Here is a 561291-nt window from a genome sequence, read left to right as displayed (position 1 = left end):
AGTATGCAGAGGATCAATTGATTCGATCCTTATTAATGAAGATAAAAACTCTGCAGTACGCAAATGTTGTTAGGTCGGCTATTTATCATTTTCTTATCTATACTTTCTGAGATTTAATGCTTGTTAACCTTTCTCATATTATCAATATCAAAGCGCAACCATCAAGGAATTGCGAAACTTAGTAAAATTAAATTCTGGGTCGCCTGTAATGATCTTGAATCATGAAGTATACTTACAAGCGCAGTTTTTTCGCCAAACTTATCAAAATTCTGGTAAATGAACTGAGGCCAGGACACATCTTCTGGGATTAAAATGTCTGCGTACATGCTTTTAAGCGCCATTATCCAATGATCATACAATGCTAACTGGAAAACAACTATCCAGTTACGAAATATTCGTAAGTGTCCTGTGAAGTGCCCTATGTAACCAGGCGTCACGAGACAGTCAGCATGAAATCAAGAGAAGGACTCGGCCCAAAGAGGACGGTTTACCAACCATGGAACACGGACTGCGGGAACGAATGAAACTTGGACCTGAAGTTTAAAACACGGACCGATTTTTTTCTCTTTAAGACCTGTTCCTTAAAACCAGAAGGACTGAGAGAAAAAAAATTCACAGATTAAAGAAGAGCTTCAATCTAAATAATTTGATATAATGGTGACTAAATTTGCTATGTTTGCTTTAGTTTCACCAAGAAGCTTGACTCGACCTGAATGACGCCACAGTTTCCCCAACAAGAGAATTACGTGCTTCATTTCATTTTACTGGTTCTCTGTTTTGTCTATTTTAATCTTGACATTCCGCAAACATAACGAGCGCTTAAATTGTTGAATACAGTGCAATTAAGCTTGTGCAAGGGACTGAAAAAATTGAACATTATTTTGTAGTTCGGGCTGTGACTATATTGCAAGGTATCAGGCTTTTTCCACTTCATGTATGTCGCAGTTGTCATACATACGATTTCTTATTCTCACTTTCCGCTTAGATTTGTTCATGAATTTGGGTGTATACTGATCAAAGGACGTGGGGTTTATTGCCCTCATGACGAAGAAGAAGATGCCGTATTTTGCTAGCGGGGAACTAAGCTGGGCCTATTTGGGCGATTTTAGTTTGCACACAAAAGGAGTGAAATTTGCTTGAATTTCAAGATGGTGACCGCAGTCTTGCAATGAACCGACTTTAGTGATCAACTCTCTTCCATGCTGACTTCCCGTAATGCCCTGGCTTACGACCAAAAGAAGAATACGCAATGGAAAACAGGTTGCTGTATGTTTGAGTTTTATTCAAACTGAAAACCTCAAGGTGTAAATAACATGAACGGTTTATGAAGCTAATTGGATCGAGTTATGTTAGAACCGTCACACCAGCGTGATGTCGGTTGCTAAGCAAGTCAACCTGATGTTAGAAATCATCTGGTTGTTCAAGGAACGAATCAAATTTTTCTTTTGTTTCCTTTGAAAACATGTAACTTCAATTCTTTTGGAGGACGCAATGACTATGACAATTGCGTCCAAGGCATGAGTTTTTGTATATTATTGCTATACATTTTTTCATAATATTGCCATATGTAGAAAATTTGAATAGATAACCCTAATGTTCATTGCGGCTACTGAAGGATATTTTGCGCGTTCTTGGTGAATTGTTTCGTCAATTAAAAATTTTTTTCGTGTGTATTTTGTACAAATGTTTATGCCCTATGTTGATATGAAAAGGTTATCTTGAATTAGCTCGACTATCCTCGATGTAGTCATTCGTGTTGAGTGAATTGTTTGTACCATAAACATTCTTTCAAGCCCGCGCCGTTTATTAGAGAGGAGGGCTTTTTGGAAATTTGAAGTTCTATTCACGGGGGAAGGGAAATAATTTTAATTGCCATAACCACACTCAAAAGAGCGCTAATGGTAAGAAAGAGATTAAGGATAATTTAGATCTCGATCAGCTTAGTTATGTTAAATAATCAAACAGCAGCTGGATTTTGGAGCCACACCCACGGCAGTTTTTGCTACTCCTTCCGAGTTCCCGTTCGTTACTTTCTTGTCTGCGTTTTGTCGCACGCTTCTTTTAAAACTTCTTTTCCTCGCACCCGAAGAGCTCTCGACTTTGGAAAGTTTTTTCAGTCTGTCTTTCAGTTCTCGACGAAGAATTTTGCCGCTCAATGACTTTGGAATCTCATCTATAAACTCCACGCCGCCTCTCAGTTTTTTGTAAGCTGCTACATTTTCATCAACATATACATGGACATCCTTTTCAGTGAGTGTGACATCAGCTTTACGCACCACAAAGGCCATTGGCAGCTCGCCTTCCTCTGCATCCGGAACTCCAATGACTGCTGCATCCTCTATGGCAGGATGTGAAATAAGGAGGGTTTCAAGTTCAGCCGGGGGGACCTGGAAAGAGCCGGATATTGAAATCACAAAAACCGAAGAATTATTACTAATCCAAAAGGCAATTAGTCCGTCAGTGATTCAGTCAGGTGGTCAATCATTTTACGTTTCCATACCTGATATCCTTTGTATTTTATTAACTCCTTAACTCTGTCAACAATAAAAAAATGTTCATCCTCGTCATAATGTCCAATGTCTCCTGTGTGAAGCCAGCCATCATTATCAATTGTCTGTGTAGTTGCCTCTGGATTGTTGAGATATCCTGTTGATAAGAGGGTTAGTTAATAAATAATAAAGAATTCATTAGTTATTAATAACTGTATCTCTTCGTGAGACGATATTGCCGCTATGCACGTATTAACTTAGTGTACGGCCACGGTATTGGTGAGTCCTCTTCAGATCAATTGGCAGGAAGACACAAAAATTTACTTAGGTTTCTTTACTTGCGAAATTTCTTTTTCACTATAGAGGTTGTCTGTTCTAACCTCTCATGACTGTTGGTCCTTGGACACAAATTTCGCCATCACGACCAGGACCTAGAGCCTCCCCAGTCTCCACGTCAACCACCTACGGACGAGAATAAGATAACTCTTGGATCGAGGGAGGAATTGTGGGAATTTTTAAATACCTTGCCTACGCCTTGCCCAAGAACAAAACGAAACGAACCAGCTAGTGCTCGAACCCAGGCCCCTCGAGCCAGAGTCCAACAAGCTAGCCGCTGTATCATCGTGTTCAAAGGGGAGTTGAGTACGAGTTAGAGGATACAAATTAAATTAATTCATGGAATCAGCTATGTTCACATAATATCTTACCTTGCACCGTAAGTTTGGCAGTATGCACCCCACAGAACCGTGTTTGTTGTTTTCTGCAGGAGTCATGTGACACACCGGGCTTAGCTCGGTCATTCCATAACCTAACGGGGGGAATAATGGGAAAATAATTTTCATAATTCTAATTTTAACATACTTGAATTAGTGCTGTTCAATTAAAGAGTTCATTTTCTAAATATTCCCGCGAAATATCGTTAAGTATCTAACTATTTCAGATACTGGCTGAATTTTGGATGCACTTTCCTAGAGATGTAGAGAACTCATGAAAGCTCCCCCCCCCCCCCCCCACAAAAAAAATTCTTAAAGACACCTTTTCGCCATAAATACTGCATACACATTTATCATCAATTCTCCTAAGAGTTACAAGGAGAGATTATGACTTAAACGGTCAGGAAAGAGGGAAAAATAGTTCTACATTTAAGCCTATTAATCATATTTCCCTCCATTTTCAGTTAGCCCTCATAACTTGCTCGAGTTCATCCATCTCAGCTGAAAAACCTGTCCACAACGCATTTTTCGATTCCATTGAAGGTCAGAAAAACTGCCATTACAATTACCATTGCCATTATCAGAATACACTTACCTTGTCGCACGCTGCTGAGGAGCGGAAGTCTGTCCATTAGAGCTTTTGAAACTTGTTTTCCCAAGGGAGCGGCTCCATTTGTGACTTCAGTCAGATATGACAAGTCAAAGTTATCAACGGAGGGGTGCTTAGCTAATAAGAAAACCACAGGGGGTACCGCGGGAAGATGGGTCACCTGGAAAATGGAGAAAGGCACGGTAAAACGTCTCTAAATTACATGTTATGGATCATATTCACATCAAAAAAAGCAATAAAAAATCAAGAAGACTAAGAATGACGACGATTTAGACCGATGGCGGGAGACAAATCTAAATTTTTGTGGTGTTACTTTATAACTAACCTCATAGTTCTCTAGTGCGTGTAAAAACTTATCCCGCTCAAATCGTGACATAGTTATGATGGTGCTTCCACAATGAAGACCCATTGACATTATAGCCACCATTCCGTAGACATGAAAAAACGGAAGAAATGCTAAAAGAACGGTTGTATCGCTGAAGCTTAGAAAGCCTTCTGTTCGCATGATACTTCCGCATGAGACGAGATTGTAGTGAGTGAGCATAACCCCCTTGGGTTGACCCGTGGTCCCGCTTGAAAAGGGAAGAACCGCTATGTCTTCTTTAGGGTTTACTGTGACGTCAGGAACGCTAGAACCGTCATCTTGGAGGAGGACTGAAAGCGACTCACATCCGTCGACGTCACCGATGACGAACACATTCTCTCGTCCCAGATCCTGCATGGCTTCTTTTGCTCGATGAACCAACTGGGGTACGGTAAGTATCCATTTGGCATCAGCCAGTTTTAATTGTTTGGCAAGTTCTTCGGTTGTGAAGAGTGGATTTGCTGCAGTGACCACACCCCCTGCCTTAAGCACACCGAAGTAAATTATGGGAAACTCGGGCAGATTTGGTAAAAACATGGCAAACACGTCTCCTTTTTTAAATCCTCGCTTGTTTAGAGCAGATGAAATTGTTCTGCTCAAATCCTTTATTTGGCGATATGAGTATGAGCGGTCAGATATGGAATCTCTCTGTCAATAGAAGAAATATATCAATTATTGACTTATTTATTCAATATTACAAGTCTCTCTTAGGAAATAGATAACTAAATCGTATTATCACAGATTCTGTGACAAATTACTCCAACGTACACGAAGGCTTCGCGTGACATGACATTTTCTCTCGTTACTACAACCAAGCAGGAGTAAATCTTTCACAACAAAACTGCTCAACGTATTTGAACAAAGTTTCTTCACGAGCCAATTTTTTTCGCCTACGATAATGTTTACCTCTATATTGTTTTTAATGCTGCAAAGAGAAGAAAAAGTATGAAGGGATAATTTTACGCGTGTTTTTTTTTTCGGAGGAGCACTTTTAAGAAATTTCAATAAGTTAGTTAGCTAGGATTTTGAATTTAAACGAGGAATGATCTTAATCCACACCTATTCAGACTTTTTCCCCTCTTTACGACTGGCTAGAAATCAAGTAAAATTTTATTTGTTTTAGCGCTGCAGGACGCGCGTTTCTCTGCCCTCAGGAAGATTTGAAACAAGTCGTAGAGAGGTTTGCCTGGGGTCTGGCACTAAACCTCTTGTCGGTTCATGCAGCTCAGGGCCTCATAATTTACCGCGGTCGAGGAAACGCACTTAGTGAAGAGTTAAAAAACTAGGGCCTGTTCAGAGGCTATATGTAAAAAGGAAAATAATGATAAATGATAGAAGACTCACGATGGCTTCCCTGTCCGCGTACTCATCAAAGTCTTGAAAAATATATTCATTCCAAGACAGATTGTCTGGAATCTCTACATCGGGATTTTTACTTCGGATAACGTTTTTTTCTTCTTCGTTGTTTTTATTTTCAGTAGCTGTAGTTAGTCTTGTCATAACTCTCGCCTTAAGCTCTCTTCGTAGTATTTTACCGCTCAAACTTCTTGGTATTTTATCGATGAATTCCACACCGCCTTTTAATGTCTTATGCGGTGCCACTCGCTCTTCAATGAATTTTATTATCTGTTCTTCAGTGATCCTTTCGTTGGTCTTCTTTACGACGAAGGCTTTTGGAAGTTCACCTGCCCTTTCATCTGGGACCCCGATTACTGCAGCATCCTCTATGGCTGAATTAGAGATGAGGAGAGACTCGAGCTCGGCTGGAGGAACCTGGGAATTAGGAATAGATGAACAAGAAAACTGAGTCATTTATGTTGAGGAGATAGAGAGGAGGGGAGGGGGCGGGGGCGGTGAGTGGATGGCTACAGGATCAGGACAAACTCATCTGTCACTAAACGGAAATAAAGTAAGTTGAAGAAAATTTATCAGAACCAGTCCCCTGCTGACCGCTTTGGTGCAAAAAGAGGAAAACAAACCCGATTTGACTTTGGGACTACTGAGAGCCTCGTGCAAGAAAAAAAATCAAGCCAACAAGCAAATTAAAATGTAAGTCACCTGAAATCCTTTGAATTTGATAAGTTCCTTGAGTCTATCGACAATAAAGAAATGTTCATCACCATCGTAATAGCCGATGTCCCCCGTGTGCAACCAGCCATCTGCATCAATTGTCTGCGCGGTGGCTTCTGGATTGTTAAGGTACCCTGCAGAGAGTTGGGGTTACTGAGACACAGCGTTGTAAACCTTGCTTTAAACTGGTCGTGAATCATAATCAGACAAATAATCTTAGTAGATAGGTCCTTACGCCATATAATTCTCACCGATGAACTTAAATGTGCTTAGAGTGAAATAATGTGATAGATTTCTCTTTGAAAATACCTTTAACAGCATTTCTTTTAGAAATCGTTACTTTAAACCAGGTAGAAATCACCTTCAAATTCCTTCTTCAAATTAAAAGGATAACATTTAAAATTTGATGTAGATTTGGCATTAGGAGTAGTTTCCAAAATCAGTTTAATTTGGGATATACCTTTCATAACAGTGGGTCCTTTGACACAAATCTCGCCTTCCTTATTGGGACCCAGCTCATCACCATTCTCAATGTCAACAACCTGGAGAGAAAATTAAAATATCATTTTATGGACTGATGTCCTTTGCAACGAAAAGTCAGAGTGCTGTACATATTGTTGTGACCAGATTTGTGAATTGCAGATACAAACGAAAGCAGAACTGTTCATGTTTCCTTAGCTTCATGGTTTAAATATGAAGGGAATTTTTTTAAAATAAAAGTTGGACAAATATGACTTACAACTATGAAAAAAAAAAAGACCTCTCTCGTGGTTAAAAGAGGGTTTCAAATGATAACATTGGATTTTTATTAAGTCTGTAAGTTAAAGTGGTGAACAGGCATTAGAAAAAAACGCTGAAAAGAATATTATTCATTAAGAGCTTTTTTTTAGCCTTTTTCGGAGCTGCACTTACCTTGCACTCAAGATTTGGTAGCAGCATTCCCGCAGATCCATTTTTAATCTTATCAAATGGTGTCACGTGAGATGTAGGACTCAACTCCGTCATGCCGAAACCTAATCAAGAAAAAAATTATGAACTTGTGTCAAACAGATGTAATTAACTTCTTGGCTACGAATTTGCCTCAAGTAATTTTATGCTTATTCTCTCTTTCTTTCGTATTTCACTGTGAAGTAAGCTCATGAAGGCACTGTGGATGTAAGCTAAGAGAAGAGGGGATGAAAGGATTCTGTCTTGTATCGAATGAGACTTCTGCCTCTAGAATCAATGTTTCCTCAAATATTCCTGTATTACCCACCTTGCCGGCACCATTCCATTGATGGAATACGCTCCTTCAGCGCATTCATTAATTCGCCTCCAAGAGGTGCTGCCCCAGATGTCAAATCCTTCAAACTGGACAAGTCATATTGCTCGACAAGTGGACTCTTAGCCAAGAATAGCACAATTGACGGTACAACAGCTGCATGGGAAACCTAGCCAACGAAACATTGATTTAGAAGGTAAACTCAGTGCTGTGGCCAAATGATCCACACTGCCGAGGCTATGCGGGATATTGTAACATAAAACGAATGCGAGCAGAGCTACTACCCCTGAAGGGAATGCTGGTCCTCTGAGGGTCAAACCCCCCCACCACCACCATTTTCACCAACCGGCATTTCTTCAGGTGGTATTTAGCCGGTAACCATTTGTACTCCTGGGTGGAGGCACTGTGTCTTACCGAAGAACACAACATAATGATCCGGCCAGAGCTAGAACCTAGACCTTGTGACCTGGAGTCGTGCACATTAACTCTTAGGCAACCGCGTTTCCCATTCTTGACTTAGAGAGAGACAAGCAGGGGGACTGGTAAATAGCAAGGAAAAAGAGCTAAGTTAGTGAGGATAAACGAAAGGAAGGAAGGTAAGACGCAAACCTTATAGTCTTGAATGACCTTGAGGAAGGACTCTGGTTCAAACTTTGGCACACACACAACCTTCCCACCTTTAAACAAGGCACAAGACATCGAGATAATTTGTCCAAAAATGTGGAAAAAAGGTAACAGGCCAAGTACGACTGGCTCGTCGTTGTTTAACATGAAACTATCATGAGTTACTATCGAAGCCTCTGCAATCAGATTATAATGAGTAAGCATTACTCCTTTTGGAGGACCTGTAGTCCCGCTCGAATATGATAAGCAGGCAACGTCCTCCCTCGCGTTGATCTCGACATTTTCCGGAAAATCTTCGCCTTCGTCTTCGAGCAAAGACGAAAGTGACTCACAATTTTCGGCCTCTCCGACAACGTACACTGTATTAATTCCAACATTCGAAGCGCCCTGCTTGGCTTTGTCTGCAAACAGTGGAATTGTTATGATAGAAGTAGCTCCCGCATCACGGAGCTGGTGTGAGATTTCGTCCACTGTATACAATGGATTTAGTGTCGTTACGATCCCTCCTATCAAAAGAGTACTGTAGTAAATTAACGGAAACTCTGGCATGTTTGGGAGCATGATGGCGAAAACGTCGCCCTTCTTGAAGCCTTTCTTTGTAAGGGCCGACCCGCATTTTCTGGTCAACTGGATTAGCTGCTGGAAAGTGTACGAACGGCCTGATGGTCCGTCGACCTGAAGAAAACAAGAAACAGAATAAACTGTACAATGTACCTTGAAATTCTGCCCAAACTATCTTATGATACATGGCCGCATTTTTGAAAACAAACTTGCTTTCTCGACCACGCCTGTCAGAACCCGTTGAGTTTTTTTTATCCTAAAGGGCTACGTGATTCTACGTATGAGCTGCTTCGAAGAGATACATACTAGAAGTTGATTGAGTTTACTATTTTCTTGAGGAGTAGAGTACACACTACATAAAACCGTTGTTAAGAAATCTTTGTCTTTAAAAGAAAAATAAGCGCTTTACACCACCCACGATAGGATCATTGTGTTCGTGTTACTCTGTCACGTAATATGCCAAATTCTGAGTCGATGAAGGAAGCGTTTATGCAGGGAATCCATTTGGTCAATAAGGTGGTTTTCATGATATCATATTAGTAAACAATTACCCAAGGACTATCTATCTGTAATAAACTCATTAAAATATAGAACATCAAATAATATAAAATAGCGATACAGCAACAATCGAAATACACCGCTGTTAACAGCGGGACTTTCTTGGTCAAAATAACATTGCCATAGCAACAAAAAAGATCTAAAGTGATACAAACAGCAGTAAGACAAGTAGCAATTAATTGTACACAAATGTTGCTGCAAGTTATTTTAAGTGTATTTTAGTCACTACTTAGTTAAAAGCAGAAGACGATTTTATGGTGCAGGTCCTAATTGGTTTTCTGTGAACTTTGAATTTATTCTGCACGCTTTTTGCTGTAATATTGCGTGTGCATGAAGTTGATAGAGTTTAAAAATAGTCGATTTCCTGTGTCAGACCCGTTAGAAATGACATTTGAGGTGTATATAATTTTTTTGGTTATGAGAATGGGGGATTTCTTGTTCTTCCGTACGAAGGACTGCAAATGATACATTTGGAATCCGTCAGAGAAACAGAGTTAGAGACCCAGAGCACAAGAAACAAAACAAACACCTTCGCTGCGTCTAGAGTTAATCGTAGAAGATTAACAACGCTTTTTGCAATATAAACACGCACATGAATTGCTTTACCGACTATGATTAATCCTTACCGAGGAATCGATTTTCTTCCATTTCGTTCGACTTTGTGAGAATTAATTCAACGATTATTTGATGACCAATTCAAAACACCTTAACGTGCCGATCAAAGTTGACCATAAAATCATAACAATTGATTTTACTTCCCATGAAACAATCTGTTTACTTACTGCATCGTTCACGAGTCCTAGAAGTTAAACGTGACTTTTCACTTAACAAGACCTTGCAAATGACAGACTAAAATTTGATCCCGTTTAACTGATAGACTGTACTCACAATGGCCGTCTTGTCTCCGTAGTTTTCAAAGTTTTGAAATACAAACTGTGGCCACGAAAGATCTTCAGGAATGTGAACGTCCGGCACTTTGCTTTTCACGACCATTTCCGCTTGAGAGTAGCACGTTTCAAATGAACCTGACACAGACTGTATTACACTTGAAATAAAACGACCGTCAGTTGATGGTTTTCAACTACATGGGTCAACTGAGCGAAGTAATCTGTCATGCAGTTTTGCTGATGTGATTTTCAGTTTTCAAGCATGAATTAACAGTGGCTATTGATTGGGTATTTGACTTATTGTTCGGTGTTTTCAGTGATTATGCAAAATGAGGTCGTAATAACACTGATCATTTAAATTCGCTTTTCTCAGCGTGGACAAAGAAACAACAGTTAGCTGGTTGTCACGGAAAGTAGATGTAAACAATTTTGAAAAGCTGAAAAATATCTATCCATATTGAAGTTCGTGTTGATTTTGGCACCTCTTCCTACTGAAAACTAAAGATCTTGAGGTATCACTTAGTCACGATCAATATTTATCACAACATTTGTCTTAAACCGCTTTTAATTAAATGACTGACAGAACTGTGTACTTGAAAGTGTTAACGTCTAGGAAACCTTTTTAGCAGAAGTGTCGGGTTTGCGCTTCGATTTTTTTAAATCAAGTTAAGAAGGCAAGCTGTCACTGATATGGGGTTATTTTATTAAACGACAATGAAGAATCACCAACATTAGCGAATTACGTGAGAAGTCTTCTACGTGACGTGATCCCTTGGTTAAAAAATGCTAATGAATAAATCCTAGTGACGTCAAACGAGTAGTCGACTGGAACTCAATGAGTTAACCTCACATTGCTCGGGGCCTTTGTGGGTTTCACAATGGTGGCCGGTCACGGAGAGATCGCTGCCATTTTGTAAACTAAAGAGGTTCAGGGACGAGGTTGAAGTTGGGGAACAGTGCTTGCGTGATAACATTTCAAATCCAGAGAATGCGAGCTGTTAATGTTCTCTTATTCAAATTCATTACGTTTGTTTATCAGTGAAAGGAAGAAAACATGGGCCGTTGGCCAAAGGCTTGCAAAACACCCATGATCTTAAATTTCAGATACCTCCAGAAAATTATGCTTTTTGCACTCATTTTGGTAACACTGAAATAAAATAATAGGGATTCTGTTTCTCCCTAAATGCATCACGCGAATTGAAGTCATTTTCCATCGCGATATCTTTCACATTTAAAGACGTCAAGCCATCATCTTTTCACTTCACCCATCTTGCTGAAGTTGAATGTTTTAGAGACCTGATGATGATGAGGAGGAGAATCTTTTTCTTTCTTCCTTTTTTGGTTGAAACAAATTTTCCCTTCTACACCTTAAAAGAGAGGGAAAACTGCACTTATTTCTCTTGAAACGTGCTTACACGTGGTGTCTTTGGTACTTTAATTATTTCATTTTTTCTTCTCGTTCTATAGATATCCCTTATTCGTTTGCTGTGGTCACTCGTGCCTGAGGATAAAATTCGTACCTTTGTCAGCAATGAAAAAGGAATGAAAAAGTTAGCCTGAGGTTAGATCTAAAGAGTAGACTGTTGTGACAGAGGCACAGCGGTAAATATTTCAGATCTATCCCATCATGTCAAATGATATCAGTAAGTTTGTGATCGTGTGCAACTTTTGCGTTTTTTTAATTAGAGAGAAAAAAATTCAGAATATAAAAGCAATTAAGATATTTAAACAAGCAAGTACTTTTGTCAATTATTTTAAACGACACTAAAGTAATTAAAAATGGTTGAATGGCTTAAAAATTTCTTTAAATAAACAGGAAGAGGAAAGTAGAGAAATTTAAGTATTTCTTTTGTCGTTGCAAATATTGAAATCGATACATAATATCTACAAAAGCTCTGATGGTTCAACCTAAATGGCGGTTTCGGGTAAAAGAACAGTCCATGACAGTTGGTTTTGCTTTGAACATTCTAACACAGCAAATGAAACAATGGCCGTCATCACGATAGGTATGCAAGCCAATTTAATACGTAAATTAATGTTTTGTCGCTGAACTTTTCTGTCTTTTCATATAAAAGAAAACCATTGATGAGATATGGAATTTATTTTGTTATTTCTCTGCAACCAATACGTTTTTACAAATACGAAGATTGTTTAAGCAATATACCACACTTTCTATCGGTTTACCGGCGTAATAACCCCCACGGGATGTTGGGAAAACACGAAAACAATGTGTGAATCACGAGCCGAAGGCGATTGCATGATTTACAAACTTTTCGAGTATTCTCCCTACGTCCAAAGTAGACTATTGCGCTGTTAAACCTTGTTGTCTGCTAAGTTCGTAGTCGACAAATTTGGAATTTCTTTTTAAAAACAAAGTGTTGTTTTTATTCTTGTTTAAGGCAGTTGATCACAATCATATGGCTCAGTGTTTTTCAGTTGTTTATATACATACATACATACATACATATATATGTATGTATATATATATATATATATATATTAACTCTAGTTGGCGTGTAGAGTGGTATGTTGCTTGCACCAATCAGATTTCCGCATTAGGATATCGCGGTATCTCGCGTGTAATTGTGGCCTTCGCAAGAGCCCTCGTCGATTGAGGTCGAGATTATTCGGGATATGTGTGAGTTTAGATTAATTGAGCTTTTTCTCTTTCTCTTAAAGTGAAGTAATGCGATATTTTCGTTCTTTTGAAAGTTATGAAAACATCTCGACCTATCCAGCTAAAAAAATAACTCTTGCATGGTACGCATGCCTGTTTTAATTCCATTCCCAGATCCAGGGAAGGCAAAATTGTTCGAACAGAATTAAGAGACAAAATGATTCAAGAAACAAACGAACTGGTACAGAATCCAGGAAGAAAAGTAGTTTTCTTCAGAGAGAAACTCTTTACCACGAAACAATGACACTGTTCTGGAGGAAAAACCTGAACATGTTACGCGATCAGAAAGCTATGTTACATCATGAAAGGAACTCGTGCTTTTATACATGAGGGATAAGCGATACCGCTGGATGTTGTTGATAAATCGTGACCTTAAAGGCCATATTCATTTGGGGCTTCGGTCAGAAATTTAGTGGTTCCCATTTATACTGTGACCGCTGTGTCTTTGGGGATTGGTTGTTTTGTTAAAGATTACAATACAGCATAGCCTTTTTGATATCATTCTATTCTTTATTGATATCGTGGTACAATCTTCTTCAAGGCTGTTGCGCGCTTGTGTGAAGCTCACGGAATCAGGAACGCTCCAAAGTAAGAGAGAGCAGTCGACATGAGAAGTCTGGTAGATGTCTTGATTTTCAGCGATATTCTGTCACCAGCCTTTAGATAAATAGTTCCCCCTGCATAGTGAGGTCCTACCCGCATCTTGCGGGGATGTTGAAGCAAGGCGAAAGCTATGCCCTGATTCTTGCGAATCACCACTCTCCCGTAGCGGTGAAAGTACAGTTGCGCGTAGACATAGTACGCTCCATCTTTAGGTACAATCAGACATCCATTTCTGTATTTCATGCCGCCCCAGAGACGGCTGTGCACATTTCCCACATCCCAGTCTTTAATCACTGTAAGGAAATTTTCAAGTTGACTATTAGTAAAACTGAGAAAGCCGTTGAAACAACAAGAAAAAATTGAAATAACCTTGCCCAACGCGATAGCGAGTTGCTTTTTTGTTGCTGGCCCCGATGTGAGCCAGAGGCTGACAATGGAACTACAATAAGATAAAAAAGGTGAGTATCAGTTTTAACCAGTAGAATATGAAACTTTCTTACCCACATTTGCGGGTAATTGACTACATCTCAATTTTCTAAAGACTAGAGTTAAACATTTTTATAGGATGTCTACGACTTATGACTCCAGTTTTCAAATTCTCTTTTGAAAAAGATTTGACTGGTGATTTATTTTTGAAACAAGTGAAAACTGTAGAACTTGATTATGACAGATAGCAAAAACCGTCTGTGATAGAATGGTTGAAACAGATAGCAATTGGCCTGAAATCAAGAGTGAATGTTCTCTTGCTGAGGGAATGAAGTACATAAGTTGTTAAAGAAAGGTGATGAAATGAAAGCTGGATCGTCAATAAAAAAATATATCAGTATTTAATTCTCACGTGTGAGGGACAAAAAAATATCTAACCTCCAAAGAGAAATCGAACCCTAAACGTTCTGTTTTCGCAATCTGACGCTTTACCATTGAGCTTCAGAAAATTATGAACAGTTTTTGCACTTGTCTTACCCGTGGCGATGGAGCCGCTTCCACGTTAACGTATATCAGAAAAACACAGGACAAAAAGATTTTCATCCCAAGAAAAGCCATGGTGTCGGGAATATCTGAGAGATACTGTGGAATGAATTGTTATTGTTCAGAAGGATTTTATGCACGAAATCAAAATGGCTTTCTACACGAAACACTACACCAGAAACTGAGCTTACCGTGACTAGTTGTCTCTTGTAAATGTAAGATCCGAAACTGGGAAAGGAAGCAATGTGTCTGTTGTTATAAGATTCTATCAAAGACAAATTTGGATGAATTGAAAAGCAGTTAGGATATTGAACAAACAAGTACTTTTGACAATTACTTTAAACGACACAAAATAAATAAAAATGATTGAATGGCTTAAAAATTTCTTTAGGTAAACAGGAAAAGGAAAGTATTTCTTTTGTCGTTGCAAATATTAAAATCGATACATAATATCTACAAAAATTCTAATGATTCAACCCGAATGGCGATTTCGGGTAAAAGAACAGTCTATGATGGCTGGTTTTGCTTTAAACATTCTAACATAGCAGATGAAATAATGGCCGTCATTACGATGGGCCCATTCAATGCGTAAATTAATGTTGTGTCGCTGAACTTTTCTACCTTTTCATATAAAAGAAAACCAATGATGAGATGTGGAATTTATTTTGTTATTTCTCTGCAACTGATAAGTTTTTACAAATACGAAGATTATTCAAGTTACAGACCACACTTTCTATCGGTTTACCGGCGTAAAAACTTTTCGTTGTAGGTCGGAACGAAATATGGAATTTATTTTGTCATTTTGGCACTTATTAGTTTCTACAAAAGAGAAGATTAATTTTTACCAATCCAATAGATATTTAGTAATTAGAGAGACAATATGGAATTTATTTTGTCATTTTGGCACTTATTAGTTTTACAAAAGAGAAGATTAATTTTTACCTATCCAATAGATATTTAGTAATTAGAGAGACAAGAGCTCTGCAAGCAATAATTATGAAAATTGATAAACAGTACACTCACTGCTTGGTCTTATATACGTGTCCCCATTTCAATTTGGGTCGCACATTCCAGAGACAGACAGATAAGAACCATTTGAGATAAACTGTTCGTGCTTTATCTGTGGAACGCCCATAAGGTCCTTTTACCAGTAACAGTTGGTAGCTGGAGCATTAGATAGGTAGAGTTAATAACGTGAAAAATCTTTTTTTACGATCACAGTTTCTCTTACAGTACTCCTCAGATATTTCCAAGATCATGGCTTCAACTGAGATGAAGATCTTTTTTTCCTGTGTTATTCTGATATGCGCCAACGTGATAACGGCTACATTTCCACAGGTAAGACAACTGGAAAAACTATTCATAATATTCTGTAACTCCAGACCACAAGCGTAAAGTGACGGGTTGCGAAAACAGAGTGTCTGGGGTTCGGCTCCTTACTGGAAGCTTAAGATTTTTCTTTATCCAACTCCTTTGAGAAAAAAACACGGATATCCTTCTATATTTGTCGACACAGCTTGAACTTACACCCACTTTCTTTACTCACTTGTGTCGTTTGATTCCCTTCAGTAAGAGGACGCTAACTGTTAATTTTAGGCATTGCCATCTGTTTCAACCATTGTATCTCACACGGCTTTTGCTGTCTGGAATTCAGAATCAAGTCTATAGTTTTATGTTTGAAAAATTAAATGATTAGTCTAGATCTTTTCCAACAGAGAAGGTCAAATGTGGATTCTTAACTCGTTGAAATTCTAAGAAAATCTTCATCGAAAAAAAGACTTTAGAAAAGAGAAAAATTAAGATTTAGTCATGTTCTCTCGAAAGCAGGTGAGAAAATTTCATAATTTACAGTATAAAACGGATGCCCACTAATTCTACGTTATTGTATCTCCAGTCGAAGGTTTACGCTCATATCGAGGCCATCAATAAAGGAAAAGTTTCCTATCAGGCTGGACAAGGTTTGTTGAAGAGACTTTGCTAACAAAAAAGGACTGTGTGGAAAGTGTTCAAGAACTTGCAAAAAATAAAAGGAACAAAGACACTCGCGTAATAACTTTTGTCGTTGTCGCCTAACATATGCGACCTAGTGACATTCTTTGCCGAAATATCTTCGTCCGCAATTAGTAGTTATTGTAAAGTGTTACATAATGTGGTAGCATGAGTGTTTCTTGGCTCTCGAGTTCCGTAGCGGTTCTGAAGGATTTCGAGATAAGTTTAGGTTTAGATCCGATCCGAAGGGTCTCAGTAGTAGTGTAGTGCAGTAGTTTGGTGTTTCGTCCAACCAAGGTTGTTCTATTCGTTTCTTATTGCTTTAACAACATCTCAATCTTACTAATTTTCGCCTCGAAAATTGCCTTACAGTGATGAAAGACTGGAAATGTGCTTTCAGCCAGCAATCGGGTGGCATGAGATACAGTAATGGACAACTGTGTGTTCCTACCACTGGACCGTATTATATCTACGCACAACTATACTTTCACACCAAGGGGAGGGTGGAGATTCGTAAGAATAACCAAAGGGTCACTATGCTTCAACCAGCTGAAGGCACAGGTTACTTACCCCTTTATACAGGGGGAGTGTTTCTCTTAAGAAGAGGTGACGTCATATCGCTACATTCGAATCACGACGTCGTGATTTACATGTATTCTGCTCACACTTATTTTGGGGCGTTTTTGATTTGACCTTCACGCTAACATGTAAAAGTCTAGGGAGAAATTGCACCATGATTTCAATAAAGGATACAGTCATATTAAAAAGGGGTCTGATTGTTTTTAGTTACGTTGTGTTGTAATTCTTACATAAGACCTGTTCTTTCAAATCTCCGAAAACTACCTAGCTAATCTTCAGTTAAAGTCAGTTAAAGGATTTATGGAACAAATCGTCTTTGAGGATCATTGACACAATCTAAGCATCGACAGGTTGATAAGCTCAGTAAACGGTAAAATCCTAGACAAAATTTGCGTTTTGTCTTTCACTTGAAATTTAGAAAATGACTCAATTCTTGTACTTTTCGATTGGCTCTGGCGCTTTGGGCTATTATAATTTGACTTACTACTGTGTATGTGGTTGTGTGAGATTGCGAAATTTCCCTATTGCTTCAGTGACCGTAGTAGTATTATGTGATATCCACCACGTTTAAAACGATTGTCTTGGCACTAGCGAATTTCTTTTAATTTTGAAAACCCCTTTGGGTTTTAAATCTTCTTTTGCTTTCAAAGCAGCAAAAAACAATCATGATCAAGAAATGAAGATTGTAGTTTTTTTTAGTACATGGTATGGGGGAGAGGGATGGTGGGGGGGGGGGGGGGGGGATGAAAGGCAAAAGAAGATATTCTTTGTTGTGTTCTTGGATGACAAATTTCGTTTTCTATAGGTCATCTTTCGAAAGTTGTTCTTCCTACAGTGCTTGCGTGATAACAATTAAAATCCAGAGAATGCGAGCTGTTAATGTTCTCTTATTCAAATTCATTACGTTTGTTTATCAGTGAAAGGAAGAAAACATGGGCCGTTGGCCAAAGGCTTGCAAAACACCCATGATCTTAAATTTCAGATACCTCCAGAAAATTATGCTTTTTGCACTCATTTTGGTAACACTGAAATAAAGTAATAGGGATTCTGTTGTCCCTAAATGCATCACGCGAATTGAAGTCATTATCCATCGCGATATCTTTCACATTTAAAGACGTCAAGCCATCATCTTTTCACTTCACCCATCTTGCTGAAGTTGAATGTTTTAGAGACCTGATGATGATGATGAGGAGAATCTTTTTCTTTCTTCCTTTTTTGGTTGAAACAAATTTTCCCTTCTACACCTTAAAAGAGAGGGAAAACTGCACTTATTTCTCTTGAAACGTGCTTACACGTGGTGTCTTTGGTACTTTAATTATTTCATTTTTTCTTCTCGTTCTATAGATATCCCTTATTCGTTTGCTGTGGTCACTCGTGCCTGAGGATAAAATTCTTTCCTTTGTCAGCAATGAAAAAGGAATGAAAAAGTTAGCCTGCTGTTAGATTTAAGGAGTAGTGTTGTGACAGAGGCACAGCGGCAAATATTTCACATCTATCCCATCATGTCAAATGATATCAGTAAGTTTGTGATCGTGTGCAACTTTTGCCTTTTTTTTTAATTAGAGAGAAAAAAATTCAGAATATAAAAGCAATTAAGATATTTAAACAAGCAAGTACTTTTGTCATTTATTTTAAACGACACTAAAGTAATTAAAAATGGTTGAATGGCTCAAAAATTTCTTTAAATAAACAGGAAGAGGAAACTAGAGAAATTTTAATATTTCTTTTGTCGTTGCAAATATTGAAATCGATACATAATACCTACAAAAGCTCTGATGGTTCAACCTAAATGGCGGTTTCGGGTAAAAGAACAGTCCATGACAGTTGGTTTTGCTTTGAACATTCTAACACAGCAGATGAAACAATGGCCGTCATCACGATAGGCATGCAAGCCAATTTAATACGTAAATTAATGTTATGTCGCTGAACTTTTCTACCTTTTCATATAAAAGAAAACCAATGATGAGATGTGGAATTTATTTTGTTATTTCTCTGCAACTGATAAGTTTTTACAAATACGAAGATTATTCAAGTTACAGAGCACACTTTCTATCGGTTTACCGGCGTAATAACCCACACGGGATGTTGGAATAACACGAAAACAGTGTGTGAATCACGAGCCACAGGCGATTGCATGATTTAGCAACTTTCGAGTATTTTCCCAACATCCAAAGTAGGTTATTACACTGGTTAACCGATAGAAAAAAACCTTTTAATTTCTTGGTATATACCATTCCACTAAACGATAGGTTTTTGACAAAGTAGCGCGCTCACAGTATTTCTGTTATTTTATAACTGAAGACAATTAAACATTGGCTGTTATGGCAGTGGACCGGTTTTTTTTGTCATTTTTATTTTAAAGAAAACTTTTCGTTGTAGGCCGGAATGAAATATGGAATATATTTTGTCATTTTGGCACTTATTAGTTTCTACAAAAGAGAAGATTAATTTTTACCAATTCAATAGATATTTAGTAATTAGAGAGACAATATGGAATTTATTTTGTCATTTTGGTACTTATTAGTTTTACAAAAGAGAAGATTAATTTTTACCTATCCAATAGATATTTAGTAATTAGAGAGACAAGAGCTCTGCAAGCAATAATTATGAAAATTGATAAACAGTACACTCACTGCTTGGTCTTATATACGTGTCCCCATTTCAATTTGGGCCGCACATTCAAGAGACAAACAGGTAAGAACCATTTGAGATAAATTGTTCGTGCTTTATCTGTGGAACGCCCATTAGGTCCTTTTACCAGTAACAGTTGGTAGCTGGAGCATTAGATAGGTAGAGTTAATAACGTGAAAAATCTTCTTTTACGATCACAGTTTCTCTTACAGTACTCCTAAGATATTTCCAAAATCATGGCTTCAACTGAGATGAAGATCTTTTTTTCCTGTGTTATTCTGATATGCGCCAACGTGATAACGGCTACATTTTCACAGGTAAGACAAGAGGAAAAACTATTCATAATATTCTGTAACTCCAGACCACAAGCGTAAAGTGACGAGTTGCGAAAACAGAGTGTCTGGGGTTCGGCTCCTTACTGGAAGTTTAAGATTTTTTTGTTTATCCAACTCCTTTGAGAAAAAAAAACACGGATATCCTTCTATATTTGTCGACACAGCTTGAACTTACACCCACTTTCTTTACTCACTTGTGTCGTTTAATTCCCTTCAGTAAGAGGACGCTAACTGTTAATTTTAGGCATTGCCATCTGTTTCAACCATTGTATCTCACACGGCTTTGCTGTCTGGAATTCAGAATCAAGCCTATAGTTTTATGTTTGAAAAATTAAATGATTAGTCTAGATCTTTTCCAACAGAGAAGGTCAAATGTGGATTCTTAACTCGTTGACATTCTAAGAAAATCTTCATCGAAAAAAAGACTTTAGAAAAGAGAAAAACTAAGATTTAGTCATGTTCTCTCGAAAGCAGGTGAGAGAATTTCATAATTTACAGTATAAAACGGATGCCCACTAATTCTACGTTATTGTATCTCCAGTCGAAGGTTTACGCTCATATCGAGGCCAGCAATAAAGGAAAAGTTTCCTATCAGGCTGGACAAGGTTTGTTGAAGAGACTTTGCTAACAAAAAAGGACTGTGCGGAAAGTGTTCAAGAACTTGCAAAAAATAAAAGGAACAAAGACACTTGCGTAATAACTTTTGTCGTTGTCGCCTAACATATGCGACCTAGTGACATTCTTTGCCGAAATATCTTCGTCCGCAATTAGTATTTATTGTAAAGTGTTACATAATGTGGTAGCATGAGTGTTTCTTGGCTCTCGAGTTCCGTAGCGGTTCTGAAGGATTTCGAGATAAGTTTAGGTTTAGATCCGATCCGAAGGGTCTCAGTAGTAGTGTAGTGTAGTAGTTTGGTGTTTCGTCCAACCAAGGTTGTTCTATTCGTTTCTTATTGCTTTAACAACTTTCTCAATCTTACTAATTTTCGCCTCGAAAATTGCCTTACAGTGATGAAAGACTGGACTTTGGCAAATGCTTTCAGCCAGCAATCGGGTGGCATGAGATACAGTAATGGACAACTGACTGTGCCTACCGCTGGACCGTATTATATCTACGCACAACTATACTTTCACACCAAGGGGAGGGTGGAGATTCGTAAGAATAACCAAAGGGTCACTATGCTTCAACCAGCTGAAGGCACAGGTTACTTACCCCTTTATACAGGGGGAGTGTTTCTCTTAAGAAGAGGTGACGTCATATCGCTACATTCGAATCACGACGTCGTGATTTACATGTCTTCTGCTCACACTTATTTTGGGGCGTTTTTGATTTGACCTTCACGCTAACATGTAAAAGTCTAGGGAGAAATTGCACCATGATTTCAATAAAGGATACAGTCATATTAAAAGGGGTCCAATTATTTTTAGTTACGTTGGGGTTTAATTCTTACATAAGACCTGTTCTTTCAAATCTCCGAAAACTACCTAGCTAATCTTTAGTTAAAGTCAGTTAAAGGATTTATGGAACAAATCGTCTTTGAGGGTCATTGACACAATCTAAGCATCGACAGGTTGATAAGCTCAGTAAACGGTAAAATCCTAGACAAAATTTGCGTTTTGTCTTTCACTTGAAATTTAGAAAATGACTCAATTCTTGTACTTTTCGATTGGCTCTGGCGCTTTGGGCTATTATAATTTGACTTGCTACTGTGTATGTGGTTGTGTGAGATTGCGAAATTTCCCTATTGCTTCAGTGACCGTAGTAGTATTATGTGATATCCACCACATTTAAAACGATTGTCTTGGCACTAGCGAATTTCTTTTAAATTTGAAAGCCCCTGTGGGTTTTAAATCTTCTTTTGCTTTCAAAGCAGCAAAAAACATTTATGATCAAGAAATGAAGATTGCAGTTTTTTTTAGTACATGGTATGGGGGAGGGTGATGTGGGGGGGGGGGGGGGTGGAGGATGAAAGGCAAAAGAGGATATTCTTTGTTGTGTTCTTGGATGACAAATTTCGTTTTCTATAGGTCATCTTACGAAAGTTGTTCTTCCTGTCATTTTTAGGGTCTATCACAAATTCTAACTCTGCGCTTCTTCCCTAAAAGAGTAAGAGGTGCTAATAACATAGGTTCCTTTTTTAATATGTCTGCTGAGTTCGTAGTCGACAAGTCTGGTGTTTCTCATTCTTAAATTGTTGTTTTTATTCTTGTTTAAGGCAGTTGATCACAATCACATTCACATGGTTCAGTTTTTTATGTATTTTTTTTATAAAAAAAAATCTCTCTTTGTTAGCGTGTAGAGTGGTGTGTTACTCGCGCCAATCAGATCGCCGCATTAGGGTTTGTATCTCACATCAATCAGATTTCCGCATTAGGGTATGTATCTCGCACCAATCAGATATCCGCATTAGGGTATGTATCTCGCACCAATCAGATTTCCGCATTAGGATATGTATCTCGCAACAATGATATCACAGCATTCCGATATCATGCACCAATCACAGCGTTTGGGTATTGTTTTTGAGTTATTTTTTTTTGTCGCCTCGTGTGAGATCGTGTTTGATTGATATGCAATGTTAAGAGGTGTTTTTATTGAACATTGATTTTTCTACGAAAGATGGCTGACTTTTCTCCTTGGTGATTTGGTTGCAGTCAATTTCAGAAGTTTGGACAATTGCAAGTGTGTTGCAAGGTGGATTTTGCGTCATTATTGGCTGTTGAGGGAAATTTTTTGGGCTGTTTCGAGGGTAATTTTGAGAATACTTGACCAATGGAAATGTTTTCAATGCCTGTAGAAGGTGATCTTGTGGTGTCGTTTATGTTTGGCCAAGGACGAATTCAGATGCCATCGTGAGAATGTTTATTTGATTCTGTTATTTGGAATGAATGATTTACGGAGGTAAGTTAACATTATGTGATCTACTAATGCTGAAAATATATCAAGTCGAAGGAACAGTTTTGGTCTCGGTCCGCATTTTGTCAACAAAATAAACACATACCGCTTAAAAGATGATACTACGGACCACGTGGAAAGCTGTCAATGTTTCTCGAATATTGCGCGTGTTAAATATTCAATAGTGACATCTCATTTACATCCATCTACATCTACTTTTATTAAGTTGGTAAAATCTATACAGGCATCACACCAACCAACTCGCACGCAAAGTGATAAGACTGTATGAAGGCTTGAAATTATATTAAGAAAGATTTTGATCAAAAAACGAACCAGGAATATTCCACAATAGTGCAAATAATCGTGAAAGCTGATCACGGAAAAGCGATTGCGTGACGCTCAGTAAGTTGTAAGATGACATGTTGTCACATGCCAGACGAAAAAACGCTTTAAATTCTCAGTCTGCATTTTGTACCCACCCTGCAATCTGCACTCTACATTTTGTATCTGGTCTGCAGCCTGCAGTCTGCATTTTGTACTAACAGGTATCCGTGGCACCAATACAGTTTATTTTTAGTTACAGTTATTCGCACAACACGAACAATCTACCACAAAGTAACTGTATGTGAGTTAATTTGACATTTTCGTTCTTTTCCGCGTTAATACTCTTCTTTACTTTTGTAAAAATGTGGACATTACTTATAGTGTTTCAATTAATCCACCCACCCGAAAAAAATAACTTTTCCATGCATAGCATGCCTTGTTGAAGTCCTAAATGTAATAACTGTCCTAAATGTAATAACATTTGGTCCTAAATGTAATAAAGCCCTAAATGTAATAACGTTCGGTCCTAAATGTAATAAGCCTCGTATGCAATCGTTTAACTGCGCTAACATTGAGATGTTAAAGTGACGGCTGTTGCACCAAAGAATCCTCTGACCAATATTTATGGCATATTGCGGGCTCACTGATATTAATCAGCGGCTTTTTATTTGTTAAAGACGTAGGTTGAGAAGCATTGGCTACAAAACCTTATTCTAATACTGATGTGCTTTTGGCATCAAATTGACGGACGCAGAAGCAACGAGAACGTTGACTAATAGCTCTCTCTATATCATTGGCTCAGACTCTTAAGTGTAACAGATTTTGACGAAATACTTCTGTCCTCAGTGCTGAAGTTAACACTTGATGAACCAAATTACAAGGAAAAAGAAGTCCACCGACTTATACGTTAGACAAATTTTGGGCTCAGAAGGGCTCTTTTTGTACTGTCTTCCCTTGCCAGATTTGTACGTGTTTGCATAAAATATATTCATATGCGTTATTGACCGAACGTGAGGTCAAAATGGCTATATATTGGCCGAGTTCTTTTTTTTTTTTGCGTTTTTATGGACTGAGACGAAGTCACGGTCCATAAAAAAGTAGAAAAAGAACGAGGCTAATATCCAGTAATCTTGACCATACAAGAGAGTTTATATTCTCTTGGCTTAATCATTAAAGGATTCATTGTATAGCAAAAGATTTCGCTTTGATAAGAATCAAGAATGGCCTGTTTATTTCGAGAGCCGATAGTGAAAGCCAACTGTGTTTGCAGCACAATAAACCCGAGAGGGTCGTTTATTTTTTCTATGTATATATGAAAACATTGTCCAAAAGTTATGAACTTTGTAAGTTTTCTTGCGTGGGATCAATACGGGGGATCCCGAACGGGCGAGGGTGGGCCCATCATGCCCGCTCAGGTAGCCAATCAGAACACAGGATTCACTTCATCTTGCCCGCGTGCGCTGCTAGCTATATAATAATGTGACTTGCAGAGCAAGATATCGACTGACCAATGATATGTTATCCCATTTCACGATCACAGGTCTCGACGTGTTGCCTTTTTTCCACGCAAGAGTCAAATTGAACCATTGAGCTACACCATTCAACACATGATGGTCAGTTGGCGGTCTAATGAACCATTCATTTTTTTCCTTTAGCCCCTTATGACGGGTTCATCAGTTCCCGAACCGAAATATTAGGAAAACATACATTTTAAAGTTGATCTCAAGTTTATATTTCATTTTTTGTCTTCACCTCTTCTCCCCGCCGTGAGGGGAGAAAATGAATAGATAAATGAAAAAACAAAGCTCAACAGTTTCCACTTATAGTCATATGGTACATGAACTGATTACTGAGGTGGAGTAAAGCCATAGAGGGCTGGAAATGCAACACTCCAGGTTCAAAATTGAATAAATCAGGATAGTCATTCTTAAAAATGAACTCAAATGCTTCATTAGAATCAATTGACACTGAATAACATTGATGTGCAAAATTTCAATAACGTTACTGATAGTAATAATTTTCTTTTGGATTAACATGTGACACAGCGAAATCATTCAAACTGCTCTAAAATGGTGCATCACTTCTAAAGACTTTAACACGAACGATAACATCAACAATAGCATGCTAGTTCATCATCAATTGTAGTAAATTTCTTTTCCAAAAAGTCTTAATGGTTACGTACCAATCGATTCTATCCTATTGAGCTTCCAGCCAAGCACTAGCCCACTTTGGGCTGGAAATGATTTTCTTCAACTCGATCAATAAACCGCTATAAGGACCATACTTTGACTGCTGATATTTCTTATGTCTAGCAAGTAAAAAGACGCTGATTGACATCAGCGAGCCCATAATATGACATGTATACTGGTCAGCGGTTTTTTTTGAGCAACAGCTGTCACTAACATATCAATGTGGATGTCCGCCATAACAACAATGCACTGCAGGAGTTAAACGATTGCATAAGAGGCTTATTACATTTAGGACTACATGTTATTACATTTAGGACTTTATTACATTTAGGACCAAATGTTATTACATTTAGGACTTTATTACATTTAGGACAGTTATTACATTTAGGACTTCAACATGCCTATGTTCTTATAAATGATGTCATAGAATAAGGGGGCCTGACAGCGTTTGGGTATTATTTTCTTGTGATCGATGTCATGGAATTAGGGGGGCCGTGCACAAAGGATGACGTTAACCAGAAATTTTGGACTCATTTGATAAATGTTGTGGTTGTGGCCTTCGCAAGAACCTCCTCGATTGAGGTCGAAATTTATGGGGATATGAAAAGTTCGCGTTTATTTTTATTGTATCATTTTAAAGTTTAACGTGATTTCCGCCTCTTTCCCACAACACACACACCTAACAACTTACATTCCATCACGTACATGAACAGTAGGGAATTTTTTACGTGCCTGAATTGTATTCTACCAATCAAATTTCATTTAGCCACATTAGACTTCGCTTCATCACATGCCATTTCCTTGTAAACAACCTGAATTTTATCACGTATTCTAACCGCTTTATCCAACCCCACTGAAAAAAGACTCACCTGGAACTTAATGCTACTGATAGCAAATTTTCCACGCAATTCTCCCGCGTTTTGACTTTTCTTTTTTTGAACAGTAGGCAATTTTTTACCTGCCTGAATTGTATTCAACCAATCAAATTCCATTTAGCCACATAAAACTTCGCTCCATCAGATGCCATTTCTTTTTAAACAACCTGCATTTTATCATGTATTCTAACCGTATTATCCAACCCCTCTAAAAATATCCTCTTGAAACTTCATGCTACTTATAGAGAATTTTCTCCTGCGTTTTGACTTTTCAACGGATAAAATTCGCTTTTAGTTGGACCTCACCCAATCGCGTGTTAATTCCTTGTAAACAACCTGCATTTTATCACGTATTTCACTCACAGATAGCAAAGTTCAGAAATGCAACAACCAATTAAGGAGCCCTCTTCGAAATTTTATCCTTTCTCTTGTTCAACGTATCTTTACTTATTCGAGATCGCAATATATCTTTGGGTAGAATCTATTGGAGATACAACAGTTTCATTTTGCTTTTCGTAGTGAAATTACATGGAATTGTATTTTTGAGGCGTCTAACTATAGACGAATGTTTCTGATTTTCTCAATGTCAGAGGAAATCAAAATTGTTGTAAACGCAGTCACTTTACTTGACTCTTTCGCAACAGTTATCTGGTCCCGTCACGCAATGGCTCTCTCTCCAACAGGAAATAGAGGGCGTTGTGTGACGAGACCAAACAACGGCTGCAAAGGAGACTACAGTAAACGTGGTAACGATGCATTTTATTTTTGCTCAGAAGTAATACGTTTTTTGCTTAGACAACAGAGACAATAGACCACCAAATACCTGTGTGAGTTAAGATAAATTAGGCTTTTTCTCTTTCTCTTATGCGATGTTTTTGTTCCAACAGAATTAATAGACAAAATGATTCAAGAAAAAAACAAACAGGAAGACAAGAGATTTTCTTCAAAGAGAGACTGTTTACCGGTGACTAGGATTCTACCACGAAACAATGGCACTTTTTTGAAGGAAAAATTTGAATAGGTTACGCGATCAAAAAGCTGTGTTGTATCATGCAGGGAACTCGTGCTTTTTCACATGGGCGATAAGCAGTAGCAGTACCGCTGGATGTTGTTGATGTATCAGGGCTTCAGTCGGAAATTCAGTGGTTCCTGTTTATATTGTGACCGCTGTTTCTTTGGGGATTTGTTGCTTTGTTAAAGATTACAATACAACATAACCTTTTTGATATCATTCTATTATTATCGTGGTACAATTTCCTTCAAGGCTTTTACGCGCTTTTGCGGTGAAGCTCACTTAAGCAGAAACGCTCCAAAGTAAGAGTGAGCAGTCGCCATGTAAAGTGTGACAGGTGTCGCGGTTTGTAACTCTATGGTGTCACCAGCCTCTAGATAAAACGCTCCCCCTGCATAGTGGGGTCCTTCTGGTACGTTGTGGGAATGTTGAAGCATGGTGATAACTTCGTGGTGATTCTTGAGAATCAGCACTCTCCCGCTGCTGCGAAAGTACAGTTGTGCGTAGACATAATATTCTCCATCTCGAGGCACAATCAGACGTCCATGACTGTACGTCATGCCGTCCTCGAGATGGCTGTGCACATTTCCCGCATCCCAGTCTGTAATCGCTGTAAGGAAATTTTCGAGTTGAATATTAGTAAAACTGAGAAAGCCGTTGAAGCAACAAGAAAAGATTGAAACAACCTTGCCCAACCGACCTTGCCCAACGCCGTAGTGAGTTACTCTTCTCTCGGTGGCTTCGATGTGAGCCAGAGGCTGATAATAGTCCTACAATAAGATAAAGAAACGAGTATCAGTTTTACACTGTAGAATGTGAAACTTTCTTACCCACACTTGCGGGTGCTTGACTACATCTCAATTTTCTAAAGACTGTAGGATTCCTACGTCTTATGACTCCCGTTTTCAAATTCTCTTTTGAAAAAGATTTAGACCAAGCATTTATTTTTGAAACAAATGCGAGACTGTTGAACTTGATTATGAAAGATAGCAAAAACTGTCTGTGATAGAATGGTGGAAACAGATAGAAATGCCTGAAATCAAGAGTGAACGTCCTCTTGCTGAGGGAATGGAGGACATAAGTTATTAAAGAAAGGTGATGAAATGAAAGCTGGATCGTCAATGAAAAACTATACGAGTATTAAATTCTTACAATTGAGGGACAAAGAAAAAATCTAACCTCCAACGGGGAATCGAATCATGAACCTTCTGTTTTCGCAATCTGACGCTTTATCATTGAGCTACAGAAAATTAGGAACAATTTTTGCACTTGTCTTACCTTTCGCAATCGACCCGCTTCCACGTTGGTGTATATCAGAAAAACACAAGACAAAAGAATCTTCACCTCAAGAAAAGCCATGATGTTGGGAATATCTGATAGATACTGTGGAAGGAATTGTGATTGTTCAGAAGGATTTTTGCACGAAATTAAAATAGCTTTCTAGACGAAACCTTACACCAGAAACTGAACTTGCTACTAGTTTCCTCTTTTAGATGTAAGACCAGAGCAATGTGTCTGCTGTAATAAGATCTCCTCTCTTAACGATCGTCTGAGAATTGTCACAATACTCTCGAATTGCGATATTAACATCCATTTTGCGGGAAAGCGTACTCCGACATCCGTCAGAAGGAGGTCATCTCGGGTAGATTTCCGATTACGAAATCCGAGCTCGCCCGATGTTGTCTTCGTGATGAAGGCCCTATTTAGCATATTAGACCCGCAAAACAGAGTAGAAACGAACACGCGCTTCGTTTTCGCTCATGACTTCGTAATAGCCGTAAGATATTTGCTTCTTTTTTTCGTTGCTTACCTTTATTACAGACTCCACAAAATTTCTGCGATGCCTCCTTTTCACGGATGGCCGAATACAACTACAACATAGTAACACCTACACGAAATCTGTCAAAACTGAAAAAAAACTTATTCTCAGAACTTCCCGTTAATTGTTTATTATCAAGATAATTGTCGAAGTGAAATATATCTATGTAGTAATTTTTATCTATGTAGAAGTCAGCTAAAAGAATTTTTTTATTCACGAGAAACTGTTTCTTGTAGATCTTTCCCTAAGTACGCTCTTGCGTTTAGAATTGAAAATCCTCATCTAAATATTGTAAAAAATATTATCGTAGAATATTTTCAATAATGATCATGGCACAACGCAGATAGAGAAAATGTAATAGGTGAGACAAGTCACGGATTATCCTTGTCGACAAAAGTAATATCGCCTGCTACATTATATTCAAACTTAATCTCCGTCCAATCGAGGTAATGTACAATTTTTTAATCAATTACCATGTTAGAAATAACAATATATCGCTTAAACTCTGAACGTAACTGCGTTAAATTTATTTCAGCAGAAATCCAGAGGTTTCCGGTGTTTTAAAATCCTACTTTTGACAGATTTCGTGAAGATGTCATTACGTTGTAGTTGTGATCGGCCATCCGTGAAAAGGAAGCGTCAAATGTATTTTGTTGAATCTGTCATATAGGTTAGCAACGGAAAAAAAATGCAAATATCTTAACGCTAATACAAAGTCATGAGCGAAAACAAAGTAAGTGTTCCCTTCTACTCTATTTTGCGGCTCTAAAATGCGAAAAAGGGCCTTCATGACAACATCGGGCGAGCTCGGATTTCGTCATTATAAATCTAACCGAGATGACCTCTGGTGTTTTAACATCCTCCTTTCGACAGATTTCGTGGAGGTGTCACTATGTTGTAGTTGTAATCGGCCATCCGTGAAAAGGAGGCATCGCAACAATTTTTTAGAGTCTGTAATATAGGTAAGCAACGGAAAAAAATGCAAATATCTTGACGCTAATACGAAGTCATGAGCGAAAACGAAGCACGTGTTCGTTTCTACTCTGTTTTGCGGGTCTAATATGCTTAATAGGGCCTTCATCACGAAGACAACATCGGGCGAGCTCGGATTTCGTAATCGGAAATCTACCCGAGATGACCTTCTGACGGATGTCGGAGTACGCTTTCCCATTTTGCGACTGTATGTACTGGAATAGTATTTTGCATATGTATTGGGAAATATTCCTCGCACAGACGACTTACGAGGGGCTAAGGGACACTCCCATATTAAAACCATAAACAAATTGGAATTTTTTAACTGAACTCACCTTTGGAAAGGCTTAGACACAAACTGTATGAACTCGGCCAAGTAATGATTATATTTGCTCGATAAGCTCCCAGTTATACAAAACGCCCTTTCCAAACTTGGAAGCATCTCTTTTCACACACCAAGGCATCAGTTGACGCAAAAGCTTAGAAACTCAGCCTAGTGTGAAATATTATATCTGAATTAGCTGGCGAGTCGACCAAAGCGAAGGAGAACAATGTGCGTATACTTTTTGACTAATAATTTTTAAATAGTGCCCCCTACTACGCAGTTACATAAGTTGTCAGAATCTCTCGATAGCCATTGCCAGTTGTGTCTTAGTGCGTAGGAACGACTCAAACGTGAATAGAATTAAGCCCCAGGCAAAAAAGAACATTGTTGTAGCGCTAAATATGGAGAGCTTTTGCTCTAAGTCAAAATACAACTAGCACGAAACCATCCATTCACCCACAAAACATATTTCATTCTCTCCTCCTGGAAAAAAAAAAAACCTGAAAGTTTTCCGCATTCACCTCACCTTTTTTTCCTCTCAATGAAACGAGAAACTGGTGATTACGAGCGCGAGTAACTCAATATGCCGCTAAGTCAGTGCATGCTAATGACTGGAAACAGCTTTGAACAGACTCGTTTTGCAATGAAGCTCTTTGTGACACAAAATTTTGTCAGGAACTATATAGTAAATAATCGCCTTAAATTTCAAATGCAATCAGAAACATGTTTCAATCTGAGAACGATTGGTAGGAATTATTTTAAAGCTTTAATTTCTATGCAATGTTTCGTTTTGATAGTTCGATACAAATCAAAAACATTAGATCAAAGCTTCTGCCGCCTTTTTATTTCATGCTGTTAAATCTTCAAGGTCATTGACGATCAGTGGCTTTATCTATCTGTTTGTAACAGATTGTAGAATGATAAATCACCCAACCGTTTGCCGCCTTTTATTTCATGATGTTAAATCTTCAAATTCATTAACGTCAGTGGCTTTATCTATCTGTTTTTAACAGATTCTAGAATGATAAATCACCCAACCATTTGCCGTCTTTTATTGTTATGATAAATCCTTAAAGTCATGGTCGATCAGTGGCTTTATTTATTTGTTATTAGCAGATTCCAGAATGATAACTCGATAGACCATTTGTCTGTATATCTTTTATTTCACGTGCGTGATTATTTCCTCCTTATGTTAACTCTTAAAGATCAATAAAATTTCAAAATTTAAGTAACCTTGCTTTCATACCGCTTCCCTTTGCGTTCTGAACCTTACACTTATGCTGTTTGCTCGTTACATTTGTCTCGACAGTGTCTGCTATTTTCAAGGAATAACCCCCGCCTTTGAGAATTAAATCTTTAGTTGGGGATAATGCAGTTCGCTGCAAAGTCGGGCTAATTAGTTAGACTCACTTCTTTAGCCATTAATAAGACTCTGGGCCAAAAAACAAGAACATTATGATTTGAGCGACAAATTTAGAGAGCTATTGCTTTAAGAAGGTTCCATAGGGTTTTTTGAACGTGCGAGATCAGGATGCAAATATAGTACGAGCTTTAAAAGTATCAACATGCAACACAAACATGGCGGCTCGATACAATCGCACGATTGTTAAAAGGTGTGTTAAAAACAGTTGAACAAAGTACATTTTTTATGTGATGGAATCTTGGGTTTCCAGCGACTACACCCGTAATATTCATAGGCCTTCTATGCTTAAAAAAGAGGTCAACCGGAAAGAAAACACCCTAGTAAGTAAGTAAGTAAAGTAAAAGCTTTATTAATGTGTCAATGTATTTAGTTTTCACAACTAATTGGGGACACGAAAAGAAATCAATAATTGGATAAATAAATAGATAAGATAAAATAGAATTATTTACAAATAGGAAATTATGAAGGATGTATATATAATTCATATGTATAACATGTATAAATTGTGCAATGAACAATAGTTATATAAAAGGTGGTCTCAAAGAGTTGCACAGATTACAGCAGCTATTGTTGTTGTTTAAGAGTGACGCTAGGTCTTTTTTCTTAATTTTCTTTTTAAAAGATTCAATATTCAAGGAGCCTTTCAATTTATTATCCAGTTTTGACCATATATGAGGTCCTTGATATCTAAGAGAATGTTTTCTCTGGGAAAGGTTGTAAAAAGGCGACAGATTCGAAAGTCTATGCATGCTCAGATACCGATCTTGACGAAGTTCGATTCCATGACGAAATGTTTGGCCTCAAATAAAATAGGGATCTTTCGAGTAAGATTTATCGCGATTCCTTCGGTGGAATTTTCTAAGATTTGCTGGATCGTTAAACATATCTGTGCCCTGCTGAGTTCGTAATCCACAAGTTTGGTATTGCTCACTCTTGTAAAAATGTTGTTTAAATTCTTGTTAAAGGCAGTTGATAACAATCACATAATCGCCTTAAATTAAAATGCAATCAGAAATTTGTTTCAATCTGAGAACGATTATTATGGGTTATTTTGTCGCTTTAATTCCTATCCAGTGTTTAGTTTTGATAGTGCGATACAAATCAAAAACGTTAGACTAATAGCTTCTGTCGCTTGCGTTCCATTATTGGGATTTATTGGTAGAGAGAAAATCTATATCCAAAAAAAATTAGCTAGTCTTTGTTTAAGACTCCAAAACTTTTTGACCTCCCAGGGCTGTTTTCCATAAAAATCACTGGACCTATAAATGCTATTAACTACTAACAGATTCTAAATTGCAGATAAATCACCCGACCGTTTGCCGCCTTTTATTTCATGATGTTAATTCTTCAAGTTCATTAACGTCAGTGGCTTTATTAATCTGTTTTTAACAGATTCTAGAATGATAAATCACCCAACCGTTTGCCGACTTTTATTGTTATGTTAAATCCTCAAAGTCATAGCCGATCAGTCGCTTTATTTATTTGTTATTAACAGATTCCAGAATGATAGCTCAGCAGACCATTTGTCTGTATATCTTTTATTTCACTTGTGTGATCATTTCCTCTTTTGTTATGTTAACTCTTAAAGATCATTTGCGGTCAATGAAAATTCTAAAGTTCAGAAACCTTGTGTTCATACTGCTTGCCTTTGCGTTCCGAACCTTTCACTTATGCTGTTTGCTCTTTACATTTGTCTCGACAGTGTCTGCTATTTTCAAGGAATAACCCCCGCCTTTGAGAATTAAATCTTTAGTTGGGGATAATGCAGTTCGCTGCAAAGTCGGGCTAATTAGTCAGACTCACTTCTTTAGCCGATAATAAGACTCTGGGCCAAAAAACAAGAACATTATGATTTGAGCGACAAATTTAGAGAGCTATTGCTTTAAGAAGGTTCCATAAGGTTTTTTGAACGTGCGAGATCTGAGTGCAAATATAGCACGAGCTTTAAAAGTATCAGTGCAAAACAAACGTGGTGGCTCGATCGATTCGATCGCACGATTGTTATTTGAAAAGGTGTGTTAAACACAGTTTCATTTGATGGAATGTAGGATTTCCAGCAACTGCACCCGTAATATAGGCCTTCTACGACTAAAAAAGAGGTCAACCGAAAAGAAAACACCGTGGGAAAGATTGCAAAAAGGCGACAGATTCGAAAGTCTACGCATGCCCAGATACCGATCTTGGCGAGGTTTTATTCCATTACGAAATCTTTTGCGACAAATAAAATAGGGATTTGTCGAGTTTGATTTATTGCGTTTCCTTCAGTTGAATTTCCTAAGATTTGCAGGATCGTTAAACATATTTGTGCCCTTCATTGTGCCTGTTGATAAAAGTAATTCATACGGGACCAAATTTGAGATGGAGGAAGAAAACACAAAGCGACAAATAGCCAGGAGACTGCCTTTGTAACCCATTTTTTTCGGCTTGTTAATGAGCGACAGGACAAGTTTTACAAATTTTGAAAATTTTGAGAGATTTTATCGGAGCAAATTGAAGAAAATCAAAGGCAAAGCCAGATTATCGCTGGCGAGCGCCTCCCTTTGTGGAGCTTAAGCTTCATGATAACGAAAATCGTTTTGATAATATTTACTATAGCAAACGATAGCACAAACCTTGCTCAATGCCTTTGATGGCTTTTAGTGACCTTGAAAAGCGAAAAAATAAAAATTTTTTAGAAAAATATAACGCTGGCGGGCGCGCCAACATTGAGCAAAAACCTTACTAAGCCTCGTTAAGTCGATTTATGACCAGCACAAAACCCACTCACTCACCCACATCCACACCCACAAATCTTCAAGTACATTGACGATCAGTACTATCAGTGGCTCTCTTCATCTTTTATTGACATAGTAGAGAATGATAAATCAGACAACCGTTTGCCGCCTTTAACTTTGGTTTCTTTGGACTAAAGTATCTGATTAATCTTTTGTTTAGTCATGTTGAAAATATTCAAGGTCATTATCTTTTATTAACAAATCTAGACTGATAATTCGGCCATATCCTTTATTTTACGAAGGTCATTGTTTTCTTTTTAACTAATTCATTGCGCAGCAATGGATAAGTTATTGTGGAGAGGAGAAAACGGCGTTTGCAGAAGTCTGTGTAGTCAAATGTGGCAGCTTGAGCAGAAATAGCGGAGGTGACGTAATAAAGTGGTTGAACGTGAGGAATGCTAACCATGTAACCACCCTGCCTTAACAGCAAACAAACCACTTTCTGGATGATTGCGAAACACCTCGACGGAATTTTAATTTTTCAATGTAGGTACTCGATTTTTCGGTAAATAAATCTAGTCGAAATAATATTTCTCCTCCGAACTGGGCCCGCGTCTCGCGCTTCATGCCCGTGAAGGCAGATATATTTTAAGAATTTTCAACTTTGTCTTTCACACGTCATTTCTGTAAGTAAATTTGCTCTATGTGCCAATTCACTACAAATACACAAAAAGTGAAGTAACCTAGAATCTTACTAAAACTGTTTTAAAAACGCAAATTTCGATCAGGTTCGACGGTCGCGCGTAACAAACTGCCGAACGTTCCAACGGGGAATAGAGGGCGATGTGTGACGAAACCAAACAACGGCTGCGAAGGAGACTACAGTAAGGGTGGTACCGATGCATTTTATTATTGCTCAGAAGTATTTAGACAATAGAGCACGATATACCTGTGTGAGTTTAGATAAATTAGGCTTTTTCTATTTCTCTTAAATTGAAGTAATTCGATATTTTTGTTCTTTTGAAAGTTATGAAAACATTAGGAACACAAAGTGTCCCATCTCGACCTACCCAGCTTAAAGAATAATATAGGTATGCTACGCATGCTATTTTTTAATTCCATTCCCAGGTCCAGGGAAGGGGGAATTATTCGAACAGAATTAAGAGACAAAATGATTCAAGAAACAAATAAACCGGTACAGAATCCAGGAAGACAAGAGAGAAACTTTTCACCTAGGACTAGGATTCCTCCACGAAGCAATGATATTGTTCTGAAGGAAAACCTGAACAGGTTACGCGATCAAAAAGCTGTGTTACATCGTAAAAGGAACTCGTGCTCTCTTACACGAGGGATAAGCAGTAGTGCTGGATGTTGTTGATACATCGTGATCTTAAACGCCATATTTAGTCAGGGCTTCTATTTCGAAAATTCAGTCCGAAATTCAGTGGTTCCCGTTTATACTGTGACCCCTGTCTTTTTTTTGGATTGGTTTTTTCGTTGAACATTACATTACAGCATAGCTTTTTGATATTATTCTATCCGTTTTTGATATCGTGGTACAATTTCCTTCGAGGCTTTTACGCGATTGTGAGAAGCTAACTGTATCAGGAACACTCCAAAGTAAGAGTGAGCAGTCGACATGTAAAGTGTGACATGTGTCATGGTTCGTAACGCTTAGGGTGTCACCAGCCTCTGGATAAAACGCTCTCCTTGCATAGTGGGGCCCTTCCGGTACGTTATGGAAATGTTGAAGCATGGTGATAACTTCGTGGTGATTCTTGAGAATCAGCACTCTCCCGCCGCTGCGAAAGTACAGTTGTGCATAGGCATAGTACTCTCCATCTTCAGGCACAATCAGATGTCCATGACTGTATTTCATGCCGCCTTCGAGATGGCTGTGCACATTTCCCGCACCCCAGTTTGCAATCGCTGTAAGAAAATTTTCGAGTCGACTATTAGTAAAACTGAGAAAGCCGTTGAAGCAACAAGAAAAAATTGAAACAACCTTGCCCAACGCGGTAGAGAGTTACTTTTCTCTCGCCGGCCTCGATGTGAACCAGAGGCCGACAATGGAACTACAATAAAATACTAGTTTTATACAGTAGAATATGAAACTTTCTAACCCACATTCGCGGGTACTTGACTACACCTTAATTTTCTCAAGACTAGAGTTTTTGTCTATGAATATTTCTATAGGATAACCTACGACTCAATTTTTCAAATTCTCCTTTGAAAAAGCCATGATGTTGGGAATATCTGAGAGGTACTGTGGGAGGAATTGTTCTTGTCCAGAAGGATTTTATGCACGAATCTAAATAGCTTTCTACACGAAACACTACACCAGAAATTGAGCTTACCGTGACTAGTTGTCTCGTGTAAATGTAAGATCTGAACTGGGAAAGCAAGCAATGTTTGCTGAAAGAGGATCCCACTAAAGACAAATTTGGTTGAATTGAAGAGCAATTAAGATATTAATCAAACAAGTACTTCTGTCAATAACTTTAAACGACACAAAAATAATTAAAAATAATTGAATGACTTAAAAATTTCTTTAGGTAAACAGGAAGAGGAAAGTAGAGAAATTCAATACTTCTTTCGTCGTTACAAAAACTGAAATCGATACATAATATCTACAGAAGTTGAAACAAATTTTTCCTTGTACATCTAAAGAGAGGGAGAAAATTGCACTTATTGCTCTTGAAATGTGCTTTCACTTGGCGTCTTTGGCGGTTTAATTACTTCATTTTTTCTTCTCGCTCTATAGATATCCCTTATTCGTTTGCTGTGGTCACTTGCGCCTGAGGATAAAGTTCGTATATTTGTCAGCAATGAAAAAGGAATGAAAAAGGTAGCCAGGGTTGGATCTAAAGAGGAGAGTGTTCTAACAAAGGCACAGCGGTAAATATTTCAGATCTATCCGATCATATAAAATGATATCAGTAAGTTTGTGAACGTGTAAAACTTTTGCATTTTTTTAATTAGGGAGAAACAAAGACAAATTTGGATGAATATAAAAGCAATTGAGATATTAAACAAGCAGAAACGTTTGTCAATTATTTTAAACGACACTAAAATAATTAAAAATAATTAAATGGCTTAAATTTTTTTTAGGTAAACAGGAAAAAGAAAAAAAAAGGAAATACTTTAATTTCTGTGAAATTAAAGTATTTCTATTGTCTTTACAAAAATTGAAATCGATGCATAAGTTCTGATGATTTAACTCAAATGGTGGTTTCGGGTAAAAGAACAGTCCATGATAGTTGGTTTGGCTTTGAACATTCTAACATAGCAGATGAAATAATGGCCGTCATTACGATGGGCATGCAAGCCAGTTTCATACGTAAATTAATGTTGTGGCGTTGAACTTTTCTATCTTTTCAAATAAAAGGAAAGCATTGTTAAGATATGGAATTTATTTTGTTATTTCTCTGCAACTGATAAGTTTTTACAAATACGAAGATTATTCAAGTTACATGCCACACTTTCTATCGGTTTACCAGCGTAATAACCCACACCGGATGTTGGGAGAACACGAAAACAATGTGTGAATCACGAGGCGTAGGCGATTGCATAATTTACAAACTTTTCGAGTATTCTCTCTTCATCCAAAGTAGGTTATTACGCCGGTAAACCGATAGAAAGTGCGGTTTATTGCTTTAAAAAATAAACTTTTAATCTCTTGGGATATATTATTCCATTAAAAGATACGTTTTTGACAAAAAAAAACGCGCTCATTTTATTTCTGTTATTTTCTAACGGAAAACAATTAAACAATGGCCGTTATGGCAGTAGACCGGTGAGTTTAATCTTAAATGAATGTCATGTTATTACAGTTTTTGTCATTTTTATTTTAAAGAAAACTTTTCATCGTAAGTCAGAATGAGATATGGAATTTATTTTGTCATTTTCTGTGGGACTAATTAGTTTTACCAATGAGAAGATTAATTTTTACCTATCCAAAAGATATTTAGTAATTAAAGAGACAAGAGCTCTGCAAGCAATAATTAAGACAATTGTTTAAAAGTTTAAAAAACCGATATCGAATAACAGTACACTCATTGCTTGGTCTTATATACGTGTCCCCATTTCAATTTGGGCCGCACATTCAAGAGACAAACAGGTAAGAACCATTTGAGATAAACTGTTCGTGCTTTATCTGTGGAACGCCAAATGTCCTTGTACCCGTTGATAGCCGGAGCATTAGATAAGTAGAGTTAATTACGATCACAGTTTCTCTTACAGTATGTCTCAGATATTTCCAAGACCATGGCTTCACGGAAAGGAAGATCTTTTGCAAAATAGCGAGGAAACTGCCTCTGCAACCCCTTTTTTTCGGCTTGTTAATAATCGGAAAAACAATTTTCTCAAATTTTAAAATTTTGAGAGATTTTATCGAAGCAAATTGAAGAAAATCAAAAGCAAAGCCAGATTATCGCTGGCGAGCGCCTCCCTTTGTGGAACCTTAGCTCCATGATAACGAAAATCGTTTTGATAATATTTACTACAGCAAACGATAGTAAAAACCATGCTCGATACCTTCTGATGGCTTTTAGTGACCTTGAAAAGCGAAAACATAAAAATTCTCTGAAAAAACATAACGCTGGCGGGCGCGCCAACATTGAGCAAAAACCCTAACAGAGCCTCGTCAAGTCAATTTATGACCAGCACGAAACCCACTCACTCACCCACAAAACTGTTTAACCCGGCATGCCACCAAGTGGCCTATTTTATAATTCTCAAATACTGATTAATCTTTTGTTTCGTCATGTTTAAAATATTCAAGGTCATTATCTATTAATAACAAATTCTAGACTGATAATTCAGCCATATCCTTTATTTTACATAGGTCATCGTTTTCTTTTTAACTCATTCATTGCGCAGCAATGGATAAGTTATTGTGGAGAGGAGAAAACGGCGTTAGCAGAAGTCTGTGTAGTCGAATGTGGCAGCTTGAGTAGAAATGGCGGAGGTGACGTAATAAAGTGGTTGAACGTGAGCAACAGCTAACCATGTAACCACCCTGCCTTAACTGCAAACAAGCCACTTTCTGGATGATTGCGAAACACCTCGACGGAATTTTAATTCTTCAATGTAGGTATTTAATTTTTCGGTAAATAAACTAATCAAAATAAAATTTCTTTCTTCTCCGAATTAAGCCCGCGTCTCGCGTATCATGCCCGTAAAGGCAGATATATTTTGGAAAGAATTTTCAACTTTGTTTGTCTTTCAGACGTCATTTCTGCGATTAAATTTGCTCTATGTGCCAGTTTTTCATTTGCTCTAAAACGTACTACTTAACAAATAGAGAAGCCTTGACTGTGCTCTGTTCTGTTATAAAGCACGCAGGAAGCGGCTAGAGCACTCAAGAAGTGGGAAGAAACATCGGGGCTTCAGTCGGAAATTCAGTGGTTCCTGTTTAAACTGTGATCGCTGTTTCTTTAAGGATTTGTTGTTTTGTTAAAGGTTACAATACAGCATAGCCTTTTTGATATCATTCTATTCTTTATTGATATCGTGTTACAATTTCCTTCAAGGCTTTACGCGCTTTTTGCGGTGAAGCTCACTCAATCAGGAACGCTCCAAAGTAAGAGGGAGCAGTCGCCATGAAAAGTGTGACAGGTGTCGCGGTTAGTAATTCTATGGTGTCATTAGCCTTAAAATAAAACGCTCCCCCTGCATAGTGGGGTCCTGCTGCTACTTTGTAGGGATGTTGAAGCATGGTGATAAGTTCGCGGTGATTCTTGCGAATGACCACTCTCCCGCCGCTGTGAAAGTACAGTTGTGCGTAGACATAATACTCTCCATCTTGAGGCACAATCAGACGTCCATTACTGTATTTCATGCCGTCCTCGAGATGGCTGTGCGCGTCGTCCACGTCCCAGTCTGTAATTACTGTAAGGAAATTTTCAAGTTGACCATCAGTAAAACTGAGAAAGCCGTTGAAACAACAATAAAAAATTGAAACAACCTTGCCTAACGCCATAGGGAGTCACATGTTTCCTTTTGGCCTCGATGTGAGCCAGAGGCTGACAATGGAACTACAATAAGATAAAAAAGGGGAGTATTAGTTTTATATAAACTTATATAAACTTTCTAACCCACATTTGCGGGGACTTGACTACATCTTAATCTTATAAAGACTAGAGTATTTGTCTGTGAATATTTTTATAGGATGACCTGTGACTCAAGTTTTCAAATTCTCCTTTAAAAAAGATTTAGACTAGTCATTTATTTGTGAAACAAATGCAAAACTGTAGAACTTGATTATGACAGATAGGAAAAACCGTCTGTGATAGAATGTTTAGAACAGATGGCAATCGGCCTGAAATCAAGAGTGAACGTCCTCTCACTGAGGGGAATGAAGGACATCAGTGATTAAAGAAAGGTGATGAAATTAAATGAAAGCTGGATCGTCAATAAAAAAAAATATATCCAATTCTAATTCTAATTCTCACAAGTGAGGGACGAGGAAAAAAAATCTAACCTTCAACGGGGAATCGAACCCTAAACGTTTTGTTTTCGCAATCCGACGCTTTATCATTTAGCTTCAGAAAATTATGAAGAGTTTTTGCACTTGTCTTACCTGTGGCGATGGAGCCGCTTCCACGTTGACGTATATCAGAAAAACACAGGACAAAAGAATCTTCACCCCAAGAAAATTCATGATGTTGGGAATATCTGAGAGATACTGTAGGATGAATTGTTATTGTTCAGAAGGAGTTAATGCGCGAAATCAAAATGGCTTTCTACACGAAACACTACACCAGAAACTGAGCTTACCGTGACTAGTTGTCTCTTGTGAATGTAAGATCCGAACTGGGAAAGCAAGCAATGTGTCTGCTGTAATAGGATCCTACCAAAGACAACTTCGGAGGAATTGAAAAGCAATTAAGATATTAAACAAACAAGTACTTCTGCCAATTATTTTAAGCGACATTAAAATAATTAAAAGTAATTGAATGGCTTAAAAATTTCTTTAGATAAACAGCAAGAGGAAAGTAGAGAAATTCAAGTATTGCTTTTGTCGTTACAAAAATTAAAATCAATACATTACATCTACAGAAGTTGAAACAAATTTTCCCTTGTACATCTTAAGAGAGGGAGAAAATTGCACTTATTGCTCTTGAAATGTGCTTACTTGGTGTCTTTGGCGGTTTAATTATTTCATTTTTTTTCTTCTCGTTCTATAGATATCCCTTATTCGTTTGCTGTGGTCACTCGTGCCTGAGGATAAAATTCGTACCTTTGTCAGCAATGAGTTGACAAAGTTAGCCTGGGATTAGATCTAAGGAGGAGAGTGTTGTGACAAAGGCACAGCGGTAAATATTTCAGATCTATCCGATCATATCAAATGAAATCAGTAAGTTTGTGATCGTGTGCAACTTTTGCATTCTTTTAATTAAAGAGAAACAAAGACAAATTTGGATGAATATAAAAGCAATTAAGATATTCAAACAAGCAAATACTTTTGTCAGTTATTTTATACGGCACTAAAATAATCAAAAATGACTGAATGGCTTAAATATTTCTTTAGATAAACAGAAAAAAGGAAAGTAGAGAAATTAAAGTATTTCTATTCTCGTTAAAAAATTGAAATCGATTCATAATATACACAGAAGTTCTGATGATTTAACTTGAATGGCGGTTTCGGGTAAAAGAACAGTCCAGATAGTTGGTTTGGCTTTGAACACATGTTCAAACACAGCAGATGAAATAATGGCCGTCATTACGATAAGCATGCAAGCCAAATACGTAAATTAATGTTGTGTCGTTGAACTTTTCTGTCTTTTCATAGAAAAGAAAACCATTGATGAGGTATGGAATTTATTTTGTTATTTCTCTGCAACTAATAAGTTTTTACAAATACGAAGATTGTTTAAACAATAGACCACACTTTCTATCGGTTTACCGGCGTAATAACCCCCACGGGATGTTGGGTGAACACGAAAACAATATATGAATCACGAGCCGAAGGCAATTGCATGATTTACAAACTTTTCGAGTATTCTCCCTATATCCAAAATAGGTTATTACGCTGGTAAACCCAAAGAAAATGCGGTCTATTGCTTTTAAAAAATAAACTTTTAATTTCTTGGGATATGCCATTCCACTAAACGATAGGTTTTTTGACAAAGTAGCGCACTCATAGTATTTCTGTAATTTTATAACTGAAGACAATTAAACAATGGCTGTTATGGCAGTGGACCGGTGAGTTTAATTTTAAAGGAGTGTCATATTATTGGAGTTTTTGTCATTTTTATTTTAAAGAAAACTTTTCATCGTAGGTCAGAATGAGATATGGAATTTATTTTGTCATTTTCTGTGGGACTAATTAGTTTTTACTAATGAGAAGATCAATTTTTTTCTATCCAAAAGATATTTAGTAATTAAAGAGACAAGAGCTCTGCAAGCAATAATTAAGACAATTGTTTAACAGTCTTTAAAAACTGATATCCAATACCAGTACACTCACTGCTTGGTCTTATATACGTGACCCCATTTCTATTTGGGCCGCACATTCAAGAGACAAACAGGTAAGAACCATTTGAGATAAATTGTTCGTACTTTATCTGTGGAACGCCCATAAAGTCCTTTTACCAATAACAGTTGATAGCCGGAGTATCAGATCAGTAGAGTTACTTACGATCACAGTTTCTCTTACAGTATATCTCAGTTATTTCCAAGACCATGGCTTCATCTGAGATGAAGATCTTTTGCAAAATAGCGAGGAAACTGCCTTTGTAACCCCTTTTTTTCGGCTTGTTAATGATCGGAAGAACAATTTTCTCAAATTTTGAAAATTCTGAGAGATTTCATCTAAGCAAATTGAAGAAAATCAGAGGCAAAGCCAGATTATGGCCGGCTGGCGAGCTCCTCCCTTTGTGGAGCCTTAGCTTCATGGTAACGAAAATCGTTTTGATAACATTAACTACAGGAAACGATAGTACAAACCATGCTCAATGCCTTTTGATGGCTTTTAGTGACCTTGAAAAGCGAAAACATAAATATTTTCTGGAAAAACATAACGCTGGCGGGCGCGCCAACATTGAGCAAAAACCCTAACAGAGCCTCGTCAAGTCAATTTATGACCAGCACGAAACCCACTCACTCACCCACAAAACTGTTTAAATCGGCATGTCACCAAGTGGCTTATTTTATAATTCTCAAATACTGATAAATCTTTTGTTTTGTCATGTTGAAAATATTCAAGGTCATCATCTTTTATTAACAAATTCTAGACTGATAATTCAGCCATATCCTTTAGTTTACGTAGGTCATCGTTTCCTTTTTCACTCATTCATTGCGCAGCAATGGATGAGTTAAATTGAGGAGAGGAGAAAACGGCGTTAGTTAGAAGTTTGTGTCGTCGAATGTGGCAGCTTGAGCAACCGCCGATCATGTAACCAGCCTACCATAACAGCAAACAAGCCACTTTCTGGATTATTACGAAACACCTCTAATTCACCTCTTAATTCTCTAATGTAGGTATTCAATTTCCGGTAAATAAAACTAGTCAAAATAACATTTCTTTCTTCTCCAAATATTTCCCGCGTCTCGCGTTTCATTCCCGTGAAGGCAGATATATTTTTGGAAAGAATTTTCAACTTTGTTTGTCTTTCACACGTCATTTTTGTGAGTAAATTTGCTCTATTTGCCATTTTTTCATTTGCTCTAAAACGTACTACAAATACACAAAAAGTGAAGTAACCTAGAATCTTACTAAAACTGTTTTAAGAACGCAAATTTCGATCTGGTTCGACGGTTGCGCGTAACAACCTGCCAAACGTTTCAACGGGGAATAGAGGGCGATGTGTGATGAGACCAAATAACGGCTGCGAAGACTACAGTAAGCGTGGTACCGATACATTTAATTTTTGTTCAGAATTATTTTGAAAATAGAGACAAGGGACCACAATATACTTATGTGAATTTAGATAAATTAGGCTTTTTCTCTTTCTCTTGAAGTGAAATAATGCGATATTTTCGTTCATTTGAAAGTTATGAAAACATTAGGAACACAAAGTGTCCCATCTCGAACTACCCAACTTAAAAAGTAACTCTTGAATGCTACGCATGCCTATATTTTAGTTCCCTTCCCAGGTCCAGGGTAGGAGAAATTGTTCAAACAGAATTAAGAGACAAAGTGATTAAAAAAACAAACAAACCAGTACAGTATTCAAGAACACAAGAGATTTTCTTCAAAGAGAGACTGTTTACCGGTGACTAGGATTATACCACGAAACGATGACGCTCAGTGTTCTAAGGGAAAACCTGAACAGGTTACGCGATCAAAAAGCTGTGTTACATCATGAAAGGAACTCGTGCTTTCTTACATGATCTATAAGCAATACCGCTGGATGTTGTTGATGCATCGGGGCTTCAGTCTGAAATTCAGTGGTTCCTGTTTTGAGGGTGACCGCTGTTTCTTTAAGGATTTGTTGTTTTGTTAAAGATTACAATATAGCATAGCCTTTTTTATATTATTCTTTTCTTTATTGTTATCGTGTTACAATTTCCTTCAAGGCTTTTACGCGCTTTGGCGGTGAAGCTCACTCAATCAGGAACGCTCCAAAATAAGAGTGAGCAGTGGCCATGTAAAGTGTGACAGGTGTCGCGGTTAGCAGTGCTATGGTGTCATTAGCCTCAAAATAAAACGCTCCCCCTGCATAGTGGACTCCATCTGGTGCGTTGTTAGAATGTTGAAGCATGGTGATAAGTTCGTGGTGATTCTTGCGAATGGCCACCCTCCCTCTGCCACGAAAGTACAGTTGTGCGTAGACATAATACTCTCCATCTTGAGGCACAGTCAGACGTCCATTACTGTATTTCATGCCGTCCTCGAGATGGCTGTGCGCATTTCCCGCATCCCAGTCTGTAATTACTGTAAGGAAATTTTCGAGTTGACTATTAGTAAAACTGAGAAAGCCGTTGAAGCAACAAGAAAAAAATTGAAACAACCTTGCCCATTGCTATAGGGAGTTAATTTTCTCCCGTTGGCCTCGATGTGAGCCAGAGGCTGACAATGGAACTGCAATAAGATAAAAAAAGGCCAGAATTAGTTATACTGTAGAATATGAAACTTTCTTATCCACATTTGCGGGTACTTGACTACATCTTAATTTTCTAAAAACAAGAGTTTTTGTCTAGGAATATTTTTATAGGAAGAACTATGTCTCAAGTTTTCAAATTCTCCTTTAAAAAAGATTTAGACTAGTCATTTATTTGTGAAAAAAATGCAAAACTGTAGAACTTGATTATGACGGATAGGAAAAACCGTCTGTGATAGAATGTTTAGAACAGATGGCAATCGGACTGAAATCAAGAGTGAACGTCCTCTCACTGAGGGGAATGAAGGACATCAGTGATTAAAGAAAGGTGATGAAATTAAATGAAAGCTGGATCGTCAATAAAAAAAAATATATCCAATTCTAATTCTAATTCTCACAAGTGAGGGACGAGGAAAAAAAAATCTAACCTTCAACGGGGAATCGAACCCTAAACGTTTTGTTTTCGCAATCCGACGCTTTACCATTGAGCTTCAGAAAATTATGAAGAGTTTTTGCACTTGTCTTACCTGTGGCGATGGAGCCGCTTCCACGTTGACGTATATCAGAAAAACACAGGACAAAAGAATCTTCACCCCAAGAAAATTCATGATGTTGGGAATATCTGAGAGATACTGTAGGATGAATTGTTATTGTTCAGAAGGAGTTAATGCGCGAAATCAAAATGGCTTTCTACACGAAACACTACACCAGAAACTGAGCTTACCGTGACTAGTTGTCTCTTGTAAATGTAAGATCCGAACTGGGAAAGCAAGCAATGTGTCTGCTGTAATAGGATCCTACCAAAGACAACTTCGGAGGAATTGAAAAGCAATTAAGATATTAAACAAACAAGTACTTCTGCCAATTATTTTAAGCGACATTAAAATAATTAAAAGTAATTGAATGGCTTAAAAATTTCTTTAGATAAACAGCAAGAGGAAAGTAGAGAAATTCAAGTATTGCTTTTGTCGTTACAAAAATTAAAATCGATACATTACATCTACAGAAGTTGAAACAAATTTTCCCTTGTACATCTTAAGAGAGGGAGAAAATTGCACTTATTGCTCTTGAAATGTGCTTACTTGGTGTCTTTGGCGGTTTAATTATTTCATTTTTTTCTTCTCGTTCTATAGATATCCCTTATTCGTTTGCTGTGGTCACTCGTGCCTGAGGATAAAATTCGTACCTTTCTCAGCAATGAGTTGGCAAAGTTAGCCTGGGATTAGATCTAAGGAGGAGAGTGTTGTGACAAAGGCACAGCGGTAAATATTTCAGATCTATCCGATCATATCAAATGAAATCAGTAAGTTTGTGGTCGTGTGCAACTTTTGCATTCTTTTAATTAAAGAGAAACAAAGACAAATTTGGATGAATATAAAAGCAATTAAGATATTCAAACAAGCAAATACTTTTGTCAGTTATTTTATACGGCACTAAAATAATCAAAAATGACTGAATGGCTTAAATATTTCTTTAGATAAACAGAAAAAAGGAAAGTAGAGAAATTAAAGTATTTCTATTCTCGTTAAAAAATTGAAATCGATTCATAATATACACAGAAGTTCTGATGATTTAACTTGAATGGCGGTTTTGGTTTGGTTTGGCTTTGAACACATGTTCAAACACAGCAGATGAAATAATGGCCGTCATTACGATAAGCATGCAAGCCAAATACGTAAATTAATGCTGTGTCGTTGAACTTTTCTGTCTTTTCATAGAAAAGAAAACCATTGATGAGGTATGGAATTTATTTTGTTATTTCTCTGCAACTAATAAGTTTTTACAAATACGAAGATTGTTTAAACAATAGACCACACTTTCTATCGGTTTACCGGCATAATAACCCACACGAGATGTTGGGAAAACACGATAACAATGTGTGAATCACGAGGCGAAGGCGATTGCATGATTTACAAACTTTTCGAGTATTTTCCCGACATCCAAAGCAGTTTATTACGCTGGTAAACCGATGGAAAGTGCGGTCTATTGCTTTTACAAAAAAAAAAAAAGACTTTTAATTATGTCAGGTATACAATTCCACTAGACGATAGGTTTTTGACAAAGTAGCGCGTTCATAGTATTTCTGTGCTTTTATAACTGAAGATAGTTAAACAATGGCTGTTATGGCAGTGGACCGGTGAATTTAATCGTAAATGAATGTCATGTTATTGCAGTTTTTGTCATTTTTATTTTAAAGAAAACTTTTCCTCGTAGGTCGGAATGAGATTGGAAATATGGAATTTATTTTGTCATTATCTGTGAGACTAATTAGTTTTCACCAATCAGAAGATTAATTTTTTCTATCCAAAAGATATTTAGTAATTAAAGAGACAAGAACTCTGAAAGCAATAATTAAGACAATTGATTAACAGTCTTTAATCAAAGGGCTCTTGGAGCCAGCTCATTCTTGTTATGGGTCAAGTTTGAATTGATTTCTTGGACTTGTTGAATATAGGTACAGTTGAGTTCAGTTTATGTGAACTTTAAAGACCTATGGAATAAATTTTATTTTATTTTTGGGAAGTTGTGTGATGAGAAAACTTGTGCATTCGTCGTGATGGGAATTGGAAAAAAGGTGGTGTGGGCTGGAGATGGGATGGGCAGAGGTCATTAGACAGAAAGTGTTCTTTCTGTTAGTGTGTGTGTTTGTGGGGCCGAGGATGGGCTGGGTGGGCATCATCAGGCATCCAATGTTGCTCTAGCAGCAAAATGTTAGTAACCCTCATCTTTCACGATCATTTGCACTATTGTGAAAAATTCCTTACCCGTTTCTTGATATCTTTTTTTTTTTTAACAAAGCGGCCCGATTGCATTTGGTTTTTAACAAAGCGGTCACAATCGTTCTTGATAGAATTTCAAGCCTTCAATATGGTCTGATTTTCACATATTAATATTTGCGTTGTCACCAAACAGACGAGAGATGAAACCACCAGAAAAGTAAACAAATGGCCAGTCACGAAAGCAACGTTTCGCTTTTCCCTATAAAAATTGGCCGGTTCCCCATGTAAGCCAAAAACAATTTGAGGCACATATTTGAAAATCAGTGCGTGTACACCCCTGAACGTTGAAAATATATCAAGTCGAAGGAACAGTTTTGGTCTCGGTTCGCATTTTTGTCAACAAACTGAACACATATCGATTAAAAAGATGAAACGTACTGACCACCTGCAAAGCTGTCAACTAATTCTCGAAAATTGCGCTTGTCAAATATTCAAAAGTGACATCTCATTTATTAAGTTGGTAAATTCTCTACGGACAACCGACTCGCGCGCAAAGTGAGAAGACTATACGAAGACTTGAAATTACGTTAAGAACGACTGTGATCAAGAAACGGCCAAGGAGTATTCCACAACAGTCCAAATAATCGTGAAAGATCATCGTGGAAAAGCGATTTCGTGACGCACCGTAACTTGTAAAATGACATGCTATCACGTATCAGACGAAAAAAACAGTATAAATTTAATAAGTAGTTCTTACACGAGACCTGTTCTTTCAAATCTCCTAAAACTTCTCAGCTAATTCTCAATTAAATTCAGTTAAAGGATTTATGGAACAAATCGTCTTTGAGGATCATTGACATGTTAGATGTAATTTCTAACACTCGTTCGGTGGTCTCTTTCTTCGTTTTCTCTTTTACTACACAAATTACTAAAACGGGAACTAGCTCAGATCTCTCAAGGAAAGTGTGGGTCACCCCTTATAAAGGTGACGCTTACTGAACTGTCAATCTCTAACCTTCTTCATCCTTTTACACCTAATTAGCGAATCACGTTAAGCTACGCAGAGTGGAGTTCGCATACTTAGTAGGTACCTTCGAGATGTTTACGCTTTATAATATCATTTTCTAACCTAAATTTCTTAGTCTTACGGTCAAGGTCGAGCAAAACAAAAACAAGATTGACAATATAAAATTATAATGATCTTACAGGCAGAATTAGAATAATACTTAAAAAGATATCGTAATAGAAATACTCCTTGAAAACTGTTACATAACAACAGAATAAACAGAAATTTCGGAGAAGAAAGGGCGTATCCAAGGTACCGCCTCTGAAAGAGCTACGTGTTCAGTTAGCGTAAGTTAGCTGACCATAAATTCAGTGCGGATGATGAAAAGTGCTACATGTTTACACCTTAAGTCACCTCTAAGGAAAAGAGGTGTCGAACGTTTTGTAATGAAATTTACAAACTATTTTCCTGATCGGAAATTCCACATGGTTTTAACCTGAAAAACGAGGATAAAAAAAAAAGGTTAAAAAATATGAGAAAACTTTTTTTAAATTTTTTTATTTCCGGGTAATTCCTGTACGGGATCAATTTTTATGAGATAAAGTCGTTCTTCTTCGTAATCAACCATCTTTTCGCAAAATAATGGATATACACCAATATTTAGCCACAAATTGTAGTTTACGTAGAAACAAATGTCTCCATATCAGTTTCACGATCCCCCTTTTAATGTCTGCTGAGTTCTTAGACGACAAGTTTGGTATTTCTCATTCTTATAAAAGTGTTGGTTTTTATTATTGTTTAAAGTAGTTGATAACAATCGCATGGCTAAGTGTTTTTGAGTTATTTTGTTATATTTTACCAAAAAAAAAACTATTTGTTAGCGTATGTTACTTTATTAAGGTATGTTATTCGCACCAATCAGATCGCCGCATTGGGGTATGTATCTCACACCAATCATATCACAGCATTTGGATATATTGCACCAATTACAGCGTTTGGGTATTGTTTTCTTGTAAATGATGTCATGGAATTAGGCGGCCGTGCACAAAGTATGACATTTACCATAAATTTTGGGCTCTTTTGATAAATGTTGTGGTTGTGGCCTTTGCAAGATTTTCGTCGACTGAAGTCGAGATTCATCGGGATATGAAAGTTTCGCATTTATTTTTATTGTATCATTTTTAAGTTAAAACGTGTTTTTCCGCCCCCATTCTCACAACTCACACGTCAAACAACTTGCATTCCATCACGTACTACGAAAACACGCTCAAAGTCCAATTGGAACATACCCAATCATTGCATTACATGAACAGCAGGAAATTTTTACGTGCCTTAATTGTATTCGACCAATCAAATTCCATTTAGCCACATTAAACTTCGCTCCCTCACCTGCCATTTCCTTGTAAACAACCTAAATGTTATCACGTATTCTAACCGCTTTATCCAACCCCACTGGGAAAAAACTCACCTGGAACTTAATGCTACTAATGGCGAGTTTTCACGCAATTCTCCCGTGTTTTGACTTTTCAACGGATAAAATTCACTTTTAGCTACCTTGGACTTTACCCAATCGCGTGTTAATTCCTTGTAAATAATATGTATTTTGTCACGTATTTCACACGCAGAGAGCAAAGTCCAGAAAGGCAACATCCAATCAAGGAGCCCTCTTTGAAATTTTATCCTTTTCTCTTGTTCAATGTATCTTCACTTATTCGAGATCGCAATATACCTTTGGGTGGGGACTATTGGAGATACAACAGTTTTATTTCGCTTTCCGTAGTAAAATTACATGGAGTTATATTTTTGAGGCGTCTAACTATAGACCAATAATTCTGATTTTCTTTATGTCAGAGGAAATCAAAATTGTTGTAAACGTAGTCCCTTTTCTTGACTCTTTTGCAACCGTTATTTGGTCCCGTCACGCAATGGCTCTCTCCAACGGGGAATAAGGGGCATTGTGTGACGAGATCAAACAACGGCTCCTAAGGAGACTACAGTAAGCGTGATAACGATGCATTTTATTTCTGCTCAGAAGTGTTTAGACAACAGAGACAATAGACCACGAAATACCTGTGTGAGTTAAGATAAATTAGGCTTTTTCTCTTTCTCTTATGCGATGTTTTTTTTTCCGAACAGAATTAAGAGACAAAATGATTCAAGAAACATATAAACCGGTACAGAATCCAGGAAGACAAGAGATTTTCCTCAAAGAGAGACTGTTTACCGGTAACTAGGATTCTACCATGAAACTATGAAACCGTTTTGAAGGAAAAACCGGGACAGGCTACGTGATCAAAAAGCTGTGTGATATCATGCAAGGAACTCGTGTTTTTTTTGCATGAACGATAAGCAATGCCGCTGAATGTTGTTGATGCATCGGGGCTTCAGTCGGAATTCTTAAAGATTACAACACAGCAAAGCCTTTTTGATATCATTCTATTCTTTATTGATATCATGGTACACTTTCCTTTAAGGCTGTTACGCGCTTTTGCGGTGAAGCTCACTGAATCAGGAACGCTCCAAAGTAAGAGTAAGCACTCGACATGTAAAGTGAGACAGGTTTCGCGGTTTGTATATCTATGGTTTCACTAGCCTTAAAATAAAACACTCCCCCTGCATATTGGGGTCCTTCTGGTACGTTGTGGGGATGTTTAAGCATGGTGATAATATCGTGGTTATTCTTGCGAATGGCCACTCTCCCGCTGCTGCGAAAGTACAGTTGTGCGTAGACATAATACTGTCCATCTTGAGGCACAATCAGACATCCATGACTGTATTTCATGCCGCCCTCGAGATGGCTGTGCCCATTTACCACATTCCAGTCTTTAATTGCTGTAAAGAAATTTTCGAGTTGACCATTAGTAAAACTGAGAAAGCCGTTGAAGCAACAAGAAAAGATTGACACAACCTTGCCCAGCGCGATAGTGAGTTAATTTTTTGTCGGTGGCCTCGATGTGAGCCAGAGGCTGAGGATGGACCTATAACAAGATGAAAAAAGGCGAGTATTAGTTTTATACTGTAGGATATGAAACTTTCTAACCCACATTTGCGGGTAGTCGACTACATCTTAATCTTCTAAAGACTAGAGTTTTTGTCTATGAATATTTTTATAGGATGACCTACGACTCAAGTTTTTAAATTCTCCTTTGAAAAAGATTTAGATAAGTGATATATTTTGGAAGCAAATGCAAAACTGTAGAACTTGATTATGACAGATAGCAAAAACCGTCTGTGGTAGAACGGTTGAAATAGATAGCAATGCCTGAAATCAATAGTTATTGTCCCCTTATTGAAGTGAATGAAGGAAATAAGTTATTAAAGAAAGGTGATGAAATATAAGCTGGATTGTCAATGAAAAAATATACGAGTATTAACTTCTTACGAGTGAGGGACAAAGAAAAAAAATCTTAATTCCAACGAGTAATCGAATCCTGAACGTTCTGTTTCCGCAATCTGACGCTTTATCATTGAGCTACAGAAAATTCTGAACAGTTTTTGCACTTGTCTTACCTTTGGCGGTCGAGCCGCTTCCACGTTGGTGTATATCAGAAAAACGCAGGACAAAAGAATCTTCACCTCAAGAAAAGCCATGATGTTGGGAATATCTGAGAGATACTGTGGAAGGAATTGTGATTGTTTAGAAGGATTTTCACACGACATCAGAATGGCTTTCTACACGAAACCTTACACCAGAAACTGAGCTTGCTACTAGTTTTCTCTTTTAAATGTAATGCCGGAGCTGGGAAAGCAAGCAATGTGTCTGCTGTAATAAGATCTCTTCTCTGAACGATCGTCTGAGAATTGCTACATTACTCTCCAATTGCCATATTAACATCCATTTTGTGGAATGGCTGCAGATGATTGGTGGATGAACTGGAATAGTATTATGCATATATATTGGGAAATATTCCTCGCACAGAGGACTTACGAAGTGCTAAGGGACACTCCCATCTTAAAACCATAAACAAATTGGAATTTTTAGACTGAACTCACCTTTGGAAAGGCTTCAGTAGACGCAAACTGTATGAACTCGGCCAAGTAATGATTACATTTGCTCGATAAGCTCCCAGTTATACAAAACACCCTTTCCAAATTTGGAAACATCTCTTTTCAAGTACCAAGGCATCAGTTGACGCAAAAGGTTAAGTAGTTCCAATTTAGAGGGTGCCAGCACATTTTTCATATAAGAAAGTAAGAATTATACCCAAAAGTCTTTTAGCTGTCTACTAATGTTTAATAAAAATATTTTTTTTATGTATAGAAAATATTTAATGAAATGATACTGTCAACAAAAATATTTTTCATTTATTTATTGACAGATATTTTAAATTTTATGTATATAGATATCTTTACTCTATTTGGAGTATTGTTGATTTTTTTGTCGACAGATTATTTAAAGAACGATAAAAATCAAGACTAATATTGTTTAACTTAATCATACCCAATACTGCATGGATTGAATTTTTAAATGAAAAACCAATATCTGACGCAGACAATTTGTTTAAAGCAATATTTAACATCTTGAATAGAAGTTAAATAATCTTTAAAATCACCATATTCATTGCTTAAAATAAAACATGCAATATATAATCGAAAAAAAAAACTTTTGAAGAAGACAAATCCAACTTTTCATCATTAGCAATTTTTTCTACTTGTGATTTAAAACCAATTAAGTCTGATAGAGTATCAATGAGATGTTTTTCCATATAAATTATAACATTAATCGATTTTTTCTATCAACAAATTAAGGGTGCCAACAATTAAAAAAGGCTTTTAAGGCTAGTTGGATCTGATCGATTTGGGAAATTAGAAAAACATGTAAATGCGGCACCATTTGTTCCAGCAATATCTAACTGATTATTAACTGTAAAACAGACAAACTTATCATTACTCCCATTATCATGACCAAAGGGACCATTAGAACGATTACCAGGTCGACTACTTGTGGCTTGATTAAGTTTGTAGACAATAAATACGTTCACAATATCATCTTCTCCAGCTGCTGGATTTAAATTGATATCCGAAATCATTCTTTGTGTACCATCGAATTTAATAAAATATATCTTATTGTTACCTTTAACTGGAGTACAGAGAGTAGGTCTTAAATTTAAATTTGTGTGATTTGCATGATTTCCTATAAGAGTCTGATCATAAATAGTCTGAACTTACCATTTGAGTCTTTTTTAACTTCACTTGATAATCCTCTATCAATTCGATAAATACTAATAGCATGAGTTGTGTAATACTCCCAAATTAATGTTTCAGCCAATATTTTGTCTATATTTTTAATTATATTTGCTTCTACAGTTGCATTGTTATCTGATACAGTCTGTTTGACGTATTTGACATAACTTGGATAGTTATCATTATTGCTTTGTGGGGGATCACTAGAGATATTGGTATTTGATATATTGGAGGAGTTTTTGTCTCATCTCTGAAATTACCATTATCTATTAACAAGTTGAATTGATAGTAAGCACCATTATGATTAAAGACAGTGCAAAAGTTGTCTTTCCTTATCATTTGTCTTTACTGATAATAATCCTCTATGAACAACAAATAACATGATAAAAGAGTCGTTTTGATTAAAAGACACAAAAATTATAAAATTATTTTTATTGAGACCAGTTGTTGTCAACTCGCTATTAGCAATACGCAGAGTAAATATTCCATCTACTTTATTGTTTTTGTAACTAGATAAATGTGTAAAATCAACTACAGAACTATCTTCCGCATAAAACGTACTTTTCAAAAAGTTATTTGCTGCCAAAGCAGCAATTCTGTCATCAAAAACATGTTTTGTAACTGGATTCTGAGCGGAAGTTGCATGCGAGACTTGAATGGGAATATGAAAAAATATGCCATTGTTTGTGTGCCGATAAAGGAAGTCCCAAACTGAAACCGGAACATCATTGCGGTAACCTTTTGAGCCATAAACGACTACCCAGATTGGTAATTTATCACCATAACTACCATTGAATTTAACCGCAATATCAAACATCAAATAATTAGGCGCAGCATCATTGAATTTCGAGAGATGAACAATAGTTCGTGTATTATTTTTGAAAATATTAGTTGAGACTTTAGATGTGACTTCAACGGAACTGGTTGCGGTTACCGATACTTGATTGACTTTACTATTTTCCCAAAACATTTCAAAGACAATAGAATATTCAGACTTATCAGCACTAAACAAGTTAACCCCTATTCTGCTGCTATAAAAACCTTCGTTTGAATCTAAGATGAGATCAAAAGGTTTTGTTACTTTATTAAACTTGTGAAAATTTTTGTTTTCAAAAGGTTTATCTTGAACATCATCTTCATCTGAAAATTTATCATTAGGCCCCATCAAATACAACATATCGTTTTGCATAGCCACATTAGTGATAGCTTGTCACATTAGTTTTAGCTTGTCAGCAATATATTTTTTGACAAAATTAACATTGGTTGCGTGCTTGGAGTCATTTTCATTTGGCTCATGAAGATTAATGAGACTATAGCCCCCATATCAAGATCACTAATCATTGGATTTGAACCATCTATAACCAGAACAGCACTAAGATCAGCTTTTATTACAAGTTCTGAATTGATAATACTTAGATCTGCTTTTTTTGTTAATTCTGTATCACATAAGTAATATCTGCTTTTTGTACCGGTTCACTCTTGTCAGCTTTTTGTATCAAATCACTCTTGTTAGCCTTAGTTGTTAATTCAGATTTATCTGCTTTGGAAGAGACTTGAGATAATACATAACCTCTATTAGCTGCAGCATCATCTCGATCAGGGTTAGCCAAACCAACGATTTGCCTATTGAGATTATGTACTAGATCAGAAAAGATAATAATTCCATTCATAAAACCACCCTGATTAGACAGAAACTCATCATTAACATATTTTAAGGTTAACTACTTTACTATTTAAACGATCTTTGTCATTGTAATCAGGAATGATTATTTTACTATTAAAAGTTTGAGTATTAAGAGTATTAAAGTCAGCTTTTTTGGCTACTTCAGCTTGAAGACTACTTGAATCAAGCCCTGAGACTTTCTCATAAACATATTTTTTGGTACCGGCATCTTGATTATCAACAGGATCAGCTACATCAGTTAACCTCTTATTAAGAAGATGAAAGTCACCATCAGCAGTAAGATTAAAAACAACACCTGGTAAACCTTGTTCTCCTTTTCCAGAAGATTCAGGATGACTTCGTCTTGAATTTAATTGACCATCACTGTAACCCATCTATATATTTTCATTGAAGTTTTTTTTAATTGATTTGTTAATCTTGTCTACGTAGGGAAAGCTAAAGGGTTCACGAGTAGCATCAAGGAAATCATTTCTAGTGATATTGAGTTCTCTGCACATTCTTGAAGTCTCACTTGAACTTGGTGAGGCAAAAATGCAAAAATGGAAACAACTGAGTCTAATATCTTTTGGTGTAAGATAATAACATTGACTTAAATAAATAACACTACAATTTTTATGTCTACCTCTAATAAAATATTCAACTAGAGGCTTTTGGTTTTTTTCACAAAGAAAGTCATCAAAGATAATTGGTTTTTGATTTTCATCACTAAATTCAGAGACAGGAATAATTTCATCATTACTAGATTCAATAGCTTCATATCCACATTCTGTACTAATAGGGGCTTATTTTTTTTAGTAATCGAGCGTATTTAGGTTGTTCTAAATTTTTCGAATGCAAATAAATCTTATCATAATACAAGAGTTGGTGAATCATGTGCATAAGAGTATTAGCCTTGCCACAACCACTAGGTCCACAGATAAACATTCTAAAATTATAATTAGGCATAAAAAGACTTTAATTGCTTACATTTTGTCTTAGCAGCGAGAGAATCATAGTTTGGAATGCGCATTTATAAGATTAAAGAATATTCTTTTTTAAGGCATGCAAGACAATTTGAATAACAATATGCACAACAACGCTTAAAAATTAATGTTTTTACTTGGTATATGAATCTCAAAGCATGGCAAGAATATGAAAAAAGACGGAGCGATATAGGCCGAGCAATTAATCAGGTATATGACAATGTTACAGCAAATATTATATCAACTAAAAACAATGATAATACACTAGCGCAAACCTATCGACCTCTAACCGAAAGATTAGATGAAGTGGTAAAAAATGCTCGACCCAAAGAACGAGTCAAGATCAAGGTTCGACCCAACAGTTTTCAGAAGAGATAGATTACAAACCTGAAGTTGATCCATATGAAGACATGGATGTGGAAGGATTAATTCCTTATCAAGACCCCTTCGAGCATCTAGATGTTGAGACATTAGCCGAAGAATCAAAACAAACAGCAGATAGTTCACCACCCTAGGAAGATCCAGAAGAGATAGATTATGCACTAAGTGAAACAGAGTATGAACCAGCAGATGATTTAGAAAAAGAAAAAGATTTAATATCTGAACTTAAACTGTTAAGTTTAATGAAGTACAAGATAAGTTAAATCAACTAGAAGAAGAAGAAGCAAGTGAAAGTCAAATAAGAAAATACTTAGCATAAGTATCAGCAACAGCAGTATACCGATCCAAACAAATAGCTGGATATAAGAGTCATGTAACAAGAAGATTAAATAAGGGTGAAATCAGCAAAAGTCAAGCTGATATAGAATACAAAAAGCTTGGTGAACGAAAACAAGAGCTGCTGCAATATATCAAATATCATAGGAAGAAATATCCTAAAAAAGGCTCAGGTATCAAACCATTTGGCAAATGAGTCTATTTTTAAAATAATTCTGAAGATCTGCTAAAAAAGTTACAAATCATAGTCGGTGAAATCATGGCAGGTAACACTAGTATTGAAATACGAAATATGGGAGTCTCAATCTTAGAAAGCTTATTACGGAACAATACAATCAACAAACCACAATATAGGAAAATTACTAAAAAATGTTTTTCTTAAAATATATATATGGAACGACACAGCACTTTCAAGTTTTTCAGCTCGAGGAGAAGGCAATAACCGACCAGGAGATTTTACTGTTAAATTTTCTCAACCTATTGTTCTTGATAGTAATTATCAGTACGAAGTTGGGTGAAATCATGCGATAAGCATGTCATTTTCAAGGTTTAACGTCAACTCTGGATATAAAAATCAAACAATTTTTATAGCAAAGATAATGGCGACAGTTTTACAAATATAAATTTTGCTTCAGGTGTTTGGACAAATGAAGACTGACCGATACATTAAAAAACTAACAAAGACACAAATGCAGATGGATACAACAGTTCTTTTTCGCTTTCCGTAGTAAAATTACATGGAGTTATATTTTTGAGGCGTCTAACTATAGAACAATAATTCTTATTTTCTTTATGTCAGAGGAAATCAAAATTGTTGTAAACGCAGTCCCTTTTTTTGACTCTTTTGCAACCGTTATTTGGTCCCGTCACCCAATGGCTCTCTCTCCAACGGGGAATAAGGGGCATTGTGTGACGAGATCAAACAACGGCTCCTAAGGAGACTACAGTAAGCGTGATAACGATGCATTTTATTTCTGCTCAGAAGTGTTTAGACAACAGAGACAATAGACCACGAAATACCTGTGTGAGTTAGGATAAATTAGGCTTTTTCTCTTTCTCTTATGCGATGTTTTTTTTCCGAACAGAATTAAGAGACAAAATGATTCAAGAAACATATAAACCGGTACAGAATCCAGGAAGACAAGAGATTTTCCTCAAAGAGAGACTGTTTACCGGTAACTAGGATTCTACCATGAAACTATGAAACTGTTTTGAAGGAAAAACCTGGACAGGCTACGTGATCAAAAAGCTGTGTGATATCATGCAAGGAACTCGTGTTTTTTTTGCATGAACGATAAGCAATGCCGCTGAATGTTGTTGATGCATCGGGGCTTCAGTCGGAAATTCAATGGTATCTGTTTAAACTGTGACCGCTGTTTCTTTAGGGATTTGTTGCTTTCTTAAAGATTACAACACAGCAAAGCCTTTTTGATATCATTCTATTCTTTATTGATATCATGGTACACTTTCCTTTAAGGCTGTTACGCGCTTTTGCGGTGAAGCTCACTGAATCAGGAACGCTCCAAAGTAAGAGTAAGCACTCGACATGTAAAGTGAGACAGGTTTCGCGGTTTGTATATCTATGGTTTCACTAGCCTTAAAATAAAACACTCCCCCTGCATATTGGGATCCTTCTGGTACGTTGTGGGGATGTTGAAGCATGGTGATAATATCGTGGTTATTCTTGCGAATGGCCACTCTCCCGCTGCTGCGAAAGTACAGTTGTGCGTAGACATAATACTGTCCATCTTGAGGCACAATCAGACATCCATGACTGTATTTCATGCCGCCCTCGAGATGGCTGTTCACATTCCAGTCTTTAATTGCTGTAAAGAAATTTTCGAGTTGACCATTAGTAAAACTGAGAAAGCCGTTGAAGCAACAAGAAAAGATTGACACAACCTTGCCCAGCGCGATAGTGAGTTAATTTTTTGTCGGTGGCCTCGATGTGAGCCAGAGGCTGAGGATGGACCTATAACAAGATGAAAAAAGGCGAGTATTAGTTTTATACTGTAGGATATGAAACCTTCTAACCCACATTTGCGGGTAGTCGACTACATCTTAATCTTCCAAAGACTAGAGTTTTTGTCTATGAATTTTTTTATAGGATGACCTACGACTCAAGTTTTTAAATTCTCCTTTGAAAAAGATTTAGATAAGTGATATATTTTGGAAGCAAATGCAAAACTGTAGAACTTGATTATGACAGATAGCAAAAACCGTCTGTGGTAGAATGGTTGAAATAGATAGCAGTGCCTGAAATCAATAGTTATTGTCCTCTTATTGAAGTGAATGAAGGAAATAAGTTATTAAAGAAAGGTGATGAAATATAAGCTGGATTGTCAATGAAAAAATATACGAGTATTAACTTCTTACGAGTGAGGGACAAAGAAAAAAAATCTTAATTCCAACGAGGAATCGAATCCTGAACGTTCTGTTTCCGCAATCTGACGCTTTATCATTGAGCTACAGAAAATTCTGAACAGTTTTTGCACTTGTCTTACCTTTGGTGGTCGAGCCGCTTCCACGTTGGTGTATATCAGAAAAACGCAGGACAAAAGAATCTTCACCTCAAGAAAAGCCATGATGTTGGGAATATCTGAGAGATACTGTGGAAGGAATTGTGATTGTTTAGAAGGATTTTCACACGAAATCAGAATGGCTTTCTAGACGAAACCTTACACCAGAAACTGAGCTTGCTACTAGTTTTCTCTTTTAAATGTAATGCCGGAGCTGGGAAAGCAAGCAATGTGTCTGCTGTAATAAGATCTCTTCTTTGAACGATCGTCTGAGAATTGCTACATTACTCTCCAATTGCCATATTAACATTTTGTGGAATGACTGCAGATGATTGATTGTATGAACTGGAATAGTATTATGCATATGTATTGGGAAATATTCCTCGCACAGAGGACTTACGAAGTGCTAAGGGACACTCCCATCTTAAAACCATAAACAAATTGGAATTTTTAGACTGAACTCACCTTTGGAAAGGCTTCAGTAGACGCAAACTGTATGAACTCGGCCAAGTAATGATTACATTTGCTCGATAAGCTCCCAGTTATACAAAACACCCTTTCCAAATTTGGAAACATCTCTTTTCAAGTACCAAGGCATCAGTTGACGCAAAAGGTTAAGTAGTTCCAATTTTGAGGGTGCCAGCACATTTTTCATATAAGAAAGTAAGAATTATACCCAAAAGTCTTTAAGCTGTCTACTAATGTTTAATAAAAATATTTTTTTATGTATAGAAAATATTTAATGAAATGATACTGTCAACAAAAATATTTTTCATTTATTTATTGACAGATATTTTAAATTTTATGTATATAGATATCTTTACTCTATTTGGAGTATTGTTGATTTTTTTGTCGACAGATTATTTAAAGAACGATAAAAATCAAGACTAATATTGTTTAACTTAATCATACCCAATACTGCATGGATTGAATTTTTAAATGAAAAACCAATATCTGACGCAGACAATTTGTTTAAAGCAATATTTAACATCTTGAATAGAAGTTAAATAATCTTTAAAATCACCATATTCATTGCTTAAAATAAAACATGCAATATATAATCGAAAAAAAAAAACGGTTACAAAATCCAACTTTTCATCATTAGCAATTTTTTCTACTTGTGATTTAAAACCAATTAAGTCTAATAGAGTATCTATGAGATGTTTTTCCATATAAATTATAACATTAATCGATTTTTTCTATCAACAAATTAAGGGTGCCAACAATTAAAAAAGGCTTTTAAGGCTAGTTGGATCTGATCGATTTGGGAAATTAGAAAAACATGTAAATGCGGCACCATTTGTTCCAGCAATATCTAACTGATTATTAACTGTAAAACAGACAAACTTATCATTACTCCCATTATCATGACCAAAGGGACCATTAGAACGATTATCAGGTCGACTACTTGTGGCTTGATTAAGTTTGTAGACAATAAATACGTTCACAATATCATCTTCTCCAGCTGCTGGATTTAAATTGATATCCGAAATCATTCTTTGTGTACCATCGAGTTTAATAAAATATATCTTTTTGTTACGTTCAGCTGGAGTACAAAGAGTAGGTCTTTAATTTAAATTTGTTTGATTTGCATGATTTCCTACAAGAGTCTGATCATAAATAGTCTCAACTTACCATTTGAGTCTATTTTAACTTCACTTGATAATCATCTATCAATTCGATAAATAGTAGTGAGTTGTGTAATATTCCCAAATTAATGTTTCAGCCGATATTTTGTCTATATTTTTAATTATATTTGCTTCTACAGTTGCATTGTTATCTGATACAGCCTGTTTGACGTATTTGACATTGTTAATTCTCCCCTGTAGCTGTTACACATTTCCTTGTAAATTAGTTATGAGAACTTGGTGCTAGATCAAGATAGCAGCTTCTACCTGATAAATTTGAATATTCTCATCACCTGTTTGCTGAAGAATGTATGGATATTGTAGGGAGAAGTTTTATGTTAATCAATAAAACCATCACCCTTATCTCCCTTGTCTCCTTTTTCACCAACTGTTTGAGATTGTCTCAAATTCAATTGACCATTGATATTTCCCATATATAATATTCAATAACAAATTTTTTAGATTGCACTTCCATGTGGTTTTTCATATTTTATTATATTGTCATTGACTTTAGCACTATAACCTTTATAAAAGCCAAATCTCTTTAATCCGGCTGAGTTGTTAAAGGTCATGCCAGTGACATTAAAATTATAACTGTTTGAAATGCGAATGGTTGACACTTCAGCGGATTCTAGGAGAGTTAGTTTCATCTCTCTATGTTATAGGTTAAAATAAAGGGACATTGCTTATCTCTGTGGCTAGCAGGAAGAGTTTTTGTCTCATCTCTGAAATTACCATCATCTTTTAACAAGTTGAATTGATAGTAAGCACCATTTATGATAAAAGACAGTGCAAAAGTTGTCTTTCTTTATCATTTGTCTTTACTGATAATAATCCTCTGTGAACAACAAATAACATGATAAAAGAGTCGTTTTGATTAAAAGACACAAAAATTGTAAAGTTATTTTTATTGAGACCAGTTGTTGTCAACTCGCTATTAGCAATACCCAGAGTAAATATTCCATCTACTTTATTGTTTTTGTAACTAGAGAAATGTGTAAATTCAACTACAGAACTATCTTCCGCATAAAACGTACTTTTCAAAAAGTTATTTGCTGCCAAAGCAGCAATGCTGTCATCAAAAATATGTTTTGTAACTGGATTCTGAGCGGAAGTTGCATCCGAGACTTCAATGGGAATATTAAAAAATATGCCATTGTTTGTGTGTCGATAAAGGAAGTCCCAAACTGAAACCGGAACATCATTGTGGTAACCTTTTGAGCCATAAACGACCACCCAGATTGGTAATTTATTACCATAACTACCATTGAATTTAACCACAGTATCAAATATCAAATAATTAGGCGCAGCATCATTGAATTTCGAGAGATGAACAATAGTTCGTGCAAATCAAATATACAGATTTATGGCCGAGAACCAGTTATTTCCAGCGATGCAGTCAGCATACCGCAAATACTACTCCACTGAAACTGCTTTAATAAAAGTCTCAAATGACATCCTAAGAGCTGTAGATCAAAAAGAAGAAGTAGTACTTGTTTTGCTAGACCTTTCCGCTGCGTTCGACACGATCGACCATAACATATTACTTGAAAGAATGGAGAAACGTTTCGGATTTAGAGGTATCGCACTAAAATGGTTCAAATCATACCTAGAACATCGTGTTCAGTCAGTGAAGATCAAACACTCCATCTCTAAGCCTCGACATATCTCCTACGGCGTACCCCAGGGATCAGTACTTGGTCCACTACTCTTTCTAATGTATACCTCGCCTACAGAAGACATTGTTGCTGAACATGGCCTAAACTGTATGATATATGCCGATGATTCGCAACTTTACATAAAGATAAACTCCTCTGACAGAATGCTAGGCATGGAAAGATTGAAATCATGTGTTAATGCAATCATGGAGTGGGCCAAGAAAAAACAGATTGCAGTGCAACCCTTCAAAAACAGAAATCATTCATTTCCTCTCACGCTTCTCAAAAAATCCTCCTTTCTGTAATATCAATATTGGAGATGATATCATTAATTTATCTAATACTGTCCGAGACCTAGGCGTCATGCTTGATTCTGTGATGAACTTACGCTCGCATATAAATTCCATCTGTAAATCGTCGTCTCTAGCAATCAGAAATATTGGTCGCGTTCGTAAATACCTCTCGACGCAGCAAAATGAAAGATTGATACACGCCTTTATCTCATCGAGACTTGATTATTGTAATAGCCTATTGTACGGTCTACCGATTTGTGACATCGAAAAATTCCAACGGATCCAAAACACAGCTGCCCGCTTGTTAGTCGGTGCCAAATCAAGAGACAGTATAACACCTATACTTAGGAAACTTCATTGGCTCCCGGTCACAAAACGAATTCAATTCAAGATACTGTTGATAACATACAAAGCACTAAATGACATGGCTCCAACCTATCTTGTTGAACTTCTTAGTCGATATATTCCAGCACGAAACCTCCGTTCATCAAATATGAATCTACTTGAGGTCCCAACAATTCGAACTAAAACGTATGGGCAAAGAGCATTCTCCTACGCAGCACCGTATTTGTGGAACCAACTACCTGAATGCATAAAAAACGCCGAATCTGTTGACTCCTTTAAACGCTTATTGAAAACTTATCTTTTCAAAAATTAAGCCACCAGATTATTTGATATCGTACGTTGTCAAACATATGCATAACACGTAATAATTCATTAGTTTAGATAGAGTAGCGAATTGCATGTATAGGATTTTTATCGAAATTTTGTTAATTTGTAATTGTAAAGCGCATAGAGTTCAATTTTAATGCGCTATATAAGAACTTATTATTAAATTAAATTAAATTAAATTATTGTTTTTGAAAATATTAGTTGAGACTTTAGAGGTGACTTCAACGGAACTGGTTGCGGTTACCGATACTTGATTGACTTTACTATTTTCCCAAAACATTTCAAAGACAATAGAATGTTCAGACTTATCAGCACTATACAAGTTAACCCCAATTCTACTGCTATAAAAACCTTTGTTTAAATCTAAGATGAGATCAAAGGTTTTGTTACTTTATTAAACTTGTGAAAACCACCCTGATTAGACAGAAACTCATCATTAACCTATTTCAAGTTAACTACTATACTATTGTCAGGAATGACTATTTTACTCTGAAAAGTTTGAGTATTAAGAGTATTAAAGTCAGCCTTTTTGGCTACTTCAGCTTGAAGACTACTTGAATCAAGCCTTGAGACTTTTTCATCAATATATTTTTTGGTAGCAGCATCTTGATTATCAACAGGATCAGCTACATCAGTTAACCTCTTATAATCAAGATGAAAGTCACCATCAGCAGTAAGATTAAAAACAACACCTGGTAAACCTTGTTCTTCTTTTCTAGAAGATTCAGGATGACTTCCTCTTGAATTTAATTGACCATCACTATAACCCATCTATATATTTTCATTGAAGTTTTTTTTAATTGATTTGTTAATCTTGTCTACGTAGGCAAAGCTAAAGGGTTCACGAGTAGCATCAAGGAAATCATTTCTAGTGATATTGAGTTCTCTGCACATTCTTGAAGTCTCACTTGAACTTGGTGAATCAAAAAATGCAAAAATGGGAATAACTGAGTCTAATATCTTTTGGTGTAACATAATAAGATTGACTTAAATAAATAACACTACAATTTTTATGTCTACTTCTAATAAAATATTCAACTAGAGGCTTTTGGTTTTTTTCACAAAGAAAGTCATCAGAGATAATTGGTTTTTGATTTTCATCACTTAATTCAGAGACAGGAATAATTTCATCATTACTAGATTCAATAGCTTCATATCCACATTCTGTACTAATAGAGGCAAATTTTTTTAGTAATCGAGTTTATTTAGGTTGTTCTAAATATTTCGAATACAAATAAATCTTATCATAATACAAGAGTTGGTAAATCATGTGCATAAGAGTATTAGTCTTGCCATAACCACTAGGTCCACAGATTAACATTCTAAAATTATCATTAGGCATAAAAGACTTTAATTGTTTACATTTTGTCTTAGCAGCGAGAGAATCATAGTTTGGAATGCGCATTTATAAGATTAAAGAATATCATTTTTTAAGGCATGCAAGACAATTTGAATAACAATATGCACAACAACGCTTAAAAATTAATGTTTTTACTTGGTATATGAATCTCAAAGCATGGCAAGAATATGAAAAAAGAGGGAGCGTTGTAGGCCGAGCAATTAATCAGGTATATGACAATGTTACAGCAAATATTATATCGACTAAAAGCTATGATAATACACTAGCGCAAACTTGTCGACCTCTAACCGAAAGATTAGATGAAGTGGTAAAAAATACTCGACCCAAAGAACGAGTAAAGATCAAGGTTCGACCTAAACATTTTTCAGAAGAGATAGATTACAAACCTGAAGTTGATCCATATGAAGACATGGATGTGGAAGGATTAATTCCTTATCAAGACCCCTTCGAGCATCTAGATGTTGAGACATTAGCCGAAGAATCAAAACAAACAGCAGATTGTTCACCACCCTAGGAAGATCCAGAAGAGATCGATTATGCACTAAGTGAAACAGAGTATGAACCAGCAGATGATTTAGAAAAAGAAAAAGATTTAATATCTGAACTTAAACTGTTAAGTTTAATGAAGTACAAGATAAGTTAAATCAACAAGAAGAAGAAGAAGCAAGTGAAAGTCAAGTAAGAAAATACTTAACATAAGTATCAGCAACAGCAGTATACCGATCCAAACAAATAGCTGGATATAAGAGTCATGTAACAAGAAGATTAAATAAGGGTGAAATCAGCAAAAGTCAAGCTGATATAGAATACAAAAAGCTTGGTGAACGAAAACAAGAGCTGCTGCAATATATCAAATATCATAGGAAGAAATATCCTAAAAAAGGCTCAGGTATCAAACCATTTGGCAAATGAGTCTATTTTTAAAATAATTCTGAAGATCTGCTAAAGTTACAAATCATAGTCGGTGAAATCAAGGTAGGCAACACTAGTATTGAAATATGAAATATGGGAGTCTCAATCTTAGAAAGCTTATTACGGAACAATACAATCAACAAACCACAATATAGGAAAATTACTAAAAAATGTTTTTCTTAAAATATATATATGGAACGACACATAGCACTTTCAAGTTTTTCAGCTCGAGGAGAAGGCAATAACCGACCAGGAGATTTTACTGTTAAATTTTCTCAACCTATTGTTCTTGATAGTAATTATCAGTACGAAGTTGGGTTAAATCATGTGATAAGCATGTCATTTTCATGGTTTAACGTCAACTCTGGATATAAAAATCAAACAATTTTTATAGTAAAGGTAATGGCGACAGTTTTACAAATATAAATTTTGCTTCAGGTGTTTGGACAAATGGAGACTTTGACCGATACATTAAAGAACTAACAAAGACACAAATGCAGATGGTGACGATGTCTATCCAATAAGGTTAACCTTTGATGATCCAACTTTTTGTGTAATAATTAATCTTGCTGATGATTATCAATTAGATTTGACTAAATCTAAATTGTATGCTACCAATCAAATTACATTTAGCCACATTAAACTTCGCTCCCTCATCTGCCATTTCCTTGTAAACAACCTGAATTTTATCACGTATTCTAACCACTTTATCCAACCCAAACTGACCTGGAACTTAATGCTACTGATAGTGAATTTTCCACGCAATTCTCCCGCGTTTTGACTTTTCAACGGATAAAATTCACTTTTAGCTACATTGGGCTTTACCCAATCGCGTGTTAATTCCTTGTAGATAATCTGCATTATATCATGTATTTCACACACAGAGAGCAAAGTCCAGAAAGGCAACATCCAATCAAGGAGCCCTCTTTGAAATATTATCCTTTTCTCTTGTTCCATGTATCTTCACTTATTCGAGATCGCAATATACCTTTGGGTGGGGACTATTGGAGATACAACAGTTTTATTTCGCTTTCCGTAGTAAAATTACATGGAGTTATATTTTTGAGGCGTCTAACTATAGAACAATAATTCTTATTTTCTTTATGTCAGAGGAAATCAAAATTGTTGTAAACGTAGTCCCTTTTCTTGACTCTTTTGCAACCGTTATTTGGTCCCGTCACCCAATGGCTCTCTCCAACGGGGAATAAGGGGCATTGTGTGACGAGATCAAACAACCGCTCCTAAGGAGACTACAGTAAGCGTGATAACGATGCATTTTATTTCTGCTCAGAAGTGTTTAGACAACAGAGACAATAGACCACGAAATACCTGTGTGAGTTAAGATAAATTAGGCTTTTTCTCTTTCTCTTATGCGATGTTTTTTTTTCCGAACAGAATTAAGAGACAAAATGATTCAAGAAACATATAAACCGGTACAGAATCCAGGAAGACAAGAGATTTTCTTCAAAGAGAGACTGTTTACCGGTAACTAGGATTCTACCATGAAACTATGAAACCGTTTTGAAGGAAAAACCTGGACAGGCTACGTGATCAAAAAGCTGTGTTATATGCCGCTGAATGTTGTTGATGCATCGGGGCTTCAGTCGGAAATTCAGTGGTTCCTGTTTAAACTGTGACCGCTGTTTCTTTAGGGATTTGTTGCTTTATTAAAGATTACAACACAGCAAAGCCTTTTTGATATCATTCTATTCTTTATTGATATCATGGTACACTTTCCTTTAAGGCTGTTACGCGCTTTTGCGGTGAAGCTCACTGAATCAGGAACGCTCCAAAGTAAGAGTGATCACTCGACATGTAAAGTGAGACAGGTCTCGCGGTTTGTAATTCTATGGTGTCATAAGCCTTAAAATAAAACACTCCCCCTGCATAGTGGGGTCCTTCTGGTACGTTGTGGGGATGTTGAAGCATGGTGATAATATCGTGGTTATTCTTGCGAATGGCCACTCTCCCGCTGCTGCGAAAGTACAGTTGTGCGTAGACATAATACTGTCCATCTTGAGGCACAATCAGACATCCATGACTGTATTTCATGCCGCCCTCGAGATGGCTGTGCCCATTTCCCACATTCCAGTCTTTAATTGCTGTAAAGAAATTTTCGAGTTGACCATTAGTAAAACTGAGAAAGCCGTTGAAGCAACAAGAAAAGATTGACACAACCTTGCCCAGCGCGATAGTGAGTTAATTTTTTCTCGGTGGCCTCGATGTGAGCCAGAGGCTGACGATGGACCTATAACAAGATGAAAAAAGGCGAGTATTAGTTTTATACTGTAGGATATGAAACTTTCTAACCCACATTTGCGGGTAGTCGACTACATCTTAATCTTCCAAAGACTAGAGTTTTTGTCTATGAATTTTTTTATAGGATGACCTACGACTCAAGTTTTTAAATTCTCCTTTGAAAAAGATTTAGATAAGTGATATATTTTGGAAGCAAATGCAAAACTGTAGAACTTGATTATGACAGATAGCAAAAACCGTCTGTGGTAGAATGGTTGAAATAGATAGCAGTGCCTGAAATCAATAGTTATTGTCCTCTTATTGAAGTGAATGAAGGAAATAAGTTATTAAAGAAAGGTGATGAAATATAAGCTGGATTGTCAATGAAAAAATATACGAGTATTAACTTCTTACGAGTGAGGGACAAAGAAAAAAAATCTTAATTCCAACGAGAAATCGAATCCTGAACGTTCTGTTTCCGCAATCTGACGCTTTATCATTGAGCTACAGAAAATTCTGAACAGTTTTTGCACTTGTCTTACCTTTGGTGGTCGAGCCGCTTCCACGTTGGTGTATATCAGAAAAACGCAGGACAAAAGAATCTTCACCTCAAGAAAAGCCATGATGTTGGGAATATCTGAGAGATACTGTGGAAGGAATTGTGATTGTTTAAAAGGATTTTCACACGAAATCAGAATGGCTTTCTGGACGAAACCTTACACCAGAAACTGAGCTTGCTACTAGTTTTCTCTTTTAAATGTAATGCCGGAGCTGGGAAAGCAAGCAATGTGTCTGCTGTAATAAGATCTCTTCTCTGAACGATCGTCTGAGAATTGCTACATTACTCTCCAATTGCCATATTAACATCCATTTTGTGGAATGGCTGCAGATGATTGATTGTATGAACTGGAATAGTATTATGCATATGTATTGGGAAATATTCCTCGCACAGAGGACTTACGAAGTGCTAAGGGACACTCCCATCTTAAAACCATAAACAAATTGGAATTTTTAGACTGAACTCACCTTTGGAAAGGCTTCAGTAGACGCAAACTGTATGAACTCGGCCAAGTAACGATTACATTTGCTCGATAAGCGCCCAGTTATACAAAACACCCTTTCCAAATTTGGAAACATCTCTTTTCAAGTACCAAGGCATCAGTTGACGCAAAAGGTTAAGTAGTTCCAATTTTGAGGGTGCCAGCACATTTTTCATATAAGAAAGTAAGAATTATACCCAAAAGTCTTTAAGCTGTCTACTAATGTTTAATAAAAATATTTTTTTATGTATAGAAAATATTTAATGAAATGATACTGTCAACAAAAATATTTTTCATTTATTTATTGACAGATATTTTAAATTTTATGTATATAGATATCTTTACTCTATTTGGAGTATTGTTGATTTTTTTGTCGACAGATTATTTAAAGAACGATAAAAATCAAGACTAATATTGTTTAACTTAATCATACCCAATACTGCATGGATTGAATTTTTAAATGAAAAACCAATATCTGACGCAGACAATTTGTTTAAAGCAATATTTAACATCTTGAATAGAAGTTAAATAATCTTTAAAATCACCATATTCATTGCTTAAAATAAAACATGCAATATATAATCGAAAAAAAAAAACGGTTTCAAAATCCAACTTTTCATCACTAGCAATTTTTTCTACTTGTGATTTAAAACCAATTAAGTCTAATAGAGTATCTATGAGATGTTTTTCCATATAAATTATAACATTAATCGATTTTTTCTATCAACAAATTAAGGGTGCCAACAATTAAAAAAGGCTTTTAAGGCTAGTTGGATCTGATCGATTTGGGAAATTAGAAAAACATGTAAATGCGGCACCATTTGTTCCAGCAATATCTAACTGATTATTAACTGTAAAACAGACAAACTTATCATTACCCCCATGCATTATCATGACCAAAGAGACCATTAGAACGATTACCAGGTCGACTACTTGTTGCTTGATTAAGTTTGTAGACAATAAATACGTTCACAATATCATCTTCTCCAGCTGCTGGATTTAAATTGATATCCGAAATCATTCTTTGTGTACCATCGAATTTAATAAAATATATCTTATTGTTACGTTTAACTGGAGTACAAAGAGTAGGTCTTAAATTTAAATTTGTGTGATTTGCATTATTTCCTATAAGAGTCTGATCATAAATAGTCTGAACTTACCATTTGAGTCTATTTTAACTTCACTTGATAATCCTCTATCAATTCGATAAATACTAGTAGCATGAGTTGTGTAATACTCCCAAATTAATGTTTCAGCCAATATTTTGTCTATATTTTTAATTATATTTGCTTCTACAGTTGCATTGTTATCTGATACAGCCTGTTTGACGTATTTGACATAACTTGCATAGTTATCATTATCGCTTTGTGGGGGATCACTAGAGATATTGGTATTTGATATATTGGAAGAGTTTTTGTCTCATCTCTGAAATTACCATTATCTATTAACAAGTTGAATTGATAGTAGGCACCGTTATGATAAAAGACAGTGCAAAAGTTGTCTTTCCTTATCATTTGTCTTAACTGATAATAATCTTCTTTGAACAACAAATAACATGATAAAAGAGTCGTTTTGATGAAAAGACACAGAAATTGTAAAATTATTTTTATTGAGACCAGTTGTTGTCAACTCGCTATTAGCAATACCCAGAGTAAATATTCCATCTACTTTATTGTTTTTGTAACTAGATAAATGTGTAAAATCAACTACAGAACTATCTTCCGCATAAAACGTACTTTTCAAAAAGTTATTTGCTGCCAAAGCAGCAATGCTGTCATCAAAAACATGTTTTGTAACTGGATTCTGAGCGGAAGTTGCATGCGAGACTTGAATGGGAATATTAAAAAATATGCCATTGTTTGTGTGCCGATAAAGGAAGTCCCAAACTGAAATCGGAACATCATTGTGGTAACCTTTTGAGCCATAAACGACTACCCAGATTGGTAATTTATTACCATAACTACCATTGAATTTAACCAAAATATCAAACATCAAATAATTAGGCGCAGCATCATTGAATTTCGAGAGATGAACAATAGTTCGTGTATTATTTTTGAAAATATTAGTTGAGACTTTAGATGTGACTACAACGGAACTGGTTGCGGTTACCGATACTTGATTGACTTTACTATTTTCCCAAAACATTTCAAAGACAATAGAATATTCAGACTTATCAGCACTATACAAGTTAACCCCAATTCTGCTGCTATAAAAACCTTTGTTTAAATCTAAGATGAGATCAAAGGTTTTGTTACTTTATTAAACTTGTGAAAATCTTTGTTTTCAAAAGGTTTACCTAGAACATCATCTTCATCTAAAAATTTATCATTAGGCCCCATCAAATACAACAAATCGTTTTGCATAGCCACATTAGTGATATTATGTTTTAGCTTGTCAGCAATATATTTTTTGACAAAATTAACATTGGTTGCGTGCTTGGAGTCATTTTCATTTGGCTCATGGAGATTAATGAGACTATAGCCCCCATATCAAGATCACCAATAATTGGATTTGAACCATCTATAACCAGAACAGCACTAAGATCAGCTTTTATTGCAAGTTCTGAATTGATAATACTTAGATCTGCTTTTTTTTGTGAATTCTGTATCAACATAAGTAATATCTGCTTTTTGTACCGGTTCACTCTTGTCAGCTTTTTGTATCAAATCACTCTTGTCAGCCTTAGTTGTTAATTCAGATTTATCTGCTTTGAAAGAGACTTGAGATAATACATAACCTCTATTAGCTGCAGCATCATCTTGATCAGGGTTAGCCAAACCAACGATTTACCTATTGAGATTATGTACTTGATCAGAAAAGATAATAATTCCATTCATAAAACCACCCCGATTAGACAGAAACTCATCATTAACCTATTTCAAGTTAACTACTATACTATTTAAACGATCCTTTTCATTGTAATCAGGAATGACTATTTTACTATTAAAAGTTTGAGTATTAAGAGTATTAAAGTCAGCCTTTTTGGCTACTTCAGCTTGAAGACTACTTGAATCAAGCCCTGAGACTTTTTCATCAACATATTTTTTGGTAGCAGCATCTTGATTATCAACAGGATCAGCTACATCAGTTAACCTCTTATTATGAAGATGAAAGTCATCACTGACCATCACTGTAACCCATCTATATATTTTCATTGAAATTTTTTTTAATTGATTTATTAATCTTGTCTACGTAGGCAAAGCTAAAGAGTTCAGGAGTAGCATCAAGGAAATCATTTCTAGTGATATTGAGTTCTCTGCACATTCTTCAGTCTCACTTGAACTTGGTGAATCAAAAAATGCAAAAATGGGAATAACTGAGTCTAATATCTTTTGGTGTAACATAATAAGATTGACTTAAATAAATAACACTACAATTTTTATATCTACCTCTAATAAAATATTCAACTAGAGGCTTTTGGTTTTTTTCACAAAGAAAGTCATCAGAGATAATTGGTTTTTGTTTTTCATCACTTAATTCAGAGACAGGAATAATTTCATCATTACTAGATTCAATAGCTTCATATCCACATTCTGTACTAATAGAGGCAAAATTTTTTTAGTAATCGAGTGTATTTAGGTTGTTCTAAATATTTCGAATACAAATAAATCTTATCATAATACAAGAGTTGGTAAATCATGTGCATAAGAGTATTAGTCTTGCCATAACCACTAGGTCCACAGATTAACATTCTTAAATTATCATTAGGCATAAAAGACTTTAATTGCTTACATTTTGTCTTAGCAGCGAGAGAATCATAGTTTGGAATGCGCATTTATAAGATTAAAGAATATCATTTTTTTAGGCATGCAAGACAATTTGAATAACAATATGCACAACAACGCTTAAAAATTAATGTTTTTACTTGGTATATGAATCTCAAAGCATGGCAAGAATATGAAAAAAGACGGAGCGTTGTAGGCCGAGCAATTAATCAGGTATATGACAATGCTACAGCAAATATTATATCAACTAAAAGCAATGATAATACACTAGCGCAAACTTATCGACCTCTAACCGAAAGATTAGATGAAGTGGTAAAAAATACTCGACCCAAAGAACGAGTAAAGATCAAGGTTCGACCCAACATTTTTCAGAAGAGATAGATTACAAACCTGAAGTTGATCCATATGAAGACATGGATGTGGAAGGATTAATTCCTTATCAAGACCCCTTCGAGCATCTAGATGTTGAGACATTAGCCGAAGAATCAAAACAAACAGCAGATAGTTCACCACCCTGGGAATATCCAGAAGAGATAGATTATGCACTAAGTGAAACAGAGTATGAACCAGCAGATGATTTAGAAAAAGAAAAAGATTTAATATCTGAACTTAAACTGTTAAGTTATGATGAAGTGCAAGATAAGTTAAATTAACTAGAAGAAGCAAGTGAAAGTCAAGTAAGTAAATACTTAACATAAGCATTAGCAACAGCAGTATACCGATCCAAACAAATAGCTGGATATGAGTCATGTAACAAGAAGATTAAATAAGGGTGAAATCAGCAAAAGTCAAGCTGATATAGAATACAAAAAGCTTGGTGAACGAAAACAAGAGCTGCAGCAATATATCAAATATCATAGGAAGAAATATCCTAAAAAAGGCTCAGGTATCAAACCATTTGGCAAATGAGTCTATTTTTTAAATAATTCTGAAGTTCTGCTAAAAAAGTTACAAATCATAGTCGGTGAAATCATGGCAGGCAACACTAGTATTGAAATACAAAATATGGAAGTCTCAATCTTAGAAAGCTTATACGGAATAATAAAATCAACAAATTACAATATAGGAAAATTACTAAAAAATATTTTTCTTAAGATATATATATATATGGAACGACACATAGCACTTTCAAGTTTTTCAGCTCGAGGAGAAGGCAATAACCGACCAGGAGATTTTACTGTTAAATTTTCTGAACCTATTGTTCTTGAGAGTAATTATCAGTATAAAGTTGGGTTAAATCGTGTGATAAGCATGTCATTTTCTCGGTTTAACGTCAACTCTGGATATAAAAATCAAACAATTTTTATAGTAAAGATAATAGCAACAGTTTTACAAATATAAATTTTGCTTCAGGTGTTTGGACAAATGAAGACTTTGACCAATACATTAAAGAACTAACAAAGACACAAGATGCAGATGGTAACGATGTCTATCCAATAAGGTTAACATTCGATGATCCAACTTTTCGTGTAATAATTAATCTTGCTGATGATTATCAATTAGATTTGACTAAAGCTAAATTGTATGCTACTAATCAAATTACATTTAGCCACATTAAACTTCACTCCCTCACATGCCATTTCTTTGTAAACAACCTGAATTTTATCACGTATTCTAACCGCTTTATCCAACCCCACTGAAAAAAAAACTAACCGGGAACTTAATGCTACTGATAGCGAGTTTTCCACGCAATTCTCCCGCGTTTTGACTTTTCGACGGATAAAATTCACTTTTAGCTACCTTGGACTTTACCCAGTCGCGTGTTAATTCCTTGTAAATAATATGTATTTTGTCACGTATTTCACACGCAGAGAGCAAAGTCCAGAAAGGCAACAACCAATCAAGGAGCCCTCTTTGAAATATTATCCTTTTCTCTTGTTCAATGTATCTTCACTTATTCGAGATCGCAATATACCTTTGGGTAGGATGTATTGGAGATACAACAGTTTCATTTTGCTTTCCGTGGTAGAATTACATGGAATTATATTTTTGGGGCGTTTAACTATAGACGAATAATTCTGATTTTCTTTATGTCAGAGGAAATCAAAATTTTTGTAAACGCAGTCCCTTTTCTTGACTCTTTTGCAACCGTTATTTGGTCCCGTCACGCAATGGCTCTCTCTCCAACGAGGAATAAGGAGCGTTGTGTGACGAGACCAAACAACAGCTCCAAACGAGACTACAGTAAGCGTGATAACGATGCATTTTATTTCTGCACAGAAGTGTTTAGACAACAAGGACAATAGACCACGAAATACCTGTGTGAGTTAAGATAAATCAGGCTTTTTCTCTTTCTCTTATGCGATGTTTTTTTTCGAACAGAATTAAGAAACAAAATGATTCAAGAAACAAATAAACCGGCACAGAATCCAGGAAGACAAGAGATTTTCTTCAAAGAGAGACTGTTTACCGGTGACTAGGATTCTACCATGAAACTATGACACTATTTTGAAGGAAAAACCTTAACAGGCTACGCGATCAAAAAGCTGTGTTATATCATGCAAGGAACTCGTGCTTTTTTACATGAACGATAAGCAATGCCGCTGAATGTTGTTGATGCATCGGGGCTTCAGAGGAAATCAGTGGTTCCTGTTTCAACTACGACCGCTGTTTCTTTAGGGATTTGTTACTTTGTTAAACATAGCCTTTTTGATATCATTCTATTCTTTATTGATATCATGGTACAATTTCCTTCAAGGCTTTTACGCGCTTTTGCGGTGAAGCTCACTCAATCAGAAACGCTCCAAAGTAAGAGTGAGCAGTCGCCATGTAAAGTGAGACAGATGTCGCGGTTTGTAACGCTAGGGTGTCACCAGCCTCAAAATAAAACACTCCTCCTGCATAGTGGGGTCCTTCTGGTACGTTGTGGGAATGTTGAAGCATGGTGATAACTTCGTGGTGACCCTTGCGAATCAGCACTCTCCCGCTGCTGCGAAAGTACAGTTGTGCGTAAACATAATACTCTCCATCTTGAGGCACAATCAGACATCCATGACTGTATTTCATGCCGCCCTCGAGATGGCTGTGCACATTTCCCGCATCCCAGTCTGTAATTGCTGTAAGGAAATTTTCGAGTTGACTATTAGTAAAACTGAGAAAGCCGTTGAAGCAACAAGAAAAGATTGAAACAACCTTGCCCTTTGCTATAGTGAGTTAATTTTTTCTCGGTGGCCTCGATGTGAGCCAGAGGCTGATAATGGAACTACAATAAGATAAAAAAAGGCGAGTATTAGTTTTATATAGTAGAATATAAACTTTCTAACCCACATTTGCGGGTACTTGACTACATCTCAATCTTCTAGAGATTAGAGTCTTTGTCTATGAATATTTTTATAGGATGACTTACGACTCAAGATTTCAAATCCTCCTTTGAAAAAGATTTAGATAAGTCAATTATTTTTGAAACAAATGTAGAACTTGATTATGACAGAGAGCAAAAACCGTCTGTAATAGATTGGTTGAAACAGATAACAATGCTTGAAATCAATAGTTAATGTCCTCTTAATGAAGTGAATGAAGGACATAAGTTATTAAGGAAAGGTGATAAAATAAAAGCTGGATTGTCAATGAAAAATATGACTATTTACTTCTTAAGAGTGACGGACAGAGAAAAAAATATAACCTCCAACGAGGAATCGAATCCTGAACGTTCTGTTTCCGCAATCTGACGCTTTATCATTGAGTTTCACAAAATTATGAACAGTTTTTGCACTTGTCTTACCTTTGGCGATCGAGCCGCTTCCACGTTGTTGTATATCAGAAAAACACAGGACAAAAGAATTTTCACCTCAAGAAGAGTCATGACTTTGGGAATATCTGAGAGATACTGTGGAAGGAATTGTGATTGTTTAGAACGATTTCTACACGAAATCAAAATGGCTTTCTAGACGAAACCTTACACCAGAAACTGAGCTTGCTACTAGTTTTCTCTTTTAAATGTAATACCCGAGCTGGGAAAGCAAGCAATGTGTCTGCTGTAATAAGATCTCTTCTCTTAGCGATCGTCTGAGAATTGTTACATTACTCTCCAGTTGCCATGTTAACATCCATTTTGTAGAATGGCTGCAGATGATTGACTGTATGTACTGGAATAGTATTATGCATATGTATTGGGAAATATTCCTCGCACAGAGGACTTACGAAGTGCTAAGGGACATTCCCATCTTAAAACCATAAACAAATTGAAATTTTTAGACTGAACTTACCTTTGGAAAGGCTTTAGTAGACACAAACTGTATGAACTCGGCCAAGTAATGATTATATTTGCTCGATAAGCTCCCAGTTATACAAAACACCCTTTCCAAATTTGGAAGCATCTCTTTTCATGCACCAAGGCATCAGTTGACGCAAAAGCTTAGAAACTCAGCCTAGTGTGAAATATTATATCTGAATTAGCTGGCGAGTCGACTAAAGCGAAGGAGAACAATGTGCGTGTACTTTTTGACTAATAATTCTTAAATGATACCCCCTACTATGCAGATACATTAGTTGTCAGAATCTCTTGATAGCCATTGTCATTTGTGTCTTAGTGCGTGCTAAGGACTCAAAACGTGATTAGAATAAAACCCCAGGCAAAAAAAAAACATTATTGTAACGCTAAATATAGAAAGCTTTTCCTTTAAGTCAAAATATAATTAGCACGAAACCATCCACTCATCCACAAAACATATTTCACTCTCTCCTCCTGGAAAAAACAAAAACTCTGGAGGTTTTTATTCACCTCACCTTTTTCCCCTCTTAATGAAACGCGAAACTGGTGATTACGATCGCGAGTAACTCAATATGCCGCTGACTTAATGCATGCTAACGACTTAAAACGGCTTCGAATAGACTCGTTTTGCTTTTGATGAAGGTCTTGATACTGTTCTTTGACTCAAAATCGTGTCAGGAATTATATAGTGAATAATCGCCTTAAATTTCAAATGCAATCAGAAACATGTTTCGATCTGAGAACGATTAGTCGAATTTATTTTATAGCTTTAATTTCTATCCAATGTTTCGTTTTGATAGTTCGATGCAATAAAAAACCGTTAGATCAAAGCTGCTGCTGTTAAATCTTCAAGGTGATTGACGATCAGTGGCTTTATCTATCTGTTTTTAACAGATTATAGAATGATAAATCACCCAACCGTTTGCCGCCTTCTATTTCATGATGTTAAATCTTCTATGTAATTAACGTCGGTGGCTTTATCAATTTGTTTTTCAAAGATTATAGAATAATAAATCACCCAACCGTTTGCCGACTTTTATTGTTATGTCAAATCCGCAAAGTCATAGACGATCAGTGGCTTTATTCATTTGTTATTAACAGATTCCAGAATGACAACTCGGTAGACCATTTGTCTGCATATCTTTTACTATGCGAACGTGATCATTTCCTCTTTTGTTATGTTAACTCTTTAATTAGGATCACTTGCGGTTAATGAAATTTCTAAATTTTCATAACCATGCGTTCATACTGCTTCCCTTTGCGTTCCGAACCTCTCACTAATGCTGTTTGCTCTTTACATTTGTCTCGACAGTGTCTCCTATTTTCAAGGAATAAGCCCCGCATTTAAGAACCATCTTTCGTTATAGATAGTAATAATAATAGAGTAAAGTCGGGCTCCAGGCCAAAAAACAAAAATATTATGATTTGAGCGATTAATTTAATTAAAGCTTTGCTTAATTTAAGGAGGCTCCATGGGGTTTTTTGAACCTGCAAGATCTGGGTGCAAATATTGCACGAGCTTTAAAAGTATCAACATGCAAAACAAACATGGTGGTTCGATACAATCGCACGATTGTTAACTGAAAAGGTGTGTTAAACACAGTTTTTATGTGATGTAATCTAGGGTTTCCAGAAACTACACCCGTAATATTCATAGGCCTTCTACGCCTAAAAAAGAGGTCAACCGAAGAGAAAACACCGTGGGAAAGATTGCCAAAAGGCGACTGATTCGAAAGTCTACTCATGCTCAGATAACGATCTTGGCGAAGTTCTATTCCATCACGAAATGTTTTACGAAAAATAAAATATGGATCTTTCGAGTAAGATTTATCGCGATTCCTTTCGGGTGGAATTTCTTAAGCTTTGCTGGATCGTTAAACATATCTGTGCCCTGCTGGATTCGTAATCGACAAGTTTGGTATTTCTCATTCTTATCAAATTGTTGTTTATATTCTTGTTAAAGGCAGTTGATAACAATCACATAATCGTCTTGAATTGAAATGTAATCAGAAATATGTTTCAATCTGAGAACGACTATAAGGGGTTATCTTATCGCTTTAATTTCTATCCAATGTTTAGTTTTGATAGTACCATACAAATAACAAACGTTAGACTAAAGCTTCTGTCGCTTGCGTTCCATTATTATGATTCTGGTTGAGAGGAAACCTATAGCCAAAAGAAATTGACCAGTCTTTTAGAATCTAAAACTTTTTGATCTCCCAGGGCTGTTTTTCATAAAAATCACTGAACCTATGAATGCTTTTAACTACTAGAAGATTCTAAATGCGGAAAAATCGATCGCCCGTTTGCCGCCTTTTATTTCATGATGTTAAATCTTTTCTGTCGTTAACGTCTGTGGCTATCTATCTGTTTTCAACAGATAATAGAATGATAAATCACCCAACCAATTTCCGAGTTTTATTGTTATGTTAAATCCTCAAAATCATAGACGATCAGTGGCTTTATTCATTTGTTATAAACAGATTCCAGAATGACAACTCGGTAGACCATTTGTTTGCATATCTTTTATTTTACGAAAGTGATCATTTTCTCTTTTGTTGTGTTAACTCTTTAAGATCATTTGCGGTTAATGAAGTTTCCAAAGTTCAGTAACCATGCATTGATACTGCTTCCCTTTGCGTTCGGAACCTTACACTGATGCCATTTGCTCGCTACATTTGTCTCGACAGTGTCTCCTATTTTCAAGGATAAAGCCCCGCCTTTAAGAACTATCTTTCGTTGGAGATAATTTGCAGTTCGGGCTAATTAGTTAGACTCACTTCTTGAGCCGATAATAAGACTCCAGGCCAAAAAACAAAAACATTATGATTTGAGCGATTAATTTAATTAGAGCTTTTGCTTAATTTAAGGAGGCTCCATTGGGTTCTTTGAACGTGCAAGATTTGGGTGCAAATATAGTAAAAGCTTTAAAAGTATCAACATGCAAAACAAACATGGTGGTTCGATACGATCGCACGATTGATATCTGAAAAGGTGTGTTAAAAAACAGTTTTTATGTGATGGAATCTAGTGTTTCCAGCAACTACACCCGTAATATTCATAGGTCTTCTACGCCTAAAAAAGAGGTCAACCGAAGAGAAAACACCGTGGGAAAGATTGCCAAAAGGCGACTACAGGATCGTTAAACATATCTGTGCCCCTCTTCTTAGTCCCTGTTGATGGAAAAAATTCATAGGACCAAATTTGAGATAGAGGAAGAAAACACAAAATTGAAAATAGCGAGGAAACTGCCTTTGTTACCCCTTTTTTTTTCGGCTTTTAAATAATCGACAGGACAATTTTCACAAATTGTGAAAATTTTGAGAGATTTCACTGAAGCAAATTGAAGAAAATCAAAGGCAAAGCCAAGTTATCGCTGGCTAGCACCTCCTTTCGTGGAGCCTTAGCTTCATGACAACGAAAATCGTTTTGATAATATTTACTACAGCAAACGATAGTCCGAACCTTGCTCAATGCCTTTTTGATGGCTTTAATGACCTTGAAAAGCGAAAACATAAAAATTTCCCAGAAAAACATAATGCTGGCGCGTGCGCCAACATTGAGAAAAAACCCAGTGGAGCCCCCTTAAGTCAATGTATGACTAGCACGAAACTCACATTCATTCACAAAAATTTTTAACTCAACACGCTACTGGTGCATCCTAACGAATAAAACGACCTTAATTGACCCATTTTCCTTTTGACGAGCGTTATTCTCTCGAGGATAGTATTTCAATCTGAAGACGATTATTAGAAGTTATTTCTATCTATCGTGTTTACTTTTTAAAGTACGATAATAGTTAAAAACGTTTGACCAAAGCATCTGTCACATTGTGCTCCATTATTGAAATTCTGCTTGAAAGAAAACAAAAGAAATTAGCTTGTTTTTGTTTAAGACTGTAAAATTTTGGAACCTCCAGCGGCTATTTTTCGTTGAAATCACTGAACCAATGAAAGCTATTAACTACTAACAGATTACAGAATGCGGAAATCGGCCAACCGTTTGCCGCCTTTTATTTTTATGCTAAATCTTCAAGTTCATTGACGATCAGTGGCTTCCTTCATCTGTTATTGACATATTAGAGAATGATAAATCAGCCAACCGTTTGCCGCCTCTAACTTTGGTTTCTTTGGACTTAAGTATCTTATTAATCTTTTGTTTCGTCATGATCATGTTAAAAATATTCAAGGTCACTATCTTTTATTAACAAATTCTATACTGATAATTCAGCCGACCACTTGTCTGTATGTCTTTTATTTTACGTAAGTCATCGTTCCTGTTTTCTAAAATAAATTCTGCATTATTTGTTAAACCGTCTGTAACATCAATATTTCGCATTAATTAATTATATTTTGCACCAGTCGCTATTTCGAAAAGTGAGTAGCACCTCATTGTTTCAATTGGTTCATCTGGTACTTTTGCTTTCAGTTGTTTTTCAGATCATCAGAGAGGTCTCTAATGATATCATTTATTGCTTTGCCCCTCTTAGAGCTCTTTTTCTGAAGTTTCATCGACCGAAATCACGACCGCCTCTATCTGAAGGTTGTACTAACTGCATGAAGATTGCATTTGCTTTTGTCCATTTCTAGCACTATCCAGCGCTGATCATTAATCTATAAAAGTTGTGTGGTTGCATATTTTGTATTTAATGACTAGAGCTCAAAGTTAAGCATGTTGATAAATGAATTTAGAAATGCACTTCAAAACGTTTCGTTTATCAAGCTCGTTAACTTTTAATTCTGTCAAATTGGATGAAAGTAAAGTGAATCGTTTTTGTGTTTGGATAGAGCGTTCTATATCAAGGTATCAGCCAACCAATTAAGTTTATTTGTAATTACAGCTAAAGAACTTTATTTCAGTTAGGATTTTGGATGGAAGGGGGTAAAGGGTTACGGTTAAAATATCTTCAACGAGGGATTACATTTTAACTACAATTTTTTTCATCTGTGAAAATGAGTTAGCTCTTAAGAGCCTTTGATTTGTTATGTTTACCCTTCAAGTTGATTTTCGATAAATAGCATTTCGATGGTTGCGCGTATCAAACTGCCAAAAATACTTACTGTTAATTATAAAATGTTAATGTGTCGTTTGAAGGAGTAATGCAAAGCTTTATCAGCGACATGCAGGCTGAAAGTTAAGCTCCATCTCTGGTTAATTACGTTCGTTTCTTGAGCCAACATGATGCATAAGCTTCTTTGTTTAAGATGGGAAATCAACAACAGATGAATCTAAAGTTCCACCTTGACGGCGTGAATATTTTTTGCCGGTCGCTGCAGGTCTTAATGAAAATTGTTAACGAAAAATTTGTACTTGGATTTTCTTGTTAATTCTGAATTGTCTTTTTACCTCTAAAATTGGTGCCCGCAATAATTTTCGTTTTGAGATACAAAGATGGTAGTTTTCTTGGCGTTGTTTTCAGTCAAAGCCTGGATTAGGGAAAGGCATTAGTATAATACTTGGTCTGATGGAGTTCTCAATCTTATAATCTATGTTTTCTGAAATAAATTCTGCATCATTTGTCAAACCGTCTGTAACATCAATATTCCTTGTTAATTATATAATTAAGCATATTTTGCACTAGTCGCTATTTGGACAAGTGAGTATCAGCTCATTGTTCCAACTGGGTCATCTGGGACTTTCGCTTTCAGTTGTTTTTTCAGATCTTCAGAAAAGTCTCCAATGATAACATCTATTACTTTGCTCCTCTTAGAGCTCTTTTGCTGAAGTTTCATCGACCGAAATCACGACCGCCTCAATCTGGAGGTTGTAATGAGTAACTGCATGGAGATTGCATTTGCTTTTGTCCCTTTCTGGCACTATCCAGCGCTGATCATCAAATATCTATAAAAGTATGAGTAGTTACATGTTCTCTATTTAACGACTGAAGCTCGATGTTAACCATGTTGATAAATGCCGGAATTTAGAAATGAACTTTAAAACATTTCGTTTATCAAACTCTTTAACTTTTAATTCTGTTATATTGGATGAAAGTAAAGTGACTCGTTTTTGTGTTTGGATAGATAGATATTGGCTTGGACTGGCATATTAGCTGTGAATGTGTTGTTTTGTTTCTTCTTCGACAATTCACGTTTACGAAACAAAAAAAGCAAAATATATTCTGTACGATACCGCATATCAAGGTATCAGCTAACCAATTAAGTTTAATTGTAATTACAGCTAGAGAACTTTATTTCAGTTACGATTTTGGATGGAAGGGGTAAAGGCTTAGGGTTGAGATATCTTCAACAAGGGATGACATTTTAACCACAATTTTTGTCATCTGTAAAAATGAGCTAGCTTTATATTAAAGTTCACATGGCAAACAGGTGGACAATAAGACATGATTTGATGCTACTTTGGTTTATAGATTTAATGAATGTAACCGAAGAAGTTATAATTCATAGACCCAACATTTAGACACTCCTGTCTAGTGCCTTCTTCAGGGGCGGACCACCCCTATTTCCTCTTAATTTAATACCTCGAAACTTTCACTCGCTTCACGTCTTTTTCTTCTTAATTAAAGGATAAACTGGAGGATTACGTGTAGCCTTACATGCCACTAATGGGCTTATTTGATATTGCCCAACGACTATGAATGATTTAACGAGCAGGCCACTCTATTAAATAACCCGCAAAAATTTTAAGTTGTTTACGTTGTTAAAACATCTCGTAATCTATTGCCAGTTGTGTGAAAGTGCATAATAACAACTTAAAACGACTTTGAATCGGCTCGTTTTGCTTTTGACAAGTGTCAATCTATTGAAGCTGCTCTATAGTATTTACTTTTGATAGTACGATTAAAGTGGAAAGCGTTTGACCAAAGCCTCCGTCGCATTGTGCTCCTTAAAAAAAACAAAAGAAATTAGCCTGTTTTTGTCTAAAACTCTAAAATTTTCGAACCTCCCGGGCTGTTTTTCGTTGAAATCACTGAGCTAATAAGAGCCATTAACTTCTAACAGGTTGTAGAAGGCAGAAAATCGGCCAACTATTTGCCGCCTTTTATCTCCATTCCTAGGAACTCGAGTATGCTTTGTTATGTTAAATTCCAAGGTCATTGACGACCTGTGGCTTTATTACCTGTTATTAATAGACTGTAAAATGATAAATAGACCAACCATTTGTCTGTTATGTTTTATGTTACGTAAAGATCGTTGCCTTTTTTGTAATGTTAACTCCTCAAGGTGGTTTACGGTCAATTAAATTTCTAAAGTTCAGTAACCATACATTCGTGCAGCTTCCTTTTCCGATCCTTACACTAATGCTATCTGCTCGTTGCGTTTCTCTCGAAAGTGTCTCTCTCTTTCAAGGAGTAGCTCCCCGCTTTTGAGAATGAAATATTTCGTTGGGGATAATACAACTCGCTGCAAGGTCAGGCTCTTCAGCTCAGCGACAAATTTAGAGAACTTTCGCTTCGGGACCTAACATGATGACGTAAATTAGTTCGTCTCCGGATAATCGAGGTTTAACTGTAGCGTATAACCCACCCACACACTCACCCACAAAACATATTTCAGCCTTTCATTCGCCCCACGCTTTTATCTCCTCAATTAAACGAGAAACTGGCAGTTACGAGTAACTCAACATGCCATTAAGGGTCTTATTTGATATCATTCAAATACTATAAATGATCTTATCACGCTGCTATACATCCTGCAAAAATTTCAAGCTATTGTGAGAATCACTTATTAGCTTTTGCCAGTTATATAAGATAACCTCAATTATCCGTACATTTTGATCGGTTCTAACTTGTGATCTATTGTAGGACAAATGTACAGATGAAGTCGCCACCAACAACATTTTGCTTTTTTATCATATAAAACAAATACATGTTGCTGTGCGTCTGCTCAGAAATAAATCCCAAAAGACGTCAAAGTGTAGTACGAACGTGATGGGCACACTCGGCTGCTCCTCGTCTTTTTTTCTCTTATCACATTTTTCCAGACTTTATTTACGAATCTGTGATCTATTTCTGAACAGACGCACGGCAGCACGGAATCTAAAAAATTTCCTAAAACTATATAGTTTCTAATTTATCTGAATGTGAATAAAGGATTTTTGGGAAAATCATCAGTTTGACACAATCAGATAAATTTCGACAGCTTGATGAGCCCAATAAGCGGATATTTCGTTAGTATACCTTAATGATTATTTTGCAGGTTTGAAGCACGTTGCACCAATGATTCATTGCAGTGAAGTCATCCCTCGCTAAATCAATTCATATTTTGAACTCAGAAAAAACTGACAAATCAAAAAGACCCGAAAAGGAGAATGTAGGATTTATTTTACTATTACACTTTCCTTCGCTTAATTTTACATACACAACTCTTTTTACATGCTTTGTCAAATTTGCCTCAGGCATATTATTTTCTTTTTAAAATGTTATAAATTAACATTCTCGATATGAAAGGCAAGTGGCACTTCGCCATTCGTGAAGCTTGTAAATACGGCAAGGTATTTACAACAAACAAAGATAAGCAGACTAAATCCTTAAAGAAAGAGCAGTCACAGTATAAATGGGAACCTGTGAACTTCAGGGAAAAATTTTAATCCAATGAATGACATTTAAAGGCTTTTCCTTATTCCTGAAGTAGAAACCGCGGCCAAATGAAGCCTTTATGATCAATACATTAACACCATCCAGCGGCATTATCTGTTATTCATGTAAGAGGGCACGAGTTCCTTTCATAATATAACACAGCTTTTTGATCTTGGAACTTGCAATTGATCGGATTCTTCCTCCAGAATTGTTTCATTGTTTCGTGGTAAATTCCTAGTCATCGGTAAAGAGTTTCTCATTATAGAAAATCTTTTGTTTTCCTCGGTTCCAAAAAGCGACCCTCTTCTCATCTGTACTGGTTTGTACTTTCCTTGAATCATTTTGTCTCTTAATTCTGTTCGAAGGATTTCTCCTTCCTCAGACCTGGGAATCGAATTAATAAACACTACACCTCCTCGAAGTTTTTTGTGAGTTGCTGCATTCTCGTCCACGTATTGAATAACTTCCATTTCAGTCAAATCTTCTTCGTTCATACTCACAACGAAAGCTGTAGGCAATTCTCCAACTTCAGGGTCTGGGAACCCAATAACAGCTGCGTCAAATACGGCCGGGTGGGTCTTGAGGAGAACTTCGAGCTCTGAAGGAGACACCTGATTGAAAAGAAGAGCGCTTACAAATTCAGGTTCTCTATATTCATTCATTTATTGTAAGATACTGTGTTGGGCAATAAGTCGAGAGAGACAAATCAGTTAAAAAAATTTCAATAAACTACGGCAAATCAAAAACAAAGAGCAAACGTAGCAGAATCTCTACGAGGACACGAACAGCTCACGTACCACCACGCGTGACGCACATGAAGGCAAGGCAAGCTGAAGCACTATCCATTCGTGCCCGTTCTCCAATTACAAAATTCTTATCGGCTACGTTTCAAATGCAATGCTTTCTACCGTACCAAGTATTTTTCAATGCATTGCGTGTACACTTAAGGGGGTCACGCCCACAATTTCCTACGTTACACATGTTTGACGATATTCCCTGACTGACATGAATTAAGAAAACCGACCTGATCTCCTCTGAACTTGATCAAATCCTTGAGTTTGTCCACGATGAAGAAATGTTCATCTTGGTCATAGTAACCCAAATCTCCCGTGTGAAGCCAGCCTTCGCCGTCAATAATTTGTTGTGAAGCGTCTCGGTCGTTCAGATAACCTGTCAATCAGCCAAGAAAGTCATTTATTATTGGCTTTCTAAAGAAATTCGAAATGGCCCTCGTCTCATTTCCTTTCCCTTTGTAATTGGTCCAATTATTTGAGGGGGTAGTGCGAGTTTTAAAGACGTGGCGACTAGGTAACTCGCATTTCCCATTGGCTCCTCTTAAGATGTAATAACTTTTCCTTGGTTTCCAAAACATTAAATCAAAATACGTGGTAAAATTATCTTTTAAATGAGTAATTCCACTTCAACGCTGTAACAGCATGATGCAACTAACCTTTCATCATTGTCGGACCTTTGACACAAATCTCTCCTCGTTCACCAGCCCCAAGAACCTGGCCAGTCGATACATCGCACACCTTAACTCAAAAAAATTATTGTTACTTGATATAACAAACAATGATAAAATAAGATGAGTACACAGCTGTTAGCCTGCTTTCCGTAGCACGTAAGGAACCAATCATAATTGAAGGCCATAATTAGAGTATTATAAAAATTTGACTGCTAAGTTTAGGAGGGGGACTGCCAAGTTTAGGAGGGGGGGCGGGGGGGGGGGTGAAGAATCCTAAGAATGTTGCAGAGCCTTATGGAGGGATCGGGTTAATTTTAATGTGACACAAGCAAAGTCTTCCGAACCCCACAAGGTAATAAGTAATGATCAGTGAAAAATGATCGGTGCCTTAAGCAAGTCCTTTACCTTACATTCGAGATTGGGAAGTAATACTCCAACAGAACCATGCCTCTCCTCCAGCGAGGGAGTCATGTGACTCAGTGCTGTGTTTTCTGTCATGCCGTAACCTGAAACATTGTTTTATGTTTCATTTCAATACATTCATTTATCAATTATCCTTAAATTCACTTCTTGACTAATTGAAACGCAATCTGAGAATTTGGTGGAACGCAGTAGCCCTATGAAAAGGACAATCAATTTATTACTCATATTACAGCACCATGCCACTGTTTCCCTCTCTCTGAAAATATCTATGCAATAAAAAATTCTGCAGCTTTTCGGGCATCGGTTAGAGGCCTAGGAATGCTACTGCTTGTCTTTGCGACCACATCATAAAAACTGTATTCTCAGTCCTTACCCAAGATTTATCGTTAGTACGCCTTTTCCACAGATCAAACTTTTGTTTATTAATGGACGGTCTTACAACTCTGGATATGGACCAGTTTAATATTGTTTAAGGCCAAGGAGCTGTTTCACTTACACTGATTGATTCTTTTGAGGTGAGGTAATCGTTTCCTGACACTTTTGGACGTTTCTTTGCTTAGTAATGACGAGGTGGATATCACCTCCGCTAGCGACGACAAATCGGTGTTATTTACTGCTGGATGGATGGAAAGGAGATGCACTACTGACGCCTCGGTTACGAGAAGTGTCACCTGTTAGAAAAAAAGAAAAGATGTGTGTGGGGATGCTTTTATTTGACGAACAATGGCCCCGGCAGGAATCGGGAGCGGAAGGCCTGGAACTGTCTAAACCTTCAAGGGTATCCGCTCAATTCGCCACCACAAAACTCGCCACCACTGAGAGTCAAATCGCCACCTGAGGTGATTTGTGTTGCCTGTCGTTTGTAACTTACATCAAAGGAAAGATAAGATGTAGTAGTATATTGCGAAAAGGGAAAAGGACTCAGAAGTTATGTGTAACCTCTCAATTATAGAACGTGAACCGTTAAATGCAATAAAACATGTTGATATCCCGAAGATTATGATCAGTTTGCGGAAAGCGAAACCAAGGTGATTTTCCGCCGATGCGAATTAAACCGCATGAATTTACAGCAAATGAAAGCTAAGGTGCAGTAGTATATTGCGACAAACACAGCGAAGTTTACAGAAACGGACTTGACTTCCTTCCTTTGTGTTAATCACATAGAATGTGGACGCAACCTGTAACACGAGTTTCTTTCTTATGAACGCATTTCGTAATCAAATCTAATGAAACTTATGTAATATGAAAGGTTAGACCTTAAAGTTTAATTTGGTTTTAATGATGCGAGATTAAAAATGCGCACAAACACAGTGTATTAGAATAATAAATAGCATGTCGGCGGTGTTTCCCTGACGTGCGGCTTTAAGGTGCGTCTACGGTATTACAATGTGATGGATATTTCATGTGGCATTTAAGGGTTAACGTGCAATAATTGAGAGGCTACACATAATTTATGAGTCCCTTTCCCTTTTCGCAATATACTATTGTATCTTAGCTTTCCTTTGATTCATACAACTGGCTACACATAACGTTGAAGTCAAATCGCCACCGGTGGCGATTTGACTCTCGGTGGTGGCGAGCTTGTTAGGGTGGCAAATTAAACTTAAACCCCTTCAGGCCTCGCTCAGTAAATACCGAGCCGTGACGTTTGCCGTGAAATAATTTAGGGAACGTCTCTCGGCGACAACAACGTTTTTACCCACTCAATCTTCCCAGACTTTGCACAAACAACGAGGAAGGAGAGACGCCTGGAAATTAGGCTGAGTCACTGATAAGATCCAATTGAAAGAGGAAAGTGAAAAATCTTTTTACCCACTCACAGCTACGATTGTATTAAAAAGTCTCAAAACCGAAAAAATGCTTTACCTTGTAATCCTGCAAAAGATTAAATATTCTGTTTTGTTCGAATCTTGGCACTGAAACTAAGCAACTTCCTTGTTGTAAACTGAGAGACAGAACAGCTATTAGGCCGAAAGGGCGGTGAAATGGAACAAAAGCTAGAGTAGTAGAATTCTTTTGCTCTGTAGTAATTTGTTTAAAATCCATAAAGCCTTGTGCAGTCGCAATGCAGCCCAGAGCAACCAAGTTATAATGTGTTACCATGGCGCATTTCGGAAGACCGCTAGTCCCACTGGAATACGGAAGAATTGCCAAATCCTCTTTTGGGTTAAACGTGACGTGTGGCAAACTCGACCCGTCATCATTGAAAAGGATTGAGACCAAGTCATACCCATCTTCAACGTCATCTCCAAGAACAAACATGTGGTCTATGCCCAGTTTCTTCGCGGCTTCTTTTGCCCGATGTTCCAACTGGTGAACAGTGATGATACATACTGCGTCAGCTGCTTCGAGCTGATTGGTCAGTTCTTCGGTTGTGAAGAATGGATTGACACCGGTCACGACCGCACCAATTTGAAGAGCTCCAAGGAATACAATGGGAAATTCAGGAACATTCGGAGCAAACAGGGCAACCACATTTCCCTTGCGAAGTCCTCTTTTGCTTAAAGCCGAGGCGACTCTTCTGCTCAAATCCCTTACTTGTGAAAACGTGTATTCGCGTTTGGTTGCGCCGCATATCTACGAGAAAAATATCAAGAATGATGGAAAAGAAAGAGCGAGTTTTCAGATCGGGAAAAGTACAAATGATTGGCGAGTTCTTAGCTGGAGTGGAATGGGGGAACAGTTTTGCTTCTCTCCTAATCGTGAAAAGTAGATCTCTCCTGGGATCAAGAATTGTTTTAACATTGCAATTATTAACATTGTTGTAATTATTAATATAACCACCCTCAACAACAAACGCTTTTGATACCTCGCTACTCAAAGAATGGTTGGCTGATTTATTGAGCAACCTTAAGGTACTGTATACACTAAACCCAACTAAACTAAACCCATTTTCGAAAGCACCCTCCATCAGTGCTTTCAATTTAAACAGTCCCTCCTTGATTTCGTGGTCAGGTTAGATATCCTGTGGAAATTCTACTTTGCTACTAGATTGTCAACTTAGGATACGTCACCAATATAATACTCATTACAGTCGATCGATCGAGAGAAAAGTTTTACAGTTTCACGATGAGAGAACGTGTCTCCTGCTGGCCCTGTTATGCATGAAAAAGCTCTCAAACAAAAGCGGCATCTTCATAAAAAATACATCTTTTATCAGTTCGAGAACTTCTGTTAAGTAGTTTTATGGGTATTGGTGTCAAACTTGCGTGATTACATTCAATAACTGAAAACTGATGATGACGCTTTATTTACAAGCCTCGTTTATGCGTCAGTATATCCTGTGCTTAGATCTTGAAGAATCCATACTAAATATTGTTAATAAACAAAGGGCACCTTTTACTCTGTTGTGAGTGTTAGTAGTTCAGCATTTGTACAGTGGCCTCTCTCTGCACACTTCGTACCAAGAAAGGTAAATTTCCGAAACTCACCAAGTTATTGAAATCTGAACAGTGATCGACAAAAATTTGATATACAAACCCTTAAGTTTCGATTGGAACGTGACGGAGTAAACACGTTTTGGCTTCTTCGTGACCTCATGGACTCGATGTGTTGATGAGTGATTTTCGCTGAAATTTCAATGTCGTTTTATTTTGTTTTATTTATTATGAAGTTAACTTCCGCGTTTCTGGGTAATTGATCAAAAAAGACGACCATAGTCGAAAATGGAACTCGAAACTGAATTTTCCCTAAGTAGAAACATGTTTGAAATACAAATAAACGAAACAGATAAATTTGTCGGTCCATTTAGTGAATGAATCATAAAGGACAGTTCTTTCTTTGACATAATTAAGTTCACACATTTATCTGTTTGTGTAATATGTTTAGTGGCTCTTCTGCCGCTCAGAATACCTGTGTGGAATAAAAGACGAAGTCACGAACACCGAGATTAAAGTTGAAAGATAAAAATAGCTCTATAGTTATTACCGAGGATAAATTTATTCCTCGTTGAACGACTTACGATAGCTGTTTGATTCCCATACTTCTCGAAGTCTCTAAACACAAATTCCGGCCAAGATAAGGTTTCAGGGATTGATACGTCCGCATATTTGCTTTTCAACGCCATCGTTCTTTCGCAGTTGTCAGAATAATCGAGAGTGAAAATGTGACATAACGAATGCGTCGAAACGCGTCTACAAGAATTTAACAATATCAAATCGACGGTTCGCGGATTTAATTACTGAATAAATAACCATATTGCTTCAGGGTAATTACAAGAAGGATTTGCATTTTCTCCATTGTGTTAACGCACGGCTTTCTTCGGCGGTAAGAATTTCAAAAGAATTGATTTTTGAAGGTAGTGGAATTGAGATATCATTTGGCATAATTTACAACTGAAAAAAAATCAAGTGATATGGAAAACTATCCAAGAAGTCACATTAAGTCTAAAGCGCCTCTTAATTAACTGTAAGCCTTTTGTCATTTGCAAGCTTTCATTCTTGATCAACTGTGCGATTGATTATTAGCGTCTCATACTGACATCATCGCAGGTCAGTCTCGTGTGGTGACATGCTCTCAGGAAAGTGTTAACTTGAGGTAAGAGAGTGTTGCTCGGAACAAAGTCAACTGCTCATTGATTGAGCGCAATTATCCAGTGCGAGAAATCGCAAATTTGCCAATCGCGCCTTGGTTTGCTGTTTATTTCTGATTGTCTGAGAAAGTGGGCGCGAGTTTTAACCCGCTCACAAAGCTCTCGAGGACGTGAAATATTTCACTGAAAATGGAAAAAGCAACAAAAACATACGCAAGTGCGTAACACTTTTTTAATGAATTTTTAACCATTCCAGCTACATTAGGAGCAGGCGTTATTCGTCCAATAATTTACTGAGAAACTTGAGAATGTTTTCAATGAATCATTTTGTATGTACAATTCTCTGTTATAAAATATAGACACTATATGGTAACCTTAATTATTACAAAGCAGTCTCCAGGTTTCTCTTAATACACGAAAGTTTAAAAAATAATCTTACACATATTATTCCAAAAAATTGCCAAATAATGATTGCTAAGAAAATTACGAGAAAAACGGGATCAATGTCAGCATCTGAGCGACTACGCACGAACCCCTCCCCTATTACAACAACAGTCAACTGATTCAAATTTTGGGTAAGTGTTGGGTTAGGGGAGGGGTAGGTGAGCAGTTGCTAAGATACTGACGTTGTGCTGGCTTAATTGAAACTTGAGTGTTTTGCGGTGCAGGCAATCACAAATTCATTATTATGCAATGACTAACCATATTGAAAGTACCCTTCGGTATAATTTGTACGAGGGAGAAACATGAAAAATTTGGAATTGCACTTGGGATTCTGTCTCTTAGAGAGGGTTCAGTTACAATGAAAAAAAGGGACAACTACATGCGAATATAGTGCATGATCTCATGTACACAAGTCTGTGAGTCGTTCTTGCCTTTTTCGTGGCCTAATGTGATTTCTTTTTATCTCCATATCTCAACAACATTTAACCAATTCCAGGGTCTCGGTCAGGAGAGACGAACGAAAAGCGAGCGAGCGAAAATCGTCAGTGGTCTGGGAAGAAGTTCCCATTCGATATTTCTTTCGTTCGCCCCAGATTCTCACTTGTCCCCATAAACAGGCTGCTTGGAACAGTTCAAAATTAATGTTCTTCGGTCTAGTTTCTAACACCCAATTTAACTGACGGCGGATGAATAGTGGCCATTTTTGAGTGAGTACCAACACAGAAACCTCATGAAACTTATCTTAAATTTCTTAATTAACTTTCCCAGAATTAAATCAAAAAATTACAGTCCAATAAAATAGGTTTTCTTTGACCAAGTTTACTCGCTATCAGCTGCGTTTCCAGTGGCACTTTGACTTGCCAGTTTATTTCTCCATCGCAGTGATAGTCTCTTTCTGTCTTGCCGAGGATTCGTTCCGTCAGTACCTGCCTGGCCACCTGTCACGTTATCAAGACCATCTGGGAGAGACGAAGTTAACGATGCGAATTCCTCTTCCACGACTGCGGAAAAAAGCAAACAAAGAACTCTACTGTCAACACCAAAATTCCATCAAATATTCCTGGCCAAGTTACAACTGCCCTATAGACACTAAGATCAGTCTACTGATACACAATCGCCGTATTCAACCCACCTCCTACCCAACCCCCTCTCCTAACCCGATGTAAAGTTTACCCATTGTTCACCCCACGTCACCCTACCCATTCCCAATACAAAGACTTTCCCCACCACATTTTACTACACTACTTCAACACTGTCCTCAAGAGGATGACGAATTCTTAAACTGAACTATGACCTCCATTTTCAAACAAATTAGAGACTTATATACCTTTGGGTCATCGCATATCTCTTCCCCCCCCCCCCCCCCCCCCAAGCAAAGGGAGGATTTAATCAGGGATTTCTGGCAGTATCGGAGGGGAGAGAGGCACTTTAAGAGTGACGTATCTTCCCCAGGGACGTTAAACGATGGCTCGACCGGGCTTTGAATCCAGACTCCAGACACGCACCCTGGCTGTATATATTGGACCATTCAAAATTAAATACGCTCTGATAAATCTCTAAAATAAAAACGATTAAAACAAAAATATATGCATGACAAAATGAAAAAAAAATTGAATAAATGAAAGGAAAACTCACCTAATTTGTTGTTGAACAATCTTGGAGAGGTCACAACACTTTTGGATCGATTTCGCAAGGATGTCTTCTCGCTGTCGGATAAACTGCTCGTAGTAGGTGCCGTCTCCGTCCGCAAGATTAGATGTCGTTCACCCGCTGATAAAGTAGGAGTGGGGGGCTCACTTCCCGGGGGTTTCGGGACGGGACAGAACACCAGAGATGCAAAGTCCTCGTAAGTTGTGGGTTCTTTGTGATTTTTAACTATTCGCTCAATGCATGCTGCTCGCTCTTCAAAGCTGAGATCAATAATCAAGGAAAAAGAAAGACGTGGAGAAAGTAAGAACAATTTTAACTTCTTTAATTAGATTCAAAAGAGAAGCTTTATACTGAGAAACATGAATTTAGAACTCTTTTGACACTAGGACACTCCACCAAACACTGCATACCAAAACAAATAGGACTACACTCAAGCCCAGTCTTCCCCACAGTCGTTGTCTGGCCTCATCGCACAACTCGACGTGTGACAAGGTTGATCTTGCCTGACATACCCATCTGACGACTGCTACGCTGAAAAATTGGAACCTCTTTGGGTCGGTATTCTTTTAACAAAACAGACACGATTTCCTGATAAAAAAGGATACTATCTCTCATAAACAGGCAAAAGTTCTCTAGTTGCTCGGCTGGCGTTGATAGCGGTCGCTCTCACAAGGGTTGGTAAAACTTTCCTGTCCACCAAAGCACCGTCGAACAACGGTCCAAACATAGGTACCTTAAAAAATAGTGCCAAGGGAAACATTAACCCGAGTTTTACACAGAATACTTGATCCTATCAACTCATTCCCGATTTTAAAGGGCTATTTACGAGAAAATTTCCTTATCTACAAACATCTAAACCTAATATATAATTAGTGTTAGATTCAACTTCTAAACATTTTAAGACGCTTAATAGTGGTCAAAACCGAGACCTTCAGCCTGTGGTCTAAACCTAGGTGTTAGATCGAGGCTCTAAAGACGACATAAAGCGGTAATTCTGTTAATGAAGGGAAACAGAAATGGAGCAAGAAACCACACCACACCGGCTGCAATTCTTATCACGATAACAGAAACTCCGACACCGTAAATATTTTCTCTCTAACCTTGGGTTTCTTGATGATTTGTATTCTGAACAAATGGTTCCTCAATGGATAAATGACAATCATGACATGCGCAAAGTCAGTATTGACGATGCCATGTCTGTAATCACGGTAATGTTCTGACCAAACAATATGAACCTCGTCATTTCCAATATGGCGAACCTAAAACAAACAAGAAAACGAAGGCAACGTGAACGAAATTCCAAACATTTTCCAACAACTTTGAAGCAATTAGTTAAACTCGCCACAAATAACCATCGATGATTGCTAAATTCTGAAAAGAATATGATCTGATACCCAAATCTCCTTTCCAGTTGCGGTACAATTCTCTTGAAATTGGTAAAGAGAAGGTGCTAATATAACAACTTCCAACTGATAAAATTATCTGATTTCAAACATGTTTCTACCCTGGGTAGAGACTTACAAAAGTGACCCAATCATTGCCTCTCGCGAAAGAGTGAGTTCAACGCGATAAACATCGTGCACGGACGCCTAACTTACCATTAAAGAAAAGTGCAATCAATCTTGTTAACTTCCATAAACTTGGTATCCGAGAAAAGCTATATTCATATACTCATGTATACTGATAATAAAATTGTCGTCTGACCTTTCGGTTAAATCCAGTGTTATCAGTCGCCAGTGGCATTCTAGTAGACACATGGAACATGACTTCGGTAGTTGAGTTGCAGTAGTACGGTGCTGTTGTGCCAGTCGAAAGATTCTTCTCCAATCCACCCAAAAATCCCGTGTGCTTAGACAAGTCAACCTAGTCCATATAAAACAAAAGTCACTTGTGGGAAATGTTTAATCATGCAAGCATTGTGGTAGGTCACACAAGCCTTAACTGTATGTGCTACACCAATATGGTCAAATAAAATATACCGGGGCATAATGCTTTAGTCAGAGCACCGAAAATAATGTAGGCATAATGATGAAAACTTCTTCAAAATTCCCTTGATGTTACAGTTTAATATGAGGTTAATTCTGTAACCTGAATACTGTCAACAGTGAGCCTTCTTTTTTTTCCCTCACTTTAATAACATTTGCACCAATAAGATTTTGTGTGTTGAACTTCGGTAAGCCTTTTACTCTTCGCAACTTTTATCTGTTAGTGATAGGAATTGGGAGGGGGGAGAGATTGGTTGAGGGTTTCTTAAAAGCTAATATTTTGAATCGTTAAATTGAGCATGATGAAACTTTTATTTTTTGGGGTGAAGCTCAAAAGTTTGCTGCTTAATTTTCGAGGATAAAATTCATCTGACCCCAAATACCAATGGTTGAAGAATGACGCATACCTGGCTGACTCTCTTGAATTGGTTCCTTTTTTGGAGTGATGCAAATTTATGAGTAAAATTTGTGAAATATATCTCACCTCCCAGGCCAGACCGGCTACAAAGTGCTCAAACTCCACACTTCCCACACAGTTGGACATTATAGACGTCTTATCCTCCTGACCGTGCGCCACGTACACCAATGCTATTTTATGCGTCTCACGACTGTCGATAAAACAAATCAGCGACACTTATTATGAGGAAACCAGTTTGGAAAAAAAAAATACTAGTTTCCTTTGTAGACAAACTAATTCCTTTAGCAGCAATCTGGAATTAATGCCTTCGCACCCTTCTACCATTCAACCTTTTCCCGCGCTTGTCCTTTTTCTACCTTTGTCACCTTTCGGCAATCTAACTTCCTGCGTTTTCATTTTTCTCCGACTTGAGCAATTGAAAAGCCTTATTAATAGCCTTGCGATCTACAGCGCTTGTTTTAGATCTACAAAACTGAGCTTACCACCGTCTGTTATCCAAGTTCTTCAACTCACGCAAGAAACGGTCAGTCTTTTTCAGGAGATCAATCTTCGTTCTGCGAAACGAAATCAATCACGGGAGAGTTAGAGACTCCTCGTACTATAGAACTCAAGCAGCTTGAGGTCTCTCTCACCTTTTTTCGGAAGTCATCATACCGTTTTGACTGACCACAAACCGGCTCAACTGGAATGGAGACACGGGAATTCCATATGGAGGAGGACTGGATGCCAGAGACGAAAGACTTATAGAAAGATGAGAGACAAAAGATACGTGACGTAGGTTAACAAGGAAATATCAACACCTATTTCTTGCTTCTTACAATGAAATATTATCGTGCGCCAATCACTGTTTTGCGCTTAGTGCATCAGTGAAAATTCTCCCACTAAAATATTGGTCTTCAAGTCTTTAAGACGGACATAATTCCCCAACAAAACACTGGTTTCTCACTCATTTCAAACAGCAACACTTTTCGCGCCTTTCTCTTGTTCCCCTCTATTTCCAATATTCCTGTGCCTCAACTGGATACGAACTTTCCCTGCTTTCGAGATTTCACTTTAGAATTTCATTGGTAAACCACAGTAACTAACGGCTTCACTTAAAGAATTTTGGAAAAAGAGAAAGTACTCTAAAAAAGTAAAGAAATTAAACCTTGGATCATCCATGTCGTTCTCAACTCGTTTCTTCACACTGGCGTCCTGTTCAAGCACAGAGTCCATGACGTCATACTCCATATCACTTAATACGTTCTCCGGGCACGGACCGGGCTCATTTAGAGCGTGGTCTGGGTACAACAAACACTCACGGCTGGACACCCCGATACCACATAACAACTGAAAATTAGAAACAAATCGTTTTAACGAGTAAGTGTAAAAGCACAACGTAAGGCAGAAGTACAAATTTCTGTTGAGAAATGGCGAGTGAGAAGTGACACCAAAGCGTGGAAATCATTTACAGCAGTCGTAAAACGGCTGATCAGAAGAAAGGAAGATACCTTTAGAGCCAACGAGAACTCAGAGTAAAATCAACCAAATTGCCTTAAGCGCGGGAAAACGCGGGTGACCGAATCGTGATTGGTTTTAGTTTTGCATCTAATTGGTTGAAAGAGTGACGCGAGTTTTCTGGACCAATCACTTTGCGAAGTAAACCAAAACCAAATATGAACATGAACACTTACATCATCAAGTCTATCTTCAGCAACAGGAGTCGAACACTTCTTGAATTTAGAAAGCGGATGATATGAAACGTCGGATCCTTCCCGGCTTCCATCTTCTTGCGTTGGAATATCATCACTTAGGTCGGGTGTTTTAACTAAAAGAAAAAATATATCCAAGAGCTGATTGGCAGGGATGGTAAGGGCATAAAACACTGTAAGGCAATTCCAATGGCTTACCGCTAGCCTGGTAATCTTCATTTTCCCCTTGTAAAGATCCGTGTAACAAAGTGTAGTCCCAAACGTTTTTCCCTGTCATGTCACGCGTGATCACACGAACTTGAGTGGCTGCGGTGCTCGCGGGAACTTCCTGAGCGACTGAATCCTTGTGAAATGAAATAAAAAGCCACGTCATAGGATTAGAAATGCTCCTGCGTGAAATTCTCATTTCTGGAGTTAAATCCTACCTCAAGAGGAAGCTCCACCAAAGATATCAAAACGCTGTCATTGAGCACGAAAAACTGAAACAAACGAAGAAAAATATATATTACATTTACAGGTAGAGGAAACGTTTCCTTTCCGAAAGCGCAAATGAACTAATCTTCAGCGTGCTATCAACTCGATCAAGCACCAAAATCTTGAGCGAGGTAATCTAACGCTGCTGCTCACAACCCTTATATGTATGGTATTAGTTGAAAATTAAAACAAAAACCTGTTGGAAAATGTTGAGGTGGGTAAAAATGTCTGTTTTTTTAGACATGGAAAATAAAACAACCAGAGGGTGAAAAACACTGACGAACAAAATAAGCATAACGATGAAAATTTTGAAATAGATGCTGGTAAAAAGCTTACAAAAAGCTAACCTGTACATTAGGAGCGTTGAATATACTGGCTGACAGCTCATCGGTGTCTACATTAGGATTATCTTCGTGTTCGCTGATTAAACTGTCCACTCTAGATGGGCCGGCACCGAGTGGATAATGTCCTATATGGTTTACTATATGCATCAACACCTTGATAAACGCAAAAAGACTGACTAGCATCCAATTTCTCATTACAGTATCACCCCTGAATCACAAAATAATGAAAATGATCACCAACTAAAGAAGCTCTTGATTGTTATACGAATTCTCCTTATCAGTGCCAAAGGAAATGTAAAGAGGCGAGTAACGAGAATGTGGATACTGATGTTAGAGTGTAAAGGGTTGGGTGCCATGACATAAAAGCACCAAAAACTGAGCAAACGGCATGAGTTAGGGAAGAGCATGTGCACTAACTCTTTTTTCAAGACTTAGAATTTAAAACGAAAATTTATCGTCAAAAACGAACGCTGTGTCAGTGGTAGCACCTATTTTCGTACTTAAACGACTGAGAGTAAACTTTCCATGTTGCTGATCCTATATAAATCATATAAATCATGTAAATGACTTTCCTCCTGTCGACAATCAGTCGCTCTACACTTGCAGCCCACACTTTCTTGCGATAAAGAAGAGCAGAACACAGACCACTTTAAAATACCGCGCCACAGTTCACAAATACGAATGTTACTTACTGCTTTGGCTGTAAGCTCCACAGAATCCGACTTGGGAGGAAAGTCAAACATATCTTGACCGCCGGGATCTAAAAAATAACAACAGCTGTGAAATAATTGGAAAAGGAAAAGTAGGAAAGAAGGGCTGGAAGAGGGGAGGGGAGGCATAGAGTCCTTTTTAATGAAATACCGCGAAAATAAAACCTTAGTGTTCAAAACGACCAACCAGCAGTAAAATCATAAAGAGCCAATGGGAGCTCAAAGTGCACACTCGTTACTGGCCTGACGAGCGAAATGGTCCAGTTGCAAGTCGCGACTGGTGTTCTGCACCCCATTAACTGAGAAGGTGGTAGGGGTTTTCTAGACAAACAATGGGTATAGAAAATCGAAACCGATGCAATCCCGCAAGACTTTCGACATTCGATTGAAAGCTGCTAGTCTTGATAATTTAACGTAGAGAATAAACCATTTTTAAGCGACCAACCATCTTCCTGTACGTCACCACCGATGTCTGTCAGACTATCCACCGGGCTGCTCGGCCCAGCGCTGGATGATCTGTTCTCCTCCTGTATACGGGCTAATCTGATCGGTCTGCCGTCGCCACTGATGATGGTAGATATGTTCAGTTGCTTGGTTCGTTTCTTTGGTCCCTTGTTCGCTGCGGCCATCTTTAACACCTACAAGTAAACCACATAAGAAAGCTTTTCAATTTAGTGGCAAAATGACCGCGTCAACTTCAAAACCAACGTTGAGGGAAAAATCAGCAAATTAAAGCAAACACTCGCAAAACGAAACGCGCAAATCAGTTACTTCTCTCCTTAAAGAAAGGAAAGATGTTGCTGTTCTGCGCTGCTAGCATAAAGGAGGACATAGTATTCTTTCTGATAAGGTGAACAATTTTGCATCTGGTAGGAAAAGATTACATGAGTAGAGATAAAACTTCTTACCTGGAATACTCTTGCAAGTAAAGTGACATTGTCATCCTCATTTGTTTTAGACAACAGCTTTGAGACTGGTATCACCATGAGCCAATCCAACAGGCACATAAGAACTGACGCCAAAACCTACAAGATACAAAAACAAACCATAGATGTCAATGCCACGAATAGATAAGGTCAGTGTACGAGTAAGGGGGCTCATATTTACCTCAAACTTGGTGTAGTAATGTTGCGGATATTTGTTCTTACCTTATGTTGTTCCTGAATTTGTGCCGACTCTCCCCCAGGGAGAAGATTTACAATGGCGTGACACAGAACCTGCAGGGTTAGCATACATTTAAGAGATACCAAGAAATAAACCACCGCAAATAAAATGAAAACATCAAAATAAAACCAGCAGGTCAGAATTTTAAACAGTGAACCATTTGAGAAAGCCTTGGAACAGAAGCGCTGTTAACCCGCTAATATCAGTATGCATATTCTCCATACTGTTCTCTATACATTTTCTAAGGTGCTGACAGGGAGAATTTGTTTAAAAATCAAGAGCTTCTTTAGTTGGTGATCATTTCCTTTATTCTTCTGACCTTCATGTTTGATTCAGCGGTGATAATGTAAGGAGAAATTAGATGCTAGTCACACTTGACGTCAATGAGTTATTGAACGCAAATTCTCCAAAAAAGTTTCAATGACATGAAGTGTTGGTTACTTTAAGAGACAAACCTCGACAATCTTGAGCGGAAGATCTTTTTCAAACGCGACAAGCTCCTTGTAATACTCAGATAGCAGATGAATCACACCGCAAGCCACGTGACAAACGGATCTGTTGTGAAACTACAAAAAGCAAGAAGAAGCCTCTGTGTCAGATAATAAGACTTTGAAAAGAAATCTACAGTTCTATATTTCCACCAGCAGTAAATATGTAACCAAAGTAAAGTAGATCATCACGCGAGTGCTCAGCGGAGAGACAATCGAAGATATAAATGTTGCGTCTTTACTTTCGATTGAGGCAGACAGAAAACAGCAGCTAAAATGAGTAAAGGCAGGTGAAGCTATAGGAAGTCCACAAATTTACAACAGGTAAATTTTACAAGTTGCCTGGCAATATAGTTGAGGGCTTCAAGAAAATTTAAGTAGACCGCGAAAATTTGCAGTTTAACAACGGCCCATAGGAACTGACCCATAGTCTTTTCTTTTTGCGGGATTTTCTTGCCGTAATCGTCTAAATAAACTCTGTAAGCCACAAATGGATGCTTTCTAACACGCTACACATGAACACACGTACAAGTTATACAAAAAAGACTAATCTATACTCACAGTTATAGATGCTAAAAGCACACAAAGGCATTCATGAACTTTAGGATGTCCTTGGCAATGAATAAGCTCCTCAGCTATGAAGACACCAAGGGCATTAAGCGCGATACATCTGAAAAAAAATTAAAATATTAATATCAAAAGCTCGCAGCGTCAGTGGGATAGAGACAACAGTGATTTAACCAACTTTGTTACTGAGACAGACGTATAATTAATTGCTTACTTTACCTTGCAGAACAAGACGGATCTAACTTTGACGCTCGTAACAACGAGCTGATAAGTTTATCCTGAAACGAAAGGAAATAAAATGACAGTTTTACTTCTACTTCAACCTTAAACCCTCTCTACCTTAACATCGGCATGCATATTCTCCATACTTTTCTCTTAACATTTTCTAAGGTACTGACAAGGAGAATTTGTTTGACAATCGAGAGCTTCTTGAGTTGGTGATCATTTCCTTTATTCTAGTGACCTGAATGTGTGATTCAGTGGTGATATCGTAAGGAGAAATTAGATGCTGGTCACTCTCAGGGGTCAAATGGTTAAGTTCTATTGCAGTTACGATAGAAGTAAACTTTTCAGGGTGTTCAGACCTTGACGTCTTTACATGTACTTTTTGGCTGATACTCATTCGTTTGATGTCCTGGCTGATGTAGGGGCATATTAGCGACATTGTTTGGAAAACACAACAACGATCCAATTAGAGTAACCGCTTCTTCTCTTGGTAACTGTTGAGAAAAACACAAATGGGATTACTATTGACGCACATGAACACTGCATTGCTAGTCTGCTCTTCAAGATCAAAGCACAGCACTAGTGGAAATCTTGACGATGATCATTTTCTGAGCCTGATTTAAGATGAATTGTAATGTTTACCTCCATGTTCTGACTATTAACAACTCCATTAGTTGCCTGAATGAAGTCAAGAATCAAAAGACTGGAGCTTGGTAACATCACAGAGAAGAAATTTGCACAGCTGCTGATAATGGCGCTGGTGACATTCTGAAAATCAAGGAAAAGCATAGGTTGTACAGGTACTTAGTATCTCTTCCTGTTCGACTGGACTGCGCTCAAAACTTTCCCTCTTTCTATTTTGTTTTTAATTACAAAAGGACGCTTTAGAAATTGCTCATTCTTGCAGGACGCCAGTCATTCGACCCTACTAGTGCGATTTTCGATTGAATGTGGTAGAAACAAAACCAAAGAAATCACAAACGCCAAGCAAAACAAAGGAAAATATCACAAGGAACCAATGAGAGCTCAAGTAAAGGCGAAAAAACTGCCTAAGTCGCGGGAAAACGCGGGTGACTCAGTCGCTTCAGTTTTACATTTGATCGGTTGACACGGTAACGCGAAAATACTCGACCAATCACAAACTGTATTAAAGCAATCCCAACGCAATTCCCTGATGAAAATTGCTCTCTATGGCCAAATTTTAGAGATGAGTCGGCATAGGCACAGTTGTTGGTGAATCTAACCATGAAACGGTGCCTAACTGGAGTTTAAATCCTCACAGAGGGCTAAGATTTGCCCTTATTTGACGCTCGCGAGAATTTTTGAATCCACCTTACTTCTTGTGAAACCTCACCTGATCAGTTCCCGTGAGTCCAATGTGCATTAGTCGGTAAAAGTGCGTTAAGTATTCTTGTGACAGCGGCATATCTTGACGGCTGACAGTCATGGCGCACATCAGTTTGTAGGCGAGAAGACGACCGCTTTTAAATTCATTGTTAATGGACAGTGAAGCAGCCTGAAAAACAGAAAAACAAAAAGCGAATAAGTTGATAACAAGACACATTTGCAAAGGGTTACATAGGAGAGTTCTGTTACAAAAATTGTATTTTTTCCCTAGTAATCAAACAAACTAAAGTTGATCGAGATACCATTCACCGAATTAACCGCATAGAACGTTGTCAGCTGACATTTCGAGAGTTGGCCCTTAATCCTTAACACCCGAACATCAGTATTCATATTCCTATAGCTGTTCTTCATACGTTTCCTAAAGTGCTGACAAGGAGAATTTGTGTAACAATCAAGAGCTTCTTTAGGTAGTAATAATTTCCTTTATTCTCGTGATTGAGGAGTGATACCGTGAGCAGAAATAAGATGCTTGTCACTCTTAGGGCCAAAGGATTAGTCTGTGTTAGTAATCAATCTTTTTACGGCGGTTGCTTGCGATCGAAACGTCAGCTTTTGTAAGCCTCTGTCTCGGTTCATTCACCAAAATAAACGTGGGCACTTTTTATTCTGTGTTTTTACAGCCATATATACAGTAAAAAATGCCCATGATCTAAAAAAAAAAAAAAAAAAAAATCAACCCAAATGAACCACTTACCACTTTCGTTACATGTTTATATTTCTGGTAATCTACAAATCGTATGAGGGACTTGAAAAAACAAGGAACCAAACAACGTAAAAAAAAAAAAAACAACCTGAACAACCTGCCGCTCTGCTATTTAAGAAATTGAAATACAAAATACATGCAATATACAGACCTCAAAAACCCACGTAGCCATGTGCTGTAAAGGTGGAAGCAACACAGGAATGGGTGGAGTTGACTTGTTATCCAGTGAAATGCCCTGATTCAATCGGATCTAAAGCAAATACAAGCGAGTTGACGCAACAATTTAATTTGTCTGATGCTAGCGAAAAAAGTTAAGTTTAGAAAGATATGGATTCGCTTTAAAAAAAAAAAGCCTTTTGACACTTTTTCTGTGCAGTTATGCGCCCAAATTACGATCAACAGGTAGGTTAATAAAGATTCTAATGTCAATGTAAAACAGTGATAAAGATCACAAGAAAAACGCGGGTCTATCCTAACTTCAATGTCGTATTAAAGGGAGGTGAAAGCTTGATTTACCTTTGCCAACATATTCCAGATAGCTGTAAGACATTCGAACACTTTAGCGTGGATTGCAGGGTCTTTTATTTTGTTCACATTGCCCAGAATTCCCAGCATTCTGCGCCACAGGACAACTGCTGCCACAGGACCCCAACCTTCTCTGTACCCTCCCGCCACCACACTGGTGTCTTCCTCGTGAGAGTCGTCTCCAACGAAGTCGTCATCAAGAAGCCCTTCATGGGTCTCTTCCAGGTGGGGCTCAGGGGAGGGGCTACGAGAGCCTGGTGCGAGGATGTCAGGAGTTGCTAAAAACACCGATAGAGGCGAAAATTAGCTAAAATATTCATGTTTTCATGCAGTCTGAAAAGCTGCTTTCAGTGAAGCACGCGTTATGGTTTTCCGTGTGCTTTTAAAAGGGCAGCGTTCAAAATTCGAACTTTCCGCAGAGTTCTTTCGAATTTCAAGACGCGATCGGTGAAATGAATTGACATTGACTGCAATTATATCGTTTCAGGTGCATAAATCTCCTAGAAAAAAAAATGTAACCCCTCATATTCCAAGATCTGATTGTTAATTCTTCTCTCTATATGCTACACACTTCCTTGTATATTAGTTATGATGAATTTGTGTTAGATCAAGATAACAACTTCTACCTGATAAGTCTGAATATTCTCATTACCTGTTTGCTGTGTAATGTATGGATATTACAGGGAGAAGTTACATTTTTATCACCTCTGGGAGTTTAAGGATTAAAAGAAGATTGATTTAAGATACAAACCTCTTCCAGATGATTCTGCAGAGGACCTGCCCCCGGTATCATGGTTGAACTCCTCCTTCACTGTAGTCAGAGGCTGCAGGACACCTTCCTCACCTTCACCCAGTCTTGCATCGCGGGAAGGAGTAGATGTCCTGTACACTGGTCGATGCTGACTGAGTTGCAAGTCCTCTAATTTGGACTCCAGACTTGATTCATCGATCTTTCCCAGCATCTTTGGTGATTCAGAGCCAGGTGCATACTTGGAACATGGACTCACGTCGAAGTCGAGACTACTGCCGTACCAGGCCATGGATTTCATGTTGTCTTGGCTTGACAAGTAACTGTCACTGCTACTTAAACGATTCAAACGTTGTCTAAATCTTCCATCTGGCATATTTTCAGAATCTTCATTAGCCATAGCACCAGCGTCCTCATCAGCTCTAGACGGCATGTCAAGGCTTTCCACGCTGTCTGTATCACTTGCAAGGGTGAAGCCCACTTTGGGTTCCTCAGTAGAACTTTCTTTGCTTTCTTTGTTGGCATCTTTTGAAGGCTGAAGCTGGCCCGCAGTTTCAGTGTCTTTTCTTGTTACTGTACCTACCAAAAACAGAAAAAAAAGTTAGGAACATTTATTTTAAAGACTGTTTACGAATGAAACAGGCCTGCACCAGCTCTGAGTAATAGCTAATATACCTTTTCCCAGGCTTTATTTTTACTACTGCTCAAGTAGTATTCATTATTGAGATGATCACTCTCGTCTTAATGTATCAAGTAGAGTAGTTTCCATGTATTTTGACACACAAATGGCCAGAAAAATGCCCAAAACATCTTAAAATTCAACTTTTGCGGGGAAAAACTCAAGATGGAGTCTTGAAATTGAAATTTCTGAATATATGGCTCCGTCTATCCTAAATCAATTTTCATTCTTTGCTATTTTAATGACTAATTTGCCAAATTATGCACCACGTTCACAGACAGCATTACTCACAAATAATTCTGGAAACTAACCTGCAGTAAAAACGGGAGAGGAAGCAACTTTTCTAAAGGGAGACACCTTATCCTCTGCTGTACTTGAGGGGAAAAAAGTACTGTTGGCTGTTGGAAACACCTTAACTTCTGGATGTTTAGGAGACCTACTTGACGAAACTTGGTCACCTTCTTGACTTGATACGAAAGGCCTTTGTGTCTTTGGTGACATGGATTGTTCATGCTTTTCACTATGTATAGTTTTATCAACTTGGGGCATAATTTGCTTAGGACCATTGGATTTTTCCAATCGACTCCATCTTGAGAAAGACGACTTGGTAAACTGAAGCCTTTCCTGTTGTAGGTTTGGTCGTCTTTTACGTTTCTGCTCAGTTAGTCTTTCCAGAGGAAGATCTGCCATGTCCAAACCATATACTGTCCTAGCCATCACTCTGGTTAAAGTTTCCATTGTCACCTAGATAAACACCACGAGAAGACGTTATTATGCTTTTCAGTAGCCTGTGAACTCTGAAGAAGTAAACCAATCCTTAAACAGTGCGTTATATATTTATTGTCCATTCTAAAGAAAAATGTATGGTGTTTTCAGAAGATTTAAAACGACATGCTCACTGTAATGTGATTAAACCTTGTTCAGATGGCCCTTATGCTACTGATTACTTGCAACATAAATGAAATTACAAATTTGGCCTTTAATTCCAGAGTTGGAATGTTAAAAAAAGAGACAATAAGGTAGTAATCATAAGAATTATGGTCATTTCGCCCCCAGTCACTTCGCTCAAACCAAAAGTCAGTTTGCTCCATAACTGAAGTCACTTCGCTCCGCACAAAAGTTACTTTGCTCCATGTAAGAAATTGGTGAATTATTGTCGTGAATGAGCAGAAGAAACCGTCAGGGATGTGGCTTTCCTGTAACTCAAAGTCTAGATCTAATGGGTTTTTTGGTTGTAGCTGCTGGCGTTTTCTATTAATTATACAATTATAAACATGTCATCAAGATCGTATAACATCAGTAAGGCAAACACAATCTTGTAAGCATATATGCACTTGACTAATAGCATGCAGCGAAGTAACTTTTGTATGGAGTGAACTGACTTTTGGTGGGAACAAAGTGACTGGGGGCAAAATGACCATGGGGCAAAGTGGTCGCATACCAATCATAGTATCAAAATGAAAACAAAAAGGTCCAGGATCAAAATCATTACTAAAACATTTTTGTGGTTTGAATACTTACACTCCATTCAGAAATTATCTCCTCCCAGTGAGTTGCAGATGAAATAACTTCTAAACACTTATCCCATAAGTAAATAGGAACATTCACTTTAAGATTTGCTCGAATCCATGTCACAAATAGAGTCTGTTGAGTGTGAAAAATGAGGAAAATAATACATTAGTGTTCAACCCTTAACACCCTAACATCAGTATCCATATTCCATTATATTTCGTGGACAACACTCAGAAGCCCAAAGCTGTGTTCTTAGTATAGTTATGCCAGGGAAAATGTAACAAAGCAGCCCCATGAAAGCCTACCAAAGACTAGCTGAGGTGATGGCTCAGTGCAGCTGGAATCCTAAAAAAAAGTGGGAAAGAGACACAAAGGACAGCGATAGCTAGAGAGCCATGTGCCATGTGCCAGAAGAGATGCCACAGAGGAGAAATGGAGGAGAAGAAAGGCATCATCTTCCTTGAGCCCCTCTACCCAAGGATTCCTATGCTTAAAGTGTGGCAAAGTATGTAGATCAAGAATTGGCTCGCACAGTCCCCCGGGGGCATGTCAACAGGAATGCAGGAATGACCTTTCCCCTGATCCTCAAACCCAAGGAACCAGCCATCATCATCAGAATCATAAACATTAAAAAACTAAATTTAAAAAAAATCCTAAACATTTTTGTTAGCAAGTGTCTTCATACTCTTACAAGCAAACAAACCTGAAGTAAACTCCCAGCTGTTTGTCTAGCTATTTCCCTAGCTTTGTTCTGGGATTTATCAGGTACCAGTAGATGTCTTGAAGCTTCAAGTAGAGCTTCCAGCATCTGTTCCCTGTTGAAAACAAAAACATTTTGAAAAGAAAAAAGGTAAGAAGTGGAATGACTGTGATTTTGGCAGAACATTTTGTTCTTAAACTGCTGATAAATCTTAATCAAGTACAAGAAATCATTTACTAAATTTATACCAAGTGGTTGATTCCATTGGAACTTCTAGAACAATGCTTCGATAGAGATGGACCACTCGTTTGCAAACATCAACCTAGAACCAAAATATACAAAAATCTAGTTAGATACTAAAGCCCCTAAAACAAACCCTCCTATAAAGATTTGTTTGCCTGACCATCAACCCTGAGCTCTTGAATCTTTGCTTGGTGAACAGTTTAAGTTAATTACCACAGATGTGTAAAAGAATCTGGCTGACCTGTTTATCCAAATATTCCTTTTCATCTTCTACAAGGAACACTGCAGCTGCATGTAGAATAAAAAGCCTTAGATTTGCCTGAAGACCAGCTCTTACATCTTCACAAGGAAGTCTGAATGCTCTCTCTCTTTCTTTATCTACAGCATAGGAATATGAAAATGTTCTGATGGGACTTTGTGGACTGTAATTGGACTCCTCAACAGAAAGAGAAGGAAACACACCCTGATCAGGTTCGAGCATGAAGATAGGTCTTTCAGGACTCTAAAACAGAAAAAATGGATGTATTAGCTGAAAAATGAAATGCAAAAGGCATAATCACAAGGGTGTATGGACCAAAAAGTCTGAGCTTTCAAGAGCCTGGGTAAATTTGTTGTGTTCTTGGGTGAGGCATAACACTCTCTCACAGTGCTTCTCTTAGCTTAGTCCAAGCATTTTGTAAAATGGTGTATCAGCAAATGAATCATATCACTGTCGGGAAAAATTCATGTAGCTCTAAAGAATAACCTGTGATGGGTACCAGAAACCTAAATCTGGCAGAGTGGGTGTCATGAGTTACATGCCAGACATAATTGTTAAGCTTTAATCAAGGTGAAACATTTCCTCAGCATTTAACATACAGTGTATGCCACTAACGAAACATTTGTCTGGACATAGAGGAAAGAGGGAAAAGAAAGGATACCTAAATTCAAAGCAAACTACCAGTATTTAAAAAATAGTGGAATATTAACCCTTTACACCCTAACATCAGCATATGTATTCTCCATACTGTTTTCTATATGTTTACTATGCTGCTGACAAGGAGAATTTTTTCAACAATCTAGAGCTTCTTTAATTGGTGACATTCTCGTAACCTGTTTGATTCAGGGGTGATAATGTTAGAAGAAATTAGATGCCGGTCACTTTTGGGGGTCAAATGATTAATCAACTTACCTTAAGCCACTCATGATACACCAGCAGGACCTGCCTGATGGTGCTTAAATGTTTGGCTGGGAGACGAAATGCCTAAAGAAATAATGAACAAAAATCAATTAGATTGTTTAACCCTCTACACTCAAACATCAGTGTGCATATTCTCCATAATGTTCTCTACACATCTCTTGAGCAGCTGATTTGGAGAAACTGTTTAACAATCAAGGTCCTCTTCAGTTTGTGATCATTTCCTCAATTCTCCTGACCTTGATATATGATTCAGTGGAGATCTTGTAAGGAGAAATTAGATGCCTGTCACACTCAAAGGATTACAATGTATGTTTTATGCACCTACAGTTATAACTGGTTTTGTTAGTGATTGAGTTATTTAATGTACCTGACGCAAGACCTCATGAAGAAGCCTGATGTTTGCCTTGGTGGAGTACAAAACCTTTCTTATCACTTCACTAGCATCCTGTAAGTATTCTCTGTTACGTGCTAGACTGAATTTGACTGAATCAGGGGAGCCTGGCTCAATACTCTCTGTTGATGTTGATGACACTTCTGATTGATTGACAGCTAACAATGATTCTGAGGTGCTGTTACTTCTCTTAAATCTGACTGTGAAGGCCACAAACCATCGTAAAACTGAGTCCCTTGCACTGGTCATCGACATTTTAGACTCACTCTTCTTAGGTCTACTGCAAGGAACTTGTGCAGCTAAACAGAAGACAAAAAAATAAAAGTTAGACATGAATGCCATGGAATGAGGATAGAGGTAGAGTGTAGCAAAGTTGGATCTCAGTTTTGGCTTCTTCTGTAAAGCAGTTGAACAATCAGTCAGCTGACTGGTGAGCTGTCAATCTAGTAATAATCATCCAATTATTTATTCAATCAATCAATCAACTGATTGGCTGGTAATTGTAGAAAGCACTCTTTCATAACAAAATGAGAAGCACTAAGGTGAATGTACTATCTCCTAACCAGGGTTGGATTGGTAGAGCAATCTTGAAGGATTCCAGTCCTGAAAGATGTGTGGCAGATAGAATCTTTTGAAGTTTTCAAACAAGAAATAGAATGCATGCTCCCTGCTTCTCCTGTCGGTCCACTCAATCTGGACAAGCTAAATATAAAAAAATAATGAAGTTAATACAAACACACGTGAACAATCTAGGATTAGTTGACACATTTATGTCTGAGATCAACTGCAGCAGTAATGCCCAATGCAGCACTAATGAAGTCCTCAAAATGTACCTGTGTACTCATACAGTCCAACACTCTGTCCAGGAAGAACTTTGTCAGTGTCTCTGGTGGAAGTATCCTTTCACTTGGATTTGCTGGAAGGACTGGTCCTACCTCATCTGAGAAGCACCAGTCTTAAAATGAAAGAGATGAAAGAGATGAAAGAGATGAAAGAGATGAAAGAGATGAAAGAGATGAAAGAGATGAAAGAGATGAAAGAGATGAAGAGAGTTATGGGTTGGGTTTCTGTGAACTTACACTGTCATCCTATTATATATACATATAAATCAACGGTTGCTGATTTCTACAATAGGAATTCCACCATATGCTTACTGTAAAAATATTTATTTATGGTCTGTGCAGCAATGTGTAAAGGATACTAGAGAACGCTTGCTATTAATGAGGGAATCAGCAATAATTAAATCATTCATAACATCTGCAGGTCTAAGACATCAATTTTACCCAACCAAACCTTAGGCAAGGACTTCGAAATTGGGGGTTTTAAAGAACTCTACAGGAGTATGGCTTATAAAAAAGCATTAAATGACCATTATTAACAATGTCTTCCTTACAAAAGTGTATAAGTCTTTGAATATATTCTGTAAGTCAATAATACATTTCTTTAACTGACCTTCACTCTCTCCATCAGCAGATAACAAATGCATGTTGCTAGTTGAAGAAAGCAGATCCCTGGATGCCATGTCACCAATTGACAGATATATTTCCTCAGCACAAGCTTTGGATAGCTTGTTCTTGCTCCAGTCAAGACTATCGACAGGATTTGGAAAACCAGGAATCAAACATGCATAGATAAGCTGACACAATTCATCTGAGTTGTCCTGTAATGCTTGGAACCACAGCATGAACAGACGAACACCCTCCCGCCGTAGCTGTTGAGACAAATAGGAGAGAAGTGCTTTAAAAGGGTAAGCCTGTCCTTGAGTTAAGAAAGCCATCCAACCTGAACTTATATATATATATATGTTTCCATAGCATAAAGCAATTTGGACCTTTACTACTCCCCCATTGATGGGATAAAAGTACATTGCAAGGTTACCTCCCAGCATTTCATCAGGCTTCCCTGACAACTTGCCACCACCCATTTACACTCTTCAGTAGAAAGAGGTGCCATCAGAGTAAAGTGTCTTACTCAAGAATACAACATAATGCAGGGCGTGAAATTAACTTTTTTTTCTGGTAGCCACTTGGCTCCTAAATTCTTCAAAGTGGTAGCCAATTCAAAAAAAGTTGTTTGCCATTTTCAAAGACAAACAAAATCTTTCTTTACGCTGTCAGCGTTCTAGATAGACCCTCCAAAATTAAGTTAGGGAAAAGATCTTTAACATGCTACAAAGTGGACACTAGGATGTATGATATACAATGTTCAGGCTTATCTAAATCCAAGATGGTGTCTAGTTATCGATCGAGATGCATGTGCTACATTTTGGAAACAAACTAAATGAGGAAGTTTGCCGCGGATTTATCTTTGCAAATTTATTTAATTCACTATATCTCTTGGTAAGGTTATGACGAAACATTGTAGTCGCCAATTTGGCGACTAACTTTCAGGATTTGGTCGCCAAAGTGAAAAATTTAGTTGCATTGGCACCTGTATTAGGCGCAATTTCACGCCCTGTAATGATCTGGCTAGGTCTTGAACCCAGACCTCTTGACCTGGAGTTCAGTAAACTAATGGTTAGGCCATCACAGCAACCACAAAACCCTCTAAAAGTCATTATATTTCTGTTCTCATAATGCAATACAGCTTAGTGTGACAGACTGGTTCTGGCAAGGGTTATTCTGATGTGATTTTCACCTTAAGTACTTCAAAATACAGATGACAACAGCATAACATTCTTGCAGGAAGGGGGAGGAAAGGGGGAGGAAGGGGGAGGAAGGGGGGAGGAAGGAGAGAGGAAAGCTAGGAAGAAGGAGAGAGGAAGGGGAGGAAGAAGAAACGAAGGGGGGAGGAAGAAGATATGAAAGGGGGAGGAAGGGGGGAGGAAGGGGAGGAAGGGAAGGAAGGGGGGAGGAAGGACAGAGGAAGGGGGGAGGAAGGACAGAGGAAGGGGGAGGAAGAAGGAGAGATCAAGGGGAGGAAGAGACGAAGGGGGGAGGAAGAAGAGATGAAAAGGGGCGGAAGGAGAGAGGAAGGGGAGGAAGAAGAGAGGAAGGGGAGGAAGGAGGGAGGAAGGGGAGAGGAAGGAGAGAGGAAGGGGGGAGGAAGGGGGGAAGGAAGGGGAGAGGAACGAGAGAGGAAGGGGAGGAAGGGGGGAGGAAGGGGGGAAGGGGGGAGGAAGGAGAGAGGAAGGGGGGAAGGAAGGGAGGAGGAAGGATCAAGGAGTAAAAGGCCAGGGTGAAGATGCCAATATGGAAATAAACTTCTCAAATATCATTTTGAGATAAAGAATGCCACAGACCCAGAAACCTTGTAACAGCCTACGTTTTATTGAAAGTTAAACTAATGACTTCCCCTTCCAATAAGAGCAATATATTTAAAAGATGTGTGTAACATCTCACCTTTAGGACATTTCCACGATGAAGAAGCTTTCGCATTACACGTGCTATGTGGAAATTTAAGGCCAGAAAATGAATTATCATAATTCATACAAGGCAAGAACATAGGTTCTTCCTGTCTTTCCAAAGCAGCTATGTAAGATTATCAACATTAACAAACATGTAAACGATATATGGAGTCTCGGTCCACTTTTAACATCACTGCTGCTAAAAATGTAGGCTTCTCCAAATCAATTTGAGGTGTTTATCAAACAGCTTGACAGGATTCTGAGTGAGTCAAGCTTTAATACAAGTAATAAACACCAGCAAAGTACATTTAGCTGATCAATAGAGATTTTCCACAATGAAAATTGTTGGCTTATCTAGTTTCCATGGCCTAAAATGGAAGAAGACAGTGAAATTCTCTTTGTTTAAGTCTCACCATGGTAAAGCTAGAGATTTTTAGACAGGATATGAATTTAAATTTTTTTCCGAAAAAAAAAAAAGAACCTAATTATCACCTCTCCTTGGGTAGGAGGAAAGCTGTCAATAGTAAATTAGAGCTATACTAATTAGAGGAAATGTAAACAAAAGATATAATAGGATTACTTAAATCACTGCGGAATTTCGGACTAAATGGACATATGGCTGCTTGAATTTTTTATTTGGCGTTTAGAGACCTACTGAAAATATAATATTATGGATTTCAAAGTTTAATTTTGTATCAACGTCAAACAAATCAGCATATTTACCAATACTGTTGAACTGCCATCGCTTTTGGATTAACTCGGGAAGATAGCGCAATATTCTCTGTTCAATAATAATAAAAATAAGCCATTACTTCAAATGCAACATGAAAACGAACTTGACTGTAAGCATTTTGATATCAGTTGCAGGCAAACCATAAACAAGCTTATGTTTATCACAAACTTAACGAAACATTCTGAACGCTCGGCATCGCTAGAATTACATTGCTGTGATTCATAAATACATAAACGTTATCATGAACAAATTTAAGCTAGTGACAAATATGTTTAGAATCCCTCCGCCGTACCTCTAAAATGAAGAGAACCGAATCGAGGTCTCCCGCTTGCGATTTGTGGCCTAAAAAAATAAACAGAAAAATGAGAAGGTTGCGCTCTACATTTACACGGTCACAAAACTGACAGTCTAATTAGTCGTTTGCAACTCGACTCTACCTACGAGCTCTAATAACCAAAACATTCATCTTGACCAATTGCAGGACTCTCAAGCACACCGCTGTAATATTGTGTCCAATATCTATGCAAAAGGACAAGTCTGGTGAAATTTCTTTCAAAAATACTGACCTTTAGTCTTGAGGTTCGTCTCAACCATGGAAAATACATCGTGAAATACGTAGAATATTTCCGAGTAATGGCTTTTGAAAAATATCCTCGAGTCAGACGGATCAAAGTAATCTGAGGGAAAATTGCAAACGCAAATTAATTGAATGACGCTATGCATGCAGATCTAAAGCAGTATTAGAAATTTTCACCAGTTTGCAAGATGAAAGATCGCTCGCACCTAACAGAGTTCGTAAAGCCCGTAGCCGACTTTGGCTTTCCTTTTTGGGATCTATAAATCTTTGCGTAGTTTTCTTGATATCCGGATGGGCTCTCCCTTTATGGAACATATTTGTGTCCCACACATCGAGATGAAATTGGAGAAAGTATCACCAGTAACCTCTCGAAGTTCATTCATGACGCGGCAGCCATGTTCATTTCCACTTCCAGATGGTTACAGATCTGCGCATGTGTTACATTGTCAAAATATTTACTTACCGGGATGGGGCGCGGGCGGGTGTATCCTGTTGATTCGAAATCCGAACAAAAAATTGGACAAAAAAAAATTTGGGGGGGGGGATGAAAAAAGATAACTTGATAATTTAAAGTCAAATGCTGTATACACAGGATGAGAAAATAAAGACGAATATGCATATATTCCAACAGAGCAACAAGCAAGATTTTCATTGATAGATAACTCTGTAATGTATTTTTTTCGGACGACTTCTAGACGAAGTGTTAAAAAAATAAGAAATCATGTCAATAGCGTGAAAAAGTTACAAGCTTTGAGATCACCAAACTTGCCGAAACTGACGACAAGGTCCCGAAACTATCCCGAAGGAGTCCCGACATCGTCCCACGAGACTTTCAAATCTCCCGCCTTCTATGCGCGCGCATTAGCACGAGGTGAGCTCAACGTAGCCATTTGAATTGTTGAAAGTTCAGAGCCTTTTTGCTGTTTCTCTGTTACCTTGGCTCTGTTTGGGCGAACGAAAATAACAATCAAGAATGCCTGCAAGGAAACGCCAGATAAGCAAAAGAAAGGCAGAGGAGCCGGCGAAAGAAGCAGTCAACAAGAAGAAAGAGAAGCGAGGTCAGCATTTCTTACTAAACGTGCACCTATTACTTGTGTTGCCAGGATCAACCTTTGTCTGTTCCTGGTTTCGTTAATTTGATGCTTCTTTGACCTGTAGAGCTAGCTACATATCATCTGTTGGAATTTAAATAACTGAATTCAAATTGCTTTGCATTTTTAAAGCTTACACAGCATAAAGATTTCGGATCATGTTCACTGTAGGTACTCGTGACCGATATAGCGGTCGATATATCGATCGAGAGTTGGTCGATACTCGACCGATATGTCGGTCGACAGTCAGTTGACAGTCGGTCGACAGTTGGCCGACAGTTGGCCGACAGTTGGCCGACAGTCGGCCGATAGTCAGTCGATAGTCGGTCGATAGTCGGTCGATAGGTAGTCAATATAGCGACCAACTATCGGCCGAGTGTCAGTCAATATACCAACTGTGGGTGGTATATCGGTCGGTTGTCGGTCGAATATCAGTGTTGAGTATCAATCAAGTGTGTTAATTCATAATAGTAATTGTACTGAGTGGAGTGCAATTTGGGCTGAAATTATACATGTGATTTCAAATTCAAATTAGCACACAGCACGAGTTCAATTTGAAATCACAAGTATGATTTCAGACCAAAATTGCATGACACAAGGTTCAATTACCAGTTTATTACATCTATTTTGAAATCACCCAAGTACAGGACTTGGTCAGTTCAAATGTTTTATTGACGCAGTACTGAGCTGGTCTGAAATTAAATTCATGTCCATTTTTTTGGGGGGAAAAAGTAAGAGTTAAGAAACAAAAGTTGCAAAATTTGCCACATGATACTCTTTGTTTTTCATTTTCCTGCAATTTGATCAGTTACTTAAAATCTGATCGGTTATTTTGTTTTTAGTGTAGCCTCCTCATTGGCTGGGAAAAAGATGCGATCAAAAGCAAAAAATGCTTCAATTCTTTAACAAATCGCATCAATTAGAGCCAATCAGATTACGGGGACCACCAGTGATTTCAAAATGGGTGTAATAAAGCAGTCCAATGGCTTCCTTTTTAAGCAATGATGTCATCAACTAATGCTATCATGTGATGGGGGAAAATGTTTTGGTGTGGGGCTAGACAAGCAGTCTCTCTTTTGCTCAAAAATCCATAGGGAAGAATGCAAAACAAGTTAGTGTGTGTGTGTTAGTCAAGTAGTGTTACTCAAGTAGTCTGTGGACTGTGTGTTGACCATCAACCGAGAGTCTATCAACTATCAACCAATACTCGGTGAATTGTCAGCAAGGTATTGGTGAAGTATCCGCAAAGTATCAGTGAACTAAAAGCTATATCGACCAACTGTTGACTGAGTATTGATCAACAGGCAACCAATGTATCGCTCGAGATTACCAACAGTAAACAAGATCCAAAATTTCATGCGTGGCAAAAATGTATATTTTTTTTAAGTATGAGAAAAAGCACTGTATACTGAATCATACAATAGAGCCTTGGTTTTCTTTAAACCATCTTATATAGAGAGCATAAGATTTTTTTCTGTTTTTGATCACAGATATTAAAGTTATTATTATTTGAGCAATAACTCTGTTTTATTACAGAAGCTGCAAGTGTTGACCTTAGAGAAACTGGGCATGTCTTGACACTTGGGCAGGGTGATGTGGGGCAGTTGGGTTTGGGTGAAGAAATCTTGGAAAGAAAGAAACCAGCCATTGTGAAAGGACTTGATGATCTGGAAATTGTGCAAGTGGAATGTGGAGGAATGCATACTGTAGCTCTCACAAACAGTGGAAAGGTGATATCATGTTTCATGATTTATCAACAGTGCTATCCTTACCTTTTCAACCCCTATCTAATGTCTAATTCCTCCTTGCATTATCACTGCTGAATTAAACATTAGGGTAATGAGAATTGAAGAAATGATTTCTTGTCATTACTGTAGGAAATGTATAGGGAACAGTACAGAGAATATGCAAAGTGATGTAAGGGTGTTATGGGTTTAGATGGTATTTGGTGAATCGATTTCTGGGCGCTTAGGAGTAACCACTGAGGGAGTTAAACAATTAATAATGGTAATAGGACCGAGTGGAGTCCAATTTGGTCTGTAATCATACAAGTGATCAACAAAATTGGATGTCTGTGAAGCAAGAGTCCAATTTGTCAATCATGAGTATGATTACAGACAGAATTGGACGACACAAAGTCCTGTTACCAATTACTGTATTTACTTGTGTACAAGTCAAACTTGTGTATAAGTCAACCTCCATTTTCAAGGTCAAAAATCGGATTTTTCATCATTTCTAGTTAAAAAAGTAAAATGCAGACAAATAGGAATTTCCCAAAAAGATAATCTCTTATTTCTGAGAATGTATTGAAAACACGGGGAATTCAAAAGGCTGCAGAGCAAAATGTAACTGTGTGGTGTGAAGTATTTTAGCACTTGTTTATATCACCACGATTTAGACATACATGAGCACTTCGATTTATTGGAGAAGTATCTTACCATATTTTGTAATTCACATTGAAAATGAAATATTCTTGCATTTAACTAACCTTTATCTTAATGTTGAGTTTGAAAGGAGATTAAGTAGACCTAAGGAACACTGAAGAGCTTTGAAGTATCACGCGTAACAAGCAGGACCGCGTGAGACAACAGCATTTCCCGGGTCACTAGGCTACAGAAATCGTTTGATAAAAACGATAGTTCGGCACCACAGACAGCAGCAAAGCTGCAAGCAAAAATGTCTGCCCTACAATCCAAAGACACAATAGAAATCAACTCCAGTAACTTTGTGTTCAGCCACTTAAAATTTATTATTTCAAACATTTTTGTTGATGAAGAATGCACTGAAAAGTGACGAAACTCGAACACAGTTAGAACTGGTTTTATAAACTTGGTTTTTCTAACCAACCTCAGGCAATTGTTATGCTAATTTCTTGGATTGCTTGGGTCAGGTCTTTGTGTATGACTCATGTATAAGTTGAGGGTGATTTTTTGGGCTGACTTTGTGGTCATTAAAGATCAACTTATACAGGAGTAAATACGGTAATCATGACCATTACAATTTCCAAAAAAATATATATTTATGACAAACATCTCCACTAGGGACAATGTCTAAAGCAAAAAAATTGGGAAATCTCCCATTCTTTTTTTTTTTTAAAAGAGGAAGTGGTTGTTGCTATGGTTATTGTGATCAATTCTGTGATTGGTGGATTTAGCTGAGTGGACCTAGTATGATTGGCTGCTTCAACTGTGCGATTACAGGTGTCCAATTACAGGCAACTGTCCAATTACAACTGTACAAAGTGATTAGTGAAATATAAAGCAGCTGATGCACCAATCACATGTGAGGAAATTGTAATGGTTTAGCTTCCTACTACACTTCTTAATAACAACTCTGTACTCATTAACAAAGAAATGGATCATGCTGAGAGAATAATTGTACAGATCTAGAGGGTGAAAGTTTAAAAGTTAATTAATATGAGTGCTGTTTTCTTACACAGGTTTATACCTGGGGTTGTAATGATGAGGGTGCATTAGGCCGTGTTACTTCAAGTGAGAATGGTGAAGAGTTTACTGCTGGTCCAGTAAAAGATATAGAAAGTCTAAATGTTGTCATGGTGTCAGCAGGTGACAGTCATACAATGGCATTGTCCGACCAAGGAATAGTATATGGTTGGGGGACATACAGGGTAATTATCAGAAATAAATTTATTTAAATATGATTGGACCTTGATGCCCCATGAAGAAGAGTGATTGAATTAAATCAAACAAAACTTGTAAGTTGTTATTTTTTACTAAATGTTACAGTGTTACATATTCTGATGGAGGACTTTTATGAACCCAGTACTTGTAGGCAGCAAAGTTATTTGTTCATTGTTAAGCTGTTTTGTTTTTGTTGTGGGCAGTTTTAAACATGCAGGTGATCATCATCTTGAAGTTGATAAAATAGATAAACAACTGTTTCATATTTTTAAAGTTTGTTGCTTCAAGTACAAGTCTTTCATTAACTGAAGTTTCAGGTCTACATTTAACTGACATGGTCACCAATTTCCAAGCTGTTACAGGAGAAAGTCAGAGGCATTGGCTTTCCAACTTGTATGGTCTGTCTCTTTCCCTAGATGTTCCCATATTGTGTCTTGAAAAACTAATTCCTGTTTAAAAGGCTTTGTATGAGTCACTCTTGAAAGTGGAATCAACAAATCCTACTTGATGGTACTTGGGGCATTTTTCTCTGTCCCTCAATTCTATCTTTGTTGTTTTAAGTTATAACATCATGGTAATTGGCATAATGATTTGAATTCATGTGTAGGATGCAAGTGGACAAGTTGGTCTGCAGGCAGATGGTATCAAACACAAGCCTACAGTTATCCTATCCCTTAAGAGCAACCCCATTATCAAAGTAGCATCTGGGAATGACCATACAGTTGCATTGACAAAGGAAGGAAATATTTTCACTTGGGGCTGTGCAGAACAAGGCCAATTGGGAAGAATAATGGGATGCTTTACTAGCCGTGGGGGGCGTAGGGGTTTGCAGTACATCTTAAACCCAAAACAAGTTCGTGACAAGAAAAAAATGAAATTTAAAGACATTTTCTGTGGTAGCTACTCCACATTTGCTGTTTCTCAAGATGGTGGGGTATATGCATGGGGACTAAACAACTATGGGCAGCTAGGAACTGGAGATCTTGAAACTCTTTATGCTCCAACAAAGGTGGAAGCACTTACATCCTTAAACTCAGACAATGACAAGTGTGTCAGTATAGCCAGCGGTCAGCACCACACAATTGTTCTGGACTCAAGCGGCAAAGTGTATGCAATGGGAAGAGCAGAATATGGAAGACTTGGTTTGGGTGAAGATGCTAAGGAAACCACCTCCCCAGTTTTAGTTGCTGCATTAGAATGGAACCCTATTTGCAAGATTGCTTGTGGCGAAGCTGTCAGCTTGGCTGTCTCAAGCAAGGGAGATTTATATTCATGGGGTTTTGGAAGTTGCCTTCAGCTGGGTACAGGAGAGGATGAGGATGAATATTCGCCAGTGAAAGTGGAAGGGAAGAACTTGCAGTCTGAACATCATGAGGTGTTGGGGATTTCTGCTGGAGGACAGCATACAGCTTTACTAGTTAAAGACAGGAAACAATGAAATGATGCTAATTCTCTGTAAAAAACATGAATCTGTGTGGCAGATTTGAGGAATGTGGCACTGAAGTGGCACAAAAATTTAATCACCGTTATTTTCTTTGCAAAACATCTTTTTACTTTGCTTTTTCTTTTTTAGGACAAATGAGTAACCCATTAGGCAGTAGTAACTGTCTTAGTTTTGGCTAAGAGTTAATAATGTTCATTATTGAACAAGCTTAATTTGTCATTTCTCTAATTCACCTGTATCAGCAGGGTAAACTTGATTTGGATGAGATAGTGCAATAGCTTTTAATAATACTTAATAAAATAAATTCAAACAATCTGTCATACCTTCTTTTCATCTGTAACAAATAAATGACATCAAAAGAAGGCTACTGAATGAAACTCAATGATTTGTATTCTTAAATTAATTGTGCATCAAAAGGAGTTCAATATTGTTTTTTTTACTTTTTTTATTTTCTCTTTCTTTATTTCCATTTTATTTAGCTTATTTGTTATATTAAGACTGGTATTCAAATTTGTCTCTCTGAGATGCAAGTTTTAGCATTCGGTGACATTTGAGTAACTTTATTTATCCAGACATTGATGTAAGAATCAGTTCGAAAAATACCTATTTTCTGTCTTTGACAACAAGTGGAAAAGTCATTCAAAATGGTCTGACAGCTGATGGGTTTCTGCCTTGTACCTGCTCTTAGTGACAACCCTGCTTGGAAGAGAGAGGGTTAAGGAAAAAAAACATTGATTTTCAAGTCAGACTGAGCATTTTTGTGCAATGTAAATCAGCTAAGAAGGGTTTTTTGCAAACTAATGTTGGTATTCATTTTAAGCACTTTGGCATGAGAGTTTCTTCACCTGCTGGAAAGTATGAAGCATTGATCAACATGAGTTAGTCAAGTAGTCATTATTAGTGCCAGGCCCCTAACAAACCTCTCCCCAACTTGTCTCAAATCTTTGCATCTTGCAGTGATTCTAATTAGGGCCTCTTTGGAGGCTAGCTTGTACAATGTAAATTTGACTGTACAGGATGCTCAAATTTTAGGTCCTTCCCAGCCAATGAAAACCTCATGAAATGGAACTTGCTCTAAGGACTCTGACTTGGCCCCTGAACTTTACTGTCTTTGAATTGATCAATTTTCTTTTTTTTCATTACAAATCTGTTCTTTATATCCATGGACTCCCTCAGTATCTATGTAGTAGAAACAAGATGTGCTTGGCAGGTGAGGTGCAAAGACAATCTGCAGACATCTCTTGATCACAGGGTTCCTTTCCTGTGGGTTAAAATACATATGTAAGAAAACAATTTGCCTTAAGCTGGTATTTCACCATTTCAAAGACTTTGTCTCCTTTGCAGTTGTTGTTTGGTCTTGTCACAACACATGCTCTCTCTCCCCCCCCACAAAACGACTGCTGCAAAGTAGACAGAGAGAAAATTTCTCATTTTGAGGTGGTAGAAATGATTTTGAGAAAACCAAGGGCTTACACCATCATTGCGTTGTATCAGTTGCTCTGTGCGTGACAGCATCAGTCTTGTAGTTACCATACTTGACCAAGCTAGTCCAAGGGCTGGAATAACAGTTTTATTTCCAATTCTTGAGCTGATGAAAGGAAAATCAGATCATAATGAGGGAATTTTAAGATGGTAGAATTCTCCCCTTTACAGCAATAATTTAGTATTATCTCCATCTGTCTAAAGAAATTACAGTGGCATAAAAACATCACTTTTAAGAACAAAGGTCTTTTGAAGTTATTTCTATTTTTGAAATTTGGTGAAGTTGTTCAGAACAAATTTATTCAATGCAAATTTGTGAGCACTATTCTTATAAAAACCATTAGTTGGCTGAACTCGGGTCAATTGGTACATAGTTAGTAGAGGAGACTAACTCTACTAACTATGATTGGTATATTTCCATTTAATCAATGGATACAGAAAAATGCAAAGACATGATGAAATAAAGATCATACCTGTTCCCCTCAGTTTGAATTACATCAGAGACCTAAATAGAAGGAATGAAAATGATTAATTACATGAAATATGAATCACTGAATAAATATTTCATTTCCATGTTATGTCATTTCCTCTAGGATGCAACACCAAATTCTCAAGACTAGACAGCAAGAAATATGTTGTCACTAGTTAGAAGAATTTTCCTTTAAATCTGAGGGGTTTTTAAAAATGTTGACTAACTTTTCAGTAAGAGGCAAAAATGTAAGAAAAAGTATGGCTGAAATACAAACCTGGTTTACACAAACCACTGGAATAGAGTGAAGATGACTGAGTTTTTGAAGCTGTGCACCAAAAGACCTTAAAACCTTTGCCCTCTTGGAAGTTTCTCCAAGTGAATACTCCACACGAAAAAGAGCTGTAATGGAATCAATAATCACAAGCTTGATAGCTCCTCTGTTCAGCAGCAATGGCAGGCGATGTGTAATGATGTTTTGCAAGTCATCCTGTCAAATTGTGGTTCAAAACATGTACATCACAGCTTTGATTTTTTATCTTATGTGTCTAAGCTTTACGTTCCTCTTTTCACTTATGCTGTTCTCCCAAGAATTAATGCCATATGCCAAGAAGTCTCCTGTCAATGTCAGCTTTGGAGCAATTGCACATCTTCCCCTCCCCTAGCCCAACAACAGTCAACTGATAACAAGGTCAGGTTAATGTTGGGTTAGGGGAGGGGCAAGTGAGCAGCTGCTCAGACACTGACATTGATCTGAAGTCTTGCACATATCAAAAGGTGAAAAAGATCAAAGATCAAATTCTTATTACCAGAACTTACCACATCAGCTGCATGTTCAATGAAAATGTTATCGTTGAGATTCAGTTTACAACTTAGTGGATGAAGTACTTGACTCTTGGTGAAGCATTGTGTAAGCTGATGCAGTCTCTTGCTGGGGAAAACATCCTCAGTTGAAATGTAAACTGCACCTATTGTGAACAGAGATGCTGTAATGGGTAAACTTGAATTGTAACAATGAAAAATTATAATACCGGATTTCCTTGAATAAGCATGTAGGTGCTTGTTTAAAATTTCATTTTAAGGCACTCATTGGAAGGATGCTTAATTGAACGGGCGCTTCTTACTTCTCCTGTGCTGATTCTGCTTAAGCTTAAGCTTAAAAAGTTACAAAGTGATAGTGGAAAGAAGTTTTCCTTGTATTTAGAAAGTGAGGGAGGAGGAAGGGGGCCCTTATTCTAGCAGGGGGAGGTACTAGTTTGACATTATCTAGGGGCAAGGCACTTTTTTGGGGAAATATAGTAATAGCAAGGAATTCATCCTGAGCTTCTCTTAAAATTGACTGATAGAGAACTTAAGTAATGGAGTAGAATGAATTATGAGAAAGAAGGTCATCAAGAATGAAGATGAAGGGTTAAAAAATCTTGGTCACAGTTGCTGGTAAAAGAAATGTGATCATTTTTGGAAGCTAAATAATAAAAAATATTTTAGACATATTACATTGATCAAACCAAGTACTATACAGCCAACAGAACTATTAAAGGATGGACAAAAAAAAACTAACCTCCTCCAAGACCACCTTGTTCATGAGGTAACTGAACTGACAAGCAAAGTTGAAGGCAAACTTGTGTTTTACCAGAGGAGCTAACTCCTGTAATCTCTGTGATGCCTTCACTCAGGATACCCCCATGCAAGAAATCATCTAATATTTGGCACCCTAGAGACAATCTGTGTCCTTGTGAATTTTTATAAAGTGACAAAGCAGTTCTCATGGGTGGACAAGGAAGTGAAAGTGAAACAGCTTTAAGAAGAACAGAGACATCAAAGGAAGAAAGTTTTGTGACTCTTTCCAGATCTGCAGCTGACATACAGAGAATTGTGGTCTTGTTTGCTAACTTTGCTGAAATTAAAGTTGTAAACAGACCACTGTAAGTGAAAATGTCAAAATAAAAAAATAAAAAAAAAAAAGCAATACTTGTCAGACTGACTGATGAACTGATAGATTGTCTGATCAATGGACTGACAAAGTGACTAACTGATCAAGTGACTAGCTATCTGACAGGCTGATTAGCTGTCTGACAGGCTGACTAGCTGTCTGACAGGCTGATTAGCTGACTGATTGTCTAACAGTCTATCTGACTAACTGTCTGATTGACTAACTCACAAACTGTCTGACCTATTAAAAAGAAACAACAAATGAATGAATGAATGAAAGTACAAAATCAGCATACAACTTCTGCGTAATCGCAACAAAGAATTATTTTTTTCATGGTCACTTCTAATTAAAGTAGAGACTTCTCGAGCTTTGCATTGTAAAAATAGCGCTACCTCCTCTTCATACAGCCCTGGTGAAATAGGATGGTTTTCCTTGATCTAGGAAAACTAATGAAATTCACTTTTAAAAAAATCCTAATAAAGAGCTGTTCATACAATTCAATTTTAAGACCTCTTGATTTTAAGATAAGGTTACGTACTATACTAAGCAAGATAGAAAACAAAATTTCCAAATCGCTCTGGTTCTTACTCTTTTTTAGCGCTGATATTATCCGAGGATGAACATCCAGTCTTTCTATGTTATTCATTATGGATTCCTTTTCCCTTAAATTGAAATGGACTTTAGTTTGTGGGCATGGATGAAAAGCTCACATGTTTAAAACGAGCGCCTTGCCGCCATAACCTCTCGCAGGGATTTGTGGGATTGGTGTAGTTACCAGGTCCCGTTTGTTCCAAGCTTGGATGGTATCCACTGGATGAAACTCTAGACGGTGGATAAAGCTATACGTGTTATTAGGGACCTTAAGCAGTCAGGACGGCAACGCCAAGGAAGAAAATTTTCAAATTTTCCCGTCGCCGAATGAGGCAGCCGCAAAGAGTGTAACGTAAGCCGCCAAATAAAACTCAGTCGATACAAATATTTTTCAGCGCTTTTTTTTTTTATCAGACAATTATTTGATGAAGCTTAAAATATGAAGATCCTTAAATCAATGAAATAGCAAGTTCATCCTATCGACGCTAGATTGTTTTTTCTTCCCTCTTGGGGAAGACCAGGAGTCCACCTCCTGAAAAGATGCAAGGTTTCTGTTCATCCCACCCCCTCCCCCCCCCCCCATCGTCCTCCTATTTAAATTAATTATGGGGGTGCTATGTGTGACAAACGGCTTGTTCATACATCGAAGATAAGGGGAGGGGAAAGAGTGGAGTTTGAGCGTCTTTGAGTCATTTTGTCTTAGCATGCAAGTAACTATTGGAGTTTACATCAGTTTTCTTCTCAAGGAAAATGAATATTTCGCTACGTCACCCCCCCCCCCCCTTCCTCTCCCATGAAGAGCGAAAGTACATGTAGAGCGGTTAGCCTTCTGGTATTTTCCTTGAGAAAGTTATTTAATTTCTCTTAAAGGAGCCGCATAGCCATAAAATTTAAGGTAGCGCTGCCTCTAAGCAAGTATCGTAATCATTTTGAGGTAGAGGCGATCGTGGGGGTACACTTTCAAGTTGGCCAGAAGTAATTCCCTTGTAGTTTACAGGGTCTGTTTCCCTTGTAGTTTACAGCATTATTAGGGAAATCAAGAAGCTTAAGGAGAAAAAAGTTTGCAAGAACGCCAAAAAATACAAACACAAACATATGATGGATCAAAACTGTCCTGATACTTGTTCTTGTGCTGTGTTAATATCAATAATGATTTTATCGTCGATATCACGCGACGACGCGATGCTTTCTCACGCGATTTGTCCATTTTGTCCCTTATATTAGCTTGGGATCAAAATTATTTTACTTTTGAAATCAACTTTGAAATTAATTGATGGTCAGAGATTGATTGTAATTGAGCAGCCATGCAAAACAACTCTTTAATATAGCAGATTTGTGGCTTGTCTCGTGTACGCAAAGTCCTTATCTTGAAGTCGGCACTTGTTACCAAAACAACTACCCACTGATGAGAGATTTTATGTTGTTTAAATTTAGAGTGTTTAGAAATAGTAAGAATAATCGACTTTCACTTACTCGAGCATATTACTCAGAAAGTGGAATGAGGTGATAAAGAGGCTTGATGGCAAATTTTCAAACAAATATTAGCCGCGTATTTGTGTCTCAAATTCATGTGTGTTATTGTTTGAACACATTCACGCCTTTGAGTTAAGACTACAAGCTCGCCCGCCCCTTTTCAGTTGGAGACCGACGAACTTTCCTTTGTCTCAGTCTATTTATGTAGCGGTAGTTATACCTCTTTGCATAAGTTAGATTCCAGCATTATCTTATTTCAATCATTTTCGAGATTAACTTTTCAAAGGGATCATCTGCTAACGAAATCGACCAATATGTGAGGCCTAATTTCATCAACACTGTTTTCACTGCTCACTGCACAGCTCGCTTTCCATCGTTCTCTTTCGAACAGGTCAGAAAGTTTTGTGGGGTCTTTTTTCCCCTGTTCATCCACCAGCTCGTCTTGAGTACGGTGAAACCGCCAACAAGCCACCTGCACTGTCAGGTGACCTCGGATCAGATATTGACTTGCTAGGCGGGTGGTAAATTGCTTATTGACCGAGTCCTACTAGTCAGGTGTGGCAAGGTGATGTAGTCTAGTGGCGTTTACTATTCAAGGAGAGCCGGTTTCTCCGACACTCGTGCATTATATACCGTATGATCGCGCAAATTCTCGCAAGAAGGGCAGAGGGATTATCGTGTTAACCAATATCGCAATATATGAAGTTAAGCTTTGAGGGGAGCGTCCCTGGGAACTAGGTTGGAGGTCTGGCAAATAATAATAATTAAAACTCTTATTGCGTAATACAAGAAGAAAAGCATGTGCTAATCTGTCTCATAACGACAGACAAGAGGGTGAGGTTCTGTATTCGACCAAAGAAAAATCAGCCATCGTAATTAAAGGTTCCTCAATTCTTGGCTTTGTCCGGATAATGTTCCTGATCGATGGGAAACCGAGAAACGGAATCCAAGGGAATCGAAATTGATCGCCTTTCTGTTAGAAGGGTTTGAAAGTCTTTAAAAGATACAATTTATCTCAAGGGAATTATAAAATATTTCGTGGTTTTTAAAATAAATTATCCATATGTTAAGCCGAAATTTTAATGGCCATATCGCTCTCAAACCAGAGGCAATATTTCCACATTCCTGTATCATTAATGGGTTTCCTCGACGCAATCAAGTGCTTTTCAAGAGTCGTCTCTTCTCGGCACGAAACTGTTGAATTTATTTTCTTAATTCAACAAAAGGTGACACAGCCGGAAGCGATTACAGGTACATAAAAGACTATGAAAACTAAATAGGATTAGTCTTTATTGTCGTTTGAACAATTCGCATAGATGTAATTTTTTGTAAATTATTTCCCATGGTAACAGAGCTTATGTCGCCCACATGATTGGATTAACCGCTTCATTGCCTTGAGCTACAGTCACATCTCGGCAGGTGTGTCACGCTCTATTGTAAGGGTCACGCAAACCATCAAAGTATCGATCAACGTTTGCCTACACTTGCCAATATAAATATGTTCCTTCGTCGGTCAAGCAGACAAAAGATACTGTCATAGTTTTTTTCCGTATAATCAGTCATAAAGACATGATAACTACTCTTTATACCACCTACACTGAGGAACCACGCGCAAGGGTGAGTCAACAGGCAAATTATTTGACATCATTACAAAGTATAAAGCAACATTTGGTTGTTCAGCCGGCTGTGAAACTCCAACCAACATGTGTTGTCATCCATATTAATAATTGGACTTGTTTTTGAAGGACGCAAGCACAAAAACGGCGGTCGACGCGGAAAGTCGCAGGAAAATGGTGAGTTTGTCCGTTTTGTTTCTATTTCTGGGTTGCCTAAACCGCATCTAGCTGTTTTCGGCCCACCACGACTAAGAGTAAATTGATCGAGAAAAAAAAAAATCCCTAATCTACCCCCTTCGGTTTTGTGCTTTCGCGTGAATCCTCGCTGATAATTGCGAGGTAAAATGCTCACAAATTATATGACTGCAAAAATCCCCAAACTCATGATGTTTATGGAATTCTGAAATGTTCGGTCTCCCAGAAAGAGAAAGTAATCAGAAAATTCTGTGGCGAAAAGTTTGACGCTTCCGATCCTGTCTTGGCGCGAGTATAGGATTATGCTATGCTACACTACTATCGTAATGAGGGTAAATGAAGGACTACTTAACACATATATATCAACTGTTTATATCCATACACACAAGCGAAGTTTATAATCACTGCTTCAAATTAAAGACTACTGCTGAAGTTTCATGTTTTGTGAAAGCAAAACTGTGTCTAAAAAAAGCCAAAAATGTAAGATTCCCGGAACGGAAGCTATGCGTAATATTCCAAAATCCTCGGCCTAAGCAAGGTCGCATCACGTCATATCAGCTGATTCCTTTCATATAGCGAACTTTTGACCTCGTATTATTGATCGCAATACATGGCGAATGAAAATGTTTCAGCATCAAAGGACAGAATATATTCAGAATAAAAAGACAGTTCTCCGTTTTTAGCACCGAGCTCCTCAGCAGCATTTACTGTTCGTCGTGAGAAAGCGCTGTCTTTCGGCTGACTTGACATATTGGAGCTGCCCTTCCCAGAAACTGAACATAATTGATTTTACACAGTTTCCAGTTGAGTGACCTTAAATCGTCCGCCGTAAAACAGGGAAGCCAAACTCATTGATCTCTCATAGTCTCAATTTGCATTGTCTAAACTTGATCGGGTCGATTCATTTCCTTTGAGGAAATTTTAAAAAAAAATCGTTGTACTTGTCCAAGATGTGCTCGGGTTCGCTGTCTTGAAGAGTCTCGCATTTACCGGCTACCGCCCACAAATCAAGAACTGAGTCGAAGATATCACGTACATGACCCGGAATTCTAAGAAACGAGAAATTAATGAAACCGTTCGCAACGAAGTCTTTCGCAAAGAAGAAAGAAATCATCTTGTTAGAGATGTTATGAGCTGACTGAGTTGGAAAGTGACCCCATAAATCAGACTGCTAATATAAAAGCGGATTTATCAAAGGACATAGAGGAGACAGTACTGTTCTTATTACCCAACACTGTAATATACTCGAACAGGAAAATGACGAGATATACTGGTAAGGAAAGGCGCGGGTACCAATCAAAACATCAGCCAAAGGGCTTGGAAGTAAGGTAGGAGTAAAAGATGGGAAGGAAGAAAGAACAGAGGCAACAGCTATTCAGAGACAGGCCCTGTATTTCCGGTTTCTCCCGCATTATTCACCCACGCCAAAAAAAAAAATTATCAACTCCGATATGGACCTCAGTGGGCCTTTAATTGTGTAAGGCGTTAGTTGTATTGGCTTTGTGAAGATTAATAAAAGCCTCTCTTTTCCGATTACACGAGTGTAGTTTTATCGTTAAGGGGAGAATAAATACAAAAATGTGGACACAATGAACGAATAAAAATCATAAATAGGCTGGTTTTAGCAATGATAGTTCGACGGGGTGGCTGTGCTCCAATGCTTTCCACTTCGATTTGGAATATTTGGTGCTGGTATTCGAATCAAGGAGTTCAGCAACCCCTTCAAAGAGAGTGTTCTCTTCTGATTAATTGTTTACGCTACATGATCAAAAATAAAGTATTCCGCGATGTTTAAGCTTATCAGCCAAATATATTTTCTTAGGGAACAATCACAAAGAAATACCTGAAGGAAAAAAAACAAATAGAAGGATGAAATTAAACGAGCTTCAACTAAGCTTCTCGTAATCTGGTTTCAGCGTTCGTCCAAAATGTTGATCCTAGCAACGGCGGCTCAAAATTTTCACTTACTTCTCTTTGTTCTTTTGAAAACGGTGGAATGTAAAACAGGAAAAGAAGGATCAATGCAAACTTTTCTGGTGTTTAAGAAAAATCACTTGTTTAAAAATAATTAGAACAAAAGCAAGAGATAATCTCTTTGTAATCAACATGGTCAATTAAAAACTTGCTAATCACGAGTATCTAAATTAACGGTCTAAGATGGAAGTAAAGGGCGAATTATAAATAACCATGACAGAGCCACTTTAATCAAGTTTGCCGCTTCTTTTGTCAGCATAAATAATATTTTGATGAATTACATAAATGATTTATTACTGAGTGCGTCTGTTTTCCGGCAATGCTCTGTAAACTGAAGATGAAGTTCATACATTAAATCATTCTAGCGTTTATTTCAAGGAAAGATTTACAGAAAATATAATTTGGTTGAAAAAAAGCACAGTTTTTGCTAAACACATACAAATTGAACTGTGAAGCATAAGAAACGAAAAACTGGTTGCAGCTGGTACGTACTACATGCAAATGAGGTGATGTTAAGCGCGGGAAAATTGAGCGAGATCCCAACACGTGATCACATTTTGACCTTGCTTTGATTGGTTTGTAGCTATTGCGCGCCTTATTTCAGCCAATCAGAAAAAAAACTCAGGAGAGGAAAGTGTACGCAGACTGGTGTGTGGATTTTTAACCGTTATTTAGTTCCAGCAGGTGAAAGGAGTGGATGCTATCAAAGTTGCATGTGGTTAAGATGACTTTCTATTCTCAAGTCGCAAACTCCTCAAACCTGTGTGAGTTGATTCCCTGTTGTTGAGGTAACAGGTGTCGTAGCCATCAACCCTGTTTGCATGTTTACCATGTAAGCAAATTATTTTATGCAGTTCTTAACCACAGTACATATGTTTAGAACACCGCAGTGACCACATGTTACATTAGCAAATAGCCTCCTCAAGATTAATATAGACATTGAGTTTTTATTGTTGCAAGTTTTCTCAAGAAGTGAAGTTCTTTTTAGATCGATCACTGAAAATTATTTTGTTGGTCTTTGGTCGAACTTCGTGAAATGTAAACGAGATATTGTCTTTCTCCATTCGGTCTATGATATAAGATTATGTCTCCCTCGACTGGGTTTAGCTAAAATGATTTAGTAATTTACCTGCATGGTGATATCTCCTCTTCTCGAAAAAAATTTGAGCTGGAGAAAGAAGACATTCCTTCAATCTACAATCCAGATACAAAAGTGTGATTAGTTCACTCTTGTATGAAAACTGTTATCTTGAATTTTGATTAAAATCTGACAACAACCACTTTCCCGGGCGTTCTTTATATAATTGTGGGTTTCAAATCAATAAACCATGTCATAAATTCATTTAAAATAGCAAATTTAAAGCTATTTGTGTATTCTGTCTCGAAAGGTTTCTCCTCCTTAAAGTGTCCTATGGGACTTGCAACTGTCAGGAGAGATAAAAAAAAAATTGGAAGTGCGGAACGGAATTTCTGAAAGATCATACAACGACAGGAAGACTTCCTTTTATGTCATACGATATGAGGAAATAGAAAGAACCTCTTTCAACAAGATTTTTTGATCAAAAAGAAAAAAAAATCGAAAAGTCAGTTCGGAATGTTAAGAAAATTAATTTTTTTGTCCTTGGTATCTAGCTTGGCATTGTATTGATTTCAGTGACAGCCACAGGGGTTGCTGGGCAACAAATTGCCCGCAAGAGAGATGTTAATAGCTTTCCCATTTACACGGATTCATATCATTTGTTTGACAAATAAAAGAGCAATATTTGATACTTATCGAGTCATTCGTTTCAAGAATGAACTGAGAATATGAATTTCCATCTATCTTTTAGTAATATTTTGACTTCAATCTCAGTTTTTTTCTCAGTGGGAGTTTCAAATTTCCGCTGATAAATGGCGAAACAAAAAGGAATATGACGACAGTAATGAAACGCGTAATATCATCGATAAACAACTGCAAAGAGGTGTCACGAAAGCTTAAATTGAAGAGGAGAGTATCGAATATCGAATCATATTTGAGAGCAATATACCATAGTACATGATCACGTAACAGTCTGGTAGTTTTTACTCAGCTTTAATTCAGAACCTTCGATTAAAATTCTCTGTTTTTAAATTTCAAGATTAAATCTTTGACATTCGATCGCATTTGTCGTTTTCTTCTATTTCAAATATATAATTATTAAAAAAGGCAATTCATGGAGAAATTACAATTTTCTACCTCCGATTTTGTAGAGAGGCTTTTGGAAACAAGAACAGATTTGCGTATCCCAGAAATCTCTGCCGGTTCTCTCTTACCACTGAGTCTACATGACAACGTATGCGTTCTCCTATCAGCTATAATCTTACTGCAATTGTGATCATTGTTTTTGGTCGTAGACATGTTATGGGTGATCGAAATATTTTCTACTGCTCCATGACAAATTCTGGATCTATCTGTAAATCTGGTGCTTTCAGCATAGAGCGATAATCCTCCAAATCATCTATAAGCTAGACAAAAAATCTTACCGGAAATTTTGTCTGATTGGGAGTTATGTGGACATTAAGCTAAAATAACCTCACTTTACAGTCGACAAAGCCTTTCTTATTTCTTCAGATCCGTCAATGGTCGCATTAAATTTTGCGATGTCGTTCAGTGCGTGGGTTTTATATTGTAAATGGTTACTTTCTATACTGATATTTGATCGTGTTACTGTCAAACACTTCCCGCGGATGATTTCATCCGAATCGGCTGCATTTATATGTCTCCAGACATCTGACGCCAGCGGCGTTTGAGTTCTATTTTATACTTAGGAAATGTTTACCATTACTTCGTCGCGAACCGGGGCAAAACAAACAATTTTTAATTACGTAGAATTGAGTTATCACCAAGTTCTTTCCTCTTCTTTCTTCCTCAAGAGTTGTTTGGCTCATCTACGATTTAATTTTGGAATTTGCAACTCTGTTTTGTTTTGTTTTCTTCCTTTTTGTTATATTTTCTCTTCTCAAAAAGCTTAGTAGATTATCGTATTCTGTATCTTGTTTTCTTTGCATGATAAAGTTCTTCAAATTTTGAAGCATTTGTGTTCTGTGATTGTCGCTTTGTGAGGTAAAAATCTGGTCAGTGATAATTCAGCAACATTCTACCACGCGGAAAAAGAAGAAAATTGCCTATTTTCTGTTTTGTTGGTTTCTGCATCAATTGATAAGCTTGAGCCTGCAATGTTATTGAAGAATGTTATTGAGAAACAAAACGGTATCATGATCTTTATGATCACAGAGTTGCAGAGGCCATTTGCATTATATACCGCTGGCTTTCCTCTCTCTTTTTCTTATCTCCAAGAGGCGATGTCAGTTTAAATTTTGTGATCCGCCTAAGTTATACACTAAACAGAAGCTGAAATACTCTTGTAGGTTACTTAAAAAGCTAACTACAGGGCGTTTTCTCTTCTAGCAGACTTCTGAATTGCGCTTTAGAGAGCTTTCCTATCAGACCGTCCTTTCACACATTGGGTGCTTTCTGAGTGTAAACCTTTTAAAGCTCATATTGGTAGATTTACAGTCCGATTTTGTGGTAGAACATGGTCCAGAAGTGTCACAAATAACTCTGGTTTAAACGCGAATGAAATCAGAATTTACTGACTCAATGTTTGCGCGTGATATGTTAATAAAAAGAAAACATCAACGAGTACTTTAATGGTGTAGGAATAGCACTGACACTTCCCCTGCACGAAAAGAAGAATGAAAATACTGACCAGACTTAACACCTGTTGACACAAGGAAGTACTTCGAAATCCACCAGTGATTATTTTATCCGAGATAGATTAACATCTGCACCACGTACCACAGGTAGATAACAGAGCCGATGGCATAGGTCTTGACCAATGACAAGAGCGTTAAAATCGATGTCCTTCATTTCTTTCGGCATTAAGAGGCAGGATATTTAATAAAAATATTTCATTATTCAAATGTTCTTAGAGACTGAAGTGCTATGACACGATTTGGAGAAATGAAATTATCAAGCACAGCCTGAAATTTATTCCCTAAAAATTCAAGCTTTGTCAGGAGCCCATCCAAGTGATGGGCTCCTGGCTTTGTGTGGGACTTTTCTATCTTTTTTCTGAATGACCCATTTAAAATAATGTTAAAACTATTATCATTATAAATAAGTTCAAGAAAAAAATCATGAGCAAAACGAGTTCAATTCAGTTAACTTATATCACCTTTGAAAAGTATCGACGTAGTCTGATATTGGAACCCGGACAAAAACTAAATTACTCAGATCAGCTCGAGTCTCTGCAAGTTAAGTACCGTAATTGATCTATAGAATTCTTTGCAAAGTGGATTTTCAGCTTCTGAGAAACGGAATGTGTGACTAGAATATTAATTTCTATTAGTCCCGGCCCACGCTTTCCATTGTCTAATAGATTAAGATCAGTATCTAAAGTACTTTGGTTTACAGAATGGTCAAGAAGTACTTCTTCTGTAATTATCAAAAACTTAGTTGACAAATAAGACTGCTCTACTGAACGACATTAGCTTCAAATGCTTTTGCATTTACCTCAGCACCTAAGGAGAATTATTTTGGTGGTTCTCTTAGACTCATCCTTCTCGTTCTGCTTAAGAATTTCCGCTGAAAGACTTTTGTTGAAAATTCATGTTAATTGAGAATATTCAGTACTAACCGCAAGAAGTCAAACAGACCAATATATACCACACCGGAAATAGCAGATCATTTTAATAACCGCAAGACTAGATTATAACCACGTGAAACGCAGAGTGATTAGTAACCTTTATTAGGAAACTCAATTATTTAAAGGGATTTTGCTTGGTGGTCACAGTTATTTACTTTGTAGTGGGGACATGTGCTTCGTTAAGTTTTTAAAGGTCAAATTATTAACCTGTAATTCAATTCCACAACTAACCGATCAAGATTAAACAACACTCAGTTCAAAAAACCTTCAAGGTTTACCAAATGCCAACAGCATCTTTTTCAATTTCGGGATCTGAAAAAGGAAAGGTCAAAAATTTAAAAGTAGGTGTGTAGAACTTAACATCCGAAACCAATAAACAAAAGTTTACATCCGTTCGAAGACTGAAGGGAGATATCTCAGGTTTTGTCGCCCATAGCTGGCCACGCCTATATACCCTTAACTTGAGCGCCCCCGAAATTAACTCGTTGATCGGAAATCAACATTTCCTTCAAGGAAAAGGAGTAAACTTTTAGGAATTTCGAACAAGGCCGCTTTCTAGAATATCCTTTGTATTTCCCGCCTGTATCCGTAAGCCATACTATTTCGTTTCCGATTGAGTTGCTCCAGCCAGTCCTAATCATAAACCAATGAGCTTCATATGCCCAGCAAACTTTGGCCGAGGGGCGTGTGACGAGAGCCTGGGCCGGCTTCGTGCAGTGCGCAGAGGCCGTGGCACTTCACAATTTCCCGGCCTCCATGTTTGAACCCGAGACACTAACATTTGATTTTTGTGGTGTTTTGAGGAAAAGATTGCTGGAAAGACGGAATTAAAATACGGCAAGGCGGCAGCACGGCTTCGGGCGGGCTGAGAGCACTCTTTGCCCATGGAACACAGTGGCCCAGAGCGAACAAGGGTCCGTACTACAAAGGTGAAGTTCGAAAATTCTGGCTTTGTTTCGTCAAGACGCCGTATTTAAACAAGATAGACAGTTTTCGAGCACGGGGCATCGAGTCTTACGTGGTTTGCGGCTTTTTTTGGTTGAATTCAAGTTGAAGTCTTCCTGTAATTTAATACAAGAGGCTTTTCTGGAATCGTTCGTCATTTCAGTAGAATTCATTGAGGCGGTTCGAAGCGAATCGAATAGAAACTTTCTTAGAATGCCGTTTCGTCCTCAGCGACAGTGTCATGGGCCAACTCCCGACAAGGTCCTCGATTGAGTCGCAATTTTTCGTCCGATTGTCAATTCATCGATCGCTATAGTCCTTGTTCTTGATCCTTTGATAGCTGGCGAAGGTATAATCCTTTATTTGCTGTCATTTTGATCTCTCTTTAGGTGCCCGATGGCCACAGTTCGTCATCCTCTAGCTCTAGAGCTGCTAGGAATCGCTCATCCACCTCGAGCGCGGAGGAAGTCCATATAGGCAAATATCGTTTGATAAAAACCATCGGTAAAGGGAATTTCGCCAAAGTAAAACTCGCCAAGCATGTGCCAACAGGAAAAGAGGTAAATAAGTTATCCTTCTCTATTTACAGTTGCAAATTTGGTTGTGGATTCTTCCGTTCGATCGGCTCTCTTATTTGCTCGCTGTGAGGGATAGTGTAATAATTAAACACAGACCGGTTCCAACGCCTTTTACTGAGTTTTATTTTTCCCCTTCTATAGGTGGCAATCAAGATTATCGACAAGACACAACTGAACCCGAACAGTTTGCAGAAGGTATGTCCCAACTTCTTTAATGGCCAAATGATTTGTGTTCAGAAACGTGTGTCAGTTACCTTGAGTTTACCCTCGATTGTAGCTTGTCGCATATCATTAGGTATTCGAAAGCACTGTTGAACCTTCGGTTTGTTTTGAAGAGAGCTTCAAACCCAGTAAGTTACATTTCCGAACGGAAAAGTTTTAAATTTGTGGACTTAACTTCAGAAATCCACTGATGTGATCCAGACCTTATAGTGAATCCTGGGAATATTGTTGAAGTCGAAATCTTCGATTATTCTTCTGCGAGCGTTAGGTTATGTCAAGGGGGGAAAATATTCTGTATTCTAAACCGAAGTCTTCGTTTACATATTATTGTTAGTTGATGGAAATCTCTGCTTACCTTCGCATTAGAGTACTATCGGGTATTATTTTCATATTTTCGTTTTTTTTTGCATTTTGATCGATGATTTTCAAAGTGAAGAACCAATGGCTGGTGAAAAACTGTTTCTAAAAGTGGACGGTTAGCCTTGGTTGTTTCTACAAGATTACTTTATTTACACAATTTTCGCATGGAGTTACATTAGGACAAGGTCGCTTAGTATCCAGGTGAAAATATCGCACCAAGGAAATCGAATATTGTGAGTGCAAAATTCTTAAATGATGGCGGATCCATACTTTCCTATGTCTGGACAAAGATTTGTTGTGATGCGAACTGAAAAATTCAGTCCGTAATCCATGTTGTGTTTTATTAATAAAGTGTTAGTCCATTTTGCATTGCACGTGATGGTAAGATTTTTTAGGCTGACTAATACGACTTAAACGCCAGCGAATAAAAAACGCGTTCTAAGTCGCCACAGATTTACTTGTACTTTTTTCTGGATCACTTCAAATCGCGTGCGCATTTTTCGAATTAATGGACGTAATTTCTACTATAATGTGCATGGGATTGTATTGATAAAAATCCAATCGTTGTGTAGTGTTGTGTACAAACTCTGCGGTCAAGTAGCGATTTTGACGAAGGTTTTCGAGCGACATGTCGATGATATAATATTTTTTGTTGGTGCTCTATTGGAAATCCAGCTCTCTGCATGCGTCTTAGTAGGGCAATTTACGTCACAGTTGAAATGTTATAAAAGGTGTTGGAATTTTTCCCCCCCACGGCAGTTGAACCCCAGCTCGACAGAGAGTAACGAGTTAGATTTGCATTTTTTGACTCACCGGCAATCCTTAGGGTCCAGTAGCAAATTTAGATGATTCTGAATATTTCTACTTCCTTTACTACTAAGTGTAGTAAAATGGAAACAATGTACTGCCATTTTATTCAACTCAAATGTCTTTGTACTTTCCAGGAGCTTAGGATATTCTTTATAGACAAAACAGGAATAATAGTATAATTGAACTTTAGTTCACAGGTGTACACTGTCTTGCCTTTTTCACAAGTGAATTCAGGAAACCAAAATTGTTGAAATATTTTCTCTCTGCCATAAGTGATCTTGTGCTAGAATTTCTGGACAAATGTAGCATTGTTATGGTTACATAACCTTGCTCTCAAGTTATCATACCATCTGATACAGTCTTCTCATCAGTGCACAAGTTTGTGGACATCTGCCCCCTCTGTTTATCAAAACATGTGACTACAATTGGGTTAAAAATCACACATAGAGTCATGTGGATAATTTTGGTTGCTAGTCAAATTCATCCTCTTGGCTGCCATGTCTGTGAGGGAGGTTTTTTTTTTTCCAACTATGACTCTGAGAATATTGATTAAAGAGGCTTTTTCTTCTTCAAGCAATGATAATATTTTATAAATATTTGATTTTTTTTGCACATGTGTGGTAGTTATTTTCCTATGATGGACTCATTTGAAGAAATTTTGATTCAGTTATTTGGAATCTGTGAAGCTTTTTTTTTTTTAGCTGAAAATTCTTCTGCTCTTAATAATAATATTATTGTTAGTTGCACATTTTGTGGGTGTAATAATTGTTTTTCTCAACTACAGCATCAGGTATTGCTTTCTATATCAGATATAAGACAAGCACATTCAGGGAAAAGGGCCTAATCTGCAGCAAGATGTTGTTGAAAAGTTTTTTTTTTCCCCCCTGAAGCAATAACTTAATGTGCTGATGATTTACAGTATTGCCTTAATGACAGTGAAGAGATAACTACTAGTTAATGCAATGTGCCACTTGCATTATTTTGAATTGGAAATATTTCATTGGTATGGTAGTAAATTTAACAAGTGTCCTACATGTACACTGTATGCAGTAATTCACACAGAGAATAATTATTTTGTTGATGGGTAAGCTGTGTTTGAAGGATTTTCATTGCTGTGAACAATTACAATATTAAAAAAGGAAACAAGGAGATTGTTCCAATTTGAAGTGCTTGTATATTGATGTGTTTTATGTATGAAACAGTATAAATATCATGCTATCCCTCCATTGTCGTATCCAGCTTAAAGCCACTTTTGTGTGTATATTTCCTTTTGAATATACATGCACATCTAGTTGAAGATGTGTATATGTTTATTACAACTTTGGCTCTTATGTGACTACCCACTTCACTGTTCAACTAAGCGATTGATTTATTAGTCATTTTTTGAACACATATAACTCTTGTTAATATTTTAAAATCATATCAGTACTTATTTGATGATCTTTTTACAGTTGTTTCGAGAAGTCAGGATTATGAAGTTTCTTGATCATCCCAACATTGGTAAAGATGTTTGATTTCATTTATTCTGGGTGTGTTATTTCTTGATCTCTCTTCGTGTCCTGTTTTTGCCTGTTAATAATAAATTTCTTCTTTTATCATTACCACACAGTGAAGTTGTATGAGGTTATAGAAACAGACAAAACCCTGTACCTTGTAATGGAGTATGCAAGTGGAGGTATGGGTGATGTTGTTTAAATAACAGTGTAAACAGAAAGATTATGATTGTAGCATGTTGCTGTAGAAACTGTCTTTGGCAACATCTCTGCATGTATTCATGATTCTCTTCACAAGGAATGCAAACTTGTTTCATACCCAAAAAACTGCTCCCATCATGAAGTTGTATTGGTTGCTTTCAATGAAGGGACACCTTTCCAGGGATTTTCCCCTCATCATTACTGTAATCAAACTATAACTAACTGTCTGTTTGTAATTTATATCAGAAAGAAGGATGAAACTTAAAATATTATTTTGTTTCTAATTGTGAAGGTGAAGTTTTTGACTACCTTGTTGCACATGGCAGAATGAAAGAGAAGGAGGCCAGAGCCAAATTTAGACAGGTGATTGTCTAATATTTGTGAAGAAATGAAAGTGATAGTCTCTTGAAACCATGCATTTCGTTTCTACTTGTAAGCAGAAGTAATGAGTGGGGTTTGTAATTTGTGTGAACAGGTGTAGGGTGCATTTTGTTGTTTAAAAAAATCCAGATCTGGAAAACAAAATTGTTTGGCAAATCTGTTTGCTGCCATGTGAAAGAAGTATTGATTTTTTTCCATCATATTTTTAGATTGTATCTGCTGTCCAGTACTGCCATCAAAAACATGTGATTCATAGAGATCTCAAGGTAATGTGTTATCTTCAGCTGTTTGTACTTGTAAATGCAAAAGCCTTGTGTTTTTTTCCTACAAGAATAACACCTTTAAAGAGGTTTTTTGTATATAATTAATGTCTTGTTGTGATCAAATTCTAACATTTCCCTGATTGTTAATACCTGTGAATAAGGGGAGAGCAAGTTACTGAACATATCATTTAAAGGGATCAATGAGAGAAACCTTTCTTTTTGTGGGATGAATTTAATTTGTTTATTGATTCTTTACATTTTAGGCTGAGAACTTACTGTTAGACGCAGATATGAACATAAAGATAGCAGATTTTGGTTTTAGTAATGAATTCACTCCCGGAAATAAACTGGATACTTTTTGTGGGAGTCCCCCTTATGCGGCACCAGAACTGTTCCAAGGCAAGAAGTATGATGGACCAGAAGTAGATGTCTGGAGTTTAGGTGTAATTTTGTACACTCTTGTCAGTGGATCTCTTCCATTTGATGGCCAAAATTTAAAAGTAAGAATACATTTGTCATAAGTTTCTGGATGGTTTTATGCATTTTAACCATTTTAATTTGAGGAAAAACTTTTACTGGATTTTTGTCAGTAACTGTGGAAGAAGTAGGTTCTGTGGTTGGTATGGATAGTGTTACATGGAAGCAACATACATATGGTCTAGACCAGCTCTAACTGTCAACACCAATTTCACTAAATGTAATGGAATATTGTGTCCTTAATCAATTCTTCATTTTTCTTTGCAGGAATTAAGAGAAAGAGTCCTTCGAGGAAAATATAGAATACCTTTTTATATGTCTACAGGTAAGTCAGCAGATGCAAAGCATTCTTTTTAAGAATTTTTTTACATTAAATACTTTTAATTTAAATTGGACTCAAACTTTCTTTCTTAATCAGCTCTCTGTTTTTTTTGTTTTTACAAATATAGATTGCGAGAATCTATTAAAGAGATTTTTAGTGCTAAATCCAATGAAACGATCCCGACTAGAGGTGAGTATTTGTTTATTTCATAAGTTTAAAAAAAGTAATATCTTTGTAATGATGAAAGGGTCACAGAATTAGGAAACTTATGAGCTTTTCACGGATTTATAACATCAAGAGTGGAGGGTCTACAGTCTTGACTCACATTAAGTTATTTTTTTTAGCTCAGCTCAGTGTACCACAATTTGAGGTTGATAGTTTAGGCACACAATTATTTAGTGGCTTGTTGTATGGTAAGTTGTGCTAAGTTTTAATGGACATACATGTAAATTTTTTTTATAGCAAATTATGTCAGACAAGTGGATGAATTTAGGATATGACAATCAAGAACTCAAACCTTATAGTGAACCCACGCCTGATTTTAAAGATGAGAGAAGAATAGGTAAAGATTCTCTGAAAGTGCATGGTGCATCTGTGTGTTTTTTTTTATCTACATTTAAAGTTCTTTAAAGATTTTTGTCCAAACTCTCTGTTAACTTTGACTTTTAGGAAAAGAAGCATTGAAACATAGTTAGCATGTAATTTATTTCTAACCCTTTTGTAGAAATTATGCTGCAAATGGGATTTTCAAGGGATGAGATTGGAGAGGCTTTGACAAATAACAGATATGATGAAGTCATGGCTACCTACCTTCTCTTGGATGAGAAGAGACAAAAGTTAACAGTAAGTAACTGAACTTCGCCTTTCAATATGCTAAAAAAAATTGCCCAAACATTAAGCCTGATTTTTTCTGGCATTTTTTTCTACAATTGCTAAAATTGGAGCTCACCTGCAAGGCTACTTGGTGAATCTGCTTAACTTTTTACACCGTAACATCATTATGCATATTCTCCATGTTGTTCTCTATACAATTCTTTAAGTGCTGGCAAGGAGAATTTGTTTAACAATCAAGAGGTTTTTCAGTTGATTATCATTTCCTTTACTGTCATGACTTAAATGTTTGATTCATGGGTGATATTGAACGGAAAATGAAATGCCAGTCACTCTCAGGGATTAAAGGGTTAATAGGGCAGTGACATTTCTCAGAAAATATCAAGTTAAGCCAGCATTGAAGGTCAGTAGAATGTAGCACATGCCCTTTGCTTTGTGTAGCTTTGTTGGCAAAAATTTTGGAGGCCTCTTGGGTACTCTCTCTTGTTTCCTGTTTGTTTTCAAACACATGTATTTACCCTCATATATTTGGTTGGGCCTCTTTTTAAACAATAAATATCATGTAAAGGCACAAGTGTACGTAGACTTTGTCCAAAATCATCATTAAAACTCTTTAAAATCCCTCGTTGTCTCTGATGTAACTAAGAAAAAGAAAAAATTTTTTCTCTGCAGTTGAATGGGTCCAGTGACCCACTTATGGAAAACACCAGTGCCCCAAGACCAAGTACATCAACGCCATCTGGTGTTCCTGCACCCATTCGGCCAAGTCGTGCAAGTGCACGACGTGAGAGAGGAGATAGGGAGTTACCTAGAAGGTATACTGAGGGTCGTGTTCCTCATAGCACAGGCCACACTGTTAGCAGGCAAGCATGACTCGGTTGCACTCTGTTTATTTTTTTACTAACCTATCATTGTTATTTTTATTTGTTTCTTGTTAAGTTTTGTTTTGTGTTCCTTTTATTTTTAGCTTTGGTTTTGAAGCCTTCTCCATCTTTTTGCTTTACAATTTTGTGTTGATGCTAACATTCAATAACCTTGCACTTTTTCACTCTAAGCAATTTTTTTATCACTTGGGAAAGGGCTTCCTTTTGGTAACAAAGATTTTCCAAAGATTCTTTCATGAAGTTTTGTAGGAGTTCTAAAATTGTTTATTTAATGAAGGATTTTGTTCACCAAGCAGCCATGCACAGTATGTGAATAGTTTGTTTTTTGATTGGGGCATTCTGGAGTGGTGTGATATCTCCTCTTTCTGACTGAGTGAAATTGGATCCCATTGTTTGCTGTGGGGAGGATGATAATGGGCCTATTATTTAACTACAGTAATGTTGTAGACAAAATATGGGTGTCTATCGCAGTTGCCTTGTGCATTATGGAATCTGTATGATTGGTTGACAGTTTGATAAAGGTTAATTAGAGTTATATTTGGGGCTTAACAACCTCTATTGATCCATTAGTAACAAGCAGAACATTCCCAACAGAGCGGCAACTGAAACAGGTGGAACAGTGTCCAGCCAAGGAAAACCAATGGGAAGAGGGGAAAGAGAGAGAAGTGGTGTAATAAAGAATGCTATCCCTAATGATGAACGTGTACCCAATTCTATTGGAAGAGCATCAAACCCAAACAAGGCTGAAATACCTGAGCGAGCTGCAGATCGAAACAGAAGAGGAAAAACCCAAAGGGTAAGCATCTTTGGACAAATTAGCATTTAGCTTAGTTTACATACACATTGCAACCAGGTCTCTAATCATATCCAAGAGTTAAGAGAATTATTAAACACAAGTTATTATTAAAAATCTACATACTGGTTTTATTACTTTCTTTTGCAAATAAAAATATCTTGTATTTCCTTCAAATACACTTTGGTAGTTTTATGTAGTGGAAATATGATTTTGATTTAGTTGCTTAATTAACATCTTTGACTGCATAGATTACATACTTGCATACTCAATTTGAGAAAGACAACTAAAGTAATTTTTCTTTGCATTCCACTAAGTCAGACATGGTTTATATTTACTTATGTACTGAAAAAAACTTGTTAATTATTCTCTCAGCAACAAAGTATGCCAGGAAGCATCATCAGACGCAACACTTATGTTTATGGAGAGAAAAGGGCAGAAGACAGGAACAGCACCTCGCAAACACCATCAAGTCAGACCAATGGAAAGGGAGAAAGGTGTGTAACATGCTCATGCAAAAACATTGTACAGTGACAATATATCCCAAATCCAATCAAATTGAAAACTGTATTTAAACCTTAAACTCCAAAGATCTGATTGTTAATTCTCCCCTCCAGCTGGTACACATTTCATTGAAAATTAGTTACAAGAATCTGGTGTTAGAATAAGAAAACGAATTTAAACTGATAAGTTTAGGTATGCTCATTTCCTGTTTGCCAGATGATATATGGATTTTGTAGGGAGAAGTTACAGGTTAATCACTTCTGAAAGTTAAAGGGTGTTAAAACAATGTGAAGAAAAAGAGATTTGATGTTTTCAAAGTAGGCAAGTCCAAACAATAAAGAAAACACACTCCAAGCATACATATATAACTGCTAGTTTGAGAATCTAGTCACTGCAGTCAACTTAGAAGTACATCACAACATATGTTTGAACTATTGCAACCACCTCTCTCTGGAACTTTTACATTAGCATCTTTCTTCTCCCAACTTCCGATCTGCAGCTCTAGTAGCCAGCTCTCTCTTGCTTGCTTAGGTTACTACAATTTTCAGTTGAGTGAGGCATGACCAAAGTTTGGTGATCACTGTTTGACATAAAAAGCATCTTGTTGCCACAGGCAACTTGCTTTGTTTGTAGTAGCAATGTGTCATTTGACCTCTTTTGGCAAGCTTTTATGTTTGACAATTGGCCACACTCTGCTATGGGAAATAAGGAGGGTTGGCCATGATAACACTGTTATTTTATGGTCAAAACCTCATCACCAAACTTTTCTGCGCTTCACTCTACTGACAATCATAGTAATTTACATGTAACTGCTAGTAAGCTCTTCAAAAGAACAGTGTATCTCACCTGTTCATCTCTCTTCCTTTTCTTAGCATGACAGAGCCAGGCCCTAGTGGCAGCAGTGTGGCTTCTGGCAGGCCTATGTCTAAGCAGCCCCCACCCGATCTGGGTAACAGGCTTTCACCCACACGTAGATCTCTTCCACCAGTTGCTATACATCAGGAAAATAGACATAGAGCTGGGTGAGTCAGCAGATATCAGTTTACAATAACCAGACAAACCTGCATATTTGTCAAGTCTGTGTTGTATTTAGCTGGGCAAAAACAAATGTGGACATCCTATTACAACAGTAAACTAGCTCTTTGAAACACAACATTTAATCAACGCAACCAAATGCTCACACAGGCTCTGCGCTCTTTCAACACATTTCATATTTGCTGCTGGGAGACCCCTCCCCCCCACAAGAAAATTAGAGTAAAATCAATATCAGCCTGTACATTTTCAACTGTTGTTCTTTGTATTCCTTGTACCTTGGTCCTCTCACATTGTGGTGCATCTTAAATCTTCACCCATTTCTTCATCAACTTTAGTACCTTGCATGAAATACTGCATCTGTGCGCAAAAAAATTGCTTAATCTTTGGAGTCGAATCTTGAATATTCAATGTTTCAGTGGGTGGTACAATGTGGCATTGACCACTTTTTCTTTCTCCTGCAGGAGAACAAATCCCAACACTAACTCAGACATACAACCCCCACCATCACGGTTAGGACCTAGAAATGTGACAGCACGTAGCACGTTCCATGGTGGGTCAGACACGACCTCGCACTCAGAATGGACCTGACAGATCCATTGACCCTAACAGCCCTGGGGCAAGGCAAGGCTTTCTTACCAAGCTTACATCAAGATTTAGTAAGAGGTTAGTGAATAAAGATGGTCCAGGTGAAAGTTACAACTTGGAGAAGGTTAGAAATACCTTGCAAAAAATTGCAAATGAAAGAAGCTTATTAGGAATGCGCATACCTCTATTTCCATACAAATAAAAACACAATTTATTTTTTTTTTTTTTAAAGCAAGGTCTTTAATTTTTAATTGCAAGCTGTATTACAAATTCTCACTGTTACAGCAATGTGAAATGGAAAGGTCAGGGTAATGAAGAGATCTAGCTAGTTTTTGTCAGGTCCCTCTTGATGCACTAAGCATCATGCAAATGTTTTCTAAATGGAACTATTGTTGAAGTTTTATGCATTTTTTTGCACATCAAGTGTTTTAACCATCTTTGAGCTTGTAGGAAACATTAATTCATTAAACAACCATAATATACCTCTATGAAACCACAAAATGTACTGCACTTACTTTATGTAGAACAAAGTATGTTTTGAGAGGCATTTGCACATGATAAATCTTGGAGGCAGTGTTGTCTTGAAACCTTCATGATGTCTGACTTTGAAGCAGGCAGCTGTCTAACTAGCATGCTGTTTCAAACCAATTTAATGGATATTCTGGAATAAATGTGCAGTTTTAACCATAAAGTAAAAATTTGTACTTTGCCCCTGATGATGCTCATTGGCAGAGTATTCAATTTAACCCTGTTGGGCTTCTTACAATACTCAGTCGACAGTTGGACCCCACAATGACCTCAAGGCCCGGTCCCCCAGGACAACGGTCAGTTTATAACTTGTCAAACTTGTGTAAATTGGTTAATTCTTTGGAATCTGTTAATCTATACTTTGTGAGAATTTTCCATCTGCTGCTGAACCTTCTTTATATACAGTATTTAAAACTTAAACTCTTCATTAGTATACTGTTAAAGTAAAAGGAACAATTTAAGATAAAAACTTTAAATGCAGTAAAAGTTTTAATGTTGTAGGCTTCTTGCTTCTTTGTGTTGTCAATAATCTACAATTTGTATAAATAAAACGTTTGGTGTTCTTTCTCTTTTAAAAAAAACAGTTGTAATGCTACAAACCCTTTACTGTCTTTTATTATTCTTAGATACAAAATAAATGCTGTGTGAAATAGTGTAAGAACAACAATGCATTGTTGAATGAGTGACAAATGTTTAATAAAGATGTGTCGGTTCAACTTGGGTTGGAAAGAAATGACTGTTAGATAGTTTTTTCTGGTATAGAGTTACTGTCAATCGCCTGAGGAAGACTAGATGTTGAACAGCAAATATATCTTTTTTTAAGTTTTAGTGACAATTCAGCATAGAGCTGAAATAAAGGTTCTTATGCAAGTGGTTGAGTGTTCCACAGACTAGCATGTTTAAACAATTTATCATGAAAGTTGATAATTTTGTTGGAAGAAGTGTTTGTTGTATTTTTGCTCGAGTGGAATTCATTCTTATTGACAAGGTTTCACTTTGCAATGATAACTGCGCCTCTTTTTCTTTCAGGGATGAATATGTTTTGCAATTGCAACAACACGCCTGTTGACATGATTAATTTTCTCATAGACCAATGGATCAAGCCCTGTCTCCAAGGGAACCAAGAGAAATGTCACGTGGGAGCATGGAAGGCAGTGGTCAGGGTTGAGTGGAACTTCTCAGTGCTTATAATACTCAGTAACCTTAGCAGTAGAAAGGTGATGTTCCAGTAACAAAATAATAATGGGTTGGGATGTGCAGAGAGCTTGATTGTCTTAAATGAACAATTCTTACTCAGCTTAAGGTTATAAGCAGAGTGGTGAAAGTATTAAACACAAAATAAACACTGGAAATGAATTTAAAAATACATGTAAAGCTGAAGGGAACCTGTAGAACGCTTGTCATCGTGTTTACAATTTTGCCACTTGAAAGTTCTTGGCCTTCGTTTACAAGTTCTTCCTTTGTTATCCACTGTTTGCCAAGAAGAACTTAAGTATTCTGTTTAATTCGGAAAAAAGGGTTGTGAAAACTAAGCATTAGCTCAAGCGATGGAGAATGTTTGTTCTCGTGGATTTAAAATTTGGCGTATTCTGGCTGTGGATCTGATGTTCCTGAAGTGGGAGTCCATTTTGGCGGAAGCATCTAAGATAATGTTTAAATTTGGGGAAGGGGAAAGAAAGAGAGAGAGGGGGGGAGGGGGTATGGGGGGAATTTTTTTTCGTTATTTGCGGGGGTTACGTTATAAGCGCTATTTCCACATCGTTCGTACATGCAAACGTAAACGTAAACGTTCCTTCAAGAACATTTTAATTACGCGTTAATTAGTTTTGCAAGTCATACGCAAGTGTTTTCTGTCGATATGAACACGAACATGTAACAGACCACGAGGAAAGTTTTTCTGAAGCATTCAAAGCTTTCAAGCAGAAGCTGTATTTGAATTTTCTTTTTCCTTGGCTGGGAGTCTTTTCATTATCAACTCAATTTAGTTGGTCGAGAAGAACATGTCAATAGCCATTTTAACTGCGGTCTCTTCGTTTGCTCGCTTGGCTTTTCGGTGCATTTAAATTCAGAAGGTTGTACTGTTCCGTACCTGGATGAGAAAATAAAGTTTCACTCAGCGTAATACCAAAACTAAAGCCATTAAACTCAAAGATAACTTGAATGAAGTATCCGTGTTTAAACGACGCTTGTTGTGACAAGAATTTGAAACTTGACGAGTCAAACCTACGTTATACTCTTTTGGGGGTAACCTTTTTCTTTAATTTTATTATATTTTGCCGTGCTTGTAATACAGGCTCAGTTAAAAAAATTAAGCCATAATTTAACGTTTGATGTAATTGATGAGATTTTCGGGGGTAAGTAAACGAGCAATATTCAGTTTTATGATTGCTTCTTTAAATGTATAAAAACTGAGATTTAAAAAACTCGTTTTTTCGAATACGTTTGACTGAGTCTATCTGCAGTTCAATCAAGGGTCTTGGTTTGTAGCCGTTGTCATGTGTTATAATAACGTGATAGTTAATCTGTCTTGGGATTTTTTGTGACAGCTGAAGCTGGTCACTGTAATCTTGACGTTTGTTTGTTTTAAAAATGCGTAACGTTAACGAGGATTTGTTTTTAAAGAAACAGGTATAAATCAATGCATTTAGATAAAAATTGTTTTACAATAATATCCTAGTCATGACTTTATCGAAGATTAAGTGGTAAATAACATATTTGGCAACTTCCTACTGCCATAGTTAAATGCTTTAAACGTAAATAGCGGTAAAGCTTGGAGCTCGGAGAAGGCCATTGCCGCATGACGTTGCAAAAAAAAAAAAAACTTGTTTGAAAATCTGCCTCATAAAGCTGATTCCATCTCGAGGCGAAATCCTCATACAAAGGGAACGGTAAGTCGCTTTTGCCGCTATGCTGCGTTCGGTTCGCCGGAAGTGACGTCATGTGGTACCTTCTCTGGGTTGGATTCTGGATGGAACAGTGCAGCTTGGAAAGCTCAGCTTCAGACCCCTCGCGGACAAAATCTTTCACGCGAGCTGGCGATGCTAGAAATTTTTAAGGAATGTTTCATAGCGTGACTTCTGTGCATTGTGTTTTTTTTTCCGAAGTGGTGTGGTCTTTTTACTGTGATAACACTTAATTAATCATTTGTTGCCCAGTCTAATTTGGCGCGGTGTCTAATCTACTAACGGTTGGCTTTGGTGATGCGCAGACGGAGTAAATAACAGTAGATTAATTAATAGCTGACTTAATCAAAACTGATGTGGACTAATTATTTTAATAATTGTCATGGTATAACCACTTGGAGAGGGATTGGTAACTAATGTGTGATTAAGCTCATGATCATGTAACACGCACTGTTGGGGTCTCAAAACCTTCCGAGTACACGTTGTTTTGTGTTTCTTCACCGCTAGTTATTTTTCACTTTTATTTTAGTCAGATCGTATTATTATTTCAACCATCACATGCGTTTTCCAGTGCACTCCTCACCCATATCATCACTCACTGCATCGTCCTCGGTTTTACTCGTTTATTTTTATGTTTTGGGACATGTTATGATTAGTCCACATACGATTTCATCAGCTATTAATGAAAAATTTTCAGTTTTTTCCCCAACAACATCTGTTACGCTTTTTACTTTGAAAAGTGCAACCACCATCCGTGTTATTTTCGAGCATTCGGTAGCAATCTGAGGCTGCCTCGTGAACGACCGAAAGCGTCACGCTCACTTCTTAACTCTTTCCACCACTTTGGCTCTAACCGTGACCTGCGCAACTGTTTTTAAAATACCAGCAGTTTTCTGGCTTAGGAGACCTCAAGAAGGAGTTTCCCTTCACTTGAACCGAATGTTAGAAAATTTAGTCGTGGAGGGAAATGATTTAAGCGTTATGCACAAGCGTTAGAGTCATTGTTTTTGCGCGAGATGGTCGTCAGTCCTTGCCGCAACGGGTGTTGTACGCACTTTTACCCCACAGTAGTAGAATCTTGATTGTTTACTGTTTGCACCCGGAAGCCACTAGCACTTGAATTCTGTTTTTTAACAATGAAAGCACGGTGTATCGAATTCACGGCTGTTTGCCGGTCAGATTAAGTCATTGGTGGTTCAATTTATTGGGGCTTACAATGGCGAGGTCTGACGAGCTGTGTTGTTGCGTTCCAGGGCCGAGGTGTTAGTGCATCGGGGTAAAGTCCGCCTATCCGGACCCACAGTCCCGTAGGAGCCCCATGCGTAACATCTCTTCGAGGAACGTTTGCTAGGCTGTCGCTCAGAAAGCACAGACAAAAGGCAGGTGTTGGCAAATCTGCGCATGTGCAGTTGGACCAATCTCTCTCTAGTGCTAGTCTATGTTTGTCGCGCGTAAACGCCCTACACTGTCAGTGAACTGAACCTAGCAATGATGGGGTTTCAGCGGCGGGTGTGCCATGCTATTTAGACCAGTACTCGTTCCACCAATCAGCGCTTGTGCTGCTACATTTAATGGTTTGGTTGGACCCCAATCAGCGGCTTATTCTAGTGCTGTGCAAATTTCATTTGCCAAGCCCTCTCGCTTTGATTGTTTCAGTGGCCAAACAAGCAGCGAATGGTTCAGGTTACTGGATTTACTAATAGTGCTAGCGCGGGTGTTTAGGGGAATGAACATAGTTTTCCTTCGTGGCCCTTGTGTCCCTGTATTGGTGCATATGACTTTCATTTTTGAGCAGTCAGGCAAGAAGCGCGTTCCTGTCGTAGTTGTTCAAGCATCGAAGTTGGCGCGTTCTTTGTTCTTACACTAATTAAAAACGTGTCCGTCATGGTGTGCCCTGTACTTTTCTTTTTTTCATACCATAAGCGCACGTGTGTTGACTTTGAGTGTTACAATCTTATAATTGTTGGTAGATGGTTGTATTCCTTGACTCGTAAATTACAGTATTCTACAATCTTTGTGTCTTTTCGTTATATTTTGCTGGTTACTCTTTGGTTCTTTGTCTCCATTCTTTTCTGGTAGCAGTGGAAGGAATTTGCAAAGCTTATACATCATTTTATTGTTGTTTACGGTACAGATCAGATGATACCATCCACTAGGGCTAGAGCCTCGCTCTCTTCGTTTCACGTGGGAGCATGAAGACCTACCAAGTCTCTATGGAGCCCACAAGAAATGATGGATGAAATTAGAAAAGTCTTGGAATCTACCAGCTGTGACTATGAACAGCGGAAAATTTCCTTTTATTTTGGTGCCATGGCAATCCCGCTGACGCCAATCATGTTCCAGTGGTAAATGGAGGTCTGTAAACTGGCCGCGTCTGTCGTTTGACTGGCGTACGTTTTTTAAACGAATCGCAGGCACTTCGATTAATTTCAAGAACATCGCTTCAGAGAGTAGCGAACCAGTTAAGCTGTGATGGCGAATTTCTCATCGTAGGATCACTCAGACTTATTGAACTCGATCGACGACTCACCCACTCCTCTGACAGACAGTTTAGAGTATTTTGGAAATACCTCCCTTGCAAATGCCTTGCGCAACAGGCCCCTAAGCTAAAGATACTTGGGGTTTTTTAGAGCTTCGCAAAGTCGCTCAAGATGGAGCTTCAATTTTGTTAAGCTGCGGAGATTATTGTTTTTTTTGGCACTTTATTGTCCGCGTCAGTTCGACAGTGTTTGCGAGAATGGTTGTTACCTCGCTACAAAAGCACGGTACATACTAATGACATGTTTCTACGAGTTTGAAAAATTACCAGAGGACCGAGAACTTGATAATTTCGTGTAAATAACCATAGGAATTATTTAAATTTTTCTGGAGGGTAGTCGAAAAAGCTGCCCGCACGACCCCTGACGGTAGTGGGGTAACATGTTTTCCTTTGCTACTTGTGTTTCACTTAGCATTCTTCGTTGTTCACGTGTGAAGTGCCTTGAAGCCTTTTACACCAACCAGAAACTAGTCTCTGGTTCCCTCCTTTCTTTCGGTCGGCCGGTAAGCTGAGGAGCTTGGAGCAGAAGACCGCTCCACGAAGCAGATTGAGTGCACTACAAGAAATTTTTCAGTTGTGACATGTTGCCTGGCATATTTCGCCTGAGTATACGCAAATAATGATGACCAACGTTTTCATCTGCACGCAACAGTCCTTTTTTTCCCACAGATATTAGAGGATTTCCATCGTAATTTTTTCTTCTCTACATTCGTGAAGCGTTTTGTCCTGGGTGAAATAATTCCTTAATACTAGTTTTTATTATTTGGCAAGCATTTTCACAACTGAATTATCGAAATCTAATTTCGCTCTGAATGTGTTTTGTGCTCTACGTGACCCAGAAACTGGCCGTCGTTAATTTAATGACCGTTAATTATTTTTATTATCAAGAGATACTTCCATTGCCCAGCACAAGTAACTGATAATTAGTGACAGATCGTAAGTGTTTACCTAATCCGAATACGGCGTCGCTTAAGCTTCGCGAGTGTTCGGTGGCAACGAAATTTCCGTTTTTTTTTTCTAAAGGTCAAAATTCTCACAACAACCCCTTGAATTCAACTTTTTTCTTTTGTATAGGTTAAGATGGTACCACTTACTATTCGATCTTGTACGTGCACAAAGCAAAAGCTCATGGTGACCTTGAATTTGTTGTAAATGTCCCAACCTTCCCCGCCCCCCCCCCCACCGTTGCAAAGTTAATAGTCCCGCAAGTCCGTCTGTGGCTAAATTTTATTGTGAAGGGTCAACCCACTTTTTACAGATTGGAAACAAACTAACTTAGATGCAATTATTAAACCATAACCTCAATTTGGATTGAGGTTGTACATTTTCATTGCGGGTAGCATCGTGTAATTCATTTCTGGTTGATCTTGGTAGAATAAATCGTAACTTGATGTAACCAAACATCACTTTTTCCACGAATTCAATTTTTTCCTCAGTGCTCGCGTGTGAACAGTTGTAAAAACATTTGGAACAGGACTGATACCCGGAATCATTTATTAGTTTGTGTCTAACGCAAGGCGTCAAAAATCCAATGTCGCGTTACTCTCGTGTGACTCAGCCAAGGCAAGAGATTTGGTCGTGACTTGTGTCACGTGTTTAGCTTGGGTTAATTGATTGGACTGCCTGAATCAACGTGGAATTCTTTTCTTTTAATTCCTCGCCACTGACATCTGTCTTTGTAAATCTTATTTCTTACGGATTCCAACCTATTATAAGGTGCGAGGCAAATTTCTTGGTATGTACACGGTCTTTGGTCGCTTTTTAGTCACTATATGTTATCTTATAACACTCGATTCTTAAACACGGAAAACGGGTTGTTTTGGTTTGGTCTTACGGCTACTAGGCAGCGCGAAGAGCAATGGCTCGCTTGATTCATATCTTCATTTGAAACCTGGGCCCCGAAAAAGAGAGTTCCCCTCCTGTTTCTACAGTACTATGGGAAATATTTCGTTTGTTTGCACAACCCAAGCCTATCAACTCGACTGATGAGTAACTCCTTAATCAGTTGTGGTAAGGCCTACTTATGCAGGCCAGGTCATAATGAACCCAAAAGGGAGGGGAGGGGGGGCAAGAGGGTCTTAAACCTAACCCTTTTAACTCCCAGAAGTGAGTACATGTAACTTCTCCCTAATATAACATCCATACATTATTGAGCAAACAGGTCATGAGAAACCTCCAACTTAGACAATTTGAAGTTGTTATCTTGATCTAAGCACCAAATTCTTGTAAACAATTTACCCGGGGAATGAGTAGAAGTAAGAGGGAGGATTAACAATCAGATCGTGGGAGTTAAAGGGTTAAGCGTGCCTTCGTTGATAGAGCTATAAGACACGCCTTTCTCACCGTGGCGAGCTTTACACCTTGTCTCGCGTGGCTCAAGGTCTGAAACATACTCTCTTTTGCCCACGAGAAAGAATTACTTTCTGCTAGCGAAGAAACGCTTGTGCCGAAGCGCTTAAATGAGCGCCTTCTCGCAGGCTAGCGTGAACCGAGAGTTTGATTACACTCGGGTTTGTAGAGGCAAGACTACTATATTCAATTGCAAATCAAATCATAACCTGGACTTTTCATATAGGTGTTCGTCATCTTATCCAAAAAAAAAAAAAAAGGAAAAAAAAAAAGTCCGCACGCTCGTCTAATCATAACGAAGAAATTCTTCTAACTGTCTGATGAGAAAGGGCCTCTCGGCAACGTAAATACATTCTTTGTTCCTGTTAGAGGTGGCTACAGGCTTGTTTGTAAGCGAGTAAAGCCATTTTCCTGTCAGCCACTTGCGGACTTCCTCGTCATACTGTGCTTTTGAATGTGTCTACGTCTCTTGGCCCAGCACAAACATAGGTAATCTGTAAGTTATCTGTGAACACTGAGTACTGGTAAAGACCTTCACCAAAGGTAGGGGGTTCCTAGTTTTACCCACCCAATCGGTTTGTAGAACACATTCATTATATTTATTGCCAAGATATGGGGGAATGACGAAAAATTTTTTGGGGACTGCATGGCTTTCTGGGGGTTGCACAGGGTTCTCAGCAGGAAGTGAGTGGAGTGGCCGTCATCAACAAAAGTACATGTAAAGAAAAAACTAAAGAAAAGCAGGGACAAGGAATTTTTGTGCGATCGCACAGCATGATTTGCTTAGAATCATTCCCTCTCACGTCAAACCTGTGGTGTAAACGTGACAGGTTACTTGCTTTTGGCCTGACAGCTTCGAATTGACAAACCTTACTTACACGGAGCGTCAAACATACTCTACTCCTCCAAGATGAACTTTGAGCTTCCCTTGTTGGTGTAGGGTCGGGTATGTAGGCGTAACCCGTGATGTTCTTTTCCCTCTCCGGTCGGTGTACGGAGTCTTTCACTGTTAAGACCGCCCACTTTTTCATCTTTCTCAAGTGTATCTAAAGAATTAGCAGTAATAGCAAGAAAAATTGGACTTCTGTTTCCAGTGGTATGCTTTTAATATTCAGTCTGTAAAGCATCAATGTACACTTACAATCCGCTGTCACTCATACTGCGTCACGGCTCAAAAGTTGCCCATGACTGAGGGTTTCGGCATAACATGCTATTTAAACGCAGAAAATGAGACAGGAAGAACAAAAAAAAACAAGACGGTCAATATAACAGCATTTATGAAATATTTACACCAAACCACCACATGAAAAATTCATTACAAGAATCGCGTGATGTAATAGAGACACCGGTATATCATGTGCTTTCATATACTTGGGTCTACCTGTTAAAAGAACATCTTCACCTACCCGGCAGCCTTCAACTACCATGACATCACATAAGTTCTCTGCTCGAAGGCAAAAAAAACTAGCAGCGCTTGCAAATGAGCTCTGAGGTTTTTAATAAGTCTAGAATCTATAAATGCAGTAAATTATTATAAACAACTCCCTTCCTGTTTTGGTATAAAGGCCTTGTTACTACGCGCTACAACAAAAAGTACGTTGGCCTCGGGTTACCGCGCAACCATTGCCGTGTCGTGTCTGAAGAAAGGAACATGAAAGGATTTTATTAAAAAGTAATTAGTTGCTTTTCAGTTGCGCTGTAGCGTATAAGGTCATTGTTCAAACAAGTTGGATTCTATGGCCCTCATTCAGGCTCGTCTCCGTGCTGCGCGATTTAACATGTTTGAAGGAAATGTTAAACGGCCTGATAAATTTCTACTCAAAAGTTGCAAATATACAGGATTTACAGAGAAAAAATTCGGTTAGAAGTTGCATAACAGAGCCTTCGACCTCAAGATATCGATCCTACAAGCTTTACCTATTACGTAAGCATTAACACTCAAAACGGTTACATACACACAGTCTTTGTACTACTGATACCAGCGACCGAGGTAATTTTGTTACATTCAAAGAGGGAACGGTGTCTATCCCATAAAGCCACAGCTGGAACATACCAGCAACTAGAAACACAGTGTAGCTTCATGTCGACTTCTGAACGGCAGATGCTACAAGCCAAAGCACTTCTAATGGGTACGGGACGCGTGTGGTGAAAAGGACGACCAGATGGGTCACTATCTGAGGTTTATACGAAACACTAGGTCTAAATAAGGGAAAATGTAGCAGGGACTGTGCGGCCCGCCTCCCGTTGTATTTTTTTAAAATTTCAATCCACTGGGGCCAGGTGGGGCATTTTCCCTGATCATTGAGCCGATAGCGTGGTTGGATTTATTTCAAAATCCAGTAAATACTCTTCTCATTGTATGTATAAGTACGTATGGTCTGTCCAGGCAGCGCTTTTCGGAAAGATTTCGGAGCAATCTGACGAAGTGAGGGGTTGTTTTTTTTTTTTTTTGGTTTTGTTGCTGTCGAAAACACCTCGGGAGTAATTCAAACTCCTTTTTTATAATTCATACTTGGACATCGTTGTCATAAACATCACCTTGGAGTTAAAAGAAGAAACCGGGGGGGGACAGTTAAAGCCTACTGGCTGAATTATTTATCGTATATTTTTAATGTAAAACACTAGTGAAAAATTGAAATTTTTATTACATCGACGGCAGTTAGTGTCTGTAGTTGCAAGAGATTATCGTAATCAAGAGCGAAATCAAATAATGAATTTAATTGCATGGTCTCTTTTTAACTAACCGTCTAACCGGGATTTTATAGTCACCTTAGTCCTATGATTGTAAATGGGTGGGGGTTGTCATGTGGACCATTCTTGCCTATGTCCTCTTTTCATTTTCAACGGTTACTTTAAAAAGCGGAAATTTTTCAGGATAGCTGTGATAGAGTGTACCAAATCCTTTCAAACTGATAACTCTGACCGTTATTCGTGGCTACGAGTCTTATTAACATTTAAAAACCGAGACGATCAAGTTTGTTATAACGTTGACCTCTCCTCTGAATTGTGGTTTAGACTGAGGTGTATCAAATCCACATCTTTGATTTTTTATTTGCTATATTTCATGTCATCTTCAAAGCTACAACCTGTGGCCGAAATGCCTATTCATATCGAAGAAATTTCCTTTCACCGTCTGATACGGAGACGGCTTTTCAGCTCCGTACAAACATTTCTTTGTCCTGTAAGGTGGATACAGGCTTGTTGTAAGAAGTGAGTAAAGCCGTTTTCCTTTAAAAAACTTCTCACTTCCTCATCATATGGGCTTTTGTAATGTTTCTTAACGGCCTCTCGTCAGCACAAACAACATGAATCTGCTTGCTATCTGTGAACCACAGAGTACTGAATAAAAGGACATTTTTCACCAAACGTAGGTGGTCCTAATTTTTACAACCACAATCTGTTAGGAAAGAAAATGTATCCGTTAGCTTTTGCTTCTCAGTTAAATACATTATTGATGTTTCATTTTTTGTACCTTCTCGCATCGGTATGCATAGCGACTGGAGCGCAGGCTACAGTACCGGGCAAGCACTAAACAGCACAGTGCAGATATCGATGTTTTTGGCAACCGGCTTTTAGTCGGTTGTTTGTAATCATTGCTTGCTGTCTTGCGGTATTCAGAGATCCCCAGTCCCTCTCGTTCGTTCGTTCACGTTCATGATAGTTCGGATCGTTCCCTCCCACCTCAGACTAACCATGTATGTTACGTTCAAGGGAAACGCTGCATCCCTTTCTTTTCGTAATAGCTTAGCGTCGTCGACACTTACATGAACCGAGGAAAGGTACGCCGTCCAGATGCAGTGTTAGCTTTCCTGGTTCTTTGGGTCGGTCATGTAGGCATACCCAGTGATGCTGCTTTCCTTCCTGTCGGTGTGTAGAGTCTCCCTCTATTCAGAACTCCTATTTTTCATCTTTTCGGAGTGAGTCTGAAAATAATTTTGGTAAAAACAATTTTAAATTGGGCTTTGGTAACCAGTGGTATGCTAGGCAATCTCTTCAAGTACGAATGTTCACTTACAATCCGCTGTCACGCAAACTGCGTTACGCTCAGAAGTTGCCATAACTGCGGGGCCGGCGTACATCTGTTCACACACAGGGAAAACAAAATAAAGAAAGTGAAATTGAAAGGACATCAAAGGGAAGTGTTGATGAGAAAATTTCACTCTATTACACCTAGGGAGAATAATCGCGTGATGTGCATGCGCACGCAAGAAACGTGAATCAAAGATTTACGATCCGCTTTAACGTGACTACCAGCCTATTACATAACACTGCTCAAGAAGAAAAACGAGCAGTATTTGCTGATGAACACAGATACTTTAATCTTTCGCCAGAATTTGACTACAGTACCTGGATTCCACTTATCACTGCCGAATAAATACTGTAAAGAATTACCTTTCTGTAAATAGGCCTTGTTAACTTCCTGTTGGCCTTTACACATCAGACGAAAGTACATATCAAACGACGGCTTTTTGCAAAACTAGTGCTCAATGTCTATTGTATGGAACATGCAGTATTTTTGGGTTGACATTTTGTTTCCCTGCAGAGCATAGGGTCATACGCATGTATTCGACAAGTTTGTAACCTTCATTCAGGCTTGTATCGGCCATGTCATACTGTGCGAATAAATGGGTTTTAAACGGCATCGTTTATGCATAATACAATCCTAAAATGTTTTTGACATACGTTATTGCACAGTTAAAACATTGAAAAGCGTTGCGTTGAAAAAGACTTCGTCCCTCAAAGTAGTCCACAAGCTGTACATGCAGTTACATACTCATGAACATCACAGTACACTGCTTTACCTGATACCAGCGACCAAGATATTTTGTCACATTCAAAGAGGGAACGGTGTCTATGCCAAAAGCGCAGCTGAAAAATACAGCAACTAGAAACACAGTGTACTTCATGTCGACTTCAGATGGGTAACGCTACAGGCTGAGTGTTAAGAGTTCCGCCGTCCGTGTGAATAGGACTGAATATTTGATACCCAGGGGATTATATGAAAACACCATTCTAAATATAGTAACATGATGGTGCATAAGGATGGTGAGACCCGCCTCCCGTTCCATTGTTTTCAATCCAGTGGGGCATTCTCACCGTCGATTGAGCTGTTGGCGTCGAAGATAGCCTACGTGTAGCCGATTCCTTCCCCCTCCCCCACCCTCTGACCCTTGGGAGGGGAAGGTACGGCTACACGCAGGCTACGTCGAAGATCGTTTTTGTGGTTAACAAAAAATGGAAAGGCCCTTAACTACTCTGCTATCCGGTTTGTAAGAAAGTAAGCCTGTGACTTTTCGGAAAACTTTCGGAGTAACCTGACGACACCTCGGGATTTACTTGGGACTTACTCGACCTCTTTCGTTCGATTTCATCTTTAATACACGAATTTTGATCCACAAAAACTACTTGCTTACAGTTCATACTTAGCGTGGTTGCATCGAACACCACCTTTCGAGTTTGAAAGACCGAATTGGACTCCACTCGGTCCTATAATGCTTTTCGCACTTGTCGAGTGTTCTTAAAAATTCCCAAGTGCCTATAGAACTCACCAGTGCTTGCAGAACAAGTTTTTTAATTTCTTTTATAAAATGTATCGTGAATTGCGCGCGCATCTACCGATGACGTAGGCTGCGTGCAGTGTATCTTAACAGTGCACTCGTGTGACGTAAGGTGCGTGCTTTATGGATTTATAGTGAAATCGTTCTGACCAATCGCTGCGCGCGCAATTCTCTGAACATTTTATAAACAGGCGTAACGCGTGCACTGATTACACTGTCCAATTATAAGCATGACGTTTACACTGTCCTGTTAGTGCTCAAATGGAATGGTGATAACCAATCATTTTCGAGAATTCAGTTATAATTTTGCTTATGGTCTTACTCTCGCTCTGATGTGCTCAGTCCTCTATGAAGCAGTTAGTGAGACAAGTTTATTTATAAAAATACTATAAAATAAATAAATAATATTATTGCCGTTTGCGAATAGCAGATCTTCAAAACGGAGCCTTTGATAAAAATGGAATTAGTTTGCAGCCCATCGATTAGTCCTGGTCTTCGAACATGTTTTGCATCGCAGGAACTTTCATGTCTGTTGGTAATTCATTCCACAATTTCACTACACTCGTTACAATTTTCCTAAATAACTGCGTAAATTTGCTAGTCTCTTGCAACGATGGTCTGGAATGAGCCGTCCACAGATTAATTTAGTAGACTGGGAACTGAGCATGCCCTTGAAGAATGCAAACAGCTTTTTGATACTGAACTAGCTAAGGGAACTACTTGCTCCTGGCACTAGTAAAACAGTGGACTGATTAAAGAACAAAAGGAAAGAAGTGAACAATCCCATTTACGCCTACCTTTCGTGACCAACTTCAACAAAATGAAAAAAATGTGACAGTAAGATAAGTGATACGAAGTGTGATATGGTGCATCGAAACATAGCAAAGAGGAAAGCTAGCTTTAAAGAGCTTTATATTTGTGCTCCGTTTTCTACCATCGACGGGATGTCCCGAACAACTTGATGGTAAACTGATGAAGAAATCTAACAACAATGCATACAAGAAGTGCAACTGGCCTCCAATATGTCGCAAACCCTCGTGAACAGAACTAAATAAAAAATGAATTGTTTAAAAATATTCCAATTCACGCGCGAATAAACATGGAATGAATGTAACATGAGTGCCCTTCAATTTATCATTGAATTTCTCTTCGTCCCCTCCTCGAAACGGAACATACACTTTGGACTTCCTGTTTTCCCAGAAAGGATGAATGATTGACAACTTGTGGAAATTTAGCGTAATGCGGTTGCGAAATTCATTGTTGACCATGCATATTAAGAAAAACAGTGTAACACCAGCGGGAATTCGTTGTAACTGAAATTAAACAATTACGAAAATAATTTGTATTCGTGTCCTTTGTCCGGATGAGGAAATGACTACCTCTTTTTCAAAAGGAATGGGAATGAAACATTGGCTTCTTTTTACTTGATTAGTACATACATTGGCGTGACGGTAGAGTTTGAAAAGGCTTGTCTAGGAGAGGTTGCGACGTTAAAAAGCTCTGTTTGTTTTTTCTCATCACTAATGTATTTTCTTTCATGGAAACCTTGGAGGGAACGGAAAGTCCCGTTTAAGTGTAGCGAAAAATGGGTAATAAGCAATCCATGATACAAAAAGTGTATGAAGCTGCTCGTGATGGTTCTTCTGATCTGACTAATCATTTAAAGCGGCTTAACACTGAAGAAAGGAAAACTGCTCTCGATTCCAAGACCAAAGATGGCGACGAGAATACAACTCCCCTCATAATTGCTTCTCGAAATGGAAACCTAGACTCTGTAAAGATTCTTTTGAGTTTTAAAGCAGATGTTGAAGAACGAGGAACTGTGAAAGTTAACACCGACGAAGCCGTTGAAGGTTGCTCTCCTTTGTGGGCCGCTGCTGCTACTGGTCATCTAGATATTGTGAAATTGTTAATCGATCACAAGGCGGACGTAGACGGCAGAAATGCAACAAATTGACTCCTTTGCAGGCTGCTGCTTGCAATGGAAATCTTGATATTGTTAGTTGTTTGGCTAAGAACGGAGCTGATGTAAATGCAAGAGATGAATTTGAGAGTACTCCTTTGATGATAACATGTTACAATGGTCACATGGATGTTGCTTCCTATCTAATCGAACATGGCGCAAATCACCATTTGCAAGACAAGACTGGAGACACATGTCTTCACTATGCTGCAGAAAAAGGTCACACCGAAGTTGTCGGTAGGCTTCTTTCTCTTGGAGTAAAAGAGAGGCAAAATAAGAAACGTTTGACCCCACTACTAGCAGCCAGTAATGAAAGCAAATATGAAATGGTCGACTATTACATCAATCGACCCGAATGTACCAAGGAACAAAAAATTAACGCTCTCGAACTTCTTGGTTCCTCTATTGCAAATGATCCTGATTCTTATGACGTCGAAGAAGCATTCAGTTGTATGAAGCGTGCAATGGAAGAGAGGTATCAGGACCCGTCATGTCCATTGCTTAAAAAGAACATAAAACCTGTGGAAGATTATGAAAATAGAACAGAGAGTCAAACTCTTGAGGAACTTTCTCTGTTAAAAGATGATAACCATGCTATCCACATGGAGGGTCTCATGATCAAGGAGAGACTCCTTGGAATTGACTCTGCAGCACTTCTGAAGGATATCAGATCCTATGGGACTGTTCTAGCTGACTCTGAGCATTACGAACCTTGTATTGGTCTGTATAAGCGATCGATGGAAATAGCCATGAACTGTGATGAACCTATTACGAACGAGCTTCAAATGTTACCATGGCTATTTATATTGACGGCCCTGGAACAACGGTGCTCAAATGGAAAACACATTAAGGCAGTATTCAAAAAACTGACAGAAAAACTAGAGACTGGGAAATTACAAGAGGGGCAAGAAAATGAGGAAAACGAAAAAATGCTTTACTGTTTTCTAAATCTTCTACTGATATACACCAAATTTGAAGTTTTAGAGGATAACGAGGATGAAATGGAAGAAATAATCAGCTATGTTCAAAGAATTCTGCGTTTAGACATTCGTAACCGCGATGGAAATACATTACTGCATCTAGCGGCATTTGATGCAAAAACTACGGGAATTGTGTGCAAGCCTCCCTGCGTTAAAACCACAAAGCTAATTTTACATGCAGGGTGTGATGTGAATACTGTAAACTTTGAAGGAGAAACTCCTCTTCATTTGGCTGTGACTTTTACGCCGGGGGATAAACAGGTGGAGACTTTGAAACAAATACTGGAAATATTTCTCGATATCGGTGCAGATACAAAGCTTGTAAATAACAAAGGTCAAACACCACTGGAATGCTGTGAGAGCGACGTGGCTCGAAGGATCCTGTCAGAGACAAGAGCAGTGGGTGCCATGGACGTCGTTACCAGAGATGTAAGAAAGTTTTAAGTTCTGAGAGTTCTTTAGTCCGCAAAATAATGATAACATTTAATTAAATTCTACTTTTTTTAAACTGTTATCCTTCTCCTTATAACAGAGAGCACTTTTGTCGATGGGGAGATCTATCAACTTTAGAAACTCAATCCAAAAAAATCATTTTGTACAGTAAATATAACAAAATTTGAATTTGCATTTATATCTTTTCTAATCAAAGAAGCTCAGTACATTAAGTTAAATTTACTGCAAATTGGAATAGTAGTAATAATAATGATAATTATGATAATAATAATAATATCCGTGCTGTTGACTGTTTTTTCAGTCTTTATCCTTCGATTTTATTCCTGTACTTTGATGAGTTATCATGAGATAACTACCGGTGCATCATACGTTTATGGCTCCAGGCATCTTGTTTGGTGTAATTTAGCTATACAGATGATCGAATTTTAAATGTTATTTAAATTATTGACTTTTAAACTTGGATGTATGTGCATTATTAACATCTGATATGTATTTTCAGCACGATGTATAAAGAAACTGTTACTATTATTATTGTTACTATTAATATCATTATAAATACTCATAATGATTCTTATCATCAAATCATTTTTTGTTCTCACCAAGGACGGAAAAACTGGTAGTGAAACGGACTCTGAGAAGTCTCAGAAAGAGAAATCAGGTGAGTTGATTTTCATTAGAGGTGAATTTGTCATGATGAAATTTTGTAATTCATCTGCTATGGCGCCGGTAAGTGATAGTTTCTTCAGCGCAATTGCTTATAAATAGACATGTTGAACCTTATTATGAGCTGATAGTCGACCGAAAGTAAGGCCATTAACCCGTCGGCTCCGTAGATGACCCAATCAAAAAGCAACCAGCAAAGAGGGAAGGCTTTCGATTGTTCCAGCTCTCAATTGGTTCAGGTGTTTTTACACGTTCACATGCTTATTTTCATTGCTAAAATCCAAAATGACTGAAAGGCCAAAAATTTTTACAAGATATTACAGATAAGTTATTTCGACCTTCAGTTGTCACTACGAATTATAAATTATTATAGAATCAAAGGCCTCTTAGAGCCAGCTCATTCATGCTATGGCTTAATGTTAAGTTTGTATTGAGTTCTTGGACTTGTTGAATTTAGGTACAGTTGAATTCGGTTCATGTTAACTTTCAAGACTTTAGGAGTAAATTTCTTTTATTTCTGGGCAGTTGTGTGATAAGAAAACTTGTGCATTCGTCGTGATGGGAATTGGAAAAAAGGTTGTGTGGGCTGAAGGTTGGATGGGCAGAGGTCGTAAGGCGAAAGAGTCATTTTTGTTGGTGTGTGTGTGTGTTTGTGGGGCGGAGGGTGGGCTGAGTGGGCATAATCAGGCATTCAATGTTGCTCTAGCCGCAAAATATTAGTAACCCTCATCTTTCACGGTCATTTTTACTATTGTGAAATATTCCTTACCCGTTTCTTGATATCTTTTGTTTTTACTGAAGCGGCCATTGCATTTGGTTTTAAAGAAAGCGGCCACAATCGTTCTTAACAGAATTTCAAGCCTTCATCTAGTCTAATTTTCACATGATAATATTTGCATAGTCACCAAACAGATGAGAGATAAAACCACCAGAAAAGCAAACAATGGCCAGTCACGAAAGGAACGCTTCGCTTTTCCGTATAAAAATTGGCCGGTTCCTAATGTAAGCCAATAAGGCAAATAAAGCACATATGTGAAAATCAGTGTGGGTACACCTTTTAACGTTGAAAACATATCAAGTAGAAGGAACAATCTTAGTCTCAGTACGCATTTTTGTCAACAAAATGAACTCATATCGGTTAAAAAAGATGAAACGTAAATCACGTCGCTTGAATGTAGGTAAATCGTAAATGGTGTTACTGGAATAATGCGTCATATTGCAATAGCCGACAATTTCCGATAACCACCCGACTCGGAAACTCGTTACTAGTGCTCCTCGGGCGTACCTCTAGCCGGTAGGATTTAGGCACAACCGTCTTCAGTTGGTATAAAGTGATCAGTGCTCTATCATTGTGCTTTTCCTCGGGAGCTCTTCAACATATGGTCCGCACATCAATCACAGCGGCCAAGATAATCTCACTAATATTATTTTTCGAGCTCCAATATTTCGGTCCGGACTTGAGGCACGCTTGAACAAAAACAGCAATACCAATCCGGTCAGTACAAAATGCACATTGCAGACTGCAAACCGGGTAAAAAATGCAGACTGCAGACTGGGCACAAAATGCAGACAGAGAATTTATGTTTTTTTCGTGTGATTCGTGATAACATGTCATCTTACAACTTACCGAGCGTCACGCAATCGCTTTTCCGTGATCATCTTTCACGATTATTTTACACTACTGTGGAATATTCCTTGCCCGTTTCTTGAACACAATCGTTCTTAATGTGTGGAAAAGAACCCGCTACGGGTCCCCTGGGTATAAGGACTTAACTTAATTAAAGCTTTAAATCAATTAATTAAAGCTTTAAATCAATTAATTAAAGCTTTAAATCAATTAATTAAAGCGGGAATCCCGCGCGGGAAAGTTGGGCGTTTTCGCAAACTCTGGTTGGTTGGCTTTTCTGCGATAGTAAGGGCAGCGTGTCTTTTTATTCTTTTGTAGTGGAGTCGTTAGATGGATGCATCAGTAGCAACACTAAAATAGTACCTCCTTGCTCACATTTACGTTTTTTTATTAGGTGAACGAAAACTCTCCCATGACCAGAAAAATGGCCCCGCTGACTCGGAAGAGCTAGAAATAGATGAACTGTACTTTGATACGGACAGACAATCGCAAGCGAGAGGGAAAGAAACCGTAAATTCGCAGAAACCGTTAACAAGGGAGAAGGATCAAATGCAAGAAAGACATAAACAAATGATGGAAATGAACCAGTGCGGGATCCATTTCCAAGCACAGCTGCAAAAGAAAGAATTGGAAGATGATAACCTGCCGAGGGAAAAAGAAAAACGAGAGGAAAGTTTACAGAGAAAATTGTGCGAGATAGGAGAGCACGCACAATTACAAGAGAGCGAAGAACAAGAAGTTAAGTCCAAAAGACAACTGCACGAGATAGAGAGGTATATAAAAGACGCACAAGTTGAAGTAACTGGAAGTGGATTTGATGAAGGAAGAGGGGGAAGATTTGTTCCTGAAACCGAAAAAGACCCAAATGAGAATTTTGAAAGGGAAACGACAGAGATACCAGGTAAGAGGATATTGTTGAGGAACAAATTAGTAAACAAAAAAGTTGTAGGGAAGACTGGCGAATTTCGTTATGAGCTTTAAGGTAACAATATTAGGTAACAGAGAAGAACTGAATGTATTACATATACACACGGGTAGCAGGCTAGGTGCCAAATAATCGAAAATAGAGTCTAAAATGATTCAGTTCCTAAGTTTAAACGTTTTTGATATAAAACTGATTCAGAGAGAGAGAGAGAGAGAGAGAGAAGAGAGAGAGAGAGAGAGAGAGAGAGAGAGAGAGAGAGAGAGAGAGAGAGAGAGAGAGAGAGAGAGAGAGGAACATGTTTTGGGTTTTAGGTTCACGCTCTGTGAGACAAGCTGAAAAATTCCTTGTTCTATTTTCATTATCTAAGGAATATTCAGGGAGTTGACACAGCAGCTGGAAAACGTTCAATCAAGAAACAGAGATGGAGAACTGAGGGAGATGACACAACAGTTGACTGATGTCCGCAGGCAACTACAAGAGAGAGATGGACAACTAACAGAAAAAGATCGCCAGCTAAGAGAGAGAGATGGAGAACTACATGACAGAGATGAACAGCTAAGAGAGAGAGATGGACAACTGAGAGAGATGAGAGATCAGTTGACGGATGTCCAGAGGCAATTAGAAGAAAGAGATGGACAACTGAGAAACAGAGATGGACAACTAAGAGACAGAGATGGACAACTACAAGACAGAGATGAACAGCTAAGAGAAAGAGATGGACAACTGAGGGAGATGAGAAATCAGTTGACGGATGTCCAGAGGCAACTACAAGAAAGAGATGGACAACTAAGAAACAAAGATGGACAACTAAGAAACAGAGATGGACAAGTTAGCGAGATAACAAAGCAGTTGACAAGTGTCCGAGGGTAACTACAGGAAAACACTGAAGAATTTACTTCTTTGGAAAGACTGCTGAGGGCCAAACAGCACGAAATAAAGGAACTGGAGACGTCTCTTTCAGCAGCTCGAAGGGCGTTAAAGGAACGTTCACGCCATCAGACCCCTGATTGGGTCATTCCACGTGATCAGATTCAACTGACGGACAAATGCCTTGGAAAGGGAGGCTGGGGAAGGGTCATCGAAGGTAAATACTGTGGCTGTGCTGTCGCCGTCAAACAGATACACGAGTTGATTCTTTCTGATCGCAACCGTAGATTGTTTGAGCGAGAGATGAGCATCGCCGCCAGATGCCGCCATCCTTGTTTGCTGCAGTTCATTGGGGCAACAAACGATGAAGGAAGTCCTTTGTTTGTAACAGAACTCATGGAATCTAGTTTACGAGCACTGTTGGAACAGCGGCCTCTTTCTTCACTTGAAGTGTCTGTCATTTCTCTAGATGTTGCTCGAGCATTAAATTACCTTCACTTAAAAAAACCATCCCCCATCATTCACCGCGACATCAGCAGTGCCAATGTGTTACTGTGGCGGCAAGCCGACCAATGGCGAGGCAAAGTGTCAGATTATGGCACGGCTAATGTTTTGCAGCAGACCATGACAGTTGGTCCTGGTGCTATGATATACAGTGCACCTGAAACGCATACTAAATACCAAACCGTCAAGGTATGTCTGAAATTTGAAAATTGGAGTTATATTTCTCAAATGTTTGACTGTGATTGCTATGAAGTTTATTCATGATGGGATCGAAAATTAATCTATGAAGCGCTGAGGACAAAAAACTCTCGTCTGATATCTTACTATAGATGGACCCTCATCCTTGGTAAACTGGTCGGATGCTTTATGTAATATCAGTCTGTAGGGAACATGCTGCAGGACAGATCATGAGAAACTTAACTTTAACCAGCTGAGAGAAGTCGAACCTATTTCTCTCTATTTCTCCCTTCGCTGAGCTAAAATGATTGCAATGCTTGTATAGCGACGAGGCAACGTTCCTCTGACGTAAGCAGACTGCTAACACAAAAAAAAAAAAAAAAAAAAAAGAAAAGAGAGAGGAAGGAAAAGATAAATGAAAATATAGGAATTTAAACTAGCTGGCATGTTCATGCATTTTCAACTTTTCATTGTTATTTTCTTTTCGAGCTTAGGTTGATGTGTACAGCTTTGGAGTTCTCTTTTGTGAGATTTGCATCCGGGAACTACCGGATCCTGACAGGCGCGACGAGCAAGTTGCCATGGTGACAAACCGTATGCTTCGAGCTCTTATTCGGGGATGCCTGCAACAAGATGCTGATGAAAGACCAAGTATGGAAGACATCATTGGTGAACTCGAACAACCAATATAAGATTGGTTTGGAAAAGATCTGCTTTCTATCTACACTTACAATCGAAAAGAAGAGAAACATAAAAACCTTTGATCTAAAATGGCCTGTGTAAACTGGCTTTTTCTTGGCTCAGTGCGAATATGCTTTATTGTAGGACTTGCTTTTTGAGACGCCGAACGTTTCATCAGCCGAACTTAGAAAGTTGAACCAGCTTTGATTTGCGTGTTGTTGCCTTTTCATGACCATTCCAATTATCGAGTCACTCAAAGAATTTAAGGACTTTTCGGTTGAAGAAGACAAGCAACGATTAGTTATGCAATTGTTAGTTACACAAAGAGTTCGGCACATGATAAGTTCGGCATCAGAAATAAAGTTAGCTGTTAAAAGTCTAAATCCTTTGCAAGCTAGGCGAGAAGAATAGCGTAAGTGTTCAAGACACGAGACTGTCAGTTTATAATTCATACTTGACATCGCTTCATTAAACACCACCTTGGAGCTAAAAAAGAACCGGGCGGGGGAACAGTTAAAGCTCACTGGCTGAATTATTTATTGTATATTTTTGTTGTAAACACTAGTGAAAAATTGAAATTTTTATTACATCGACGGCAGTAGTGTCTGTAGTTGCAAGAGATTATCGTAAATCAAGAACGAATCAAATAACGATTTAATTGCGGTCTCTTTCAACTAACTGTCTAACCGGGATTTTTATAGCACCTTAGTCCTATGATTGTAAATGGGTGGGGGTTGTCATGTGACCATTCTTGCCTATGCCTCTTTTCATTTTCAACGGTTACTTAAAAGCGGAATTTTCATGATAGCTGTAATAGAGTGTATCAAATCTTTTCAAATGATAACTCTGACGTTTCATGGCTACGAGTCTTAACATTTTAAATCGAGATCAAGTTTTATAACGTTGACCTCTCCTCTGAATTGTGGTTTAGACTGAGGTGTATCAAATCACATCACATCTTTGATTTTTTATTTGCTATATTTCTTTTCATCTTCAAAACTACAAGGGAAACGCTGCATTTCTTTTCATCTTCAAAACTACAACTGTGGCCGAAATGTCTATTCATTTCGAAGAAATTCTTTCACTGTCTGATACGGAGAAGGCTTTTCAGCTCCGTACAAACATTTCTTGTCCTGTAATGTGGCTACAGGCTTGTTGTAGAAGTGAGTAAAGCCGTTTTCCTTTAAAAAACTTCTCACTTCTTCATCATATTGGCTTTTGAATATTTCTACGTCTCTCGTCAGCACAAACAACATAATCTGCTTGCTATCTGTGACCACAGAGTACTGGTAAAGACCTTTTTCACCAAACGTAGGTGGTCCTAGTTTTACCACCCAATCTTTTAAGAAGAAAACGCATCCGTTAGCTTTTGCTTGTCAGTAAATACATTAAATTATTATCATTATTTTTTTACCTCCTCGCATCGGTATGCTAGCGACTGGAGCGCAGGCTACAGTACCCAAGCATAAAAGACATTGCGACATCGGTGTTTTGCAACCGGCTTTTTGCACAGTTGTGTGTCCCAGTCCCTCTCGTTCGTTCGTTCTCGTTCATGATAGTTCGGATCGTTCCCTCCCACCTCAGACTAACCATGTATGTTAAGTTCAAGGGAAACGCTGCATCCTTTTCTTTACGTAATAGCTTAGCGTCGTTTACACTTACATGAAGCGAGGATAGGTACGCCGTCCAGATGCAGTGTTAGCTTTCCTGGTTCGTCGGGGTTGGTCATGTAGGCATACCCAGTGATGCTGCTTTCCTTTCCTGTCGGTTTGCAGAGTCTCCCTCTATTCAGAACTCCTATTTTTTCATCTTTCCGGAGTGAATCTGAAAATAATTTTGGTAAGAGCAATTTTAAATTGGGCTTTGGTAACCAGTGGTATGTCAGACAAACTTTTTAAGTACGAATGTTCACTTACAATCCGCTGTCACGCAAACTTGGTTACGCTCAGAAGTAACCATAACTGCGGGGTCGGCATATACCTATTCGCACAGAAAAATAAAGAAAATGAAATTGAAATGACACCAAATGAAATGATATCAAAGGGGAGGTGCTGATGAAAAAGTTTACACTATTTCACGCTAGGGGAATAATCGCGTGATATGCATGCGCAGGAAAGAAAACGTGAATGAAAGATTTACGATCCACTTTAACGTGACCACCAGCTCAAGAGATGAAAAACGAGGAGCATTTGCTGATGAACACAGATACTTTAATTTTTCGCCAACTTTGATCACAGTATATGGAATTTTACTAATCGTTGCCGAGTAAATACTGTAATCAATTACCTTTTTGTAAAAAGGCCTTGTTAACTTCCTATCGGCCATTACGCATCAGAGCCCAGCTGTTCGAAGGCTGATTAGCGCTAACCCAGGGTTAAAATTTTATCTTGGTTTCTTTATCCCTTTGTTTGAAAGTCTTTCTCTAATAATTTTCTCTCTTCTTTGAAGGGCATCCAGTCATCAAGTTGTAGACAAAAATAATTGTATTGAATTTTCTTTTAAAGCTTTCAGATCTTAAACTAGATTTCTCACTAACCCTGAGTTATCTTAACCAAGCTTTGAACAACCAGGCCCAGACGAAAGTACATATCAAACGACAACTTTTTGCAAACTAGTGCGCAATGTCTATTGTATGGAACATGCAGTATTGTAAGGTTGATATTTTGCTTTCATGCAGAGCATAGGGTCGTACACATGTATTCGACAAGTTTTTAACCTTCACTCAGTTTGTATCGGCCATGTCGTGCTGTGCGAATAAATGGGTTTAAACGGCATCGCTTATGCCTAATAAATTCTCAAAAAGTTTTTGACATACATTATCGCACAGTTAAAATGTTGGAAAGCGTTGCGTTGAAAGAGACTTCGTCTCTCAAAGTAGTTCACAAGTAATATACGTGGTTACATAATTATGAACCATCACAGTACACAGCTTTACCTGATACCAGCGACCAAGATATTTTGTCACATTCAAAGAAGGAACGGTGTCTATGCCGAAAGCACAGCTGAAAAATACAGCAACTAGAATCACAGCGTACTTCATGTCGACTTCTGAAGGGCAACGCCACAAGATGAGTGATGTCTGTTCCGCTACGTGTGTGAATAAGACTATATATATGTTACCCAAGGGATTACATGAAACATCATTTCTAAATATAGTAACATGACAATGCGTGACGGTCGTGAGACCCGCCTCCCGTTCCATTGTCTTCAATCTGGTGGGGCATTCTCACCGTTGATTGAGCTGTTGGCGTCGGAGAAATAAAAGAAATAGAAAAGCCTGTGACTTTTCGGAAACTTTCAGAGTAACCTGGCGACACCTCGGGATTTACTCGGCACTTACTCGACCTCTTTCGTGTCGATTTCATCTTTAATACACGAATTTTCATCCACAAAAACTACTTTCTCACAGTTCATACTTAGTGTCGTGCACCACCTTTCGAGTTAAAAAAAAACCGTGGGTCCAGTCCATGCTCACTGGCGTTGTTGCGTCGAACACCATCTTTCGAGTTTACAAGATACATTGGAGGAGTGATTGCACGTATAGATAAATCATCTCGTTGCGTGTAAGAAAAGGAAATGTTACGCCTAAACTGTGCTAAATCAATGACGATCACACAAAGTCAAAAAAGCTAAACATCAACGAGTATGAAGGGGTAGGGAGGAAGTGATGGGTAAAATTTCTCAATATGTAATAATTATAATCATCAAAAGGAAGTGACTTAGACTCAATCAGATCAAATGAACTTAACCGGTGATGAGAAACTGAGTACTAACGATATGTAATATTTGTGATGAATGTCCTGTAGACATTACGCATTATTTTGCAAAAAGACAAAACGTTATTTACTTTTATCTGATGAGTAATGGCCGATCCGAAGTTAATAAGGCCTATGTACCAAGAAGTAATTGTTTACAGCATTTGATATTTGCTCTGCAGTAATTAATATAATCAATATTTCAAAGTGTGGAGAAAAATTTTTTAGTGTCTGGGTTCCTAAGAAAATGCGCGTCGTTTTCAATCTTTGAGCAGTGTTATGTAATGTGATGGCTGACTCACGTTTCCTTGCGAGCGCTCGCAAATCACGAGATTATTAGTCTAAGCGTGTTATAGTGTGAAATATTTCATCAACACCTTCACATCGACTTAATGTTTTTTTTCTTATGGCAGCTTCTGAGCGTGATGTAGTACGCGTGACACCGGCCCTTACTCCAACCCTAACCTCACCCCTGCATAGACTCTTACGTGACTAATATTATAGACCCCCTCTCAGTCACCAATAGGCAAATGTTACTTTTTGCTATCCCAGCTTCGTTATTCTCTGTTTATGTTTCCAACTTATTCTTAAATACCTACTTATCAGAATCGTCCTACCCTGAAAATGTGTGACCCCACATTCTAGTAACTTTATTGAAAATGTAGCCCTAAGCAACTGGTTGGCACATGTTGGATCGACATCAACAGGCAGGCTGTTCAATCCTGCTGGGCGGAGGACCTTGACTGCCTCATGATTCTAACGTCACGGAAGGGTCCAAGAGCAGCGAAGCAAAGGAATCATTGAGTTCACAAGTTTTTACACTTTCCAGTGAACGTCATACCACAATAGAGGGATCAGGAACATTTTCTTGGAATGACAATGACTACTAGTTTTTTCACTCTCTTGGAACACGTTCACGACTTAACTCCTCAGGCGACGTCATGCTTTTAAAAAACTACTGTCGACGTCATCAGCTCCGGAGATCAGGAGATGCAACATGGGGCGGTCTCCACCCATGACTATTACGTTGCATGTCACCATATTTTGAAACAGTGTATAATATATATCCCATTACCAGCTGTATTTCGTGCTATACACTAACGTAATGGAACTCCTATCCCTCAGCTTGCAGGATTACCCTTCAGAAGTTGACATGAAATACCCTGTGTTTCTAGTTGCTGTATTTAATTTTTCAGCTGTGCTTTTGGATACACATCATCCCCTCTTTGATTATATCAAAATATCTTAGATTTTTATTGGGTCACGAAAAAAAAATAGCCCTGATCCCCCCCTACAAGAGGGTCTCAATGGGATGATGGCTTTTGCGATTGAGATTAAAATTTTTGGCCATTTCACGGCTACGGTTAACCCAAAATGACACGAAAGGATACATTGTTATAAGGAAAAATGTTTACGGTTAACATTCTTTGCGACTAACAGTTAAATTTGTCAATTTTTACACCCTAACGGCTAAATTTCACTATGCTTCTCACCAGGGGTTAAAGTTAGGGCTTGGAGGGTTAAGGTCGGCGATAAAAACTGAATAAAGTATACGGGGGAGCGACGAAATCGGTGATTCTGTCAAATTTCAAATAGGAGGGAGGGATGGGGGGGGGGGGTGGGGGGCAGGGGGAGGAAGCGGACAAGAAGCCGTTCGTAAAAAGAATTCACAGAGAACTTGTGCAAAACCCCGAAAAAAAGTGTAGTTTGTACTTAAAAGTAGAGGTCTTTCGTCCAGTTACACTAACATTATTGTGTTGTGACGATAATGCACCCGGCAGCGAACGCAATGCACCGGGCATTGCCCAAAATCCAGCGCGCGTTAGGCCATGATGCCCCGCGTACCAGGGTAAATGCATTACACGCTGATAAGCCTCGCTTTAAATTGAAGACACAAGACCTTAAGGGGAAAGCTATAGTTTAAGCGATCTTAAGGTAAGTGTATGTAACTCTTCGTTGTGCACAATGATAACTGGAATCTTAGATAATGCTTTGCATGTGTTGTCAGCAACTAACTCCCAATTACAGATCGTTCCTCGGCCCTAACACATCCCATTGTTTTGTCATTTCATTCCATAAGATTTTTTGATACAGTGTGCGGAGTTCCACCTCCACAGCTTTAAGGCAAAATTCAACAAATAGCAGATGACAGCATCGACGAATTGTTCTAGAATTCTACTAATATTCTGTGTACATGATAATCGTAAATATTTGTATTATTGGATAGCAATTTTGGGTTAGAGCTGGTCGATTATTTTGTAACATCTGACAATACTTTCTCGTCGTCCTTCTTATTCCCGTGGACTAAAACTGTTGATCATCCTTTAAGTAGAGCCATTTTGGTGAAATTCTGATAAAAGAAAAAGCCTGCGTCTGAGGTTTTCGTGCGCGGTAATTTTAGCTGTTAGTTTGACCAATCGTCATTAGCTCTTTTGAACGTTTTCCTTTACTAAGGTAAGTGACAGCTGCTGTTCTTGCGATTATTGCATTCAAATCACGAATCAATGGGCTTACCGCATTGGAATTTTTTTTTCTGATAATTTTACGGATTTCATTGTGCGTGGCGCGCACACAGTCGACCGTGCTCCAGAAACTTTCTTCCCGGTGGCTATTACTTTGCAACAAGTTCAAACATGGAAACAGATTACTCGCTTTCTGGCTTCGTGTTTGAGACTTCGACAGTATCATTGTTAGTGGAGTGTTTTAGGAAATGTAGGTTGAACTGTCGATGCATCTCGTTTAATTATCAGACAAGAGTGAGTCCGGACAACTGTGAGCTGAATGAAGCAAACAAGTATCTGAAGGCGAATGCTTTGCAACTCAAACAAGGAAGTCAATACTATGATCTGCTCATTGATTATAATGTTGTGGTGAGTCAAACAATTCAAGTGCACAATTTTTTACGGATAAAAATGACCATGTTACCAATAAGATGATTTTAACATGCATGCACAATCACAAACACTGCTTAGATATTTGTATATATTTGTAGAAATAGCTAGATTTCATTTATTATTTGGACTGAGATCTTTCATTGTACAAAAATAGCCAAAAATTAAAATACGAATGGCACAGCGCTCGTAAAATGAACTTTTCCCATTACCAAACAATACGTACGAGTCATCCTGCAAATGAATCTCGGTCACGATTGGTGTTTAGCTGCAGGAATACTGACTCGATCCCAGTCGTGTCTGAGCACATTGCGCCGGGGGAGATGGGAATTAAAAGAAGCTACCTTCCCACCGTCCTCTTCGTTCCTTGTTATTAGCACTCGTTCCCATCTCTCGCGCTTCTGAGTACGAGACGAGACCCTTGTTGATGAGAAAATCGTTCGGGTGCAGGCTGTAAAGGAACATTTAAAGTGTCGTTTCTGAGTTATGAATTATGTAATTGGATTATGTTGAAAGGAAGCTAAATGTATCATATCAAAGCAAACACGTCACATGGCCTAACATTGTCATTTATTTATGTTAATGAAAGTGATCCTCGCAGTAATGTGCACTACTTAGGCAGTAGTGAAAATAAGGCCTGAAAAAAATTCAGGCCTGTACGGAATTTGAACCCATGACCTCTGCGATACCGGTGCAGCGCTCTACCAATTGAGCTAACAAGCCAACTGGGAGCTGGTCATGAAGTCGGTTCTAAATAAACCCGTGAAGTGATGAATAAATGGTTAAGAATATATGAAAGTCATATATTTGAACTGCGGATAAAGACGTTAATGAAAGTGATCCTCGCAGTAATGTGCACTACTTAGGCAGTAGTGAAAATAAGGCCTGAAAAAAATTCAGGCCTGTACGGGATTTGAACCCATGACCCGTACAGGCCTGAATTTTTTCAGGCCTTATTTTCACTACTGCCTAAGTAGTGCACATTACTGCGAGGATCACTTTCATTAACGTCTTTATCCGCAGTTCAAATATATGACTTTCATATATTCTTAACCATTTATTGTCATTTATTGTTGTTTTTTTTAGTATTATCATCATTATTTTTTTTTTTTGCTTTAAAAGCAGAGTAGAAGTCAGTGATAACAGTCATACTTGTTCATAGTTAGTGCAATCATTTTAGTTTTTAGTTAGTCTACGTAAATCGTTTTAGATATAATCAGTACTATCAGGTATGAAATGTCAAAATTGATACCTATTGCTTTTGGGTTGTTCTTCAGTTACTTCTGACGTGTCTGTTGTCAGAAATATTTAAATAAAAGATGTTCTATGCTCTGCCCTGTGAGCATTGATAGCATAGTACGTACTGTTTGTGATATCAGTGGTTTAAGTATAATATTTGTTAGGTCATGTCGCGTGTATCATTTCCGACGCCAGGAGAATTATATATCTCGCAGTATGTAAATTGTGTCAAATTAAAAATCGAGTAGAATCCACGCTTCTTTTCTTACTGAAAGGCTCATCGACTGCTTGCAAAAGAAAAGCAAAGGCTTCGTTGACGTTCGGACGAAAGGAGTTAAGTCGATAGGAGTAGAGCTGTCCCAGTCTCTTCTCGAATAAATTATACCTACTGGAAGTTAAACCTTTTTAGGTTTCGTTGTGGTTATTTCAACGAAAATTCTTTCCTGCTTTTTATCTATTCATCCCTAGAGACTTTATTACCATTAAGAACATGGGTAGTGGTTTATCTTTTCTTCAACCTTCGTAACTGTATGTAAACATAGTCGGCTTTTCGTATTTGTTCCAAAGTCATCACGGTATCACCTATTACTCTCACAGGCTTCAAAACCAAAGTCATTCTTGCTCAAAAAACAGAGCACTCATGGTGGGCCATTAAAAAACAAAGTCAGAATCAAAATCAAACAAACTTCACGAAATGAAAAGCCCAAATGTAAACATTCCAAACACCTGTTATCAATTTTTTCGATTGAATCCTACCTCTTTCATCACACGCGGATTAAGACCACGCTAACAAACTTTGTAATTGGTGCAGTGATTGTCAAGATGACAGGGTCGTTAACTCGTCTTTTTTTACAACTTTTTCTCTACTTTGCCTCATCATATTGTACTGAAGGTAAGCCGGTTATATTGTCCCTTTTCGAGTTAAATTCAAACTTGCCTCGTCAGTTACGACGTCCTTTCTTGATCTACATATCTTTTGCCAGTTTCCAGTTGTTGAATTCTATCCCGTTTCATCCCCTAGACATTCTTGCATGTTCTCTGATCTCTTTCCATAAACCCAGTTTCTATTTCCGATCAAATTCTTCTACATATATTACAATCAAGTTGTTTCCATAAATAATCGATACGAAGATTCAGCACTGAATTTTTTCGTTTTCGAATAAGTGTGAATCATGACTGATAAGATATTCAATAAGTTTTGATTTTTCAATTATAAAGCTCTCCAGCCAGTTACCTTGTGTACTCATTCAAATGATTGGGATAAATAGTACACAAAAGAATGTTATAATGATATTAGAGAATGTACTAGAATGATTGGTTTTTCTATTACACCGGGCCCGCCGTGAGCTTCAAAAGAAGTCTAACACTCATTTTATATGCATGACTAATAACAAACATCACTAAACAGTGAGTCGACAGATGAAAGAAATGTGGATTAGAATAGAATTCACGGCGAAACAGTTTTCTTAAACATTTCGAAATTAACCAGAATCTCATCTACGTGAAAATTTGTAATCTTCACATAAATATCATTCGTCTTGAATACACCGAGTGCCTTTGAGACTCCTAATCACCGATTCAACCAAAACTGTTTAAAATAAGATATTTTCTTTTTTTTTTATCATTAATCATTCTCCCACAGATTCGTGAGCTCGTCAAAGCTAACTGATTATAAATTCGTAATGATAATTAGGAAGTACTATGCCACCTTGAAAATTCTTGGGTCTAGATGAATTTACTTTGAAACTTGAGAGATTTCAATGCAATATCAAGGCAAAGGAAAGGTCCAAAATTACAATTGTTTTTTCAATGTTGATTATGGCTCCAGTTTTTTTTACCCCTAACACTTATTTTACAAGACAGTTCTTGATATACACATCAATCAACTTATTTCGAAAGGTAATTTTTTTCTTTTAAAAGTGATCGTACACTAAATTTTTATCGAAGGGTTTCCTTAGAAGTGAAATCTTCTCAATCTGGTGCATGATGTCTCTCGCTCAAGAAAGATTTTTCAGTCCTGCTCTTAGCCGGGTAGGCCAAGAATTGCCGGCACACTGTTGATTTTGTTTATGTTAGATATCAACAGGGATGTTAAAAAAAAACTTATTCAACTCTCTTACTTTGTAACCTATTAGACAACTGTCGTCATCTGCAATTCTTGCCGCCAATGAAAGACAAAGCATTACAAGGTCACGTGATACATACCAGTGACGTATCAGATCTGGAAATGTGTCAGTTTAAATGTTACTTGGCACCGAGCTGTATATCGTTGAATCTGGGACCGATCACAGCAAACAAGAAGAGAAGCTGCGAGCTCTGTGATGCTCATGGCGATGGAAATAAACATTCTGACGCATTAACCTTCCGAAAAGGATATCTTCATCAAGGGACGAATGTAAATATGTATACTGATGTTGTTGTAATTTTATTGTTTTTATGCGAAGGAGGTCGTTCTTTCTTTCCTTGTAATTTTCCCTTTTGTATTTCAGAATGTATGTGCGCATGCGCGGTGCTACTTGAATTCCACATGCCAGACTGGATTTACTGAAAAGGGATACCGCTGTCTTTGTCCTGCGGGCTTCACGGGAGAATGGTGTAACATTCGTATGTATCATCGTGATTTTCCTTTTCTATCCTCATAGCGGTCTTGTCGCGGGAATTCCTTGGTGCTAGTTCTTCCAGCGCCAATTTTGTCAGCTCGGATCGAATTATTTACCTATTCGATTAAACGTAGTTCTCCAGAATAATGCAGTCCTAGGGTAACACCATGCCATATATATATACATTTTTCAGTCTTTCCGGTGGTGGAGACAATACTTCTCCGTAGATTAAGTGTCTCACTAGTCTGGTAACAGGGCATGTCTGGCTGTTTTGCCACTAAAAATTTTCGGAAGCGGAGGGATACTTGCAACTTAACAAGCTTCTTCGGCTGCGCCCTTAATCTCATAGATACGGATAAATTATGGAGAAATGTTTGACTATTACTAGAATAAAATGTGAAAAAGTTGAGAACGCTCAACTAGCCCTGTATGGGTACTCATTAGATAAGGATTCCTAGTTACCCTGGATTGTGATGATTAACATGAAACCTTTTTCTTTTAGGGATAATAAACGAAAAAGAAGTTATTTCTATTGATGTTGACGTTGACGAAGAAGAAGAAGATGATGATCACGGCGAGAATGTCAGTGCTAGCGGCAGCGGTGACGATTCTGTTTCTTGATATGGTATTTGATGTGACGCCATAGGGTTCCGAGGATTTCAAAACCAATTTAACCTTACTTAATTTATTTTCAGTTCAAGAATATATAATAATATATAAAAATAAATAAATCAAGAGTTTTCATATTCTGATTTAAGTAACCATCGTTCTTCTTAGCAAAAACTGGGACAAAATGAAAAAAAAAAAAAAAAAAGTCGCATTGGCCAGCGGTATCAATCAGCTGGCACGCGGCTATTTTTGCGACGGCACCTCGTTGGTCATTTTAACCCTTCAACTCGTATGACTGATCAACACATAACTTCTCTTTACAAGATCAATGCAAAATCAAGCAGATAAGAGATAAAAAAAAGGAAAGATAAATTAGAGGGTTACGAACGTCACAACAATTCTATAACAGACCGTGAGAAGGATTACTTCTAAAATCTTAGGATCGGAGTGGAAAGATTAATGTTTAGGGGGAAAAAATTTCATTTTGCACACTACATCAGGTGACCCGACTATTTGTAAGTAGCTCTAGTCTGGGCTATAGTTAGGCGCGACTTTTTTTTAAATTGGTTCACACATCTGTTAGCCGATAAATTCGTGAGCCTTATAGTAGCTTAACGGCGTATCAAACGTATGAATATCTTGAGAACCGAAGCAATCATCTTATGTCGCGTCCATGTTGAGTTCTAGCCTGTTTTAGGCGTTTATTTCGTATAACTGAACGAAATAGTAACCGGCGCTATAGTTGCAATAGGGCAAAAACGAGGGAGGTCTGGGGCGGGTTCATCTGTACGTTACTCGACCTAATCCTCGCTCGTTTTTTCACTCCTCTTCTATTATCGCACCGTTTACTTCAGCAGTTCTCTTTATTAACTGAACGGTAGGAACAGGTTGGTTAAATCTATGAAATACTAATTTTTTCCTTTTTATTTCTAGTTCATTACTAGTCACGATTTGTTGTTGTATACTTAAAATCACCCACATGTGTATGTAAGGTATATACAGTGAGAGGCAAACAAAATATCTGTGACTCGTGTAGTCTTTAATAGTTTCTTCTTGTTTGTTTTGTTATATGCTCTAACAAATACCACAAAACGACCGAAGAATTTCAAAACTGCCCTCAAAAGATACGGTGGAATCAGTTAGACGCCTCATCATCGTCATCAGCTGCAGGAGCATCGACGAATAAGTCTTCTCCCTCAGATTTATCTGACACGTTATTGCAATAGGACCGCCTGAAGGATCCCTTTGAAACATTTTCGCGGAAAAAATCTGGAGTGTTCACATTTCCACCTCTTCGGTAACGAGCCACGATATATGTGCAGGTCCAGCCATTCCGCCTACCTGTATATTTTCCTATTCCGAGCTCTTCTGAGTCTTTCCAAACCAACTGGGAAAAGTGCCCAAGGCCGGACTGATAACGATGAATGTTAAAATTATATCGACATACTTCATCGTACCTATGAAACAAAACAAACGAACAGACGCATATGAACTCACTCAGAGAAATAAAACTGAGAATATCTCCATTCATCTGCCAAATTCACTGTTGATGAACACAAAATACTGTGGATGAATTTTTAAAAGAAGTCACGAGCTCAAGCATTGATTCACAAATACACCTTATGTGCAAAGTCTCTTTTCTCATTAAATGCGAGTGGCACCCTTGGACCTACCCCTCCCATTAGCTCTGCCTTTGGCCTTTAATCACTTTATAACGGTTGGAAACTGGTTTACTGCTGTTACACTTACCAAGCCTTAATTGCATCTTCGACAGACCTTCCATCAACCCCTGTTTGAGTTGTACATCCTGATGCCAAATTTTCTCCCTGGCCCTGGCGGGAACTCTTGGGGGAGTGTTTCAATTCGGTGGTTCCACCGAACCTCTGGAACAGATTGCGGGCATATCGATCAGCAGCCGCATTCATCCCCTCGTCGAGGGTCATGCGCTGGGCGTCATGAATCGCACGCAGGCGGTTGTGTTGTCTTAAGGCTGCCTCCCTGTAATCTAAAAACATAATCGACACCTGTCAATTTGACCTAAAACGCGAACCTATTGTTTATTCAACAGGATTTTACGGCTATACTTCCTTTGGAGATTGAATCGGTAGGACACCCTTGCTTTATCGCTTGAGATCAAAATGTCTTCAATTTTAGAAAAATTAGGTCGAGATGCGTCTGATTTTTAATGGGGGTTATTTAGGACGTGAAAGCCTTTTCAGGAAAATGGGCGATTCTTCAGACAAGTTTCATAATCCTAAACAAGTCACAAAACCTAGTTAACTCATGTGAAACTCTTGCACCATTTTAATTTGCTATGAGAGGTTTGGTTTTTTTGACGAGATAATCCCCATACAAAATCTCGTGAAGACCATGAAGGATGTCATGGCCATGAAGGCTGCCATGACCATGAAGGCTGTCTTCAGGTTATTTAAACAGCCGTTGCCTTCTTTCTTAAAGGTCTCAGTAAAGTAACTCTCAAAAGATGCTGGGAGAGACAAAAAATGCCGTCATTTTAATTCATTTTCATGATTTCTCTTTTGTCACATTTATCCATCAAGTGTAAGTTGTACTAACCTGCTGTCGCCACATAACCCAAAGCAACAAATATCAAAGCACTGAAAGATTTCATCTCCGCTCTGTGAAAAAATCTTCTTACCAGCAAACAAAGAAACAAACAAGGAAATAAAAAAACAACAAAATATTTTAGAAGGGAAGACAAATCTTCAATAGCGTTGTGAGGTTATATCGTCCGGGATTATAACCATGGAATTATAACCAGGTCAAAAGATTACAAAGATCCACTTCCTTGCTTTTGTAAGTTGGATAAGTTATCGCAAGTTGTGGAAATGCCTGAGTTTTAAACTATCATTTCTGGCTATTCTAGAAGATCAAAGTTGGATCAGAAAAAGACCAGGTAATAAAAAATCACGATTGATTAAGCCTTACAGACCAAATGATTTGTTACATAATCGTGGTTTGTTTAAAACTTTGAAAAAAAATGAGCGGACATCAATCAAATCATTCAATCTTTTGGGGAAACGAAAGGGGAAAAGAATCCTCTCCATCAAGAGAGTAAGCAAATTTCGAAAACAAATTCACATTTAATAATGTTGATTGGCTCTCCCAATTTTTTTTTTCAACTGTGTAAAAGCAGGTTAGATGGTTAAATTATGTTAGTCTTATTAAAATCTTACTCACCACGATACCAGTTGATCTCTCTCTTCCAGAGTCCGCTTATTTCTACAAAATTTTGTTCGCTGTCAAGGCATTTAATCCCTAAACTGGCAGGGTTCACGAACAAGCAAGATTTGTTTTTAAATAATAATGAGAACATTTAATTAATTTGTCAAGGTTGAGTAAAACAACAAAAAGTTTAATTAGTTTTTTTGTTTTTGTTTGTATTACTTCATTGTACCAATCTTAACTCTCATATAATTTTTCACAGTTGTCAAGTTTGTTTAAAAGGGCAATAAGATTAATTAGCTTTTGTGTTTTCGTTTGTTTTACTTTTTATTACAAATATTTCATTTATTATTTAATACAAAAGTTTCTCACAAAAAGAGCAAAACCAACAAGATAACAATCGTAAAATTGACAAATTACGCCAGTAACTCATACAACAAAATAGGGACAATGATACTTTATCAAACTTCAATGTGTTGACTTTCTTTGTCAGCTTTGCTTGTTACCCTCAGAATCCTCTGCGGAGAAGGGAAGGTTTGAAGAGCAAAAAGATTGAGTTTTCTCCTCACCTCCTCTGTTCTCTCAGTGTTTTGGTAGTTTGATACAAATATTTCGTACTTCTGTCTGTAACCTTCTTTTATGTCAATTTCATTTGCCCCAAACAAAGGAAGTTTAATTCTACGCCTGTGAATTCATTGAATGACTGATTATCTTATAACAGTTGTTTGTTTTTCTATTCGCAAATAGAAATTGTAATATGAGTTTAATAACTTCGTCTAATGTCAGTTGTCATTTCAGTTGATGTAATTTCACGCTTATGAATCTACTAAATGACAATTCGTTTCATTTACTAAGCAATTCTCTGCTTTTCGTTGTAAGGGCTTTTTCTCCATAGGAATCGTATTATTATTTGTTTTACCTATTAGAGACGACATAATTCGAGCCATGATTCGAGCCATAATTCGCGGACTTTTCTAAGGCATTTGATACGGTCGACTACTCTGTTGTCATACTTAAACTACATGCAATTAGATTGTCCAAGACAGCTCTTCTGTGGTTTCTGAGCTACCTAACTAACATTCAACAGTTTGTACAAGTCGATGACAAACGATCTAGTCTTGCAAATGTCCCATTTGGAGTTCCACAGGGCTCGATTCTTAGGCCGTTCTCTTTAATCTTTATGCGAATGACATGCAAGATTGCCTGCAAGATAGCTCCTTGCGGATGACAAAACGGTGCTTCATCACGCCACTCCCAAAGACCTTGATGTCTGTGTAGACAAGGTGAAAAAGACTCTCAGCAGCATCAAGTCGTGGGCAGCTGATAGTAACTCGCTATTGAATGAGACCAAGACCAAGCACATGGTTATTTCCACTAAGCAGATTTCTAAAGTGCATAATCTTGACGGAAACACCCCACCTCTCACCTTGAAAGATAAGACAGCAGATAGAGTAAAGAAATTAAAGTTGTTAGGAATTTAGCTTAGTGAGAACCTTTAATGGACAGAACATGTTAACGAGGTCACATCATCATGTTATAAAGTGTTAGCCACTCTCAGGAAGATCGAGAGTATGACATCACAAGAGACTAAGAAGTCTCTTGTTCAAAGCCTCGTGCTATCCAAACTTAACTTTAATGACTCGTCACTTATCCTCTTCCCATATTTCAGCAGAAAAGAGTACAAAGCGTTCAGAATGCTGCCGCTGGCTTTGTCTTGAATCGTTTCTGTTCAGAAAGGGACGTTCTAGAGCTTGGCTGGCTACCTACACTAGAAAATGTGCAATTAAACATTCTTAAGCTTGAACGTCGAGCTCTTTCTAGTGCATCCTTGCCCGAATAACTTCAACTGCCTCGGCACAATCCCTAATGTACACTACGCTCTAGTAATGCGCCTCTGATAGAAATTTCTCTAGTTTAGGGTACTTTTCAGGACTTATTAGCGACTTAATTCAATACCCTACCCGCAAGTGTGAGGCGGTGTCCAGACTTCAATACTATTAAAAATCATTGTTGTACAATTCTTAAGAGCAGAGCAAACATATGTTTAACCTCATAAGTTGTCTCGATAAGGTTTCATAGTTATTGTCATTCACGGTATCTATAGTATTTTAGGTTATGTAGTTTTTGACATTTTTTAAGTGCTTTATGTAAATAGTGAATGTTAAAGTTCACACGGCAACCAGGTGGACAATCAGACAGTTTGAAGCTACACTGGTTTGCAGATTTAATGAATGTAACCGAAGAAGTTACAATTCATAGACCCAACGTTTCGACACTCCTGTCTAGTGCCTTCATCAGGGGTGATCTAAACGCTGCAACAAGAGGTCCTTTTATATGATCACTAATTAGCGGCCTTTTTTCTGACGAGGTGTAAATAGGCGTCAGGAAGCAGACCGCCATCGTCACGATTTAAAGGAGCGTGGGCGGAGTTTATGTGCCACGCCTTTGTTTGGAGGCTTGGCACATAAACTCCGCCCACGCTCCTTTAAATCGTGACGATGGCGGTCTGCTTCCTGACGCCTATTTACACCTCGTCAGAAAAAAGGCCGCTAATTAGTGATCATATAAAAGGACCTCTTGTTGCAGCGTTTAGATCACCCCTGATGAAGGCACTAGACAGGAGTGTCGAAACGTTGGGTCTATGAATTGTAACTTCTTCGGTTACATTCATTAAATCTGCAAACCAGTGTAGCTTCAAACTATGTCTAGTGAATGTTTCTTGAATAACATTATGTGCATTATGTAAGTCGTTAGTTTTTAGTTAGTATGACGGATGTAGAGCTATCATGTAGAAATACTGTCAATAAATCGTTATTATCATTATATCAGCAGTGTTGCACATCTTAATGCTATGAATCCTAATGACATAGTTGGGCGCGAAGTGTAGCCTAGAGGCCATGTCATAAATTATCCAAATTTCCTTGTCAATATCTATCCATATATATACTCATAAATATATATTATATCTCTTTAACAATGATTAAATAAAGCTGCTAAAATGAATTAAAAACAATTTAAGAAAAACCCTCTTGCATCCTCTTATAAAATCTAAATACGAAAGAAAAAAAAAATACAAATATACGATAATAATTCTCATAGAATTAAAAAATGATCAATACTCTATCAAATATATGTGGCGGGTAGCTTAGCCACTCCTGAAGAAGTTCATAGAGGAAGAGATCCCAAATATTTAATCTATATAGTCAGTGTTCATATGTTCAATGTTCCTCTCTGATTGGTTGGCGCCATTTATAAGTCTTGAAAGTGCGCGCAATGTTCATGGTAGTTGAAACAGCTTTCTGCATCTTTTGGAGTACCATCTTATTATTATTATCATCATCATTGTTATTATTATTATTATTATTATTATTATTATTAAAACGAGGACGGAGTGAGACTTTAAAGAGAAGTACCTTGACACTATTAGTCAATCTAAGACTTTCGGTAACTAATTGGAAAATGGTGCAATTGTATGAGACGTTCTAACCTGATGAGCAGATCGATGTCAGATCCAGGTTAAAAAAGTACCATCTTTCTTATCCTATGTGTGGTGTTGTTATCTTTCGGTAAACTATCGGACACGGACATTGATTAGGCTTGGCGAAAAAAGTTGTGATGCATCCCTGGGCTCCGCCCATCGTTTCCAGTTCCTCGCAAACCTTCAAAATTTCCCACTACAACGCATGCTCAGTGAACACGTGCAAAGTGGAAGGGAAAAAAATGGCTGATGCTGCCAAGGTATACCAATTTTAAAGTATTTATTAGTAAATAATGGGGAATTTTTTGAACAAGTACTTAAAACGCAAATTTTAATTGTCTTGCAGGCAGCCGAGCTGAAAGACAAAGGCAATAAATTTCTCCAAGCTAACGATTTCGCCAAAGCGATCGAGTGCTACACTGAGGCGATTTCACTTGACCCGTCAAATCATGTGCTCTACAGCAATCGATCGGCTGGATATGCTAAGGATAAAAAGTATGAACAAGCCTTGAGCGACGCCAAAAAGTGTGTGGAATTGAAGCCAGATTGGGGAAAGGTCAGAAATAATATCGATTTGATGTATAAAATTACTTATTAAATTATGATCTTATCTTGAGCATGTACAAAGTAACTATTTGGCTCTAACTTTTAGATTACTTGTGCGGAGGCGATTCACTGTGCCGTCACTCTGACTTTTCTCTTCCCATCGATCTATTAATTCTGTATTGCTACAGTTACATTGAAATATACGTGTCTGAGTGTCTGATGTGTTGTGGCTGATTCTAGAAAATACGTTACTTAGACTCGTGTGTCATTAGCATAGTGATTTTTATAATATTCTGTTTTTTCAGGGCTACTCTAGGCTTGGTGCAGCTTTGTCCTTCCTGAAACGCTATGACGAGGCAGAAAAAGCATACACCAAAGGACTTCAGCTAGACCCTGAGAATGCACAACTAAAAAGTGGTTTAGAGGAAGCCCGAGCTATGGCGCAGCGTAAGTACTATTTAAAGATTCTGATCATGAGTGTTTGTTTTGCTTTCAGTTTCTATCATTTTTCTGTTTGCACTGTTACCCTTTAACTCCTATGAGTTACAAAACTAATTTCTCCTGACAATATCAATACAATATGAACAGACAACTGATGAGAATGAAGGAAAATAATAATGATAGGGATTATAGGCTGATCTAACACCAAATTCTCCAAACTAACGTGCTAAGAAATTTTATGGCAGACAGTAAGGAGAATTAATAATGAGATCTTGGGAGTGAAAAGGTCAATTTTAGATCTTGACTTGTGGTCTGGTGTTTGCTCATTTTGTTACTCTTCCTCACACTAAATATCATCACATTGTGTTGCCAATAGGTATTTGGGATATAGGTTTTTTTTAAAAATAAATGCGATAAGGGCTGTCAATAAGTTTGAAAGCAGGGAAAAATAAGTAAAAGTATATGGCGACGTTATAGTGGATGCCATCATCTGATCTAGTGGATAGCGATTTATCCATTGGATAGCATTATCCACTCAATTAACCACTGGACCAGATGTTTTATTGTTGGTTTTCACTATCTGATTCATTCTTTTTTCATTTGCACAATTTATAGGCAACAATCCAATGACAAATCCATTTGCAATACCAGACTTATACGTTCGTCTTGCAACTCATCCTAAAACCAAAGCTTTTCTGGATCAGCCTGACTACAGATCTATTGTTGAGGCTCTTAGGCAAAACCCTCAGATGCTTGGAACGTAAGTTGTTGTATTTTGATGCATGTGGAAAAAAATCACATGATTTTAAATTGGTGCTGAAAGAAGTGGTGTGTGGTGTGTGTAAGCTGCACAATAATTACCTTCTACCTATCTTCTTGTTTCATTCAAAATGTACCATTTTTCTAGTGATGTAGCTTCTCCAAAAAATCCAACTCTGAAATGTAAAATATTCAGTCTGTTTGATATCGATCATTTTGATTTATTTGGAATATCAATGTTCAATAGATATCTCCAAGACCCCAGAATCATGCAAACAGTAGCTATACTGCTTGGGATCGAATCTGAAGTTGCAGACAATGAAGGTATTCAGTGTTTTGAATGAAATCTGTTCTGTAAGACAACTTTAAAATCAAGTGAAAGGGCATTTTGATTACCCATGAAATTTATTGAGATATTCTTGAGACTTAAAAAGAGACATTTCAAAATTAATTTTGTTATGTGACATTTAAAGAGCCTGCATCATCATCATCATCAGAAGAAAAACCAGCTAGTGAGCCAATGGAAACAGAAAAACCACAACCAGAACCTGAACCAGAAGTTGATACTTCAGTCCAAAAGGTTGGTATGCATTTGATGAATGTTGTGGCTCAGAAATGTTTTCTTCCTTCTTCATCTTCTTCTTCTTCTTCTTCAAATGTTGTCTTCTTTAATAGCTACGAGTAATGGACTAGGGATCTTTTTGACTTCATCCAAATATTTTCTTTTTTTGCATTGTTTTTTCTGCAGTCTTTGGAGGAGAAGGAATTGGGAAATGCTGCATACAAACGGAAAGACTTTGAGACAGCTCTTGATCACTATGGAAAAGCTATTGAACTTGATCCCACAAATATGAGCTTTCTCACCAACAGGGCAGGTTTGTTTTGAGAGTTGTTAATCCAGAGCTTTTGATTAAATTATACTGATGGGGAAAATTTAAATTTCCTTCAGCGGTCTATTTTGAACAAGGAAGGTACGATGAGTGCATTGAACAATGTCACAAGGCAATCCAAGTGGGAAGAGAAGGAAAAGTGGACTATAAATTGATAGCTAAGTAAGTTGCAAAGTTAGTTTGTAGTGTTATTGTTTTGTTATAACTATAACTTATTCTGAATTATATTTTTTTCCTTTTTACTTACCTACTGGTATTGGAAATCCTACATTTACAATGATGTAAATCATAACTTTTTTTTTTTTTTGTTACACCAGTAGTTCTGAACCTGGATTACGTTACAAAAGTACTTAATATAACAACTGTTTTCATATTGTGAGCTCGAATAATGTTACAGTAATGGTCATCCCTTTTTTGATGATGAATCTCTCCCGGTCACAATAGAATATATGTTTGTTGCACTTCTCAGAGCTTTCGGCAGGATAGGAAATGCCTATTCCAAGCAGGAAAAACTCAAAGAAGCTATTGAAGCATATAACAAGTCTTTGATTGAGCACAGGTCTGCTGATGTTTTAAAGAAGCTTCAGGAGGTAAGGAGATTCATTTCTGACTAATGAAGTGCCACACCCAGAGCACATAGTGACAGGGTTCGTCATGCAAAAGCTGGAAAGTGATGGTATTTAACTGTTCTTGTCAGGAAAGTTATAAAGAATGAGGGGAACACTTTTTTTCCCAATGAAAATAATCAGTACACACAGGATTTGATTGGGGTCTGGAAAATCTTGAAAGACGTGGGCTTCCACAATATCATATTTAAGGTCTGGGAAGTCATGGAATTAAATGTGAGGCATGGCAAGTGATGATAAAAATTGACAATAATAGCAGAGCTCGCATAGCATAGCCCCATAATTATACAAAATAGTAGTAACCCATCAAGCCGAAAAAAGTTGGAACTGTACAACCGTCCAATTGTACGACCTACCGTACAAGGTGCTACTTTTAGCATGTGAGGCCAACTGTACCATGGGCACTATCTTATAATCAGTCCTCTACATGGACACACAGAGAAGTTGTGAATGAAACTCCATTATTATTACCATGCACTTTATCCATAGTAGGGGCTTTAGTTTTGTTGAAGAGACATGTGGGGGGAAAAAATGCAAGCTCGGCTTTTACTTACTTACTTACTCCCATCATGTCTGTGTGGCACATAGGGCAGCAACGAAATCCTTTCAGCTCGGCTTTTAGGCTTGCCTTAATCTATATATTACTTAAGATAACAACAAAGAAAAAATACCTTCATTAAATGATCATTGTCACATAATTTTGGAACCAACTTTTAAAGATTAAGGAGAACACTGAAAAGGTGTGGAAACTAACATGGAAAGACATGGAGTTAAATGATGTGGTAAGAGTTTGTGCCATGTGCACAATATCAAATTGATTAAGTGAGATAAATGATTTGATTATACAGACAGAAAAAGCAGTGAAGGAGAAGGAGAGACTGGCTTACATTGATCCACAGAAAGCAGAGGAAGAGAAAGAGAAAGGAAATGTGTTATTTAAAAAAGGTAGGGTTATGGGACTTTTTTTGAAAATCAGTTGTATGTAAGAGAATATCTTTGTCCACAAATGATATCTATTATTTCAAACAAAAGGAACTATATGTTGATCTGACTTCAAGGTATTATGTAACAATAAAATGGCACAACTCTCTTGAGAGCTTGTTGTTTCTAGAGTTTTACTTGGTGATTTTAACATGATTGTGGGGTATGCAATGTGCTAATACACTGTAGCTAACTCCTCTTCCAAAAACTAGTTTTGAGTCCATAGCTCCTTTTTGCCTTCATAGCAAGGCCAGAGTGAGTACAAATTGTACCTCACACAGTTCATCTCAGGCTTAAGTTCTGATGCAGTCATTGATGGATGCTCTAGGGTGAGATGTTTTCCTCACACAGTGCCTCCCTTTGCACAGGATGTATAATAAATTCTGACAGACTGTTAAGGAATATGGATATTTGCCTGAGGGTTGTGTAAAAACAGAAAATGGGCTAAGGTCTCGTAATTTGCTAATCACCTGGAAGGAAAAGGAAGAAGCTTTGGCTGATCAAGTCATCTAGATTGTTGACAAACTAAAGCATTTTATTTCTTCTGAAATGAACATACTATTGCTGTTTACTTTTTTCTTGAAGGGGATTTCCCAGAGGCACTGAAGAATTATAAAGAGGCCATCAAAAGAGACCCAAACAATCCAAAACTTTACAGTAACAGAGCAGCTTGTTATCAAAAATTGGCTGCATTTAACTTAGCTTTGGAGGTATGTTATATGTAGATTCTGTTTAAGTTTGAATGCATGAATTGATATGCAATAGGCAAGATGGACAAGAATAAAGATCATGAGAAAAAAAGAAATGATCACCAGCCTAAGAAGCTTTGATTGTTAAAGAAATTTTCCTTGTCAGTACCAAAGGACCTGTTAGAGAAGAATATGAAGAATAGGGATACTGGTGTTAGGGTTAATAAATGTTTGCAAGTTGTTAACTCTTAGTAGCTCTCCCTGCTAAAATTTGCAAGCAAATCTAATTTTTTTTTATTTGTTTACCTCATTATTGTTATGTGCAATATCCTCATTTTTGTACTTTCTCTTTAGGATTGTGATATGTGTATCAAGTTGGATCCTTCATTTGGTAAGTGGTACAAACTCAAGGCTCCTTCACACCTGTTGTTTGGTTTTGTTGTATACAATGATATAATTTTTCCACACCTTATTTTCATGAGACTGAACAACAAAGGGGACTTAAATAAATTTCATAATGGTACTTTTTATGATGGTTACTTCTAGAATAAATCAAAAGTTATCTCATTCTCTCTGTTGTGTTCGTCTTTCCACAGTTAAAGGATACACAAGAAAAGGAGGTGTCCTGTTTGCACTGAAGAGATTCAGAGATGCTCAGAAAACCTATGAGAAAGCTTTGGAACTGGATCCTGAAAATAAGGTTGCATTCCAATAATTAGTAGATATCAAGATCTACTCCTACCAGTCAGTAGTGTGGGAAAATAAACCTTGGAACAAAAATAAGGCTGTCATACTTTCTAGCTTTTTTCTGTTGCAGCTGATAGTTTGATTGTTGTTTTCTTCCCCACAGTATGGTGTACTACAAATATTCTTCTTGTTGTAGGTTTTTTTAAGGTAGTAGGATTGTGTTTGCTTACATCCTTATGGTACAATACTTGTTGTTTGGGTTTCCAGGAAGCACATGAAGGCATAAGAGCATGTAATTCAGCAGTGATGCAACAGCCCACAGACCCAGAGGAAATAAGACAGCGAGCTAATAATGATCCTGAAATACAGGTACAGTGATGCTAGAACATGAATTATTCTGAATTGTCCTGGACAATTAATTGTGCACTGTTCTTAACATTTCTTCCTTCACAGAATTTGCTAAATGAAAATAACTGCTGAGGATTTGAATTTAATGAGAGGGATTTCAATACAAATGAAGGATGATATTTTCCTTTAAGGGGTTGTCTTTTAGCAAGTAAGATCTATGAGGATGCTGATTGAATTTGGTATGTCAGTAGCTTGCAAGAAGGCCCTTTACATTAGGGCTGTAGGAAATGCTATTTTTTGCCTGTAGGAAGATTTGAATAAGGGAGAGCTTTGCTAGCAGCCAGACCTCTTGCAGACCTCTCACTTGCCAGCATCGCTCAAAACTTTATGATTTCCCATGGGTGAAGAAACTCCTGTGCCAATGCTTATATTGACAGCCCGCTCACAGGTTACCAGACATGACCTGACCTTTTTTGGTGGAATAAGAGATTTAATATACTCTTGAAGTACTTCTGTGCCTGTTTTGACTTGGTATTCAGTGTGAAGAGTCGCTCTAATGAATGTTCCTCACAACAAAACTCAGGCCAAGGTAACAAGCTTTATAGTTTATTTCTCATAGTTGCCATTTGATGTTCTTTGTGTAGGAAATTCTCACCGATCCGGCTATGAAAATTATACTTGATCAAATGCAGGAGGATCCTAAAGCTGCCCAAGAGTATGTATTTGATTTTTAATACTCCCTGCCATACTGTCACCTATAATCCTTTAACTCCCAAAAGTGATGAACATGTAACTTCTCCCTATAATATCCATACATTATCCCGCAAACGGGTAATGAGAATATTCAAACTTATCGTGTAGAAGTTATCTTGATCCAATACCAAATTCTCTGTAGCAGCTAGAGGAGAGAATTTACAATCAATTTGTGGAAGTAAGAGGTTTGAAGTTACACATAAGGATTCATCCATCCATTCTAAGATACATTCCAAAATCACCAACTGTGCCACTCATTTTTGACCATGTCAAAGAAGAGTGCTAAACTAACTAGAAAAATTTCCTTAATTGATTTGGATCTGGCTTTTTACATTTAGCTCATTTATTTTCAACCTTATTTCAGTGAGGTGTAGTTTGATTTTCTTGACTTAAAATATACCTCAAGTGAGATTTTATTTCGCATGTCTTATGGCAGCAAAGCGAACTGAAGGGCTTGTATTTGTTTTCTTGTAAGGCATCTCAAGAATCCAGAGATCCGTAGCCGAATACAGAGGCTGTATGAAGCAGGAATCCTGAAGATTCGCTGATTAATGTTCCTTGTTGTTCAAGTGAAATTGGGAATAAAGAGGGAAGATATGGCAAGGATTGTTCCAGGGCAAAGATAGCATCTCTAACCCATGTCTGCTACATTCTGAATCAAAAGATTGTCCCAAAAGGAGGCTGCTATAAAACTACAATAGCTCAACCTTGGCTAACAACGTTTGTCTGTTAGTGGTCTTTAATAATGTATATCTCTGACCTATTCTTTTCTTTTTTTCCTTGCTAGTTAATGTTTGAAGCTCTGTTTGAACAAGGCATGGAAATTTTTTTAGTTATTTTTTTGGAGAAATAGGAAAAGGAAAATGGAAAAGAGGAAACAAAACTCCAAAAGTCATAACTGATATAAACCACATAGTGAGTAAGCTAAACCACAGCTGCACGTTTTGAAAAGAAAAACAAACAAACAAACAAAAGAAAACAAAAAAACTTACATTTTCTTTGTGATGTAGCCACAGTTGCAAAAGTTGTTAATCATTGATTACTTGTTGAGGAAAAAAAGCTTTGTTTGCAGGGTTTTCACATGTATTAGTGGTAGAGTGGTGCTCATTAAAGGTTTCCTACAGGGAACGTTATGATGCTTTGAAAAAATTACCTTGAAGTAGAGCCTGTGCGACAAGTTGCTTTTTCATTATCTACAACACCCTTTCCTCTCCAGACAGCATGCAACATTGTGCGCTAGAGAGCCTATTTCTTTTCGCTTTGTTTTCTAATTCGGGCAAGGAGGTCGCCAGCCACGTCTTCAATCCAACCTCGAGTTCAGACTTATTCAGGGGTAGCAAAGGGGGTACTTTCTCGAGAGGACTGGAGTAAGAGAAAAAACTGGGAACAATACCTTCCGTCATGCAACGCTAGCCCAAGTATTGCGTCTCCCACAAAGCACAATGGGAAAGTAAAAATATATCGCAAGTTCCTCGGTCTGCTTATATTTGCAAAGTCATCGGGCAGAGCTCCCTAAGACAGTTAAGTTATTCTTTTAGTCAGAGTGTTCCGAAAAATTACTCTCCTCCTTCTATGAAACACGATGGAGTTGTTCGTGGATTATCGCTGTGAATATCAAGGAGAAACAGGCAAAATCAAACTTTCGCTCCCTCGCTTCGAGGGCATCAGCATTAGAGATGTAAAGTTTGCTATTCAAGATGCGATTCGTGCTCCGGTGTGTGATCAACGACTGTTTTACCAAGATCGATTATTGACAGACGATAGCATGCTTCTCAGCAGATTGTATTTCCGCGAGGGTGACTGTTTTAAGTTAAATTTTCTCTCCCCTGTGGATATCAGCGGCATGAAAAGCGAATTAAATGTCTTAAAAGGTGCTGCCAAAGAAATTGTGGATGTGCTAGAGAGACAGCTCCCCGATAACAGCCGCATAGAAAACGACTATATTGGCCTGTTGAGATTTTTCTATCGTGTGCAGGTTGCTTTGGAGAAACTTGCAGCTGAATTTTTCCATCCCTGGAAATGTATTAGGACTGATGCCCACAGGCACTTCTTTGTACAAGAAGGAGGGTTTGACGCATTTCTTGAAGTGTTTAAATTTTCGCGAGAACTGTTCATGAATGAGTAAGTTTAAAAAACTTAGTTATTTTTCCGTCCCTATATGTTGGCTGCTACAATATCTGACCTCTACTCAAACTTTCAGCTTCCTGTTGGGGGTAGGGGTGGGGGTGGGGGTGGAGTGGGTAGGATAGGACAGTGGTCGGAAGGGGCCATAGCGCTGTTACGACCCTGTAAATTTCTTAACTCAGAGTACCAATAGTATGACCTTGTGTGAAAAGGAATATTGTTGTGTACATTTATCACATTAAGATGACTTTTATGGGAGTTATTTCACTAAAAAAATCATATATATCATTCTGTAACTTTGAGGCAAAGGAACTCTTAGCTGTCTCGAATGTTACTGATACCATTCTTGATGAGGGGGGCGTGGGTAAGAGGGGTAGGGGAGATTTGAGGAAAAGGGGAGGGAAGTAGGAACTTGATGAGGCCGAAAGAGAGAGAAAAAGAAACAATAAATCATTTATTAAGATGTTATCCTTTGCAATAAGAGGAGGAGAAGGGATTGTATGTTCAGAGGAGTTAGGGGAGTAAGGTCTTGGAATCTGTGTATTCCCACTCCGTCCCTTTCATCCTCCAGTTTATCCCTGCTGGTCATGGTTGATAATGGATCCAGGCCATTTTGGAGTTGAAATTTTGACTTAACACCCACCAAAATTTATTTTTTTTTAACTGACAGATTATTAATGTATTCATTGTTTAGGGACAATATTTCTTTTGTAGAGTCTCACCAATCCACTGGATGGAAAGTATACCCTTTTAATGTAAATTTGTTCAATGGACATCCTGTGGATTTGATTATTATTTTTCATATTTTCTTACTAGATTCACTTGGCAGTCAAACATTCAATTTTCACCACGCAGTGTATAATACCATGACATTACCCACTGTAATTGCCTTAATTTTGATCATCAAAAATATCTGTTACTCTTCCCATGAAATTATGAATTACTTTGCATATTGTGGTGGTAAATCTTTCTTTTATCTAAAACTGTGGACATATATAGTGCTTGGCCACCATTTGGCAAATATTACAAAATGATATAATCATCTCTGGCCTAATTTGGGTTTGAGTTTTCCCTTTGTTTTTAAATCTTAACCAGTTTTGCTTTTACCTCATGACTTTATACTAGGGACGAGATTGAAGAGGAAGATATTCTGGAGCAACGCAAGTACAACTTAAATCGAGTTCAACTTGTTCTTCAACAATGCTGCCTAGATCTTTTGTGGGTTTTCTCAGAGAGAGCACAAGACCGAGAGTTTGTTTTATCAAAAAGCATTCTTCCCATGCTATTCAATGCACTACTTCTTCCACATCCTTATCCAGTGGAAAGTTTTCCAACGTTGCATGATGGACGCCTTGCCACCTTGGTACTTCAAGTGAATGAGGCGGCCATTGGATGTGTTGGAGGGTGAGTACAGGCTGGGCTCTCATTTCTGTTGTAGGTAACAAAGTGTTACTGAAAGAAACTTTGATTTCAGAAGAGTATGTGAATTTTATTAGACCCTAGTAGGTGAGCCTGACTTTATATCAAGCATTGTAACATGTTATGGTGATTCTGATAATTGAAGTACACATGGCATGAACTTGCCTTCAACTATTCAGTTCATTGCTATGAAGCAAACTGATATTGCTGCAGATTTAATAAAAATCAAACATCCTTGTTACAATTTTGATGACAAATCTGTTTATTTTATTCAAAGCTAAAAAAATTAATTTCGTCTTCTGTTATTTCTTCAGATTAGTGGAACTAGATCCCAATGCTCAAGAGGTAGTTTCCAAAATGTCCCAACTGATTGACAAGCTTGTATTTATGATAGACAGGCATCAATCAATGCGAGCAGGATACTCACTTTTTTCCAGCCAAGTTGCAGCAAACACTTTGTTTTATTGCACTTTTAATGTTAAATCTGCTACAACATTAGTGGATTGTGGAGCACTGGATAAAATTATTGACATCACAACAAACCTACTAGATGAAATGCATGGAGATACACCTCTCAGGTGAGAATTATTCAATTAAATCATTACCCCTGATGTTGCCCAAGTAACTAGGAGAAATTTTTTATTTGGCCTTTAAAACAAGAGGCCTATAATTTTGACTCTTAATTAAGTTAACCAGGGAGAATGTTGTCAAATTACAGTCTCCAGTGAATCAGGACAAAGGCATCATTCTAATTGCCAATCCCCTCACTGTAAGGAGACATTTTGTAAAATACTAAAATGAAGAGCACATTCAGATTCAGTGAAATTGCAGGACCTTAAAGTCTGTAAATTATTATCCATGGTTTACAGACTTTTTGTAATGATGCTCTTAATTCTCTCTTTTTTTTTATTTGCTCTATAGGTACTACTGTTGTTTGTTCCTTGCAAGAATACTCTCAGCTCCATTGGCTAGGGTGGAGAAAGACACTAAAAGTTCTGTTGATGTACTTATCAACAAGTTTCTGGAAAGGCATATTCCCAGTGAAATATCAGAATGGGAGGAATCATTGAGTTTTGAGTGGGTCACAATTGTGCCTTTAGTTCATCTTGCTTTTGCAGCAGGAAAGGAATGGAAAAAAACAACCAATCCAACAATTCAAGAAAAGAATAATGTTGAAAGTCATTTCGCTTCCCACAGTACAAACGTGGCTACTTTAGACTCAAGCAAAATGATCAGTGATTCTGATACCAATCTGGATATGAATACTTCACCTCTGTCTGGAATTAGAGGTCGTGAAATGGTTTGTTTAAGTAACCAGTTCACTTGGCCAGGCTCTTCTGCAATTCAGAGGCTTGGAATCTTTTCTCTTGTCCACATGCTCTCCATTAAAGACAACCAAAAGCTAGCACTGTCTCAAAACCTTGTCCCATACCTGGTTTGTCTGTCATGGCAGCTGGATCCTGAAAATAGAGGCAAGCTCAATGCAAGCCTGGCTAATTTCCAAAACATTTCACCCCCTTCTTTAAAAATTACTGTTAAATCTGTGCTCTCTTTTGTTAATGGGTTTGATATGGTTTTTAACTTGTAAGCTATCCAAAATTCACCTGACAAGACTTAATTAAATTGAGGGGTAAATTTTGGGTATTAAGTTAAACAAATAATACAGAAATCTCAATTAAATCCCAAATTCACATTTCTTTCAACTAGAGAAATGATTAACTTAACTTATGTGTAAGCATTAGCCAGGTCAAATTCACAAATTGCAAACTAGTACACAGAATCAAGCTAAAATTATTTAGCTGTAAAAAATACTTATTACACTCATGACAGATATGTTTTAAATGATGGAATGGGATAAAAATAAGAAAATATTTTTAGAAATTATTTGTATTGTATTTTATTTCAGTTTTGCAATTGGTATGTCATGATTTGCTTTTTGCCATGCACTTCAAGGAAATAAAACATGCATTCTTATGGAAATGGTCCTAACTACTTTAAAATAGGTTGTCTTTATGTTCTTATTCAGTTGTGTACTAAATTCTTAACTCAATCAAAGAATATTTCGTAACCCACACCACTTAACTGAAGAAATGGAACTTATACAGTCAGAGATTATCATTATATTTTTTACCTTGATATTAGAATTTGCATTCATAACTCAGTTTTACTAATGATTTATAAATAGTTTCCAATGATGACAGAGACATTTCTTTCTTGAAATTTCTTTCTTGAAAAGTTATATTTGATTATGATCAACTGGGCTCAAAATTAAGCAAAAAATAAAAATTGAAGGAACGGCAATGCCCATTAATTTGTTATAAATTAAAAAAAACAAAATTAACAATCCTTAGCGGCATTTTACCACATCAATGACCCTCTTCTCCTTTTATTTGACACAAGGGTTCTCTAAAAAAGAAACTAGTAGAGCCTTCCCCCTCTTTTTGAAAGCAAAAGCTGAATCATTTTGTAAAGTCATCACAAAGTTTCTAAAAATTGCTATGATTAGAAGTTTTTAGAACGTTGCTGAAACGTTTCTTCCCATATGTTCCCAGAAACCTTAGAGAGCGTGATTGGCGCGAAACATCAAACGCGCCCACACAAAATCACCAAATATGGAGCAAATTCAGCAAGATAATTGTGATGTCATTACAGTTGTCATGGGAACTGATGGATAATTAAAGGATCGTCGTCTTTACGTTTCTCAAACGCAACTCGAGGTCTACGAGGAACCGGAACGCACGGCTACAGCAGAGAAAATTATTAACTACGAAAGACGGATTAGAAACAGTTTAGTTTCTCTTGACTCTGTGTTTCGAAAGAATTCTAACTGTGTTTTAAGCTTTTATCCAGACTTTATTTCCATGTGTTTGAAACCGACCATCGAAACCTTCACTTGTAAGATGTCTGTCGGAGAAGCAAAGATGGATCCTGAAAACGTCGTTTTAAAGCCGCAGAAACGAAAGAAATTACGAAGACTCAAGAAAAGGAAGTATTTTACTCCTCTGGGTTTCGACTTAATGCAGGAGAACGGGAGACCGATGAAGCAAAGGAGAACAAAAACCGCCGCGCCTCAGAATACCACGCAATTCATCATGGAGGATAAGGAGGTGACCGAACCGTTTTATGTAATTTCTTCTCCTTCCACTTCACCAGTTAGTCACTGTACAAGTTCTCCAGGGTCAGTACGAGGTTCACCTTTATCGGACAGAGACTTAGCTTTCGATTCTACTGAAGAAGATCTCGTTCGCGATTTCGAGGACCTTGATTTCGATTTGGATTTTTTCCAAAAAGATTTCGAAGCCACATACAATCGTATTCAGGAGGAAAGCTTATTGGAGCTCTCTAAAATCGAACTTGTTAATAAGTTTAGAGAGCTTGAAGGAAAAGGAGAGATTCTTCAAAAACGTTGTGAGGAAATTGGAAGAGTCGGCACTCATGGACATCAAAAGTCTTCTACGGCAAAATATTCGTATGTTGTATCACCAAACGCTTTTCCCGCTCCTGCCGAAAAATCACAGGACGAAAGTACTTTGCTTTGTTATCTGGAAGAGTTACGGCGTGAAAATAAATCATTGGTGGAAGAAAATTTGAGGTTAAAGTCTGCAAAATGTTCATTAGGACTTTCTCGGCTTTCATAGATACTATGATTTTAAATTACTAGTGGAGGCAAATAATGATGAAATTGATGTGGAATGTGATAGTTCTGATGTTGGCGGTGCTTTTTTCGTTGTATGACGCTTTAACATTTTGCCCAAAGACGACTGACTTCAAGTGTTTCAATTTATTGTGTAGAATACTAAAGCATGGTCTGGAATTTTGCGAGGATTTTGAAACGTTTGGTAATTTTTCCTTATTCGAATTGTTGAGTTGGCAGGTTAATCTATTATTCATGTTGACTCAGTTTAATTGTTTTAGTTTGGTTAGCGCGGGTTCGGGTTATATTGTATAATAAGAAAATGTGGTTTTGGTTTTGGTTTTCTGTGGAACTTATTTTATTATATGCATCAGAGTACCTAAATAGGTCTGTGGAAGCAAGGAGCTTTTTTTCTGTGGTTTTTTTTCTTTTTTAATCAGGAAATGATGATGAAACTTGTGTACTTCCTTAGGTTCTAAATTTAATCGGCCTTTTTGTGTCAAGAAATCTCATAGTTTTCTTTTGAGTAGACTTAGGAGTGATTGCAAATATAGGAGAAAAAAAGCAAATTGTTTTTACAGCAATTATTTACTTTACATGTATTTGCTTTTACTTGAATGACTTGGGTGGACTAAAACTACAAGTTTTCCACCTTGTGATTTAGGTGATGTGTGGTGCACTTGGGTCATGAATGATACCAGTGGCATTGCCTGTGGATTACACCACACACTCCAGAATTAAAGGACAACTGATACTTCCTTCCTATCAGGTAAAGGGTTGTTTCATGCTTTTACCAGGAACTTGTTTTCAAGACATTAATATTGATGAGCAAATATTACTTTGCTTGCTTCTATGTTGATTAAAACAGCCTTTAAATTATAATTATAAAATAAAAGAAGGTGATCACAACTTTGAAGGACTCAAGTTTCTGTGACAGAAGGATCAATTTAGTGTTTGATCTTTTTTCAAAGTAGTCCCTCTTAATGGGTGTTAAGCAATAGTTGAAGAATGTGCTGGGGTATTCAAAAGATCAGAGGTTTCATTTCATTGTAAGATGTTGCCCTGATACAGACTGTCACAAAGCACCACCGTCTGTTGGTATTGCCTATGCTAATTGTGTTGCTTTTTGTTTCAAGCTGAGTGTTGGTGGATGGAACCTGGAGTGTCCATTACCCAAACAACACCTGCTGCTCAGAAACAGCTAAGTATGATCTTGCTGTTGTTCTCTTGGAAGTGGCTCTTCTGTAATGGGTAGTGGGTTTATCTGAAAAAGGGACCTCGGTTCATTTGAAACTGTTTGTATGTGAAATCCCGTTCAAAACTACCCAGTCATGAAGTTTCTGTTGTTTCTCAATTCCAAGGTCATGTTAGACAGGACAAATCTGTGAATGTGTTATTAGAATGATAACATTTTCCACTTTCACCTCATAGCAAGATAAGTAAATATTTGGTCCTTAGTGCAACTTGCCTAGAAAACCCCATGGATCTGCTATCAGCAACTCTATTATGTGACATGTTTATTTCACAAGGGAAGAACTGATGGAAATTTGGCGTGCAGGGAGGGGGTGTTATTATGTGATTGTGCTGTATTTGCTTTGTTACAGAATTGGAGAGGGAAGATTTGGAAATGCAGCCCTTTGGCAAGATTGTGTTGAAATTTTGGTGAAATATGACATTGATTTACCTCTAAATGGCCTGTGTTATCTCTGAAAGATAAGAAAAATAAATGAAACAGTGTTCTTAACTGACTCATGACTTGTTCATTTAATTTACTCAAGCTATCATTTAGCTGGTCCAAGGCATTCAGTTCATAATATGAAGCCTGATGGTAAACAGGCAGGCCATCCTATGAGGGTAGCAAAGGGTAGCACCTGATCTGTTTCTCTCACACTTCCACAAAACTTTGCAGATCATGTATAGCAAAGGAAAATTTCAAATCTGTCCTTGTGTATAAGGTCTAAGAGAAATCTTGAGGTCTGTTAATTCCTGAATCCTGCCCACTTTGGTGAATTTCAAGTATTTAGGTTTGGTCTTTAGTGTATGATGCTTAGAAATCCTTCTAAGAAAGAGTACAATGATTTTATAAAACTTGTTCTAAAATTAATGAAGGTTGTTCATCACATGATGCTGTATTAGAACGAGTAAATCTCGTTTACTATTGTATCGCACTACTGTTTTAGACAAGGTATTTATACCACTTAAATTTAAGAAAGAATGAGTAGAACATAAACCACATTTTCTGTAAAGTTCACGAGTCATCCTAACTTAATTTGCCAACTGCTTTCCAGGAATCGTCTGTAAAAAACCGCTTCAATTTTTCAAATTTGAAAATTTTTAGCTAAAACCGTGGCCCCAAAAATATTTCTCACCTTACCTGAAAAATTTTTAAAAGAAATTTTCGAAATTTTCACAACTTTACCTATTCCTGCTCGTAGGTCCAGCAAAGCCCATATGGTCATTGGCCCCCGGAATAGCCGCTCACTATAGCTTATAAATGTAGGCGTTTAATCGTAACTTGTAAAACTCCCTGAAGAAGTTTACGACAGTCAGACGAAACGCGTCAGAGAATGAAGAAGTTTTACAATTGCTGTTCGCACAGCGCTGCTCACTAGTCTAGTTTTAAATTTAAAAAAATGTTTTTTTTTTAAATTGTTTGAAAAGCTATTACTGTCAGCGGTGAAATACAGGAATGGCTCCGGTCTCTGGTCGTCCGCCTGAACTGGCTAAATGAGTTTAGTCAGCAGATGACTTTTTCATCGCCGGAATATCGCTGAACGACTTCGATGAACAGGAAAGGCTGCCTTCCTTTCGCTAGGTAAGTAACCATTTCTTGTTTGACACATCGGTATTTTCACTCGCATTGATATTTCATTGTTCCGCTTTGATACAGGCGGTTAACAATACTCACGAGTAAGGAGTTAAAATATAACTTATTAACTTTTACTATTTTTATCATCCAATCACAGGTCGGAGCTATTCCTGTATTTATTCGCTTGTGATAAATGTGTATCGAGTCCTCGCAGAAAAAAAAAAAGCTCTGGTCTCAAGACAAGGAAAACTGACACCATAATAAGGTGTTGTGCTTAGGGTTGTGTAACTGGAATAATAATTGAAGTTATCATCAACAGGCACACCCTTGAAACCTGGCAGCATGATATCTAATAGATTCACAGCGCCCTTCCTCCATAAATTGTTAGTGTCATTAATATATATTTTACCGAGTGGCAGGAAAAAATTGAGTTAAAGCGAGTAAAAGTAGACGAGCCTCGAATTCGTATTAATCAATTTATCGGTTGTGGCAAGTTTGCAGAATATTATACCCACCACCTCCCGCTGAGTCACATTTTGGTTGCACTATCGGGGAGGCCCAGTCCGGTGTCAATTTCTTGTTTATCGTTCTCAGGTGGTTTTATCGTTGTGTTTTACATTTGGTCTTCCTTCATGCGACCGAATATGTGGCTATGGGCTTTCATGGAAAGTTGAAGTTTTGTTTTAGTTTAGTCGCCGTCGCCTCGACTGCTGCTGGAATTTTTTTCATTTATGTGTGCTCGCGAATCAGTTGTCAAAATGCGAGCAAAGGAAGCAGCATGGCGGAATATAAAGCTGGAAGGGTTAATTATTTTGAAGGAAACATCGGAAAAGAGTTTCAATTCGATCTCGAAGGAAATGATATAATTGTATTCTTGCACATGCAGAAAACCGGCGGAACGAAATTTGGTAAACATCTGGTGAAAAACTTAGACATAAAACATCCATGTGACTGCGTACGTAGGAGGAAGAGGTGTGATTGTAGGCGACCCAACTCAAATGAGATATGGTTGTTTTCACGTTACTCTATGGGATGGCCTTGTGGACTGCACGCCGATTGGACTGAATTGAAAGTTTGTGTTCCAGGGCTTATAAACAAATCGGAAGGTGGCAAAAGATCTAGGAAATTCCTTTATATAACGATCTTACGCGAACCTGTATCAAGGGTGTTGAGCGAGTTAAAGTGTTACCAGAAAGGTACAACATGGAAAATGTCTTTGCACAAGTGTAACGGCAGAGTCCCAACTAAAGAAGAACTTCCACCATGTTATACTGGAGAAAACTGGGAAGATGTCACGCTGCAAGAATTTTTGAACTGTTCATCGAATCTGGCCTTCAATCGGCAAACGCGGATGTTGGCTGATTTGGAACTTGTTGGTTGTTACAACAGAAGCGCGATGTCACGCGTTCCGAGAGAGGAGATTTTGTTAGAAAGCGCTAAGAGAAATCTTGCGAGTATGGCGTATTTTGCTCTGGTGGAGTACCAGCTTGAAAGTCAATATCTATTCGAGAGAACCTTTGGAATGAAATTTCGACAACAATTTGTCCAAATGAGTAAGGAAGAGACTCGAGCGGCTGAGGTAGTTCCTAGTTCTAAGGATCTTGCGCGTATTCAAGAACTTAACAAACTAGACAGCAAGTTGTATTCCTTCGCCAAAGAACTGTTCTTTGAAAGACTGAAATATTTTAAAGAACGGGACAAGGAAGGCATATCTCAGGTGTGATCTTCTTTGTGAAGCCTCCATACGCCATCATTTTCTTTCCGCACATTTATTCATTGTTATAATTTTTTACGCAATCCGACACCTGAACGAAATTAGGTTCCATATGAAACCCGTGAATTTTTTATCATTTATTCAGACAAGATTATATTGCGATTTCAACTTTGTTCCCTCTAAATTATGTAAAAGCTTAAAAGTGCCACTATTTTGCTTTTGGAACAGAAATTGTTTTATAGTAAATGTTGGTAAAGAGGGAGGTTAATCAGGTGATTTTGCACATCACGTATTTGCGTCGACCTTATTCGAAATGGCCCTATTCCTAGTGGAGTGTTCTTAAATTTAAAATCCTTGGCTCGAACTGGCCAGGGGGAAAATAGAAGGTTATCAAAAAAAAATGTAATAAATGAATCTTTGGTGGTCTCTCAGATATCCAATACAGTCAGGCGTCTTAAGGTTCTTTGTTCCTTTCGCTTGGATTCTTAGGCCTGGTGCAGACCAATGGAACCAGCTATTTTAACTTGCCTGATAAACAAATTAAGAAATATAAACGAAACATGAAAGTGATCTAAGGTGCTGTTCCTTGAAAGTTGAACTGGAATTTAAACCGAAATTGGATGAAATCCAATACGGTCTCAACAAGTTTTTGCTTCTACACGAAGGCTTACTTTATTTTCATTTTTAAAAGTCTCCTCTTGTAGTGTTATTTTGTTTTTAAACATAATAATGGCATTCCTCCTCTGGGAAGGGAGTGTGTTGCATAAAGAGCTGAGCCTCGAGTAAACTGAAACATGGGAGGAAGTGTATTGCATAAAGAGCTGAGCCTCAAGTAAAATGAAACATTTGACAACACCATTAATTGCAGGAAAAATTAATAAAATTTAAAGAAAATATTTTTGGGTTAACCCTTCACCCTCTAACATCAACATTTACATTCTTTAGAGTCTTCTCTGTACATTTCCTTTGTTACTGATAGGGAAAATTGTTTTAACAATCAGCGCTTCTGAGATTGGTGATCATTTCCCTTATTACTGTGATAAGAAATTGGATGCTAGTCACTCTTTAAGTTTAAAGGATTATAAATATTTTTTAAAGAATTTTGAGAAATTTTTCATTTCAAGGACAATGGCTTGTAAATTTATTTTTCCCTTAAGCCATCTTTAAAATGAATGATATATTATCATCATAAAGTTATTTTATTTAACATTTATCAATATATTATATATATTTATGCCAAAGAAACTCAAACTCAGAATTATTAAATAGCCCAGCACGACTTGTGTTTTGGCAATTTGTCATTTTGGCCTGGACAGTGCCTGGGCATTTGACATATTAAACTTAACATGTCTTTAACAAATGTATTTTTCAAAGGGTCATAACATTGTAATCAGAACCTTATTAATTGCAATGTAATCCTAAAATAACTAAGGCCTTTGCCTTTATTCTCGTGTAAAGAGTCTCACTATCATGCACAAACAGTAAGGTTCTTTCAGTCATAGTTCACAAAAAATTAACAGGACAGTCAGTAAGAATTCCTAGAAAGAAAGCTTATAGTTATTACTGTAATGTTAGACATAATCATGCTCTAATGATTTTGTTGTAAGTTTTTATTACATTCTACTCAGTTTGTGCAATATATATTTTTTATAAATATCACTGAATAACATTGTATTTATATTAACTTGTCAGTGTCTGAGTGTTTCTATAAGGCAGCAGTGGTAGAATGGCAAAGTATCAGCTATAATAAACGCTTCTCTGATTGTCATCACCTACAAAAAAATTTCCTCGGTTACCACCTTTCTCTCCCCTGCCTCCTCTCCAGAAACCCCCCTGACCTCCTTGTGCACCTCTATGTGCACCTCTATGTGCACCTCTATGTGACCAGCCTGAAAAATGTGAAAATAACGGTACAGTTATGTGTTATGGGAGATACCAGTGTAGTAAATGCAAAGATATGTAGGGTAAGTGGCAAATGCAGATGTAGAACTAAGAAAAAAAATAATTCTAGCTTGTTTGCTCCCCCAACTGAAGTGTATCTACATCCATGGATTCTAACCACTGAATTTAGAGCAATCACCACCAAGGCTTAATCATAACTGGATCAAAAGTAAAGCAGAAAGCAGCATTTGTTTCATATTGACCACATGTCCATTTTTCAAGTTATTTGGATCTGCAAGGTAGCTGCTTTGGCTAATTCTTTCCACTGATGACCATGTTCTTCTTTTAATTAATTTCATGTTAGTACCAAGATAATTACTTGACTTCTTGACTTTGAATTAAAATTGTTAAAAAAAAAATTGTCTAATGAGCACTTCTGAGATGCTAAGATTGACAGCTTGATTAACTAAAATCAGTTGAGGTTCAGTAACTCACCCCCTTGAACTTTGTCTCCTCTTCCTCCTCGTCCACCTCCATGCCCATCTACAGTCAACAAAACAGCAATTACTACACACTTAGTGTTATTACAGTGATAAAATTTCCTTGGGCAACAAGCTTCCATACATAAATAGTAACATAATTATGTTCTAAGGCTAAAAGGCTTAGTGTATTTCATGGTTCCACCAATTAAACTGCACTCAAGAAACTCTTCACTGGTAAGGAAGGGGGGAGATATCTCTTAAACTAGCCAGGTTTAATCAAAGAGAATAATAATTTAAGGATAGCAATATTTTACTTGAATGTCTTCGGTCCTTTGGAGCTGGCTCTGTTCTCTTCTTGAAAGATGGCATCTCCACTGGTGACCCAACATGTGATGGCCTCCCACCACGATCAGGGACCTGAGAGGGTGGAAAGTTTGAAATAGTGACAGAGATACCCTCACTTCTCTGAGCTATATTTGATTTTGATTTTGATATTAGTAACATACTTTGCCCATCATGATCTTGTTTATTTCACATTGTGTTTTGTCTCTTATGTCACCACTGCTTGTTTTTGTCAACCTAAGCAAATCTGCAATAAAAAAATAAAGCATAGAATAAAAAGGTGTGTATGGTCATGTGAAATCTGGCAATTAATCCTTCAGGTACAGAGACTGAAAATAAAAGGAATTCCAGCATTTCAAACTAACACATACCAGATCACTGATACTATGAACTTTGTTTTATTGCCATTTCACTGAACATTTATTATAACAAAAGAATGAGTATCTTAATATTATGATAATTATACAATTGATGTTAAGTAATATCTAATAAAATCAGAGAAGAGTAACTTTGCTTGCCTGATCTTGCAGCAATTATATCTGGAATGGTTACTGGGGCCGTAGCTGATAGAGATTTTCTTAATGGATGAAAAACTGCAGACATTTCATGTTTTTTAGCCTGGAAATGAACAAGTTAGAGTAACTTTTACTCTCACACTAACAATGTGATGTGCATACTTTTATTCATTCAACATAACTGAAGATGACTGACAGATTCATACAAATTTGACCAAGTTCATTGTAACGAGAAAATTCATATAAAGGGAAGTGCAAACCTTTGCCCTGTCAGACCAACCAAAGGATTGGACTGTGACATCTAATCTCTTCAACAACATTGAACGGCGCAGCGTGTACTCCTGATTTAGCTGTGAGTTGATTTCTTCTACTTTGCTCTGAAGGAAGAAGTAAGTCACAAGTTTAACATTAGACTGTGAGATATCCTGACAAGAAATCATATGAGTATGTTGTAGAAGGAAATGAATGGAAACATTTATTACATACCCACTGCTTGACTCCCAGAGTCTCATCTAATAAAGGCTGCCCAAGATGATCTTTAGGGGCTTTACTTAATAGTTCACGCACCTGCATGCACAGAGAAATAATTTGTTAAAAGTAAACAAATAAAATAATTATATAAATTATACTAAACCTTGTTGTTAACTCAATACAACTGTATGTGGTGTATATAAAGCAAAAAAAGGATATAAAATTTGCCAATATAAAATAATAAAAGTTTTGGCATGGTAATGATATCACCGACATGATTAAAATAATAAAAATAATAAAGTTGTTACAATAATAATAAAAAATATGAGGGTCATTGATACTGATGAGTTTATTGTGAATAGTTGGCAGTTTTGTTTCACTAACCTTGGTCTCGATCTTAGTAAACAAATCAAACACAGTTGATTCTTTAGATGGTTGTGGCAAATCTAAAGCATGTAAGATGGCCTTTAGCTGATCCAAGGCTGGACTCGCTGCCTGTCAATAGAAATGATTAAGATCAAGTTGTTTTATTACAGCAGTAAACATTTTGTTTTGGCCTAAAGAATGAAAAAACACAGATGTCAATTATACACATTTTTTTAAAATACTATAATCATTATAAATGAGAGTTACTTGATTATCAATCTCCATTTTTTCTTCTTCTTCACCTCCAATCATTTTCAGTGCTTGAAGTTCTGAGGTCAGATAGTCTGAAAGAGAGTCAGAGGGAGAGTTTAAAGTCATTATAGGAATATTCCACCCTCACTCCATAACTTTTTTTAGCTGAAGTTACCCAAAAGAAGCAGCCTGTTTGCTTGAGAGGCAAGCCCATTGACTCCTAAAAGCTGGGAATGGGGACAACCTGTAATAAATAAGAGAACATACTGAAAGTTAGGGAAGTGTGCAAGATGTGGATAACATACTCTATAATCAATCACAATACCTAGCTCATTTAACAGTCCACTCATTTCCATGCGAAATGTTTCTTCATCCTCTTTCTCTGTTTCAAACCAAAGAAAAGTAACTGGTTCAATACTGAATGTCAATTACCAAAAGGTCTGGATAGAAGCAAATATGTGATGAACTTAAGAAAATGAAAGACACTTTTTAAATTTGAAAACCTGTTTCGACAGTTCTTCTGTCATCTTCAGTTCTAATAGAAAAGAAGGCCAATATATGAGGTAATTTAAAATAAAGGTTAGTAGTAGTGTACTTCTAACTTTTGTACCACTAGCACTAACTTTTATTTTAAATTACCTTACATTGGCCCTTTTTCTGTTGTCACACCAAAAAGTTGGTTTTTTCATTGTTTAAAATAGGCAATATGTTTGGTGTGAAAGATCCTATACCTTGTGGGCTTCGTACAAGTGTGGTTTACAAGTTTTTATGCGCAAGCTGTTATTCCTACTAAGTCAGTAAAACCTCTCTTCATTCATCCACATGTGTACGTGAGCACTTGGTCAGTGATAGGACCTCTCACATTTTCAGACATCTACATAATTCTCCACAATGTTGCACTCTTTGTTCTGATGAGTGATTTAACATCTTGGATCACACTTCCACAACTTTTCAGCTTAAAATCAAAGAAGCTACCCACATTCAATAGGAGAAACCTGCACTTAATCACCATCTTTATCATGTTAATTAAACACTTTCCTTGTAAATGCATACATTGTTCTGTTATTATTGTTTGTTTAGTCCAATCAGCATTTTGTTACACACTATAAATTCAACTTTGCACTATGTATTATTCAGAACTGAAGACGACAGAAGAGCTGTTGAAACATGTTTTCAAATTTAAAAAGCGTCGTTCATTTTCTGAATGTCAATTATATTGAAATATAAACTGGAAATTAGATGGCATCAGCTCTGCTTTGTTGTTATTAATAGTACCTGAAACATGTTCCTGTATTGTACACAGACAGTTCAGTTGTTCAGTTAGCCAGACACATAAGGCCATGAAGTCAGCTGTGAGACACTCCCCTTGGGTGGCAATAGTTAGAGCACCTTCTTCCAAAAGTTCACCAGTAAATCTTCACAACACAAATTTTAAAAAATTCAGTTTGTTACTCTTCGCTTATTTATAAATACAATTATGAAAATTGAAAGATAAATTATTGTAGGTATCGTTTGAAACTCACCCGAGGTCTTCTAGTGCATCCTGGATATCACCTTCCATTCTAGAGTATGGATAAATTAATTTCAAACTGATAGAAAGTTTTTCGACCCTCGTGGTAGAGAAATCCTGTACTGCTTAACGAAAATTACCAGGCGTTGCCTTGAAACTAGAATCTAGTCCTCTTCGGATTAAAATCCTTGGCGCACAAATTACAACAGTAACCGCTGACCTTAATAACTGCTTTCCATGTGACTCGGCATAAAGGAAAAATCCAAGATGGCTTCCCAGACTGGTTTGAAAGAAGTTGTGTCTCTTTATCAAACTCTCATAAAGGAGTGGAACAGAAAACCCGTTGATCTTGAGAAAGTTGGAAAGCTTCTGTCTGGAATGAAGGTGAGTTACATCTTGTGGGTTTCACCGTACTTTCCAGCGAAAGAACATGATACATGGTTGGAAATTCACGTTATCTCGAAACCATGCTCCATATTTCCCGATGAGATGTCCTTTTAATATTCTTAATTAACCCTTAGCATGCTGACTTTGAGTTCAGGTTACAATCCCTTAAACTGACTTTATTTTTAGAAACGCACTTATACACGACAGTTGATCCTTTCAACAGCTTTGAAAGCTTTACTTTTCATCAAATCCCAACAACCTATATATCAAATTAAAGCTTAGGAAATTTCCTTTCTGATTATTCTATTATAATAAACTTTGAACCTGAGTTGCTTTTAAAATTTAGCTATGAAATCATGTTTTTGACAAAAGTTATACATTAACAAATAACACATCATATTAATTTCTTCCAAAAATCATCTGTACAAGCCTACAATGGCAACCAGAGTTAAGCCCTAGTCCACCAACTTGATAAAACAATTCCTGTGACTGTGACAGCATTTTTATTTATTTATTTATTTATTTAATGGATACAGGTGCATAACAATAGGACATAAGTCCCCTACTTGGTTAATACACCCACACCCAGCCCCATAAAATATCCTGAAAAGAAATATCCTGAAAAAAGATCCCTTCCCTGATCCAACTAAACTACAATTCAAATAATCTAAATCACACAGAACATTCTAAAGTATACAAATTAACAACTTAACTTAACTTAACTTAACAAGCACAGACAGAAGAAGTATTTACATGGTGACACTAAAGACAAATTAATTTAAAAGAACAAAAATTGTCACCATCAAAAGCCTTCAAAAGTCTAGTAAAATAAAATGACTTGAAAGAGCTTATAGTGTCTGATTCCTTGATATTTTTAGGTAAACTGTTCCACATCAAAGTTATTCTGTTGATTAAGTAAAAGTCTTGAAAGGAAGACGTACAACAGGCATTTTTCTCAAAACAGTAGCAAGATTGCATATTTGTCAAGTGGACACTTAATCAAATTAGGAATTTATATACATTGTTTGGTTTTGAATTAGTTCAAAACAGTCAGCTAAGTTGTATGGGTCTATGGTCTAAATTCATCTATTTCTGTGTTTGAATTGACTTCAAAACCTAACAAAACAAAAAAAAAAAAAGATGAATAAGGGTTATGATCAATTAATCAATGGTTTCAGCATCCACATTGTCATTATTGGCATCATGTCTTTGAATGTAGGCAGCAACATAGTCCTCAACAGTGTGGTACAACTGGAAGCAGTCTTGCATACAGAGTGCTACTTTACAGACACTGCACTGAAAGCTAGACTCTTTCCTGGCCTCTTCCTTTTATCTCCTGTCCTTTTTAAAATCTTCTTTTGGGCAGGAAAGCAAGCCACACATGCCCGGGTGATGTTGGACTTCTTCCCAGTCCCCAGTATTTCCTCTGGGAAGTGACCTCCAACTTGAAGGTGGGTTAAGCCTTCGGCTGACCTCCTTGGGTGGCCTCTTGGAGTGAGAGAATGGGAGATGCCAGAATTCCTAACAAGCTCCTTCACAAGCTCTCTTTGAAAGGTCCTTTGCAGCACAGGTGACTGGGTTCTTTGCTTGTTCAGGATGTAAGCATTCAGGATGCTGAAGGAAAACAGATGGAAGAACACTTTCTTCCACCACATCATGGTGCGTCACCTGAAGCAAGAATAGGCCACCATCTGATCACACCTGTCAACTGCCCCCATCAACTTGTTGTAGTCATGTACAATCTGGGGTTTAGTGATTGGGCGCCCAGTTCCAGGGTGATTTCGGCCAACTTCTACATCTGCAATGGAATGAACTGATAACAGCATCTGGAATACTTTGCGGTCCTTAAATTTAACTGCTAGCAAAGTTCCATTGTTCTTGACAAACTTGTCACCTTTTTTTTTCACTTGTACCCTTTTAAATTCCTGGAGAATACCTTTCCTGTAGCAGGCTATTCCCAGGCCCCAGTGTTCTGCCTATAGAGCTCAGCAAATAAAGTAGGTGATGTGTAGTAGTTGTCAATATACAAACACCTACCCACATTCAAATAAGGTTGCATGAGCCTCATGACTAAGTTATATGTTTTACCTTGGTAAAACATATAACTTAGGTGGTTCTTGGTTTACACCAGTGTAAATTTCAAACCTACAACAATACCCATTACTTGAGTCACACAACTGGTATGACTTAACACCATACTTATCTGGCTTGTCTGGATTGTACACTTTAAAGTGCACTTTTCCTCTGAATGGAATCACTCCCTCATCTATGCGAATATTTTTGCTTGGCTTCCAGACATCTGAAAAATTCCCAGTGACAACACTGTATAGTGCCAGGCTTGTGTACTGGATTATACCCTTCCTGTCCTAGAGGAACATAATTATCATTATCGCACAAGTGGAAAAAGGTTAAAATGTTCATAAATTTGTCTCTTGACATAATTTGAGGGAAAAAGGGAGTAGACAAAACCTCGTCGGTGGACCAGTAATCCTGAATATTCTCTTGAATCATCAGACCCATTGCAATTATGATGGCAAGAAAAGCTTTCAGATGTCACACCATCCTCAGGCCAATTTCTAAACCTTGAGTACTGAGGTAAATGATCTCTTCACTGTTAAGATGTGATTGTTTCTGTTGCATAGTTATTTGTTTGGATGCAATCTCATCGAATGGGTTTTCAGGGAATAGGAGATGAAAGTAGTCAGAGAGTGATGGATTGTCAGGAAGCTCCACATTCAACCCTCAGTCGATCAGCTGTGAAGTCAAGCCTTTGCGGGATACGATCGCCAAGGACCCAGTTGTCTTCTTTGGTTTCTTCTTTGCTCTCCTCCTTGCCATCACTGTCTTCTTCTCTTCTGTCATCTTCTTCTTCGCTGCTTTCAGAATTATTGGTGTTTTCATCAAAATCGCTATCCTCTCCACCAACAACTTCATTGATAGTTCTTTCATCAACAAATGCAATATTGGCTGCCATCTTTGTTTATCAGTGTTACTGCTCAACAAAACATATTTCATGTGAATTAATTACTCGGATCTTTGGAACTCTGTCGGATGCTTAATTTATGTCCCTTGGGTAGGCCCATGACCGTAAAACTACAGAAGTCTGACATATTCCGAACTTCTCTGCCAATAAAACGATGATGTTCGGAAACCCAGAATATTCTGGGACCCATCCACATGGGTTAAGTTTAATTTTTTTCCAAGACCTGCCTTAACATTCTTAGCTGAGGGTAATGTGAAGGAATATTGATTCATTTGACAAATATCGTTTGCACCACAGTTACCATAACTTGATAAAATCAATGATGAAAATTAATTTTTTGACTTCTAGATGGCTTTGATCCAGTTTTCATTCTTACCAACTTCTTCAGGCAAGCCAACTTACCAGGAACTTCTTTTAGCAAGTAAGTTTCAAGACTGATTCCTTCAACAGTTCTGATTGTATGACTCTACCTTTTTCAACAAGGTTTTGTGTAATTTACACCCACATAGGAATGTTCATGTTTTTCTGCACAAAAATTTTGTCCATAGGAGATGCATTAGAAATTGGTGTTCAATGGAGCATTTTAAAAAAGGACATACCATCATTTGAAAGATACATGGCACAGTTGAAACCATATTACCTTGATTACAAGTAAGGGTATTGAATGAACAATGTAGTTTCTGTGTTAGGTTATGGACAAGTAAGTATCCAAGTTTAATGCTTCATACGTTTAGAAAAGAGACATGGTGGCCTTTAAGTGGGTTCACTGAACTCTGTATTTAAAAGGCCTGGCTCTACCCCTTCTTGCAATGATGTTGGGTTTTGTTCTTGAACAAGATGCTTAAATCTCACAGTGTATGCCTCAACCCATTCAGGAGCATTAATGTTGATGGGTATGGAAAAATTGCCAGGAAAACTCGTTGATTTGTAGTAGGGTCGCCAAAAATGGAATAGCTCTCTTTATTCAAAAGAAGAGAAACTTTACTCCCTATCATTTACCTCATGAGAATAAGCTGCAGGGGCCAGTTATACATGTATCTATGGTGAATAATGCTATCCAATGGATAAATGGCTATCCACCTGATAAGTGATAACAAAATATGCTTTGCTATCCACTGGATAGATATTTATCCAGAGAATAGTACTAGTATTATCCAACCTTTAAAAAACTAGGGCCAGCACAGTAGGTTACGTGTCTGAACAGAAAGTAGTAATGTTTAAATATCTTTAAAATTTTTGGGAATAATCTACTTGATAGTAGTTTGATCTTTGTTGTGTGAATTCCATAGTTGCCATTAAGTGTAGTAACTTAAGCATTGGACTTGTTTAAATTTCACAGGGGCACTTTGGAGGAATCAGTTTATATGTATCAGCTTCTTGGGCTCAATCTGTTGTCTCTTCTTGCACAGAATCGTCTTGCAGAGTTTCATACAGTGAGTAGTAATAAAAAAGGATGAAATGAAATTATCTGCTTTGTCTTTTCCACTTCAGAAGTTAAATACTTTCAAGAGATTATTGAAGCTAGAACCATGTCTGAATATGCCAGTTGGTCCAACAAAAGTTGTCGTTGGTCTAATAAAAACATTATCTATGACAAGATCAATGGCCAACTGGATGAACCCTTTTAATTCCCAAGATCTGATTGTTATTTCTCCTTTCTGGCTGCTAAACATCTCCTCGTAAATTAGTCATGATAATTTTTTGTTAGATTAAGATAACAAGTTTTACATGATAATTTTGAGTATTCTCATTATCTGTTTGCTGGATAATGTATGAATATTATGGGGAAAAGTAATTTGCTTATCATGTAAGGGAGTTAAGGGGTTAAGATGCTTATATTTTGATATTTTTGTCCAACAGGAACTGGAACTTTTACCTGCTAAAGAACTTCAGAGCAATGTGTACATTAGACATTCTGTCTCCTTAGAACAGGTAACGGTCATGTGATTATATGTACTAAAACATATCCCTCAGTTGTACTTAACAACTACCTAAACTGCCACTGAAAATTCAAATATAAATTTTGTTGATACATATTCTATCATTTGAAAAATTGATTTTTATGGAACTTAAATATATGACTCTTCTGTTGTGTGAAATGGGTTTCGACCTTTTGATGCACAGTGTAGTAGTTAAATGTTATTGAAATGTTTTTTGCATTTTGTTTCAATAGTATCTTATGGAAGGAAACTATAACAAGGTATTTCTGTCACCACTAACTTATGTTATGGTATAGTGTTACTTATTTTTAGTTATTGTTACTTGTGTAGGTTGTGATTTGTATTTATTTTTGTAGGTCTTCCTGGCAAGGGGAAATGTACCAGCAGACAACTATCATTTCTTCATGAATATCCTCCTGGATACTCTTAGGTAAGTGAGCTTTAATGATGCAGTAAATGGGTGGCTATCAAAGCTTGGACAGATTTGGTCTTTTATCCACTGTTTATCGTTTGTACTATCTGTTAGTGTCTGTCTGTCTATCTCACTGCTTGTCTCTCAGACTATCTGTCATTGATTATCTGTCCAACTATCTGGCTATAATTTTCTGTTTATACTTTCCATTTCTGTCTATTTGGTTTGTCTGTTGGTCATTCAGTCAATCAGTCGGTGGAAAGCATATGTTTGTTTCTCTGTCCAATGTCCCTGTACATCTCATATGGGGAGAAGACATTCATGCAACTGATGTATCTACAGTTGTCTTTAAACTTATGGTATTTGAATTTACTTGTTTAAGAGATGAAATAGCAGCATGTGCAGAGAAAGCATATGAGCATATATCCTTCCCGGAGGCTACCAGGATACTTTACTTTGAGAGTGAAAAAGATATGGCAGCATTTGCTCAGAAGGTAACTATTATACTTAGCAATATATGTAGGGTTGTTACCTCTGCATTAATTTTGTTTAAAAAGATACTAATTAGGTACTGCATTTATTAAGAAGCACACACCAAAACAATAAATTTTAAATTTGACCAGCACTCATATATTGTTTAAACTCATGTAGTATATTCAGAATGTTAAATGCTTGTGTACTCTTTCCTTTAGCGAGAGTGGACTCTAAAGGAAGATAAATACTACTATTTTGAACCAGACCCAGACAAAGAGATGAAACAAGAAATTCCTTCTTACAAAATGATTAAAAACATGCTGGAGTATGCCAAAGAACTTGAGAGAATAGTTTAAAAGAAGATGTACGAGGAAACAACTCAGAGATTGCTGAGCAATGTACAGTACACTTTTTATTTCATTTGTAGTGTTTGTTATGTAAGTGAACAAATCAAATACAATTACTCAATACTAAAAGGTATAACTTAATTTAACTTTTGATTTTCTAACTTTGGAACTGGTTGTGTACTCAAGGTTGCAAATGTCTTTAGTACTGAGTTGACCAAATCAGCAGTTCCCAACCCTTTTAATATGCTTGTGGTAGGTGTTACAAAAAACACAACAATTGTCCATCAATAATTATACTTAAGGCAATCACATTGTAGAGCAATTTTGTGTCATTATTCTCCACTCTGAACAAAACTCTTATCATTTCCTACAACAGTTATCATGTTATTGAAATGAATTCCAGCTTTATAGAAGATCAAACACAATATACCCCCTCTGCCAACTTGTTAAGAAATTTAAAATCCATAGCCTGTGGACCCTTTTTTTGCTAAATGAAAAAGCAAAAATGCCAAATCTAAAAATTTGTTGATGGCATTGCAATGCACACATTAACAACACGACCAATGCAGTATCCACCTGGAGGAGAGAAAAAAATTGCAATGTGAAAAAAGAGTGATTTAGAGACTGAAAGTATGTCTTTAATAATACATTTTTTTCAGAGTACCCTCTTAAACTCTGGCAAACACTTTTACTAGAAAAATCAAATTATTGATTTCAAACACAAAATGTAACCCTTAACAAACTTTGAATGAGAGGGGGTAGACATTTTAGCTTACACAAGGTCTCCCACATTCAGCAAATATTGATTGATTCTGTTAATCCAGTATTTCAATATTAATATACTAAATTATTCTGAAAGACAAAAATCAATGTAATTGAGTATTTCTTTTACCTTGTTCATAAGCCTTTATGTGGAAGGAATTTGTTGCTCCTTGTATGTCACCATATATCTCATACACATTCTCAAAAAGGATCACAAGCCTTACTGCATCATCAATCACAAAGTTGATGCAGTCACCTAAACACAAAAGACATCATTATTTTTAAGTTTAGGACTGCAACATCTTAACACTGATTTTATGTTCCACAGTGCTGTCAAGTCTTGTGCATTGAGCTTGAGACTCAAGCAACTGATTTCAATCTTATTCATGCTTTCACACTAGAACTATTATTTTTCTTGCATTTAAGGTTTTTGATATAAACTGTTGATTTTTTGGTAGAAAACTGCTGTTTTGGCTAAGTAACTATGAAATTAATTCTCCTTTTAAATATAATTTACTTCTTGTTCCCTTTGGTGTTGCTTAAAACATTTTTTACCAATGGAAATTCTCACTCAGAATTAAAGAATCACCTCTTAGCTACTTGATTTGTTCAAAATTTTCTGGGGGGGGGGGGAGGCATACCCCAATAACCCCCTTCCCCCAAAGCTGATGCCTGGAATGTCACAATTAAAGGCTAAGGTCCCATTTTTACTTCAAGTGGGTTAACTTACTTCTTCATATGAGTTGATTATTGAATGCTAACTAGTGGAGACACTGGTCACTGTTAATAGATATATTGACAGTATATCACTTTCAGAGAAAAAATCTTCCATTTGATAATCATTATTTGTCACATTTACCTATACTGGTAAATCTGCAATCTGTACAAGTTTATACACTTCCTATTTAATTCCTAAGCTATGGTTACCTTTTACACATTTTATGAAATCTATGGCCAGTTTCTCAATTGCTTTGGCAATATCAGTCTCACTGCAATCTTTAAATGCCTTCACCACGTCCATAAGAGCTGTGCCAAACAACTGCAGTCCTTTGAAAATGTTTTTGTTTTGTAAGGCATCAAATGATTCCTTGAACGCTGCTACAGTTTGGTTTCCATCTTCAACACATTTTTCAAAATTAAAGCCTTCTTTGCCTAATCCTGCAGCAATCCCTCTGTAAACTTGAACCCACTCTTTGTCTTCTGTGCCATTGAATACAGTCAGGCTGGAGCTCACTGCATCAAAGAATCTCTTATTTACCCTGGGAGAAAATGATCAAAGTCAGTCAATACACCCTGTAGAATATTCGATCTTGTTTATTTATTCCCATGAGATAAACATACTTAGCAATGGCTGTATAAGGGGTGCTTCAATTTTGATATCATATCCACAAATGGGGCTTTTTCATTATTGTTATTAGCTAGAGTTGCAATTTGGAGTGCTGATTTTTTAGAAAGTTTGTGCTGATACTTGAGAAATAGGCAGTAACACCCACTTACTCAGCAGTACCCATGCAGTGTTAGATGATTAATTTTAATAAAGAACACATACAGGTAGCGGTAGTCATATTTGCCATTGGGAAGATAAGATTTGAAAGTCAGAGATCCTTTAGGTAGTGGGTCTGCATTTGGATTCTGTCCTCCTCCAACATATAAGAAGTCCACATACATTTCATTGTCAGCACCAGATGGGTATACACCTGAAGAAATCAGTGCAAAGGCAATTGTCAGGGTAGATTTTAGAAAAAAGACTTTTTTATTACAGCTGAGTACCCAGATATATTTTAGGAGATAAAATAGCCTAACTGACCTATCCAATCCTTGTGTGTGGCCTCATCAACTGGTACAGACCATGAAACTTTAACTGGACTTCCAAATGCTGCTTGTGTTGTTGACAGGACTAGGGACCGATTCTGCTCAATTATCTCAACATCATCATTAGCACTTAGCTGGAAAAGTGAAAATTAAGTATTATTAACAGAGTTGATAACAAATTGGCCATTTTTAAGAGTTTAAAAGCTGACATTTCAAGTGACAGCCCTTCCCAATCACTCTGACAAAGGGCTAACACTTGAAAAGTCAGCTTTTAAACTCTGTACAGTGGCCAATTTCTGTTATCAACTCAGTTCATAATACTAAATTACCCTGTTATACTCTCCCATTGATGCAGCACCACAGTTTCTTTAGAAACTTAACCTCTCTGTTATTTTGAACACTTGATAGCAAATCCTCAGTGATGACCAGCTCATCTAATCTCACTAAGTAAAAATTTTATGAAAATCATATTACCCTTAAGGTCTGAGAGAACGATATAACTGAACTTACTGCATATGCTGCCCACCATCCTTTGTCATCATTAATGATGGTGGAATGACTGGTCAAGGCTGATACAGGACGCCCAATATATTGCCACGGGTTCCACTCCTTACCACGTTCAAGCTCCCACATGTGCCACAGGCCACCTTTGTTTCCCACTGTGAATATCTTCAAAATAAGACAGTCTTTATAGTTTTACAAACTTGATCAGAAGTAAAATGTCATTTAGCAATTTCTCTAAATAACATGGTGTTTCAAAATGTGTTTATGTTTCAATATTGTTTTAAAATAAAGTTATAATAGTATACTTTATTCTATTTCTTTGACATAGTAATTGCCATTCCATCACTCCCTTAAGGAAACTATGAAAACTGCACACTCTTTAGCCATCTCAAGATATTTAACCCTTTGACTCCAGAGTGATCAGCTTCTAATTTCTCCTTACAATATCACCCCAAAATGACACACTGAGGTCATGAAAATAAAGGAAGTGATCAACAACTGAAGAAACTCTTGATTGTTAAAAAAAATTCTCCTTGTTTAGCACCTTTGGGAATGTTAAGAGAGCTGTATAGAGAATATGGAATCACGCATACTGATTTTAGGGTATAAATGGTTACAGTGTTTTGGGGTTACAGTATTTTTCCAAACCACAGGGCAGTAAAAACTCCATGCTTACCTCAATTCCAAGATGTATATTAGCCCCAATACTCAAAGGATTAAAAGAGGGGTCAGCCATTGGAATCTTGTCACCAATCTTATACCACAAACTCCATGTGCACCACCCCCAAGGGTTTGGAACCTTATCACAGGTTGTTTGCCATATATGGTGAATATAGCCATCATCACCACATATGAACACATTGAGGACACCATTGAATGTACTGTGGCTCATTTGGTGCACTACTGGGGCATGCTGGGTCTCTGGGGCACCATATCCTGTTTCATCCCAGGAAACCCATTTTGTTGGACCTAAAGGTTTCAAAATGTTTTGAATTTTAAGGTATGATTCAGTGCTTGTTTGAGTATTGTATCCTACTATATTATCACAGAAATTGACTTTTTGTACCTGTTTGCCAAGTTCTATACATTTTGTTGTTTTCCATGATGGCAAATGCTTCCAGATACTGAAGAAATAAAGATGTATCATAATTTTCTACCAACAGTAAATGGTTCCTACCAAAACTAATAAATAAGACTTATCCAAGCATTATTGCTTATAACTTGCATTACTATGCACTCTGTTGAATAAACCCAGACTGACTTCCATACCTTTGAGAAACCATTGTAAGCTATTGCCACATCAGAATTTAATGAAACAGATGATCCACCAATAAGAGCCCAGTCTGACCAATTACCATTGACTTGCTGTGACCAGTACAGATGGGAGGATTTTGTCACTGATCTTGAGAAGACAGTCGGCTTATTCTGATAGTTCACTACAGACAAAGTGTCTTTTCCTTTCAGAGTCACTCCTTGAAAGCAATATTTTTTATAGTTTAAAATCTGTAATTCTTAAAATTAGAGTTAAAACTACAAGATTTTTCACCAGACTTGAAGATTTAACTATGAGGGAGAGAGGGATCTTTGGTACATGTTGGGTTTCTACATGTCTATAGGGCAGTTGGGGTTGTGGGGTTTATACAACCCACCTCCTTGTCAAGTTAGGTAAGTAATTAGAAAAAAACAGTTCATATGCCAGTAAGCCTAAAGTAAGACCCCCCCCCCCCCTTTCTTAACTGAAAAAAATCTTGTTTACACCCCTGAGATTCTTCAAACTTTGTGCCTCAATCTTCCCTTTCACGAGAATTGCCTTACAACCATTTTGGGTTTTGGCATGAAATGCTTGACAATGAAGTTATATCAATGTTATAATGTTATATACCTGCTTCAAATGGAATTTTAGCACTGATTGAAAGCCACTTTCCAAACTCAAGAGCTGTGCCATCAGCCTCTTTTTTGAGGAAGTAAACTTGTCCATCATCACATAGACAAAATACAAACGTCTGATTGTTGGAATCATGGATGGCAACTGGGTTTGAAATTATTAATTTCCCTTCAGGAGAGCCCATATCGTGCCTGAATTGGACAAAGGGTAAAATGAAAGACTGGACAAAATTTAAAAAAATTATGCACATGTGTATTGTAAAGAACCTTGATACAGTTCAGTTTTCCAGGTCCTTTTAACTTATTTTGTAAATGGCAAGCATTAGCAACAAGGCTTTTCCTCTTTATAGATATTTACATATTTAAGTTAACGGCAAGACATCTTCTTAAACCCTGAGACAATTAGAATAAAATGGCAGATCTGACCATCACCAGCTACACTCTCCCTTCCTCTCCTCTTCCCCTTCTTCCCCCCCCCCCGGAAACTTTAGCTTTTGTTTAGAGCTTGAACGCGAATAAAGAGATCTAATAAGGCTCATTTCGTTTTAATCTTGAAACCCATTTCAATCTCACGCGGTCACTTGGAAGCGTGTGGTGTTAATTGAAAAAAGGTCATGCTCCAGTCAATGAAATATTTACATAGTCGCTGTGCCCATGATAGATTTCGCACGCTTTGGCAGGATATCGTTTGGAGTTTAAGGTACATATACACTGGGAATGTATCTTTACTTAATTAACAAACTCACCAATTTGACCACTGCTCCTTGGCATACTGCTGGTATCTCAATTTCCCTTGGTTTGCGTGGAAAGCGAAAACAACCTCCATCGGAGGTTGCTTGCTTTTTAGAACGGCTAGACGGTCTTCGATGCTCGCTGTTGGCGTCTTACGTTGATATGATGCACTTATGGAAACATTTACAACTGTTAAAAGAAGAAGTAGCCGGCAAGAGGACATTGCAACTCTTCTATTTCTCCGTGACAAGGACCGCCAGAAAATGTGACTTGTGTTGATGAACGGAGACGATAAACCGGAAATAAAATGTTATCACGAGACTCGCTAGCCTACTTGTAGCCGTACCCTCCCCCGTAAGGTAAAGTGGAAGCAAGAGAACCTCGACTCCGTTTCACCTTGGCGGGGGGAGGGTGCGGCTACACGTTCGCTGGAGACTTGGACGCGGCTAGTCATAGTTAACCCACTCAACCCTGATCCCTGAGGTGTACGTTCACTTACAGCATACAAAATGCACCCAAATTTCGGTGATAACACTTTCATCAAATCATTTTACAATTCAAACGCCTTGCATCCAACAACTTTACTTTGGTAAGCTTTCAAATCATGTCTATTTCCATTGGATAATTTGTTACAAAATGTTCTGTAAGATCCTTGTGGACTAATCTCCCCGTAACACACCATGACAAACTACCAAATTATGTTGAATTTCCTCTTGGACTGGGAATCAAAATACAAGCATGTTAGCGAGTGTACATGACTTCATTTCTTTAATGATGATAAAATTGATAAAAACTGTAACGATAGTATTAGTGATAATAATAATAATGATGATGATGAGAAAGATATTATTGATAACAATTATCGTAGTATGTCTTCCAGTTCTATTCCACAGGTTCCTCTAGGTAAATGTTTTGCCTGGAAATTTACCAAAATTTCGTTAATTTATTTCATCCAAGAAAGCTTATTATACATCTTCAACTTCCCTACTTTCCTCGACTATTTAAAAAAGACGGCTAACGCTCAACAACGTTTTACGTCTTCAACAATCTTCCTCACATCTTTCCAGCTTAGATTCAGCAAGTCACTTGCGCTAATCAAACTTCTGCTAAAGTCCTCAATCTCTGTCCTGCACACCACACAGCGGTGCGATGACTTCTGAAGAAACGCAAGCTTCAACGACTGCCAAGCGCACCAACTGCACACAACCACGTGTTCGCAAGGCAAAGTTTGGATGCACGCTTCAGCTTCTAAACACACTGCACAGCGCTTTTCCACCCAACAACTCGCACTTTCCTTTGTGTAGATTTCCTCCTCACCACGAGGACTTCCTCCGTATAGCTCTAAAAGCGATCAATGATCATTGGAATCTTTTCAACATCTATGGAGTAAAGCTCTTTGAGAAGATGTCGTTGTTGCCTTGTCCCACGATCTCTTTGTGCACGTTTAAATCCGCACCAAAATAAAACCAACGAGGAAAAACAAAGAATGTATACCGCAATCATAGAAATTATCGAAAGTCCACAGAATTTGAAAATTAAGATGCTGGAAATGTGGTTGAAACCTAAAAGACCTGAAAATGCGGAGAAAACTTTAACAAAACTCCAAAATCGAAAGAAGGACCCGGAAGGTGAATCCATATATTTTTTTCCCTTGGCTCTTGTCAGGAAACCAAAAGATACGTGAATCGATTTCAAAACTTAAACTCCAATTTTCTTTCTATGGCAAGATCCTTTGACTATCCAGCTGTTAATATTAATAGGGAGATTTAGCTTTGCACGAGACCCGAGCCTGTTTTTCCACCAGTCAGCCATGAAAAGAAAATCTATACCACCTGTAGTCTGTGTCTTACCTTTGGTAGAATGAGAAGCACAGGTCGAACTAACTTCAAACGGAGGCTTCGCAATACAATTTTATTTCACTCCTTTTTTTTTTATTTGGGATGAGTAACGAGAATTACGTAGCATATAACAAGGTCTTCATTTTATTAGCGCCGCATGATAGATTTGAGACGAGTCGGGGAGAGGTTTGCCGGGAGTCTGGCACCAATAGTACCCATTAGTCAGTGCTAAACGTAGATCTTTTGCAGTCCTCTCGCTCGCCTGCGTTGTTAGCACGCTTGAAAGATTAACAATGAGGGTCTACACGCAGACTAAGATTTACGTCAATTTTTCACAATCCCTGTAGATCGATTCGTGCGCAGTCGTGCGCGACTCTGTTTGTCCTTATTTTGGTCGAGAAGCATGAATGTTAATAAGAGTGATACAACGTGATAAATTGTACCGAGTTGTGTGTAATTGTAAACAAGTACGGCTTAGAGGTAAAAACGTGACTGGTGAAGAAGAGCCACTTCATGATGATGTCATCCGTGACTTCTAATGAGGTTATGCTGAGAAGCATTCATCAGATAAGGGACCATTCATTAATTATCGTCTGGGAAGGGGGGAGGGGAAAGAATTGTGAGGGAGATCATATGGTTTTAAGGGGGAAAGGTAATGGAGGGAGGGAGGGTAAGTCGACGCCAACAGAGCATAAAGAGCGAATTGATTGTCAATTAACTCTCAGTGAAGGGAGATCATAATAATAGTATTTTATCATGACACAACAAAAATCCTCCACACCCCTCCCCCTTCCCAGATGATAAAACAATGACCGGACCTTAATCTGAGGAAACTAATGCTTCTCAGCATAATCTTCGTCCCTAAGAAGTTCTATTTTTGTTTACACTCACGTTTGTGCCCTTAAATATAAAAGGTACTAAGTTATATTGTGCAACCTAAATTTATATTTCAAGGCAGACATTTTTCTGTTTACGGGTTTGTGAAATATGTTTGAAATGCGTTTCCAAACTCTGTCAACTGATTTCCTATCCTAAATGAAGCGTCTGTATTCGAAGTGTTTTATATTTCTGTGATAGACAATACGCATTTATGCACCAGCCTGCATGGAAGACAGCTTAAAACAACTGGTTGACTTTGACCTTCGTAATTGAAGTTGCTCTTGCGTGGGCGATTGACGTCACATGATCATGAATTTTTTTTTTCTATAAATGCGGCAGCAGGAAGCCCGGCTTTTAGTACTATCTCAGGTCCGTTATCATGGCTGCCTCGTCTTATCAACAAAGCTCAGTTACAGTGCAACTGGAAGGTGGTAAAACGTTCATCTGTAAGGACGTACTTCCACAACCCGGAGGTGTCATCTTGGATCTGGGCTGTGGTACTGGTGAGCTGTCTGCGTTCCTTGCTGAGCTTGTGGGGCCACATGGACATGTTATTGCTGTTGATCCTGACACCAATCGACTGAATTTGGCCAAGGAAACTCATCGTCATGTAAAGAACCTCTTCTTTGTGGAAGGGAACTCTGATGAGTTTCAAGGCATGGGATCTAAAAAGTATGACCTGATTTTCTCCAACTTTGTGTTTCATTGGATACCGGACAAGGACAAGGCGTTCAGGAATATGTTTGACAGTTTGAAAGCCGGCGGGAAAATTGCCATACATTACATAGACGCCTTACTCCCCTTTATAACTAACTCATTTGAAGTGCTGAACCCGGAGACAGCGGAAAAATTCAACAAAATGTTTTGCTTCGATACCAGAGATAATATAGATTGCATGTGCCGCGCAGCAGGATTTGATGTCGTGAGCAGCTATTACGCCTATGATAAAACGGTCGTTTATCCCAGTATGGAAAACCTTCTACAGTGGCTAGTAGGTACTTCACATGGAGTTTTCGATCTACAGCTTGTCACCCAAGAAAGAATTCAACAACTGTTCGAAAAGTTCGGAAACCCACCGTTCGACTTTACTGCCGATAGCAGGGTGAGTAGACTTCTAGCTGTGAAGCCGAAATCCCAAGCACAATGAACACAAGCAGCCCAAGCCCACGCAGTCAGTCGTTTGCTAGAAAATGCTGTTCAAGCTGGCTTCTTAAGAACTCGATTTGGTTCTTTGTACAGTGGTCCGACTTGAGATGGAAGTTATAATTTTCTAATAATCATATTACTTTAATTTTAATTGTACACCCCTGGAATGAAAATATGTCAGTTGATCTCCCTAATCGAGTCCTATTCTATTGTTGACCAAAATACACCAAGCAAATTATATTTGGGCGGCTCAATTTAACAAGTAGGTACATTCTAGGATAATTTTAAAAGTTACTACCATCTTAACTAACCAGCAGTACAGGATTATATTCTAGTCGGAATACAATGAAGATTTAATTCTGCGTTGTGCTAACCCAGCCAGTTTTGTACGCAGCACATCAATTAGCTGAAAGAGCATGAAAATTTGTGCTGTGTTTACCAAATTAGAGAATTCCTATATCCTATATGTCTGCTCTATACGCGAAACACGAAAAGTCATCTTTTTTTGTTGATATTTAGTAAATAAACCCGTCCCGGAAGCAGGCATGTCGGCTGATGATGTCTGCGGCCGAGAGACTGCCCAAAAAATAGATATTTGTCCGAGGAGCAAAGCTTCGAGGGCAAATGTGACACTCTTATGCTTCCCTTTTTTCCATCGGTTTTGTTTCCTTTCGGCGGAAATAATTGGAGGACAAATGTCAATATAGACAGTGCCTAGTGCTTGATAACTGTCCTTTGAGTGTGTACCACGTGATGTTGACGAGCCAATAAAATCATGCATAATTTTTTTGGCGGGTTATAAGTGGATGCCGTATTTCCTCGAATAAGTGCCCGGGCGGCTTAGGATTTAGGGTTTAGGGTTTAACGACGGGCGCTTATTAAAAATTTCGAGTAAAAGAGGGGTGCTTATTGGTCCTTGAAGACTTGAGAATGGTCTAGTTGCTCCTGAGAAGTTAACCGTGTTCACCAAACCACGGCAAAAGGACAATATTTAAGAGAGCAGTAAGCACAGGAAGATAGAAAAACTGGGAGTGACTTATAATTAATGAAAAATAAGCTTTTCTGGTAACAACAGTACTTAAATGGGACAAAAAAGGAAAAACTGGTGGTACAATGTTCATACAGGTTTTACTCGGTCGGATTTGGCTATTTTTTTAATTTAAATCTGAAACTATGGAGAGTTCAAGATTCTTTGGCTCTCCTGCAATCCTACAAAACAATATGTTTACCGATAATAATCAAATAGTTAGGAGGAGGCGAGAGTAGAAGATTAGGATATTACGCCGATGATTAGCAGCAAACCCAGGGCATGTCATTCCTTTATTAGCTATGCTATCCTGCAGCTGATCCTTAAGCCATCTTTGTATTTGCTGATCTATACGACATCCTTGTATTTTTGGCGGTAACGGCCGCCAAGGCATCTCGCCGAAACCACCAAAAATACAAACCGCAAATGGAAGAGCGATCTGCTGGGGGCATGACGTCATCGAATGTGAAGACGAAACCACCAAAAATACAAACCGCAAATGGAAGAGCGATCTGCTGGGGGCATGACGTCATCGAATGTGAAGACTGGCGCGAAACCATTACATAGTGTAGTCGCTGTGTGGAAGAGTCTTCACTTCGCCTTGCCGTAAAGCAGAGCCAATTCGGTAAGTTTCTCCTCTTTTTTTCCCTGCCGATATTGCATTTATTCGTTGTCGTTCATGATAGTGTTAATTAAAAGAGCGAGACTGGATTCTACCACGGTTTACCGGCCTCCCGGTTTACCACAGTTTGCACGTGTTGGTGAGCCTGAATTTTAATAGTATTACGTAGTGTTATGATGTGCATTAAATGTCGATTGCCGAGCTCTCATATCTTTTCTTTTCTGACTCGGCGTACGTGAGAAGTTGGATTTTGTGTGTGCCCTGGACGCCATGGTCACGCAACTCTAGTCAATATATCTAGTGTGTACTGAACTCAGTCTGTAGCAATAATAATAATAATAATAATAATAATAATAATAACAATAATAATACTAATAATAATAATAACAAAAATTAATAGTTGAGGTACAGAAATGTAAAAATAAATAGAAATATAAATAAATACGTCTACCGAAACAAACGACGAAACAGCAAGATGTCCTGTCAATTGTCTGAATTATGCAATAGTTTTTATTCAGCAAGTTGCGACTGTAACAGATTGAACGGTAAAACTCGACCTAGAGTTGGACAATTACGTACAACTAATTGCATTACGGTGTCCGCACTAGCGTTCACCAATTAAAGCATTCCGATATCACTTTGATCGAAAAATGTCAAAACAGATCAAGGATATCAGTTTTCTTACCATGGCGTCCAGGGCTTACACAATATTCAACTTCTCACGTACTCCTCCAATGTTCAAAGAGCCATTGAAGTTGGACTCTCCTTGAAAATTAAGCGTGAGTCGGAGAAAGAAAAGAGAGCTTGACAATTGACATTTAATGCACGTCATAGCACTACTTAATACTATAAACTGTGGTAAACCAAGAGGCCGGCAAACCGGGGTAGAATTCAGTCTCGTTGCTATTTTAATTGACGCTTTCGTGAACGACAACGAATAAGTGCAATATCAGCAGTGAAAAAATAGGAGAAACTTACCGAATTGGCTCTGTTTTAAGGCAAAGCGAAGTGAAGACTATTCCATACAGCGACTACGCCATGTAATGGTTTCGTGTCAGTCTTCACATTCGATGACGTCATGCCCCCAGCAGATCGCTGTTCCATTTGCGGTTTGTATTTTTGGTGGTTTCGGCGAGATGCCTTAGCGGCCGTTACCACCAAAAATACAAGGATGTCGTATAGATCAGCAAATACAAAGATGGCTTAAGGATCAACTGCAGGAGCAATTTAATGTTCAGATAGAGCGTCTGATGTTTTGCAAAGCTATTCGACACTATTTGTGTCTACGCTGTACCATTCTACATTACGCTGAGCCATTTCACACAACGCTACACTATTTTTATGTACGCTGTACCATTCTACATTACGCTGAGCCATTTCCCGCATCGCTACACTATTTTTATGTACGCTGTACCATTCGACATTACGCTGAGCCATTTGACGCAACGCTACACCGTTTGTGCGCATGCTGTGCTACTCGACGTTACCCTGAGCCGTTTAACGCAACGCTACACCGTTTGAGTACTGTATTGCAAATTAGTGCTAAGCTATTCGTAATTGAGCTAGTCCATTTCACAATCTCATGTTCCAACTCAACATGGGCTACTAGACCGTTTCTCATTTTGCTAAACTATTCATGTTTAGGGTGTTCTGTTTCACGAAGGAAAACTAGACTGTCTATAATTTGGCCATGCCATTCTTTTATTAGCTATCCTGCAGCTGATCCTTACACCATCTTTGCTGATCTATTTGACATCCTTGTATTTTTGGTGGTGACGGCCGCCCATACCTACACATTGTTCACCGTTCTCTCTGATTAGTAATTGAATCTGCGAACACTGCACTCCTTTCTTGTTTAGTGCGATCAAGCGTGGCACGAAATCATTTTGTCTTAATGTTCATTTCATGCAAATGCGTGATAATTGCTCGTTATCATTGTTATGGAAATTTGATAGGACTGAATATTAGCATTTATTGTAGACATTCTGGAACAGTAACTCTTTACAACGTTCCAATAAGATGAACACTTATCCTTTGTATCTGCCCAATCCGTGAAACACGAAAATGAGTTTCGTTGATTTTTGCTATGATCTTCGAGAATAACTAGCTACTAGCTACTAGCTAGCTCTATGAAAAGAACTCTGACGAATTCCTAATTTGAAGAGAACAAGATATACTGAAAATACGTTCACATAAAATTCCGTGACATGTACACTGGAAAAATTGGCTAATTTGACAGTCTACAAAGGAGGAAGCAGAGATATTTTTATATCGGTTTCGCTGCAACCAACACACAATAGTGATCACCTTCACCAGGAAACAACTTAAATGGTGAAGAATTTTCCCCACTTGTGTACCGAGCGCAGAAACTTGCCAGCCTGTCTTTTCTTATCAGCTTGGGATCAAATAAGCCATGTGAACTTGCCCAGAAAAACGAAATCATTCCTTCTTCGTTATCAAATACATAGGCATCACTTTTCACGTCGTAACTCTTCACAGTATCAAAGCCGACAGCTGCACACATCTCTTCTATCTTTTCTCTCTCTATGAAGTGCCACTTGCTTAATAAAGCGTTACAGTTTTCTGGGATAAGTTCTTTGAAAAAGCGCTCAAACATGATAGCCAATGAATCTCCGTACGACAACAGAATTTTCCCGCCTGGTTTAAGGCTCTGAAAAGAGTTCTTGAAGGCCTCATGTTTGTCCTGAATCCAGTGAAGCACAAAGTTGCAAAAGACAACGTCGTAACACTGTGATCCCATTCCTGGGAAGTTTGAGGCGCTTCCTTCTTGAATGGCAAGATTACTGATTCCTCCATGTGTTTTCTGGGCCAATTTCACTCGAGCAATGTCAGGGTCCACGGCTACAACTTTTCCATCTCTTCCTACGAGCTCCGCCAAATAGGCAGACAGTTCTCCGGTGCCACATCCTAAATCCAAGATGACATTTCCAAGGCATGGTTTAACATTTTCAATTAATTTTCTGCCCAAAGATCTTTGTATCGTAGCAGAAATTTGCTGGTAACCCTCAGCTGCTTGTGCACTGTTTACCATGATTGATGACAGACGGAGTCGGTACGGAGAATGATTTCACGATCAGGTTGAACTGTACTCTGATGCTAACCACAAGGGGGTATCAAGAGGCCTTTTATAATCACAATGCTGAGTCATAAGGTTACGCTTGAAAGCATTAGTTTCATCAGATAAAGGACCATTCATTATTCATCGCCTGGGAAGAAGGGAGGGAGGCGGAGAATACGCGGGGGAAATATCATATGGTTTTAAGGGGAGAGAAGGTAACGGAAGGGTGATCAGTTGAGGTCAACAAAGCATGAAGAGTCAATTAGCTCTCAATGAGGCGAGATCATAATAATAGTAGTTTATCATGACAAAACAAAAATCCTCCACACCCCCTCTCCCCAAGAGATAAAATAATGACCGGACCTTTATCTGAGGAAACTGATGCTTCTCACCATAACCTTCGTCCCAAAGAAGTTCTATTTTTGTTTGCACTCACGTTTTTTGTGCCCGCGAATGAAAAAGGTACTAAGTTATATTGTGCAACCTAAATTTGTATTCAAGGTAGACATTTTTTTGTTCACGGGTTTGTGAAATATGTTTGAAGATGACGTTTCCAAACTCCGTCAACTGATTTCCTAGGGTCATATGTTGAAAAGCTAACATGCTTAAAGGCTAACTATTTGTTGATTGCTTTTGGTGTTACCCCTCAGGTAAATTGCCTTTTTGAACTCTGAAAGGCGAGAAGGAAGTCTTTTAGTCACCCGATTTGAGTAGGTACTACCATTACATCTCGTCCAGCGCTATACCAACTGAGCTAACAAGCCAACTAGGAGCTGCACTAGTATCGCAGAGGTCATGGGTTCATATCCCGTACAGGCCTAGATATTTTCGGGCCTTATTTTCACCACCGGTTAATTAGTGTTCATAACTGCGAAAATCGCTTTCACATTCGTTTCTTCAACCGCAGTTCACATACATGATTTTCATATATTCACAGTCTTTTTCTCTACAGTTATTCTAAAAGCAACTAGTCGAGTTTCTGTTTCAAGGAGAATTGATTAGAGCAGTATTCAAGAGTTCCAGCCTTTTCATGCGTAGGTTAAATATAAGTCCTTAACATAAAATCAAAGAAATGGTGAGAAGTCTACAAAGAAGCCTAAAAATCGTAATTTTCTGCCGGAAGAGCTGTGATGAAGGTAAGATATTTTTTACTAGGAACGACTTTAATGGTAGTGAATTTTCTCGTTTGTGAACCGAGCACAACTTGAACTTGTTAACCTGTCTTTTGTGCGTGACCACCTGGGGATCAAACGCACCAGCTGTAATGCCAAACATGTCACATGATGTATCCTCCTCTTTGAATGTTTCCCTTTGTTTTACATGAGATTGCATGAAAAAGAAAAGAAAAAAAAAGAAAACATAGAAGGATGTAACAGGCTGTCTTTTCCCTAAGAATGACTCATCTCGTGTGGTCACGAATGTATGTTCAATAGCTGTGTTTATTTCACGGTTCACTGTCCAGAATTTAAAAGTGAGTCTTGTGTTTTTATCAGCCAGCGGCCTACACCTCCCCCGCCACCTAAATGACGAGAAAGAAAAATGATTTAATAACTCCGGCCAACCAACTTAAGAATAGCAGAATTGTAGTTGGTCGGTCAGTCAGTTAGTGAGTGAGTGAGTCAGTCAGCGAGTCAGTTAGTGAGTCGCTGAGTACGGTTAGCTAGTTAATCAATAAGACAGTCAGTCAGTTTGTCGGGTAAAAAGGCAGTGTGACTCAGTTCTATTGATGATACCTTTCAACGGACGTTTTACTCCTCATGAATACACATGAAAATGTATTTGAGAATGCATTTGTAATGGGTGGGGATGGAAGAGGATTTAGCTTACCTCCTCCAGTTCCAAAAGCACAATCCACAGGGATACCACCGTCAACTTGAATTTTGCTGTTCGGATTGCCATGTAATGATTTTGTAATGATGACGACACTTCCACCCGCACCACTCCCCCCGGGAGCTGATCTATGTGCCTTCACGTTGAGGCATTCCCCTGATTGTCCTGGAGGATTAGAAAACAGAAAACAGCGGGAACATTGGCGATACAATAGCACTTAGTTGGAGAATGATTAGGTTATTATAGAGAATAATCAAAACAATGCATGTTCTGAGTTGGATTTCCTGTGATCAACAGTTATCCGGTAACTTATTACCTTTCGATTCAATTTTCCCCTCCAACGTAATCTCCTCAAGAAGAAGATACACCAAGCCACCTCCATTTCCTCCCCTCCCCCCCAAGTTGGTATCATCTGTAAATGCTGAGCCACCTCCACCACCCCCTCCTCCACCGTAGCTTAGTCGTTTGGTGAAATCTGTGTTGCCAAACTGCATTCCACCTAAATGAGATATGCAACAGTTTGTGAAGAGAAAAGACAGTTTTTCAAAACCAAATTTATCTAAATGAAAAGCTATGAATGATATTGGCATTTCATGACGTAATAACGACTGTAACTGTTTTGTGATTGTTCATTTTTTCTAATCGCTTACTACGCCAACTCGACTTGGCAATTAACTTCCATCGTAGACACGAATGCTGGGTAGTGTTTTCGGTATCGCAGCTGCGTTTGTTAGTCCGATCAGTACTTTGATGAGCTTCCTCATTCAAAATGGGAAACGTTGTTTCAACATCATTTGATCTCAGTTTACTCACCTCCTCCTCCTCCCCCACCATAAGAAGGATGACACGACGAGTCACCTAAAATATAAAGACACAATAAATGCTAACTGACTCTTCATCCTCTTGCGAGTAGCAGGAGTGAAATTTTTCTTCCTTTTTTTAACTATATTCTTATATAGTTGATTATTTCCTTATGATACCGTGGTTGGAAAAGAATCACCCTTGAAACAAATACATTCGAGCAACACAGATAACCAAAATCACTGGATTAATTTCTCCCAATTTGAAAATAATCCTGCTCGGTTTTTTCTAGCCTGGGAGTCATTAGCTTTCCCATCCATTGTTTACTTCATCGATGACTGACGTTGGTGTTCTTAAACATCAAGAGACAAGGCTGAAAAGGTCAATAACTTTTGTTATTCATCACCTCCTTCGCCCCCTCTATTTCCATTCCCTGCTGTTCCGCTGCGAGCTGAAGCACAGTTCCCTTGAACAGGCTGACCCTGCTGACCTCCATTTCCACCATTCCCGGCTGTACAGGCTGCCACCCCTCCACCACCAGCGAACGCATTTATCTGCGAGGGAAAGGCGGAAGCTACATCTGGATTTATATCCCATATGACAAACATACAAAAAACAGCAAAACAGAGTATTGACTTACAACTGTTGAAGCTGTTCCTCCTGTACCTCCCTTACCGCCACAACCAGTTCCGGCACCACCACCCCCACCACCAGAAAAATGTCCACCGCCTCCTCCTCCACCTGCGCCATCATCACTATTAACTGTTGAGTCACCTCCTCCCCCTCCAGAGTTGTATCCTCCAGGTCCACCCTGTGAGGCTAAATATGAGCAAATATCACAGGTATCATAATTATCATAAACGTTTTTCCAACCATTGATATAAAAAAAATTTGTCATCGATAGTAAATGATGTGTATGGTAAGGAAAGTATAACACAACTAACCACCACCATCCCCTCCACCTCCCCCTCCAAGTCCATTTGTGTTTATGCCCCACGAAGTTCCACTAATATCTCCTCCTTTCCCATTGGTTCCTGTCTGAAGGTACAAGAAAGACTCGCCACCATACCCGCCCCCACCCCGTGAGTCACCGCCTTGCCCACCACGAAATCCTACGAAGGAAATTAAAATCAAGTCATTAATCTCAGAAATAACGTTTAATGATAACCTTTTCCTCTTCAGGAACTCTCAACTCTTGAAAATAAGCTCTAACTTAATTAGCATTGCAACCCAAAATTAATTGCTAGTTATTCTTGTTGGCCTGAACAAGAACAACCCTCATTCGCTGCCGGTGCCTCCAGGCTGCATTAAGGCTTGTTATGTTGAAATTGTGTTAAAACAATGTACGATAAATTTGAAAAGTTTTATCGTTTCAAATTTTTTGTCGTGCAAGGAGTCTTGGAGTGTAACATTAAATTACAGTTCAACATTATGTGCAGTCTACCTAGACCAGTGGTTGATATCACTGAAGTTCCATCGATGCTGAACGTTTTTGCTCTCAGAGCTAGTATCCCTCCATGACCACTGTCTTGCATTCGACATGTCAGAACACACTTGTTCCAGAGGGTGACATTTTTGAACGTTGGAAATAATTGGGCGATGGTATAACTGTCACTGGACTTAACAGGCTGAGTAAAGGCTTTGGTCAATGTGAGATCACAGCTTAAACAAATAACCATAATTGTAAAAATAATGTTAATTTTTATTACTTGAAAGTGCCCTATCAGGGGGATGAGGAGATACTTGGAAAAAGGAAAGAAGAAAAGAAAGAGAGGAAAAGGAAGAAAGAGGAGGAGGTGGAGGATGAAGAGTTGAAGGGGACTGAACGAAAGAGAAAGAGTGGATGGTGAGGGAGGAAAGGAGGAAGAAAATGAATAATAATGCGAGGAAAGGGTAATGGAGAAGGGGAGAGGAAGGAGGAGGAGGAGGAAGGAGGAGGAGGAAGGAGGAGGAGGAGGAGGAAGGAGGAGGAGGAAGGAGGAGGAAGAGGAGGAAGGAGGAGGAGGAAGGAGGAGGAGGAAGGAGGAGGAGGAGGAAGGAGGAGGAGGAAAGAAGGAGGGAGAACAAAGAATAGGAGGAGGAGTTGGAGGAAGAGGCGAAAAAAGAAGCACGAGAAAGGAGAATTAACCGAGGAAACAGGTAGAAGTGGTAAGAAGAAGAAGAAGATTGGAGGGAAAAGAGGAGGAAAAGAAAGAGAAGAAAGAGAATTAGAAGAAGAAGGGAGAGGTGTAGAGGGAGAGAGAAAGGGAGGAATGAGGAAGACGATGATGACGACAGAGCCCCTGTCATAGCAGGAATGCTCTACAAGCTCTCTCCATAATACTTGTATCAGGTGACTAAGACGACGTACGGGAATAAAAGTAGTTAGCGGGGAAGGAAGAGGAAGACGTCGAACACATAGAAGCAGGAACTTTATTAGTACTCACCCAGTAATGTTGTTCACCTTCATGATCTCGTGTTTGCCATGATTGCTTAGATTCCCTCTGGTTGCGATAAAAATAATTTCATCTCCGCGTTGAATTTTGTCAGCATCCTTACAGTTGTTTAAAACGACTTTGTTTGATTCAGCAGACTTCACCTCCCATGATATCATCACTTGTGTGCAGATGTCTAGGGTTTCATCATTGCATAACACTAAAATCGACAACGGAAGACTAAAATGTTGCACTGGGTAACCACTTATACTGCTCACAAACGGCTGACTTTACAGATACGAATATTCAACATGGATTCACGCAACGACACAAACATGCTCGTCGTCCAAAATCTAAGCCAGACCAGACCAATAAAAAGAGTGAGGGCAGGAGGAAGAAGAAGAAGGAAGGTTAATGACAATCTACTGATACTTACAATCTTCACAGTTTTTTCCACTCAGGTTCTTAAATGGACATTTGCATTGGTAATCGTCTTTGTCATAAATCGGCTGACAAGTGCCACCATTTCTGCATGGATTTGACATGCACGGCGTCTTGAAAAGAACAGAGAGGAAATAGATGACAATTAGGTATCAACGAAACTGAATTTGATCAGACACCAATTTTTCTTCAGTATCGAAAAACATTATCTCCTTGACAGAGTGATTGAATTTTAAAACTAACACTTTTGTGTTACTTTGCGGTTTACTTTACGGAGATTTGTGTCTTGTGCTGATCTCTTACGCGCATGTTGAAAGGAAGATCTATTCGTTAGTAGGTAATCGATGAACATCAGAATCGCAGGGTCACTAAGTGAAAGAGCTTCCAAATCTGCAAGAGCTTTAAGTGCGTTAAACTGGTTGCGTAATAACAAATCAAACAATCTACTCTCTAACAATGTTTTGCATCAGTTACTCCATACACGTTTTAAAATTAATCCTCCCTTCAATTGTCAATAGAGAAGAACAGACCCTGTTTAGATATCTTTGTTTCACTTCGCTTCCACTTTTTATTCTAAATATTTTTCGTCGAATAATATGTTCACCAGAGACGATAACATGCATCAGCATAACAGTGTTAAATCAACGCAAAAATGAACATGAATATTGTCATTTGGGCGAGTGTTTAAAAGCTGAAGTTTCGAGCGTTAGCCCTTCGTCTATCGCTATGAAAAAAAACTCTTCACAGTGGCCAATTTACGTTATCAACTCAGTAGAAAATAGTAAATTGCCCTACGATAATTGCCGATTGCAACAATTTTTCGAGGCGAAAACATGCAGCTGCAAATTCAGAGCTAGGGTTAACGTTTTAAGGTTAAGGTTAAAGATTAAGTTAACTGTTGATGCGCTACTACTGCACTAAACAAAATGACAAATATTGCGATCATTATCCCTGATCTGAAACTTTTAAAAAACTCAATGAAAATAATTGTTTTTTTATTTGTGGTTTCAAGTCGATGTTGTTTTCCTTTTGATAATAAATAATTTTTTACCTACTACCGAGAACTTTATATTACTTCAGAAAGGAATAATTGAATAAAGATTGAACCAAGAAAATACGATGAAAGAGAGAAATATACCGAAAGAAGGAGTAAAGTTGATCATGGGACGAGATGATTCAGACAGATAACAAACCAAAACTGAATTCGAAAAATTGGCTTAATTTGTTTTCATGTTGATTAAAAACCATGACTAGCACACCTAGTTTGCTAACTAAAGCGATTAGATTATGGTGCTTGTTCGCTTCCCTGCTAAACGTGGCGTAAATTCATCAATTACGCCACTCCCTTAATCGCGATTTAGCTACAGTTGTGGTTTTTGCCGACTCCATATGACAAAATTGACTAATTTCGACGTTGTGAATCGACTTGTTCTCGAAAGACAAGGGGAACAATACTCGGGAAAACTATTTTTGTCTCGGGAAAATTGTTTTTTTCGGTTTTTGTGAACTCCGGCCCCTATGACCAGTAAAATTATCAACCTTCGTCTTAGTCTTTGTCTTAGGCAAACAAAAAAGGATATAAATTTAATATATTTTGACGTAAGATATACACCTGCCTAGCTAGATGCTTTTAATTTAAATTGTTTCTTGTATAGGTCCGAAATATATTTCACCCATCTCTTCAGTAAATGAAATACTGTATGCCAAGAACAGATGAATGATTACCATTAAGATTCCTTTTCAAAAGTTCCCTAATATATTTTAAAAGGAAATAATTGCCTAATTCTCCTTATGGAACTAATTAGTGCCAAGATCAATACGAGCAATAATGAAAGTGGCAGTTCTTGTTGGGGTTTATTCAAGATGGATTTGTCACCGTTATAGTTTCATCAAAATTGGCGAAACTCGTGCAGATTGGAAAACATGATGTTACTTTTTCTCGCTATCTTTGTTCTCGAAATTTCCCTTTTGCACTTCTACAGACGTCAACTGTCATATGTTGATTAATTTAAAGTGAGTCCGCGTACTAACAATTTCAACGGTAGTGATTTGTTTCGATGCGCTACTGTGGAGTAGAATCAGTAACAAATTCACAGCCTTTGCACACACCAACTGAAAATAATCGACGTATCGATAGCTTATTTCTCGTAGGAAAATGAAAGTAGCTATAATAATAACACGACCGCCCCTACCTTTAGATTGTAATGGTGAAAATCATGGCTGGGGGCAAACTTGTCCGATCGATTGAATTTGTCTTCGTTTAGCAGTTCGCAAATGTGTTTTCCTTGGGTTTGATCACCGAAGTTTACAGAAAAACATTCACGATTTTTGATGCATTCAAAGGTGCATTCACCAAGACTTGCAACGTGCAATGTAGCGATCGATGAAGTTATCAGCTTTGAAAATGCATTGCCAACAAACTGACCATAATGTACGGCAGAATCTGAAGTCCTTTTGAAGCTCACAGACAGGCTGGCTACATTTTTTAAGTCAGCAGTGGCCACCAAACTGACTAGTAATAAAAACTTTCTGATCCCAGTTGGAAGTTCCATGTTCAAAGCATCTCTTTTAACTGTTACTTGTGTTTCCAAGCGTTTCCAAGCCTTGCATATTGAAATTTGCTCACGGACACCTAAAATGTTTAACCAAAAGAGACCTTTGATAAGGCATTAATTATTAATACGGACAATTTTCTTTATTCGGCCAAAGGAAATTCAATGCCGGGCTAAAATGGCAGAGGCGAGAATTGAAAAGAAATTTGTTTGTATAATTTTTGTTGAATGACATCCAACTGGGGAAAACGTTGAACTTTTCAATTTTGGAAATGTCGAATATCAAAAATTTAAACAATTTACCGTGAAGCTTGTCATTTTTCAATGCTTAAGTTTCACAGGAATACTCCTGTCAAACTAAAGCATTGTTATTCATTGCTGGGCTGAAGAAAAATCTCGCTAAAGAAAACAAATTTCTGTTGATGGAATTGCCATATTATAACTGTAAAGATCTGAAAAATGCCCACCCGCAGTATAACGCTTTACTGGACACTAATCTAGCCTCCAGGAAATCGATCTATTCATTTAATAGCTTATATGATCTTGATCTCTTTCAGAACGATTCCGTAGACAAAACGATTTCACGGTATTAGGTGTTACAGAAACGCGACTGTGCGTAGGCGAATCTATAGATTTTATACCACAACTACCTGACTATTGCTTTGAATTTGTTAAAACCCCGTTGTCTGCCGGTGGTGTTGGTCTTTTTATTAATGAAAACTATAAATATCGAGTCTTAGAACGCTCTACTAATTCCTCTTATCAAGCCTTGTGGATTGAAATTTCACTACCAAATCACAAGAAAAATATCTGCGGCATTGTTTACCGACAACATAATAATGCAGATCAATTTCTTGACTATCTTTCGGATTCCCTCGAGTATTTCAGTAATCACAATAATAATATATATATCTCATGGGAGATTTCAATATAGACTTGCTAAAATATGAAAACTGTAAATACAGCCAGATACTGCTTCAGTGTATGCAAAGTTTTTCTATACTTCCTACAATTGATAAACCAACGCGAGTGTATGGGTCCTCAGCGACTTTAATTGACAATATCTTCACAAATAACCTGACGAATAATATTTCTAGTGGCAATATCGTCACCGACTCAACCGATCATTTTTCGCAAGTCTGTATTGTCAACGTAAACAAGCAAGAATTACCACATACAAAAAAGACTAAATTTAGGGATTATTCCAGCTTTCATGCTAATGAATTCATGAATGACCTAAGTGCAATTAATTGGGAAGAGGTTTCTGGTAATTGCGACGTAAACAAGTCGTTCTCTCACCTTTATAAAACTATAAATCATGTAGTTAATAAACATGCACCGCTCAGGGATGCTTCAGTGAGAAAACTAAAAATGCTAACTAAACCTTGGCTAACTGCTGGACTAAGGAAATCTATAAAGGTGACGAATAAATTGTTCTTTGAATCAAACTAGCCGAAATATAAAATATATAGAAATAAGTTAACAACCCTTATTCGATTGAGTAAACAACGTCACTACCAAAGGTTTTTTGACTCTAACATAAAAAATATGCGATCGACATGGAAAGGTATTAACGAAATATTAGGAGATGCGAAGAAAAGGAAAAAATCAAAAAGAATTAATTTCATTCGTTCTAACGAGCATAGCGTTTTATCAGATGATCCTAAAACGATTGGTAACACACTCAACAAATACTTCTCGTCAATAGGGCATCAACTTGCAACCAATATTCCTGAAGTTAACACTACTTTTTCTGATTATCTTGATCCGCCTTTGCAGAACAGTTTTTATTTTGATCCAATTATACCGCAAGAAATTGAAACAGAAATTAGCTTGTTGCCATACAATAAAGCCCTGGGGCTTTATTCTACCCCTGTTAAACTGTTAAAACTTGCCAAATCGGTCATATCCATACCATTAACCAAAATTTTTAACCACTCTGTGCTAACTGGGGTTTACCCTGCAAAACTTAAATATGCAAAAGTAATTCCAGTTTATAAGGGTGAAGACGAGACGTTACCTGAAAACTATCGGCCAATTTCTTTGTTATCAATTTATAATCGTTTATTTGAGAAAATTTTATATCGTAGACTGATAAAGTTTATAGACAAGAATGATATTCTTTATGATTTACAATATGGCTTTCGCAATAAACATAGTACCCAGCACGCGATTCTTGATATTGTGAACACCATACATTCTAATATGGACAATAGAAAGTACTCATGTGGAATTTTTATAGATCTTAAGAAAGCATTTGATACTGTTAACCATGAGATTCTTTTGACAAAACTTGAACACTATGGAATAAGAGGAGTTATAAATTCTTGGTTTAGATCATATCTTTCAGATCGCCGACAGTCTATTGAAATAGACAAATGCATATCTGAAACTGAAACGATCGTATGTGGAGTACCTCAAGGCTCTGTACTTGGACCCTTGTTATTTTTGTTATATATTAATGACATCCATAAATCTTCCAAGGAATTTACTTTTTATCTTTTCGCAGACGATACAAGTCTAACTTATGCAAATGACAACTTACGTACTCTTGAACTAACTGTCAATAATGAACTTGAGAAAGTAAGCGAATGGCTTAATGCTAACAAACTAACGCTCAACGTCAAAAAGTCTAATTATGTCATTTTTCGTCCCCACCACAAAAGAATGCCTTTCATTCCTCAAATTAAGATTTTTAATCCAACTTTAAATACTAGAGTAAACTCTAGAGATGAAGTACTTTGTTAAATATTTGGGTATAATGATTGATTCTGAACTATCATGGAAGCATCATATTGACTTTATCTGTCACAAAATTAGTAGATCGGTTGGAATAATTGCTAAAATGAGGCATTACATTCCACGGCGTCTTCTTTTGAAATTATATCATGCACTTATTTCTCCTTATTTAAATTATGGTATCTGTGCATGGGGCAACTGTCCACAGACCTACCTCAATAAGATACTTGTTCTGCAAAAACGTGCTCTGCGTTTGATTTATTTTTCTAAACCCAGAGACCATGCAATCCCTTTTTTTATTGAATCAAACTGCCTTCCTTTGCAGTCTTTGTTCTTTCAACAGTTAAGCTATTTAATGTATGACGTTCATGCTAAGACAGCTCCTAAAAGTCTTCTCGATAAGTTTGCGAAAATCAATACAGAACATCATTATAATACGCGATTATCTGCAAAAGAATGCTTCTCTGTCAAATTCTCTAGAACTGAAAAAATGAAAAAATCTTTTACTAGAATCGGTGTGTCTATATGGAATTCTATTCCACTTTCTGTTAAGACTCTCAACGTTTCTAATTTTCGTAAAAAAATTAAATCACTACTCCTTAATGTTCTAGGTAATGAAGATAATTATTTGAATGTTAATTTTTTAATAGAATATTTTGTGAAGTTAACCTGATATACTGTATATACCTCTAGTTGTAATTTTAGTCTTTTTCAAATAACAAAATCCCTTGTACTTGAATTTATATGTAAGGTGTTTCTTTCTGTATGTTTTTGTATTTCTTCTTTTCTTATGTAATTTAATAACGCCTTTAGTTAAAGTCTTGTCCTGCCTAGATTAGCATTGTAGCTATTTGCAGGACATGAAGTTTTGTAAACCTTATATTTCTTTAAATTAAATAAAGAGTTTCGACAATGGCTCGCTTGCTCGCTTGCTTTAAACGCGCCATTTTTGAGCGGAATTTCGACTAAAAAATTTTCAAACTGAAATGGTGCTTATTACACTGATAGGGTTATCCTGTATAAATATTATCATTATTATTACAGTTCACTAGTAATCATTTATACTCCTGATTTGAGAGAGGCACAGTAAGACTAAAGTACCCTGTTGGCCAGGTCTTGAACCAGGACCTCTTGGCCCGGAGTCCAGCCAGCTCCCTTCCCTTAAAAGAGGTCCGATTGACACTAAGTCAATTTAAAAATCAACAAATGAGAATCTTGGTAAAGTTAACTACTCCCTTTTATTTTGCATTTTGTTTTCACAATACTATAGGGACTTGACGGGGGGAAGGATCAAACAAATTTTATTGTGACACAAGCAAAATCCTCCTCACCCCCCCCCCCCCCCTCTCACCTCCTTCGGCGATGAATATTGAATGGTCCCCAAATAAAGGGAATTTTAAAGTTTACAGTTTTTTGTTTACAGCACGCATCGCCTATTCCTTCAAATATACCCACCTCCTCCAGCACCAAGAGCGTATACGACAGGCTCTCCGCTAGAGACCAGGATTTCATCCTTAGGATTTCCTACGAGTTCTTTAGCATAGATAACCACACTACCGCCGGCACCACCTCCCCTATGTGCTGATCTAAAATTAAATTGCTTAAGCACTGGCCTTGCTCACTTGTGAGATTAGTTTTACAAGAAAAATCAAATCTTTACAAGTGCCAACTTAAAACAAGCAGAATCTATTTTTATGCTTATCCTGCACCATCTATGCTGATGATCTGGTTGTATCTCGAGCTTCCCAGGACATAAAACTCTCAGATAGAGCAGTTTTCAATTGAGTACTCACATTTATTCAATATCACCCTCGGTTTGCTTTACTTTGTTCCGCTCTTGATTAACAAAACTCGTGCCATCCTCTAAACAAATCAGATGTTACCTGTATCATCGTCTTAACCCCCCCCCCACCCATTGTCAGTTTAACAAGCTTTAAGAACACTAGGCCTCCGCCATTTCCTCCTCTACTCCCAGGGTCGGGATCGCTCGAAAAGGCTGAGCCGCCTCCACCACCCACACCTCCATTAAGGCTTAGTCCCTTGTTGAAGTAGATACTGCCAAACTGAAACTCACCTGAAAGACCAAGACACACAACCAGTTGAAAGTTTTCTATTAATTTGTTTAACTTATTATGGGATATATCATATGATGCCATCACGACATGCATAATTGGCATAATTAATGAAAAATGAAATGAAATTACCTTGCAAGTAGATCTTTTGTCATTACTCACTAGGTGGTGGAAGTGTTCTTGTTTAAACCTAATTTCAGGAGCGGGTGGCGGCCGCATTTGAGTGTCCCTCCCAAAGGACTTACCTTCAATTAATGCCCCATTCACACCAAAGCTTAAACATGTTTAAAAGTTGTTTTGTTAAACACAGTTTAATTTTTTTTTTCTTCATAGAAACTATTTAACCGAATATTTTTGACTTGAATGTAGCACATTGGAAATGCAAGTTAGCAAGTACTTGAATCCAATGGAAAATCAAGTTTTTCAGTTCTCTGTTTATAATTTTCATTCAATGAAAACCAGTTTAACAAAACATGTTTTGCTGGTGTGAATGGGGTATAAGTCACTTATCAATGACTTGCTGAAGTCTAAAGAAAACGAGCTCTATTTAAATCAGAGTGTAAAGTTGATGTCATATCGAAAGCGTGGTATCCATCAAATGGCCCCTTCAAAATTGGATAGTTCAGGACGTAGACACAAGTACAGCTGACCCACACCTGTTTCAAGAGTGGCAGTACATGAGTGTTCTTAGAAACCATTTTTGTGTGATTCGAACGAATAATAACAAATCAATAATAGCCCAGTAGCAACCGTGACTGTCTCAACAACGGTCCAATTAGGCTTGACTCGCCCTAATTGCCCGTCCTCGTCCGGTGCTTAAAATATTTGAACAATTTTGAGAGACAGTCATGTAATCACGAAGCGCAATATTGAAGTCGTCTTCCTCTGTGATTAATTTCAGGACAGCAGCCTTTTCGAAAATGTTTTTTCAACTGATCATTCGTTTTATTTACTTTTCACATCCGCACGTCATTATGCATATTCTCTATACTGTTCTCCATACATTTGCTGTGGTGTATTATGGAACAGAGAAGGAGAATTTGTTGAAAATCAGGAGCTTCTTTAGGTGGCGATCATTTCCTTTATTCTCGTTACTTTTATGTATGATTCGTGGGTGATATTGTAAGGAGAAATTTGATACTAGTCACTCTTAGGGATCGAAAGGTTAATAAAAAGTGGGTGGGCTTCAAGAGCAGCAAATTTCATTATGATACAAAGCAAATGCTACATTTCTCAAACTTCATCTCCCTGCTGAGCGGAACGCTTGAGATGCTTCAAAAAATTTAAATTAGATGTGCGAATGATATTTTGTGCTTCCTCTGGCCTAAAAAGGCCCTGTTCTGTCTTTTGTTTGATAATCCGAGATGGCTCAGCAACTATTGGTTCGGTCTTCATTTGCGGTAGCTGTTGTTGTTGTTGTTCAGATTTGTTGTCGTCCAGTGGTACGAGGTAAAAAAAGGGACCTTACAGATGCCATATCAAATTGAATAATCATGAATCAATTTTTTTGTCGTTATTGCTGTTGCAATGGCGACTGCGTAGTATTCGACCATTTTTTTATCTCTATATTATTTTGCATTTTGTTTCGTGGCACTTCCTTTGCTCCTAAAGGACTTGTATGACCTGAATTGAACTGAGCGCAGTTCTAAGGGTATGAATATGCTTCCACACGCTTTCAAGAGAAGAGTCAGAAATATGAAGAAAACGTGACTTGGTTCAGCTGAGTCACGTCTTCCGACGTGATTTATTACTCAACAGTCATATCCAAATCACCGCCTGTTGCCTGTTTGATTGACATATCCTTTGTCCACGTCCCTGCAAGACAATGATATCAATTTTCACATAAAGAGAGAATTTATTTCGATGTTACGTTCTTTACGCTTTAATGCGCCGAACACAGCAACTCGCTTGACCTGAGGTGAAGAAAATTTATCAAGAACAAATTCAATTTGAAGTCGACAAAATGCGCTGCGCAAAATCAGAGCTGACAGTTCTTCTCGGTGTCGGAATATTTCTCGCTGGTTCTATTTCCCTAATTACGATAACGATGCAAAAAATATTTCCTGCTCGTGAAGAGCAAACCTTTAAAGAAATAAACTGTACGATTGTATCAGGAGACATGAACGCTACAACAAAATGCTCCAATAAAAATCAAGAGGGAAGCTATCCGTGCCTCCGGATATATGTTCTGTGTGGCAAAGATAAGATCAAAGAGAATCCTTCGTTGGAGAGCACACAGCCCCGTTTATTAAGAAAGGATTTCTACAGCTTGCAAAAACAGGTACGTACATCTACAGATCTCAGTGTGTTTAGTCGCATTGTTTTTAATTATGAGAATAGATTTCTTTTCGTTGCCAAAATGATATCAATTAAAATAAGTGTAAAATAAGTAGTGGTAATTTCGTATTTTCATGAATAGCGAATAGTTCTTGCGCTGATGAATTGCAAAAGCACGTCCATATTCTATTTCGCAATAAAAGCGCAGTTGGCTTTTGATCCCCATTGTTTACCTAGGTGGTTAATTAGTTATTTTTGCTTGTTATGTATTTATTTTTTGTCCTGGGAAAACCAATCACAATCATCTGAACCGAACCCAGGTCAAGATCTGTCCACGCTGCCGTCCCTGGCACTTGTCCCACAATTTTGAGTGCAAGAATCTGTCAGGGTGATTAGAAAGCGTGACATTGAAGAAGACACACCCTTCTACCTCCCTCTGTTTCCAATGCGAAAATTTTGAGGTGATCACATTGGACCATAACTATTGCCAGAGCCAAAGAAAGTTCCGTTAGGAAAATTTGCTTGCGTCAAAGCTTGCACAAGGTGTACATCCTAATTACCTGAAAATATACATAGAAAGATTTCACAAGAACTTTTTAAGTTGATGATAATGATTTGTGATAGCTTACTACATAATGTTGTGGCGATATACCCGTATTAATTACATAATGTTGAGTACCAGGTAGATAAAATTACCGAAATGGCGCTGATAAAAAATCTTCTTACAACCTGCATGCTCACATTTTGCAATGTACATAGCAAGATCGGGAAGCGATCTGAAACAATTAGGTTCTTATCACTTGAAGTAATTTTTAGATGAGATTATCCCAAAATGCGTGTCCTGTTTCGTCTGAGCGCATAACAATCTCTGCACGTATGTTACGCAATGTAGAATCAATAGTTTTTTCTTGTCACTCATTGGAAATACGTAATGAGTGAGGGGTTCAAGGCGAGGAATCATTCAATAAAACGTGCATTACCTAAGGGCCTCTCCGCACTGGCGGACAAAAGTGGAATTGTCCTGACAAAATCAAAGGAAAAATTTTGTCTAAACAACAAATTTTTGTTTCGTCTGTGGCATCTGCATTAAAAATTTCAAAGCCGTCAACTTCCGTCAGCGCCTGATCTGCTCATAAGACCGGCCAGTATCGGTCTGCCAAAGAATTCCACCTCCATTTCCCACGATTTATCCTCAGTCTTTTAAAATTTTAGATATCCGAGTTTCGCAACAAAAGACAATTTTTGCCTTTCTAGCAAACTGGTTTCAGTTCAATTACACGCTTGTCGTAGCTTGCGCGATAAAGGGTCGACATGTGTATCACGGTTTTGTTTATTTGGTCGCTTTTGTCCAGTTTTTACCCAGGACAAATTTTGTCGGCGGTACGTCTGAAGATTTGTCCGCTTTGGCCAAAATTTGCCAAATTGTTTAATAAACAACTTTTTCGCCAGTGCGGAAAGGCCTAACTTTCTTTATTTTCCGCTTTCTTTTCTTTAGTGCACTTTACCGCCAGAACAGTGTAGTGACAAGAAGACTAACAAGCATCCCTTGAAGAAGTTATTTCACAGTGGTAATCCTGTAGGATCAAACCTCCACTGCTTTTACAACCCAAGTGATCCGGAACAAATCGTCAGCCAGAAAGCTTCCAAGGAAAGCTACAACAAAATGGTGCTGAGTAATGTGGTTTGGCCGCTGGCCGTTATACTGTTAGCGGTGATTGTTACTGCGGGAGCTGCTTGTTTCCTCGCTACACGGCCTCAAGCCGGTTATGAAAAGTTAGAGGGAGTGACCAGTGCTTCGCTTTATCAAACACTTTGAAAGAACAAGTGCTATTCATATCACTATCCTGGACCATGATGACTTTCTTCTCCACAATGTGTGCTCGTTTGGGGTCGAAGTGAGAACGGTGCTGAATCTTAGAATTATAACAGATGGAAAGGACATGGGTTGTGACAAGTCATGATCTGTATCTCTGAGCAACGAGTTGATACATTGAATTTTGGCCGACAGAAAAAGAGAAGGCGACTGATAGAGACTGCGTAAGCTGAAGTCGTTTACTTCACAGATCGAGCGGACTTTTGGCTGTACCGTTTACGTTCAAGACTGTTGAATTCGGACAGACAGTAATAACTACGATCAATAGAGCAACAAAAGAGCCAAAGTTGTGAAAATTAAGGAATGTTGAAATTGTGACAAACCATTATAAATTATTATGTAAATATATTGTATCATTCAATATGATTGCATAGCATTTCATCATAGCTTTATCGAAAAGAAGATATTGCGAAATAAAGTACGGAATTGACCTCAGTAACTCTTCAATTTTTGGCTCGGCGAACAAAATTATGCACTGTCACTCTTAGGATGAATCCATGTCGAGAGAAACCCTTCATTACGAACACCTTCACGTCCTAGATTGTCCGACACCCTATCGACAAGAAATGAAACTGTTCACCCTAACAAAGTTTAAGAACACTTAACACTAAGCCTTCTTTATTGAATGAAATATGTATCCGCAGGAAACAGAATATTTAATGTATTCAACCTCCGACGTTCTTAGGAATTCACGTGTCTCAAATCGTTGGCAATGTCGTCATCCATATATTTGGCACTTGATATTTCCTTTCATGATTATTTCCGTTTCAAGTGATATTCCCGTACAAGCTTTCTAGACCATCGAAAGAGAAAAAAAATCAACAGTATAAATTGTTTCGAGAGAATTGAAAACAATTGTTTTAGTTGCGTCTCTTGCATTTAAGTTTCAACTAATTTACGATTCAAATTGGATCGCGATAATCATTTGCTTGTCTAGACGCGACATAGAACTCCACAAGTCAGCAATTAGTCCTCCGCAAAGGATGAATCACATCAGATTGTCGTTTTAACTTTGCTTCCATATCTTAAAGTTACACTTCTCACTGTACCAAAATAGTGTTGCTCATTGTTTAAGAAATAGCAATCCGGAACACTTTTAACTGGCTGAATTAAATGAAAGAAGTAGAGGGCTGATTACAGTGTTGATTGACTCTTGTTTCACTTTTCTAGCGATCGAAAGCTAATTGTGTGCGAACGTGATTGGGTGGAGCGGAAATGCGTTAAAAGACTCGCTAAGATATAATTGTTTGTTGCACGAAAGATAGGTTTTTTTCTCCTCGAAGCTGACCGAAGAAGAGGTGTTTGATAAAACAGAACTATCTAAATTTCACCAAGTTTATATCGGATCTCCTCGGAGCGTGCATTTGTAACTTCAATGTATACCAACTACTTTAAATTCACACTAATTTTGGCGAGTTTTTTGTTTGTTACGGGATTTATTTCCCTGGTGGTTTTGTCTACAACGCAAGTGATGCCCGCTCGAAGAGGGCTGAGCTATGAAAAAGTAACTTGTCGAATTACACGTAGGGAAATATTTTGTGAAAGAGGAAACTGTAGTGAATGTATCCCTGGTGGAACCAGTACTTCCTTGTGTCTCAAAGTGTACGTGCTATGTGGTAATCACGACGAAATTATAAACAAAAACCTTTCAAGCTACAAGGAAAGCGGATATCTGCTGCGTAAAGATGTGTACCACTTGAACGACCAGGTAACATAAATTCTTAGTAGCTTTTTTATATAATTTCTCTCAAAGATGGTTAGGACTTAGTTCCAAATTTTGAGAAACTTAGTATGCAAATTTTTTTTATTTTTACATTTACATATCAGCGCATCCAGAAAGTGAACGCCTGGAAACATCGTATAAAATTTCCACCTAAAAATGAGTAGTTTTGCGCTTTCGTATTTGATTTGAAAAATTTAACCATGATACTGCTAAATAAGTTTCAAAATTTCATGGATATTTCAAACAGTCGACTCCTCCTCGCTCAGTCAAGATAATAGGGAATTAAAGGCCAGAAAAAGCGTCTCTCAATATTTTATTTTTCCAATACATTATTTTCGCGAACAACAATCAGCTGTAGCCAGATCACTAGTTCAAGTGAACTTTTCCTGTGGCTGACGTTTTGTTTACTACTTTTAATCAAGCACAGAGAATAATAAAAACTAATAAAAATAATAATAGGCATCCATGTGAAAAGACAGAAACGGGCCATGAATAACTCGGCAGCTGTTTCGTTGATTAATTTCTACGTGCTAACAACTAAAGTCAAGGAACTCGCGCTACGCGCTCGTATCGGGGATCACTCGCATGTGAAACTCGCGTGTAAAATTTCAACTTCGAAAAAGCCAGCCACCCAATTCGCGCTTTTACTAAATTGAGAAAAAAAGGAAAGTGAGGAACATTATTTATCAAAATGAGGCAACCCTTATCACTCAGCAAAAGTTTATCTAACATTTCTGTGTTTCCAACAATTCCTTCTTTTCAGTGCACTCGTAAGCTAGATTCAATCTGCAGCTCGGACTTAGCTCCCACCCCAAATGGACTGCACAATTTTCAAGTTGGAAAGGGGAAGACTGGGCCTACCTACCAGTACTATCGCAACCCGAATGTCCCGAATGAGGTTGTGTACGAAAATCACAGCAAAGAACATTACAGAAAGATCGTGCTACACAGCGTGTTGTGGCCGACCGCTTTGATAGGACTTTCCATTTTAATTGTCACTGCAGCCATGTGCCTTAGCCCAACGTCGAGAGATTACAGAAGAATACCATAAACTGTTAAACGAGTGGAAACTAATAATTGAGGGTTGAGTTGGGTCCTGCTATGGTTTAAATTCCTTGCGGGGTAAATGGACACCACGGGAAAAAAGCGCTGGCTCAAGTCACAAGATACCAACCAAGTTCAGTGAGAACTTAAACAAGTTCATAATTGCTAGCAAGAAGGCTTGAGGTTTATCAGCGGGAGGGCAGCAAGTACCGCTCGAAATAAGGTCGTACACGATTAAGTACAATAGTTTAGCTAATGTACAAATAGTAAGATTGTTAACCATTTACAAAACATGGCTAGAGAGTACGGACGCAGTCTTTGTATCGTTATATAGTAAAAGAAATAACCCTTTCACTTCGTTAAGTTAATGATAACAGCTTGAGGTATTTTTTTTGTCGTGGTTTGAAACCGGAAAATCAAACCGAGCTTACTTGTAATAAATAAATACTCTGTCAAATAACATGAATTTCATTGATTTATGATTGTTAACCAAGATTTTATTGTACACATCAACATTTTCATCTTCAAATGATAAGTGAAAAACCGTAATTTTTTTAAAAGAAAGTTGACCGATGAATCCTCGCCTTTAAGACCATGTAGCTCATTCTCGTTTCCTCCGTAGCGGTGTCATAGTGTCCATTAGTCCGAGAAGGTAGCATTTGTGCAGTCACGTGGTGTTTTATGTTATTATTCGCGTCATTCTTGGAGCAATAAGCCTGAGTAATGCCGCTGTGCAAGTTACATGATGTCCCTCTTTTGTCACACTCCGGAAAGCCTCTGTCTCCACGATTTCTTTCCTTTGCGGAAATTTTTTTCCCGTTGTCTTCTCCTAGACGGTCGCTAGGATCACAGCACCTATTCCACAGGGATTTTTCATTCTCAGTGAGCCTCGGACCCATTACATATTTAATTCCCTCACGCCATTCTTTTCTCTCAGGTTTTCTGTCATTCCCACTGGTCAGGCAAATAAAACTCGGTACCACCTCTATTGGTGGCAAAAGTCCTTTGTTATTTTCACCAAAAGGTTTTCCCCTCAAGTTCTCTTGCATTGACCTTGGATTGCCTCTTGAAGTGTTCGGAGAGTCGAGCCAGGGCAGGACGAGATTTTCCTCTTCAAAAATCTTCCTCGACACACAAGTGCTTCTTCGGTTCAAGTTCTCTAGTTCATTAAAATCATCCGAACAGGGCGTCCTTTCTGAGTTTTCCTCTCTTCTAGTTTTTCTTCCTCTTCTTTTTGCTACATTCTGCTGGTCAATTACCGGCTGACTGTTCATCTTGACTGATGACGTTAAGTCATTGTGTCTTGATGAACTCAAAGGGAGCCTGGCGTTGTGGTCTTTTTCAAGTTCTTTGTTCAGATTGACATTTCTTCTTCTGAACGCTGCATTTTTCTGCCTATGATAGATTTTCGGATGCAAATTTTTAAAGGGATTTTCCATTCTCTCCATTTCGGTCTCCTCAGTGTCACAAGACTAAGCGATGCTGTTGGCAACTGAAAACACGTTGAAGGACCTCCCCAAAGTCACTTCATTTGTTGCTATGAAAAACAGAGAAGTCTTATAGATAATTGATCAATGATTATTGTAAACAGAAAAACACTCGCTCTATACCAAGGCATCATTAACCGTCTTGTTTCTATTTCCGATCAACCCTTGAGCTAAGCTGAAAAAGCCTGACATTAAGTCAAAAGTCAACTAAAACAACTAGAAGAATTTCGTTGAGAGAGATATACTGATGCAAATCAAGGTAGAATGACTTATCTTGTATAAACAGCATCAGGAATAAGCCTCTCAAAAATTAACATCAGTTCTGAATTAATAAAGTTTACCATATAATCATTCTGATGCAAATTAATGAAGAAGAATTAATAACTTCTTTTTCACATCTCAACATCACGAATGTCTCACTGACTGTGGTGTTCGTAAACAAACTGCTTATGGATTCAAATGTGTCTTACGCGGATGAACGAATATTATGGGAAAAATGGCGCACATCTCATGGAAACACCACCAACTCAAGGCGTTTAGTTCTTAACCTCAATTTTTTGTCACGGAAGAAAAGGAAATTCATTTTATTTACTTCGAAAAATTCAAATCTTCCACATACATGTCATGTCGATTTTAATTCAAAATCTATCATCAGCTAGTTTGGGAATATTTTCAGCGACGGATTTAAGTGGCGTCGGAAATCTTCTGCTAACCTCCGAATTTACGAGGGTTCCACCTCAGATTCTTCTCTCTGTGACTGCCTACATTTCACCATAATAAATAAGGCTTAAGATTCTCTCCAACCTAAGATTGCCACACTTACCTTTTCTCATTTTCTTTACTTTCGTGTCTGATGCCGCGACGCCAGTTTCGCCGAATATCAAACATATAGCTACTGCGCAAAGTAAAATGCTTGGCTTATCAAACATCGTTACTAAGTTACGCCTCTTCTCCGCCAAGGTGAACAAATATACGTTGACAACATCAAATTTCCTATCCATTAGAATCAATCTGCCTCAGCTGAGAGATGTTAAGATGATAAGTAGGTTTAATATTTGAGAGACTCTTTTTCACAGAGTGGGTTTATCAAAATCAAGATCACATTGTGATCAGAAAAGCAAAAAATGACGAAGCCAGTGTAAAGATTAATTATATTTTCTTAGATAAACTGGCACGCAATCCTAATAGCATGCTTCGCTTATTTGTGCTGCGCCATGAGCACGTAATATCTCATTAAAATTTCAAATAGCTGATCTAAAGTCAGGCCGAAAATAATCATATTGATTTTGTTTTGGTTGCCTCACTATGGTTAACTAAGGCTAATCTTTCAGATCAAGTCAACTGGTCGTGCTTTTGTTACGACGCTCGACAGCTTTAGCTGATAATTATAATAATAAAAAATGGTTGTTTCCTGTCTTTAAGGGTTCTTTTACTCCACCACTTTAGTCTTTCAGAGACGTCATACACACTCAGCAAAAAACAGCATTTAAATTCGCAAAAAATTATTCGATTCATTAATTAAATGAATATTTCTTTGATGTTTTGGTTTCCTGGCTCCGACAAGAACAATGATATTAATAATAATAAGAGTTCTCAATAACGCATTCTTTATATAAATATCTCGATGCTTTTTACAACTAAAAGGAAGAGCTCTCACAAAACAGGTACGTTTTCAACGCCCTTTTAAAACTATCAACAGAGTTACTTTGTCTAATGACAAGTGGTAGCTGATTCCATAACTTCGGAGCAATAGCCGCTAAATATCTATCTCCGTAAGTAACTGTAGTGGTCTTAGGGATAACTAGAAGGTTGGAATCCCCTGAACGAAGAGAGCGGCATGGAGTGTAATGATGTAACAGTTCATTGATATACACTGGGGTAAGGCTGTTAAGAGATTTGTTCGTAATCAAAAGTAACTTAAAAACTGTTCTGTTATTAACAGGAAGCCAGTGTAACTTCTTTTAAAACAAGAGTTATGTGATCAGTCTTCTTCATGCACACACTTAATCTTGCTGCGGTATTCTGTAATCTCTAAAATTTCTCAGTTGCACGGGAGGGAATTCCATAGAGCAAACCATTACAATAATCCAATTTCGATAAAACGAAGGCATGGACAATGCGCTCAGTATCCGCTTGCCAAAGATATTTTTTGATTCTGCAATAGAATGAAACGGACGGGAAAGAGCGCGACAGGTGTTGTTGACATAGGGTGAGGTGTGAATCAAGCGTGACTCGTGTGTGACAAGTGTGGCTGCGGGCAAAATTTATGCTTTAATTAATTTTTCCTGGGTCAAACAAGCAAGAAATTAAAAATACAAACAGCGACAAATACTTTGAACTTTGGATGCATTTTATTGACTGAAGTATTCAGAAAATTTCTTTTTTGTGGGTGGGGCCGATCAATTTCCCTAAACCAGACTAGACCAAAACTAAAGATCATAGTTTGGTAATGTTGGGGAATAGAACTTGCTCTCAATACTGAGTCCTATAACTTTGAAAATAAAGCCAGCAGACAATTAAAATTCCTAAATTATCGCTGTCGTAATCGTGATTGTCATCGTCAAAATCGTCTTCATATATAGTTCATCGTTATTATGATTATTATTGTTATTATTATGAGTGAGATATTCTGGATAGTTCATTGTGTTCTTTTCTCCGGTCCGTTTGAGCTCCATAATAAGTGTTACAATGACAGATTAATGTTGAACTCCTTATTTGCATATACAACACATAAATATTAAATTTTCCAAAAATAAATCATCTGATGAATAGTCGAACGTGAACTTTATTCGTTGACTCACGATTGTTACTTTTGATTTTGATCGCGACGTTTCGACTGCAATACTGCCAGTCTAAATCAGGCGATGGGGTCGTTAAGATAAGTTAATTACCCATTTTTTTTGTTTTGCCTTTTTTTTTTGTCGACTTGAGGTGTTTGTTCAACATAAGAAACAGCGGAAGCCAAGATATGCTAATTGTCATTAGATATATGTTTGATTTTGTGGTTGGCGACAGGTAAAAAGCTATTTTTTTTTATTAAACCAGCCAAATCAATTGCGAATCAGTTAATCAGCTACTGTAAATAAGCAAAAAATGATAGTGATGCACAACAGCGGTAAGAAAAGAAATCAGCCAGTGAAAAGGAACAGTACTAAAACTGTACAAAGGATTCTTAGAAAACCAGAAAAGGAGAAACAAACTATTTACCTGTGTACTTTTATCGCAAAAATTAATACTAGTTACGCTTCTTAACAACCGGTTTGAACTTTGAGTTTGAATCCTAACTGCTTTTGTTGCAGCTAAGCAACCACATAAACAGGAACAAACACCCTTGACTTGTTTTTAGGACGATTTGATTCCAAATAAGTAAACAATATCTGTATGGACTTGGTGCTGCATCGTTGTGTAAAACTGAATTCACTGCACCCCAATCCGCCCTTTTCTCAGATCGGTAACCGAATCCTGTAATTGTACATAGTTTGGACGGTTACCCGGAGCTTAGGCAGTCGAGAATATTGGTCATAAATATTACAAGATAACAAGCTAAATTCATTTATTCTATTGACTGTGACTGAGTTCAATCACACGATAAATCTCTAACGTTACTTGATAGCTATTGTTCTCTGGTCTCAAGAGAGTGCTAATCGAATAACGATTCAACAACCACTGCTGATATTTGTATAAAAGCAACACTTTCCTCCAACATAATCCTCCGCATGTATTTTCTCTCTTCATACGTAAACTCAATTACAAAATTTACAAAATTCAATTTGAATAACCATTTACATCGATTTCACAAACATGATAAGCATTTTGTATGCTAACAAAAGTTATATCAGACAGTTGGCCACATCAAATTAACAATTAAACCTTGTTCAATATTATATTATATATATTATTTGTTTACGTTTTATAATTTGCAGCATCGATTGGACTTGGCGATCATAAAACTATTTTTCTAATTATTTAATAAAGAGATGAATAGAAAGATTACTAAGCCCGGTGAGGTAGCAATTTAGGTGAAAGGTTGGTCGTACTTGGTAAGTAACTGTGTTATCCAGCTGATAATTCTTACTACGGAAAATCCTTTGGTTGGATTTCCCACGAAAATCTGTAAATCTCTAAATCTCTGGGAGTGTTCTAGGCAAATTAAACGTGTGAATAAGTTATGACCCAAACTTTACTGATTGTTCACGTCATAAGTATTTTTATGATTTTGTTGTTTTCTATGAATTTAACAAGCAATTATTGGATGAGGGTAAGCAAAAATAAAAAATTGTATGTTTTAGAAACTTAGGAAGTAGAGTTACTCACACTGTAAAGCTAACGCATGAAGAAATCTTCTTGTGACAGAGACAATATAGAGGACGGTGGATCGTTAGTGTAAGGTAAAACTATGGCTGTCGCAGTCGCAGTCGCCATGCTTTCCGACATTTTTTACCTTATTATTGTAAATTAAACTAGTCATGAAATCTGATTTGTCGAGAGCATTCAAACAAGAATTGTGTTCTTATGCATTTCTTAAATGCGTTCAGCCATTGTGAGTTTCTCTCTGAGCCTGAAAAAGCTTGAGAGCACTAGACGGACGAGGAGGCTTGAAAACTATACAGACCCTGAACGCAATATCCACTGCATATATTGGAATTATCATGTCAAATTCATACGCTATTGTATATTGATTGAATGCTCTCGACCAATCAGATTTTTCATAGTAAGTTTAATGCCTAATGATATGCAATTGCGTGTGAAGTTGACAGGATAGATGCAATATCTGCGGTGGATATTGCATTTATCAGAGAGACTCAAAATGGCTGAACGCTTCGCCTCTGTTTCTGAGGAGAAATTAAAATTTTTGATTGAAAATAAAGATTCAAAAAACACCAAGAGAACAACAAAATGTTAAGATTCTAGATGATTATTTGAGGGAGAAGAACCTTGAGGAACCACAAGATAAAACCCCTTTGGCCTGTGTTCTGAAGAAGTTGTGCGCCGAAGCTAGGAAAATTGATGGCAGCTCGTACTCAAAAAGTTCCATGACTTCTTTACGATTCGGACTTAACAGGCATTTCAAGACAAAAGGAACTGACATTATCAAAGACCCAGAATTCGTCGTGGCGAATAAAATATTTCTAGCGAGGTGTGTTGATTTAAAACGGCAGGGTTTGGCCGAGGTTGAACACAAACCCGCTATTTTAGAAAACGACCTTCAAAAGCTGTACGAATACATGTTTTCAAATTAGATGATCCCAGAACACTTCAAAACAGAGTTTTTTCGAGATTATGCTTTACTTTTGCCACCGTGGCCGGAAAAACCTTAGGGAGCTGAAAATAAAAGACTTTTCATTCACATGAAATGAAAAAAAGACGCTCGATATGTGTGCAAAACCGGCGATGAGTTGACAGAAAACAGGAGAGAAGACGATGAAGTCTTCAAACGTGAAATGGTGTTTGAAAAAGGTGGACTTTATTGTCCCGTTACTTCTTTGGAACCCTACATAAAACATCTCAATCCCAAGAATGAGTTTTTGTTCCAAGGGTCAAAGAAAGGAAGTAAAATCGGAGTGGACGATGTTTGTTTTGATAATATGGCGGTTGGTGAGCGCACGCTCGCCGAGAAAATGAAACATATCTCCAAGGAAGCAGAATTGTTAAGGGTTTATACAAATCACTCAATAAGGGCCACTCCAATCACAGCTTTGGAAACGTGTGGGTGTGAAGCCCGTCACATTATTGCTGATCATGATAGTGGCCACAAAAGTGAGTCGAGCATACAGAGTTACTACAAAACAGACACTGACACCAAAATCATTGATATCTATATGTAAATTTTCCTGAATTTTGCCCAGCGGTTGAATGAAGATCAAGATTTTAAAAAATAAACTTGGATGACGCAAAGACTCTGAAATAGCAAGCGGATTTAAAACCTGCGACTAAGGATCACACTTATACAACATGTGCCATTATTATACATTAGAATTCCTATGAAAAATGTGATTGTTCCAGAGCATTCAATCAATGTACAATAGGGTGTAAAGTTGACGTCGGCACAATATCTGCAGCGAATATTGCTCTAATGATTTCGAGTTCAAATTCTACCTAGTTACCAGGCCCCTCGTCCACCTTGTGTGATATTGTACGGTTATTTGGACAGTTGGTTATTTTGTACTGTAAAAAAAATCTGTTTCACCAACTGGTTGCACGCCTTAGCTTCGCTATCCGCTTTGCTTTTCCCGCCTTAAGAGAAATAAGCAGAAAGACTTAGCAGAAAAAAAAAAGGCGGTTGGAAAATAAATAACTTACTAGACGTTTTGGTGTGTAGTATCACTAAGTATTTTTACTCGTTGTTTGTATTTTGACTCTACTTACAAGCTCGTAAAAATACTCACCGATACTACACACCCAAACGTGTAATAAGATACGTCACTATGCTCAATTGGGTTCAAACTGCCCCATAGAGACACATACGATAGTGGATGGACAATTAATAATACTTTGTCATCATAGAAACCACTATCATCTGATACTGAGATTACGTTAAACGACGCTTTTATCCACGTCAGCGTCTTTTTTGTTCCTCGATGTTATTTTCCTTAATTTTTTCCCGTTACATATTTAGTCTGATAAAAGCTAAAAATAAATTATGAAACCAAATGAACGAGAATTATCATGATTTTGGGTGATTCAAAATCCCTTGATCGAGATGTCTCTTAAGGCGAGAAAAGAATGGGCACTTTTAAGACGAGACTGAAAATTCTACAAACAAACATTGATTAAAAAATTTGAGTGAAATGGTGGTCAAACGTTATGACTTTCGAACTTATTTGACGCCAGACTGTGCAACAAATTTGGCGAAAATCAAGCGGAGGTTTACGGAATACACCCTAACTGTTAATACTGCGTCCTCCTGTTTAATGGACCCGAGCTAAGGAAATGTAAGGTAAAAAATTGTTACAATTGAACAAACGGATGCCATTTGAGCCAGCATTGATCGCTATGGTAAATGTCGTGTATAATGTAAACAACGATAAGTGATGACGTAAATGTCAGGTCAGAGCGCTCGAGAAGCACTTAAGGAAAAAGATACATCTGAAGTCATTTGTTTTTACAAGTATATAAAGCACGGCCGTCAAGAAAAGATTTCAATGACAAATGGGGGTTTAATGTTTTTAAAAGAATTATTTTGTTAGCTGTGACGTTTCCAAAATTTTAATCAGTATACATGTGTTCGTATTGATGTCTGGCTCTTCAAGAATTCAACTAAAATTGAAACTTTTCAAACTTTCGTCCAAGCCTTTATCGCTATCTAGGCAGCTGGAACAATGAACCTTGCAACTGCGTCAAGAAAGATCGTTATCTAATCTAAATTGTGACAAAACAAAGGAACATTTTGTTTCCTAATAATAATAATATTAATAGCCTACCCCGCCATACTTGATTAATCTTCTTTGTTTTAAACGATCAATGAATCTAAACAACCAACAAAGATGTGGATTCAAGATCCCTTCTAGTTTGTTCGAAATATTTCAAATATTGGTGTTGTGTTTTAAATTAAAGTATTTTGTTTTCATGAAAGTTTTGCTAACTTTTTTCAGCTTTGCGGAAGTTGGAAAAATAATCAGCAGTTCCTTTGTACATATTTTTACACGATCGCATTGTTAACTTACAGAGTCTAATACAGTCTTAAGTAGTTATCTACCCCCGCGGAGGTGATTATAACCACTGTTAGCATCATTTTGTTTACGGCAAATAACGAACTGTTTGCCATTTAGTTGTGTAAAGTAAATTCTTCTCGCAAACTTTTGTGCCGTCGGGTTTTCAGTTGTTTGAAAATGTCGTTCAATGAGAATTTAAAATAATGTACAAATACAGTCCTGCTCGAGAATAGTAACAGTACGTATTTGACACCTTTAAATAAAGTACAAAGAGTCTTGGCTTGTATTATACACGTGGCATTTCATACAGCTTTGACTTCCCTGTCGTTGATGTCAACAAAGTCTCCTTATCAACAGAAATACCTCGCAAACTGAGTTCACACAGTGAGCTTGAGACACTTCGCTTAACGGTGGTATTATTCACGATTTTGTGTCAAATTGTTTCGGTGAAATCCGCAATTCAGTATCATCTACGGTTTTCGTCATGATGATAAACACCATTCACTGTGAACAGATCTTCGTCCTCATAGTTTGAGTTGACGTTTATAGCTCCCTTTGGCAGTATGAGTACATCATTACGGTGTAGCGATGGAACGCAGCTGGGTCGTTCCAACTGATTATGCCTCAGCTCAGCTTCCAAAGGTGGAAGATTGGTTGAAAGAAGCGAAACTCGTCGCTCTTTCCTACAAGTATCACTTCTAGCAGGTGAAGCTGCCAAGCGATCACCGGGTGAACGGCCCTCGCGTTCAAGCAAAGGTGCATCGCTTAACGATCTCCATCGATATTTCGGAATGAAGTCGGCCTCTTCGTTGTTCAAGTCAGCGGGACAACTTCGTCTCTTCGCAGTGCCTGGATCGACTCGAATCGATGGCAAGGGTTCGTTCGGTCGGGTTACCGAAGCTCTTCTCAGCAAGCCTTCATCAAAGAGAACGTTTGAGTCAACATCTTCTTCCGCTCGCTTTCGAATAATTTCGAGGACTTCCTTTGTGTGTTCTTTAGTTGGTCTGTTGCGTAAAGCTCTATTTCTGATCTCTTCCGTGTTTCTCATACCGCTATAGTTGGCAAACGTTAATCGAAGATGACTGTTTCCTAGACTAAACCACGTCAACGGTTTAAGAGCGAATGACTCATTTTATCTTCAAAGCCCTCGTTATAACAGTTTGTATCCAAAACAATAAAAACTTGCGTCAAATGAGCTATTAATGTTCTATTCCGCCTAGGATAATAGCGGTTAAATGCAACGTAACCAACCCATCTTAAACGAACCGTTTCTGAGTCAAATAATGACGCTGCCACGGCCACGACACACCAGTAGTGAGACTAATATCACTAAACGCTGAGTAAAGGGCAGAGCTAATTAAGACGGTCCAATAGCTAATGTCAAAGTGTGACCTCTTAAAAACCCATTGTTTCATAGCCTAAGGGACTTTAGGCTAATTAATCGTCATTTATGTATAGAATAAAAATTTGTTAACGAACACAGAACAATAGATTTACTGGGGTTTATTAAGCTCCGCTCTCTCCAATTGTGCCCTTAAACGACGCCTTAATCTTTTGCACAAATTGATCAAAGAAAGAAACATTGCTATTAGCTTTGTCTTTGAAAAGTCTGAAAAGCTTAGGAAATATCTTGTCGGGAATCGATTGAAAGCATTTTTACGACCGAAAAAATATGTCAGCCAAAACGTTAGGACGTGAATTAATGTCTCTTCATAATTGAAGTAAGATTCATGATTCCGGAACTACTGTATTTTCTGTAATCACTGCGAAATACTATAATGGAGGTTTGAGGGAAGACTCTTGTTGTGACAGACGCAGTTTTATGACCGCAATTAGTGGGTTAAACACTGCATGTGTGTATCAACTTAGTGTGTTTTAAAATCTTTAGAACCCATTACCAAACATGAATGTTAAAATTATATATGTCAACATTAGCACTCTTATTGAGGGACAATTTGTTTTCTTGAATTTTAAATTTCCATGCATCTAAAAGTTGCCTAATTTCGGGTAAATAGTAAAATAAGCCCAATGGAACTGTTTGGATGACTTGAGACAAAAGCAAGTGTTATTTTGAGATAAACAGCAAATGTTTCAACCTGATTTTAAAACAAAATAGCCCTGTTTACACCACTTTCATCTTATAACTTAAGATTATTCTGACACGGATAGATATTCGAGAACACTTAGACATACTGCACTAAGGTTATTGAAGAATACTTACTGGTATGTTCTTACAAATATGAACCAGATTTATTTCTTTTGTGTACTGTACTCGTGTTCTATTATGGTTCATGTGAAAATGTACTTCTTTAAGATGTGTATGAATGTCCCTTCGCTATCCAGCTCTTTTTGATTGCTCCTTCTGTTCTTCCTTTGACACAATTGATACAAGAGTAAATTATTTCCTAAAGTCCAGATGATGAAATAATGAATGACAAGCCTATGTTCAAACAGAAGAAGGCTAATGGCCAATAATGGTTTCAAATGAAAGGGATTACGGTCTTTGTTTTGTTGAACCTTACAATTCCTGAGGAGAGTACAACATGAGAACTAAACTATGACTTTGTGTTAAGAAAACCGGAAGTCACAGACCGAGTTTAGTCTTGTCGTAAGTATTTAATTGTCATGATACTTCTTGGTTGGTCAATAAAAAGCTAACGGTTTCCGTTTGGCTACGTGAAATTTCAATAGTTGTTTTCATCTTTCTCTCAAAACAATGCAATCATTAATAAATGAGGTGAGGGTGAGGAACAATTAAAATTTTTTGAATACAATACCATTGGGAAATTCTAGAAACTTCATTCGATTTTTTTAATTACGAAAAATAATTTACATATACACATCATTCCTTTTCAGAGGAACGCAGGAGATATAAGGTAAACTGAATTTAAGCTTAGAAGTACAATCAAGTAAAAGTTCCACAAGTGCTTACATCTAGAATGAAAAATTTTTGTTTTCATCATATAACCCTGGCATTAGCCCGATTCCAACAGTGTATTGGAACATTCCTCCAACTGAAAACGGTCTCATGCGTTTGACTTTGGCTTCATTTTGAAATCTCAAGTCAGGGTTGTTTGAACGACTGCGATGCACTAACCTAGTTCATTGTATCGGTTGCCTTTTACGATACTTATGTAAAGGGTTTTGCATAAGGAAGAGTAACAAGGCTAAAAGTTGATATCACACAAAATTGTGATTTTGTGCATTAAAGCATAACCATTAAACAACTTCAGAATTTAATTAAAATATATATATGCTTTTACGATCGTGACAACAACCCCCTGTCGCTAGGCACTGTTTGACCTCTTTTGATCTGTATCCTGGTTACATGTTCAAGACGCGAAACTGAATAAAATCAAATACTTTATCTTGTTTCTAGAAGAAATTGTCTTCAAGAGCGCACCAGTTTAGATTAAGGACGCTTTAAATGGGAGGACGTTACCTGCAACGATACCTGTTGGCAATGACAAGAATACAGATAACGTTAACTATCAAAGGTATGTGGCCATTGTAGTTAGTTTCATCGTTGCAGGTTGCTACAATTGCAAAACACTCGAACTCAACCCAACGAGAAAAAGTGGCAGAATGTTAAGCTGTGAATGTTACAATATACACCCTAACTCAGTTGAAATGGGTCAAGTTTGAAAAAGAGCCTTGACGAACTTGGAAATGGCGCCATAAAAAATCGTGGCCGGTTTTATAAATTTAATCGCACAACATTAAAGATCGAGATATATGCTCAGATGACCATGCAAAACAGCCATGTTGCCGCTAGCAGCCTCTGTGACTTCCTTCGTCTCGTAGCCGTGGTTACTGACCACAGGCGGAACTTTGCCTTAGTATTGTTGTTAGAAAATATATATTTATATTTAATTGTGGGAAATTGTACCAAATGCTGTAGGAAAGTGCTCAATACACGTGAGTGTAGAGCGAAATACAGTTCAAAATAACTAAAATGAAACGCGCATGATTCTCTGTTACTCTGAGTTTCGTACTTACGCACTCGTCAGACAGATTAAATCTGTCTGACGAGTGCGTAAGCACCAAACTCAGAGTAACAGAGGATCATGCGTCTTTCATTTTAGTTATTTTGAACTATATTTGTATTTATGTATCCCTAGCAACAAGGCAGATCATTCAAAAACTAAGGAGATTTTGATCACTCCTAATGGGATTTTCAACTCGTCTTCTGACAATGCATCAAACTTCAGTTTGTTTTCTTTAGATGGCAGTAAATAACCGATATGGGCATCTTGAGATGAAAAGAAAAAGAAAAGAGCAGGATAAATCCACCCTCAGAGGTATGTTGCTGTACTTTCAGCCAATTAATTTAAAGTTGATCACTTGCCATAAAATTTGAAAGTTTCATTTAATTACCGTTTAGGGTAAGTTTAGGGGTAATCATGCAGGCAGTTGTAATAGAGCTCTACAATAACAAGAAAACAGAAAATACGTGTACAGTCGAGAATACTTTTAAAAACTACTTCTTCTGCCTTATCAAGGGAATAGTTTAGACATCACTCGTTTTTTTTTGTGCCGTAAGTGTTGGTTGATTACTCACGAGACATGGTAAGCGCAAAAGCCATGTGGAGAGAGCCCTTAGTTATAAAATATAAAAACAATCAAAGGCAAAGTTCCTTACATAGAAGTAAGGAATTATGTGAAATATTGATCATGTCTGATAAGCCACAAAATCAGTCCAAATTTTGGTGAGTTAAAGGAATTTGAGCGGGAGAAACCATTGCCCAGGGACATAGCAACTGAAAAAACATTGCATGTTAGTCTATTACTGATCATAAATGTCACTAAGGAAATCTAAAAACTTTTTAAATAGCGATTACGATAACGAAATATTTAAACCCAAGTAGGTCGGAAAAGAGCACGCTTTTTAAAATAAATATTGAAAATCTATATATTTCCTTCTCTTTGTCTTGCAATTGAGTTCAAAAGACATTTCGTAATCAGGTACGACAGTTTTGAAACTCTTAAACAATAACTGTAACGTTGTGGGTGCCTTGTTCTTTATTGGACAATCCTCTTAGATTATTTTAGTGATGCGCTGATATGGTGTGGTGCAGGCAACTCTGGTTTGCAGTAATTTAATTTCATGAAAACTTTTCTTTGCCAAGTTGTAAACAGGAAAGAGTATTTTTACAGCAAAAGCAGTGAAAGAAGACTGACTACCTTTGGCATCGTAAAACTAAAAAGACTCTCTGACGCAAAGGAAGCTTAACACTATAACAGTTTTATTCCCTTTTCTACCACTGCTTAAAAGCATCACACAGACTAAAATCTTTCCATCACGGAAGCAGGATGTAGGTTAGAAGAAGCTGGTGAAATGAATTTAGAAACTTTACAACTGCTTGACAGTAGGGCATCTGAAATAACAAATACCATTTTATTCAAGTAGTGCTTGTGACACCATCAGGAAACTTAATTTTAGATGTACGGAGGAGAGGGTGGTTTACATTACGGGTTCCATATAACCTTAGCTTACTAAACAATCACTGAAAACAAACCAAACATACTTACGGTCTGAAGCTAGGCAATTTTATGTCTTTCCCACGCCTTAAGCATTTTGAGAGATTCCTCGAAGGATTTCAGTGGTGTTCACCGTGGGTACTTTATGGATTTTGTCACCTATAGTGGGTCAATTTTGCTGTTACTAGTTAAGAGTAATATTGTTTGTCATTACATTCAGTGAAGAAAAAACGCAAAAACTTTTTGCGCACTAAGAGGGTCAGTGTTTCCTTCAGGCTAGCGGTGATGTTTAAAAGGGCTATGACGTTGCTGATAGAGTTGTAATTTGATTTTTCCCTGAATATTTTCTCAAAATTTTGCAAATGGACGATAGATTGCGGCATGGAAGCTAAACACACATTATTCATTAACCTTTTAAAAACTTCTTTGTTTAAAATGACCGAAAAAGGAAAAAAGAGCTTACAGGATTCGAGCAGCCCTTAAAACACGCCGAGTTCGTGTGGGAAAGTCGCACTGTCAAGAGACTGACTCTACAAGAGACTGAATGATAAAGAGGCCGCGGTGGCTCAATATTAGGGAACATCTTGAAATACACGTCATCAGAGTGTGGCCAACCTATTAAAATATTAGATTTACTTTGCTATTGATTCGGAAATTAAAGATATTCATTTTTATCTGAAACGTGATAACAAATTGTCATGCTAAGATTGTTTTTTTTTTTGTATACCCATCATATATTAAATTCATTCTTCTTAATGACATTTTTATCATAAAAATTTATAATGAAAAGTCTTCGCTACAATTTCTCTTGCCTCTCTTCCTATAATTAGTTGACGTCATTCATTCGTGGAATTTAGTTCAAATTTAATTCAGTTATGTTGGTCTTTTTATCGATGTATGAATCGTTCTGATGTCTCTAACCTCGTTCAAGCCCTAATTATGCGCAAAAAATATCGCATATTAAAGCTTCGGAAATTGAAAACGTGGCCTTAGTTTATAACAATAACGAAAACTGTGACAAGAGAGAGTCGTTATACAAATTGAACGAGTACAAAGTTAATATTGCAGTCAATTGAATATCAATATGATCCATTCTGCTATTGGCTGTTTACTGGTGATATTTGTCTTCGTTACTCGCGTAGAGCGAATATAATTAGCGCCAAGAACACGTAAAAAGAGTCTCTAGGCATGTGTGTAACTTCGGTCTTCTATTCAAATAGTTCATTGCCTGGGTGTTGCGTTTCTATAGTGGAAAAGCAAATACAGCAGATTTCTTCGCCGCGTGTTAGTAAATAATTCCTTACTGTTCCGAAGAGCGTCGGAGAGGTAAGCGCATTAATTCTGGTACATTATCCTTGAGTTCATCAGTTGACATTATTTTTCATTCTTCTTTATGTCTGTCGGTAAAAATGTGTTCTGACAAACGCAGCTGCCGGGTAATTTAGAAAAATCTTTTGGTCCTCTGAGATTATCAATACTAGTTGATGAAAGTACAACTGAGATTCGATAAATAAACGGAACTTTGCCGCGTACATCTTAAAGATTTGCCAAAATGCGTGGTTAACATTTGATCAGTGAAATGCCTCTGGTTAAAGAAAAGCGGATTAACAAAGAACAACAAAGAGTAGCAGCGTTCACCTCTACACTCCAAACTACACATTGACTTCAGATTATTATAGTTTTTTTCTTTATGGACAGCCAACCAATTATCCTAGAAAAGCTGCCGAGCTTCCAGGGTATGTAAATTAGTAGGAAAATATCTCTACCAATCTTACTTTTAAGGCTCTCATAATTATGCAACGTAAAACTGAGTATAACTGGAAACTGTTAGCAGTCTCATGAAGAAATCCGTAAATGCGAAGTAGCTATTGACACATAGCTCTTGGAATCAAGGCTGAACAATCTGAAATCATTTGGCATGACAAAAGTTTAACATGGCGATATTTATTTTCATTAATGCCAATATTTTAGTTCAACACCAATGTTGACGTTGCTTGAACAGCCATTGATGAAGTGTTATCTTCGTCACAAAACGTTCTCCAAGGAATATTTGCTGTTACTATTATTTGAATACCATCCTGCTTTTAGAGTCATTTTCGGACAGAATAATAGCAAATGTGGAGATACAGGGGGGATTTGAATTGCATAAAAACAAAATACACATGAAAATTTTACATATTGATTTTCGCACGCCTTAAGGTCCATGAATATGCTTAGTTTCTTACAAACTTTTTGTGAGCTTTTTAAACAAATTACCGGTGAAAGATCTTGAACTACAGTTCATTCCGGTTGACATCACGCGATTATTTTACGATTAGAAAAGCAATGTGCATTTTCATCAGCTACTGGTTTGGTAAACCGTTGGTTCACCCTTAACGTGATCACTGAAGATTTAGTTTAAGCCATGACGAGGAAAATTGAGCGTTTAAAGTGACGTGCAGAGAAAATTTTCCTTCACGTGAAAGACTTTTCGGAAATTGACCTTAAAACTTCCAACATGGTGGAGTTTATTTTTAAAAAACATTTGAAAATGCGGAGGGTTTTTCTGGTTCTGTTTCTCTTTTTGTGATTGATCACACTAATTCATCCTTGAAACTGATATGACGAATTTGATTACGGAACTTTTAACGACGATTACATTACTTCCTATGGAGAAAATCTTTTTTCGAACCTTCTTTCCATTTTTAATGAGACTGGACCAACTCTTTTTTAACGAGATGTTTGCAGTTTGACGAAAACGCATCACGGTTCTTTCAAATTAGCGTTCTGTAGGTGACATCTGTGGTACATTTTCAAAGAATTATCTTCGCGTGAGTGTATGTGTCAAGCCCTCTCTTAAAAAATTAAGCATGGCCATATAAAGTACAATCAAGTTAGGGGATTCGAGTGATCTTCGTTAGGAAAAGATACACATGCTATGACACGCAATAAGATCTTAAGGTTTCACGAAAATGTTACCCCAGGCAAATTGAGAATTAATGATGCGTGCATATTTCATAATTCATATTTCACATTTCGTGATAACAGTGCTTAGTCACATTCATTTGTTTTCAAAATTGATAACTTTGATGAAAAATGATTCTTGGAAAAATGATTTGTCACGCGAAAGATTATTGTCATTATTTTTTTTCCTTATACTACGACAAACTGAGCGACTGTGCATAGTTTGAAAATCCTCGCTGTCTGAAAACAGGGAGAAGATTTTCTTTACTTCTAGAAACGAAATATTGTGATATTTGACTTATTTTTGTTGTTATCATTATAATGCCAAGATTACACCTCCAAGAAGAGTTTAGCTCATCAATATACACCTGTAAACCATTAAAAGCCAAAAATTACAGTGCAAATATGCTTAGCTCTACATGAATATGGCGTCTTTTGGCGATAAAAATCCTCCAATGGCTTCCAATTTTGTATTTCGGCTCAGCTCAATTTATTTTTAGTCTTTTATATACAATTGCCCCCGAGCCAAAAAACCATGTTACTCCTAACAAAGCCGGCGAATTTTAAATTTTAATCATCAAGTTACAAAAATGTTCACTTGTACAAGATATTTAATTCGATATCCGGTAAAATATCGTTGGAACTATGCATGAATCGGATATTCTACATGTGTTAGAGAGTGCTAGATTCGGCGTTTTTTATCAGGAAGGAATCATCAACATTGCAACAGAAATTGAAGAAAGAAAATAGAAAATACATATGCTTTGGTACGTGATCTCAATTAACTTAGTTACACGATCCAAATTTCCTACGAACTTGTTCAAATGGAACAGAAAAGAAAGAAAAATTGGAAAAAGGCGTAAATGAATTTTGGTGCAACTGAAAATTATGCTTACTGTCCCAGAAAATATATCCTTCATGTCTTGATTAGTCGATACCCCGAGGGGCGAAATAAATGCTGACTTAGATCGTGTTTTTCCTACTATTTGAAAACAAAAAATACCGTTGCTAGCGAACAAAAGAAAAACTTTGAAATATTGACACGGGAAAAATAAGTGACGCCGTCTTTCCACATTTGTAGCAGATTATTGGTCAAAACAGCAGACATTGTTCCATATAATATAGGGCGCGTGACCCAACCACGTTTTATGTTGTTTTCTAAATTAGTAAGAGTCACGATATAAATCTCGAACGGGAAAAAGACAGGTTAAAAGCGCAGCAGGATACGAAAAAAATTCTGACTTTCAATCACTTCTGTAACGTGACAACTCACAAAGAAAACTGATGTTTATACTTAGCTTATTTCATTACACGTGGTAAGGCAAATTTCCGGCTGCGGACAGCGTGTCTGGGAAAGCGAAAGTTCTGGCGTTCAGGTATAATGGTGTGAATGTTTTTTTCTTGTACAGCTTATTAACGAGCACCGCTGCCGGCAATTTCGTTTTACACGTATTTAAGGCGTTATTAGAAGGCAGGGAGCTAAGGAATTGTTCAGTTCTCTCCGTCACGAGGGAAATTAAATCACACTCCATGGTAAATTGTTTTCATTTTGATTCGCTCGTACACAATTACCGCTCTAACAACGTGGCGCTAAGAAAGTAGAACCACGCGGTGACCCTGAATAATCCTTGAATGAAATCCGATTTAAAAACTTGCTCTTATTGGATTATTTGATTCGTTTTCTGGTAAGTTGTGCGCTTCAAAGTAGGGAGAGCGCAGTGAATTATTTTGCCTATAAAGCGATGTGTATAATAATAGGTGATAACCATGAAAGTAGGTTACTATAACTACAAACGATTGTTTGTTACACTCGGTAGGTGAGGCACGGAGACTGCAAGTTTTCCCAATGAAGCAAATCGATAGCGAACACTGTGATGCAGACAGTGGAATGGCACCAACAACCCCGTGTTATCCAAGAATCCCAAGGAAAAAAACTCAGGAACAACAAGCTGTGGTGGACGAGATACTTCAAGTGGTTGCTGATCAAGGAAGGCGCTTTTCGCTTTCGCAAACGGACTACAGCGTTCAAAAGAGAATCGAATGTGGCCTAAGGAGGAAAAAAAGACTAACAAGCGACGCGTCTAGTTTTGATGATTCCAGTTCATGTGCAAGCGGCTCCGACCTTTCTACTTCGCCACCACCAACACGGCATAGCAGTATCAGTATCAATTCAAGTTTTTCAGATGATGGCAAGATGTTCGAATATAGCAGTAGACCGCAAACTCTTCCGCCGCTCCACCGAAATAGAAGCCACAGGCCGGCTCGACCGACGCCTCCTAAAATTGACTTTGACGAGGAGCGAGAAATAAGTCGCTCTGGCACCTTGTCGAGACCTATGTCCGCGCGGGGACAACGATCACGCCCACAGAGAGGTTTCACGTTATAATTCCAGAGAACGCAAAACATTGAGAGAGATCGCCATGAATTTATTACTTCAGTGAGGACGTTAAATCCCACCCATATAGGGAGGTGTTCTGGCTTGGATTTTAGTAGTGTAGAGTTTTGAAAAAGAAAACAATTCATGCGTATAGTGCACAACGAGGGCCAACATTAGGATGTCAACATATAAACTCTAAGTTCAACTGCCAGAGTAGAAGGCTTATGACAGGTGCCGGAGGCCGAGCAAAAAGAAATTAGTTAAGCTGTTGCTAGTTTAAGGAGAAAAAAGGGCCCTGAAGGAAACGATCAAACATACTTGAAGTCTGATTCGCTGAAGATTACATTAATGATTCCATACACCATGTGCAGCAAATTTATTTTCAAAAAATCGACGCCAAAACATGCCGAATACAAGAGGGATCATTAGCCACAACAGAACTTTTCAAGTGTTATCAGCTACACGTAAACAATTGCATTTTTCGAGAACAATCTAGGAGGTAAGAAGGTTGTCTCTTTGCAAAATACATCATGAAAACTGTTAGAAAAGAAAAATAGTGACATGGAAACTGAACAGTATTCTCTATCGTCAAAAATATCATTGAGCGGTTGTAGATTACTTATAGCATGGCGTGTAGCAGCCTCATTTAAAGTCAAAACAACGGACGGTCTGAAATGAATCGTTGCAAAGACTATTCCTTTGTTTCATTCTATAAAACCTACAAATCAAAATCAATTTTTAATAGCAGCACATAGCGACTCATTTCTTCTCCCTAAGTTTTTAAAAAGCGATATTTGTTCAATAAAAATAAAAATATAAAATGCTAATTTACCTATATATTCTCGGAACATTTGATCAATAATTCTACAATGTAAAGAGATGATCGTCTTTCAGGTGAAGATCGACCGGAAAGGAAGATTCAGAAACAAATTTGTAAAAAGGCAAAATATAGGTTTTGGTTAGAGTAAATATGGAGTAAGAATAAAATATGTAGTACACAATTACACCCGCGGTGTTGTCTGAATTACAAACTGATGCGATTTGAATATGCTAAATATTTGTCTGGCGAATTATGAGAATGCGTGTTCTCATACGTGTGACGGTAATGTAAAAAAAAAACAAGGAATACAGAACACAGGTGTTAAAAGTAATTTTCACATTTAAGGGTTTAAGAATAAAAATATATTCCCAGAAAACTGACGTCCGTGAATAACAAGCACATATAAACAAAAAAATCACTAACAAGTAACAAAAGTCGCGACGTGGTGGAAAAAAATTATCTCCCATTCAACAGACAGGTTTTCGATGCAAATATATATATATATTACATATCGCGTCAGTATTTCGGGCATCAGCCAAGTAATATTACTTGTTACCAAGCAAGATATTGATCCATCTACATGCTTTCTGCAGGTAGGAAATTAAAAAAAAAAACTTGAAGCTAGCTTGTTCTTCTATGTGCTTGGCTAAAACATTTCTGGCGTTCGTTGCTTTTTCATTTTTATTTCGGTTCTTTCGTTACCGCTGAAATCGGTGAAAAATATAGAGCATTGGTGCAAAAATAACATATACCTTCGTTTGCCGACATCAATATTAGCAGCTCTCAAATTTACAGAAGTGACACTATTTTAAGTAAGTAATTTGAATCCATTTTTTTTAAATCCCATCAAATGTTGTTGCAAATCTTATTGGGATATTCTTTTATTATCCTTCAGGTCAAAACAAAAAAAAATTCAACAATATGTACCGTGCTAAAAAGATTGTTGCGGTCAAATTAACCCGCGTATTAACAAATTTCATTCACCTGCCAAAGTCAAAATCGACATAGTACATAATTTGGCGAAATTATAATCAACCGGACAAAAACTACAAGCTCATTTGGTAGAAGAACCGCGGCAATATTTATACTAGAATTTGCTTGATACTCGCAATCGTTCAGTGTTAAATATGGAAACCTATACATAGTTGTGTTAAAATTATGGCATCACATTTGAACAGTAACACACAAACAACATATATGCATAAGGAAACTTTCAATATAGTGATCAACAAACAATATCAACAACTTCTTCCCTTGTTATGTAATAACTCTTGACGAAAAAGGTAAAGAAACATCGCTAGTATATACAAAAGCACATCTTTAATTTAGGAAGACAATAGAACGTTTCATTGACTGAAAAAACGGTTGATAACTGGTGTGGAAACGGGTATTGCTTAAAAAATGCAACACGGCCTAATATAAGTGGCAAAAGAAGACTGACAGAACCAGCAAGCGGAATCTAGTTTTAAAGAAGATGGAGTCTTATTTCAATTCAGTAAGTTGTAAAAGTGTAAAGAAGCTGAAATGCGATCAATTCACGTGATGTACTAAAACAGCATCCATTAAATAGTCTCTGAACGAAATTTGCAATATTCAAGAACATGACGCACATGTGCACTTCAAAATGACATAATGACCTGTGTTTCTAATTTTATCGAGATAAACCCGCCAGAAATTTCCAGGTGCGACATCGAAATAAGTCACTAAACTGAGTGAAAACAATATTGGCACAAATTTTAAATTCGTTTCTCAAATGCATCTTGGATGTTCTCGATATATATCACAGCGATCGCTGTTACAATTAAATCATTCGTATTGGCTGTCAATAGTCTTAGCTCATCGCAAGAGCGGCCAAAAACACTAATATAAACTTACGTAAGCATTGTTGTTCTACTAATTAGAAAAATTCACAGAGTTTGTGGCAACACAGTTTACAGCAGTCGTGTTCCTACGGATTGTAGACTTTAATACATTTCCTATAGCTTTGATTAGTGTTACTCACAATAAAAAATTTCTATTAGCAAAATTACTGAATATGGCGGCTTCGGAGGACAAACAGCGGCGTGTTTCGTGCAATATTGTTTGGCGCGAGCAGTGACATCATGTACGTTGTGAGTCCGAGCGCAGGTAATTATAAAATCATAATAAAAGTTATTCATGGCAGAACTTTTTTCGCCTCGGGGAAGTTATCGGCTTAACTGCTCGACTTTTAGGAGAAATACATTCTTTTAATATGTGTTGGTTATTTCTTTCTTTTCTGACAATTTGCCGTTTAGGTAATGTACCAGTGATAAAAACAAGTTGTGCTAATGCCTTTTTAACTGGTCGAATTAACGAGTTACTAGTTCTTTGTGTGGCGCAACCTCTTGAATACATCAACTTGCTTACTCAGTGAAATTGGCAGAGTAAACAATTCTCATGATTGCCGATGTTTCTGTCAAACGATACAACCGCCAAGTGAGACAGAAAAGTGCAGTCAAAAGGATGACAAACAAAGTTAGCAGTACAAAGAATAAAGAAATTCACAAATTTAATCATCTTATCTTATCTTAATCTTTTTGTGGTATTCTAGAAAACGCAAGACTGTGAGCTACAAACACGCGCTCGGCAGAACTTGTTTTTTCATATTCTGTGACCAGTTATAACCTCATAGGTTCCACAGAAGTGAGCATTGACTTATACTGATGTAAACATCAATTGTTGTGTAACGCAAAGTCATAGTTTAAGTTTTTTCTCCACAAGTTTCTGTAGTTAGAACGGTCAAGTTTGATTTGCTGATTATTCTTCCCTAATATGGAATCTTAGATCTGTTTTAATGATTTCCTTCCTTTGCATGCAGCGCCGCAAGTACCGTCTGCTAAAAAAGCATCCATCATTACAGTTCAGATAACTCGTCCCAACTACACCGAAATAAATCCGTGCGTAAACAATACTTGAAGTTCGATCGAAAACGCAAATTGCGGGGAAGGCTTTCTTCGAAATTGTACCAGGTAGTCTGGGGCAGACATGACAGACTTCTTTATAATGACGGTGAGTATGACGACTTTGAGAGAAAAACACTTTAAAACACAAGAAGCTAATTGTTTCTTTGGCTTCTTTGATGAGTAATACTAACAAAGGAATGGAGCATAAATTTAGCCAGGGCAGAGTTTCCGTCCAATTTTTTTAATCTCACAGATTTGTAAGTTATAAATATCAATATCAGTTCTTACAAATATCATTCACTTACATGCTGGTTATCAGTACAAAATTTCAAATGCCTGTCGAAATTTCCTCGGGATGACATTTTCGTTAAAAAGGAGCTTTGGACGGGAAGAGTTGTACATATTTCTACAAGTTCTTTAGAGGTAGCCACACCTTGATAATAGGCAAATTAATGTGATCTTAACTGAGCTATTTACAACTCTAAAACAGTTCTTTGGTCTATGACGTTAAAACAATATATCAGCTTTCAAAAAAAAAGGAAAGGAAAATTATATGTGTGGTGAATTCGCTTTCCTCAAAGTTTTGACTTTTTTAGAAAGAGTGAAATTGTCATTTACGTGATTCAAAATAAATACGCATGAACAAAATGATGCACAAAGATCACATTGTTCCATAAGAAGTAAAGACAGTTAAGTTAAAATTCAAGAAAGCCTTCTTCTTCGAGAAGACTCGTGTCATTTACTGACGAGCATCATGAATTCTCTCATCACAGTATCTGTATTGCGATACTGATAAGCAGAGTTTTGCATGTAAAATGGAGGCAACGTCTCCAAGCATCAAAACTCCTAAGAAGAAAAAAGAGAAATAACATAAATACAAAAGAGGGTACAGAACTAATGGCTGTGAGTCACTCGAACCTCAAGAAACAAACAACAACAAAAATAGCTCTGGGGCTTAAGTGGATATTCAAATAATATTTAAGTATTGTGAAACAACGCAGAGCGAATTACTATGTGGTGAATATATTGTTAAATTCAGTTTACTTCGACAAGGAGATATTGTTTAAATTGAACAGAGGGGAGTTCGTATTTTTTTTCTGGCCTCACCTGCTAGACAGCGTGTGTTTCACTTGATCCACTTTAGCTGCTGGAAGGAGCAGGCCCTTCTCGTCCAATGGGAGGGACGTGTACCATGGTGTAGGGCGCTGTGGAGGACGCCGCCGAGTTACTTCTGTAAAGCGGTAACTCAGACGGGTGCACTGGTTCCAGCTCCAATGGCCCATCAAACGCTAATTGAGCGTCCAGTCTGCCGAAATTGATGTAAGTCCTTCGTCTTGAGCCTTTACGTACATTTTTAGCGTAAGATAGAGGGTTTGCAAGTGAGGACGGGTCACAACTGATCCGCTCACATTCGCTGGCCGATGATATTCTGGCGGAAATGATCTCTGCTGGCCGCACACGTTGAAAAGTTTGACTCGATCGAGGTCGGAAAGCTTCCGGGTGATTATCGATTCCGGAAAAGTTTTCCAAAGGAGCATTGTAGTGATACGGAGTTTCTTTAGTGGCGTAAACCGAATGATCTCGAAACGGGACGAACAGTTTTCTAGAGAGACACTGCTGAGGCCACGATGCGTTCAAGTTACCTCCTGAACTAGCTCCCTCTTCACTGGTAGGAGAGGAATTTAACTCTGTTCTTTCCGTGGAGCTATGCAGCATAAAATCACGCGAGCTGCTAGGCTCATTTGTATCTTCTTTTGATGAAACGTCCTTACCAGAGTAAAAAGAATCCACCGAATATTGTCGTCGTAAGCTCGATACCGATCTTTTCCGACTGCTTGTACTTCGTGTGCGGGGGCGACCTGACGGTGGCCGAGGCACAATGACGGCCTCTGGAAGATTACTCAAGTTATCGACGTCCGAATTTAAGGAAGATACTTCTCTAGACACGGGTCGATGGCTAGATTTATCAAGCTTTGGACTTTCGTCTGAGACTGTTAGTTTGCTTTCCTCCCCAGATCCCTTGACAACAAGCGCTGAATCTATTAAGTCTAAGATTTCATCGTCAACGATTTTCAAATCCACTTGCGAAGTTTGAAGAGCCTCTTGATCTTTGACAAAACGCAAAACCATTTCTTGCTTTGCTCGATTAATATTTTCTGAGAAGTCATCAAGCCTTGGACTCTCCGGTTTGCTGTCCTTCGATGTAGTCATGGTGAAATCTATTATGCATACAATTCCAAAATTACTCCGTGATTTCGTAAATTTATGAAGACAAACAACTATTATCGGCACATGAGATATCTAGAGATCGATCAGCACCCTTGCAAAAGAAATTCAGATGTATTCTTGAACTTGCATCAAAACTCGAAGTTGTCCTTAAATGTTGTCTAATCATTCAGATAACTCGATGAAGTTTCTCGTCGCTTCCTTCGTGTTTTGCTGTGTGGTACATGCAAGGATCCTTTTAATCCTTCAAAACTTTAGTTACCAAACCAAACCACAGTGACAGGATGACAAACACAACAGCTCCACGAAAGGAACACTCGTTTTGGTAACCTTAACAAGAATCTACTTCAATAAATTCGCTAAAAGTTTAGCGCCATCATTTAGTAATTTTCCATGTCTTTGAATGTTTTCTGCCTTTGTGTCTGCAGCTAACAAATACCGCTCTTAGAAAAGCTGCGATTGGTCCGAAACAATAAACAAATGAATCATAAATATTCATTTCTACTTTGGATAAGATCAATTCTGAATGCAAACTAATTAACTACTGTATGTTTACTTTGAAGAAAAGAAAACTTCGTTCAATTTTTTCTTTGTTTTGAAGAAACTGGTAAGACAACTATAGCACAAGATTTTCAAACTCTTCTAAAGATCTATTTTCAGCTGGAATTAATCTATTTATGAGTTTCCAAGCGGGCAGAAAGAAAGCAAGTAATTAGGCATTTCAATTCAGCCTAAAGCAATGTACACATTTTAAGATAAGTCTTTGTTTCTCTGTTTACACATACAAATAGTTCAGTAGTGGCTGAAAGGCAAGTTCGCACATCAGTCGTCTTTTAACAAACTGCAAATTGCTTTAATCGCACACAATGTTTTCTTGTCGTGGTCGTTTACGTGAAGACCTATAATCTTAATATGAAAGTCGTGAACCCATTCATGCTCTATACTTTGAATCTATGTTAAGTGAATCTAAATTAGCTTTGCGGATCCCTAGTGGATTTCCAAACGCTCAATTATCCATTTTGGCACCCCATGTAAGGGGGGCTATCGCATTTGCGTCAGAGCACATTGTTCGCTTAATCCTGTTGTATGGAAGTATACAAAAGTAATGAATTCTTAAAACTCGACGTCCAAACACATAATTTCTCTCATAATTCGCTTCGGAAGCTAGAGAACAATTATTAAAAGACTCTTCGAAAATAGGCGCGAGAAGAATTTTTGGCAATTATGTAAGAGGAACACTCGAGTTCCAGCGGGATTCTTTCAATTATCAAAAAAAAAAAAAACTACCGGAGAGTCTGAAGAGAAAAACCTTTAGGTAGTTTAAGTCCTTCAAAGAGATTATTAGATTGAAAAGCACCTAGCAACACGGAATAAACGCAGCACGTGCGTCCTCAGCATCCAAGGATTTCCCACAACGAATTCCATGCCGCTATCAAAACACATATGTAACATATAAACGAATGTGAAGTCCACGTGATGCCAAAGAAGATCAGACACATTCCACTTATCGTTTCTGATCGAGCCGGCCAGTTCATATTTAATAATATTATAATGAACGTGGCACGTCAATACATAATCGTTTAGAAATTTCTCCAACTAAATGGATTCGTTTTCTCGGATGGTCAATGTTCAAAGTCTACCCTGTTCCACCTTTAAACATACACAACTTGGTCTATCGATCACGGAGCTCATTTTTTCAGTGCTTAGCTCTGAGTAAGAAACATTTTGCAGCAAAAAGGGAAAATATGCTCTTACAAGTTACGTAATCTGGAGTGGGGTATGAGGTAATGACAAAAAGATACAGTCTGATAACTGAGTTCAGGTAGCTTTGAGGAGAGCTACTGGATAACGAGAAAGCTTTCTTGTTAAACCACCTGAAAAGGGAAATAAACTAAACAAAACAAAACAAAAATACAATAAAAGCAGCCTAACGAATCAACAAAAAGAAGAAAAATGAAGCTTAAAGAGACCATGTCAGTGAAAACTGGGGGAAAGATATTGGTTCTCTCGCTTTTTCCACCGTCATGTTTCATCTCCAGTTCTCTATTAGAGGAATCAGGAAATAGAAACATCCTTTTTGCCTTTTGGGAAGGCTACAAAAGACTGCGAAATAGTTTGGATGAATTTTAACGCAGCGTAAGCCGTCCCCATCTAGTCTGGGGAGAGAAGTTTGGGGTAGTAATTTCACTTGTTTTTCAGTCTATAAATTAATAAATCGTCGTTGGAGTTTAGCTGCTAGTCTCTTCAGACTGGATTCGCGCTCTACTTGCCCCCTACCGCGGACAGCCGGTTTCATTCGTCAAGGGAAGATAAAACTGTTGCGTTGTGCGCTTGACTACGGCGCGTCTATCAAAACGGTTGTTTTGAAACAAACATCAATTTCCCACAACATGAGAAATTTTTACACAAAGCAAAACAATCAGCCGCGAAAAGGAACTTTTTCACTCTCTTCAATTTGTAATCCTCTAGATTCCCTTATTTGGCGTTCAATAGGAAGCAGCTGTCACCGTGGGCAATTTATAATTAATTATGTGGACATTAAAATAAAAAAGGGTAAGAAAACCAACGAATGCCAAGAACAGAAAAGAATGAAATCTCTCATTTAGATTGTTTTACCATCTTCTGACAGAAAAAGAAAGACACTGAGTAGCCTGTGCAGGGCTTCATCATTGGCGCCTCCGCGTTACGAGTCTTCTTCGCCCTCAATTACTTTGTAAGTTTGAGGCCTCAGGGAAACGATAGCCGGGGAGAGGTGTCTAAGTGGTCTTGGACCTGCTTATCAATGCCAGACCCGGCCCTTGTCGGCTTACTTTGCTCAAAGCCTGAAAGTTACTCGCAGGCGAGGAAACGATCGTGCTGCAGCGCTAATGATAATGGCGGATGATAGCCTGCTCACAGGTTCTACACTGACATTTTTACAACTAACAATCGTCTAAATACTACATTTGTTTTGCAAATTATCAACGAAAAAGAAGGCTTCATAAATTTACTAAGTGCTATGAAATATTAATTGGCGAGAAAAAGCTAAAAACAAGGCCTGCAAACGGCTCCTTGGCCACCGATAAGAGGCAAATCACACGAAAGTGCGAAAATGAGAAAAAGTGCGACGAATTTTAAAAAAGAGGCCAATATTTATATAAGAAGCAAACTCTAACTTATAATTTTTCCTATCTATAAATATATTCGCTGTAGAGTGAGTTCTTAACTTTTAAATTAATTATTTGTTAAAAGACAAAATGTTGGGCGATCGAGAAGACAAACGAAAACACCGACTTTTCACCGAGTGACGGAAATTTGAGACAGCTGTGGATTTTTCATGGTTTTACATAATTTGCACCTCTGCTAAAGTTAATCCACAGCTAAATTTACGATCAAGGATTTATTTTCGCACTAAAACGCTCAGTGGTCGCTCAATGACAGCAACCGTTTGAGTGACGTAAGCAAACTGTCTTTAGCACCGTCAGTCTTTTTGTGTTTATAGCTGTCAAAGCTTTTAATACACCAACGGCGGGAGTCAGTTCACAAGCACCGACAGCTGCGGCGCTCAACAAGCTTATGTAAACTCGACTCGCGGAACTGCAACTTAGAGGATGTTTAATAATCTGGATGTCACGGATTAATAAGGGATAAGGCGCCGAGGAAATGGAATAAGACATGTACGCACCAATTTCAGAGGAAGACAGCTTTCTTCCTGCTATTCTGTGGAGCAATCCTTCAAAACAACTCGAACATGTTCGAGGTTATTACGAACGACAGCGTCAGTTGAATTTAGTGCTCGATCGAAACTTGGAAGACATTCGAATGGCGTACTCTAGGAAGCTGTGTACTGAAAGAAATCGGCTTAGCAAGTCCCTGTGGGAGATAGAGGTTAGGAAAAGGAAATTACTGCATCAGATTTTGGAGCCACAAGCGAAACGTGAGGCGACATGGCGAAAGCAGTCTATAGCTGGACCAAAAAAGCATCGAATAAGGCACAAAGAGAGTGAAGAGGAAAATAAGTTGCGGAAGGGATATAATAAACATGGCAAGCACACTTCTAACGAGCATCAAAACAGGCAGCAAGAAAGAACTGGGAAAGAAAAGCCCAAAGATAAAGAAAGCTCTGGAGGAGAATCTGAACAGTTAGTGCTACCCAAATTTCTTCTTCGTTGAAATCAAGTTATGTATACCCGCAGCGAATTCACGTTGCTAAGACACGGAAAATGAAATATTTATCAAACTGAGGTAAATACGGAAATTATTCCATCATAAGGGAAGCCAATTTCAGGTCACTAGAATTAACAGTGAAATATTTGAAAAATAAAAAGAGACTCAATTCAAAAGTACAAAAACTCTCTCAAAAAATTAAACTTCTGCTTCACCAAAATGTTATTTACAAGGAAATGATTGATACGTATTTTTCTGTGTTATTTCAGCTGCGTAGTTATTGAATTTTCAAAATTCTATTCATGAAGGAGAGGAGTGACAACCGTTGGAAACGCTTTAAGCGAATATTACCTTTCTTAAGTACATTTATTCGATCAAAACTGGCGACTCTAATGATAAGGTACTTCTTAACACTAATAAAAACATTTTTGAAGTGGACGTAGATGTTAAACATAGAAAAGAAAATCCGTTAAAACAAGCATCCAATAAACTAAGAACATTATTTATCTTTTCAATATCAGCTTATTACTGCCGCAAAGAAAAAAGTACACAAACATGAAAACGTTCATTAAATCTTGCAAGCTCTCTGTTTCCTTCGTCTTCCACTTCGCGCCAAGCTAGTTTATTTGAGATTCACTATTAAATATTTAGTTCGGATTCATAATCGACGTATTCGAAATAAGAACTTTAGCTTGGCCTGTCAAGACTTCAAAGAAGCCTTTACATAAATCTCTTAAACTAAAATGTTGTGCAAATAGGTTCGAAGAAATTGGACAAAAGAGGAAGTCTTCAGATAAACAAAAGTAATTTAAGCTTTATTGCTGGAGGGGCTGTTGTACTCAATTCTGGCCGCCTGATTTTGTTCAAAGTTAAGAGTTTTAACCAATAACGTAGGACAGCAATCAAAAAGAGGGCTATAATAGACACTATTAAAGCATTAGCTAAGTGCATTGCGCTGTTAAATGCGGCGCTAAGACACAATGGGGAGATTAAGGGAAACTGGGGTAGCTATCTCTGCTGTTTAAGATTCAATAAGGAAGAAAAGCGTTAAAAGCTTTCTTTTTGTTAGGTGCGAATATTTGTTCAGCAATCTTCAAAGTTCAGTCATCACAGCATTGTGTTGCGGAAAAAGTTGCAAATATTAACAAATTAAACAAAAGATTGAAAATTCAAGTTTTCGAGTATTCTCTTTGGTACTTATAGAGTAGCTTCTTAGTTCTTCAGCTGTTTGATGAGGCTGTTACGCCGGGTTAAATAACACAGCTACAAACTCAGTATCGTCCGATTCATTTATTTCTCTCAGAGATCAACTCTGTGATTTAATTAAAGGAAATTAATAATGCTCTCACTGTCTTTTAAAGACAGAATATTCTATCAGAATACAAATGACGTTGCTTACTATCAGTTCATACATATAATCTACGGAAAATTAGCATTTATAAATTTTCCTTTTGCTCTTAAAACAGAATATCAAATAAAAATAAAAAATAAACCGTATCAAAAATAGAGAGAGCTTGCAACTTTTGCTCTCAAAAAAAAAGAACGATTTTACCGACATGTCACATTGACCTATCAAGGGATAGCAGATGCCGCAGTCGAAGACACCTTTCGTTATAAGGACTCAAGCAGTTTCTGAGCTTGTTCGCTTGATTCTTTGTCCTAAATTTTCGGCAATGAGAAAAAAAATTTTCAGAAAGTCAAACGTGATCGTTTGTTTGGTTCAATGAAAGCATCCATCATCGTAGAATTCGTAGAAAAGGAATTTTAGAATAACACTTAAAATATTCACGAGTCTAAAGTTTTTTTTCTTGAGTTCTGGCTTCAATGAATTCCAAAGTAGAAATTCTTACTTGGCTTCTCTTTCAATTGTGGAAACAACGACAGTAGTGCGGTTTTTTGTTAAATGATAAGAAAAGCAGAAAGTAACAAAGAGTCGTTGTTCTATTCTACTTACGTCATCACTGGAGACTGGAAGCGAGAGAGCTTTCTTCAACCATTCTTTCGCCTTTGGTACATCTCCATTTTGTTTGTAACACTATGAAGGAAAAACTTGTAAAATGCTTTGGAATATTCGAATGTATTCTATGTAGAAATGGATTCTTTGCGTAGAAAGTTGCTCGAACCATTTGAGATCCCAAGTACAGGTCTTAAGAAATGTGTAACAATGTTTCTTTTTTCTCTTCACGAAGATCAATTAACGTGAACTTAAGATGACAGATAAGAACACAGCTTTTATTAGCTTCTAATTTATTACCTTTCCGATCCAAAACGAATTTGTCAGCCAAAATCCCGGCTGGAGATCTTCAGCCTGAAAAAAGGCAATCAGTTAGATAATAAAAGAGAGTCATGTAAAATTAAACAAAAAAATCTCTAGTTATTCTTTGGTAATAATAAAAGTAATACATAGGAAAATGCCAAATATTCAGTATGCTTGACCCCAATTCAAAATGTCTAGTTTCCAGCCAAGGCCAGGTCATCTGCGTTGACTGTGTACGAGTAAGAAACTTAAAAAACTTTACTTTCTCAGTGCCACTCTCCACTCTCCTAATAAGGAGGAGTAACAAGACTCCTGGTCACTTTATGCACAGAAAACTGGAATAAACTCCTCTACTAATGGTTTCTAATCTTCTAAAATTAAAACCTATTTTAATTTAAGTTAATATTCTTCAAGCAAAGTTTAGTATGAGTTCCTGTTTCAAAGGCTGACCTTAAGAAAGTTTTGAAGAGCCTCGTCAATAGATGATGACGGAGGTTCAGCTACAAATGCTGAGGCAGCTTTCCTCTGCCACCAAGACAACATAGAAATCTGAAATAGAATTCAGTTTTATTAAAGCTCAGACAGATCTTGAATGAGAAAAAAATCAGAAAAAAATTCAATTTTAAGTTGCAAAGTTACCTCAAAACACCATCTTCCAAATAGATGATAGTTAGCAGGATCATCCCTGTTGAGTTTCATAGCTTCTTGAATATGTTCCTACAAAATAACACAGTCATCTCATATCACTGGAGTCAATGTCCTTCAAAAATTGCTACACAAGACGAGAAAAAAAGGTTTGTAAACAATTTGACCATTAAATTAAAGGTTAGATAATGTGAGTGCATTCAGATCTGTGCAAAGTTCAAATACTTTAAAACTAATTTAATTATTTTTTTCCTCTACCTTGTATTCATAGCCCAGCAAAATCTGATCTTGTAAACTTTTATATTCTGTTGTGCTTCCAAGAATTATTGCATACCTATAGAAAAAAAATTAGAAATACAATATTGGGTGTGGTAAGTATGTGCAACTTACAAGACACTGTGTTCTTCACATAGACATGAAAATCCAGATATTAAGGAGCAATTATGTTTTAATCAGTTACTTACCATTTGTGAGCATTTGGATTTTTTTTGTCCATTTGAATTGCTTTCTTTGCCTCTGCAATGCCTTCAAATTTTCAGTTTGTCAGATTAAGGTATCAAATGTATATGATTACAACAAAGCTTCATGGAAGCACCAAAACAATTACTTTTAGGTAAATTTTACAGAGTATTACCATCTGAAAAGAAACTGAATCATAAGTGGTTGAAATGCAATTCAGAGGCAACTGATTAAAAGATACTGGTCAGGTACTGAACACCAATCAGAAGGTAGTGCCGCGTTTTCTTAAGAACACTTTTCAGGAAGCTGCCCTCTCATGATTTGCTGACTTTAATAATCAAATGGCAAGCATATAGGTAGTGGCTATACCTTCAAATAACATGTCTTTTTTCCCATCAGCATCTCCACTTTTTCCTTTCATTGTTGCAATATCGTAGCAAGATCTTGCATATCTCCAGCTAACTTCACAGTGTTCATGTTTCTGTACAAGTGAATCATGGTTACAAAATTATATCAGTCTACTAAAAATATTTATTATCTAATGAAGTATCTGATTTTGTAATAAACATTCAATTTACACCCCTGACCTGTAAACACTCATGTAGAAGTCCATGAATTTTTTGCTTGGCTGCAGTCTCATTATTGGAGTGTAGCTGGTCTACTTCATCGATGATAGCTTTAAGATGGTCAAAGTCCAAAGCACTAGATGTAATGCCACAAAATGAAATATCAGTTAAATCAAATGTGTTGGGGAGAGAGAGGTGGTGGCAGGAAAATTAGCCCACTGAACTCTCGACTCTAGACTCTGGGTCAAAAAATCTTGGTTTAGATCTTAATGTGTGTTTTTAGGCAAAACACTTAATTCTAACAGCACCTCTCTCCACCCAGGAGTATAAATGGGTACCACCACACTGTCAGGAAAGTCTGACAATGCATAGGGAGGTAATCTGCGATGGATCAGCCTCCCATTGATTTTGAAGAAGTGCTATCTAGAAGGTTTGCAAACTGGAGTATGGATCAAAAGGTCCAGATTTTAGCCCTGAGAAGGTCCAGCAATTGTGTTATGTTCTTGGGAAAGACACTCTATTCCCACATTTCATATTAACCCAGTGAATAGTTTGGGAAACTTGTTGAAATCCTGATGTGCAAGGGGGGGGAGGTTAAACCTGTGAAGAACCAGAATCCCATCCAGGGGTGAGTGGCAAGTCAGTCTTGATTGCTAGGACAAGCTCTGGCAGTATGGGCCACTCGCCCCATGAATAGACCACAGAGTTTGTTTTACAGGTAAAGGCTAGCAGTTTCAAGCAACTAAACTAGCATATATGTGTAATCCGTTTTTCATGGGTAAACAGCCTGGCTTATGTTTGAACTTGAACTTTAATATAGCCTGGCTTATGTTACAAAGCCCAACAATTCATATTTTGAGACACAACGTTGTCAAAATATGATCTGCATTCCTATTTGTCGTTTTGTTTCACAGCTATTGTAGGGCTATAAAAATTGTCACCTATCACCTCCTCTCTAAAGTTCGCTCGAATTGTAAGTCGCTTTACCAGTCAGAGAGATAAAAACATATTTACACTGTACCTGGAGGAAAGTTCTTCCCCGGACATTTCAAAAAATTCGTCTTCCGTCTCCTCATCACTTTGTACAGTCACTCGAGATGGTTCATTCTTCAGTGGTACATTTCGTTTATTTTTCCCTTCAGTGAGGGTTACTTCAAGTCTAACCACTGTACAACGAAGTTCTCTTATTTCGTCCCTCAACTCAGTGAGCTGAACGACAATATTTTGTTCTTCCTTTCTCACAGCAAGCCATTTCCTTGAAGCAGCCATTCCAGCACCTATTCCTATCCCAATTCCCAAGCCAATGGAGATTCCCACAAGAATATTACGTCCACAAGATGAAAAGAACCCGAAATTATCAAATGACTGCAAAGACGCCATCTTAGTTTCCTTTAGACATTTCCGCTGAAATCACTCCTAAATCGCGGGCTCCAAACAAAACATCTCCTTTCATCAGGCGTTTGTCGCTTCATACAGAACTTTCCGCTAACTTTGTGGCGTGTTTAGGACCTTAAAAGGCAATCATTATGCCTTATATCCTGATAAGTTGTCAGATAAGGCTGGTAAGAGCTTCTTTGATAATCCTTCTACTCAATTACTGTTATTCTAGTTAAAAGCGTCTCTGAGTAGTTTCGTGCATTACCCCAATTAGCCTGTATTGGTAATCACAGATTGTGACCGTGTTTGACATCATTTAGGCAAGTGGGCCCACAACCTGTGGGGACGAATTTTCCGACAGAGAATTGATGGAGTATTTGGGGGCCGAGCTGGTGCACACTTTTGGTAACAACTTGTGAGTATTTTTTGTGAATGTTTTGATCACATATAACTGTGTGGGGGATGGTAGGGAGACAAATGTCGATTTATGTCAAAGTTGAATGTTAAATTGGAGGGGAACAGGGAACGAGAATCTTGGAAAGTACGCGCTAGGTAAGATACAGGAGATAGAAGAAGAAAGGTCCAGAGGTTGTAGCTGTATTTTTGGCATGACACAGGAAAGAAATACAAAGATATGGGAGCGTTTGTTTTATTATTACTCTGCAATGATTTCGTCATTGAGGGTGGGAGGCAGCAGTCACCGGAAGTGGACGTGAAAGGAAAGACAGCACGCTTCAAAATTTGATAGATTCCCACGGGCCCTGCTTCCCCCATCCGTTTTCACTTAGACGATATAGTAATCATACTGCTTAATGTCACAAAAAAAGTGTTTTATGCTCACATGTTCAGTAAGGAGTACATCAGCACTGATCCACCTCGTGCAGTCCTTAACAGACTGGAAGGTAGAGGATACAAAGTAATAGCAGCAACAGGTGTTGGTCAAACATTAGTCTGGACACTCTACAAGGACGACAACCGTGAGATTGTGGACAAAGGAAAAGCTGACAGGTATATGTAACTAACTGATAAAATAGGTTCAGCTTAAATGTTGTTTGCAGTAATGAACCAGCTAAGAACTAGTAATTTCTTACAAGTATTGCCCATGCATCCCAGCAAAGACAAATTGTCATTGATCAGGTGCTCTTCAGGATAGCTGATTTTAAACTTTTGGGTCTGTTCATTCTCAGTCACAAATCACTGTTAAGGCTTCACAGCAGAAGCACGAGTACATGTTTTTTACTTGGAGGCTTTCAGAACTAATTGAAAAGTATTGCATTAGAGGGATAAGATTTTCCATTTGCTCTTCAAAGTCTTTTCACATGTTCTTTATGTGTAACAAGTGTGGAAATAGTATGAAGACTATGCTTTGATTTTACCATTCCCAGCATATGAGTACACACAGTGTCTTGTTGAAATGTGTTATGTTTCCTGTACAGACAACTGACATTGTTTCTCATTTGATTCACAATGTAACAGTGAATGATCAATTCCTTTGGGCTGGGGTAATCCCTAATCTGCAGAACACTCAATGCAGATTGCTGAATTCCAAACAAGCATATGTCTGGTTTGCATGTCTAGTTGGCATTGTCTTTTGGTAATTAAAGCTGCACTGGAAATGTAACATAATGTTGACAATCGTTTTTTTGCATTCTGCAAAGTATAGCCACCAGTGTGAATTATCTATAGCATTTTACCCATTGTTTAACAAGCATAATATTTCTCTTTTTTTCTTTTTCTTTTTTCACCAGATAAAATACCTGTCTTCCAATGCATAACTGTTTAATGGAGTGCGAGACTATACATATTACACAATGACTGAAGTTCTGTACAAGCAGTTAATGAATGATTAATAGCTGATCTTAATTATTTTTCACTGTAAAATGTCAGTCCCATGAAACCATGAAACACAGGAAATATTGTTAGAGGTTCTTTTGATGACAAGAACTTAAAAAAAGAAATGTTTCTCCTATTATTTATTAGTATATTTAATACTGTAAACCTACTCAAAGAACTTTTTAAGGTGGAATGTTACTCAGTGTTGGTCATCTGTTGCACAACTTTAAGAGGAAATGTATAACTTGTTCCCATTACAGCCATGCAGCCAAGGAAAAAAAGGAAAATATAGTGGCACCTAATCAATTGTTAATAAAATAAAAATTCATATGTAGTCTTCAGAATTATTTACTATTTTAAAATATCTTCTTCCTTTTGACTACTCTTATACATTTTCACGTAGCACCATTTTTCAAGAGTTTGATTCCAGCTACTTTCAGTGCAAAGGATTTTTAAGTTTAATGTGACTCAGACATGAAGAAAAGAAGATTTACGGTGTTCTAAATTTCTGTTCAATGTTTCTTCATTTGTTCAAGTTACGCTTACCATGACGCTGATTACTGTGCCACATATAGCATAAGGCTGAAAATGAAATCATGGCCTCATGGCTTTTAGCTTATACAGCTATTTATCAAGAAGCTGGAACCGGCTTTCAAGAACTTCCTGCAAGGGGAAGCCCTGTCTTGAATTACCAACTGATCCTTCACTTGGTTGTCAGCGCTTTTCCTCCTCTTCCATTTCTCTGATCAATCGTTTCCTTTCCTCAAACTGGCGAAGTTTCATCAACACTACACTTTCGTAATCTCTTTCTGATATGTTGCCATCTGACTGATAAAATTCCTCAGAAACCTGCAGTAATCAGTGACGTAGTATATCTAAGCCTAACTGAGAAGTTAGTCAATCAAGGGTGAATATCAAGACCCCCACCCCTCCTTCCCTCCTTACCTCAGCCAAACAGTGTATATAAGTAACTTTCAGTAGCAAGGTTTTAAGCAAGAGAGGCATGTCTTGGAGACAAGTACAAATCATTATGACCATTTATGACTGCAAAAACCCTACCTGAAAGATAGTTTCCATAAAGACAAGTCAACTCTCACCATGTATTTATCTGTAGCTTCACCAACATCTCTTGTTGATTTTGAAACCCCTGGGTCAGTTTCTGAACTTGCATCATTTGAAGATGGCTCTCCATCCAACCAGGAGATTTGTAGAGGGTTGTCTGGGATACCATGCTCATTCTCTACTGCAAGTTTCTAAGGTAATTCAAGAATCTACTTACCATATCACTATTATTAGGTCACTCACATTGCAAATTCAAATAAAAACTTACAAAGAATATCATTCTCAAAAACCAGTTTACAATACTCACTGCACTAGCCATTGATGTGAACTCTGCCACAGCACTTCCCTTTTTATTGGAAGATACAATCACATAACTCACTTCACCATACTACAAAACCAATATATGGAACAATTAAATTAACCCAGTGTTCTTTCATCCAAAATAAATGCAAGTACATTAACAGTAATTCCTTAAACATCTACTGTCTTGAACAACTTTCAAAGTAAGTACAGTACCTTTTCAAAGAGTGACCTGATCATTTCTTGTGTGTATCCACCATTTGTTAAATCAGATTTCTTGCTTTTCCACCTCACCTGGGCAGGTAAACAAAGTACAGATGCTATTTGATACAGTTTATGTGCATTTATGGTAGGTAAATATTTGTTTTTGTTTTTCTGCCTCATATTGTGGCACTAGATCTTAGACTTGTTGTTATTGCTGGACTTCTCTGAGCTTAAAGTGGTTTTCTTAACTGACAAACATATTCTACCACAAACTGAAGATTACGGTATGTTTATCATAAATTATGTGTAGTTATCCCTACATCATTAACCTTTAATTTCGGAGTGACATCTTGGTAGATTTTACTATCTTTATCACATTCAACTTCTTTCTTTAACTGGTCTCTGAGAAGTTCTTGTTGTTCCTTTAAAAGCTTTGATCCTTCCTCTCTCAACCTATTAATCTGAACAGCAGATATAAAAATGAAACAATTTGTGTTTGATTAAAAGTTTGCTTAAGATAAAAGACCATGAAATGACAATAAAGAAACTCACTTCAGCTTCCAAATTCTTTGCAGCTATTTCATCACTTTCCTTTTCTGTTTTGGCTGCATCCTCCCTTGCTTCAAGATCTGCAATAAAACTCTCAAATTTTACTTTGTACAACGCATTTTGTCATACTCCCCTTGATATCAGCTGATAACCATTATAGAAAACACATTTTCCTGCTAACTGCCAGAGAAAACATTGACATGATCTGAAAAAAAGCATTACCGTTAAGTCCCAACTTCTCTAAACAGCTTCTCTATAATTTTTTGGGGAAGGGAAGCAGAACAGGTTATCAGGGAATTGGATTATTCTATGATATAGGTGTCATCATTTTTTAGTTATAAAAAAAAAACTCTATATTAGTGTATAGAGAGTGGTATGTTACCTGCACCAATCAGATCATTTGAGATATGTATCTCACTCCAATCCAATAGCCACATTAGGGTATTATCTCGCACCAATTAGAGCATCGGTTTTGTTCTTTAGTTTGAGAGGTGTTCAAATTTCAACAAAGTAATGAGGGATTCAGAGAGAGTGGTTCGTAAAATGGAATCATCCTTTAGAATGAGAAATGTTGGCTTTTCTGTGTTTTTAACATGTATTTTACCATGTGATCTACTAATGTTGAAAATATATCAAGTTGAAGGAACAATTTTGGTCTCGGTCCACATTTTTGTCAACGAAATAAACACAAACCGTTTAAAAAGATGATAATACAGACCACATGCAAAGCTGTCAATTTTTTCTCGAATATTATGCGTGTTAAATATTCAATGGTGACATCTCATTAAAATCTACATCAACATCTGCTTTTATTACGCTGGTAAAATCTGTATAGACATCACACTAACCAACTTGCGCGCAAAGTGAGAAGACTATATGAAGGCTTGAAATTATTAAGATTGATTTTGATTGAGAAACAGGTGAGGAATATTCCACAATAGTGCAAATAATCATGAAAGCTGATCATGGAAAAGCGATTGCGTGACGCTCCGTAAGTTGTAAGGTGACATGTTATCACATACTAGACAAAAAAACTCCTTAGATTCTCAGTCTGCATTTTATACCAACTCTGCAGTCTGCAGTCTACATTTTGTACCTAGTCTACATTTTGTATCCAGTCTGCAGTCTGCATTTTGTACTAAAAGGTATCTGTGGCACCAATACAGTTTATTTTTGGTAACAGTTATTCCCACAACACACACAATCTACCACAAAATAACTGTGCGTGAGTTAATTCAACATTTTTGTTCTTTTCCACTTTAATACTCTTCTTTCCTTTTGTAAAAATGGAGACATCACTTACAATGTTTCAATCACTCCACCCACCCCCAAAAATAACTCTTGCATGCATAGCATGCTTGCATTTTATTTGCTTGTTCCACTTAACAACCAGTAGTTGTTAGTTGCAACAACTAACAACCATTGTTTTTTTTTGACACACGGCTTATTATTCAAAGGACTCTTATCCTACCTTGTTTAAATTTTTTTCTCTTTGCATCCAAAGCCTGTGTTCGTAACCTTGCTTGTTCTTTAGCCTTCAGTACAGCATCATAAGCAGCTTTTGCCTTTGGATCACTGAGTACCTCCAATGCCTTTGAGAGCTCATGAAATAATTCAACTAAAAAGTGAAATATAGATCTACAGGTATAAGTACGAATAAAACCTATACTTACACTTCTTTCTGAAGAAATACTCACTTCACTTTGATCAAAAATGATCACTGCATGACCAGTACTTCAACATTTGCACGAAAGTCTATATTTCTATATTATGCGTTAACATAAATTGCATCCTTACGGGCTTGTGGGTTATCAGGATTCTTATCAGGATGACATTTCAGTGCCTTTTTCCTATAAGCTTTAGCAATCTGCAAAGCAAAGCAAAAATAAAGTTTCTGTGAGCGGCATCAATTTGCAATGCAGTTGAGTTGTACAACAAGATAAGTTAGCGCAGTAAAAACTTTAAAAAATCCCCCTTGATAAGTTATATTCAATTCGTTCAGTAAAATTTTAATCATATAAGTTTTTACCTCTTTTAAGCTGCTTTCTTTGCTAACTCCAAGAATTTCATAATAAGTCAATTTGTCCGCCATGTTGAAAATTGTGACCCAGACCTCTCACGTCCTCTTCACACAGTCGTAATATAACGTGCAGGTTAAAATGGATGTAGTTAATGACTCGGGGATCAATTTTATCATTTATTTACAAAATTCTTGCGCCGATTGGCAAAAAGAGATGCTCTTCCTTTCAAAAGTTGGTGATCCTAGAAACTCCTTTCTGATCTATTTTCCAGTGGCTTTTCACTTGAACCACAAGCTAGGAGTGAGTGTGTTATGGACGGCTGTTCTGTCTGAATGGCTCAACTTAATTATGAAATGGTAAGAAGGAAATGGCTCGTGTGCTATTATCTTGTATGTTAAGCAATTTAACTGAAAGCTGTGAAAAACTTCCTTGCATGGTATCTTTTCAAGAAAGAACCAATCACAATTGTAAAAAGCATACCACCAATAACCTTATTCAAAACTAAGCAATCACTTTCCATGCATCAGACTCGCAAGAGTCTCATAACAAGTCTCAGCTCAGGTGGAAATGTCATCAAATCATTGGCTGTTACCATTAGTGACTTCATCTCATTATTATGATGATAATAATTTATCTCATTATTAAATGCAAGGGTGTGGTTGTATAAATATGGGGACAGAAAGTTATACCCTTGGCTGAAATTAACTCCCTTAAGTCCCATGAGAAGCTTCAGTTTTCCTGCTACTGCTGCTTAAGTGTCCTGGTGCTGGTGTCCAGGTCCCCACCTCTAATGAGAATCCTGCCAGATGACAACAGTCCATTTCCAATTCAGGACTGCCTTCATTCTGACAATCACATTAAGTGATTAGGATGTCACAAGTTATCTTATTCTACATGCACCATCATAAATTGTTTGCTAAGATGAATCACTGTGTCTGTTAGGATTCTGAGAGGTGACAGGCCATACTGGTGGGTACATGAGTCAGAACAATGGAGGAATGTGACACTTCAGCAGTTTGAATTGACTTGTGAAACAGGACCAGGCAAGTAAAGGAATTAGACCATATACCACCTCTTTACTTAAAAGTACAAAGATGCTTTTGAAATATCAGCTCACTAACCTTCTTTAAAATTTCGCATCGTGTTATTGGTTGGTCAAGTTTATTTTGGGACTGATCCACAAACTTGCAATAAATAGGTTTTCTAACTCTCAAGAATTCTCCAACATCCCCAAGTTTTTCAATCTAAACATACCTATCAGCCAGGCAGTTTGTTAACTGGTATATAAACTAGAGTAACATCAACAAGTCATGTATCTTTTGCACGGTAGATAATTTTGTTGTTACTCTCTCTCATTTCAACAGGGTCACCATCTGGTCATGCTATGGTCACCTCAGCTGTGCTATGCATATTAGCATTGCATGTGATGAGCTCACTCAAGGAAACAATCTTACTTCAAACACATCTGTTGTTGAGATATTTTACAACCATGACAGTTTGGAGTTTGTTTTTAACTGTTGTCTCTCTTGTGTCAGTCTCAAGAATATTCTTAGCAACACATTTTCCTCATCAAGTGGTACAGGGCACAGTAATTGGTGTGATACTAGCATTTTTTGTAAGAAAGAACATTTCTAAATTACTAAAAGTTGCCTATTCTTTTTCTTATTGTGCAGCTTTTTCCTTAGCCTTGGTGGCAATAACCTTAGTGTCACATGTTATCCTTTCATTCCTTGTATATGATCCTTCAATTTCGGTAATGAAAGCCAAGAAGTGGTGTATAAAGGCATCGTACATCCATCTGGATACTACACCATTTTATGCACTAGTTCGTGATTCTGGAGCAACTTTAGGATTAGGAATTGCTTTCACTGTGATAAGATTGATTCTTAAAACAAGGGAAAATAACTGGAGAGGATTTCAAACAACATTACTGACAGGAAGTCTAAAAATTCCATTGTCACTTTTTGTATTACAGTTATTGGAAGTGATATCTTTACCTAAATCACATCCTACGCTGTTTTATTCTGCCGGGTTCATCCGTTACTCTCTTATTTCGGTTGTTGTAATTTTAATTGTTCCAAGCATAGTATTACTGTGAGTGTTTTAAAAAAGTGAATTTTGAAGAGTTGTACGTGTATTTGATTGATGCATTTATTTATAATTATAATCATATTGATATTACATGACTTAGTTCATAAGGATGGGTTTAACTATTTTTAACTATTTTTACGCATGTCCAGATTAGCCTCCTTCAGTTCCTGGTGTTACATGTACTTTTGAGTGACAATTTGGTTTTGAACCTGTTGTCGATGGCAGTAAAGCTAATTTACGTGAATGTTAAGAATAGAAATATATAAATCATGCCACGGATGAAAGTGGCCTTTACAAAGAAAGTGTTCCTTTTTAATTTTTTTGTAATGCAAAAGAGGCAATGCATGGAAATGGAAATAATTTATGATACATTTAATGAATGAAGAGATGAATAAATAAATGGATAAAATCAGAATGCTTTATATTGTAATAAGTACTGCGTGACATCCAGGTGTCACGCGTGACCGATAAGCGTGATAATTATGTTCGGGCGCGGGAAGATTGGAAAGGAGCGTGCTTGATCCCAGTTTCTTCATTTCACGGCTCGCCTCGGCAGGTAAGGCGAGGGTCCACGCAACATGAACGTGAGTAGCATTGAAATTTGAGGGTAATTCGAACATAAACCACTAGAATGTCTGCTAGGGAAGTTCACGGCATTCTTTACTACAACAGGTGTACACGGATGGCGACGAACAGAAGGAACTCTGGGATGAACTTAGCAAAGGAGTAGAAAGCTCACGATTAGTTGTTGTGCATTTGACGAAAGGAGACGAAGGTACGTAAGAATATTTATCGCGGACTCAGCTATTATGACCTTCGGACCTTATTACCTTGGCGTAATTGTCTTTCCGAACGCTCTCTACTTTGACGAAATACTGATACGTGGGAATGAAAATTTTCTTTTTTCGCAAATTCGAGGTCGACGTGAAGGTATTGTTAACAAGTGTGCGCTAGCTTGACACCTCACTGCACGGAATGTATGGAGCCTCCATAAATAGATTTGAGCTCATACAACCTTTAAATACGATTAATTTAAATACTTGCTAATGGCGTTAGAGTTTTAGTTAAAGATCTGTCCGGTTTTCAGTTTGAAAGCATATTAATACCTACCGCAACAAAGTTGTTATTGTTCGTGAAAACTCATTCAAAACAGAACTCAAAGATGGTCACAGCATCCTAAATGGTGCGTGCATTGTCTACACAGTATGTCTTACGTTTCAATATCGCAGCTTCTCGTTCATCATTCGTCTACTCAAAAAAGCTTTGTACAGCGAACTCCGTTTAAAGTGATGTTACTTCACATGTTCACATAAGATCGTCTAGAACATACTAATTCTTTCATTTGTTTGGTATGTTACACATTTACTAAATGTCCATTCTAGGAATTTCCTTTTGAAGCCAATATCACATAAAATCGATTTAGGTTGAAAAATATTAAGTAGATCGCCTGATGAAGTATATTGTTGAATTTAAAACTAGATGGACTCCTGTGCGAGGGAATCCCCTTTTGTTCAAAATCCATCCACTAGCAGTAGAGTAGATTTAAACAATTTTAAAATCAGTATTTATAACCTCAAGGTTTTAAATTAGACATCCAATCATTATTTGAGTTGCTATTAGTGGAAAATTAAAAGACCCTTAGTTTTATTGGAAAATCATGAAATAATAGATGAATTGAAAGCAGGGAGGCTGTGAGCTTATAAATACTGGTTGCAACTTTGATCATCAGGCCTAAAATTTGTTTTATCTCCTTCAGGGTTTGGTTTTAACATTCGAGGCGGAGTTGATCACCCTCATGTCGGGTGTGACCCAGGAATATTCATCACCACTGTCAGAGCTGACAGTGTGGCTGGGAGAGATGGGAGACTAGAACCAGGGGACAGGATATTGGCAGTATGTAGTTCAAGCAGGATTTTTTAAATAAATGAAAAAAAACTTAATCTTATAAATACAAAAATACACCTAATATTCCAACTACTAAGACCCAGTTCAGGTTTGACCACCAAGCTTTGTCTTCTGGCAACCTGTTATGGGTTCTTTTATAAAAGCTTTAATAAGGAAAGAAACCTATAACACTTTAACCTCCTTACCCTTTAAGGAAATTTAAAGATATCAGTGGAGAATATCAATACTAATATTGGGGTGTAAAAGATAAATCTTCAGCTAAGATGAGAATTTACTTTGTGTTGTAATTGATTTTGGCACTGCTGATCCTAGCAGAATGCAGGAGGTTCCTTGCATATCAACCTAGCAATGGCCTTGCTCAGTGGAAAGTTCTCTCACTGTTACTCAATGGTAGAGCATCTGGCTACAAAATCCAAAGGCTTGGGGTTTGATTCCTTGTGGGAAACTTTGATCTTTCACTGGTTTTGAAAAACTTAACTTCGAAGAATAATACATATGGGTTGACATGGCTCTCAAGACTGAACACAATAAGGTGAATTACTTAAAGTTTATTGTGATTCTTTGTATTTTTTCAATAGCTAAATGCCACAAATCTTGAACGTGTGACTCATGATGAAGCTGTCAATGAATTCCACAAAGCAGAAGAAACTGTTTCCTTACTAGTGGAGAAGAATGCTGAGGCATATCTGTTGGTCAGTTTTGAATATTGTGTACTTTTTTGACTTGTTTCTCGATATTTGATTTTATGAAATATAATCATTGTGGGATGGCCAATGTGGGGTTACAAATCAGCAGCCTATTACTGGTTGTAAGTAAGGATATGAGGAACTATTTCCTCTATACTAAAAGTGTGGTTTAGTTCATTGATTTTTTGGCCTATTTTGCAGTCAAACGAAGTCCCAAGCTCACCAGAAGTAACAGAGACAGATGGACCAGTAACACTTGAACCAGATCAGGAAGAACCCCCTAATGCAGTTATTAGTACATTAAAACATTTCTACAATTCCAACCTAGGAGCTCTGTCAATTGGATTGGCAATTGGAAGTTTAGCTGTCTATGTTGCTCTTCGAATTTATAAAGTTAACAAGTAGCACTAGAGATGATTAGGGATAGATACACAATTCTTCAGCCTTTGTTACCAAAGATCCTCTAAATGTGAATTCTCATAGCAGTGAACCAGATCAAAAAACATGTGGATGTCAATGGCAAAAAGTCTTTTTTTATTTTGAAATGTCTACAAAGCAATATTGACATTGATATGTGGAATTCTGTAGGGAAAAAAATAGCTCATGGTTGCTATAAAAAACCTAATCATTCCATGCCCCTGGAGCAGGGTGAATTTCTACATCAGTTGATACTCTGAAGGTCAGTCTCAAAACTAGTAATCGTCAAAAGCTACACAAACATTCCAGCAACACAGAGTATACCTCTCACTGTTAAGTGGTTTGACGACACAGAACAAAGTGATTGGTTATTTCTTATTCTTGCAACATAATCGTTCCATAAACTGTCCCCTCATGTCTGAGGTTGCGTTTTAACTTTATGTCAGATTAATGTTATTTTCTTGGCCGGTTGATCATCCACATTATCATTTTACATGAGAGACTAAATAATATTACCCTAGCGCTGACATTACCGTTTCTTCAAGAACAGCACGGGAGGTTAAAGATGATTGGTTTATGTTGGGCTATTGTAGGTAGGCCTTTGTTAGCTAGATACCGTTCAAGTTGTTTATTATTCTCGCCTTTTGTTCTCCCCTCCACCTGTCATTAGAAATAGCTAAGTGATAAATTAACTTCATTCTTTTGAGATCGTCACCCATGGTTAAAAAAATTGAAGATGAATAGCCATTAGCTTTTACTCTTGATTCCAAATTTTTGTAGTTTATTTTGCATACACCAACATGGAAATAAAAAACAAAATCTTCTTTCTTCGCCTCGCCTCTGAAATTCAATTGAAGCACAGGAACCCCAATCTCGCCATTTAAGAGCGTTCATAGGGACGACCAACATTCAAGGCTCCCATGAACTGAATAGTGTGGCATTTACTGACAGTTTTTCCTCCCGTTTTTATCGTATCGTGGCAGTTACTACTGCTAAGGTTATTAAGCCTATTTCACAGATTATATGTTTAAGATTATTTTGGTTACTGCATCGCTAAAATTCCTTGACGAACGGTTCCTCAGTTCCAAATCTGTTGTCATCACCGCACCAAGTTGACGTCCAGTGGCTACTAGATCATCCGCAAAACGTTGTTCATTTTTGCGGATGATCTAGTCATTTTTACAGCAATTGAAAGTTAAAAGACGCCATTACAGCTATCAAATTTCAGATGCTGTTTACAAAACGCGGAGGGGTGAAACTCCTGAAGTACCAAATTAACAAATGCGGTGAATTTCATTGACACGCTTGGGACCTGTTTATAATGAGCAATTTTTGCGCATGTTCTCGTATTGCCAAGTGACGTAAATCAAACAACACAACCAATCAGATTACGAGTAGCACAGGCATAGCTTCGTCACTGCAAACAACATCGCGTTTTGTAATTTTGTAGTTTATGATTTTATCGGTAATCAGCGTATTGATATAAGGAGAATGTTTAAGGTTGATGTATTCAAGATTCCCTCACTTTTCTTTCTCCATCAAACTCACTGCCTTGAGTTCGTAACATGCTAATTTAACGGCAAAACCATCATCGCGGTAAGTACAAATTCTCGACTTCTGTCTTGACGCGACCTGTTAGTGTATGATTTCTTTCCCTGTATTGTAAGATAATAACTTTTCCTATCAAGTGAGCCCTTTGCAGGAAAACCGATCAAGGGCTGCCACAACTTTATGGTGAAAAAACATGGTTTTGCGGTTGTGAAATCAATGCACCTTTTTTTTTTCAAAATCTTTCCTTTGTTCTCTGCGCTGACATTATAGTGGCTATTCTTCCATTCCTTCAACGAAAAATGAAACAAAACTAAGCCTTGACACTTATACCGCATAAAGTGAAAATTTTGTGAAAATTGAAGAGCTACTTGATCGTGTGAATGGAACAGGACAATATTGTTGGAACACATTTTTCAACAGCTTTGTTCGAAAAGAGAGGCCGACTGAATCTGCTTCGTATACTCGTGAGTATCCTGGCTCTGAAGATTTGAAAACAAAAATTTCTTTCGTTTTGAATTCATCTACTTATTTACCTATTTATTTTCTAACAGGCAAGAGAAAGAATGAAATCTAGCTATCGTTATGACGATGCAACGGAAAGAAGCTCTTGGTAGTTTGTTGAACATATTGACTAAGTTAGGCTTTCATTCTAAGAGCAGGTGAAAAATTAATTACTTAAAAATTTCATGTACTCTCTATGGCTATGAGTGTTCTAACGCACTATTCCTTGTCACGAGTGTTCCCGTTGTTGCCTGAGAGAATACATATATGTTATTTGCCGGCTGGGAGGTCCGTATGGTGAAAAACTGTGACCTCGGTCTTGAAAATACTGCCCGAGGCCGTAGGCCGAGGGCAGCATTTTCAAGACCGAGGTCACAGTTTTTCACCATACGGACCGACCCTTAGCCGGTAAATAACATATTTATTGTTTTTAAACTTGACGAAATTCTTTCCGAAAGAACCCGAATGACTTATGGACGTAAATACGGCAAGATCTTCCATAAACTGAACAATTTTTGAGTGAGTAAATGGTAGTTAAAGTAGAGGTGATGCAAATTTAAGAGAGATGCCTCAGCGAAACATTTTCACTTCCGTAACGATAAAGGTGATTTAAAAGGCTTCCAAACAAACTTTGAAACATTATTTTTACAAGTATCTGTCACAATCTGACACCTGTCAATTAGAGAGCGCGCAAGAAAAAAAAATCGTAGGAACATTTGAAAACCAACAGAACTAGTTTGGCAAGGACTCTCAAGACAATGTTTTCTTAAAAATCAGTTAATGATCTAACGGAAAGTATTATTTACTCTCATCGACCATTCATTCATGTACGAAGATTTACCTCTGTTCATTAAGTAAACGGCGAGGAAAGTAATTGTGAGTAAATTCAATTTTTTATTTTGAAGTTGTGAGAGTTTGCTCGTTTGTTTGCTGTAATGGCGTGTTTAACTCTGATCTTTCCTTCACAAAAACTAAATTCGAACGGCACACTCCAACGAGACACAAGGGAATTTAATGCAGCCTTTTCTCAATTCCTTCAATTTCTGTTGTGCAATTTAAGGTACAAATGTCCAAATTGAACGGAATTGGAAAGACTCACCAGGAGCGTATATTTGTTGTAGAACTTAAATTAAAACTTCGCTCGCTTTTTTTTTACTATGAACAAATTGCTCGAGAAAATTCAGATATTAAATGAATGAAAGTTCCATCGTTCAGTTTAACTGTAACCAAATACCTCACGTTTCAACTTTCTGGGTACTTTTTGTGAACAATTAAAATTAATTGCAGATGGTTTTTTTGCCGCTCGTCAACCAACGTAATGACACTATTGTTTATACAAATTCATTCTGAAACCAATATTTTTCTGTCAACCAAAGTGATTTGATAGAGAGAAAAGGGAGGATTCATAAGTTATTTATCGGCTTGAGGTAGTGACCGACGTGTTTGCTTAAAAATACTGCCCAGCTGGAAAACGAGGTATATTTATGAAAAATGACAACGAAAGTTGGGATGTACTCGGCGACTCACGAAAGCGTTACCGTGGCCCGTGGGCAGAGATAGGAAAATACTGACCGGGTAAAGAACCAATCAGATTGCAAGATTCGTTACCGTGCCCTCCAAAGAAACAATAAGATCAATTATTTAAGACTTCTGTCTTAAGTACTGCAGTATTTGAAATCATCAATACGAACGGTTCCTCAGTTCCAAATCTGTTGTCATCACCGCACCAAGTTGACGTTCAGTGACTACTAGATCATCAGCAAAACGTTGTCCATTTTTGCAGATGATCTAGTGGTCATTTCTCCCTCACTTTTCTTTCTCCATCAAACTCACTGCCTTGAGTTCGTAACATGCTAATTTAACGGCAAAACCATCATCACGGTAAGTAAAAATTCTCGACTTCTGTCTTGACGCGAGCTGTCAGTGTATGATATCTTTCCCTATATAGCTGGACAATAACTTTTCCTATCAAGTGAGCCCTTTGCAGGAAAACCGATCAAGGGCTGTCACAACTTTATGGTGAAAAAACATGGTTTTGCGGTTGTGAAATCAGTGCACCTTTTTTTTTTTCAAAATATTTCCTTTGTTCTCTGCGCTGACATTATAGTGGCTATTCTTCCATTCCTTCAACGAAAAATGAAACAAAACTAAGCCTTGACACTTATACCGCATAAAGTGAAAATTTTGTGAAAATTGAAGAGCTACTTGATCGTGTGAATGGAACAGGACAATATTGTTGGAACACATTTTCAACTTAACTGTCAAGAGACGGGTTGCACAGTCATTGAAGGAAAGGTCGATTTGCAATCGCAGCATGGTTACCAAGTTGTTATGTTTACTCAAGTGGCGAAGTTGAATTTTCAATTCTGTTATTTCATTTCATTTATTTTCCTCACTAGTTAGAGACCCATCCGGCGGATACATCAGACATGTTAACGGAGCTTTTCAGTGGAATCATGATGACTTTGCCTCTGCTCGTCATCCTTCATTCTGCGCAGCCTGGTGTACTATCTTCCATAAACAACTGTTTAACAGGAGGATTCTTCTTCGCTTCAGGAAGAAACATGATAAACAACTGTGCCCTTCGGGGTCACCTGTTACGTCAGATGACTGTAACACAGCCAATCAGATGTTTTGAAAAGTGCCAGTCTGACTGTCGGTGCATCTCGTTCAATTATCTGACCGATGTGAATAAAAATAACTGCGAGCTTAATGAGGAAAGTAGGTATACCAATTTCAGTGCGTTGAAGCCTCTAGAGGGATCGCAGTACTACGATCTAATCGTCAGCTATGATATTAGGGTAAGGAAAGCTTAAGGTGATTCCTCAATACTGCACACTGCATCCTGTACTTCGCAGATTTCGAAATCACATAATCAGGCGAATAAGCGCGCGTGCATTCCGAGAACACGGTCGTGTTTTTCAATTAATAGACCAAGCAAAGCAAAGAGGTACGATGGTCCTTAGCTCTTGAACGAACACGGTGACCTACATTTTTTATTGTTTAATTTTGGTGTACAAATCATCTCCTTTAAAGTGGAGAAATTAAAAAAAATTCAGTGAAGAAAAGAAAGATATAGCTTAAAACGGTACGAAGCCTGCGGTTACTTCAGGATGCATATTATGACCTTGGAAGCAACGAATCGAGGAAAGTTTTGAGGAATTTTTAGTGCTGTTCCTGCGAGTCAAGTTTCACTTAAACGACCATAATTGGTACAGGAAAAAAGTGGTTGCTTGATGGACGTAGTCTCCGAAGAGAAAAAGTCACTACAAAAAGCCTTGCAAAAACTGATTAGAGAAGGTTTTAACTTTTGTTTTCTACAATGCATTGTGACAAAATTGTTTGGGGATTAAAAGTAACCTTGAAATAGCTGAAATGAAAAACTCTTCTTCCAAGTCTCCAATATCACTATGTTTCACATGCCATTTTAGGTCATGAACTTATTCTTTGAAACATAACTTTTCTTTTTTTATGTTTTTACCCTTTGGTTCTGAATAAACAAATTTGTTTAGACAAACGTCCCCTTGGCTGAGTGTTACAATGGATGTTGTGCAACTCAGACCTGCTTTAACGGTGGAACATGTCACGAGACTTGTGACGTCACAGGCAAGCGATTCAAGTGTTCATGCAAGCCAAACATCGTTGGAAAGTTCTGTGAAACTGGTAAGCTTAGTACTCTAGGTTTATATGAGGTTCTTAGATCGACATTGTTTCAACTTCCGTGGCATTTGAATGTCAGTTATTACTGCAAATCCTTACATCCGATTGGAGGTTATCGCTAACGAATAAACCACACTCCCTCGAACATTTCTTTTGTATCGAAAATAGAAAGAAAAAAGTAAATCATCGATTGGAAGCGATGAAGAGCTGTTCGAGACAAAGTGGGCCTCATCAGCCTGGTATCGCTAACATGATGATTTTAAGTTCCTACATAAGAGATGTAAAGATGTGGTCTCGGAAGGCTGGAACAACTTTGTATGCCCTCGAATTAGAACGCTACCTTCATATTTTCTTTTGGTAATAAAGACTTAGAACCAATATACCATAATTATCATTGGTGCATGCACATTCTGTTGTTACAGCACACCATGTCATCATTTGACTGCTTACACAACAACTAACACAGTGTCACTTTCCACAGCCACATGCTCCACTCCTGGCTGGCTCAGAGTTAACAATTCATGCTATAAGGAGTTTAATGAACAGGTAAACTGGTTTACTGCTCAACAAGCGTGTCAAAACTTGAACAGCAATCTTACATCCATTCATTCAGATGCAGAAAACAAGGTTATTCGGGAAAAGGTTGCATCATCAATTTATTCAAGATACTGGATTGGACTTAACAACTTAAGAAACAACTCCGTGTTTGAATGGAATGATGGATCTTCTGTGTCATTCACTAAATGGTATCCTGATGAACCAAATAATAACGGAGACGAAAATTGTACTGAGGTCGTGGATAACGTCGCTGGCGAATGGAATGATTTGAACTGTTATACTCATTACAGGAGTTACGTTTGTGAAAAGCAATGGAACCTTTGAAGTCTTTCACTTTGAAGAACTTTACTTTTGATCACGATGCTCTCTTGTTTCAAGCCATGAATTTTATCTCTGTAGGATGTAAAATATCTCTCTTTATACTGAGAGAAGATGAGACCCCCATCTACCAAAGCCCAAGAAGGACATTGCACAGTGTCAGTTAATTTTGCTACTTTTTAAAATTCACCTGATCTTGTCAGGAATGGGTTGATAATGAGCTAAATTAAAAGACCGAGTGACATGAAGGGCTAGAGGAGCGTTTAGCTCCACTGGGTGAGAAAAATCTGCTCAAACCCATTGGAAACATTACATTTGTAGTTTATACTTTGAGTTTATCTTATCGCTCGTGTAATTTCAGTGCACCGTAATGATTTCTCCAAATATACGAGAAGTCAGTCTTTGAGATCTCAGAGCCAAGTCCTTCTCACAAAAAATAATGTAGTCAGACATCCCTCCATATTTCTCGACAAAAATGACCAAATAAAAAAAAATTTAAATCACGCTCTCATTTTTATTCTCTGGTTAAGAGAATTGCAAAGATCTTCGATTTCGTGTTGGCCTTTAAAAATTAATTATTTTAGATGCTCTTTCATAGTCAAGGGTTTTGCCTGAGAGGAACAGTCCATCGTATAATGTTAGTCCAGGTGGGATGAGAGTCGTCCTCAAAATAATTATGAGCCATTATCTCTGAAAATTAAACTGACGTTTCGACAACCTGACCTCCATCATATGGTTAATTGAGGAAATGCGTGGTGTTGGGGGATAATTCGTGATAATGCTTTACTTTTCAACAAACGTTCAACACACTTTCACGAACTAAGTCAAAATTCTCTATTCAACGCTTTCCGAGCTCAAAAATAATCTTCACTCCCATTCTAAAAAGTCTCACTGACTCCATCAAATGACAGACCGTCATTTCGACATATATAACAGGCTCTTATCTGTGAAGGGAGGGATTTTTCCACATGGCAACAAGTACTAAGCTTTTCGCCATCACTGCCACAACGGATGATACCCCATTGATAACGGAAACTGTTATGTTCGCGATAAAAACGTATAGAGGTACATCGAGGTTGATTTCAAGGTAGTAACAGTTCCTATCGAGGGAATGATTTAGCGAATTCCTAGCTTCGTAAAAGCTGTAGCTGTTGTTCATTTCTGTACTTTATGTCCCTTAATTAATGTTGATAACAATTGTCAACGGTGAACAAGTCGACTTTTCAAAACCCATAACCACCTTGAATGTTCTATCTTTGAAAAAAAGCCTCTGAACTCTACGAGTTCACAAGCAAAAAACTTCTCATCCTCATTGTGTTTGTACCTTTAATTAAATTTGCAATTATCTTTGTAAGTGCGCTTTATTTCACTACCTTGCCTCAGTCCAAATAAATATTCTCCTTTTTTTCACCAGGTGTTTCGTCGACAGCGCGTTTGAGGAATTTCATTGAAGACTGAAAACTATTTGATCGATGTCGTTTTTTATATATGCCTTTACGAGTTATCTGTTTTTTGTTTAGGAGAACTTACTACACTATTGACGGGGCCTTCGAACATGTGTGAAACGATATCAATTAGGGAGGCACGAATGAATTATTTGCCGAAGCTTCGATATCGAAAAGACAGCCCTGGTTAAATATTATTTCAAGTTCGATAAAGGTTTATTAGAACAAAATAAACTGATATGAAAACTTAAGAGGAATTGGCAAAATACACCTTTTCTAGGTGACAAAACAATTTGGCTTATTTTCTTATAGATAGGAATGCCTCTTTGAAAATTTCCATTAACTTTCATTTCTAAAGCAGAAAATTAAGTTAAATTATGTTTGTTTGATTGGAAAATGTATCCTTTTGAGAAAGTGAAGGTTGAAAAACAAAGCAAGATATTGATATTTGTATTAATGATCTTATTCTTTGGAAACATTGTTACTCGGTAGTAAAAATGGAAAACACTATTTGCTGCAAATTTTGAATAATAACCAATGGTACATTGCTCTTTGAGAAAGCAAATGAGGAATGTACTAAATCTGCGGGTATTACTGCGTCTAGTTTAAGAAATCAGAAACACAAAGAATGCAAATTTAACACACTCATAAAATAGTCAGAAAACTGCACCGTAAACGATCGATATTCCCAGGCTTACAGTGTGAGATAATCAATTATAGTTCCCAATCTTTTACCAAGATTGCCTCGAGAGTTTGGTTACTGTTTGTATCTAGCTGACAACTTCTCTTGGTTGAAATCCCGGTTCCTGAACCTACGAGCCATTACTGTGCTGGAGATAATTATTTTAACAAAGTTTGAAAACGGAGCAAAGTGACAGTTTGAGCCAAAGGGAAATAAATTACAGAAAAACTTCTAGTTCGCCGTTTGCAATCCTTTTCAATCCTCCTCCTTTTAAGCTATATCTATTCCTCTCTTTCTCTTTTTTTTCCTTTTTTTCCTTTGAATGAAATATTGAATTTGAATGGACGGATGTGGGGGAGGAGGTTGTGAATGACTGTCCCCCACGTACTATATCTGAAAATTCAACTTCTTGACATTTAAACCAACACAGTTTCAGTTCTCTAAGTCACTAATCAATACTTATCGGCTACCTTTGCAACTTTTCAAAAGTCTGAAGACAGCTCTCCGTATTTCCCGCATTCTACAGCAGTAAAATATTGGATTAAGAGATGAATTGATGTACACAATGGTGGCTGCGACACCAAGTATCACATGCAAGTCTGTTGTGATCTTACCTTCTATCGTTATGGCAACAAAGCACCAGAAAAGTGGAGTGTAACATATCAGGTACAAGGCGAACAGGTATGTCATGGTTAGAGCTGTCTTAGCTCTCGATGTCACTTCCAGGTTTCTGACCTGATTGGATGTCACGTTACGGTTGATATCCCGGATCGCTTTCTTGTGATGACGCGCTAAGAGAAGAATTCTCAAATGCAAATAGCAATTTAGTACCAGAAGCAACGGGATGATCACGTGCGCAAGTAAACCCAAACCTGATTCTACGAATCGTGACAGTGCTGAAGATGAAGTGAAGATCCAACAGGAAAGCACAACAAATAACACACGATTCTTTGTAACAATGGCTTCGTACCTCAGTGGATACATTAAGCAAGTGTATCGTTCCACACTTAGACAAAACAAATTTAGAAATGTCGCACCAGCCCCAATAGCACCAAATGTCTCAGACATGAACCACAGGAAGCAAGCTCTGGAAAGATTCACGTTTCCAAACCCCACCTTGACCATAAAACTGGTTTGCGAAAACAGCCCCACAAAGAGATCTGAGGTGGTTAACGAACAAAGCAGACCATTCTTCGGTGAATGTAGTGCTGGAGTTCGTATAATAGCGCACAGAACAAAAATATTGAATGTGATTGCTGTCGTCGACGTTACTGCATTTGCAGTGATGAGGAGAATAGCAATTTCTCGCTTGTACCAGGAAACATCGGCTTCCAGATCTAGAAATGTACAATGCTGCACAAGATCTGCAGTTTGATTTCCTGAGGGCGGTAACCCAGCTCTACTTTGGTTAATTGATAGCATAAGAATTTATACATAAGCGTAACTTGAATTATAGGAGCTTATTCTCTCTCGTTGTAGTACAAGAACAGCATGGAAACTTTGTAAATTCTTCGCTGAAAAGAAACTAATGCACTGATTTGAAAGAAACGATTTCGTTGAATACAGATTGTGCAATGTTTACAGTCGAAGTGTCATATTTCAAATATCTTTTCGTAAAAGTAAATGAGTCCGCTATGTTTGTTTTTCACCAAACATCTACTTCCTTTTTCAATCAATAGTGAAGTATTTTAATAACTTTATACCGCATAGCTAAAAGATTATTTACACTCAGAAAAATCGAACAGATGGAGTTTCACACGATTCTCACAAAATACGAGGACGATTTTTTGTAAATTTCGTCTGTTGCTTACGAGATTAAATTAAAGTTGACCTTCGAGAATTTTCTACCCATAGATTTGGATCTTAAGAAATAGGAAAAAAAATCAGTGGCGAATTGTGATTTGAAGAGGATCTGGCTTCCATTTCTTCTTCTTCTTCTTCTTCTTCTTCGTCTTCTCTTCTTCTTTTTCCTCTTTTCCTTTTCCTTTTTCATCTTCTTCTTCTTCTTCTTCTTCTTCTTCTTCTTCTTCTTCTTCTTCTCCTTCTTTGGCTTCCTCTTCTTCTTCCTCTTCTTCTTCTTCTTTTTCTTCTTCTCTACCTTCTACTTCTTCCTCTGCTTCTGCTTGTTCTTCTTCTTCTGTTTCTGCTTCTTACTTTTATTCTTCTTCTGATTCCTCTTCTTATTCTTCCTCTGCTTCTACTTCTTCTTCTTCTCCTTCTTCTTCCTCTTCCTCTGCTTCTGCTTCTGCTTCTTCTTATTCTTATTCTTCTTCCTATTTTTCTTCTTCCTCTTCCTCTGCTCCTTTTTCTTTTTCTTCTTTTTCTCCTTCTCCCACTTCTTCTTCTTCTTATTTTTGTTCTTGTTCTTCTTTTTCTTTTTCTTTTTCTTCTTTTTCTTCTTTTTCTTCTTCTTCTTCTTCTTCTTACTCTTTTTCTTCTTTTTCTTTTTCTTTTTCTTCTTTTTCTTCTTTTTCTCTTTCTTCTTCTTCTTCTTACTCTTTTTCTTCTTCTTCTTCTCCTTTTTCCTATTTCTTCTTCTTCTTCTTTTTCCTATTTCTTCTTATTATCATTCTTTTCCCTCTTTTTCTCTTTCTCTTTCTTTTACAATTTTTATTTTTAATTCTTGGTGGTCATACATCTAATTACTACAATTACATTTTTCATTATCCCTTCGAGTCCACATGTGACTTTACACAGGGCTGATGCGCATGCCATGTTAGTGAACGGATGAGATGGAGGGGCTAGTAATACAAGTGCGCAGTCAATCAAAGATTGAATGAAGTGAAACTCAAAACGATCAGGACTGACCCCTAATCTTTGTGTATGCATGTTTTCCTTTTATCAAAAGCAATTTTTTTGCCTCACTTTGGGAACCCGTGCACCATTCAGAAAAATGGCCCACAACATACCTTTATAATTATGCAGATCCTTTAAAACAATGAATGTTAACACAAGGAAAATTTGCATTTGAATCATTAGAAAGGATGAGTGCAGATTTACTGAACAAAAGCCTTGCACACTAACACAATATATTTTTAAATTACAAAACTGTAAAGGAAAAAAGAGGTGACAATAGATACAAAGTTCTTCCTTAAATTTTGACGTGCAATAAATACGATATTCCATCATCTTATTCAGTGCGTGCTTAACCAAAGGTGAACCTATTGTTTCCGTTTAAAGTACTTTTGCGCGTCAATTTATCGCTTTCGCATTCGACTATTGTCATACTAACGTCCCAAGAGCTAAAAGCTAATTTTCGTCACTGAAAGCATTACTTGATGTCCAAAATTTGGCGTCAGTTTGCTCTAATAGAACAGGTTTTCGTTCGCACGTATGCTGACGAAAAAAAATGAATATTCATCAACGTTTTATTTGGTTCTTGTAAATTCAGAAAGATTAATCTAGCAATACGACAGCTTTTTGTTTCTTTTGAAAAACCACCTGCAGAGAATACTCAGAAGTCGAGCTTCGCGGCGAAAACTAAATCGACATTTGTGAGGAACGAAGTATGAAGCGTTGTTTTGAGCCGAGTCAAGCTCAACATTTCTTATTCTCTGAAATTTGTTTGGTATTTCCTCAGAATTTCTTTGGACTCATCCATCGATGAAAATACGTCGAGTTTACGAACAACTTTTGAAGCAAGAAAAGCGAACAGTCCTCCGATTGAAGTGTCTTTCTGGAGCAACAGCCTTTATTGTCTTCGCTGTGTTTCTCACAACGTTTCTTAGCTCAGAAGTCGTTCGGAAAATTGCTAAAGGTTTTGGTTTTGAGGAAGGTGACTGCGTTGTACAAGAATCATATTTTACTGGTAGCAATGTTAGCTGCGCATGTGGAATGCACACTTGTTTTAGCCTCTATCCTTGTTTACGGATCTTGGTAAAAATGACTGCGAAACGGACTGAAGATGCTGAAACATCTACGCCAGTCCTTCTGCATAACACCATTTACGATATGGGATCTGAAGTAAGTCAAAGGATGCCTGTTCTTCTGAGTTAACATAATTTTGCGTCTACGCACGGTTAATTATTGTTCACAGAGTTGAATAATACGTGGTAGAAAACGGAACACCGTGCTTTAAAGAGCATGTAGAATGAAACTCCCGGGCTTAAAGGAATTCCTAAACTTGAAAACAATTTACGTATGAAAGGATTTTCAAAATTTTTTCGTGTCAGCTTCATCTGCCAACGCCAAGACAATTTAAACAAATAATCGAACGGAAGACAGCCTAAAGAAGTACATCGATCCCAAGTTTTAAAAACAAAAACATATCTACAAGACTCTATAACCGTTCAGTCCAAAAAAAATTCAACTTGATATCTAAATTATGAATTAAAAAAAGTGCAACTAAAGTTCAAATACCAGTTTTCTAAACCTTCTTTCAACAAGGAACTGCAAATTGGCTAGACTATCCCGTTTGTTTACAATATAACCTTAGACGATTTATGCAAAAGTATAATCACCCGTGGTGTTTCATTATGTTAATTAGAAAACAAAATACTATCTGTTCGCGATAGCTTGCTTTAGTTTTTAAGAGCTTCCTTCGTAATAATTTATGAATCATTGATGTTGATGTTTTCTTCAATTTCAGTGTACCTATGGGCCTCCTTGTGAGCCAAATATCACCAACAACTTCGCTTCTGTGCTCAAATACAAAAACTCCAAGGGACAGCGAGATCACCTGTTGCAGTGTTACTTTAACCCGAATGATCCCACAGAGGTGATATTAGACAAAAGTGCACATGAAATGATTGCGTTTCACGCCATGTTTTGGCCATGTTGCGCATTTATAATCGGTTTGTGTATTCTGCTGAAGACATATTACATGAGGAAAGCTCACAAAAAGCAGGATGTTGTAAGGCCACAAGACATTGAACTTGGAGAGACACATCTCACCTCTAATAACAACGTTTATAATTATCATTTGGTCAAAAGTCTTACGGAATAACTGAAGAGGTGTATCATATTATCTCAAGCGAAAAATAAATTGTAAAGCAGAGATTTAATAATCTCGGAGCATTGAGTATATTTCATTTTGTCTGTTTTAGTTCTGGTTGTTCGTCTAAACCTTAGAGACTAATATAGAGATTTTTATGAAACCTAAGAGTTCCCTCTCGGCCCCGAACTCTTCCTTTTTTTTGTTAGCGCAAGAGTAAGATCGCGGAAATAGTAGGATATCAAGGGCACCGCGGTTCAAACATCTCGTTGCAGCCTAAGTGTCCCTTAAATGCATCCATTGTTCGAAGTGCACAACACTGACATCCCGATCGTGGTCCCATTCGCTGTTAGCGATAAGAAAGGAACCAAAATATTGACCGTTAACTTCAATATTCTCATTGTATATTGTTTCTTTGATTCATTTATATAACTTTGATCCATTTATTACTCCAGTTTTTTTCATATGCTTTTTAAATAATTTCGTTTTCATTAATTTGAGATCTAAATTAATAATTCGTCAATATTTTAAAATAAATCTCTTAAAAAAATAACCTTAAATGATTATCATTATTGTTATCATTATCATCATTATTGTGATGGGTGAATATTTATAATGTCATCAATAGTTTAGTTCTCGATAAGCTTTACACTAATTAGTGTTCTTTGTAAAAAAAGAATAGTTATAATAGAAGAGATCTATTTAGAAATAAAGAAAATCTTGGGGACAGTAGATTGTTAGAGAGAAAATCCTCCTTAAATACCTTCGTCCAGAGAAGCAGCGATGCAACGCGATAATGAATTATCCCCGTTGGCTGTTCAAATGCTGCCCATATGTAATTTACAAAATTATCTTGAAAAACAATACGAAGGCAAAAGTCGACCATTTTTCACCTTTTCGGGAGCAAGTGATCTGATGCAGTGGGAAGGAGTTGTTTATACAGAGTCTGAGCGAAGTGAATGATTCCTTGAGGACTAACAAGCTAAGCAACACAGGAACAATAATCAGTGATTTTTTTAAAAGTTTGCATTTATCTCTGTCTAAGCAATTGCTGTCCTTTTTAACAGTTCTTTTCAATGTACTTGTACACATTTTCGCTAGTCTTTCTCTAATTTGTCTTTAAGAAACCTGAAATATCAGCCTCAACACAAGCCCCATAGCCTTCACGATGGTACACGCTAAACATCTCGGGTGTAAAGAACTGATTAGCGGTGATGTGGTGAGGAAATGACCCTTGCAGAAGGTTAGACATGTACTGGCAGCTCTTTCCATGGCAACACAAACAGCAGCAACCTGTCAGTCTGTCAGCTTCGTGTTCAGTAATCTCAGGACTTCTTCCCCATTTCCCTTGGTCTGGATCTCCCAGCTCGATATCAGAATTTTCCCACGATTTTGGTTGCTGGGTGACAATTCTCGCAAGTGGTATGCTCTCAGATGGGTGTCTGGGAGCAATGAAGAGTATTTCTCCCTCTCCTGTTTTGTTGTCATCCTCATCATAATACTGGACTCGGAATTGGTAGCTCCGTGGCCTTTGTTGTGAATTAATTTTCAAAAAGTTAACTCTAATATCTTCCTCAATATCTCTCCCATTCACTCCAGTAAATGAGCAGTGTAATTTCTGCCTCGCCATTCTCAGAGCAGTAAGGAGAGAATCGGCGTATTTATGACCTCCAGGGTTACAGGAGCCATCAAGTATCACAATTTTCTCCAGTTTTCTGTCAAGTAGTGGAAGTAAGGCTAGGTTTTCAAAGTGTCCTCCATCGCTGAGTCGCAGTACTGGCGGAGGATTAAGTCCAACGTTATTTATGTTTAGAAACCCACGAAGGAAACGAACGTAGAAAATGTGAGTAACACACCATCTAAAAGAGAAAATATAATGAATCATGGTCATTTGGAACGGCAAAAAACATAAATGAAAGCATATTTTGGCGAAATCAAATAGAATGAGGCCGCTGATTCCACAGCATAAGGAAGCGTAAAAGTTAACTCTATCTCATTTGTGGTACACAAAACTAAAGAAGCAGTGACATCCAGCACTATTAGAGGATGCAGATTTTGTGATCTGTTTGGTGCAGCTGTGTTTGATACATGCTGATAGCATGAATGACGATGGTGCTCATTTTATCTATTAATGAATAAATGATGGAGTTATTCATCATAATACTGTCACAGTCATGGAAATAGTGATCTAGATGGCCGTCCGTGTTGGCCAACATAATGATGATGACACTGATGGTGAAGTGATAGTAGATGGTGCTCTCGGTGGTAGTAAAACAGTTTTAGAAAAGCACCTGACTAAGCGCTGAATTTTTCCCGGTTGAGTCGACCCAGTATTGAGCGCAGCCAAACTTGCAAGTGCTACAACTACGGCGATGTGTAGGAGTACTAAGAGCACCACACAGTCTTTGCTATTTCCAAGCCAGTAGACAAAGGGTAAGGCCATCAGTGGAAAAAAGCAGGCAATTTCAACCAAGATTGGTGTCACGTACTGAGGAGAACAAAACATTACTTGTTAAGATTGAGTGTTAGCTCCTTTTGCATAAGGTCTTAAAAGTATGCTGTGGTACCCAGGATAGATTCATTAGTGTCATATGAGGCATAATAAGGTCCTGAATATTTTCTGTAAAGAGCTAAATGTTAGAAGGGTGAGCAACCGAGGTTCAAACGCTGAAGTAGGAAACCTTCCTCATTACGTTAAGATCGCGTATATACAAAAAGTTTAGCTAAGTTGTCTCTTTCCCCTTTGGTCTGAAAACACGACACAATTTCGTTGAAGTTATGCACACACCTTTTCACTGCAACTTAATTCCTCTTCAGAATGTTCGCCATACGCCAGTTCATCTCCTAAACTTATTCCTACCAAAGTGAACAAGTCAGAGACCATATCAAGGCCATTCTGAAAATCGTCTCCCATATCAAAGCTGACAGCAGCTCCAGATAAGGTCATTGCAACAGATAACTTCATGAGGCGAGAATGAGGACAAGCGGCAAACGTATGTGCAGCAATCCCTGTATTTTCTGTATCGTTGCCGATAAGTTTCGCTCCATCTGTTGAGAATGACATCAATTGGTGACGTGAACCGGCACCATTACCAATTTGCCAACCGTTAACTGTGATATTACTGATGAAAGTGGGTGAAAGACCCTCCAAGTCCTGAAGTGACAGCTCATCTTCCATCTCACAAGGACAAACCCTCAGGAACTCGTTTCGTTTGATGTACTTTAGGATACTTTTGATTGGCTCCACACACCAAGGAAAGACATCTCCATGCCGAAGTTTTCCTCCGTATCTAAAGAAGGCGTTGGACAAACGATACCTAAAACGGGAGACACCTATATTAAGTTATCTGACCAATTTTCTTTCCAGAGATAAAGGAAGGAGAATGAAGTCTCTTACAACTGCTAATACTGAGAAAATGAGACAGAATTCTAGTTACTTCAACCAGGTTTGAAGAACTACGAGTTAAATTTATTCTTTCGTTTCTTCGAGCTTATGATATTTAATTCCGTCATGCCAATTTTCTTTTAGTGAACCACGAAAGGAATCGAATATAACCGGTTAGAGTTCACGATTATTTACGTATCACAAACCTGTAGTATACATGGAACAGAGACTGCTGTAGAGATCTAATGTATGGAAAAAATATAAAGGCCAAGGCACACATCATCAAAGCTGGGTAAAACACTTCATCGGAATATGGTACATTCCCCATCAAATTTATCTTGAAGACCTTCCAGCTCAGGATGTAAGTGTACATGTAAGAACGCAGGCAAAAACCAGCGCTATTACGGAGAACAGGAATAAATAAAGGAAGCCCGACGCTAAGAGAAAAAATGACAAATCTCATCCACATTTGTGAGGGCCACAAAAAGTCATGTGCAGCCCAAGGAAAAGCAGTAAAGGCAAATATCAATCCACTGAGTGTTGATAGGAGTCTAAGGGGGCCTTTGTAAAGAGCCAGGCCTTCCTTTTTCGACAACACATAACACACAAACGAAACTACTGCTGTTGTTGTAAACAGTAACACCCGTCTGACAGGTGGATGACAGCCATCAAACAGTTCCAGCATCAGCACCGAAGACCAGGCGTCCGGATGTTGGAGGGAGTGCAAGGAAGTACAGTTCTCCCGTAAAACGTCACCAAAGAAACAATCCACAGCTACGGCAACAGGAAGTGCATAAGGCAGCCACATCATGCATGGCAAAATGCACGTCACAAGTAGCCCGATTTGTATAAGTAGCAGGGATTGAAAAATTCCTAGAATGGGATTTTGCCAGTTGCATAAGTACCCAGAATTGGCTCGCATGTGTTCAAAGAACTCCTTGTGCCACTCCTTAGTGTTATTTTTGGAGCCATGGCGAAATTTCCAATCCATAAAAGCAGCACCAGTGTAACCTCCCCCGGAAACACAGCTCAGATATTCAAACGGGACGTCATCTTGTAACAATTTGCGCAAAGCACCGGAACAAAAGGCAGCCGAGCGGATACCTCCCCCAGAAAACGCGACCCCCGTGCTACTCTTCTTCGTTCCATTGGCAGATCCACACTTGTTGATCGATGCTGTATTTAGATCACTGCCCTGAGGAAAGATCCTTGGCTGAATACCACGAAGAGTATTGGGGCAGTGCACCCTCACTGGCGGAACCTCGCTGAGTGGAATAATAATTTCTCCAACAGTTCGGGAAGTGCTCTGCGGTGCAGCATTAACGTCCATCTGTAAAAAATGTTTATGAGAGCTGCGTCATACTTTTTTTGCCATTTCCCATTTTTGTACCGAATCTGTTTTACTCAGCCTTGAATAATCTGATTCCTTCTCTGTTTCTTCCTACACAATTGGTGTTTGTCTTTCAAAGGAAACTACTATTTTAAGGTTTCCTCATTATTTGACGTTTCTATGAAATTAAAAATGACCAAACTATCCCAACCTAAAGTAGCTTCCGAAAATTATACTAAAGGGACATCTCAACTAAGTCTAATTCTAATTTTATTCCTCAGCATTTTTTCCCTCCAATCTTAGGTGTCACGCAATGCCCACTTGAAAGGAGAGATGTGCGTTGTGTTAGATCCTAAAAGGGACTAGACTTTCTCAAAGTAGAAGAAAACCAATATTTTGGGTTTAATTATGCAATAGAAGACATCAAAAAGCCTTTTTTCATTTCGTTTTTTTTTTCCACAGTAAAAGCACAACCCCCATAAAGCTTTGTCTGTTTTATCAGGTGGCCTAATTGTCACGCAAATTCTTTTACTTCTGTTGCGTGACAAGAAAAGAACTATGGTCGAAGGCATAACATACAACATATATCCCACCCGAACTTAATACACCCACCCTACCTGACCAATCTCGGCCATTTACTCGATTCTTTCAGTGTTACGATCTCTTTGTTCTGAAAAAGAAACCAGATTAAAATAACAACGACAATAAGAAGATGCTGTAGGCTAAAACGTTTTGTCTGATGATGAAGACCACGTATTTTGTGAGAGAACCTAATAATTGTAAAAAGAAAAAGGGCAAGTTTTAAAGAATATTATGACATTGACTTCAGATCGATTTAACAGTCTCTTATTATTCTGGGTCGCTTTCATAAATTCGCTACTATTCGTGGATCTGAGAACATTCGAAAACAAATCGATTATTTTTCACGCGCCCGAACGAGTCATATCACAGTTTTATCAATTGCGCCTTTGTTGGTTCGCAATATAATACTGTTCAATATTTTTTCACACGAGTCGAACCTCACGAAAATTTAAAAGCGTATTTCAGATGAAAATACAACATTTCAGGCGAAGGAAGGTCAATTCTAACGATGAATTTTTATACATTTGAATTAGACCCTGTCTACTGTCAACTGTTTCCAAAATGAATTCATGAGTCAAATCTGTCAATCGAAAATTTAAAAGCGTATTTTTTAAGATGAAACTAAAGCATTTCAGGCAACGAAGGTGATTTCTAAGAATGTAATTTTATACATTTGAATTAGACTCTGTCTACTGCCAACTGTTTCCATAATAAATTCATGAGTCGAATCTGTCAATCTTTCACTTGCACGTTCTGTCGCTACGTGAAAGGCTTGAAATTTACCATTCTGGCTGAAAAGAATATGTACTAACCTTCACAGCGTAAGTGGGATGCTGCCATTTTAAATATAAAATAGTAAACAATTATCTTTCTTTTGTGTATATATAAAATTTCCTCGGATGCGGAGACTGAATTACAATCAGCGAAACTAATGAAATGCGAATAACTAGTCAGAAATTTGAATACAGGGTAACACGTGCTCAAAGATTCCTCTGTAGTAGCTTGTACAGCTTCAACTTTCGCCTTACGAGAGACAACAAAACAAACACTCCAGGAAATTGTTGATTGCAAACAGAGAGAAATTCATCATCGATGACCTATAAAAGAAGCCGTTTGTAACCAGCCCTTGGGCAAACAGTAAATTATATCATGACAAAACATCACCTACGTGGCATTTCAGGTGAATTATGATTCCTTATGAACAGTTCATATCGACATTTCCCTGTGTAGTGCCGACTACTTCATTTTGCACTCAAAAGGCTTCGGTGTAAATGATCGCCTTTTCAGAGAGGAAAACCATCAATCACTTGACCACGTTTTTGGCACTCATCCATGAAGACTTGCTGTGTTATATGTCACGCAATCTCGTGTTCAAATGACCCCCTTTGGTATGAAAGATATGTGTTTGAACTCGGTTGGCTTAAAAAGGGGCGAAGTATAGACAAAACAAATAATTCCTAATTTATCCATGATCAAAATGTAACATCGCAAGTCTATTTCGTGGCGTTGATAGGGACAGCTCATAACTGTTTTGAATTCATTTGCATTGCGTGGTTGCATGTCTCTTTGCAGCCGATTGTTGGGTATTTCCGATCAAACCGAAGAAAACATCCCCTACGATCAATAATGATACTGTGTATAATCATACCCCTCCAAACGTTTGTAATATAAAAACACGTACTCAAAGTTTTTGAAAACTTCCCTACAGGTCGTCTATACATCACTTATTGCTTTTCTTTCGCCGACTTGCCTCAGTGAAAGATCGCCAGAGTAAACTGTTATCAATTGTGTATATTTTTAATTAGTCTCTTTTTTTATAGCAACCTTTCATATGAATATTGCGGCTCAACCTGGCTAAAACAGTTTGATAAAAGCAAATTCTAACGCGGAATAAAATCACACATTGCTTTCGAATAAATTTCACTGTCATCGTCACCAATGTCTTTAGTAATTTTATATTAAACTAATTTTAAAATGCTTTGCCATCCTTGAATATTTCTTAAACGGATGGCTAGGTAAAAAAATATGACTGATAAACATAAAGTAAGCGTTCAAACCAGACATCTGGGCTATACGTAGATTCTCTCACAAACCGATGATTTTAAAAGCGTTTTATGAAGTTTCTCATAGCTCAAAGGCAATTAGATGCTTTCCATCAAGATAACGTTCCAATGGCTTCATTACGAGTAATGTATTCCGTTAGTTATGTCTCGTTACGTTTCGTCTTTGAAGAAGCTCTCCATGTCAGCTTCAATACAAGCTGCATAGCCTTCCCAGTGATACGCACTGAACATTTCAGGGGTAAAGAACTGGTTGGCAGTTATGTGATGAGGAAATCTTCCCAAAAAAGCATCTGAGATGCAGTGGGAGCTGCCATAATAATGACAACAAACACAAAAGTAACATGTCAATCTGCCTACTTCACGTTCTGTCAGTTCGGGACTTGGTCCCCAATCGTTGTCGTCGAGTTCGATATCCCAAGGTATTCGTCTGCTCACCTCTTGGGTCACAGGCATTTCCTCCAATGGATCATAGCCGTCCATAGCTTTTGGTCGCTTGTCGATTGTTATCAGTGGCATGCTCTCAGATGGGTGTCTGGGTGCCATAAACAGTATTTATCCTTCCTTCCCTGTGTTGTTGTCTCCTTCGTCGTAGTAACAGACTCGAAACCTGTAGCAACGTAGTCTTTTCTTTAAATGCTGTCATTTAACTTAGTTCAGCACCACATTTTCTTCTTAGCTTCTCACCTTGGAAGAGAGAATCAAGGAAAAAGCGCAAAGTATGGTAAGTAAGATTTCAGCGGATTGAATTTTGTTTAATTGTGGGTGTGTGTACAAGTACACTGTATGAAGATACATTGAATGCAAAACTTTACACAGTCTACGGCTTCCATTGTCTGGTATAATGATCAGTCGCTGACCGCAGGTACTTTGTATCATAGCTGATTGGACATGTTGTGCAAAAAAAATTAATACAAACCTGTAGTAGACGTTGAATGCAGACTGGTGAAGAGGACCAATCAACGGGAATAAGATAACAGTGATGGCACAACCAAACAGGATTGGATAGAAAAGTTCATCAGAGTATGGAACTGCTCCCATGAACTCTGTTTTGAACACTCGCCAGCTCACAATGTGAATGTATCAGTAGAACACAAGAAATACGCTGGCATAGTTACGAATCACTGGGATCAAGAATGGAAGTACTATACAGATTATGATTATGAAGGCTTGAATCCATGTATTTAATGGCCACAAGTCATGAATGAGAAATGGAAACAGAGTAAACAGAAATATTACGAAACTGATCATTGAGAGCAATCGTAAGAAACCTTTTAATTTATGGAAACGTTTTTTTCTTGAAAGAAAGTAGGACAAGACGGAAAAAAATTAATGTTGTTATAATGAGGGTCGTGCGTCTACCCGGAGATTGGCAATTTTCATAGAGCATCAGCATTAAGGATGAAGTCCGTGATGTCTTGGTATCTGTGCAAGCATGCGCAGATGGGGGACATTTGGCATTCTGACGTAAGATTTCACCAAAGAGTAAGTCTACTGCCACGGCAATTGGAGATGCGTATGGCAACGATAAGACACACGGCAATATGAACACAACAGTGACCAAGAGAACTACGAACACTGCTGAATGCCAAAGACCTGAAAAGGGACATTGCCAGTCGCACATGTAGCCAGCGTTTTGTCGCATGGTGTCAAAGAATTCGTCATGTCATTTGCTATCATCACTATTATGCCCATTACGCTTTTGCCTTTCCTTCCATTCAACAAAGGCTGCCCCTGTGTAACCACCCCCGGAAACACAGCTCAAGTAGTCTGGAAGAACATTTTCTAACAACATTCTACTCAATGCACCAGAACAAAACGCAGCAGATCGAATGCCTCCCTCGGAAAATGCGACCCCTGCAGATCTTCCAGAGCGGCTAGCTGTTGATCCACTGATTTGCTGAGATTCTTGTTTGGCCCTAACAGTGCGTTGATCATAGAAATCCGAAAGGCATTCCACCGTGCCACTGGGTGTGCTGGAGGATGATGGCCTCTTTGAAGGTATGCGCGAGGAATCAGGAATGACAACAATATCCTCAGGACATGCTTGTGTTTCTGCCATCTCTGTCAAAAAGGAAATTTATTTCAATACAACTCTTACGCAGACGTTCCACACTAGAACTAGAATTGTACTGGAAAAAACTCTAAGCTGATTGTTATACAAAGAACAAAACAACACATTTCTGACGTATCAGATGACCAATACAAGACCAACAGAAAAACAAACAAAGGTAAACAGAAAGCACTACTTAATTTAATCTGACAACGTAAAAGTTTTTACAATTATGTTTCAACGCAAGAGTACGGATCCCAGGTACTGCCATCTCTTATTTCTCATCAACTCTTTTTTTTTCACGACTTCAACTTTTTTTCATAACTTCAACTTTTTTTCACGACTTCAACATACTGGCACGACTTCAACCTTTTTTCACGACTTAGACTTTCCAGCACGACTTTAACGTATTTTTCACGACTTCAACATTCCGGCACGACTGTTGTTATTCAACAGTACTTACAAATGTTTACCTTAAGATTGAATGTCATCTTGTTCAAATTTTATGGGCAATAGGCTTCGGTGGAGACGTTAACAGTCAAATTGTTTTTCAATTGACCCGCAGCGTTGATTCTTTTGTTGAGTCTTCTGGTGGAAAAAGTTAAAGGTCGTGCCGTGAAAAAGTTGTGCCAGAAAAAGTCGCGCTGGAAAATTAAAATCGAGGTCGTTCAGGAAACTTAAAGTTGTGAAAAAAAGCTTGAGTCATGAAAAGAAGTTGAAGTCACGCAGGAAAGTTGAAGTCGTGTCGAAAAAGTTTAAGTCGTGCGGGAAAGTTGAAGTCGTGAAAAAAAAAGCGGTCTCATATAAATTCAGTCCTGACGATTTCATTGTCTTTTGAGGAACAAGATTTTAAGCTCTTTTTAAAACTTTAAGAGGTTAGAGCAAGAATTGTTCGGTCATCCCGCACAATAACATAACACCTTGATTGCTGTATAAATTCATCAGAGTATGACTGTGAAATGTTTTTTGACAGTTTTCCCTGGTTCGAGAGTGTCTTTTAAACTAACTAACTTCAGTTTTTAGAATTCAAAGAACTCTACTGAAGCGAATAATCCTAACGGCATTGAGTAAACTTAGTGGAAATCGAGACTATACACTGCAACTTTAAGATTCAGTTGTTCACTTCTTTCAAATTCTTGTTTGGCTAATCGTAACCCTTTCCCAAACGTCACTACACTTATTGTACGTCTTGAATTGCGATAAATAAAATTTTAATGATGCACAACCCACAACAAACTTATTGGTTTACTCAATCAAATATTGTAGGTACTTTTTCCCATGCCCTGAGTCACGCTACACTCCTAAAAATAGCACACCATTACAATAACATTGAATATTTGAAAATGACAGGCTGCTCTCGTGCAGCTCTGCATGAAATTTACTGCCCCGCAAGGCGATATTCTTAGTGGGCATGTATTGGCAACGCGGAGTTTCAGTAAAAACGTTAAACACAGTGAATTATCTGTGGCTTTAACACCGTCTTAGATATTTGTTCCAGGTTGTACTTCGTGAACGTTTACATGTTTAAATCACTGACTAAAAGAAATGTTCACACAACTAAGGCAATTACGATTATGGAGGGAATCAATCGTCAATAGTCTTAGCAATTGCTTAATATTCTCTAATTTACATATCAGGATGTTTGTCTCTGCTACAGATATTTCTACCTCAATGGATTTATGTCCAAGACTATACAAAGTTACGGAGGATTGGTCAGTTGTCGTTACAAGTAAAAGAGTTAAGTGAAACGTTTATTGGAAAAACTGTTATAAATTTTACCAGTGCATGCTTCTACAGTTTTCAGAGCTTTACAGTGACAGAACTGGCAATATACTTTGAATCGTTAACAAACCAAAATCGTTCGAAGTACAAACGATGGGAACGCATATCAACACATTATAAATATTGTAGGTACATTAAACTACTCAAAACAAATTTATAAGTTGACGTACTGTTGGGAAAATTGCAACGTACCTTAATTTAAATGGTCTTTCAGGCACGCAGACAAGAAACTGTTTTATCAAGTTCACGTGTTCCTCGATATGTTCACCAGTTTAAAGGTGAAGAAGGAATGATCGAGAACTGAATCAAACCTATTGTGTGAACTTGACCTATTGTGCGTGACATATAGGACTGGGGCTAGGCATGAGTAGTCAGTGAAGCATATCGACGAAAAGACTTATTAAGGCAATTTAAGTTTGCCTGATGGAAAAGAGAAAACAGCAATTTTACCTTTTTCTGTGGAAATAAAATGTGTGACAACGTCACCCACCCGAGTGAAATATCAAGTTGCATCATGAAAATATTAAAGACCAGTGAACGCCTGAAAACCATTTAATGGAACTTATGTTTACATTTGATGATAATTTAGAGTAAAAAATATATTTAGAGGGTAAGTTTCTAAAGAAACTGTGGTGCTACGTCGGTGAGAGAGTATAACAGGGTAATTTGGTATTATCAACTGAGTTGATCACGTTAATTAGCTCTGACGTTTCGAGCGTTAGCCCTTCGTCAGAACGATCGATGAAGGGCTAACGCTCGAAACGTTAGCTTTTAAACTCTTTACGGTGGCCAATTTAAATTATCAACTCAGTTGATAATACCAAATTACCCATAATATATTTCTTTTAAAAACAACTATTGTTTTCCTTAGTTTAAAAATTTACTTAACAATTAGAATCATTTGTGTGAAATAATGCTTTTATTTCCTATTTAAAAATTCATCAGTTTCTGGGGATGGGAGGGTGCTCCTCATACGAATCCACAGGACTATAAACAACGTCATTATACCCAAACGCCACCGGGCCTCCAACTGCCAGTCCCTGCGGGGTGGTCCATAGAGGAGAGCAAGGCATGACGATGACAGCCACTCGGAGGCCATAACGAACTTCCTCTGTTGTGATTGGCTGGCCTGTATCTTCATCTACTAAAGAGATCAAATCAGGAACCGTAGCAAGAACACTCCTGGAGCCATCATATTTTGTAACAAAAGCCACGTAGTTTTCATTCTGGAATTCAATACCAAGGTTCTGATTATTAAATTGTCCGGAGCCTTCAATGAGCAACCTTCCTCTGTTAAAGGCGCCTTCAGTTACACGGCTTACGTCCGCTATCTACAAAAAGAACACATCAAATTTCAAGTTGTCGTATTTCTTACTCAATACAATTTTCTCAATCTACAAGGCAAATCATTTGTGGCCTTCGGACATTAAATAAAAATTTTCTCTTCTAAAATTAAAATGAAGCAGCCCGGCCAGTGGCGAACAACAACTCAACCCAGCGTTGCAATGTCCGAGATCTGCATTCTATATGATGGAAACATGCCCACAATCTACGAAACTAACGCTGTCAAACAGTTGCAATTAAAACAACAAGGTAACGAACCTTGCCAATCATTAAGAGTTTTCCATTTTCATGCTGAAGAATACTATTCACTGGGGACGCCTTTTTGTGTCTGGCACGAAGAACAGTGTTACCCAGACGCCATGTTCTACTCACAGTATACAGGGCACTTTTTTGTTGCACATCTTTCCAGTCAAGGACAAACGTAAAGCCAACCATGCAGCTAAAGAGCAAAATTAAAATATGTCAAGGAAAAAAATTAGTATCTGTTAACGGGACTGAAACTATGGCATTCGGGTTTTTGTCAAATTTGCTTGACTTCATGAGATGACTTATAGAGAAGCCAATTAGTAATAACAAAATAAATGCAAGATGCTTTTTCAACTTTTCCTGTCAATCCTCGGTAATCGAAAAGAGTTTCTTAAGTACCTACCCCATCTCTACCGTTTTAATTCTAAGAAAGCCTTCTAAGTGTTTGGGTGTTTCAGCAAATGTCAACGCGACCACATTTCCTTTTTCATCTCCAACGGCCGCTGGGTATGCTGGGCTACCATAAACAAACGGCAAAAACATTTGCAACTCAGGAAACGCTCGTCCCATGCCATCCGCATCCACGATGGGGAGTCCCAGTTCTGCTCCAGCCACTAAGGGCTCGATAGAGTTGGCACCTCCTATCTCCGCACATACAACAGCCACGGGTTTCTTAGTGGATTGAGGCTGTTGATGAACAGACATCGAATTTCATACAAGACACTGCTGGAAAAACTGCATTATCAAATACTGAAACCTACCACAAGATAGGCTTTTTATATAGTTGAAATAATTCAAGTGCAAGTGTTGACTTGCAAGTAAGGACAACAATTGCATATGAATTGTTTGTAAATTAACAAAAATGAGAATATGCCTAACAATCGGCCTCACAGAAGAAAGTTTACTCCTATACCTCATTATTGGCAGACATCCACTCTTGAACACCTTTGACTTCCTTGATTCCTTCTCCATTGTCATGTTCATTAACAGCATCACCAGCGCATAAAACTGCTACAGCTGCTTTCACAGCTGAGAGACTTTCTTGTCCACTGAAAAGCTTCTCGATCAAGATAACTGGTGCACCCATAAAGGCAGGTGTCACCACGGTACCCGTTAGTTCAGGAGTGGATCCTAACCTGAAAACACATGAAGGGAGAAGATGCAGCAATCTATATCAAAAGTTGTCATCGTTAGCCATAGTATATTTTCCGACTCCAATTACATTCTCCCTATGACTCATAATCGCCTCCTGGCTGTGAATTTAATGTTTCTATATATCATTTCTCGTCGTATAATCTTCATCACCAAATCTAACCTTATAACTGTTAGTCACTGACCTGTTTGGATGAATAACACGAATTTCCTTGTTCTTCCTGATAAGCTCCAGTGCCCTTAGTCTCCCAAGGTAAGGACTACCTCCCCCTCCACACCCCATGATACCGGCTCCTATGGTGATACACTCGACATCAAACCTGCTCAGAATCCAGTCACCTGTTACAGGGTCTACATACGGATCACTGAATACAATGTCGTCCTCTTCTTGTGTGCTGGGCTGCTGCTCCTCACCAGAAACTTCTTGAATGGGAGAGAACTCCTCGGCTGATAAGACACTGTATATGTCTGTGCCTTTAAACAAAAGCTCAAAATCACTTTTCTGTATTTAATACAATAAACCTGAAACCTTACATTATTATTAGAAGTAAGTGTTTATAACCCTTCCTTTTCATAAAAGCCATTTGCTCTGTCAATGTGTTAGCGCATGACAGTGGAATTCTCTAAATCCTCAAGGAAAATCATCTCTTAACGTCGCGGGTGAGTTCTCTTTGAAAGATGTTGGCTTTACACACAGGTTTATATCTAACATTCAAGAGACTTAAGAAGGTTTTCTCATAACTATCTATTCGCATCAAGAATATGTTGCCCTTGAAACATTTGTTAATCACAAAGGTTTAGAAAATTTTTACAGGATTGTAGTCTCACCTAACTGTGATAGCTCCTCGGGGCTATTGGCTTTGCACTCTGCTAAATCACCAACAACTTTCAGAAAACACCGCACTACATTACCAGGCAGATACGCCAGTGGTACCTCATCCCTATCAATAACTTGTAAGGTTTGTTCGTCAGCCCCAGCCTCCATGGCTCTTTTACGCGCCATCTGTTCGGCCTCATTACCTACTTTTTCACGAGTTGTATTTTTCAAAGGAACAACTTGATCAAATGTTCCGCTAACTTTACTCAAGGCAGCGCCCACCGCATTGGCAACCTTCGGAAATGATTAACACAATTCACTTCTCTAATACATACATACTATTAAGAATGTTATTAGATAAGAAGTACTTTGTCTAGCGTTAGGGTTCTTCTAACATGCGACCAACCTAGAATAGTACTGAAAAAAGTAAATATGAATCCAACTAATAAAATATATTTATACGTATATGTATACTTTATGTAAACTTTTTGAAAGCCCATTTTTTGGCGGAAATATTGAACATCTTCATAATGAACCTAAATATTTCCATTATCCACGATTGGATGATACGACGATCATCCAGCAGTGATCTAATCCAAAGTTGGAAGCCACTTTCTTGCGCTAGGATACAGAAGTAAATTCACATGATCATACAGATGTTGATAACAGAGACTGCATTTTACCTGATAGTATGGAGGGCATAAAACTTTTGAGGCTCCTTTCAATTTCTGTGATAAATCCACAAGAACACTACCTCCACCAACAAGAATTACAGGCTGGTCCTCACCACTGAACTGTGCATAATACACATGATAAGCATTAACACTCTCTTCGCCCTCTTAATATTTATTCTGAGTTGCTTCATATGAAACTATCCTCAGAAGAATTTGTCTCTCAGTTGAAAAGGGGAATTACAAATTCTGGATCAATATAAGTATCTGGGCAACTACCCACCTACCCCTCCCCTAACCCAACAACAGTTAGGGTTAATGTTGGGTTAGGGGAGGGGTAGGTGGGCAGTTGCCCAGATACTGATATTGATCTCAAATTCTTAACAGGTGAAGGACCACTAGGTGGATACACTGTTAATCTGAGTCACACTACGAAGTCCAAGATTGTAACTTAAACCAATTACATATAACAATTCACTTAGAACTTCAAAAATTGAGGCCTTTTTTCAGATTACATCTTTTTTTACTGGAGCCCTGCCAGGGTCAAACTGCAAAGTTTACCCCCTTAATCACATTCAGTTCACAGATACCTTAACCCGATCAACTGCAGCTTCAATTTTTCTCTTGATCTCTGCCATTGCTCCAACCCTGACATCCTTGGGAATGTCCTTAATTCTTTCCTTATCTCCAATGTTACACAGGCCAGAAGCAACAGCAATGTCTGTTGATGTCATGGTCTTCCCTCCAAACACTAACGATTCGGTCTTCAACTTGTAAGCAACACTTAATGGACCCACGGTGATACCCTCCTGTAACAAAGAAATAAAAAATAATCAGGGAAATGGTTATTTATAATAATTAAAATAGAAATATATTTTTACAAAATATACAAATTAAAGAAACATCAGAACATTTTATCAAGATCAAATGACTCCCCTTGATGAATAGTAATACCTCCATAACTAACCTAACAAGTCTACAAAACATTGACAATTTGAATAGGTTGGTTGCCATCAAAAACATTTTACATTTAAGACCTGTGCAATATCAAGTTGTAATATTTTGCTCAATATCTCCAAGGTAAAATTCTAACTCCAACTCACAAATGTCTTGTTGGTTACAACTTTAAGCTGTAGAAAGAGTCTATACAAGGGAGCATAAGAGCAGGTTGTGGGGGGAGGGGGGGAAGAGGAAGCAAAATCAGTGAAAAAGGGAAAAGATGTCGGATGCTTCCTACCCTCCCTAAAAATGATCAGTTACAAAGGACAGTTAACAGACTGACTAACCTGTAATTGTTCCACTACTGATCCTCCTCCAAGTCCCACACTTAATACATCAGGCATTCGAAAGTTGGTGTTCACACCTCCAATCTAGTTTTGTTTTACAGCAATTCATAGAAAAAATTTTATTTATGGTAATTGGCATACATTTTAACCAACTTATTGAAACATGATATATCAAAAAACCTAGCTCATTCTAGATTCTTTTGAAGCCTGCATTTTTGATAGCAGTCTAAGGTATTATAGACATTGTCATGCCAAAATTCAAGTAGTTTTGACAGAATTCATGACTGGAAAAAAAAGAGACAATATTCCCCTGGAGTCCCTAATATTATATTTCATTTAAATGCATCTTATAATCATAAACTAACATAAATTATAAGTTTACCTTAACCCTTGTAGAAGCTTGTCTTGGAAATCCTCCTTTAAGAACTCCTACATCAGAGGTTGTTCCTCCAATGTCAATAACTATTGCATCTTGCACACCTGACAAGAATGCAGCTCCTCGCATGCTGTTTGTTGGGCCTGATGCAAATGTTAACACAGGCAGATGTAAAGCTTGCTCTGCACTGAAAGGAGACCAGTAAACAAGTTGAGAAAATTCTAGAGAATTATCACAGTTATAATCAATATCACATCATCGTCATCATCTTCATAATAGTTATCTTCATCATCATTACCATTACAATTACCACAATAATTGAGAAACACAAGGCAACTTACTATTAAGTTACAGAAGGCCAACGCTACGTACCTTATTATGGTTCCATCATTCTGTGTGAGATAAAATGGACACTTCAAACCAAGATTCCTCAAGGCTGAACAGAATGCTCCCACAGTCCTTTTGCATAGTGGTTTTAGGCTCTCATTTAAAACAGTTGCATTCTCACGCTCTAGTAAGCCAATCAAACCCACTTCATGCGAAAGCGTCATACTCATACCTGGGTGAACTGATCTGATGATCTCAGCCACTTGGACTTCTTGCTCTTTAGAGGCAGGAGAGAAAACTCCAACAACAGCAATGTTTCTTATTCCTAAATGAATAGAATGAAAGAAAGTTTGGCACATAAGCAAATTTATCTACATCACACCTTAAGGAATTTAATGAACATCCCTAGACAACCATGTTAATTCCTGAATGGCTTCCCTTAGTCTATTACAGCCTAAGTAAACTAAAAGTAACCAAGGCACAATTACATACAGATCATTTGGCAACAAGAGGCCAAGAACCATTTAAATTTCTTTAATCTATGCCTCAGCTAAAATGACTAAAACTACAAATAGCCACATCAAGGTTCAGGGATGATAAACAATAACATTCAGAATGTTTAACTCCTCTTGGCTGCAGTGGGAGCATGTAAATCAAAACCTGCCTAATTTAAATGTTGAGGTGAGTTTAAAGAGTGGATGGGATCAGAATGATTTTGGTTGAAAGGCATTACTATGTTGTGGATATCCAACCTGCTGCTTGAGTTTAGAGAGTGGATGGGATCAGAATGATTTTGGTGAAAAGGCACTATTATGTTGTGGATATCCAACCTGCTGCTTGTACTTCATTAGCAACCCTTTTTACTTCATTCTCATCAACATCAGTAATACTTGAACAATCATATTGAAATCCTCCATTGAGAAAAAAATGCATTCCACCAATGACATTCCTCAGATCTGCGGGGAAATCACACAGAGGTGGGATGGCTTTAGTTGCTGGTCCACATAACCTTAATACAGCCACTTTAGTGAGGAATTTCCTTTGAACAACAGCATTCACAAAATGAGTGGTGCCAATGTTAACCCTTGCAACATACTGAGTTGGATTTGGTTGAAATTCGTCAGGAAGCTGGGTGAGAGTTGATTTAATTGCTTCAGTGATACCAGATGTAACATCTTCTGTGGTGGGAACTTTGGCTGAGGATAGAACAGTCTTCTGTTGCAGGATCACAGCATCAGTGTTTGTTCCACCAACATCAACCCCAATGCAAAGCCACGGAACATTGGACATGGTTTTGCACACTTTACTGAAAGAGTTATTAGGTAGGTTTCAGTCAGGCCTGTGGTTCTTGTTTCTCCTCCATTAATTAATAAAAATTAAATATCAAAAATACCGAGCTTACGTGTCTCCACAGAATTATCATTGTGCGAAAAATTATTCTGTGTTGAGAGCGTAATTACGAAATAATGTAAAGAAAAGGCATGATAAGAATGCAAGATTTCGGAAAAGTATGTGTAAATGGCTAAGAACTGAGAAAAAAATTTTGAATAAATTAATTAGAAGTAAGAATAAAACAAGGAGTGTCATTTCACATTGGTCGCATCTGCTAAGGACATGGTCTCAAAACACTAAAAAAGGTTATCTCTCCTGTTTGTACTCTACCACAGATAAACCAGGCAATCATATGAGGTAAGGCAATAATGCACCAGTTTCAAAGCGGAAAAACGGCTCCTAATAACGAAAAAAACAACGTTCGATTGCGGAGCAGTGAGTAAGTTGGAAATTGATCTCTCGACCCCATGGGACTCTCCTAAGGAATATACTTAGCTCAGTAACTCAAGATATATATGTCTCACTTCTGCACCCTTCAACTTCACACCTTTGAGAATTGGGGACGTTCGTGGAGGCTAATGGAGGTTATCATGTACGAATCACTAGCTGTTGGCGGATTAGTGGAGAACGGAACACCCCTGCATTCCTCCGTCGATCAACATCCGCTGAGCGTGACAAAGTGAGTCTAGACTGAGTCCCCTGATTCTATCTGCTATCTCACGGCCAGACAATTCGAATAGGTACAAAGTTTGAGGTTTTACTATATAAAACCTGGGTTTGCACACTTACCCATATTAATTCTGTAGTTTTTAATGTAAAAGGTGGTTGTGTTTTCACCGTAGCTTCCCAATATTTAAGTGTACGTCGCAAATCAAAAGTACGAGATGAGGGAACTACCGGAGAGTGTAGAACACATGTCCATCGAGAGGTATTAAACACAGGTTCCTGAGGGCAACTGAGTATATTTAGAAGCCAGCTGACAGCGGGGAGGAAGTTAAGTTTGCCTAAAGGAGCCTGCAACCACATGAGGAACAGTAACGAGAACGTGGGCAAAAAGAAAGTCAAGTATGCACAGGACACTTCCTGCGACTTTTTCCATCTATTCAGGCACAAGGTCATGCACAATATAGTCTTGTTGTAATATGTTCGGTATCCACTTCGTGTGGGGTTTGAGCAATGCTTGTATGAACTTGGAAAAGAATCGAAAAGGCAATTACAGTACAACAAGAGATAACGACATCAAATCCTTTAGATTCCAAGATTTATTACCACTCTCGACGATTAAATTCTTTAAAATGTAATCCACCCAATAATGGGAAAGACACTACTTAATTAAATGTCCCGCTCAAACTGCGTACATAAAGCATCCGGCGGCTCCAGTAAATGACAATTTTTTTACTACATTTCCGCTTGAAGGTAACGTTGTTGTCAGAACCAGTGAGTACCTGGCGAGACTCTGACAATAAACTGTTCACTTTTTCTAATAAATAACTTTAACTACGTCCACTTCATTTACACGCTTACGTAATTGCTGTACAAATAAAATTCTGTAACGTTACAAAAATAGGGCGGTTTTTCCTTCGGTAATTTCAATGTTTCCATTTTATTCCACTGAGTAGCGGAAGATTTAACGTCTTCCCCTTTCCCCACCAAGCAGGATTAAAAATAACGTTTCAAGCTTTTACTGAGAAAGTAGGAAAAAGGAAATATGATAATTCATAAATTGCACACTTCGTATAATAACTGTTATGTCCTATTGGCCCCTTGACAAACCGCGGAATATAAATGAGGACATATTTTCAACAACGATTAAAAAAAATCTACACTAAATATTCGAGCTCTTCGTCAGTGATACGATATGCACGTCTATGAAAATGTGTCTGACGTCTATTTCTCATAAGTATTACTGATAATATCCACCTTTTAGATGAAGTAATTCACTAAAAAAGGGTATTTGGGATGCCTAACTGCTGGTCACGTTGCTTCATCCTAATGAGTTGATTCCCGATTCCCCACTAAACCAACTGAAATGTTGATATACATCTTCGCTTTAGTGCTTATCACCAGTAAAGTTGTGAGCAAAACAAACAATAAAGCCTATCATACTCAGGACAGTTTGTTCGATGTCAAGTTAACAGCATCAGTCAAATATCTTTGGTTTATCGTTTCGCAGTTAGACTAAGAATATATTACGTTCGTGTTAAAATAGATTATTTCTCTCTCCATATTTGGAAAATTTTAAGAATTGCATTAATTTAAAAAGTAAATATCTGCTGTTGATACAGCACTAAATACTGTACTACCAACAATAGTACCTAACTAAAAGAATATCACAAGAATGCTCGGGAACTAAAGGCGTTCGATAACACAACAACCGACAGATTCTGTCGAGAACAAGGCATGACGAGTTTCCACAAGAATCCATCGATGACCTGGAGCTCCCGACACTCCGCTTTTGAGTGTCATGAACCAATAATCTCGTGTAACTTTTCTTGTATTCTTGGAACTTGATTAGATGCCTGCTCTGTCAAACTCCGGCCCATACAGGAGTACAGTGTACTGGTTAGTCTACTAGTGGATGTCTTCAGGGCACTGTTACCGGCGCCAGCACTGCTGTTACTCGCCGTGTTCAAGAGACTCCACAACAGAGGAAGAATATGGCGAGAAACTACTTGTGGCTTTCGAGTGTGCACTGTCGATACGATATCTAACAGACACAATCAAAAAAGTAATATCGCTGTTTATTTATTTAACATTGATAGTTGAGTAATACTGCAAAGGAAGGGGATAAGAGATACTTCAAGAATTAAGGGCAGGGAGAGAGAGATAAGAACACTTATAGGGCACGGAAAAGAAACAAGGAAATAGGCAGGATACGAAGGGTTGGGTGGGGTAGGTACAAAAGACAAATAAAATAACACCAATCAAGTAAATAAGGCAGGAAAGATAAAGAGACGAAGAAAGACAAGATGACGTAACAAGAACAAATCATCACAACAAACTGCACAAGAAGATCACTGACCTGCTAACTTGTCCACCATGATCGGTTTAACTCGGCTGCTTCCAAACTGTGCCGTTGAACAAAATGGTTGAACTAACAGAGTTTTGTCTGACAATAAACAAATAAAGTCATTTAGTCTGCCATATCATTATAACTGTTTTTGCAAATAACAAGCCTCTAAGATTTCTTGATGTTCAACATTCATTAGGCGGATCGGCTATGACAAGTATGCTGTTTGTTAATTGACATAAGACAAGCTAAAAAAATTATGTATAGCTACAACAAAGACGAGAAAAAACAGCAACCAGAGCCATTAATACTACGATAACCTAAACCAAGTTGTGTCATTCTACCGATGTGCTTAATGAACTCATCAAGAGCTTCCTCTGCTGCAGAGAAAATATTCGTGTTCTTGGATGCAAAGTTAGATGTCAACGCAGCAACCATTGGAGGAACCAGAGCAGTTGATTGGTTGGCTAAACAGTGAAGGATCTTGGGAAGGCACTGAAGGGCATACAGGTTTACCTACAAAAACATCAGAGACCAATAGGAAAATTAGTTCTTAAGTCCATTCAAATTAAATCAAAATTCACGCTAACAAGGTACACCTTACTTTGCTATTCGAGTCTTGGAGACGAGGGATAAACGCATCAAAAACCTGCGACAAATACGTTTTGAAGTTAAGTTTATTTGTACCAAAAGGTTCCACTAGATAATCGATTCACATGAAGTATCATAACGTGCTCGATACTTGTGGTATCATGTGAAATTATTACCTTGGTAAACTTTTGTCCTGAGCCATCCGGGTTTAACTGAACTAAATCAACAAACTGATCGATCGCCTGTTGTCGTTCTTTCCAATCACTGGCCTGTAGAGAGTTGATTAAGTTTGGGATCGTCTCTTCCCCCTGTCACAAATCAAATGCCAAGGAAACTGTTGCTATAATTTTGTTGCTGATGACAAAATAATGAGGGAAATAAATTAATTTAAAAATTACACAGGACACTCACCTGAATCAATCCATCTCGTGTCACGGGTTTGCCACTCCTTGAAGGTTCTCTCGAGCTAAAAAAAAAAAAGGCAAAATTGTCATAGTTCTAATTCTCTTACCCACGTCACATTGGTTTCCAGAAGTGATGGTTTTTCTATAGAAAACGCTTAAGATTATATTATCAAACTGAGAGCTTTAATCTGTTTCTCTCTCTCTCTCTCTCTCTCTCTCTCTCTCTCTCTCTCTCTCTCTCTCTCTCTCTCAACCTCCCTCGCATTAAATCAGACATCCTTTTAAAAGCATCCCTCTCGATCCAGCCCCCCTTCCCTTTACTGGCAGTAACTACTACGCCTCCCTATTGTTGAGCATCTCCCTAATCTACCAGCGTGGTTGACTTACAGTTCTGCATCTGCAGAAAAACCAACAGGTCTTTAGTAAAGCAATAGTTTTACAAGGAACAATCACATGAACGAAGTTAATGCAAAGTTAAAGCGGCTTTCGATGTACCTGGAATTTGAGGACGGAGATGCCGCCACTGATCCTCGCACTCCACCGCTTCGTGAACCTCCACCACCAGATGCAGGTTTCCGCTGCCGTGCGGAGGAGGAAAGGTCTGATGGGGGTTCACCCAGCCCCTACAGAAAAAAAAACCAGCCAACCAACCTGAGCTTCATAACAAGCCAACGTTCTCAGCTAACTAGAAAGCCACAACAAAAAGGATCGTGATTGGTTATTAAACATATTCGTACCTTTGTTCTAAGATTGTCCACCGTGTCACGCACGCTCTTCTGCAGATTGGACGGCACGTGTTTAGACACGTGCTTGTCAAACTCGGGATGATCGCATATAGACGAAAGAATCTTGCGTCCATAGTATCTAGACAAGGGGATAAAAAGCAGAAATGGAATCACGCTGACAGTACTAACCTTGACGTGAACAGCTGGAAACTATGGGGCGAAGCCGCAATTCCCTTTACATGATTTATTTGTTTTTCTATACTTGATGGCACGCACCTAGTTTCCTGTCCACCATCTGTGAGGAATTGAGCTGTAGTAGGAAGAATTTTCTCAGTGACATCTTTGGCTCCGCTCATCACTCGACTCGGTCCCATGCGGTCCGCGAGCATGCTGAGAAACTGGGCAGTGGTCTTGCGTACGGTTACGTTGCGATGGCTGTGAAAATTCAAAGGAAAAAATTTTAGAATGTTCTTTATCGATTATGCTTCACACTGTTAACTAAGATCAACAAAAATCCATCATTAGCCGCAACACAAAAAATAGGTATTCTAAAAAAAAAAAAATCTGGCGAAATGCCAAACTGCACAGGATGTGCTAAGAAATGTTTTCAAGTAAGTACCTGGCTCCTCCAGAAATAAGTGCGACTATTAAACGGGTTGGGGTCAGACTAGAAACCATGGCTGTCAAGGCTTTTTCCACGTCTTCTCTAATAAATCCACTCGATTCACCAGCTTTAGCCAGTAGGATTTTAGCAGTGACTTCCAGTTCCTATATAGTAACAACAACAAACACAAGCGCATGCAGTTGTGAGACATTCTACCCCGGTTGGTAAAAAAAAAAAGCGAACGAAGAAGAGAAAGGTTTACTCACATTATCCATGTTCTTTCCAAGAATGGTGTACATGTCTCCAAGACAGCAGATGCCCGAACGAGAAACTTGTGATCGAAGATTTTTAACCTTTGAAAATTCAAACCATATTTAAAAAGCTTTTTCATTCCAATGCTCTTAGTTAAAGTCACGACAATGCAATGAAATAGAACCGTACAGCTTCAGTCAAACAAAAAACAAATAAACAAAAACGTCTGAAAAAGCACGCGTACCTCTGCTATGATAGCAAGAGTCACCGAGTGTAGCTGTGAAACCAGCACTTCAGGATGATGTTTAGTAAGACGACGAATTCCTTGAATTCCTTCACACTTCATCTCCCTGATATGAACAAAAAGAAAGAGAAAATTTTACTAAGAGTATTTCATCCGAAATCAAGGGAAACTTTCAATCACAAATTGTAATCCACGTTTCTATCGGCAAAACAGAGTAATTGACAAATACTCTTAAAATAAAGGAACAACATAGCAGGACCAACACAGTGGCAATCTATATCATTTGGGATACCTACCAATCCTCTGTGTTTGCTAGATACTTCATTGCTTCTCGCAGAGCATTGTCTGGATTATTGAAGGGCTGCAGATCGTCCAAACTGATTTCCCAGCACTGAGCTGAAGTACTGCCTGCGGAAGCTGCATGATGCCGTCTGATCTCTGATGGATCATCTGTAACCGCATAACTAGAATCTCGCTCAGACTGTGTCCTGTGAGGAAAAATAAACACTTATTGATTACGTGTACCAAACTTTGTGAAGGATCCTCATGGTGCCAGGAACCTGCCTGATGAATCACCCCTTTGCTCCTCTAAAGAGGAGTAAAATAAGTGTTATAAAGTACGGTGCACCTGAAGTAAACAAATGCGAATAGTTATGTATACGTACGATGAAACAGGTGCCTTCTTTTTAGGAGTTCCTCCTGTGGGTGGTTTTTTGTTGGACTTCAGTGGAGAACTGGACCCTGATACTGAAAGATCTAGCGAAAAAATGAAAAATAAAAAATATGATTATAGTTTATATAGGATAATTTTGTTTCAGTCTAAGACAATCAATGACAATGAAACATTTACTAACTCGTATTTTCAGGTTCTGCAGCAATTTTCAGCTCCTTGGCTCTCTGTAACTGCTTCTTCTTCAGCTGAGCTTCCTTTTCTGCCAGTTGTCTCCTTATTTCCTCTTCCTGTTCTCGTTCTTTCTCAGCTCTAAGCAACTTTGCCTCTTTTTGTTTTTGTTTTTGTCTCATTCTCTCCTTCAGCCTCCTTTCTCTCTCACGCTGCTTTTCCTGTTCAATTTCCTCCAACTCTTCTTGTTGTTTCAGCAGCCGATCCCTAAGAGCCTTTTCCTGCCTCTGCAATTCCTCTTGCAGCTGCTGCTGTTTCTGCCGTTCTAATTCCCTTTCTTTTTCCTTCCTATTAAGCATCTTTCCAAGTTCTACTTGCTCTTTTAAGATTTTCTGCCGCAATTTCTCCTCCTCCTCTCGCTGAACCTGCAGCTGCTTCATACGCTCCTTCTCAAGTTCTGCAAACCTTTCCTGCTCCTTCTGAAGTTTTTCTTCTTCCTCTTGTCTTCTTCTTTCCATCCTCTCTCGGGTTGATTTAGACAGACTTTTCCTCATGGTTTTCGGTGTCATATCTCTGATGTTCTCTCTGATTCCCGAGTCACTGTCCTCATCGCTGTCTCCCAGGCTATCTGAGCTCCCTTCACTCTTGATGGTTGATGTTGTAGTGCTCGTTAGTGTTGTTGTTGTCCCTGTGGAGGTGTCACCCTCTTGTGATTCTGATGGAGTAGGGTATTCCTCTTCCTCACTGTCCGATTCACTGTGTGCTTCCTCGTCCTCGTCTTCGTCTTCTAACTGTCCTTCCTCACCTTCCTCTTCCTCGTGGTCATCTTCTTCCTCTTCCTCCTCATCACGTCCGTCATCATCCTCTACTCCTTCATCAGACTCTTCTGTCTCATACTGTAACTGGGTCGTTTCATCCTCTGCCTTGAGCTGTTTATCCAGTCTCAACAGCCCCTGACCAACGACTTCCACTTTTCCCATCCCTAAATGATCGTCTCTCCCTGAGAAGCTGCTACCCACTCTTGAAGATCTCCTATGTTTATCATCATCATCATTATGCACACCATTTTCCAGAGGTGAATATTCAGTTTTCCTCCCCCCTGTGGTCGACAGAAGCCCATGACCTGTCACACCAAGACCTGCATCGTCTGGGTCTGAGAACTTATGGGGTAAAGGTGTTGGACTCTGGAGTTGCAAAGAAGTTTCTGCCGAGAGTCTTCTAAAGTGAATTGGTGTTCTTGCAATTCGTGGTTTACTGTCAAATGGAGATTCAGGTTTGGTGGGGAGTTTTGACAATCTGTAGAACAAATGAAGCAAATATGAAGTCTCATCCTTAGTTGCTGTAACAGCAGTACATTATAGATGATAACCGACATCATCATTCTCTGTGCACAGATAAAACAAATAGCTTGCCTCTTAAACAATTCCACAATCCAATGAATAAGGACAACATGTAAAGAACAAACCGAACTAACACAATCATTACTTTTTTTTAATAGACTCCTAGCTTAGCATTCAGAAATATAGAATATTCAATTACCTTTCTTTTTCAAACAGTGGAGTGCTGGGAAGATCATTGTTATTCTCCAAGGGTGAAGGGCTACGACTTCTTCCATCCTCACCATCACTGATCACAGAGTACATTTTCAATGCTCTCTTCACCTCTGCTTGTTTGTGAACTTGACTAAAAGCATCTTGAGGAGGAAAATTGCCAGCCTGGTAAAAGAAAAGTAAGAATAAAATAAAATAAGAAATGCAGGTTTCCTCTAAATATTGGTACCTTGCAGTAAACAAGACAATGATCTTTTGTGCGTGCATCAAGCAGTAAAGAGCTCACTATAACACTAATGATGGTATTTACAAAGTAAACATACCTTAACAGGGGCCAGTTGTGTTGGGCGTGTAGGTGTCATTTCAAGGAAGTCCATCACACCTGACTGGATTTCAGTCTTTTTAGTTTCTCCCAGTTCAGTAGCCCTTAAGCCTCGAGTCTTTGATGCTGATCGTGCAAGTTGAGGCTTCATGTGGATGGGTGTCTGAGGTACTTCTATTGGAAATCAAAGGGAACATCCATAACTAATTTTCATTTTTAATTCTGAAATTACTTCTGGTTAATCTGTATTTGTTCTCAATAAAAAGAACACTTCTCACTTGATATTGTGACACTCAGGATATCATGAAAATTTTGATTTGATTGAAACAGGTGTTTCATGTACTAACCAATCAAAACAGTGTAAAGGTCAGTGGAACAAAACTCAAAACCACAAACTTATCACAGTGGCTGACTATGATTTAGTTTCCCAAAGCCTATAGTAATTGGGGAGGCATAGATACTTTGTGCGATGTTATAAAGTTAGCATACCATTCTTTTTCGTCTCACCCTCCCCTTGCTCACCAGATGAGTCCATGTCCATAGGTATAGCTAGAAAAGATCCATAAAGAGTCAGTAAATATTGAACTCATAGTGTTTTCGGTTAAGTTTTATCTAGTAGACATGTACATGAAATTGATACCATGTACTTGACCTCAGAATAGCTTATAAGCACCATTACAAATATTTCACACACTCCTTGTGCAGACAGACAGTTGTCTTGTCTCATGTTCTTATAACAGGCAACCAGTTATTCAAACAGATCATCATACTTTGGAAGATGATCTTTAAACAGCTGTTTGTAAAGGGACACAAGTTGCTGCATCATGAGACAAACATTATCATCTGTACAACTGTATCATTACTGTGCCATGGGAAAGAGGACTCTTTTAAGGATGTCAAAGTTTGGATCTCCAAGGATTTTCAAAATTTAAAGTAGAAAACTTAGGCATCATGCATACAACTGTACACACTAATCCTACAAAACTTACAATGTGACACAGGTGACAGTCTTCCAAAAGGTTTCATCTCACTTTTCAGTTCAGTCCAGTCAGGCCATGAGCTGGACAGTGACATTGAGAAAGGTTTTCTCTGTGATGAGAGGAAGGGTTCTTCATCACCCGGTGAAAAGGAACTTTGAAGGGAAAATGGAGGAGTAGGTGTGACTGACTGTGCACCTCTTGGAATACTTTCCTTGGGTGTGTGATCTCCAATTGCTGGTTCTGCACTATTACTAGCCTTGGCTTTTGAGGAAATTGTTCCACGCTTGTATAGTAGAGCATAACTATTCACAGTACCAGCTGGAGCAGTTTGATTGAGATTCACACCAGGATTAACAACCTTAGATTTGTCTTTCTTAGCCTTTGCTCGGTGCATTTCAGCATAAGAGCTCCCTGGTGTGTTTTCAGTAGCTTTAGGGACATGACGTTCGGTAGCTTGGTTTGCCTTTTGTATGCTCATGGCATGATACTTTTCAGCATAGGATGATGTGGTGAGTTTTGACTTTGGTGGAGTTGTCAGTGATGTTGTTCGTGGCTGAGAGGTGGATTTTGTTGCTCGATCATTGACTATTTCCATGGGAGCCCATGAATTCAGCTTCATTGGTGGTCGTATTGGTTCAATATTCTCAGCAGCAGCAGCTTGCTGAAAAATATAAATTAAAACATACCTTGGTTAACTGTTTCATAACGCAATATTTAAAAGCAATACAAAAAAGCAGAAAAGTCAAATAACAAACAATTGATCAATGAGAAAACTGAAGGTTTCCTCCATGGACAAAGAAAGAAAAAGTAACCATAGTGATTGAAATAGCAACAAAACTCATAGTGGGTTTAACATTTGAAGAAACCTATCTACAACAATCAAAGGGAAAAAAAACATGTTAGTGATATCTTATCCATGGCTTACCCACAGCATACCCTAAAAAGCGATATCTAATTTTCACACCTGTTTTAATATTCATGCCCTAGTGACAACAACAAGTTTGTACTGATAGTGAGTATTGTCAAATAACACATCTATTTTCCCAGCAGGCAATTTCAAAATTTGAACAAATTAAGCACAATAATAATTCACCTTACAATCCTTTGCCCAATAGATATGCTCAAAAAAATTCTTCTTACAACATTGTTATTTTTTATCAACAAAATGTGTGTATCATGAAAACCAAGTAGTTTCATTAGTATGATTACTGAACTTTTAAGAGGTGCCTAAACCTTATTAAACATTTGAATAATTATAACAAGCCGCATGAAAAAACTTGGCTGGGGATACATCAACAACATGTTGAGATAAAATACACATAATATGAGCTTTTTAAGTTTGGTTGAAATTAATTTACAACTACAATTTAAAGTATGGCTTTTTCAATCTTTTAAGTTGAGGCTGGACCTATCATACACAACCTAATTTAAGGATGGCTAAAATTGGGAAGAGTTTTGAACAAATCAATTATTCATTCTAATACCACATTTACTACAGTGAGTTTACTCATTGTTGACCAAATTAAAATCCTGACTAAATTACCCTTTTCCACTTTGGAAAACATTAAACTTAATTTTTGAACTGTCAACAATAACTATTTGCATAATAATTTAAAAGGTGACATGTCAATCAAGCATTGAGCATCATTTGAATGTTCAGCTACTGTCCCTGATTAGTTCCAATAATCAGGTGACAGGAAATTATATTTCTTTTCAAATCTATCAAATCCAACTGCTATGAAGATCACATTGCACTTGAGCTGTAATCAGCAATTATGAATGTGCATCTGGCAAAGATAGAGGAATAATCTGATTGAAATTAATGATGTAGTCTTATGGCCAAGCAAGGCTTGCATTTGTACAGCTGTTATTCAAACTTATAGGCAGAAGGTATATGTACATTAAAAAATCTTGAGAGGATGAGAGATGATTTCTACAAATTTTATGCATACATATTCACTTTTACAAGAAAAAATACCTTTAAAATGTGCTAACTAATGCAATGATGTTTTCTGATATCATAATAAGTCTCTTTGGGAGAGGCCCAAGCTAGAACAAGCTGTGATATCAAATCATTCTTTTTTCTCTTTGAACATTCAAAGCTTTAGATTGAAACTGACAAATTTCCACACATTTATAGATGTGGTTTAGCTGTCTCTCTATCGCAAGTATTTTGTTCCCAATCATATGAATAAAAAAACATCGTCACTGATAATGCATCTATAAATAAAATCCCTTGTACACACATATGCAATGAAATCAAATGCACTTAATTCTTGTTTTCACCAAAACATTTCAACAACTAGGTGCAGCTTTCTCAGGGACTAAAAGTGAGGTCATAGACCTAAATGTTGTAAAACTCAGAAAAAGTTATTTACATAATGGAAACAAAAGTAAAACTCCTAAAATCAATCACTCTCACCTGAGTAACATCCTTGGCCTGGTCACCTTCCCAGGGTAAACGATTCTTTCCTGCACTAAAGAATCTTCGAGGACTTGGCCCAGACATGGAAAATGAATCATTAGGTCCTGGTGTGGAGCGACTGGAACCTGATGGATCGGCTGAGCCTGTTCCAGCAGTACCTGCTAAGATCCAGTCTATGTCAGCTCCACGTGGTGTGTTGCTCTGACCTCTGATTGTTCCAGATGATGGCATAGGAACAGCATATTCAACCAAACCATCCCTATTCAAGCGAGGAAGCTGCCTCCGGGCCAACCTGGCAGTAATAGCTGCCATTACACCATCACCACCCATTGTGAGCTCAATGGCATCAACTGCTGTCACCACAGGTTGAATGCGCCCAGGACCCATTGCTTGTGCTATAACTGCAAAAGCCTCCAGTGCTGCTTGTCGCACTCTTCTTTTACTGTCAACTAATACTGGAGCAATTGCATTGGTCACTTCTGGAAGATTGAAGTCTGAACTAGGAAATGTAAGTAGTGCAGCAATGAAAACATTTACAGTTTCTTCACGCACTCTTGAGTTTCGATGTTGTAAGTTTGATGTCAACACAGTTAAAACTGACTTTGGAGAAAGAATTTGCATAAGCTGCATGAACACCTTCATGTTTTCCTGTCTAATTACAATCTTATTGTCGCCTAATTTGTTAGATAGTGCTAACAGCAAAGGTTTAAGAACAGGACGTATGCCAACCCCCAATTTAGCAACCAGCAATCCAATAATCTGAAGACTGGTGACACCAATTTTAAAGTTCACATCGTCCAGGAAGCCAAGCAGTAATGCAAAGAGCGGTCCCAAATTGGGTTGAATAGGTTCTGTATCAGTTAACTGTCCCATAAGAGTTTTCAGTTCTTCAATTCCCTGGGCTCGTATCCTCCAATTACTTTGATCTCTTAGTTTCAACATTACAGAAACAGGGACAAAACCAAACTCGAGCAGTCCGTAGTTCGCATCAGGGTAATTATCTGTATTTGTTACGGCTATCGTGTGCCCTCTATCGAGCACGGTCCCTCTCTCTGGTAGCTCAACGTCTGAAATGATTCCGTTCGTGTTCAAGTGACCGGCACTTTTGGCCTTGCGACCTCCGAGCAACTCTAATTCTTTAACAGGATCGGCGCTTCGATTTTGAAGCGCTGATACACATAAATTTTGTTGATCAGGCGATAAGCGATGAAGGTAGCTTTCGAAAATTGTGGACCCAACAACATTTCGTATCCTTTCCAGAGAAATGACAGCAGGTGAAGTTTCGGGTCTCGACGAAGTTTCTAACTTCCCAACAAGCGCTTTTGTCAACGTAAACAGATCTTCATGGGCCAGGTTCGGCATAATGAGAATTGGTAAGGCTACTAAACTTTCTGTTCTTGTCCTTCTGTTGTCACTTTCAAGGCCATGATCGATGATTGCATTAAGAACAGCACTGACTTGCGAAGAATGTTTCATGTACACATGTAGGGTCTGAATAGCGGATTTTTTCACCGACACCTGGTTGTCTCCGATGTTTGACACGATTAGAGGAAGAACAAGTGTCATGCAACTATCCAAATCCTCTCCAAACTCAGGAATTATTTCACACAAGAATTCCATGCAACATAGTCGGGTGTTAGAATCTGAGTCGGCCAGAGCTTCTTGCAGAACCTGAAATAAGCCATGTCGATCGTCAAATTGTAAGCGACCACCATTTCGCCGTGCGTTTGCTCTGAGTTCGTCCAAAATGTCAGCTTTCTTCGCAGAGTCACTGTTTCTGGCTAGGCCCGCTAGCACTTCAGTCTCTTCCATATTTTGTACGAGGACTTCATCGGGCTCGGCGATCACTGATGACAGTGGTTTTAGCTTGGCAACACTACTAGCCATCTACCGTATGCATGATTGTATTAATTGCCACGAAATTATCAACAAACCGCTGCTACATAAACCATCGCCAGGGTTTTATGCTTAAACGACGTTTGCATACGTTAGGAGTAAAATCCTGTCATCTCAAAAACAAGCAACCAGGCAAAGAAAACATTAGAGGAAATAACTGGATCCATTACACTCGTCAAGAGTTTAGCGAAAATTCTACAAACTTTAGCTGCGTAAGATTCCCGGATGAACAGAAAGTGACATCAAACCATGCACAGCGGCATAAATGAACTGTTCTGATTGGTTGAAATCAAAGAGAAATTAGAATCTATCAAAATATTGCGGGGCGAACAAAGAAATCGATTTCTGCAAAATCCAAGCAGTCATTCCACAAAATTCATCAGCCCAATCAAATTCAATCTTAGGCGATCTCGGAAACTTGAATAACAGCAACATAATTACCCACCGATTAGAATTGTCTATCGGGATTTTACCTATGTGACCAACAAATAAGGACCGGAATATTTGAACCAATATTCCATACGTTGACAAGCCTTTCCTACGTCTTGAGTCAGTCGACATTCTCAAGTGCAGGGCAGGCGAAAAGGGGATTGACAATATTCAATTCAGAACATGCAAACCTCAAGACACGCACAAAGTGGAAAAAAAAAAAAAAACTAATTTACGGGCCAGCTAACGTTTGCGGCTTAAAAACGCGGGAACTAATATTTACTTTCCATACTGGCTGACAGTGTGTTATGACCGGGCGCGATGCATGTGCACATTCAGCGTGATATAACTTTGTCATGATTATGCAAAATTAGGCATTCAATTTGTTCTTTCTTATCTGATTGGTTTTCTGTAATAACTTGCGAGCTCTTATTTTATTTGGGAGCGTAAATTATCAATGTCCAGTAACTAGGCGGTAAAGACCCATTAACACGTGCTCTCAAGGTTAGTTTTTGGCAAGCAGTGCTAATACCAGAACCAACACTAACTGTTGTCAAACCCAATTTTGTGTGCAATTTTCAGCACAGGAGGATTGTCATTTCAGAAAAAAGCCATCCTCCATACTCAGCTTAAGGGCTGGGAAATAAACAATTCATGCTGTTGAAACAGAGAAACGGTGTCAAGAAATTACTTTCTATCACAAGGAAAGAGATTAGTAAGGGCGGGCGTCGTGTGTGTTGCTGTCATGATTTATTGTAATTTTTTTCGTAAAATTGTTCTTTCCAACTGTAAGAAATACACGCAATATGGGAGTGATTAAGTAATACTGGATGATTTCCATCTCACACTAAATCGATCAGTGAGCTCGTTTTCAGCAGTCTATCTTTCTTTCGACAGAATAACGTTCTGAACAATTTAATAACGTAAATCGTTTTGAAAGCTTTTAGATTGTAATAGCTCCCACGATTAATGTAAAGTATTTGTTCAAATCGTTAGAGACGTTGTAGCTTAGAGGTATGGGGAGCCTCCCCATATAGAGGAGGATGGTGTCAAATGCAACCGTTAATTCTGTTTTGGTCTGTTAGGGTGTTTCTTGGGTCAGTGAACCATAAATGTTAGAGCAATAACACCATATGCGGAAACCGAGAAAATCTTCTCAATTTTGTAAATGAGTTTAGAAAGTTAAAAGTATACAAACAAATGCAATCACCAAAAGAGGCGAAGGAACGAAAAGTGGATTGGGGGGATTATGAAATAATGCCAAAGGTTGGAGCCTTTATGGCGTCTGGTTCATTAGAAAAAGGGTCACAATCGGTCATATCAATTACGGAGTGAATTTTATTCTTATTTTTCTACAGGGACAAAAGTTATATCATGATGCAATTTCTTTGTCACTGTGATTCGCAGCTGTTCTGCATGGTATCCATGACAAAAAGTGAAAATGGCCCGCAGCTGAGTAATGGAAGATATCAAGAGAAAGATTATTAGATGATGTTTTGTAGTCAGTGATACAGGAATACAGTTATCAGAAAATATATAGGGCACGGCCGAGTTCTCGAAACTAAAGATCTTTCGTTTGTTTGACTAGAAAAAGAAACCGTTATGAAGTCCTCAACTGACAAATCATCGTAAATGTAATACATATATTTTTTGTTCTGATCTGTTCTGCTTTTATCAATCGCATTATCTATCTTCTAAGAGATTGCTATAATACCAGATTGGATTCCCCCTGCAAAAATTTCTGCGTATTTAGATTGTCTGCGCACCTGGCGGTTTTCTGTGTATTAGGCGATGAGTGGTTAAGCCGCGAGAGGCTTGGGACGGATTCTTTGTTCAGGTTGTTCATTGTTTTTCTGTAAAATATAACGATAACATCGCAAATAGAAAAAAAAAAGGGAAAATAAAAGAGAGGAAAACACTACCAAAAAGAGCTATCTATATTTAGTAACGCAACAATGTACTATATATTCCAATATGCTCTGACCATTTGACTTTTTCGTTTGAGGGTTTTCCCTGAGCAGTGATCGGTGGGGTGATATCATCGAGTGACATTTGGCTCCCTGTTGAAGGTGCACGCTTCACAATTCAGAAAAGAAGCATTTCATTATATATCTCGATTAGAAGTATGGAAAAAACGTCTGTTGTAGTTTCCTTTTCTGATATCCGTCATGATCATTATTATCTTTCTCATTATTATTATGACGTTTTCACGAACTTTGTCATGTGTTGTATGTCGTAATGTCGTAATGTCCTTTGAACCGGAAAACCCTATATGGAAGTGGTCTGATATGTGGTCTTTTTTGCGAACAAAAGGTTGTCAAATGGCAGTCTTATTCCCGCGGAAGATACTCTGGTACGCCTAAAGTTTTGTCGCCTCAAGAGATTCCTATTTTCAAACCATCTGAAAATACATCTTCCTAGAGTGATTTAGTAAATTGCGAGCACGTCCATATTTGGAAGACAGTCTTGTTGTCTAAAATTAGGCTTTGTCACGTGATTTTCAGGCGAAGAGAAAATTAAGATAATGGCAGCGTTGTAGTCCCTTGCGAAGTTACGGACGAAAGATCCCTTCACACCATCGTCATGGAATGAGTGAGTCTTACGTGTTCTCACAACGGCATTGCGACATCATAAACACGGCTCCTGGTTCACCACGAAAGACAAAAGTTGCTGCGCAAGTTGAGACGACTTGAGAGCAGACGACATCATGGCCGGCTGTGAAGAAAGCTGTGGATTTTACGTTGTCTTTGCCCTTGTGACATTTTTCGGGTGGATGGACCTAAGCTTTTTCGATGAATTAGCAGAACATGTTCATTCTACAACGATTCAATGGCAGAACACATGATGGCCCAGTGAAAAACGTCAAAATTCGGATGCAGACCAACGGATCATTCCTTCAATGTTCCTTCCATGCAATTTTTAAACGAGAATACGGGCTTGCACACTGTTCCCGGAGTTACTCCCAATCTTATTAGTGGAATCCATCTCTTTTTGGCTGTTATGGCAGCGAAGTGCTTTATTTCAGGTTCCCTTGCCATCGTAGGCTTGGAGTTCTTTTTTATCAACTTCGCTGTGTGTTGGATATTTTAGACGGTGTGTCTTTCGTGCGCAACAAAATATTAGAGGCAATTTTATGTCCGTTTGGGGATCGATGGGTATTTAATCGACGCTTTCGCTGATATGGGGTGGGTTGTTGGTCGGGTTAGCATGTGCTGTATTTCTGAACCGTTATCCTCCACCTTGGAAACGGGTTAGGACAAAGCCCCACGATGAATTGGGTCGGGAAGGAAAGACTGTGATGTTTTCAAAACCGAAGACGAGGAGAGTTATGTCTCATGTTAGTCGGCGTTCTGTAAATATCAAATGTTCCTCGTTATTTGCTCAAAATTGTGCTAGGCAGTGGATTCTGTGATTCATTAGTACATTCCTATGTGGAATTATTGGAGACACCTAACCCCGATATTCCCAGAGTAAGTGGAGTCATGAGGAGGTTGTCTGCTTACACCACAACATCCCCTATCTTATTGATATGTCTGTCAAGGGAAGATCTATGGACAGCAATGTATTTAATTAGAAGTTAACTGTTCCTTAAATGCTTGTAGGAAATCTTGTTACAGAAGCAGTAATTACAGGCCAGTGCTGGCCAGGTTTGATGGGAATGATTTCAGTTATGCACCTGGTCAAATATTTTGCTCAGGGGAATATATTTCTTGTGTATTTGTCCCATCCTCCAAGCTCACAGTTTTTACCTTTAGCTTTACTCTGTTGGCATTCTTGGAACGAGATGTTTTGCAGACAAATATCCGTGCAATTTTTGCAGTTAATAGGGGCTATTGTTTACATATTACAATGCTTATAATATATAATAGAGTTCACTAAATGTTTATTCGCAGTGTGAACTATGTAGTGAACAGACAGTCATTGGTTACAACATACTCAAGACAAACTATGATAAGATTGTTTTATTGGAGTCTCTTCGGGTATTTTTAGCCTGCAAGATATGGATGCCAACATGTTGCAAATTTTAAAAAATTGTCAATAAGGGAATACAAGTAGATTCGTATGATCACATCATTGTTAAGTATTAAAAATTACTTTTATTGTAGATTTTGGGTTGGGTTTAGGGTTATGGTTTTGTTTAGGTTTAGGATTGAGGTTAGGATTTGAAATCATTATTAATTGATGATAATTCCAAAATTAAGGAAGCATTCATCATTAGGGCTTTGTTTTGGGGGGTTGCTGAGATCTGTGATTATGGTTTAACTATACTCTTTAAAGCAGCAAATACAGCAATGTGACCTTACAATTATAATTTTTTTTCTTTATAAAGGAGCTACAGGCGGAAGTGCTTAGTTATCGCAGTACATGGGGTGATCATGTGGCTGTGGAAAGTGTCCCGTGCGGATGGCTTGTTGCAATTTACAAGCCTGGCAATCCTGTTTGATAAGTTATGGGTGAGAACTTGGTTGTTGTAATCACACTGACTAAAAATTCCACGCCCTCAGTATGATAGGACCTTCCTCTAAAGTAGATCTGGCATTGACTTGATTTGTATTATAAATTTTCAGGTTTGGGGCAGATCCTAAATTACTTTGGGCCCCTTGAGCTTGCCGTCGTTATTGTTCTCTCTCAATTGCATTTAATGGAGGTAATGGAAGTTTATAGTATAACAACTAGTAGTACCGGTAATCATTGATATGAATTGTCTTTGCAGGGAAGAACTTTGGGGAGTGCCTGGAATACTTTGATTGGGTGAACATGCCAGGAAAATGATGGATTTATGAGAGTAATGCATCTTTGGAATGAGCCCGAATAATTGTCTGAGGAGAAATGGACAATTATGTGTCTAAACAAAACAGTTGACTCTAGAGTATGACCAATTTAAATTGACTTATAATCAGCGAAAAAAGCAATGATGCATATTAAGGTTTACCCAGAAATCAAGATAAAGGATGAAAAGTACTAATTTAATTCTCCACATGGTGCAAATGGTTTACCAGTCACTTTGCCACCACTGAGAGTTCAAACTACCAGCTACCAGTAGCAGTTGGATTTGGGCATTATGTGTAGCCAGTTGTTTGAAACTTACATCAACTAAAGCCAAGATGTAGTAATGTATTGTGTAAATTTACTTTCTCTGCAGTAAAGGGAAGTGCTCATATATGCTTAAAATCATTAATTATGGAATTACTTATATCAGCGAAAAAAGCAATAGATGCATATTAAAAATATTGTTGTACCCAGAAATCAAGATAAAAGATGAAAGTACTAATTTATTTTCCACATGATGCAAATGGTTACCAGTCACTTTGCCACCATCTGAGAGTCAAACTACCAGCTACCCGTAGCAGTTGTGATTTGGGGGCATGATGTGTAGCCAGTTGGTTTGAAACTTACATCAAATAAAGCCAAAGATGTAGGATGTATAATGTGTAAATTACTTCTCCAGTAAATGCGAGAGTGCTCATATATATGGCTTAAATCAGTGAATTATGGTGATATAACACAAGTGTTTCTAAAGCTTCATCACAGCAGTTTTTTTTTTAATTCACACGTTTGTTTCAATCACTTCTCAGAAATAAGATAAAGAGATCAAAAACTTGGAAACTTTTCTCTCAGTATCCTGAATTTTTCGTTACTCGAAATGATGAAAAATCCAATCTTGGCCTTGAAATGGGGGGTTGACTCATACTATGGGTTTGAATTATACATGGAGTAATACAGTTAAGGGTGATGTTTGCCAAAAGTCGACTCGTATGATGTCAACATGGTTTATGTTTTAATTCAAGGGATAACATGCTATAATTGAGAATGTTAACACATATAGTTTGAGTTCTCTGCTGTATTTGTTGGCACCCTCTATTTTGCAATATGACAACTTTACTTTCATTTCATCATGATGCAAGTAATGTGAGGCCTAAACATAACTCTTTAGTCAAATAGCCACTGGTGGTGATTTTTGACTCTCAGTGTGTGTGGTGCCATTGACTTGAAAGATATTTTGTTGCTTTTAGACTTAAATTTCCAGTATTTTCCAAGAGTATTCCATGTGTAATTGTTCAAGATGTCTGAGTGTGGAATGACAATGGTATTTGTCTACTTGACAAGCTGATCTTGTTCCATACCCTATTGGGCAAAAACGCATCAATTTTTTTTTTTACCTCCAATTTTAGTAAATTGTTTTATTGAATGGAATGCATCCCTTTTTTGAAGTGATTAGAATACTGAAATTTGCAACAATTCTAAAAAAAATGTTCACTATTTGACAGGTTGTTTTTAGCAAAAAAATTGATTAAAATTTTAGATTATTAGTTCCTCTGGTAGAAATCACTACCGAAAATTGACTTCCTTCAGGCCCCATGAATATTCGCAAATATCATATAATAAGAACTTAGAGCAAGTGTTTGGAAAACTTTGTGCAGACACCCTTCCATCTGAAGTGTTCTTTCTCTTTATCTCTTTAGGTAAGAGCATAATTGCTTGGAACATGAAGCTTTTTTTTGAACCACATTGGCATATGTTGCTTATTGGAGCCTAATTAATTTCATTTTATTTTAGACATTGTTAATGTTGAATGGACAACATGCTAAAGAGTGGATCAAGACAGTTTACTGAAATAGAAGGATGTTAGCATTTTTCAAAACCAGGGTTTATATTTCTCAGAAATGATGTTAATTAAATAGGGAAGAGCTCACTGCTCAGGTTTAAGTGATACCCCAACTGTTTCAATTGGTTGCTTACATCTCAATCTGAGTTATAAGGGTGCGTAGGTCCAGATGAAGTTGTGAATGTACATTTTCCTTAGCTATGTTCATAGAAGGAAAATTGCTATCCTTTGCTAACCGTTACTGGCTAACCTAACAGCAACATTAAAAGATAAACATTCTTTGTTAATTTACACAAAAGGCAATGGTTTTCTCTTTTCCCACTTCTCATCATAAAGTGGTGCATGGATTATCAACCCTGCACTTCCAAGAGACATGTACCTTCAAATATTTTATAGGCTATGATATGATGAGGTACAACTGTGTTCATTTTTCACTAAAGAAACATTTAAATGAAAATAGGTGTCAAATCAAGAGCAACATTTTTGGTCAAAAATCCCAAAGAAACTTAAAAGCAGATTTTCCTTTCAGTTGTGTTCAAATTATTTTGGGATTGTATTATTAACACAAACTAAAAAATCAGAGTTTCCCACTAATCAGCATTCATTACATTTTTGTCTTTACTATTTTCAGTACAATGTTAATTCAGATTTATCTTATGGATCACTAGTGACATGATTAATACTATTGATGATATCATAGCACATTTTCTTCACTTATCAGTCCTAACTTGCTGTATTCACAATAGATTCGGAAAAACAAAGCGATGTTTGGGAGGAATTATTTAAAATACTGTTCATACTATTTTTGATCTATTTATCACCACAAGTGATGAGGAGAAATTATCAATGTTAGATAACTTACTCCTTTTAAAAGGTTCTTCCAAAGGACAGAGAGACCACATTTTATATACAGAATTTACAATCCTATATAATGTACAAGGTTTTGTTATAATGAAGATCCCTAACTAATAAAAAACATGTAATGCGTGAATTTTGAAATGTGTAAGGGTATGGCAAAAAGCCATTAGTTTCAGAAGTGTATGGGTGTACTAGGGAGAGATGGAATTGATTTTTCAAAACTAGTTGCAAGATTTGGTTCAACGCTTTAAGAAGTGCCATAGCTACTGATCTTCCATTAGTGTTACAACAGTAGCTTTGTGGTTCAAGATCTCTTTACACAGGAAAACATTGTTTCCTTTAGATTTCTTTGCATATGAAAGGTGAAGGACTAAGGACCCATTAACATGAGTAAAATCATTCTTCTTGCCTCTCAATTAGTATGTTTATTAGGAGCAGATTAATTTAATTGCCATAATGAGGCTGACTTCAAATTAAAGGAATTTGAAAGAAGTAATAAAGTGAAAGTAGGATATTATATTGGTGTACTAGTCATTGTTTTTCAGCTCCAATTTTCCATCCTCTTAACATTTGGCTCAAGAAAAATTAACGTGGCCATATTAAAGTGGTACGGGTCCTGAATGGAGATAATACAGTCATAATGTATTGTTTTAGTACCATGGCTGACCTCACAACCATATGGGACAGATTCCAGCTTCACCTTACAACAGAAAGCTTAATTGAAAGAACAATTAGGTTTAGGTGGTACTGTTGGCTGAACATCAGTGTAAATTATATACAAGGCAAACAAAAAAATACAATCCACATTTATATTAGGAAGTAATTGCTATTGCAATACATTAACATATATATTGACAAAACCAAAAACAAATGAATAGACAAGAGATGGTGAAACCATTGACAATTATTTTGGTTGGAAAGGTGGCCCTAAAAACTTGTAAAACTCTGGTTAAACCTGGGGATGGTGAAGGGATTATTTGGGATGCAGGATGGCGCTAAACATATAAATATAGGATTGCATTTATTTAACCGAAAGGCAAAGTAAGGTGCAATTGATGTTTTTTCTCAATTGTGACACATGAAGTGTTACGGTATTCGAAGTAGAGTTTTGCTAGAATGTGTGACATGAAAACAGGATAAGACCCTAGTGTTCATCCAAACTGTTAGCTCTATATACTGATATCAAGTTAAGAAATGGGAAACTTCCAAATTCCTAGGTAGGGTATTAGCTAAGCAGGGCAAGGTGTCTGATTGAATTGACCAAAGAACAGTGATGGGTTGGATTTCTGTGGTCAGCTCACCTGATTTGTGAGATTACCTGCCTTAGTAATTTATCCCAATTCCCGTGGGGCTCTAAGTGATGTGCTACAAACTGACATCTAGGCAAGTAAGGCTGGATGGACCCCAAAACAAGTGTATTGCAATTTGTACTTTGAGAGAGTTTTTAAGAGAAGCCATAATGAGTAAACTAAGGAGTGGCAGAATGATGCAGAATTTGGTGGCATAAGGCTGGTGGATGAGATGAATTCATTGGTGATTTATGCGGTTTATTGGAAGAAACACAGCTACTTCTTAATAACTATCAATCACCAACACACGAGGGTTTGGAGTAATTTTTTTTAAAAACCTGACAGTTTCTTTAAGCGCCACCTGAGGTATAGGTTGTTACAATAAAAACAAACTTCTGGTCGATTAATGGAGGAATGTAATGGTCTCAATTACTGCTATCAACTGCAATACTAATATAAAATCCCAAGAAGGACTTGTGCATTTTTTCAGGGCTAGCCTTATATCTAATTAGTACAAATATGGTGAAAAGTGATGGATGTTACTACAAACTTAACGTAACTCCAAATGGGTAGTGGAATCAGTGAAAAAAGGAAAATCAGAGAGGCTTATTTTGCAATTCATAGAAGTAGGCATGGCAATTAGCAGGGAATTTGTGATTAGAATGGGTATTCTGTTTTCATCAGATAACCTAAGTTCAACTATTTAGGATACTAGCAATCGTTGCCTCCAAGCAGATCATATGATTAACAGGTACAGACAGCATGAACTACACCAAATTCAGGGCCTTTTAATTAAGGAAATATCTTACATGACAGGATAATGAACAAAAACAAGGAAGTATCATCCCTAATAAAATTTGTATGGAAAGTGATACAAACATATTTGCATCAAGGACTTCAAATAATCCGGAATTGAGAGTAACTCGGCACTCATAAATAGTAATAATATTGTTAATTAGCACATTGTGTTGAGATTATTTCATAAGTTATGTCTTTCAGAAACAAAAAGAGCCGAATGGCTGCAATCATAACTAACAGGAACTTAACATATTTCAAACCCTAAACTAAAGAATTTAATGAGATTTTGTACTGTTAAAATAAAAGGATTCTTCCAGACAAGTGTGAGTGTTAATGCATAATCAATGATGTACAGTTGTGGTAAGGAGAATCTTATCATTACCACAAATAGTTCAGCTGGCTGGCCATGGTACAGTCTGTAGATAAAACATATCACTACCACTCCTAAATTTAGAAAGAGAAGTCGCTCACCCTCAATTCTTAGATTTCCAAGTAATAACAATGATACCATAAGACCTGTACATGAAAAGTTTTAACCACTGACATGGCTGCCGCCTGCCTGCACCAGGCTTTGGGTACACATCAAATGTAAATAATTATTTTAGTCAAAGAATAAAATCCTTGAATTCTATATTTTATGTTCATGTCACCCAAAATAACACTTCCTTGGCTGAATAAAACCTAAGATTATTTCTTTGTAACTTTAGTTTATGGCTGATTAACTTCCAATATTTGCGGATTGTTTAAGCGTCTTAAATCAAGAGCATTAAACATCGGAGAAAAAATAAAGCTTATAAAATTATATTTACCATCCTGCCAATGACTGAATTATTGAGGGCTATCAATTCTTAATAATTATTTTCTGTCCATTAGAACAAAAGAGTTCTCACTGCATGTTTTATTTTATTGTAACAAAAGTTAAAGAGTCGCTATACCAAAACTACAACGACTTGAACACATGCTTTTGACATTGTGCCATGTATTTGTATTTGGATCATAGCACTGAACAAGATTGAGGTAACCTGATCCATCATGTCCTCCAACTGAATACAAAAATCCATTCAATACAGCAACACTAAGACCTGTTCGTGGTCGACTCATAGGTGCCACCATAGTCCATTCACTAGACAACGGATCAAAACGCTCCACACTTCGTAAATGGGACACCCCATTGTGACCGCCTAGTGCAAGATGAAAATGACAAATGAATTTGGCTGCATACATTGCAATTATCATGAATCACATTTAAAGCATAACATTAAACTTCTGTTAAAGTACATTGAATGAATTCTGACAATTCTTCACAATGGATGAAACAGTCACATCCGAAAAAATTCACAATTTACATATCAAATATTAATCTCACCAACAACATAAAGACATCCATTCAAAACTCCAACACCAAAATTAATTCTATAGGTGCTCATTGCTGGCATCATTTCCCATGAATTTGAAGCAGGATCATATCTTTCAACAGTTCGGAGATAAGATGGCCCGTATCCTCCCAGAGCATAAAGATATCCATCACATGCTGCTGTGGCAAAGCAGCTGCGACTGTAGTGCATTGGCACCACATGACTCCACTGTTTGGTACGACTATTGTAGCACTCCACTGTGTTGAGGTAAGAGTTACCGTCATAACCACCAAGAGAATAAAGGTACCCACCTGTTGGTAAAAGACAACGAGTTTCCTACCAAGACTGAACTTGCCTAATAAAGTTAGTGAAATTCAACACTGACTATTGGAAAAAAAAAAATTTATACCATAGTATGGTACCCTGCCAACTTTTTTAGCAGTGTGATGTTGATAATGGCAATGATGTATCTCCTGCTCACACAACTAAAGTGTGTGTTTAGTAGGTAGAAAAAGTAATAACCTAGAGCTGGCCTAAGAAGTATCATACAAATGCCATCCACCCTCCAACACATACAAGACACACAGCACAGATATAACTGAAGCATTTCATCAAAAGTCAAAAGTTACTTGCCTAATGGTTGCACTGTGTGGTTGCTGCGACACTGATTCATAGGAGGTACTCTACTCCATTGCCCTGTATCAGGATCAAAACATTCACTTCCATTGTCACAGTACCTGAAGGGTGCTCCACTGTGGACACCAACACCACACACCAGGCCACCCACAGCATACAGTTTACCTGTGAGATACAGCTATATTAATATAACATTCACTTAAGATAGGTGCAGTAACTACCAATGGTTACAAACTGGTGTATCGGGTTGTATGACAATCTTTAAGAGGAAGAAGAAGATTTACGAGCATTACATTGTTGTGACATAGCAACTAAAATGGTCAAAGGGAAAGCCTTGTTAAGATGGCACACTTTCAAAACTGAAACCAGTGCCTTGATGAAAGTCTAATACAATTTCAGCTTCTGGATCAATTATAAGATGAGATACCTCAAGTTTGATTTGCCAAGCCATACTACTTACTGATTGTAGGAACAACCTTATAAATGCTTTGACTCGAAGTCTGAACTAACGATGTGTCAAACTTATCACATAAATTATGATAAAAAAGTTTTCCTGAGACTGCTGAAAATCTTAGCAATGCATTGTGAATATCTAATTTAATTCACCAACTGAGTAAACTGGCTGACATTTGATCATTTGAGCTAGTCTAAATTTAGATTAAAATGTACTAATTAAAGAAAAGTTCAGCACATGAAACAGGAAAAAATGCTCAACAATGTCAAGGACATGGAAATGTGAAGTATTTGATGAAGTTATAAATCACTTGAAATAAAATTGCAGTTCTTTAAGGATAGCAATGGGCATGGAAAATGTTGTGTTTGTTCCAAAGTCTAAGAAATATGCTCTCTAATTAAAAATATTCAGAGCTTTGCCTCCTCGACTCATGAAATTTTGTTTGCAGACTTAAAATTGTCTTTACCCTTGAACAAACGGGTGTAACTGGTAATAAAATTAGGATCAAAAGATCTCACGATTAATTTCTCATAAAACCCTACAAGGGTTTTATGTCTGAAATCTACAATGAAGATGATATAATTATCGGAAAGTATGTTGTTAGGAGTGAAACTATATCTCATTGAAGTTCACCCGTGTTGTCTTGATCGAGTCGAAACAAAAACCTACCATCTAATACTGCTGCTCCAAACTCGAATCTTCTTAGATTCATGCTGGACACTTCAATCCATTTGTCCCTCTCGGGTTCATAATATTCTACACTACTCAAAGTTGCAAAAAGACCATTTTTACCCCCCAAGGCAAAGATTCGCTTCGGCGCACGTCGAGGGATGACTGTGGTGCTAAAAGAAGGGCACTTCCCTTGAATATGTCTGTAATTTAAAGCATCATGTAACAAAACTTGGCTTGCTCTATCTGCCCGAATAAGTTCATTTGTCTCGTAGCTCAGTGTAAGAAAACGCGACGTCAACAAAGGTAAACGGACGTTCTGAAGTAGTTTTCCAAGAAGCGATATTCTCTCCTGGAGTTTGTGCCTAATCCAAGATAGAACTGCTTCGAACACAACTTGTTCTGAAACAACGTTTAGGTTATCGTCGCGGAGTAGGTCCGTCAGCTGACAAGGTGACAAGAGGAGATATTCCTCGTACTGGATAACTTCTTGGAAGTGATCTTGAATGTACTTCCTAGATCTTTTTTGCAGACTTTGACAAGAGTACGCGTCTGAAAACTTGCTGATTCCTAAACAGTTGCTAGGATGAAGCTGTTGGCTGAGAAAGTGACAGCATATCTCCTTGACCCTGTTTAACTGCAGCATGTTGGCAGCTGGCAGTAAAACTTGGACGTTTTCCTGTGTAACTTGAGCTTTTCCTGTGTAGGCGAAATCGACTAGAATATGAAGGGCACTTTCGTCGATATCTTTCAAATAAATGACTTGTTTCTGGCTTTCAAGAAGCTTTCCTGTGAACATAGCATTAAAGTATGGGCTACACGCCGACAAGACTACACGATGAGCTGAAACTCTGTTTTTTCCGGCACAAAGTTCAACATCACACAGTTCATGTCGCTGGCGAAGTTGATTCAATCCCTTGAGCAGTTGATTTGAATGTACAATTTCAGGTGTACCTTGATTAGCCTCTGATTCATTAACCATTGTCTCAAAATCCTTCTAATTCTCGGCCTTAACGCCAAACTAAAGAAAGAAGACACCTAAAACTCCAAACCAAAACAAACGAACCCCTCCATGAAGCCTCTTTTCAAGAACCCAACGCTAGACACCTGACTGGACAGCGGCTGACTGCGGGGAATATGCGAAGTGGCCTTATCTCTGCCAGATGGTCTGCTTCTGTTCTTATCGGCAGTCAATCAGAAGACTTTAACGAAAATATTTATACATTTTATTTATACTTTGCGATAAAAACGCTGAATTTCCCTCATGTATCGAACGAGATTTTTGAACGGCTTCCAGTACGTGTCGGTTTCGTTGGAAACCGCTAAAATACTTATGAAAAATTCATTGTTATCTATATTTAGACAAATGTTTACTAAAAATAGATGCTAATTGGATATAGAGTCACGAAACCAGGAAAAGACGACATGAAGGCGGCTAATAAGGCACGGAAAAGATGATAATTTAATTTTAAGAATGTTTTCGTTGTTTGAAAAAGTTGATAGCTGGTAAAAACAAGGTTTTCGTTCTGAGCTTATCTGCAGATGTCTTCTTCAAACAGAAAGGTATCGAAATCTTTTAGCTCTTTTTAGGAAAACCCCAATCAGTTCTATTTGGCGTTAGACGTGCATTTTACGTTCATAATTACCCAAATATGAACTGGAAAGGAAAACTAACAGGATAATTGGAGTCATCGAAAAGCATCAACTACAAGAAGGAAATGAGTCGTTGAAAACGGCGAACTAAGTATGAAAATGAAACAATAGGAACCGAAAGTAATTGCATTTTTGTGTTCATCTTTATCACTAGTATAACTCTCCATTATTTGAAGATCTTTAGAATTTTCATCCTTAATCATCAATTTAAAGAAACTACTCTTGATATCAAACACAGACTACAATGTTTGGGCAAGACAGTTTATTGAGCAGCAGAACGAGACATTGGCGCTAGAGATCAATAAACTAAACCAGTAAGGGTGGTGTGGGTGGGAAAGCGCTGACTAGTTCAAAACTGGCAGAGCGTTAGAGCGATCTGAAATTCGATACACTAGAACAGCTAAAAGTAACTGATCGGGGGCGTGTTCTCTACGGTAATTATCCATCATCAAACATGGTGATCATTGTGTGAACATAAATAGCAGCTAGTCGCGGTCTTTTCAACATTGTAATTCACTACTGAGTCAAATTCGACAAGCGTTCATTATATGTAATAAGTGATTATCATAAAGAGATTCACAATTTTCTGGTATTTGAAATATGTAATTTCTAGTTACTAATCTCCTCTGGATCAATTCCACAAGAATCTATTGCCATAGTTAAGAAATCATGTTCTAACTTGGTTACTAATCATCTCTGCTCATCAAGAATCTTTGAGTCGAGGGTAGTTTTTTCATGCTGAGCTCCACACATAGGTCATCACCTTTTTAACATCTTGAAACCGTTAAGTCAACCTACTGGATAACTGGAATAAAGAAATGGTACCTGGACTGTTGATGCGCCTTACGGAGTCCACTGTAAATGTTTAAAAGGTAAAGAGAATGGATAATGAAGATGCTCATGATATTTATTCATCTGTGGAAGTCTTTTTTTTTTTTGTTTTGTTTCATTTTCTTTTTCAAGAATGACAATGTCGAAGAGGGAACAGTTTTTTTTACTGTAATTTCCCTCATTATCTTTTACTTGTTTCACCTACCCCTCCCTAGTTGGTACTTTTCGAGAACGTTACCTAGCAACTGTTAGCAATTGACTTAGAAAGGACACTTCACATTCCTGCACAGTTTGCGCTGTTTGTTTTGTCGAGACAAAGTGCAAATATTTTCAAAGTGATCAAAGGCTTCTTATTTTCATTTCAATTTTATTTCGATGTTCTCGTCAAATTTTAACAAGGGTCTTTACGGTCCAACTCGGACAAGTGCTCGGACGGAAATCAAAGACGTCCTTTTGCGCGATCATGTGTTACAAAACGGAGAATGGCACGGCGATGATCGGCAGAAGAATCCGTGGAAAACCTCCTTTTCCATTTCTTTTGAGGTAGAATTTAGCCACGTGTCAGTTATCACTTTCGTAGAATCTGTTGTTTTTTTTCTACGGAGTATCAGTTGCTCGTCAGATTGTAAGGATCTAGAGATGTAAGTGAAATATGTGAGTTTGCAATGAACAACAGCTGAACCCAGCGGGTCGTCAAGGGTCACCAGACTGGAGAGCCGCAAAATTAATTTGGAAATTAGTGATCGTGAATTACTCTAGAATAGAGAATACCGTTTACTTTGCCGATTATGTACTTAGAATCAGGCGGGTTATTTGCTCATTTCTCTTTTTTCAGCACTCTCGTGTACGCGTTGCAGCCGAAACCTTCGAGTCATAATTTGTTTACAGTTTGGATTCTCGAGTGATATGGTTGATTTGACATGGACATAGCTAGCAGTGAAACGATTGACGATAATTTTTTTAAAAGGAAATTTAGCTTGATTTACAATTGTTTAAATCGCGTGTTTTTCCTAGAAACCCAGCGTTGGAAAAAATGTCAAGCATGGCAAAGTTAACGTGCGGGTAAGTTGAATGAAAGACAACAAAGATTGTATTGATATTAATTATTGGAAGGTCTTACTACACAGGCTTGCTAAATAGATGTGCATGACATTAACTCTTGTTTAATTGTAACTCAGATGTTGATTTGGAGGTGCATTTCGCCTGATTTGTCTGCTTCTAATGCTCTGTTTATTGTTGCTTTCATAGAAATGTCTTTTACTTTTACAAAGAAATCTATACTTAAGTTACATGACTATGAGGTTTGATGAAGACTGAAAATCATTTATCTTTTCAATTCTCTGCTTCCTCTTTCACTTTGCGCAGACAAATGTAACCAGCTTTGTACTGGGCTCAGAGGGGGGTCTCTCACTGGCAACTACAGCAAAGGACTTTGATAACAAGCTTCAGGGAGCTCCTTTCAAAGCTGCTCCTAGCCAGTCAACCAGTATTGCTGTAAGTGGGTACATTTGTTTTTTGTTTTGGTTGATATTTGGAACCGCATGGATAACACATGTTTACAGTGCCTGCTTGGGGTTAGTTAATATAATTATTCATACTGATGTGTCTGTTGTACCTGTAAACAGGATTTCTCTCCTAAGTACATGTCTGATGAAATATTTGGAAGGTCTGGATCAGTTTACAGCAGAACGTTTGCAAAGGTATGTTGCTAGAGCAAGCCCATTATCTGATTTTTCATTCTTAAAACAGATAACAGTAAGTTTTAAAATTTATTGAATCTTTCAAATATCTAGTAGTTGATTACTTATTTATCACCTTAACTTCTTTTGAACATGTTGATATGTTTTGTGTAGCTGAGTATTTCAAGATGAAGTGAGTATTGTAATATGTAACTGGTTTCAGCTTTTCTAATTCACAGGGACCCCAGGCAAAAGGCTCTAATGCTAAAAACAGAGCTGAATGTCAAAAGCTTACCACCCATCTCAATACATCTCATTTTTATTTTGGGAGTGATTTAAATGGGTGAGTAATCTGGAGCTAAATGTTAAAATGTTTCAGTCTTGATGAATTTTTACAACTCAGTTTTCATTACACATTTTACAGGTTGTATTCCTGTTATCATGTTTTGTATATTATTGCCAACACTGTTATAAATATGACCACAATTGCTTTTGATATTGTCCTTATCAGTTTAATTATTATTTGACAACTTTTATATGGGTACCAAGAAAGCAGCAAAACTAGAGAGGTGGGATTTGACATCAAAGGATCCTCTGTTGTTATAATTTTTTTTTAATGCAATGATCACTCAACAACCCTTTTTCTCATTCACAGATATGGCACAGAGACAAGGCACTCATTTGAGAAGAAGTTGGAACATTCTGCCAAGGAACCTGGCCCAAGCACAAACCTGGCTTCCAAAACAGCTCAGCAGACTTACAAATCAAGTGTTTTTAGACACGGTGATTGGAATGTGGCTGAACCTCACTTTATAAAACATTCAGTGACATGTAATGACTTCCATATCAAACCCTTTACAACAAGCCACAATGTTGGATCAAAAGATACTAAAGGACAAAAACAGGAAAAAGATGAGTTAGAATACACTGAATCCAAAGTAACTTCCATCAGCCCAAAAGGTATTAATCAAAAGACTTCCAATGTACTTTGTCTTCGTTGCAATATTTACTCTCAGAAGGATGTGAGGAACAGCTAAGAAACAATTTTGGTGGCCTTTGATAAAAATTAAACCTCATGTTTTATTTTTGGAATGAATACAAATATCAAGCCCTTGCAGTCCTGTGTGTTACCATGATGTGTTTATTGATTCTTACAGACAATCCTAGCCATCCTTATTATCAGCGCAGCACTCACTTTGTGGTAAGTCTCACCAATGAACAATCTGTCATTTAAAAGGTAAAACTGTATCCCTTGCTTTATTTGTTATGGATCCAAAATGATGTTAATGTTGGTAAATGCAAATTCATGACATTTGCCCTAACAGAAGCTAGTTTTGCAAGAATATTTGACCCAAGACACTTACAGAGTATGTAGAGATGTACAGCAATCATACAGGTGAATGTAACATTCATAACAAGCATGTTGATCAGCAGTACCCTTTAAAATACCTACTGTGTAAATTGCTTTTCTTTTATGCTTGCAGTTAGGAACCAACACAGATGATAGAAGTTCACTTCATCAGAAAGGTAACATTGAACATGCAAACACTGTGGGCTTTATTCTTTTACCAGTGGATCTTACTCAGAAGTACTCCATCCCTTTTCACTCTTTTATCCCTAGGAGTGTCCACAAAAGAACTTCTTCTTTTACTTTCAATATATTTTTTAAGCCAAAAGTGATGAGAAGAAACAAAGATACTGTATCAGCCAGGGGATACAATGTTTGATTTAAAGCCAAACTATCAGAGGTTATAGATTATAAATAATGTATGACTGACAGTCTGGGGAATTGTTCTTAATTTTACATCTTGGGGGTAAAATGGTGGATGTATATCAGTGAACAGTTTTTATTGTTATCCTCGTAAAATGTGAGAAACATGCAATAAATTATTCACATGATGTTTTGTCCAAATTACTTTTTGACCCTTAGATTTTATTCTTAGTAAGCGAGAGTGCTTGATAAAACCACCAGCAGCTCCTCCTCCAATCTCTTCCAAGGTGATTAACAGAACATGTTTAACTTACTTACATGATGTTATGTGCCCTGAAGCGGTTGAGATCATATACAACCTTGCAATCTTCAATTGAAAATCAATAAATAGCTCCTTCAGTTCATTCTTACACACAGTGTGGATGAATTAGAGATTAGGGTTTATGTTTTCTTTTTCTGGAAAAAAAAGGAATATTCATCATTATCATTTCATTAATTTCAATTGTCACACAAACTTAGCACATTTTTTAATACATACAATAGCAAAACTTAAATCTTTGGGTTCTTTTTAGCTGCATGTTTTAATACAGTAGTTACTATGAGGAATAGATAGCTGTTGACCTTAATTCATGTATTCCTTTCTCCCCACTCATGACCAGGTTCTTCCAAACCTGGAGGACTGTAGGCCCTCTTGTTCAACACATACAGCAGATTTCACTGACCACAAGATTCAAATCCCTCAAATTAGTCAGGTATTTGTAATTGCATTGTCATCAGGTGATCAACATTGTACTGTTTGTACTGTATAGATAGAGCATCTTGTCATGGTCATCCCCCATGGATTATGTGCCAAGTTTTCTTGTCTTTTGGTTACAATTACAGTCTCAGTTTGTTTCTTTTTATTTACTGGCAGGGAAGGGCTGCTGAGACAAAACTTAATAGGGCACGTCACAATACACTTGCTGTTGTCTTATCATGTGATGCACAATGTCATGCAGGTGACAGACAGGCATCAAGTAAGTCCCTTAAATGGTAAATTTACCACTTCCTTTCAAGAAATTTCTGTCACTCAAAGTGGTTAAAGAACTAAATGTTATTCTCAGTCAGTAATAAGCATCCATTTGATGATAAACAGTTGTGTGTGTTATGTGTTTATCTATATTTATTAGAATAAACTGCAGTGTTTAATTTGACCTCTTCATCATTTGGCACTCTAGTGACAGGGAGTGGTTACTTACATCCACCAAAGGACCATCCATATCTCAGCCCCCAGAGGGAACAAAATAGTAGATATCGATACTTGGACAGTGATGGAGCCCTTCTCAGAGCACCAGAGTGGCCTTCACCATCAGAGACAAAGGTTTAGTTTCATTTCTTATAATGTTAGAAGTGTCATGTCAGTACTGATGATTAAGTTCCTGAATTGAAGTCTAAATGTCTGACTTATTTTCATTTTGTTTTGTTCAGGAGGAATTTATTCCCATTGAAGAGCTGGCTATGGGCAATGGAGCAGCCAAACTAAAGCAGAAAAAAGATGATTGCCTTGAGAGAATTACAGATAACAGGAAAACACATTTTCAGTTTGGCTCAGATAATAAACATAAACACACAGAACAGGTAATTAAATTCTATACCCATGAAAACATAACATTATGCTTGCCTATTGGGAAATGTAGAAATGTCTAAATAATTAAGTGATGTGAGTCAGCAAATTTTTGCCGTGCACATCTCATCCCATGTAAAGAGCAGTATATTTTATTACAAAATTGAAGTAGTTTAATATCAATGAATTTATAATAAACCTTGCTTTTTCTCAGCACGACCAGTTCTTATTGTCTCTGCAACTTGATCCAGCCCTTCCAGCCGCAGGGAAGAGTGAAGGACCTGAACAGAAATACTCCCATGTATACCCAAGGTTAGAGAGTTAAGCATTTTTCATGTCAAATGATGTATATATTTTTGGTCTGCAATGTTTTTATTTCTTTGGGTTTTCCTTAGTGAAACAACACAGCAGGGAAGGCATCGAGTATCAGAGCCTCTCCCTCAGGACAAGGTAGCCACGATTCAACAACAAATGCTGCAGTTAAATCAACAGAGGTAAGAAAGACATTTGGTTTGGTTTTTTCCACTTAGTTTTGTGAAGGTGCCAAATCCATAAAAAATTCCTTCATTAAGTGGTGTGCGTGTCTCTGTGGCTATTCTGTCATTTATTAACTGTATTTGCATTCTTCAAGATTCTATAACTCAGGAGACACCATGAACATTCACTTGCGAAAAGCCTTCCTGGATTTTGATACAAGCTTGTGAGTACTTAAAAATACCTTCTAATGTTTTGCTTTTATTCCTTAAAGCTCTTCTAGTTATTAATCGTTGGAAAATTGTTCATAAGTAAGTCTTTCACCTTCAGTATGTCCCTTTTTTGCCCTTGCTTAGGAGTGGTAGAATTTCTATTGAAGACCTTAAATCTGTTTTGGCAAAACTTGGAATCGACATGGAGGAGAAAACCTTAGGAAAACTCATTGAAATGTAAGTGAAAAGTAAATGTTTGTGCTGACTTTACTCTAGCCTCCGTTCCAAATTCAGCATGTCCAGAGTGAGGAATAAAACTTCATGACAAACCTAATCAGGGCATTAACGGTTTATATCGCAGGTGCGATGCTGGTCGTACTGGTTTCGTAGACTACGAAGAATTTTCGAAATATTTGACGAAAGATGCTCTAATTAGTCTTGGAAATAAACCATCAAAGACTTCAGTGATGAAGACGGATTTCTGTTCACCAGAACAAAGAAGGTAGATAATTTAGCCGGTTCTAAACACCAGCTTTTCAGGATTCATGATCTCGCTGTAGTTACTGTGTACATGTCTATCCACAGACTCAGTTCTGCTCAGCTGCGTACGATAGAAATGGCTAAGAAGATCGCACCAATGAAGGTGAACTCGCATTACTTCCACGAGCATCACTCGGGAGGTATGTATTATTGAAGAAATGTAAAATGGTTTCCGTGCTAACATAGCCTGATGTAAACACGCGGGAGGTTGGGAGAACACGAGATAAGCGTAGGAAACCACGACGCGAAGCGGAGTGGTTTCCAGCTCATCGAGTGTTCTCCCAACCTCCCAAGTGTTTACATCAGGCTATGTTAACACGGAAACCATTTTACATAATATTATAGTTTCAAACCTTAAGAGCTGTTATTTCAAACCCTCTTCTCTACTTCTCTCGGTAGCACCTCGTCTCTCAACCACGGCTCAGGATTTCGTCCAACCTGACAGAAGGCCAGGTAGATGAATTTTTATTCTTGCATGCTCTGAAGATTGGGAGTGTTTTGTGCCCTGTTCTGTTTATATTAAGACCGTTTATTCTTTAAGTGTTTGTCATATCGTGCGTTATCAGTTCCTTCACACTTACTTTTATTTTCTAGGGAATCCTCGTCTTTCTGTGTGATAACATGGAGACAAATGTCACTGATCTTGTTCCACCCAAATTTCGGGAACGGTTAAATTTCTGTATTGTGTAGTTCTACAAGTGCGGTTGCTACGTGACTTGGGTGTCTAACCGATCACGTGACCCTCCAAAGGTGCCTTTCAACTTGGCTCTGAGTAGGAACCAGTCTCCCTCTTTTGTAAATGCATTACGTATAGGAAATCGTATGAGCGCGAGTGCATTTCGTGATTTATGGGCACGAGTGATGTTTTGAAAGTTCTCAAAATTGCACGAGCCGTAGGCGAGTGCAATTTGAGAACTTTCAAAACATCACGAGTGACCATAAATCACGAAATGCACGAGCAGGTTCATACGATTTTTTATTTATTGTATTCTCGACAAAATTAATCCATCGGTGTTTCCATGGCAACTTCTCCGTATTGCACTCTATAACCTCTATTGCACTCTATAACCTATTTATGCATTCATCATTGACCAATCAGAAACGCGATATTTTGTTGAGTATATAATAAGATGTCTTAATAGTGCAGAGTTTAAGTTATTTGTGTCACATAATAAATCAAATTGTTCGCATAAAACCCTATGCTGGAGGAAACCTTACACGTGTTCCTCGATGTAGTTACAGACTTCGGCCGACTCTAGTTATAGGTATAAGGATCTTGACTTAGATTGTGCGTCTAAACGATTGTTTCACTCAACTGAACTGAAGAAATCAACCCGACTGTAAATCCATGTTTATTGACAACTTTGTATTGCTGTTTAGGCTCCTTATAACACACAAGGCCAGTTTCTTGTAAACAAAATTTTCGAGGAGTCAACAAAATACCCATATCTTAAATAACAAATAATACCCTAGTGATAAATTTAGCCAACTTTCTTTGAACAAAAGATAATTTTTAAAGAAAAAATTCAATTGAAAATTGATAATGAGTCTTCCCTGTGACTCATATCCAGAAGACCTGACAATTTTGGGGTTCTAATTTCTAAATAAAAAGAGACGAAAAATTATCTGCAAGCGACTCACCGAAACAAGTCAGAATCATCGCCCAGTATACCTAAGACATGAAAAGCATCAACCTGCATTAAACTGGGGTCGCTTCTATAGCCTTAATTTGCGTATTATTGACCATAATTTTACTTTCTACTGTGCCATTTTTGTTGTCATTTTCGTCAGCTTCACAGTGTTCCCTTAACAACACTGTTTCTTCTCTCGTTGGGGTCTCTTCTGAAGTCTTCATACTGCGCCAGGAAAAAATGTCACTCCAACTAAATTGTCCCCAATCCCCCTGTGGTCCAATCGTGCAGCAAAGTGCTTGGAAGAAGAACGTCGAAAAAGCCCATCCCAGGGTCATCACTAACATTAGGAAATGTCCCATCTGTAGGTAAGATAGGACCCTGGATGGCAGCATCATTGCACCTAAACGAATAAGATAGTAATCAGTGATAGGTCGAGTGTTAGCAATGATTCGTGGTAGAATGTATAGACGGTTTGAACCCAAGAGTGGCAATCTATCTTGTTGTTGATCGTAATCAGAAAAAATTCGAGTGTTAGTAGTAATTCGTAGTAGAAGGTATACACGGTTTGAATATAGGGGTGATATTCTTTCTTGTTGTTTGGTCGTTCGCGTGAGAGTATCCTTGAAAAAGGTTGTTGTCGACTGTTGTTGTTGTGAAGTTATCAATAGTGCCAAGTAAGGACTTTTTTAAATGAAAAGTTAAGATCAATTGTGTGAAAATGGGTTCGTTATCGGCTGTAACAGTCAAGTAGCATACAGTAAGTCAGTTATTATCGGTCAATTTGGATCCGTCGGTTTAGAAAGATAGATCTTTTTGGTTCTTTGAAATTTTAATGTCTTGAATGTGTCGTCTGATCAATAAAATTCACGAATATCGTCGACTGTATTTTTCTCTTTACTGGGTGTTTTTTTCCTCTATCAGCGCCCTTATTTGAACTGACCTGCAATAAAAGTTGTAACAGCAGCCATGGTGATTGCAGATCCCATCCGGGACAGCGAAAAACGCACACGTGCCTTTCTACATTCCTTATTAGGTGCAAGGCAATAAGCTACCCCAAAATGCATCGCAAAATCAATGGATACACCAACAGCAACAGACATAGTTATGGACTCCAGGATGTTGAGTTTCCACCCGCTAAGGACCAAGGAGCCGATAGTGACAGAGATTATGCCAATTATTGTGAGGATGGCGTATAAGCTTACTAGAATATTCAGCGTGGTCAGTAACATCACACCAAACGCCATGGCGATGGCAATTGCCATAGAGACTAAAGTCCCGGTAGAAAGGCTCCTCTGTAGGTCGTAAAACTCCATGCCGCTTATCCACCAGCCCCCACGCATGCCTTTTGGTGCATTTCGTATTTCCTTCATCACCCAAGACTCTGTGCGTTCCCAAAATTGGTGCGCTGGCTCATATGCGCGGGAAATTCTCACATTACTCATAACGCGCAGGTGAATGCCTCTAAGACTGCCGCGTTCGTCGTAGATGAGGTTTCCAATTGTGGAATCCTGTCTCTTATACTTAAATATCTGAGCGCGGACATCTGCTATTGTGGCGCATAAGTTCAGAATGGTTTTATTGAATGGAAAAGGAGAACCTTTGCAACAAGGGTGGTAGGAGATTCCTGGTGTCAGCGGATCTGTACAGCTTTGATTGTAGAACGTTTCTAGGAAACAGTAGCTTGTTACACCTTCTTTCTTTCCATAGAAGTCTTGCTTGCGCAGCTTTCTACAGAAATTCATCAACCACGCTTGAGATTCACGACTTGTTATGTCGAAAGATTCATCCCACTCAATTGTGCCATAGTCGTTGGGATCCAGGTAGTCACCGTTGTCGACTGGTTTAATTCCCCAGAAAAAATCGATGGGAAAAGTGGCACTACCTTGCGAAGAACTTGTCTCGAAACGGAATCTGTCTTTGAAATGGAGTTCGTAAGCCTCAAGGGGATGTGATGATTCAAACATCTGAAAATCAGATGATGTGGGCAGATGGAATCCAGGCTTGAAAAGAAGAACCTCCAAGCCACCCAAAGTAAGAACCGAAAACGACAAAATCCAGAAAATGCGGAATTTTATGACCACTCTCGGAAGAAAATCACTAAACACAAAGCGCACGGATTTAGCCACGTAATTCTGATATAAAAGTTCTATTTTATGGATCGAAGACTTCTCTGCGCATGGCCATGGAATCTGCACACTTTCATTGATGACGCAAACAGCAGGAAACCACGTGACCATCATACTAAACTTGCAGAGGATGGCAATACCAGCGTAAATACCAAAACATTTGATAGTGGTAATTTTAGAACTAAAATTGGCAATAAAAGCAGCTGCTGTAGTAAGACTCGTCACAAACATTGATAAAGAGGCGTGCCTTAAGGTGTCAGCGGTGATTCGCGTCAAAGGTGCACCGGGATTATTCTGTTTTGCCTGGCGCCAGACATCGGTGAAGACAAACGCGTCATCAGCTCCTATCCCCACCAGAAATATAAGAGTTGTGATGTTTAGAAATGGAAAAAAATTCAAACCTAACACGATCGTGTAGAGGAAATAAGCAATGATCAGAGCACTGACCACAGAAAGCACTAAAAGGACGGTGAGTAAAACAGACTCCGTGTAAAACCACATGATGAGTAGAATAATTAACATTGCTATGGATGGATAAATTATGTCCGCCAATAGCTTGATGTTGAACATGTCGAATTTCAAAAAGTAAAATTCCGTTGCTACTAACTTTACGTTTCCATCAGACAAATGTCCGTTTTTGATATGTTTCTCGTATAACTTCTTTCTGAACTCTTTATTGCTTGTCGCAGGGCTCAGAACTGATGTATAAATCAAATTTTCTCCTTCGGCTGCGAAGAAATCTTTGTCTGTCAGGTAGTATAGAATATTGTGGATCGCGTTATATCTCACACACTCTAATGGAAGTCCCAGACACACTGGATAAGCAATATTATATTTAAAGTTCCAACAGTTTTCTTTGATCGTCGCGTTGTTGAAAAGTGGTGCACAATGTCGTAAAATTGATAGAACTTGTTCTACATCGTTTGAAGATATATCTTGACAAGATGATCTTCCTGAGAGAGCTGCAATATAATTACCAACAGACCAACTGGGACAACAGTCTCTGAATGTGAAAGTTTTGTAACGGAGCTCCCTTTTAAAGCAGTTTGAATAAAAACCCGTTGTCTTTCTCACGACTATTTCTTCCATTTGACACACAGCCCGTAAACTGGCAGAATTGAACACATTCCCACCTGAGGTTGTTGAGGCAAATACCATTTTGTAATTAATGGTGCTTTTCATAAAAACATTCGGACTGTCACACATTGAAAGGCGATATCTATTCTTGAAGTGACGCTGGCTTCCTTCTCTCCCTTGTTCTTTCCTCTGTCTTATGTTAGGTGTGGTCAGGTGTCCATAAAGGGAGGACATGTTGATTAAAGTGCTCATGGTCACATTTGGTATTGGACTAATTCTAACTAAGCCACTACTCGCCGCTTTGCCAAGAACAACTCCTGCTCTATATCTTTTGTTGATAAGTGTTCCACGAGGCTCGAATCCCTGCGTGAAAGAAAGACATTTTCAGTTACTGAACTCTTTTCAGTAGAGAGCCGAAACTTTCTTGTGTGAGAAAAAATGAAAAAAGAAAAAAAATTAGAGCAATATGAATGACTTTACCTTGACTGGAGTTGAAAACTCTGGAATATCAGGGGCACTAAACTGGGGGACAAAAGAGCAAAGGCCACAAATCACAATCAATAGGGATGTCACAAAGAACACTGCATACGGGTATTTTGCTAGCACCGCTGAGTACCTTGGGAAAAAGAGATACAAAGAGACGTTAGAAGCAAACTGATTTTAAGATCTGAGTTTAGGAGCATATACAATGGTCGATAAAAAGCGTCCTAACTCATTGTCTCGAAAGCCACAGCTGAACTCAATTTTCCTCAGTTGTGGCAGAAATTATGTATTCTTACCAAGAGAGATCTACACGAGGTCGAGTAGTTTCTCATTCTGTGTGACCTTTTGAGAAGCTTGGGATCCCTTTCGCTGGTAAGTGGGTAAAGACGTGTTAAAATAACGTCAGCTACTAGTTGTTTGTACTGAAATGGGTTCAAGTATCAGTGCTTATTGTTACCTCGGAATGGCAAGCTGTCCTGTACTTCGTTCACCTGGCAACATCACTTCATTGGCGGCATCATTGTTATCAGATTCAATCTGTTTTTCTGTACCGGCTGGAGTTTCTTCTTGGCTTTTCAGACTGATTGCTTGGTCGCAAATATCCTTGTTATCCATGGCTGGCTAAGTTCACCTTAGAGGTTCGCTACTTTTTCTACCCGAAGATATGACGAAAAGCCTGTAGAAATCAGGAAAGTCCGGATCCATGCTACATTAGTGAAATACACTCAAACCTCAAACTCTTGATTCTGCGGGGAATGTTTTTCAATGTTTTAAGTTTGTCTTCTTAATGAAAAAGGTCGTCAAGCTATACTCAACGTTTTTTTCCAATCTTGTAAACACTTTCTCGTCCTTTCTAATAAATGAATAATATATACTGTTTGACTTTATTTAAGAGTAAGTTCGTTCGTCTTCTGTAACAGCGAAATGCCCATAATTTTCCCTCAAATCCGTTTGTTTTGATACACATCGTGATGTTATTGTCTTCAAAGGGAGGCTGAATACCTTAATTTGCATCAAGTCAGGTTGAATTCATTCTTTAAATAGTTCAAACTAAGATTTACAGGAGTTGCAATCATCTATTGCTATACTTGAACGCATAAGGCGTTCGTCTGAGGAAAAAATACGAATTTTAATTAAACTTTGCGTGCTGGTTTATGCGCAAACAAACTGAAAAGCCTAAGGTCTCTCCAACTATGTGTAAAAGGAAAGAGGAATTGTGCGGACTATTATTTGCTATTGATTCATTGCGCAAATTGGTGATTTTTGCCGATATTTTAGAGGAAATATTCTTTACTATTTTATTAGAGAGGATACCTGCCGAGATTGTGGTTTGCAGCGTGGTGTTTAGCATTTAGACTACAAAAAACATTTAACGACAAATTAAAAACATTCATTCCATATTTAGGCCCAGAATTACATTTACCTGTTTGGGAAATAATTCAGCCAATTTTATGGAAATTCAAGTTTTTTTGAGTTATTCTTCAGGTAGGGATGTAAAGAATTAGAGCGCAGATTATAGTGGTTTATAAAAAATGCTTTGTCTCTTCTGGTCAAAACGCAACATTTACCTGTTACCTGCGTTTATCGTCCGAGCCTTTCGTTCTTGTTTGCTCTATAATTCAAATTTCCAATATGCCTGTGATATCTGTTACATTTCATCATTCTATGAACACGGTGGTTACACAGTAACCGCCAGCATTAGATGAAAAAAAATTGCAAAACCGATAAAATTTAATGATACACGGGACCTTAATTTTTTGGAGCAAAAGACTGAGCGAGACACAAGGCTAAACATTTTTCGATTTTTATTCATAGGCACAACTGTTGATGAATTACCCGATGTTGAGAATAACTGAACGACAACTTCGCGCTAAGATTTGCAATAACGTTGTTTTGTAGGTGCTAAAATTCAGATAACACACGGTTTAAAGAAATGAATCTCCGATTTGCTTAGCGGTTGTTATGCATAGCATATGTTTCCCTGATTCGGCCGATCTTGTTTCTTTTTTCGCCACGGTTATTTTTGGAACAAGCTCCTCTATAATATTTTTTTCGTCGTCACCATAAAATTCGCATTTGGTACAAACGCAGTACACTTACCTAGAAAAAATAGAAGGAAATTGAAGGATCTGGAAACGAGGTAATCAAGAAGTTAAAATCCATTGAAGGATAAATTCGGCGCCCATTTCATCTCCTCGGGGACTCCAAGGAAAATCCGCAAACAGAGGTAATTCGCCGCGGTAAACACTAAACTTGACTTCCGGTTCTTTATTACTATGACAACCGGCAGCACATCCGCTGATACTTATTGTGCCACCTGTCGCAAAAGTGAAAAATATGACTACTGATTCTTAGGTTGGGCCAACTGCCAGAAAATGCAACCTCCAAACAAGAAGAAATTGATGATGGGAAATCCAAATTGAAAAAAATTAGTTGTTTCAAGAAGCTGTGAACGATTTCTGCAAATTCATTTGTCTAAGAGAGTTTTCATCCGTCAGGAAAGCTTTTTTTTTAAAAAAAAATGTGAATTGAGATTTTAAAATGCGAACAGACGCAAGTTTGCTGCAGATGTTCAGCGAAACCCTTTATTTGAGTGAAACCAAGAACAGCTACCTCGTCGTTTTCAGGTTGAGGTATACCTAAAGATTGTCTTTGATAAAAGTGTCTTCCTTACTATTAACTATAACAGCCACACAAGACGAACCAAACACCTCATGTCATTCCTTTGCTTGTTCCAGACGCTCAGTTGGCGAAAGGAGCGCTTGAGTGGCGCACAGCCTGGGTCGAGTCCCAAACTTCCCTTCAAAGGGAGAAATAAGGAAAAGGAAAAATGCCTCTGTCTTCGTGGGAAGAGGACCTTCATTCAGGCACCAACCCAAGCAATTAAAACATTTTCACAGTTTTCGACGAGGATATGACATCCGTAAGATGCTTTAAGACGTTACATTAAATTGTGGATTTGCTTGTTGATGAATGTACATACACAGAAACATTCACATGAGATGGAAATCAAGCGGTGGATAAGGTATTGAAACACATGGATAAAAATCACAAAACACAAGCTATTTTAAGCCCCTTTTATGTCAATCGCATGCATGTCGTTTGAGGGATACTTCAGTACCTAAAATGAACTTATAAAGTCACTGAGCGATGCATTTGGAATACATTTTACAAAGAACTCTACATTTATAAACTAATTGATCTTTTTATGAGACATTTTAAGTCTCGCCTTAGCAATTAATTTGGTCGAAACCTACTACTCGTTTTCAACAACGAATTTTCTAGATTCCATTTCTGGTTTCATTTTAGAGAAGAATTAGTGAATCAATGAAAATATTAAATTTATGTTGGACCGTAATTAAACATCAATACGGTATTTGTTGCATAGCGAAAGCCTTCAAGTAAGAATCCTAACACTGCTTATGACATATAATGAAATGATAAGTCTGAACCTTCTAAGAGTTAACCACTGTCAATAAAGTTCGAAGTTATAACTTGTTGATATTATGGGGCTGTGACTGTAGACTGCCTTTCAAAAGCTTTCTTTGGCCTGGATCTCATCTCGCATGGCGGGAATGATTCCCTTATTAAAGGCCACGTGTAACAACTCATCGACATCTTTGATGTTGGGATATTCACGCACCGCCCACTTGAGGTAAACCAGGAATTCATTCCAGTCGATGTACCCGTCATTATCCATGTTGATGGCTTGCAGGGCCTTCTGTGTGTCAGCGCACATGAAGCAACCAAAGTAGGGAGCCATGAACCCGTTGTAGAAAGAGCGGAACATTAGCTGATCGTCATTTGGTTTATCTTCCTCGATGTCCCACTCGTTCCACATACTGCGAACCTCTTCAATGAGATGTTGGGCGTGTAAACTCGTAACTTTCACTCGTTGAATCACTCGAGCCATGTTGGCCGTGAGTTTTCCTCCTGCGCGATCAAAAAGCAATGCTATACCTGCCTCGCTCATGTACTCTTCTTTCCTATTACCACTCAGGTCTTCAAGCATTTTTTCTTTCATAGCCCCAGCCATTTCCATCGTAAACTGCCTATCCTCACCAAATAGATCTATCAGCCTTTCCTGGATCATACGCTCGGAGGAAAGGGTGCTGATTCTCACCGGAGCCTCCACTCCAAAGAATGCCGCTAAGTCAAAGTCGGTTTCCCCAACGGTTCCACCTGCTATGCTTCCAAAGTCAAATGCTAAGTCCAGCGCCCTGTCGCCATAGATGACTTGCTTGGGATGGGGTGGAAGGCCAGTGGTGATCTTAGTCACGCTAGATGCAGCGTCCCTCAGGGCGGGGCAGTTGTAGCGTTTTAGGACCTTTTCGTTCCCCATTCGAACGAGGTTCATCAGCGTGACTGTAGAACATGCGTGACCAAGAGCAGCTCCCTCTTCACAAACGCTTGCCCAGATACCGTTAGCTCCGTTTATAAGGCATTCAAGCTGCACCATTTCTCCAAGAGCCCACTTCTTGTGAACATGGACGAAGAGGTTTCCATTGCTCCAACCGCGGGAGTCCATGATCTTTCGTACACCTGCGGCATACCATTAGATAAAAAAAAAATGATTTAAGAGAATGACACTGTTAACAAGTTTTCAAACTGTTTAAGAATTCAGAAAGGATAAGATGAAAATTCCAAGTGCTTTTAACAGTCCATTTACATATTTTGCTTTGAGCTTACAACAGCCTAACTTGCTTTCTCAGTTTCGGATTCCTACGTGACTGAAATTAGCTAGTATACCGCCTTACCAGCAGTCCAAGCTCCAACCTCCTCAGGCAAATACTTGCCTGTTGGCTCCTCAAAGATAATTCCAAAAGGACGTTCCGTAACAGGTAAAGATGCCATGAAGTTCACAACCTGTAAGAGTCGTTCCATTTCATAGACCATGGCGTCTGGAAAGTCTCTTAGATTTACCAGGATCTTGGCATCTGGGGACAGATATTTTCGGCTCCATTTGAATCTTTCAGTCAGCAGTAGGCACATGTCCTTCGTGGTGAATTTTTCCCAGTTGATACTTCTTATGGCCAAATCTATCTCTATGATAGGATTGATCAATCCCTGCTGTTGCATCTTTCTCAGACCCACAGGAATAGTTTTTGTGTCAGGAATACCTTGAGAGATCGACTCGATAAACTCACTGAATGCAAACAGGTTACCCAGGTCTTCTTTGCCTTCCTCACAATCACGGACGATCGCAGCGACCCAGTAGTCATCCACGCGTGTCATATGGGAATAGGCTGCCACAATCTTGAATTGGAATCCACACTTTCTGACTTCATCGTAAATCCTACGCTTGTTTTCCAATGTGTGCCCACGAAGCTGACCCACAGTGCTCTCACGAAGTGAGTTGTCTAGCACAATGAGGTCCAGGTCTTTCAGTCTGGCTCGTTTCTTTTTCTCTTTCGCAAGGTTATCATTAACATCTTTCATGATTTCTTTGAGTGACATGTTTTCGTAAAGTTAACCTGAAAAACGATATCACAGGAAAGCTGAACGAGCAGCAAAAAGTTTTCTTTGAAACTCCAAACGTTAAATTTTTGGATGCAGAGATGAATAAGGTATTAACACTGAAAGAGATGAGGATTTACCAATGAAACTGCTGTGAATTCGAATGAGTCAGTAGACATAAGAAATTTACAACAGCAAAGTGACCTAGATATGAGGATCTAAAGATCAAAGTTTAGTTACAATAGGAAGCTTGCAAAGTAAGAGTACATGCATGCGATGTTTTATAAAGCGTCTTTTTCTATGTAGAAGGAAAAAGATGAAGAGAGGGCATTATAACTTACCAAGAGATGACAAATGTAACCAGTCGATTTCTTTGTTAGCAGTCTTTACACAAACAGTGTCCGCTTATAAAGGAAAGTTCTGGACGATGAATGAAAAGGGATAACAAAAATGGTCACTTTATGTATGTCCAACAACAACGAGGCTCCCTATGATTGGCTGAGTGTTATCCTAATTTAATCTTTCTTTACATATTATCTGGGATGAATAAAAAAAGTCTTAACATATTTAAGATTGGATATGGCAGTGGCATTGTGGAAAAATAAACCATTGGAGAATATCTGGACATTTTTTTTAATATCTACTTTGGAAGTACCTTTGATTCGAATGAAATTTGGGGAATACGTTTCTAAGACTAGGAACAAGACCTGATTAGATATGTGTTATTGAGTTAATATAATTGCTTCAAAATGTGTTTTTTGGTAAAAATTTAAAAAAACCTCTTTATATTTAAAATAAGCTCTTTCAAGCTGCGTCATTTTTAATGACAGTTTCACACTTGATACCATTGTACTTCCTTTGTTGCTCGAGATCTTCAAGTTCTTCATTCCATCATAAAAGAAGGCTTTTTGAACAGCTGCCTAACGTCAAGAATTACAATTTTTCAATTATCATTTGTGATAATATCGCATTATCACCTGTAATATATAGCTCATTATCACCTGTAAAATATAAAGGCATCGTTGTTCAAACATAAGCAAAGGTAATTACAGGGTTTTCATCTTTGATTGTGTTGTATGCAAGCTATTGTCTTTTTTGCCTCAACTGAGCATGTTGCCATGGGAATGTTCAAATTTTATAATTTTTTTAATGATGTTTTCAATGGTCTATTGAAGCAGTGTTTCCTAGCTCATTTAAATATCAAAAGGTATATTTAAGATTATACAACACCCATTGGCGCATAGAAGCTTTTGTTCTCATAATTGCACAAAAAATATCCCGGCATCGTTTTTGAAAAACAGTCAAACAAAGTGATATGTTTTTTACCAAAATGAATGATATGGTTTTCAGTATTAATTGTGCATTACAGAAGCTATTGTGATGTAACTGCCATAATTTAGCAAGACGCCTTGAAAATTTTCAAATTTTATAACTTTTATTTAATGACATATTCAATCCTTTATTGAGCCAGTGTTCCTTGATACCTGTAATTCCAAAAGAATTCATTCGATGCACGTTTCTAAATAGAACGAAAAACAACTTTCAGGATCGCTTCTTTAAGGATGTTGTTCCTGGCATTTACAAATTACTTGCTTGTGAAAACAGAACAACAAAAGGGTTTACAAGCAAAAGCAAAAAGATCGTTACGAACTCGTCTGATGGATAGGACAGATTATCAGTACAGGTTAGCTCTGAGGAAGTTATCTCATTATGAAGGAAACAATTTATTTCTTAAGGCAGATGCTGAATATGATCAAAGTTAACCCTCTAAATCTATTGTGCTGTACAGAAGCCATTGTCATGTTGGTGCACCAATTGAGCACGTTACCATGGGAAAGTTCCAATTTTCATCTAATGATCCTTTCAACCGTTTTTTGAGTCAGTGAAAGGGTATATGTTAGATTAAAATAGATCTATTATCGCAAATAAGCTTTTGTTCTCAAAATCGCATGTAAAATATCACGACCGCGTTATTGTGAAACAAGTAAAAGAAATGATGTTGTGGTTTTGGTTTTCAAAAATTGTTGTTCTGTACGGAAGCCATTGTCACGTTACTGCCATAACTGAGCACGTTGCCATTGGAATTTTCCAATTTTCCAATTTTTATTTAATGAAATATTCAACCATTTAATGAGCCAGTGTTCTGTATAAAAAGGTATATCTTTGATTAAAATGACAACTATTGTCGCGTATACACTATTGTCCTGTTAATCGTCTGTAAAATATCAAGGCATCGTTATTGGAAAACAAGCAAACGATATGATAAGGTTTTCAAGGTCTTTGAATTATGTTAGAAAGTCCCACAAGAACATTTTGCAATGTTATCACATTAAGTATAGCAATATGTTGAATTGGATTTGATACACCGATTTTAAGGTGTGGCATCTGTTTAACATTTCTTGAAATAATTAACTAATCCTGGGCATCCTATTGGATGATCCAAGAGCTATGACGTAGAAAATCCAACTACCAATTTGATTTTAAAAACTTGTGGCACAGTCTTAGGTACTCCAGTTTTCTTTTAAAAGTACTTCGTTGGTAAAATTTCTTAGCATGTTTCGCTGCTAAAAACAAGTAAGTCAGTGTATTGAAATTTTACGCTTGCCCCATCACTTGTCTTGTATTTCACTCGTCTGTAAATTATTGATTCAAACGGCTCCTTTTACAACAGATGGGATCCAGATTTGTAGACTGATCCTTCTGTGCACATTATTCTTCATCTCTGGTTGTCTTGTTTTTGCTTTTGTTTTGTTTTTTCTCGTAAACTCCTTAGTTACTTAGCGAGGCATACTTTTCATCTGAGAAATGGTGTGAGGCATAAACTGTTACTTCGGAAAGATGAATGGAAGATTTGAATTGGGTATACACCTTATCGCACCAAGGTTTTCGGAGAGTGGAAAAGCCAAAAAAAAGGAAGAAAGCCAAATCGGAATTTATTAGCATAAAAAACCACCCTCTCGTTAAATGTTCGGAAGCCGAACAATTTTCGCAGAATTTTCACTAAAAAATTCTTTCAAAACTCTTGAGGGTGTCAGATATTGTTTAGCGTTTTAAGCGACTCCAAAAATTGAATAAAAAATTTATATGCTAATGTCTCTTACGCTATATTGTAATCAAATCAAGTAGGGGTTTTTTTCCTTTTGTCATTCTTCTTTAGGTGTAATTATAAGGTTTAAAAAAATACATTTTTTTCCGACCAACAACGAAATTAGCTTCGGTTTCCAAGGCTCTTTAGGTTCGGGTGCTAGTGGAAAGGTGTCATGTTATGTGTTATGAGGATATGTAGGTGTGCAGTGTCAAAGGTTTTTATCTTAGTCCCAGTCTTGCAGGCGTTCTTTTGCTTACCCTTTTTTCCCTAGCAAAATTATTGTTTTACTTTTATCTCATTCTTGTAATAAATGTAACGACCAGCGTCAGCTGGGAGTGAACAACCCAAAAGCTGGTACGTTTTGTTTTGGGAGTTTTACTTCTCTAGAAAAGAAATCAAAGTGAACAAAATACATTCTCAATTCGGTCGATTCAGCACAGTGACCGCCCAGAAAAAATAAACTTTGCAGATAAGTATAAAAAAAGATAGCAAAGAGAGTCTGTTTGAGTGTGTGTAACTGACAAGAGGATCGCAATGATTAGCTGAAAGTCAACAACATTCCCTTAAAGGTTAAGCTGAATGATAAAATCACCTGAAATTTTACTCAGGGTGTGTTTCTGTTCAGAAATTTAGAGAAAGAAAGGAGTAAGTTTGGATGATAAATCAATAACTTTATAAAAAACTGAAACCATGAAAAAATATCTGTACAGACACTTCACTTGATCTACCTTTAGTTTAACCATGCACTGCTCCACCTACTGGAAATTCAAAAAATAAAATGATAGTAGCGTCGTAGTAGCGTTGGGTGTCAGTGGCGTTCGTCTTCTTGAGTGTCAGTAATGTGCTGTTAAGTTTGCGTTGAAGCGCAGGAGTCGGGTCACGTTTGAGTTCTCTGTAAGTCTGTTTGACGTTAACTAGTGCGTCCATTTTGTTGTGATAGTCAGTCTTGTCCATGACAACAGTAACTCGTCCTTTGTCAGCTGGCATAATAACTATGTCCTTGTCGTTTCTCAGTCGTTTAAGAGCATGTTGTTCGTCTTTAGTCAAGTTGCTGTCATGTAGTGACGCTGATTGTATAGTGGAAGCAATTCTACTTCTGATGTTATCCTTAGTAGACTCAGGTAGCTCTCGTTGTCGAGACAGAGCCGCCTCAACACTAGATACAATAGCTTCGGTCGGTAACCGTTTTGGAGTAACTGAGTGTTTCAGTCCGCTTGACAGTACGCGAGTTTCATTCTTGTCTAAGGGACGGGAAGAGATGTTTCTTACCCAGTTGTCGTCCGGTTTACTTCGTCTCTGTTCTTTGTTGCGTAGAAGTCGTGTCAGTTTCTGTTGATGCCCAGTATGGGCACGTTCAGTCGCTTTGTTGACTCGTTTGTCGGCAATAGTCGTAATAGTGTCAAGCAATTCAGTAGGTACCAGTTGGTTCAGTTTGTCGTGTAGTTGTTGTCTTTTGTTATTGTAGCGTTTGAGTCTTCTGTGGCAATCATTTATCTGCGCTTTGACCAGTCGTCTGCAGGTGGCTTTGACGATCTGGATAGCCTCCTGTGTGACGAGGGACTTAAGTTTAAGCCCGACCGGAACAAGGCCGTGATCTTTACAGCGGTGATTAAACCAGAGTTGTTGTCATATTCGTCTGGCAGTGCTTACGTACGTGATGTAGTCGTTCGCAAGTCTTTCGCTCTGTCGTCCAAGTGAACGTAGTACAGTAAATGGTTTGAACCCGGGGATAACATGTAATAGTGTAGTTTGATCGTCCGGGTGAGTGTAGTCCTGAGAAGGACTGTTGTAGGTAGTGGTGACTGACGTTTCGACAACCTGAGCGGAAGTCATTATCAGAGTCAAGTGAAGACAACAACCTTTCACTTGACTCTGATGATGACTTCCGCTCAGGTTTTCGAAACGTCAGTCACCACTACCGACAACAGTCCTTTTCAGGATTACACCCACCCGGACGATCAAACTACACTATTACATGTTACCCCCGGGTTCAAACCATTTACTGTAAAAAACGTACTAATTAGATAATTCAACTGATTTCAGTCAGCTTTTTGTTCCCTAAGAACAATAAAGATGCATTGTTTGAATGCATTTCGTTTATTTCAAGACTTTCTTGCTTTAATCGTAATACCAAAATGAAATTGGGTATTACTTTCAATCTATGCACTTTCACCGGCTTTTCATTTGTTTGCTGACTCGCGCTTGGTCTTGGCTCATTTTCTATTGTAAGCTTTCCTTCTCATCCAAATGAAAACCATAAAATTGCAAATGGGAAGACAGATTTGCCACTCGTGTGTGAAAATAGAATTGTGAAGCTGAAAAATTTTAGAAAATGGCTGTTGATTCAGTTACAGCCTGTTGACATGACTCCACTGTAAGGCCCTCACAGAAACCTTTTCTTAGTCCTGTTTTTTTAGCATGTCACACCTTTGCCGCCCTTTCTCTAACAGGCCTCAATGGGCTGTTTTTAAACTTTAAAAACCTTGACTGAAAGTGGTCAGGGAGAGAATAGAAGGCTACCTGAATTTCTGATAATTACGTGAATCTTCGTTACTTTATTCTCTATAAAAGTATTGCATGAAAACAGTCGTCGTCTCTTCTACCGGGATAAACAAACATCCAATCCGTCTTTGAAGTGTTTTTATCATGATTTACCAGATACAGAAGTACCACTCACAATCACATATATTTCTTTAAATCGAGCCATACACCGGTGACTGGTACAGACGCGTGATTATGACCTTAAAATAAACCAGAACCTTAAGCCCTAACAACAAGTTTGTGAAGGAAATATCGCACCTACAGCTAAACTTATACCGATCAATTGACCATATTTCTAATGTTGACTAATAATTTATCAAAATAAACCCAATAGCGTGAATTGCAAGTTCAAGCATGGCAGTAGGTTTGGGATCAGGCAGTGAAAACGGAATGCCTGAATCATTTTTCATTTGGACTTGAACTTCTTTCCCTGACTTGCCTTCCCTTTTTTGCCAAGTACTTCATCTCGCATGGCGGGTATGATTCCCTTATTGAAGGCGACGCTTAACAGCTCATCGACATCTTTGATGTTGGGATATTCACGCATCGCCCACTTGAGATACACCAGGAATTCATTCCAGTCGATGTATCCATCATTATCCATGTTGATAGCTTGCAAGGCTTTCTGTGTGTCTTCGCACTTGAAGCATCCAAAGTAAGGCGCCATGAATCCGTTGTAGAAGGAGTAGAAAATCAGCTGATCGTCATCCGGTTGTCCTTCCCTGATGTCCCACGTGTTCCATATACTGCGAACCGCTGCAATTAGATGTTGGGCGTGTACACTCTTCACTTCGGCTTTTGCGATAACTTCTGACATCTTTGTGGTGAGTTTTCCTCCTGATCGATCAAACAACATGGCGATGCCGGCTGCACTCATATATTCTTCTTTAGTGTTGCCCGTCAGGTCTTCAATCATTTGTTTCTTCATTGCAGTAGCCATTGCCTCTGTAAACTGCCCATCCTTACCAAACAGATCTTCAAGCCTTTCCACGATCATACGCTCGGAGGCAAGTGTACTGATCCTCTCCGGGGATTCTTCTCCAAAGAACTCAGCCAGGTCAAAGTCAGTTTCCCCAACGGTTCCACCTGCTATGCTTCCAAAGTCAAATGCTAAATCCAGCGCCCTGTTGCCATAGATGACTTGCTTGGGATGGGGTGGAAGGCCAGTGGTGATCTTAGTCACATTAGATGCAGCATCCCTCAGGGCAGGGCAGTTGTAGCGTTTTAGGACCTTTTCGTTCCCCATTCGAACGAGGTTCATCAGCGTGACTGTAGAACATGCGTGACCAAGAGCAGCTCCTTCTTCACAAACGCTTGCCCAGATACCGTTAGCTCCGTTTATAAGGCATTCAAGCTGCACCATTTCTCCAAGAGCCCACTTCTTGTGAACATGAGCCAAGAGATGTCCAGAGGTCCACCCATGGTAATCCATGATCTTACGTATACCTCGATAATATGACAAATACCCAAGTTAGTATGAAAAGGTTAAATCACATCGCCATCCTAGTGATGTTGCGTAAGGAGATATTGGTAAGCAAGCCTTAACTTTTACAGCTGGAAAATCTTTAAAGCATGTTCTTACTTTAAACCTGATATGCTCCTTGGATAATTAAGCAATATCATCGCCAAGGACATTAAGACAGAAACAACAACAACAGTCAAAACAACAATAACAGCAACAACACGGACAACCAAAAGACTGATAAAATGAGAAAATTCTGTAGAGAAGTGTATTAACTGCATTGTGTTAACGTTACAATTTTGTTTGATGCATTGTTTGTTTCGAGCCCTGTGATCTCGTATTGATTAATGTTTGTCTCTGATATGACTCCACCTGTTTTTTTAACATGATCGTCTCTTGTCATCAGTGTCGGGACCAGAAGAAATATATCACATACAGGAGTGTCAACTATTTAGCGAGCAAGCTTACCAGCAGTCCAGGCGCCAACCTCCTCTGGTAAAAACTTGCCCGTTGGCTCCTCAAACATGATTCCAAAAGGACGCTCAGCTTCAGGCATGGACGCGATGTAGTCCACGAGACTGAACAGCCGCTCCATTTCATAGACCATGGCATCCGGAAAGTCTCGTAGATTCACCATGATCTTGGCATCTTGGGACAGATTTTTTCGGCTCCATTCGAATCTTTTGGTCAGCAGCGCGAAAATATCATCCTTGGTGAACTTTTCCCAGTTGATGCTTTTTATGGCCAAATCTATCTCTATGATAGGATTGATCAATCCCTGCTCTTGCATCTTTTTCAGACCCACTGGAATAGTTTTGGTGTCAGGAATACCCTGAGAGACCGAGTCGATAAACTCACTGAATGCAAATAGGTTACCCAGGTCTTCTTTGCCTTCTTCACATTCACGGACGATCTCATCGACCCAAAAGTCATCCACGCGTGGCATATGGGAATAGGCTGCCACAATCTTGAACTGGAATCTACACTTTCTGACTTCATCGTAAATCTTACGCTTATTTTCCAGTGTGTGCCCACGAAGCTGACCCACAGTGCTCTCACGAAGTGAGTTGTCTAGCACAATGAGGTCCAGGTCTCTCAGTCTGGCTCGCTTCTTTTTCTCTTGCTCGATGTTATCATTGACTTCCTGTATGAGGTCTTCAAATGGCATGTTGTGGCAGATCTAAATTCTTAAAGAAAAAGATAAGAAATAAGATTTTTAATTCCCACGATTAACATAAATATTCACCCAGCTTTATACCAATCTTCAAGAATTCTTTTATAAACAGAGCTGAACGGTATGAATGTGCGAGAGGACGTTTTGTGAAATACGAGGAGGCGAATCCCTTGCTTGGTTGGTGAGAACATGCATGGAATAACTTAACTGAAAACGAATTTTATGGTTGGTGTAACACCTAGATTCGTATTGGATTTTTGTTGACGTCAGTGTTGTTTTTCTTTATTATAAAGTCAGTTGATTAATCATACCTTTTTTTTATAGATGTTTATTCCTAAATAAGACAAAACAGTCAATGGACCGTGTGCCACTAAAAAGTGTGCAGTGAATAAACCATGATATCTTTTGCGTTCCACTGCAGTCACAATTGTATTTTCAGAGTCAGACTTACAATGCAATATGATTTATTAGTGTTATTCATAATGAACTTTAACAGCAAATACGTTATCTTTCCAACTCAAAACACTTTTGTTTTAGAGAGCAACAGTAGTTGCAGGTTGAAAAACCAAAATCATCAATAAGAGTTATGTTATTCCTGCCAAAAGACTACTTCGTCTTTTAGCAGGAATAACAGTGATATTAAAGCAAGTTTTAAACGGCAGAAAGGCCAGAAACTACAACGGACACACAGGATGTGAGTAAGTTTTATTGAATTTAGGTGAAAAATGTTCATAAAAGTTGAAACTAAAATTTTTATATTTTGAAATATTTCTCGTTGTAAATCGACCACATTTCGTTCCTCATAGTATTACTTATATCGTGTTCAAATTGTCAACGTTTTCTCTCGTAACTTAACACCGAGTCGCAACGGGTGACGCTTTCATGAATGAATCGTTGACTTTTTCTCGAGACGTGAGCTTAGGCCGCTTGTAAACTGACGAAGAAAAACGCTGACAAACATAACAAAATACATTAACGAGAAAAAAATATAGAACGAAATAAACAAATACGAATAACACGAAAAATAATTAGCAAGCGCTTATATCTTACATAACCTTAAGTGGAAGCTAAGTTAGGTAGACAAAGGTGATCATCGCTCCAGGTTTTCGATGCAGAAAGTTGCACCATTTTTTCTTACTGGGAAGAAATGTTTCTTTTGTTCGTGTCTGCCCTGTAACCCTTAGGGCCGTATTTGCAGACAGGATTCTTTTTTAAATTCTACAGAACAGTTGAAGGAGTATTCTCTTAGTGATAAAAACTAAACTGACCGAGCGAAGAGGAATCTGGAAAAAGAACCCTCGAATTAGTTAGACCTTTACTGAAACTAAACCATGACGAGCTTTGCGTCGGAAAAAAATTTTATGCAAATTAGCTGGCTGCACATTCAATGTGCAGCCAGCTAATTTGCATAAGTAATTCAAGCCAAGGTTCGACGCCTGTTGGTGGCATGAAGGTCTACGTAAGGTTACCTCCGACAAACCCTTCTTTATACAGGTCATGGTTTTTAACTTTTAAAGTCCAGAAACTGTGTTGATTAGATTATCCAGAATATACACATTGCTTCCAACTGATGGTCTCCTCGTTCGGCTTCAAGCTTCGGCGCAATGCAATTATTCTTATATATATAATGACCTTTTATGTGCGAAGGTTTCAGTTTGGAACGGCATTTTTAGCTTTTCCGAAGACATCAGTCTTCTCAAAATCGATCATCGGTATAGGAAAGATTAAGAATAACCCTCAGGTATACACTACCCAAGAGGGTATGCAAGAGATGTTTAATAATCCTCAGGTATACACTACCCAAGAGGGTATAGGAGAGATTAAGAATAACCCTCAGGTATACACTACCCAAGAGGGTATGCAAGAGATGAAAAATAACCCTCAGGTATACACTACCCAAGAGGGTATGCAAGAGATGAAAAATAACCCTCAGGTATACACTACCCAAGAGGGTATAGAAGAGATTAAAAATAACCCTCGGGTATACACTACCCAAGAGGGTATGTAAGAGATTAAAAATAACCCTCAGGTATACGCTACCCAAGAGGGTATAGAAGAGATTAAAAATAACCCTCAGGTATACACTACCCAAGAGGGTATGCAAGAGATTAAAATAACCCTCACGTATACACTACCCAAGAGGGTATAGAAGAGATTAAAACTAACCCTCAGGTATACGCTACCCAAGAGGGTATAGAAGAGATTAAAACTAACCCTCAGGTATACGCTACCCAAGAGGGTATAGAAGAGATTAAAAATAACCCTCAGGTATACACTACCCAAGAGGGTATGCAAGAGATTAAAATAACCCTCAGGTATACACTACCTAAAAGGGTATAGAAGAGATTAAAACTAACCCTCAGGTATACGCTTCCCAAGAGGGTATAGAAGAGATTAAAAATAACCCTCAGGTATACACTACCCAAGAGGGTATGCAAGAGATTAAAATAACCCTCAGGTATACACTACCCAAGAGGGTATGCAAGATATTAAAAATTAATCCTCAGGTATACACTACCCAAGAGGGTATGCAAGAGATTAAAATAACCCTCAGGTATACACTACCCAAGAGGGTATAGAAGAGATTAAAACTTACCCTCAGGTATACGCTACCCAAGAGGGTATAGAAGAGATTAAAAATAACCCTCAGGTATACACTACCCAAGAGGGTATGCAAGAGATTAAAATAACCCTCAGGTATACACTACCTAAAAGGGTATAGAAGAGATTAAAACTAACCCTCAGGTATACGCTTCCCAAGAGGGTATAGAAGAGATTAAAAATAACCCTCAGGTATACACTACCCAAGAGGGTATGCAAGAGATTAAAATAACCCTCAGGTATACACTACCCAAGAGGGTATGCAAGATATTAAAAATTAATCCTCAGGTATACACTACCCAAGAGGGTATGCAAGAGATTAAAATAACCCTCAGGTATACACTACCCAAGAGGGTATAGAAGAGATTAAAACTTACCCTCAGGTATACGCTACCCAAGAGGGTATAGAAGAGATTAAAAATAACCCTCAGGTATACACTACCCAAGAGGGTATGCAAGATATTAAAAATTAATCCTCAGGTATACACTACCCAAGAGGGTATGCAAGAGATTTAAATAACCCTCAGGTATACACTACCCAAGGGGGTACGCAAGAGATTAAAGGTAATCCTCAGGTATACACCAACCAAGAGGACATGAAAAAATTGAATTCACACTTATTTATATCAGGAGACCGCTCTTTGTTTGGACTCTTTTTTTTTTACTGAAATTTGAGGCATCCACCATTAACTTGTATAATTATTATCCTTTACTAGTTCCCGAATGTCTTTGTCAAGCACGGCTATTCTTGACTGACATCATTGCAATTTCCCATGATATTTCGACTGGAGGTGTTTCCCGGCTAAAGGGTACGGTCGAGGGCGATTTGATTTACCGCATCAATAACAGGATTATATTTTGAGACCTTGCCAATCAATCTGCTGGATTTCTCCCGGTCTGATTATTCCGGCACAGAGACCAATTGAAGATATAACATGCATGTTATTTGGTTACCTGGCGTTGAACGAACAGCCTTTGTTGGCACGCTTGAGACTTGCTGGCGGGACAGAACGTATTGTAGTCATCGCGGAATCGACGAAAAAATTCGTTCTTTGCAAAAGCTTTCGGCCTGATTTCACATTAACTTTTCGTTAGCACATACCAGGACTTTTTGGGGTCGAGATTGGATCCCGTAACTATAGAAAACTCTGCCGATCGATCGAAGACTTCAGCCTCCATGATAAGATCGCGCCAAGTGATTTTAATGCCAGATTTCTTGTGTTTTCGTAATTGAAATTCGAGCATAGATGCTGTATTGGTAACCGCACAGACACCTACCGACCGCAAACGTTGATGTAATTCTCTACACTGATGACAGAAATATAGCGCCTCCGTAGAATGCATGCTGCCATGCTGGCCAAAGCTCCTCATGATAGATCAGTAAAAAACAGTTTTTTATATAGTTCATGCTCTCAAGCGAAACGATAAACATGTTTAGGTTTCCAGGAGCATTTAACCACACGGGGTCCGTTGGAATTGGCTGCGGGGCAGCTCGTGGTTTGTTTTATAATGAACTGCATTCGGTTTCTGTGGTTTCTGTGGTCTCAAGATCTCGTTTGTGATTTGTTACAAGACAATCAACATTCCAGGTATATATTAGATGTTTACGGTTTTGCAAGTTTGACCATAATTCAGAGTTTTAGGGAGAATGCTATAATCTAAAATATCTAACAAAGTACAAACGGCGGGCTATAAAAGTATGAACCGGAGAACCCAAAAAAAAATTATCCGGGACTTTTACCCGACAATTCGCGGTACGAAAGACAAGGAAGATTTGCGTGTGTGATAGCTTTCGCTTAATGGCTACTGCTGTCGACCGATAACTAAAAGGGAAAGAACAAAAACGCTCTATTATTCGCAATAGAGCTATAGTTTAAGATCTTGAAAGGGGTTCATGAGGGAAAAGCCCCACTTCAAGTCGTGGGCAAGCGGCAGAACCAGTGAGCTATGACGCGAAGTAAAGCCGAAAACAGTCACGTTTAGGCTTAAAAATTATTAACTAGCACTCGTATGACTTTTCTCGTGCAGTTTGGGATCGTAAATTTTTCAGACTACAAATTAAACTCGCGCCACGGGCTCGTGCAATTTGGTTAGCTTTCGAATAATTTATTCGTGCTGATTTATCCTAACTTGCACTCGAAGTCATGTGATTACCTATTCAAACAACAGCCTTAGAATCTATTCACGTCATCAACTCAGTAAGTAAAAACTAATTATCTTAAAGTAATAGCCCAAAGGACGCAGCACCACAGTTTCTTTAGAAACTTGTCCCTTTTACTCACAGTTTAGACAGAGAGACTTAGCGCTATCGAATAACGATAGTTCAGATATTATTCGTTGGCGAGTTCATTATATAAATAGACGCTTTTAGCTGTTATGGCTCAAGTTTGCTTACGCTTCCCACCTTTTCAAACATCTGTCTCCTGAGACAATCAGAATTCTAAATCCTCCGCTATTCATATTTAAAGGAAATTACACAGAATACATACATAGTTTGGGTCTCGTCATAGAATCTTAGCTCAGGCATCATATTCCACTCATTTTCTGTGACGATTGAATTGTCTGCGAGTTTGCAATTGTTTTTGTTATCGCGTATGGTGATAGCTTTCGCGTGATAGCTTTCGCGTGATAGCTTTCGCTTAATAGTTACTGCTGTCGGCCGATACCCAACAGAGTTAGAACAAAAACGCTCTGTTATTCGCAACAGAGCTATGGTTTAAGAGCTTGAAGGGGGTTCATGAGTGAAAAGCCCGACTTCAAGGCATAGGTAAGCGGCAGAACCAGTGAGCCATGACGCGAAGTAAAGCCGAAAACAGTCAGGTTTTGGCTTAAAAATTATTAACTAGCACTCGTATGACTTTTCTCGTGCAATTTGAGATGGTAAATTTTTCAGACTACAAATTAAACTCGCGCTACGGGCTCGTGCAATTTGGTTAGCTTCTGAATAATTCACTCGTGTTGATTTATCCCAACTTGCACTCGAAATCATGTGATTATCTATTCAAACAACAACTCACGAGCAATTCACATTATCAACTCTGTTGGTAAAAACTAATTAGGTCCCGTTATAGAATCTCAGCTCTAGCTTCAAATTCCATTCATTTCCTGTGACGATTGAATTGTCTAATATTTGCGATTGCTTTTGTTAGCAGCGCAGATGGATTACTTCGTCCTGTATCGATCACGGTTGGTTGACCAAAAATTTTAACATCTGTACAAGCAGTTTTAGTTTCCTTCTTCGAGCCTGAGCGTTTACAAGCGTTATTTATATGACCGGTGAAAGCATTTGTTTAAAGCCAAATAATAGCACGAGTGAAAAATAAATGACATGAAAAGAGATTGGAAGCTACCACGAAGAGCTTCCACAACTGAATCACTTGTGTCCCTGCTTATAAACACCTAAATCAGCCAAATACAGTCAAATGCAATATTCGAAACTGAAACTGTTCCGGCTGATGAGGGGTAGGGAAAGGTGTTACTCTAACAAGACATTCAGAGGGTAGGAAGAAAGAGCTAAGAGAATTAAAAGGCTTTATACTTACCGGACTGTTCACTTTGCGTCAACCAGTTAAATCAGAGGCAAATGATGCTATGACAGGAAAAGTTTCCCAAGTAGCTATCAAAACGTGGAAAAAAAAACGTGGTCATTTTGACATTATGACAATAGGCTTAGCGTGGGCACGATTTGAAAAAAGGGAGGAGTTTTTAAACTCCTCCCTTTTTTCAAATCGTTAAAACACTTTTAGTGAGTGATCACTCACTAATAGTGTTAAACTCCTCCCTTTTTTCAAATCGTGCCCATTCGAAGCCTATTGTCATGGAGATGTGATTACCTCAAACTAACCCTTTACACTCTGTCAACAATAGCAATATTCTCCATACAGTTTTACATACATTTCATATGGTTCTAACAAGGAAAGTTTGTTAATAATCAAGAAATGTTAGGCTTTATGACACCGAAAGAAGCTCGGTAATCGAGCGCCGAAAAGCTCTGAACTTTTCGTTTCATTTGTGAAAGAGATGACGACGCAGCGTGAGATCAGCGTGATATCCTCTGCACCCAGCTCTCTGTTGTCTGTTGACTTTGCCTCCCGCGCCTACATGCTGTTTTGACAGGCCTTTTTATTTTTCCCTGTTATCAATTATTTTGCATTTCTTTGATAGCTATTCGAGAAACGTTTCCTGTCCTAGCGTCATTTGCTTCTGATTTAGGTGGCGATCTCTGTAAGAGCGGTCTGAGGCGTTCCGCATTGGAGAAAAGTTTTGCCTCAAACTTTGCCCATTAAACTATCTTTTGTGGTAAGTAAATAAAACCAAACTAGTTTCTGGAAATACGTTCAAATAAAAAATTCAGAGCTTTCAATAATCAAAGCTGAAAAAGGCCCTTATTTGACCTCTTGAGACATCGAAAATTTCAAAAGTTGACAAGCTCGCTCTCCGTTACACACTGCATGCAGCAAGAAAATCGTTTGCATTCCCAAATTTTGTGATATATGAGGGATTTGGAAAGCGTTTCAAATCTGATATGTGTTTATTCAGAAGTTCGCCATAATATATTTAAAAACACCCGTTAGACAGCTTTCTGAAATTGGTCAAAAGTACTCTTTCTTTCGTGGGTGATATTTCTCAAGTCCAGACCAGATCATCGAAAAATCCAGTTGATTTCTTCTAATAAGATATTCCAAAGCATTAATTTTTTTCGCCTTAGTGACTTTAAACTTGTGGTGATTTTGCTAGCGTGACAGCAGAATTATGCAAATTAGTCCGTTGAGCAAACTCCAACCGTTTATTTTGGTAGCCGCATAAATCTTAGATTTTAACCATTTAAAAAAGGAAAGATAGTAGGGCAGAGCTTTTACAACGCACTGATTGGTTTTATAAACATTTTAAAGGGCTAAATTCTAGCAAATGATTGTGTCTCGTGACAAAAAAAGTGAACAAAACGTACCGAATATCATTTTGATTAGCGTTCGGTCAACGTGTTAATGAGAAACTTTTTTTAAAAAATTAGTTTCTGTTCTTTTTATATTTGAGTTTATAGAGGATCTAGAGCTTAAGCTAATCAAACCTTTATGAGCATTTCAGAACCAAACTACAGGATTTTATTAAGTTCCTCCTTTTTGGCGAAGTCCGTGGAGCAGTTCGAAAAAAAATCAATGAAGAAAAAACATTTGTTGGTGCTTTACTCCAAGAGCTCCTAGCGGCGTGCTAATATCTTTTTTTCTCTTTTTAGGCCTGATTTTTTTTAACTCGCGCGACGGACTTAGTCCAAAAGAAGGGACTGCTCGTAATCTATAACAGCACATACTGCAATTCACCGTGACCAGTGACTCAGTCACGTAATTCAATCGTGTATTTTAGGTAGCGATAAAGTGATTTTTTGTTAAGAATTCTAGCCTAGTCACACACTGATAGCAAAGTTGGAACCATGGAAACTTTTTCTGTTGCTTTTGTTGCTCTAATGACTTTGTGCAGTGCGTCATCTGATGAGTTTGTCCTCCTGAACTTTGCTTTTTCTTGAAAATTTGGATCAATATCAGTATCTGGGCAACTGCCCACCTACCCCTCCCCTAACCCAACTTTAACCTTAACTTGTTATCAATTGACTGTTGTTGAGTTAGGGGAGGGGTAAGTGGGCAGTTGCCCAGATACTGATATTGATCCGAAAATTTTTCGTTGACATCTTTTGGTTCCTTATATCCGGCTTAAAAGCATAAATTATTATTACAGAGCTATTACGCCAAAATCAATGCGTGCATTAACAGCATTGCCTACGCTAGTACAAACTGAAAGCTACGCTCCTATGCGTTCAAGCTCGTCTATAATTCAGAAAAAAAAAGTAAATCAGCCAAATACGGTCGAATGCATTATTCGAAACTGAAAGTGTTCCGGCTCATAGGGAGAAACAAGATTCACGACGGTCGGGAGGGAGGGGTGTGTGTGTTCAACGATGGAAAAGGTAAGGCTTCGAACTCTTACGCAAATCCCGGAACGTGCCGTGTAGAGTTAGGAATCCATTGGGGCTGAAATTTTATCCTTAAACCCTTTGGACATACCACGGCTAATTTAACCTTTTACATCTTAATTAATTCTTTTTTTATATCTTAATTAATTCTCCCAACACATTTCTTTGTAAACTTAGTGCTAGAAATGAAACTTTCAAGCTGCTCCGTTTTTCGATTCTCCTATCTTTGTGCTGGACAATATGTTGTTTCAAGGACAAGTTAGTTTCGAGTCATTCCAGGGAAATGAACGGGTTAATCATTGTTGACGAGAATACCTGACTTGGGCACCGTTTCTCGAATGTCCCGGTAACTTAACGGTCCCGGAGCCATATTTTAGAAACAAAAGTTATTGAAAAGGGAAGCAGGCTCTGGCAACCTGACCAGTCCATTTTGTTTCTTTGGCTACTCGTTTTCTTGTATAATTCTCACAACATTTCGAAACCTCCATTTTGAATATAAAAACAGAATAACCTTACGGGCCCGTTAGTTTAGTAGGGAGTTTAAGAAACGACGGCGGCGACGCCGTGAACAAAGTCAGTTAAAAGATGAACTTATATTTTACCTGCGATTATCGCGACACTGTAAAGTCATTTAGCTTTTTTCTCACTATCAAAACTATTTCGAAATTTAATATGGAACACAGCGTTAAATTAGAAATAGATATTTAAGAAATTAGCGGTCGTCGTTCACGTTCTCCAGACAACGCAAAGTTTGGTCATTTTGCGTTGTTTTGTAAACAACAGAGAGCTGGGTGGATATCACGCTACTGTGTCCTTATCTCCCTCACAAATGAAATGAAACGTTCAGCGCTTTTCGGGGCTATTACCGCGCTTCTTTCGATGTCATAAAGACACCAGCATTCAGTTTCTCTGGGTTCAAGGCGGATAAACAGCCTAACAGTTCACTTTTCTGCTTTAGTATCTATTTGCCCCTTAACCAAAAGAATGACCAGCACTGAATGTAATTCTCCAAACAATGTCACCCCTAAATCAAAATCTCTGGTCATGAGAATAAAAGAAATAATCACTAAGCTAACACTGCTAAGCATCAACCTTTACACAACATTTACCATTTATGTGTTACAACCGTGACACTGCAGTATTTTTGATTGTGGATTTGTCGCTACCTTTTTCGTGTGGACCCTATTGTTATATACAGGAAGCGTGTATACGCAGACGTTTTACTCACGTGGACGACACAGAATATTTTCAAAACTCAGTTTTCAACTAATAAAACCACCTGAGTATTATTTGTCACGGAAAAATTAAGAAAATTGAAAAGATACTTACCCTTTTGACTGGTTTTATTTTTCACTTTCTATATCTTACTTTCTGGTTGCGTTTAGCAGATTTTTTTATCGAGTCTTTCTGCCCCAGGGCTAATTTGTGTGTGACAAACAAGTCTCTCGAACGAGAAGTTATATCCGGTACTTTTGAATGACCTTAGAGCTTATAGAAATCTAGCGAGGCGAAGGGAAGTGGTGATTGCGAAAGTTACTTATAAATAGTATAGGACCAGAGTTGGCGGTACGAGATCAAAAAGTGATCGCCTTCAAAATGGTACTTTCCATATTATGGAGATTATTTGACGTAATCATGTGTTGAAATTATTTAATGAAATCATTTGATGGAATTGTCTAATGGCATCATTTGATGGAATTGTTTTGTATATTTTTCTATACTATGGGAGACTAGTGCTATGATCTCACATCATTTTTCCATTGCGAGACATTCTCAGAAAACAGGGAAGTCAATGTTCATGACACCTCTCTAAGGTGCAATATGATTTGTGTAGCGTCTCAAACAGCTTCTTCTCATTTCCATTTCCTTACTTGTTTTAACAATAACTTTTTCTTCGTGGTATCTCGTGACGAGCTCTGTTAAAAAGAGCGATATCGATACTCTTGTTTTGAAAATATTTTCGTAGAAACCTTGATCTATTGTAAAACAAAGCCGTAGTACCAAAGGCTATTAATCTATCATTTCCACCATTGTTTTCTTTATCCAAGAACTGTATTGTAACGATAGGATTTTTAGTGATTTTTAGTTATCAAGTTCTTTCATGCTTACGCTCAAAAAAGGCCATTATATTTCGGCTTGTTCGGTTTATGCCGCGGTTCAGGCACAAAACAAAATCAAATACAAAATTTATAAAACAAACAAACAACAACAAAAAAAAAATCCCTATAGTTTTACTTCGCTGTGCTTTTTCGTTTCTTGTAGTTATTATACCTTCTCCTTTTTTCGCTCGACCAGGAGGTCTCGATTTAAGGTGGGAGGAATGTAACGATAGGATTTTTAGTGATTTTTAGTTATCAAGTTCTTTCATGCTTACGCTCAAAAAATACAATATTCCACGTAGAAAGCTTAGATCAGCAAAGCGTAAACGCTACCAGTTCTCCTTCAGTCACCTGTAAACAGTTGTTATTAGTGTTAAACTGTAACAGCCACCTGTCATGTCTTTTTGTGTAACTGTTATCCACCGGAACTCTTAAAAGTAATTAATATTGTAAAAGACGAAATTCCTACTTAGCCAATAGTGTAGTAGATTACATGATCCTTTAGATTATTCATGACATTACATTATCCATGTACGTTACGCTTAAATAGGACTGTTCTGTAAAGCTTAGGAGTTAGGTTGGGTGAGAAAGTTAGGAAGAGAGCGGGGTCGGACCAGCCCTGGCCAGGCCCGTTCTGGTCAAAGTTGTAGTAGAGCTTGAAGATTAAATCTACGTTGGAGCCAACCCTGTTGTCGTTAGTCATTCTCTCAAGGATAGTCAGCAACCGTAATAGATTCCGGTTACCTTCCCGCAGCCAGCGAGTGCCCCCAAGGAAAGCCTTTAGCCAGAAGAGTTTTTAAGAGTTGTCCCCGTCCGTCCGTTCATTTGTGAAGGCAAAACCCTGTTTTCACAGTATGCAGAATGAAGTAAAGGGCTGTGCGGAACTTTCCCAAGTTTTTCCTACAACGCTAAGTAAATTTTGTGGGTCAAGCACCTATGGTATGATATCATCAGATGTTTTTCCCGCTTGTCTACGAAGAGACTGCTCTTTAACAATTTATGTTCTAATGTTGGTAAACTCCTTTGTGCTTCTTATCGAATCATGCGCACCTGTCAAGAAACTCTTACTCTGAACAACAGAGAACACCATGTTAAATTAAGCAAGGTCATGTGTGACAAGTGTCTTGCATACTGCTTAGATTCGCAATTCCTGACGCTTCGCGTAGATAAGTAGAGTAAGAAAGATGAAAAAAAAACTCCATGTCGTCCATAGTAAGGTGCCATTGATTTTTTCAAGACCATAGGATACTCGGGTGATTTGTAACATTACTATCAAATACAAGATTGAATTTTACATTTTCGGGAAGGTAGACACCTTTACTTGCAAAGATAACTTTTCACTTACGGAATTTCTTTAGTAAGAGTTCCATTTGAATCGGCACCTGGAGAGTTTGGATCGTAGGGAGTGTCAAGCTGATTTTCGCCATAACACTCATACTCAAACACTCAAAAAAATCGTTCGTGTAACCGCGGCTTTAGAACAGGGTCTTGGTCTGCGTTTGTTGCGCACTGATATTGACGAAGTTTTTCATCCTCTGGAAAAAAGAACAAACAAAAAACAAAAACCGAGATGAATTGAATCCTTTGAGAGATGAATTGAATCCTTTGAGAGATGAATGACTGAACGCCGCTGAAGGTTTTATGTACCGTGAGGATGGCATCTGATTTTCCAGACGGCAAGATTTGTGAGACAAGATAAGAAGTCTATTGTCTTTTCACTCTTCTGATCTCAAACGACATTTGCCACCGACGATCTTTATTACATTACGGCTTATTCTCGAATACATGTCGGAACATATGGATGCTCGTTACTTGCATTTATTCCCATCGATGTCGACACACTGGTTTCAACAATAAAGAATTTTGAGAGGAAACCCAAAAAGAAACCATCTAATGACAACGCAAATGCTTACAAAGTATTTAATCCGCGGGCATATTAGTTATTTAATGGCATATGCACCTAGCGCAGAAAAACAGCAATATTCCTTAATATCGATCAATTCTTATGATACACGCGGCCGCTTCATGATGAGCGATCTCAGTTCGCACTTGCCTCTCTAGTTGCTTCAATTGCATTGTATTAAAAGCAATCGCTTTGTTTAAGTTATCCGTGAATGAACACAAGGCATAAAATGATGGTGACTAAAAAACCTCTGGGTGTAATGAGGACTGATACTCACTAAGTAATGTTGTCGAAATTTAAGGTTAAGTCCGTCGGCGGTGAGAGTTTTCTAACTCATTTTCATCACAATCGAGCACAAAGTTGCACACTGGCACAGACACAGCCATCTCTTAAAGAGGTTTATGCGGCCGAAATAAGGCGTCTTCGGGAAGAGAACCACAATTTGAGAATTCGGCACAACTCCATGGCAACTCAGCTGAATGAAGTCGTAGCTCAGCTTCAATAAGCAAATGCTGAAGGACTGCTGCTAAAGCAGAGAATTACAGAGACTAAAATGTTTTTTATAACACCAAAAAGGACTTCTGGCAATTAACACCGGTAGCCAGAAATAATTAGAAAAGACGAGTCAGGCAACTAGTGGCTCAATCGGTGGAAGGACTGACTAACTTTGACAAAGCTAACTTAATGGTCACTGAAAAATAGCTGTCTTTATGGCCAGGCACTGAAAGAACATAAAACTATCATACGGTAACAATAGTAACGTTAATTATGCGATGCTCTTTGTCGACAAAAAGGAAGGCAGAGTAGTTTAAAACTATCACCTCTTTGTTAAATGCCGCGCACGCCACCAGAGTTTTCACTGGAAGACTAAAGTGGAACGACAACCCGCAAATATCACTGATTTTTTTAAGTCCAGCGATTTAACTCGGTGTTATTCTTAATTCCTAAGAAGTATTTTCCCAAATGCCAATTCTTTCTTCTATTTTGTTTTACGTTACGACTTAAACTAGATAGTTTTAAAACTATCACCTCTTTGTTAAAAGCCGCGCGCGCCGCCAGTGTTCTCACTGCAAGACTAAATTAGAACATTAACTTTTAAATATCATTTTTTCAATCCAATCACTTAAGTTGAGCGTTTTTTATTTCCTGAGTGGTATTTTCCCAAACACAAAATTTTCTTCTTTTTTCTTTACGTTAGGAGAGTGAAAGCGTGATAGTATTAATACTAGCGCTTCTTTGATAAGAGCCGCGCTATTAACCAATGCTTTCATTGTTTTAAGACTAAATTACAACGACCACATTGATCCTTTTTTTCCATCCAACGGCTTAATTGGGCGATTTTTCCAGTCCAAAGTGCGAGTTTTCATAGACGAACCGTTTTATTTTCTTTCTTTTCTACGAGTTAGGCAAGTTAGTTTTAAAATTCACAACTCTTGACCAAGTAAAACATCGATAAAAGCTTCATCGTTTTGCGGCGTTGTGCTGCGCGCTATTATCAACTGATCCAAAGTACAGTATGAAGAACTTAGCATTTACAGTTATCTTGTTTGGGGTTAATAACAATAGTGAATAAGCCTTATTACATAATTCTTAAATGGCTATTCGGTATGTAATTCGAAGAGTGAAAAACGCTCAAGACATGTTACACTACGGAATATTTACGCTTATGTTCACATTGAAAACCTTTAAAAGCTGTTCAAAAAAGATTCAGTTTTGTTTAGTTTGCTTTTTTTCCTCTCGTCCTCTTGCCGAGTGTAGTTCGTGAAATGTTTTTAACAACAAAGCATCCTTATCGTGTTACTAAATTTATAATCAACTGGTTCGCTGATAAAAAAAAAATATACTGAGAGACCAAGCGTAGTGAAGGGCATTTTCTCCCTTGGGTACCCCTGTGTGAACATCACCCTCATGAGCGACTTTCCCAACCCCTCTCCCCTAGTGCCGCTAATTTATCACGCCAACAATTTTGCGACGATTTGAAATTCATCTTCGCCGAGTCTCGGCACAATTTTCTCAGCGCAACAAACAACAAAAGGCTTTTGTTTGAACTTGTGAAGTCGAATTTAACCCACAACAATGGCCCATTTCTTGATACGGAATTCTGCAGTGTAAGTTCTGTTTGGGTGGAAAATAATATTTTAAACAGATGAAAGGATTTAATTGTAACTCGCCCATCATCCTGAACAGCAAGCAGATGAAGTATTAATACTATACTAATTGGATAATTCAATTGTTTCCAGTCAGGTTTTTATTCCCTTAGAACAGTAAACATACATTGTTTGAGTGCATTTCGTTTATTCCAAGGCTTTTTTGCTTTAATCGTTATATCAAAATGAAATTGGGTATCCCTGACTTTCATTCTATGCACTATCACCGGCTTTTCATTTGTTTGCTGACTCGCGCTTGGTCTTAGCTCATTTGCTATTGTAAGCTTTTCTTCTCATCCAAATAAAAAACATAAAGTTGAAAATGGGAAAACAGATTTGCCACTCGTGTGTGAAAATAGAATTGTGAGGCTAAAAAATTTTAGAAATATGGTTGTTGATTCAGTTACAGCCTATTGACACGACTCCACTGTAAGGCCCTCACCGAAACCTATTCTTAGTCCTGTTTTCTGCTTATCACACCTTTACCGCCCTTTCTCTAACAGGCCCCAATGGGCTGTTTTTAAACTTTAAAAACCTCGACTGAAATTGGTCAGAGAGAGAATAGAAGGCTACCTGAATTTCTGATAATTACGTAAATCTTCGTTACTTTATTCTCTATAAAATGATTGCAGAAAAACAGTCGTCGTCTCTTCTGCCGGGATAAACAAATATCCAATCCGTCTTTGAAGTGTTTTTATTATGATTTACCAGATACAGAGGTACAACTCACAATCACATATATTTCTTTTAATCCAGCCATACACCGGTGACTGGTACAGACGCGTGATTATGACCTTAAAATAAACCAGAACCTTAAGCCCTAACAACAAGTTTGTGAAGGAAAAAAATCGCACCTACAGCTAAACTTACACCGATCAATTGACCATATTTCTAATGTTGACTAATAATTTATCAGAATAAACCCAATAGCATGAATTGCAAGTTCAAGCATGGCAGCAGGTTTAGGATGAGGCAGTGCGAACGGAATGCCTAAATCATTTTTCATTTGGACTTGAACTTCTTTCTCCGACTTGCCTTCCTTTTTTGCCAAGTACTTCATCTCGCATGGCGGGTATGATTCCCTTGTTGAAGGCGCAGCTTAACAGTTCATCAACATCTTTGATGTTGGGATATTGACGCATCGCCCACTTGAGATACACCAGGAATTCATTCCAGTCGATGTATCCGTCATTATCCATGTTGATAGCTTGCAAGGCCTTCTGTGTGTCATCGCACATGAAGCATCCAAAGTAAGGAGCCATGAACCCGTTGTAGAAGGAGCAGAACATCAGCTGATCGTCATTTTGTTCTTCTTCCTTGATGTCCCACTTGTTCCATATGCTACGAACCTCTTTAATGAGATTTTGGGCGTGTACACTCTCCACTTCGGCAATTTTAATGACTTCTTGCATCTCCGTGGTGAGTTCTCCTCCTGATTTATCAAACAACATGGCGATGCCGATTGCACTCGTGTATTCTTCTTTGGTGTTGTTCGTCAGGTCTTCAATCATTTGTTCCTTCATTGCAGCAGCCATTGCATTTGTAAACTGTCTATCCTCACCAAACAGATCTACCAGCTTGTCCAGGATCATGCTCTCGGAAGCAAGTGTACTGATCCTCACCGGGGATTCTTCTCCAAAGAACTCAGCCAGGTCAAAGTCGGTTTCCCCAGCGGTTCCACCTGCGATGCTTCCAAAGTCAAATGCTAAGTCCAGCGCTCTTTCGCCATAGATGACTTGCTTGGGATGGGGTGGAAGGCCAGTGGTGATCTTAGTCACGCTAGATGCAGCATCCCTTAGAGCGGGGCAGTTGTAGCGTTTTAGGACTTTTTTGTTCCCCATTCGGACGAGGTTCATCATCGTGACTGTATAACATGCGTGACCAAGAGCAGCTCCTTCCTCACAAATGCTTGCCCAGATACCGTTAGCTCCGTTTATAAGGCATTCAAGCTGCACCATTTCCCCAAGAGCCCACTTCTTGTGAACATGAGCCAAGAGGTGTCCAGAGGTCCACCCATGGGAATCCATGATCTTACGTACACCTCGATAATATGACAAATACTCAAGTTAGTATGTAAAGGTTAAATCACATCGCGATCCTTGTGATATTACATAAAGAGGTATTGACGCAGGCCTTAACTTTTACGGCTGGCAAATCTTCAGAGCATGTTCTTACTTTAAACCTGATATGCTCCTTGGATAATTAAGCAATACCATTGCCAAGGACATTAAGACAGAAACAACAACTACAGACAACAACAATAACAACAACAACACGAACAACCAAAGACTGATTTAATGAAAACATTCTGTAGAGAAGTGTATTAACTGCATTGTTTTAACGTTACAATTTGTTTGATGTATAGTTTGTTTCAAGCCCTATGATCACTTATTGATTAATGTTTGTCTCTGGTATGACTCCACCTGTTTTTTCAACATGATCATCTCTTGTCATCCTTGTCGGGACCAGAAGAAATATATCACATACAGGAGTGTCAACTATTTAGTGAGCAAGCTTACCAGCAGTCCAGGCGCCAACCTCCTCTGGTAAAAACTTGCCCGTTGGCTCCTCAAACATGATTCCAAAAGGACGCTCAGCTTCAGGCATGGACGCGATGTAGTCCACAAGACTGAACAGCCGCTCCATTTCATAGACCATGGCGTCCGGAAAGTCTCGTAGATTTACCATGATCTTGGCATCTGGAGACAAATATTTTCGGCTCCATTTGAATCTTTCGGTCAGCAGTGTGAACATGTCCTTCTCGGTGAACTTTTCCCAGTTGATGCTTTTTATGGCCAAATCTATCTCTATGATAGGATTGATCAATCCCTGCTGTTGCATCTTTCTCAGACCCACTGGAATAGTTTTGGTGTCAGGAATACCCTGAGAGACCGACTCGAAAAACTCACTGAATGCAAATAGGTTACCCAGGTCTTCTTTGCCTTCCTCACACGCACGGACGATCTCAGCGACCCAGGAGTCATCCACGCGTGGCATATGAGAATAGGCAGCCACAATCTTGAACTGGAATCCACACTTTCTGACTTCATCGTAAATCTTACGCTTGTTTTCTAGTGTGTGCCCACGAAGCTGACCCACAGTGCTCTCACGAAGTGAGTTGTCAAACACAATGAGGTCCAGGTCTTTCAGTCTGGCTCGCTTCTTTTTCTCTTGCTCGATGTTATCATTGACTTCCTGTATAAGGTCTTCAAATGGCATGTTGTGGCAGATCTAAATTCTTAAAGAAAAAGAGAAGAAATAAGATATTTAATTCCCACGATTTACTTAAATGTTCACTCAGCTTTATACCAATCTTTAATAATTGTTTTATAAACAGAGCTGAACGGTATGAATGTGCGAGAGGACGTTTTGTAAAATACGAGGAGGCGAATCCCTTGCTCGGTTGGTGAGAACATGCATGGAACAACTTACCTAAAAACGCATTTCATGTTAAACACTTTGCGACTGGCAAGTGTAACACCTGGATTCATATTTGATTTTTGATAACGTCAGTGTTGTTTTTCTTCATGTTAAAGTCTGTCATACCCTTTATTTTGCAGACGTTTACTCCTAAATTAGACAAACAGTCATTGGACCGTGTGCGATTAAAAAGTGTGCAGAGAACAGAGAACTGCGCTAAGCGCGACTATAGGTTAAACTAGCATGAAAAGCGGTTATGCGTAAAAGAAACTGGCTTTAAATACAAGAGGGCTGCGAAATGACGTGCGGTATGAGAAACGCACGAAAAGTTGTAACTAACGAAGTAAAACGCTGACAAACTTAATAAAAAAACACTAACGAGGAGGTGTGAAAAAAATAAAGAGCGAAATAAATGAATACGAATGACACGGAAAATAATCAGCAAGCGCTTAGATCTTGCATAACCTTTAACTGGAGGCTGTTTAGTTAGACAAAAGCGATCATCGCCCCAGGTTTTCGATGCAGAAAGGTGCACCATTTTTTCTCACTGGGTAACAAAACATTACTTTTGTTCCTGCTTTCCCTGTCACTCTTAGGGCCGTATTTACAAACAGAATTCTCTTTAAAATTCTACAGAAGAGCTGTCTCTGTCTGTCTCCTGAGACAATAACGGTTAGAATTCTAAATCCTCCGCTGTTCATATTAAAAGAAACTCTAATCAGAAGACATTCATAGTTTTGAATAGTTTAAATCTTAGCTCCAGCTTCATATTCCATTCATTTTCTGTGACGATTGAATTTTCTAATTTTTGCGATTACTTTTGTTAGCAACGCATATGGATTGCTTCGTCCCGTATCAATCACGGTTGGTTGACCAAAAATTTTAACATCTATACACGCAGTGTTCATTTCCATCTTCGAGTTGAGCGTTTACAAGCGTTATTTATCTCACCAGTGGAAGCATTTGTTTAAAGCCAAATAATAGCAAGAGTGAAAAAAGAAGAGCTTCTAGAACAGAATCACTTGTGTCCCTGCTTATTAACCCCGTTCAAACACGTAAATCAGCCAAATACGGTCGAATGTAACATTCGAAACTGAAAGTGTTCCGGCTGATGAGGGATAGGGAAAAGTGTTACTCTATCAAGAATGTAGGAAGAAAGAGCTAAGAGAATTAAAAGGCGTTATACTTACCGGACTGTTCACTTCACGTCAACCAGTTAAATCAGAAGCAAATGATGCCAGGAAATGTTTCTCAAGTACCTATCAAAACGTGCTTTTAATATATATTTGTAAAGATTAGAAATTATCTCACGAGACTTTCACATGACTTAGGAAAACATGATAGCAGTATGATGACTCATTTCCTCGGGAAATCCCCTGAAAGCCATCATTGACTTCCCTGTTTTCTGAGAATGTCTCGCAATGGAAAATGATAATATAGCGCTAGTCTCCTATAGCATGGAGAAATATACATAATATCGTTCTATTAAATGATTCCACTCAGTAATTCCATCAAATGATTTCAAATGAATTTTAAATCCTCCACCGTTGGTTGACCAAAAATGTTAACATCTTCACACGTAATATTCATTTTCATTTTCGAGCTGAGCGTTTACAAGCGTTCTTTATCTGACCAGTGGAAGCATTTGTTTAAAGCCAAATGATAGAAAGAGTGAAAAATAAAAGACATGGAAAGGATTTGAAGCTACCATGAAGAGCTTCCAGAACAGAATCACCTGTGTGCTTATTAACCCCGTTTAAACATGTAAATCAGCCAAATACGATCGAATGCAACATTCGAAACTGGAAGTGTTCCTGTTGATGAGGGGTAGGGAAAGGTGTTATTCTACCAAGACATTCAGAATGTAGGAAGAAAAGCTAAGGAAGAGAATTAAAAGGCGTTTTACTTACTGTCTCGCTATCTCCCTCACAAATGAAACTAAAAGTTCAGCGCTTTTCGGGGCCCAATTGCCGCGCTTCTTTCGATGTCGTGAAAACACCAGCTGCTAATCTTCCTTTAGTTTCTTTATTGAAATTAGCTTTTAACATATATTATAATAAAGTTCGGATATAACGCGCGGTGTGATTGGTTGAAAGAGCGTACTCTATAGAGCATAGAGCTGAGCTAGAGCTGTCACGCCATCTGCCAAACTGTACTATGTTCGACCTTTTCCGGGACTTCCTTTTAGCTTTTTTCCGATAATTGAAAGTGAAATTTCGGAACAAGCGAGCCGGCAAGTAGCAACAGAAGAACCAAATAAAGGTTTGTAAACATACCAGGCGCCGTAATTTACGTTATTAAAACGTGAGCAGATACGAAAATCCTCAAAGGAAAAACAAAATAGACATTCGAGGTTTTAAAGATTGATTCACGCTCAGTAGATTGCAAGCTTACGTACGGAAATAAAAATCAAACACGGCTAACACTCATATAGTATATAAAGTTCAGTGTTCAAAAACAAAACAGAACAAAACAGAAATGATGAAAAATATAACCAAACTGGCATAACTGTTAAAATTCATTCTAATCATGACGGTGTCTAAGCGAATATGATCACGCTGAAGTCCATCGCGGCTCGCTCATCATGGCGATCTCCGGTCATCACAGCAAGCCTCAGAAACTACATCGGCCGCCCTTCGAGTGGAAAAATTAGAGCTTGCTCTGATATCCTTTCCGATGCGTTGAGTGGAAAGTCACATCTGTCACTGCAGCCGAGTTTTTCGGCGCTGTCATCCCGAGCGATCTTCATATTCCGGTGAATTCGGCTGTCGTTCATTAAAAAAACACTCGCCCTGAACAGCTTGTTTTCTACCTTGTCATGTGAAAAAACTTACGTGTTTTTATGAGCCATAACTCGGCTGAAGTTCACTGAACATTTCAGTTCAAGATTCTGTATTAGAGACTTAAAAACTTCAGGCAAAAGTGTTAAATTCGACCTACCGAACTATTTTAGTTTGTAAACTATCGCAGAAGGTGAACTTTGATGGTTTTTTAACTTTGATGGTTTGACACTTTTGACAGCTTTAGTCTTGTGCAGCCAATCAGATTATTTGAACCATTCTAACAGGGATTCTGATTGGCTTATTGGAGCGTGCTTTATGAGAGTATAGAGCATGCTGACGACACTGTTGTTCGCTTTGGAAATAAAGTTTGTTTTGAAAATTGAAAGTAATGCTCGGGGAATCTAATGGATTCTTTATTATAATTAACAAATAGAGAAGCCTTGGCTGTGCTCTGTTCTGTTATAAAGCACTTAGGAAGCGGCTAAAGCACTCAAGAAGTGGGGAGAAACACTTGACTACGTCTCGTGTTTCTCCCTACACTTCTTTCGTGCTCTAGCCGCTTCCTGCGTGCTTTATAACAGAACAGAGCACAGCCAAGGCTTCTCTATTTGTTAATTTGTAAAGGTCTCGAACATTCTCACGAGACTTTCACATGATTTAGGAGAGCATGACAGCAATGTGATGCCTCATTTCCTCGGGAAATCCCCTAAAAGCCATCACTGACTGACAAATAAGGAAATGGAAATGAGAAGAAGCTGTTTGAGACGCTACACAAATCATATTGCACCTTAGAGAGGTGTCATGAACATTGACTTCCCTGTTTTCTGAGAATGTCTCCCGATGGAAAAATGATGATATAGCGCTAGTCTCCTATAGTATAGAAAAATATATAAAATGATTCTATCAAATGATTCCACTCAATAATTCTATCAAAATATTTCGGTAAGTAATTCCATCAAATGATTTCGTTAAATAATTTCATCAAATGATTTTGTAAAATAATTTCTGTAATATGTAAAGTAATAAAGACAGTTGGCATTTTTGTACGCGATCACTTTGTGATCTTGTACCGCCAACCCCAATATTTCTCTTATAACACCTTGCGACCCAGATGAGAAATTAGACTTGATTAAATATGCCTAGTTTGTTAAAACGGGATCAATAGATCCTGATTCAAACACATTATTGCGCCTCTGCTTGGTGCAATAATGTGCTCGGATATTTGTCCGCGGACATTATTTGTTCCAAGATGCAAACATTTTTTTAAGAGCAAAGCTCGAGGAAAACTGTGAGCTTCGAGAAACATATTAAGTCCAAGGAAAAATATACGTGTATATTTTCCCGCAAAACAGATGCTATTTTGTTTATTATCCTTCAAATATTTTGCAACACGTGGAAAAAACGTTTACGAACAGCTTACTGTTAGCTGCGTTGGGAGTTTTCTTTTTAATGTTCTCTGGTACGACTTAATGAACAAACAAATACGTTTGCTTTCGTATGTAAGAACCATAGAACACTCTCTCTTCTTGAATTAAATTTTGAAAGGGTAGTATCTTTGGATATCCCCTACTTTTAGCTGGAGAATATTCGGTCACATAATGCCTTTAAATCAATCGCGCGCGAGCAAATATATTTCAAGTGGCTCATAATTTTGCATACTATAGTAACATTTTATTTTCCTTTTTCTTCCGCTGGTTTCAATTGAATATGTTCACGTGGGAACTATTAGTAATCCTCCTCAGGTTTCTTTGTTTCTGCCCCTTTCAGGTTTCTTGGAGGGCGGATAGAGACCTTTAATTAGAAATATAACTTTTTACTTATGGAATTTCTTTAGCTAGAGTTCCATTTAAATGGGCACCTGGAGAGTTTGGATCATAAGGAGCGTCCAGCTGATTTTCGTCATAACATTCTGTCAGTTTTTAATTCAAAGAAACGGGACCAAGGAAAGGAAATCAATTCTGAGCAAGAAGTGCACACAGCGACCCTACTATTGTAAAACAAAGCCGTCTCTTGTTTTCACCATGGTTTTCCTTGAATCCAAGAACTGTATGCGTAATAAAGTATTGAGCTGTGTGGAGATCTTACGGCAATTCTGCAGTGTGCAGTGCTTCTTTCTTCTCATTCAGATAAACAACATAAAATTGAAAATGGGAAGACAGTTTTGCCACTCGTGTGTGAAAGTAGAATTGTGAAGCTGAAAACTTGCAGAATTATAGCTGTTGATTCAGTTACAGCGTGTTGACATGACTCCACTCTTTTCTTAGTCCTGTTATTTTGCATATTACACCTTTGCCAAACTTACTCTAACTGGCCCCAATTGGGCTGTTTTAAAATTTAAAAGCCTTTACTAAAAGTGGTCAGGGAGGGATGGCTACATGAATTTCTGATAAACACGTGAATCTTCGTTACTTAATTCTTCATAAAAGTATCGAACAAAAACAGTCGTCGTCTCTTCTGCCGGGATAAACATATCCAATCCGTCTTTGAAGTGTTTTTACTATGATTTACCAGATACAGAAGTATCACTCACAATCACGTATATTTATTTTAATCGAGCGATACACCAGTGACTAGTACAGACGCGTGATTATGACCTTAAAATAAACGTGAACCTTAAGCCCTAACAACAAGTTTGCGAAGGAAAAATCGCACCTACAGCTAAACTTATACCGATCAATTCACCATATTTCCAATGTCGACTGATAATATATTTAAATAAACCCAATGACATGAATTGCAAGTTTAAGCATGGCAGCAGGTTTGGGACTTGAACTTCTTTCCCCGACTGGCTTTCCCTTTTCTGCTAAGTATACTTCATCTCGCATGGCGGGTATGATTCCCTTGTTAAAGGCGACACTTAACAGTTCATCGACGTCTTTGATGTTGGGATATTGACGCATCGCCCACTTGAGATACACCAGGAATTCATTCCAGTCGATGTATCCATCATTATCCATGTTGATAGCTTGCAAGGCCTTCTGTGTGTCATCGCACATGAAGCATCCAAAGTAAGGAGCCATGAACCCGTTGTAGAAGGAGCAGAACATCAGCTGATCGTCATTTTGTTCTTCTTCCTTGATGTCCCACTCGTTCCATATACTACGAATCTCTTCAATGAGATTTTGGGCGTGTACACTCTCCACATCGACTTTTGCAATAACTTCTGACATCTCTGTAGTGAGTTTTCCTCCTGATCGATCAAACAACATGGCGATGCCGGCTGCACTCATATATTCTTCTTTGGTGTTGCCCTTTAGGTCTTTGATCATTTGTTCCTTCATTGCAGCAGCCATTGCCTTAGTAAACTTCCGATCCTTACCAAACAGATCTTCAAGCCTTTCCTGGATCATACCCTCGGTAGCAAGTGTACTGATCCTCACGGGGGCTTCTTCTCCAAAGAACTCAGCCAGGTCAAAGTCGGTTTCCCTAACGGTTCCACCTGCTATGCTTCCAAAGTCAAACGCTAAGTCCAGCGCCCTGTCGCCATAGATGACTTGCTTGGGATGGGGTGGAAGGCCGGTGGTGATCTTAGTCACATTAGATGCAGCATCCCTCAGGGCAGGGCAGTTGTAGCGTTTTAGGACCTTTTTGTTCCCCATTCGGACGAGGTTCATCAGTGTTACTGTAGAACATGCGTGACCAAGAGCAGCTCCTTCCTCACAAACGCTTGCCCAGATACCGTTAGCTCCGTTTATAAGGCATTCAAGCTGCACCATATCTCCAAGAGCCCACTTCTTGTGAACATGAGCCAAGAGGTGTCCAGAGGTCCACCCATGGGAATCCATGATCTTACGTACACCTCGATAATATGACAAATACTCAAGTTAGTGTGTTAAATCACATCGCCATCCTAATGATACTGCATAAGGAGGTATTGGTACGCAAGCCTTAACTTTTACGGCTGGTAAATCTTCAGAGCATGTTCTTACTTTAAACCTGATATGCTCCTTGGATAATTCAGCAATACCATTGCCAAGGACATTAAGACAGAAACAACAACTACAGACAACAACAATAACAACAACAACACGAACAACCAAAGACTGATTTAATGAAAACATTCTGTAGAGAAGTGTATTAACTGCATTGTTTTAACATTACTATTTTGTTTGATGCATAGTTTGTTTCAAGCCCTGTGATCACTTATTGATTAATATTTGTCTCTGGTATGACTCCACCTGTTTTTTCAACATGATCATCTCTTGTCATCAGTGTCGGGACCAGAAAAAATATATCACATACAGGAGTGTCAACTATTTAGTGAGCAAGCTTACCAGCAGTCCAGGCGCCAACCTCCTCTGGTAAAAACTTGCCCGTTGGCTCCTCAAACATGATTCCAAAAGGACGTTCAGCTGCAGGCATGGACGCGATGTAGTCCACGAGACTGAACAGCCGCTCCATTTCATAGACCATGGCGTCCGGAAAGTCTCGTAGATTTACCATGATCTTGGCATCTGGAGACAAATATTTTCGGCTCCATTTGAATCTTTCGGTCAGCAGTGTGAACATGTCCTTCATGGTGAACTTTTCCCAGTTGATGCTTTTTATGGCCAAATCTATCTCTATGATAGGATTGATCAATCCCTGCTCTTGCATCTTTCTCAGACCCACTGGAATAGTTTTGGTGTCAGGAATACCCTGAGAGACCGACTCGAAAAACTCACTGAATGCAAATAGGTTACCCAGGTCTTCTTTGCCTTCCTTACACTCACGGACGATCTCAGCGACCCAGGAGTCATCCACGCGTGGCATATGAGAATAGGCAGCCACAATCTTGAACTGGAATCCACACTTTCTGACTTCATCGTAAATCTTACGCTTGTTTTCTAGTGTGTGCCCACGAAGCTGACCCACAGTGCTCTCACGGAGTGAGTTGTCAAACACAATGAGGTCCAGGTCTCTCAGTCTGGCTCGCTTCTTTTTCTTTTGCTCGATGTTATCATTGACTTCCTGTATAAGGTCTTCAAATGGCATGTTGTGGCAGATCTAAATTCTTAAAGAAAAAGATAAGAAATTAGATTTTTAATTCCCACGATTAACATATATTTTCACTCAGCTTTATACCAATCTTTAATAATTATTTTATAAACAGAGCTGAACGGTATGAATGTGTGAGAGGACATTTTGAAAAATACGAGTAGGCGAATCCCTTGCTCGGTTGGTGAGAACATGTATGGAATAACTTAACTGAAAACGAATTTCACGTTAAACACTTTGCGACTGGCAGGTGCAACACTTGGATTTATATTGGATTCTATTAACGTCAGTGTTGTTTTTCTTTATGATACTTTTATTTTCGAGAGCAACAGCAGTGATGGGTTGAATCTAAAATCATCAATAAGAGTTAAATTAACAAATTTTGATAAACTACAAACAAAAAATGAATACACACAAGGCGGAAAGGAAAAAAATTTATTACATTGATAACACCAAAAATATAACTGTAAAATCGACTTCTGAAACAGAGAACTGCACCAAGCGCGACTATAGGTTAAACTGGCTTGAGAAGTGATTATGCGTAAAAGAATCTGGCTTTAAATACAAGAGGGCTGCGAAATAACGCGGGTTATGAGAAACGTGCGAAGAGGTGTAACTAACGAAGAAAACCGCTGACAAACTTAACAAAAAACACTATCGAGGAGGTATGAAAAAAAAATAAAGAACAAAATAAAGAAATACGAATAACACGAAAATAATTAGCAAGCGCTTAGATCTTGCATAACCTTTAACAGGAAGCTGTTTAGGTAGAAAATAGCGATCATCGCCCCAGGTTTTCGATGCAGAGAGGTGCACCATTTTTTCTCACTGGGTAAAAAACGTTTCTTTTGTTCGTGTCTGCTCTGTCACCCCAGAGCCGTATTTGCAGACAGAATTCTTTTTTCAATTCTACAGAAGAGCTGAAGGAGTATTCTATTAGTGATAATAACTAAACTGACAGAGCGAAGAGGAACCTGGAAAAAGAAGTCTCGAATTAGTTAGATCTTTACTGAAACTTAACTGACAGATCAATAAAAAGCGGTTTTTTTTTATAGACCTTCCTGCTCCCAAGGGAAAGAATAAACATATTAAGGTTTCTAAGAGCATTTAACCATACGGGGTCCGTTGGAACCGGCTTCGGGGCAGCTCGTGGTTTATTTGATAAGGAACTGCATTCTGTGTCTGTGGTTTCTGTGGTCTCAAGATCTCGTTTGTGATTTGTTACAACACAAGCAACATTCCAGGAATATATCAGGTGTTTACAGTTTTGTAGTAAGTTTGACTATAATTCAATGTTTTAGGGAGAATGCTATCTGTCGTAAAATGTGCAAGAAAGGACAAACGGTTGTCTAAAGTTTGGAAGTCTTGGGCTTCGAAAAACGCGGGCTATGAAAGTATGAACCAGAGACCCCAAATAAAATTCTCTGGGACTTTTACTCGACAATTCGCGATACGAGAGACGAGGAAGATTTACGTGCGTGATAGCTTTCCCTTAATGGTTACTGCTGTCGACCGATACCTAAAAGGGAAAGAACAAAAACGCTCGATTACTCGTACAGAGCTAGAGTTTAAGAGCTTGAAGGAGGTTCATGAGGGAAAAGCCCGACTTCAAGGCAAAGGCAAGCGGCAGAACTAGTGAGCTATGACGCGAAGTAAAAACAACCAGAGAAGAAAACAGTCGCGTTTTCGCTTGAAAATTATTAACTAGCAATCGTATGATTTTTCTCGTGCAGTTTGGGATCGTAAATTTTTCAGAGTACAAATCAGACTCGCCTTGTGGGCGTAGAAACTTGCCCCCTTTACTCAGAGTTTAGACAGAGCGACTTAGTGCGATCGAACGATGATATTACAGATATTATTCGTTGGCGAGTTCAGTTGTTATGGCTCAAGTTTGCTTTTACAATCATATGATTTTCCTCGTGCAGTTTGGGATCGTAAATTTTTTAGATTACAAATTGCACTTTGGCTACAGGCTCGTGCAATTTGGTTCGCCTTTGAATAATTTACTCGTGTTGATTTATCTCAACTTGTACTCGACATTATGTGATTACCTATTCAAACAACCGCTTTAGAATCTCTTCACGGTAAGCAATTCACCTTATCAACTCAGCTGGTAAAATTAATCACAATCACTAATTATCTAAAAGCAATACACCAAAGGACACAGCACCATAGTTTCTTTAGAAACTTGTCCCTTTTACCCACAGTTTAGACAGAGACTTAGCGCGATTGAACAACGATAGTTCAGATATAATTCGTTGGCGAGTTCATTAATATAAATAGACTCTTCCAGCTGTTATGGCTCAAGTTTGCTTTCACTTCACAACTTTCCAAACATCTGTCTCCTGAGAAAATAACGGCCAGAATTCTAAATCCTCCGCTGTTCATATTAAGAGGAACTCTAATCGGAGTACATAGTTTGGGTCTCGTTATAAAATCTTAGCTCTAGCATCATATTCCATTCAAATATTTGCGATTGCTTTTGTTAGCAGCGCAGATGGATTGCTTCGTCCTGTATCGATCACGGTTGGTTGACCAAACATTTTACATTTGTTCAAGCAGTTTTCGTTTCCTTCTTCGAGCTAAGCGTTTACAAGCGTTCTTTATCTGAACAGTGGAAGCATTTGTTTAAAGCCAAGTTATAGCGAGAGTAAAAAATAAAAGACATGAAAAGAGATTGGAAGCTACCACGAAGAGCTTCCACGACTGAATCGCTTGTGTCCCTGCTTATTAACCCCGTTCAAACACGTAAATCAGCCAAATACGGTCGAATGCAACATTCGAAACTGAAACTGTTCCGGCTGATGAGGGGTAGGGAAAAGTGTTACTCACCAAGACACTTAGAATGTAGGAAGAAAAGCTAAGAGATATTGAAAGGCGTTATACTTACGGACTGTTCACTTCACGTCAACCAGTTAAATCAGAAGCAAATGATGCTATGACAGGAATCGTTTCACAAGTAGCTATAAAAAAAATGGAAAATAATTGACCAACAAGGAAAAGCAAAAGGGCCTGCCAAAACAGCATGTAGGCGTGGAAAGCAACGTCAACAGACAACAGAGAGCTGGGTGTATGTCACGCTACTGTGTCGTTATCTCCCTCACAAATTAAGCTAAAAGTTCAGTGCTTTTCGCGGCTCAATTACCGCGCTTCTTTCGATGTCATAAAGACACCAGCATTCAGTTTCTCAGGGTTCAAGGCGGATAAACAGCCTAACAGTTCACTTTTCTGCTTTAGTATCTATTTTCCCCTTTACCCAAAGAGTGACCACCACCGAATGTAATTCTCCAACAAAGTCACCCCGAATCAAAATCTCTGATCACGAGAATAAAAGAAATAATCTCTGAGTAAAGAAGCTCTTGATTGTTATCAAACTTTCCTTCTGAGAACCATATGAAATGTACGTAAAACAGTATGGAGAATATTGATATTGTTGACAGAGTGCAAAGGGTTAGTTTGAGATAATCATATCTCCATGACAAAAAGGTTAGAGTGGGCACGATTCGAAAAAAGGAGAGGAGTTAAACACCTTTAGTGAGCGATGGAAGGGTCAGCAATAGTCATTAACATCGTCCTGAACAATGCTAGATACTTTCGTTACAAGAGAATTATGCTAACTACCGTTAACATCCACCTTTAAGCAGCATTTACTAGAAGCATTGATGTGTTACAGCCGTGACACTGCAGTATTTTTGATTGTGGATTTCTTGCTACCTTTTTCGTTTATTCCCTGTTGTTACATACAGGAAGCGTGTATACCCAGACGTTTTACGCGCGTGGACAACACAGAATCTTTTCAAAACTCAGTTTTTAGCTAAAAAATAGGCCTGGGTTTTATTTGTTACTGAAAGATTAAGTATATTGAAAAGATGTTTACCCTTTTGACTGATTCTATTTTTAACTTCCTGGTTGCGTTTAGTAGATTTTTTAATCGAGTTTGTCTGCCGCCGTGCTAATTTGTGTGTGACAAACAAGTTTCTCGAACGAGAAGTTATATCTGGTACTTTTGAATGACCTTAGAGCTTACAGAAATCAAGCCAAGCGAAGGGAAGTGATGATTGCGAAAGTTACCTATAAACCATCTAGGACCGGAGTTGGCGGTAAGAGATCAAAAAGAGATCGCGCACAAAAACGCCAACTCTCTATGCTACTTTCCATATTATGGAAATTATTTAACGAAATCATTTGAGGGAATGGTTTTATATATCTTTCTATACTATTGGAGACTAGTACTATAATCTCACACCATTTTTCCATTGCCTGACATTCTCAGGAAACAGGTTAGTCAATGATGTAATTCCACAGGAGCTTTCCCGAGGAAATGAGTCATCAGATTGCTATTGTTCTTTAGTCGTGTGAAAGTCTCGTGAGATTATGTGATCTTTGCAAATATATATTAAAGGCTGATTTTCGAAGAAAGATTACTAGCAAAGTTTGTCACTGAAGTTTATCCCTAAAGTTTGTCAGTGAAGTTTGTGGGTGTGTTTTTGGATTTAAAGTAAAAATATGGAATGTTATAGAATAATGGTTGGAATATTGAGGATGATATAAAGATATACCAATATCCAAACCAGAAAGAACATTAGCATATCATAAGCAATATTGGAGCGGAATTCAAAAACTAAATGGGGATGATATCAAAACAATTATTCGAAGATAAATTTTTGTGAATATTGTTTATTCCATTTGTCAACCAGAGGACACATATCAATGATGACTCATATCGATGACGAAATTATCAGAATAAGATACCTATTATCTTCCATAATTTAAGAGGATATGACAGTCACTTCATTATGCAAGAGATTAGTAAATTGCTAAAAAGCATACATAAGAAACGAAAAAAGTGAAGAAAAAGAGATGTAAATAAATGTAATACAAAATAACATTGAAAAATACATGGCTTTCATGTTAGGGATGCATCTTGTGTTTCTGGACAGTTTCCAATTTAAGAGCTCTAGCCATGATTAACCGGCAAATTGCGAACACATATCTAATGATCAGTATAGACATGCACAAAATGTTTGGAACACATTTAGTCTCAAAGCGATGGAAAATTATCATGATTTATATCTGAAGTCAGACATTCTTCTACTTGCTGATGTATTTGAAAATTTCAAATACATAAAATCTACATGAAAATCTATAGTAAAAAAAGCAATAATATCGGATCATAAAAGGATATTGGTAATAGTAATACAACCCTATATGCAATTCACAAACTATTTACAAATGTTATTTGATAGATAGGTATTGACCGTGAAATGTGACCGGTCACATTTCGTACAGATCGATGATAGTACATCTGACGTACGGTTTGGTGTGCCACAAGGGTCGATCCTCGGCCCAATGTTATTTAAAGTCTACGTTTCCGATCTGCAAGATCATCTCCCTTTCTCGATTGGTTCATTTCAATACGCTGACGATACTACAATATACTCCAGCTGTCCGGCTCCTGAGCTACAAAGATGTGCGCAAGAACTAAACTCCTCACGAAACACTGTGAGTTCCTGGTCTAATAACCCCCATCTAGCACTTAACTTGAAAAAGACAAAGACGATGTTGCTGTCCACCAGGCAGATGTCACGTGTATGTATACATAGTATAAAGTAGCTATTCAACCAGCGTAGAAACGGCTTCGAGAAACCAAGCACTGATAACTTAGTTATAAGAATCTTGTAGTTGACTGTGTCGAACGCTTTAGAGAAATCTGCCAGCACCATGAGAATAACCTCACCTTTTTTCATCGCTCTTAGCAAATCGTCGTGCATACCCACTAGCACTGTATTGGTCGAGTGTCCCTTACGAAAGCTAGAAATTGTCTCGCGGAGTACTGATTCAGTTTCACAAAGGTGGTCATCTGAAGCGCGAAAGGTTTCTCAAAGACTTTTGATAGTGTGGGGAGAATTGAAATGGGACGAAAGTGTTCCTCATACTTCGGTTGATCGACTTTAAGATTTGGACTGACTCTCGCATTTTTCCACGCCTTAGGAAAATAGTACTTCCTGATGCAGTTGTCGATAACAGTTGTGAGGGGACCAGCAATGGATTCAGCCACCATTTTAACGAATTTGGCAGGGATACCGTCGGGGCTAGTAGACGTATCAGATCTCAACAATTTCAGCACGCGCAGGACCTCGCCGTGGGGTACTTCTCGGAGCTTGAAATTAGCAGGGCTATCATCAGGTAGAGATTCAAACAAGAGAACCAATGTAAGAAATTCGTTTAAAAAAGACTTCTTCAAGCTTATTAGTAACAGTGTACTTGGCAAAACTATGGAGAACATTCTCAAAACAGTATATCTAAAAAATGTAACTGATAAAAATCATTATCAAAATATAGCTCGAAGCCAACTTATGTGTCATCAAAAATTTTTAATGAGAATCTAGTAGCTGTTCATAAGATCAAAGAATCAATCACTCTAGAAACGCCGGCATTTGTAGAGATGTGTATTCTCGATCTTTCTAAGACATTTATGTATGATTTCCATTAAAATTATATTTAAAAAAGTATAACAACATAGCAAGATTATTTTCACCGACACAGACAGTCTAACATATGAAATCGAAACCGAAGACGTGTATAAAGACCTTTGGAATGATAGAGACAAATTTGATAATAGAGACTATCCAGACAATTCTCTATATTTTGATCAAACGAATTATAAGGGGATTGGAAAATTCAGCGACGAGGCTTCTTATCTACCAATAATTGAATTAGTTGGTGTAAGATCAAAATGTACTCCTTATATAGAAAAGATAATGAAAAAGTGACAGAACAGCTAAAGGAATAAAACAACGGTCATAAAGAAAGAATCAAACATAAAGACTACAAAAACGTATTATTAAATAAAAAACAAATGCATCATAAGAATGAAAACTATCAGAAGCTACAATCATCAAATTGGAAGCTATGAACTCAATAAAGTGTCACTCAGCTGCTTTGATGATAAGCGATACATTCATGAAGATAGTATAACATCTTACGCTTTTGGACATCATAAAATCCGAAAGTAAACATCAGTAACAAATTTAACTTTACTGACAAACTTTACGGTTAATTAGCTTTAAATATATATTTGTAAAGATTACAAAGTATCTTACGAGACTCTCACAGGACCTAGGAAAACATGATAGCGATCTGATGACTCATTTCCCTGGGAAATCCCCTGAAAGTCATAATTGACTTCTCAGTTTTCTGAGAATGTCTCACGATGGAAAATTATGTGAGATCATATAGCGCCAGTCTCCTATAGTATAGAAAAATATTTGAAATGATTCTATCAAATGATATCGTCACGTAACTTCCATGATATGTAAAGTAATAAAGAGAGTTGGCGTTTTTGTGCGCGATTACTTTGTGATCTCGTACCGCCAACTCCTGTATTTCTCGTATAACATTTTGCGACCCAGATGAGAAACTAGACGTGATTGAACATGCCTAGTTTGTAAAAATTGGGATCAATAGATAAAAGCCTCTATTTGGCACAATAATATGCACGGATATTTGTCCGCGGACATTATTTGTTCCAAGATACAAACATTTTTTCGAGAGCGAAGCTCGGGTAAAACTGTGGGCTTCGAGAAACATATTAAGTCCAAGGAAAAATATACGTGTATATTTTCGCGCAAAACAGATGCTTTTTTGTTTATTATCCTTCAAATATTTTGCAACACGTGGGAAAAAATGTTTGCGAACAGCTTATTGTTTGCTGCGTGGGAAGATTTCTTTGGAGTGTTCTCTAGCACGACTTAATTAACAAACAAATACGTTTCCTTTTGTCTGTGATAACCAAAGAACGCACTCTCTTCTTGAATTAAATTTTAAACAGGCGATATCCCTGGATATCCCCCAGTTTTAGCTGGAGAATATGTGGCCATGTAATGCTTTTAGGTCAATCGCGCGCGAGCAAATATGTTTCAAGTGGCTCATAATTTTGCATACCATAGTAACGTATTTCCTTTTCATTTTTTGTTCCGCTAGTTTCAATTGCATATTTTTATCCGTGAACTGCTAGTCCCCCCCCTCAGGTTTCTCTGTTTCTTTTTATTTCAGGTTTCTTGGAGGGGGGGGAGGAGGAGGCAGAAACAGACAGATATATATCACGCCACCCTCGTAAATGAAACGGAGAGTTCACTGCTCGGCTTCGGGGCTAAATTACCGCCCATTGGTTTATATGTTCTTTGATAAGCAGCCTTATCATTTACATTTTGCTTTAGGATCTTTTAAAATGCGGTACTGACACGTCTATAACAATGGGTTCAGCGTGAGCGTGATTGGAAAACGGAAAAGGTCGTCAGCATTAAGGTCTAGACGTCCATGTAACTAAATTGGTTCAAAGGTCTCATTCTTAATTCTTGACAGTCACAGGACTTTTATTGTCCAGAATTAAAATATATACCGCTTACAAAGTTACATTCATTTTAATGAGTTAACCTTTCGTTACATTGTTGTTGTAAATCACAAATAATTTTGCTGCACGAGAAATATAATATTTACTATTTGCGCGGTAGACGATGTATAAATCGCCTAATAGTTTCTGGTACCATGTTAACCAAAGGCTCCATTACTTCCGCTGCAAGCGAATCATGCTTTCTACTGATTACGCTGGTACAGAAATTTTAAAAGTACATAGCTTAACGGTATTAAGTTCAGTCCGTCATTAATATGCAAAACATCACGCTCGATACAGTAAGGAAAAGATGAGCTAATGAATGACATAGATAAGAGACACCCTTGGCAGTTGGTTTTGAAGCATATTCTTTCAATATCAATCTGATATTCTCAAAAGAGCCGTTATTTGGTTTAGCCTCAATTCCCAATAAATTACACATCAGAGGGTACAGGTCCACGGTATTGAAGGATGACACTTCAATCCCCTTCCGGAAGGCAGGACCACGGGCAAAGAACACAGAGTAACTTTTGGACCTCGTTGAAGGCCAGCCATGATCTCCCACTGTCCAATTCCCTTGACGTGCCTTTGAACGCTCAGTCTTTATGACCCATCCAACGTCGGGGTCGACGAAAATCGGCGGGATCCTGAGGTTGTGCTTCCAGTGGTATTCTTCTGGGATGTCTTCCTTTTTGTATACCCTCATGTGAGCATTATTAGCACTTGTAAGATTTCTGTAAACGTCGTCAACTTGTTTACCTTCAGCCCAGATGTGGCCAACGGCTCCTCCTTCAACGAGCTGAAAGTCGTCAAGGTTGATGTAGTCCTCGAGGAAAATCTGCCTTTTAGACGACGTATCAGTCATACTGTGGTCACTAACGAACATGATGTTGACTTTGTCGTACATGTTTGCATTCTTGAGACTGTTGATCAGGTATCCTACTGTATCACGGTCTACTCTCTCCATAGCGGCTCTATATTGGTCACTTTCTATACTGAATCCATGTCCAGTACTGTCTGGATCTTCTGAATACAAGAGAATTAGCCTGGGTGGCAGGTCGGTCCTTAGCCACCTCATGATCTTATCAATTCTGTTTGCAACAGGCTCACTGTGGTTTACCATGCAATGAATGTAAGGTGGCCAGCCACTTCTGCTGTTTCTCATGTTTGGCAAGTCTTTTGGGTTGATCTCACTGCAATTGACGGGGCAGATTGCGGGCTTCTCGTAGAATGTCGGCTTTTCTGGGTAACCTCCGAATCCCGGCCAGAAATAAACCCCGCTTCGACCGCCATTTTTCTGCAGAGTCAACCAAATTGGCTCAGACGCATTGTAAAATTTTGGGTCGTAATTACTACAATCATAATCTAAGACAAACTTTTCTTGGTAAACTGGATCAAAAAATTTATTTGATACAATGCCATGGCTTTCAGGATATAACCCAGTGAGGAAGCTGTGATGGTTTGGCCATGTCTTGCTCGGTACAACAGTTTTGATGAACTTTGATGTGACCCCTTCTCGAGCGATTGAATCAAGATTAGGTGTGTTTGCGAATCCTTCGTTAATGTATTGCCATCTCAAGCCGTCCATTGACACAACGATTAATGTTTCGGAATCTTTTCCCTTGCTTTGTGCAAGACTGGTTTGTAAAATTAGGAGAGCAAGATAAGAAATAAGTCCTCCTTCAATAACAACCTTTTGCCGAGTCATATCGCACTGATGCGGTTATTTCCGTGACTGTTCTGTGAACATGTGAAAACATCACTTGATCAATAGAAAAAAGAAATGCTTGCTCAAACACAGCATGCATGAGAGAACTAAGCCAATCCCTAAGGGGCTGGCTTTTGTGGTATGTCCTTTGAATAATTGACTGAAATGCATAACTACATTGTCCATAAACAGCGACAAAGAACGTAACAAGACGACACAACGGTACGAATCGCAGGATGCTATTTTGACAAAAGATCCTTCCAGGGATTTTCTGATTGCTGTGTGCAAGACTGGCAATGTTAAAATGAAAAACATAGGGGATAAAGGAAAAATAGGTCCTCTTCTTCATATAAAAGTCTTTTACTGTGCCATTTTTACACTGATTCGATTGGAATATTCAGGAGGAGGCTTAATTAAACTTTGATTGATGTGATTCTCAACAAATATTTGCATTTCTGTCAAGTAGCTTCATGTCCTTTAGAAGGCTGTCTTTGTGTGTTTAATTGTACTCGTAACCCTTAGGTGAATCTGTGATTATGTAATTGTTATGTGACTTCTTAGTATTTGTATAAAGGCACTATTGTAGGATTCCAGTGTTTACCTCTATTGCGCAATAACTGAGCACACGTTTCCAGAAGCAGACAGAAAATCAACATGGCGGCGGCGTTGACGACGAAGCGGAAAGAGATATAGTAAGAAATCAAAACAAAGCTGGAGAAAGAAACACTACTGATTTCGATGTTGAGGAACATCTTGAAGAGGCAAGAAGCCAGGAAAGAACTGGGTGAGTTGAGGCGTAATCTGCCGATTGTAACCATACTTTGATGTGATCTAGTGGCGAAACTTACGCTAAACAGCTGATCGGAGCTCTCCACGTGGAATTTTGGTTATCGTAATTTTAACTCATATTTCGTTTGAAATTTGCATTAAATCATTACAATCGATGTAGTTGATAATGATAGGTTACTGGAATGATGGTTTAGTTTCAGATTTATTCGTATGAAAAGGTTCATATACTGACCTGAAAAAATTACGACATAAATAAGTAGGGCAGAGTAAAGGTTGAAGTAGACTGAAGAAGTTAAGACATAAAAATTTATGGAAAAATAACATGCAAAGATTTAACACTAGCTTTCAAATTCTAATCAGTTACCATTGCTAAATTTTAACAACAAAGTGGCCACGTTAACTATTAAGGCATTCGGTGGCCCCTGGTCGGCCAGACCTTCAGTGGGAGAAAGATGTATTGTTTATGATTCTGTAGCATGTTTGGTGTTCTTGTAGCAGCCTGAGAACTGAATAGTTTGTGTTAGATGAAGGATCAATTAGAATCTGAGTTGTAGTGGAGCAGCGATTTAAACCAGGGTTACAATCCGTAATTTAGTTTGTAAATAGATTAAATATCACTTTGCTTTGAAAATTACTATCAATTCACTAAGGGCAACCAAGTAGAAATTAGAATTTTATGCTGTATTTATTTTACTCAAGTTATTCCAGTTTTCATAGTTGTTACAGGCTGTGTCATTTTCAATATTCCTTCAATTATAACAGTGGTCCAGTTTCTGAAAAAACCAGATGAAAGACTCTGTACTTTCTAGACCACAGATACTGAAGAGACGAAAAGTTACTGTAAGGTTCAAATTAATGCAATTCAAGTATATTAAAGCAGATGATATCTTACTCTTTCGTCAGTGGTCTTCTGGTATCACTCTGGTGAATATTACTTTATTACGAACCAGCTGTCTCAGTTATGGCAATTGTATAAATGATTTGGACCGTAGTCTTTGTGAATGATTTTGGATAAAGAATGAGATTGCTGCAGGCCTGAAGGAATGCTGACATAACTGGATTTTCAGGTCCACACAATCAAGTAGGGGGAGTGGAACCAGGAGGGGGAAAGGCATTTTGCCATCAGTAAGGAGTGACCATTTAGACCCCAGTAACAAAATAAAAATAACATGTTTTTCTTCCTTGATTTTACTGATACTTTAATCATAAGAAGCCCGCCGGAGTGAGCTAGATACAGTTACAAATTTATTCCCCAAGTTAAGACCTGGGGTAATGAATTGGTTGTCATGAATGAGCTGTTGTTAATGTACACTATTTATAATCATCAGTAAGAACTCTTCTTTGTAAGTTGCATATTGTATACAAAGCCTCCTGCAGTTGGAATTGAAGCAAGTAGAATTTAATTCATCCTCATGCAGATTTTTTGTTTATCTGGATATGCTACTCGTGACATACAGGTAAACCTAAAGAAAATTCAAGAAAAACGGCAAACTCCTGAAGGCTGATCAGCTATTACCAGAAAGCAAAATTAAACCAATTGGAAGCAAGAAAAGAAAAGTTCACCTAAAAAGCAAGCAAAGGGAAGATTTCAGCAACTCATCATCTGATTCTGAGATTGAAGAGGAGAGAGGCAAACTTGTCAAAGCTCAGATAAATAAAAAAAAGCCCAAAACAGCTGCAGTGTTTGATTTATGGGAAGCACAAGGTAAAGACTGTGCGGTTATTACTAAGTATACTATGGGTGCTGTTGTATTCATGAACATGTAGCAACTTAAAATGGAATACAGGTTAAAGGGATACCAAACCAAGTTGATTTTTATTTTTCTCTACTGATTAAGATTTAAGAATTTTAAGAATTTAAGACTTGAAAATGTGAACTAACTTGTCTAGTATAACATTAGTTTGACTTAAATTCACTTTAATTTATGTTTTTTTGAAAAATTGGGATAGAGGTATTGGAAGGGTTGTGCTAGAAAGTATATCTAATTTTCATACATATTATTGAGTCAGTTTTACAGATGCTGAAATGTTGCAAAAACTATTATATGACTGTGATGTGATATTGCACACGTTATAACTTAGTTAGAACACCTGCCATGGTGAGATAAATTTCCTGCCTCTTACATGTCCTGGTATGTGTTTGGTTTTGAAGATTCTGTCACTGAAGTTCATACTGTAATTCATTATTCTATTTTTGATTCATTTTGTAGATATTCCGACAGGCGATGAACATTTTCTCTCAACTACTAAGAAAATCAATGTTAAGGTAATGGCATTTCTTTTCAATGTAAAATGAAGATTATTTTCTTCTTGTTCCTGTTTGTTTTAGTCACTTTCTTGCTCACTCAAACAAATCTTTCATATTTTCAGAAACCAAAGACAATCAGCAGGAAGACTTCTCAGTTAGTAGCTGTTGAAGTTTGTTCACCTGGTGCATCATACAATCCAACATATGAAGATCATCAGGTAAAAAGCAGGCCTCTTATAAACACAAGTTTACAGAGATGCATTGTGTTATGTGGGCCATTGGAATGATACCAACAGTACAGAAAAATGTTAAGGAAACAGTAATTTCAGGATATTGTCTGATTCCAGAGAAAATTAGTAATAATTATAATGTAAAATTGGAGCTTTCTTAGGCAGGTACATGTATCATAATTTTAATGGATATTATGCAGTCATGATAATGTCACCTTTTTCTCTCTGTGTTTAACTTTGAGGGGAGTGAGAGATGTTCACCAGAACTTTGAGATGAAATTATTTGAGAAGAGTGATCTTGACACCATAACATTAAGTCACTTGACAGTTTGCTGACTAATGACAGATTAAGGGAAATTCATATCTGCTGTCTTGTTGATTGTTGATTTTTTATTGGACCTCCAGAAAAATATAAGTCTTGCATTTATTATAAGCCACTCCAAAAGATCAAACAAAGGTATGTTAGTCTCATCAGGAACACCCTAAATTAGACAATGTGCTGGTGTTTATTCCCTCAAGTGAGACATTGTGCACTGACTACCCTCCTTGGGTGCATATGGGTTTTCACCCCTCCCTTGGATAACACAGCAACTAGCGTGTTTTATCTCAGCTTTCTCAATTGTATGAATTTATTTTCAGTCTTTGCTTCAAATGGCTCATAATGTGGAGTTAAGAAAAGTGAAAGAAACAGAAAAACTGAGAAGACAAGTGAAGCTCTTGACTGCAGAGGAGGCAGCTAATTTGGTAATCATTAACAGTCAAATGTGTTCACGTTTGTTTGTGAACCCAGACAAAGCTGATACAAAGGCAGCTGTTGAATACAAAAAACTGTTCTAGTATGGTTATATAAGTATAATAGTTCTGTCTTGGGTTGTTATACAAATCCTTCTTTCTGATTTGTGGCCATGAACTTAACCTTCTTCTACAAGTTAGTATGTGCATGTAGATGATGCTGAATTAATTCATTGAACTACTCCAAATTTGTAATGTTCAGCCAACATGGAATGAAGAGATGAGTCAAGGATTATTTGCTGAAAATGATGCAGAGGATGATGAGAATGAAAATGATCATGAAAGTGCCCTTGCGGCTCCTGTGAGAGCTTTCAACAGAAAAACAAAACAGCAAAGGACGAAAGAAAAACAGAAACAGGAGGAAGTAAGTTAGCTGGTTGAATTCCCTGTTGGTCTTTTGTTGAATTTAACTCCAACCCCAAGTGTTGTCAAAATGGTCCAAAAATGGAATATGGTCATAACTCAGATATCTATCACTCTAAATATTACAGGGGAAAATATAAGGGCACAAGTGGGATTGTGGTATCTAATCCACTGTGCTCATGAGAGCTTTATTTGCTTATTTTAGGTAAAGAGACTTGAGACAGAAAGAAAAGAAAAGAGGCAACAAAACGAGATTTTTAGGTTGGTGGAAGCTGATTTGTGTATGTGAATGTACATTGTATTAACAATTATGGAATTGTGATTTATTTTTAGCAAATCTTAGTTACACAGTTCATGTAAAATAAATCTCATAAAATTCTTTGATGAAAACAAACATGTACTAATGACCGATGGACATCATCCAGGAATATTGTGAGTCCTTCTGATTGATATTTAAACCCTGTGTATTATTTAGCAGTCACACAAATTATGTACATCTAAGACTTCTTTTCATTCTTGATTGCTGAGCCCTTTAATACATTTTTTTGTAACAGATTAAAAGCTCTGAAGAAAGAAATGAAAATAGCTGATGAGGAAGCTGAAAAAGGAGAAGGAAGAAAAAAGAAACAGAGAGAAGTTCTTCAATTAAACCTAAAAGACTTAGCAAGCACAAGTATCCTATGTGTACCTCTATTCGTAGCTTTAAACAAGAATTAATATTAACATCAAATTTTATCACTTGTGCTGAGTACCACTGTCTGGGATGCTATGGGGTTGTGTTGTGTTGTGTTCCTTGCCACCAGGGAAAAATTGTCACTGGTACAAAATACTCAAGTGAAATGCTAAATGTTTAATAAAGTGGAGTTCATTTTAATCAGTAAAACGAATAAAATCTTAGATGATTACTTAACTGCAACTTCAGATATGAATCACCAGATTGTGAGGTTCAGCTGAGTACAGAGCTGACTGGAAGTCTCCGCACCTTAAAGGTTAGCTCACCTTACTGTGGTCACTTAATGTGATTAAAATACCCAGTAACTTTTTTCTTTTTCTTTTTTGGATAATTAACTTCAAAAGGGAACTTAATTTGTGAGTTAGTGAGTGGTAGGCACTTGATTCACTCCTTAAAAATGTATTTAATTTGTCAAATGCTTGTTTTTTATGAAAATGTTTTTGTCCAACCTGTTGTCTCTCTTTTCACAGCAAGAAGGAAACTTATTTGAAGACAGATTTAAGAGCCTCCAGCGAAGAAATATCATTGAAACAAGACTTCCTGTCAAGTAAGTTGTCAACTTTCTCTACTGTTTTACTTCGGAGAATTTCTTATCAAGTTTTAAATCAAGGACTTCATCAAGTGGGTCATTAGCAGTTTTAAAGACAGTTGTTGTGTGACTTCTTATTTCAGTTACCTGCTAAATGTAATTTTTACAGTTAATTTGGTTCAGGAATTGTCTCTTATATTGTTACTGTTGTTCTTTTTCTCCACCAGACCCTACAGAAAATACAAGCAAAAACATATACAAGAAAATCACGTGATAGGCCTTGTATAAAGGAAATATAGATTGATCCAAAAGGTAAGTTTTTTCTATGTTTGTGTTTAATTGACAAAAAACCTTGCAGGAAGAACAACAAAATCTTCAGTTAGTTTGTTAAGCATTTTAAAATGGTTCCCTGAGTGGAAATACCCCAGTAGATGTTAATGATGTACTTATCAGAGACTTTGACAGACCTACACTGTATAACAGGTCTACTCTGTTATGCAGAGGAACAGAGTGACATAACAGATCTACTCTGTTATGTCTGTTACAGACATAACAGATCTAATTTGCCCTTGATACAGAAGGAAGACTGATGCCAGAAACTATTTTTAAACACAAACTGAAACTTTTTCTACTGAACTATTGTAATCTCTACTTTAGCTTGTAGTCTTAGGTTTTTTTGGTAATTTATTTTTAAAATTTTTATGAGGATCCTCCTGAAAACCACCATCGGGTGATTGGAGGCCTCCTCGTAAAACATTGTTGTTAGTATTATTAGTATGATTATATTATTGAACAAACAAATTCCTACGCAATCGTCCTAGTAAATTTATTTTAAATATTTCTAAATCATTTGAAAAAAATTATTAGTTTTTTATTCTTCAGTGTTTATAGCTTTATATTCTATATAAAGTTCTATCATTCATTCTGTTATTGTTATCTAATAATTGATCTAGTCGAATGTCTAATGGAATCTTGTTTCGCGGTAGTCGTAAACTGCTCAATAAAAGTCCATAGAGGTTATTACTGATAGCCACTTTCATTCACAAACTTGCTTGAATTATTTCGTACATGTAATAGTTTATAGAGGATGGCAGACCCTGCTCAGTTTCCTTAAAATATTCGCACGTGACACGAATATATATACGATTCGAGTCACTAACCTTTTCATTCATAGAACCGTGAAAACTGGTATACTCTCTGTGGAATTTTTTCTGCCATTTGTACTTGTTTGAGGATTTTTTTTCGTTTTGTTTCAGAAATTATGAACAGGTGAATTACACAAGAATTCGGATGAAGCAGTTTTTTTTTTTCACGCATAAAGCCATTTTTTCCTAATTTGTAAGAACAAATTTCAATGTTATTTCACCTTCGATTTTATCAACCAAATGCGTTAACATGTAGTTCTAATGATTGGAAAGAAAAAGAGGAAATAAAACATTGGACCAATAAAACAGTACATTCATTTAGCTTTGTAAAAAAACAGTCTATTAGTGTATTCGTAACGACTCCTTTCGCTTTGATATTTTTCTTTGACTTGGACAAGACAGTAATAAAATTCTTATTTTATTGATTTCGCTCATTTGTTGGAAGTACTGCATCGAAGAAGCCTGTGGCGGCATGCGGCTAAAGTCACAGCATGACCAAGGGTTACTACATCGTTAGAAACCATGTACTGTTGTTTGTCTCTAGGTGTCACATGTTTATAGGTCAACTTACCATTGAGTGATGTGTACGTTTGATATTATCACATTAAATCTTAGGGTGAAGTGGTTTCAAGCTCAGATTATTCCTCACAAAGCTCATAAATTTTTGTATTTACCTCACAGCAGATGTTTCTTGAAGCGCGTTGTTTTAGAATATCAAAGAAGAATATGAGTTTTTAAAAAGCAGCTTTGTAAGCAACTATTATGAGAGAATTCGTTGCCAAAAACAATGCTATGTTATCTTTCTATCACTGAAAACCACATATATGAGTTTTGGAGGAAATCAGTTGTGTCGACGTCGATATTTTTGTTTCATATTTTAATTGCCTAAACTGTTTATACTTTCGGGCTAATAGCGGATAAGTTTATACGAACAATGTGGAGATAACAGGCAAGGGTACAGTTAATTGGATCCGTGCTTTAGAGAAATAACCGCAATTGCACAGCGTGGTTATCAAACTTTTTGTGTTTTAAGGAAGTTCGCTGTCGTAGTCTTTGTTGATTGCTGTCTCGATAAGCATTTACTTGGTTGCCTGCCTTAGTAACCAAAGATTGCTTTACTTTTCACCGTTGAAGGGGTCCGTTCTGTGAAAAATGGGTGAAAAAAATGACGACTGGGCCTCTGAGAGAATATCAATGACTCATTTAGGAAATTTGTCGAGAAGCAGTAACTATGTGCGCAGTTTGGTGCGCCAGCAATTTCATCAACAGTCGGATCAGCCAGCTACTGCTTGGGCGAGACTTCGTGAGAGGTTGGCCAAGACTGGACAGGAATCTTTTGAATCTATCGATTCCGAAGAAGGCTTTCAGAGCTTTATGAAGAAAAAACAGAGCGAGAAAACTTCCAGGTCTGATAGCGACGGAAACAGCGGAGATGAAGACGAAGAAGAAGAGGAAGAAACGTTTGTTTATTTGAAAACGGCCAGTCCTGAAAAGAGATTTTCAACATCAGTCGATAACAAAAAGAATAAAGCTCCAGAGAAGTCGCCGCCAAGTTCTCGTTGCGTTCCGTCTCCGTCCACGCGGCGTTTGTCAGCGCCTCAGACACCGTCCACTGGGATAGAAACTGAAAAGAAGTACACCTTCGGTTCCACAGACGCTCATTCCCAAATATTAAACCGTAGGCTTTCGCTGGCAGAGAATGTCATAAAAAATTACAGCAAGTACATACGGACGCCTGATGAAGATCAGCCACAGGAACGAACCCCGAGGATTAACATCGAGGACGAAGGCGCTGGTACCGAGCGAGAGCAAACAAGTAAAAAGCCGAGCATAGTGGCAATCACTGAGGAGGAAAGTTCGACGCTTACGGATGTCAAACTTGTTGATAGAGACGAAAGCCCCGTTATGTCGTCTTCGGTCAGTCATTTGGTTATTCCTCAGGGATCGTCCTATACAGTCCCCCCAAGTCCATCTGATGAAAGTGAAAAATCGTTCTTTAATGGCCCGGCGACTTTACGAAGGAATTCTTTCTCTGGAATGTTTTCTGAAGAGCTTTCATTTCACCAAAGTGGAACCGATACTACTTCAAAAGCTACGAAGGAGAAACTTTCCGCGAATAAGTTGCCCAGGATTTCACAAACCAGTCAGGGAAGAAGGGAAGTTTCTGCAAACAGTCGAGAGGAAGCCATCAAAGAGTTAAAGGAAAATCACAAGGAACTGACCAAGAACAATCTGTTAAAGCAAAGTACTCGTAAAAAAGAGACATTTTATCAGCAGCTAAAGCGCGACCAGGAAAGACGTGCTCTACGGTCGGAAATTTTTAATCGAGAAATGGAGGATATTAGGAAAGCACTCAAAGGAATAAACAGCCGATTGGATGAGAGAATAAAAATTCTGGATTGCTATGATCCGCCAAAGATGAATGTCAAACTACATCGCATCTTGCAGGTAGCTTTGGCGGGCATACCTTTTTCAAAATGAATAGTAACGTACAGTTAGACTGAGGCCGAACTTAGAAGATTGTAATATGGCGTTAAGCAACTTACATTCGTTTTTTAGTAGTTTTCCGTACAATGAGTAACTTTGATGGAAATCCTTAAAGAAAACGGATGAGATAAGACTCAGTTACTGAAGTATTTGACGAGAATTAATAATTTCCTTGGGAAATCTCTGTTCCTATTCCTTTCATTTTGTTTTGTTTTGTTTTTTTTTTCAAAATGACGACAAAGACAAAATTGATTGTCTTACTAGTTTCTTTGGAATCTAGGTAAATAATTTATTGGGCTTAATCCTGACGCCAGTGGGGGCCCTGAATTACAGTCTTTAGAGGAAAAGTGTTGTAAAACACACCTCAAACGTTCCTCTAGAGGAAAAAACAAGTAAATTTCAGTAATTGCTCTTTAATGTTTTTCAAAGACACAGGCCATATGATATCAAGAAATAAGACCAATTCTTTTTTTTTTTCGGAAATTTTCATCATTTTATCTTTACCCAAACTTTATAACAGACTAAATGCTGTTTGTTAAGAACTATTTCTTTTCCTTCCTCAACTTACGAAATGGCCAAAGTCTAACGCGAACATTGTTTCTCCTTATTTAATCATATTTGCTACATGTTATAAGAATCGGCTGGTTGTTTTTTCCACCGGAAAATATCTTTTATCAGCTTCGATCACAACTGCACTGGAAATTCCGTGTACAAGAAGAGAAAATACAAGTAGAATAAAACTGTATTTGTTTTACATGAGAAAGAGATAAGAAAGTGCTTCTTAAACCCTTGATGTTCTGGTTTTCTCATGTTCGTGCTCGACATTTGTGATGGGGCCCTTAGGGCTACACTCCGAGTTTGTTGATTCCGTGTCTGACGAAAATGGTTGCAAAGATTGGAATGTTCTTTCTTGGTTCGAACTTTCATGTGCAGAATTGTTCTCAGTCATATTTGAACTTTCCTCCAAAGATGGATTGCTTCTCTGAATTTCAAGGTTTGTTTGCAAGTGACAAGAAAGTACGCCGGTTTTCCTCATCCTTTTCCAGTCTTGAATATCTTTATCATCGATGCTTTGTTCTTTTTCTCTAATAGAATCATAAGCCCGCATAACATTTCCATTAATTAGCGGTTCACGCTCATTCACATGACTATTCATGTAACTGCTACTCAAATGTCCCCTGCGCGGTGTTGTGTTGTCATGACAGGGAGTGAAGGCACTGTGACGTCGCTGAAGGGTTTTACGCCCAATGTCGTCGCGAGTTGAGTTATTCTCCGCTGGTTGGCTTCCGTCGTTACATGACGTGATATTTTTACCAATGCTGTATTCCATGATAGAAAAAGCGGACGCGGCCCGCCCTATCACTGGAACAGGTTTAACAGGTACATTAATGTCCGGGACAACTTTCTCGAGTGACATATTTTCATCTTCTCGACCATCTTCTCGCGAGAGGTTATCCTTGTCTGGCGGACTTTTTTCCTCTACAGTAGGTTGGGGAGGACTTGTTTGCTGCTGATTATGCTGCCAATTTGTATTGATTTGATCCACGTTTTGTGACTCGGCTGTGTTGTTCTGACAAATTATCCCAAGGTTTCCATCGTAACTTGTAGGCTTTTCACCATTTGTTACATTTGGTATCGTCATAAATTCAACTGGTACAAACTCATCCTCCTCAGTTTTGTTTCTATGATCATGCCTTCTGCATTTCTTGTGTTCTTTCGGTGCGAGGGGATAATCGGCTTCTTTGACGCTGTTACGACTCTCGGTATCATCTCTTCGTTTTCCATGAGACTCTACGGGTACTGTTAATGTTGCCTGTATCCCGTCGACCTTTTCGGTGGGACTAAACGGAAAATTTCCATCACTACCCATGCGCGTTCGGTTCTCACCAATCACATCGGGAATCGTACCATCACTTCCGGCGCTTCTCAAACTTGAACACGAACAAGTCATCCGTGAGTTGATCGAGCAAAGGCTTTGCACGCTGGCTTGATCTGACAAGAGAATAATAGGTCCTTTACCACTTAGTGCGTTGTAAAGCTCATTGTATCCTCTTGGAAGTGCGTTTAAACTAGAAGCTGTTGACGCGCTCTTTAGGCTGAATGAGGCTGGTGACACGGCTCCTCGTCTAAGGTGGAGTGGGTAGAGTGATTTGTTTATTAGCGCAGATGGCCTTGAGATTTCCTTTTGAGAATCTCTCGTTGAATGTTTTCTTCTTTCCTCCGCTGGCACGTGAAGCAGAGCATTCTCTCCTGTAATGGGTCCAAAAGTTAAACTATATCAGTCTAAATGACCATAAGAATGTTGTTAGTGATGATGCATTTTAGCAACGGAGATAATTTCGGGAGCTTTCAACAGCAGGCAACGACCTTTCAAGTAATACTTCAAATGCCTTACCGCTGAGCCACAGGAGACTCGGTCTGAACTTAGGAGTAGGCTAGCCCCCTGTGTGGAGCTGTCTGGATTTTGTGTCTTGTTGAGAGACGTAGTCTATCATTTCATTAAAAGGCATACAACAAATCAAACTAGCTTCATTTCTATAAACTTCATTTTGTGGAAGAGTACTCAAGATTTGCTCCCAAGTTTTAATACAATTAGATGCTTCATTAGAAAGAGAAGCTTGAGGGATTTTACACGCGGTATCAATAAATAGAAGATACAGGCTATACCGATAAATACCTTCTGGTTGGTCTTTAGTTATATCAGCGGCGGAGGGAACTCTCGAAGGCGGTTCGAACTTCAACGTTATGCCTTCTACGGGTACCTCCTTCATTAGCTTGTAATCTGAAAGAACAGAATTCAAAGACTTGCTCCGACTCACGTTAGCTCGTCTGTTCGGTCTTAGTAGTTTGGTCATCGAACGCAGCGACCAAAAAGATGATTTCTTTAGACTTCCTCTGGGAGTTATGGAACAACTTATCGAAATCTCTGACGGAAAGCTTCGTTCAGTTTGTCTCTCGCTGCACAGTGACGTAAAGTTCGCATGTGTGCTGTTTTCAGGTCCCTCTTGTGATCTCTGGTTATGCATGGACGTGAGAGCATGAGAAAAAGCCACCCGCCGCTTTTTAGGCGGTAGGTTGAGCCTCGCTTTGGCGTACGTGTAAAAGAGGGAAAAGTTACTTGCGACCACTGATACTGGTAGAGCAATGACCAGCACCCCGCATATTGCACATGCGCTACCAACAGTCTTTCCAATCCATGTGCGAGGATGAACTTCACCGTAACCGACCTGAAAATTGAAAGAAACACATAACGTTACATACCATAACGAACGTATTGGTTATTAAATTACTCTCCGTCTCCTCTATTAATCGTTTCATTTAAGGTTTGACCCATCTTGCACATATTAGAAATGAACTCACCGTTGTCATAGTGATTACAGCCCACCACATGCTTTCAGGGACGCTTCTGAAGTCGCTATTTAAGTCATGTCTTTCCAGATAATACACAACACTTGCAAACACAACCATAACGAAGCCAGTAATGACTAGCAGGAGACACAGCTCAAGAGAGCTGGCTTTTAGGGTATTAACAAGCACTTGAAGAACGTAAGACAGTTTAAATAACTGGAAAATACGCGCAGCTTTTAACATGACAAGCATCTCTAAAAATGGTATCTCCTCCATGGACGGATGGAAAAAGAATACATATAACAGCACCAGAGGTATCAAGTCTGTCCACGTGTAGGGACTTTTGACAAAGGCGAGTTTTTTGGGTGAAAACAGGAGCCTAAGAGCAAAGTCCATCGTGAACCATGAGATACATATGAGGTGTGTCACTGATAAGGCTATGTATTGAGGAGCAGTCTTGTCGCTGAAGTACTCCAGAGTTGACAAAGAGAATTTGATAATGTAAGCTGTGAATACCACAAACGAGACAATTCCCACCAGCTGTGAAGGAAGAGTAATTTTGCATTTCTGTTAGTATGGGTCCAGTACTATTTCTCCCATCAGATGTGGACAAAATCCGGAACATTATCGATGAAGGCAATATTATTTAACAAATTTACCCGAAACGCTCTTGGAAAAAGTATGTTTTTTTTAGAGGAGAAGAAATTAGAATGAGACAGATCAACAGAGCAGGGTGTGTCTCTAACCAACCCTCACCATTCAAACACCAGTTAAGTGTTTGCTAACCTTGCTTTCCCTCCATGCGTCAAGTGTACTACCGTGCGAGAAAATAACAGACTTCAAATAATGTAGGTCTTAGTAAGGAGGTTCAAAGCTCATGAAAGCAGCACAAATACAGCTGGCAACTTAACTCTGCGTCAGTATTTGTCATCAAATTTTATTGTAAATGCTTGGTCTGGTCAATGGTTATGTGTATTCACAATTTTTTTATTAAGGACTCGACGTTTTTCAACTTTGAGGTAAAGCTGTAAACTGGTAAATTAAAATACCACTTAACTACCTTTGCCCAAGAGGAAGTGTAAGGTTCTTCAAGGCTCTTCCAGACCTTGGGCTGATATCTCGACCACCATGATTGTACTTCATCAACGTCTTCGAAGAGTCCCGAGTCCTCAGACAGAAATCTTTCCTCGGGGTCCTCCTCGTATCCAGGAAGCTTGAAATATTTTAATTTTTCTTGTTTTTCTTTGTGTTGCTTATAATTTTCCCAACAGCAAGTTTCGACCTGTGTCGTTAAAAAGAAAAATAATAATAAAAGACTTGAATTAAAATTGAGGAATAATTTAGAGAATCAATGGATGGACGATGGGAAGGACATTTGATTGTCTATCGGTAATGGTTAGAAAAGGTGTCGCCGGGTAAATATTACGACACTACAATGGATTAGAAATATGTAACATCAATTCCACGAGTGCGTGTTGTTTGAAAGTAATTGACAGTTATGTGACGTTATGTCTTGTAAACGATAAATCGACAACTGAAAATCATGTCGCCGTGGAACAGTTTCTCTCATCAACCTACATTTCACTTAACATCTTTTCTGTAAACTACAAATATTGATAAGCCCTAGAAACTTGTCCGTTGCCTTACCAACCAAGTGGGTTCAATATATTTTCCGCCGTAATGTGTGTGTGTGTGTAAGAGAGCAGTTCTTGCTGATCAAAGTAGCTCACAAAGTTTACCTGACATAAAACCATTAAACCATGTTGAGATATAAGCAGGAAGTAGCAGCCTTGGAATTGATGAACTTATTACAAAGGTTTTTCTTTGAGTCAGTAACTGAAAGTCATTTGAAGTATTTTTTTCGGTAACACGAACTAAAAAGGTTTTGTAAGAAACAGTTATATCCAATGTGCACAACATGTTAATCAGTCATTGCTAGACTGCGCCAAATATTAAGACTCAGAGCGGATATTTATATTGCTTGTTATCAAATTTTCATTTTGATCGCGTCCTATTCAAGATTTTTCTGTTACTCGAGGTCTACCATGTTTAAAATGAATTCGAATATGCTGTCATCTAGCTGTCGCAGCGCTACAATATTTAAAATGAATTCGAATATGCTGTCATCTAGCTGTCGCAGCGCCATAGACTGTAGGATTATGTTTTCTTTACCATACAGCAGGTGTACTTATTGCGGTTTAGTTTTCTCTAGAGCTTAACTGAAGAGTGAAATGAGTTGTTTCTCAAGTCCACAAAAAAACTTTTTGTCCCTACGTGCCTTACGTTGGCCATTTAGCAGCAGAAAAGATTCTTGTCTGCACTTTATCTTTTCTGTATAAATTTACTTAAGGGCAATACCTGATGCAAATTGTACTTAGTTGACACGTTAAATCCTAATAAATTATACAAAAAATATTTTTCGCTTATTCATTTTTCTCAAGGAAATGATGCGTTTTAGGTGTTAATCTGTTCACTTGACCAATTGTTGGTTCGAGCACAAATTTCGACAAAGTGAGAAGGTAAAAGTTGCTTGACACCTGCTTCCAAATATTGAAATCATCTCTATTTTGAACATATCTGCGTTAGCGACAGAATAAATGCATCTATTATACAAAGCCTAATACACGAGTAGAAAAAATGCACGGGGTGGTATTTACAAAACAGTGTTGAAAAAGCGTTTGAGCTTATGAGATAGTAAATAGAAACCAAAATAAATAGGAGTTTTAAAGATTTACAGCATTACATAATGGCCTGGTAGCTCCTTTTAAAGTCAATTTTGACAGAAGCTTTATTAATAAGATAAGGGGACGCAACACGCTTGTTGCAAATGATTGTTGTGTTATTGCACAATATTTTTGGACTTTTTAATGTGCAATAGATGCCATGAAAATCAACCATACTGATATTTCCTTTATTTTTGCTGCAGCTGTGTCTTCAAATAAGTACGATAAGGCAGCGAGTAAATTTATATAGACCCTTAAAAAAATTATGTTTACAGTCCCGAAAAAAAAGCATGAAGAAATTTCAAAAGCAAGGTTACACCCGCTTTAGGTGCTTATGCTTTCAGACGGTGAATTGAGAACAGTCATGATCCGGGCTCAATGTCTCAGTATTCGTTTCAACCAACAGTTGAATGCTAGGAAAGTCGAGCGTCACAATTGATTAAAATAAACATCCGCTTTTGTCTTTAAATGTATAATGAGAAAATACGTCAGTGAAATGCTATACGATTTGCAGATCGATTTTGAGTCCTTAATTCTTGTTTATTTTTAGCAAAATAGTTAGCTTTCGATTGGAGTTTGCAATATGCCTACCAACCACTGAGATACTTGGTGACAGACATATTCTTCCTCATTATCAACGGGAATAATTTCACTGAACAGTTTTCATTTCCATCAAAATTCTACAAACTATTATTTTCTTAGTAAAGCGTTTATGCATGGAATTCTCACGACAGTAAGTGATATTTTGAGGCGATTTTGTTCATTTTATTAGGAGCGAAACAATTTACTAATAATTCTTATTTCAAAGAATAGTAAAACGTGATCAGTTGAATATAAGTAGGAATTCAAAGTAACAAAATAGAAGCAAAAATGAATTATCAACTCACATGCACCTACTGCATTACTATTAATCTGTATCTGTATCTCTGAACCTAAATTTCAACCAAGCGTTCTCATAGCATATTTGGAAAGGTCTTTGATTCATGTATTGATGATATTGTCTGGGAGTTATCATCAATTTACACCAGACAATGTTTGCAAGGGCGACTTACCTGCTGTTCATCAATACCCCAAAAGCTGAGTTCTTCCTCAAACAATGGACCACAAACATCTGAAGGGCAGTGAAGCTTCCCTGTACGGTAAAAGTTTAGGATCTGTGTGAAAACCCCCGGGTGTCTGTCGAAAAAGTACTCCTCCTTCACGGTATCATATTCCGGTGTTCGAGCGACTGTGGTGTGATGATCCCCAAGATAAGACAGTCGTGTATCTGGAATGGTCTTAAGCGTACTCAGAAAGGTTTCATGTCGCACTCCACCAACATTTATCACAATTCTATTAGAGCGCTTCTTGGTCTTGCCAGAAGGCATGGTTATTCAGTTCTTGGAATATCTAATACAAAAAACCCAAGGTGCTTCATGATTAGTACGAGGAACGTTTTGCTGTAAAACTGTAGACTTGATTATTATGTTCACTTTGATACCATTGACACCGTCTCATTACCAATTAGATTTCCGTTACTAGCCTGGCACTTTTTAGTTAGTTATTTTTCAGTTATGTCGATTGTTTCGTTGAGTTGCATTTGAGCGAAAAAGCTTTCCAACTGCATATAGTAGTGCCATCAAATGATATAGAACACTGTCTTTATGCCTTCCAGGGCCCTTGAGCCGTTTGCACTATTATTAATTTCTTTGCAAGCTGTCTTCACAGAAATGATTAAATGGTGCACTTAGAGCATTAACCAATCACAATTCACCTTATGACGTTCTAAGATGACGGCGATATTTCACAATTATATCGCCCAAAACAACTTTTGCTTTGACAATATCTTTTGTCATTCACCTGTCAGTTCTAGCGCATTCGCATCGAACGTGTTTTTTTATAACGCTCTTTTGGTCCAAAATATCTAACCTGGCCTTAATCCTGTGATTTGCTAGCGATATGTTTATATCTAACAAATTTAATAATTTGAAAATAACATATATTTGCCCTCACGTGAGAAAAACTTTTATCCTGCAATTAATGATCATCTAAATCTATATGCAAGTAGTTTGCTCGTGTATCGTAAGCCTTCATCTTGTTCACGATCGAGTGACATCCTTACCGACTTAAGTTTTCCGCCCCGTCAATCATCTCCAAAAATATTCGAAATCTTTCGACAGAACCATTTTTCGAGTCAAAAGTAAGTAACCACAATTTAGAAGATTGAGCGTAATTCTTAATTCTTGTTCTTAATTTCTGAAAAGTCTACAATACGCATTAAAATGTAAAACCCAATCGAAGTCATAAGTCTGAAAATTTTTACTTGCAAAAAGAACCTCAGCATCAAGTTAATAACACGAAATGAATGTTTTAATTCTTGGATGAGAAAACCTTGAAATCGGCAATATAAAAATGTGAATAAATTATGAATAAGAAATCGTGAACTAAACAATCAGTTACGTGATCGTAACGAATTATTGATCGTAATTTTTACGTTAGCTTTGAGCATTGATAAAATATTTGCGCCGCATGTTAAACTCTTCTAGATCACTTAATTTGTGTTTGTTCCATGTAAAATTTGTAAGGTAGTCAAACGCCTTCTCATTTCACTCAAGACAGTGAATTATACGCAATGTATCAGCGCAGCTGCGCCGCAAGACCAGGTTCTCAATTCTCACTTGGTTCGCTGTCTTTGTTTGAAGTATTTCAGTGCCGTGAGTAAAGAGTTTTGGTTCGTTTTTTATCCATCTTCACAATTTCCTCGTCAGGCTAGATCAGAATTCAAAATTTTTTATAATCGACTGAAATAAGCGAGGCATCAGAATACAAAGTATATAAAGTGTAATACTCCCGTCGGTCGCGTTTTACATCCGAATTAACGAAAGACCTGACAAGATGCAAACATATTGAAACAAGTGATAATTTATTCTCGTTGAAGAAACATCAGACATCTTTGAGTCTTTCGTTTTGATTGGTTAAAGCTTCGCGGATGTTTTTCGCTAAAATCATCCAAAATAATGCTTGACTTTGAAGTCCTTTCCCCCCTGCAGTTGAATTTTAAGAAAACTCATTTGCGCGTAAGGTGTATTTAAAAAAAAGGACCAGGTCGTTAATAAGTTCAGGTCGACTCATTGAGAAGTGTGATATTTAATCCTCCCTCTGCCACATGATCGTGGAACTTGAAATAAAAAGGGAAAAATTGAATACGCAAAAAGATTTTTTCGATTTATTTTAGTGCTGGCTGACACTTCCTGTAAAGTTGATATCAGATAGACACAAGCTGGTTTATTAATCACATTCTCCCTTTCAAATTTGTCTTCTCAATTTTATCGTTTCGCTTTCGAATCATTATATTTCCATTTTTTTATTTTAGCCAACTTTAAGCAAAGATCCGTTACGTTAGAGGTGCATTATAACTAATTCATTCGACTTTTAGAGACAGCCTCACTTAGAAAACATTTTCCAGTGCAATTCATTAACATTTTCTGGCAAAATTTAAAAATTAGTCAACGTTATAAACATACAGTAGTTCCTCAAAATTAATAGTGTAACAGAAGTACACTTAAGCAAAATTCTGTTGCGTGAATCAATTTTTTTTATTTGCCTCGAGCATCTTTAAAAACCACGGTGAAATTTGCGGAGAACGGAGACAATCAGGCTGTCAAACTTTAAGTGATCTAGAGCCATCTAGAATCATTCCAAATTTGCCAGTGGCTGGAATCACATTCTGTCATAAAATATTGAATGACACTATTATAATCTTACCTGAGTAATATTTTGGAGCTACTCCATTTTGAAGTAGTGTTCAACATGTTCTATTCAAGTCATCTCCTATCTGTTCCAGTTTACATATGACGATTGAGAATACGAATCTTTGAAGGCAGATATGATGATAAAAGTTTCCTTCGACGCCGATAAACACCTTGTCCATTTATCCGAGAAATCCTCAGAAGTGAGATGAAAGACGCATTGAGCTGCGATCCAATCTATTGGAAAGTTGTCTTCCCGATACACGTCTGTGACAGCTGTATTATTAACAGCATAGAATCATAAGCTCTTTAGTCGGACGATTTATTGGAGTGAGTCGGCGGATCTCATTAGCAAGTTGAAGCTGTTTTTCACCCCTCGGAGCTAAAGATAACGAATTGCATGGGAGGGCTTTGTCCACTGACATAATAACAAGGTTCTATAAATGTCAGTCACGAAAAAGAATTCAAATCTTGAAAATCACTTCAGGGCGACACCCGCTGCAGACTTTCTTCCATACTTTCAGCTAATTTTGGTATAGCCAAGAGTTACGGTTGGAAACAACGTAAACAGCATTGAATTTGTCGCGAAAGTGATTTTATTTCTATATGTTGTTTTGGTTTAAAAATAGGAAGTTTTACTTAGGTGGCGATAATGCTTCCTAGAATCAAAAGCAAAACATACATCAAACAAAGCCATAAGAATGGGCTTAGTTCTGCGCATATTAATGTGGTTGATTTCTAAAGTCGTTAACTCTGTTCCGAGTTATAAAATCAAGTTGTTTGAAGTTCAATCGTATATGACACCGGGTTTTCCGTAAACAGAAGTATTCTAATTTTTTGTCTCAACAGAATATTCGATAAACCTTTTGTTTAAATTTTAGAAATCAGCTCTCTTATATCATCACAAAACAAATTAGAAGACAAAGGCTTCAAATTCTATTTTCTCAAATACTCCAATATGATTTAAGAACGCTGAAAATTGCTTTTTCAAATCTATATATCATAAACAATTTGTTTTTAATTTAGTATTTTGTCATAGGTTTATACACAGGCAACAAGCAGCAGCCGAGAGATTGTTTGTTTAGGAGAGAGAGACCACTTGATAATGATGATTATTAGTTTGCCTTTGTGATATTTGTGCTATTTTATACAAGAATTTGAATCTATATCAAGGTCTCCTTACTTCTACTCGGATGTAAAATTTTCGAAACTGATATCCCAGCTTTTGACATGCCAGTATATGGAAGCATTAATTAGGGTTCAACCAATTGAACGAACACCTCTGAACGAATCAACCTATTTTGCACTTTGGCCTCCCCTCTTGTTGACATTATTGACTGCTTTGTGAAAATAATTTTGAAATATAAGGAGAAAATAACAAAGCGCACCAACCAAAGGATCATTATTTGGCTCCCGAAAGATGATGATAAAGGAGCGCGTTTAAGATTAAAAAAAAAAAAAAGTCTAACGAGAAATCGTTACTAGTGCCAACTCAAGGCGCCGCAGGGTATTCCGGTTTCCGTGTCATGAACTAACTAAGGGTGTTGCCACTCTCTTTAGATGGTTTGCTAAGCCACGGCGGGATACCCCCAGAATCGCATTTATTTTCCCTCATCATTTGTCTGCACCTAGACAGTTTACACCCCTGGGTGGGGACGGGAACAAAATAACTGCTCAAAGCCCAACGAGCAACACACTGAGTCGCCTGGTCTCTCACGTTTAGGGTAGAACTTTTAAATACTAATAACTAATCATTTATCAGCGAAACAAAGCTCATTCTATCACTGTTAAGATTTATGAGGAATTGGACTGATTTGCTCATTTTTGAATCGTGATGTTTATGTTGACTGTGGGTGCTAAGCTAAGAAATAATTCTTGCAGATCAAGTCAGCGGTCAAAATACAATGTATGTTTTTATTGTTAATTTTCTGAGTGCACGTCAGTATATATCTCCTTCAGAGATTCATCAATCGCCAAAGAGATGTTGTAAAGAGGCATTGTGTTGTACTCGTTAACGTCAGTGTACCGTAAGAAGGTACAAAAAGCCACAAATCGTACACCAGTTTGTCTTAGAATTATCGCTGAAGAGATACGACTAACCATTGAAGGGTGAAAAAATTATAACTTTGTTGAGATGTTGATTCCTTATCTTATCCAGAACTCAGTAATACTGAACAATTCAGTATTATTTGTGACAGAATTGTTAAGTCACTTACCTGTAGATTGCTGACAAATAACTGATGTCCAACATGTGACGGGGATGTAACCCTGTGATCCTTGAGCGCTAACAAATAAGCCAAAGAATTAGCTTATCAAAATTATAAGATTAATCACTTCTTACAGATGACAATTTTGAACGAGGAGGATCGAATTTCCTCTAATATGAAAAATCCGAAGGGCCATCTTTGCGCTATGTCGGCTGTTATGGACCCACATTAAGTAAACTGACTCACTTGGTTGGCATTAAACAGCAGAAGTAATCTGCATCAGGTTAGTGGCTTTACAACACCCAATTAGATAAGGTTCTCTCCATTTAAAATGTTTCCATTGTTTTGAAGCAAACAGGAAGAAAGTTCTAGAATTGAAAGTAATCTGGAGCTTTGCCTCATATTTATCACAAGTTCTCGATTAAATTCATTTAATGCCTGAAAATGTATAATCAAAATATAATTGTGCATTCAAAGAGCTTTAGAATCCCCCGATTATAGCATTGTTTTTGGTTAAATAATATCTTTATAACCAATAGATTAACGCCGATGAAGATCGTCTGCTTGTAATTAAGTTTGCCTTCCGAGAAGCGCGCTAAACTATTTATTTTGAGAGCATATTCATCTTTTGAAATAAACTATTCCTTCATCAGCCGCTTTCTCTCCTTGCGCTTGTATTTTGTTCACAAGTGACTTTACTAAAACTCTCAAGAGTCTCAACACGAATTATCAACCGACTAATTGACACAGGAAGATATAAGCGTGCGTCAGGCAGGTGCCGTTAGAAGCAGATGTTTCTTTTGTAACCAACGGACGTCTTAAGATTGTTTACATGAAACTGTTGCTACGAATGACAAAACCATGACGTCTGAACTTATTTCGTTTGATTAGTCTTTCCTTTAGATGTAGACTTTGAGGCTATTTTCCATGGAACAAGGAAACTGTTTACCTCCTTTAAAGTTGGTTTTGAATTTGGAATTAACTTCCGTTATTGTGAACGTACTGCTTCTCTTAACTTCAAGTAACTTCTATCAGTTGCATCAAATATCTTGACAATATGGGACTATAATCCCTAAAAAATTATAACCTTTCTTAAAATGGTTCCCACTCGACATCTTCAGTTGTCAGCGTAAAGGTAAAACACAATTAACTATCATTTTGTGCACCGAAATAGCAAAGGACAGAGACAAGCATTTTTTCTTTGCAAACCGACGCCGGGGAGCACGCTATTCCGCGATCGTCTTCCATAGATGGTGAACAGCGGTTCGATTATCGTGACTCAATGTGAAAGAAAGTTTTTATCAATGCCTCTATACGGACAACTTGCCAGAAGGCTTTAATTACAAACACTCCGAGAGTCTTTCCGCCTTAGAGGAAGTTCGAGGCCTTACGCACAATGAGCCGGCAGGAAGTCTGGCACTAATTATCATTGCCAGACCCCTCGCGGACACGCGTCGATCAAGCCTCAAACTTTGTCGCGTGCGAAGAGACTGTTGTACCAAAGCACTCATAATAAGAGCTACTATACAAACAATTATTTCTCTTTTACCGAAATCATAGACTTTTCGAATGAACGTTTTACTTATCATTCTCATCGATAACCTGCTCACGAGCTGTAGGAAACTACGTCATTTCTACCTTCTCGTTTATTTTCAAATATAACATTCAGTTGCGATGAGTATAAGCTAAATGAAAACATAACCACATGGATCTCCTGTTTATGTCACTGTAAGTTAGTTATGACAACTTAACTTGATCTTGAACATTTTGGGAACGAAATGATTAAGTGACTTTATCATTTGCAGGTTTTAAACGATTACAGTCCAGTCCCTTTGGGCTATCTTCTGATTCACTGTCGCCTTCAGGAAGCTCTGGATGTGCTCTTATTGGAATCAAGTTTAACGAGAAATGCGCCGAGCGTCTCCCGTATCGTCTGTTGTCGGTAGATTCGTAGTTAGGTAAAACGTCCATTTCTTCACAAGGACTTTTCTTTGTAGAATTCAATAATCCTAATTCAATTCCTGAGGTTACCAGCGATGAATATCGACCTCTTCCATTACCGTTTGCGCCGTCCGGTGAGGCAACACTTACACTGGTTTGCGGCGTAGCAAGTTGCAACGCTTTCAGAGCATTATCCACCATATTTTTCTTTCCCCTTGAAGGGAGTTTGAGCTTAACTTTGGCGTAGGAATTATACAACGAGAAGTTGCTGGCCACGACAGATACTGGTAGTGCTATCATAAGAACCCCACTGATAGCACACACGCAACCCACCAGCTTACCCGGCAGGGTCGTTGGAAACATGTCACCGTATCCTACCGTTGTCATGGTAACCAGTGCCCACCAGAACGAGACTGGGATATTGATAAATTTAGTTTCAGGGGTCTTTCGCTCGGAGTAATAAGCGAGGCTGCCATAAACCACCACCTCAAGCGCAAGGATGAAAATCAAGAAGTACAGTTCACGTGAGCTGGCACGAAGTGTTTGTGTAAAGACTTGCATAACATAAGAAAATTTTAATGGTCGAAAGGTGCGGAACATTCGAAATACGTAAAAAATTGTGAAGTTTCTGAGTATTTCGTCATATGGAGTCAAGATAACCAAGTAGAATGGAATGATGGCAATGAAGTCAGCCCAGTTTTGAAGCGTTTTTAGAAAACGACGTCGATCAGGACAGCATAGTAGACGAATGGCGATATCTAATGTGAACCAAGAAACTGCTATAGACTCAATGATGAAAAGAACTTGATTCTGTGGAGAGTGCTCATTACTGAAGTAGTCCAAAGTCAAGATGCAAAACTGTGTGACGACCGCTACGTTGAAAATGAGAGATATAAAGCCGACGGCCTGTTAAGCAAAATGTAAAAAAAAGCTGTATAAAAATATGTTTTTTTTCTGTTTGCTCGTTTATGCATATTTGTAGATCAACTGATCTTACAGTGTTCAATTGATCCAAAGATCACTGGATCACTTGTCTAAGTTTGAATATACTGTTACCTTGTAAGTTGCATGTTTCTAAAGACGTATCACTGAGAAAAAGCTGCCGTATCCAAAGTCAAAATAATATCATGTTCATTGTTATGCGCAGTCTAAATGAATGGTTATTAAATGCATAGTTACCAATTGCATGGTTATTAAATGCATGGTTACTAATTACATGGTTATTAAATGTACGGTTTCTAATTGCATGGTTATTAAATGCACGGTTACTAATTGCATGGTTACTAAACGCATAGTTACGAAGCTGTGAGTAATCGGCCAGCAATCATTTAAAGGGGACAAAATGGATACTTTATTTTGGAAAACTGACTTGACGCACAGCATAATATGTTGCCAGTTCTGTCCAAAGAAACATTGAAGCGAATAATTTGTATAGAAATAAAAATATTGATAACAATGAAGGAACTCCCGCAAAACTACCCAGTTGTATCCGATCGTCTCTTCAAAGTCAACCTTAGGCGCTTGCCTCTGACCTTCGTGAGGACTTTGAGGTAGCCTCAAACTGTTCAAGGGTTAGTGGAATCAATTACATTGGAAATCTCCATACCCGTTTCAACATAAGTTATTCAGGAGTCACAACATTTAGCCATAAAATTTAGTATAAGTAACCGTAACCGTCATAATATTCACCTGATCACCAATTACTTTTTTTTTCTGAACTACATGTGGATAATTAGAACGCATTATGACTATTACTTTGGAAAGTAGATATCAACCTTTTATGGTAATGTTTTAATTCTTCGTTTTCGTCATGTAGTTGAATACATTAACTGAAAATAAGTTGAAGTATCAAAAAAAGGAACTAAATGTTACTTGCCACGGCAACACTGAATATTCTTTCAAGACCAGTTATTAAATAAAGCTCTGATTTTCATCGTAATTTAATGATCAAAGTTTGGAAAGGTAAGAAAAGCTTTCAAAACTAAAAGAAATAAGTTATCTAATTTAAGACAGATTTCTAGAGCTCTTGAGAATATTTGTCACATTAACAAAAGATTTTTCTCTCTAGGAACAGAACGAGACATTTGTCTTTCAAACACTTGCTCACCTGCCCGTATGTAAAGAAAGGAAAAGCGAATATAAAGCCCACGAAAAATAAGGCCTCAAAATTATCTTTTATTTTGAATTGATTAGTACATCTTTATTCTTTGATGTAAACAATAGACAGAATTTGAAATACTCGTAAAGTGGTTTACAGTATTCCTTTCTGTTCTTATCTCACGGGTCTCTAAGAAATTTTCCTTTGTTATCATGGCTTTTATCTTGTTGCTTTTTGATATCTTTCAAGTCGAGGAAGGAGTAATTCATTTTCAACCTAAAATATCGGAAGCGGCATTTTCAATAGTCGACGTTAAGTCTTAGTTCAACCAATCACAAAGAGAATATAGGTACTTTCATTCATTAGAAGAGGTCGCTTAATAGAAGACTGAACAAACAGTGTTAAGACTAAATTAGGAAAGAACGTCTTATTCCCTGACAGTAAGCAAAGATTCTGCGACTCATGATACGAGGCTGCTAACACAAACGAGTGATTGTCGGTCGTAAGTCTCCATCGCTTCGACATTAAAATCACATACCCTAGGCTCGGATGAAAATTTTTAGCCCGAATTATTTTATTTAAATGTTTGCTTTTCCGATCATTCTTCTTCCGCAAATTTATTGAATATAAAAGGTAGAAAGCCCGAACCACCAATGTTATGAGAGCTAAAACCAGATACATGGAGAGCAAAAAAATATATTTATATGTAAACTATCATTCACGAGACCTGAATCATCATTAATGCTGCGAATACAAAATATTTCAAGCGATAAAAGCGATACGTTTTATCACGACGTGGCAACTTTTGTATTTTCTAATGCAAACAATTTCAAAGTTGAAAGCAAATGATCATCATAATGTGTGAAAGTATCTAAGGGAAAAGCTTTTTTACTTTTTATTTAAAAAGATTCGACTGAGGGTAAATCACAAGTAATTAAATTGATGAAACGCGGCGAAGTCACAAAACAAACCCAGATCAGCAACTGAGCAATGACTGAAGAATTAGACTACACTGAATACTATTCACAACGCCAGAAGTCTATGTCTTAGGTATCCTAAAAAAAAATTAAGTATAAAAACGTTGACTAATATGCTGGCGCCAACTATTAAGAAGGATGTTTTACGTACCCTTGCAAATTTCGATGAGTAAGGATCATCAAATGTTTTCCATATTTTTTTCTTCATCGTGTGCCATGGATGCCTCCAGCGCGCAGCTGCTGTTGTGACCCGCCGAGCTGAGTCGTGCGAGGCACAAAGTTCACTTCCACTACTAGGGATTTCGATGTCACCAGACCCGCTGTCGATGTCTTCAAAGTCTGAATCTTGATCTTCGTCTCGTGAGAAGCCTTGAAGTTTCTCTTCAGCGTCGCGATGTTCATCATATTTTGCCCAACAACAAGTTTCAATCTGTTTTTCGTCCAGACCCCAGAAGTTAAGTTCTTCCTCAAAGAGTGGTCCACACACATCCCTTGGACAATGTAGTTTCCCTGTGCGATAGTAGTTGAGAATATGTGTAAAAACTGCGGGATTCCGGTCGAAGAAAAATTCTCGCTTTTGTCCGAGCGGTCTTGGATCCTTCAGAGCTCGTTCAGCTATCCATGCCAGCCGTGTGTCAGGTATGCTTGCCAAAGTACTCACAAATGTTTCGTGTCTCTGCCCTCCAACGTTCAAATAAAGCCTTGTTTCTCCCGGGTTATCAGCGTCGAAGAGACGAGAGCGCGATCGAGACATCTTTGACGCGATTGACTGTTGTGACGCCGAACCGGAGTTGTTCGACGCAGCAGCAGTTTCGTCGACAGAATAATCAGCGATACCGTCAGGCTGCGTCTGTTCTTGAATTCTAATGCAATAATGTTAAATTCAGTATCACGAGATACAGGTCAGAGGTAATGTGTAGCTATCGGTTGGTATCTACCGACCAATCTAGCAGTTTGCCTGGCTTTCTACAACCAAGAATCATGTCAAAAGTTTGGTTGTGCAGTTACCCTGGGCAATAAGGCATCTCTTGCTCATTTAACGCCAAATCAGTCCGCAAACACGTGGTGAGTAAACATTAAAATCCCCCCTTTGATCCAAATACGCCCCAGGGATTTGTTAGTCACGTTCAGTTGCTGAACAAATGTACTTTTCCGGTGGCAAAAACTTCAGCTTTAGCATGTCCAGTTATTTTTCTTTCTTTTGAATGATTGATTGTTAATGAACCTTCGAGCAAGTTTTAAATTGCTTTCTTAATATTTCTTTACTCCGCATTGATAAAATGATATTTGCGTTTTTTATCTCACTCGCAGTGGTGTTCTTAAGACATGAATAAAACGCACATCAACAGCGAAAACTTTTAAAAATTGTTGTGTCTACCTTAATGCTTTTTAAATCGATCGTCCTTTTGTTTTTTTACTCAAAAGCGAAACACACCGAACATATCACTGAGCAAAAGCCATAGTAATCTAAAGAAAATGAACAACAATTCGACAATTATTAGTAAACGCATTTCGTGATCTTGACAGAAAGCTGCGTATGACATCATGTATTTTTGGTTTGTATGATTAATTCATTAGTCGAGGTGAGCAATTTAAATTATATCTGGAGGCAATCAGTTGGGCTTGATTTACTCTTGTTTGGAGTAGGTAGTCCCTACAGAGGTTGTCCAGCCAAGTTGTATAGTTACTCTGCGAATTTGTGCATATTCCATCAGCTAGCTTACATCGAATACATAACCGCGTACTGCAATAACCTTCTGGCAGATTTACTTTATCTTTATAATATTTGTTTTGTCTGAACTGTCTTTTTATCACCTTTTCATGAATTTAATAGAATTATTCGACGTGGCAATAGACTCTTTAACTACGTACGATACAGGCATACTATAAAGGTTTGAAGTATCAAACGTCCCACGCAAAAGAACACCAGCAGAACGTCAGCAGCAATATTCTACTTACACAGCTGATATTTTAACTTCCCTCTCTCGTTTGGATATAAACGACATTTCACCGTATTTCCTTGTCAATCTAGAATTGAAGTGAGAGTCTTGGTAACTATCCTTATATAGGGAAAGCGATCCTTTCACTGACAAAACGTGCGCGATCTGAAAACCTGAACGGATATTCGTTGCCGAATTCAACGTTTGTCAACTCAACTCAATTTGTCGCTGACATTATATATTCAATGAAGATTTTATGAACAATAATTTCAGGGTGATGAGTGATGTGTTAAAGAAATAGGAAAGGTCACCGAACGACACTCTTCAAAAATTTCTTATTTTATGCTCCAGGACAACTTTCCGATCCTTATGGGTGATTCGTTTACAGCGAAGGTTTGAAATACGTTTAGTTAATATACTCTACCGTAATTTATCCTAGTGGGTCAGAAAAAATATATCGATGTAATTAAGTATATGCATATTTCCTGTGATCTTTTTGTTCCCTGGCCAGACAAATCCCTTTTTAATCGACTCATTTTATTCAGTTTCCCATAAGAGACCTGCAGTGCAAAGAATCACATTACCTGTATGAAACTACGAATGTTGCTGTGACCTGAAAATCCTTTGTTTTGATCGGTTTATTGTACCAACACGACAAATCTGAGCGTTAGTTTGCATAACTATCTGGCACTTTAACATAATGTGATTTCCATCTGTCTCAATTCCGTCCGTACGTGATGTTACGGCAACCTTGATTACGGTACACCCCACTTGATTATAACATCGACCATGATCAATCATTCTGAAGTACTTTGGAAATTGGCTGATGAAGTAATTTAGCATTTGTTACATTCTCGAATTTCAGTCTATCAGAGCAATACAAAGTTTCCTTCTTATAAATTCAGCCGTCGTTTTCATCTTTTACATCTCGAAGTAGATAATTTAAGATGTAAAATAATTGTCACAGCCCAGTTGCTAGTTCAAGCACAGGCGGCCCAAGCTCCAGCTGTGAGATGATCATCTTACGCAATAACGGTTATGGCGGAATTATAAGAGTTTGTATAGGAATATTTACGAGCGCTCTAAGGAATAAAAAAATACGTCAAATTCTCAAAAAAAAATACGTCACCTCGCTTCCACAGCGTATTGCTTGTTATCTGACCGCTTACTTTGATGAAAAGAGCCCATTTGAGCGAGTTGTTCATTTCGAGGTTTTCAACGTACGTTGAAAACCTCGAAATGAACAACTCGCTCAAATGGGCTCTTTTCATCAAAGTAAGCGGTCAGATAACAAGCAATACGCTGTGGAAGCGAGGTGACGTATTTTTTTTTTGAGAATTTGACGTATTTTTTTATTCCTTAGAGCGCTCGTAAATATTCCTATACAAACTCTTATAATTCCGCCATAACCGTTATTGCGTAAGATGATCATCTCACAGCTGGAGCTTGGGCCGCCTGTGGTTCAAGTACATACGATACTTATCATGACCGGACGCGACGTCAGAAGGAGAGGCGGCGAAGGGGTGTGTTGAGGGATGTGTTGTGTTGGGGAGGGAGGGGAGATTAGGTTGACAGATCGACCGAGTTATCCTAAAATGCGCGCGGATTGGACACTTCAGCGATGACTTGAACGGATTTACAGATTTTCGTTTGTCAACCCAGAAAATGACCTTTTAAATACTCGTTGGTCAATGTTACCAGACGGGCATCCATACGAGGGGGATTGTTTGGCTCGCAGTGAAAGGGGCATCCTTATTTGCGCAACTTTACAAAAAAATAAACAAAAAACAAAAAAATAAACAAAAAAAAGACATACTTGAGCAAGTTTGCATACACCTAAAACTCGCGATGAAATAAGATAACTAAACGCAAGAAAATATGCTTATAAGGCTTAAGGTGCGCTGTGGTTTTGCAGCCGAAAGACAAGGAGAATATATTCATTTTCTCTCATCATTTATACTAAGCCGGGAAAATATCTGCTAAATTATCGTCACTAGCTGCTTATTCCCTAATTATGGTCAGACGTCTAGTGATCGACGTATTAGCGTCAGTTACTTTACAGGCTTACTTTAAGGTCATTAATCATCGCATGTTTTCATCGTATCGACCAACACGTCAATACAAGCTTGTCGTATCTGGATAATAAGCTAGTCAAGTTTAGTTCACCTTCAGTCTGTTGACATATGTTCTGTTTGTTTATTGCCGACAGGTGCGTAACCAAAAGCGACTGTTCATCGGGCAGACTGATTCTCAAGCGACAGGAAAGGTATACTGACGTAAATGGGTGGATCATTTGTATTTGTCATGGTGGCTACATCAGATTAAGAAGGAAAAAAAAAGCAAACAGCTGTCTGTTCGGAAATGTATAGTGTGGGTCAATCGGTTGCGCTTACTGAAGTCTGCCAGAATTAACAGCTTGCCAGTGACACAACATGAGGGAAAAAACGTGTCATTCAATTCCAGTTTCATAGGGAAAAGTTCTGTTCTCTGTACAATCTGGCAAAAACTCAATAAAGCTCCAAATTGTATCAACTTACCTCGCTTGAACGCGGTATGATCTTTTTGTCGGCATGATTGACTGATTATAACACTTCATGCTGACAAAAGCGATGCCGGCCTGAAGAATCTGGCGGAAGATTAAAAAACAGATCGAAAGAAGGAATGGTTAGATTACTAGTATACTTGTAATGCTCGCATAGGTAATGTAAGTGGCTTTAGAAGAGCAAGATCTTAATCTTTTTTTTTTCTTATCTTAATATAAATACCACAAGTGGAACGAGTTTATCTGACCTTAGGTCAAACTTAATAATGTGTTTTACGTCAATCAACAAGAATATCAACAAACTATCCATCTTACTTGGGGGGACAATTCACATTAATTAAGAAATTTGTGCTCGGTAAGGGTTTCTTTTAGCCGATTTTATAAAGGTATTAGCCGTTGCTAAGGTAGTTTTATAAAAAATGATAAAACTGACTTTGTTTTCGAACTAAAACAGACTTGTTTAGGTCACTAATGCATGGTTGGACAGGCTTGTCAAACCTACAGGCAATTTACTGCCCGGCAAATAAATTCTTAAAAACTTTGCAGCAAGGGGACCTTCTTTGGCTTTTTTTCTCATAATGAGATTGGGCTTTTATTGGAGATAACAAGTAGGTCAATGATTTAACGCGAACGTAAAAGCAGAGAAAGTAATTTTTTTTTTAATGACGAAATAGAAAAAACTCAACAGACGAGTTTCAATAATCATGTGATTAGAGAGAGTAAGAACGGACTTTTGGTCGCGAATATCTAATCTTTCCTATTAGTATTGTTGTTACTGTCGATTGTAGTTTGTCGCAGTCAGTCATTACTCAGACACAGTCAAATTTTCAATTCTGAAGTCTTAACACGACCCAATGCTTTACATTAGAACGTGTATTTATTGACTAAATTGTTGAGGTTTTTTAAAATTTTAAGGATCAAAATTTGGTATACAAGAATCAGCAGATCTTTTAAAAATATCCAGTGACAAAAATAAAGAAAACATTTGAGGATCAAAAGAAATAAAATATTTGAAAAAAATTAATAAGTCTTGGACTTTTTCCTTAGACTTACTTACGCCAGCGATCTTAGTGTACAGCGTTATTATACATAGCGGTCACCAACCATCACTGAATCAATACCGCCAATTTCATGTAGAATATTTAGAAACCAGGTACAATGAATCGTCACCCTCGCATGGATAACGAACAAAGAAATCACATTCTTTACAGACAGCTACATCAGCCAATATTCACCTGAACTCTTGTTTGTCACGCAATCGCACTTGTCCTCGATTAGAGAGGCATATATCTGACAGCATAACCGGGTCGATAACGCTGTGCTTCAAAATGTGGCCGTGGAAATCTTCAAATCGTCAACCGGACTTCAAGGTGAGATTAGAGGTCATCGATTTTCTGAGGTTTGAAAGTACACTAGTTTATTCAGACCTTCAAGTTTGATAATTCGTCCCTTCTTCGTTCGATGTCGGGAGCGATCGGAAGCGGAGATTCACACTTGAGCTTACCACTATTCAATTTGAAATTTTTTTCTCAATCTTCGTTCGTCTGAGTTTGCCAAGTCAAGTTTGAATGTAGTTTGCGAGTATGTTTTACAGTGAATTAACGTTTTATATGAACGTACGTGTACGTTAGTATTTTCCAATATTCAATACGTAGTTTGAAATTCGTTTTAAGAGCTGCTCGATCATTGTACAAATATATGAAAATTGAGAGTCAGTTACAGCTGTCACCCGTTTTCTTGCAGTCGCTGTTGTACCATTTATTTTTCTTGGACCGGACAATACCAAAACTCTTGTTTGTGTCTAGGAAAAGCTATAAACACTTCTTACACAACCAGCCAGATACTTGAGTTATCACCCGACCCAACTAAAATTAGGGTAGTTTATGTTTATTTTTGGTTCATAAAGTTTACCTGAAGTCTGAATTAGGTAACAAATTATGTACATCAAGATTTTTTAAAATAACCTTGAATAGAGTTTAAACTGATCAGAAGCGGTTCTTGTAGTAAGTTAGACAGATTTTGGTAACTTACTTCAGCTCTTTCATGAAAGAGGCTTAAAAACACTTGTCAAGATTTCGCTCGCTTTAAGAGATTTGAATACGTCAAGCAAATTTCCTCAACTGAAGATTGATATTTATTTAAGAAAAACGACTATATAAATATTTTTATACATGTCGGTAAAAAAAAATTGCTGCAACAACCGATTGCAATACTTAAGATTTTCTTTTCTTTCGATGATTATAAATTTTAGTAATTATATGCAGAAAGTGAGTCAGCAAACAGAACAAAATGAATGGCATTGAATAGTCACTAAAGCGTATGGAAATTAAAAAGCTTTGTCTGAATTCTTAAAACTGTATATATCTTTAACGACAATTCAGTCAGGGAGATTTTGAAGTGAGACTTTGTGAAAATGACAATCTATCGACAGAATTCAGCTGTTAATTTTTTTAATGTTATTTGCACCTTTGATTTCAGTTTCCCTTATCCTTAAATGTAATCTTCCAGCCTGCTTTAAAATGAAAAGAAAATGAAACAGGATATTTTCCATAACAAACTTTGTTGACAAACAAAAGTGCATAATCTAGAATTTTAAAGTTTTGAGTATGGACACACTAGACATACAAACATTAGAAAATGCTGCTGTTATTCCAGATCAACATTACACTAACGGTATTTGAGAAACAAGATAATTTGTTTATATCAAGAAAATTACTTGTTGAGTCTCCACACATATGTTCATCATCATATGAGTATTTCTTTTTTTAATGATGTCAGCCTCCTTCTTCTACTGTAATCTTTTGAGACCACCATAACCTGTTTTTTTTCACTTTTTAAGTTATATGAAAAAGTAGTGCTTTATACTAAATGAAAAAACGGAAATAATGAGATTCTAAGAGCTAGGAGTGTTAATTAACAAAATATCCTTAATCCAAGTAGACTATGAGCAGTCCTTCTTTTCCAGTGCAGTCCATAACCTAAGTGGCAGTAATCAGTAAAAAAATTAATTTTAGCGCACAGTAGGAAGTTCATGGAGGGACTTAGATATCATGGGAGCTCCGAGTTTGATTTCTGCATTGTGCTCACAATAAAAAAATATAATGGGTTATTGGCCGGAAATCTGTTGACAACTGCCTTTGGATAGAGCATTATCTACAAGGTGTTTTGATTTGCAAAAATTTCTTGTGCATGTCCTTGTAATTTCACCATTTATTAGGATCATCATTAGACAAGAAGCAAACTCAACAAACTTGGCCTTCCAGCCATTCATTTATCTGAAAAAGAGAAAGACTGCATGAATGTTATCTCTGATGATAAATTATGTGCACACACAGCAAAAATTGTTCGCAATGGTTTTGTTTGTTTGTGAGAGTCATCTTTACTGAAACATTTTACAGATTTCCTGTTTATTGTGCACCTGGAAATTTGAAATGATTTCGTTTCCCAAGATCACCTAATATGTGTTTCAATGGCATTGAGATTGACTGGTAATTAAGTTAAGGAATCTCATTGGTTAGCCCTAATTTCAATTCAAATTTGATGCCAGAAAACTACTCATGCAAGGTTAAACTCTTGGGTTAAGTCTGTAATCCCTGCTTTTCGAGCACCTCATGGAGCTCCCACATTGTAGTCTAAATGCCAAGTTACCAGCTCCTTGTATTGAACAATTTTAACAAAGACCCAGAACATGTCAAATTTGTGAATGTCATGTCTGTAATTGAGAGGAGCCCACACATTTTGTTATACTCTTAGAACTTCAATTTAGGCTGTAAAGAGATTGTATGTTATCCAAGTCAACATATTTTTTTTGGTTATGTGAAATTTAATCTACATGTGGTGTTTTTTTTTTCAAATCAAACTGCAAGACAAACCCAAAAGTCTTTGGCTTTGCTTGTCACTGATATCTCATGCAAACTTTTTATTTGTAATTATTTTCAGTATGCATCTGATAATTCCAAATATTACCCACACCCTCACCATGGAGTTCAAATTTCACATCGTATGGTGCAGCTCATGTTGGGATGCCTGTGCTTTGGTGTACTGTTGATTTTAGTCAATATCTACCAGTTGCATAGCATAACTACTGGGCAGACTGTGGGTGATCCTGAGTTTGGAAGCTCTAGAAGACCTGTTGTTTGGATGAATGCCAGAAATGTAAGGATACTTGTTATTTTTAAATGAGTTAAACAGTTATTGGTTAAATTTATCAGCTAAATGTTTGAATTCTGTTCAAGTTATGCATAAGTTAACTACCATTAAATATGTTATTTTGTGATTTATTCATTTTTCACAAGAGTTTTGTACAGTTATCAAGGGCTTACTGTTGCAAAAATGTTGGGAATATCGATGGAGATCATAAGCATAAATATATGGTGAATAATATTAAAAAATAATTCTTTCATTGGATACTTGAATTACTTTTAACCACATGCACCTGGGTTTTGTATGACCACACATTAACAGTGCATTAGATGTTTTCCATGTGTCATGTGACTGCTAACTGCAATGGGCCTATTGACATTTACATTTATTTACAAAATAAAAATTTTTCATGTGCTTTATTTCAATAAGAAGCAAATATATTTTTTTTATTAAACAAGAATAAAGTCATATCAGATATGTGGATAATTAGAAGTAACTTCTTTTATCTATCAGCTCAAGTCAGGTTACTTGAAACATGTGATGGCTGTGTTCAGCAGAATTGGTTATACCAGAACTGAGGCAAAAAGCCGCTTGTTTGACGTGATGTGGGCCCATGACTATCCATTTGGTGGAGAACTTAAAGATATGCTGCTAACCCTAGAGCCACATCAAAAGGTTTATTAATTTTATTTCGGAACATCCTTGCTTTGCAAAATGTTAATCTAATATAAGAAGTCTTTACAATAATTACTTGTTACTGTTTTATGACTCAACTGTTTGATGTTCATTAGGTGTATCTGTAAAAATTAAAAAACAATGGAAATAAAACCTGGGGAAAATATTTAACCAGAATTTATGCATATGCATTTTTTAATGGATAATTACCTGTATTGGAAAGGTAATTGTGTCATTTTGAGACAAACTTGTTTTGCTTTTGTTTTCAGATTAATCATTTTCCAGGTTCTGGATATATTACAAACAAAGTTAGCCTGGCAGTGAACCATTTTCCATTTATTCCTCCAGCATTTGTGATACCAAAGGATACAGACAAGTTTTTAGAGGAGGTATCAGTTCAAGTAGAATATGGCCAGTAAATTACATTGAACAGCCTACCAACAAACAAATAAACATAATTAAATATTAACAAATTATTTGAGCTAGCAGAAATCAGCATCAACGTTATAGTATGTGGTGTGATTAAAACATGGAGGTTTTTTAACTTGTGTCTTCTTACTTATTGTATTCAGGTTAAGAACCATCCTAAGAAACTTTGGGTGGAGAAGAGTAATAACCACAGAGGAATACACATCAAGTCTCCAAATGGTACAAATATTACACAAACTTGCAGTTGTAATATTTTTCTTGAAGGCTCAACTTGGTCTGTTGGGTTCTGCCTCTTGTTATTCAACAAGTGGCTTGAAGTTATTATAAGCATATTTTCCATTAATTTTGTATACTTTTTTTTTTGTAGAAATTGACCTTCATAAGGGGTCTGATGAGAACTTTGTTCAGGAGTACATTGCCAATCCATATCTTATTGATAAACGCAAGTTTGACATTGGTGTTTACACTGTTTTAACTTCCATTGATCCTCTCAGAGTTTATGTCTATGACCAGGAGGTTCTTATCAGGTTATTTTATGAGTCACTTATTTAATACAGTTTTATGACGGTGCACATTTAATTACGTTCCTTTTTTGTGCACCTGATCATTAAATGTCATTATCTCAATATTTTTTAATGAAAACTTCTCCATCACTGTGTAACAATCTACATGTCCTGGACCCAATTAAAACTGAAGAAAAGTGGAGATCACTTAAAAAGTAAAAGTGCTGAGGGGTTCTACTAGACTATCGTAAATGGCAAAGCAGAGGTCAATTCAAGGACAAAAGTCTTATTAATATCCATTTCTGAGCACATTGCTAATTTTTATTAGATAGTGTGCCCAAGCTGCTGTGCATTAATTTTTAAAGAGTGGTCTTGAGTAAGTTTTGTAGCATCCACTTTTTTATTTTCTTATTTTCAACAACTCTTGTGCAGGTTTTGTGAGACAGACTATTACCCATTTGACTCAAATGATGAAGATAAATATGTTGTGGGAGATTCATACACTCAGCCTTGGGAGGTAATTGAGGGGTTGCCTGAGTTAGTTCTGTTATGCATCCTCCCCATGAAGAGTCATACAAAAGCCTAAGACAGGTAGATGGCCCTTCCAGTTTTATGCCTGGTTTATTCCACCACAATTCCCAAAAACTTCTAGTTAAACTGCTATAACTCTTTCCTGTTGTGAATGTACTGTTTCTAAAGTGATATTTTGCTTTCTCAGCTTTGTCCTGTTTCACCTGTTGTCTTCAACAATCTAAAGACCTTTTTCAGTCTTATGATTCCTATTTGATAAACACATTCAGATTTTTTCTTGTTGCTTCATTTTGAGTATGTTTGTTCAGAACTCTGATGGTTGTCTTACTTATTTCACATTCAGCTGCCTTCTCTGAGGGAGTGGTGGCATAAAGGAAAATACAGCCGCAAACTGCTTCTTAATGCACATCTTAAAAAACAAGGTATGGAGAAAATTTTTTAGATTGTCTGACACCAAAACATTTGATAAAAAAGGATTCAGAAATGCAGAAACATATTTCTGGCTGCTTAGTTTGGGAGATTGCTGATTGGGAGGTCTGTTTTATAACTCTCCCTTTCAGCTGCTGTATGTAAAGAAATAAAGTTAATGTACAATTGAATTAATTTGAACTAAAACATCAGTTGCCATTACTCAGGTCATCGGTTGCAATGCTTCTTACAGTGATCTGTATTTACTTTTTACAGGTCAAGATGTTGATAAGATATGGAGCGATATTTACAGGGCTATTGCAGAGGTAAGATTTCTGTTGTTGAGAAGCTATGATTGGCTGGAACACATTACTCATCTATGATATGAACTTTTTTCTTGAAATTTTAGATCAAACATTATTTTAAAGAAGCAAAGGGTTTTGTTAATTCACATGTAATATTATAATTATTATTATCCAAACCAACAAATTGACTTTAATGTTTGATGTTAAAATTGATGATGTATTTGATCTCAGGTTTACCTGAGAAAGGAAACAGATCTCATATCTGCAGGATCACACTTCAAATCCACAAGGTATTAGATGTATTGAGTGCACCCACGTTATATCGAGAACTGAAGCTTTCCAAACACCTTTTCCTCCATTCAACATAAAATGTTTTATCATGTTAATTTTTTACCACAAATTATAGGAACTTCTTTGAGATGGTCCGCTTTGATTTTATCCTGGATGCTGACTTAAAAGTTTGGCTTATGGAGGTACACGATGTTTATTGTTTGTTGCTTCAGCTGCTGGCCCCATCTGAGAGACATATAAATAACTCATCGCATCAAATCACTATTTTTTTGTTGTCTTTAAAGGTAAACATGTCTCCAAATTTGTCTTCAGCTGCGCACAATGATAACAAACTGATGTACGAACAGGTGAGGTCAAATACTGCTAATAGGATGTTTTCTTGTCAAGAGAATTAAAGTACACAATCTCTGTTCCCCAGTCCACGCAAGTTGTAGAACGAAACTGAATGACTCACTGTTTTTATCTCCATTCTTGTCACCTGCAGGTTGTATTCAACCTTCTTGGCTTAGTGGGAGTGGCGTCAAAACTGGACCACAGTTTGAAGTACAGGTCGGGGAAACAATTTTTCACGCAATTCCTTCCAATGTAGCTCAGCAAATCTCCGTAACAACGCTTATTTATTTATTTTTTTCGTGTATGTGCATTAGCTCTCCATCAGAGAAAGACATGCTTGTTAGTGATCATGACATTCAAGTATTGTACGAAAGATGTGCAAGCAGTGAATGCTCCAAGTCATGTTACAATGAGGTGGGTGGCCTGTGGTATCTATGCTGTACATCAGGGTCATTGTTTGTTAATTTTCGTTGTTTTCTTTGCTGTCTCCATGTCTTTAGCATTGCCGCCTGTGTTTTCCCTGCCTGCGCGAAAATGAACGTGACTTTATCAAGGCTGCTTACTTAGAGCATACTCACAGAGGAGGCTTCCGCAGAGTATACCCTCCTGTAATGGTGAGCTTTCTTTTGTAGGTCCTTCTTATGTTTATTTTTTGCTATTTTTTTGTGTCACGTTTCTATGTCTCATTAGTAATTGTCTGTATGTCGTTGTCAACAGACTCAAATCGGTGAAGTGAAGAAGGATGGGCCGACATTAAGCCTGAGTTCGTCTAATCAGCTGATGTTTCAGTGGTTTAAAGCCATGTGTCTACACGATATTTCATGGTGCGCATGACTAGTAGCATCCATTGATTATGATAAAATAGATAATTTAACGACTACTTCCATCATTTATTTCTAGCTTGACTTTGAAAGATGTATCTCAGTTATGGAATATTGCGATTGTCATGAAGTAAGTTATTGTATTGCACTTGGCGAGCCTTTTGTTTAGATTTGGTCTCTTTGGCTTTCTTCCGAGAGACTCTGAGTTCGTACAGTTCGTATCATGTAGAAAATTATTTTTTACGGTCTTCAGAGTGTCACCCTGACATTAAAATGCAGCAGAGACGTTGTTTGAGAGCAATCGCTCGATGGACACTGTGTGCCAGAATTTCGTTCTAAACATACGTGAAAAAATACAATGATAATGAACGAACTGAAAAGTAAACAAGTATTTGTAAAGGTGGTAATTATATTCAATATTTTAAACGCCAATATGAAATGAAACAGAAACTATATCAAAATACATAGTAATATTGAACCTTGAAAAGATGTCGAGATGTTACGTTGTACATTATTCCTGTTCACAACTTCTTAGCTTGGACACTTCATACTGAGAATAATTCAGACTACATTCAGAGACAAGACAATGTTAGGAGATATTTATGTTATACTGTGTACTTCAATGTTTTAGTTTTCTAACTAGATAAAAATGCTATTGTGTCTCGTTTTTGTACGAGCACACACAATAAATAGCTGAATTGTATCTCATTTGTCTTTTGAAGTCATTGATTTTGGTGACTTCAGTGTCTCTTTCAGTTAAGCAATACTCGCCGTAAGAATAGAAACCCAACATAGGAATGGTACTGAAACTTTCTCTGAATGCTGTTTGAGAGCTGGAATAGAAAGCTTGTCCTTTGTGAACAAACCGTGATGTGAACAAAAGTGAAAATTTGGGCGTAAAACCTTCGCCTCTAGCTTCTTCTGTCAGCTGATGAGCCGGTGTATAAAAGTCAGCGTCATTACCGTTGTTTAATAATCCAGCGTGTGCGCGAAATGGTTGGCCTGAAATGAATATTGCCACAACTCTTGCTCTCTTTACTAGACCATCTATAAACAAACGGTCATGCCCAACGCCTCCGAAAACAACTACTTGTTCTCCATAAGTTTCACGGATTCCTGTAAAGTAAACAATAGCAGTTGAAAAACATTTTAGCGTTACTTACGGTTTGATTTGAAGAAATCAAAGTTTACCCTTAGCAGCTTACATTGCAGTAACCATGATTAGTTAAATAAGCCAAGTACCTGAGGCTAGGAACGGTATGAAATCTCTACTTGCCGAGAGCGCTATCAGCACGACTAACTTGACTGGAGTGTGCGCGGGCAAATCAAACATATCGCACCAGTCACTAGCTGGCGGTGGCCTGGGTGTTCTGAGGTAAACATGGTGGTAGCAAACACCAGGCATATGAGGCGCACATATGAATGCGTGTCCTGCCTTAATATGATGGATGAGGTTGGGAGTGAACTCGTCAGTGGGCTGTTGGAATACAATACGTTCAGTGGTACAACCTATTGTGACACATCCCGGTGGAAGTTTGGCAAATAAATTAAAAACAGAGCGCACAAGCTGTCTCTCTTCGTTCCTTCGCCTTCGTGGCTCCCTTCGCGTGAACCAGATTTCCCTATGGCTCAACTGAATCACCATTCGTGGTTCCGTGAACATATTTTCAAAAACATCGTCGATTTCACTTCCTGTAATCAATTTGTCCGCCAAGTGATGCACGGTCCAAGTTGTTCGCGAATGTAAAATCCGCGTGGAAATGTTCCTCCACATTCTGCATACTCTTGCTGTTGTTCTTAGCTCCTTCGCAGGAAGGTATCTTAAGATCATGTCCACCATCTCGGGAACGTAGGGGAGAAATGATTGCGCACGATTGCTTGTCTCTGACATTTTGCTTTTCTGTATGCGCTCTACCACGTTTCATTGTGACGCTATTTCTTGTGAGGTCACGTTTGATATGCGCGCGGATTTTTCTTTGCACGACTAGAGCTAAGTATAGTGCTTGCTTTAATGTGTACACCATTTGTCTGAAAATGTTGTATTTTGTAAATTAACCTATCGAAACTGATAGAGCAAGCTTAGCGGTTTGTCTGAAAACCAAACGTTTTCATCAGACGAAACTCATCTCATTATACAGGCATGCGGTAAAATAGTGCTCATTGTTCAACAGAATGCGAGCTGAACGCCGCTACCTATTGTCTTTAGTAGTGGGAATGAAATTTAAACTTACGTTGGCGTTCCACCACCCGTAGAACACCAACTTCTCTTTGAGCGTAAAGCGATAGTCATGCGTTTGTTCACTGAGAAATGCTGATCGATGTTGGAGCAGATCTGCTGTGGGACGGTAAACTGAGGTAATTAGAATACTTTTGCTGATCGAAACATAAGCAGGTTGAAACCACAATAAGTGACAATTAGTCTTCTGTGACGTTCTACAATCACAAGGTTAATCACATTGATTTCATCTCCTTTCTGGTATCGCACATGGACAAACACAAAGAAATCGAAGAAGAAAATTCTCAGGAATTCAAATTATTTCGATCGAGACCTGTTACTGCTGGCGGGATAGAGAATGGAATTCGTTTTTTCACTATTGCCGTGAACGCGCTTGATAGAATCGAAGGTTTGTTGTTTGAAATAGAACAAACAAAATTGTTAGTTCATCAGATGATAGGAGAGTTCAGTTTAGCTGGAGGAAAGATACGACTAAATCCCGGGGAACAAACGAATTATGTCTGCCTTGAAAAGAATGATATACAAGATAAGGAAGCAAAAAGGTACAAAACGCGAATTTTTATTGTTTTCTCTTAAATGCGCTCGTTCTTGAAGATGGCAGAAGGCAATGTAACTTTATTTATGAGAGGCTGTGAATTTTTCCTTGCCTTTCTTTGATGAAGAAACTTTGCAATAATTGAAAACTGTAAGCGCTGTTGACTTGCCACTTTTGGTGGAAATCATGTTTTACGGTTTCCTTCAACGTTGTAGTTCTTCTTACGCCGGAATAATTTAGTATTGCGATCTTAAGTGGTGAATAACTCTGAGTGCATATAAACCTTATACTACAGACTGAGATTTTTTCTCTTTCCAGAGAGGTTCTCTATAGTCTGCCTCTTTCATTTTCCGTTCCAATTTCTCTTCGTCTTCCCTCCATGTTTATTCACAGCAGATGTCAAAAGCGTTTGAAGCAGAAACACAACAAAACCCTGCTGGAAATCTGTGAGGAATTGAAGAACAAGTAAGTGGCTTTAAATAAAAAAGACTGTTTTAGTATTTATCAAAGAAAAATGGCACTTATCTATAACTATGGCTGGTGAGGCGTGCTATCCTGATTGATACAGTTTTACGCTGTCTTTATATTCACTTATTTTCCTTTACATTTTAAGGAGCCCGAGAAACATGGATAACAAGTAACCAATGCCAAAGGAGTGCTGCGTCGGCCAAGTTTTGAATGGAAATAATTCACGTTTCTTACCCTATTTCACTCATCGATTTGTACTTAAACTATCTCTGCATTGTTGGTTCATATTAAATTGAATATGGCGTTGTCAATATTGTCTTATCGGGCATTCTATCATTTATGGTTCTTTAGCACATGCTAGTCATGGAGAAGTAAACAGTCTTCTCTGTCCCTTGTATTATGTACAGAACCAGTTGACCTTTGAGTTTCGACTAATGCTACAACAATAGCAAAAATATTTTATAGGAGATACCTTCTTTTGATTTTTTAGTGCCTCAGCGTCGAATTTTTTTATCTGAAATCGTAGCTGATTGGCAGTCTAGTCGGCTCTGAACTGCTAATATCACTGTAGTCTTCCGATTACTATCAGACGAAATTTTTTAACTCACTGAGAATTTGCATCTAATCTCTTGAAAAACTATTAATTGATCCAGGATGTTACTAAGAGCAGAAATGGGGAATGGGAAAATGAAATGGGAAATTGAATTTTCTTTGAAATTCTGTGTTGATTAAGCAGAAAAGAAAATTTTCAGCGGCGATTATCGATATTCATACTTTCTTCAAAAACGTTCAGAGGCTAAATTTACGGAACGGAAGAACTTAATGATAACGAAAGAAGTGATACTCGCCACCTAATAAGAAAAATTTTATCGGTCTCATAAACGATTGATGAGTTAAATTAAATTTTGCTGAGATTCATTAGGGGGCTATTTGAATGTTTACTTTAAAATTAGTAAATTGGAAGTTCCAAAGAGGTTAGCCGTTAAGTGCTTGACTTTTCAGAGTCCAACTCACTTCTCAACTACGAACAACAAACAACCCACAGTTGAATATCCATCAGCAGAGTCTTCATTTCATTTTTCGAAAGTAACAAAGGACTGCCTAGTAGAGAAATTTCTATCAGATAAAGTACTCGCCTCACTTTTAAAGTAGCGTAACTGAAAAATCAAATCAAAGAATAATGTCACCTTCACGACCATAAGGCGCGCCAAGCAGATAATGAATCTATCAGGTTTCAAGCGGTAATTTGCAGGAATATCGGTGGCGAGTGTGCAGCAAATTCCTGAACTTCTAAAGGTTTCCCGCAACTCGTCCTTGAAGTGTTAACGAACGAGCATGTTATTTCCACGCCAAATGGAGGCTATTTTAATAACATCTCCTTCGAACATTTTTGTAAATTACGGGAAAGAAATTTTTGCGAACAGATAACCTTTTACTGCATGGGATATTCACTTTGCAATATTATCTTGTACGATTTTATGAACAAACAAACATGTCCGCTCTTTTTTAACAAAAACAAAACGCTGTCTCACCATAAACTAATTTTAGAAGAAAGACTTATCGTTCTGGACGAAGAGCTCAAAAATTAGGGATTATCACTTGGGGTATATCCTCGATTATGATCCATCAAATAATTTTGCTCGCGCGCGACTGGTTTAAACGCCTCACGTTAACAAATATTTCCTGGCTAAAACTGGGGGATATCCAAGGATAAAACCCAGGTGATATTCCCCAATTTCCAGACCTTACCGTACCACGATAAGTCTTCGTCTAAATTTAATTCAAGGTAAGAAAGCGTACTATGGTTGTCACAGAAGAAGAGAAATATTTGTTCGTTCATAAAGTCTCACCAGAGAACACTCATAAGAAAACATCCCATGTAAACGTTTTTTCACGCACGTTGTAAAATATTTGAAGGATAAGAAACACAATAGCTTTTATTTTGCGCGAAAATATGCTTGTATATTTGTCCTTGGACAATTATACGAAGCTCACTCCTTTTCTTATCATCAATTCATATCGTTCCTTTAATTTTGCCCCTGGACGTTTTTGAAAGAGAACGTGGATATCAATGAAAAATATCTGTTCCTTATTATAAACAGTAAACCTAAACCAAAAAAATTGAAAATTAATTCCCATTTTCCCATTTCTCATTCCCCATTCCCCATTCTCCATTCCTCATTCTCCATTCCCCATTCTCCCTTCCCCATTCTCCCTGCCCCATTCTCCGTTCCCCATTCTCCCTTCCCCACTCTCCATCCCCTATTCTCCATTCCCCATTCTCCATTCCTCATTCTCCCTTCCCCATTCTCCATCCCCCATTCTCCATTCCCCATTCTCCATTCCCCATTCTCCATTCCCCATTCCCCATTCCCCATTCCCCATTCCCCATTCCCCATTCTCCATTCCCCATTCTCCATTCCCCATTCTCCATTCCCCATTCTCCATTCCCCATTCTCCATTCCCCATTCTCCATTCCCCATTCTCCATTCCCCATTCTCCATTCCCATTTTTAGCAGCATCCTTACATAGATTGGTAAGTAAACGTGCCAAACATTCTTACCCAATAGTCGCGTGATCGATGAACACGTGCCACTAGTTCATCACAAGCCGTCTCCATTGGAATACCAAGTGGGTGATTTCTTTAATTTCACATGTTTTAGTGTCCAACTTAACTTCAAGGAAACTCAAACTAATCAGTGCAATGTTGAGAGTTTTGAATACGCTGCTTTCGTTCCAAAACGCTTTAAGTTTTTGTAAGTTTTGGTAAACATGGATAGCCTTTAAAGTTGTGTATACGGCATGATGCTGTCATGACGGCGGATTTCAAGAGGATGGGCCTCTTCACTTAAATGATAGGTGAGTTCTTTTCAACTTCATCATCAGGGCGAGGGTAAGCGCGTGGGCCCTGGACGCAAGGTTCAGAACCATGTATATTTTGTTTTTAAAGAGTACTATCCACGCTTGTTTTATCGTGTTGCTTCACAGATTTATCGCTACTCTGTCTATATTCTAACTTTTTTTATTAACTGCAAGAGTCAACGTCACATAGCGTTCACAGCAACTAATCCCAAACTGTCTCAGACCAATTACAGTAAGCATCTACAGGCGCACACGAAACATTGGTCATTAATTATTCTATTGATTTTACACACCGGTCAGTCATAAACAACAGCTTTAACGCGTATGAAGCAGGTGAAAAATGCTATGCCTGAGGAGTGCAACACGGTGCTGAGGAAATTTGTGCTATCATTTTTCTGCGTTTCTGAACTGACAAACGGGTTTTCATTTTCATATGCGAATGTATTTTTACGCTATAGTTTTCCGTAGTTCATTGCATGACCCCTGGGTGTTCACATTCTCTGTTTAAGAAAAGACGTTCTGCCAAATTCTCAAAGGACTTGATTCCATTTGATTGACACCAAGGGACAAATACCTTAGACGCCATAAACAATGTCTTCCTTGGAACGTTTATCCCTTGACGTCAGTTCTGTCGTAAAGTAAGCCGAGCGAAACGTAATTAAAAATAGCGGTATATTTCGACAATGAATCAAGCGGTAATTCATTTTTCTTGAACAATGCATCATATTGAAGAGTCCAATTTACCGGTGAGTAACAAGGTAACTTTTTAGACTACTGAAGTTTGGAGTTTTGCTGTAATTTGTGAGCGATTTATAATAGATTCCGTTGTATCTATTTCTGAGTTGAGCTTGTTTGTAAAGACTGTAGTCATTAGCCATGATTCGTGAATGTTAAGTAGAACTGACCTAAAGTTACAGAAAATAGTTAATTGCCCTATTTGCAAGTTGTGCTTATCATCCTTGTGTTCGATCCGTTTGACTTCTGATGTCAAAAATAAATTGACAACGAGTATTGTGAGGCGTTTGGAAGAACTACTAATGCAAAGTTTAAGTTTGTTATCAAGTATGCCTGTATGAATATTAGTCAGTGCTCTTTTTTATTTCTTTCTTTGTCTTTTCTCTTATCAAAAAAAAGAATTAAGTATGTTATAACAGAAGAACATACATGCAGTATGCCAAATATCTCACGTTGTTTTTGCCGCACGTCAAATCATCTCCGTCCAAGGAACTGAAAAAAATAGAATGATCCCAGCGGACGATGCCTTCCAACTGCTCGCCTTGCATACACCTAGGAAATTCTTTTAGAATTACTTTAAAACACAAGAGAAAAATTCTAGGCATATGGTTGCTAGGGTTGCATAGTGGTTAGTATACATACAGTGTTTGTGAGCAGAAAGGTCTGCCGCCTTTGAAGTAACAATTTTAAAAAAACGTATTTGGGAATATGATTTCCCGCAATTCAGTTCTCGAACTATTTTCTCAGAACATGAACTTCGCTAGAAGAAATTGATAGGATGAAAAGCAGATCTTATAACAAGATAAGAACGGATGGGGGATATAGTATAAATAAGCTTTCTGATGGATTTTACGAATGCATATTGAAGGTCATGCAGGTGAACCAGTCTTGATACGGATCCATGGAATTACAAACTTTTTTAGTGGCAAATGCTTCCACAGCTTAAATGATATATTCAAGATTTCTTAAAACAAAATACATTCAAATCTTATACTGGCACAGACGATGGCTAGGAATGAGAAATAAGATATGATTACAATTTGATATACTGATTCGTTTTTAAAATCATGAATAAATGATTAGCAGTTGAAGTTGATGGTAATATAAGCAAAGTATACAAATAATAGATAGGTTAAAAATACCATCAATATATCGAAATATAAATCATTTAACTCTCAAAACTTCAGAAAAAACATCTTGCTGTGTCCTTTTTAAGATGGTCATTATTACTGGTTCTTTAGGGAAACCAAACAACTGCTGGATTAGTTGTTTATTGAAAACGTTGATTTAGTTATTTTTGAAAAAGTTTTGTTCTAGTTAAAAAGGTGAATATGTCTAAAATCTCTACATGGGTCGGTTGCAGATCGATTACCCTTGCCGTTACAATTAAGAGACAAAGTTATTTTCTTCCAGACAGAACTGCTCATCCCACTCAACGGCTCAGCGTTAATGAATTTGAGAACGTGATGGTCTGTCATTTACTTGGACAGTATCCATTACAAGAGGAATAATTTCTCATTAAATGTTGATCTTTGAGTGACGTAAAATTTTCCATTAAGCTTCACAACTAAAATAAGTCCACATAACTTTCGAAATAAGTTTCTACAGTGTTTTTTTCAGACTGAATACATTCGCGGAGCAGCTGAAAAGGTATCTCAAGCTGTATCAGAAAAATGGTACCGAGCTCGTCAAACCGATTGGTTACCAACACAAAGTGGTCATGTTAAACTCATTCGCTTTTATCATTAACGGTGGAAATCAAAGCACTGAGGGTGAATCCCTTTTCAGAAATGAAGTTCAGAAGTACTCTTTATGTTATATGGATTGATTTCAAGAGAGATTCATCTAAAGTATCAGCTGCTAAACCAAGGTACTTGTAAGGGGTGCTATCTATAAACATTGATCGTTATGCCGCATGTCGCTGCACACTTTATCTGCCGAACGTAATTCAAAAGTTATATATCACTATCACAAATAATATTCACGAGATTAAGTAACCTCGAGATTTCCAGAATAAGCGCAATCTCTTTTTCACAGATATGCGATAAAATTATTGAATCAATTGCGCGCCCGAGAGACCCATCAGGGACAAAACGTCTTGTATTTAACTAATCGAACAATCAATTTTTTATCAGTTAGTTCAACAAAAATGTAAATCATCGAGGTGATGATTTTTAAAGTGATCAGTTACAATGATAAAAAGCTCCAATGCCATATAGGGATTATCAAAGAGATTGTTTTGTTTTGTAGAACTAAGGGGAAAGCCGAAGCAAACGATTTTAAAAGTCTAGGTGCTAATATTTGAGCTTGGATTAAAATTATTGCTCACTGAGGATATGAATTAAGCATATAACAATTCAAAATTCAATGGTAAAAAAACTAAGAACATGTTGATAACTACTGATTATAAAACTGAAAACACTTAAACAGCCAGCGAGAGAACCTAATGTTTACAGCGTGAAATTCCCGAGGCTGTTATCGAAAAAGCTAATTGTGTACGCTTGTAATATCCGGTTCTATATGTAACTTGGAACATTCAATAAAAATCTCGTTTAGATTTCAACAAATCTCAGTTTTTCCAAATCAAGAAATTGAGATGAAATGATCGTAAGCAATACAGATGGTACACCGAAAACTCATTTAACCCAGTGTCTGTGGATGATAATATCAAACTGATCCTCTCAAAACAAACCTAGCCAAAGTAATTATATGAAGTAGAGCTGGAAAAGGAAATTTATGCTTCGATTGGGATGCAATGCAGGCCTTCCAGTATGTTATTGCCTAGAGATGCCTTTGCTGTAATTATGGATGCTGCAAGAAAATGATGGCCATTTTACTAAATAAAATATTTGAGACACTCAGAAGAACCTGCATCAAACCTTAGGCTTCATTACGGAATTTTTTTTACAGAAAGCTGTGTCTCATTTTTAGTTCACAACTACAAAAATCTTCTTAATTATGAAAACATACTTATAATGCGTGTATTGTTTCAGCGCGACACCTGTGACCTTTAGATGAACCTCTTGTGATTTTCAAAGGAGAGCTGTTCTAACGCGTCTGAACAACCTTCCAAACCATGAACAACCTTAATGTGTTCATCATCTTTTTGATAGAAGCTGTGATCCACTCCATATGGCCGGCCCAATGTTTCTATATCGGGGATGGTAGGTTGTTTTTTTACCATTTTAATTGTGTATTTGTTTTGTGCTGTATGTTGCTTCAATCATGCAGTCGAGGGACTTTGCTGACAAATATATCTAACTACATCGACAATCTTATTATAAAGATTATACTCATTAGAAAACCTAAGCTTATATTGAAGCACCATGATTATCAAAATGTTGTGTTAAGTTGCAAAACACACCTTCAGTTTGAAAATCGATGAATCGCGATCTTGCGCATCATCAAGAGAGGGTCGGTATGAATATCTTATCGAATTCCCAACTGCTCTGTAAATATTTTCGGAAATCAATGTCTTTTGCTCCGCTTATCTTAAAATTTTAATCATATGTTTCACTGAATTGCGAACTTGTTGAAAAGTTAATTAATACATTCATTTCATATCATCGTTTTGTCTTGTCTTGAGTTTATTTAAGGCACTGTCAGGTTTTCCTCCAGCACTACGACCAACAGATAATCCTGTATCAATATTATTGTTAGAATTCATGTGGGAGGTTGAGAAAAAAAACAATTTATCGACCTTGATACCCGATAGGGTATATAAAGACTCCGAGTTGAACAGCGTTATAGAGCAACTTTGAACCAATATTAAGGATAGATTCGATAGGAGGCCGATAAATTAGCTCCATGTTATGCCGAATTTTACTCAGTTTATCCTTTCGTCGATTTACAAATGATCCGTTTGAGTCACAAGCAGGCCATACAGTGGTGACGTCAGCTAGAGAGACATGTTTGATAATGGCTTTGTCATAATAATCATTCATGGATATCAGACAATAATCTACAAATACCTAGGGCTGGGATTTTATAAAATCAGGAACCCTCTGAGTTTTCACTTTTCGTCAAAACGACCGCGCTTTAAATCAAATTTGAAAGGGCTGAGTGTTTTTTTAAACGTCAATTACACTTACAGCCGAGCTGTTGCGCTACATACTATCGGCAGTTGGCTATCTAAGATAAATATCAACTAACCTTATAGTTCGCGTGTAACTATAATTGATTTCTCTTAAGAAAAAATGACAGGCGGTTTGAATGAGCTGATCTTGTCTCGCTTCCATTCTAAGCTGTACCTACTCTAACGTTATTCATCTTTTATCAAAGAGATGTGATATCATTTCTTTTCTCAATTCGCATAGCAGCTTTTATTGAGGCCAAAGCAGTTCAAATAGAACTATTGTAACAGCATGTGATCATAAAGTATGTTAATTGTTATACTCCTGTACGAGCTGTGAGATTGCACGAACTAAAAAATAATAATTGAGAATAATTCGATCCAGATCCATTAGCCTGGTACTCTGAAGTTAAAGGAAGGGCGCACGGAACCTGAATAATAAACTTGAAGGGATCGAGTCGCATGTCTATGTTTTAATTCAAACAAATTGTGCGAGCAGAGCTCTCCTACCGGAATCGAGATTCCATTGGTCAAGAAATTAAAACAACTAAAAGTTTAATATAAATCTGTCAATCAAAAACTCGGTTGGCAACGCGTCAATGTGTTTTCATCATGAATTTTGTCAGTTTGATATATCATGAAGTTTGAACAATTAGCCTCTTTAATCTGCTCCTGCTAATTTCATTTTGTTTATTCTTTTAAACCAATCACAGATCAGCCATTGATTAACTAAAATCAAAAGTCGAGAGAGCTGCATAAGACTAAATCACTGTCTCCAAAAGTGCTCAGGAATGCGTCAATTATTGATTAAAAACACCCCCCTTCGGCACTTTCATGAGGTAAATTGGCTTAAAATGTGCAATAAGAAGACAATTTAGCCAAAATGTCTTAAAGAACTCTTACCCACAAATCAGCCTTCCTTTCTTCCTTCAGCCTTGAGAAGGAACTAAACTGAGAACCAGAGCTCATGTTCTCTTTTAACCTATTTCTATCCGAGATCTTAACATGTCGTTTCCAGTGTGATAAGGAATTCAGCTGATTGCTGTAAAGTAAATAATTTTTGTTTCAACTGCAAACACGCATTTGCGCCCCAAATACGACGACCGAGCCATTTAGTGAACATGGCCGTTAGAATTAACAGGGGCTTTTATATACTCTCCTTTTCACTGATCGTCTTAATGAAGAACTTTGAAGTTTCATCAAAAGGTTGGTCTATCTATTCTGTAGACTTTTGTTTTAGAGACCGATCAATCATTTGATTAGTGGAGCAGTTTCTTCATAACTCCTGTTTTTCGGTGTGAGCGACAAAACTTCTTAAATTTCGCAGCTTTGATCCTTTGCAACTGAAAGACTAGAGCTGCTATCTGATTTACGTCACGTTGGCTGGGGGCTTTTGTCACTTTGGTTTTCAACTGAATCATAGTATGGTCTAGGTTTTCAGACAAACGAACCTAACCTAGCGATCTTTGCACCTGAGTTATACGTTCCTTGATAAAAAATTCATCTAAGCAAGGAGCCTTTTGTACACCAAGTTGATATCAAATCACAGTAATCTTCAGCTATCTGCGCTAATGAAAGTGCACCCTGCAAATTAACTGTGAATTTTTCACACAGACACAAATTTCAATCAACTTGTTTGTGCACACGGTGAAAACACTTAATGTTGTTTTTGCCTTGACCAAAAAAAATTTCTTGTTTATGTACGTATCAGAACAATTCAATGTCAATTACCTGGCTTAAGTTTTATGCTCATCTTTTCTCTCCGAAAAGTACTCATGAAGATAACATATTTTATAAAGACTCTGAGGATGGATTCATGACTCGGAAATGCTTGTTTTAGATAATCCGTCATTTCTATCGGACTTTTTAACAGGCAAAGCTAATCTGCATAGGAATGAAATCAATCAAAAGATGATATTATGGACCGTAGTGAGACTAGTGCCATTGCAAAAAGTGCACACTGTTTCTCGATAAGTTTGCGTTAATCATCCTGAGAAAACTACAATTCCTCGGCAATTCCAACTTACCAAAAGATATATCCTCGCCGACAGGTACTACAAAAATAAGTAGTGAAGGTTCATGGAATCGTAAAGTATTTATACTTAGAGGTCCTTAGACTCGAATTGACTGACCGAAACTAGGTCTCATAATGTTGACGTCTGACCAAATATTTCGTTCTTAGATTGTCACAAGCCACTTGGATTAGCGGATGGACGAATAAATGACACTCAGTTAACTGCCAGCTCAGTCTATGGAGACAACTACACTCTATACGGGCCTGGGCGAGGAAGACTGAATCAGACTGGCGGATATCGAGCTCAACCAGGGGCAAATGTTTCGTCATTTACAGTGACATTTGATCAAGCTATGATTATAACTGAAGTAGCCACTCAAGGCTACAATGGAAAACATATACAAGAATGGACTAAGGGATATCACCTAGGATATTCAATTGGATCCGGCACACATTTCTTCAAGGAGAAAAACGAAGACCGTGCAAAGGTAAGAGAAAAATTTCTTTATATCAAGGAAAGATTGATACAGATATAGTTGGCGACAAAAAAGAAGTGAAACAAGTTAGGTTTATCTTTCCTGAACGGAGCAATGTTAGATTTAGGCAAGTTAATGCGACTCATAAATCTATTCATTAGTCAATAACAATATTATGGACAGTGAAATGTGACAGGTATCTAGCACGAGACTCTCAAAGGCGAGTCAGTCGTGACACTGATCTCGCTCTTTTGATATATTGATACACAATGTAGATTTAACAAACATTTCTCGATAAACATATCTTTACTTTTCGTTAGCAATTTATAGGTAACATGGACGATAACGCTATAACACGCCACGTGGTGCCAAGGCCGGCGATGGTCAAATCAGTTCATGTCATACCAATTGAATGGGAAAATAACTTTGCTCTAAGACTGGAATTATATGGATGTATTGCAGGTAGGCTCATGCAATCAGTTATGTTTGAAAGCTTACCTAGTAAGACCTCCCGAAAATTTATTTTACGAGGGAATTTGCAAGGCCCGTTTGCTAAATGAGAAGTAAAATTTGGCGCTTTGTATTTATCTAAAATATTAAAGAACGGAACGCTTTTCAATTTTCGGAAGAAATTGCTGCGGGAAGAATTACCAATAGCATGGCAAAACAAGAGGAGCTGTTTTAAATGTATTTGCACACATTCTAAGACAAAAATCACTGTCTTAAACATGAATGTGCGGAAAACGCTTCTGAAGGAAAAATCCTCTAACCCCTAAAAAAATTAAACAATTTTGAAAGCTAGCGGCAGAAGTCCCTCTTTTTAATTAAACGTTACCTCAGTAACTTGTACGATTTTCTTTTCTTCTTGAGGTGGTGTCTTTGCAGAACCAAAAGAAACTCGCAGAAAAGTGAAGCAACGCTATTTTTATAATGGACAGTTTGTTTCTTTCTTTCACTGTAATTCATTGAAGCATAATTTAAAAACTTCCTCATCTATTTCAGATGGAAATGAATGTGAAAGTCTTCCATGTCAGAACAACGGTACTTGTTGGGAACAAATCCGAGGATATAAGTGCAACTGCTCTGATGGCTTCAATGGCACCCACTGTGAAATTAGTAAGTATTTTTTCATACCGTCTGTTTGATTTATTTATATTGTCTGAAATCCATCATCATAATCTGATAAGAGCTCTTAGATATCTCCTCCAGCCTCCGCCGCTTATGGTGTGGCCAAATATCAACCATATTATCAGTGCTATTGGCCATATCTTTCTGATTTTGTTTCCTAGACATTGATGACTGTGCGACCAGTCCCTGTCAGAATAATGGCAGTTGTTTTGATTTGGTTAATGATTACCAATGCCTTGGCTGTTTGCCGGGATACTCTGGAAAGAAATGTGACACAGGTTGGTAATCATGTCATATTTTTATTCATAAGGGGCCTGCAGTGCAGGTGTTTGCATCATTTAGATTGTCAATTGTAACCCATTTAAGTGAGAGTGTCATATTGACACAAGAAGGGTTAAGTTTTAATGTTTTCTAGTGAAGAGCTTTTGGTTGCAGAAACAGATGAATGTGCTTACAATCCTTGTCAGAACAATGGAACTTGCACAGACTTATTTAATGATTTTCACTGCAACTGTTCGGCTGGATTTAATGGATCAAATTGTGAAATAGGTAAATGAATGTTATACATTTCTTAGTTTTATATTTTATCATTCAAATGTCTTATATATGTGTTTTACTGTCAAAAATGTATTTATAGCTCACAAAAATGCTTTCCATACTCTTTTAACATTTATTTGCTTTTTCTACAGCATTTCCCAGAATTATCAAATAATACGTTTCTGATAAGTTGGATCTTTTTCTTGCAGACATTAACGAATGCGAAATGAATCCTTGCGTCAATGGATCATGTAAGGATCTCGTAAATGACTTTAGTTGTGATTGTACTCCTGGTTTCACTGGAAAGAGTTGTAACATTGGTAAGTCATGTTGTTCAATGTGGACATACTGTTAAACAAACATGTTCAGTGGCCTTTTTTCACCTCTGTGAATGCGATGAATTTATTGAAACAATATTCTTGTGTTAGAGCTAAACGAATGTGGAAGTAACCCATGCCACCAGGGCGCTACGTGCAAGGATCAGATCAACGGTTTCACCTGCGCATGCCCTGCAGGCTTCGGAGGACCAACATGTAGTCAGGGTAAGTAATTTCCCGGATGTAAAGGGAGAAATAAGGAAAGGGATTTTTCTGTCATCATGGATCGACATTCAGTTTATGGGCGACCAGATTGCAATTTATTTTCTACTAAATAGTACCAATGTTCTCGACATTTCCATGCCCCTATTTTGTGGAAAACAAAATACCAAGGTAAAAATGAAAGCACTTAAAAGTGTAAACCAAACATATAATAGAAATTTCGATCCATCTGCGGCTGCGATTGCTACATGAGGGTCTCCATGAGGTTGACTATTAGCCACCTTATAACGAAAACAAAAAAAATTAGCCGTTAGGCGTAGAAATTGACAAATTTTAACCGTTAGCCATCACCCCAAACCACGGTTTTACGCATTCTTTGGGCCTTAGACTTTCTTCACAAGAGGGTTGATTTAATTAAATAAATATCCTTCAATTGTTAGCTTTCGCCTCTCTTAACACTGTTCACAAAAGCAGATGTTCAGATAAAAGGTCCAGGTAAACTAAGGATTGTTTACGACGCGGTTTTGTTAAAAAAAAACGGCTGAACCTTTATCTACATAAACGGCCCTTTATGTTTCGGAACGAGTAGTTAATTGTGGGCTGCCTTTAGTTTGATCATTTTTTGACTACGCTGTCATTTCAAGTTACTATTCAGCTTGGAAGAAAAATCTTTGTGGCAATATATCGCTACTACGATATATTGTAAAGAGGCTTTCATCGCTCCAGGATAAATCACTGTAGCGTTATTTCGCTTTAGCGATATTTCTTGATAACATAATAATCCCTTTGACATATTGACGATATATTGTTGTGGCGATGTTCCACTGGAGCCATATATCTCTGAAACGAGATACCGCTGGAACGATATATTGCAGGAAAGCACCGGTATCTAGTCGATTTATTATTCTCATGTCGCGATAAAATGCGCGATATATCGCGCCATTTTCAAAGATAATTGTTTGCATAACTTTTTCAGGCTGAAAAAATTACAAATTCTAATTTTCACTAATTTGTCTTTCCATGACGTGTGTGACACAGAGACTGAATTCTTTCTGGTTGTGTGGCTTGAGTTGAAGAATATGACATTCACACTTGCCCTTAAGAACGAAAGTTCTACTCTGTACCAGAATAAGCAAGATGAGGTCATTCATGAGGTAAGTAAATTAGATAAATTCTGAATTTATCAAAGTCTTAAGGTAATACGGAAAAATTGCAGATCAACTCTTGCAAAAGTGACTCACAATTGCAATAAAGTACGTAAATGAAGATCATCAATGTTGTAACTTATCCGCTTTAATTTAATCATTACTTTGAACTGGCAAGGGTTAAAGAACGTAATCTTAGCTGAGCCGCTTTCTTTGTTGTTGATATCTTTCTGCAATTTGTATGATTACTTTTTAAAATAAGTCATCACGCCAATCAAAATCTTGATTTTTCTCTCATTCACAACGGGTTATATTTGTTATGTAGGTCGATAACTCCTTGTTGTTTGATGAAAGAGATCACTTCTTCGGTTCAGCTTTAAGGATATTCAGGTAAATGAGTTTTGAGCGAACGACAACTCTTGAAAGTGTCACATAGCTTCCAATCATTGCCTGTTTTTGTTAACATGGAAATATACTTCACTTATGTTAAATTTTTTCACTCTAGCTTTTTCGTAAGCATTAAAATTGTACAATTTTCACCTTCAATACTTGCTTACCATTGCGAATAACAAAAGTTGATTATTGAACTATTCAGTTGAGTCGGAATGAGCTTCTGATGATGAAATAAACAAAGAAAAAATTCCTATGCTGATTATCATGTTATCTAAGAGAATATTTAATGCTCCTTTTTAATGGTGTTCCAGTCCATCAGGGTCAAAACCAAATGTATTGGCAGAAATTCTTCTCAGGACTCTAATGAACAGCACAAAACACATCACGGCCGTTGTTACGAAGAAGCTTGGGTCACACACGTACGTGGGAATTTTTGATCCTGTTAATGGGCCGGTATTTGAAGATAGAGGTAAGGGGCAGTATTTCTAAAAACTAGCGTTAGGTTTTTATTCAGTTGGGTGCAGCTCTACTTTTCAGCGTCTTTCTCTTAGTTCATTACACGCAAAAATGATAGAAATTATTGTCATAAACATAGGTTGTTTTAGTACCCAAAAAGATTCCTTCCTTGATTCAAAAACACAAATGAGCCCAAAACAGCAAAAGAGATATCCAAAATTTCGCTAATACGTCTTTTTGTGGTTGACTTCCTTTGAAGGTGATCCATCCTGCAAGCCTCTCAACATATCTTCACCCACAGTAAATGGACAGCCTCTCTCTGAAGATATCACGCAGCCAACGAAAGTGAAAAAATCAGAAGACTTTGTTTTCTCCGCGAAGGTGGAATCATATTGTCGCATGTCTAGTTTAATTACAAATTTTAGTATCGAAATAGACATCTATGCCATCGACCTGATATCGGGATATTTTAAATACATGAGGAAATTGAAAGAAGTTACTTCTCCTAATGCTGACTCAGTAAAAGAAACCATTCCTAGTAAGACATTAAACTATGGCCATTACTTCATGAAGATCATCGGGATCCTGGATAAGAAACGAAAGGTCAGTAGTTCTGGTTACGTAGAAGTTACGTCCACTACTCTGGTGGCCGACATATCAGGCGCAAGCTACGCCTCTCAAGGATTTAACCATAAACTGACCCTTAATGGTTCAAAGACTCATGATCCAGATGTCGGACAAGGAATCTACATTGGAATGAATTTCACGTGGCTTTGTCGAAAAGAAAGCGAAGTATTTCCGGATGACGTAGCAACACTTCCTGAGGTGTTCCCTCCTGCTGGCTCAACTCTTCCACCGAAAAGGAACCGTGAAGGCTGTTATGGTACTGGTATGGGAAAACTAAGATCAAGAAATGGGTTTCCGTACATCCTCGATCTAGATATCGATAAAATGGAAGGTGACGAGGATTACGTAATCGAGCTTGATGTGAAGAAAAGGGGGACGGTCGTCAATGCGCTCCATCGACTTCGAATTAAAGAGGAAATTCACTTAAAAGTAAAGTAAGTATTGATTCAACAAGTTTGATTATATCGGTAGTGTTTGGTGCGAAACACTTACCAATTAAAATCCAGTCCTCAGCTGAATGATGTCATTGATTACATTTCTATATAAAATGATCTTGCGACAGCCGACACTTATTGTCCACAACAAAAATATCACATTCAAAGGCAATTTTTATGAGAGGGGGTTTAACTCCATTATACAATCATGGTTTATTTCCTCCGTAGAAGAATTTTTTAAACCTGCTTTTTAATCAACAGCTGTGAACACTGTAAAAGTCATGTGATTCAATCATCAAGACTGATCCTGGAAACAAATTGCACAGGTCTCCTTTGCAACAAAATCCAGCAGTACTCTTGGTCAATCAAATATCGCGTAGGAGATGATCCACACTGGCGACACGTAACTAACCAGGATGAAGTGGTACTTACGTACGATAATTCACCAAACTTGATACTGGCGCAGGGAAAACTCCATGGTAATGCCACCTATAATGTCACAGTAACTGGAAGAACCTCAGGAGGACATATATCCTCTGCAACATACTCGTTTGTGACGAACACGCCACCAAGTGGAGGAGAATGTAAAGTCAACTTAGCTCAAGGAAAGGCGTGGGAAACTGACTTTGTGTTCAGTTGCAATGGCTGGTACGATAACGAACTGCCTCTAAAGTTCACGTTCAGCTACTACAGCAGTGAGGGCATTGAAATGATTTTTCACTCGGGGACTTCAAACACTGCCATAGGTAAACTACCGGTTGGAGATTCAAACAGGGATTTTAAACTGCAGGTTCAGATGACTGTGATTGATGCATTAGGATCTGCAGTGAATACTGGTGTATATATCCAAGTAAGTCGAACATTAGGTATAGAAACAAAGTAATTAAGAGCTAATGTCAGCATGCATCTAACAAACAGCGGCAAGTCACCCGAATTTGTTTTCCCTCCTACTTTAATATTTTGTAGCCAAATATGTTCTAATAATTGTGGTGTAGTTTTATTGTAAAAATACATTTTAAATTTCGAGAAATAATTTTTTTCGTTCGACCGCTCAAATATGCAAATTTTCACCATGAATATTACCCGAGTTGTGTGACCTCATGTATCGAATGTAATAGACCTACGGTATTTCTGTGAACATGATCCTTTGTTTATCATCTAAACTTAGCCCCCTGTCGTTATTGAAGCTGCCAAGGAAATATTTATTTTTTGGTGAATATTTTTGTCCGACATACTTTTCCTATGTCGAAAAGTAGCATAAAAAAAGACAGTTTTAACAATGACCGATGTGACACAATTTACTGAGCTTCAAGCTTTTAAAAGACCAAAGGATGGTTATAAAGATACTGTAAAAATTTCCTTGTGTATTTGTGTTGTTCTATCTTGAGACGAACTCAAAGTCCGGCAAAATTTACTTGATAGCGACTATGAAATGTACATGGTGCGCCTACTTATCGCCACCGTTAATTGGCATAAATCACTACAACTTGTAAAAAAACCAAACATAACACTCTTATGCTGTTTATTTATGATTTTATTAGCTGTTTCGATGATCACGATAATTATGCTCTACCACATTCAAGCCAGATTTGAGTTCCGGTTTATATATCTTCTCTGACTTATTATATAAGCGTAACATAGAAATTCAAAGATAAATCAACCTCCGAAATACCAAGTGATGGATTTTTTTCCTCTTTGCATGACATCTAGAAAAACCTTTCAGGAATTACTGCATTCAGAAAACTAAAATGTCCAGATCCATCAATGATTCCTTCGCCGACTGAAGTCAAAGTATGGTTACAGAGGTCAATTTGATTGACAAGCTACTTACTGATTTAGCTAACTGATCTGTCTTATAAGCGTTTCATCTTATATGCTAGCATGGAGATTTGCTATTTAGTTAAATCGTTCGCTGGTGGAACTTGTGGGTTTAGTTAACGAGAAGACCAAGTCGTTCCCTTGCGTGATTGTTAAAAAGACATTTCATGTAACTTGCGGAGTTGCAGATCCGATATCGATGATTTTACAAATTGCCCCACTCACAGATCAAATCTCGGTGTTGGGTGGAATCGTAGTTCCAATAGCAGATGTAGGATGCCAAAAGAAATGTCCGGCTATGGTAGAGGTAGGGTTAAGTCGATTCCAAAAGCTGATAGGGGAATTAGCAAGCGTGTATCACAGATAGCACTCAAGATGTCTGGAAAATTCATACAATCTGGCTTCGGTAAGTAGGTTACTTACCACCGTGAGCAAAATTACGCGTGACGTCAGAGTTAAGTCTCGATTGAGAATTGGTCAATAGGCTACCAAAAATTCAGACAGAGGCGGAGTTTTCTGAAGTAATGTCTGAACGCTTTGCTGGCTTTCCGCCGTATGGGGGGACGCGTGATTATGCACAGGGTGGTAAAAGGCGTTTCCGCACCAGCGACTAGACGCTGACAAACCATGTTTCTCTTAGCCCAAATCACATCAGAATTTGTCCTTGCCAAATGTCAAGTGTGCTGCACGCATTAGCACCCCCAGGGGACCCCTTTACATAAGAGGGCGGGGGTGCGCGCCTGGAATTTCGAAAACGATCGCTATAAAATTATAAAAGGTACTTAAGTCTTATCCGTGTGGAAGTGGCAATAATTAGCCTGTAAAAACAAGTCTTTATGTCCTTTTTTGTCTTTTTCAATGCTTCCCTCGCTCCTACAGAGGATTCATACAAATATGGAAGCCGTGCCGCGTTTACATTGTACAGGTAGAAAAGGTCGTCCAGAATGAGTCTTTCGTTCTGTAATGATTACCCCAATAAACTCACTCAGAAATGACTCATTTCGAATAAATTTTACGCTGGTTATTATGTTGCAACCAGTATGAACTCGTTCTTGTACAAAACTCATTCGGATATCATGTTAAAGGTCCCTAAAAGTTTTTATTCCCAGAGCATCACGCTTTGCTCGCCTGTCTGAATACTAAGAAATTCAGTAGCGTTGAAGCAACAACCCGCTTTTAACTGCTTCGCTGCCGCTGAAACAACTATTAGTGAAGAAAGCACATAATTTAATATTTTCAATTCAACGTAAACAGAAATCTTTATAAATGATAAATATTCACTTGTGTCGGTATCAACTATTGCGTGACCAGCTAATGATGTAAATGAGGGAGGGGAAAACACAACGCAAAACCTGAGCTCCTGTCAAAAAGTAATACCCAGACGTAATATAATAATCGAAGCGGCTAATAAAATCATATATAAACAAGGCAAGAGTGTTACGTTAGACTTTTTTACAAATTGTAGTGATTTATGCCAATTAACGGTGGCGACAAGTAGGCGCACCATGTACATTTCATAGTCGCTATCAAGTAAATTTTGCCGGACTTTGAGTTCGTCTCAAAATAGAACAACATAAATACACAAGGAAATTTTGACAGTATCTTTATAACCATCCTTTGGTCTTTTAAAAGCTGAAAGCTCAGTAAATTGTGTCATATCGGTCATTGTTAAAACTGTCTTTGTTTTGATGCTACTTTTCGACATAGGAAAAGTATGTCGGTCAAAAATATTCACCAAAAAATAAATATTTCCTTGGCAGCTTCAATACCGACAGAGGATTAAGTTTAGATGATAAAACAAAGGATTATGTTCGCAGAAATACCGTAGGTCCAGTACATTCGATACATGAGGTCACACAACTCGGGTAATATTCACGGTGAAAATTTGCATATTAGCGGTCGAACGAAAAAAGTCATTTCTCGAAAACTAAAATATATTTTCGCAAAAAACTACACCACAATTATTAGAACATATTGGGCAACAAAATATAAAAGTAGGAGAGAATTTTGGGCGACTTGCCACAATATTTCAAATTTGTTCGATGGATGCTGACATCCTCTCTTAAGACTGTTAGTCATTCCACGGGTTGAAACGATTTATTCAAAAATGGAACTTAGCCACTAATCGTATTTAGAAAGCTTTCACCGTTAAGGGTAGGAAATGTTATACACTCTCTGCCATAACTCTGGTTTAAATTTAACTGTCTTTTGGCAAGTTGGCTGTCTCAATATCAGTTCTGAGTTCTATTTTTATGAAATTTCTTGAAATTTAAATACAAATAGCGTGAAAGTTGGTTATGCGTGGATGACATTTAATAAAACTTTCGTCTGGGTTAATCGGCCGACAGAAAAACGAAGCCTTGCGACGAGAATCGTGCCTTAGCCGCAAATCTGATTAAAATCAAATATAAGGTTTCACAGCTTCTAACATTCTATTGCAACTTTGAAGGTTATTGAGCCTGAAATATCCGTCGAGACTCTTAACAAAGAGGTGTCCACGGGAGGACCAATGAATGAATTCCTGAAGGAAAACAACATTAAGAAGGCGGCACAAAGGGCGACATCTGTCTTGTCAGTGGTAAATCACGCACCAGTGGATGAGATGAAGTTAAAAGAGAAGATTAAGGTTCTTGAATGTAGATATTACTAAAAAAAAGGAAAATTTTAAGTCATTCAGGGGAATCCCGTGATAAGGCCATATATTTCTAGCATTTTGTTATCATTGTTATTTTTTTACTTTTTAATTTCTTTTTTTTCGGCACACGCGAACGCCTATGATTAAATCTAAATTATCCCACAATTGTCCGATGTGCAGGGAATATCGACTTCAGTGAACTAACGAAAGATTTGAAACCAAGAGCAAAGGGATAGATTTCCTGCCGTGCAGATTTTGGCGGGTTCTTCTCTTGTTAATACGCATATTCAGCACACAGCACAAGATATCCCTGTTTACAACCTTTCAACCCCGTAATCGCACATACTAAGCTTGGGCCGCCTGTGGAATCAGGTGTTGTCTAGGATATCCGATCTCCATTAGAATAGCCAAAACGAACGAAAAGTCATCTTCTCTCCTTTGTTGTAGATCAAAGATAGCATTGTTGACGCTTGGTCGAAGGTTAAAGTTGCAGAGTTACAAGAAGTGTTGCAGGTTTCAGCGGTTGTTGCTGGCGTGGCCGACCAACGAAATGAGATCTCAATCGAGTCCCAGGTGAGAATCCACTGACTAGTTTTCAATTGTGTCTCAACCTCAGAGGTTTGTTAGTACATGTAACAGAGTATCAAGGACTGTTCCATATATATCTCTGCAAGTTAATTTGGATTTATTTGGACACTGTATGTATGCCAATTTAATCGCTCAATTGGTCACCTCAACCTTCTTTCATTTCAAAGATACTGAGAGTCACACTGTGAAGTACTCTCGCTCGTGTTCTCGTTTGGCGATGACGATGTATTTTCACAGTCGTTCGCCTCCAATCTTTGAAATGTGTTAGTCAGAGCAAATAAAATAAAAATATCCTACAAAAGAAGTTCTTGAAAGCTTTTATTTCCCTCGTTGCGATGCACCAAAAAAATGTTTGTGCGCACTTTCCATGGAATAATCTCCATTTCTTTTATTGTGCCCTTTAAAACCAGCCTCTGTATAAATCGAACTTTAAAACTGGTGATATGGTAATAGCCTTGCTCTCTTATTAATCATAAATCATTTTAAATTCAGTGCTAAGTCTGATCTTATCCAATGGATGCAGATCTGTCCAAAACGTTTTTCTTTAGATTACGTGACCCTTATTTTCGTTTTTTAACTCGTAAATTGCGCGCATGCGCAAGAGCGAGTTGTAGATATGATTTGGAGAATGGCACTCGCTCGCTTGCTCGCTCGATTGGTTGATTCCTGTAAACTTTTTTCAATTTTAGGCTTTTGAGTGCATTTGATAGTTTTTGGCGAGTAATGAACAAACGGAATGGCGACCTTTGCTGCTAAGAATAGTGGTGAGATGAAAAAGTAGCCAATAATAATCTTAAAAGAGTTTTTTTTTTCGTTTTAGTTTCAACAAGCGGTGCTAGCGACTGGCAGGCGTGCGAGGATTCACACTGAAATAAGAGAACAACCTTCGTTTTCCATAAAATTGTAATTTACAATCCTTGACCTTAAAAAGAATCCGAAGATTCATTGAAAATATCACTTACTTCACGAAGCGCTCGGAGTTTTACTGGTGTTCAAAAGCTTTTTCTGTTATGGCGTGAGATTGGGGACAAAATCGATCATTATATTTCGTATCGTGTGTTTTTCCTGTGTGAAGCAACAAAAGGAACTGGCGACTGACGAAATTACAGGTTAACACGAAAATCAAATAACACCTAAACAAATAATTTTGGCTACCGATTTCCAGTGAATTTTTAAAGAACAATTTGAAGATTCTAAATAGATATTACGTACCAAAATGCGAAACTTATGGACCACAAAATGGATAAATAGGCCTGGAATGAAATTCTATCTTGTTCTTGATTATACAATGCCTAACACGTGACCAAAATCTACCCAGGTGGAAATCCAAAATGACGATGGCAGTCTTGGCTTAGTTATATCACTCAAAACTCGTTCCCGTTTGTCTCATTTGATAAAGAGGGCATGTTTTGCATAAAAATACTGCCCAGCCGGAAAAACGAGATATATTTATGAAAAATAGCAACGAAAGTTGAGATGTACTCGGCGACTCACAAAAGCGTTACCGTGGCCCGTGGGCAGAGATAGGAAAATACTGACCGAGTAAAGAACCAATCAGATTGCAGGAGTCGTTACCGTGCCCTCTAAATAAAAAAAATAAATGTTTAAAACACATGACATCATTCTCCCTTGTCAAATGTAATAGCATGATCATTTCAATTGAAGTGCCTTCTAATCCCAACGTTACTTTGTTTCTTTGCTACATTAGCCAACACTGAACTACTGCTCGTACTCTAAATATGACAATCAGCTACAAAATTCCCTAAACCAGATAACCTTAACCATAATCCAAAAAATTATGTAAGTCATCTGTCAATTCACGAGTTTGCTCACAGAGCACTTTGATTTTCTTAACGCTGCATGTATTTCCACCATGCTAAATTGTAAAAGAATAACAAATTTACATTAACGTTTGCCCCTACCTCGATGGGCAGTACTCCTTAAAGTGCCCATAAGATTCAAGATGCATCCTTTCCCTTCTCACTCTAGGATAAGGCAATTAAAATGCTGGATTCCATGACAAATATTATGGAAGAAAGTGTAAATAACAAGTCGAACTCCGAAGTATCTGTCGAACATGTGGGAGCAGCACTATTAAATGGATTGGGAAACTTGCTGGACATTACTTCTCATGAAGCCAAGGACGATACAAGTGGAGAAGAATTACCACCAGTTCCAATCACTTATGAAAGAAGAGAGAAGGTGCGAGCTACAAATTCAATACTTTCCATTAGATTTATATTGTGTTACATAATCATTAGAAATCCTTCTCTAATAATAGCCATGTTGAGAAAGAAGAAATTACCATGCCAGTTTTACTCTGGTCACTGTATGAAAATATATTTATTGTTCTGAGTTCGACAAAAATTATAGGTTGGGTTCACTAAATGCATTCTTTTTTTCACCCTCACTCCAGAGCAAATCATTTTCCAAACGAATTTTAAACCTCATCACCCGTCTTGGTAGTACAGTAGATAACACAAAAAAACTGTACGAAAAGCCAAGCGTGCTCAAGTCCAAGTCTTTATCAATGGTACTTGACAGGCAAATTCCCTCAAGAATTGGAAATAAAGCTTTAGTGTATCAGGACTCCAAAGTTACACTTCCATCTGTTCAAGACCTGATAGGAAAAGACAGTAAAAGCAAAGAATATCTCTCTACTCAGGTGAGTTGAGACCTGGTGCTGACTTATCACAACATTCAAATATAACAATTAACGTAAAAAATACTGTCTACAGCTTCACCCAGAACAAATATACATTATAAACATATCGTTAGGTAATTAAGTAAATACGTTATATTTTGAAACTGAAAGGAAAATTTGATCATGAAAATATAGTGCCATGCATTTCCAGTTGTGTATCTTACGTTGATTAATGATCGATCTATCTCTTTACGAGCTCATTTGCCTTTATGTCATCGGATTTCAGCTTGTCACCTTCAAATTCAATCCATACACGTGGACCAAAGGTGCAACTAATATAAAGTCTGTTGTCATCGACTTTGAGCTTAAAGACGAGGGAGGGTCCCCGCTGAACGTGTCAAACCTCTCCAAAAACGTCGAACTCTTCATTCCACCACTTTTGGAGGCAAAAGTCAAGAAGCCTCAGACATACTTCGTAAAACCGAACGAAAATGGAACGATGCGATTTCACAGAATTTTATTCCCAGGCCCTGAGTACGTTATTTCCATAAAGATCATCCCTTCGCACCTACACACTCTTAGATTATTTGTGCGATATGGACAGAGACCAACAATGACAAATTACAACTACAGCGCATCTCTTCCAGATTACAGCTCATGTAACTATTCTACTGAAAATCGCAACATGGATTGTAGCATTCAAGCGTATACTGTTACTGTGTCCGCTGCGGATACAGGGCAAACAGGACTTCATTATCTGGGCATCACAGTTGGTGCGCTTCCCAACATAACAAGAAAGTATATAACCGCTAGTAAAGAAAGACGTGTAAAGCGTGGATGCATGTTTGCCGGACGCCAGAAGAGATCTTGTGTAGGAGTCAAAGATCCTCCATCCACTCCTCCCCCAATAGTTGTCCTAAAGCCACCATTTAATGCCAGCACAGATGTCAATTACACTTTGTCAGTGTCTATGGGGACATGCCAGTATTGGAATGTAACAGCAGACGCGTGGTCAACGAAGGGATGCAAGGTTAGCTTAAATTGTTGCGGATGTCAAACGTTCTGATGTGCCAATTAGTAGTCTCTCTGAAGTAAACCTTAAAAACTCTCCGTCGATAGTAAACATATTTATCATTATTCAGTACTATCAGTATTATTGATATTACATTTAATTAGGGCTTAGAATGTATTTTCTGAAACTGACCAGAACATTTTAATTAAAGAAATGTTGATTCAGACAATTTTAAAAGGACCTTTTACATTATAGATTTTTCATCGATTAAAGCAAACGGTACAAAAATAATCAAATACGTTACGCTAATGGCCCTTTAATGCTTGGTTTGTTAAAAAGTGGTATTCTTTGTTAAAAAGGTTGGACCCGGCTCATCGGCGGAAAAGATACAGTGTCTCTGCAATCACCTTTCCTCTTTTGGCGGGAATTTTTTTGTAGCTCCTAATCCAATTGACTTCGACTACGTATTCAGGAAATTCCCAGATATTTTTGAATCAGGAAATGTTCTTGTGTTGGCAATGGTCCTATCCATATATGGTTTGTGGATCATCGGTATTGTCATCGCTAGACGGGCAGACAGAAAGGACAAATACAAAGTAAGGAAAAATGATTGTAACCATTTATTTCATTACAGACTGATTCAGCCGTACCTTCCTATGACATTCTTAAGTGACCCTGAAAAAATCTTTCATCAGCTGCTGGGTTACATGTGAAGGGCATCTATAAAAACATGACCCTTCCTGTGGCAGGTACTTAATTTATCCATTATATTCCAACCGTAGGCAATTGAAAATCTCCGGCTCCAGGCAGAGGGCGGGCATCTGTATGAGGTTTCAGTGTACACTGGGATGTGGAAAGACTCTGGTACGACAGCGAATGTCGCTATGATCGTGTATGGTGAGGAAATACGAAGCGAGACGCTAAAATTATTTGACAGTTACACGAGCAAAAAGCTGTTTGCGCGAGCAAGTATAAACAACTTTATTGTCTCTTTACCAGACAGTTTACATTCTCCTCTAATGATCAAGCTATGGCACGACAATTCAGGAGCTCATCCATCTTGGTATGTCAACCAGATTATAATTAAAGATCTCGAAACTGATGAGAAATGGTATTTCTTATGCGGCCGATGGCTTGCAGTCGATAAAGAAGATGGGGAGGTTCAAGTAGACATTCCAGTTGCAAGCAAAAGCGACATATCAAGCTTCAAGTACCAATTCCATACCCGAGTAACCAAGAACTTTGTAGATGGCCATATATGGCTCTCTCTATTAACAAGACCTCCTCATAGTCCATTCACGCGCTCGCAACGGCTTTCCTGCTGTGTCTGCGTTCTTCTGTGCGCAATGTTAGCCGGAGCAATGTTTTATCAGTTTGGCGAAAAGCAGAGTGACACAGTTAAGCTTGGTCCTTTTCGCTTCAGCGTCATCCAGATCATCATTGGAGTCGAGAGCGCACTAATTGTGGTGCCATTAAACTTGCTTATTGTCACAATATTTAGGAACATCAAACTTTCACACAACCACACGAAAACATCTTACCAGAGTGACAAAACTGCAGAACGGCATACCGCAGAATCACACGGAAACAAAAAGGTTAAGATTCCCGGATGTCTTCCTCATTTCTTTGAATACATCGCATGGCTACTTTGCATTCTCGCGTCCCTGACGGCCGGAACATTTATCATATTCTACAGCGTCCAGTGGGGCAAAGAAATATCAAGGCAATGGCTCACGTCAGCCCTAATATCGTTTTTTCAAGACGTAGCAATCATGCAGCCCATTAAAGTTGTTGTTGTCGCTTTACTTCTCGCCATGATCTTTAAAAAACCTCCCGAAGAGAAAACCGCTCAGTCACTCAAGGATTCATCTTTAGAAACAAACAACAATTTGGACGTTAAGGCACCCACAGGAGATGAGATTCTTCTTGCAAGGAAGAACAGAGAAAGCGTGGTGGAGACTATCAACAGCGTTATAGAGACAGTGCTCTATTTACTTTTCGTCATTTGCCTTTTTGTGTTGGTGTATGGAAATCGAGGATACAGTCGGTACCGACTTACAACGAGTTTGGAATCAATGCTTAAAGGATCATTTGAAGAGGTACCCTTCTTCCAACCAATATATTCTAGTCTATTGACAAATACAGTAGTTACTTAGCTTTGATAACTTTCTGACATGTGCTTCAACCCTAAAATCAAGTGTGTTCTCTACATTTTTAACATCAGTCTCGATGAACGACCTTCGTTGTAGACGTTCCGGTTCCTTGAAATTTCTGTACGTTTTCTCGAAGCCCATATTTCTCCAAATCTAGACTTCACTAACTCTACCTTGCAATCTTTACTTGACGGATAATGAGAGGTGAAATCCGAAATCTTTCTACAAATGCTCGACAAAAAGTCGATAAACAGTCAATACCTACAATTAGAATAGCGTGTTTTTTGAAGATTGGTCTCTCTGTTTTACCTTTAAGATCGACTCAAAGTTTGCATTTTGGGAGTGGGTTGAGGCAGAGTTTATTCCAGGCATCTACGATACCACCTGGTATAATGGTCAGCGGTTCATTTCACCTGAAGGTTATATCAGCACCAGAACGGCCTTCCTTGTTGGTATGCCCAGGATTAGACAAGTCAGAATTAAGGAAGGTAAGATTGCAAGGATAAACCTCATCAGCTATTAAACAAAGTTCTGTCCTTATTCATTATCATATCAGATTAAGAAATAGATAGAAAGGCAGACCCTCATACTTCAAATCCATATAGAATTATTGACAATATCAGAGAGTTTACTGAGTTGATATTTACTGCACCCATAGTAATTACAAACTCTTCTAAAGAATAGAATTTCAAATTTGAATTTTGAATCTCTTTGTCCCGTCTTATAGAATATCCATGTCAGATGGGAAAACATTACCCTGAATTAAACGACGTCTTCAAGAGATGTATTCCTCCTTATTCACCCCATGACGAAGACACCTCACCATTGAACCAGCCTGGATGGGTACCGGTGACGAATATCAGCAAATACCATTCGGAATTTGAATTATCGAGGCTTTGTCCAAAACCTTGGCGATATAATTCATCAACGGATTTGAATACTTTGTGGTATTATGGAAGAAATATTAGGTACGATGGTGGAGGGTACGTTGCCGACCTTGGATATAACTCGAGAACAGCATCAAGAGTTGTAATAAATCTTAAAAGCAACAGCTGGATCGATGAAAGAACCGCTGCAGTTTTTGTTGAGTTCACTGTATTTCAACCATCAAGCTCCTTATTTAGCGTTGCAAAGCTTCTTTACGAGCTTTATCCGACTGGAAAACCTGTTACCAAAGTGTGCTTCGATACTCTGTCCATATATGGTTCCTCTAATCCTGCTCTTCGCTCAATATCATTGGCTTGCCAAATTACCCTGCTGCTTTTGATTGTTTACTTTCTGCTGCTAGAAGCTGTGAAGATCTACCGACAAAGTTGTGCATACTTTGGCTCCTTTTGGAACTGGATGAACATGCTACAGCTTATTTCTGCACTGACAACGATTGCGTTTTTTTTCTTAAAGGAAAAGTACGTATCAGCGTTTGTAAAATACGTTCAGGCCAACCCATTTGACACGGCAAGTGCTGACTATGTACTTTTCTGGATCGATCTGGAGATGATAGTTCTTTCCATTGTAGTTTTCATTGTCACCGTTAAATTCTTGAGGATAATTCGTTTTAACAAGCACATTTGCCAAATGGTAGCTTCGCTCAAGCTTTCTTCGCCACATGTCATGTCTTATTCAGTCCTATTTTGCATAAACATAATTTCGTTTGTTCTCTTAGGAGTGCTAGTATTTGGCAATGATATCGAATCTTACCATTCGTTTATGGAAGCGTTGGCGACATTGACTCAAAAATTTCTCGGTGGAGACTTACTTTATCATGACCTTCAATCTTCTAATCGCATTATTGGCCCTGTTTATCTATTTGCCTTCATGCTAAGCATGTCCTTCATCCTCATTAACATGTTTGTGGCTATTCTTAATGAATCCTATGAGAGCGTCAAGGAAATGTCCGGCGGTAAATTTGCAGACGCAGATCTGGGAACATTTATCAAGGAATATTATTTCACAAGATTCAGACGTTTACGCGAAATCTTGAAAAGGAAGCTTGCTAGTTGTGGTTATCGGCACAAGTTGTACGACAGGCCAAGGCAAGAAAAAAAGTCGACTATAAGGGAGGAGTATGTTGGAAGCATTATGTACCTATCAACAGACTATCCAACATACGTGGATTATGTAGACCATTCATCTCAGCTAGCACTGATACACAACAAACCCGCGGCTGACACAGGATCAGCTTCATGTAGTGTTGAAGCCGTTACTTTGGAAGAAAGAGCAACTGAATTTTCAACTGATGAGCCAGATGTCATTAGCACACCTTCACCTCTTTCAAGCGATGAATTCGATACGGAACTATTGGACTTGTTGAGCGATCTTCCAGAGTCCGTGGTAGCGCCCTCATTTGCATCTAATAGGGCATGTTCTAATGTGGACTTCATGAGTTTGTTTCGTGATTTGCCCGAGTCCATCGTGGACGATGACGACACAATTGATAATGTTCGTAAAGGACTCGCTGATGTAGGAGCAGTTTTGAGACTTGACGAGCAAACCCTAAGGAGATTTTCAACGACAGGTGACAAGTACATCGTGCAGGCGAATATACAAATGGGACTTCCAGTAGCTGTGCATTTTAGATCGCGGAGAAATTCAGATGAAAATGGTGTGGATATCGAAAAATAGATTTAATAATTTCAAAAAGTTAGGAAAAGTAAATGATATCAATATACCAATAACTTTAATGGGAAACATGTTTCCATTCTTATTGTAATGAAAATAATTGAAAACATAACTATTAATTCAAAGGATTGTGTTCATTTTGAATGTCTATCAAGATATCTTTAGGTGTTACAATTTTATAAGAAATCAGAATGTGAACAAATAAAATATAAAAGTGAGCTAATCTATACTCTCAGTGCACCAGCAGCCGCTGCATCGAGTTCCCTTTTAGCGACAGAGGACATTCCGAAATAAGCTCTTTTTTTCAATCGATGGACGAGGTAAACAGTTACTATGGTCTTTTGATAATGAACGAGCACGGTTTTACATTTTCTATTGCATAATTTAAAAAATTAAGAAAAAAATCAATCGGAAGGAAAAAGTGATATGGCTAAAAGCATGCACGAGGCCTGTTACTCGAGGATGCAAATTCTGACCTTGAAAGCGACGACTCAAGGAATATTTTGAGTCGATGTCATTCAAATTGCGGGCTCGTACAATGTATGGTCTTTGAAAAAATCTACATGTGCTTATTTATTCCAAATTGCACGAGAAAAATCGCGTGATTACTTAATAATATATATGAAAAAAAAACGAGATAACTTATTATAATTATGCAGAACAAAGCGGGCACATCAAGTGCAAAAACAATTTATTCAAATGCAATAAAGCACATTTTTCCGGGCTCTATAACGTAACAAGGGCAACCTGTCACATCTCATTGGAACTATACCGTTTTTCCTCAGTGTTTTCTGGCCTTCAAAACCACAGCGACACCAGTTAAAGGGAAACGTGAAACCAAACACTTTTAAAAACGACCACGGTTTGGTGAGTGACAATACATCGCTGTGCTATATCTTGGTTAGGTCTTCCTGCTCGATAGCTGGCTTATGGGCTGTGTTTTGTAAAACATAACGTTTTAGTGATTTAATTTTTGCATCAGGCATTTTGTTAGAGAGCACAATACGCAGGTCTTGACGTAATCCTAAGTTTCTAGGTGGTGTGCTAAGATGTCTTTCAATGCCATTTCTTAAGGATCTTGGGACAGCTCGCGTCTAGTTTTTGCCCTCTAGCTCTTTTTTTCTGGCTTCTGCGAAGAATAGGCGGAGGTTTTTGCCTCATTCTTCAGTCGTCATCTCTGCAAGACTTACTCCCATGGCTTTTTGTTTACTTCATGATGTACGAACAAGACAGAGAAAATTGGCTTCTTCACTACCAAATTTAAAGTACCTTTTTGTATCAAATCTTTGATGGTTAGAATCAAAATCTGCAAAATGTTACCACGATGTCATTTGTAAATTCGTGTAAACAACTTGAACTTAGACTGAAAATTATCAAATTACATGCAACAGGCTAAACGATAATTGTGTAGCTTAAATTTCATGTTTGAAATCTTTTTCGAAATAAAAATGAATTTATGAGATAGTAATGGATTGTAAATATTGCTTAATCAAAACTAACTTGCAAATACGCAAACTGCCCACTTATGGTTGCTTCTTTGCTTTTTTTCGCTTAGGCATTTCCGACGAGCGAATCTAGCTCTTCGTTTCCACCTCGGCAAATCTCCCCTTCTTGCTTGTTTCGTCATCTCCGCTACCTGTGTTTTTGTCGCTTTCCTCTGCGTTTTCTGCAAAATTGGTATTTTTTCGACCGCAGAACTTCAAAAGCCTATATCAGATCAAAGTTCGGAAAATCTTCATCCGTCATCATGGAAATGTCGGAAACGTATCGTAGCTGTCACCGATCAAACGCGGGCTCTATAACAATAACTTGATAAAGCAAGCGCCCGAAAACTGAATTGACCAATCAGACGATGCGCACTTTCCTCATCTATGTTATAATTTTTATTCTAGTTCTCAAAACAGAGATAAGTAGGGAAAATTCAAGGGAAGTTTCCAAAAATCGTTCGACCACTTTTATTTCTGAGGAAATGATCTTAAATCTATATCATTTATATGGAACTTTTCATGAAGATATTTCCTAATTTTCTCCCGTTAAACTAATGCACCAGGTCTATTCAGACGAATAGAAAGAAATTGAAAACAATCACCATAGTTTTATATGTCTAAGATGCTTTCAGACCCTTTTAAACCATTTTGGAGAGGTAACATTTGCAAAGAGCTTTCGAATTTGCCAATATGAAGTGAACATAATTAGTTGGATGGTTTTAGCAATTCAAAACATACAGACTCCATTAACGAAGCCACTTTAGTACAAACTCTGAATATGTTATTTGTTTTATTACATTAATTCGTAATGGATAGGTTTTATTTCATCCCTTGCGCTTGGAGACATCTACACGAACACTTTCTTTACCACCTGCCTCAGCCTATAGTTGGCTTTTAATTATGAATATCAGTCCGACCGATTATCAGATAAAAATAGGGTGTTATAAACCTTAACGATTACTTTTTGGTACAACTGTTTCTCTATCAAGGAAATTCAAATTTATTATGAATAATTTTATATCTGTTCCACGAATTTCAGCAAAAAATCTCATTGGTATCAAGGTGTGGTATGCTAAAGCTGTCTTTTCACTTTTGGCTCATCATTTGCTTGTTCCTTTCATGGCCGCGATATTTCGGCAACTTTCACATTTGACATGAGTGTTCAAAAGTGCTTTTTATGAATAAAGTTAATGTGTATCATATGCTATCATTTAAAGGACAGTCAGTGCTTTTACGGAAGTTTTAGCCTTTTTTGATATCGGCGTTGGGGTTTAGGGAGCGAAACAATCTGTATGACAAGAAACGGAAAAAACAAATCAGCCACTTTATTTTATCAGGTGGGGTAAGCTACGTGATAAACAAATGTTATCTCGCCGAGCAAAAGTAATACTCTTCATAGCCCGCTGACAGAAAACAAAGAAGAGTGTAAAACGTACGAAGCCTCTTTATGCAAACAAAGTGATGTAAACCAGGCCCTTGTTTGAGGTTTATTGTTTTAATCGACATGCAGTATGCAGGTGCTGGTGCTTGCATTGTCTGCTTTTTAAAGTTAGACATCTTGATTAAAAAACGATTCTCCAGTTGATGGCTTATAAAGCCTTTTTATGTAAATAAAGTAATGCAAACCAGGCTCTCGCTTACGATTGGTTGTATAAATTGACATACTGGTTCTTGCATTGTCTGCTTTTGAAAGTTAGCTGTCTTGATTAAAAAACGCTACTTCGGTTAAAATTTACTCTTCTTGTTTCAAACCTTCGAGCATCAAATACAGGTCTGGGTCAAAGTTTGAGTTTGAAATTGTCTTTGAAACGTTTTGCAGGTAATGGAGGGTAGAAATTTGACCGTATGTGTTTTCATCTTTATCTGCTGGTTGCCGAACACAATGTCTAATGTCTGCAAAGGTGAGAACTAGTCAAGGTATTACGTAATCTTAAACCGAACTCATATTTAACTAACGGTTAAAATTCTCCCTAAGAACTTAAATCAAAGGGATGATGTTCCAGTGAGTTCTTATTTGGAGAAGGCTTACATAGCAACGTTGAGAAAATTCAAAATTTGTCTCATTTGGAAAGGCGATAAATGACCACAATCTATGACAACGAGGACCTCTGTCCTAGCAAATGTCGCAGACCCACACATCAGTGCATTTGGTTCTTTCCAGCGCCGTATCAGGGTTCAAAAAAAAGGCTCGTAGTCTAAGACAATAAGTTTATGTCCTTTTCCAGCTCAAGAATTAAATTCGTCAGTTTTTTAGGATGGTCGCCATCTTAGCTGCCATTTTCTAAAAACGCATCGCGGCTAAGAGCTTCATAGTCATATTTCATTTTCTTCAGCAATTTGCGACGAACCTTTGGGAATGGAAAGCAAGAAAATCAACGACAACCAAATAACTGCATTAAGTGCTTTCAACGATGACTTCGCCAAATATGGACCTCAGCGAGCTCGACTCAATCTGGCGTCTTGGCCCCCCGGATACAGAGCTCATCCAAGAGACGCACGGAATTGCTGGATTAAGGTTAATCTCACAAACGAGAAAATCATTACGGGATTGGCCACCCAAGGATATGGAGCTAAGTATTCTACAGAGTGGATAACAAGTTATATCGTCCTGTACAAATCTAAAACGGGCGAAATGCTGCCATTTAAAACCTTACAAGGAAACACAAAGGTAGGTTGGTCCCTTTTCTGGTTAGTGTTGAAGCAGATTCGTGATTATTATTTTAAAAGATCCCAAACGTTAATCAGTAGGAAAATCCATGGGTGTGTGATTTGAACGTGGAGGAAAGTTGATCATGCCCAAAAGCGGGCTTCCTTTTATCAAACAATGAAGGTTTTCCGCAAATTAAAGCTCTTTTTCGGTTGTAATCATTGGTTTTCCTCCGGATGAGTATTCTCTGTAGCTCGTTAAGTTGAGATCAAATCTGAATAATAAAATATGTATAAAGTAAAATAGGTTCTCGGTAGCTTATACTGTCTTCCGTTATACATGCAATTTACCATAAAAGTAGGAAATAAGCAAGCAATTTTCTTCGATTGAAGGCAAACGTAGATTGTATTATTTTCCACTTCTAAAGAATTTTACTGGAAACAGAGACAGTACTTCTATCAAACGTCACGACATTCCTTTCCCTACTGCGACGTCAGCGATTATGATCATAGCGCAAACGTGGAGTAGCAACGTTGGTTTGCGACTGGAGTTATATGGCTGTGAACCAGGTAACGACACTATAAACAAGGCTCAAAAATGAATACAAATTTGCTCGAAATAAGTTCAAAGCTTTCTAATAAAGGCTTAAAAGCATTATTTCTGTCGTCATTATAATTGAAAGATATTAATGCTCATTGTGCTGTCTCGTTTTAGGATACTATTTTGTTGTCTGGCGAATGTTTGACAGGCGGTATTTTACTCCAAGTTACGCGATCTCGACCAGCAATGAATATGTTACCGCTAAGGAAGAAACCCTAAAAGAGGTCAGCTCGTCATTCAGGATCAGTAGAAGGGCGCCATGTACCCTTACAAACTTATTTACCTCTATCATATTCCCATTCTTTTCTGACGAACTACCAACATACTATTATATAATTGGACGCAGATCGTTTAACTTGGCGCTCTAACAAACATACACGCGTACAAATCAGAGAGTAATCTAAATAGACACAAACTGTCTTTTTCCAGGTGGAGAAAACAAGTGCAAATTTTTATTTTCTGGGAAATTCATTGCGCATCATGAACAAAATTGGTTTTCTCAGCTGCTTTCAGCCGTCTTGAAAATTTGCAGCTCCCAAATATTTTGTTTTAATATTTATTAATTGAGACTTCAGATCATGTACCTCTATTGTAATTACGATTTAAAACCATTTCTTCCAGATCAAAGATCATCTCCAAGTGATTCCAGGATTTTTGTCAGTTGATTTCGTGGCTTTCACGTGAGTTCTTCGCTTAAAATAAAACAATTATTCACCCTCAGTCATGCCCTTTCACAGTAAAGAGAAATAAATTTCTAGAACTTACAGGCAAAACCTGGTAGCAGTTATAAACCTTTTAGCTTCCTAATCTTTGCTATCCATTGATTAATTTTTAATTATAATTTGAGTTATAATTTGTTGTTAGAACTTATCACATAGCATCGTCCAGCGAAAATGGCCGCAATTCGAAATATTTTTCCGAGTGAGGTTTACTGAAAATGACTGGACTTGTGGCTAAAAAGATGTATCCTCATTTTAGCTACTTGACCCTTTTGACTTCTTTCTTTTATCTCATGCTCAAACCTTGGACAACATGAAGGACAACATGAACAGATTATAAAAACCTAGTGATAAATTAATATGAAAGCTAAGTTGATTTCCTCAGGAGGCGTGTGGTTACAGATACTCAATTTAAATTCTAAACAATTACATTTTAAAAAAGTATGTTTAAATATTTTAAGAAACAGAAAACATACGAATGACTTGTGTGCATGAAACTTTAGAAGTTGCGCAGGTGCGACAAATGTATAACCTCGATGGGTTGTACATTAACCCACCTGGAGATTCAAGGCGCATATGGAGTCATAATCAACGTTCTTACAGAGCTTATCGACACATACGAAGTATTTGAAGAGTTGAAGAGTAAGTTTCTTACTTTTTGTGCAATTTTTAAAATTTCTCATTTTTTCCACTTTTCATTTACGTCAGTCCACATAGATCTTGGCTAAGAGAAACAGTACTCACGGCTGAAGCAAAAATATTTTGTTTGAAATCAAGCAGAGAAAACCTGGAGGCAAAGCTGAACATGGACATTAAAAATGGCAAAGCAGTGTTTCGATTTCCAAGTGAGTAAATATTACACAAACGTCATTTAATCGTATTTGATCCTCCTTAGGAGGTTAGGGATCTCACTCTTTGATGTCACAATCTTAACAAGTTTCTTCTTGAGAACGATCTCGCTGTTAAACATTAAAGGATATCTGACGATTGCTTAGTTGTGCTTTATTTGCTTCACGCCTTTTTTTGTCCTTTTTTTTTTTTGTTTTTACAGTACAATGCAATTGTTCCTATCCAGAAGTGAAAATATCTTTAAATAAGACGCTTACTAGTGCAAAGGTGCTGTACACGACTCAAAATATTACTATTCACGCAACAACAAAACGCGGAAATTGCCACAAGTCCCTATCTTTCCGGTGGGAGATTGCTAAAGCAAGTGATCACCTTGGTGAGTTTGGAATGCTTATTTCGCGAGGCGATATATTTGAAAGCAAAAAAGGAATTCTGAAGCTGAGAGGCAGTGAGTTCGGAGAGGGTTTTCTTTACATCAGATGTGCTGCATTCATTAGAGATTTGGCAGGTGAACTTGTATTGGAGACCTATGACTATGGGTATGTTCGTTTACTTAATCCGCCTCTGATTGCGCTCATTACTGGTGCTACTTCTGCCATAAAAGGAAATGGAAGTGTCGTGTTGGATGCGTCCAACTCTTATGATCCTCTTAGTATACAGAACAACAGTAACGGATTGATTTTCAATTGGTTTTGTCGAAAAATGGACGGGAAGCTCACGAAAGCGAACACGAGGAGTTGCAATGGTCGATACTCAAAGACACCTTACAGTACTGGCTCCGTTTTCAGTGTGGATGTCGATTACATGGACGCTAATTATACTTACGTGTTTGAATTAGTTGTCATGAAGGATCGGAGAGTAACGCGGGCATTCCACAATCTGACTGTTACACCACCCTATATAATTTCCTTGATGTAAGTGTAAAATCACCTTCCGTAAAACTAGATCTTTTCATTTAATATACATTTTTTTGCTTAGTTGGGGATGGTATTTCATAATTTATGGTATTGCAACTTATTTAACAACTGCTCCAGCATTCATTACTTGTTTTACAACAGATGTGTAATTAACTGCGGTCGGAAAGTGAGCACAAAAAGGCGACTGATTGTTGAGGCTACATGCAATGGTCCGTACTGCGTCCAGGAACTGAGCTACCGCTGGACATTGTATCACCTCTTGCCATCGGAAACTGGTACCACTTGGCTTAAAGTCCCTAAATTTCGGCAATATGTGCTCACTGATCTAGACAGCAGTAATATCGTCTTTTCTGGCTCAAAGAACCCGCTGAAACAAAACATGAAGTACAAAATCGTGGCTTCTGTTCGTTTTCGTCACCGAATGATGGAGAAAGGTGAAATGGTTTTCATCACAGATACGCCGCCACATCACCCTGATGGTGAGCTGGGATGTCAGACATATCCTAGGGTGGGCATTGTCCTTAAAACAGATTTCAATATCACCTGTTCTGGATGGCAGGACGAGGATCTTCCACTAACCTATCAGCTAAGGTAAGGAACGACTTTTAAAAACTTCTTCATATCTCACTGCTTTAAAACTTGTTCATGGCTCCAAATCACTCATAAGAAAAAAAATCGTGCCAAAGCATTCCCTGATTAGAGTAGTATTTTAATCTGAGGAAATGAAGTGCAACGAAAAATTCAAAGATCTTTATTTGTTCTGAAAATGATGTTTTAGTAGCTTTGAAAATGAAACAATGTCAATGAATCGATGTTGTTCCTTTGTAGTTTTCAATCACTTGAGGGCGTTGTCATAATTGCCAGAAGGAATATTTCAAATTTCACAACTAAGCTGCCTCAAGGGAACCAAACCGAAAATTTCGAGGTTAAACTGGAGGTACAGATATTTGATTCCTTTGGCGATGCTGCAACTGTTGAACTGACAGTTCAGGTAGGATATTTACATATTTTTCGAGTTCCATGCCAATATATCCCCAGTTTAGTACCAGGATCCTTTGTGAGGACTTAAAGGATCATACAGCCTGAACTTTTGCCTGAATATGTCCTTGTTATTCATTTTATAATCTTTTAGTTTAAGTATACCGGCGTTGTATCAGAAATACTGGAACCTCACTAGTCACGCTCCACAGTCTGACTTGTTATTACTTTTCGAGCGACGAGTAGAATGTGAAGAAGAGGCTGTCACCGCCTCACTCTAATCTTACTATTACAGTGTCCCTTCTTAAGCTCGTATCAGAAGAATTTCATTTAACAAGGGTATACTGTTTAAGCAATGCTGTGACGGTTCACCTGGAATTGATAGAGATTAGAAGGCGGACGATGCTCGGTTCTATGTTCCCTTTGAATTTCGAAATTAAGAATTGAGTCCAGTCTGCAACCAACACACCAAAGTTTGCAAGCAGATAATAAATAATTTTCAGCAAGAAAGGCTTATTTAATATATCTTCATTCATTGTTTCTCTTACCAAAAAGCAGTCGGTAGTACCTTGAGTTCAAGGCAAGATTACGATACTAACGTTGAGCGATTTTCGTATCAGGTGAAGCCACTAAGTGATACAGAGGTCATCACTGAAGTTGATAAGGCTATTCGTGGACCAAACAGTACAACTGCTGAGTTAATTACATCTGGAAACCAACAAAAGGCTGCACTGACATCTTACTTCACTCTTACAGCCACTGAGGGGACAGGAATCTCTCTTGAGGAAAAAGACTCGGTAGTAGAATATTTGTATCAATAATCTGTCCTTCATATTACCGTAAAGCAACAAGAACTACAGTAATTAGTTGAAAGCATTTGTCTGTTCCATGTCATGTTAATTATGATTCATGATTCCATGTGATATAAATGATTCCATGATGATGATTAATGATTCCATGTGGTATATATGAATGCATTGTAATTATCAATGAACTATGTAATATTAATAATTAATCCGCAGATTTCTTTCGTGCATTTTTATGCAAAGTAGTGGTATGAAACGCAGCTGATAACTGGTTTAGGTGGGGTATCGACTATGGGTACTTGCATCAAGAAATTGTTAAGGCGAATACCATTTTCCTAAACTTAAGTTCATTTAATTGCCATTAAAGGCAAAGGATGAAGTCTTGAGACACTTGGCTGAAGTTAAGCCTCGATTACTCGAAGAAGTCACTCAACTTTCGGCAGTGGTTATCAAAGCAACTCGACAAAGAGAACATATGAAAGCCACCTCATTGGTAAGGATACTCTTGACACCAGTGATCTGTACACAGCTATGCTATTTACTTCGGGACTAGGTCAGTTTAAGTTGCCCAGGTGACAGTTAAAAGATCAACTATCAGTTTTTGCGTATACGAATTTCAAAATAACCATATATTTCCAAGGTATTCATCTGTGGTGATGTTTTATATACTGAATGGATCAAGTATATGTATACTTACCGTTCACTCTACGTCAGTCGCCGTCCCAATCATGTTAGGAATACGTTCCTTAAATGAACCAATTAAAGAGTTTGGTAACCCAAAGATAGGACATCATGTGGAAAAGTTATGAATTGATTGAGGAATAAATCACCCGATTCAAGTTCCGTTGAGCGAAGCTTTATTCCCCTCTGCTAAAATTTGTTTCTTTTTTTGGCCAGCGCTTAAAAAAAACTATGAATTCGATGCTTAGTCGTCTTATTAAAGACTCATAATATCTCCACAGTACAGTGCTGCTACATTACTTCAATCGATGACAAATCACTTAGATACAGAGACAAGAAAAAGCGAGGATATTGATGAGATACAAATGACTGGAGGCGCTCTACTGAACGGAATGTCCTGTGTTCTTAATATTTTGACGAAAAGTAAAGCGACGGACACAAAACATAACCAACCGGCTGAAAGGATTGATCAGGTAAGACAATTTTACAGATCGCTAAAATTAATGAGAAGCGCCTGAGTACTAGGAGTGAGTTTAAGTCCGCAAGACTACAGCGAAGCCTACAGAGGCATACCAAACCCATTGGTTTAACAATAGACGTTGTTTTCAGACACCGCGCTTAATCGAAGATTCAGTTGCTCTGGTGGATAGTCTGGGCACAGCTCTTCTGTCAACCAAAGTTGTCGGGGAGTCAGAACCTAGCGTGTTTGAAACGAATGCTCTATCCATGGTCCTCGACAGACAAACTCCAGCTATGATTGTAAGAAAACATCTTCATAGCAGAACCAGTGGAAGTGGTGTAGTGTTTCCTTCACAAACAGTTCTGATGCAAAGTCTAAAGTTCCCTATCCATTCAGTAGATGCTCAGGCAAGTAACGATCACCTTAATTACATTGAAATGCTATGTCAGAATATCCGATTTCCTTAATCAAGTTTTCAGATTACATCAAGTATTCATGCAAATGTGACCAACTCTCCTAAGATCTATCTTCCGTTTCCTGATTCTGAAACTTATGAGACATAGAAAAAAGATCAGTCTATAAATCTGAATTTAAATTACTCTTTGATACTCTTTATTTCATTATACATGCAAGTTAACTTGCTTTAGTGTGTGCTGTTTAAATCATGGAGTTGACCGCCTCAGAGAACCATGAGGGACACTACTGAGGGTCTCTTATCTTTTTCTTTTAGATGCTCACATTTAAATATAATCCATTTTATTGGGATAATACGGCCAGGAATATAACAACAGCAATTATAGACCTAAGTATAAAAAGGAACGGAACAGAATTTCATATTTCAGACCTTGAGGAGCCATTTGAACTGTACATCCCCCTAATACAACAGCCTGTAAGGAGAAAAAATAACACGTTCTTCGTAAAACCAAGCCAGACATTTGAAAACATTCGTTATCACGAAATAAGTATTCCGTCAGAAGAAACAGTTGCTATTATTGACATCGTACCCGATGGAAACAATCTATTAGATGTTTTTATCAGCGCTGGAGTAAGACCTACACCAGGTAATTACAGCTTCAGTAGTAAGATACCTCATCATGGAAACTGCAGGATATCTGTCACTGAAACTATGTTGGACCAGCAATGTTCACCATACAGGCTTCTTATATCAAGCAGTCTGACCGGCAAAACAGGAGTGTACTACATTGCCATATTGTTTCGTAAAAACTATTCTATTAAAGGTAATGCGGCAAAAGAAGCCGGCACAGAAGGGGATTTCCCGGTTAAACGCCAGTTGCCATCTCCTAAAGGTGTCCGAAAGAAACGTTTTTGTGCCGATGTTAAGGATCCTCCAACCACACCGCCGCCAAAACCAAACATGGTAAACTCAGCGTACAATTTGCATGACGTCAATTATACAATGTCCGTGTCAATCAGCAGCTGTTTGTATTGGTCCAAAATGGATAAAAAATGGACAAGCAAGGGCTGTAAGGTAATAAAACAACAAAATGGATGGAATTATCGCTTTCTTTTGACATTCCTCACTTTACTTTTAATTATATATGCAGTCAAATTAGTCCCCTAATTTAAACCACTTGCTGGACGTACTCACGAATGCACAAGGTGTTCAAGAAAAACTCATCCAGCACCTTTCAATTCATAACATCCAAAATGAGTTTATCATCCACATCCCCGAAGTGCCTTGAATGTCACGAATTGAGATTTTCACAGCTGAGTCGTACCTTCAACACTACAAACAAACATATCTTTGTATCTTAGGTTGGCTTCAAAACCAATCACACGAATATCCACTGCCTTTGCACTCATCTATCAGCATTTGGTGGAAACTTTTTTGTCGCCCCAAATCCCATAGACTTTGACAAAGTTTGGTTGGAGTTTAAAAACCTGGAAGAAGCTGGAAACTTCGTGTTAGCAGCTGTGTTCTCTATATATGGAATATATATGTTGGGTCTACTCTTGGCCCGCCGATTCGATCTAAAGGACCAAGCTAAGGTGTATTTCTAGCAATATTTGATTAAAATTACTCAATTTTTCCTCCTCCCCGCCAGGCCTTCAGCAGTTCTGTACATTACTGATTTTCAGAAACCATTACAATGAGATTTGTATAACAAACAAAGTGCAATGTTAGTACTATGAAGCTAGTTTTGTCCTGTAAGAAATTAAATTAGGGGTAGAGGAAATTAGGTTATCACTTGGGAAAATATCTAACGCAAACGATTGTTGGGTTAGACGAATGACCTCGATCGGTGTACTTTCTGCTTTGATCAAGATTTTCCTCAAGTAGTTATTATTTGCACTCGGTGCGAATAAATCACAGTATAACTCAAAACACATATGCAGTACTTCTCGTTTTTTTCCCATAAAAATATATTTAGAAACAGGCTTTTGCTACATTTAGACTTAGTGATCTCCAAAACTTATTGCCATCATTGTTTCCTTTAAGGTTGTGGCAAATGTATTGATGAGTAAATACAACCAAGAGGGTCACCTTTACGAGATACAAATTCAAACTGGCATTTGGAAAGGATTTGGTACAACTGCCACCGTAGGAATTGACATCTTTGGGGAAGAGGGCAGCAGCGGCCCGATCATCTTATCAGCTTTATCGCTCTACGGGAAATTATTTTCTCGTGGAAGTGTAACGAATTTTGTAGTTTTTCTCCCCCGTAGTTTGGGACGTTTAAAAAAACTTCTCATTTGGCATGACAATTTCGGCTCAAGTCCATCCTGGTTTCTTCAGCAAGTCATCATTACTGAATCTCACAAAGGAAAAAAATGGTATTTCTTTGCAAACAAATGGATTGCCATTGAACGAGGGTTAGGAAACTTATGCGTTGAACTAAAAGCATTAGGGGAAAAAGAGCGCGTTGGATATCGTCATTTGTTTTATTCTAAAGCTTCAAGAGGACTTGGAGATGATCACCTTTGGTTGTCATTGTTTACTCGTCCACCTCATAGTCCCTTTACTCGTTGTCAGCGACTGTCTTGTTGTGTATCGTTTCTGTTTTTGTCGATGATAACAAATGCAATGTTTTATCAGTTTTCTGAAAATCCAGCACATACCTTTCACTTAGGACCACTGGTTTTAAGCTGGAGACAAGTAGTGATTGGAATGCAAAGCGGACTAATAGCAATCCCTGTAAGTTTCCTTCTTATTACGATCTTCAGGAACGTGAGGACGGATTCTGAAACTTATTCTAACCCTAGTAATACTCAGAGATCGTCTTCTCGTCTACCATGTTATTTCGTATACATTGCATGGATTCTGTGTGCATTAATAACCCTATCATCTTCAGCATTCACAATATTTTATGGCCTTTCGTGGGGCAAGGACATTTCTAACCAGTGGTTGACATCTATCCTTACGTCCGTTTTTGGAGATGTTGTGTTAACTCAGCCTGCAAAAGTAATTCTCTTGGCTATGATTGAATCGCTCAGAACCAGATCATATCCGGAAAAAGAAGAGGTGTGTGGAAGGACTGCTTATATAAACCGAGAACAAGAATATAAGGCTCCAAACGTTCACGAGCTAACCAGGGCCAGGGAAAATGGAAGAAAATTCCTCAAGATGTGGAGGGTGATAAAAGATTTGGTGGTGTTCCTTGTATTCATTCATATCTTGATGGTTGTTTGTTACAGCAACAGAGATTTTAAGAGGTACCTGGTGACTGCTTCGGTGGAGGAAAAGCTCGGCGGTATGAATGAGGTAACTTAAGATATAACATTAATACCAAGGCGTCAAATCAGAATCAAAATAATCGCGGTAATTGAGTAGAAGACGGTGGAACAGTTTTTGTCCGTAACCCGTATCAGCTTACATTACAAGCGCACCATGGCGGGTCAAAAGAATAAGTCCAATATCAGCTTGTAATGGAGAAGCTTGGCTTAATTTACTGGTAATGCCGTATCAAATTACTCGTTTTAAATAAACAAACAGCAACTCGTCCTGCACCCAAACCAACAAAACAGAGAACTTAAAAGTCGCAATCAGGCATATGCATGTATAGTTTTGATCACTGATCACAAGGTCGCTGGACTGTCATTTCAGTACATGAAACAGCAAAAGTGGTCTCCCGACATTTCGCACTTCCAATAGGATTGCTTTAAGGAAGTCAGGAGTTCGAGAAATCGTAAAACAGCTGTTTTACCTCAGACGACTACGGCATAAGGCCTTTGTTTATATGAAAACTGTCTTATTTTTCACAAGACAAAAAAATCGTACATTTAAATCAAATCAGAACCATGAGGAAATTCTGAGATTTCATCCAATTACGAAAGGAAAAAAACAACTGCTATGATACAAATCTTAAATTTTGCGCGCACTTTTGTTATCATAGCCCTTCAGGAAGAACAAAATCTATCTTTGCGCTGTGTCAAGACATTCAAACATTCTCTTTGGATCTTTAATTCGACATCGTATAGCAACAGCATTGTGAATGTAGTTTATTGCGAATTTATAAACAGATCCTTATAGAAACATAAATTCGTGAGCATTTTGACTGCACCCTGGTATGCGTATGGCTGAAACCGGTTTTTTATTACCCTAATGCAGTAAGTAGAGTATAACTAGCGTGCGAATCGAGTAAAACTACGCGACGATATTGTACGTTTAGTTGGACAGGTGGTTATTTTGCTAAAACCTGTTTGACAGGTTGGCTACGTTGGCAAGAGGTGTTTCAAATGTTTGCACAGAAAAAAGGAATTGATTCTTAAATAACTTAGTCGACGTTTTGGTGTGCAGTCTCACCAAGACTTCTTATGAGATATGTTTGTTCGTCCATGGATTTTCAAGGTTCTTGAAATGGAACGTATATCTTTAGAGGGATGAAAGACTAGTTCGCAATATCTGGAGTCCCGAAAAATCGAGGTTTGAGGCATCGGGGTAAAAAAAATTCCTACTTACGCACATCCAACGGAAACACATTTGGTTTGAGATAACGGGAGTGTATGAAAAAAATATGATTCCGCGGTGAGTTTTACGAGTACGCGGGGTTCTTATAGCAATGTTCTTAAAACACTTCTCCTCAGGTGGCAGACAATGATTTGTTTTGGCTTTGGACAAGAAATAAGTTAGTTCCTGGACTCTATAATGTCTCTTGGTATAACATGCAGCCCTTTGCTTATAAAGAAGGATTTATGAGCAACAAAGCAGCGTTCCTCATAGGTATGCCTCGACTTCGGCAAATCCGTGTGAAGGAAGGTGAGAACTAACATACCTCCTGTAAAACGCTTTATTATCCAACTGCATTAAGTATAGTACAAATAATGCGCGAATGAAACATAAATATTCTGCGATATTGTATAGTTCGTTATTTTGCACAGTAAAAAAACCTTACTCTTCTCTATCCACTTCGTTTTCCCGCCTTATGAAAAATTAATAGAAACACTTAGCAGAAAAAAAAGGCAATTGGATCATAAATAACTTATTAAACGTTTTGATGTGTAGTAATGCTAAGTATTTTCACTCGTTGTGTATTTGACTGACCTTACGGACTCGTCCAAATAAGGTACATCTCTCAAAAATACCCAGCGACAATACACACCAAAACTTCTAATAAGATATATTTATCAAATAAGCCCAACTATATTTACTCTCGAGTTCGAACGACCATTAACCCAAAATTTTATTGATTTCCTATTTCGAAAGTATCACAAATAGATAAAAAAATCAGACAATCACAATGTTGTCTGTTTTATCATCTCCAAATATAATTCACTAGATGCAATTACTTTTGAATCCTTCTGACAGAAATAGATATTCATTGCAAGTCTTTCCGTGGGATTCACGAAAAAGAACGTGGGTCTAAAAAGTGTTCACCACACCATTCCAGAACCAGCGAAGACAAAAGTGCATTCTACCTGCCTGGGTGGATTTCTGTCGAAAATCACACGGTCCATTCTGACAATTCTGTACTTTCTCAACTTTGTCCGAAGCCTTGGAGGTACAAGTCTCCACAGACATTACAAACCCTTCCCTATCAAGGATATTTTAGAACGTACGATGGTGGAGGATATGTCGCTTATCTTGGCTACAATGAAAAATCGGCTTTGGAGATAATAGACAATCTCCAAAACAATAACTGGCTCGACAAACTCACTGCCGCGGTTTTCATCGAGTTCTCTGTCCATGAACCGTCCAGTAGACTGTTTAGCTTTGCCAGGTATCTTTACGAGAGGTTACCAACTGGTGGAAGTGTAACTTCTTGTGACGTGCAGACATGGGCTCTTTATCGAGCTCCAAGTGGCTTTTTCGCTGTATACCAACTGCTGTTTGTCATATTTTCCCTTTTGATCATATTTTTGCAAGTCAAAGAATTTGTAGGAGAAGGCAAGGCCTATCTTGTGCAGTTCTGGAACTGGATCAAGATTTTTCAAGTGTTTACTTCAGTTTCTGCGGCAGTACTTGTGGTGTTGAAGGGAAATGAAACAAGTCTCTATGTAAAGAGAGTAATAAAAAATCCTTTTGACCATTCCAGTCCAGATCATTTGGTCCAGATTTGTTACGTCGAGAATTATTTACTAGCTATATTAATTCTCATTTCTACGCTCCATTTGCTGAAGCTTCTGAAACTTAATCCTCAAATCTGGCAAATGACGAAGACGTTAAGAAGATCTTGGATATCCCTTGTATCATTTGCTGCGATATTCACTACCTCGCTAGTGGCGTTCTCATTGGCTGGATATCTGGCTTTTGGTATCAAAATATCATCATTTTCATCCTTCTATCGAGCCCTTGTAACCGTTATTCAGATGTGTATAGGTGGAAATGTAAACCTCACTGATGACAAAGTTCAGTACCCGATAATTGGTTTATTATTTATGTATACGTTCGTCATTTGGATGAGACTACTTTTGGTCAATTTCTTCATCGTGATTATAGTTGAGTATTACAGAGACGTCAGAACAAATGTAACGTCTCCCAACGCGTCGTTAACTGAATTCATGTGCAACTATTTCTCAGCGAAGTTAACCAAGTTACTGGAATATCTACCTTTTTACTTTAAAAGGAATGTAAAAAAGCAAGAATTTAAACTCTCTGACGACGTCTTCTGGAAGGAATTTTGGCAGAGAGAGTTCGGTGCGGTGTCTCAAGATCTTCACACTTCACTTCAAAGTCTTGATCCAGAGTCAAGATCAACTTTATCTCAACAAATCTTTGATAATTGTCCCAATTATATAAGTTGCCAAGAGCTCACTAGATCTAGTTCCATAGTGAGCGCCAATAAAGAATTGCTTTCGAACGATACAGAAGGGGAAATCGCACGATATTGGAATACAAGCGAAGAGGATATTGTCATTCTCCAGAGTTTATCATTCCCTCTGACGACGCCGTCTTCCAACGATACCCAACATGATACGAAAAGGCTATTTAAAATTCGCCTCGTTATGAAGCTGCGTTTTGCTGAATGCTTTTATGACCTTAGTGAGTTAGAGGTCGTACATTTTAAGTCCAACATTGTCGACATAGCTCAAGAAGTAAAAAGGATGCTGGCATACTTGAGGAAGAGGTCAGCGCAACATTTTGACAGTTTTCTTTAGTAACACACTTGAATGAATGAATGAAGTTCTTTCTTAAAGTTTCAATAGTATTTAGCCTGAAGAAAACTAATTGGAGACACTGTTTACGCATTAAAATATACCTAGATAAAGTTAAAATTATTTACACTTTAATTCATAATGTATAGAATAGATAGATAAATAATTAAGTGAGTGAAGTATAAGAATTTAGTAAAATAAGCTTAGAAGGTATCAAATATATATAAAATGTAAACCTCAAAGCGGCCAAGCAGCATATATTACAGTTTTACAATTATTATTAAGAGTGATAGGTCTTTGCTCTTAATACTGTTTTTAAAACTCATCAACTTAAGATTCTCTCCATCACTTTGCTCTAATTTATTCCAAAGATGGGGTCCAAAGTGTCGTAGAAAATGTCTACTGTGCGAAAGCATCGAATATTGAAATCAGCGTTCCTCAGATTATATCGTTTCGGGGCAGTATTAAATATTTCTGTTGTATAAGTGGGCATAACTCCGTTTTTCGCTTTATACATGAAAATGGCGGTGTTTTGTCGGTACAGACTTCGTAGACCTGCTCTTGTTGGGGGCTCGCTATAGGTCTCCGATTTAGATTTAAAGATTGCTCTGAGTGCCCGCTCTTGAAATCTTTCCATTTTCTTCTTTTCGGATGATTTGCAAAAGTGCTATACAATATCATAATATGTAAGGTGAGGCAAAATATTAGACTTGTACAGCTGTACCTTTGCAGACCATGGGATTGGGTTGTCGATGGTTACGCCAAGAATTTTGAGATGATAAGATGATTTAACTTCGTGTCCATCGAATTTCATCGTCAATTCATACCCAGGCGTTTTCTTAGATGATTGTTAATCTATCGTATGGATCTAGTATTTCTGAGGGTTGGCTTGCAGTAGGTTTTCCTTGTACCATTGTGACACTGCCTCTATTTGTCTCCTAAGAGTTTGGGTGGCCTTCAATATTTCATTATCACCGATGTATATTTGATGGTCATCATGTCTATGTAGTGAGAGATCATTTTGGAACAAGTTCCAGAGTAAAGGCCCGCAGGAGGAGCCTTGTGGACACCCCCTTTTTTGTTCCTTCCATGCACTTTGCACCTCATGTAGTTTGACTCTGTTTCTTCCACGCTCAAGAAGAATCGTATAAAATTCTGTGATGCTCCGGAAAAGCTATATGATTTGAGTTTCTGAATCGTTAGTGCGGGTGCAGCGAGTCAAAAGCTTTGCTCATATCAGTGAATAGAAAATTCACGTACTCATCGTTATCGGCAGCCATCTTCCAGTCCTCTGTTAGCCTTATTAATGTTGTTTCACAGCTGTGATTTTCTGTAGGCGGACAATTTTTGGTATAGATTTGGATCCATGGTTTTTATGATTTTCTTGGAAAGTAATGATTCGAACACTTTATCAATAGAGTTCGGTACTGTTATAGGTCGGTAATTTCCCCATTCGTTTTTATCTCCTTTCTTGAAAACAGGGGTCCATTCCACCATTTCCCACGTGTTTGGCCAATTTCCCTTTCTAATAACGATGTTCTAGAAACTTGCTAAGGACAGTGCTAGACCCTTGGCAGTTAACTGTACAATTTTTGGAGAGACTCCATCCCACCCTGTGGCTATTTGATTTAAGCATTTTCAGTTCGTTTTCCACTTCACCAGAGCCAATTTCGTTAAATCCAAATTAAAGGCGTTGCTAAGTTTGCCGAATGCTCGACACTCGGGTGTTTTTCAAAGATTTTCTCAACTAAGTTCGTTACCTATGCACCATCAATGGCATTTGCAACAGTTAAACATCAGTCTCTAAGCTCGTCTGCCACTACTCTCTGGTTTGTTACAATTCGCTCGTTAATCCTAATGGCAGTTTTTGTCTCCTCTTTGCTCTTATCACTTAAGAGTGGTTTAAAGGATTTGTGGAAATCCCTTGGTATTTTCCTCAGTTCATTCAAAGTCTTTCTCAACTAAATTCGTTACCTGTGCACCATCAATGGCATTTGTAGCAGTTAAAAACTAGTCTTCAAGCTCGTCTGCCACTACTTTCTGGTTTGTTACAATTTGCTCGTTAATCCTTGTGGCAATTTTGCCTCCTCTTTGCTCTTATCACTTAAGAATGGTTTAAAGGATTCGTAGAAATCCCTTGGTCTCTTCAGTTCGTCCGATATTTGGGCCCAGTGAGCTTTAATAGCTCGTCTCTTCTCTTTAGAGGCCAAATTTCGCCATTTCCTTTTTTAACTACCAGTTTCTAGAGTTCGGTTTTGGGCAAACAACGGTGCATATTTCCTTTTGTTGCCAATTGCCATTTTCCATTCTTTCGTCATTTATGGTACATTTTTCTGTCTAACTCATCTTCTTTTTCGGCATACGTTTGTCCAGTAAACTTTCATAAAATGGTTTTTATGCGTTACCTTGGTCCTCGATGGTATCGAATGTTTCTCCAACAGTCTAGGGAGTATTTCCCAAGTCCTCATTAAACGGATCCGTGTCGTCTTTCGTCTATGCTGTTATGCAGATTGCTTTAAAATTCCATAAATGAGGTGGTAATCACTTATCTCTGTGTTAAAAGAGCCTCACATCCTGAAAATGTTGGGTTTGTTGGTTAAAATGACGTTCGTTTCTCAGTCTGATGTCGACGTAATCCTCGTCGGCTTGGTAATTTCGCCCGAAATTTTATCGAGTGTTTAATCTTGAAGAAAAGTAACAATCGTAAGGAATAAACTTGTAAAATGTTAACTCGTAAAATGTTTTCGTCCGCTAACCTAGGCGAATATGAAGTTAACCAAAGACTCAAATATCGCTGTTCATTTCAGCGTTAATCGTTGCTATAAACTAAACTGTTCATTCTACAGTAAAGATTGAAGAAAAGTAACAATCGTAAGGAATAAACTCGTAAAATGTTGACTAGTAAAATGCTAGCGTCTTCTATCCTATGCGAATATGAAGTAAAACAAAGACTTAAATATCGCTGTTCATTTCAGCGTTGTTCGTTGCTATGAACTAAACTGCTCATTCTACAGTACAGATTCTAGTAATTAAAAGAGGAACACTCTCGGTCATCAGAATTTTTCACACATATCAGAAAAATACATCAAGTTCTTTTAGTTTGATTTATCGTATAAAAAACAACCTGAAACTTTTACAGCGGTTTTTTTTGCTTATTGTTAACAACGCGAACAAAGCGAGTTAGCATCATTCCCCTTAGGATCAGACGCGGCATAAATTATCGCGACTTGTTCAGTTGTTCCTTGTTTCCTCGGCCGATCGCATGTAAATTTTGATTCGGTTAACCATATATAAAGAGGGTAAATTAATAATAGCCGGCTCATTCCGAGATAATCAGCTACCTGAAACGCGCGATCGTTACGCGTACGCAAAAGAATTATACAATGAGCCTTCATCCCTGTATCGAGTGCGGAAATGAAGTTCGACCACCCCAGCAAGCCCTTCAGTGCGAGGATTGCGGCTTTTGGCAGCGTCGTATCTGTGGGACTGGTATCGTCCTCGCGTGTAGTTGCTAGCAATAAATATGTTTGTATTAATGCGTGTCTGAATTTACTGCAACGTTACAATCTTGCTTGGCAACAATGTGATGATTCTTGAGCACGTGCTGTATTCAAGATGGCGGCGTTTTCCAATGTTCCAGTCGTGGCGATGTGAACCTTCGTTCAAAACAGAATGCTTCCACAGATAAAACAACAACAATTAGAACCATACTGTACCATTTTTTTTTTCGTGATCTATTTTAGGACTACTATCTCCGTGATATCAAACGACAGCGAAACGAACAACCCGAGTTTCACGAGTCAACATTTTACGAGTTTATTCATTGCGATTTACTTAAGATGTTACTTTTCTTCAAGTTTAAACACTCGATAAAATTTCAGGCGACATGACATAGGATTTCGGGCGATATGACTATGAATTTCGGGCAACATGATTCTGGTTTCGGGCAACATGATTCTGGTTTCGGGCAACATGACTTCGGGCGAGTTGACTTTCGGGCGACTTTACCGTAAACCGGTCTATGTGTTCTTTCAGCTTGAGGTCCAAATTTCGTCTGATAACTGTTTTTTTTTTCAGAGGGTGCGGTAACGAATCCTCCAATCTGGTTGGTTCTTTACCCAGTCAGTATTTTCCTATCTCTGCCCACGGGCAATGGTAACGCTTTCGTAAGTAGCCAAGTACATCCCTACTTTCGTTGCCATTTTTCATAAATATATCTCGTCTTTCCGGTTGGGCAGTATTTTTAACCAAAGACATCCGTCATTACCTCAAGCCGATAAATAACTTATTAACTCTCTCTTTTCTCTCTCTCAAATCACTTTGGTTGACAGAAAAATATTGCTTTCAGGATTAACTTGTATAAGCAATAGTGCCATTACTTTGGTTGACAAGCGGCCTAAAAACCGTCTGCAATAAATTTTAATCGTTCACAGAAAGCACCTAGAGAGTTAAAACGTGAAGTATTTGGTTACAGTTGAACTAATCGATGGAACTCTCATTCACTTAATATCTGAATTTTCTCAAACAATTTGTTCGTAGTGAAAGGGCGAGCGAAGTTTAAATTTCAGTTCTACAACAAACATACGCTCTCGGTGAGTCTTTCCAAGTCTGTTCAATTTGGACATTTTAACCTTAAATTGCACAACAGAAACTGAAGGAATTCAATGAGAAAAGGCCGCATTGAGTCCCCTTGTGTTTCGTTGGAGTGTACCATTCGAAATTAGTTTTCATGGAGGAAAGATTTGGCAACAATGTGATGATTGTGATTTACACGCGCCATTGCAAGAAACATACGAGCAAACCCTCACAACTTCAAAAATAAAAAATTTGAATTTACTTACAATTACTTTCCTCGCCGTTTACTTAATGAACAGAGGTTAATCTTCGTACATGAATTAATCGTCGATTAGAGTGAATAATACTTTGCATAAGATCATTGACTGTTTTTGAAGAAAACAATGTCGTGACAGTCCTTGCCAAACTAATTTAGTTGTTTCTCAAAAGTGTACGTGCGCTTTTTTTTCTTACGTGCTCTCTAATTGACAGGTGTCAGTTTGTGATAGATACTTGTAAAAATAATGTTTCAAAGTTTGTTTGTTTGTTCGGTGCTTCCAGGTTTCCAGGACGTTTCTTGGGGAGTTGATTCGGTCATCATAAAAAACGCGATACATGGAGCCAACAAAGTCACAGAGAAGCGGGGGCTTTTCGCAGCGTGACCAACCGCTGCCATGATTGTTACGTCAGATTCACTTCAATGCGGTTTAGTAATAAAGTATCATGAGTTTTAGCCTAATTCTTAGGCTCCAAATGTTTTTCAGTTACCACGAGCACACATCTTTTTCTGATAAAAAGTTACCCCTAATCAACAATCTGATATCGGATAAGAAAAGTTTCTCTCTTGTAAGCCTTTTAGGACAAAAAAGTAAACTGCGATAATAGTCTGCTTGAAATGCTTAGAAATGAAAGTAAAAATAGACTTCACATGGGGACATTTCAACCTTAAATGTTTCTTTTCTACTTGTATATACCGAGACACATTTAGATATATAGTGATTGAAACGTAAAGACGCTGCAACAAAAATCTTCCCATGCTCATTAGTGTGCACTCGTTATACCCATATAACAATCAGCTCCCGTGAAGTTTCTATTTTACCATTATTATTATTATTATTATTATTATTTCACATGAATGAAAGAGAAGCTGAAAAGAAAACACGCACATGTAGGAACCTTGTTCTAGTAGAAAGACCAACATTTTCATGCCAATGAAGTGCTTAACCCCTTCCCCACCTCCGCTTCTTCTAAAATTTCCCTGTCTCTAAAGTTTTGGCTTCGTAGTTCGGTTGTCACTAATGCTGTCACAGTGGGATACTCAAAACCCTAGGATTCTCGAAACCCTGTTAGAGGCCGAGCCAAGAGGAGGATGAGAAGGTTATGTACAGTATTACTCTTTTGAAAAAGGATCTGGACAGCCCTCGAATAACCGCGATCAAGACAAGGTGAATCGAAGATTGCAACGACATCAAGAACGAAGCGAAAAAAATAGCTTTAACGAAAAGGTTTAATAGCTGTGCACATGTATGTCAAAAACTTTGTGGCTGTCATCTGCCATAAAGCAACTAAAAATCGCCAGGGTTTGAAAATTCTGAGAATGGAAACACCGAGGGCGAATTATTGCGTTCAACGCAAGAAAAACGCCATTTCCGAGTTCTCGCGATTCAGTGATCTGGTGCCGAAATTACGGCGTAAAAAAAAAGCCAAGTGGGAAGTCTCTCTCATCGGTATAAAGAATAAGTGACGTGGTGGTGAAAATGGGCGAAAATTAATCGAAGCTTAACGTGGGAGGATAAAAAATTATTTGTGGGAGAGAGGAATTCAATCGAGTGAAGGCGGAAAAGGAAAGAAAAAAAAAGCAGAACTGTTCGATTTATGCAAGAAAGCTGCAGCAATGAAGCAGATCAAACTTGCCTCCTATGTCTCTTCTACCACAGACCGCAGAAAACTTTTGGAGGAGAAATTACAAACCTAAAATTTTGAATGCCTGTACGTAAAACTTCTCTAATATTTCAGAGCTCTCGTTCGGCGTCCGCATGCAGCGGTGCCTCAGCTGCTTTGATGTCATCATCTAACTGTTGTTTATTTCTTGTTGATTCGTAAGGAGAGCTTACTGTGGTTTGCGAAACGAAACGAAATCAAAATTTGTAATTTGCAAAATAAACTCGAAATCTGTAATATGCGAAACAGAAATGTGTCATTTGCGAAACGGAAATCTGTAATTGTTTCAAGAGCTCGAGTGCAAGGCTAATCTCTTTTTTAAATGAATTTTATACCCAAGAGCAGCGTATTCCTAGGACCCAAAGTTGTGGGTTAACCAAAACAATTTTTTTCACAGTATACGTTCCGCTCTACTTACACAACTTAGCGAATGACTCGCAAATTAGCGCATTACTTTTGCAAGTGCGGTCAGACTACTGCCACGATCACAACACACGATCCAAAAGATAAATTAAACAAAGTAGCAGATAATACTAAATGGAGAGTAAAAATCTCCCTGTCTATTTTGGGTACATGTCTACGAACTGGGAAACGGAGAGGAGAAGTGTAAAACGTCTCTGATTCCAACCCTTCATCATCTGATGACAAGGCACTGACGTCTAAACTCCAGACACATTTGATTAGAGATCTATCTCAAGATATCCAACAATCTTAAAATTGGACAAATCTGCCCTCGTTGTGTACAAAAATCACTGAGAGCACCGAACAAACTTTTGACTGGAGTTAGAGGAGCTTACTTCAGCTCCTTTTTAAAGTATGATTTTCATAAACTAAACTCTTCTTCTTGTTACGGTTTGTTGTTAAAAGTATGAAAATTCCGAAAAGAAAGCTTTTATGCCCAGTTTTAATCAAGCTTTGTGACATTGCTTCTCTGGCAAAAAGGAAAACATACTAAAAATTGTTATTCGTAGTTATAGTTTCTGTAGCAAAGGTACTCCCTTTTATTTAAAATCTAGCGAAAATGGAATACTTGACCTCCTCCTTTGGTTCCCTTGTTTACGAGCAGGAAATATATATCAAACGTATATGAAGAGGAAATCTTCCACAGTTGAGCTACCAAATACTATAAACCTATTGTATTGAAAATCAATAAATTGCTAGATCCCTAAATCGCTACACGAATCTTCTCCGAGTCATTTCGTAGAAATCTGAGGTTGGAATCTACGCGAAGGGGCTCCCATCTCATTAATGTGTCTTACGCTAGTATCAACGTATAACAATCTTTCTTCAAGCCTCTACTAACCTTATGATAGAGTTCTTTAAGCAAAAAAACGAACTGAAACAAGCAAGACGATCCTGTAGACAATTTGTATTGGAAGCGGAGGAACAAGCCAGGGCAAGATGTGATTACCTGATGTGTACCTAACATTTTGTTTATACGATCGATGATTGATACTTGCGTAAAACAGCATAAAAACTACACAACTTGGCATGAGTCCTAAGTTGCATTAAAGTATTGGGACGTTAAGGGGGCAGATAGCTTGAACAACTGAACAAGCTGAGAGAAGAGTACCAGAATCTTGGATCTCAATAGCGTCTTGTTTAATGTACCACTGCCAGTTGTTACAACGTCTCTTAACTTCACCAACAATTCCAACTTCCACTATTATTGCCAAAAAGCCTTGGCACTCATAGCCGCATGTAATAAACGATCTAAAGCACTAAGAAAACACTCAAAGATGTGAACCTCGCGCTATTAGAAAGTCTAAAAGTTTCATGCAAATAAAGCTCTTAAAATAGCGTGTATATTTGGTAAACACTTAACCACCGGATAGCGATTTATCCGATAAATAGCACCACCTAGCCTTTGAACAACTGAGGCCTGTCGGATCGTTTTAAAATAATTTCAGCCGTGACTAAACAGGAAAATATTTAAAGCGCTTGAAAAAGAAAAAAAACTATGGCTTATTTCACATCATATTTTGCTATTTTGATGGAGGGATCATTTTAACGCGAACGACTACGACAAATATTGAAGTTTCGTTACTTCCCTTTCGGTTTCTGCATTTTGTGCAAAACTTTTGTACTAATTGGGAGACACTTCTGTTTTTCGTCTTGGAAGAAAAATGGGAGAACCCAGATGTTAATTTGCCGTTTGCGTTACATAATAAAATGTGCCTCTAATGAATGGTGCTAATTAGAAAAATCGTGCGGGCTAAAAACCCGTGCAGTTAGACGAGTCATTCAAGGAAGAGCTCAGTAACCCACGACAAACGACTACGACAAAAATTGAAGTTTTGTTTCTTCTCTTTCAGTTTCTGCATTTTGTGCAAAACTTTTGTACTCTTTGTGTGACTGCCAACAAAGTCAGGTTTCAACATGCGAACACTTTAAGATTTATTTACATTACGGTTGATCATGGTTGCTAAAAGGAACAAATAGTTACAAGTTACTACAAAGTAGATGGAATAGGAAAACGCAAAACAGCAGAGGAAATGCAATCGGACAAGGAAAGACACTTACAAACGCTGTGTGACTTGCGAGCATGAAGGACGGAAAAACTAAAAGATGATAGCGGCGAAGGAATCGATGTTAACCTAATGCACTCTGATCCAATGTTCAATTTTTTTCTGAGAGACTTTTACGAATGAAATTAAACAAAGCAGAATTATGCGAAAAAATCTAACAGAATACAAATCGCCGTGAGTGAAAAGAATGCGAAAACAATAAGAAAAATGTGCGTGCAAAAACACAAAAATGGAATTAGCAACGTAAAAGGAAAGAAATCACTAAGTGGGAATACCGCAGTAACTCTTGCGAGGCCCTTCTGTATTTTGGCTTGGAAGAAAAATGAGGGAACGCAGATGTTAATTTGCCATTTGCGTTTACCACAACAAAATGTGCCTCTAATGAATAGTGCTAATTAGAAAAATCGTGCGCGCTAAAAACCCGTGCAGTTAGACGAGCCATTCAGGGAAGAGCTCAACAACCCACGTGCACGCATAAGGTTTAAAAGGCGCACTTTTGAAATTATCACAAGCTTCGAGAAATTCTACGTCAGTGATCAATTCTTGTCACAATTTTTGCCCTTACACAGTGTTTTCTCCCTTGGAAGCCCTCTTTCGTTTCTCGTTTTGTCAAACTTAACATCACGTATCATTTCTGGCAACGAACGGAAGCAGGTAAGTGTTTATCGACGCTTATAGAAACAAGTAAAACTGTGTAAACTAATTCTAAAAGCAGCTGAGCCATTTACAAATTCAAGAAGGGCTCGACGAAGCTTCGGTTTATTAAATCCTTTAATTCTTTCCAGTCTCTCGTATTTCCGCCCAGAAGCTGTCAATAACTTAGCAGTAGAAATTCTATTGCGTAATTTTTTTTTTGCAAAATTGGCTTCTTTTAAATTCTTCTTTGAAACTGTTGTCGCGCCGAGGGTAAAATTTCCGCACAGTCCCATCCTACATTATGCATTCAGTTCTTGAACAGAGAAAACAATTACAAAAACAATACATTTCCATTGGGAAAACAGATTTGTTTTACAATGGCACTGGGCTGTGCGGAAACTTTACCGCGCGGAGTACCATTTCTAATCTTTCGTCTTCTTTGCTGAAATTCCGCGTTAACAATTAAGAGAAAGTGTGGTTCGTGCTCTTAAATTTTAATTAGTTACAAGTTTGAAGCGAAACTCAGTGTTTTGAGTAATGCATATTAATTTTGATAGCGAGTATATCTAAAGCTTGGTCATAGAGGTACTAGTTTTAAACATTGTGCGTAATATAGAGATGACGAGTGAATTAAGGAAATATTTCGATCGACTTTCTTGGCAGATTCCAAGAATTCCTTCGTCTCGACCCTTAAATTCCTATATCAGATCGTCAATTCTCCCCTTTAGCTGCCAAATATGTCCTTCCAAGTAGTTACAAGAATTTGATATCATATGAAGATAACAACATCTAGGAGATAAATTTGAATATTCTCACTTTCTGTTTACTGGATAACGTATGAATAATATAGGGAGAAGTTACATTTTAATCACTTCTTAGACTTCAAGAGTTAACCGCTCGTTATGAAAAGTGAAAAATTAAGTTCACGCTTCTGTTTTTTTTTTCTTTTTAATCGAAACATCTGAATGGTAAAAATGTCAGTGGTACGGTTTTTAATCAAAGGTTTGTAAATTTCTGCTATTTTAGACTAAAGGGTTATAATAAGCCATAAGATTTAACTTGCCTGTTTGTTTGCTTCTTTTCTGGGCTTCAAATGAAGCGATAACCTGCAAATGTTTAAATTTAATTTTACTCTTCAAAAGATTTTCCAAATTTCGCAAGGGAAAATTAAGGTGCGCCTCGATGTTTACTCACCATGACTCCAGATGAAACTGATATTTGACAATATGAAGGGGGCCTCGTTCTCACACAAAAGCAATTTTTTTTGGTAATCTTGAAAACCGAGGAATTACTGACATTTAATTTCTCGTTATATTATCACCCCTTAATCATAAATTAAGGTCACACACATAACAGGAAATGAAATAATCACCAACAAACGAAGCTCATGATAGTTAAACACGTTTTTCTTAAGAAATGTATAGAGAAGAGAATTGAAAATAAAAACACTTATGTAAAGATGTGAAGGTGACAGTTTTTCCAATCTTGTTACTCCCGAAGGTTACTCTGAAAAAATGACTTAATTTATCGCATGCTAACCAACCAAGTTTTGCAATGTGTCAGTAAAAAGTTCTTCTGACATGTGCAATGGTTGCTAACTTAGAATATAATTATTTTGCAATGTTTTCACCTTCACAAGGGGCCACGACGTTTTTACGTATTATTTATTTCATTTAAATATCTACAATATCTTTCTCATTTAGACTTGTATGACGCGCTCCAGTCCAAACACCGCTCAGTCCATTCTAGTCCATTCTAGTCCATTCTAGTCCATCTAATCCAAATCACATAACCTAAGTCCCTCTCACTTCATTTCAGAAGAGTCCAGTTCATTGTGTATTTAGTTCAAAAATCAGCGTCCAGTTCCATGCAGTCCAGTGCGACCCGCTCCAGTCCTTGCCATTCCTTTCCATATGGTCCAGTCCATCATCACAAGACAAGTGCTGACTCTTGTTACCGGTACAACTCGTTCATGGACGAGAAAGCGTGGTGAAGAAAAGGGCCGACGCTTTATTGGGTTTTTTCTTCTCTTCCTTTCTGCTGTATACGCGAAGGCTGGGAACAGAACAGTTAGAAGACGCTGATGTCCAGCTGGTTAGTAAGATTCTTTGTGAGTTGGGATGAAAAAAAGGGTTAATAGATAGTGCACTGGTCAAACCATAAAATCCAAATTCTGCTAAAAGTTGTCACACTTCTGATTCGGCTCAAAGTAGTTAAAGCTTAGTTTGCGGGTCCCCTTGAGGGTTGGGCGAGGTCCTCCCTCCAAATCTTCTTCTCCAGGTTTTTTCTTTCAATCGAATACTGTTCGGCATATTTTCGGTTTGGATCGTTTCTTCTTCGTCGCTTCTTTAGGTTGTCACCATCGGCTTCGTTTATACTTCGGCTTTTCATCAAAAGGTCTTTCGGTGTTCATCAGTTGCTCATCGACTTTAGTGCACGTCTTCCCCCACTGTTACTTCGACTGCGACCGATTACATTTTCAGTTTAACTTGATTGAGAGGATCTTGAACACCGTGATCGAGTAAGACTGTTTAACTTGAAAAAAGTTTGCCTCGAAGATTCAACTAGATTTTAACGTTATGATTGGAAATCGGATTTAAGCAATTCAGCTATGACAGCAAATTAGAATTGCGAATTAGCCTTTGAGAAAAGACTATGCGTGCATTGATGAAAATTAAGATCGTGTTTCTTTCGGAGTTCGCCTTCACCTTCGGTTCGAATTTCACTTCGGCTTCTCGTTCGGCCTTTCAAAACTTGTTCGGATTTTCAGTTCGGAAAACAAAGGCAGTGGGAAACGACTGAGAATTGTTAGCAAGTTGATATGTAAAAATGAAAGCACCGTCTGGGACACTATGGGTGTTCAAATTATCAGGGTGTCGGCATTACTGACACGGAACATTCGGAGTTTTGTGGACGCCCAATTCTTCGTCTAGGGTGCGCGTCCCCTCCTGCTGGGTTCTGTGAAGTAATTTTGAAAAATCTAAGTTAATTTATTGATGTTATGTGGTATTATAAATTAAATGCTTGACCCGATTGTCTCTGTGTTCTTTTCTTTATTTTTGGGATACACAAATTTATGTGATTTATTTTTCGCGGTGCCCAGTGTAAATTTCTGTTTCAAGAATTCAATTAAGATGCGGGCGTCGTGTCTTTTCTTTATTGAGAAACTATTTTTTGATCTCACTAACGCAATTTCAACTGCAGGAGCTTTATACTGACCTATTTTTGGAGGCTTGAATTGCCAATTTCGGGGCATTTGCTCGAATCATGAACTGGATTGTTACAATGACTTTCCAATTTAGCATTGAAAAAGCCCCAGAAGCAAAGTCACCTTGGTGTTAACTGTGCGTTCGCCCATTTTCGGAGGGTTTGATTGGTTTTCTTACATTTAGAGATAGTCATCCATTGACGAGTGCAAATGATTTCAAAACTTAAATCTGTCCATTTTCGGGGACTCGCCAAAACTTTTCAACATTTTATTTTGAATTTCCCATACCTGCGGATCAACATAAGCCCGTTTTCAGGGGCTGTACATCACTGAGACGGTAAGTGAAGAATTATTATAATTTTGACATATTGATCTGTCTAAGATGAGTTTCTTCGCTTAATAATGTGATAAGGGTAAACCTGATAATTTGAAATAAACAAAAACAATTGATCACTAAAAGATAAATTAATAACTAATGACATTGATTAACTCTTAAAGAACTAAAGAAATGATGAGTTAAATAGGGAGATCAATAATATATAAATAAATTGATATATAAAGAAGTTTAACAGTCTTTTTGCAGAAGATAAAATACAGTACCACGTTGTCTTAAAAGTTTGCAAGTATTTTTTTTCACAAGACTTTTCCTAAGACACCAGCTGACCTTTGGATAGACACCAGCAATCACAAGGTCGCTAGTGATTCATGGCTGAAATCGCAACACTGGGATATCAGTAGAGCAGGACTGGGATGGATAATCGTAACAACAAGCTGAGCAACAGCTGCGAGGAGAATCTAAAACTAGGACATTTAAATTTCTGAGTAATGGATTAAAGGCCAGTCGAAGCGGATTGTCTTCCTCTTACAAAACTACTACATAGTATAGTGTAGTATTGAAGTTAACGCTGGGATATCAGTAGAGGAGGACTGGAGTACTTCACGAAAAGATGGCCGTAACAACAAGCTGAGCTACAACACCGAGGAGAATCCAAAGCTAGGACATAACTACAGGTATGTTAAATTTCTGAGTAATGGATATATAGTATATTTTTGTCTAGTCCAGTATATGAGCTAACGTCGTCTCGAGTTTGCCACAATTTATATGAAAGAAGAGCGAGCCTTTTCTTCAATTTAAGAGCTTGAGACATTTTAAATTTCTGCAGCTCAAGATAAGCTCATTTTCAGCGTGTTTGCATCACTGAGAAGGTAAGTAAAGATTAATAACAATGTGATACTAACCTGTGCAAGATGGGTTCGTTGCCTGATAGGAAAACTCTGATGCGTTGCATCGAGCAGTTAGAGGAGAACGTTATTGTCGATCAGCACTACAGGTCATCTGAAAGAGGTAAGGCCGGCATGTTTTGATTACAACAAGTTTTGTTCGATTTTTTTCTTTTCAGCATGACCTCGTGACTCCTTCGGATTGCGTCAAAAACAAGAAGCACATCGAGCGCTTCATAGGTAACATGTAATCATTTGTAAGAATTATTCTTTCTTCTAGACTATCTGAAATTTTCTGTTTGCAGAACTGTTTAGGTGGCTTCCTGATTAAATGAAGTTTAAGCTAAGATAGGAGTAGAGCAGGACTGAGAGTGCTTCATACAAAGATAGCCACAACAACAACCCTACCTACAACAACGAGGAAAATCCAAAGTTAGGACATAACCTCAGGTACGTTAAGTTTCTGAGTAATGGATTAAAGGCTAGTCAAAGTGGGTTCTCTTCCTCTTATAAAATTACTATATACTAAAGTCTAGTGTTAAATTTAAAGCAGGGATATCAGTAGAGCAGGACTGGAGTGCTTCATGATAAGATGGCAATAACAACAAGCTGAGCTACAACAGCAAGGAGAATCAAAGACTAGGACATAACCGCAGGTATGTTAAATGTCTCAGTAAAGGAAGTATAGTATAGTCTAGTCTAGTGTAGCAGTTAAGGTTGTCTCGAGTTTGCCAGAATTAATATAAAAGAAGAACAGGCCTTTTTTTCGATTTAAGATTTTGAGACATTCTAACTTTCTGCAGCTCAAGATAAGCTTCTTTTCAGCGGCTTTCCATCACTTACAAGATAAGTAAATAATCATAACAACGTGATACTAATTTGTGTAAGATGGGTTCGTTCACTGATACCTGATGCGTTGAGAAGCAGCTGGAGGAAAAAGTTATGGTCCATTAGCACTACAGGTCATCTGAAAGAGGTCTCGATTTTGTCAGAGTTTATATAAAAGAAGAACGGGCCTTTTTTTCGATTTTAGAGCTTGAGATATTTTAACTTTCTCCAGCTCATTTTTGGCGGCCTCCCATCACTGAGAAGGTAAGTAAAGAATTATAATACTGTGATACTAACCTGTGTAACATGAGTTCGTTGGCTCATAGGAAAACCCTGATGCGTTGCATAGAGCAATTGGAATGAAAGCGTATGGTCGATAAGCACTACAGGTCATCTGAAAGAGGTAAGGCCGACATTTTTTGGTTGCAACAGGTTGTTAAATGTTTTCTTTTCAGCATGACCTCGTGGCTCACTTCAAATCACGTCAAAACCAAATAGCACATCGAGCGCTTCATAGGTAATATGTAATCATTTGTAAGAGTTATTCTTTCTTCTAGACTATCTGAAATTTTCTGTTTACAGAACTTTTTAGGTGGTTTCCTGATTAATTGTTTTAATCACAACGTTTCACAATGTGATGTGTTTGATATTTCAACATCGTTTTTCCTCTGAACAGTTTTCTGTTTTCTGTTTTCAAAACACGAATTGTCGTAAATAATTGAAACTGAAACTAGCTTCATAATATAATTTTTATTTCGTTGATGTTTTCTCAAAACATCAGTATATTATCATTCTTTATTAGCAGTCTTTTTGCATGTAAGTCAAGTGTAGATAAATGTATTGCCATCTACTCCATTGCAGTTTAGGTAATCCAGAACAATCCTTTTAACTTACTTTAAGTGCTTTTCTAAGCTATCCTGTGGGGTCTGGTACAGTCTTTATAAGTTTCATTCGGAAACGTGAAATACAGTTCAGAGCAGATCAGTGTAGCGAGGTGCAGTGACTGTCCTGTATGGCACTTTCCAGTTCAATCCGGAGTAGTGCAGTCTGGTGAAGTCAAGCTCAGACTAAGACAGTCCAGTCCAGTGAAGTGCAGTGCCGTCAAGTTCAGTCTTCTGAACTGCTGTCCGGCTCAGTCCAGTCCGGTCCAGTCCATTCGGTGGAATCTGCGCCCGTCCAGTCCAGTCCCGTCCAGTCCAATCCTGTTCGTTCCCGTCCAATTCCGGTTCATTCCTTCCCAGCTAAGTACATTTCAATCCAGCTTAGCCCAGGTCCATATAATTCAATAGCAGTCGAGTCAAGTCCAGTCAAATGCAGTGCAAAGCAGTGTAATCCGTAAGAGCTCAGCCCAGTCCCGTCCCATCCAGTCGAGAACAACTAATTGCCACCGAGTCCAGGACACCGTAGTCCTGCTCAGCCGAGTTAGGAACAACAACGTGCATTGGGGCCCGTCCAGTCAAGTGAGATGCTATTCCAAAAAGCCCACATTTAAGCCCATACAAGTGTATTTTAGTCCAGTGTTGTCTTCAGATATCACACCAACTCAAGGAAGAGCGTCTACTTACATTGTCGTAGAAAGGTCTTCTTTAATGATACCTTGGGCCACTTGGGCCAGTCACTTGGGCTTTACTTTAAATAAAAGTGTACCTAGTAACTTAAAAACAAACAAAAATAATTGATAATCAATAAAAGATAAAATAAAGAAATAAATATGTCTCACCAACTGATAACATTGATTAATTCTTGAAGAACTAAAGAACTGATAAATTGATAGAGAGATATATGAATAGGTTAAGAAACAGTTACGTTGTTAAATAAATACAATTTTATCGCATGGTCTATGTATTAACAATCTTTTTGCAGAATATTAAAATACAGTACCACGTTGACTTGGAGGTTTGTAAGTATTTTTTCTCACAAGACTAAGTTTTACCAAGACGCCAGCTGACCTTTAATAAGACACAAGCAATCACAGGGTCGCTAGTGATTCATGGCTCAATTTGCAATACTGGGATATCAGTAGAGCAGGACTAGGATGGATAATCAAAACAGCAAGCTGAGAACCAGGTGCGAGGAGAATCCAACGCTAGGACATAACCAGAGGTACGTTAAATTTCTGAGTAATGGATTAAAAGCTACTTGAAGCGGATTGCCTTCCTCTTACAAAAAGTACTACATATTGCAGTATAATATTGAAGTTAAAGCACGGATATCAGTAGAGGAGGACTACATTGTTTCATTAGAAGATAGTCGTAACAACAAGCTGAGCTACAACAGCGAGGAGAATCCAAAGCTAGGACAACCACAGGTACGTTTAATTTCTAAGAAATAATTTAAAGGCTAGTCGAAGCGGATTATCTTCCTCTTACAAAAGTGCTACATAGTATAGTATAGTAAAATATTGAATTTAAAGCTTGGATGTCAGTAGAACAGGACTGGAGGGCTTCATGAAAAGATAGCCATAACAAAAGCTGAGCCACAACAGTGAGGACAACTCAAAGCTAGGACATAACCACAGGTATGTTAAATGTCTCAGTAAAGGAAGTATAGTATAGTCCAGTCTAGTCTAGTGAAAGAGTTAAGGCTGTCTCGAGTTTGCCAGAACTAATATAAAAGAAGAGCGCACCTTTTTTCCATTTTAGAGCTTGAGACATTTTAGCTTTCTGCAACTCACGATAAGCTCATTTCAGCGACTTTGCATCACTGAGAAGGTAAGTAAATAATCATAACAATTTGATATTAACCTGAGTAAGATGGGTTCGTTCACTATAGGAAAACCCTGATGCGTTGCCTAAAGCAGTTGTAGGAAAACGTTATGGTCAATCAGCACTAAAGGTCATCTGTTAGAGGTGAGGCCGGCATGTTTTGATTGTAACAAGTTTTGTTAGGTTTTTTTTTTCAGCAGGACTGGAGTGCTTCATAAAAAGAGAGTCGTAACAACAAGCTGAGATACAACTGAGAGGAGAATGCAAAGCTAGGGCATGACCACAGGTATGTTAAATGTCTCAGTAAAGGAAGTATAGCATAGTCTAGTCTAATCTAGTGTAGGAGTTAAGGTTATCTCGAGTTTGCCAGAATGAAGATAAAAGATGAGCGCGCCTTTTTTCCATTTTAGAGCTTGAGACATTTAAACTTTCTGAAACTCGCGATAAACTCATTTCAGCGACTTTGCATCACTGAGAAGGTAAGTAAATAATCATAACAATTTCATACTAACCTGTGTAAGATGGGTTCGCTCACTGATAGGAAAACCCTGATGCGTTGCCTAAAGCAGTTATAGGAAAAAATTATGGTCCATCAGCACTACAGGTTTTTTTTTTCATCTTGACCTCGTGGCTCAGTTCGGATCAGAGCAGGACTGGACTGCTTCATAAAAAGAGAGCCATAAAAACAAGCTGAGATACAACAGAGAGGAGAATCCAAAGCTAGGACATAACCACAGGTATGTTAAATGTCTCAACAAAGAAAGTATACTATAGTCTAGTCTAGTCTACTCTAGTGCAAGAGTTGAGGTTGTCTCGAATTTGGCAGAATTAATATAAAAGAAGAGCGCGCCTTTTTTTCCATTCAAGAGCTTGAGACATTTTAACTTTCTGCAACTCACGATAAGCTCATTTCAGCGACTTTGCATCACTGAGAAGGTAAGTTAATAATTATAACAATTTGATACTAACCTGCGTAACATGGGTTCGTTCACTGATAGGAAAACCCTGATGCGTTGCCTAAAGCAGTTGCAAGAAAAAATTATAGTCCATCAGCACTACAAATCATCTAAAAGAGGTAATGCCAGCATCTTTGATTGCAACAAGCTTTGTTAGATTTCTTTTTTCCAGGATGACCTCGTGGCTCAGTTCGGATGAGAGCAGGACTGGAGTGCTTCATAAAAAGAGAGCCATAACAACAACCTGAGCTACAACAGCGAGGAGAATTCAAAGCTAGGACCTAACCACAGGTATGTTAAATGTCTCAGTAAAGGAAGTCTAGTCTTGTCTAGTGTAGGAGTCAAGGTTGTCTCGAGTTTGCCAGAATTTATATAAAAGAACAGCGGGCGCTTTTTCGGTTTAAGAGCTTTAGACATTTTAAATTTCTGTAGCTCAAGAAAAGCCCATTTTCAGCGGCTTAGCATCACTGAGAAGATAAGTAAAGAATTATAACAATCTGATACTAACCTGTGTAAGATGGGTTCGTTGGCTGAAACAAAAAAAACCAAATAGCACATCGAGCGCTTCATAGGTAATATGTAATCATTTGTAAGAGTTATTCTTTCTTCTAGACTATCTAAAATTTCCTGTTTACAGAACCTTTTGGATGGTTTCCTGATTAATTGGTTTAATAACAACGTTTCACAATGTGACGTGTTTAATATTTCAACATCTTTTTTTTTCTCTGAACAGTTTTCTGTTTTCAGGGGAGAAAAACTAGTGTTTTCAAACAAGGCCTAATCAGCAGCCCATCAGAAAGGTGACAGATGACGATTAACTGTAAGTATTTAATTATGAAACAAATTAAGGACAACTAACACGATACCCATTGTTACATATTTCGTATGCTCAAAACACGAATTGTCTTAAATAATTGAAACTGAAACTAGCTTCATAATATAATTTTTATTTCGTTGATGTTTTCTCAAAACATCAGTTTATTATCAGTCTTTATTAGCAGTCTTTTTGCATGTAAGTCAAGTGTAGATAAATGTATTGCCATCTACTCCATTGCAGTTAAGGCCATCCGGTCCAGTCCATTAAGTGGAGTCTGTTCCCGTCCCGTCCCTTCCAGTCCAGTTCCGTCCCGCTCAAATCTATTCGTTTCCGTCCAATTCCATTCATTCTCTTCCACCTAAGTACATTTCAATCTACGATAGCCCAAGTCCATATAAGTCAACAGCAGTTGAGTCTAGTACACTGAAGTGCAGTGCAGTGCAGAGCAGTGCAATCCGTTACACCTCGGCTCATTTCTGTTTCATCCAGTCGAGAACAACTAACTGCCGTTGAGTCTAGCATAACGCAGTCCTGCTCAGTCAAGTTAGGAACAACCAAGTGCATTGCAGCCCGTCCAGTCAAGTGAAGTGCTATTCGGAAAAGTCCACGTTGAAGCCCATACAAGTGTATTTCAGTCCAGTCTTGTCTTCAGTTGTCACACCAACACAATCGAGAGCGTCTACCTAAGGCATTGTCGTACACAGGTCTTTTTTAATGATACCTTGATAAAAGTATACCAAATAACTGAAAAGTAAACAAGAATAATTGATAATTAATCAAGGATAAAATAAAGAAATAAAATATACACCTCAATCACTGAAAACATTGATTAATTCTTGAAGAACTAAAGAAATGATGAAGTAATAGGGAGATAAATAAATATGTAAATAAATTGAAATATTAGTAAGTTGAGAAATAGGTACGTTGTTAAATAAGTACAATTTTATCGTAGGGTCTATATATAAACAATATTGTTGCAGAATATTAAAATATAGCACCACGTTGCCTTAAAAGTTTGCAACTGTTTTTTCTCACAAGACTCAGTTTTCCAAAGACATCAGCTGACCTTTTGGAAAGACATAGGCAATCACAGGGTCACTAGTGATTCATGGTTGACTTGAAACACTGGGATATCAGTAGAGCAGAATTGGAATGGATAATCATAACAACAAGCTGAGCAACACCTGGGAGGAGAATCCGAAGCTAGGAGGTACATTAAATGTTTGAGCACAAAAAGTGCTACATAGTATAGTATACTATAGTGTTGAAGTTAAAGGACGGATATCAGTAGAGGAGGACTGGAGTGCTTCATAAGAGGATAGCCATAACAACAAGTTGAGCTACAACAGCGAGGAGAATCCAAACTTAGGACATAACCACACCAACTTTAAATTTCTGAGTAATTGATTAAAGGCTAGTTGAAGCGGATTGCCTTCCTCTTAAAAAAATACAACATAGTTTAGTATAGTAAAGAATTGAATTTAAGCTGCCATATCAGTAAAACAGGACTGGAGTTCTTCATGAAAAGATAGCCATAACAACAAGCTACAATACCGAGGAGAATTCAAGGCTAGGACATAACTACAGGTATGTTAAATGTCTCAGGAAAGGAAGTATAGTATAGTATAGTCTAGTATAGTGCAATCTAGGAGTTACGGTTCTCTCGAGTTTGCCAGAATTAATATAAAAGAAGAGCGGGTTTTTTTTTCCGATTTAAGAGCTCCAGACATTTTAACTTTCTGCAGCTCAAGATAAGCTCGTTTTACGCGGCTTTCCATCGCTGAGAAGGTAAGTAAAGAATTATAACAATGTGATACTAATCTGTGTGACATGAGTTCGTTAACTGATAGGAAAACCCTGCTGCGTTGCATAAAACAGTAGTAAGAAAAAGGTATGGTCGATCAGCACTACAGGTCATCTGAAAGAGGTAAGGCCGGCACGTTTTGATTTACAACAAGTTTTGTCATATTTTTTCTTTTAAGCATCGCCTCGTGGCTCACTTTGGATCGGAGCAGGAGTGGAGTGTTTCATAAAAAGATAGCGACAACCACAAGCTGAGGTAAAACAGCGTGGAGAATCCAAAGCTAGGACATAACCACAGGTACGTTAAATTTCTGAGTAATAGATTACAGGCTAGTCGAAACAGAAAAAGCACTACATAGTGTAATATAGTAATGAATTGAATTTAAAGCTGGGACATCAGTAAAACAGGACTGGAGTGCTTCAGGAAAAGATGGCCATAACAACAAGCTGAACTACAACAGCGAGGAGAATCCAAGGCTAGGATATAACCACAGGTATGCTAAGTATCTCCGGAAAGGAAGTACAGTCTAGTCTAGTCTAGTCAGGTGTAGGAGTTAAGGTTGTCTCGAGTTTGCCAGAATTTATATAAAACAGCGCGCCTTTTTTTCGATTTAAGACCTTGAGACATTTTAACTTTCTCCAGCTCAAGATGAGCTCGTTTTTAGCGGCTTTCCATCACTGAGAAGGTAGGTAAAGAATTATAATACTGTGATACTAACCTGTGTAACATGGGCTCGTTGGCCGATAGGAAAACCCTGATGCGTTGCAAAGAGCAGTTGGATGAAAAAGTTATGGTCAATCAGCACTGCAGGTCATCTGAAAAGAGGTAAGGTTGGCATGTTTCCATTGCAACACGTTTTGTCAGATTTTTTCTTTTAAGCATGACCTCGTCGCTCAGTTCGGATCAGAGCAGGACTGGAGTGCTTCATAAAAAGAGAGTCATAACAACAAGCTGAGCTACAACAGCTACGAAAATCCAAAGCTAGGACAACCACAGGTAAGTTAAATTTCTGAGTAATAGATTAAAGGCTAGTCGAAGCGGATTGTCTTTCTCTTAGAAAAGTGCTACATAGTACAGTATAGTAAAGTACTGAATTCAAAACTAAAAATATCGGTAGAGCAGGACTGGACTACTTAACGAAAAAATGGCCATGGGAACGTCGGTGGGTTCGTTGGCTTATAAGAAAACTCTGATGCGTTGCATAGAGGAGTTGGAGAAAAAAAGTTATGGTCGATCAGCACTACAGGTTATCTGAAAGAGGAAAGGCTGGCATGTTTTGATTGCAACAAGTTGTTAGATTTTTTTTTTTTCAGCATGACCTCGTGGCTCCCTTTGGATCACATCATAAACAAGTAGCACATCGAGCGCTGCATAGGTAATATGTAATTATTTGTAAGAATTAATCTTTCTTTAAGGCTATCTGAAATTTCTTATTACAGAGCTTTTTAGGTGCTTTCCTAATTAATTGGTTTAATGACAACGTTTCACTACTCACTATGTGACGTGTTTAATATTTCAACACCTTTTTTTCTCTGAACAGTTTTCCGTTTTAAGTGGAGAAAATAGTGTTTTAAAACAAGGCCTAATCAGCAACCCCTCAGAAAGGTCACAGATGACGATTAACTGTAAGTATTCAGTTATGGCACAATTCAAGGACAACTAACACGATATCCATTGTTACATATTTCGTATGCTCAAAAACACGAATTGTCTTGAATGATTGAAACTAGCTTCATAATATAATTTTTATTTAGTTGATCTTTTCTTAAAACATCGGTATATCATCCGTCTTAATTCGTAGTCTTTTGCATAAAAGTCAAGTGCAGATTAACATATTGCCATCAACTCCATTGCAGTTTATGCAATCCAGAACAATTCTTTTAACTTACTTCCAGCGCTGTGCAAAGCTATCCTGTGTGCTCTAGTCCAATGAAGTACATTCACGTGCAGCGCAGTACAGTCTGTCAGTTTCATTTGGAAACGTGGAATGCAGTTCGGTGCAGATCAGTCTAGCGAGGTGCAGTGAACTGACTGTCCTGTATTGTACTTTCCAGTTCAATCCAGGGTAGTGCAGTGTAGTGCAGTCTGGTGAAGTTCAATCCAGGGTAGTACAGCGTAGTGCAGTCTGATGAAGTTAAGCTCAGGCAAAGACAGTCCAGTCCAGTTAGGTACAGTGCCGTCCAGTCCAGTCCACTCCACTCCGCTGACGTGTACTCCAGTCCAGTTTAATCCGGTCCAGTTCATTAAATGGAGTCTGGTCCCGTCCCGTCCAAATCCATTCATTCCCTTCCACCTAAGTACATTTCAATCTACGATAGCCCAGGTCCACAGAAGTCAACAGCAGTGGAGTCTAGTCCAGTCAAGTGCAGTGCAGAGCAGTGCAATCCGTAACCTTAGCCCATTTCCGTTTCGTCCAGTAGAGAACAACTAACTGCCGTTGAGTCTAGCACAACGCAGTCCTACTCAGTCAAGTTAGGAACAGCCAGGTGCATTGCGGCCCGTCCAGTCAAGTGAAGTGCTACTCGGAAAAGCCCACATTTAAGCCCATACAAGTGTATTTCAGTCCGGTGATGTCTTCAGTTGTGACACTAACACAATCAAGAGCGTCTACTTACGGCATTGTCGTAGACAGGTCTTTTTTAATGATACCTTAATAAAAGTATACCTGATAACTTAAAAATAAACAAGAATAACTGATAATCAATAAAACATAAAATAAAGAAATAAAATACATATCTCAATCACTGAAAACGTTGATTAATTCTTGAAGAACTAAATAAATGATGAATTAGTTGGGAGATGAATAAATATGTAAATAAATTGATATATAAATAAGTTAAAAAATACTTACGTTATTAACTGAATATAATTTTATCGTATGATCAATGTATTTAAATGTTTTTGCAGAATATTAAAATATAGTACCACGCTGTCTTAACGGTTTGCGAGTATTTTTTCTCACAAGACAAAGTTTTACCAAGACACCAGCTGACCTTTTGGAAAGACACAAGACATCACAAGGTCGTTAGTGATTTATGGCTGAATTTGCAACACTGGCTTATCAATAGAGCAGGACTGGAATGGATAATAATAACAACAAGCTAAGCCACAGCTGCAAGAAGAATCCAAAGCTAGGACATAAGCACAGGTACGTTACATTACTTAGTAGTGGATTAAAGGCTAGTCAAAGCGGATTGTCGTCCTCTTAGAAAAGTACTACATGGTATACTATAGTAAGGTATTGAATCCAAGGTTGGGAGATTAGTAAAACAGGACTGCAGTGCTTCCTGAAAATATAGCCATAACAACAAGCTGAGACACAACAGGAAGGAGAATCAAAGACAAGGACTTAACCACAGGTATGTTAAATGTCTCACTAAAGGAAGTATAGTCTAGTGTATTGTGGGAGGCAAGGTTGTCTCGAGTTTGCCTGGATTAATATAAAAGAACAGCGGGCCCTTTTTTCGGTTTAAGAGCTTTAGACATTTTAACTTTCTGTGGCTCATCACTAAGAAGGTAAGTAAAGAATTATAACAATGTGATACTAACCTGTGTAAATGGGTTCGTTGGCTGATAGGAAAACCTTGATGCGTTGCATAGAGCGGTTGGAGCAAAAAATCTTGGTCGATCAGCACTACATGTCAACTGAAAGAGGTAGGGCCGGCAGATTTTGATTGCAACAAGTTTTGTTAGATTTTTTCTTTTCAGCATGACTGCGTGGCTCAGTTCGGATCAGAGAAGGACTGGAGTGCTTCATTAAAAGATAGCCACAACCACAAGCTAAGCTACAACCGCGAGAAGAATCCAAAGCTACGACATAGCCACAGGTGTATTTAATTTCTGAGTTATGGATTAAAGGCTGGTCGAAGCAGAAAAGTACTACATAATAAAGTATAGTAAACAATTGAATGTAAATCTAGGATATCAGTAAAACAGAATTGGAGCGCTTCATGAAAAGATAGCCATAACAAAAAGCTGAGCTACGACGGCGAGTAGAATCCAAGGCCAGGACAATAACCATAGGTATGTTAAATGTCTCAGTAAAGGAAGTATAGTCTAGTCTATTCTAGTGTAAGAGTTAAGGTTGTCTTGAGTTTGCCAGATATAATATAAAAGAAGAGGGCGCCTTTTTCTCGATTTAAGAGCTTCAGACAATTTAACTTTCTGCAGCTCAAGATGAGCTCATTTTCAACGGCTTTCCATCACTGAGAAGGTAGGTAAAGAATTATCATACTGCGATATTAATCTTTGCAAGATGGCTTCGTTGGCTGATAGGAAAACCCTGATACGTTGCATAGAGCAGTTGTAGGAAAATGTTATGGTCGTTCAGCACTACAGGTCGTCTGAAAGAGGTAAGGCCGGCTTGTTTTGATTACAACAAGTTTGGTTAGATTTTTTCTTTTTAGTAGGACCTCGTGGCTCACTTCGGAACACGTCATAAACAAGAAGCACATCGAGCACTTCATAGGTAATATGTAATCATTTGTAAGAACTGTTCTCCCTAGACTATCTGAAATTTCTGTTTGCAGAACTGTTTAGGTGGCTTTCTGATTAATTAAAGTTTAAGCTAAGATATCAGTAGAGCAGAGCTGAGAATGCTTCGTAAAAAGATAGCCATAACAACAAGCCTACCGACAACAACGAGGAAAATCCAAAGTTAGGACAACCTCAGGTACGTTAAGTTTTTGAGTAATGGATTAAAGGCTAGTCGAAGCGGGTTGTGTTCCTCTTACAAAATTACTATATAGTAAAGTATAGTGTTAAATTTAACTCAGAGATATCAGTAGAGCAGGACTGGAGTGCTTCATGAAAAGATAGCCATAACAACAAGCTGAGCTACAACAGCAAGGAGAATCCAAGGCTTAGACATAACCACAGGTATGTTAAATGTCTCAGTAAAGGAAGTATAGTCTAGCCTAGCCTAGTCTAGTGTAGGAGTTGAGATTGTCTCGAGTTTGGCAGCATTAATATAAAAAAAGAGCGCGCCTTTTTTCGATTTAATAGCTTCAGACACTTTAACTTTCTGCAGCTCAAGATAAGCTCATTTCAGGGGCTTAGCATCACTGAGAAGGTAAGTAAATAATCATAACAATGTGATACTAACCTGTGCAAGATGAGTTCGTTCACTGATAGGAAAACCCTGATGCGTTGCAGAGAGCAGTTGGAGGAAAAAGTTATGGTCCATCAGCACTACAGGTCATCTGAAAGAGGTAAGGCCGACATGTTTCGATTAGAACAAGTTTTGTTCGCTTTTTTCTTTTCAGCATGATCTCGTGGCTCAGCTCGGATCAGAGCAGGACAGGAGTGCTTCATAAATAGAGAGCCATAACAACAAGCTGAGCTACAACAGCGAGGAGAATCCAACGCTAGGACATTTCTTGAGTAATAGGTTATTGGCTATTCAAAGCGGATTATCTTCCTTTTACAAAAGTACTACATAGTACAATATAGTATCGTACTGAATTTAAAGCTGGAATATCGGTAGTGAAGGACTGGAATGTTTCACGAAAAAATGGCCATAACAACAAGCTGAGCTGCAACAGCGTGGAGAATCCAAAGCTAGGACATAACTACAGGTATGTTAGATTTCTGAGTTATGGAAGTATAGTATAGTTGAGTCTAGTCTAGTGGAGGAGCTAACATCGTCTCGAGTTTGCCAGAATTAATATAAAAGAACAGCGGGCCTTTTTTACGATTTAGGAGCTTGAGACATTTTACTTTCTGTAGCTAGAGAAGCCCATTTTTAGCGGCTTTGCATCACTGAGAAGGTAATTTAAGAATTTTAACAATGTGATACTAACCTGTGTAAGATGGGTTTGTTGGCTGATAGGAAAACCCTGCTCCGTTGCATAGAGCAGTTGGTGGAGAAAGACGTAGTCGATCAGCACTACAGGTAATCTTAAAGAAGTAAGGCCGGCATGTTTTGATTGCAACAAGTTGTTCGATTTTTTCTTTCCAGCATGACCTCGTGGCTCACTTCGGATCACGTCATAAACAAGAAGCACATCGAGGGCTTCATAGGTAATATGTAATCGTTTGTAAGAATTATCCTTTTTTCTAGACTATCTGAAATTTTCTGTTTACAGAACTATTTAGGTGGTTTCCTGATTAATTGGTTTAATGACAACGTTTCACTACTCACAATGTTACGTGTTTAATATTTCAACACCTTTTTTTCTCTGAACAGTTTTCCGTTTTAAGTGGAGAAAATAGTGTTTTAAAACAAGGCCTAATCAGCAACCCCTCAGAAAGGTCACAGATGACGATTAACTGTAAGTATTCAGTTATGGCACAATTCAAGGACAGCTAACACGATATCCATTGTTACATATTTCGTATGCTCAAAACACGAATTGTCTTGAATAATTGAAACTGAAACTAGCTTCATAATATAATATTTATTTCGTTAATGTTTTCTCAAAAAATCAGTATATCATCAGTCTTTATTAGCAGTCTTTTTCCATTCAAGTCAAGTGTACATTAATGTATTGCCATCTACTCCATTGCAGTTTAGGTAATCCAGAACAATCCTTTTAAATTACTTCCAATGCTGTGCTAAGCTATCCTGTGTGGTCTAGTTCAGTGGAGTACATTCATGTACAGTGCAGTACAGTCCTTATCAGTTTCATTTGGAAACGTAGAATGCAGTTCGGTGCAGATCAGTCTATCGAGGTACAGTGACTGTTTTGTATGGGTACGTTCCAGTCCAATCCAGGGTAGCGCAGTGTAGTGCAGTCTGGTGAAGTCAAGCTCAGACTAAGACAGTCCAGTCCAGTGAAGTGCAGTGCCGTCCAGTTCAGTCTTCTGAAGTGCTGTCCGGCTAAGGCCAGTCCAGTCCACTCCACTAACGTGTGGTCCAGTTCATTCAGTGGATTCTGCGCCCGTCTAGTCCAATACTGTTCGTTCCCATCCAATTCCATTCACTCCCTTCCAGCTCAGTACATTTCAATCCAGCATAGCCCAGGTCCATATAAGTCAATAGCAGTCGAGTCTAGTCCAGTCAAGTGAAGTGCAGAGCAGTGCAATCCGTAACAGCTCAGCCCAGTCTCGTCCTGTCCCGTCCCGTCCCGTTCAGTCCAGAACAACTAATTGCCGCCGAGTCTAGGACAACGCAGTCCTGCTCAGTCAAGCTAGGAACAGCCAAGTGCATTGCGGCCCGTCCAGTCAAGTGAAGTGCTATTCCGAAAAGCCCACATTTAAGCCCATTTAGGTGCATTTCAGTCCAGTGTTGTCTTTAGTTGTCACACCGACACAAGGAAGAGCGTCTACTTACATTGTCGTAGAAAGGTCTTCTTTAATGATACCTTGGGCCACTTGGGCTTTACTTTTAATAAAATTGTATCTAATAACTTAAAAACAAACAAAAATAACTGATAATCAATAAAATATAAAATAAAGAAATAAATATATCTCAATAACTGATAACATTGATTAATTCTTGAAGAACTAAAGAAATGATGAATTAATAGGGAGATATATAAATATGTAAATAAATTGATATATAAATAGGTTGAGAAATATTTACGTTGTTAAATAAATAAAATTATATCGTATAGTCAATGTATTAACAATCTTTTTGCAGAATATTAAAATACAGTACCACGTTATCTTGGAGGTTTGCAAGTATCTTTTCTCACAAGACTAAGTTTTACCAAGACATCAGCTGACCTTTAGAAAGACAAAGGCAATCACAGGGTCGCTAGTGATTCATGGCTCAATTTGCAACACTGGGATATCAGTAGAGCAGGACTGGAATAGATAATCATAACAACAAGCTGAGAACCAGCTGCGAGGAGAATCCAAGGCTAGGACATAACCAGAGGTACGTTAAATTTCTGAGTAATGGATAAAAGGCTACTCAAAGCGGATTGTCTTCCTCTTACAAAAAGTACTACATATTGTAGAATAGTATTGAGGTTAAAGCACGGATATCAGTAGAGGAGGACTAGATTGCTTCGTTGGAAGATAGTCATCACAACAAGCTGAGCTACAACAGCGAGGAAAATCCAAAGCTAGGACATAACCACAGGTACGTTTAATTTCTGAGTAATAATTTAAAGGCTAGTCGAAGCGGATTGTCTAACTCTTAAAAAAGTGCTACATAGTATGGTAAAATATCGAATCTAAAGCTGGGATGTCAGTAGAACAGGACTGGAGTGCTTCATGAAAAGATAGCCATAACAACAAGCTGAGCTACAACAGAGAGGAGAATCCAAAGCTAGGACATAACCACAGGTATGTTAAATGTCTCAGTAAAGGAAGTATAGTATAGTCTAGTCTAGTGTAGGAGTTAAGGTTGTCTCGAGTTTGCCAGAAATAATGTAATAGAGGAGCGCGCCTTTTTTTTCCATTTTAGAGCTTGAGACATTTTAACTTTCTGCGACTCACCAGAAGCTCATTTCAGCGACTTTGCATCATTGTGAAGGTAAGTAAATAATCATAACAATTTGATACTAACCTGTGTAAGATGGGTTCGTTCGCTAATAGGAAAACCCTGATGCGTTGCCTGAAGCAGTTGTAGAAAAAAGTTATGGTCGATCAGCATTACAGGTCAATTGAAAGAGGTAAGGCCCGCATGTTTTGATTGCAACAAGTTTTGTTAGATTCTCAGCATGACCTCGTGGCTCAGTTCGGATCAGAGCAGGACTGGTGTGCTTCATAAAAAGAGAGCCATAACAACAAGCTGAGCTACAACAGAGAGGAGAATCCAAAGCTAGGACATAACCACAGGTATGTAAAACGTCTCAGTAAAGGAAGTATAGTAACGTCTAGTCTAGTCTAGTGTAGGAGTTAAGGTTGTCTCGAGTTTGCCAGAATTCATATAAAAGAGCGAGCCTTTTTTCCATTTTAGAGCTTGAGACATTTAACTTTCTGCAACTCACGATAAGCTCATTTCAGCGACTATGCATCATTGTGAAGGTAAGTAAATAATCATAACAATTTGATACTAACCTGTGTAAGATGGGTTTGTTCACTGATAGGAAAACCCTGATGCGTTGCCTAAAGCAGTTGTAGGAAAAAGTTATGGTCGATCAGCATTACAGGTCAATTGAAAGAAGTAAGGCCCGCATGTTTGATTGCAACAAGTTTTGTTAGATTTTCAGCATGATCTCGTGGCTCAGTTCGGATTAGAGTAGGACTGGAGTGCTTCATGAAAAGAGAGCCATAACAACAGGCTGAGTTACAACAGAAAGGAGAATCCAAAGCTAGGACATAACCACAGGTATGTTGTACGTCTCGGTAAAGGAAGTTTAGTCTAGATTAGTCTAGTAGAGGGGTTAAAATTGTCTCGAGTCTGCCAGAATTCATATAAAAGAAGAGCGGGCCCTTTTTCAGTTTAAGAGCTTCGGACATTTTAACTTTCTGCAGCTCAAGACAAGCTCATTTTCAGCGGCTTAGAATCACTGAGAAGGTAAGTAAAGAATTATAACAATGTGATACTAACCTTTGTAGGATGGGTTCGTTGGCTGATAGTAAAACCCTGATGCGTTGCATAAAGCAGTTGTAGGAGAAAGTTATGGCCGTTCAGAACTACAGGTCATCTGAAACAGGTAGGGCCGGCATGTTTTAATCGCAACAAGTTGTTAGATTTTTTATTTTCAGCATGACCTCGTGGCTCACTTCAAATCACCTCAAAACGAAGTAGCACATCGAGCGCTTCATAGGTAATATGTAATCATTTGTAAGAATTATCCTTTTTTCTAGACTATCTGAAATTTTCTGTTTACAGAACTTTTTAGGTGGTTTCCTGATTAATTAGTTTAATGACAACGTTTCACAATGTGTCGTGTTTAATATTTCAACATCTTTTTTTCTCTTAACAGTTTTCTGTTTTTAGTGGAGAAAAACTAGTGTTTTCAAACAAGGCCCAATCAGCAGCCCATCAGAAAGGTCACAGGTGACGATTTACTGTAAGTATTCAATTATGGGACAAACAAAGAAAAACTAACACGATACCCATTGTTACATATTTCGTATGCTCAAAACACGAATTGTCTTAAATAATTGAAACTGAAACTAGCTTCATAACATATTTTTTATTTCGTTGATCCTTTCTCAAAACAACAGTACATTATCAGTCTTTATTAGCAGTCTTTTTGCATGTAAGTCAAGTGTACATTAATGTATTGCCATCTACTCCATTGCAGTTTAGGTAATCCAGAGCAATCCTTTTAAATTACCTCCAGTGCTGTGCTAAGGTATCCTGTGTGGTATAGTTCAGTGGAGTACATTCATTTACAGTGCAGTACAGTCTGTATCAGTTTCATTTGGAAACGTGGAATGCAGTTCGGTGCAGATCAGTCTAGCGAGGTGCAGTGACTGTCCTGTATGGTAATTTCCAGTTCAATCCAGGGTAGTGTAGTGAAGTGCAGTCTGGTGAAGTCAAGCTCAGACTAAGACAGTCCAGTCCAGTGAAGTGCAGTGCCGTCCAGTTCAGTCTTCTGAAGTGCTTTCCGGCTCAGTCCGGTCCACTCCACTGACGTGCGGTCCAGTCCATTCAGTGGAATCTGCGCCAGTCCAATCCCGTCCAGTCTAATTCCAATTCGTTCCCTTCCAGCTAAGTACATTTCAATCCAGCATAGCCCAGGTCCATATAAGTCAACAGCAGTCGAGTCTAGTCCAGTCAAGTGAAGTGCAGAGCAGTGCAATCCGTAACAGCTCAGCCCAGTCTCGTCCTGTCCCGTCCCGTTCAGTCCAGAACAACTAACTGCCGTTGAGTCTAGCACAACGCAGTCCTGCTCAGTCAAGCTAGGAACAGCCAAGTGCATTGCGGCCCGTCCAGTCAAGTGAAGTGCTATTCTGAAAAGTCCACATTGAAGCCCATACAAGTGTATTTCAGTCCAGTTCTGTCTTCAGTTGACACACCAACACAATCAAGAGCGTCTACTTACGGCATTGTCGTAGACAGGTCGTTTTTAATGATACCTTAATAAAAGTATACCTTATAACTGAAAGTAAACAAGAATAATTGATAATCAATAAACGATAAATCAAAGAAATAAAATATATCTCAATCACTGAAACATTGATTAATTCTTTAAGAACTTAAGAAACGATAAATTAATAGGGAGATAAATAAATATGTAAATAAATTGATATATTAATAAGTTCACAAATAGTTACGTTGTTAAATAAATACAATTTTATCGTATGGTCAATGTATTAACAACATTTTTGCAGAATATTGAAATATAGCACCACGTTGTCTTAAAAGTTTGCAAGTATTTTTTCTCACAATACTCAGTTTTACCAAGACACCAGCTGACCTTTGGAAAGACACAAGCAATCACAGGGTCACTAGTGATTCATGGTTGACTTGAAACACTGGGATATCAGTAGAGCAGGACTGGAATAGATAATCATAACAACAAGCTGAGCAACACCTGCGAAGAGAATCCGAAGCTAGGACATAACCACAGGTAGGTTAAATGTTTGAGTAATGGATTAAAAGCTAGTCGAAGCGGATTGTCTTCCTCTTACAAAAAGTGCTACATAGTATAGTATACTATAGTATTGAAGTTAAAGGACGGCTATTAGTAGAGTGCTTCATAAGAAGATAGCCATAACAACAAGTTGTGCTACAACAGCGAGGAGAATCCAAACCTAGGACATAACCACAGCAACGTTAAATTTCTGAGTAATGGATTCAAGGCGAGTTGAAGCGGATTGTCTTCGTCTAAGAAAAGTACAACATAGTATAATATAGTAAAGAACTGAATTTAAAGCTGCGATATCAGTAAAACAGGACTGGATTTCTTCATGAAAAGATAGCCATAACAACAAGCTGAGCTACAATACCGAGGAGAATCCAAGGCTAGGACATAACCACAGGTATGTTAAATGTCTCAGGAAAGGAAGTATCGTATAGTCTCGTCTAGTCTAGTGTAATCTAGGAGTTAAGGTTGTCCCGAGTTTGCCAGAATTAATATAAGAGAAGAGCGGATTTTTTTTTTCGATTTAAAGGCTTGAGACATTTTAACTTTCTGCAGCTCAAGACAAGCTCATTTTACGCGGCTTTTCATCACCGAGAAGGTAAATAAAGAATTATAACAATGTGATACTCGCATGTGTAAATGGGTTCGTTGGCTGATAGTAAAACCCTGATGCGTTGCATAAAGCAGTTGTAGGAAAAAGTTGTGGTCGATCAGCACTACAGGTCATCTGAAAGAGGTAAGGCCGGCAGGTTTTGATTGCAACAAGTTTTGTCAGATTTTTCTTTTCAGCATGACCTTGTGGCTCAGTTCGGATCAGAGCAGGACTGGAGTGCTTCATAAAAAGAGAGCCATAAACAAGCTGAGCTATAACGGCGAGGAGAATCCAAAGCTAGGATATAACCACAGGTATGTTAAATTTCTGAGTAATGGATTAAAGGCTAGTCGAAACAGAAAAAGTACCACCTACTGTAATATACTTACGAATTGAATTAAAAGGTGGTATATCAGTAAAACAGGACTGGAGTGGTTCAGGGAAAGATAGCCATAACAACAAGTTAATTAGTTAGTCAGTGAATTAGTTCTATTATAAGTTTCACAGTTTTTACTCTCATCATTACAGATTTTTTATTAGCCAGTTTTTTACTCATATTTTAGTGATGTTTACGTTTTAGAAATTTTATCAATGTCTTTTATAAATGAATTGTAAAGCGCTATTGAATAGCAATAGAAATAGCGCTATATAAATATTGTATTAGTAACAGGCTGAACTACAACAGCGAGGAGAATCCGAGGCTAGGACATAACCACAGGTATGTTAAAAGTCTCAGGAAAGGAAGTACGGTATGGTATAGTCTAGTCAGGTGTAGGAGTTAAGGTTGTCTCGAGCTTGCCAGAATTTATATAAAAGAAGAGCGAGCCTTTTTTTCGATTTAAGACCTTGAGACATTTCAGCTTTCTCCAGCTCAAGGGAAGATCATTTTTAGCGGCTTTCAATTACTGAGAAGGTAGGGAAAGAGTTATAATACTGTGATAATAACCTGTGTAACATGGGTTCGTTGGCTGATAGAAAAAACCCTGATGCGTTGCAGAGAGCAGTTGGAGGAAAAAGTTATGGTCCATCAGCACTACAGGTCATCTGAAAGAGGTAAGGCCGGCATATTTCCATTGCAACAAGTTTTGTAAGATTTTTCTTTTCAGCATGACCTTGTGGCTCAGTTCGGATCAGAGCAGAACTGGAGTGCTTCATAAAAAGAGAGCCATAACAACAAGCTGGGCTACAACGGCGAGGAGAATCCAAAGCTAGGAAAAAATCTTCAGGTATGGTAGATGTTAGTTTAGTCTAGTAGAGGAGGTAACGTCGGTGGGTTTGTTGGCTTATAAGAAAACCCTGATGCGTTGCTGAGAGGAGTTGGAGGAAAAAGGTATGGTCGATCAGCACTACAGGTCATCTGAAAGAGGTAAGGCCGGCATGTTTTGGTTGCAACAAGTTTTTTTTTTTCAGCATGACCTCGTGGCTCCCTTTGGATCACATCATAAACAAGTAGGACATCGAGCGCTTCATAGGTAATATGTAATCATTTGTAAGAATTATTCTTTCTTTTAGACTATCTGAAATTTTCTGTTTACAGAACTTTTTAGGTGCTTTCCTGATTGATTGGTTTAATGACAACGTTTCACTACTCACTATGTGACGTGTTTAATATTTCAACACCTTTTTTTTCTCTTAACAGTTTCCTGTTTTAAGTGGAGAAAAACTAGTGTTTTCAAACAAGACCTAATCAGAAGCCCGTCAGAAAGGTCACAGATGACAATTAACTGTAAGTATTCAGTTATGGGACAATTAGAGGACAACTAAAACGATATCCATTGTTACATCTTTCGTATGCTTAAAAACATGAATTGTCTTGAATAACTGAAACTAAAACTAGCGTGGTAACATAATTTTTATTTAGTTGATCGTTTCTCAAAACATCAGTATATCATCCGTCTTTATTGGTAGTCTTTTGCATAAAAGTCAACTGTAGATTAATGTATTGCCATCAAATCCATTGCAGTTTAGGCAATCCAGAACAATCCTTTTAACTTGCTTCCAGCGCTGTACAAAGCTATCATGTGTGGTCTAGTCCAATGCAGTGCAGTACAGTCTTTATCAGTTTCATTTGGAAACGTGGAATGCAGTTCGGTGCAGATCAGTCTAGCGAGGTGCAGTGAACTGACTGTCTTGTATGGTACTTTCCAGTTCAATCCAGGGTAGTGCAGTGAATGTAGTGCAGTCTGGTGAAGTCAAGCTCAGGCAAAGACAGTCTAGTCCAGTTAGGTGCAGTGCCGTCCAGTTCAGTCTTCTGAAATGATGTCCGGCTCAGTCCACTCCAGTCCACTCCGCTGATGTGTACTCCAGTCCAGTTTAATCCGGTCCAGTCCATTAAGTGGAGTCTGTTCCCGTCCCGTCCCGCCCAGTCCAGTCCCGTCCCGTTCAAATCTATTCGTTTCCGTCCAATTCTATTCATTCCCTTCCACCTCAGTACATTTCAATCTAGGATAGCCCTGGTCCATACAAGTCAACAGCAGTCGAGTCTAGTACAGTGAAGTGCAGTTCAGAGCAGTGCAATCCGTAACACCTCGGCTCATTTCTGTCTCATCCAGTCGAGAACAACTAACTGCCGTTCAGTCTAGCACAACGCAGTCCTACTCAGTCAAGTTAGAAACAACCAAGTGCATTGCAGCCCGTCCAGTCAAGTGAAGTGCTATTCGGAAAAGCCCACATTTAAGCCCATACAAGTGTATTTCAGTCCATTATTGTCTTCAGTTGTCACACCAACACAATTAAGAGCGTCTACTTACGACATCGTGGTAAACAGGTCTTTCTAATGATACCTTAATAAAAGTATACCAGATAACTTAAAAATAAACAAGAATAACTGACAGTCAATAAAAGATAAAATAAAGAAATAAAATATATATCTCAATAACTCATAACATTGACGAGTTCTTGAAGAACTAAAGAAGTGATGAATTAATAGGGAGATAAATAAATATGTAAATAAATTGATATATAAATAAGTTAAGAAATACTTATGTTATTAACTGAATACAATTTTATCGTATGGTCAATGTATTAAAAATGTTTTTGCAGAATATTAAAATAAAGCACCACGTTGTCTTAACGGTTTGCAAGTATTTTTTCTTACAAGACTTAGTTTTTAAGACACCAGCTGACCTTTGGAAAGACACAAGCACTCGCAAGGTCGCTAGTGATTTATGGCTAAGTTTGAAACACTGAGATATCAGTAGAGCAGGACTGGAATGAATAATCATAACAACAAGCTAAGCAACAGCTGCAAGAAGAATCCAAGGCAAGGACATAAGCACGGGTACATTACATTTCTTAGTAATGGATTAAAGGCTAGTCGAAGCGGATTGTCTTCCTCTTAGAAAAGTACTACATAGTATACTATAGTAAGGTATTGAATGTAACGCTGGGAGATTAGTAAAACAGGACTGGGGTGCTTCGTGAAAAGATAAACATAACAACAAGCTGAGCTATAGCAGCGAGGAGAATCAAAGGCTAGGACATAACCACAGGTATGTTAAATGTCTCAGTAAAGGAAGTATGGTATAGTCTAGTGTAGGAGTCAAGGTTGTCTCGAGTTTGCCTGAATTAATATAAAAGAAGAGCGGGCCTTTTTTTTCGATTTAAAGGCTTGAGACATTCTAACTTTCTGCAGCTCAAGATAAGCTTGTTTTCAGCGGCTTTCCATCACTAAGAAGGCAAGTAAAGAACTAAAGCAATGTGATACTTACTTGTGTAAGATGAGTGTGTTGGCTGATGGAAAACCCTGAGGCGTTGCATAGAGCAGTTGGTAAAACAGTTATGGTTGATCAGCACTACAGGTCATCTGAAAGAGGTAAGACTGGCAGGTTTTGATTACAACAAGTTTTGTTAGATTTTTTTCTTTTTATTAGGACCTCGTGGCTCAGTTCGGATCAGAGCAGGACTGGAGTCCTTAAAGAAAATAGCCATGACCACAAACTGAGATACAACAGCGAGGAGAATCCAAACCAAGGACATAACCACAGGTACCTTAAATTTCTGAGTAATGCATTAAAGGCTAATCGAAGTAGATTGTTTTCCTGTTGGAAAAGTACTACATAATATAGTATAGTAAAGAATTGAACTTAAAGCTGGTATATCAGTAGAACAGGACTGGAGTGCATCAGGAAGAGCCTGCAATAACAACAAGCTGAGCTACAACAGCGTGGACAATCCAAGGCTAGGATATAACCACAGGTGCGTTAAATTTTTAAGTAATGGAATAGAGGCCAGTCGAAGCAGATTGTCTTCCTCTTACAAAAGTACTACATAGTTTAATATAGTATTGAATTTCAAGCTGGGGTATCAGTTGAACAGGACTGGAGTGCTTCATGAAAAGATAGCGATAACAACAAGCTGAGCTACAACAGCGAGGAGAATCCAAAGCTACGACATAACCACAGGTACGTTAAATGTCTAGTGATTCACGACTGAAGTATAGTATAGTTTAGTCTAGTGTCTAACCCTAGTTAAGTTAAGGTTGTCTCGAAGAAGAGCGCGCCTTTTTTTCGATTTAAAAGCTTGAGACATTTTAACTTTCTGCAGCTCAAGATGAGCTCATTTTCAGCGGCTTAGCATCACTGAGAAGGTAAGTGAAGAATTATATAACAATGTGATACTAACCGGTATAAGATGGGATCTTTCACTGATAGGAAAACCCTTATGCGTTGCATAGAGCAGTTGGACGAAAAAGTCGTGGTCGATCAGCACTACAGGTCATCTGAAAGAGGTAAAGCCGACACGTTTTGATTGCAACAAATTTTTTTAAAATCTTTTCTTTTCTTCATGACCTCGTGGCTCAGTTCAGATCAGAGAAGGACTGCATTGCTCCATAAAAAGATAGCCATTACAACATGGTGAGCCAAAACAGCGAAAAGAAACTAAAAGCTAGGACATAATAACAGGTGCATTTAATTTCTGAGTAATAGATCAAAGGCTACTCGAAGCGGACTGTCTTTCCCAGAAAAGTACTTCATAGTACAGTATAGTATAGTATTGAATTTAAAGCTGGACTATCGATAGAACAGGACTGGAGTGCTTCACGAAAAGATTGCCTAAACTGAATTGGTTCAATAACTTCCCAATCTGCCAATAAAAAAATCCCTGTAATAAAAGTTATCTAGGTGTTAACTGCATGTTGGCCCATTTTTGGGAGGGTTTGGTCATTGTCTTAAATTTAGCCACAGTCATCCACTTTCAACTGTAAACTATTCACGCGACTTTAAGGTTTGAGATTGTAAAACTTCACTGTGTCCATTTTCGGGGACTGAACGAAAATTTTCACCTTTTTTCCCTTGAACTTCGTATATCTGCGGCTCAACATAAGCCCATTTTCTCACCGAGATGGTAATTAAAGAACTCTAATTTTGGGATACAAATCTGCTTTAAAGATGGGTTTGTTCGCTGATATGAAAATCTTGACTCGTCGAATCGAGCAGTTGGAGGAAAATAAATATGAGAGACCATCTACATACTCTCTAGTAGAGAGCTTTTTCTAAATATAGCTTAATAAAAATATACCTAAAGTATAACTTAAATAATAAAAAATAATTGATCAATAAAAAATAAAATAAAGGAAGAAAATAAATCTTAATAACTAATAAAAGTGACTATTTCTTAATTAAACACTTAGGAAGATAAAGAAATGATGAATAGATAGAAAGATGAATAAATATGTAAATAAATTGATAAGTGAATGAAACAATAAATAAATATAATATTATAGTATGATTTATGTATTTATAATTTTTGCTGAATATTAAAATGAAATGTGACGTTGTCTTAAATGTTTAAGAGATATTTTTTCTCTAAGACCTAGTTTTCCCAGGACATCAGCTGACTTTTAAAAAGACACCAGCAACCACAGGGTCGCCAGAGATTTGTGGCTAAATTTGTGAAACTATAATGTAAGTAGAGCACTACTGGAGTGCTTCATGAGAAGATGATCATAACAACAAGCTAAGCCATAGCTGCGAGAAGAATCCAAAGCTCGGACAACCACAGGTACGAAAACTTTTCTGAGTAATGGAAGTAAAAGCTAGTCAAAGCAGATTGTCTTCCTCGGACAAAAACGTCTATGAATTGGTGATAAAGCATAGCTACTACATCAGTCTTAAATCCGAAGGAGAATATATGTTTTTATCGCTTCCAAACTCGAGAATATGACATCTTGCAATGGTTTTTATTGAAATTAAGTGAAGTTATCACACGTGTGCCTAAGTACTATGTACTAGGGATATAGCAAAGTTTAGTATGGCATAGTTTGGTAATGTACATTATTGTATACCATAGTATAGGAGATAATATAGTCTCAATTTTGATAGAAAGAATTTGAAAGGGATTTGGGAAGTTAAAATATTTTTAAATTATTGCGGCTCAAGATAAGTCCATTTTCGGGAGCTGTGCATCACTGAGTAGGTATGTAAAGAAATATTATGACACTAACCTGAGTAAGATGGGTTCCTTTGCTGATAGGAAGACCCTGATGCGTTGAATCAAGACTTCGGAGAAAAACTTACAGAGTGATATCCATAAGCTCTACGGATCAATCTAATAAGAGGTAAGGCCGGCATGTTTTGATTGCAACAAGTTTTGTTAGGTTTTTTTTTTTGAACTCGTAACTCGTTGCATCATAATGAAGTAGGTAATCAGACACTTCCAAGGTAACAGAAACATTTGTAAGAATTATTCTTGGTAACCTTAGGCAATTACTGGACTATCTGAAATTTTCTGTTTACAGAATTGTGAGATGGCTTCCCGACTCGTTTCTTTGATATCAGTGTTTAATAATTTACAAGGTGACATGTCTACTATTTCAATCCTTTTTTGTATTCTGAAAGATTTTTGTTTTCAGGGGAGAAAAACTATCAATGGGTAGTGCTTTTAAACAGCCCCAGTTATCCAATCAGTAGCTCATGGCACTGGTGATGACGTGTAAGTATTAAGTCATGGGACAATTCAAGGCAACTTACACGATTTCCATTGTTGCATTTCATATTCTGGAAACGCAAATTGTCTTAAATATATGCGACTAGCACTAGCTTCAAAAAAAGCTATGATTTAGTCGGAAGTACAACTAGGGAAGTGCAGTGCCGTCCATTAGAGTAAACTGCCTTTCAGAAAAGGCCACATTCAAGTCTAATTTAGTTAAATGCAGTCCAGTCCAGTCCAGTCACATCACCCCAATGAAATATCTACAAATACTGTGGGGGAGAGGTTTTTCTAAATGATAGCTTTATAAAGGTGTACCTAATAACTAAAAAATGCACCAAAGAATTGATGAATACAAACACGAAATAGAGAGATGAAATAAATCTTGATAACTAATAACAGTGATCATTTCTCAACTAAATTCCTAAGAAGATTGAGAAATGATAAATAAGAAGGAAGATGAATAAATATGTAAATAAATTGATAGATAAGTAAAAAATTATTAACTATGATATTATTGTATTATTTACTTATTTATGGTTTTTAGTGCAGAGTATTAAAAGCAATCGCAACGTTTAAAAAGTTTTCCAGGTATTTTTTTTTCTCCTAAGACCTAGTTTTATGGAGCCATCAGCTGATCTTTGGAAGGGTACAAGCAACCACAGCGTCGCCAGTGATTCGTGGCTGAATTTTTAACACTGGGATATCAGTAGAGTAGTATTGGAGTGCTTGACGAGAAGATGATCATTACAACAAGCTAAGCTACAGCTGCGAGAAAAAGCCAAAGGTAGGACATAACCACAAGTACAATAGAATTTCTGAGTAATGGAGGTAAAAGCTAATTAAAGCAGATTTTCTTCCTCTTAAAAAAAAGCACTCCAGAAGGGGTGATTGAGCATAGCCCTTACATTAGTCTTAAATTGAAAACATTTTAAAATTAGTGCAGCTCAAGATAAGTCCATTTTCAGGATCAGTGCATCACTGAGTATGTATGCAAAGAAATATTATAATGTTATGATTCTAACCTGAGTTAAATGGGTTGGTTCGCTGATAGGAAAACCCTCGTGCGTTGCACCGAGCAGTTGGAGAAAGACTGAATATCCATTAGCTCTACAGATCATCTAAAAAGAGGTAAGGCCGGTATGTTTTGATTGAGATAAGTTTTGTCAGATTTCTTTCTTTCTTTTTTTTTTTAGCAGAATCTCGTAACCCACTCCAGATCTCAACATAACGAAGTAGGGCATCAGACACCTCAAAGGTAACATAGAAACATTTGTAAGAATTGTTCTTGGTTCTGGACTATCGAAAAATTTCTGTTTACAGAATTTGTGAGGCGGCGTCGTGACTCATTATTTTGATGTCAATGTTTAACAATTTACAAGGTAACATGTTTAATATTTCAATCCTTTTTTTAATTTTAAAAGTATTTTTGTTTTCAGAGGAGGAAAACTATCAATGGGTGGTGCTTTTAATCAAGGCCCAGTTGTCCGATCAGCAGCATAGGGGACTGGTCTCATGACGAATAAGTGTAATTATTAAGTCAGGTGACAATTCAAGGACAACTCACATTATTACTATCATTGCATTTCATATACCGAAAACACAAATTGTCTTAAGTATGTGTGATTAGCATTAGCTTACAGAAATATGATTTAGTTGATCTTTTCTTAGCCCTTAGTATATTATCAGTCTTTATTAGCAGTCTTTTGCGTTCAAATCAAATGTAGTACCATTAACTCCATTGAAATCTAGGCAATCCAGAATAGTCTTACCAAGTTAAGTCCAATGCAATGCAAACTATCCTGTATGGTGATTTCCAGTTCCATCCAAGACAGTGCGGTGTGATGCAGTTTGGTGAAGTCAAGCAGTCTATAGCAATCCAGTGCAGTGCTGTCTGGTCCAGTCCAGTCCAGTCTAGTCTCGTTTACTCCAGTAGTTTTGCCGAGACACCAGCTGATCTTTCAAAGGAGACAACCAACCAAAGGGTACTCAGGGATTCGTGCCTGAATTTCTAACACTGGGATATCAGTAGAGAAGTATTGGAGTGATTCATGAGAAGATGATCACAACTACAAGCTATGCTACAGCTACAAGAAGAATCTAAAGTTCGGATACAAGCACAGGTACAATGAAATTTCTGAGTGATGAAAGCAAAAGCTAGTCAAAGCAGATCGTCGTCCTCTAAAAAAAAAAGCACCCCTGAAGGGGTGATAGAGTATAGCCCTTACATTAGTCTTAAGTTGAAAAGAGTACAAGTTTTCTTATTGCTTCCAAACTCGGGAATGTCATCGTATAACAGTTTTTATGGCAAAAAAAGTGAAATTATTACACGTGACTCTAAGTACTATAAAGTAGGGTATACTACAGTATAATGTAGTATAGCATAGTTTGGTACTGTGCACTATTGTATAGTATAGAATAGGAGTCAATACTCTCTCAACTCTAATAGAAAGAATATAAAACGGATTTGGGAGGTTTAAACATTTTAAAATTAGTGCAGCTCAAGATAAGCCCATTTTTGGGAACTGTGCATCACTGAGTAGGTATGTAAAGAAATGTTATAATGTTATGATACTAACCCAAGTAAGATGGTTTGGTTCGCTGATAGGAAAACCCTGATGCGTTGAACCGAGCAGTTAGAGAAAAACTTGATATCTATAAGGTCTACAGATTATGTAAATAGGGGTAAGGCTGTTATGTTTTCATTGCAACAAGTTTTGTCAGATTTCTATATTTTTTTTCCAGGAAGACCTCGTAACTCACCCCAGATCATATTGTAACGAAGTAGGGCATCAGACACCTCAAAGGTAACATAGAAACATTTGTGAGAATTATTCTTGGTTCTGGACTACCTTAAATTTTCTGTTTATAGAATTTGTGAGGCGGCTTCTCGACTCATTGCTATGATGCCAATGTTTAATAATTTACAAGGTGACATGTTTAATATTTAACCCCTTTTGTATTCTGAAACTTTTCTCTCTCCAGAGGAGAAAGATAATCAATGGATAGTACTTTTAAACATGGCCTAGTTACCCAATCAACAGCCCATGGGACTGGTCACAGATAACGATTAAGTGTAAGTATTAAGTCAAGGGACAATTCAAGAACAACTTGCTCGATTTCCATTGTTACATTTCATATGCTCGAAACACAAATTGTCTTAAATATCTGCGACTAGCATTACCTTCAAAAGAAAACGTTTAAGAAGATTTTTTCTAAATCCTTAGAATATTATCAGTCTGTATTAGCAGTCTTTTGCATTCAAGTCAAGTGGAGTACCATTGACTCCATTGCAATCTAAGCAATCCAGAAAAGTCTTTCCAAGTCCAGTCCAGTGCTATGCAAACTATGCTGTAAGTACATTTCCAGTTCATCCGAGACAGTGCAGTGTAATGCAATCTGGTGAAGTCAAGCACAGTCTACAGCAATCCAGTGCAGTGAAGTGTATCGCTGTCTGGTCCAGTGCAGTCCTGTCCCGCTCACTCCAGTCCAGTCCCAGCTACTCAAGTCAAGTCTCATCCATGCAAGTACATTGCAGTGTATCTCCATCCGGAACTACCCAAGTCAATATAAGCCAACTACAACAATGCAGGGTAGTGCTGTCCAGTCCAGTCCAGCCCCGCTAACTGAGGTACATTGCAGTGTATTTCAATCTGGTGCACAATGTCGACCGCAAATCATTCCAGCTGAGACTAGAGAACTACAACCAAGGGCAGTGCGGTGCCATCCATTAGAGTAAAGCTCTATTCAGAAAAAGGCCCCAGTCAAGTCAGATTCAGTGAAGTTCAGTGCAGTCCAGTCCAGTCACATCGGCCCAACGAAGTGTCTACAAATACTGTCGTTGAGAGCCTTTTCTAGATGATCTAACACTGATCTAATAACTTAAAATACACCAAAATTTTGATAAATAAAAAGTTGAAATAAAGTAATAAAATAAATCTTGATAACTAATGACAGTTATCATTTCTGAACTAAATCTCTAAGAGGATAAAGAAATGAAGAATAAGTAGGAAGATGAACAAATATGTAAATAAATTGATAAATAAATAAAAGTTTAATAAATGTAATATTGTTGTATGATTTATGTATTTATGATTTTTGATGCATATTATTAAAAGATGCAATGTTTTGAAAGTTTTCCAGGGATTTTTTTTCTCCCAAGACCTAGTTTTACTTCGACATCAGCTGATCTTTGGAAGGACACAAGCAACCACAGAGTCGCCAGTGATTCGTGACTGAATTTCAAACACTGGGATATCAGTAGAGCAGTACTAGAGTGCTTCATGAGAAGATGATCACGACAAGCTAAGCTACAGCTGCAAGAAGAATCCAAAGCAAGGACATAACCACAGGTACGATAAAATTTTTGAGTAATGGAAGTAGAAGCTAGTCAAGGCAGATTGTCTTCCTATTAAAAAAGACAGTCATGAACGGGTGACAGAGCATAGCCCTTGCATTAATCTTAAACTGAAAAAAACATAAGCACAAGATAGAAAAAAAAAACCATATTAAAAAAAAAACATTAATGCTTTTGATTGGATTTCAAAATAATATCTGGTATTTTATAGGTTCGCTATGAAGCATGGATGCATCTGCTTCTAAGCAACTAAAAATTCACCAAGCATTTTAATGTCTATTATTATCACTTGATTACTTAGAAAAATAAATTCCTAATATGTTGTTAACCAACATATTATATATGCTATCAGTGAGGTTCCTAGGTAACTTATACATTCACTGGGAGAGTACCTTCGCGATAGAAGATGGGAAAAAAGAAAGAGGTGTCTGTTGTGCAAATTGAATTTAAGCTAACTGATTAGGCTATTGAGGAATTTAAAGCAATCCATAATGAATGGGAGTTCGAAGTGTGTGAGAAAAATCCCCACGATGCACTGCTTAGAGATAACTTCAGAGGAAGTCATTTTAGTGAGTATTCCTTGAACGCATTATTTAGTTTTTGGTTCAAATCAATGTTGCACCTCACAGGGAGTTGCAAAATACAACGTGTGAATAATGGCAACATTTCAAATTAATTTTCCATGCAGCTTATTACAACCGAACATTTATTTTTGTATTCAATACAGTCGCTCCACTCTGCAGAAAATATGAAGCGAAGAGCCTACTCATGATCTAAATGAACATTTATCTACCAAACAAGTATATTTTAAAATTACACTTTTCTGAAAAACATTATGTCAGAAGATGCACACTCGCAGCAAATTCCCAGCAGAGCTACTATGTTCTTAAACTTAATATACCTAAAAATTCTTTATATCATTGAGTTTCAGTTTGTGTTTATTTTGTGAATGTTGTAGGTATTTATTCGAATGGAAAATCCCATGTGCTTCACTTGGGAGCTCCCATTAAGCCGCTGTTGGAAAAAAAATCCAACCCTTGGATGACAAGGTAAATTCAACATTTTTTTTCTCAATGTATTTACCCAGTAAAAAATTCAAAACAATTTTTTCTTGAAGAAATGTACTCATCTCTATTGAGAAGAACATCTTGTCCTAATAACAACCTGAGGTTTGAAACCCGTGAAGGGTAATTATTGGATTCTTAACCAAGACATTCCCTTAGCACCAATAATAAAACAATCTTCCCACCTGTGTTTACAAAATCGGTGCTATGAGAGACATGCTCAACTCGCGGAGATTTTAAAAAATTATGGGAAAGTATATACTACAAGAGTATTACCATCACATAATTAAAAGCAATGGCAATTATCCTGCAAGTCACTGTAAATTTATTTGCTTAGAAACTGTGATGATAATACATATATGAATAAGTTTAAACTGGTTTAAGAAATATACATGAAAGTTTTTATATCATAAATGTCCTTACATTTGTAAGGGTTTCTTTTGGTCTTTTGTATATGACAGAACACCTTGGAAAGCAACCTGGTAACGGTAACCTGTATCAATGATGTAACTGAAAAACAATTATCAAAGAAAGGTTTAACACAGGTATAAGCAAAGTTCATCCGAAAATTACATCTAAGTGTGTTTCCAATCGTGTTCACAACATTTATTCTTCAGGTTGTATTAATTCTTATAAATTCAAATTAAAGGAGATCCCTGACAATGTCGATGAAGTAAATAGGGAATCAGCATGCACTTTCCAACTAAAAATTTCCTCAAGAGCAATTGGGATAACACATTCGCTTGTAAACACCTTTTTTTTATCGCAATTGTGTAAGTATTACATGTAGAAATAAGCTTTTAAATAACATGCAAACTGCTCAATCAGCAGCTTTGCTTTACTGACATCATTTATCTTAGTAGAGATTGTTAGCAGACTTCTCAAGAAAAAAGTGCATTACATTCTTCAACAAGTTCGAAGCGTCAATTGTGTAGACTTTGATCGCTAGATTTTGATCCACTTTATTTGTTCCCTTTTTCAAATAGAAAGGGTTTCGCAATAATAGTAATTTTTATAATAATTATTATTACTATTGATAACAGCCAAAATGGCAATCTTAGGTACAGCTGTTGGACCAAAACTTCAGAGTTTGCATGCTATTGAAAGGGGTAGTATACCAAGTATATTAATCCCTTTTCAATTTTCTCCCTCCAACAGGTTCACTCAATGAGAAGACATGTATCATAAATACCGTAAAATGAAAATCTGATGAGCAGTCCATCTATAGTTCCAGAAGGAATGAAAGAAATATTTCATGCCATCCTGTCTTCTCCAGGCCCTGTCCTAAGTTTCTCAAGATAAGTGAAAAAGAGTCTTCAGGTGCCACGGCATTGACAACATGACCAGCAAAGATCTGATGATAACAACAGTTGATAAAATCTCACAGCATCAATTTGATTATGTGTAAACTTTCATACCACCATCAAATAATTCAAAAGCAAAGCAGCAACTTGAAACTTTTACATATTACGTATTTACAAGCTATTGGCAGTTCGCTTATTCTGATCTAGACAAGTCTGTTATAGATTTAAACATCTTGTGTGTAATCTCTAATTCATGATTCAATCTACCATTGAATGACCAAAACCAAACAAAAATCTGTTAGACAAAATAAAATGTCAAAGTGCATCAAGTAGATATACCTCCTGTGGCAATAGTTTAAATCAAACCATTTGTAGGCCACTGCTTAAACCTGGTGGTGAATAAATTCCTACTCCCTAAATATACTGCCTACCTTAAAAAAAAAAATTACCAAAATCTGAAAACCTCAGTTGAACTGAAAACATCATAGCATGGGACTAAAAGATTTTCCAATTAAAATTTCAGTAACAAATATTTCTAAAGCATCAAATATATAAACTAAAACCATGTATATTCAATTCTGCAGTAAATTCTAAGCCAAATTTTCCCAAATACATATTTCTAGATTAACTTCTGTAAGGAGCAGCTGCCAGAAGATCGAAATGCCGCCGTGGTGTTTTCATCAAGACTAGAAAAAATTGGCATGTCGCTGCCCAAGTACGTTAGTGCTTATGAGATGGCTGATAGTGAAAGGTAAGTTGATGTGTTTATCACTTTTACAACTAGACAATAGATAGAAACTACAACCATAAACTAAATAATTAAAAAAAAAAAACGAGTTGAAAAAGAGGAGCTTTTCAAACTTGCCCTTTATTAGGCAAACTTCAAATATGCGGTACCATTCTGAATACAAGCTGGCAACCAGATATTTCTTGTTCACTTAATAGATTTGTTTAATTTAAAATTAGTAAAGTAATTCATACCTTTTTTCAATTGCATCAAACATAATCAAAGCCTGTATTAAGCAAACGAAGTTAAGAAACCATTCAAACTAGAAGTAGAAATTGACATGCCCTAATATAACCTTACACTCTTATTTAACTACAAATACGTTTAAAGGAGAGCGAAACTAAATAATTATGATAATAAAAACACGCCAGCACCAGTTGTTATGAACATAGTTGCTAGTTCAATCTTTAGTGCAATTCGATTCGATATTAGCAATTACAGTTTACTTTTGTATTGAAACCTTGAATGAAACCAACTTAATATCGCTCCCTTTTATCTACATACAGTGTCAAACGTGAAGAGGACTACAAAATCAGGAAAGAGGCAGAAGAATATACATCCTAAGAAGCTGCAACAGCCAGAACAATCTTAAAATTTTCCTTTTCCAAATCGCTATGATAAGCGACGTATTTAAAAATTACTAACGCGTATATCTGAGAGAAAGCCTTTTGAAAAACCCTTTTTTTATGAAATAGAAAAACCGTAACAACTTCGAAAAGTTTTCCTGAATTGAATAATTTTAAAGGCAGACCTATACCAGTACAAAATGTAACAATTATCTTAATTAAAAAAACCATCAACCGCCAGCCAACGATAAGCATGTGATTCAATTTCCACAGTTAATAATGGCAAAGTATAAGATTCCTTGCGTATATTTTTGTATGCAAATCTCGTTGTATTCCAATAAAGTTACCGTCATAGTATATATATAGAATTTGTTATGGTTTATATATAGAATAAGTGAGTGTAAAATACAAGTGTGAAACATCAAGCAATAAAAGTTTGATTAAATATTTTATATGACAGCAAGAAAGTCGACTACCACCTTGACTTGATTAGGAACCGTAAATAAATTCAAATTCTTTTTCCAATTCTGACAACGAGATCTTTTTAAAAACAATTTTGCCAAACTTAATTCGCCATATTGAAAAGAAAGAAATCCTTATTAAGAAAAGCAGCGCATTACAGTCTAAATCAAAGGTTTTACCCAGACAGACGGTAAAGTTTATTATTTCGTAAAACACATTTCAAATTAATAGTTCCAGTAAAAAAATCCACCTTAGCCTACACATTTCCCAACCATACGGTAAGGGTTCTTATTTCAGAAAATCCACCCAATCTTATTTATCTCGAAAAGAACCGTTGAAGCTTAGATATTTCCCACCGAGGCAGCTAAGGTCATATTTCAGTCGAGTTAATTTCAAATTAATGGTTGTAGTAAAAAAAATCAACCCTATCCTAGATATTTCCCAACAGAACGGTTAAGGTTATTATTTCGAAAAACTAACCCTAAGCATATTTATCTCCAAAAGGGCAGTTATAGCTCAAATATTTCCCAGAGAGCAGCTAAGATTACATTTTGGTAGAGTTAATTTCAAATTAATGGTTCCAGTAAAAAAAAAATAAACCCTATCCTAGATATTTCCCAGATAAACGGTTAGGGTTTTTATTTCGAAACCCTAACACTAAGCAGAGATATCTCCAAAGAAGCAGTTAAAGCTCAGATTTTTCCAAGCAAGGCAAGTAAGATTAATATTTAAAAACATTTATAAAAAACTAATATTCCTAGTGAAAAATTCAAGTAAAAAAATCAATATTTATCAAAAAAATCAGTAAGGGTTGCTATTAACAACAATCTACCCTAGCGTAAAAAGTTCCAGAAAAGACATTAAAGGTTATTACTTCCAGAAAAAAACCCTGGTATAAAAAAAAGAAACTAACCCCAACCCTACCCTTAGCAATACCCTAACCGCCAAAAAACTCTAAACCCTAAAAAAAACCCTAAAACCTAAGAAGCAGAAAAAATCACTAAAAGCCCTAAGTGCAAAACCACTCTAAACCCTCAAAAACCTAAACCCTACACAATCGTAACTAACCCTAAGATATACCCTAACCGGAAAAAACCTCTAAAAACTGAAAAACCATCAACTCTACAAAACCGTAAGCAAACCTAGCCAACCCTAGGCGCGAAAAAACTATAAATTTAAAAAAACCTCAATCCTACAAAACTGTAACTAACCCTAAGATATACCCTAACCGGACAAGACCTCAAAACGCTGAAAAACCCTAAACCCAACCCAATTGCAAGCAAAACTAGCAAACCCTAGGCGCAAAAAAACTCTTTACCCTAAAACACCTCAACCCTGAAAAACCGTAACTAACCCTAAGATATACCCTTACCGGAAAGGACCTCTAAACACTAAAAAACCCTAAACCCTTCTAAACCTTAGCTAAATCAAGCCAACCCTAAGCGCAAATGTACTATAAACCCTAAAAAACCTGAATCCTAGACAATTCTAACTAACCCTAACACTAAAAACCCTAACCCTAACCCTAACCCTAACCCTAACCCTAACC

General features: G+C 37.8%; 59 protein-coding genes, 2 long non-coding RNA genes and 8 pseudogenes across 89 annotated transcripts in view; 30 read left to right on the top strand and 39 right to left on the bottom strand.

The window, feature by feature from the left end:
- The window catches only part of LOC131775428 (uncharacterized), a 14673-nt gene extending 4281 nt beyond the window's left edge, over positions 1–10392 (bottom strand). Inside the window, exons 1-14 of the mRNA XM_066169530.1 lie at positions 10139–10392; positions 8117–8806; positions 7502–7676; positions 7159–7259; positions 6707–6788; positions 6235–6380; positions 5521–5949; positions 4138–4824; positions 3798–3972; positions 3197–3297; positions 2870–2951; positions 2501–2646; positions 1961–2387; positions 237–418 (exon numbers count right to left, since the gene is read on the bottom strand). Coding sequence (XP_066025627.1) covers positions 237–418; positions 1961–2387; positions 2501–2646; positions 2870–2951; positions 3197–3297; positions 3798–3972; positions 4138–4824; positions 5521–5949; positions 6235–6380; positions 6707–6788; positions 7159–7259; positions 7502–7676; positions 8117–8806; positions 10139–10243 — 3528 coding nt within the window. The 5' untranslated portion in view covers positions 10244–10392. The remainder of the gene's footprint in view (positions 1–236; positions 419–1960; positions 2388–2500; positions 2647–2869; positions 2952–3196; positions 3298–3797; positions 3973–4137; positions 4825–5520; positions 5950–6234; positions 6381–6706; positions 6789–7158; positions 7260–7501; positions 7677–8116; positions 8807–10138) is intronic.
- Positions 10393–11733: 1341 nt separating this feature from the next.
- On the top strand, positions 11734–17138 carry LOC131775417 (tumor necrosis factor-like). The gene is made up of 4 exons (XM_059091526.2): positions 11734–11780; positions 15620–15724; positions 16281–16344; positions 16748–17138. The coding sequence occupies exons 1-4, from the start codon at positions 11772–11774 to the stop codon at positions 17065–17067; spliced, it is 498 nt and encodes a 165-aa protein (XP_058947509.2). The 5' UTR covers positions 11734–11771; the 3' UTR covers positions 17068–17138.
- On the bottom strand, positions 13303–14678 carry LOC131775244 (tumor necrosis factor ligand superfamily member 10-like). Its single transcript, XM_066170042.1, has 4 exons — positions 14578–14678; positions 14381–14485; positions 13787–13856; positions 13303–13710 (listed from the first exon to the last, which is right to left on the bottom strand). Exons 2-4 carry the CDS (start codon positions 14459–14461, stop codon positions 13379–13381), a joined length of 483 nt encoding a protein of 160 aa, XP_066026139.1. The 5' UTR covers positions 14462–14485; positions 14578–14678; the 3' UTR covers positions 13303–13378.
- Positions 17139–19628: 2490 nt separating the features above from the next.
- Positions 19629–21329, top strand: LOC131775401 (tumor necrosis factor). 2 transcript variants are annotated; one of them, XM_066169357.1, is made up of 4 exons: positions 19629–19648; positions 19786–19902; positions 20462–20525; positions 20930–21329. In XM_066169357.1, exons 2-4 carry the CDS (start codon positions 19822–19824, stop codon positions 21253–21255), a joined length of 471 nt encoding a protein of 156 aa, XP_066025454.1. In that variant the 5' UTR covers positions 19629–19648; positions 19786–19821; the 3' UTR covers positions 21256–21329. The 2 variants fall into 2 exon arrangements, with proteins under 2 accessions (XP_066025454.1, XP_058947490.2); XM_059091507.2 differs by having other exon boundaries at positions 19630–19648; positions 19798–19902.
- Positions 21330–27417: 6088 nt separating this feature from the next.
- On the bottom strand, positions 27418–30942 carry LOC131774985 (tumor necrosis factor). The gene is made up of 5 exons (XM_059091088.2): positions 30856–30942; positions 30340–30497; positions 28492–28596; positions 27914–27983; positions 27418–27823 (listed from the first exon to the last, which is right to left on the bottom strand). The coding sequence occupies exons 3-5, from the start codon at positions 28570–28572 to the stop codon at positions 27492–27494; spliced, it is 483 nt and encodes a 160-aa protein (XP_058947071.2). The 5' UTR covers positions 28573–28596; positions 30340–30497; positions 30856–30942; the 3' UTR covers positions 27418–27491.
- Positions 30943–38533: 7591 nt separating this feature from the next.
- LOC136282411 (uncharacterized) lies at positions 38534–45143 on the top strand. The gene is made up of 5 exons (XR_010718269.1): positions 38534–38586; positions 39313–39557; positions 41657–41785; positions 42262–43948; positions 44991–45143. It is a non-coding gene; the product is annotated as an uncharacterized lncRNA (long non-coding RNA).
- LOC131775554 (tumor necrosis factor ligand superfamily member 15-like) lies at positions 39949–41332 on the bottom strand. Its single transcript, XM_059091674.2, has 4 exons — positions 41247–41332; positions 41050–41154; positions 40435–40504; positions 39949–40358 (listed from the first exon to the last, which is right to left on the bottom strand). Exons 2-4 carry the CDS (start codon positions 41128–41130, stop codon positions 40027–40029), a joined length of 483 nt encoding a protein of 160 aa, XP_058947657.2. The 5' UTR covers positions 41131–41154; positions 41247–41332; the 3' UTR covers positions 39949–40026.
- On the bottom strand, positions 44958–46324 carry LOC131775526 (tumor necrosis factor-like). The gene is made up of 4 exons (XM_059091645.2): positions 46239–46324; positions 46042–46146; positions 45426–45495; positions 44958–45348 (listed from the first exon to the last, which is right to left on the bottom strand). The coding sequence occupies exons 2-4, from the start codon at positions 46120–46122 to the stop codon at positions 45017–45019; spliced, it is 483 nt and encodes a 160-aa protein (XP_058947628.2). The 5' UTR covers positions 46123–46146; positions 46239–46324; the 3' UTR covers positions 44958–45016.
- A 336-nt stretch (positions 46325–46660) lies between these two features.
- LOC131775536 (uncharacterized) lies at positions 46661–51535 on the top strand. The gene is made up of 3 exons (XR_009339470.2): positions 46661–46776; positions 47233–47252; positions 51377–51535. It is a non-coding gene; the product is annotated as an uncharacterized lncRNA (long non-coding RNA).
- Positions 51536–51661: 126 nt separating this feature from the next.
- On the bottom strand, positions 51662–53290 carry LOC136282410 (tumor necrosis factor ligand superfamily member 11-like). The gene is made up of 4 exons (XM_066170054.1): positions 53234–53290; positions 52751–52855; positions 52149–52218; positions 51662–52072 (listed from the first exon to the last, which is right to left on the bottom strand). Exons 2-4 carry the CDS (start codon positions 52829–52831, stop codon positions 51741–51743), a joined length of 483 nt encoding a protein of 160 aa, XP_066026151.1. The 5' UTR covers positions 52832–52855; positions 53234–53290; the 3' UTR covers positions 51662–51740.
- Positions 53291–59251: 5961 nt separating this feature from the next.
- On the bottom strand, positions 59252–60805 carry LOC131773893 (tumor necrosis factor ligand superfamily member 11-like). The gene is made up of 4 exons (XM_059089870.2): positions 60772–60805; positions 60292–60396; positions 59690–59759; positions 59252–59613 (listed from the first exon to the last, which is right to left on the bottom strand). The coding sequence occupies exons 2-4, from the start codon at positions 60370–60372 to the stop codon at positions 59291–59293; spliced, it is 474 nt and encodes a 157-aa protein (XP_058945853.2). The 5' UTR covers positions 60373–60396; positions 60772–60805; the 3' UTR covers positions 59252–59290.
- Positions 60806–68558: 7753 nt separating this feature from the next.
- Positions 68559–70219, bottom strand: LOC131775619 (tumor necrosis factor ligand superfamily member 11-like). The gene is made up of 4 exons (XM_059091730.2): positions 70094–70219; positions 69610–69714; positions 69008–69077; positions 68559–68931 (listed from the first exon to the last, which is right to left on the bottom strand). Exons 1-4 carry the CDS (start codon positions 70202–70204, stop codon positions 68600–68602), a joined length of 618 nt encoding a protein of 205 aa, XP_058947713.2. The 5' UTR covers positions 70205–70219; the 3' UTR covers positions 68559–68599.
- Positions 70220–76081: 5862 nt separating this feature from the next.
- On the bottom strand, positions 76082–78175 carry LOC131774647 (lymphotoxin-alpha-like). Its single transcript, XM_059090706.2, has 4 exons — positions 78038–78175; positions 77554–77658; positions 76965–77034; positions 76082–76888 (listed from the first exon to the last, which is right to left on the bottom strand). Exons 1-4 carry the CDS (start codon positions 78146–78148, stop codon positions 76557–76559), a joined length of 618 nt encoding a protein of 205 aa, XP_058946689.2. The 5' UTR covers positions 78149–78175; the 3' UTR covers positions 76082–76556.
- Positions 78176–86318: 8143 nt separating this feature from the next.
- On the bottom strand, positions 86319–92592 carry LOC131775544 (uncharacterized). Its single transcript, XM_059091662.2, has 7 exons — positions 92428–92592; positions 90333–91043; positions 88963–89137; positions 88449–88549; positions 88029–88110; positions 87603–87748; positions 86319–87189 (listed from the first exon to the last, which is right to left on the bottom strand). The coding sequence occupies exons 1-7, from the start codon at positions 92530–92532 to the stop codon at positions 86725–86727; spliced, it is 1785 nt and encodes a 594-aa protein (XP_058947645.2). The 5' UTR covers positions 92533–92592; the 3' UTR covers positions 86319–86724.
- Positions 92593–93211: 619 nt separating this feature from the next.
- On the bottom strand, positions 93212–116310 carry LOC131774121 (ral GTPase-activating protein subunit alpha-2). The gene is made up of 41 exons (XM_059090140.2): positions 116108–116310; positions 115891–116001; positions 115617–115666; positions 115315–115372; positions 114587–114630; positions 112698–112956; positions 112079–112200; positions 111809–111947; positions 111222–111544; positions 110846–110917; positions 109916–110176; positions 109680–109753; positions 109435–109546; positions 108741–108863; positions 107531–107963; positions 106544–107119; positions 105784–106070; positions 105419–105517; positions 104512–104673; positions 103800–103925; positions 103517–103651; positions 103152–103210; positions 102927–103035; positions 102333–102443; positions 101862–101930; positions 101622–101738; positions 101159–101351; positions 100696–100763; positions 100007–100156; positions 99611–99664; positions 99384–99528; positions 99168–99301; positions 98642–98823; positions 98127–98234; positions 97977–98048; positions 97561–97684; positions 96796–96954; positions 96192–96350; positions 95697–95824; positions 95077–95351; positions 93212–94442 (listed from the first exon to the last, which is right to left on the bottom strand). The coding sequence occupies exons 1-41, from the start codon at positions 116214–116216 to the stop codon at positions 94261–94263; spliced, it is 6273 nt and encodes a 2090-aa protein (XP_058946123.2). The 5' UTR covers positions 116217–116310; the 3' UTR covers positions 93212–94260.
- Positions 116311–116774: 464 nt separating this feature from the next.
- On the top strand, positions 116775–122439 carry LOC131774567 (regulator of chromosome condensation-like). 2 transcript variants are annotated; one of them, XM_059090618.2, is made up of 4 exons: positions 116775–116959; positions 118529–118722; positions 120432–120620; positions 121241–122439. In XM_059090618.2, exons 1-4 carry the CDS (start codon positions 116875–116877, stop codon positions 122069–122071), a joined length of 1299 nt encoding a protein of 432 aa, XP_058946601.2. In that variant the 5' UTR covers positions 116775–116874; the 3' UTR covers positions 122072–122439. The 2 variants fall into 2 exon arrangements, with proteins under 2 accessions (XP_058946601.2, XP_066026142.1); XM_066170045.1 differs by lacking the exon at positions 116775–116959 and adding an exon at positions 117988–118218.
- Positions 122440–122528: 89 nt separating this feature from the next.
- LOC131774792 (DNA repair protein XRCC3) lies at positions 122529–126694 on the bottom strand. Its single transcript, XM_059090877.2, has 7 exons — positions 126550–126694; positions 125590–125925; positions 124848–124996; positions 124306–124518; positions 124033–124064; positions 123551–123665; positions 122529–123338 (listed from the first exon to the last, which is right to left on the bottom strand). The coding sequence occupies exons 1-7, from the start codon at positions 126605–126607 to the stop codon at positions 123198–123200; spliced, it is 1044 nt and encodes a 347-aa protein (XP_058946860.2). The 5' UTR covers positions 126608–126694; the 3' UTR covers positions 122529–123197.
- Positions 126695–129503: 2809 nt separating this feature from the next.
- On the top strand, positions 129504–148860 carry LOC131775435 (MAP/microtubule affinity-regulating kinase 3-like). 3 transcript variants are annotated; one of them, XM_066169695.1, is made up of 19 exons: positions 129504–129642; positions 129771–129818; positions 137812–137982; positions 138142–138195; positions 140844–140892; positions 141002–141067; positions 141379–141449; positions 141677–141733; positions 141994–142230; positions 142475–142532; positions 142657–142718; positions 142992–143091; positions 143254–143372; positions 144033–144223; positions 144815–145040; positions 145413–145534; positions 146414–146563; positions 147038–147239; positions 147935–147985. In XM_066169695.1, the coding sequence occupies exons 1-18, from the start codon at positions 129595–129597 to the stop codon at positions 147162–147164; spliced, it is 1956 nt and encodes a 651-aa protein (XP_066025792.1). In that variant the 5' UTR covers positions 129504–129594; the 3' UTR covers positions 147165–147239; positions 147935–147985. The 3 variants fall into 3 exon arrangements, with proteins under 3 accessions (XP_066025792.1, XP_066025791.1, XP_066025793.1); XM_066169694.1 differs by lacking the exon at positions 147935–147985 and adding an exon at positions 148779–148860 and having other exon boundaries at positions 129505–129642; XM_066169696.1 differs by lacking the exons at positions 146414–146563; positions 147935–147985 and adding an exon at positions 148779–148860 and having other exon boundaries at positions 129505–129642.
- Positions 148861–155766: 6906 nt separating this feature from the next.
- On the bottom strand, positions 155767–160719 carry LOC131774876 (uncharacterized; annotated as a pseudogene).
- Positions 158520–172976, bottom strand: LOC131774426 (uncharacterized). 2 transcript variants are annotated; one of them, XM_066169442.1, is made up of 5 exons: positions 172814–172976; positions 171795–171858; positions 171541–171702; positions 170923–171217; positions 158520–158566 (listed from the first exon to the last, which is right to left on the bottom strand). In XM_066169442.1, exons 1-4 carry the CDS (start codon positions 172916–172918, stop codon positions 170937–170939), a joined length of 612 nt encoding a protein of 203 aa, XP_066025539.1. In that variant the 5' UTR covers positions 172919–172976; the 3' UTR covers positions 158520–158566; positions 170923–170936. The 2 variants fall into 2 exon arrangements, with proteins under 2 accessions (XP_066025539.1, XP_058946426.1); XM_059090443.2 differs by lacking the exon at positions 158520–158566 and having other exon boundaries at positions 170831–171217.
- On the top strand, positions 161054–169961 carry LOC131774304 (uncharacterized; annotated as a pseudogene).
- A 9029-nt stretch (positions 172977–182005) lies between the features above and the next one.
- On the bottom strand, positions 182006–184197 carry LOC131773986 (Golgi-associated plant pathogenesis-related protein 1). Its single transcript, XM_059089982.2, has 4 exons — positions 184171–184197; positions 183547–183620; positions 182722–182977; positions 182006–182429 (listed from the first exon to the last, which is right to left on the bottom strand). Exons 2-4 carry the CDS (start codon positions 183599–183601, stop codon positions 182108–182110), a joined length of 633 nt encoding a protein of 210 aa, XP_058945965.2. The 5' UTR covers positions 183602–183620; positions 184171–184197; the 3' UTR covers positions 182006–182107.
- A 715-nt stretch (positions 184198–184912) lies between these two features.
- LOC131775233 (uncharacterized) lies at positions 184913–186211 on the top strand (annotated as a pseudogene).
- Positions 186212–187827: 1616 nt separating this feature from the next.
- On the top strand, positions 187828–195486 carry LOC131775646 (stress-induced-phosphoprotein 1-like). Its single transcript, XM_059091762.2, has 16 exons — positions 187828–187893; positions 187980–188189; positions 188485–188626; positions 189236–189380; positions 189627–189703; positions 189853–189959; positions 190128–190254; positions 190329–190431; positions 190739–190859; positions 191744–191840; positions 192462–192586; positions 192920–192956; positions 193162–193265; positions 193520–193621; positions 194245–194315; positions 194829–195486. Exons 1-16 carry the CDS (start codon positions 187876–187878, stop codon positions 194899–194901), a joined length of 1659 nt encoding a protein of 552 aa, XP_058947745.1. The 5' UTR covers positions 187828–187875; the 3' UTR covers positions 194902–195486.
- A 151-nt stretch (positions 195487–195637) lies between these two features.
- LOC131775627 (uncharacterized) lies at positions 195638–200113 on the top strand. The gene is made up of 4 exons (XM_059091741.2): positions 195638–196474; positions 197603–197881; positions 198211–198474; positions 198818–200113. Exons 1-4 carry the CDS (start codon positions 195936–195938, stop codon positions 199482–199484), a joined length of 1749 nt encoding a protein of 582 aa, XP_058947724.2. The 5' UTR covers positions 195638–195935; the 3' UTR covers positions 199485–200113.
- A 474-nt stretch (positions 200114–200587) lies between these two features.
- Positions 200588–203274, top strand: LOC131775636 (protein HEXIM1). Its single transcript, XM_059091753.2, has 3 exons — positions 200588–201735; positions 202195–202299; positions 202667–203274. Exon 1 carries the CDS (start codon positions 200758–200760, stop codon positions 201532–201534), a length of 777 nt encoding a protein of 258 aa, XP_058947736.2. The 5' UTR covers positions 200588–200757; the 3' UTR covers positions 201535–201735; positions 202195–202299; positions 202667–203274.
- A 1645-nt stretch (positions 203275–204919) lies between these two features.
- LOC131774658 (heparan-sulfate 6-O-sulfotransferase 3-B-like) lies at positions 204920–207737 on the top strand. The gene has a single exon (XM_059090717.2). The coding sequence runs from the start codon at positions 204992–204994 to the stop codon at positions 206060–206062; it is 1071 nt and encodes a 356-aa protein (XP_058946700.1). The 5' UTR covers positions 204920–204991; the 3' UTR covers positions 206063–207737.
- LOC131774272 (protein FAM98A) lies at positions 207649–212018 on the bottom strand. Its single transcript, XM_059090283.2, has 13 exons — positions 211886–212018; positions 211638–211777; positions 210688–210744; positions 210538–210606; positions 210378–210454; positions 210129–210239; positions 209760–209840; positions 209534–209650; positions 209277–209376; positions 208923–209005; positions 208731–208833; positions 208430–208477; positions 207649–207942 (listed from the first exon to the last, which is right to left on the bottom strand). The coding sequence occupies exons 1-13, from the start codon at positions 211921–211923 to the stop codon at positions 207791–207793; spliced, it is 1176 nt and encodes a 391-aa protein (XP_058946266.2). The 5' UTR covers positions 211924–212018; the 3' UTR covers positions 207649–207790.
- A 104-nt stretch (positions 212019–212122) lies between these two features.
- Positions 212123–218544, top strand: LOC131774029 (26S proteasome non-ATPase regulatory subunit 8-like). Its single transcript, XM_059090043.2, has 9 exons — positions 212123–212256; positions 215591–215663; positions 215791–215893; positions 216582–216675; positions 217103–217174; positions 217416–217442; positions 217539–217612; positions 217977–218088; positions 218287–218544. Exons 1-9 carry the CDS (start codon positions 212140–212142, stop codon positions 218422–218424), a joined length of 810 nt encoding a protein of 269 aa, XP_058946026.1. The 5' UTR covers positions 212123–212139; the 3' UTR covers positions 218425–218544.
- LOC136282153 (piggyBac transposable element-derived protein 4-like) lies at positions 213421–213977 on the bottom strand (annotated as a pseudogene).
- Positions 218459–224412, bottom strand: LOC131774020 (uncharacterized). Its single transcript, XM_059090031.2, has 11 exons — positions 224124–224412; positions 223376–223569; positions 222763–222965; positions 222560–222617; positions 222170–222462; positions 221500–221658; positions 220985–221123; positions 220727–220874; positions 220105–220436; positions 219308–219433; positions 218459–218991 (listed from the first exon to the last, which is right to left on the bottom strand). Exons 1-11 carry the CDS (start codon positions 224330–224332, stop codon positions 218930–218932), a joined length of 1923 nt encoding a protein of 640 aa, XP_058946014.2. The 5' UTR covers positions 224333–224412; the 3' UTR covers positions 218459–218929.
- Positions 224413–224986: 574 nt separating this feature from the next.
- On the bottom strand, positions 224987–225836 carry LOC131775222 (uncharacterized; annotated as a pseudogene).
- Positions 225837–227185: 1349 nt separating this feature from the next.
- Positions 227186–228603, top strand: LOC131775520 (trans-aconitate 2-methyltransferase). Its single transcript, XM_059091635.2, has one exon. It carries the CDS (start codon positions 227206–227208, stop codon positions 227971–227973), a length of 768 nt encoding a protein of 255 aa, XP_058947618.2. The 5' UTR covers positions 227186–227205; the 3' UTR covers positions 227974–228603.
- Positions 228604–231420: 2817 nt separating this feature from the next.
- On the bottom strand, positions 231421–232725 carry LOC131775213 (ubiquinone/menaquinone biosynthesis C-methyltransferase UbiE-like). Its single transcript, XM_059091320.2, has one exon. It carries the CDS (start codon positions 232671–232673, stop codon positions 231888–231890), a length of 786 nt encoding a protein of 261 aa, XP_058947303.2. The 5' UTR covers positions 232674–232725; the 3' UTR covers positions 231421–231887.
- A 1015-nt stretch (positions 232726–233740) lies between these two features.
- Positions 233741–240801, bottom strand: LOC131775205 (PE-PGRS family protein PE_PGRS47). Its single transcript, XM_066169898.1, has 11 exons — positions 240379–240801; positions 238182–238299; positions 237758–237965; positions 236776–236993; positions 236276–236443; positions 235972–236150; positions 235738–235885; positions 235344–235388; positions 234847–235029; positions 234528–234695; positions 233741–234219 (listed from the first exon to the last, which is right to left on the bottom strand). The coding sequence occupies exons 1-11, from the start codon at positions 240736–240738 to the stop codon at positions 234152–234154; spliced, it is 1863 nt and encodes a 620-aa protein (XP_066025995.1). The 5' UTR covers positions 240739–240801; the 3' UTR covers positions 233741–234151.
- A 6642-nt stretch (positions 240802–247443) lies between these two features.
- On the top strand, positions 247444–250122 carry LOC131774964 (uncharacterized). Its single transcript, XM_059091067.2, has 2 exons — positions 247444–247830; positions 249322–250122. Exons 1-2 carry the CDS (start codon positions 247513–247515, stop codon positions 249640–249642), a joined length of 639 nt encoding a protein of 212 aa, XP_058947050.1. The 5' UTR covers positions 247444–247512; the 3' UTR covers positions 249643–250122.
- An 848-nt stretch (positions 250123–250970) lies between these two features.
- Positions 250971–252910, top strand: LOC131775023 (uncharacterized). Its single transcript, XM_059091126.2, has 2 exons — positions 250971–251407; positions 252186–252910. Exons 1-2 carry the CDS (start codon positions 251075–251077, stop codon positions 252471–252473), a joined length of 621 nt encoding a protein of 206 aa, XP_058947109.2. The 5' UTR covers positions 250971–251074; the 3' UTR covers positions 252474–252910.
- A 2682-nt stretch (positions 252911–255592) lies between these two features.
- LOC131774314 (uncharacterized) lies at positions 255593–273199 on the top strand. Of its 6 annotated transcripts, none has more exons than XM_066170073.1 (4): positions 255593–255617; positions 264985–265102; positions 265831–265906; positions 271847–273199. In XM_066170073.1, the coding sequence occupies exons 3-4, from the start codon at positions 265831–265833 to the stop codon at positions 272413–272415; spliced, it is 645 nt and encodes a 214-aa protein (XP_066026170.1). In that variant the 5' UTR covers positions 255593–255617; positions 264985–265102; the 3' UTR covers positions 272416–273199. The 6 variants fall into 6 exon arrangements, with proteins under 6 accessions (XP_066026170.1, XP_058946309.2, XP_058946315.1 ...); XM_059090326.2 differs by having other exon boundaries at positions 255594–255617; positions 265817–265906; XM_059090332.2 differs by lacking the exons at positions 255593–255617; positions 264985–265102; positions 265831–265906 and adding an exon at positions 268255–268412.
- On the top strand, positions 258312–259887 carry LOC136282207 (uncharacterized; annotated as a pseudogene).
- Positions 261129–262902, bottom strand: LOC131774803 (uncharacterized). Its single transcript, XM_059090888.2, has one exon. The coding sequence runs from the start codon at positions 262651–262653 to the stop codon at positions 262072–262074; it is 582 nt and encodes a 193-aa protein (XP_058946871.1). The 5' UTR covers positions 262654–262902; the 3' UTR covers positions 261129–262071.
- A 2730-nt stretch (positions 273200–275929) lies between the features above and the next one.
- On the bottom strand, positions 275930–279316 carry LOC131774523 (uncharacterized). The gene is made up of 2 exons (XM_059090575.2): positions 277258–279316; positions 275930–276996 (listed from the first exon to the last, which is right to left on the bottom strand). Exon 1 carries the CDS (start codon positions 278359–278361, stop codon positions 277291–277293), a length of 1071 nt encoding a protein of 356 aa, XP_058946558.2. The 5' UTR covers positions 278362–279316; the 3' UTR covers positions 275930–276996; positions 277258–277290.
- Positions 279317–283092: 3776 nt separating this feature from the next.
- LOC131775500 (regulator of microtubule dynamics protein 3-like) lies at positions 283093–287843 on the bottom strand. Its single transcript, XM_059091618.2, has 10 exons — positions 287471–287843; positions 286471–286585; positions 286253–286364; positions 285889–285949; positions 285683–285758; positions 285419–285496; positions 285230–285328; positions 284777–284830; positions 284477–284557; positions 283093–284181 (listed from the first exon to the last, which is right to left on the bottom strand). Exons 1-10 carry the CDS (start codon positions 287827–287829, stop codon positions 284134–284136), a joined length of 1083 nt encoding a protein of 360 aa, XP_058947601.2. The 5' UTR covers positions 287830–287843; the 3' UTR covers positions 283093–284133.
- Positions 287844–287879: 36 nt separating this feature from the next.
- LOC131775058 (GTP cyclohydrolase 1 feedback regulatory protein-like) lies at positions 287880–289712 on the top strand. Its single transcript, XM_059091157.2, has 4 exons — positions 287880–288011; positions 288147–288241; positions 288676–288834; positions 289575–289712. The coding sequence occupies exons 1-4, from the start codon at positions 287976–287978 to the stop codon at positions 289576–289578; spliced, it is 294 nt and encodes a 97-aa protein (XP_058947140.1). The 5' UTR covers positions 287880–287975; the 3' UTR covers positions 289579–289712.
- Positions 289589–293876, bottom strand: LOC131775042 (dnaJ homolog subfamily C member 17). 2 transcript variants are annotated; one of them, XM_059091151.2, is made up of 9 exons: positions 293804–293876; positions 293572–293641; positions 293246–293392; positions 291778–291854; positions 291555–291686; positions 291238–291315; positions 291029–291109; positions 290719–290912; positions 289589–290508 (listed from the first exon to the last, which is right to left on the bottom strand). In XM_059091151.2, the coding sequence occupies exons 1-9, from the start codon at positions 293864–293866 to the stop codon at positions 290448–290450; spliced, it is 903 nt and encodes a 300-aa protein (XP_058947134.2). In that variant the 5' UTR covers positions 293867–293876; the 3' UTR covers positions 289589–290447. The 2 variants fall into 2 exon arrangements, with proteins under 2 accessions (XP_058947134.2, XP_058947128.1); XM_059091145.2 differs by having other exon boundaries at positions 290757–290912.
- A 43-nt stretch (positions 293877–293919) lies between these two features.
- Positions 293920–296309, top strand: LOC131774445 (glucose-6-phosphatase 3). The gene is made up of 3 exons (XM_059090464.2): positions 293920–294151; positions 294738–294838; positions 295160–296309. Exons 1-3 carry the CDS (start codon positions 293934–293936, stop codon positions 295891–295893), a joined length of 1053 nt encoding a protein of 350 aa, XP_058946447.2. The 5' UTR covers positions 293920–293933; the 3' UTR covers positions 295894–296309.
- A 113-nt stretch (positions 296310–296422) lies between these two features.
- Positions 296423–299718, top strand: LOC131774455 (disks large homolog 4-like). Its single transcript, XM_059090476.2, has 5 exons — positions 296423–296470; positions 296559–296661; positions 297643–297779; positions 298370–298483; positions 298679–299718. The coding sequence occupies exons 1-5, from the start codon at positions 296465–296467 to the stop codon at positions 298880–298882; spliced, it is 564 nt and encodes a 187-aa protein (XP_058946459.1). The 5' UTR covers positions 296423–296464; the 3' UTR covers positions 298883–299718.
- Positions 299719–300317: 599 nt separating this feature from the next.
- Positions 300318–305956, top strand: LOC131774438 (neurocan core protein). Of its 3 annotated transcripts, none has more exons than XM_066169643.1 (4): positions 300318–300490; positions 303346–303747; positions 304459–304609; positions 305088–305956. In XM_066169643.1, the coding sequence occupies exons 2-4, from the start codon at positions 303376–303378 to the stop codon at positions 305486–305488; spliced, it is 924 nt and encodes a 307-aa protein (XP_066025740.1). In that variant the 5' UTR covers positions 300318–300490; positions 303346–303375; the 3' UTR covers positions 305489–305956. The 3 variants fall into 3 exon arrangements, with proteins under 3 accessions (XP_066025740.1, XP_066025741.1, XP_058946434.1); XM_066169644.1 differs by lacking the exon at positions 300318–300490 and adding an exon at positions 301511–301822; XM_059090451.2 differs by lacking the exon at positions 300318–300490 and adding an exon at positions 302637–302827.
- A 4981-nt stretch (positions 305957–310937) lies between these two features.
- On the top strand, positions 310938–312842 carry LOC131774975 (calcium-activated potassium channel subunit beta-4). The gene is made up of 3 exons (XM_059091077.2): positions 310938–311115; positions 311190–311572; positions 312198–312842. Exons 2-3 carry the CDS (start codon positions 311213–311215, stop codon positions 312552–312554), a joined length of 717 nt encoding a protein of 238 aa, XP_058947060.1. The 5' UTR covers positions 310938–311115; positions 311190–311212; the 3' UTR covers positions 312555–312842.
- Positions 312843–313278: 436 nt separating this feature from the next.
- On the bottom strand, positions 313279–320449 carry LOC131774389 (uncharacterized). 4 transcript variants are annotated; one of them, XM_066169383.1, is made up of 6 exons: positions 320338–320449; positions 317875–317927; positions 316134–317257; positions 315331–315859; positions 314834–315030; positions 313279–314401 (listed from the first exon to the last, which is right to left on the bottom strand). In XM_066169383.1, the coding sequence occupies exons 2-6, from the start codon at positions 317890–317892 to the stop codon at positions 313651–313653; spliced, it is 2619 nt and encodes an 872-aa protein (XP_066025480.1). In that variant the 5' UTR covers positions 317893–317927; positions 320338–320449; the 3' UTR covers positions 313279–313650. The 4 variants fall into 4 exon arrangements, with proteins under 4 accessions (XP_066025480.1, XP_066025479.1, XP_066025481.1 ...); XM_066169382.1 differs by lacking the exon at positions 320338–320449 and adding an exon at positions 319008–319074; XM_066169384.1 differs by lacking the exon at positions 320338–320449 and adding an exon at positions 318652–318686.
- On the bottom strand, positions 319652–324497 carry LOC131775191 (uncharacterized; annotated as a pseudogene).
- A 137-nt stretch (positions 324498–324634) lies between these two features.
- Positions 324635–331951, bottom strand: LOC131774508 (uncharacterized). 2 transcript variants are annotated; one of them, XM_059090556.2, is made up of 13 exons: positions 331833–331951; positions 330784–331259; positions 329999–330278; positions 329633–329813; positions 329251–329334; positions 328555–328773; positions 327977–328087; positions 327305–327587; positions 326662–326950; positions 326238–326460; positions 325728–326011; positions 325337–325517; positions 324635–325065 (listed from the first exon to the last, which is right to left on the bottom strand). In XM_059090556.2, exons 2-13 carry the CDS (start codon positions 331241–331243, stop codon positions 324676–324678), a joined length of 2985 nt encoding a protein of 994 aa, XP_058946539.2. In that variant the 5' UTR covers positions 331244–331259; positions 331833–331951; the 3' UTR covers positions 324635–324675. The 2 variants fall into 2 exon arrangements, with proteins under 2 accessions (XP_058946539.2, XP_058946547.2); XM_059090564.2 differs by having other exon boundaries at positions 331810–331930.
- Positions 331952–332529: 578 nt separating this feature from the next.
- LOC131774255 (TOG array regulator of axonemal microtubules protein 1) lies at positions 332530–345342 on the bottom strand. 2 transcript variants are annotated; one of them, XM_059090269.2, is made up of 20 exons: positions 343231–345342; positions 340818–341469; positions 340318–340377; positions 339830–340002; positions 339496–339671; positions 337970–339252; positions 337781–337871; positions 337412–337603; positions 337116–337221; positions 336886–336972; positions 336635–336783; positions 336292–336450; positions 336028–336154; positions 335786–335913; positions 335298–335352; positions 335063–335194; positions 334900–334944; positions 334640–334811; positions 334308–334394; positions 332530–333992 (listed from the first exon to the last, which is right to left on the bottom strand). In XM_059090269.2, exons 1-20 carry the CDS (start codon positions 345118–345120, stop codon positions 333748–333750), a joined length of 6009 nt encoding a protein of 2002 aa, XP_058946252.2. In that variant the 5' UTR covers positions 345121–345342; the 3' UTR covers positions 332530–333747. The 2 variants fall into 2 exon arrangements, with proteins under 2 accessions (XP_058946252.2, XP_058946259.2); XM_059090276.2 differs by having other exon boundaries at positions 340351–340377.
- Positions 345343–347874: 2532 nt separating this feature from the next.
- Positions 347875–350144, top strand: LOC131774055 (ceramide phosphoethanolamine synthase-like; annotated as a pseudogene).
- Positions 350145–355332: 5188 nt separating this feature from the next.
- Positions 355333–359421, bottom strand: LOC131774045 (kelch-like protein 28). Its single transcript, XM_059090061.2, has 4 exons — positions 358225–359421; positions 357099–357266; positions 356477–356776; positions 355333–356291 (listed from the first exon to the last, which is right to left on the bottom strand). Exons 1-4 carry the CDS (start codon positions 359204–359206, stop codon positions 356029–356031), a joined length of 1713 nt encoding a protein of 570 aa, XP_058946044.1. The 5' UTR covers positions 359207–359421; the 3' UTR covers positions 355333–356028.
- Positions 359422–359559: 138 nt separating this feature from the next.
- On the top strand, positions 359560–369431 carry LOC131775345 (uncharacterized). 3 transcript variants are annotated; one of them, XM_066169424.1, is made up of 22 exons: positions 359560–359787; positions 360633–360749; positions 361723–361770; positions 362074–362202; positions 362334–362408; positions 362627–362730; positions 363043–363347; positions 363545–363588; positions 363872–363914; positions 364318–364385; positions 364758–364850; positions 365012–365114; positions 365316–365458; positions 365566–365715; positions 365916–366013; positions 366097–366195; positions 366333–366401; positions 366532–366624; positions 366749–366889; positions 366973–367067; positions 367327–367380; positions 367522–369431. In XM_066169424.1, exons 5-22 carry the CDS (start codon positions 362352–362354, stop codon positions 367542–367544), a joined length of 1782 nt encoding a protein of 593 aa, XP_066025521.1. In that variant the 5' UTR covers positions 359560–359787; positions 360633–360749; positions 361723–361770; positions 362074–362202; positions 362334–362351; the 3' UTR covers positions 367545–369431. The 3 variants fall into 3 exon arrangements, with proteins under 3 accessions (XP_066025521.1, XP_058947437.2, XP_066025520.1); XM_059091454.2 differs by lacking the exon at positions 359560–359787 and having other exon boundaries at positions 360221–360749; XM_066169423.1 differs by lacking the exons at positions 359560–359787; positions 360633–360749 and adding an exon at positions 360982–361251.
- Positions 368610–374457, bottom strand: LOC131775334 (protein dispatched homolog 1-like). The gene is made up of 5 exons (XM_059091441.2): positions 374348–374457; positions 372705–372923; positions 372245–372380; positions 369502–372127; positions 368610–368961 (listed from the first exon to the last, which is right to left on the bottom strand). The coding sequence occupies exons 2-5, from the start codon at positions 372860–372862 to the stop codon at positions 368627–368629; spliced, it is 3255 nt and encodes a 1084-aa protein (XP_058947424.2). The 5' UTR covers positions 372863–372923; positions 374348–374457; the 3' UTR covers positions 368610–368626.
- Positions 374458–375779: 1322 nt separating this feature from the next.
- LOC131775181 (uncharacterized) lies at positions 375780–377704 on the bottom strand. Its single transcript, XM_059091274.2, has 2 exons — positions 377005–377704; positions 375780–376789 (listed from the first exon to the last, which is right to left on the bottom strand). Exons 1-2 carry the CDS (start codon positions 377702–377704, stop codon positions 375780–375782), a joined length of 1710 nt encoding a protein of 569 aa, XP_058947257.2.
- Positions 377705–383317: 5613 nt separating this feature from the next.
- Positions 383318–392203, bottom strand: LOC136276721 (uncharacterized). Of its 2 annotated transcripts, none has more exons than XM_059090545.2 (3): positions 392113–392203; positions 385264–385982; positions 383318–384779 (listed from the first exon to the last, which is right to left on the bottom strand). In XM_059090545.2, exons 2-3 carry the CDS (start codon positions 385961–385963, stop codon positions 383740–383742), a joined length of 1740 nt encoding a protein of 579 aa, XP_058946528.2. In that variant the 5' UTR covers positions 385964–385982; positions 392113–392203; the 3' UTR covers positions 383318–383739. The 2 variants fall into 2 exon arrangements, with proteins under 2 accessions (XP_058946528.2, XP_066026015.1); XM_066169918.1 differs by lacking the exon at positions 392113–392203 and adding an exon at positions 389525–389660.
- Positions 392204–400858: 8655 nt separating this feature from the next.
- LOC131774496 (uncharacterized) lies at positions 400859–406131 on the bottom strand. 3 transcript variants are annotated; one of them, XM_066170350.1, is made up of 4 exons: positions 406015–406131; positions 405295–405363; positions 403204–403922; positions 400859–402725 (listed from the first exon to the last, which is right to left on the bottom strand). In XM_066170350.1, the coding sequence occupies exons 3-4, from the start codon at positions 403901–403903 to the stop codon at positions 401680–401682; spliced, it is 1746 nt and encodes a 581-aa protein (XP_066026447.1). In that variant the 5' UTR covers positions 403904–403922; positions 405295–405363; positions 406015–406131; the 3' UTR covers positions 400859–401679. The 3 variants fall into 3 exon arrangements, with proteins under 3 accessions (XP_066026447.1, XP_066026448.1, XP_066026449.1); XM_066170351.1 differs by having other exon boundaries at positions 406049–406117; XM_066170352.1 differs by having other exon boundaries at positions 405295–405376; positions 406015–406110.
- A 3339-nt stretch (positions 406132–409470) lies between these two features.
- LOC131775013 (uncharacterized) lies at positions 409471–414818 on the bottom strand. The gene is made up of 3 exons (XM_059091114.2): positions 414755–414818; positions 411162–411881; positions 409471–410686 (listed from the first exon to the last, which is right to left on the bottom strand). The coding sequence occupies exons 2-3, from the start codon at positions 411859–411861 to the stop codon at positions 409599–409601; spliced, it is 1788 nt and encodes a 595-aa protein (XP_058947097.2). The 5' UTR covers positions 411862–411881; positions 414755–414818; the 3' UTR covers positions 409471–409598.
- A 5468-nt stretch (positions 414819–420286) lies between these two features.
- Positions 420287–421999, bottom strand: LOC131775031 (ectonucleotide pyrophosphatase/phosphodiesterase family member 5-like). Its single transcript, XM_059091138.2, has one exon. It carries the CDS (start codon positions 421962–421964, stop codon positions 420516–420518), a length of 1449 nt encoding a protein of 482 aa, XP_058947121.2. The 5' UTR covers positions 421965–421999; the 3' UTR covers positions 420287–420515.
- A 703-nt stretch (positions 422000–422702) lies between these two features.
- On the top strand, positions 422703–427947 carry LOC131773931 (ribosome biogenesis protein NOP53). Its single transcript, XM_066169522.1, is given in 14 exon segments — positions 422703–422748; positions 424211–424239; positions 424242–424458; positions 424964–425019; positions 425124–425219; positions 425871–425975; positions 426226–426387; positions 426592–426647; positions 426941–426992; positions 426995–427059; positions 427309–427375; positions 427590–427666; positions 427876–427892; positions 427895–427947. Coding segments are annotated over 14 exon segments (1098 nt in total).
- A 1998-nt stretch (positions 427948–429945) lies between these two features.
- LOC136282206 (transcriptional regulator ATRX homolog) lies at positions 429946–431274 on the top strand. The gene has a single exon (XM_066169521.1). It carries the CDS (start codon positions 429946–429948, stop codon positions 431272–431274), a length of 1329 nt encoding a protein of 442 aa, XP_066025618.1.
- Positions 431275–431863: 589 nt separating this feature from the next.
- Positions 431864–441390, bottom strand: LOC131773901 (uncharacterized). 2 transcript variants are annotated; one of them, XM_059089879.2, is made up of 6 exons: positions 441096–441390; positions 438404–438740; positions 435689–435910; positions 434641–435168; positions 433958–434507; positions 431864–433530 (listed from the first exon to the last, which is right to left on the bottom strand). In XM_059089879.2, the coding sequence occupies exons 2-6, from the start codon at positions 438716–438718 to the stop codon at positions 432062–432064; spliced, it is 3084 nt and encodes a 1027-aa protein (XP_058945862.2). In that variant the 5' UTR covers positions 438719–438740; positions 441096–441390; the 3' UTR covers positions 431864–432061. The 2 variants fall into 2 exon arrangements, with proteins under 2 accessions (XP_058945862.2, XP_058945865.2); XM_059089882.2 differs by lacking the exon at positions 441096–441390 and adding an exon at positions 438852–439009.
- A 2554-nt stretch (positions 441391–443944) lies between these two features.
- On the bottom strand, positions 443945–450330 carry LOC131773915 (potassium voltage-gated channel subfamily C member 1). 2 transcript variants are annotated; one of them, XM_059089888.2, is made up of 3 exons: positions 450262–450330; positions 448454–449165; positions 443945–446133 (listed from the first exon to the last, which is right to left on the bottom strand). In XM_059089888.2, the coding sequence occupies exons 1-3, from the start codon at positions 450306–450308 to the stop codon at positions 445069–445071; spliced, it is 1824 nt and encodes a 607-aa protein (XP_058945871.1). In that variant the 5' UTR covers positions 450309–450330; the 3' UTR covers positions 443945–445068. The 2 variants fall into 2 exon arrangements, with proteins under 2 accessions (XP_058945871.1, XP_058945878.1); XM_059089895.2 differs by lacking the exon at positions 450262–450330 and adding an exon at positions 449681–449769.
- Positions 450331–453889: 3559 nt separating this feature from the next.
- LOC131774179 (probable tubulin polyglutamylase ttll-15) lies at positions 453890–461926 on the top strand. The gene is made up of 16 exons (XM_059090197.2): positions 453890–454154; positions 456724–456939; positions 457441–457602; positions 457872–457991; positions 458175–458250; positions 458399–458558; positions 458967–459051; positions 459409–459487; positions 459750–459799; positions 460010–460068; positions 460185–460251; positions 460354–460416; positions 460554–460618; positions 460717–460816; positions 460903–461016; positions 461120–461926. Exons 1-16 carry the CDS (start codon positions 454113–454115, stop codon positions 461234–461236), a joined length of 1575 nt encoding a protein of 524 aa, XP_058946180.1. The 5' UTR covers positions 453890–454112; the 3' UTR covers positions 461237–461926.
- LOC131774189 (F-box only protein 22-like) lies at positions 461633–463114 on the bottom strand. Its single transcript, XM_059090207.2, has 2 exons — positions 462466–463114; positions 461633–462339 (listed from the first exon to the last, which is right to left on the bottom strand). The coding sequence occupies exons 1-2, from the start codon at positions 463112–463114 to the stop codon at positions 461876–461878; spliced, it is 1113 nt and encodes a 370-aa protein (XP_058946190.1). The 3' UTR covers positions 461633–461875.
- A 4840-nt stretch (positions 463115–467954) lies between these two features.
- Positions 467955–493708, top strand: LOC131774347 (polycystin-1-like protein 2). 4 transcript variants are annotated; one of them, XM_059090394.2, is made up of 23 exons: positions 467955–468070; positions 471053–471223; positions 474314–474633; positions 474942–475083; positions 475624–475737; positions 475911–476027; positions 476185–476298; positions 476496–476606; positions 476715–476828; positions 477864–477979; positions 478296–478360; positions 478675–478832; positions 479079–479880; positions 480142–480730; positions 484148–484324; positions 484781–484906; positions 486911–487123; positions 487338–487586; positions 487852–488595; positions 488937–489173; positions 489360–490676; positions 491047–491218; positions 491458–493708. In XM_059090394.2, exons 2-23 carry the CDS (start codon positions 471136–471138, stop codon positions 493350–493352), a joined length of 7980 nt encoding a protein of 2659 aa, XP_058946377.2. In that variant the 5' UTR covers positions 467955–468070; positions 471053–471135; the 3' UTR covers positions 493353–493708. The 4 variants fall into 4 exon arrangements, with proteins under 4 accessions (XP_058946377.2, XP_066025671.1, XP_066025672.1 ...); XM_066169574.1 differs by lacking the exon at positions 467955–468070 and adding an exon at positions 469845–469929 and having other exon boundaries at positions 471173–471223; XM_066169575.1 differs by lacking the exon at positions 467955–468070 and adding an exon at positions 469845–469929.
- A 6330-nt stretch (positions 493709–500038) lies between these two features.
- LOC131775160 (polycystin-1-like protein 2) lies at positions 500039–511050 on the top strand. The gene is made up of 12 exons (XM_059091253.2): positions 500039–500565; positions 500710–501159; positions 501397–501559; positions 502167–502343; positions 502720–502845; positions 503315–503506; positions 503643–503900; positions 504224–504982; positions 505270–505503; positions 505955–507217; positions 508540–508711; positions 509261–511050. The coding sequence occupies exons 1-12, from the start codon at positions 500039–500041 to the stop codon at positions 511048–511050; spliced, it is 6111 nt and encodes a 2036-aa protein (XP_058947236.2).
- Positions 511051–561291: the final 50241 nt, after the last annotated feature.

Source organism: Pocillopora verrucosa, chromosome 7, assembly GCF_036669915.1.
Source record: "Pocillopora verrucosa isolate sample1 chromosome 7, ASM3666991v2, whole genome shotgun sequence".
NCBI classification, from domain to species: Eukaryota; Metazoa; Cnidaria; class Anthozoa; order Scleractinia; family Pocilloporidae; genus Pocillopora; species Pocillopora verrucosa.
Note: the sequence above shows the minus strand (reverse complement) of the source record. Positions and strands in the feature narration are given on the sequence as shown.

Coding starts and splice junctions, on each gene's coding strand:
- LOC131775417 (XM_059091526.2), top strand. Junction 15,725..16,280: donor TAACGGCTACATTTCCACAG/GTAAGACAACTG, acceptor TTGTATCTCCAG/TCGAAGGTTTACGCTCATAT. Junction 16,345..16,747: donor TTCCTATCAGGCTGGACAAG/GTTTGTTGAAGA, acceptor ATTGCCTTACAG/TGATGAAAGACTGGAAATGT.
- LOC131775244 (XM_066170042.1), bottom strand. CDS start 14,461: ATGGCTTTTCTTGGGATGAAAATCTTTTTGTCCTGTGTTTTTCTGATA. Junction 13,857..14,380: donor AAGCGGCTCCATCGCCACGG/GTAAGACAAGTG, acceptor ATCTTATTGTAG/TTCCATTGTCAGCCTCTGGC. Junction 13,711..13,786: donor TCGCTATCGCGTTGGGCAAG/GTTATTTCAATT, acceptor ATTTCCTTACAG/TGATTAAAGACTGGGATGTG.
- LOC131775401 (XM_066169357.1), top strand. CDS start 19,822: ATGGCTTCAACTGAGATGAAGATCTTTTTTTCCTGTGTTATTCTGATA. Junction 19,903..20,461: donor TAACGGCTACATTTTCACAG/GTAAGACAAGAG, acceptor TTGTATCTCCAG/TCGAAGGTTTACGCTCATAT. Junction 20,526..20,929: donor TTCCTATCAGGCTGGACAAG/GTTTGTTGAAGA, acceptor ATTGCCTTACAG/TGATGAAAGACTGGACTTTG.
- LOC131774985 (XM_059091088.2), bottom strand. CDS start 28,572: ATGGCTTTTCTTGAGGTGAAGATTCTTTTGTCTTGTGTTTTTCTGATA. Junction 27,984..28,491: donor AAGCGGGTCGATTGCGAAAG/GTAAGACAAGTG, acceptor ATCTTATTGTAG/GACTATTATCAGCCTCTGGC. Junction 27,824..27,913: donor TCACTACGGCGTTGGGCAAG/GTCGGTTGGGCA, acceptor ATTTCCTTACAG/CGATTACAGACTGGGATGCG.
- LOC131775554 (XM_059091674.2), bottom strand. CDS start 41,130: ATGAATTTTCTTGGGGTGAAGATTCTTTTGTCCTGTGTTTTTCTGATA. Junction 40,505..41,049: donor AAGCGGCTCCATCGCCACAG/GTAAGACAAGTG, acceptor ATCTTATTGTAG/TTCCATTGTCAGCCTCTGGC. Junction 40,359..40,434: donor TCCCTATGGCGTTAGGCAAG/GTTGTTTCAATT, acceptor ATTTCCTTACAG/TAATTACAGACTGGGACGTG.
- LOC131775526 (XM_059091645.2), bottom strand. CDS start 46,122: ATGAATTTTCTTGGGGTGAAGATTCTTTTGTCCTGTGTTTTTCTGATA. Junction 45,496..46,041: donor AAGCGGCTCCATCGCCACAG/GTAAGACAAGTG, acceptor ATCTTATTGCAG/TTCCATTGTCAGCCTCTGGC. Junction 45,349..45,425: donor TCCCTATAGCAATGGGCAAG/GTTGTTTCAATT, acceptor ATTTCCTTACAG/TAATTACAGACTGGGATGCG.
- LOC136282410 (XM_066170054.1), bottom strand. CDS start 52,831: ATGGCTTTTCTTGAGGTGAAGATTCTTTTGTCCTGCGTTTTTCTGATA. Junction 52,219..52,750: donor AAGCGGCTCGACCGCCAAAG/GTAAGACAAGTG, acceptor ATCTTGTTATAG/GTCCATCCTCAGCCTCTGGC. Junction 52,073..52,148: donor TCACTATCGCGCTGGGCAAG/GTTGTGTCAATC, acceptor ATTTCTTTACAG/CAATTAAAGACTGGAATGTG.
- LOC131773893 (XM_059089870.2), bottom strand. CDS start 60,372: ATGGCTTTTCTTGAGGTGAAGATTCTTTTGTCCTGCGTTTTTCTGATA. Junction 59,760..60,291: donor AAGCGGCTCGACCACCAAAG/GTAAGACAAGTG, acceptor ATCTTGTTATAG/GTCCATCCTCAGCCTCTGGC. Junction 59,614..59,689: donor TCACTATCGCGCTGGGCAAG/GTTGTGTCAATC, acceptor ATTTCTTTACAG/CAATTAAAGACTGGAATGTG.
- LOC131775619 (XM_059091730.2), bottom strand. CDS start 70,204: ATGTTTCCAAATTTGGAAAGGGTGTTTTGTATAACTGGGCGCTTATCG. Junction 69,715..70,093: donor CTACTGAAGCCTTTCCAAAG/GTGAGTTCAGTC, acceptor TTCCTTCCACAG/TATCTCTCAGATATTCCCAA. Junction 68,932..69,007: donor TCACTATCGCGCTGGGCAAG/GTTGTGTCAATC, acceptor ATTTCTTTACAG/CAATTAAAGACTGGAATGTG.
- LOC131774647 (XM_059090706.2), bottom strand. CDS start 78,148: ATGCTTCCAAATTTGGAAAGGGTGTTTTGTATAACTGGGAGCTTATCG. Junction 77,035..77,553: donor AAGCGGCTCGATCGCCAAAG/GTAAGACAAGTG, acceptor ATCTTATTGTAG/TTCCATTATCAGCCTCTGGC. Junction 76,889..76,964: donor TCACTATAGCAAAGGGCAAG/GTTGTTTCAATC, acceptor ATTTCCTTACAG/CAATTACAGACTGGGATGCG.
- LOC131775544 (XM_059091662.2), bottom strand. CDS start 92,532: ATGGCGTTGAAAAGCAAATATGCGGACGTATCAATCCCTGAAACCTTA. Junction 89,138..90,332: donor ATCTTTTGCAGGATTACAAG/GTAAAGCATTTT, acceptor TTTTTCTAACAG/GTGACACTTCTCGTAACCGA. Junction 87,749..88,028: donor AGGTCCGACAATGATGAAAG/GTTAGTTGCATC, acceptor GCTGATTGACAG/GTTATCTGAACGACCGAGAC.
- LOC131774121 (XM_059090140.2), bottom strand. CDS start 116,216: ATGTTCCATAAAGGGAGAGCCCATCCGGATATCAAGAAAACTACGCAA. Junction 104,674..105,418: donor TGGCTACGTGGGTTTTTGAG/GTCTGTATATTG, acceptor TCTGTTTTTCAG/GCTGCTTCACTGTCCATTAA. Junction 101,931..102,332: donor TTCCGCTCAAGATTGTCGAG/GTTTGTCTCTTA, acceptor CTAACCCTGCAG/GTTCTGTGTCACGCCATTGT.
- LOC131774567 (XM_059090618.2), top strand. CDS start 116,875: ATGCCTGCAAGGAAACGCCAGATAAGCAAAAGAAAGGCAGAGGAGCCG. Junction 116,960..118,528: donor CAAGAAGAAAGAGAAGCGAG/GTCAGCATTTCT, acceptor GTTTTATTACAG/AAGCTGCAAGTGTTGACCTT. Junction 120,621..121,240: donor ATGGTTGGGGGACATACAGG/GTAATTATCAGA, acceptor ATTCATGTGTAG/GATGCAAGTGGACAAGTTGG.
- LOC131774792 (XM_059090877.2), bottom strand. CDS start 126,607: ATGAATAACATAGAAAGACTGGATGTTCATCCTCGGATAATATCAGCG. Junction 125,926..126,549: donor AATATCAGCGCTAAAAAAGA/GTAAGAACCAGA, acceptor CTTTAATTTCAG/CAAAGTTAGCAAACAAGACC. Junction 124,065..124,305: donor CAGTGGTTTGTGTAAACCAG/GTTTGTATTTCA, acceptor CCTTCTATTTAG/GTCTCTGATGTAATTCAAAC.
- LOC131775435 (XM_066169694.1), top strand. CDS start 129,595: ATGATAACTACTCTTTATACCACCTACACTGAGGAACCACGCGCAAGG. Junction 142,533..142,656: donor ACCTTTTTATATGTCTACAG/GTAAGTCAGCAG, acceptor TTACAAATATAG/ATTGCGAGAATCTATTAAAG. Junction 142,719..142,991: donor TGAAACGATCCCGACTAGAG/GTGAGTATTTGT, acceptor TTTTTTTTATAG/CAAATTATGTCAGACAAGTG.
- LOC131774426 (XM_066169442.1), bottom strand. CDS start 172,918: ATGAAGTACGCTGTGATTCTAGTTGCTGTATTTTTCAGCTGTGCTTTC. Junction 171,859..172,813: donor ATCTTGGTCGCTGGTATCAG/GTAAAGCTGTGT, acceptor CTGTGCGAATAG/GTATATGCCGACCCCGCAGT. Junction 171,703..171,794: donor AGTTTGCGTGACAGCGGATT/GTAAGTGAACAT, acceptor AATTATTTTCAG/ATTCACTCCGGAAAGATGAA.
- LOC131773986 (XM_059089982.2), bottom strand. CDS start 183,601: ATGAAATCTTTCAGTGCTTTGATATTTGTTGCTTTGGGTTATGTGGCG. Junction 182,978..183,546: donor GGGTTATGTGGCGACAGCAG/GTTAGTACAACT, acceptor TTATGTTTTTAG/ATTACAGGGAGGCAGCCTTA. Junction 182,430..182,721: donor GAAGATGCAATTAAGGCTTG/GTAAGTGTAACA, acceptor TTTGTTTCATAG/GTACGATGAAGTATGTCGAT.
- LOC131775646 (XM_059091762.2), top strand. Junction 191,841..192,461: donor AAATGTGTTATTTAAAAAAG/GTAGGGTTATGG, acceptor TTTTTCTTGAAG/GGGATTTCCCAGAGGCACTG. Junction 193,266..193,519: donor AACTGGATCCTGAAAATAAG/GTTGCATTCCAA, acceptor TTGGGTTTCCAG/GAAGCACATGAAGGCATAAG.
- LOC131775627 (XM_059091741.2), top strand. CDS start 195,936: ATGGAGTTGTTCGTGGATTATCGCTGTGAATATCAAGGAGAAACAGGC. Junction 196,475..197,602: donor CGAGAACTGTTCATGAATGA/GTAAGTTTAAAA, acceptor ACTTTATACTAG/GGACGAGATTGAAGAGGAAG. Junction 197,882..198,210: donor GCCATTGGATGTGTTGGAGG/GTGAGTACAGGC, acceptor TTATTTCTTCAG/ATTAGTGGAACTAGATCCCA.
- LOC131775636 (XM_059091753.2), top strand. CDS start 200,758: ATGTGTTTGAAACCGACCATCGAAACCTTCACTTGTAAGATGTCTGTC.
- LOC131774658 (XM_059090717.2), top strand. CDS start 204,992: ATGGGCTTTCATGGAAAGTTGAAGTTTTGTTTTAGTTTAGTCGCCGTC.
- LOC131774272 (XM_059090283.2), bottom strand. CDS start 211,923: ATGGAAGGTGATATCCAGGATGCACTAGAAGACCTCGG. Junction 209,651..209,759: donor CTCTGGGAGTCAAGCAGTGG/GTATGTAATAAA, acceptor TTCTTCCTTCAG/AGCAAAGTAGAAGAAATCAA. Junction 207,943..208,429: donor AGGAGACAAAGTTCAAGGGG/GTGAGTTACTGA, acceptor CACATTTTTCAG/GCTGGTCACATAGAGGTGCA.
- LOC131774029 (XM_059090043.2), top strand. CDS start 212,140: ATGGCTTCCCAGACTGGTTTGAAAGAAGTTGTGTCTCTTTATCAAACT. Junction 215,664..215,790: donor CCAGGAACTTCTTTTAGCAA/GTAAGTTTCAAG, acceptor TTTTGTCCATAG/GAGATGCATTAGAAATTGGT. Junction 218,089..218,286: donor TGGCAGCATTTGCTCAGAAG/GTAACTATTATA, acceptor TCTTTCCTTTAG/CGAGAGTGGACTCTAAAGGA.
- LOC131774020 (XM_059090031.2), bottom strand. CDS start 224,332: ATGTCCTCTTGCCGGCTACTTCTTCTTTTAACAGTTGTAAATGTTTCC. Junction 223,570..224,123: donor AAGGAGCAGTGGTCAAATTG/GTGAGTTTGTTA, acceptor TGTCCAATTCAG/GCACGATATGGGCTCTCCTG. Junction 221,124..221,499: donor GATGGTGGGCAGCATATGCA/GTAAGTTCAGTT, acceptor TCACTTTTCCAG/CTAAGTGCTAATGATGATGT.
- LOC131775520 (XM_059091635.2), top strand. CDS start 227,206: ATGGCTGCCTCGTCTTATCAACAAAGCTCAGTTACAGTGCAACTGGAA.
- LOC131775213 (XM_059091320.2), bottom strand. CDS start 232,673: ATGGTAAACAGTGCACAAGCAGCTGAGGGTTACCAGCAAATTTCTGCT.
- LOC131775205 (XM_066169898.1), bottom strand. CDS start 240,738: ATGGAACTTCCAACTGGGATCAGAAAGTTTTTATTACTAGTCAGTTTG. Junction 236,444..236,775: donor GATATCAACCACTGGTCTAG/GTAGACTGCACA, acceptor TTTCCTTCGTAG/GATTTCGTGGTGGGCAAGGC. Junction 235,030..235,343: donor TGGTGGGGGAGGAGGAGGAG/GTGAGTAAACTG, acceptor TATCTCATTTAG/GTGGAATGCAGTTTGGCAAC.
- LOC131774964 (XM_059091067.2), top strand. CDS start 247,513: ATGCGCTGCGCAAAATCAGAGCTGACAGTTCTTCTCGGTGTCGGAATA. Junction 247,831..249,321: donor TCTACAGCTTGCAAAAACAG/GTACGTACATCT, acceptor TCTTTTCTTTAG/TGCACTTTACCGCCAGAACA.
- LOC131775023 (XM_059091126.2), top strand. CDS start 251,075: ATGTATACCAACTACTTTAAATTCACACTAATTTTGGCGAGTTTTTTG. Junction 251,408..252,185: donor TGTACCACTTGAACGACCAG/GTAACATAAATT, acceptor CCTTCTTTTCAG/TGCACTCGTAAGCTAGATTC.
- LOC131774803 (XM_059090888.2), bottom strand. CDS start 262,653: ATGAGAAACACGGAAGAGATCAGAAATAGAGCTTTACGCAACAGACCA.
- LOC131774314 (XM_066170073.1), top strand. CDS start 265,831: ATGGCAGTAAATAACCGATATGGGCATCTTGAGATGAAAAGAAAAAGA. Junction 265,907..271,846: donor GGATAAATCCACCCTCAGAG/GTATGTTGCTGT, acceptor TACACTCGGTAG/GTGAGGCACGGAGACTGCAA.
- LOC131774523 (XM_059090575.2), bottom strand. CDS start 278,361: ATGACTACATCGAAGGACAGCAAACCGGAGAGTCCAAGGCTTGATGAC.
- LOC131775500 (XM_059091618.2), bottom strand. CDS start 287,829: ATGGCGTCTTTGCAGTCATTTGATAATTTCGGGTTCTTTTCATCTTGT. Junction 285,950..286,252: donor AAAAGACATGTTATTTGAAG/GTATAGCCACTA, acceptor GAAAATTTGAAG/GCATTGCAGAGGCAAAGAAA. Junction 284,182..284,476: donor TTCCAGTCTCCAGTGATGAC/GTAAGTAGAATA, acceptor CCGAAAATTTAG/GACAAAGAATCAAGCGAACA.
- LOC131775058 (XM_059091157.2), top strand. CDS start 287,976: ATGCCTTATATCCTGATAAGTTGTCAGATAAGGCTG. Junction 288,012..288,146: donor TAAGTTGTCAGATAAGGCTG/GTAAGAGCTTCT, acceptor GACATCATTTAG/GCAAGTGGGCCCACAACCTG. Junction 288,242..288,675: donor CACACTTTTGGTAACAACTT/GTGAGTATTTTT, acceptor TCACATGTTCAG/TAAGGAGTACATCAGCACTG.
- LOC131775042 (XM_059091145.2), bottom strand. CDS start 293,866: ATGGCGGACAAATTGACTTATTATGAAATTCTTGGAGTTAGCAAAGAA. Junction 291,855..293,245: donor GAGAAAAAAATTTAAACAAG/GTAGGATAAGAG, acceptor GTTTTATTGCAG/ATCTTGAAGCAAGGGAGGAT. Junction 291,687..291,777: donor CAAAGAATTTGGAAGCTGAA/GTGAGTTTCTTT, acceptor TCTGCTGTTCAG/ATTAATAGGTTGAGAGAGGA.
- LOC131774445 (XM_059090464.2), top strand. CDS start 293,934: ATGGATGTAGTTAATGACTCGGGGATCAATTTTATCATTTATTTACAA. Junction 294,152..294,737: donor CTCAACTTAATTATGAAATG/GTAAGAAGGAAA, acceptor TGTGTCTGTTAG/GATTCTGAGAGGTGACAGGC. Junction 294,839..295,159: donor GACTTGTGAAACAGGACCAG/GCAAGTAAAGGA, acceptor TCATTTCAACAG/GGTCACCATCTGGTCATGCT.
- LOC131774455 (XM_059090476.2), top strand. Junction 296,662..297,642: donor TTTGACGAAAGGAGACGAAG/GTACGTAAGAAT, acceptor TATCTCCTTCAG/GGTTTGGTTTTAACATTCGA. Junction 297,780..298,369: donor CAGGGGACAGGATATTGGCA/GTATGTAGTTCA, acceptor TTTTTTCAATAG/CTAAATGCCACAAATCTTGA.
- LOC131774438 (XM_066169643.1), top strand. CDS start 303,376: ATGTTAACGGAGCTTTTCAGTGGAATCATGATGACTTTGCCTCTGCTC. Junction 303,748..304,458: donor TCGTCAGCTATGATATTAGG/GTAAGGAAAGCT, acceptor AAATTTGTTTAG/ACAAACGTCCCCTTGGCTGA. Junction 304,610..305,087: donor TGGAAAGTTCTGTGAAACTG/GTAAGCTTAGTA, acceptor CACTTTCCACAG/CCACATGCTCCACTCCTGGC.
- LOC131774975 (XM_059091077.2), top strand. CDS start 311,213: ATGAAAATACGTCGAGTTTACGAACAACTTTTGAAGCAAGAAAAGCGA. Junction 311,573..312,197: donor TTTACGATATGGGATCTGAA/GTAAGTCAAAGG, acceptor CTTCAATTTCAG/TGTACCTATGGGCCTCCTTG.
- LOC131774389 (XM_066169383.1), bottom strand. Junction 315,031..315,330: donor AATTAAGTTGCAGTGAAAAG/GTGTGTGCATAA, acceptor TGTTCTCCTCAG/TACGTGACACCAATCTTGGT. Junction 314,402..314,833: donor AAAATTCAGCGCTTAGTCAG/GTGCTTTTCTAA, acceptor TTTCTCTTTTAG/ATGGTGTGTTACTCACATTT.
- LOC131774508 (XM_059090556.2), bottom strand. CDS start 331,243: ATGTCCAATGTTCCGTGGCTTTGCATTGGGGTTGATGTTGGTGGAACA. Junction 326,951..327,304: donor CGAGGAGCTATCACAGTTAG/GTGAGACTACAA, acceptor TTTTGTTTAAAG/GCACAGACATATACAGTGTC. Junction 325,066..325,336: donor AACTCTTAATGATTGGCAAG/GTTCGTTACCTT, acceptor TTCTTTTTGTAG/ATAGCGGACGTAAGCCGTGT.
- LOC131774255 (XM_059090269.2), bottom strand. CDS start 345,120: ATGGCTAGTAGTGTTGCCAAGCTAAAACCACTGTCATCAGTGATCGCC. Junction 336,973..337,115: donor CTCTTGCTATCATAGCAGAG/GTACGCGTGCTT, acceptor GAATTTTCAAAG/GTTAAAAATCTTCGATCACA. Junction 335,914..336,027: donor TGGACAATCTTAGAACAAAG/GTACGAATATGT, acceptor TTTTTTCTGTAG/GGGCTGGGTGAACCCCCATC.
- LOC131774045 (XM_059090061.2), bottom strand. CDS start 359,206: ATGGTTAATGAATCAGAGGCTAATCAAGGTACACCTGAAATTGTACAT. Junction 357,267..358,224: donor TGGAGCAGCAGTATTAGATG/GTAGGTTTTTGT, acceptor TGTATCTCACAG/GTAAACTGTATGCTGTGGGT. Junction 356,777..357,098: donor CCACACAGTGCAACCATTAG/GCAAGTAACTTT, acceptor TTTTACCAACAG/GTGGGTACCTTTATTCTCTT.
- LOC131775345 (XM_066169423.1), top strand. CDS start 361,084: ATGTTCTCGTCAAATTTTAACAAGGGTCTTTACGGTCCAACTCGGACA. Junction 361,771..362,073: donor ATGGCAAAGTTAACGTGCGG/GTAAGTTGAATG, acceptor CACTTTGCGCAG/ACAAATGTAACCAGCTTTGT. Junction 364,386..364,757: donor CTCCTCCAATCTCTTCCAAG/GTGATTAACAGA, acceptor ACTCATGACCAG/GTTCTTCCAAACCTGGAGGA.
- LOC131775334 (XM_059091441.2), bottom strand. CDS start 372,862: ATGGATAACAAGGATATTTGCGACCAAGCAATCAGTCTGAAAAGCCAA. Junction 372,128..372,244: donor AGTTTTCAACTCCAGTCAAG/GTAAAGTCATTC, acceptor TCTTTCACGCAG/GGATTCGAGCCTCGTGGAAC. Junction 368,962..369,501: donor TGTTACAACTTTTATTGCAG/GTCAGTTCAAAT, acceptor TTATTCGTTTAG/GTGCAATGATGCTGCCATCC.
- LOC131775181 (XM_059091274.2), bottom strand. CDS start 377,704: ATGTCACTCAAAGAAATCATGAAAGATGTTAATGATAACCTTGCGAAA. Junction 376,790..377,004: donor GGTTGGAGCTTGGACTGCTG/GTAAGGCGGTAT, acceptor GGTATGCCGCAG/GTGTACGAAAGATCATGGAC.
- LOC136276721 (XM_059090545.2), bottom strand. CDS start 385,963: ATGCCATTTGAAGACCTCATACAGGAAGTCAATGATAACATCGAGCAA. Junction 384,780..385,263: donor GGTTGGCGCCTGGACTGCTG/GTAAGCTTGCTC, acceptor CATATTATCGAG/GTATACGTAAGATCATGGAT.
- LOC131774496 (XM_066170350.1), bottom strand. CDS start 403,903: ATGCCATTTGAAGACCTTATACAGGAAGTCAATGATAACATCGAGCAA. Junction 402,726..403,203: donor GGTTGGCGCCTGGACTGCTG/GTAAGCTTGCTC, acceptor CATATTATCGAG/GTGTACGTAAGATCATGGAT.
- LOC131775013 (XM_059091114.2), bottom strand. CDS start 411,861: ATGCCATTTGAAGACCTTATACAGGAAGTCAATGATAACATCGAGCAA. Junction 410,687..411,161: donor GGTTGGCGCCTGGACTGCTG/GTAAGCTTGCTC, acceptor CATATTATCGAG/GTGTACGTAAGATCATGGAT.
- LOC131775031 (XM_059091138.2), bottom strand. CDS start 421,964: ATGACTCGGCAAAAGGTTGTTATTGAAGGAGGACTTATTTCTTATCTT.
- LOC136282206 (XM_066169521.1), top strand. CDS start 429,946: ATGGGTGAAAAAAATGACGACTGGGCCTCTGAGAGAATATCAATGACT.
- LOC131773901 (XM_059089879.2), bottom strand. CDS start 438,718: ATGCCTTCTGGCAAGACCAAGAAGCGCTCTAATAGAATTGTGATAAAT. Junction 435,169..435,688: donor ACACTTCCTCTTGGGCAAAG/GTAGTTAAGTGG, acceptor CTTCCTTCACAG/CTGGTGGGAATTGTCTCGTT. Junction 433,531..433,957: donor AACTAAAGACCAACCAGAAG/GTATTTATCGGT, acceptor GACCCATTACAG/GAGAGAATGCTCTGCTTCAC.
- LOC131773915 (XM_059089888.2), bottom strand. CDS start 450,308: ATGTCGTTTATATCCAAACGAGAGAGGGAAGTTAAAATATCAGCTGT. Junction 449,166..450,261: donor GAAGTTAAAATATCAGCTGT/GTAAGTAGAATA, acceptor TTATTGCATTAG/AATTCAAGAACAGACGCAGC. Junction 446,134..448,453: donor ACTCATCGAAATTTGCAAGG/GTACGTAAAACA, acceptor TTTGCTTAACAG/GCCGTCGGCTTTATATCTCT.
- LOC131774179 (XM_059090197.2), top strand. CDS start 454,113: ATGTGGCCGTGGAAATCTTCAAATCGTCAACCGGACTTCAAG. Junction 457,992..458,174: donor CAGACAAGTTTTTAGAGGAG/GTATCAGTTCAA, acceptor TATTGTATTCAG/GTTAAGAACCATCCTAAGAA. Junction 460,417..460,553: donor ACAAACTGATGTACGAACAG/GTGAGGTCAAAT, acceptor TGTCACCTGCAG/GTTGTATTCAACCTTCTTGG.
- LOC131774189 (XM_059090207.2), bottom strand. CDS start 463,114: ATGTCAGAGACAAGCAATCGTGCGCAATCATTTCTCCCCTACGTTCCC. Junction 462,340..462,465: donor CATACCGTTCCTAGCCTCAG/GTACTTGGCTTA, acceptor TTTACTTTACAG/GAATCCGTGAAACTTATGGA.
- LOC131774347 (XM_066169574.1), top strand. CDS start 469,872: ATGTTATATGGATTGATTTCAAGAGAGATTCATCTAAAGTATCAGCTG. Junction 469,930..471,172: donor GTATCAGCTGCTAAACCAAG/GTACTTGTAAGG, acceptor TCTTTTTGATAG/AAGCTGTGATCCACTCCATA. Junction 484,325..484,780: donor AGTTAAAAGAGAAGATTAAG/GTTCTTGAATGT, acceptor CCTTTGTTGTAG/ATCAAAGATAGCATTGTTGA.
- LOC131775160 (XM_059091253.2), top strand. CDS start 500,039: ATGCTTATTTCGCGAGGCGATATATTTGAAAGCAAAAAAGGAATTCTG. Junction 500,566..500,709: donor CCCTATATAATTTCCTTGAT/GTAAGTGTAAAA, acceptor GTTTTACAACAG/ATGTGTAATTAACTGCGGTC. Junction 503,507..503,642: donor CGGCTGAAAGGATTGATCAG/GTAAGACAATTT, acceptor CGTTGTTTTCAG/ACACCGCGCTTAATCGAAGA.